Source organism: Rhinoraja longicauda, chromosome 22 (assembly GCF_053455715.1).
Source record: "Rhinoraja longicauda isolate Sanriku21f chromosome 22, sRhiLon1.1, whole genome shotgun sequence".
Classification (NCBI taxonomy): Eukaryota; Metazoa; Chordata; class Chondrichthyes; order Rajiformes; family Arhynchobatidae; genus Rhinoraja; species Rhinoraja longicauda.
In genome coordinates, this window is record NC_135974.1 from 12241787 (window position 1) to 12818502 (window position 576716).

The 576716-nt window shown below is 44.4% G+C and overlaps 1 protein-coding gene and 1 long non-coding RNA gene across 4 annotated transcripts; one reads left to right on the forward strand and one right to left on the reverse strand.

Annotated features, from left to right (window-relative positions):
* Positions 1-62610: 62610 nt before the first annotated feature.
* LOC144604392 (transcription factor MafB-like) lies at positions 62611-450401 on the reverse strand. Of its 3 annotated transcripts, XM_078418742.1 has the most exons (4): positions 448777-450401; positions 438849-438902; positions 150136-150174; positions 62611-67063 (listed from the first exon to the last, which is right to left on the reverse strand). In XM_078418742.1, the coding sequence occupies exons 1-2, from the start codon at positions 449691-449693 to the stop codon at positions 438854-438856; spliced, it is 966 nt and encodes a 321-aa protein (XP_078274868.1). In that variant the 5' UTR covers positions 449694-450401; the 3' UTR covers positions 62611-67063; positions 150136-150174; positions 438849-438853. The 3 variants fall into 3 exon arrangements, with proteins under 3 accessions (XP_078274868.1, XP_078274871.1, XP_078274870.1); XM_078418745.1 differs by lacking the exon at positions 438849-438902 and having other exon boundaries at positions 448777-450400; XM_078418744.1 differs by lacking the exons at positions 62611-67063; positions 150136-150174; positions 438849-438902 and adding an exon at positions 447031-448151 and having other exon boundaries at positions 448777-450400.
* Positions 450402-451553: 1152 nt separating this feature from the next.
* On the forward strand, positions 451554-467280 carry LOC144604393 (uncharacterized). The gene is made up of 3 exons (XR_013548717.1): positions 451554-451678; positions 453148-453432; positions 466663-467280. It is a non-coding gene; the product is annotated as an uncharacterized LOC144604393 (long non-coding RNA).
* The last annotated feature ends 109436 nt before the right edge of the window (positions 467281-576716 follow it).

Below are 576716 nucleotides of genomic sequence, written 5' to 3' on the forward strand. Positions count from 1 at the left end.
GCTTTCCGTTGGCGTTGAGTTTTGGGTGATGGAAGTTCAGTCACTTCATACTGAAACCTGTTTCACAAAACAAGTGGAATGGATAATTGATAATTTTTAAAGAACACAATAGCAACAGGAAGAAATTGATATAAATTATTCAGATTAATAACCTTGCAGCGGGGAACAGGAGAGATAATTATGGCAGATTTTAATTATCCTTAATTCATGTGGAATTGGGAAAAGGATATTGAGAAGGTCAGCTAATGGAGCTAATGTGGGATTGATCAGGCTGTACTTTATTTAGAACTTAATCTGTCTGAGAGGATGTAGAGTGCAACACCAGGTAACACTGATCACCTGTGAATGTATTGTCTTTGACAAATATCTGATTGCCCCAGTGGGATGGTCCGAATGCTATCTGTTTCCACCTCAACACTCTCTGTCCCTGCCACAACTCACCTGCCGCTGAGATCGCTGCACGTCTTTGATGCCGTGTAGCGTCACGGTGGCGCAGCGGTAGCGTTGCTGCCGGAGACGCGGGTTCGATCCTGACCACGGGTGCTGTCTGTACGGAGTTAGTAGGTTCTCCCTGTGACCAGTGGGGTTTCCCTGGGTGCTCCAGTTTCCTCCCACGTTCCAAAGACGTACAGGTGTTGTCAGTTAATTGGCTTCGGTAAAGATTGTAAATTTTCCCTCGTGTGTAGGATAGCGCTAGTGTACGGGGATCTCTGGTCAACGCAGACTCGATGGGCTGAAAGGCCTGTTTCCGTGTGGTATCTGTAAACTAAACTAGACTAAACACTGGCACTTTTTCAGTGCAGCCCAAACAATTTCTGCTTGTACCGCCCACAAACTCCGCCGCTGTATCCTAACTCGCACCAAATCTCTTTCAACCATTGTTCCTGTGACTGCTACCATGCATTGACTCTCATTTTGCTTCCATACTCCTCTGTGGCCCTATCTCGGTCTGTGTTTGGGACCTGCTTCACCCATACATACAACCCTTCAGGATCTGCGTAATTCCCCTGCGCAAAACAACACCTGTTCTAATCTTTCTTAATCTATCAATTGTCATTTTTGTGACCTAATGCAACACTGATCTCCTTTAATACGATACTGCTGAAATTTAATACCGAGACTAAGACACAATTAAAAACTTAGGGTGGCACAATAGCATAGCTAGTAGAGCTGATGCCTCACAGCGTCAGAAACCCAGGTTCAATCCAGACGTCAGCTGCTATCTATGTGGAGTTTGCACCTTCTCCCTGTGATCGCGTGTGTTTCCTGTAGCTGCTCAGGTTTCTTACCACATCCCAAATATTTGCATGTTTGTAGGTTAATTGGCCTCTGTAATTGACACAAAGTGCTGGAGTAACTCAGCGGCTTAGGCAGCAACTCTGGTGAACATGGATAGAAGACGTTTTGTATTAACCCTAATGTGTAGTTTTTAGTTTATTTTAGTTTGTTATTGGCATGTGTACAAAGGTACAGTGTAAAGCTTTTTCATTACATATTATCCAGTCAACAAAAAGGCAATGCATGATTGCAATCAAGCCATCCAGAGTGTACAGATACACGATAAAAGGAAGGTGTATGACAAAAAAACTGGTTTAAATGCTGGTTTAAATCGAAGGTAGCCGCAAAATGCTGGAGTAACTCAGCGGGTCAGGCAGCATCTCAGGAGAGAAGGAATGGGTGACGTTTCGGGTCGAGACCCTTCTTCAGACTGATGTCAGGGGAGGGGGCGGGACAAAGACAGGATAAAAGGAATAACGTTTAGTGCAAGATCAAGTCCAGTAAATTCCGATAAAAGATCATCCGAAAGTCTCCAATGGGGTAGATGGCAGGACAAGACTACTCTCTAGTTTCCACCCAAAACTTCATCCTCAATATTGATGGTCTCCCAGTATCCACCTCCCCTCACATCCGGAATCTTGGTATCATCTTTGATCAAACCCTCTCCTTCGACAAACACATCAAACACATCACAAAGACAGCCTTCTTCCACCTCAAAAACATTGCCCGTCTCCGTCCATGCCTCTCCTCCACAGCTACAGAAACCCTCATCCACGCCTTCATCACCTCCCGTCTGGACTACTGCAACAGCCTCCTCTATGGCGCACCCTCAAAAATCATCAGTAAACTTCAATACATTCAAAACTCCGCTGCCCGTCTGCTCACCCACACCCCGATCCGTGACCATATCACCCCCGTCCTTTACAAACTCCACTGGCTCCCCATCCCCCAGAGAATCCAGTACAAAATCCTCCTCATGACCTACAAAGCCCTCCATAACCTGGCCCCATCCTACCTGACCGACCTCCTCCACAGGCACACTCCCACCTGCACCCTCCGCTCTGCTGCTGCCAATCTCCTATCCCCCCACATCCAGACCAAACTCAGATCCTGGGGGGACAGGGCTTTCTCCATCGCTGCTCCCACCCTATGGAACTCACTACCTCAAACCGTCAGAGACTCCTCCACACTCACCACATTCAAAACATCACTGAAGTCTCACCTATTCAGTACTGCCTTCAACCACTGAAGGTCACCCCACCTTCTGTCTCCTTTCTCTGTTCGTTTACTTATTTATCTATTTATTCACTTCCCTATATTCTCTAAATCCCTGTAAAGCGTCTTTGAGTATATGAAAAGCGCTATATAAATGTAATGTATTATTATTATTATTATTAGTTTGGTATAAGAAAATAACTGCAGATGCTGGTACAAATCGAAGGTATTTATTCACGAAATGCTGGAGTAACTCAGCAGGTCAGGCAGCATCTCTGGAGAGAAGGAATGGGTGACGTTTCAGGTCGAGACCCTTCTTCAGTTTGGTGGTAGGATGGTTCAGTTGCCTGAGGACAGCTGGGAAGAAACTGTCCCTGAATCTGGAGGTGTGCATTTTCGCACTTCAGTACCTCTTGCCTGATTGTTTAGTGGATGAGAAAGTGGGATAACATTGAATCAGTGTGCACGGATGAGTAATGGTTGGCATGGATTCACTGGGCTAAAGGGTCTGTTTCCATGCTGCAACTAATAAACTAAACCAAGGAAAGGAAAGGAAAGGAATGCTGGAGCCCCAGGTAATAAATTTCAAGGAATAAAACCAAAAAATACACGAGTCAGTTATTGACTTGCCTATTTGCAGTAAGGATGTTGCTGGTCTGATATAAGAATATTAGAAACAGGATCTGAATGAGATTAGTTAACTTGTTGAACCTGCTCTACCTTTGCCCTCAATTCTATTTTTCCCTCCTGGTGCTCATAATCCCTTAATTCCCCAGACATTTAAAAAAAAAAATTAATCTCAGCCTTTAATATGCTCATTAACTAAACATCTGCAGCCCTCTAGGCTGGAGAATTCCAAAGATTCACTATCCTTTATGTGAAGAAATTTCTCCCAACCTCAGATCAAGTTCAAAGGCTTATCCTGTCAAGTTTCTTCAGAATCTTAAATGATTCCAAGATCTCTTCTCATTCTTCTGAACTCCACACAATCTTGCCTCTGAGGACAAATCAGTCTTTACTTTAGACTTGAGACTTTAGAGAAACAGGCCCTTCGGCCCACCGAGTCCACGTCAACCAGCGATTACCCCGTTCACTAGCACTATCCTACACACCAGGGACAATTTACAATTTTTTGCCAAAGCCAATTATCCTTCAAACCTGTACGTCTTTGGAGTGCGGGAGGAAACCAGAGCACCCTGAGAAAACCCACGTGGTCAAGGGAAGAATGTACAAACTCCGGACAGACAGCACCCGTAGTCAGGATCGAACCCGGGTCTCTGGTGCTGTAAGGCAGCAACTCAACCGCTGTGCCACCATGCCGACCTGAGGGATTAGACAAGGGCTGAAGTACTTTTACCATATCGCCAGTCAGATGCATCACATGGTGCCTTCAGGCACTCCAGAGGCTCGACTCCATTTGGAAATTGAATGGAATTATCCTTTAAATACAAGGATACAAAGTGATGGGGTAACTCAGTGGGTCAGGCAACATCCCTGAAGAACACGGATAGGTGATGTATGAGAAGGAACTGCTGACGCGGGTTTATACCGATGATAGACTCGCACTATCCTACACACCTGGGGCAATTTACAATTTTACTAAAGCCTATGAACCTCCAAACCTGTACATCTTCGAGTGCGGAAGGAAACTTGGGCACAAGGAAAAATAAACATTCGATCACAGGGAGAACGTACAAACTCTGCACAGTAACTATCATCCCAGTTACCAATCCAGTAAACGCATTAGGTTAATTGTTATCTCCAAGGTGCCCCGAGCATGTAGGGAGTGGATGTGTGAAATTAGGATGACACAGGTCTAGTGTGAATGGATGATTGATGTTCTCTGTGGACTCAGTGGGCCGAAGGGCCTGTTTCCATGATGTATCTCTAAATTAAGCTAAATTGAAATGTCACATGCAATCTCGTTTTGAACCAGCCCACAGGAATATCAGCCTTTAAGTCAAAGTAATTCACTGTGCAAAATGCAGTGGGAGAATTGCAAGGCATTGGGCACTAAATAAATGCACGTATCAGTAAATGAATATCGAATGATTTTCCAGGTCAGCAATTAAATCTCTCCTGGGCCCAACACACTCACTCCATCGCAAAGAAAACTCACCAACGCCTCAACTTCAGACAGTTGATGCCCAACGTGTAATGGTGAAGGGTGAAGACTGTAAATACAGAGAACCCGAGATGTCAATGGGTATTGAGGGCTGGGTGAAGAATAAGGAAACATATGGCAGGTACAAGAAACTGGAAATGGAGAAAGTCCTTCAAGAATATAGAAAATGGAAAAGGGTACTTAAAAAGGAAATTAGGAGACCAAAGAGCAGGTAGAAAATATAATTGGCCGACAAGAGAAGATCAAATCTGTGCTCAGCCAAAACTCCAGGAAAATCTCATGCATTTCTTGCTGTTGAGCAAAGTGAGATTCCAATTTCCTGTGAATATCTCCTCTATTTTCCTACATCGACCATTACTTGTGGCCTTTTAAGCTGTTAGTCCAGACGTGATTTTAATTTGTGTTGAATGGGGAGACCACCTATGAACACAGAGCCTTCATGGGTGGTCTTCCTTGACAGTTCTCACTGTGCAGTAGATTAAATTGTACACAATACCATGGTGGGAACAGGAACGTTACATGTAATGAGAATTCCACACAACAGGAATGGTTATCTTGGTATTGCCTAAGGAGGGAGTAATCCGACTGGGATGTGGTGAACATGTGCTTGCCAGAAATCTCCTTCTCATGAATTGCATCAAGGGCGTTCTGGCTGCCAATCCAGTTAATCCAACGATGATAAAAAGTTAGCCAAACATTTCTTTTACGAGTACATTTTTACTCAGTTTTGTTTATTTAACCTTCTCACAATCCCAGTGAGTTGCTGATGTGAGTGAAACAGGTACTTTGTGCCAGAATCTTAGGTTTGGGCCTGATTTTCAGATGCATAACTAACTTAATTGCATTCAGCACCTCCATCTAATGCAGCGTGGAAATGTACTAATAATACTGTACAAGAAATCTATACCAAAAGATATTTCACACCTAATACGTTAAGGTTTTACTTTACACTTTAGAGATACAGTGCAGAAACAGGCCCTTCAGCCTCCCGCCTCAGTGCCAACCTGCCATCATCCCATACAGTAACACTATTCCACACACGAGGGACAATTTTACAATTTTTAACAAAGCCAATTAGCCTACAAACCTGGGTGTCTTTGGAGTATGGGAGGAAATTCAATATATCAATATATCAGTAGCAATATCAATATATCAATATATGGATTATATCAAGAGGACTGGCATACAAAAGCAGTGATGTAATGCTGAGACTCTATAAGGCGCTGGTCAGGCGGCATTTGGAGTACTGTGAGCATAGTTGGGCCCCATATCTGAGGAAGGATGTGCTGGCTCTGGAGAGGGTTCAGAGGAGGTTCACAAGAATTATGAGTGGGTTTGCATGTGATAGGCGTTTGACAGCACTGGGCCTCTACTCGTTGGCGTTTAGAAGGTTGAGGGGGGGACCTCATTGAAACTTGCAGAATAATGAAAGGCACAGGTAGTGGATGTGGAAAGGATGTTTCCACTGGTGGGAGAGTCCAGGACCAGAGGTCATAGCCTCAGAATTAAAGGGCGCCCTTTCAGAAAGGAGGTGAGGAGGAACTTCTTTAGTCAGAGGGTAGTTAATCTGTGGAACTCATTGCCACAGAGGGCTCTGGAGCCCAAGTCAGTGGATATTTTTAAGGCAGAGATAGAAAAATTCTTTATTAGAATGGGTCTCAAGGGTTACGGAGAGAAAGCAAGAAAATGGGACCAGGAGGCAGAGATCAGCCATGATTGAACGGCGGAGTGGACTTGATCGGATGAATGGCCTAATTCTACTCCTATAACTTGTGAACTTGTGAACGTGAACTTGTGAAACAGGAGCAGCTGGAGAAAACCCACACGGTCACAGGGAGAATGTACAAACTCCGTACAGACAGTCAGAATCCAACCCGGGTCTCTGACGCTGTAAGGCAGCAACTCTACTGCTGCGCCACCATGCCGCCCTATATTTCTTGTGAGTTTTCAATGGAACTGAATGGGCTTGGTCATCCAAGCCTGGTGACTTGCAGTTACGATGCAAGACTCGCTTTTACCTTTGTTCCAGGTGGCCAGCTTGAAAGAATCACTCACAAATCGTTGAACCTTCTTCCTGCTTGTCTATGAAAATGAAGAACAGAAGCTGGAAATTAAAAAAGTTTAAAAACAGTTCTGGAAACACTCAACTGGATAGACAGAGAAGGGAATTAATGGATCAAGATCAAAAACTCTTCATCAGCCCTGTGTATGTTTCGAAAGGACAACGGGTCTGAAGAATCTCCAACCGTGGAACACTAACTCTGTTTTTCGTCTCACAGATGCTGCCCGACCCGCTCAATGCTTCAAACGCTTTGTGTTTTTATTTTGCAACTTAAGCAAGTGTCTAGTTTGGGATATGCTTTCCCCTTACATTTGACCTCCCAAAGTGCAACACCAAACACTTGCCTGGATTAAAGTCCATCTGCCATTTCTCCGGATTTTCCAGGCCCCTTAGTTCATAAATTCGTAAGTTCATTCGTACTCATAAGTTCTGCAAGCTTGAAGATGGAGTTAGAGCCAACATCTCGGTAGTGAAGCTGGGAACCGAGAACATATCCTTGTGGGGTTCTGGTGTTCACAAGTTCATAAATTCATAAGTTCCAGGAGCAAAATTAGGCCATTTGACCCATCAAGTCTAATCCGCCATACAATCATGGCTGATCTATCTTTCCCTCTCAAACCCATTCTCCTGCCTTATCTCTATAACCCCTGACACCGTTACTAATTAATCTCCACCTTAAAAATATCCATTGATTTGGCCTTCACAACCATGTGTGGCAATGAATTTTACTGATTCACCACCCTCTGACTAACAAAAATTCCTGTTCATCTCCTTTCTAAAGATATGTCCTTTTATTCTGAGGCTGTGGCCTCTGGTCCTAGACTCTCCCACTAGTCTACGTTCCCTCTATCCAGGCATAAGTCAATGATGGCCTTTGTTATTGGGCACCCAGATGCTCATGAGATTTTTCAGCACATCTGCATTGTCAGGGCCCCAGAGAGGAGATGGATCACCCGCTCAATCTGGACTGTGGGAAAGGGCGCTGGTAATGCACAACATTTAGTTTTTTACAGTTTGTGGCAAGACTCACAGCAAAGCCACTGTCGGGAACCTGTGGTAAGCAACAAGAGACCTAACTCAGCAAGAAACTGCCACCATCGTTCTTCCCCCAAGGCCCTCTGGACAAGCAACTCAGCATTCAGTGCCAACAAAACACCAAGCTGCCAGTTCCCTTGTGATGATAGGGAAGTTTCAAATCTCTTACAAACACATCCTTGCTTCTATTTTTGTTTAGCACCATTCTCCAATCTAACATAAGGGGCAGCACGGTGGCACAGCAGTAGAGTTGCTGCCTTACAGAGAACCAGGTTCGATCCTGACTATGAGTAATTTGTACGTTCTCCCAGTAACCTGTGTGGGTTTTCTCTGGGTGATCCGGTTTCCTCTCACAGAGAAGGGAATTAATGGATCAAGATCAAAAACTCTTCATCAGCCCTGTGTATGTTTCGAAAGGACAACGGGTCTGAAGAATCTCCAACCGTGGAACACTAACTCTGTTTTTCGTCTCACAGATGCTGCCCGACCTGCTCAATGCTTCAAACGCTTTGTGTTTTTATTTTGCAACTTAAGCAAGTGTCTAGTTTGGGATATGCTTTCCCCTTACATCTGACCTCCCAAAATGCAACACCAAATACTTGCCTGGATTAAAGTCCATCTGCCATTTCTCCGGATTCTCCAGGCCCCTTAGTTCATAAATTCATAAGTTAATTCGTACTCATAAGTTCTGCAAGCTTGTAGATGGAGTTAGAGCCAACGTCTCGGGAGTGAAGCTGAGAACTGAGAACATATCCTTGTGAGGTTCTGGTGTTCACAAGTTCATAAATTCATAAATTCCAGGAGCAAAATTAGGCCATTTGACCCATCAAGTGTAATCCGCCATACAATCATGGCTGATCTATCTTTCCCTCTCAAACCCATTCTCCTGCCTTATCTCTATACACCCTGACACCGTTACTAATTAATCTCCACCTTAAAAATATCCATTGGCTTGGCCTTCACAACCATGTGTGGCAATGAATTTTACTGATTCACCACCCTCTGACTAACAAAAATTCCTGTTCATCTCCTTTCTAAAGGTATGTCCTTTTATTCTGAGACTGTGGCCTCTGGTCCTAGACTCTCCCACTAGTCTACGTTCCCTCTATCCAGGCATGTCAATGATGGCATTTGTTATTGGGCACCCAGGTGCTCGTGAGATTTTTCGGCACATCTGCATTGTCAGGGCCCCAGAGAGGAGATGGATCACCCGCTCAATCTGGACTGTGGGAAAAGGCGCTGGTAATGCACAACATTTAGTTTTTTACAGTTTGTGGCAAGACTCACAGCAAAGCCACTGTTGGGAACCTGTGGTAAGCACCAAGAGACCTAACTCAGCAAGAAACTGCCACCATCGTTCTTCCCCCAAAGCCCTCTGGACAAGCAACTCAGCATTCAGTGCCAACAAAACACCAAGCTGCCAGTTCCCTTGTGATGATAGGGAAGTTTCAAATCTCTTACAAACACATCCTTGCTTCTATTTTTGTTTAGCACCTTTCTCCAATCTAACGTAAGGGGCAGCACGGTGGCATAGCAGTAGAGTTGCTGCCTTACAGAGAACCAGGTTCGAACCTGACTATGAGTAATTTGTACGTTCTCCCAGTAACCTGTGTGGGTTTTCTCTGGGTGATCCGGTTTACCTCTCACACACCAAAGACATTCAAGTTTGTACGTTAATTGGCTTGGTAAAATTGTAAATTGTCCTTAGTGGGTGCAAGATAGTGTTAGTGTGCGGGGATTGCTGGTCAGCACGGTCTCAGTGGGCCGAAGGGCCTTTTTTCGTGCTGTATCTCTAAAATTAAAATGCTAAAACTAAAACTAAAACTGACTGGAGAAAATGTACCCACCAATCTAATGCTTCTCAAAATCAAAAAAAAAATAGCTTGGTACTGAAAGTCTGATATCAAAGCAAGGTTAAGAGTAAGATAAGCAACATCCAGGATAACCTGGTAATTTGGATTCAGAACTGGCTAAACAATAGAGCACAAAGAACAGGGGTGCCAAAGTTGTGATTCTGGATGGAGGTCTGTGACCAGTGGTGTTCTGCAGGGTTTAGTACTGGGATCTCTGTTGTTTGTGATAAACAAGTTGGATGAAAATGTAGTTGGGTTAGTTAGTAAGCTTGCAGACAGTACAAAAATCAGTGTGGAGTTGTGGACAGTAAGGAATATAGCAGAATATAAATCAGTTACAGATATGGGCAGGGAAATGGCAGATGGAGTTTAATCCAGGCAAATGTTTGGTGTGGCACTTTGGGAGGTCAAATCTAAGGGGAAAGTATATAGTTAGTGTCAGGATTATTAAGGGGTTGGACACATTAGAGGCAGGAAACATTTTCCCAATGTTGGGGGAGTCCAGAACCGGGGGCCACAGTTTAAGGATAAGGGGTAGGCCATTTAGAACAGAGATGAGGAAAAACTTTTTCAGTCAGAGAGTTGTGAATCTGTGGAATTCTCTGCCTCAGAGGGCAGTGGAGGCCAATTCTCTGAATACATTCAAGAGAGAGCTAGATAGAGCTCTTAAGGATAGCGGAGTCAGGGGGTATGGGGAGAAAGCAGGAACGGGGTACTGATTGAGAATGATCAGCCATGATCACATTGAATGGCGGTGCTGGCTCGAAGGGCTGAATGGCCTCCTCCTGCACCTATTGTCTATTGACCCTTAACAGCAATGATGGACCGAGGGATGTTAAGGTCCAGGTCTATAGATTCCTCAGAGTAGCAACATAAGTAGATGGAGTCAATGGACTGGAGCATGTTAAAGAACCACATCTCTGGCAGTCTTCCAGGAAACATAGACCCCATTCAATTTGCGTACAGGGAAAATAGATCTAGGGAAGACACCATCTTTCTTGCACTACATTCAGCTCTGGATTACCTTGACAATAAAAACATCTACATCAGGATGCAATTCATTGACTTCTTTTCCTTTTCTCCAGAAATGCTGCCTGACCCGCTGCGTTACTTCACCATTTTGTGTCTTTTTTCGGTATAAAGCAGCATCTGCTGTTCCTTCCTACACTGCTATTCATTTGCCTACTGCTCAGCCTTCAACACCATAATACCAAGTCAGCTCATGGCTAAACTTCTGGAACTTGGCCTTGGGGGTCTCCAACTCGCTTCTGGCCTTCTTAAGTGGCAGTTAATAACATGGCCATAACATTTGGGTCATAACATTTCCTCTACCCTGACCCTCAATACCAGTGCTTCTCAGGGCTGTGCGTCCTATCCCCTGTATCCCCAGGACTCTGTGGCTGAGTACAACACCAACTCGATCTTTAAGTTCACCAATGTTAGCTAATTTAATAACATTGGTGGGGCGTAATACAGGAAAGAGATTGAGATTGGCGGTCACGGTGGCACAGCGGTAGAGCTGCTGCCTTAAAGCGCTTGCAGCGCCGGAGACCCGGGTTCGATCCCGACTATGGGTGGTTGTCTGTACGGAGTTTGTATGTTCTACCCATGATCATGTGGGTTTTTCTCCAAGAACTTCGGTTTCCTCCCACACTCCAAAGATATGCAGGTATGTAGGTTAATTGGCTTGAAGTATGTGTAAATTGTCCCTAGTGTGTGTAGGATAGTGTTAATATGCGGGGATCGCTTGTTGGTGCGGACCCGGTGGGACGAAGGGCCTGTGTCCATGCTGTATCTCTAAACTAAACTACACTAAACCTTGTGTTAGGCTAGGATAACAACTTAGCCCTTGATGTTAGCAAGATGAAAGAACTGGTCATTGATCTAAGGAGGCGAGGAGATTAACACAACCATCACCTCATCCATGGAGTTGATGTGGCCAACAGCTTCATGTTAATGAGCATCTGTATCGCCAACAATCTAATCTGATCCCTTCACATTAAAGTGGTGATCAAGAAAGCACATCAGTTTATTCGCTTATTCACTAAAGATAGACCCAAAGTGCCTGAATAACTCAACAGGTCAGGCAGCATCTCTGGAGAAAAAGTATAAATGCCAATAATTTAATCTGAATCTGAATCTGAATTTGAACAACATGATATGCGAGTTGAAAATGGGTGGGATTGATGAACTCTAAAAGAATTGAGCAAGGTCGCTGAAGTGTTTCCTAACAGTAGGCACTGTAGCAGTAGCTGTGTAAATAATGGTGAGCAGTGGATAAAATGCTTTGACCTGACATGCCTATCCTCTGTATATATAACCAACAACAACAAAAAAAGTGGTTATATATATAAAACTGATGTATAAGTGATATATCCATTATTAAAGGCAGTTTTACCTAGTCTGTATTACATGGAGAATACTTAATAGGCCATTGGGAAACTTAGCATTCATCCTGCACATAAAGAAATGCTTTACAACATATTGAATCCCAGTTCTGCATTTGAACATGTATTTGTTGATTAAGGAACCATCGCTATGGCGGGAGATCATTTCTGTATGTGTTCACAAAATGTGCTGGAGTAACTCGACAGGGTCAGACGGCATCTCTGGAGAACATGGATAAATGACGTTTTGGGCCAAAACGTCACCTGTCCATGTTCTCCAGCGATGCTGCCTGACCCACTGAGGCACTACAGCACTTTGTGTCTTTTTTTGGAAATTGGCATCTGCAGCACCTTGTGCCTCCATCGGCATGTGCTGTATTGAAACATGAAACAAAGAGAAGACATCAAGAAAACATTAGGTCATTCAGCCTACGGTGCCTTTCAATGTGATCATGTGTGATCTTCTATCTCAATACCAATTCTTTGCTCTATCCTCCCTTGATTCCACCGGTAGTCATTCATTCATTCATAATTCACAATTTTGAATGAAATCAATTACTGAGTCATTACCATCCACTGGGAGAATTTGCCCTCTTTTTTCCTTAATTCAGTGCTCACGGACCTATCCTTTATGTTAGGACTGTGACACATTCCATCCCCCACCTTTCTGAGTCTGAGTGTGTCTATCCTACCATGACGTTTAAGAGTTACATACATAATTATCTATCTAGGACGATGCATCAGGCATGTGGAAAGTATTCAGAACCTGTCAAGGACTCGGTCAACCTCCCTTGCAACATACCAGGAGTGGCAAGACTACGTTTTGGCAGCAGTTTGTGGCAATGGGCTTTCTGTTTCGTTGTGGAAAGGAATGCTTGCGTATCACTGTCAGAAATAAGGCAGGTAAGCAGGGGCCACAGTTCTCTCATCCTAAAACATTTCCTAAAATACAGGTTTAGTTTAGTTTAGTTTAGAGATACAGCGCGGAAACAGGCCCTTCGGCCCACCGAGTCCACACCGACCAGTGATCCTTGCACATGAACACTAGGGACAATTTACATTTACACCAAGCCAATTAACCTACAAACCTGTACGTCTTTGGAGTGTGGGAGGAAACCAAAAATCTCAGAGAAAACCCGCATGGTCACGGGGAGAACGTACAAACTCCATACAGACAAGCACCCATAGTAAGGATCGAACCCGGGTCTCTGGCACTGTCCACCACTGATATTCCACCACCTTTGCTTCCAATGTGTTGCTGTGTTATCTATTTTGCAGGCAAAATGACAGCAAATATATAAAATGCCTTGCTACCAATTGACCTATGTGCCTTCTTCAACAAGCTGTGTAGACATTCTTGCCATCATGTTCTTACCATTCTTGCCATGATGGGAGCTCATGCAAAAATGAAAGTTTCAAAGTCCTATATTTAGTTTAGTTTAGAAATACAGTGTGGAAACAGGCCCTTCGGCCCACCAAGTCTGTGCTGACCAGCGACCACCCCGTACTGCAGCACCATTCTACACACTCGGGACAATTTACAATCCTTACCGAAGCCAATTAACCTACAAACCTACACGGTCTTTGGAGTGTATGGCCTTGGGTGGGAATAGTAAGGTTGCATAGAAACATGGCGACACTGAATGAAGGGATAATGACATCAAGAAGGCAGAGACCTCTGCACATTGATAAACTCATGTTGATGTTGGATGAGAAAAAATGGTGAGACATTATCTAATTATGAGCTAAATGGCCTGGGTATGGGAAACGCCTCAGATGGTATTGTTAGTTCTCTGAAAAGCAGCCATCTGCATGCTTCACAGCCTTAAAGCTTAAAATAAATCTGTTTTGAGAGAAAGACATATTAGCCCCAAGCAATAAATCCAAAATTACCATTGTCATGCAAGAAAACATTGAGGCAAACTGTTTGGACAGATTCATGGCATGAATCCATTTCTTAATGTTGCAGGTGTGTCTAAATCATCAGCATGTCTACAGAGCCTGTTCTTAGAGGCTTCAGAATGCTCTCCATTATCTTGGCCAAAATGGAGATTATTATATTGCCCAAGCATTTGGGGGCATCTAGTTTAGTTTAGAGATACAGCACGGAAACAGGCCCTTCGGCCCACCGAGTCCACTCAGACCAGTAATCCGCACATTAACACTTCCCCACACACATGAGGGCCAATTTTTTACATTAAACATCAAGCCAATTAACCTACAAGCCTGGTATTTATTCACAAAAAGCTGGAGTAACTCAGCAGGTCAGGCAGCATCTCAGGAGAGAAGGAATGGGCGACGTTGCGGGTCGAGACCCTTCTTCAGATTTAACCTACAAGCCTGTACTTCTTTGGGGTGTGGGAGGAAAACGAAGATCTCGGAGAAAGACCACGCAGGTCACAGAGAGAATGTACAAACTCTGTACAGACAGCACCCGTAGTCAGGATCAAACCCAGGTCTCTGGCGCTGTAAGGCAGTAGCTCTACCGCTGTGCAGTGGTGCCACATATGGAATCACACCTGGTAGAGCTGCTGCCTCACGGCACCAGAGACGTGGATTTAATCCTGACCTCTGGTACTGTCTGCGTGGAGTTTGTAAGTTCTCCCTGTGATTACATGGATTTTCTCCCGGTGTTCTCCTGTCTTTCCACATCTAAAATACCTGCAGATTTGTGGGTTAATTGGCCCTCTGTAAATTGCTCCTGGTGTGTAGGGAGTGGATGTGAAAGTGGGATTGCATAGAACGAGTGTGAATGGGTGGTCGATGTGCCATCCCCAACAGCCCTGCAGAAAAATAGTTGGTTTGGTCACTTTAAAGGGTAAACATGAACCACGTTAGTAATGGACAGGAGTGACACGTGTGGAGTTTTTCTCTGTAAAAAGGCAAAAAAAAAGCACAATGCTTTTTAACAAAAAATTGTAAATGCACAAACACCTTTGACAATACTGTTTTTTTTAAATTCCAGGTTAATTAACTAAAGAGTTAATCTCAGGAGTCGCCATACAGTTACCATGGGATTGAAACCTGAAATCACTTCTTAATTTAGCAGATGGGTGACATATGTGTGAAGATATGTGTAAAGACATATCTGTGTGGCGACACGGTGGTACAGCAGTAGAGTTGTTCCTTACAGCACCAGAAACTCGGGTTCGATCCTGACTGTGGGTGCTGTTTGTACCGAGTTTGTACATTCTTCCCGTGACCTGAGTGGGTCTTCTCCGGGTGCTCCAGTACGGATGGTACGGACACTGTGGGCCGAAGGGCCTGTTCTGTGCTATATCTCTAAACTAAACAAAACTAAACTATAAATCCAAATGTTTCATTGTTGCTGCCTTGAAAGGGCAGTAATTGGGAGGGGGATGATTTGTGTAGAGCGTGCGTATTCGGATGTTATTTTGGCAAAGTGAAAGCTTTTGTATTGCAGATACTGTTTATTACTACTACTTGGACATGTTGCAATTATTTCAGCAAAAATATAACATGTAGGCTCAAACTACAGATTGGATTATTGTACTGCTAATTGCCAGTCCAAGCTGAACTAGATACACGTGAAACTGAGAAACCACGAGTAGCATTGCAATATCCAACATCGTCCTTAGGCTAAAGAAATAAACGACTGGGTAACATCCGCACATGGATATACTTTGGGTGGGGGCTGGATGAGTCGGCTGGGTGAGACACAAGGAGACACAAGGAACGGCAGATGCTGGAATCTTGAGAAAAACACAAAGTGCTGGAGTAACCCCAGAGGCTCGGTGGCACAGCGGTAGAGTTGCTGCCTTACAGCGTCAGAGCCCCGGATTCGATCCTGACTACGGGTGCTGTCTGTACGGAATTTGCATGTTCTCCCTGTGTCCGCGTGGGTTTTCTCCGGGTGCTCAGGTTTCCTGCCACACTCCAAAGACGTGAAAGTTTGTAGGTTGTAAAAAATTGTAAAGATTGTCCCTAGTGTGCAGGACAGTGCTCACGTTCAGGCTGATTGCTGGTCGGCGCGGACTCGGTCAGGACCCTTCGCCAGATAAGCTAAATGGAGGGAAACTTTTCCCCATAGGTTTAGGGTAGAATACAAGGGATTTAGATGGGATCTGAGGAAAATTTTCTTCACCCAGAGCAGTAAGTACTTAGAATGCAGTGCCTGGGAGATTGATGCAACCTAGGTCCGTGACATCATTTAGCAAGAGTCTGGATGAACTCTTCGGTAGCGGTAGAGGTAGAGTTGCGGTAGAGTTGCTGCCTTACAGCGAATGCAGCGCCGGAGACTCAGGTTCGATGCTGACTACGGGAGCCGTCTGTACGGAGTTTGTACGTTCTCCCCGTGACCTGCGTGGGTTTTCTCCGAGATCTTCGGTTTCCTCCCACACTCCAAAGACGTACAGGTATGTAGGTTAATTGACTGGGTAATATGTGAAAATTGTACCTAGTGTGTGTAGGATAGTGTTAATGTGCGGGGATCATTGGGCGGCACGGACTCGGTGGGCCGAAGGGCCTGTTTCCGCGCTGTATCTCTAAATCTAAATCTAAATCTAAAACACTTGCCTAAACATAGAGTCTATGGACCAAGTGCTGGGGGATGGGATCAATATGGAAGAGTGCTCACTGGTCGACGTTGACAAGTTGGGCTGAATGGCCTCTTTCCATGCTGTAGATTCTATGACTCAAGAAAACCTTTTTTAAGCCTGGATCCAGTTTTGGTCACCCTGCTATAGGAAGGATGCCATGAGGCTGGAAAGTGTGCAGAGAAGATTTACAAGGATGTTGCCAGGATTTGAGGGCCTGAGCTGCAGGGAAAGATCGGGCAAGGACTTCATTTCTTGGAGCGCAGAAGGCCAAGGTGTGATCTTAAAGAGGTGTTTAAAATCATGAGGGGAATTAAATGGGTGAATACACAGTCTTTTACCCGGAATAGGGGAATTCAAAAACCAGAGGACATAGATTTAAGATGAGAGGGGAAAGATTTAATAGGAACCTGAAGTGCAATTCTTTCACTCAGACAGTTGTGAATATGTGGAATGAGCTGCCAGAGGAGGTAGTTGAGGCAGGTACAATGGCAACATTTAAAAGACACTTGAACAGGTACATGGACAGGAAAGGTTTAGGGGGATATGGACCCAATGTGGGAAAATGGGACTTGTGTAGTTGGTGCTTCTTGGTCATCATGGACCAGTTGGGCTGAAGGACCTATTTCTTGCTGTATGACTCTCTGACTTTCACAGAATTTTGGGTACTGAGATTTTTACATTAGAAACAAATAAAGCATTGGTGTTCAAAAGGATGCCTACACATTGAAACCTATTTGAAACCATGGAACGCCTCATTTTCCAGTGTTTCAGGTAACTGGGGATCAGCAACCAATGTTTAGTTTAGTTTAGAGATACCGTGTGGAAACAGGTCCCTCGGCCCACCGAGTCCGCGCCGACCAGTGGTCCCCGTACACTAACACTATCCTACACACTAACAGGAAAATAACTGCAGATGCTGGTTCAAACTGAAGGTAGACACAAAATGCTGGAGTAACTCAGCGGGTCAGGCAGCATCTCAGGAGAGAAGGAATGGGTGACTTTTCAGGCCGGACTGAAGAAGGATCTCGACCCGAAACGTCACCCATTCCTTCTCTCCTGAGATGCTGCCTGACCCGCTGAGTTACCCCAGCATTTTGTGTCTATCCTACACACTAGGGTCTATTTACAATTTTACCAAACCAATTAGCCCTATAAACTTAAACGTCTTTGGAGTGTGGGGGGAAACCAGAGCACCTGGAGAAAACCCACACAGGTCACGGGGAGAACATACAATCTCCTCACAGATAGCACCCATAATCTGGATTGAACCTGGGTCTCTGGCACTGTGAGGCAGCAGTTCTACCACTGTGCCACCATGCTGCCCGGACCTCACTGCCTCAAGCTAACGATTTTGAGAGATTGATAAATCTCCAAGTGGAAGATTTTTCGTGATCCTCCCACCCCTCCACAGACCTCTGGGGTTTCTCTTCTGTGGATATACACCAAACCTTCAGCTGGAGCCAAGCTTTCCCAACTGCGCCTTTCTGTGTTGTGGTTTCAACCTGACATTCGTGTTTTGATTGGATGGGTACCTCACTGTAACATCTGGTTCTTGTATATTACTTCCAGGATTCCTGAAGGGGGTGGATTTAATGGCCCAGCTCCATTTAAAATGTTTCTTTCACTATAAACAATTATCCAACATTTTTATTGACATAAGGGGGGTCACGTAATTCAAGATTTTTTTTTTCACCAATCTGAGCGAATGTGAAACCATTGCTTGTCGAAAAACCTGCACCATTGATTTGTCATCTTTATCCCCCCTCCAATTTCAGAAAGCTAAAAACAATACCATAACAAAAGTGATAGCTTTTTAAAAAAGCGATCTAGACAATAAATTGTGCACAGCGTCGGAGTTGTGAAAGTTTCTTGTCAAAGATTTCCCGCACTTTACATTAAGTCACATAATAATGCACCACAGAAACAGGTTCTTCGGCCCAACTCGACCATGCTGCCCCATTTCAGTTAGGCCCATTTGCCTGCGTTTGGCTTCATATCCCTCTAAGCCTTTCCTATTTGTGTACCTGGCCAAACGTCTTCTAAATGCTGTTAAAGTACCTGCCTCAACCACCTCCTCTGGCAACTTGTTCCATGTATCCGCCACCCTTTGAATGAAAAGGCTGCCTCTCAGGTCCCTATTAAATCTTTCCCCCTCTCACCTTGTCCTCTGCTTTGCTTGATTTCCCTACTCTGGGCAAAACTAAGGAAGAATTAGGTACGTTGCACATCACAACCCGAATGGAGGTTTAATAAAATGCAGGAAGGAAGTGGCAATAAAAGAAACTCTGAAATAAAAATGGATTCCATTATTTTAATAGATTTTTTTTTTTCCTGTTTATTTTACTATTGTCGGGATTGTGGTCAAGACACCAGGTCAACAATGAAGGAGAACTCACTCAATGGGCTTTATTTCCAACGACATACAAGAGCACTCAGAATCGTCCCAGCAGCTTCACCTCTCCCCCCTCTGGCTGCACTCCTGGGTTTATAAAGACAAGGATCAGATTAATTGGACTAATAACCATTAATTGGATACAGCAATGGCTCGTTTGCCTGTGGCCAGGATCCCAGCGGACCTGAAAGGGAATGTGCCATCACAGGATCACACAATGTGAAATGTGAAGCCTATAATTACTGAAAAGCTAAAGGGAGGCAGTGAGAGCAGATTAACGTCAATGAGTGGCATGACCCAGGATTAACACAAATGTTTTTTTAGGAACAGCACCAACTTTCATATGAACAAATGAATTGGAGCAGGAGAAGACCATTTGGCCCTCGAGCCTGTTCCGTCATTGATTATGAATCACAAGTGTGCATTCTCAATTTGCAATTTGCGTATCTGCCTTAAAAATATTCAAAGATTCTGTTTGACTGTCTTCTGAGGAGAATTTGAAACAATCACAATCCTCTGGGGGAAAAAGAAAAAAAAAATCACCTCAAATCTGTCTCATGTAGGCAGGTCCTTATTTTTCTCTCACAAGAGGAAATGTGCTCTCCATATCCATCCTATCAAGAAACCTCAGAGAGATTCAGAACTGTCCGAGTGCCTGTCTATTGTTCAGTGTTTTAGAGCTTTCCTTCAAGAGCCTTAAGAAGCGATCTTTAAATACAAAAGTACAGTGGTGGTCATTTTTCAACCAATATTTTTAGAACCAATATTTTTAGATGCAAAAGTGGGATAACATGGAACTGGCATGTGGATGGTCGTCGTGGACTCGGCTGGCCAAACGGCCTGTTTCCACGCTGAATCTGTAAATGAAACTGTGTAGGAAAATAACTGCAGATGCTGGTACAAATCGAAATTATCACAAAATGCTGAAGTAACTCAGTGGGTCAGGCAGCATCTCAGGTGAGATGTTTCGGGTCGAGACCCTTCTTCAATTAAACTTATCACTTCTCATTAACCTTATTAACCTTAATTCTTAATTCTCATTAACTTTATTAACATTAATTCTTATTAACCTGCCGGCTGGGTTAAATCTCCTGTTAATTGCATCCAACAGTGCTACTACACTCCACTAAATATCAATTACTTGGTCACTATTATATTGCAGCCTGTAACTACAAATTTGCTGCCTTATTTCCTGCGTTACATTAGTAACCACTCTCCAACTTATTTTACTGGCATAGCTCAAGCATTTTGGCAGGTCCCAATCATTTTTTACTTCAGGATTTTCTTTCTTCACACTGAACAATCATGAATCAAAGATGAAAGTGGTGCCAACAGGGACTAAAGCAGCGTGACAGTGCCAAACAAATTTAGGTGGTTGCATTATATCACTATTTTACACTTTGTTCTCCTCAGTAATGAGTGACGTCATACCCCAGGTCGGCAGAATCTGTTTATCCAAAGCAAAGCAAGGCTGGCTTAGATTTGAACACAAATTTCCCTTAATAAAAACAGAAGAACTCAGCTGCTCAAGCTGCATCTGTAGAGGTGTGCAAGTCTGAGGGCTTTTAAAAGAAGTTAGTACCTCGTCCATCTCCTGAGATGGAGACAGGGAGCTGGCTTTACCTTACACTAAACATTATTATTATTCCCTGATCACTGTAAATGGATCGATTGTCATCATGTATTGTCCCTCTGCTAACTGGTTAGCAGGCAACAAAAGCTTTTCACTGTACCTCGGTGCACGTGACAATAAACTCAACTGAACTGAACTGAGGGAAGGGAAGGGAAGGGAAGGGAAGGGAAGGGAAGGGAAGGGAAGGGAAGGGAAGGGAAGGGAAGGGAAGGGAAGGGAAGGGAAGGGAAGGGAAGGGAAGGGAAGGGAAGGGAAGGGAAGGGAAGGGAAGGGAAGGGAAGGGAAGGGAAGGGAAGGGAAGGGACATTGGTGGTCCTTGCAAAAGTAGGAGCAGGCTGGTAATTGGCAACAAAGCCTTAATCGTGCCTTGGCCACAGAACACCATGGACACCTCGTGCACAACCAGGCAATTGTTTTTCTAATTGTGCATTTTTAGTACTTGTGCGTTTTCTCTTTGTTTTGCACTGTTTTTATTTTCACTGTTTTGTAGAAATTATGTGTAAGTTGTGTATAATTTATGGGTAATTTATGTTTTTATATGTTGTCTGAGTCTTTGTACCTGTGATGCAGAGTTTGTACATTCTCCCTGTGACTGCGCGGGTTTTCCCCGGGTGTTCCGGTTTCCTCCCACACTCCAAAGAATTACAGGCATTAAGGTTAATTGGATTCAGTAAAAATTGTAAATTGTCCCCAGTGTGTAGGATAGTGCTAGTGGTCGGGGTGATCACTAGTCAGCGCGGACCCGGTGGGCCAAAGAGCCTGGTGTGGTCTTGGTATCTCTAAATCCTAAAGTAAAATCCCGAACCGCAACCTCAGCCGTCCATGTTCTCCAGAGTTGCTGCCTGACCCGCTGAGTTACACTTTCAAACCCCAAACTTTATTTTAGAGACAGGTGTTTCTTTTGAACAGGTTTATCTTTTAATTTTGCAGGGATTAGGATTGAAGGGGCGTATAGTTCAATAAATACATAAGTGATAGGAGCAGAATTAGGTTATTCGGACCATCAAGTCTACTCCGCCATTTAATCATGACTGATCAATCCCTCCCTCTCCCTCCTAACCCCATTCTCCAGCCTTCTCCCCATAACCGCTGGCACCTGTACTAATCAAGAATCTATCTATCTCTACCTTAAAATATATTAGATGCAGTAGATATTTTTAAGGCAGAGACAGATAGATTTTTGATTAGTACAGGTGTCAGAGGTAATGGGGAGAAGGCAGGTGAACGGGGTTAGGAAGGAGATAGATAGATCAGCCATGATTGAATGGCGGAGTAGACTTGATGGGCCGAATGGCCTAATTCTACTCCTATCACTTATGACCTTAAGCCTGCGTTCCCCTAGGGAGTTGCGTAACGAAACTTGAAAGAATGGAAGGAGATGGTGAAATAAAGACATCTGCAAATCATGAGTAACAAATGTCTGCTGAGTACAAACACCAAATTAATAAATCTTAACGCTTTCCAAAGCTAGGGAAGGGCTGTTCCTTGGTAGGAAATGATAGACACCCACCAGTCTCGACTTGCCTGAATCTTAATACTTCTGAGAAAATCATATCATCATATCATATCATATATATACAGCATATGCAGGCCAAAACATTTGGGTGTCTGGTTGACAAATACAAATGGCTACATTCAGAATTAGGAACTGACAGCAATTCCATTCCTCGCTGCTTGTATTGTTACTTCAGGGATTGGATATCTTGCGCAGGGCGGCACAGTGGTGCAGCAGTAGAATTGCTGCCTCACAGTGCCAGAGACCCGGGTTCGATCCTGACCTCGGGTGCTGTCTGCATGGAGTTTACACTTCTCCCTGTGACCACATGGGTTTTCTCCGGGCGCTGCGGTTTCCACCCACATCCCAAAGACATACAGGTTTGTTGGTTAATTGGCTTCTTTAAGTTGTCCCTTGTGTGTGTGGGATAGAACTAGTGTACAGGTGATCGATCACTGGTCACCACTGACTCGGTGGGCCGAAGAACCTGTTTCCACATGGTATCTCTGCACTAAACTAAACTAAATTTCCCATGGTCCAAAACCAATAACAATCCAACCCTTGAGCTGTACCTTGCCCTGATTTAAACGACGCCAGTTAAACCACAGAGACTTAGAAAGTGCCAGGTGCTTTGTTGAGCCTGACCCAACAAATGTTAACCAGTGGTGGGAAACCAAGTTGGTAATGCCATTGGAAGAATAGTTAGCCACTGTCCCTGCTCTTAACAGAACTTCTTTCTCGAAGACGCTAGACACTGCAGATGCTATAATCTGGAGCAAAAACCAAACTGGAAGAACTCAACGGGTCAGGCAGCATCTGTTTATGGAAAGGGATAGTCAAGGCTTTGAGTTGAGAACCCTGTATTAGGAATAAGCGCATGGAGAGAAAATAGCCAGTATATAGAGGAGACGGTGGGCGAGTGTTAAAGAAGTTGGCAGATGATACCAGGTGAAGAGGACGATAATGGGTAGAAAGAGCCGAGTAAGGAAGGAGAAGGTTTGGAGTTGGGATTCAGTGGATGGTGGGGGACATAAAGGGAGACAAGGAGAGAGAATAAAAGAGGGCAGATTGAGCCAGTAGCTGGGGTTGAGGGTGGGGTAGCAGACAGTGTATGAGGTAGAAGCTGGAAGTTGAAAAGAGCTGCAACAGGCCGCGGGTGTTTAAATCTGAAAAGTAAGAGTAGTAATAAGTGAAAAAAGGCCTAAAAGTGCTGGAGGAACTCAACGGGCTAGGCAACATCTCTGGAGCTCAGATGACGTTTCAAGTCGGGACCATCCTTCTGCTAGCTTTCCCCAATTTAATTCCATGTTAAGGATCATTCTTTATTCCATACCAGAAGGACTCAAGCATTCCATGCTGGGAAATAAAGGACATAAAACTTTTAGAGGGAAGAAAGGGAAATGGGAGGTTGAACAGAATGGTCCTGTTTTAAAGGTCCAGAATCAACATCATGGGTTACAGGTAATCTAGGGATATATAATTTTGCATATAGTGTGCAAATTAGTTTGAATAGATGTGGGGCACCACGATGGCGCTGCTGGTAGAGCTGCTGCCTCAGAGCAACAGAGACCCAGGTTCAATCCTGACCTCAGGAGCTGCCCATGTGGAGTTTGCACAGCTCCCCTTGTGACTGGGTGGGTTTCTTCGGGATGTTTAGCTTAGTTTAGTTTAGTTTAGATATACATCGTGGAAACAAACTCTTCAGCCCACTGAGTCCATGCCAACCATCCTACAAACCAGGTACAACTTACAGAAGCCAATTGACCTGCAAAACTGTACATCTTCAGGATGTGGGAGGCAGCAGCTCTACCCGCTGCACCACAGTGCCCTGGTTTCCTCCCACATCCCAGAGACGAACAACTTTGGAGGTTAATTGGCCTCTGTAAAATTGCTCCTAGTGTGTCGATAGTGGATGCGAAAATTGAATACCATAGAACTAGTGAGAACAGGTGATGAATGGTCGGCATGGACTCGGTGGGCCAAAGGGAATGTTTCTATTCTGTATCTCTAAAACCAAAAAAAACTAAAATTAAATATACTGGAAAAGAATAGGGTATCTACATTCATTTACTATGAGCGAGGGGAAGTTTGATGGTAGCTTCCCCGCTGAGAGGAAATTAAAGCTTCCTCTCAAAATGTCTGATTTCAACATCATTGAAAGTGGTTATTTTGGAAAAAGCATCATGAGACAAAATCTAAACAGAAAGGAACAAAATCAGTGTCAATTATACTGACGTGGCTCGATGACTTTAGCCAAAAATCTGCAAAACAAAATTGAATGGATTCACTTAAAGGAAAGAAGAGACCGGGATAAGAGGGCAGAAAATATTAAAATGGGGTGCACCTCCTTGAAAAGAAGGAAGAATTATACTATTATACCTAGTATAATTATGCTAAAACATACACAATACACAAAAGATATTAAGTAATCACAGAGACAACATGCAGTAGTTGCTGTGGTTGTTGTACAATAAGAACCTTTTTCAAGGGTGGATACGTCCAAGACTAGCGGCCATAGCTTTTAGATGAGAGGGGCGAAGTTTAAAGGAGATGTGCAGGCCAAGTTTTTTACACACTCGAACGTGCTGCCGAGGGTCATGGTGGAGACAGTTACGATAGTGGCATTTAAGAGGCTTTTGGATAGACATGTGATTCTGTAGGGACTGCTGGTAATGTAATTTTGTTCGGTACCTCGGTACCGAATGACAAATAAAGGCTCTGTATTCTCTGTATTCTGTATCTGTATTCTGTAATGGGGAGATATGGATCGCGTGCTGGCAGAGGAGATTAGGATAATTTGGCATTATTTTCAGTATGGATATTGTGGTCGTAGATCATAGAAGCATAATAACATAAATAAATAGGTGCAGGAGTAGGCCTTTCGGCCCTTTGAGCCAGCACCGACATTCTATATGAGCCTGGCTGATCATCTAAAGTCAATACCTCGTTCTTGCTTTTTTCCCTATATCCCTTGATTCCTTTAGCCCAAAGAGCTAAAATATCCAGAGATGGTCATCTTTTTCCGTGATAGATATCCGAATAGAGGAACATTGACTTCTCTAACTTTAGATAGTTGCTCTGTCCCTCTCTTTCCCTCCCCCTTCCCAGTTCTCCCTCTATCTTCCTGTCTCCACCTATATCCTTTTTTTGTCCCACCCCACTGACATCAGTCTGAAGAAGGGTCTCGACCCGAAACGTCACCCATTCCTTCTCTCCAAGATGCTGCCTGGCTTGCTGAGTTACTCCAGCATTTTGTGATACCTTTGGAGAGTGAAAGTAAATCATCTTCAATATCATGGGACTATTGCACTTTAGACTTCAGAAATTAGATATACAGTGCGGAAGTAGGCCCTTCGGCCCACTGAGTCTGCACTGCACCAGTGATCACCCTAGCACTATTCCACACACCAGGGATAATTTACAATTTTTTACCAAAGCCAAATAACCTACATATCTGTGCGCCTTTGGAATGTGGGAGGAAACCAGAGCACTCGGTGAAAACCCGCGCGGTCACAGGGGGAATGTATAAACTCCGTACAGACAGCACCCGTAGACTGGATCGAACACGGGGCCTCTGATGCTGTAAGCCAGCAACTCTACTGCTGAGCCACTGTGCCGCCCAAGAAGAAAATGACTGAAGAAAAAGAAGAAGAGGAAGCAGAAGAAGAAATAGAAGAAGAAAAACGTTGGCTAATGGGAAACGTGGAGCAAAAACATCAGTTTCACTTCCTAAATATCCAGACCACGATTCACACAAACAAGTCATTGTACCATGTGATTTGAGTTGCAGCCTTCTATTGTCTCATTTTACCTCATGATATATGGGGAGTAATCTACCTGGTACAAAGATGAGTGGAAAAAGTGGTGACCACTGCCAGTCCTTCACGGGGACTGACCTCTCCACCATCGAAAGGTTCTACTGGAGTTACTGCCTCAAAAAGGCAGCCAGGATCATCGGAGACCCACACCACTCTGGCCACCCTCTCGTTTCACTCCTGCCACCTGAAAGAAGATATGCCCCTGAAAGCTGTAATGTTCAGGTTCAGCTTCAGTTTCATCCCACCAGCCATCAGGATATTGAACACTACAACCTCCAACTAAGCTCTGAACTGCATACACTTTAAGGCATTACTTTTGTCTTTGCGTTATTATTGGGGGGTTTTTAATATACTGAACCTTTTTGTTTATAGTTCTGGGGAGAAGGCAGGAGAATGGAGTTGAGATGGAAAGATAGATTAGTCAAGATTGAATGGTGGAATAGACTGCATGGATCAAATGGCCAAACTCTGTTCCTATGACTTATGAGCTTATGAATGTTTGAACATACAAACATCGCACAGACAGCATCTGTACTCAGGATTGAACCCAGGACTCTGGCGCTGTAACCTTACTGCTGCCCCTGATGTGCTGATGCAAGTAAGAATTTCATTGTTCTGTTTCGGGACATGAGACAATAAAACACTGTTGACTTGACTCTTGATATTAAAAGACTGAAGTACAATCTCAACTTGCTGATGTGTTTATGGACCAGTTGATTTTTACAATTGACGATGTTACCCAATGGTGCCCCACCTTTGCGACACGCTGACAGGTGCTGCCAATGTAAGTGTTAAGTGGATGGCCCATTGGCGTGACACTCCCAGCATTTGGCACCTCTGCTGAAATATTAAAACTACGCCATCCAAGCACATTTGGCTTATAAATCAACATACAATACTCTCTTATCTTCTGTTATGCCCATCTCTGTCGCACTTTAGTGCCATTTAAAGCCTTTACTTGGTTCTGGATTGTTTTCCTGTGATGAAACTAGGAATATTTTAAAACCAATAATACAAGTTGCTGCTAATCTGTTATCACGGCTACATATTTTAAACCTACCTCATTGAATTTTAAGTGCACTAAAGTCAGTTATTGCATATCTATCGCAGATTACGTCAAACTTTAAAAAAAGTCAACAATAACTTCAGCAGGAATTTATTTCACAAATGAATGAGTGAAAGCCTTTTCATCTTGCATTGTATTATAAGTTCTTCTCTCCACGTACAATCTTGATGCAAGGTTTCAGTCAGATCAGTCGTGATTTCATAATTTCTTACTTTCATAAGTCATAGGAGCAGAATTAGGCCATTCGGCCCATCGAGTCTGGTATACCATAAAATTATGGCTGGTTTATCTTTCCCTCTCAACCCCATTCTCCTGTCTTCTCCCCATAACGGTGGCGCAGCGGTAGAGTTGCTGCCTTACAGTGAATGCAGCACCGGAGACTCAGGTTCGATCCTGACTACGGGCGCCGTCTGTACGGAGTTTGTACGTTCTCCCCCTGACTTGCGTGGGTTTTCTCCGAGATCTTCGGTTTCCTCCCACACTCCAAAGACGTACAGATATGTAGGTTAATTGACTGGGTAAATGTAAAAATTGTCCCTAGTGTGTGTAGGATAGTGTTAATGTGCGGGGATCGCTGGGCGGCACTGACTCGGTGAGCCGAACGGCCTGTTTCCGCGCTCTATCTCTAAATCTAAAAAAAAATAACCTATGACATCCTTAATAATCAAGAGCCCATTAACCTCCACTTTTAAGATACCCAGTGACTTGGCCCCCACAGCTGTCTGTGGCAATGAATTCCACAGACTCACCACCCTCTGACTGAAGACATTTTTCCTCATCACCTTTCTAAAGGTAAGTCCGTTTATTCAGACAAATCGATGAATAATCATGCTTGCGTCAATAACAGATTTCATTAAGGGCGGCACGGTAGCGCAGCGGTAGAGTTGCTGCTTTACAGCGAATGCAGCGCCGGAGACTCAGGTTCGATCCTGACTACGGGTGCTGTACTGTAAGGAGTTTGTACGTTCTCCCCGTGACCTGCGTGGGTTTTCTCCGAGATCTTCGGTTTCCTCCCGCACTCCAAAGACGTACAAGTATGTAGGTTAATTGACTGGGTAAATGTAAAAATTGTCCCTGGTGTGTGTAGGATAGTGTTAGTGTGCGGGGATCGCTGGGCGGCGCGGACTTGGTGTGCCGAAAAGGCCTGTTTCCGCGCTGTATCTGAAATATTTTTTTAAATAAAATTCCCTCTTCCAGCCTTTTGTCTTTAATTCATTTTTCTCTCCTCTTTTTTTGGAGGGCTTATAAGCTTGTCCACTTAGCAAGGGGGGGGGGGGGGAGAGGGGGGTGAGTGAAAACAGAAGGCCTGAATCAGCCACGTTTCTAGTTGTTACAACTCGCAAGCTGTTTATCGCTGAAGTGAAAATAGGGTTACTGAGACTTGTCGCCCCGCTGCAAACACAGGGCTGCATATGAAATAAGCTAATAATGTCAGCAGTTACAGGGCCTTCAGCACTCGATGCTAGAGTGTGACTGGCTCCCTGGGGGATTGTGCTCACTTTAGCTTTTCTGCAAGAAAATCTTTCAACTGAGAAAGAGCGACTTTAGCATTAAGTGTGTGGAGACCCGGGTAAATTCTGTGACTGACTTCGGCTCTGGGCACAGCAGATTTTTTGATGGTTAAATCATCTCATTCTCTGAGATCAACAAAGATATACGTACCTCCTTGTCACTGGTGGCCACGGGTGAGGTGCCAGAAGACTGGAGAGAGGCTAATATTGTGCCTCTATTTAAGGAAGGCTGCAAAGAAAAAGCAGGATCTATCGACACAAATGCTGGGGTAACTCAACGGGTCGGGCAGCATCTCTGGAGAAAAGGCATAGATGACGTTTCTGGTCGGGAACAGGTCTCGACCTGAAACGTCATCGATTCCTTTTCTCCAGAGATGCTGCCTGGCCCGCTGAGTTACTCCAGCATTTTGTTTCCGTCTTTGGTGTAAACAGGCGATCTCCTTTCTAATTTTACATCCTTTTATCCTGAGAAATAAGTTGATGAGAAACAAGTGTTGAGAATCATTGTGAAGGTGTTGTCACCTGTCATCATTGATTGTAGTCTGTGGGTGAAAAAGTCGAGGATCCTTTGGCAGAGTGGGGAGCTGATTCCTGGGTGTAGGAGTCTGGAGTTTGGATGAGATTATGGTGTTGAAGGCGTAGCTATAGTCGATCAATAGGTGTCCAACACAGGAGTCCTTGTTGTCTAGGTGCAAGTGACGTTCGTAAATGGACTTAAGGAAGTGTTGCACTTCAAATGTAACAGTGACATATTCTTTATTCAGCTGAGAACACCATTTCGCTGCAGTCATCAGTTTTCTGGATATAAACCCACTGAACTTTTTGGAACCATCATCCACCCGGTGGGAAAACACTAGATCGACACTGGGATTGTGTATTAGAAGATTGAGAATGGAAGTTGGAAGGTCATGTCGCAGTTATATAAGACCTTGGTGAGGCCGCATCAAGAGTATCGTGTTCAGTTCTGGACACCACGTTATAGGAGAGATGTTGTCAAGTTGGAAATGGGTACATGGAAGATTTACAAGGATGTTGCCAAGATTCTAGGGTCTGAACTATCGGGAGAGGCTGAGCAGGCTGGGACACTATTCCCTGGAGCGCAGGAGGATGAGGGGTGATCTAATGGAGGTGTATAAAATCATGAGAGGAATAGATCGGGTAGGCGCACAGATGCTCTTGCCCAGAGTAGGTGAATCAAGAACCAGAGGACGTAGATGTAGGGTGAAGTGGGAAAAATTTAATAGGAATCTGAGGGGTAACTTTTTCACACAAAGGGTGTTGGGTGTATGGAACAAGCTGCCAGATGAGGTAGTTGAGGCAGAGACTTTGCAACATTTAAGAAACAATTAGACAGGTACATGGATAGGAGAGGTTTAGAGGGATATGGGCCAAACTCAGGCAGGTGGGACTAGGATAGATGAGACATGTTGGGCGGTGTGGGCAAGCTGTTTCCATGCTGTATGACTCTATGACTCTATGAGATGAGATGAACTCTCTTTTGAGTAACTGACTAATACATCAGCAGATTGTAGCAATTCTTTGGCTTACACAGTCTTTTCTTGAGTTTCGGTCTACCTCACAGCCTTTTGCAGCAAATGGTGCACTAGAACTAAGAGCATCGATGGTTTTGCCAAGAATTTATTGAAGTAATTGAACAATTGAAAATATTTCTTCGGCTCAGTTACATTAATTGGGCTAGAAGCATGGGTAATGGCTTTTACCTTCTCCTGAACTGGGTGTAGTCATTTAACATCCTTGCCATGCTCCAAGTACTGTGCTTCATTTGCCAAGAAAATACACTTTCTTCTCCTCAAATGCAGACCTGCCTTTTCAAGAGTCAAGTGTCAATAGATTTTTATTGAAATAAGTACCAGAGCCGAATAATGAAATTCTTACTTGCAGCAGCAGTGAACACAGGTTTGTAAGCAGAGTACTCAATAGATAATATAATAAACAGACGATAAATCAAAATCCCCATAGAGCGCAAAAACAAAACAAAAGCCAAAGTCCCTAGTGCAACCTAGGTAGTTTGTAGTCTGGAGTTTAGTTGGAGTTTGTAGTGTTCAACAGCTTGAAGGTTGTCGGGAAGAAACTGATCCTGAACCTGGATTGTACAGTTTTCGGACTCCTGTACCTTCTTCCCAATGTCAGGAGTGAAATTAGAGTGTGGCCAGGGTGGTGTGGGTCCTTGATGATGTTGGCTGCCGTTTTGAGAGAGCGCCTCATATAGATCCCATTGATGGTGGGGAGGTCAGTACCTGTGATGGACCGGGCAGTGTTCACCACTTTTTGGAATCTCCTTTGTTTCCGGGTGTTCAAATTGTCGAACCAGGCCATGATGCCACCAGTCAATATACTCTCTACCGTACACCTGTAGAATTTCAAGGGGGGTATTTTCGACATATTGAATCTCCACAATCTTTAATTCCACGTTAAGGATCATTCTTTATTCCATACCAGAAGGACTCAAGCATTCCATGCTGGGAAATAAAGGACATAAAACTTTTAGAGGGACGAAAGGGAAATGGGAGGTTGAACAGAATGATCCTGTTTTAAAGGTCTAGAATCAACATTTTGGGTTACAGGTAATCTAGGAATATATAAAGACGTTGAGGTGCTTTCTTAATAATTGCATCAATGTGCTGGGTCTAGGACAGATCTTCAGAGATGTGCATGCCCAGGATCTTGAAGCTGTTGACTCTGTTCACCACTGACCCATTGATGAAAATAGGTTTGTGGTTTCTCTGCCTTTCTCTTCTAAAGTTAACGATCAGTTCCTTGGTTTTACTGACGTTGAGAGCAAGGTTGTTGTTCTGGCATCATTTAATTGGGTGAACAATCTCCCTCCTATACTTTGTCGCATCATTATCTGTAATTCTTCCAACAATGGTGGTTTCATCAGCAGATTTAAATATGGAGTTGGAAGATTGTCAAGCTACATAGTCATGGGTACGGAGTGAGTAGATCAGACTGTTCTAGTCTGATCAACACTCCTTTCAGATTCTGCATGTGGTCAACTCCCCAGGATCCCATTTCAAGGATACTGTCCAAGTGTAGACTAACCCTGGGAATACTCTGCAGCAACTTCTCCATGGTTTCCCAACAAGTGCGAATAAAACTTCAAAGGATGGTCAGTTGTACGTGAACAAGTCATTGTAGGGAAGCACAGTGAAGCAACGGTAGAGTTGCTGCCTTTCAGCACTAAGGACCCGAGTTTGATCCTGACTACAGGTCCTATCGGTACGGAGTTTGTACGTTCTTTTTCTGACCGCGTGGGTCTTCTCCAGGTGCTCCGGTTTCCTCCCACTCTCCAAAGACGTACAGGTTTGTAGGTTAATTGGCTTTGGTAAGTTGTAATATTGTCCATAGTGTGTGTAGGTTAGTGTATGGGGGGATCGCTGATCGCCACTGACTCGGTAGACTGAAGGTCTGTTTCTGCACAGCATCTTTAAAAATCTGTGGACAGTTAAAACACTTCTTAGATCACTCATCTCGCACTGTACATTGATATGCATGACCCATAACCAACTTTGTGAACTGCTTACGTCCAGATTAAACTCCAAATTAGTTTGGAAACAGAAGAAACTGCAGTTGCTGAAACGTGGAACAAAACACAAAGTGCTGGAGTAACTCAGCAGGTCAGGTTGACCCGTTGAGTTTCTCAAGCACTTAGTGTTTTGCAAATAATTTTTCTATTCTAGGAATAGGACGAGACTTCAGGGACAGATACAAGACATGTTTTGAATAAGTCTCCTATTCTAGGAATGGGATGAGACTCCAGGGATAGGGACAAGACTCATTTAATAGAGTCTTGTTCCAGGGACAAGGCCTGTTTAATGGGGTTCTTGTAACCTCCACATAATGGATCCATCCTGCTTTAACAATGGGTGCTGCCCTTTCAAGTACTTAACAGGTTCATTTTGTCTCTGTGGAGCCTGTAAAATTCTGCCTTTCATTGCATAAGGCACTGACCTTGGCTGGGAAAGAACTGTGGTGGAGTGCCAGGATGAAAATCATTCCCTTCTACGTGTTGAATTGATCTTTGAAAACATTTTCATAACTCCGTAGCACTTCCTGTAATATTGCAGCCTTAACCACCTTAACTTGATGAATGTGCCTCTCTCTGATCCAGGGAATGTTCTTTCAGCCAACATTTTCCCAACAGGTTTGTTCAGGAACCTGCCACAACAACGAGTAGTGATTCAAGTTGCCTTGGGACCGCACTGGCAACTGCTTCGCTGCTTTGAGCTTATATATAACAGAGCTTTATTTGTCGTTCGGTACCGAAGTACCGAACGAAACTACATAGCAGTCATAGAAAAAAAAAGAACACAACACACAACCCCAACACAAACGTCCATCACAGTGACTCCAAACACCCCCTCACTGTGATGGAGGCAACAAAACTTCCACTCTCTTCCCCACGCCCACGGACAGACAGCTCGTCCCCGACCGACCCGCACAGTCCCCGCACCGGGCGCTGAAACGTCCCGCGGCCGAACCGGGCGATGAAAGGCCCGCGACCAAGCCTTGCGCAGCTAAGTCCCGTGGTCGAGCCGCACCGGGCGATGTCAAGTCCGCAGCCGAGCCACACCAGCGATGAAAAGCCCCACAGCCGAGCTGCACCGGGCGATGTTAAGCCCCGCAGCCGAGCTGCACCGGGCGATGTTAAGCCCCGCAGCCGAGCTGCACCGGGCACTGTTAAGTCCCGCAGCCAAGCCGCACCGGGATGTAAAGTCCAGCGGCCAAGCCGCACCGGGATGTAAAGTCCAGCGGCCAAGCCGCACCGGGTGATGTAAAGTCCAGCGGCCAAGCCGCACCGGGCACTGTTAAGTCCAGCGGCCAAGCCGCACCGGGATGTAAAGTCCAGCAGCCGAGCCGCAGCGGGCGATGTTAGGCCCCGCAGCCGAGCCGCACCCCGCGCCGTGAGGAAGAGAAAAGTCCCCCCCCCCCCCCCACACCCACCCACACCCACACCCACACCACCACCCCCTCCCACACATACACAACCAAAAAAATATATATAAAAACCATCCCAACACCGACACACAACAAAAAAAAGACGGACAGACTGCTAGTCAGCCGCTGCCGTTAGGCGCCGCCACGTTCAGCTGCGCCTTTCTTAGGTGATGTGCAGTGTTTTCTGGCCATACAGTTGCAAACACAGTCTGATTTGTGACAGAATGCTCTACCCTTGAGTCAAACGCAGGATGCCAGAGGGTGGTGAATCTGTGGAATTCATTCCCACAGACAGCAGTGGAGGCCAAGTCTTTGGGTATTTTTAAAACGGAGATTGGTAGACTCTTGATTAGTAAAGGCTGTCAAAGATTTCAGGAAGAAGGCAGGAGAATGGGGTTGAAAGGGAAAGATAGACCAGCCATGATTGAATGACTTGATGGGCCAAGTGGCCTAATTTTGTTCCTATGGCTTATGAACTTATGAAGTGACGTGTTTCTGATATTACCCTATATGTAAACAATAATGATAGTACTTTTGTTACACATGATGAATATTATTTTGGTAACATGGTCTTTATTTGCTTCCTTTATGTAGTGAGAATGGTGGAACATTTCATAGATTTTGAGCTTTCTTTCATTTCATTTGCTCAACCCAGTGATGATTCCTACAAGATCCGGCAAAATAACCTTTCACATGACACACTGATTTTTCTCACCTGAACCAGTACTCATACGGCATATATTTCTCTCTCCATCAGTTACAGTTTTGTTTGAGTTTTCAAAATGAAGTTCAAGGCAACACAATGGCACAGCTGGTAGAGCCACTGCCTCAAAGCGCCAGAGACCCGGGTTCGATCCTGACCTCGGGTACTGTGTGCGTGGAGTTTGCACGTTCTCTCTGTGACCACATGGATTTCCTATCAGTGCTCCGGTTTCCTCCCACATCCCAAAGACGTGTGGGTTTGTGGGTTAATTGGCCTCTATAAATTGCCCCAGATGTGTAAGGAGCGGATGTGAAAGAGGGATAACGTAGAACTAATGTGAATGGGTGTTGGATGAACAGCATGGATTCGATGGGCTGAATGGCCTTTTCCTAAGCTGTATCTTCAATCAATGAATTCATTCAATAAAATAATAGTGCAACTTGCCTCTTATCCACATGAACACTATAACACAGAACATTCTCACTGCAAGTCCTATATGTTGTACCTGCTGACTTTGCAGGTGTTTTCAAAGGTCAAATTTGCTTCTTAGAAACATTGAAACATAGAAAATAGGTTCAGCAGTAGGCCATTCGGCCCTTAGAGCCAGCCCTTAAATGAGTCCCCTGTTCCTGCTTTCTCCCCATATCCCTTGATTCCGTTAGCTCCAAGAGCTATGTCTAACTCTCTCTTGAATACATCTAGTGCATTGGCCTCCACTGCCTTCTGTGGCAGGTCTTCGGTTCTTACGCCAACAGGCCAACAGGCCAACAGCCTTTGATTCTGATCATCATCATTCTGCACGATAACCTGTCCCTTAGGATCTAAGGGAGCGCTTTACCATCATTTCTTCAGTTCAGCTACTTACTCACCCACAGTTTCGTAAGGTTTTACAATCATGAATCAAATTTAAACATTTGCATGGTCTCACTTGAGTTGAGGTTAACAGGATTTTACAACAAATTCACCAATCTTTTTTTTTTTAAATTGTCAGCAGACTTCTTATTAAACGATATGTAAGGTTTACCACCACTCTGATTAGGAGCGAGTTCTGTTCATTTTCATCATTGACGTTATTTGCAGGAAAGGGTTGTGACAATACCTTGCAATAATCCTCCCTTATCTGTATTTGAGAGTCTGATGCTGCAATCAAGCCCATTCTTGCAGGTTGTAGGACTTTCCTTCTCTTGCCTATGATGTTTTTTTCTGACCTATCCCGTCTGACTTTGGGGGAAATTTTCAGCATGGATGGCACGGTGGCGCAGCATAGAGCTGGGTCAGGGACTCGGGTTTGATGCTGACTACGGGCGCTGTCTGTACAGAGTTTATATGTTCTCCCTGTGACCGTGTGAGTTTCCCTTGAAGCTCTGTTTTTCTCCCACATTCCAAAGATGTAGGCGAATTGGCTTCGGTAAAGATTGTGAATTGTCCCTAGTGTGATAGTGCTAGTGTATGGGGATCGCTGGTCGGCACGGAGAAAGGGTTCTCACTTCTACCCTATCTGTGCCTCTAATTTTATAAATTTCTGGCAGATCTCCACTTGACCTCTAATGTTCCAGGGAAAACAATTCAAATGTGTCCAACCTCTTTTAGCTAATACCTTCTAATCCATGCAGCATCCTGCATGGATTATTGACCCTTACGTTCAAGGATCCCACCAATGAAGGCAAGCATATTGTATGCTTTTTCAACCCCTCTATCAGCTTGTGGTGCTACTTTCATGGAGCTATGGACTTGGACCCGAGAAACATAACAGAACTAGTTGATCTGAGTGATGGAAAATTGCTCCAAAATGAACGGAGATACTTATGGAATCATGCAGGCGATAGTTTAACACTCGAAAAGCCAATGTCCGAAAGCATATCATGGACTGGAAGTAACGTTCCTCTAAAGAGCAGAGAAGTCACAAAGGATAGTCAACATGGATCGAGAATCAATTGGTCAAACCTCACAAATCTACTGTGATTATTTGAAGAAGTAAATAAATTAGTGGCAGAGTTTAATTTAATGGGCTTAATATGTTTGGAAATTCAGCAGGCATCCGACTAGATTTTGCATGTTAGCCTTCTGAAGAAGGTAACAATGTCTGGAATTAATGAAGAATTAGTCAACCAGACTGAAATTTATTTTGGCAATGGTACTGGAAGATGAGGATGGATGTGTAGTAGTTTGCCTAGAAGCACTGAACTGATGGCGTGTTACCAAGCTCTGTTCTGAGTTCCTACTGTTTACATTATTTATAACAATTATAGAGTTGTAATGTTGTTATGACCCTGATCATGCCAAAAATTGATTAGAACCAGAGGTGTCTGATATTTGAGGAGCATTCAAATTCACCATTAAAATTGTAAGGTAAACATACCTGCATCCCAAAGACATGCAGATTGCAGATTAATTGGCCTCAGTATATTGCCCCTAATGTGTTGGGGGTGGATATGAAAGTAGAATCACATAACTCATATACCATTGAGAATGGGTGATCGATGATTGACATGGACTCGGTTGGCTGAAGGGTCTGTTTCCACGCTGTATCTCTAAACTAATCTAAACTCACTGAAGAGGTGGCATTTTACGAAGCTCTGTTCTGCTTTCTATTATGTTTACACTATTCATAACAATTACGATTAATGCTGTGAAAGCCCTGATTTTCCCAAATATTGTTTCACTGATTGCTTAGAAATGGAAGTGCCTGCTATTAATGGGGCATGCAGGCATACCCTTCAAATTGTGAGATAATTGTTTTCACGCACACTCAGAATTTCCCATTTTAACAGCAGATAATGATAACTAAACAGAGCCTTCGAAGAAGCCCATACCTTTTCATTAAGGAGTATATCTCTGTTTACACAAATATTACTCAACTTTTAACACTCTAAATAAATCTCAGATATTGGCAAAAGAAAAATCCATCTTCCAAAATCACATTTTAATCTTTTCATTGAAGAGTTTCTCGCCATATTTAGATTTTGCTTCACTTAACGGCATTGTAAAGTGCTTTGTTAATTGTTTACATCTGATAATGGATATTGTGGGCTTGAAATGGCCATGTCCATTTATCTGAAACTGGTCTGAAGAAAGAAGGGATTCAGAAATTCATGTGCAACTAGAAGAACATCGGGTAGTGTCTGGGGATATGGGGAAAAGGCAGGAGAATCAGGTAAAGAGGGAAAGATAGATCAGCCAAAATTGAGTGGCAGGGTGGACTTGATGGAACGAATGGTCTGATTCTGCTCCCATCGCTTATGAACAAGAATCATGCACTCCACTGATTATCTCTCCTCCCTCATTCCCTCGTTCTGGCCAAATCATTGTCTTCTTCCATACACTCTGATGAAGTCCTCGAATAAGATAGCTATCCTGAAATAATCAACAAAGAAGAAATATAAACAGGCCTCTCTGACATCTGAACCACAGTAATCAAATTTATCATGACTTTATAGATCGGTATGATTTTCAGAATAGCATTGGAAATTCCTAAACTATTTTCACTTCAGATCAACCTTTATTGCTCCATCAATGCATTGCATAGTCCTGCCTCAACCATGGCTAGAACCATACTTTAGTTAACAGCAAATGAAGCCATATATATTCAATTGTTTTTTTTTCTTTTCCAATCAATCTTTGATATGATCCTGTAATAAAATCTTTAAGAAGCCTATTTACTTTTAAATTGAACAATTGGAAAGACGTATAATCCAAATAATCTGTATTATAATTTCACATACAGTTTATTTTGTCATCTTTTGGAGATCTTAATGAATACTTGTGGCAGGCCAACTACAGTTTATCGGCTTAGTATAGATTTTCTTGGAGTAATATTGCTCAGGGCCAAAGTCATTGAGCAACATATCAGCTCTCTGCTTCCTCTGAACCAATATTTCTTAATTGTGTTGCATGGAATGAGGCTGGTAATGAAATAGACTTTGCAGAACATCAATGACCCAGATTTAGAAGCTGTATACATGAATGAAGCTTTACTACATTCTTACCTATGTCCTTCCACATTAATTCCCATTTTGTTTTCGAAAGGCTAAAGCTGACGATATACATATACAAACTGCCAGACAGATTTTTTTATCAAGGAGTAGGAAAAGGCTCTCCTCCAAACTATTCTTGCTTTGAAGTATGTGTCCTTCCCTTCTGATGGAGTAAATTAAGAATTTTGTGTGGGCAGAAACGGGAGGGGACGAGGTGATTGATGTCTATTAAGGTAATGCTTGCCTTTTCATAGCAATTACATCTGTGTAAGCTCGTTCAACATTAACAATTTCTATTAATATAATGCCTTAAATCTCCCATAACATGTCATAGGAGTGGCATTGCTGAAAAATGTTGACAATCTTAAAAGAAGCTTTCAGTGTCTCCTACCATCTGTAAATACCTGCACTCCCTCTTAACAAAGTATTGAAGTAGCTTGTTGGATGCCTTCAAGCATTTTGACTCCCTAAGTTGATCTCACCTCCCATTGCAAAATAATATAAACCTGGCTTTATAAATAGAGGTGCAGACTGCTAGAGCCGATGAATCTTCACCGAATACTGACTCAATGGTTTAATGGTTCTTTATCACACCTCAGTACAAGAATGTAAGAATAGTAGATTGCACTGAGGCAGTACACAAAGAGTCGCTATGCTTCCGGTGCTATCTTGTATCCTTCATAAGTTCATAAGTTCTAGGAGCAGAATTAGGTCATTCAGCCCATCATGTCTATTCTGCCATTCAACCATGGCTGATCTATCTTTCTGTCTCAACCCCATTCTCTACAAAAAAAATCTTACGCTGTGTGGGTTGAAATTATGTATTCTATGATCGATGACTTATGTCCATTAATCACATAATTTTGCACAATGAAAGGTTAATCTGTGCCTGCACTTCAGTGTGTAACTGAGGCTGTCTGCGTTCTCAAAGTGCCATCTTTCGATGAGTTGTTAAACCAAGTCTCCCTGCGCATGATGAAGTCAAAGATCCCAGAGCACTATTAAAACCAGAGCAGAGATTTACTCCAACATTTCTCCATCAACCGAGATTAACAAGTTGTAATCTTATGTATTGTGTTGGGACCTGGATTTGTGCGGACTGGTAGACAAACTTGACTGTGTAATAACTGTGGCTCCACTCCAAACTATTCATTGCCGTAAAGCTATTTGAATTATTCTGGCATGGACAAGTTAATGGCTCATTCTATACTCTGCATGGCCATGACATTCCTAATGTTAACCAGACTTTGATTCAGGCCTACAATTTCCTGTTCCTGGAGATAATGTTTTTTGGATTTCTTGAATAGAGACATGGAAAATCGAGCATGAAAGATGGTGCAGTGAATTGCAAGGACATAGCTAGAGATGGAGACTTAGTTATGAGGTGAGATAGCCCAGGCTAGGATTCTTTACTTTGGAACAAAGTACAGGCGCTTTGTGTTTTACACAAGGGGTGCGTTCTTGAAAAGCTTCAATTAATTCAAAAATGCATAAATTAAACATATACATGACTACGCAGCCAGGTGTAAATTTACAAAAATATGAGTGCATACATCAAGCTTTAGTATGTCAAAAACACATAAATCAAACACACGTAAACACGAGGTGCCTGTGTAGTTGGGAGTGATTTAATTGACAAAGATAAAAGTAGGAGAGGCTTAAAACTAAAAGAACCCATTTCTCTTCACAGACCTGTAACCAGGAGATATTGGTACAAAAGCAAATGTGGAATTGCGAGGGGAAAAAAATCACTCCATAAGCCTGGAACTCATTGCTGGAAAGGATGGTGAGTGATCAAGAACTTCATAGAGGCATATAAGATCATGAAGGGAATGATTGGGTAAATGCACAGTCTTTTAGACAGAGTAGGAGAATCAAGAACCAGAGGAAATAGGGTTTTTTTCAAACTGGAGGCCTGTGACCAATGTTGTGCCTCAAGGGGTTGTTTTGGGCCCATCATAGTTTGTCATTGATTTCAACAATTTGGATGAGAAGATAGAAGGCATGGTCAATAAGAGAGACACAAAATGCTGGAGTAACTCAGCGGGATGGGCAGCATCTCTGGATAGAAGGAATGGGTGACGTTTCGAGTCGAGACCCTTCTTCAGGTGGATAATAAGTTTGCAGATGACACTAAAATAGTGTAGCATCCTATGTAAACAGTGAAGGAGGTTATCGAGAATTACAGTGGGAGCCTTGATCAGCTGGGAAAGTGGGCTGGGGAATGGCAAATGGAGTTTAATTCAGATAAGTGTGAGGTGTTGCATTTTGAGAATTCAGTCAGGGTAGGACTTTCACAGTGAAGGGTATGTCACTGGGGAATGTTGAAAGCTTTACATGTACAACTGTGTATGCATACATGCAGCTTAAATGTGAACATTTAATGTAAACTTCACTTTCTGCTCTAGATTTCATTTTGCAACTTAAAAGTTAACTGATCAAGATAATATTGGTGCCTTAAATAAAAAGATCAAATGTAGTCATTGCAGAAATTCAGAAGGGAAAGGCCTTGTGGAGTGTTGAAGAACAGGGGACCTAGTAGTACAAGTACATAGTTCCCTAAAACTGGCACCACAGTAGGACAAGGTGGTGAAGAAAGCTTTTGGTATGCTGGCCTCCATCAGTAAAGGCATAGATTATAGAGGTTGGGACATATTGTTGCAGTTGTACAAGTTGTTCTGGGGCAGCACGGTGGCGCTGCGGTATTGTTGCTGCCTTACAGCACTTGCAGTGCCGAAGACCCATGTTCGAACCCGACTATGGGTGCTGTCTGTACGGAGTTTGTACGTTCTCCCCGTGACCACATTTGTTTTCTCCGAGAACAATTAACCTAGAGGTGTTTAGGTTAATTGGCGTGGTGTAAATTGCCCTCAGTGTGTGTAGGAAAGTGTTAATGTGCGGGAGTCGGTGTGGACTCGGTGGGCCGAGGGGCCTATTTCTGCGCTGTATTTCTAAACTAAACTAAACTAAACATTGGTGAGGCCACACTTGGAGTATTGTGGTCAGAGAGCAATCATGGAGTGATGCTGCTTTCTCACACAAAATGAACATGTCAACAGAAGAACAACTATCAATACACACTGAAAAAGACAAAAAGTGCTGGAGTAACTCAATGGATCATGCAGCACCTCTGGAGAACATGGAGAGGTGATGTTTCGGGTCAGGACTCTTCTTCAGACTCATTCGAATCCGGGAGGTAGAAAGCTGGGAGAGAGGAAGGGCAGAACAAAGCCTGGCTGTTCATAGGTTAATACAGCTGGTGGGGTGGCGGGGGGTGGGGGGGGGGGGGGGGTTCTGAGGCAGATGTTGGACAAAGGCTAGAGATGAAAAGATGGAGGTGTGAGACAAAAGGATTGAAGAGTAGTGAATTGTGAAATTATGAAGCTGGAGGAAGGAATATGGGTGGAAGGAGAGAGGAAGGAGAGAAATAGGTGCAAGTCCAGGTGGGGACCAAGGGAGGAGAGGGGGGAAAGGGGGAGGGGCAGGTTAGGGGGAAGGAGATAGAGGGGGAGCGTTTTGTATTTTGTAAAATTGGAGAATTCAATATTCATACCATTGAGTTGCAATCTACCCAATCATATCATATCATATCATATACATACAGCCGGAAACAGGCCTTTTCGGCCCTCCAAGTCCGTGCCGCCCAGCGATCCCCGTACATTAACACTATCCTACACCCACTAGGGACAATTTTTACATTTACCCAGCCAATTAACCTACATACCTGTACGTCTTTGGAGTGTGGGAGGAAACCGAAGATCTCGGAGTAAACCCACGCAGGTCACGGGGAGAACGTACAAACTCCTTACAGTGCAGCACCCGTAGTCAGGATTGAACCTGAGTCTCCGGCGCTGCATTCGCTGTAAAGCAGCAACTCTACCGCTGCGCTACCGTGCCGCCCACCGTGCCGCCCAAGCGGAATACCAATACGTAGCCTTTGTTTTTAGGTCCCACAGCACCTGAGATAGTCTTTTTCTCTAGCTCATTTCCCATGTGATTGTCAACACATTAGTGAGAGAGGTACATTTCTTTCTCGTTACTGTCTGTGAAGATCTTTAATTTGGAAGCAGTTTTTTTTATGCATTGTGTATATTTTCTATCTGTACAGCTCTTATCATTAGCACTTACTGGCCTTCCAAGAAATGCCTTCAAAACAGAATGCAGGTTTAGATTTACCATTGTCCAATGTGACTTCAGCTTAAGATCTGTGGAAATCTCTGGGATTTAGATAAAAAAACTTTACAGAGGAGGTGGATAACATGCAGGAGATGTTCCATTGAAATTAAAGAAATATACATACATTTATTTAATTTTCATGTGTTTAATCATTCAGAATAGAAATGAAAAGATTTTTTTTACACAGTGGGTCCTGGATCGAGTCATAGAGCCATACAGCATGGAAATAGGCCCTTCGGCCCAACTTGCCCACACCGACCAAGATGCCGCATCTACACTAGTCCCACCTCCCTGCATTTGGCCTATATCCTTCTAAACCTTTCCTATCCATGTACCTGCCCACATTTATTTTAAATGTTGTGATAGTACCAGCCTCAACTACCTCTTCCAACAGCTTATTCCATTTACCCATCACCTGTTGTGTGAAAAAGTTGCCCCTCGGGTTCATATTATATCACCTTAAACCTGTGTCCTCTGGTTCTTGGTTCTCCTAATCTGTCTAAAATACTCTGTGCAATTACCCTATCTATTCCCCTCATGATCTTATATGCCTCTATAAGATCACCTTCATCCTCCTGCGCTTCAAGGAATAAAGCCCTAGCCTGCTCAACCTATCCCTAGAGCTCAGTTCTTCGAGTCCTGGCAATATACTCGTAAATTTTCTCTGCACCTTTTCCAGCTTAATTTCCTACAATAGGGTGAACAAAACTTAAACAATACTCCAAATGTGACCTCACCAATGTCTTGTACAACTTAAAGTTTTAAATTTAGTTTTAGAGATACAGCGTGGAAACAGAGACATGCATGCCCAGGAACTTGAAGCTGTTTAGATTTAGATTTAGAGATTTAGATTTAGAGATACAGTGCGGAAACAGGCCCTTCGGCCCACCGGGTCCGCGCCGCCCAGCGATCCCCACACATTAACACCATCCTGCACCCTAGGGACAATTTTTACATTTGCCCAGCCAATTAACCTACGTACCTGTACGTCTTTGGAGTGTGGGAGGAAACCGAAGATCTCGGAGAAAACCCACACAGGTCATGGGGAGAACGTACAAACTCCGTACAAACGGCGCCCGTTGTCAGGATCGAACCTGAGTCTCCTGCGCTGCATTCGCTGTAAGGCAGCAACTCTACCGCTGCGCCACCGTGCCGCCCGAATGAGATCACGACTGATCAATTACCAAAGATAACTCTTTCCATATCCCTTTGATTCCCTTAACATCCCAAAGTCTACCATTCCCTGCCTTATATCAAATATTCAATGACTAAATCTCCACTTCCTACTTGGATAGTTAATTATAAAGCTCCCAGTGAATGGTAGGGCTCTGGGGAGTGTTGTAGAGCAGAGGGATCTAGGAATGCAGGTACATAGTTCCTTGAAAGTGATGTCACAGGCAGATAGACACAAAATGCTGGAGCAACTCAGCGGGACAGGCAGCATCTCTGCGGAGAAGGAATGGGTGACATTTCGGGTCGAGACCCTTCTTCAGGCGTGTCACAGGCAGATATGGCGGTCAAGAAAGCTTTCAGCACAGTGGCCTTCATCAGTCAGTGTATTGAGTATGAAAGTTGTGATGCCATGTTACAGTTAAAAAGGGTGGCATAGTGGTGCAGTGGTAGAACTGCCACCTCAGTGCCAGAAACCCGGGTTCGATCCTGACTCCGGGTGCTGATATTCCCTTTATCATCTCCTTCTCTGCAACTTAACATTTACCATTTCTTTTGGAAGCCCATTGACCTTAAAAGTTAACCTTGTTTCATTTCCTGTGGATGCTGCCTGACCTGTGGAATATCTCTGTTTGTATTGTAGATTTCCATTTATTTGTTTTGAATTCAAATTCTGTTGGGAGAACATGAGCTATTATCTTAGCATTACTTGTCAGATAATTTAGCAATCTCACCATCACTCTCGCCCATATCCCTGCACTGACATCCCTTCAAGTACTTATCCAATTCTCTTTCAAAAGCTATGACTGAAATTGGCCAGTAGTGCATTGGAAATACTGGTTGGTAATACTAGTTGCTTTACGTCCTCGTCATCCACCCTGGGTCGTTCTACAGAACTGGCAACATTTGCAGTAAAGCGTTAACTACGGTACTCTGAAGCACCAATTGCCACTTTTGATTGTTGTAGTTGACAAACGAAAGAAGAGAAGAGACTAGTAAAGGGCCTCTCCCAGTTATGCGATTTTTAAGGCGATTGCCGGCGACTGTCAAAGTTGTAGCAGATCGCCGACATTTTCTTTTACCCTACGACGATGACCACGACAATGTCGAGTCAGGTCGATACAAGTGACTTTTTTTGTGAAACTAGCACCTGGCTAAGAGATTACACCGTCTTCAGAAACATCGCGAAATTCCCACACTTACCTGACCGTCAAACTGTCGCCTCCAATTACCTGTCAAATGTCCTGACGGTTAATAAATTGGTTAAACAAAACTATCTTCTGGTATCTTCAAATGCCTTTTCTTAATTTAATATTACGTGCCTCTAAATGCATCTGCGACAACCTAGCAAACCTGGGGACAGCATGCGACAGCTCCTGCAATAAGCTACGATACCTGGCGACAAGCCAGCTGTCGCCGAGAAATTTCTAGCAGGTAAATTTTTCCACGACGCGCCGAGATCCGCTACGATTCTTGGAAGACTCCTCACGATCATGCCTGCGACACCCCGGCAAACTTTCGGCGACAACCTAGTCGCCGGCAGTCGCCTTAAAATCGCCTAAGTGGGACAGGCCCTTAAGTCACTGTGTAAAAGTATTTTTTTCTGCATATTGCCCAAAGTTCTTCTGCTAGTCGTAAAACAGTTCCGCACAATAACAAGCCCTTCAGCCCACTTCTGTGCCGAACATGATGACAAGACAAACTCTTATCTACCTGCAAATAATCTATATCCTGTACGTCCATTCCCTGCATATCCATATGCATATCCAAACGTCTCTGAAATCCTACTGTTGTATTTGTCTCCACCAATATTAATGGCAGTACATTCCAAGTAGTCACCACCCTCTGTGCAAAACATTTGCCCCGTACATCGCCTTTAAACGTTTCCCTTCCCACCTGAAAAATATGCCCTCTAGTATTTGATTTTTTTCATCCTTGGATAAAGGTTCTTACTATCTAATCTGTGCTCTCTTGCTCTCCGCCCTTCAACCATTGATAAAGGTTCCTTTTTTTCAATGTATTGAAACTATTCATATGTGCAACCTCTTTACCAAATCCTTCATGTATTTTTTTTGCTGTCTTCCCGAGACAAATGTTGACACGGTGGCGCAGCGGTAGAGTTGCTGCCTTACAGCGGCAGAGACCCGGGTCCGATCCGGACGATCTTCCTGTGACCGTGTGACAATAGACAATAGGTGCAGGAGTAGGCCATTCGGCCCTTCGAGCCAGCACCGCCATTCAATGTGATCATGGCTGATCATTCTCAATCAGTACCCCGTTCCTGCTTTCTCCCCATACCCCCTGACTCCGCTATCCTTAAGAGCTCTATCTAGCTCTCTCTTGAATGTATTCAGAGAATTGGCCTCCACTGCCCTCTGAGGCAGAGAATACCACAGATTCACAACTCTCTGACTAAAAAAGTTTTTCCTCATCTCTGTTCTAAATGGCCTACCCCTTATTCTTAAACTGTGGCCCTGGTTCTGGACTCCCCCAACATTGGGAACATGTTTCCTGCCTCTAACATGTCCAACATGTTTCCTCCCGCATTCCAAAGACGTACAGGTTTGTAGGTTAATTGGCTTTGGTAAAATTGTAAATTGTTCCTAGCGTGTTTTAGTGCTAGTATACAGGGTGAACGCAGGTCAGGCAGATGCGTTGGGCTGAAGGGTCAGTCTCCACGCTGTATCACTAAAAGTAAAACTAAACTAAAGCAACTATAACCTCTTGTAATCGAGCATTTTAAAGGATTCTAGTGTAATTATGACACCCGGTGCTTTGCTTTTGGGAAACTTTATTCCCCTTGAATACTGCCTCGCTGATACAGTGACAACCTTCCACCCCTACACGTAGAATGGCCTAACTTCTTCCTCATGAACATTTTACACTTGCTTATCCAACATTGCCAGCCTTTACTTGAAAATACAACTGAATTAGGTGAAGATAGTGAGCCAAGTTATTGCAAATTGTGACTTTGTACCATGTGTTATCTTCAAAACTACCTGCTTAAGACTTTGAACTACAATTACTTTGGAATTCTCAAGACTGCAGTACAAAAGTGCAAAGAACATTGTACCTGTTATAATAAACAGTGTATAAAATGATAAACTGATAAACAAGCTATCTCGAATTACTAATGCCTACCTCCACTAGAGCAATTATCCAGTTACGTGTAGGAAGGAACTGCAGATGCTGGTTTAAATCGAAGGTAGACACAAAATGCTGGAGTAACTCAGCGGGACAGGCAGCATCTCTGGAGGGAAGGAATGGGTGACGTTTCGGGTTGAGACCCTCCTCAGACCAGTCTTACTGTCTCCGACTACATTCTATCTATGTCCCGCCCACTCCCCTGACATCAGTCTGAAGAAGGGTCTCTCCTGGAAACGTCACCCACTCCTTCTCTCCAGAGATGCTGCCTGTCCCGCTGAATTATCCAGTTGTATTGCTTATCAGAGCCCAAAGATTAAATAGACATGATCTCCACCAATTGTAGAAATAGAGTCTCCACCTATCATCTCCATTTGCAATGGAGCAGTAAAGTGGCTTTTTTTGTAAATGAGAACAACCCGAAATGGATGGACAAAGGAACTATGGATGTTGGAATGACACAAAGTGCTGGAGTAACTCAATGGGTCAGGCAGCATCCGGAGAGAGAATGGATGACTCAAGTTGGAACCCTTTTTCAGACTGATTGTGGTTGGGGGGGAAGGAAGCTGGAGAAGAGAGGTCGGCGTGGGAAACTGAAAAGTCCTATTTTTAAGATAAAATCTCACTTTTCGAACCACAGGAACTGCAGAATTCCCTTTTAATCTAACATTGTTTTTCAAACTGCCTCTTTTCAAAGTCTCCCCAGTGAATTAGAACATCTCAAGAAAAATATTCTGAAACATTCACTTGAAACTTGGGATTTTTTTCAACATTCCCATGTGATGAAGGTTCCACAGAGGACAATCACACCATCTCTACCAATAGTTTTGTCCCTCAGTTCCGTTAATTCAAACCTACTTTAGTAAGTTGATCTCTGTGTTGGCGGACAAGCTGTTGTCATTTAATAAAGAGTGATGTTTCTCTGGTTCTATCCCAGCAACATTGTTGTACTGGATGTACATCCAGTACTTCCTGCATGTGGACCGGACTTTGGACTCTCGACTTTGGACTTTGGGTCTTTTTCTTTCTCTTTGTGAACAACTGCAACAAATGGCATGTGCAGGAAGGAACTGCAGATGCTGGTTTAAACCGAAGATAAGACAGAGACAGCTGGAGTAGCTCAGCGGGTCAGGCAGCATCTCTGGAGAGAAAGGAATAGGTGATGTTTCAGGTCATGAAGGGGTCTCGAGCTTTACGAGGTTACTCCAGCTATCTTTTGTGTCTATCTTTGCCAACTTTTGGCAACTGTACCTTTGTGGGTTAGGCAAAAGGATTGCAAAGTGCTGTGCACACATGACAATAAAGAACCATTGAACCATGATAAATATAAAATAGAAAATGTTCAGCAGTTCTAAGGAAGGACCACCATGCTGCAATATTAACTGTTCCTTTCAACACAGGTACTGTTTAACCAGTTATTGCCACCATTTATTTTTAAAAAGCACAAATTGCTGGAGTCACTCAGCGGATCAGGCAGCAACTCTGGAGAACATGGATGGATGACGGGTCGGGTCGGGACCCTTCCTCAGGTTGATCTATGTCCACGTTCTCCAGAGATGCTGCCTGACCTGCTGAGTTACTCCAGCACTCTGTGCCTTTTTTTTGGTTGTAAACCAGCCTCTTGCAGTTCCTTGTGTCTATATTTGCAGCATTTTCTGGTTTCAGACTAAATTTCCAGCTTCTGAGGTGCTTGGCCTTTGTAATATGCTTGGTAATGACAGAGGAGCATCCTTCGTTACACCAATGTGAATATTTTTATTTCCCACGTGGCTCATCTCTTCTCCTACAATGGTCAGATTTACGACCAGTTGTAATAATGTGCGTACACAGGCGCACAGAACAGGGCTAAGACTTGACAAACATAGTGTGTTTCAGAACTTTACAATAAACACACAGAGGAAATTTCAATTTCCAGAAGATTGACCTTGATCTCAATGTGGGTAAGTAGGTAATGTCCAACCCTCTGTGCCTGTCGGCCCCACCGAACTGAAAGAAAGTACATATGTTGTTCTCTCTCTCCTGCAACCTTCAGTCTGTGAGTGGAAAACCATCGTTTCTTTGTTGTTACATGCACAGAGGTACAATGAAGTGCGTGTTCTGCATGTTACACATCAAATCATACCGTACACAAGAACAATAGGTCCCCTTCTGGAACAGCAAACAGAGAGGCACCATGTTCCAGTGCCATCTTGCAACTTCCAAGTCTCTGATCTAAGCCCAAAGACGCCTTCAATTATTATATATCTCCCCTTAAGACCCAGTGTCCTAGTGAGAGTGGATTGATAAAGAAGGGCGTTGGAAGAAACTGCAGATGCTTGTTTAAACCGTAGATAGACAAACAAATGTTGGAGTAACTCAGCGGGACAGGCAGCATCTCTGGAGAGAAGGAATGGGTGACGTTTCGGGTCGAGACCCTTCTTCGGACAAAGAAGTCTGAAGAAGATTCTCGACCCGAAACATCACCTATTCAAGATTCAAGATTCAAGATAGCTTTATTTGTCATCCAATATTGGACGAAATTCAGTCACCCACAGTCCAACAATAAAAGCATTAAATAAGCATTAAAATTACACAACCCCAAAAAACCCCCAAAACACAGTCCAACAATAAAAGCATTAAATAGGCATTCAAATTACCCAACCCCAAAAACACACAAAAAAGAAACATCCATCAAAGAAACATCCATCACAGTGAGTCTCCTCCAGTCCTCTCCTCACTGTGATGGAAGGCCACAATGTCTTTCCCTTCTCCTGCTGTCCTCGCCCGCAGCCAGGTTGTTGTGGTTGCAGGCCGCACCGGACGGTCCACAGCGGGCCAAGCCCAAGGTGAGTCGCAGCCGCTCCCGCAGCCTCCGAAGACGGCCGGCTCCGCCGATGATAAGTCCGATCCGGGGCGGGCGAACACGCTGCTGCTGCTGCTGTTGCTGCACGTCGGGGCGGTCGTGGCTCCCGACATTGAAGCCCCCGCCCAGCAGAGAAATATCCCGCGGCATATCTTAGGCCGCGCCGGACGGTGAAATGTCCTCGACCCAAGCCCCGCGATCCGGGGCGGGCGAACACGCTGCCGCTGCCGGAGCTCCCGATGTCGGCATCCACGCGGCCCGAGCCTAAGGCGAGTCGCAGCCGCTCCCGCAGCCTCCGAAGATGGCCGGCTCCGGTGATGGTAAGTCCGATCCGCGGGCTCTGCGAACCAGAGCCCTGGAGGCCGACAGCTCCAGGAGTTGGGCCGATGGTAGGCCGCAGCAGGAACGGAGACAACACCCAGAAAACAAAGGTCGGGTCTCCGTTCGGAAGGGACACATATTTACAATGTTACAGTTCCCCCCCTCCCCCCCACATACACACATAGTACACAAACACAAAAACACCACATCACAACTACAATTAAGACAAAAAAAAACAACAAAAACACAAAGACAAATGGACCGCAGGTGAGCCGCAGCTGCTAGGACAGCGCCGCCATTTTGCTATTCCTTCTCTCCAGAGATGCTGCCTGTCCCGTCGAGTTACTCCAGCATTTTGTGTCTGTCTTTGATGAAGAAGGATTTCGTCTGGCCCAGCGCAATGCTGTCAGCTCCTTCCACCACCGTTTTGTGCCGCTGTTACAGACTCAAGCGACTGCTATAGGGGCTCTGATGGCAGCCTCTGCCAGTGGCACTCCACACCACTGCACGCATTCCACTTGGACCAGCATTGCAATGCAGCCATGCAGATTCCTGTGTTTCCAAATAAGCATATTTCTCCTTGATAAGCAATACTGATCAACTTTACTGAATGCATCTACAATATTTCTATGTGTAAGTCGGTTTAGGGTATCAGTAGAGTATCTGCCTTACAGTGCCAAAGACCAGGGTTCAATCCTGATTACGGATGCTGTCTATGCAGAGGTTGTGCGTTCTCCCTTTGACCGAATGGGGTTTTTCCCGGTTGTGCTCCGGTTTTCTCCCACATTCCAAAGACATGCAGGTTTGAAGGTTAAATGCGTAGGAAGGAACTGCAGATTATGTAGGAAGGAACACAAGATGCTGGTGTCACCCAATGGGTCAGGCAGTATCTCTGGAGAAAAGAAATAGGTGACGTTTCAGGTCAGAACCCTTCTTCAGATTGTTCTGACCCGAAACGTCACCTAATTCTTTTCTCCAGAGATGCTGCCTGACCCATTGAGTTACTGCAGCATTTTGTATCTTTCTTGAGGTTTGTAGTTTAATGGGCTTCTATAAATTTTCCCAAGTGTGTAAGACCCAGAAATAGTATATGGGCGATCTTTGCAAACATGGTGGGCCAAAGGGCCTGTTTCCAAGCTGTATCTCTAAACTCTAAACTAAAGTCCTAAACTTCTCTGGATATCACACTAAGAGAGTATCACCCATCCGTGCAATAGCATAACTGGCGATTCACACTGCTGCTGTTCTCTCCCCAGGTCTGGAATGGAGCATTGGAAGAGCCCATGGGATTTTCGACCACCTTTACTTTAGACTTTAGAGATGTAACACGGAAACAGGACCGAGTCGGTGCCGACCAGCGATCACCCTCGTACACTAACACTATCCTACACACTGGGGACAATTTACAAATTTACTGAAACCAATTAACCTACAAAACCTGTACATCTGTGGAGTGTGGGAGGAAACTGGAGTACCAGGAGAAAACCCACACGATCACAATGAGAATGTACAAACTCCGTGCAAACAGCGCCCGTGGTCAGGATCAAACCCAGGTCTCTGGCGGTGTAAGGATGCAACTCAACCCCTGCACCACTGTGTCAACCCTAAACCTATGATCACAGACATTCACCTTCTCAGCACAGCACCATTATAATTGTTGAGGCTTGAGGATGTCGTAATTTCATTTAATTGTCATTTTCCGGCTTATATAAATGAATGTTTAAAGAATTAACACAGGAGCATGAATAACACCACATGGGTTATTTCAATGTTAAATGTCTGTCACCATTTTAATTAATGAACTATTTAAATAACCGTTTTCTTGAGCATACCTTCGTTAAGCTGTCTTCAAAAAATTCACCAATTTCACTATTGTTGATGAGAATGGAATTGAATACAGCCAGTTCCAAATTAATGAAGCTGCAAACTAATTCCCCTTGTACTTTTGTAAAAGGGTTACTGTGGCTGCAGTGTATACACCGAGAGAGACGTAGACACAACAAAATAAAAAGAAAGTCTTCTGTTTGGCTTAGGACTTTCTAAGTCACGTTTATGCCAAGTATTTCTTAAAGTGTAACCTTTTCTCTAATGTAGAGTGGGTACCAATTCACACCATGTGCGCTCTCTCTAACAAGTGGCACAGTGGTAAGGTTCCTGCCTCACAGCGCTAGAGACCCGGGTTCGATCCTAACCTCGGGTGCTGTCTGTGTGGAGTTTGCACTTAACTTCATTGGCTTCTGTGGGATGTGTAAGATGCCACAGTGGGCTAGTGTACGGTTCCTTCCATAAGCTGTACGGCATGGGCCGAAGGGCTTGTTTCCACGTTGTATCTCTAAACTAAAGTAAACTGAACTGAACTGAACTAAATTAAACAACAATGTTAAAATGGACAAATAATTTGTTTTTTGTCTTTAAAAAAAATTGCAGATGCTGGAAATCTGAAATTAAAAAGCTCATCGGGTCAGACAGCATGCGTGGAAGAAGAAATAGAGTTAATGTTTCTGTTCAAAGACCTACTTCAGAATATGAAGTAAGGTCCCGACATAAAATGTCATCTGTCCATTTTCTTCCACAAACGCTGACTCACCAGCTGAGTTCCTCCAGCTCTCCGTTTTTTTCCTGGTTTTGTTGATGTTGATTGAGGAAGGAACACGGTTCAGAAATACCCTGCTTTACTTCAGGGTAGTAACACGGCACCATTTGCCTCCACCTGAGAGGAGAGAGTGTAGCCTCCATTTAATGTCTTCTCCAAAAGCTGATCAAAGGCAGCACAGAGGCGCAGTGGTAGAGTTACTGCCTCAGTGCACCAGAGACCCAGGTTCGATCCTGACTACGAATGCTGTCGGTGCAGACTTTGTACGTTCTCCCTGTGATTGCGTGGGTTTTCTCCGGGTGCTCCGGTTTCCTCCCACATTTCAAAGGCGCACAGATTTGTAGGTTAATTGGCTGCTGTAAATTGCCCCCCCCCAGTGTGGAAGATGCAAAAGTGAGATAACATGGAACTAGTGCACGGGTGATCGATGGTCGGCACTGACTCGATGGGCCGAAGGGCCTGTTTCCATGCTCTATCCCTAAACTAAACTAATGAATATGAATTAAAATCTAGATAACTGGCGCATTAAAAAATCCTTGCACCGAACAATCTTAATTAAATAGCTCTGCTGGTTTGGAAACCCCATTTTTGATCACGGGCGGCACGGTGGCGCAGCGGTAGAGTTGCTGCCTTACAGCGAATGCAGCGCCGGAGACTCAGGTTCGATCCTGACTACGGGCGCCGTCTGTACGGTGTTTGTACGTTCTCCCCGTGACCTGCGTGGGTTTTCTCCGGGATCTTCGGTTTCCTCCCACACTCCAAAGACGTACAGGTTTGCAGGTTAATTGACTCGGTAAATGTAAAAATTGTCCCTAGTGTGTGTAGGATAGTGATAATGTGCGGGGATCGCTGGGCGGCGCGGACTTGGTGGGCCGAAGGGCCTGTTTCCGCGCTGTATCTCTAAATCTAAAAATCTAAAAAAAATCTAAATCACAGTTTCCTAAGGAAGGAATAATGTGCCAGAAGCAATGACATTATTGATATCCCAATCAGATACCTTCTTCAACGGCCACTAAGAAATATCACATTATTTCATGTAGTATGAATGCTGCAACTTAGTATTTTATTTTGATTCTAAGTTAAAATTTAATCCATCAATGGGACAGCAGTCCCTGAATGCCTGAAGTTTATTTCATGCTTTGTTTATCTCCATTTTGTTGATTCATGAGGAAAAGGTAGCTTCAGGTCACGAGATGCAATATATCTGATTTACTATGGGGTCAGATTTCCTCTGGTCATTATGTGTTAGTGAACTATTGGGAAGGTTTTCTATGTTCACTGTTACTAGTGGAATTATAAAAACATTCGAACAGGACATGTTTACGATTTTGCTGGAAAGTTGCTCGGACGCTGTAAATATAACATAGTCACCAAATAAATTCAGTAGACGATTGGGAAGAGATTTCTTTGTCCAGGGAATGGTCTGGATATGGCACTCGTTACCACAAGGAACGCTTGAAGCAAGTAATATAGATTCATTTAAAGGGAAGATGGATTAATTCAGGAAGGACAAAGGAATACAGGCTGAGCTGATGCTAAGCTGCTATCAGGCAACTGAACTATCCTCCCAACAACCAGAGAGTGGTCCTCAGCTGCTGCCTACCTCAGTGGAGAACCTCAGACTATCTTTAATCGGACTTTACTGGACTTGCACCATGCACCATGCACCTTAACATTATTCCCTTCATCACTGTGGAGGACTCGATTGTAATCACGTGTAGTCTTTCCGCTGACTGGTTAGCACGGAACAAAATATTTTCACTGTACCTCGGTAATCTCGGTGATAATAAACAAAACTAAAGATGCGAGGAGAAGCTAAAGGTTTTGAGAAGCGTTAGCATAAAAATGGTCTTGTTGAACAGTAAAGTTCTGTCATGTGCACTTCTACCTACAGGTTGAGGGAGGTACTATCGCAATGTTTAAGATACATTTCGACATGTACATTGGATAGGATAGGTTTAGAGGGATAAGGGCCAATTGCAAGCAGCTGGGACTATGTGGATTGGGTATGTTGGTCGGTGTGGGCAAGTTGGGCCAAAAGTCCTGTTTCCATGCTGCATGAGTCTATAATTCTATGACTCTATGACCTACATAACATGGCACAGAAGTAGGCCATTTGGCCCATCAGGTCTATGCCAGCTCCTGACATTGTAATCCCATCAATATAATTACCCCTTCCATATTTCTCTGTAGCCTTAAAATATATTATTTTTCACAAAAGCCTCAGTGATTATTTTGACACAATCTATGCCTCTCATAATTTTCTATCAGGTCTCTGCTCAGCTTCTGGTGCTCCAAAGAAAACAATACAAGTTTGTCCAACTTTATAACTAATACCCTCTAATCCAAGCAGTATTCTGATAAACCTCTTCAGCATCCACATGCTCCTTGTAATAGATAAGGGATGAACTACTCCAAGTGCAGTCTAATCAAAGTTTCAAAAAGCTGCAACATAACTTCCTGACTATTACAATCAATGCCTCAACCAGTAAAGGCAGGCATATCATATACGTTCTATACCATTCTATCTCCTTGTGCTGCTACTTTCAAGAGTTATGGATGTAGATTCCAAGATTCCGTTGTATAACACGTCTGCTAAGAGTCCTGCCATTAATTGTATACTTTCCCTTGACATCTCATCTCCCAAAGTGCAACTCCTCACACTTCCTCGGATTAAACCAAACTCGGTTTAGCATTTTTACAAGTAGACAAAATGTTAGAGGAACTAAGGGATGAAGTAGCAGAGGTTTAACCGTCATTGTGAGCTCACAGGTCCTTGGCTGGCGACCGGCTTTCGGGAGCTCCAGCCGTAGCAGCTTCGACCACCCCGAAGCGCGAGGTTTGATTGACCCGCTCGCAGGCCCCTCATCGCCCTGCGTGGCCTGGCCGCGGCACTTTCCATCGCCCAGTGGGGGCTCAGGACCTTCATCGGCCTGCTCGGCTCGGCTCGGCTCGGCCCTGGAACTTTCCATCGCCCGGTGGGGGCTTCAAAAGTCGGGAGCCTCGATCGCCTCGTGGCACCACGGGAGAAGAATGAGGAGGAGATAAGATTTTTCTTTGCCTTCCATCACAGTGAGGGTGTGCCTGGAGCAATCACTGTGATGGCTGTTTGTGTTAAAAATTGTAATTGTGTGTCTTGTGTTCTTTATTGTTTACTGCCGAACCCTGACGTGAGAGGACGCTGGCGCTATTTGTTCGCCGCTTCTCAGTCAGGATAGTTTGTCTGTTTGTTTTTATGTCTTGACTGTTTTTGTAAAGCGTCTTTGAGCATTTGGAAAAGTGCTATAAAAAATAAATGTTTATTATTATTATTATTATTATTATTATTGTCCAAAGACTCCTTGTTTACGGGCATGGCAATTTAGGACTAAAAACTTGCAAATGCAATAGGGTTATTTAAAAAGGAGTAAATGTATTGATCAGCTAATTGCAAGGAAGTCCGTATAATTCTGGTAGGAAGGTTATTTAAAAAGTATAAATTTATTTTGGAAAGTAGCAGTTAAGATGGTTCAGCATAGATTCGCTATTTGGGAAAAGGGAGGTCATGATAGAATTGTATAAAAGACTGAAGGTACACATGACAATAAAAGACCTTTGAAAAGCTGGAGTATCTCAGCGGGTCAAGCAGCATCTCTGGAGAAAAGGAATAGGTTGAGACCCTTCTTGGTCTCGACCCGAAATGTCACCTATTCCTTTTCTCCAGATATGCTGCCTGACCCGCTGAGTTACTCCAGCATTTTGTGTCTATCTTCGGATTAAACCAGCATCCGCAGTTCCTTCCTACACTGTAATAAAAGTCTGGTTAGGCCACTGATGGAGGGCTGTGTACATTTCTGGTCGGCATGGTGCAGGAAAGATACGATGGGACCTGGGAGGACGCAATGGAGATTTACAATCATGTTCCCAGCTAGAGAGTTACAGTTATGAGGAAAGATTGGTCAGCCTGGATTTGTTTTCTTTGGAACAGAGGAGGCTGAAAGGAAATTGAATCGAGCTCTATGAATTTATGACAGACCTAGGCGGAATGAATGGGAAAGACCAACTTCCCCGCCAGCGGAGAGGTTAATAACAAGGGAGCATTGTTTTAAGTTAATTAGTGGGAGGATTGGGTGGGGAGTGGAGGAAAAAGTGGCTTCAATTGAAGAATGCTGGGGAACTCTCCGCCTGAACGGATGGCTGAGGGTGAAACTCTCATCGCATTTGTTAAGCACCTGAATCAGCACTTGATGGAGCACGACTGAGGGCTTATGAGTAGGATCAGTCTTTTTCAGCCTAAGTGAAATTTATGGAGGAAAAAGCCTCCTTCTACACTATAAATTTCTCTGAGTCTACGTGTGCAGTCTACACGAGACCACCTTAAAAATTGCAAGAAAAATAAAGAAAAATCATTTCTCACCCATGCTCGCAACAACCTTGCTAGAAATGAACAAACATCCACTCTTCACCCTATTATAAAATCAGTAACTCTGGGGCTTCATTATGGACCTCATCCGTTATATTTGCTGTCCTTTGTAGATCTCATCATTCAGTTCATGTAAAGGCTGCTACACCAAATAGCAAAAAGGGACACAAAGTGCTGGAGTAACTCACGGCTCAGGCAGCATCTCTGGAGGACATGGATAGGTGGTGTTTCAAGTCGGGAGCCTTCTTTGGACGAAATACTAAATGGTCCAAATACTAACTAGCGGTCAGGAATAGGCGCAACATATATTGAGTTTCACAATTATTGCCGTTATAACCTCCAACATCACTCACGAATGTGATGATGTACAGGCTTGTAGGTTAATTGGCTCGGTAGAATTGTAAATTGTCCCAAGTGTGTGTCGGATTATGATAGTGTACGGGGTGCTTGCTGGTTGGCACGGACTCGTTGGGCCAAGGAGCCTGTTTCCGCACTGAACTAAATACTGTTACCAGTCTTTTGAATGGACCTCCCATGAACCAAGAACCGAGAACCCATATGCTAAGGATATATTCCTGATCTTCCAATCTACTTTAATGAGGTCCATGCATATTTTTTATTATTAGCTGTAACACTATATTCTGCACTCCGTTTATTTTCTCTTCTCTTTTGCACTACCTAATGTACCCATGAATGGTATGATTTGTCAGGATACCATGCAAAATAAAGTATTTCATATATTTCGGAACACCTGACAATAATAAACCAATACTAATACTGATATCAAAGTTGCTGTGAGGTATCTTCTTGAAAAGCTGCAGTTGATACGGCAAACGTATTTCCGAATTTTGAGAGTTCCGTGACTTTGATGCATGAAGATAAAGGGACATTTTACTTTTGCTTTAGAGATACAGCACGGAAACAGGCCCTTCGGCCCACCGAATCCGTGCCAACCAGCGATCACCACATACACTAGCACTATCATACACACTAGGGACAATTTACAATTTTACCTAAGCCAATTAACCTACAAACCTGTACGTCTTTGGAATGTGGGAGCAAACTGGAACACCCGGAAAAAACCCACGCAGTCACAGGGAGAGCGTATAAATTCCGCAAAGACCCGTTGTCAGGATCAAACCCAAGTCTCTGGCGCTGTAAGGCAGCAACCCTACCACTGCGCCATCGTGCAAGGCAGTTATCTATTTCCACGCCAAGATTGGCTGCAACTTGCATACGCCCACAATGTGTTGACAGTGGAGCGAGTGAATATTGAAGACATTTTAAGTCTTTAAAAATGGGACACTTTGCCCTGGATGTTCTCAATGCTTCCTTGGTGTTAATGGCAGTTACTCTCATCCCCACATGACCATTAAGTTCTCGTGGCCATGTCTGAATCAGGGCTGCGACAGCATTTGTTTTCCCGCTGTTTTTCACGAAGCTTTTCACTGTTCCTTGGTGCACGTTTAGTGTAGGTTAGTTTATTGTCACGTGAAGAGCTTTTGGTGTGTGCTAACCAGTCAGTGGAAAGACAATACATAATTGCAATCGAGCCATTCACAGTGGACAGATACATGATAACACGAATAACGTGCATAACGTTTTATGCAGCATTTAGTGACAATAAACTGAACTAAATGGCAATGTGCGGGCCTAGAGAAAGCAGAATCGAACTTTGATGAATACTGCTCAGTAGACGTTGGAGATAATTAAGAATCTTGGTGTGTGTGTAGGTGTGTGTGTTTGTTTTACTAAATAGAACAAACCTGGGCAATTGCCTTTATATTGCCTCCTACATTTTGCCTTTACCTTGACTAGAATCTGTGTATTACAGAGGCACTTCTGTTTCACTAGGTTAGCTTATAACAAAAATCAGATTAAAATATTGCAGAACAGTTGGCTTATTGTTACAGGTTTCTACATGGCGTGTCATTATTGCATTCCACTGTGGTTGACAATATCACATATTAACTTACTTTTAGTGGTAATCCATTATTCCCTGTTGAAATTGTATACAAAAGCACTCAGACCACATTAACAAGAGTTGAGGCAGGGTGTTGTATGGTTATTCAAGTTTATTTATTCAATCACCATCGTTCTATGATCACAGAGAAGCATTGCTACTGACACAAACAGAGTTCCAGATTTAGACCCCAATCTTATCCCAAATCCATCTGGTGCGATCACAGTACATTTGTACAAATCATCTGCAAAACTGCTTCCAAAACAGAAGAAACCCACTTCGATCCGTGCGTTTGAAAGATTTTCTCCTTTACATCTGCTTCACGGAAATCCCAGTCGCAACGCATTATCCAATACACAATCAACTTTTGTCACCACTTTTGTCTCTCTCATGGCTTAGTTAGTGAATATCTAAATGCTGTGGCGGCTCCCGAGGGTCGGGCCATACCACTCACGACCCCTCGGCACGGGAATGGGTCGAGCCAAGGAGGCGGACTTCGGCCGGGAGTATAAAGGTCAAGGACCGCATGACTCTCCTGCCTTTTGGAGTTCCAGAGATACAGTAAACACGCTTCCGTTAACCTTGCCTACTTGTCATTATTTTGGCCTACTTGGCCCACTACATTGGTGACCCCGACGTGATGCACTCTTTTAATCCCCCTACTCCACCTGTGTAGGTGAGAAACCTCCCCCAGCCATTGCATAACTAAAGCATGCATTTGAGTGGTCTTTATATACACATATATACATAACGCTTTGTACCCTGTCTGCATCTACAGTATGTACAATCTACTGAGGAAAGGTTCCTTCACAGTATGTTATTATTCAGTTAAAATTCCTTAACATTTTACTACAGAGCAAAATTCTATAAAAAAGTTTCATGCATAGAGTTTTTTTTTTAGTTATAAGGTAAGATTGCTTCCTACACGGTCTTTCCTTTTGAAGTCAATTCTCTTCACATTGAGAACGCTGTTTTGCCTTTCCTGGTGAAATCAGACGTTTCCTGATATCTTGTCTCATAATTGGAATAACTTCCCTCTCGGCAAGTGGTGGCAGCAATGGTGCCAGGCCTAATCTAACGCAAGACGTGACTAGTTTTCGTCCGGCCATTATTCCGGATGCCAGAAGCTCTGCCCACCGAGACCAGGTAGAGTGGCACAGCCAGGGCTAAGTTGTGAGGGGGCGGGGGAATGAGGAGTCGTGTCTGCTCGGAAACAAAGCCGAATTTCACCCCAACTGTGGCAGCGATAAACAAAACATAACACTTAACAGCGAGACTCAGTCCTTAGCATACTGGAGAATAGGGTGTGCTGAATAATATGATGATACTCCCATGGAACTGCTATCAGCTGTAAGAGTCACATGACACAGAGACTACAAACACCAACTTCAATCTCAGAGTCTTACACAGTGGAAACAGGCCCTTCAGCCCAACATGCCCACACCAATCAACATGTCCCATCTACACCAGTCCCACCTGGCTGAATTTGGCCCATATCCCTCTTAACCTGTCCTATTCATGTACCAGTCTAAATAGTTCTTAAACGTTGTGATGGTACCTGCCTCAACTACATCTGGCAGCTTGTTCCATACACCTACCACCATTTGTCTGAAAAGGTTACCCCTCAGCTTCCTATTAAATCGTTCCCCGCTCACATTAACCTTATGTCTTCTGGTTCTTGAAATCTCCTACTCTGGGCAAGAGACTCTGTGCGTCTACCCGATTTATTCCTCTCATGATATTGTACACCTCTATAAGATCACCCCACTTCCTCCGGAGCTCCTAGTCTGCACAACCTTTCCAACTTACTCATGACCAATGTCTGTCTCACTGATAGTCAGTCCATCTGTGGGATCCTGTTGCTGGATTAAGAGGACAATGTGGTCTCCTTCACTGCCCTTAATTAAAATGGTGTACTTCTTTGTTTTCCATAAAGCAGCCCCTTTAGGTCAAGAGAATCAAGAGTGTTTTATTGTCCTATGTCCGAAAACGGAACAATGAAATTCTTACTTGCAGCAGCACAATAAGACATGTAAACGTGCTGGAAATTTGGGTGATGGTGGAGGAGTTCTAAAATGTTCTCAAGGCCTTATTGAATAAAATGCAGAATTTCCAATTGAATCCCTCCCCAGAACCTCTGCCCCATGAATGCTAGAAATGGCAAAGGAGATTTAGATTTTTTTTAGATTTAGAGATACAGCGCGGAAACAGGCCCTTCGGCCCACTGAGTCAGCGCCGCCCAGCGATCCCCGCACATTAACACTGCCCTACACACACTAGGGACAATTTTTACCTATTACCCAGTCAATTAACCTACAAACCTATACGTCTTTGGAGCATTTGTGAAAGGAGATGAAGAGGAATTTCTTTAGCTAGAATGTGGCGAACCTGTGGAATTCATTGCCACAGACACCTGTGGAGGTTAAGCCAATGGATATTTTTGTTGGAGAATGAACGATTCTTGATTGGCATGGGTGTCAGAGATTATGAGGAGAAGGCAAGAGACTGTGGTTGAGAGGGAAAGAAAGGTCAGCTATAATTGAATGGTGGAGTAGGCTTGATGGGCTGAATGGGCCAATTCTGCCCCTAGAGCTTATGAACATGATGGTTTGAGCACCATGAACCCATGCATCAGGAACCCATTGAACCCCTACATAAACAGCGAAAAGTGCTTTACATTGAAGGTAGAAAAAAAAGCTGGATTTACTTAACGAGTCAGGCAGCATCTCTGGAGAAAAGGAATAGGTAACATTTTGGGTCGAAACCCTTCTTCTGACTGAGAGTCAGGGGAGAGAGAAACTAGAGGTATGAAAAGCTACAGAACAAATCAGAGCCGGCACCGAAGACCAAGGAAAGGTGGAGCCCACAATTGTCCATTGTCGGCTGTGGTAGAGGTGATAATGAAGGGATATACGCATGCGAACAGTGGAACTGGCAGGATGACTAGGTTGTGGAAGAGGCAGAGAGAGAGGGAAAGCAGGGGTTACTTGAATTTGGAAAAATCAACATTCATTACATTGGGTTGTAAGCTGCCCAAACTGGTTGTTATGTTTTCCTACATGACATGTCTTTATTTCAAATGATATTTGACTGTAAAACGAAGGTATCACAAAATGCTGGAGTAACTCAGCTGGTCAGGCAGCATCTAGGAGAGAGGGAATGGGTGACGTTTCAGGTCGAGGCCCTTCTTCAGACTGAACTTCAGACTGAACTCAGACTGAATTCAAACACTCGGGGACATTTTAAGTTTGTAAAAGTCACAATATGAATGCACAATTTTATTTTCTATCTGGTCTTCTTCCTCCGAGAGAAACCTTTTACAGCAAGGTATCTCTCAGAAACTGATCAGTAAGGAACACACTGCGATACTTATTTTTATTTAACACAATTGTTCTGACATGAAGAAAAGATGGCAGCTGCTCAAAAGCTGTGTCATGAAATATCTTGAAAATGAATGTTTATCACGAGGTCAGATGAGATACCTAATGGTTACAGCTAACTAAAGGGTCGGCACAGTGGTGCAGCGGTAGAGTTGCTGCCTTATGACACCGGAGACCCGGGTTCCAAACACCCATGGATGCTGTCTGTATGGAGTTTGCTCGTTCTCCCTGTGACCGCGTGGGCTTTCTCTGCGTGATCCAGTATCCTCCCACATTCCAAAGAGGTGTGGTTTTGTAGCTTAATTGGCTTCTGTAAATTGCCCCTAGTGTGTAGGATAGAACTAGTGAACGGGTGATCGCTGATCGGCATGGACTCAGTGGGCAGAAGGGCCTATTTCCATGCTGTATCTCTAAGCTAAACTAAATGTTATACATCAACGGTATTTATTCACAAAATGCTGGAGTAACTCAGCAGGCCAGGCAGCATCTCAGGAGAGAAGGAATGGGTGAGGTTTCGGGTCGAGACCCTTCTTCAGACTGAAGAAGTCACCCATTCCATCTCTCCTGAGATACTGCCTGACCTGCTGAGTTACTCCAGCATTTTGTGAATAAATACCTTCGATTTGTACCAGCATCTGCAGTTATTTTCTTACACTAAATGTTATGCATATCATTTGCTGCCTGTCGGGTCTTAATGATATTAATTTTACGTGTATATTTTTCAGGATACGGGCTTTGTTGCAAAGGCCAGCATATACTGATTGAGAGTGATCAGCCATGATCGCATTGAATGGCGGTGCTGGCTCGAAGGGCTGAATGGCCTACTCCTGCACCTATTGTCTATTGTCTATTGTCTATATTGCTTTTCCCCAATTGCTCCTACTCAGTGCTTTGCTGGTTGATTTCACAGGGTATTATACAATTAGCTACACGTGTAGGGATAGTGGCTGGATCCTCTGTTGTTTGACATATATAATGTTGTTTTGGATGGGCATGTCTAGTGTGGAACCAAATATTTCTGAGCCACAATACTGTAAGTGCATTCTCAAGTTTCTATTAGTATTCAGCCCCCTATGATATTCATAAGTGATAACCCATTCCCTCTTACAGCGCGAAACATCAAAGCAATGTTTCTGAACAGGCACGTGCGTGAGGTTTAGAGGGATATGGGCCAAACGCGGGCAGGTGGGACTAGTGTAGCTGGGGCATCTTGGTCAGTGTGGGCAAGTTGGACCAAAGAGCCTGTTTCCACACTGTATGACTCTATGACTCCAAATGCACACCTCTATTTTTGAATTAAAGGAGAGCCGATGACCACACCAATCGATATTGGAAATTTCTTTAGCACGATTAGAATTGAGCTGCATTATTTATCACACTGCAATTTTTTAATTTTTTTTTTTTAGTTTTCGTCTAGAGATACTGTGTGAAAGCAGGCTCTTCGGCCCACTGTGTCCATCCCGACCAGCAACCACCCCGTACACTAGCACTAGCCTACACGCTAGGGACAATTTACAATTTTACAGAAGCCAATTAACCTACAAACCTGTACGTCTTTGGAGTGTGGAAGGAAACTGGAGCACCCAGAGAAAACCCACGCAGTCACAGGGAAAACATGCAAATTCCATGCAGATAGCACCCGTGGTCAGGATCGAAACCGGGTGTAAGGCACCAACTCTACTGCTGCACCACTGTGGCGTCAGGAAATTGTATTCGTTCTTTATGGAATAGAATTGTAGCAGAAGATTAGAATGAACAGTTTTGCTTAATAAACGAGGTGTAAAATGCCTGTCAGAATGTATGCACAACAGAAATCGAATAAAATCAAGAACTTGACCAAAGTGAAAGAAAAATATTACTAACCGGCTCAGTATTGAGAAGATAAAAACTCAATAGTGGGGAAGTGCGTGATGGAAAGGAGAAATATTATCATAAAAATAAGGCTTAGATCTTGGATATTTGTCTTGATACAATACGTTGTTGATTTCATCGGTGACTCACTACATCAGAAAGTAAGCTTGTACTTTGATGTGAGTTAGTGATAGAATTGTCATGACAATAGATAGTACCACTGTACTGGGCCTCTGACAGAAGTGAGTCGTTACACGAAAATGTCTCACTTTTGAGTACCGCTACATTGAAAGGCTGTCCCTGCATTGGAGAACATGCAACAATACTCGACGCTGATGTGAGACAGTCTTTCATAATATTAGGTACATCGACTCAAAGGATGTGTATCACTATACTGTGTTGTGAAGAATCAATGCATTGAGCTTTTCATCGGCTTTGGTACCAGGAAGAATCCATTGTGAACAGGGATGTGGGGGAAGGAATGGAGGACAGTAGAAGAACAATCCCTCCCAATAATCAGTCAACTTACTGAGGAACACGAATGCTTATGTATAATCCACACCTCTGCCCTATAAAAACTGTCAAATGGAAACGCCTACATACATCAAGACACTGAGGAATATTCTTCAATGTCCTTTTATGTGTTGTTGTTAAACTGACAGGAGTTTCATCAATTGTTCCACAGCTTCTTCTGATATGGTCAATTTAGGTCATTTAATTTTCGAACAAAAATAAACGCTGGATCCAATTGCTAAGCATGGCCTTCAGCCCAGGTAAACCTTTGCCAATGTCCCAGTTGCCGATCTACCTTCAGTTGGCATCTCCAGTGTTGGTGTTAAGAACTCCTAGATGTTGGGGACATTGTTCATGATACATATGAGAAAGAGCCAATTGTGTTGGAAACCCTTCTTCTCTCTGTTGTCCCTTATAAAAGTTGACAGTTTTCTGCAAATTTCAAGCTTATATTTTCCTTACATTGAGATAATTCCCCAGCTATCACCTCTGTTTTCCCTGATGAAATCTAACCTGCAGATTAGTTTGGCTATGAATCCTATCACCAGCCAAATGTCCTTGAATCTCGCATTATTAGTTGACTTGTATGTCCCTGCATTGGCGGAAGTCTTCTGTTCAATTAAGACCCTGAACTGACTCAGAACAGCTCACATCAAAATTCCACTGGAACCTCATCATATAACCTCTCTTGCATGAGTCTGCACTAACAAAGACAACCACAAACAAATTGTTCTAATTTAGCCGTGTTTTTAAAGTCATTTTATACACTTGAAAAGTACTGGGGAAATTTGAGAACATGGCATCTCATGACTCTGTTTGGAGATTTGGTCAAATCTTCCACAAAACATGACTCCAAACAGTAGCATTCTTGTCAGGCAGATGTCTCAAACACCCAGGTTAGACAGGTTTATTGCTTCTGAAATACTGTAGATTGCATCGATTTACCTCACCACTTTCTCAGATTATCTGTAAACGTAAATGTTTTCCCCCCTTTCTCTCCTGATTTCTTTCCTCTCACAAACGTGCCCTGTATGGGAGCTCAAAACAAATAGAGATTAGCCTGACGTGTCCTGGCACCGCAACAGTACAGGGAGAGGAGCATGGATGCCGTTGTAGGTTGTGCCCTGCTGCTAACTACAGGCTCTGCACTACACACAGTGAACTTCAGCTGCTAACCCAGAGGAGCCTTTCTTTAAAAAGCAAAGAGGAAAGAGGTTAATTTAAACAAAGTGGGGAAGATCCTATGACAAACCAGAGCTGCGTTCAGCTTAAATGATAACAAAATACATATGGCAATCTGAAATCTATCAGGACACTTGCTCGATGTTCTTTCATTCTCCTCAGTCTTCCACAGTTCAATTGTAGCCTTAGGCTTTAACCTAATATTCTCCTAAAAAATATTACCAGCAGCTGCATGCATAATAAATACAGGCTATTGCACCATTATTCAAATAGCTTGTTACAAAAGTCTGTTCTAAATCTTTGCATGATTGCAGAGGTTCTTATTACTTATACGGACAGTTTACATTGGCGGATGCCTCGATGATTAAAAAAAGCACACTCGTTTTGAGTGGACTGCGAAATGCAAGCAGTGGAGCTGTGATGTCTCATCTGTGCTGGTGTGGCAGCGAGATAAGACGGTATCAGAGTGGCTTGATAGGAGAGCAGAGGTCCGTGAATCACCAGCTGATAAAATACCCTTGAGGTACCAATTCATTTGTGATAAAACAAAGAGGTTTGCAAAGCTGGTGTTGATCGTGGTGATGGGCCACTTTGACACTTATTGTTATCTCAACGGCAGCCCAGGATGACTGGATGTTGCTTCTTCACGAGACCAAGGATGCTGTGTTTGAATGCACTTCGCATTGTCCCTTGTAGTTCAATGGTGCAGTAAAATGGACGACGTATGCTGCAGGCCATTCGGGTGTCAATGCTGTGGCAGGAGTGGGAGGGTTTTGGGTGTACATTGTCTCATACATTCATGATGCTACTGGGCAGTAGATTACAGACACTGTTGGCCTATTTTCATTTGAAAACAAATTGGGCTTTTCTTGGTACCTCCACAGGGCAATGTGTCTATATATCACCAATATCGTCATCCTCAATCTTCCCGAACACGGATGTGGAATTCTTCCTTTGTGTTTGGTAGGTAGTGAGGGCTGTCCCCTGTAGGTTGGTCAGTTTCCGATGGCCAGCCCTCATTGAGAGCAGTAAAAATGGAGTTGCTTCACATAGTAAAGGTTTTAATCCAGAAAGGTTTTTTTTTTCTCTTTGAAGTAGTTCTCATCTGTACTGGTTGGCATGTGTGAGCAGGTGAGGAGCAGAGCTGGGGAAAGTGGGAAAACATGCAGGGAGATGGTTCAGCAAGCAGATGCTGGGCTGTCTCGATAGAAGATTGTCCACCATTGAGGAAAACGTTTTCAGTATTTTCTCGACAGAGTCATGCAAGTCTCACTTGTGATGATTAACTAAAGACAACAGCAGATTTGCTGCAGGAGGATTCGAGCCAACGTTTAATATTATGCAAAAGCGTACTAAATGGAAGACCAGGTAAAGTCTATATAAAATTATCATCTAAGTAGTAGAGTCTTACACGTCTTGTGCTTTGGAACAAAAGATGATCATCATTCAAACTCTTGCTTGCTGTCGGGAGAGAGAGAAAAGGAACACGTATGAGAAATTAGTTTGTAAAACAAATCTCTTAGCAAACATGTCTATTGTTGAACTATAATTCCACATTATTACATAGGTTGGTTCCAAGGTTCCTAAATTATTAATGTAAATACCTGAAATATTTGTTGAACAATGTACCAAAAAAAAACAACTGTATTTTTCACACATTCACAAGAAAAGGAAAAAGGAATATCGGTTATTATTGAACTCGGTTACTTTACATATTTCAACCGGGTTGTGGATATTTAATATTGCCAGGAAATTATTTGCTTTGTATTCAGCTGTATCATTGATGTTTCCTGTCATTTGTTCCTTGTCTTTACTAAGTGTACAGTTCCAATTAACATGAAAACAACAGCGATGTTATTATACATTATACATCATCCACTTGAAAATGTCTTACAATATAGCTTATGAAAAGGTCCCTTGACTGATTAAAATTCTCTCCATGTTGATTGCTCAAGTCAGAGAGATCCATTGATTTGCAAATGCAATTCATTTTCTTCCTCCCACTCATACCCCATGCCAGCTCACTTCTAATGCAAACCGAATTCTCAGATTTATCCAGCACACCTTAAGCTCCAACCTTCAGTTTCACTTAAACTGTTAGGGCGGCACAGTGGCGCAGCTGGTAGAGCTGCTGCCTCACAGTACCAAGGACCCGGGTTCGATCCTGAACTTGGGTGCTGGCTGTGTGGAGTTTGCACATTTTCCTGGTGACCGTGTGGGTTTCCTCCGGTTTCTTCAAACATCCTAAAGGCATGTGGGTTTGTAGGTTAACTGGCCTCTGTAAATTGTCCCTTAACTCCCCTTCCCATTCCCATACTATGTCCTGGACCTCCTCCACTGACAGTGTGAGGCCACATGCAAATTGGAGGAACAACACCTCCTATTTTGTTTACAACCCAGCAGTATGAATATTGCACATGACCCTTTCATTCCCTCTCTCTCCACCCCCCCCCCCCCCCCACCCTAGTCATCCTGTTTGTTCACTGTTAGTATCCCTTCATTATCATCTCCTCCACAGCCAACAATGGACCATTGTGGGCTCCTTGGCCATCAGTGGTGGCCCTGATCCTGTACCTTTTCTAACCTCTAGTTTCCCTTTCCCCTGACTCTCAGTCTGATGAAGGGTCTTGACTTGAAACATCACCTATTCCTTTTCTCCAGAGATGCTGCCTGACCCGCTGTGTTACTCCAGCATTTTGAGTCTTTCTTCGGTGTAAACCAGCATCTGCAGTTCCTTCCTACACACAAGAATGTCTATGTGATGGGACACAGACTAAAATTGTCATGGTAATGATTTTTTTTTTGTAAATGGGCATTGAAACAAGAACAGAAAAGAAGCAAAGGAATAAATTGAAACTGAAATATCCAACAACATCAGTGGAGAGGAAAAATAATTGATTACCAGGAAGATTTGGGTTTCAGTTTTGATATTTCTTTCCCCTTCTACTTTTAGCAGTGGTATTCGTGAGATTGACAAATACCACATTATTCTCTTTGTTCTTTGTATGCTTCCTGTTTGCTTTCTTACTTATCCAGTTTTGACGAGGGGTCGTTGACCTGAAATGCCAACTCTGTGTCCATCTCCACCTATGCTGCCTGACTTTCTGTGTGCTTTCAGAGTTTCCTGCTCTTTTTCTTCAGATTTCCAGCAACCACAATTTTTAGCCCCAAGTCCCGCAGACTTGGTAATGCACAACATTTACAAATGCACGCAGAATTATTCTTTATAGGTTCATAAGTTAATAAGTGATCGGAGCACAATTAGGTAATTCGGCCCATCAAGTCTACTCTGCCATTCAATCATGGCTTATCTATTTTTCCTTCTTAATCCCATTCTTCTGCCTTCTCACAAGAATGCTTGACACCCGTCCTAATCTAGAATCCATCTATCTATGCCTTAAAAATATCCATTGATTTGGCCTCCATTGCCATCTGTGGCAATGAATTCCACAGATTCACCACCCTCTGACTAAAGAAATTCCTCCTTTACCTCTAATTTGTCCCTAAAATGGTCCTGAAAAGAATGGAATAGGAGGACACAGAGGGGTGACATATTGAGTTGGGACCTTTCTTGAGACTCACGATTCTATCATATGCAGTTTCTTGGGTCATTATATTTCTCTCCCCTTCGCTCCTTTATCTAACACTCTTTTGTGTCCCTTTCATCTCTAGCCTCCATCTGCCAATCAACCCCTCATCCCCTCCTCACGGTATCCACCTATCACTTACCAGGCTTTGTCCCAACCCCACCTCTCTCCCAACTTTCTCTCTCCTACTGCAATCAGTCTGAAGAAGGATCCCGACCCTGAAACATCACCTATCCATGTTCTCCAGAGATGCTGCCTAACTTGATGAGTTACTCCAGCACTTTGTGTCTTTTTTTTTGTTGGTAAACCAGCATCAACAGTTCCTTGTTTCTACAGGAATGGGACAGGGTTGATTAATCTTCTTTTTGTTAATCATTTATCAAAACCAGCAGGTTGCGTCAAAGTATAGTAAGTAGCGCCTTGTACAGTAAGTCACTGCTTCACTTAGAATTAGAATGCTCACATCTTCGTTCCATGATTAGTTTAACAATACCAAGTGGCAGTGATGAGATCTGATAGTAGGTAGATGATTATCCTCTTTCAGGTTGATTATCTTTATCCTCCAAATCCATGCAAGGATTTAAACGCAAGGAAGAGAATTTTTAAAGCAAGTCATTTTGGACGGGGAACCAAAGTAGGTCAGAGTTAAGACAATACAGTAGCACTGGGACAGAGCGGTTAATTAATGAACTCGTGATCTAGGGGCAGCTCAGTGGCGCAGCTGCAGAGTTGCTGCCTTAAAGCGCTTTACTCCAGTTTCCACCCAAAATTCCAAAGACGTACAAGTTTGTAGGTTAGTTGGCTTTGGTAAGTTGTAAAAATTGTTCCTAGTATGTAGGATAGTGCTAGTGTACAGGGATTGCTGGTTGGTGCGGACTCGGTGGGCGAAGGGCCTGTTTCCGCGCTTTTTCTCTAAAGTCTAAAGTATATAGCCTGTGTCATAATATAAGAAAATAACTGCAGATGCTGGTACAAATCGATTTATTCACAAAATGCTGGAGTAACTCAGCAGGTCAGGCAGCATCTCGGGAGGGAAGGAATGGGTGACGTTTCGGGTCGAGACCCTTCTTCAGACTGAAGAAGGGTCTCGACCCGAAACGTCACCCATTCCTTCTCTCCCGAGATGCTGCCTGACCTGCTATAGTCTGTGTCATATGTGATACTAAGATAAACAAATCCTCTCTGCCTGCACATAGTCCATCTCCCTCCATTCCCAGCAAAAAAACATGTGCCTGTCCAAAAGTCTTTTTAATGCCACTATCGTATCTGCTTCCAACACCGCCCCCTTGTAGCCTGTTGCAGGCTGCTGTTACACTCTGTGGTAAAGAGTTGCCCTGCAACCGCCCTTCCCTCCTCCACCTGGCTGTTCTCTGCCTATCAACCCCTCGTCACACACCCACCTATCACTTGGAAGCTCTTCACAAGTTCACAAGTTATAGGGGTAGAATTAGGCCATTCGGCCCATCGAGTCCACTCCGCCATTCAATCATGGCTGATCTCTGCCTCCTAATCCCATCTTTCTGCCTTCTCCCCATGACCCTTGACACCCGTTCTAATCAAGAATTTATCTGTCTCGGCCTTAAACATATCCACTGACTTGGCCTCCACAGCCCTCTGTGGCAAAGAATTCCACAGATTTACTACCCTCTGACATAGAAACATAGAAAATAGGTGCAGGAGTAGGCCATTCGGCCCTTCGAGCCTGCACCGCCATTCAATATGATCATGGCTGATCATCCAACTCAGTATCCCGTACCTGCCTTCTCTCCATACCCCCTGATCCCTTTAGCCACAAGGGCCACATCTAACTCCCTCTTAAATATAGCCAATAAACTGGCCTCAACTACCTTCTGTGGCAGAGAATTCCACAGATTCACCACTCTCTGTGTGAAAAAAAACTTTCTCATCTCGGTCCTAAAAGACTTCCCCCTTATCCTTAAACTGTGACCCCTTGTTCTGGAAAAGAGGTTCCTCCTCACTTACTTTCTAAAAATGCGCCCGTTAATTCTGAGGGTGTGACCTCTGGTCCTAGACACTCCCACCAGTGGAAACATCCTTTCCACATCCACTCTATCTATGCCTTTCATTACTCTGTAAGTTTCAAAGAGGTCCCCCCACCCTCAACTTTCTCAACTCCAGTGAGTAGAGGCCCAGTGCTATCAAGCGCTCATTATCTGCTAACCTACTCATTCCTGGAATCATTCTTATAAACCTCCTCAGGACCTTCTCCAGAGCCAGCACATAATTCTCTTGCACGACCCCTCTCCTCCATCTCTTAATACTGGCTATTTACCCTCCAAACCTTCGGTCCAAATGAATGGTCTCAACCTGAAATTATCGACTGTCCTTTTCCCTCCACAGACGCTGCCTGACCCATTGAATGGCTCTTTCCTCTTACACAGGTTCCAGTATCTGTAGTCTCTTGTGTCTCTCTCGCTGTAGCCAGCCTTGCAACCTTATATCAACCTAGGTTGCTGTATCTAATTGACCCCCAATGCTTTGAAACAGTTTGCCAGATTGAACGGAAAAGCCAAGAGAAGTATTTTGCTAATTTTAATTATTATCAATGTTTTAAATGAATTTACATGAATCTGAGGAAGGGTTGCGACCTAAAACGTCACCTACTCATTTTCTCCAGAGATGCTGCCTGACCCGTTGAGTTACTCCAGCGGTTTGTGTCTATCTTCGGTATCAACCAGCACCTGCAGTTCCTTCCTACACATCACCTGTCCAAGTTCTCCAGGGATGTTGCCTGACCCACTGAGTTATTCCATCACTTTGTATCCCTTTTTTTAAAAAATGAGGTTAAATAATACTTAATTTTTTTACATTTCTTAAGTTTTTTTTCAATTGGCTGTCAATGTCTCTGGTGATTACAGACAACTAGAAGCAGATGAAAAGACTGCACAAGATGACAGGAGGCCATGAGGGTGGTCGAGAGACAACCTCACAATCTGGCATCTGTGGCTATGTCACTATTCACAAACAAGATGGTTGCCCAAAGCAAGAGCCCAAAGTTTAGAAACAAGGAACTGCAGATCCTGGTTAATACACAAAAGGACAGGGTGCAGAGAAGATTTACAAGGATTCTGCCAGGACTCGAGTGCTTGAGCTATAGAGAGAGGTTGAGCAGGCTAGGACTCTTGGCGCACAGGATGAGGAGTGATCTTACAGAGTTGTGCAAAATCATGAGAGGAATAGATCGGATAGATCACTGAGTATTTTCCCCAACGTGGGGTAATCGAGAGCCAGAGGACATAGACTTAAGGTGAGGGGGGAAGGATTTAATAGGAATCCGAGGGGTAACCTTTTCACGCAAAGAGTGGTAGGTGTATGGAATGAGCTGCCGGAGGAGGTAGTTGGGGCAGGTACTATCGCAATGTTTAAGAAACATAGACAGGTACATGGATGGGACGGGATTAGTGAGATTTGGGCCAAATGCAGGCAGGTGGCACTAGTGTAGAATGGAATATGTTGGCCAGTGTGGGAAAGGTGGGTCGAAGGGCCTGTTTCCACACTGTAAGACTGTATGACTCTTTGACTGTATGACACAACGTGCTAGAGTAACTCAATGGGTCAGGCAGCAGTTCTGGAGAATATGGATAGGTGATGTTTCGGGTCAAGACCTGTCTGATGATGGGTCTCAACCCGAAACGTCACCTGTCCATGTTCTTCAGAGATGCTGCCTGGCCTGCTGAGTTACTCCAGCACTTTGAGACCTCAAGGTTGATTGAAGTCACTTGGGCACAGGATGATATATGCAGCTGTCTGAATAACTGAGGGCAAATCTTAAAACATGGTCCAGATCATGCACAATCAGTCTCACTTCTCTGCACTGCTACTGATCGCTTAATCTACATGAATGATAAGGAGCTATTCATTTACTGTTGGCGAGTGAGTCAAATACCATTGTGAACACAAAGATTTCTCTGTATTGTTAGTAATAGCATTCCTTGCTTCTGGCTGTCTTCCACAAAAATGGAAGATCAATAGCCTGAGATATAATATATAAAGACCAGACATGCAGGGTAAGAAAAGGGAACAATTTTTCTCGGATAATAATGTATTAACCTCTAAACTCTTTGCATTTTAGCAATGACACAAAATAAGAACTTTTGTCAACACCACTCTAAATGTTGGGAAAATTACATAGGCTAATTGGAAATAAAAAACTGCAGATGCCAGAAATATGAAACAAAATCACTCAATACATGAAACATTCGGTGTGTAGGAAAATAACTGCAGATGCTGGTACAATTCGAAAGTATCACAACCCGAAACGTCGCCCATTCCTTCTCTCCTGAGATGCTGCCTGACCCGCTGAGTTACTCCAGCATTTTGTGAAACATTCGGTGGGTCAAGCAGCAGCTGTGGAAAGAGAAACAGAGTTGACGTTCCAGGTCAAAGACCTTTTGTCAGAACTGGAGAACTGAACCCTGCCAGTGTTTCCATTAACTCTGCCTTTCTTTCCACAGGAGTTGCTTGACTTAGAGTCATAGAGTCACACAGCCTGGAAAGGGCCCCTTCAATCCAACTTGCCCACAGCTGCCAACGTGTCCCAGCTAAACTAGTCCCACCTGCCTGTGTTTAACCCATATCCCTCTAGACCTGTCCTATCCCTGTTTAACTGTTTCTTGAAAGTTGTGATAGTCCCTGCCTCAACTATCTCCTCTGGCAGCTCATTCCATACACCCATCACCCTTTGTGTGAAAATGTTACCCCTCAAATTCCTATTAAATCTTTTCCCCTCCACCTTCCTATTTTCAATATTTTCTGTTTTTGTAATTGATATGCTGCGTGTTCAGCCTCCCAGCCCACTTATTGTCTCGAGTTCTCTAGAAATGGAAGAGTGAAATAGTACAGGTTAACAACTTGAGTCCAATTGCATTGACACAGGATGGATCACTTCATCTCCAATTTCATCACCAATCTTATCAAGCTTTAGGTTTACGTTTGGCACGTGTACCAAGGTATGGTGAAAAGCTTTATTTTGCATGCTCTCCAATTAAATCAGATAATACTATGCATAAATGCAGTCAAGCCGAACTCAAGGACATTAAGCTAATAAGTTTTAGACTTTTAGACTTTAGAGTCACAGTGCGGAAACAGGCCTTTCGTCCTACCGAGTCCACACCGACCATCGATCACCCCATACACTAACACTATCCTACACACTAGGGACAATTTTACAGAAGCCAATTAACCTTCAAATCTGTACATCTTTGAAGTGTGGGAGGAAACCAGAGTACCTAGAGAACACCCACGCGGTCACAGGGAGAACGTACAAACTCCATACAGACAGCACCCATAGTCAATATCGAACCCAGTTCTGTGCTGTAAGGCAGCAACACCACTGTGCCACTGCGCCACCCCTTAGGCCATTCAGCCCATCAGGTCTACTCCGCCATTCAATTATAGCTGATCTATCTTTCCTCCTCAACCCAATTCTCCTGCCTTCTCCCCCCAAAAAATTCTGACACCTATACTAATCAATAAATAGAGCAACTGGAAAGATATGGAGTGCAGAATATAGCTCTGAGCATCATAGCTGACCAGCTCCAGAGACAAAGCCCAATGTCCACAGTGGGCTAGAGGTGAATCGGACAGTACCCACTTTATGGAAGGAGCAACCAATAACCTGAAAATGCTTGCTAGTTCATGGCCTCGAGATAATAGTATTTAACAATATCTTTTTTTTGAAAATGAGCCAGTGATTGAGTCAAAACCTTAAGTACTTGCTAACTTACTGTTTAACATAAAAGAACATGCTACTCAGTAATGCTTCAGTGTTTCACTATGCCTGTTGCTAGGATGTCAAAACTGCTTTGCCCAACTGTCTGAAGTTCTCTTCTCTTTGAGAGTGGGAGTTACGTGAATGCCTCTTTCTCTGGGTGCTTCGGTGTTTCTAAAGTTTGATTTGAAAGTTCCTTCCGATAATTAATTTTAGCCTACACACACACGCACATATATATGTATATGTATATGTGTATATATATATGTATATATATATATATATGTGTGTATAAAAAAGATTACCACTTGCAGATCAGGTACAATAAGCTATTGTGGGCCTGTGCTACTGTGTTACAGTTAACACAGAACAAAACCCTGTCTGTTTGAGGCTCCCTGCCCGTTGCCATGGGGAGAATAACAAAAAAAATTAATCCATTTGTCAATGATTTTTTTCTCTTCTTTTCTTCTATGTTGGGCTTGGAAATGTGCGCTGCTGCTGTGAATAAATAGAAGGAGAGGTTTTTAATGTGCGCTGATTTTAATGACTACGCTTTGATCCTCAATAAAGTGACTTTTGATTCTAACGGTAAAAGAGTGACTGAGCCTCGACAGTGCTTGACGTGACTCGCAACCTCAGTCAATGCAAGTCTGGGCACTTACAGCTTGTAACCTAGAGTTCTGGACCATTTCCCTCATTTGTCAATGCACTGCTACAGTGTCTGCACAGAGCCCTGGCCATATACGAACCCGGCTAGTAATCCAAGAAGGGAACTATGATTGAACTTTGTGCGCTGGTCCCTGTAGATAGAACTGCAGGGACTAGAGGTTTAGTATTTAACCTGTTCACTGCCAAGATTTCTTTTCACTATTGGCCATCCTGGGCCAGTATGCTTCTCAGGTCTAGGACGAGTCATCACACAGTCATAAAATGACACTAAGCTGAAACGAATATTCTCACGAGTGTGACACTGAACAGGTTAAAAGAAAGCAATGATCACTGCATACATAACACTTGTTCCTTCTCCCTCTCTCTCTCACTCTCACTCTCTCTCTCTCTCTCTCTCTCTCTCTCTCTCTCTCGCTCTGTGTGTGTGTGTGTGTATGTGTGCATGTGCGCATGCATGTATCTCTGTGTGCGTGTGCGTGCATGTGTGTGTGTGCGTCCGTGTGTCAACGTGACAAATTGAAGTCCTTGATGATGCAAGTACATGTTATTTTTCAAGGTACGAAATAGGACGTACAACATAGAAAAGAAGCTCCTACAAATACATTCAGATCGTTGGTGTATATAACAAACAGCCAGCGTCCCCAGTTCCTATATCTGGGATGAACCAGTAGCAACAGGCTTCCAATTACAAAAGCAATCCTTGACCATGACCCTCTGGCTCCTACCGCCAAGCCGATTTCAGATGCAATTCATCTTATCTTTTGCACCAGGTTCCTCGGTGGAACCATGTCAAAAGCCTTGTTGTATAGTGTATGTAAACTATATCAACTGTACCACCCTCATCGATGCATTGTCACCTTCTCAAAAACAACTCAGTAACTCAGCGGGTCAGACTGCATCCCTGGAGAAAATGGATAAGGTGACGTTTCTGGTTTGGCTTCAAAACAATCTTGAAATTTACAGTTAATGTCACTGCCTCTCCAGTGCACTCTCACCGTCACTCATCCACGTGAGTGATGATTGATGATTGAAAGGCACAGCATGGAAATTGAGATATCCCTCTAAAACTTTCTTATCCATGTACCCGCCAAATGTCTTTTAAACGCTGTGATAGTACCCACCTCAACTACCTCGTCTGGCAGCTCATTCCAGATACCCACCTCCTTCTGAGTGAAAAAGTTGCCTTTCGGGTTTCGATCAAATCTTTCCCCTCTCACCTTCAACCTATATCCTCAGGTTTTTGAATCCACTACCCTGGTTAACAGACTGTGCATTCACCCTATCAATTCTCCTCATTATTTTATTCACCTCAATAAGATTACCTCTTAGCCTCCTGCGCTGCAAGGAATAAAGTCCGAGCTTGCCCAATCTCTCCCTGTAGCTCAGGCCCCTGAGTCCTGGCAACATTCTTGTAAATCTTCTCTGCACTCTTTGCAGCTTAATGACATCCTTCCCATAGCGGGGTGACCCAAACAAGAACACAATAACTCGGCCCACTGAATTAATGCCGACCATCAATCATCATCAATCAGCATATAATCCTCCAACACTTTTGCCACCTCCAACGGGATCCCACTAGTGGCCACATCTTCCCATCTCCACCCCTTTCTGCTTTCCGCAGAGAACGTTCCCTCCGCAACTCCCTGATCAACTCGTTCCTTCCCACCCAAGCCACCCCCTCCCCAGGTACTTTCCCCTGCAACTGCAGGAGATGCAACACCTGTCCCTTTACCTTCCCCCTTGACTCCATCCAAGGACCCCGACAGTCTTTTCAGGTGAGGCAGGGGTTCACTTACACCTCCTCCAACTTCATCTACTGCATCCGCTGTTCCAGGTGTCAACTTCTGTACATCGACGAGACCAAGCGCAGGCTCGCCGATCGTTTCGCTGAACACCTCCGCTCAGTCTGCCTTAACCTACCTGATCTCCCGGTTGCTCAGCACTAACACCCCCTCCCATTCCAAATCTGGCCTTTCTGTCCTGGGCCTCCTCCATTGTCAGAGTGAGGCCCAGCGCAAATTGGAGGAACAGCACCTCATATTTCGCTTGGGTAGCTTACACCCCAGTGGTATGAACAGTGACTTTAACTTCAAATAGCCCTTGCTTTCCCTCTCTCTCCATCCCCTCCCCCTTCCTAGTTATCCCACTAGTCTTACTGTCTCCGACTGCATTCTATCTGTCCCGCCCACTCCCCTGACATCAGTCTGAAGAAGGGTCTCGACCCGAAACGTCACCCACTCCTTCTATCCAGAGATGCTGCCTGACCCACTGAGTTACTCCAGCATTTTGTGTCTACCTTTCACACTAGATCTATGTTACCCCATTTTCTCATGCACTCCCTACACACGAGGGACAATTTACAAAGCCAATTAACTGACAAACCCGCATGTTGTTCGAATATGTGGGAGGAAACCGGAGCAGCCAGAGGAAATCCGCCCGGTCACAGGGAGAAGGCGTTCATTTCACACAAACAGTTTCCGAGGTCAGGATTATACCCGGGTCTCTTGCTCAGTTACATTCCAACAGATTAGATCCAGTACTTCTTCCCCCTTTGGCTTTTCTGATTTATTTCAGGAATTCATTGGGACTTGATTCAAAGTTCAAAAGATTAAACTTTCAGTTTCCATCTATCCATGTGTAATTAAATTGGAAATAAAACAGGCTATTTCCCTACAGCAATTAGGCTATTAAACACTACAACGTCCAAATAGGCTCTGAACTACATAGACTTGGGGCATTGTCTTTGTCTTTTTGCACTATTATTATGTGTCTGTTTATATGTGTATGTATGGACACGTTAGAGGCAGGAAACATGTTCCCAATGTTGGGGGAGTCCAGAACAAGGGGCCACAGTTTAAGAATATGGGGTAGGCCATTTAGAACTGAGATGAGGAAAAACTTTTTCAGTCAGAGAGTTGTGAATCCGTGGAATTCTCTGCCTCAGAAGGCAGTGGAGGCCAATTCTCTGAATGCATTCAAGAGAGAGCTAGATAGAGCTCTTAAGGATAGCAGAGTCAGGGGGTATGGGGAGATGGCAGGAACGGGGTACTGATTGAGAATGATCAGCCATGATCACATTGAATGCCGGTGCTGGCTCGAAGGGCCGAATGGCCTCCTCCTGTACCTATTGTCTATTGTCTGTTGTATGTGTAGATATGTTTATATACACTGAACTTTTTTTTCTAGTTTATTAGATTGTTTGCAGAGTACTGTGTTTACATATTTGCTGTTGTGCTGCTGCAAGTAAGAATTTCATTGTTCTGTCTGGAACATATGACAATAAAAGTGACTCTATTTACCTGTCCAATTTTTCAAATTCTCTTCTGCCCTGTAACATAATTCAACATAACTAAACGAGGTACTAAAGGTGTGGTGACGGAGTGCACTCAGCGTTCCATAATTGTTCATTAATTAATGCTGTCACTAAGTCCTGCATAAATCAGTCTTCCAACATCACTAAACAGGTAGTGAAGGGTAAAAATTACATTTGTGAGATTGATTTTAATTATTTGCCATGAGTGACAGCGACCTGATTGTGATTTCCACTATGAATCTTCATTATTCTCTTTCATTAATTCTAATGAAAGGTGGCGTAGAGTTGCTGCCTTACAGTGCCAGAGACCCGGGTTTGATCCTGACTACGGGATGGAGTTTGTATGTTTTCCCTGTGACCGCATCGTTTTTCTCTGGGTGCTCCAGTTTCCTCCCATGCTCCAAAGACCTAGGTTTTTGCAGGTTAATGGGCTTCAATAAAATTGTAAATTGTCCCTAGTGTGTGGGATAGTGCTAATGTATTTCGATTGCTGGTCGGTGCGGACTTGGTGGGCTGAAGGGCCTGTTTCAACAGTGTATCTCTAAACTAAAACTAATATAACACAGTGGCAGTACACAGTAATATAACCCTTTGATATATGCATCATAGATCCTATTATTTTGGAGGATAAAGACTATCCCTGGTAAAACTGATGATCATGCACCCTGGAAATGATGTGGCCGCTATTCACTGACCAGCTTTGATCATGGATGTCTTCTCTCTTAAGGATTGAACTGAAGAAGCTTTGTTACACAGGTAAACAATCAGTATGTTTTATTACTCCAGTCCATCACACAGAGCGGATTCCCCACCATTGGATCCAGCCACACTTCAGGCTGCTTCAGAAAACAGCCAGCACGATCAAAGACGCCCCACCTCGGAAATTCCTTCTTATTCCTTGTCGCATCAGGCGGAGGATGCAGAAGCTTGAAAACATGCACCCTCAGACTCAGGCATAGCTTCTACTGTTTATTCACAAAATGCTGGAGTTACTCAGCAGGTCAGGCAGCATCTCAGGAGAGAAGGAATGGGTGACGTTTCGGGTCGAGACCCTTCTTCAAGCAGGTCAGGCAGCATCAAAATCAATGTAGCTGCTATCCCAGAGGATGCTACAGCTTATGCTTCTACTGTTTAGTTTAGTTTAGTTTAGTTTAGTTTAGTTTAATTTAGTTTAGTTTAGTTTAGTTTAGTTTAGTTTAGTTTAGTTTAGTTTAGTTTAGTTTAGTTTAGTTTAGTTTAGTTTAGTTTAGTTTAAATATACGGCTCGGAAACAGGCCCTTTGGCGCAACGAGTCCGCGCCAACCAGCGATCTCTGCACATTAATACTATTCTACACAAGGGACAGTTTTCACATTTATACCAAGCCAATTAACCTACAAACCTGTACGTCTTTGGAGTGTGGGAGAAAACCGAAGTTCTTGGAGAAAACCCATGCAGGTCACAGGGAGAACGTACAAACTCCATACAGACAGCACCTGTGGTCAGGATCGAACCCGGGTCTCTGGCACGGTAGGCACTGTAAGGCAGCAACTCTACCACTGCACTAGTTTTGTTTTGTTTAGTTTAGTTTACTTTCATTTCATTTAGAGATACATTGTGGAAACAGGTCTTTTAGCCCACTGAGTCCATGCTGACGAGCGATCACCACGTACACTAACCTACACACATTAGGGACAATTATACAATTCACAGCAGCCAATTAACCTACAAACTTGTACGTCTTTGGAGTGTGTGAGAAAGCCGGACCACCTGGAGAAAACCCACACAGTCATAGGGAGAACATACAAACTCCCTACAGACAGTCCCCGTTGTGAGGATTAAACCTGGGTCTCTGGCGCCGTGATGCAGCAACTCGACTGATGTGCCACTGTGCGACTTCTGAATGGTCCTTTTGCTGAGAATTATATTCTGCAATCTCAATCTTTCCCTTCGCTCTACCTATTGTACTTAAGTTTGGCTTGATTATATTAATGTATGGTGATATCTGATCTGATTGGATAGTATGCAAAAGAAAGCTTTTCACCGGAGCTCGGTATCCGTGACAACAATAAACCTAAACCTAAACTCAAGTCTACCTCACCTCAAAAATCAAAAACTGGCCTGTACTGTTATACTGTAGTTTTATTTCCGAGCACACTCCCCACTGGGGAAATCAGTTACTTTGGTCGTTCACCAGGTATGCACAGTTGCATTAAGTAAATCACTCATGCATTTGCTGCCAGAGCTAGTAATATTATTTCACTCCCATTGGAAATCAACTGCAGTGCTTAAAGGACAATTTGGGTCGTGACAGGACCATCCAGTTCCAAAGTTCATAAGATAAATAGACAAAAGAGCTGAGTTCCAGAGGTAAACTGAAAGTGACTGATCCAGCGTTCCTGGCAGTATTGGATTGAGTGTGGCATGAAAGGGCCCACGTTAAATTGTAATCGATAGAAATCTGCGGGAATACTCATGACAGGCAGGGCCGTTTTTACAGCATTATGGGCCCCCGGGCAAAGCAGTGTACTGGGGCCCCTACCGTTACTCTCCCCACCCCCCTTTCCCTACCAGCCCCCCCCCCCCCCTGTCGTGCCGGCGAAAAGCACTTACCGAAAAGCACTTAGCGATGGACTTAGGGTGCTACATTGTTGCGAAAAGCACTTACAGATCGTTGTGAGAAGCACTTAGGGATGGAAAATGTTGCGAAAAAAGCACTTATTGAACCTACATTTTTAAAGTAGTATTTATTTATTGCAAGTCACTTAACATACACAGATCAGCATGGGGCCCCTATGCTCGTGGGGCCCCGGGCAAGTGCCCATCAGGCCCATGCGTTAAGACGGCCCTGATGACAGGCTGTAGCTGTGCTGGAAACAAAAGGAAGATCGTTGTGGCCTTTGGAGGACAATGATCTCTTTCCCCAGAACTACTGCAGGAAAATCTCGAGGCCTCTGAGAAAAGGCATTGTTCTCTCACATCCTCGGTGGCTCTGTGGCACAGCTGGTGGAGCTGCTGCCTCCCAGTGCCAGAGACCTGGGTTCGATCCTGACCTGCGATGCCACCTGTCCATGTCTGTGTGGAGTTTGCATGTTGTCTTGTATAAAATTAATTGGTTTCTACTTAATTAGTGAATTGGCTTCTATTAAATACTCCTAATCTGTAGGAAGTGGATGTGTTAGTGGAATAATGCAGAAGTAGTGTGAACAGGTGATCTGAAGAAGGGTCGTAACCCTAAACGTCACCTATTCCTTTTCTCCAGAGATTGCTGCCTGTCCCGCTGAGTTACTCCAGCATTTTGTGTCTATCTTCGGGGTAAACCAGCATCTGCAGTTCCTGTGAATGGGTGATCAATGGCCAGCGTGACTCGATGGGCCGAAGGCCTGTTTCCAAACATGCATCTCTAAACTCTAAACTATGCCACCCTCCCCTATCCTTTGTGAAAACTGGGAGTGGGCTCATTACCATCAAGTTGCCATATTTAATTGTAATTCCTCCCCTGTAACCCACCTCACCTGCTTTAGGATTTAAAATCCACTGCGCAAGATTACCCTTTGGAGCTACCAGCATTACGGGAGGGAGAGGAGAGGGAGAGGAGAGGGAGAGGGGGAGGGGGAGGGGAGGGGGAGGGGGAGGGGCGGGAGGGGGAGGGAGGGGGAGGGGGAGGGAGAGGGAGAGGGGAGGGGAGAGGGGGGGGAGGGGGAGGAGAGGGAGAGGGAGAGGAGGGAGGGAGAGGGAGAGGGAGAGGGGAGGGAGAGAGGGAGAGGGAGAGGGAGAGGGAGGAGGGAGAGGGAGAGGGGAGGAGAGGGAGAGGGAGAGGAGAGGGAGAGGGAGAGGGAGAGGGAGAGGGAGAGGGAGAGGGGAGAGGGGGGAGGGAGAGGGAGAGGGAGAGGGGAGGGAGAGGGGAGGGGAGGAGGAGGGAGGGGAGGGAGAGGGGGGAGGGGAGAGGGAAGAGGGAAAGGGAGGGGGGAGAGGGAAAGGGAGGGGGAGGGGGAGAGGGAAAGGGAGGGGGAGGGGAAAGGGAGGGGGAGAGGAAGTGGGAGGTGTGGGTGTGGGGGGAGGGGAGGGATTGGAGGGGATAGGGAGAAGGGGAAGTGGGGAAGAGGGGGTAGGGGAGGGGGTGTGGGGAGGGGATAGGGAGGAGAAGGGGAAGGGGAAGGGGGAGGGAAGGGGTGGGAGGGGAAGAGAGGGGGAGGAAGTGAAAGAGAATCTAAAAGGAATAGAAGTGGATTCAAATAACAGATCCAAAGTTCATTTGATTTGATGTGCAATGACTGAAATGCCGAAACATGGTTGCAGTAATGATAATTAATTTAAAATCTGCTAATCAGAAACGTACTCTTTATCAAACAGGCTCAAAGTTTACATATTATAAGGAAATGTCCTCGAATGTTAGTATCTGAACAAAGCAGAAAAAAAATTGGCTGTCAATATTTCTGTTCTTGGACTGTTGGAGGTATAAAGTAACAAAGAGACACATGTTGCATACTCCATTCTGAAGATATTTGGACAGCTTCTACGATATAATGATAGGGATGGCCCTCAAGGATTTTACACTTGGTTAAGTCATGAAGAGACAATTAGGACATGAGTAATGTGTGGACCTCACTGTGACATTCATTATAATCCATCGTTGGATGGGCTTACAATTTATTTTAGAAAGTAATGTTTGTTTGGTCACTAAGAAAAAATTAGAGGATCAGTACAGTGAGAAGCTCACACTAACATTTATTATAATCATCGTTGGATGGATCTATGATATGTTTGAGAATGTAACATTGCTTTTGGCTCTAAGGGACAATGAAGGGATTAGTACTCTGTGGAACATACTGCAGCATTTGTGTAGGAAGGAACTGCAGATGCTGGTTTACACCAAAGATAGACACACACTGCTGGAGTAACTCAGCGGGACAGGCAACATCGCTGGATAGAAGGAAACAGTGACGTTTCGGGTCGAGACCCTTCTTCAGATCTGTCCTTCTTCAGATCTGTCCCGCTGAGTTACTCCAGCATTTTGTGTCTACCTTACTGTGACATTTACTATGTGTAGGAAAGTAACTGCAGATGCTGGGACAAATTGAAGGTATCACAAAATGCTGGAGTAACGCCAGCGGGTCAGGCAGCATCTCAGGAGAGAAGGAATGGGTGACGTTTCGGGTCTCAAGAAGGGTCTCGACCCGAAACGTCACCCATCCCTTCTCTCCTGAGATGCTGCCTGACCCGCTGGAGTTACTCCAGCATTTTGTGATACCTGTAACATTTACTAGGATCATCAGCGAGTGGCCTTATAATTTATTTTCAAAGATGTGGGCTGGTGGGAAGTCCAGGCCTCACAACATTTATTTTAGGAATGAAACCCTTCTCCTTATACTCCATCGTGGAAGCACCCGTTTGATTTAGCTGTCTAATCCCTTAGCGCACAATGGTTCAAGTTGCACAATTGCTTGAAGGAGCTTCTAGAATAAAAGCGCCACATCGCCTGTAGCCTTGACTGGCAGCCCTTGTGAAAGGTGAAGCAGTAAATTGCAGACATTAGACTTCTCACAAGTTAAATGTAGAACAGAGAGGCATGTAATGTATTTATTATTTCTGACCATATTAATGATTAAAGATCTTGTTCCCCTCCACCTTTATCCAAGTCTACTTTATTACTGCCACTCTGCCAGATATTAACAGATAATTATTTTTGGCTGTTATAGAACGATCCATCTGGAGTTTAGTTTGGAGAGCTGCAAAGCACACGCAGTACTCTGAAAGGTCACAACCTTTAATAAGGCGAAGGAGGACAGGACTTCAAGACTTCAAGTCACAGTCAGTCCATGTCATTAGTCTGTGGCTGAACCAAACCCAACTTAGTTTAAAGCATAAACACTGCTAATATTAACTGCAGTTCAACTTGGTGTAAATGGAGCAATTTTAGGCAGGGAGCGCGCATTCCATCAAGAATTTAGGGTGGCACAGTGGCACAGAGGTAGAGTTGCAACCAGAGTTTGCAACAGACATGCAGATGCTCAGCATAGGAGCACCGCAAGGCTGCGTACTCTCCCCTCTCCTTTACTCTCTCGACTGCACCTCCACAGACTCCTCTGTCAAGCTCCTCAAGTTTGCGGATGATACTACCCTGATTGGACTGATCCAGGATGGGGAGGAATCTGCCTACAGAAGCGAAGTGACACAACTGGCGTCCTGGTGCCATCGCAACAACCTGGAGCTCAATGCTCTCAAGACAGTGGAACTAATTGTAGACTTTCGAAGAGATCCCCCTCCCCTCCCCCCACTCACCATCAACAACACCATAGTCATATCTGTGGAGTCGTTTAAGTTCCTTGGAACCATCATCTCCAGGGACTTTAAATGGGGGGCCACCATCGACTCCACAGTGAAAAAGGCCCAACAGAGGATGTACTTCCTACGGCAGCTGAAGAAACACAATCTGCCACAGGCAATGATGGTCCAATTCTATACTGCCATTTGGATACTGACCAAAATGGCGGCGCTGCCATAGCAGCTGCGGCTTACCTGCGGTCCATTTGTCTTTGTGTTTTGTTGTTTTTTTGTGTCTTAATTGTCGATGTGATGTCGTGTTTTTGTGTTTGTGTACTATGTGTGGGTGTGGGGGGGGAGGGGGGGAACTGTAAAATTGTGATATGTGTCCCTTCCGAACGGAGACCCGACCTTTGTGTTCTGGGCCGTGTCTCCGTTCCTGCTGCGGCCTACCATCGGCCCAACTCCTGGAGCTGGCGGCCTCCAGGGCTCTGGTTCGCAGAGCCCGCGGATCGCACTGACCATCAGCGGAGCCGGCCGTCTTCGGAGGCTGCGGGAGCGGCTGCGACTCGTCTTAGGCTCGGGCCGCGTGGATGCCAACATCGGGAGCTCCTGCAGCGGCAGCGGCGGCGTGTTCGCCCGCCCCGGGTCGCGGGGCTTGGGTCGCGGACATTTCACCGTCCGGAGCGGCCTAAAATAGGCCGCGGGATTTTTGCTGGGCGAGGGCTTCAATGTCGGGAGCCACGACCGCCCCGACGTGCAGCAACAGCGGCAGCGTGTTCGCCCGCCCCGGATCGAGGGGCTTGGGTCGGCCCGCTGCGGACCATCCGGCGCGGCCTGCAACCACAACAACCTAACCGTGGGAGAAGACGGCAGGGGAAGGGAAAATACATTGTGGCCTTCCATCACAGTAAGGAGAGGACTGGAGGAGACTCACTGTGATGGATGTTTCTTTTTTTGTGTGTTTTTGGGGTTGTGTAATTTGTCGATTTTTTGGATGACAAATAAAGCTATCTTGAATCTTGAATCTTGAATCTAGGAGTCCGTCCTCACCTTCTCCATCATGGTCTGGTCTGGCTCAGCCACCAAGCACGACATCCTGAGGCTCCAACGGATCGTTCTCACAGCAGAGAAGGTTGTTGGCTGCTACCTTCCCCCCCATTGACAAACTGTACACTGCAAGGGCCAGGAAGCGAGCGGGCAAGATCATCTCTGACCCCTCTCACCCTGGCCACAAACTCTTTGAAGCACTTCCCTCTGGAAGGCGACTCCGGACTGTCAAAGCAGCCACAGCCAGACATAAAAACAGCTTTTTTTCCACAAGTGATAGTTCTACTCAACAACCAAAGTCTGTAGACTCTTTTTTCGCTCTGGTTTGTTTTCACCCACATGTTTAGACTGTAATGGTGTATCCTTATTGTTTTGATGTGTTTATGCTTTATTCTTAATTGTTAACTGTATGTTTGTGTTGTCATTTGTGAGCGGAGCACCAAGGCACATTCCTTGTATATGCATACTTGGCCAATAAACCTATTAATTAATTAATTAATTCATTCATTCATTCATTCATTCATTCATTCGAGATACAGTGCCAGAGATCCGGGTTCGATCCTGACTACGGGTACGGAGTTTGTACGTTCTCTCTGTGACCGTGTGTGTTTCCTCCGGGTGCTCTGTTTTCCTCCCGCATTCCAAAGACGTGCAGGTTTGTAGGTTAATTGGCTTCTGTAAATTGCCTCTAGTGTGAAGGTATCAAAAGTGGGAGAACACAGAACTAGTGTGAATGGGTGATCATTGGTCGGCACGGACTCGCTGGGCCGAAGGGCCTGTTTCCACACTGTATCTATAAACTAAACTAAACTCATTTTCAGGAGGTAATCTAGGCTGATATTTGGATATACAAAGAGAAATTGTCTTCAAGATAAGATGCTAATCACGAGCACCATCTACTAATTCAGACAATCAGCAAATCAGTCGTGCATGAAGTAAATCACCAAAGTATTGGTTGCCACAGCTAGTAATTTTATTACCTTCCCAATGGAAATCAACTACAATTGATATAATCCCATGATGCTATTTAAAGAACATTTCAGCATTCTGGCCAACATTTATCTTTCAATCATCAGATTTAGTTTAGTTTAGTTTAAAGATACAGCATGGGAACAGGTCCTTTAGCCCACCGAGCCCGCGCCGGCCAACAATTCCCGAACACTAGCACTAACCTACACACAATTTTTTTTTACCGAAGACAAATTAACCTACAAACCATGACATCTTTAGAGTGTGGGAGGAAACCGGAGCACCCGGAGAAAACCCACGCGGTCACAGGGAGGATGTACCAACGCCGTACAGACAGCACTCATGGTCGGGATCGAACCCTGGTCTCAGGCGCTGTAAAGCAGCAGCTCTACCACTGTGCCACCGTGCCGCCCCTAGTGTGTACGGCTTAGCCTGCACAGGGGATGGACAGATAGCATCTCATTACTGAGATCTGTGAGATCTTGCCCTATTTCAGTTTATTGTACAGTGTTCTTGTTGGCTATGCTTTGAAGAATCCTCCGTCAATGATGAAAAACAATTTCTGAGCACCTTTATAGCATTGCAATAATTAATCTGTCAGGATTCTTTTACTTAATACAGCTATCAGAAAGAATATTAAAGAGAGTGGATTTTACAATCACTTAGCTGGAGTGAAACACCTTTAATGGCATCCCTGCCGTTGTAGTTTGTATTTACTCTAGAAGCCAACACACAACCATAGCAAACATTGCATCCAGAATTTAAATATTTGCTGTCTGATATACTTACATAACATTTGCTTTTCAACTCCAATTTAATAATGGTTTTTGAACACGATTGGACTCTCTAGTTGTTTATTTTTATCAATGTTCTTTAGGGTTTAATCACAATTAGTCCCACACTACAAATCCTTTCATCGGGTTTTAAGAAAGACGCTCTATTGCATAGTAAATGTTTTGGTCATCAGTTCACTCTTGTCGTAAGCCAAATAAAATGGACAAATACCACTACATCCTAAGCTGTTTGCCGGTTTCCTAATTGCCTGTGACTGAACTATCCATGATTTTTGAAAATTAAAATTACTTCGCTTGGTTTTCCCAATTGTGATTGTTCCTTTGAGCATCTTGTGCATTGGTTATTAAAACACTGGAGATGGAATAAAAACACAAGGAACTGCAGATGCTGGAATCATGAGTGAAACACAAAGTGCCAGAGTAACTTGACGGGTCAGGTATCATCAGTGGAGGGAATGGACAGGCAATGTTTTGGGTCAGGACCTCTCTTCAGATTGAAATAGAGTCAACTGTTCACCTGTTGAATGGCGCGACATGCAAGAAAACAGACTTGGAAATGGGATTATTCTTAATACCCCTAGCCGTTCCAGTAAATATCACCTGTTCGTCACGCTACCATTGGGATGGCATGGTGGCGCAGTGGTAGAGTTGCTGCCTTACAGCGCCAGAGACCCGGGTTCGATCCTGACTAAGGGTGCTGTTTCTTTGAGGTTTGTACATTCTCCCTGTGACCTCGCGGGTTTTCTCTGGGTGCTCTGGCTTCCTCCCACATTCCAAAGACGTACAGTTCTATTGGGTAATTGGTTTCGGTAAGAATTGTGAATCGTCCCTAGTGTGTAGGATAGTGTTAGCTGATCAGCGTGGACTCGGTGGGCCGAAGGGCCTATTTCCGCTCTATATCTCTAAACTAAACTAAACATGAAATGCGAAAGAAGTTATCATTCATATACTTGTGTTCTCAAGCTGCTTTGGAGCCCAATGTTGCCTTGATGGCTGTCTACATTAATCAAATGTACGATCCTTCGAAAAAAAATCTAAGAAGCCACCCAAGTTCATGGACAATTGAGGATGGGCAGCAAATGCAAGCCTTGCCAACAAAGATCGCATGGCATGTTCGTATGTAAAGCCGTGCCTGGCACAAGATGAGATGAATTCATGATTTGCCTAATCCGCATGTTGCAGGTCCAACTCAATTTAAGAGAACAACAGTCAAGTTTGGTTGCATGTACCTCTGAATCATTGAATCCAGTGAATGTATTCACTGCTGAGGTAGACAGAGGCACAAGAGATTGCAGATGCTAGCATTTGGACCAACAAACCGTCCACTGGAGGAACTCAGTGGGTCGAGTAACATCTGCTGGGGGAAAGGAATTGTCAACGTTTCGGGTCGGAACCATGAATTGCTATTCATTACACTGGCTGCCTCTTCTCTCCCCTTATAGCCTTGAAGCAAGGTTTCAGCCAGATCAGTCATGATTTTCATAAGTTTGTACAGTAAGTCATCGGAGCAGAATTAGGTAATTTGGCCCATCGAGTCTAGTCTGCCATTCAATCGTGGCTGATCTATCTTTCCTTCTTAACCCCATTCACCTGCCTTCACCCAATAATCATTGATTCCTTTACTAATCAAGAACCCGTCAATCTCCGCTTTAAAAATACCCAATGGCTTGGCTGTTTGTGGCAATGAATTCCACAGATTCGTTTGACATGTTCCTTTTCTCCAGGGGTGTCTCTTGGCCCGTTGAGTAACTCCAGCATTTTGTGTCCATCCACAGATTCACAACCCTCTGACTATAGCAACTCCTCCTCATCTCCTTTCTTAAGGGACATCCTTTTATTCTGAGTCTGTGCAGTTGCCTGGAAGAGCCAAATAGTCTAATTCTGCTGCTATTTCTGGTTCTGATGTGATTTTTGAAGATAATGGAATGAGGGACCTGATTGAAATCTCAGATGCTATCTTTATTTGTTGGGAATAATATGTAGCTTTGCAATGCCGAGGATCCAGCTGATGAAGGAATCTGGGTATGTGGGTGATGAGAGAAGGGCCTGCAGGCCGTAGATATTCCCAAGCACCCACGCCCCTTGTCATTCTAGGCAAAAGAAGTCATGGGTTTGGGAAGGTGTGTGGAAAAAGCCTTGGTGAGTTGCTTCTGTGTAATTTGCAGATGGTGCACGCAGTGGTCATGGTGGGCTAGTGGTGGGAATGGACTTGTCTCCCTAAGGAATTCAATCAATATCAAGACACAAAGTGCTGGAGTAACTCAGTGGTTCGGGTAGCATCTGTGGAGGGAAATGGTCAGATGATGTTACAGGTCAACACCCTTCTTCTGACTGTTCTGTAGTTGAGGGGAGTAAGTTAGAAAAGAGGTGGTAGGTGGGAGGGGAGGGAACAAAGCCTGGCAAGTGATAGGTGGATACGGGTGAGGGGCGATTTGATAGGCAGATGGGTGGAGTAAGTGCAAAGGCGAGAGATACAAAGGAGACAAAAATGTGTCAGGTACGGAGAGAAGTGAAACGTAAAGCCAGAGGGAAGAATATGGAGATGGGGGGAGGTCAGGGGAGGGCGGGGGGAAGATAAGGGATAGTAGAAGGTAGACACAAGGAACTACAGATGTTGGTTTACAAAAAAAGACATTAAGTGCTGGAGTAACTCAAACAGCTCCGGCATCATCTCTGAGGAACATGGACAGGTGACGTTTCAGTTCAGGATTCGTGCTCTACTGAGATGCTGCCTGACCCGCTGAGTTGCTTCAGCACCCTATCATTTTTAGTGGGAGAAATGGCTATTTACAAGGGTTAAAATGGTTAGCAAACTTTACCATCACTCCACCCATCTGCCCATCAAACTCCTCTTACCTATATCCACCTATCACTTGCCCTGCTTTGCCCCATCCCCATCCATTTTCCAGCCTTCAACCCCATACTAAAATCAGTTTGAAGAATGGTGACAGCCTGAAATATTGCCTGTCCATCTCCCTCCAGAGATGATACCTGTCCCGCTGAGTTCCTCCAGCACTTTGCGCTTTGCTCAAGATTCCAGCATCTGCAGTTCCTCGTGTTTCCAGGTCAATCAATATGTTGAACCTGGTGTCATTTCAGTCTTGTGTGGTTGAACTTGTGAAAGCTGCGGTTGGCTTTTTAAATTGATGTTAGTATAATGTTGAGCAATGCCAACAACCAGGGCAAGCATGCACCTGAGAGTTAATAAACAAAACATTAGTCCAGAAGCCTGCTGGATTAACCGTGGCTGGATAATCCCATCAAATTTACATTATAAATGACATGCGTATGTTCCAGCGTGTAAATAAATACTGATTGGATTAACAAAGATCTAATCAGTAGTGTACACACACCTAACTCGGAACACCAGTAAGTCATTTGAATTTACTATATTAACCCACCACACACCAAGTACTTGTCATGGGGTGGCACTGTGGTGCAGCAGTAGAGTTGCTGCCTTACAGCGCCAGAGACCTGGGTTCAATCCTGACTACGGGTGCTGTCAGTACAGAGTTTGTACATTCTCCCCGTGACCTGCCTGGGTTTTTCCCGGGAGCTCCGGTTTCCTCCCACACTCCAAAGACGTACAGGTTGGGAGGCAAATTGTCTTTGGTAAAATTGTAAATTGTCAGTGTGTAGGAGAGTGCCAATGCAGACTCGGTGGGACAAAAGGGCCTTTTTCTGCGCTGTATCTCTAAACTAAACTACACTAAAAAACAGAACACCAGAACAAGACTGAAGAACCTCCTTGGTACAGAACCCTTTGAAACTAACAGAAGTGTTTATAGGGTAATGGACACATTACTCTGTAACCACTTAAACTGTGGATTAAGGTCAGATCTAGACATAATTAAACTGACCCAAATCACCTCCGCCTTCAGAACCGACAGGGACACAATCTATTAATGGTCTCAGATAAGGTCTTGAAAGAGCAGCTTTCCACCCTGAGCAATGTAAGAAAGCCTTTTCCATGGCCAAGTGTCAACTTCCTGTCTCCAACCGTTTTATATCCTCAGTGGCCATGGTCTGAAAACCCTTCACCAGACTCGTTTCTGTCTTAAGTGTACAAAAATGAATGTCAGCATCTTTTGAGAGAAAAACAATAATAGTTGATTTTGATGAATTTGCAAAAGATAGTGCCCAGTCTCTCACAGGTTCTGACCTCCCCACCATCAAAGAGATTTACAGGAGTCGCTGCCTCAAAAAGGCAATCAGCATTATCAGAAACCCACGCCATCCAAGCCACGTACTCATCTCACTCCTGCCATCAGGAAGAGGGTACAGGAGCCTGAAAACTGTAACATCCAGGTTCAGGAACAGCTTCTTCCCTAGAGCCATCAGGCTATTAAACGCTACAACCTCCAAATAAGCTCCAAACTATTGGGACGGAGACATTAGTTTTGACTTTCTGCATGATTATTGTCTTTCTTTTTATGTGTATATGTATTTCTCATTCATTATATTGATTTTTTAAATATATAGTCAAACGTATGTGTATATATACGTTTGACATTATATTGTTTTTAAATATATACAGTCAAACGTATGTGTGTGTATATATATATATATATACATATATATATACATATATACACATACGTTTGACTGTATAAATTTAAAAAACAATATAATGAATGAGAAATAAAAGTTCACTATACGTACATGAGTGTGCATGTGTGTGTGTGTCTGTGTGTTGTGTTGGCTGCAAGTAAGAACTTCATTGTTCTATCTAGGACATGTAAGAACAAAAGGGTCTCGACCCGAAACATCACCCATTCCTTCCCACCAGAGATGCTGCCTGTCCCGCTGAGTTACTCCAGGCTTTTGTGTAAAAAACACTCTTGATTCTTGACTCAGCAGGGTAGGAAGCATCACTTGAGAACATGGACAGATGGCGTTTCTGGTCCAGACCTTTCTGCAGACTGCCTTGAAATGGACTGCTTAGGGGTTTTTGTTTATCAAATTTATTGGGGCTTTTATTTATCTTTTTTTTAATGTTTGGTTGTTTTATTATCTATTGAATACTCTGTTTCCAACCCTGTTGTGCTGCTGCAAGTAAGAATGTAACTGTTCCATTTCAGTACTTATGACAATAACACGTGCTGCTGAACCTCTGTGCAAAAACGTTGCCCCTCAGGTTCTTGTTAAATCTTTCTCCTCTCACCTTGAACCTATGGCTTATGGTTCTTGATTCCTCTTCATTGGGGAAGATGCTGGTTTACAAAAAAAAGATACAAAGTGCTGGAGTAATTCAAGTGGGCCAGGCAGAATCTCTGGATAACATGGATAGGTAACGTTTCAGGTTGCGACTGATGTTCTGCTAAGATGCTGCCTGACCCGCTGAATTGCTCCAGCACTGTCTTTTTTAATAGGAGAAATGGCTGGGAACCAGGTTTGAAATAGTCAGCAACCTTTATCATGACTCCTAGGAAAAAAACTAAAAAACTGCAGATGCTGGTTTAAATCGAAGGTAGACACAAAATGCTGGAGCAACTCAGCGGGTCAGGCAGCATCTCGAGAGAGAGAAGGAATGGGTGACGTTTCGGGTCGAGAAGTCACCCATTCCTTCTCTCTCTCGAGATGCTGCCTGACCCGCTGAGTTAGTCCAGCATTTTGTGTCTACCTTTATCAAGATTCCACTCATCTTCTTATCAAACCCCTCTCACCTATATCTGCCTATCAGTTGCCCGGCTTTGTCCTGTGCCCACCTATTTTCCTGCCATCAACCCCCTATTACAATCAGTCTGAAGAATGGTCCCAGCCTCACATATTGCCTGTCGATTTCCCTCCAAAGATGTCAACTGACCCGCTGAGCTACTCCAGCATGTGTGATTTGCTCAAGATTCCAGCATCTGTGGTTCCTTGTGTTTCCAGTTCAATCAATTTGATGGTAAAAGAGTAAACTTTCTGTCATTCTTAATCACCAAAATTGAGTGAACGATGTTCTTCTATGTTGCATTCTCAAAATAAATATTGCACTTATTTTGATTGCTAAAGATTAATCATTATTCCGTAGATGTTCAACAATCTGAGATATTAGTTTCACAAAGACTGCCTGATCCACTGAAGGTTTCAAACCTTTCGATGTCCACAGAATTTCACTTATAATATCTGAAGTTTTCATCTTTGATTTCTATGTGTTGTAAATATCCCGATTTCCAGGGAAATGTTCTAAAAATCCAGCTGCAATTTGATAATGGAATCTCAAAACTATTTCTTAAGCAAGACATGCATGAAAAACAGATAACCAGATTGCAGTATCAAAGGATATATAGTTGGGACAAATATATCATAGGATATATTTTCCATGGATGTCCAGATCAGACTGGACAAATATTGGTGTAAATGCCAGATGGTCAACTCAGTGGTGAACCCCAGTCCAAACCCCCCTCCCCCCGGCCATCACTTCCCGATTTTCAGATGAAGATTCACGACCAAATTGCAAGTTATTGAGGAAAGTCATAGAGTCATACAGCTTGGAAGCAGGCCCCTCAGCCCAACTTGCCCACACCGACCAACAGGTCCTATCTACCCTAATCCCACTTGACTGCATTTGGCCCATATCCCACTAACCTGTCCTATCCATGTACTGTCTAAATGTTTCTTAAACATCGCGATATTACCTGCCTCAGCTACCTCCTCTGGCAGCTCACTCCTTACACCCACCACCCTTTGTGTGAAAAACTTAACCCTCAGGTTCCTATAAAATCTTTCCCACCTCATCTTAAGCCTATGGTTTCTGTGAAAGAGTACGTCCACTCGATCTATTCCTCTCATGATTTTGTAAACCCCTGAAAATCCCGGGGATCATTTGATATTTATAATAAAATGACTTTCAGTCGAGATCACAAATGTGTGAGGCTTTCTTTTGGAAGATGCACTCTTGTTTGCAGCTATCCAATGATAAAACTGAAGCCTGGCTCAGAATTTTAACAGCAGAAAACCAAACTGATAACAAGGCAGGAACGGGGTACTGATTGTGGATGATCAGCCATGATCACATTGAAGGGCGGTGCTGGCTCGAAGGGCCGAATGGCCTACTTCTGCACCTGTTTTCTATGTTTCTATGTTAAACAGTTAATCAAGGCAAGCAGCCCAGAAGCTTGTTAAACTGCTTCTTTCTTTCAGAACGCTACACTGAACAAAGGCAGCAGACACTGTGTATATAAGCACACCAAGAGAGACAGTGTGTGTGTTTGTGTGTGTTTGTGTGCGAGAAGAGAGAGAGGCAGACAGATACAGAGAGATCGAGGGTGGCGGGAGAAAGAGAAAGAGGGACATACACACACGCACACAATGATGAAGGTCAATCAAGAGAGAGGTACTGAGAATGATGCACGTACAACATGAGAGCGATATACTAAGCAAGAGAACAAGAGTTACTGAAAGAGATATACCAAGCAACACTCAGCATCACTCACGCACACAATGACAGAGAAAGAGAGAGAGAGAGAGAGAGCGAGAGAGAGAGAGAGAGGGGGGGGGGAGGGAGAGGGGAAGGGAGGGAGGGAGAGGGAAAACAAGAGAGAGAGACAGAGGGAGACTTTAAGAGATACAGACAAAAAGAAGAGTTTCTCAAAAGAGCAAATATATTGGCTTAACTTGAGAATACCAAGGTACCTGAAGGTAGAACCACTGATGGGATAAGAAGTGAGGGATGCCCAAGAGGCCGGAGTTGGAAAGAGGTGGAAACCATGGAGAGCTGTAGGACCCAAGGAGGTTAAAGGGATGATCAGGGGCAAGGCCAGCTTCATTTGAGCATCATCCCTTTAAGTCAGGAAACCAGAAATTGAAAATTACCCTCTGATTCCCTCCTAATGCCTAGCACCTGAAAACAGATCCCCTGTGAATTCCCTTCTCCCCACCATTCCAGTCTTTTAATCCTTGTCCCCCCCCCCCCCCCCCCCACCACACAGCTGGATTTATCTCAACTGTTTTCCAGCTTCTTCCAACTTTGATACCATCCTATTTTGTCGTAAATTTAGTACATCTCCACACAGAGATGGTGAATGAGGAAAGTGCACTACACATTTTGAAAACATGAATGACAGCTGGGCATTGGTGCAGCAGTAGAGCTGCTGCCTTACAACGGCAGAGACCCGGGTTCGATCCTGACTACGGGTGCTAACTGTAGGGAGTTTGTACATTCTCCCCATGACCTGCGTGGGTTTCCTCCAGTTTCCTCCAACACTCCAAAGACTTGCTGGTTTATCGATTAATTGGCTTCTGTAAATTGTAAATTGTCCCTGACGTGTAACATCATGCCAGTGTACCGTGTGATCATTGGTCGGCATGGCCTCACTGGGCTGAAGGCCCCATTTCCACACTGTGTCTCCAAAGGAAAGTCTAAAAATGCAAGTCTCTGATAACTTCGTGTTGAATTATTTAGTCAATATCGTACAACGGAACAGACGGAAATATTTTTGCAGAAAGGGTTAATGGTTGAAATGTGACTGTGGAAGGTGGACCTGATTTGATGATGGTCATGATACGGTGAAGTCAACATCACAGGGTATACTGAAGAGCATGTCCTTACCAATCCTCTCGGGCCAGCCCCTTGTCTAATCCCACAGCCTCTGAGTTACCCGAATCACTATGAGTTGGTCGTGTCAGGGTTAGTAAGATTATATTTAGAAGGGGTTTACCGTTTTTCAATACTGATGTTGGTAATTTATTTAAAAACCAATCAAACTCACACTGAGGTTCAGCTACACGATTCACTCAGAGAATGTCTGGAACCATGTCGATTGCAATTAATCTACAAAAAAGCTCACAAACTGGTCTTTAAAGCTGCCAATTTTTGTCTCTCTCTCTTTATCTCTCTTTCTCTCTCTCTCATGTCGCTTCTGAACAAAAGAAAAACTGGAAAAAAAAAAGAAATCCGAACTTTTGGAACATTTTGATTCCGAGTGGAGATGCCACGGAGTGAAGGACTTTTAAGGGGGGGTGGGGGAAACCTATGGACCTAATTTGTGTTATTAAATATCTGTTTGGTTTAGAGGCTCCAGACTGGAGATGGTGCTTCCCCATTGTACTTGTTGGCAGAGGGACTGCTTTCAACATCACTGGCGCGGTGGTAGGGAGCATGAGTGAGTTGACGCTGAGATGCCTTGCCAAGAAACGTTCTGTTAGACCTAGGTTCCCATAAGCTGAGATAAAAAAAACAGCCAATTTATAAATCTCCTTAGAAAAGCACATTAAATCAGTTGTTCAGCAATTCAATAAAGACAACAAAAAAATTGGCAGGAAGAATTAAACACCACATATCCCTATCCCAAGCATGGGGATTTCTACAACATGCTGACATCTCAGTGATATTTTACAGTGGACAATTAAAAATATAAAGGGGTTAAAAAAAATCATTGTGTAGATTGCTCATTGCCTCAGTATCATTCTGATGCTCTGAATACTCTCATAGTCTTGAAGAAGTGTCCGAAACGTCACCCATCCTTTTTCTCCAGAGATGGAGCCCGACCTGCTGAGTTACTCCAGCACTTTGTGTCTTATTTTGTTGACCAGCATCTGAAGTTCTATGTTAAATCAGAATCAAAAACCCTATGTTTCTGGTGCAACTAAAGATAGTCCATATGTGTAGGAAAGAACAGCAGATGCTGGTTTACACCGAAGATAGACACAAAAAGCTGGAGTAACTCAGCGGGTCAGACAGCATCTCTGGAGAAAAGGAATAGGTGATGTTTCAGGTTGTGATGCTTCTTCTGACTAAGAACCTGGGGAGACGGAGATGAGAGATATAGAAGGTAATTTAGAACAGATGAATAAAAATATGGAAAAAGCAACGAAGATCAAGGAAAGGTGGCAATAGATCATTGTGGGCTCCGCTTTTCCTTGATCATCGTTGCTTTTTGCATATCTTTCATTCATCTGTTCTATGTGACGTCTATATCTTTCGTTTCCCTCTCCCTTTACTCTCAGGGTCTTGAACCGAAACGTCACCTATTCCTTTTTCTCCAGAGATGCTGTCTGACCCGTTGAGTGACTCCAGCTTTTTGTGTCTAAAGACAGTCCATAGTTTGACTCAAAGACAGTTTCTTCCCAGCTGTTGTCAGGCAAACTGAACCATCCTGTCGCCAACGAGAGAGAGCGGTCATTGTTTGTTTAGGCACGGCTCTGCCACATTGCCTCTCTGGGAGCAGCTCAGTGTACTTGAGTCTGGCAAAGTGCAGCCCAAGACACAGCCCTGCAGACATCCCACTGCATATAAAGAGCAGCTGTAACAGCCGAACAGTCTCCACAACTCCAGACTCATGTCATTGTGGTTGAGGCCATTTGGGAATGTATGTTAGATTAAGTGTATCTGTAAGAACTGTGTGTACCATTCATGTACGAGTCACTACCATTAATTGAGAGTTTGCCTCATAGAGTCAGAGAGTTTTTGGACTGAAGGGTCCGAAGAAGGTCCCAACACGAATCGTCACCGATCCACATTCTCCAGAGATACTGCCTGACCCGCTGAGTTACTCCAGCACTTTGTATCTTATTTTGTTAACTGGCATCTGAAGTTCTGTCTTTAATCAGAAACCCCCCCCTATGTTTCTGGTGCAATTAAAGACAGTCCTGAGTTTAATTCAGAGACAGTTCCTTCCCAGCTGTTGTCAGGCAACTGAACCATCCTATCACCAACCAGAGAATGATACTAACCTACTATATACCTCATTGGTGACCCTCTCACTTTGCAGGACTTTACCTGGCACTATACACCGATCAGTCAAAACATTATGACCTGATGAGCCAAAACATTATGACCACCTGCCTAATATGCTGTTGGTCCTCCGTGTGCAGCCTCATACGCAGCAGGGTGCGATGCACTGTGCATTGTGACACATTCCTCCCGTGACCACCATTAAAATATTCTGTGACTTGTGCCGCAGTAGACCTTCTGAAGGTTCGGACTAGACGGGATAGCCTTCGTTGCCCTCGCGCATCAATGAGCCTTGGGCGCCCAACACCTTGTCGCCGGTTTGTGGTTTGTCCCTCCTCGGACCACTGTCGATAGGTACTCACCACTGCTGACCGGGAGCACCCCACAAGCCTTGCCGTTTCAGAGATGCTCTGAGTCAGCCATCTGGCCATAACAATTTGGCCCTTGTCAGTCGCTCAGGTCTTTTCTCCTGCATCCAACACATCAACTTCAAGAACTAGCTGTTCACTTGCTACCTAATATATCCCACCCCTTGACAGGTGCCATTGTAAAAAGATAATCAATGTTATTCATTTCGCCTGTCAGTGGTCATAATGTTTTGGCTGATTATTCCCTTTATCTTGTATATCGGGTTTTCTCCGAGTGCTCCGGTTTCCTCCCACATTCCAAAGATGTGCAAATTTGGAGATTAATTGGGTTCTGTAAATGTTCCCAAGGGTGTAGGATAGACCGAGTGTATGGGTGGCCATTAGTCAATATGGGTGCGGTGGGCCACAAGGCCTGTTTCCACACTGTGTCTCTAAACTAAACTAAACTAGCTCACAGGTTTAGCTCACAGGTGCTGGAAGACTAAGTTAGTAGGCTGGAGGTCCAACTAAATATTAAAGGAAAATGGTACTTTAATGGTTACTATATAACTATGTGAGTCAATGCCAAACTGGGATGGTAATGTGGCAATAATAATGCATATACCTGTCCAAGTGTCCTTTAAATGCTGCTATTGTACCTGCCTCAACTACCTCCGCTGGCAACTCGTTCCACACATCCACCACTCTCTGAGTGAAAAAGTTGCCCTTCAGGTCCTTGTTTTGCCCCTGATCTTAAACCTATGTCCTCCGGTTCTTGGTTCCCCTACCCTGGGTAAAAGGCTCAGTGCATTCACCCAGAACTATTCCACAAAAACACTGCTTAAGGTGACAGATAGCAGATGATTGCAGAATTCCCTCTGCCATTCAAACCAGATCACCACACCACAGTAACTAACAGCAGAAGATGCTAAAAGGTCGAGCAGCACCTTTGCGAAGAGAACCAGTTAATACTTCAGGTCTGGGAGTTTCATCAGTTGCAGCCAATTTGTTTCCAGCATTTCCTGTTTTATTTCCGATTTCCAGTATGTGTAGTTTAAAAAAAAAATCAGCGTTCTAAATGACTGTGATTGACTCAACGCATTAACTTTAAACATAAGTTTCCCCCATTCACTTCAATTATGGGGGGAAATCTCCCTACTTTTATTGGGGATGAGGGGATGAGTTTTGGTTTCCTTGTCAAATGAACTGTATTCTCAGTAAGTTGGCTTGTTTGCTGTGAATTAAGCTGCCAGGCATTTGGTTCACTCAATCTCTAACTTAATGCTCGATGCCCTGCTGTACATTAACACTCCATTCCACTAAATGGCTCAACAAGGTTTTTTTCCCCGCAGGGTTAGGGAATCAAGAACTAGAGAACATAATTTAAAATGAGATGGGGAAAGATTTAATCTAAGTGACAACATTTTCACACGGAAGTTGGTATGGATTTGAAATGAACTGCCCGAGGAAGTGATTGGGACAGGTGCAATAACAGCCTTTAAGGGTCATTTAGGCAGATACATAGAGGAAAGGTTTAGAATGTAGGACAAATGTGGTACTAGTCATCTAGGTCAGCATGGAGGGGTTGGACTGAATGGTCCGTTTCCACGTAGAAACAAAGAACTGCAGATGCTGGTTAATACACAAAAGGACACAAAGTGCTGGAGTAACTCAATGGGTCAGGCAGCATCTCTGGAAAACATGGATAGGTGACATTTTGGGTTGAGATCATTGTAGAGGGGAGGGAAAGAAAACTGGAAAAAGGGAGAGGCAGGACATACTGTGGCAGGTAATAGTCCAGGGTGGTGGTGGTGGTAGGCAGATAGTTGGAACAAAGAAATGTTTAAAATATATTCGCATGGTAGGAACATAGACAATAGACAATAGGTGCTGGGGTAGGCCATTCGGCCCTTCGAGCCAGCACCGCCATTCAATGCGATCATGGCTGATCATTCACAATCAGTGCCCTGTTCCTGCCCTCTCCCCCTACCCCCTGACTCCGCTGTCATTAAGAGCTCTATCTAGCTCTCTCTTGAAAGCATCCAGAGGGATTAGTGGGATATGGGACAAGCACAGGTAAATGGGATGGGCAAAGTTAGATGGGTCATCTTAGTCAGCATGGGCTGAAGGGCCTATTTCCATGCTGTTTGAGTCTCTGACTCTACAGCAGTCCAAAAAACGGCTGTGCTTTTCCCTTGTACCCACTGGTTAAAACTACAGGAAGTATATTTTGTTGCCATTGCTTGACCGCATTAAAGCATTTGTTTCAAATTCTAGTGATTCGGTTTGAAGATGCACATAAGAAAAAAAAAGTGAAATCATGTGGAAGCAGGGCTAAAACTGCCATTTAAGAGTGCATTGTGCAAAAAAAAGTTGAATTTTTATTGCACTGAGGAGTTCTGTGGGAGATTTAAATAAGAGCCAATTCCGAGCAGCATTATTCTGCTTATCTAACTACAAATTCCATTTGAAAAGAGTCAGGCAAGCTCACTTGGAGCAATTTAGGAGAATAACTTGCTGCCTTTTCAGTATGCAGCAAACAGATAGACTTCTTCACAGAGTGCAAGATTAATCGTGGCATGTGCTTGCAATGCTACTGCATTAAACCATTTAAATTTTGTCGGCAGGAATTCGACAATATTGCTTTAACATCATTTCTTTCCTGTTTCCTGATTAAATGTAGAGGACCTCATTCATGGTATCAGTGAACTACGACCTTTAACTGTGGTTACAAATCAATGTTTTAGAGATAGCTGAATCAAACATCCATTTTAACCCTTGGCATTCTGTAATGCATTTTTTTATTCTTTCCAGCACAGTCCCTTGGAGTGAAATTTTATGACCTTTTTTTCTGCGAGGTGTTCTACCACTAAAGTCAAAACCTTACCTTGCAGTATACAATTTTATCACAGCCAGAGCTGGGGGCGGCACAGTGGCGTAGCGGTAGAGTTGCTGACCTACAGCCCCAGAGACCTGGGTTCGATCCTGACTATGGGTGCTGTCTGTACGGAGTTTGTACATTCTCACTGTGACCGCGTGGGTTTTCTCCGGGTGCTCTTTTTTTCTCCCACAATCCAAAGACGTACAGGTTTGTAAGTTAATTGGCTTTGGTAAAATTGTAAATTGTCCCTAGTGTAGAATAGTGTTAATGTGCGGGGTGATCGTTGGTCGGTGCAGACTCAGTGGGTCGAAGGGTGTGTTTCCACGCTGTGTCTCTAAGGTCTAAAGTCTAAAGCCCCATTAAGATAGGGACATGTTTATTTTCAACTAAAACTAATGCCATTGCATTCAAGCACTGCATTGAATTGACCGAGTCGGCTTTGACTCACTTGGGAGCTTTTTTGTCTTTGAGTCAAAGGATTGTTGGTTCATGTCCTGTTTGAAAGATCTGGTTGATTTTGCAATGTCGTACTCAAGGAATGATTCACTGCCAGAGTGTAATGGCCTCAATGTTGATCCTCAGTCAGTGGTTGTAAATTTGCTACAAAGAGGTGATGTTGAAGCCACATGGCAATGTATAACTTCTATTATACAGATTATTAAACTCCACCAACTATAGATACATTTCTGGGAAATTGACCCTTTATGTTTAATTTAGCTTTCTTTAGTTTAGTTTAGTTTAGTTTTGTTTATTTTAGTTTATTGTCACGTTTGCCAAGGTAAAGTGAAAAGCTTTTTTTTTGCATGCTGTCCAATCACCAGAAAGACTATACGTGACTACAATCAAGCCGTCCACAGTGTACAGACACAGGATTAATGGAATAATGTTTAGTGCAAGAAAAAGCTAAATACCGAGAACACAAAGTGAAATTACTCCAAATTCTGGAAGTATAAGAAAATAACTGCAGATGCTGGTACAAATCGAAGGTATTTATTCACAAAATGCTGGAGTAACTCAGCAGGTCAGGCAGCATCTCAGGAGAGAAGGAATGGGTGACGTTTCTAGTGTCCGGGTCTCTGGCACCTAGTGTCTATTGTCTATTGATGTCTCAAGAAGGGTCTCGACTCGAAACGTCACCCATTCCTTCTCTCCTGAGATGCTGCCTGACCTGCTGAGTTACTCCAGCATTTTGTGAATAAATGTGTCCAAATACTGAAATCTGCATTGCCCATCTATGTCCTCCAGAGATGATGCCTGACCCATTGAATTATTCCAGCGCTTTATAACTTCATAAGTCATAGGAGGAGAATGAGGCCATTTGGCCCATCAAGTCTACTCCGCCATTCAATCATGGCTAATCTATTTTCGCTTCTCAACCCCATTCTCCTGCCTTCTCCCGATGACTTTGACACCTTTACCAATCAAGAACCTATCAATCTTCACTTTGAAAATACCCAATGACTTGGCCTCCACCGCCGTTTGTGGCAATGAATTCCACAGATTCACCGCCCTCTGACTAAAGAAATTCCTCCTCAAGTTTTCAAGCTAAAAACCTAGCTGTGCTGTCATGTTAGAAAACATCCCATTACACTATATTGAAGATTATTGAGGGGAAATATTCTCCTGACTAATAATTAATATTCAACAATAATAGCATTATTGAAACAGGATTAAACTATTGTGGGATCTTGCTATGTATAAATCGGCTGTTGTGTTTACTATACTTCAAAAGGTATCTCATAGTTCCAAACCACTAAATGATGGCCTAAGATTAGAGAGTCATGGAGTCATGGAGTTGTACAGTATAGAAAAGCCCACCGCATCTATGCCTATCATTAAGCCTATCCAACTAGTCCCACGGAGCTGTTAATTGCATTTCTCTTTATCTCTTGCTCTTTCACATACCAGTCCAAATGCTTCTTAAAAAGTGTTATTGGTCCTGCTTCCACCACCTCCTCTGGCAGCTCATTCCGGATACCAACAATTTGTATGAAATAATTTACTCCACCACTCTCACCTTAAACTTATACCCTCTAATTTTAGACAGTCTTACCATGGGAAACTGACTCCAGCTATCTACCTGATCTATACCTCTCATAGTTTTATATGCTTCAATCAAGTCCCCAGTGGAGGCCAACTCAATGGATATTTTTAATGTGGAGATTGATAGATTCTTGATTAGTTCTGGTGTCAGGGGGAGAATGGGGAGAAGGCAGGAGAATGGGGTTCAGAGGGAAAGATAGATCAGCCATGACTGAATGGTAGAGTAGACCTGATGGGCCGATTGGACTAATTCTGCTTCTATAATTTATGATCTTATGAACTTTTCAGCCTCCTTTGCTCCGGGGAAAACAGACCCAGCTTATCCAATCTCTCCGTAAAACTCAATTCCTCCAATCCCAGCAGCACAGTGGTGCAGCTGGTAGAGCTTCTGCCTCACAGCACCAGAGACCCAGGTTTGATCTTGACCATGGCTGCTGTCTGTGTGGAGTTTGCACGTTGCACCTGTAAACGCTTGGGTTTCCTCCAGGAGCTCCAGTTTCTTTCCAAATCCCAAAGACATGTAAGTTTGCAGGTGAGCTGGCTGCTGTAAATTAATCTCCAGTGTGCAGGGAGTGGATGGGAAAGTGAGTTAACATAGAGCTTGTGTGAACGGTATAAGATTATTAGGGGGTTGGACACGTTAGAGGCAGGAAACATGTTCCCAATGTTGGGGGAGTCCAGAACAAGGGGCCTCAGTTTAAGAATAAGGGGTAGGCCATTTAGAACTGAGATGAGGAAAAACTTTTTCAGTCAGAGAGTTGTGAATCTGTGGAATTCTCTGCCTCAGAAGGCAGTGGAGGCCAATTCTCTGAATGCATTCAAGAGAGAGCTGGATAGAGCTCTTAAGGATAGCGGAGTCAGGGGGTATGGGGAGAAGACAGGAACGGGGTACTGATTGAGAATGATCAGCCATGAACACATTGAATGGCGGTGCTGGCTCGAAGGGCCGAATGGCCTCCTCCTGCACCTATTGTCTATTATCTATTGTCTACTGTCTATTGTCTATAACGGGTGATCTATGTTTGGCGTGGACTTGGTGGGCCAAAGGGCCTGTTTTTATGCTGTATCTCTAAGCACAAGCAATATACTTGACAATCTTTTCTGCACCCTCTCTAGCTTATTCACCTTTTCCCTATAGAGTGGTGACAAGATGACATATACAGTACTCCAAGTTGTGCCAAACCAATGTTTTATACAACTGTAACACGATGTCCTGACTCTTACACTCAATGCATCGTCTGATGAAAACAAGCTTGCCTTTTGCATTGTTCACCACCCAGTCTATCAGCGTTATCACTTTCAGGAAACTATATCTCTCTGTTCAATAACACTCCCCAGGGCTCTGCCATTCACTATGTATACCCTGCCATGGTTTAACTTCCCGAAAATGCACTACTTTGCACTTTCCGAATTAAATTCCATTTGTCATTCCTTTCCTCACTTTCCAATTTGGTTTAGTTTAGTTTAGTTTTAGTTTAGAGATAGAGCGCAGAAACAGGCCCCTCGGCCCACCAAGTCCACGCCGACCAATGACCACCCATTCACTAGCACCATCCTACACACTAGGGACAACTTACAATTTTCACCGAATTAACCTACAAACCTGAAGATAGCCACAAAATGCCGGCGTAACTCAGTGGGAAAGGCAGCTTCTCTGGAGAAAAGGAATGGGTGACGTTTTGTTAGTCATTCCTTCTCCCCAGAGATGCTGCCTGTTCCACTGAGTTTCTCCAGCATTTTGTGTCTATCTTTGCTGTTAACCAGCATCTGCAGTTTCTTACCACACGTTACCTACAAACATGCACTTCTTTGGAGTGCGGGAGGAAACTGAAGCACCCGGAGAAAACCCACGTGGTCATAGGGAGAACATACAAAATCCATACAGACAGCACCCATAGCCAGCATCGAATCCGGGTCTCTGGCGCTGTAAGGCATCAACTCTACTGCTATGCCACTGTGTCAACCTTAAATTGATGAATATCCTTTTGTAAGCTTTGGCAACCATCTTCACTGTGCACTACCTCACCAATTTTGGTGGTGTCTGCAAAAGTGCTAATCATGCCACCTATATTCTCATCCAAATTGTATTTGTATCTCAAAAAGTAACAAAGTACTCGGTGCTGATCCCTGTGGCAGAGGAATGATTATAGGCCTTTAATCAGAAAAGCATCCCTCTGTCTCCAACCACCAAGCCAGTTGACCAGCTCACTACTGTGTCTAACCGTCCAGGCCATAAACAGTACACACGTCTTTCCTTTTAAGTGGATCAGATTCATGAAATATTTTCACATCTGAAGTGCTTTTTTTATGTCAATGCTTTTCTGGGCTAGTGCGTTACAGGAAACCAGTCACGCTCCATTTTTTTTAACAAAATGATCATTCGTCATTTATACAACAGCGAGAACCAATTAACTATTTGATGGCAGGGAAATAATAGCCACTCTTTACCCAATTTTCTTTTTAGAATGTAATTATTCCTTCATCTTTAACTGTATTCTTCGTCTTTTGTTTGAGAGTTGGATTCTTTGTCTTCTTTTTCTGAACTCCTCAGTAACACCCTTGCGTTGGAAGGTATATAGTGCTGGAGTAGGAAAATAACTGCAGATGCTGGTACAAATCGAAGGTATCACAAAATGCTGGAGTAACTCAGCAGGTCAGGCAGCATCTCTGGAGAAGTGGATCGGTGATGTTTCGGGTTCGGAACGCTTCTTCAGTCTGATGAAGGGCTCCGACACAAAATGTCACCTATCCATGTTAGTCTAAGGAAGGGTGCTGACCTGAAAAGTCACCCATCCATGTTCTCCAAAGATGCTGCCTGACTCGCTGAGTTACTCCTGCATTTTGTATCTTTTTTTTGTAAACCTTCATCTACAATTCCTTGTTTCTACCCTTGCATTCGATTCCATTTATGAGGTTTAAGAGCCTTTTCAAAACCTATCTATATTCTATTTATAAATATTGTAGGCCCCCATCGGTCATGGCTGACCATGGGTGATGCATCCTAGTTTTTGGCCGCTTGCTCCAAACCTTGGCTAGAGCAGCGTTGCTTGTGGCTGAGGAGACCAATGCGGGATAAATATCTATCCATTAATCAATGTTACAAAAACAAGTTATTTGTTCAGTATCACCTGGCTGTGCAGAAATTGCTCGCTGTATTTCTAACATTACATCAACAAATACTGGCACATCCAACCATAATACAATCATTCACTTGCATTTTGGCAGACAAGGGCATGGGTAAGACCACATTTGATGAACTGGGGCATACCCACTGTATGCAGTTTCATTTAGTTTTAGTTTAGCTTAGAGATACAACACGGAAACAGGCCCTTTGGCCCACCGAGTCCACGCTGACCATCGATCCTCATACACTAGCACTATCTTACACAATGGGGACAATTTACAATTTTTACCAAAGCCAATAACTAACAAACCTGTACGTTAGTTAAGGCAGGATGGAATAGGGCCGAAAGACCTAATTCCATGCTGTTCAGCGCTATGACTACAACATTGATGTTGCCAGTTCATGCACTCCTAACATTAACATCTATCACATCGAAGCACTACTATGTATATATATCTATGTGTATGTGTTAGATGCCTGCAATAGGGCCTGGTTTCTGGAAACAAGGAACTGCAGATGCTGGTTTACAAAAGAAGACACAAAGTGCTGGAGTAACTCAGCTGGTCAGGCAGCATCTCTGGAGTACATGGATAGGTGATGTTTCAGGTCAAGACTCTTCTTCAGACTGGATTCTAATCACCTTGGAACTGCTCATCAAGATCTTCTGTTAAGATCATGTGATAGTTGGTGTATAATGACCACCCCATGTAAAAAGAAAGCAGCCACATCTGCCCTTCAGCACAGTAGAAGCCGGTCTACTTTAGAATGGAGATGAGGAGGAATTTCTTTAGCCTGTGGGTGGTGAATCTGTGGAATTCATTGCCACAGACGGCTGTGGAGGAATTACTATTAAAACACAAAGTACATGTTAACAAACACACACACATGCTAAATGTTTAACGAAAAAACGCAATCCCAATCCCACATGTGTATGTAAAATGCCTTTACACAGTTAAACTATGGGACAACAACGACTGGGCATGTAGATGCAAGTATATGCAAAAGTAGATGCAAATAGATATGTGTAGATGCAAAAATCTTCTGAACCATCTCTGCGGTATGCAGCAAAGTCCCATGAGCTTTTATACAACTTTTGCTTGCAAATAAAGTCAGCTAGTATAACTTACAAAGTCATAAGTAAAAATCTCAAGTACTTATTTGATGCTCTGTGTGTTCTTTGATTTTTCCAACTTGAATATTTATCAGAGGTTCGTAGTTATTTTGCATTCCTACATAAATATTTGCTTAAAGCAATACTAAGTAAGCCCCTCTGCTGAAATATTAACAGTCACAAAAGTGGCCCTCAGATGGTTTTTAAGACGGTTGAACACATTATGTTACTCAGTGTAATTATATGTGTGCAATACTGTTGTGTGGCTATTCCGGATATATGAATTCCTGAACACTGAAATGGTCGACATTAAGAGTTGGTACAGTGGCACAGTGGTAGAGTTGCTGCCTTACAGCGCCAGAGACCCGGGTTCGATTCAGACTACGGGTGCTGTCTGTACGGAGTTTGTACGTTCTCCCTGGGATTTCTCCGAGTGCTCCGGTTTACTCCAGCACTCCAAAGATATTGGGGTTGTCAACTGGGCAGTTCCCTTCACTGGTATTTCATTGAGTTGAGGCCATAACACCTTGGGAAGACTCAACAGTTAGTTCTGGTGTCCCAGAGCCACCACCACCCCCTGCAATGCATGCTGTCACCACCAATGCTATCAGTATGCGCTACTAAGCAACTAACTATGTAAATATCTACTAAGTAAAAGAAACTTCAGACGATTGATTTAACACACAAACAAATGCTAAAAACCCAAATCCTCACAAGACATTGGGTATTTTATTGCGGAGATTGCTAGATTCTTGATGAGTAAGGGCCTTAAAGGTTAAGGGGGGGGAAGGCAGGAGGATAGAGTTGAGAGGGAAAAATAGATCAGCCATGATTGAATGGCAGAGCAGGCTCGATGGGCCTGATTCTGTTTCCATGTCTTATGACCTCTTATGGTCTCAGTCATGCTTGACCCTGGGGGACTGCCTAAGAAGAAGGAAACACTGTGCTCTAAAGTACAACAGCCAGCTTTAGTGACACAGAGTGCATTGAGGCCAGGCAGACTGCTCAATAAAATCTGTATCTCATCAGCATCAAAATACAAAACCTGCAGGTGCTTCTGTGCCTCCGGGCAAGTTTGAGACAGTAATCAGCAATTAGGCCCAAAATTGCGTGTTGAAACTCTATTCAAACAAGCATACCTTCATGGTACAGCACCTGTTCCCAACCTGTCATCAAAATAAGATAATCATCTAATTGAATAATCTTTAAAGATCAGTCAGTGTTCTTTGCTGTCTTCAATCTTTTTTTTAGTGCCAAAAACAACTATTCAAAGAAAAGGACAGAAGATTGCAATTTGTTTTAATTGCCCCTATGATATTTCTCGTGTTCAAGGAATTACATTTCAACATGAGAACCCAGGTTTGCCCTAGAGAGTTGGTACCCCTCGTTTTAGACAATAGACAATAGAAAATAGGTGCAGGAGGAGGCCATTCGGCCCTTCGAGCCAGCACCGCCATTCAATGTGATCATGGCTGATCATTCTCAATCAGTACCCCGTTCCTGCATTCTCCCCATACCCCCTGACTCCGCTATTCTTAAGAGCTCTCTCTTGAATGCATTCAGAGAATTGGCTTCCACTGCCTTCTGCTTTCAGTTCTGTTGATGAGGAAACAGGGTTTGGCAAGAGAAGGAGGATGGGGAAAGTAGGAACTTCCTTGCCACGGAAGGAAAGCTTAAAAGAAAGTTCTTCTAATCTGGGAATCTCTCGGTTCTTCATTGCATCTAACTTCCTCAGTGAGGCTGGCATTAAAATGGAAGTCTGAGTCTGATAACATCACAGTATTAGGGCTAAAAACCCCAGTCTAATTCGCTCCTGACATCTTGCAGACAGTATAATATAGATTTACCAAATAGATTGTTGAGATGAGGGTCTTGTCATCCTGGGAGAGATTGAATAGGATGAGTTTACCCTCGATGTGAGTCAGAAGAATGAGAGGTGATCTTATCAAATGAACACAATTCTGACAGGCTGGTGTTGGGGAGTTGACTGCCTGCCCCTCTTCCGGGCCTACGTCCGTGCCCACGTACCACGAGAGAGGTGTCCGTGGGGACTCTGGAGGTCTTCCATGAACACTGGTCGCCGCAGGGGGTCGAGTGTATTGTGGATAAGGACAACAACATTGTGATTTGATGACTGTTTCATTGATGTTTGCAAACTGCCAGGCAGTTTTGATCTTTCCAGTACTGTATCTGTGATCAATTAAATAAAAGCTCCTTGTAAAGGGGGGAGACAAAGGGGTTGGGAACCTGTACTGCTGTCTCAAGAGTCATAATCTTGGCTGAAATGAGGAGATATTTCCTCACTCAGAGGGTTCTGAGTTTATTGTTTAGTTTGGTTTTGTTTAGTTCACTTTAGTTCACTTTAGTTTATTGTCATGTGTGCCGAGGTACAGTGTAAAGCTTTTGTTGTGTGCTAATCAGTCAACGGAAAGACAATACATGATTACAATCAAGCTACCCACATTTTACAGGTTAAAGGGAATATAGAATTCTCCATCCCAGAGTGCAGTGGTTGGTCAGGTTTATACAACATTGAGAATTATGTGTTTTAGGACGAGAGGAATCAAAGTACAAGCAGATTGTGTGGGAACGTTGGCTTGGGATCAATGATCGGCCATTGTTTTCTACGGCGTGAGAGATTACAAAATCTACTCCTGCTTCTGTTCTTAAGCTCTTTAAAATCTTTTTGTCTTTCTACCATTTCCCCGCCACCCCTGTACATTTGTTTGTTTTTATCTTCCCTTTTATTTTTTTGGTCTCAGGCACATTTTCTTTTCATTGAAATTGTTTATGTATTTAAATCTGCCCGGTCTATCACAGTTACTGACCCCCCCCCCCACCACCACCACCATTGAAGAGATCTACAGGAGCCGCTGCCTCTAAAACTCAAAAAAAGACAGCCAGTGTTATCAAAGACCCACATCACCCTGGTCCATGCTCTCATTTCACTCCTACCATCAGGAAGAAGGTACAGGAGTCTGAAAACTGTGAACACCAGGTTCGAGAATAATGTCTTCCCAGCAATCATCAGGCTCTTGAATGCTACACAACACTAACCTCAACAACGAGCTATGGACTGTCTTTAGTTGCACCATGGACTTCGTTTTTTTAACTGTGGTATTAGAGTTATTAATGTATTGTCTTTACAGGTGTGTTGTGAGTAAGAATGTCATTGTTCTGTTGTTGATAAACATGCCAGTTAAACATTCTTGTCTTTTACCTTAGTTTAGTTTAGTTAAGAGATACAGCGTGAAAACAGGCCCTATGGATTTTCATTGATGTTTTGCGTTGACCAGAGATCCCCGTGCACTAACCTTCTCCTACACACAGGGGACAATTTACAATTTTACTGAAGCCAATTAACTTACAAACCTGTATGTCTTTGGAGTGTGGGAGGAAACCGGAGCGCCCGGAGAAAACCCACACGGTCACAGGGAGAATGTACAAACTCCGTACGGACAGCACCCGTAGTCAGGATCGAACCCGGGTCTTTGGCGCTGTAAAGCAGCAACTCTACCGCTGTGCCAGTGTGCCATCTCTTCATGATGATCATTTCAGTGTTCAGGAATTCATATATCCGGAATAGCCACACAACAGTATTGCATACATAAAATGTTCGATATAATTACATTGCACAACATAATGTCCTCAACCATCTTAAAAACCATCTGAGGGCCACTTTTATAACCGTTAATATTTCAGCAGAGGGTGGGTTTACTTAGTATTGCTTAAAGCAAATATTTATGTAGAAATGCAAATTAACTACGAACCTCTGATAAATATTCAAGTTGGAAAAATCAAAAAGCACACAGAGCATCAAATAAGAACTTGAGATCTTTACTTCTGACTTTGTAAGTTAGACTAGCTGGCTTTATTTGCAAGCAAAATTTGTATAAAAGCTCATGGGACTTTGCAGAGATGGTTAAGAAGATTTTTTTTACTGTCTTCTTGTTTCTCAAATGTAATATCATTCCACTGAAAGTTTTCAACTTCAAGATGATCAGAATCCATTTGTGCGCAGAGCTTCTGTGTGACAACAACCTTCTCCCCCTTACGCGGGAAATGTCAGTCCAAAATGTACTCCTTGTATTGGTATTGGTTTATTAGTGTCAGATGCAGATGAAAAACTTTATCTGCGTGCTATCCAGTCAAATATACAATTCATGAGTACAATCACGCTGTAACCCAAGCGCAACCGATATTGTAAACAGAAAAATACCAGGGTGCTGAATATAGAGTTACAGCATGATAGTGTTATAGCTACAAAGAAACTGCAGATTTAAAAAAGTACTATGGGTGCAACATGGTAGGCTGGAGGATTGGAACTACTCTCTAGTCTGTGAGAAGAACATTCAGGAGACTGATAACTGTGAGAAAGAAGCTGTTCCTGAATCTGGTGGTCCGTGCTTTCATGCTTTTTTATCGTCTGCCCCACAGGAAAGGGGAGAAGAGGGAATGCCTAGGGTGTAAATCATCTTCCGTTATTGTGCTAAAGGTTATTATCTTACTGATCAACACAAAGCATTAGTTAATTCAACAAGTTATGGAGCCATTCGGCATGGAAACAGGCTTTCCACCAACCAAGGCAGCACCAACCATCAGACAACTATTTACATTAGTTTTATGCGGTTCCCATTTTATTTTGACCTTGTTCCCATTAGATCCCCATAGATCTAGATCTAGGAGTAGAGGTGCATGGTTCCTTGAAGGTCGAGTCGTAGGTGGATAAGGTGGTCAAAAAGGCTTTTGGCACTTTGGCCTTCATCAGTCAGAGTAGTGAATATAGAAGTTGGGAGGTCATATTGCAGTTGTATAAGATGTTGGTGAGACCGCATTTAGAATATTGTGTTCAGTTCTGGGCACCATGTAATAGGAAAGATATTGTCAAGCTTGAAAGGGTTCAGAAAAGATTTATGGAGGATGTTGCCAGGACTAGATGGTGTGAGTTATAGGGAGAGGTTGAGTAGGCTGGGTCTCTATTCCATGGAGTGCACGAGGATGAGGGGTGATCTTATATAGGTGCACAAAATCATTAGAGGAATAGATCGGGTAGATCTGGGGTCTCTTGCCCAGAGTAGGGAATCTAGGACCAGAGGACATAGGTTCAAGGTGAAGGAGAAAAGATTTAATAGGAATCTGAGGGGTAACATTTTTCACACAAAGGGTGGTGGGTGTATGGAACAAGCTGCCAGAGGAGGTAGTTGAGGCTGGGACTATCCCATCGTTTAAGAAACAGACAGACAGGTACATGGATTGGACAGGTTTGAAGGGATATGGACCAAACGCAGGCAAGTGGGACTAATGTAGCTGGGACATTGTTGGCCGATGTGGACATTGGGCCGAAGGGCCTGTTTCCACACAGTGCCACTCTATGACTCTATTTCATGATCACCTTGTTTAGCTTAAATTGAAGAAACAGCATGCAAACAGGTCCTTCAGCCCACCGAGCCAGATCGAGCATTAAACACCCGATCACAGTAGTTCTATGTTATCCCACTTTCTCATCCTACACACCAGGGGCAATTTACAAAGGCCAATTTCTTGATTCGTATGGGTGTCAGGGGTTATGGGAGGGGAAGGGGGGGGGGCGGGAGGCAGGAGAATGGGGTCGAGAGGGAAAGATAGATCAGCCAAGATTGAATGGCAGAGTAGAATTGATGGCCTAATTCTGCTCCTAGAACTTATGAATTAACCTCCAAACCAGAATGTCTTTTGAATGTGGGAAACTGGAGCACCTGGGGAAAACGCACACGGTCACAGGAAGAACACGCGGACACAAGACAGACAGTCCCAGCGGTCAGGATTGAACTTGGGTCACTGGGATGTGAGGCAGCAACTCTACCAACTGCACCACTGTGCTGCCTGTACGGAGTTCTGGTGTGTAACTTCACCCTACTTCAAAGCAAGCCTGTGAAGCTGGAACTTTCATGACACCTTACCTGAGTTGTGGGTCGCGATCCCACCGCAGAGATTTTCTTATAAACGTCTAGACTGATGTTTCAATATAATATTGATGGAAAGCTACACTCTCAGGGGTGGTACCCTTTGGATAAGATGGTAAAATGCAACCCTGTCAACTCTCTCAGAAGGCCTCAAACCGTTCTATTCTAGCATATCAAAGATGAGCAAGGACGTTTATTGATGTACTAGTAGACAAAGTGGACCCATTGGGCCCAAAGCTCTCCTGCGTTGGTACAGCACCCTGTCCTCCACCCCTCCCCTCTCTCCTCAACCCCCCCTCCCCTCTCTCCTCAACCCCCCCTCCCCTCTCTCCTCAACCCCCCCTCCCCTCTCTCCTCAACCCCCCCTCCCCTCTCCTTTCTCGCCCACTCCCCCCTTCCCCCCTTCATCCTCCCTCCTCCCCCCCTTTTAAACTTAAAAATGTGAATAACTTAAAAAATATAAGACCAATTTCAATAAAACTACTTGCATTATCACTAAAGTAACAATGGTGAGTAAGGCGGGCCTAAAATTGTCGAGCTATCGTGCACCGTTTTGGCTGAAGTTCAGTCACAAACAAGATAACAAACGAGAGTTTTAGTATATGGATTATGTTGGTCAACACCTATCCCTTAATCAAAAGCAAAAAAGATTATCTGGTCATTTTGAGACTCCTGTCTACAGAAATTTGCTATGTCCAACCTGGTTGTTAAATTTGATAAGGAAAGAAGTGGAGTGAAATGTGAAGCCAGGTGGTGGGTTGTGGGCTGTTGGCAACAGGAGGATCAGAAAAGCGGGGAGTTAAAAGGAAAATATGGGACTCGGGGATAAGTTCATCAGTATATAAATTCTAAGGCCATTCACCCCATCAAGTCTACCCTGCCATTCAACCCTTCCCCCTCAACCCCATTGTCCTACCATTACCCCACAACTCCAGATGGATGGGAGGTGAGTGTCAGAGGAAGGGAAAGGAGTAGGGTGACTGGGGTGGTGGGAAATGGTGGGAGTAATGTGGGGCAGCACCGGGGCACAGCGGTAGAGCCACTGCCTTACAGCGACAGACAACCAGGTTCGATCCTGACCACGGCTGCTGTCTGAACTGCGGCTTGTACATTCTCCTTGTAACAGTGTAGGTTTTCTCTGGGTTCTCCGCTTTCCTCCCACACTCCAAACCCGCACAGATTTGTGGGTTAATTGGCCTCGGTAAGTTGTAAAATTGTCTCTAGTGTGTCTGGGTTGGTGTAGGGGGTGATCGCCGGTGAACGTGGACCCTTTGGACCGAAGGGCCTGCTTTACATTGTGTCACTAATGTCACTAAACGTGAGCACACTGGGGCGTGCGGGGAGGGGCGGGTAGTATTACATGAAATGTTCAAACCGTTCGGTTGGGTCTGTCCTTTGTGATGGAGGCAGAGAGATCGGGGAGGGGAGAGGGGTGTAAGAGGTAGTCCAAAACAAAGGAACTTATAATAGACTATAGGAAAACCAGTGCAGAACACGACCCACTCTACATCAATGGGGTCTGTGTGGAAAGGGTACCCGCTTTCAGGTTCCTGGGTATGCACATCGCAGAGGATCTTACCTGGTCTACCAACACCATCACCACAGTCAAAAAGGCACAGCAGAGACTCCACTTCCTGAGCATCCTCAGGAAGACCAACCTGCAGGAGAAGCTCATGATGTCCTTCTATCGCTGCTCCATCGAGAGTGTGCTGGCATACTGTATAACCAAATGGTATGCCAGCTGCTCAGAAAAGGACAGGAAGGCCCTTCAGAGGGTCATCACGACGGCCCAGAAGATCATCGGCTGCTCACTGCCCTCCCTGGAGCACCTGTTCAGCCTACGCTGCCTCAGTAGAGCAGGCAAAATAATAAAAGATCCATCCCACCCCGGCCACCGTCTGTTTGTTCTTCTGCCCTCTGGTCGACGTTTCAGGTCGATCAAATCCCGAACAAACAGACTTAAGAACAGTTTTTACCCCAGGGCCATACGAGAACTGAACACTACTTTCTGCACTAGGTCACACTGTTAAAACTTTTGTATTTAATATATTTGTATTTATTTGTTTTGCATTTATTGCATATATGTTTTTACGCACCGGTCAGGATTGCTATTTTTTAATTTCGTTGTACTCGTTGCAACGACAATAAATGAATATTATTATTATTATTAAGTGGAATTTGAGGGCAAGGGGAAAATTGGTACTAAAGTTGATTAAATCAATGCACAGATACAAGAGGCAGCCCCGATGCAGTTGCCTTTGTCCCTGAGAAAGAATTGGGGAGTGGTGCCAGGGTACGTTAGGAACAAGAAACTTCATTTTAAAGCTCTACCTCTACTTATCTAACAGCTCCATCGTTAAGCTGGAAAAGGGGCAGAAAGGATTCATGAGCAGGACTGGAGGGCCTGAGCTAAATGGAGAAGTTGAGCAGGCTAGGATTTTATTCCTTGAAGTGCAGGAGGATGAGGGGTGATCTTATAGAGGAGTGCTAGATTATCAGTGGAATAGATTGGGTAAATGCACAGTGGTATACACAGAGCAAGTGAATTGAGAAAGTGAGGACATATATTTTTAAGGTGAGGGGGAAAAGATTTAATAGGAACCTAAGGAGCAACATTTCTTCTTACACAAAGAGCGGTGGGTGTATGTAACAAGCTGCCGGAGAAGGTAGTTGAGGCAGGTACTATCACAACGTTTAAGAAACATTTAGATAGGTATATGGATAGGATAGGTTTAGAGCGACAGGGGCCAAATGGGCATGTGCGACCAGTGTACATGGGACATGTTGGTCGGTGTGGGCAAGTTGAGCCAAAGGGCCAGTTTCAACACTGTGTGAGTCTATGACTCTAAGTGCATGGCAAATGAAACTGGCAAGACCATGAAAACACAAGGTTCCTTCTCTCATGTCCGCAATCACTCGTTTAACGTAATTAGGATCCTGTATAGTATTATAACAACAATTTGCATTTGCTAAGTGCCTTTAATCTAGTAAAAGATCCCAAAGGCAATGTACAAGAACATTATTCTGCCCAGTGGGACCAACAGCATGGTCCAAGTGGAGGCAGCAAACACAATTGGTGCATCGGAGTTCCAGAAAATTATGACCCACAGATCAATCAGTCCTGCACTTCTGCATCCCAAAATACAATGGTGCCCGACAAACGATGGGAAGTCATGCCAAATCCAATAAATCAAAGCCCTCTCTCTGTCAATCTGAATCTGAATCTGAATCTGAATTACCTTTATTGTCATTCAAAATGAATTGAACGAAAATCATTTGCCACGTAGCCACAACAGTACAGAATAAAAGACACAAGACACACACATTTTAACACAAACATCCATCACAGTGACTCCTCCAGACACCCCTTCACTGTGATGGAAGGCAAGAAAATGTCTTCTCTCTTCCCCCATGCTTCTCCCACGGACGGATAGTTCGACTTCTGCCGAGGCGACCGAGGCTCCCGACCAATGACCAAAATGAGCATCAAAAATGATAACATTGCAATCTACTAAACAGTCTTTTTCATGTGGAGCTCACTTTAAAGCATCCACCACTACTACACCCCTGCTCCACCCCAGCACATGAATATTCCTTGCGAATTTTGAAACCCTCACTTTAAACCTCAGTTGTCGTTGGGCAGTGCTCTCTTTAAGTGGGTCAAAGTTGGCTACGTATGACTGATAGCAGACCAAAGCTGGAAATAAACACCTGAGATAGACACAAAATACTGGAGTAACTCAACGGGTCAGGCAGCATCTCTGGAGAAAAGGAATAGGTGACATATCAGGCTGAGACTCCTGATGCGACTTCGATTTGGAAGAAGTGGGCGGGCTCGAAGGAGAAGTTGTTGAGAGTGAGGACCAGCTCCAGGAGGAGAGGTTTTGCAGGCAGAAATTGGCTGGTTCTGTGGTCGAGGAAGAAACTGAGGGCTTTTGTGCCTTCCTGGTGGGGGGTGAAGGTGTAGAAATAAACCCTGCTTGACAGGGATGAAGCCTGCACATAGTTTTTGCGCAAAACTGGAGTGTGTTCAGCTATGGGCTTAGGCTTGGATGGACATGAGTTGACTAACTTGCCCTGTTTCACACCATTCATTGAAGCTAGGCCTCTGTTATCATTCTGTGCCTGCTCACCCACAGTCAGATACACCATCTACTCTGATCACTCCCTCTTCTCCCCTCTCCCATCAGGCAAGAGGTACAGAAGTTTGAAAACGCATACCTCTAGATTCAGGTACAGTTTCCTTCCAGCTGTTATCGGGCAACTGAACATTCCCCTCATGTGTAGGGAAGGAACTGCAGATGCTGGCTTACACCCAAGGTAGACACAAAATGCTGGAGGGAACTCAGCGGGTTTCTCGGGAGATGCTGCCTGACCTGCTGAGTTACTCTGGCACTTTGTGTCTATGAACAGGCCTCTCATCATCGAGAGTGTGGCCCTGACCTCCCATCTACCTCATTAGAGACATTTGAGCTATCTTTAATCGGACTTTATCTTAATTTATCTGAAAAAATCAAAAAATGCTGTACCCTTTATCCTTTAACTGTGCACTGTGGACAGCTTGATTGTAATCATGTATGGTCTTTTCTTTGACTGGATAGCACGCAAAAAAAGCTTTTCACTGTACCTCAGTACATGACAATAATAAAACTAAAAGTTACCACAACCAATACAATTAAATGGACTAATCAGCCTTCTTACCCAGTTTCTTAGCCTGACTCCACCCTGTAACCATATCTAAGATGTTACTGCCTTCAAAACAATGCAAGATTCTTCACAGGAGCTACTTCAAATGAAAAAGACCAAAGTAAGGGAGAAGTGGAGACACAAGGAACTGCAGATGGTAGAATCTTGAACAAAACACAATGTGCTGGAGTACTTCAGTGGGTCAGGCAGCATCTGATGACGAATGGACAAGCAACGTTTGGGGTAGGGACCCTTTTTCAGACCTATGATAGACTTGAGAATTTAGAGATACAGCCCAGAAACAGGCCCTTCAGCCCACCGACCAGCGATCACCCTGTGCACTAGCACTAACCTACACACTAGGGACAATTTACAATTTTACCAAAGCCAATTAACCTACAAACCTGCGTGCCTTTGGAGTGTGGGGGGAAACCGGAGCATCTGGTGAAAACACACGAGGTCACAAGGAGAACATACAAACTCCGTACAGACAGCACCCGTAGTCAGGGTCGAACCCGAGTCTCTGGCACGGCAAGGCAGCAACTCTACCGCCACGCCACTGTATTGTAGCACGGGGGAGAAAGCTGGAAAAGAGGTGGGGGAAGAACAAAGTCTGGCAAGTGGATCAGAACATGATCAAAGTGCAGGAGAGCAGGACAGCGTGAGGAATCACAGAGGTGGAGCAGTGAGAGAGAGTCTCACCGCACTCCCATCGAAGAGAAGAGGAGAACATCTCCAACGACGGCTCACTTTGAGGAGATTTCGCGGTGGGGCAGAAAAATGGAGTCAAGGAACTGCAGGTTAGAATCTTGAGCAAAATGTTGCTGGAGTGACTTGGTGGGTGAGGTAATATCCGGGGACGGAATAAATATATGGTTGGGACCCTCCTTCACCAAAATATTCAGTTAAAGTGTCGGCCTTGAGGAGGAGGCAGGGCTGGAGATGTTTAAGAACATTAAAAAAACATACCAACAGAAGCAGAACTGGACCACCCGGTCCCTCAAGCTTGCTCCCCCATTCAATAAGGTCATGAAGGAACCTCTGCACAATTGTCCTGTGCTATCCTATACCCCTTGATTCCTTCACAGACAGAAATCCATTGATCTCAGTATCTGAGGAGGGTGATGCAGCCGTAGAGTTGTGGCCTAACAGCGCCAGAGACCCGGGTTCGATCCTGGCTACGGGTACTGCCTGAACGGAATTACCCCGTGAACAGGTGATTGATGGATGCGGTGGGCCGAAGGGCCTGTTTCCTCGCTGCATCTTCCAATTAATCAAACCCTCTCCGTTGTCTCCACTCTGAAGAAGGGTCTCGACCCGAAAGGTCACCCATTCCTTCTCTCCAGACATGCTGCCTGACCTGCTGAGTTACTCCAGCATTTTGTGAAATAAATACCTCGCGATAATGTGGTCCGTTCTGCAAAACTGTCACACACTCTCCAAATTCTGTTTGCAAGCTGGAAGAGGAGAAAACCTTGAGAAAACCCATAAAAGTTTAAAACCCCTTTGAGACTAACTCCTCCAGGTGTGCAGTGCAGTGCCGCACATAGAGTTAAACACCAAATTAAATGAGTCAAGGCTCCTATAATAACTGCACAATGATAGCCTTCACTCCCACTCACTCCCCTTCACTGCCCCAGCCACCAAACACCACAAGCAGGCAAGCAACCGGTCCCAACCCCAACTCCAACCAATAAAAGTAATTTCCTTTTGTCCTGCCTGTTTTTAGATTTTTTTTTGCTGTTTTGAATCGCTGATGTGTTTTCATTGTGGTGTCCTCCCTGGGGTTAAATCTGATAGCTTCTAGTTTTTGTACAAGTACAACACGTCTCAAACAACAGAGTGAATAAATGAACAACATAGACATTTAAACAGCTATCTGTACTACGCCTTATGAGATCTGACAGATGACTAAATGCCCTCTCAGTGGAACTCATTTGGGAAGAGCTGTCAGCTGAATAATAAAAGCAATTATGATATTATGTTTGTTTGAAAAGCTTGCTTGGGTACTTGCAATGGCAAACCAGTGGCAGCGAAGCATTCTTGACTGCATCCTGGGCAGAACTGGAGAGAGCTGGCTCTTTGACATTGCTGAGTTGAAATCATTTCAAAATCACAGACTGTGCCAGATAATGGGCTCAGAAGGAAGAAATGCAATCAGGATAAATTTGTCACAAGGCCATTAACAAACTCTCCATGTAAATGTGTAGGAAGGAACTGCAGATGCTGGTTTATACCAAAAATAGACACAAAATGCCGGAAGAAACAACGGGTTGGGCAGCATCTCAGCATCTCTGGAGACAAGGAATAGGCGACGTTTTAGGTCCAAAACATCTCATGTTCCTTTCCTCCAGAGATGCTGCCTGACCCGTTGAGTTACTCCATTATTTTGTGTCTATCTTCTCTATGTAAATCCTCTGCCTCTCCAAACATATATGTGCAAGAACGTTTGTAAATCTTCACACACCAACACACTGTCTGTCTTGCACTGCCTCAGAATTTTGTTGAAATATTCATATTATACTGTGTTCAGAATATATCCGATTGGCACTCAGTTCTCTTGTCACGGACTTGTTGACCTGCAAGATTAAATGCCCTGGTAAATTAAACTACATCCCAGCCACATACAAACTGGAGGAACAGTGCTTCATATTCCGCTTGGCTAGCTTACAATCCAATGGTGTGAACATTGAATTCCCCAACATTAGGTGACTAAGCAACATCAGTCCCCTCCCCCCTTTTTTCCCCTCTGTTCCCTGTGCCACACCTGAATGTGCACCATCGTTCCCACCATACCGCTTCCCCTTTCCTTTTCGCTCATCCCCTTCCACTTATATCCCTTCCTCTGGCTTCACATTTTGTGTATCTTTTGACTTCAGCCTCGAGATACAGTACAGAAACAGATCCTCCTGCCCACCGAGTCTGCGCCGACCAGCGATCGCCCTGTACACTACCACTATCCTACACACGAGGGACAATTTACAATTTTAAGAAAGCCAATTAATCTACATACCTTTACGTCTTTGGAGTGTGGGAGGAAACCAGAGCATCAGGAGAAATCCCACAAGGTCTTAGGGAGAACGTGCAAACTCCTTACAGACAGCACCTGTCGTCAGGATCGAACCCGGTCCCTGGAGCTGTAAGGCAGCAGCTCGACCGCTACACCACCATGCTGCCCTGCGCCACTTTCCATCCTTATCTCACAAGCCTTTGGTTTCTTCTCATCTCCCGCCTTTGTCCACCCATCTGCCAATCAAATAAAACCTTCCCCTGTATCCACTTGCCAGGCTTTGTCCCGCCCCATCCATCTTTCTCACCCACCCCCTCAATACTATGTCTGAAGACAGGTCTCGACCTGAAATGTTGCCTGTGTCTGTTCTCCAAAGATTTTTGCCTGACTTACTGAGTTACTCAGCACTCTGCGTCTACTTCTGAAGCTACATGCATTCGCTTTAGACAACCCAAGTTGCAGAAGCTGGCATTGACTCAACAGAGCTTGAATTGCTGCCTTGCATCGTGGAAGAAGAGATGCCAACCAAGCCTTGGCCTTCCCAACATTCTCCAGCATAAACCAAATCAAACTCCTATTCTAATGTGGGGAGATAATTAGGTCATTATTGATGGTTTCCCTTACAAAGAGAACAGAATATTAATCCCATGTATCGGCAGAGCATAAAGACAGTCAACATTTCATTGACAATCCCATTGCATTAAATAATATGACATTTTTGCTGCATAATTAAATTGTAGCCACTGTTTTCAAGAGATAAAAAAGTTCTCTGGAGAGAGGCGCTGGAAGAAACCTTTAGTCTACGCAGAGACATGTTTGAATATAAAGACCAATTTTACATTTTCTTTTGGTAAAACAGGCTGAATGTTTAAATAAGAGGAAAATATCAAGGGATAAGTCTAACAATAATCACTAACCTGAAATAAATGTGAGATGTTCAGCCATTGAATGTGCCCACTCCTGACACCGACTTAACCAGCTAATGGAGCTGAGTACTATTGAAAGACGACACTCTCTCATCTGTTTATCATTAGTAACAAAATGCATGTTTCTCTCCTTATCAGTACTAAAAGAAGGTAGCAGATTAGCTAGCCCTGAACTTGGATCAGTCTGGCATTCACAATGAGTCAAGTGGACACATTCTTCATCATTACCTTTAAATGATTAGCTCCTCAGAAAGAACTAATTTAAATCTCTTTAAGCCTGATCCAGGATTTTTTTTTAATTTCCCTTTCTTCCAGTGTATGTAAACGTTTGGATCTAGCAGCACAATTAAATTTAGCGTAATGGGTTGAAGAAATTAACCTATGCACATCCTGTGGTTGTTTTGTATGTGTGAAGTTGTATCAGTTTTAAAAGACTTTTGGAAGGGTTTAGAGGGATATGGGCCAAACATGGGCAAATGGGGCTGGTTTAGATGGGGCATCTTGGTCAGATGGACGTTGGGCAAAGGATCAGTTTCTGTGCTGTATGACGATGACATCAACCCCTCCAAAGGGAAAGATGGAAAACTAAATGTACAAATAAAAAGTAGTGAAATGGAGTGCAGTTAGTAGAGAGAACTTCTGCCTCACTGCATCAGAGACCCAGGTTCAATCCTGAATCATGTCTGTGTAGAGTTTGCACATTCTCCCTGTTGACCACATTTCAAATTGGTTGTTCCAATTTCCTCCCACATCTCAAAGACTGAGAAGTTGGTGGGTTAATTGGCCACAGTAAATTACCGCTCGTGTGCAGGTTAGTGGTTGAATCTGGGGGAGGTTAGTGAGAACATGACAATTAAGAAATTGTGGTCAGCATGGACTCAGTGGGCTGAAGGACCTGCTTCCATGCAGTGTCTCTCCATGATGCTTTGACTCTAAGGACACACTATGGGGGGTAAGGAAAGAAGGATCAATTAATCTCAGGATTGGTCTTGATCACACTTGGGCAAGGGTCCCACAAAAAAGCTCAACTGGAAGAAGACATCGAACTAATGTGAACGGGTGATTGATGTTCAGTGTGGATTGATGTTCTGTGGGCCAAAGAGTAGAAACACCGAACTGCAAATGCTGGTTTGCCAAGACTCAAAATGCTGGAGTGACTCAACGGGTCAGGCAGTATTGCTGGGAGACATGGACAGCTGACGTTTTGGGTCACGGCCTTTCTTCAGCTCAGTGCCACAGTTAAATGGAACAAGTCACTTAATGCAAACAAAGAAAACAGAAGCAGTATTAGGCCATTCAGACCTTGAATATAATCATGGCTGGTCATCCAAATTCCATACCCTTATCCAGCCTTCTCTCCCTATCCTTCAATGCTCTGCACATAACATCTAACACCTTCTTGAATTAATTAAATTATTTTGCTTCTGTGTTGATTAATTCCCTGACTTATTATTTATCATTGTCTAAAGTCAGTATGGTGCTTTGTGGCAGTGGTTTGGCTTATGGTTGGATTGCCTATTTTGTTGGTTTAGTTTAGTTTATTGTCACGTGGACCAAGGTACAGTGAAAAGGCTTTTTGTTGTGTGCTAACCAGTCCGTGGAAAGAATATACATGATTACAATTGTGCTCTCCACAGCATAGATACATGAAAAAGGTAAAGTCTGATTAAATATAGTCCGAGGGTCTCCAACATAGTAGATGGTAGCTCAGGACCGCTCTCTAGTTGTTGAAGGGATGGTTCCGTTGCCTGATAACAGTGGGGAAGAAACTGTCCCTGAATCTGGAGGTGTGCATTTTCACACCTGTTCCTCTTGCCTGATGGGAGGGGGGGGGGGGGGGGGGGAGAAAATGGAGTGACTGGGGTGAGATTCATCCTTGATTATGCTGGTGGCCTTGCCGAGGCAGTATGAGGCAGTTATTGGTTTATTATTGTCATGTGTATCGAGATACAGTGAGAAGCTTTTTTTTGCGTGCTATCCAGGCTCATCTCGGAAAATAGAAACAGAATAGAGAATGTAGTATTACAGAGAAAGTGCAGGTAAGAAAAGTGCAAGGACTGCAGCAAAGTACACTGGGAGATCAGGAATTTATATACTGGGAAACCTGTTACCTTGAGTCATTTACTCAATTGTAACCAATAAGTCCTCATAAAGATAGGGCAAAACCTGTCCCATTCACACAATGGAGAATGTGTGATGGCACCATACTCTAAGACAGTGCACAATGGTTTGAAGTTACTATGCTTGTGTAGGAACAATATGAAATACTTTGGTTAGCTAGCTTCTATCATCCGTCCCTCTGAAGCTTGTATTCAATTAGGGGTTGCCCAAGGGTAATGTCCTCTCCTTGTATAGGGGCAACACATCGCGGAGTTGGAAAGCTGAAATAAAATAAGAGCATAATAGAAATACTCAGTGGGTCAGGCAGTACCTATGGAGGCAGGAACGGAGCTAACTTTTTTTCTTTTTTTCAAACCAAGAAATGTTAAGAGTAAAACAAATTTTGTGTTGCTCAAAAAGGAGGAGGGACTGACAGAGTGCAAAAAAATGTGTGATCGTCTACGATGGGGTGAAAGGCAGGAGTAATTGAATGACTTAAGAGACGGTGATGTCGGCTGAAAGAGTGTGGTGTAGGTATTAATGAATATTTAAAATTACATCTGGAAAAGGTACAAATAAGTGAGGATAAATAAAATTTGACCCGTTGGATAGGGTGTCTCTTACCCGAGGCTACTTTGATTCCACAATACTCCAATGAAGCACCTTATTCATTAAGCTGTTATATGAATGGAACTTCTTGCTCAATGTTACTTCCAGTGTTTAATGGAAGAGAAAGACTGAGGATTTCCTGTAACAAATATCAGTTCCACATTGCTTGGCCAGTGATTAAAGTCACAAGTCAATGGTCAGAGACCCTGCAATAATGGCTCAAATGTAAAATCAACAGGCACTGGCTAGATGTTGTTTAATATAAGCACCAGTGAAATCTGTAAAACACCTAACAGTTTTGTTTAGTTTAGCTTAGAGATACAGTATGGAAACAGGCCCTTCGGCCCACTGAGTCCACACCGACCATCAATACCTGCGGACTGGTCCTGTTACCCCATTTTCTCATCTACTGCCTACACACTAGGGGAAATGAATGGAAACCAATTAACCTACAAATCTGCATGCTTTTGGAATGTGGCAGGAAACGGAGCACCCGGAGAAAGCCAGCGCAGCCAGGGGGAGAGTGTACAAACTCCGCACAGACAGCGCCCGCAGTCAGGATCGAACCCAGGACTCTGGCGCAGTGAGGTTGCAGCCTTACCACTGTGCCACTGTGCGGTACATTCTTAAATTTCTTGATGTAGTTAGTTATGAAGCACAGTGACTGTTGTTACATTGTTTATTTATCCAGGAATATTAGATTTAAATATTGGAGTACATTAAATTTAGAGTGTATATCCAACATTGTTTTACTTGTTTAAAATGAGAAGCAAAAGAAAATTGTTCTGGTGTCTCCTGGGTCTAAATTACTGAGCACTAAAATCATATCCATATCAAATGACTTAAGTGGAGAGCAATGGAGAGTCATCAAGCTCTAAATGTAGAAGCTTACCTCAGCTGTTAATATAATATTTCACCCGAGTGATAAAATACAGTTTAGCTTTTTTCTCTGTTGGAGATGACAAAGGGATTGATTGAGAAAGTGCCTGATTAGAAATGAGAGTGTGTGTGTGTGTGTGTGTGTGTGTGTGTGTGTGTGTGTGTGTGTGTGTGTGTGTGTGTGTGTGTGTGTGTGTGTGTGTGTGTGTGTGTGTGTGTGTGTGTGTGTGTGTGTGTGTGTGTGTGTGTGTGTGTGTGTGTGTGTGTGTGTGTGAGATGCAGAGTGAACTTGTTGGGAGTGTTCCAACATTACATGATTTCGAGTGCCTGATGAATTGTTCAGAAGGCTCAATTTAGATTGAACAATTTAAATTGGATTAATTCTACGCAAAAGCTTTGTTTGAATTAACACGTGTGATGTTGGGACACTTAGAATGCCTTAAACTCTTCTAAGGAAGAAAAGAATGTTCTTACAAGTCCTCTCCTGATCGTCTTTTAATAAAAATGACATTAAGATGGATGGCCGTAGTAAATAAAGAATGATAAGCTCCCAACTTTATTCATAGCATTACAAGAAATGACTGGAGTGCTTGAAGTTATAAAGGGCATAAATAAGGTGAAATCTGAGAAGCAACTTGTGTACTCTTGGGGGCATGGTTATTAAACAAGGAAAATCTCGGGCTAAAATTAACTTGAGGCGTGATGCCAACTGTTCAAGAAGGTCTGTGTTACATGGAATGAACCCTAATATAATCCCACCAGCTGCTCACAGCAAGAAAGAACTGCAGGGCAGAGTGCCTCGCTGTAACCCTGTCTAGAGAGATATATTAGCAATGCAGTCCTCCACTGTGCTTATAATGGCCGTTTCCATCACCATGTTGTAACTAATCAGAGTGGCACTCCAACACAGTGGCACAGTGGCACAGCGGTAGAGTTGCTGTCTTACGGCACCGGAGACCCATGTTCAATCCTGACCGTGGGCGCTGCCTGTACGGAGTTTGTGCGTTCTCCCCGTGACCTGTGCGAGTTTTCTCCGGGTGCGTCAGTTTCCTCCCATGTTCTCAAGACGTGAAGGTTTGCAGGTTAATTGTCCTTCGTGTGTTGGATAGAACTAGTATACTGGTGATCGTTGGTCGGCATGGAATCGGTTGGCCAAAGGGCCTGTTTCCATGCTGTATCTTTAAAACTAAAACTAAATGATGACATAAAACTTTGTGAAATGGGTAGCATCGTGCGGGTAGCAGAATTATTGGGTTAGGAATTCCACAGACTGGTCCAATTACCCAGGTCAAATCCTGCTTGTGAGCCTAAATTCAATTACGTTAAGTCATTTTAAAAGCTTTTATCAGTTGTGATGAACATAAACCTGTTGTTAAAAAGAAACAATTGATTTATTAACTCTTTTAAAGAAGGAAATTTATTTATTGTCCTTCACTTATATGTGACTCCAGACCTAAAATAATGTAGTGAAATGTTCATCGCTCTCCTTCTGTGCCTGTGAAAGAACATATTAAAAGAGATGATGGGGCAGAGAGGTTTTACTGCAGAATTCCAGAGCTAAGGTAGTGTCGGAGGCAATCTTTCACAACATTTAAGAAGCATAAGCATTTGAATCACAAGGCATAGAAGAATATGCTCTGCTCTGGTTTATTTTCTCTGCTTATTAATAAACCTATTGCTCTGGTTTATTTTCACCCACATGTTTAGACCGTAATGGTGTATCCTTATTGTTTTAATGTGTTTATGCTTTATTCTTAATTGATAACTGTATGTTTGTGTTGTCATTTGTGAGCGGAGCACCAAGGCACATTCCTTGTATATGCATACTTGGCCAATAAACTCATTCTATGGACCAAATGCAGGTAAATGAGGATGGTGGGTATATGGAACGACCTGCCAGAGGAGATAGTTGCAGCAGATACTAGAGCAGCATTCAAAAAACACCTCTGCAGATGCACTGCAGAAAGCATCACGGCCTGGTTTGGGAACAGGGATCATTGGGAACATTGACTCCATCTACATTTCACGCTGCCTCGGCAAGATCACCACCTGCTTATTCAAGGATGAGTCTCATTCTCTCTTCTCCCCTCTCCCATTAGGTAAGTGGTACAGAAGTGTGAAAAGGCAAACCTCCAGATTCAGAGACAGTTTCGTCCCAGTTGTTATTGGGCAACTGATTGATCATCTCATCAGCTAGAGGGTGGACCTGACCATCCATTTACCTCATTGGAGACCTTTGAACTATCTTTATTTGGACTTTATTGCATTTCATCTGTGGGCACATGGGACTAGCTTAGAGTGGGTATCTTGGTCAGCATGGACGAGTTGGGCTGAAGGGCCTGTTTCTGTGTTGAGGCCCTCTGAGGGGGCGCTGTGAACTGTTTATGTATGTGCTGTTATGTTTGTGTGCCATTGTATGTTCGTTTCTAAGTACCTGAACTGATGTACAGCACTTTGGTCAACGAGGGTTGTTTTTAAATATGCTATACAAATAAAATTGACTTGACTTGACTTGACTTGTAACATTTTGGAATTATAGGCACAATCTTTGATGAAATGCATGGATGCAGAGAGGAACAGAGACATCAGAAGGTTGCAGGTCAGGGAGAGGTCACATAGATAGCAAAGCACATGGGGCGGAATGATTTAAAAGCTCACACATTATGACAGAAGTCACTGGATATCTATTTGGATGAAGACCTAAGGGTGATTTTGTGGAAATAAAGAACTGCAGGTGCTGGTGTACACCAAAGATAGGCACAAAGTGCTGGAGTAACACAATGGGTCAGGCAGCATCCTGTCCGGCAACATTACAGTCTGGTTTGGGAACAGCTCTGCCCAGGACAGGAAGGCCCTGCAGAGAGTAGTGCGTTCGGCAGAATGCACCATGGGAACTACACTCGTCCCCCTGCAGGACCTATACATCAGGAGGTGCAGATCCAGAGCAAGTAAGATTATGAGGGACCCCTGCCACCCCAGTAACGGACTGTTCCAGATGCTACGATCAGGCAAACGTCTCCGCTGTCACGCTGTGAAAACGAAGAGGATGAGACGGAGTTTCTTCCCACAGGCCATCAGGACTGTCAACTTTTATAACTCCAGAGACTAAATTTTGTCTACACTATAGTAACTTTATTAACTTTATTTATATGCTGTAACTGTCATTCTTTTTTGTGCACAATCCGCAGGCATTGCCACTTTCATTTCACTGCACATCGTGTATGTGTATGTGACAAATAAACTTGACTTGACTCCAGCGAAAAATGATAAATGATATCTCGGGTCTGGACCCTACCTCAGACTCAATGAAGTCTGACTCAGACTGAGTCTGAAGAAGGGTCCTGACCCAAAACGTCACCTATCCTTTTTCTTCAGAGATGCTGCCTGACCCGCTGAGTTACTCCAGCACTTTTTTGTCCCTCTTTAAGGGTGATTTTTATTTGCATCAGGAACCTTAATGCAAATTGCAACTCTTCTGAGACTGCCCCACCCAAAAACAACAGGCTCAGAGAGTCTGGCCATTATTCCCAAGCTAACCTCTGTGAATGTGTGCTATGGCAATGGGTCTCCAAGACTCATTTGCAAAAAAATAGAAGCAATTTGAAACTCATTGACTGGTGGCAGTGGAAGCTATCCTGCAAATACGTTCTTTCTTTTTTTTAGTTTAGAGCACGGAAACACACCCTTCGGCCACACCGACCATTGATCCCCCGTTCACACTAGTTCTGTTACTCCACTTTCTCATGCACTCCTTACACACTAGGAGCGATTTACAGATGGCCAGTTAACCTACAAACCTGCCTGTCTTTGGGATGTGAAAGGAAACCGGAGCACCTGGAGTAAATAGGGAGATTGTGTTATCTATGAGTTCTGTGTTTACAGGCCAGCTATGCTGCTATGAGTAAGAATTTCATTGTTCAGTTTTCGGAGGACCCGAAGGAAACCCACGCGGTCACAGGGAAAAAGAGCAAACTCCACACAGACAGCACCTGAGGTCAGAATCGAACCTGGGACTCCGGCGCTGTGAGCCACTGGATCTACCAGCCGTGCCACTAATTCTTTCGTTCTGGCATTTCGGACACTAGTATGAACATAATCTAGAGTTTTGCTGATGTAAACGGGCAGGAGAGCAACATGAAGACTCATGTGGGTCTCTGAGTTTCGCTTCACTTCCATACTAATATACTGCTTGCAAAGGAATTCACACAGCAGGAGACAATCCTTCCTGCTGTGAGGTTAAGAGCGAGCTTATCATTCTGATGCCATATGTCTCAGAGGGGTATCGGTTTGAGCTCACAACACAGATAGGCCCAGGATCTGCCTATAATTACTGAAGTACTCAATCTATCAAGCTGCTTACATAACAGGGCCCTCTGCTCTTTGACCCAGAATCACACATTTATACCCAAGGCTACACGAGTACAAATTTCACATTAAAAGTCATCTCTCGTCTGTCTGCACAGATTTTTTTTTTAAGCCATTCTTTGTGTCCAAAGCCACTTGTTGGCAAGTCTTGATCTTAACAAAGCATTTCGGTGAAGTATAATTGAAATGGTGTTCAGAGGTTAACTGAGCTCTTCCTTTGAAATGGCTCTTTTTGCAGCTGTGCTGAACAAAGTTTCTGGAGACGAGAGCAGCTGATGACCTATGCCTCTTTCCCCTGTCACAGTCTGGGACCAACTTTCTGCACGATGCCTAATCCGAACTGGGTTGCTCGCATCAACGTCCTCACAAAAGAGAGGCAACAAAATGTTGACTTTGGGAGTTTTGGATGCAGAAAACTTTATTTTCTGGTCTGTCGGAGTTGATTGCTTTCGTCTACCATATCTTATTTCTATCTGTGTTGCTTTTCTTTTCTTGTCTCAGAAGTGCTAAGTTGGATAGCAGACAGAATTTTTGTGGTTCAGTCCCTCTCTTTCTCAAGTGAGTTATTCCATCTGTGTAAACTGCAAGCTGCCTTCCTCTGGATCACTGCTGAAGGTATATTTCGGAGCAATGGCTATCGACCCTTTCATTGCCAAAGCGTGCCCGCACTTGGGTTGTGGCCACTGTTGTCAAGCTTTTTCACACAGAGGGTGGTGAGTGCCTGGAACATGCTGCTGGTGAGGGCAGGTACAACAGTGGCATTTAAGAGGCTTTTGGATAGGCACATGGATATGCAGAGAATGGGGGGGATGTGAATTATGCGCAGGCAGATAAGAGTTATTCTTGGCATCATGTTCAGCTCAGACATTGTAGGCCAAAGGTACTGCTCCTGTGCTGTACTGTTCTATAGACACAAAATGCTGGAGTAACTCAGCGGGTCAGGCAGCATCTCTGGTGGAAAGGAATAGGTGACGTTTTGGGTCGGGACCCTTCTTCAGGTCAGAGAGGCAGCCTGACCCGCTGGAGTTACTCCAGCATTTTGTGTCTATCTTTGGTGTAAACCAGCATCTGCAATTCCTTCCTGCACTTTTGTCTGTACTGTTCCACGTTCTATATTGAGTTATCTGTGACATGACCAAAATAAAAGGGGGGTTTATTGAGTGTGCTGAAGTGCGTGAAGGGTAATCATACCTTGAGGTGAGAGTTCATTGGTAAACAAGTTATATACAAGCTATCAATTTAACTTCTTGCCTAATTCAAATTCAGTTCCCCAAATGAACTATTTTATGAATGAGAATATTGGCAGATGTTGAATTAAACGTAATGTTAGAAGTGATACAGAAAGGGAAACCAAAATTAGGCAGGAATCATTACTTTTCTCCCTCTCCCTGCCTTTTTATTTACACAAGGCTACACAGCAAGCAACAGGCCCGTCACTGACATTCACGGAGGGAAGGGAAAAGGGAAAGGGAAAAGGAGTTAAATAACTTTGAGCTGCGCAATTTTCACAGGAAAGACACAATTTCGAATCAGAAAATCATGCCTATTATTCCAGCAGCTGACGGAGATTGTTGTGATGTTGTTCTACTGAGGGAAAGTATAACTTGGCCTGAGGAACAGATTAAAATCTCCCAGTCTGTGCCTGGAGTCAAAACGTCTACCCCAGATTCCCAGGTGTCTGGTAAGTTTACATTACAGTCTCTTCTTTCATTCAATTTTGCGGTGAATTGAAAGTGGTGGAAAATGCATTCCATACAAATATAATATTTGCAGATTGTCAAAGCTGATCTTTAAAGCCCTGAATGTACATACTAGTAATCCCGTACACAATGGTCCATATTTGCACTGTGCTTGCTTCTGCAAGTTTCTTTCAGTGTGTCTTCTATGACAGACTGCCTTGAGTTGAACAGATTTGCAAACAGTCCCTTCATCAGGCCACCTTCAAGCCTCATTCCACTCAGCATGGAGGCGACTAACCTTCTGTGAGGGCACTGACCAGGAACCTACTTGCCTGAAGATGTCCATTGGTTGCTGCAAAGCGAAGTAGAGCAGACAGTACAATCAAAGTATGGTCCTACCAAGTGCAGTAACGAGGAACTGCAGATAGAAACAAAGTGCTGGAGTAACCCAGCGGGTCAGGCAGCATCTCTGGAGAAAAAATAAAAAGTGACGTTTCGGGTTGGAATCCTTCTTCAGACTGAAAGTAGAAGGTGGGAGGGTGGTGGGGGGGTAACTGGAGGTAGGGAAAGACCAGAACAAATCAGGGCCGGCAACAGCACCGTAGACGGCCGTGGGGCCTCGGCGGCAGCGATTGCCCCGATCAACGGTAGATGAGCGTGGGTGGGGGGAGGGGAAGACAATGGGGGTCCTGGCATGGGGGCACAGCCGTGAAGAACAATGGAGGACCCGGCATTGGGGGACCGCCGTGAGGGACGGTGGGAGAACAAAGAAGGACACGGTGTGGGGGAGGGGGGCACTCTAGTTTTAGAATCCTCTCTGCCCAGGGGATAAGTGTGTTTGTTTGTTTGTTCCGGTTAAGGCGCTGTGCACACGGCAGCCAGCCAACAGTCACTTGTCTTTTGTCTTTTTCTTTCTCACTTTAAATTTAATTTTAATTTCAGGTTTTCGTGTACCTTGTGGTGTGTTGTGACTGTTGGCAGACCAATTTCCCTCCGGGGATGAATAAAGTTTTATCGTATCCGATCGTATCCTATCGTCGATGAGCAAGGAAGGGTGGAGTCCATAATGGCCCAAGGTTGGCTGGGGAAAAGGTAATAATGAAGGGATACTTGGTTGCAAACAGTGGAACTAGTAGGACAACTAGGGTAAGGGAGGGTGGTTTACCAAAGAAAGACACTTTGGGTCAGGCAGCATCTCTGGAAAACATGGAGATGTGGCATTTTGGATCAGATCTGAAGCAGGGTCGAAACCAAAATGTCACCTATCCATGTTCTCCAGAGAGGCAGCATGACCTGCTGAGTTGCTCCAGCTTTTTGTGTCTTCCTACAGTCCTACCAAATAGTGGGAAGCCATGTAATATTCCAGAATGTTGGAATCTGCAAGAATCAGGAGATCCTGCAGTGGTCCTTGTCGTAGAGTTACTCTGACCGAGATCACTCTGTTCGACATCACTCTGACCACCAACCACAAATCCTACACTCATTGCATTTTATTCCCCTAATATTCCCGTCAACTCCCGCCCGATTCTAACAGTCACCAGAGTACTGGGGGCAATTTGCAATGCCTAATTAACCTGCCAATCAAGGCGTCTTTGGAATGTGGGAAGAAACCAGAGCACCCAGAGGAAGCCCATATGGACAGGGGTAGAACATGCAAACTCCACACAGACAGCACCGGACATCAGAATTAAACACAGGTCACTGACATCTTACCAAGAGCTGTGGATCATGAGACCATAAGGCCAAATGGCATAGGGTCAGAATTAAGCCATTCAGCCCATTATGCCTATTCTGCCAATCCATCATGGCTGATCTATTTTTCACTCTCAACCCCATTTTCCTGCCTTCTCCCCGTAACCTTTGACGCCCTTACTAACCAAGAACCTATCAGTCTCTGCTGTAAAAATACCCAATGACTTGGCCTCCACCGCTGCCTGTGGCAATGAATTCCACAGATTCACCACAGAATCAAGGTTGCTATAAGCTACGAGTGTGATGCGCATATCTGCATTGGTGTTGGGTGGGAATAATTCAGCGTCACCAGCAGGTCTTCTGGTCATAAGGCAGTAAGATAGGGACTGAGAACATTTGTCGTTTCAGCATTGGGGATGGTGAGCCAAGAGCACTGCATACATCACCTGGTACTCTCATTGAGATGACCTGACTTTGCGAAAATTGGTTGGGATCAGTTTCATAGTCACAGGAAGTAGAACATTCAGCTCCAGAAACATTTGATTACACCGATCAGCCAAAACATTATGACCACTGACAGGCAAAGTGAATAACATTGATTAACTTGTTACACTGGCACCTGTCAAGTGGTGGGATATATTAGGCAGCAAGTGAACAGTCAGTTCTTGAAGTTGACGTGTTGGACGCAGGAGAAATGGGCAGGAATAAAGACCTGAGCGACTTTGACAAGGGCCAAATTGTTGTGGTCAGTTGACTGGGTCAGAGCATCTCTGAAACGGCAAGGTTTGTGGGGTGCTCCCGGTCAGCAGTGGTGAGTACCTACTGACAGTGGTCTAAGGAGGGACAAACCACAAACCGGCGACAGGCTCATTGATGCACGAGGGCAACGAAGGCTATCCCATTTGGTCCGAACTGACAGAAGGTCTACTGTGGCACAAGTCACAGAAAATTTTAACGGTTGTCACGGGAGGAATGTGTCACAATATACAGTGCATCGCACCCTGCTGCCTATGGGGCTGCACACAGAGGACCAACAGCATATTAGGCAGGTGGTCATAATGTTGTGGCTCATCAGGTCATAATGTTTTGGCTCTATGTGACAATCTTTAGCTAGAATTCTGCCCTCCCCATGTTCATATTTAAGCTTAAATCCCACACTTGCTACCTGAATGAAAACCTCCTCAATCTAGTTCAGAGATACCGAGATACAGTGAAAAGCTTTTTGTTGCTTGCTATCCAGTCAACGGGAAGGCTGTGCATGATTACAATCGAGCTGTCCACAGTGCACAGATATAGAATAAAGTGTTATAGTGCAAAATAAAGTCCAGTAAAGTCTAATTAAATATAGTCTGAGTCTCCAATGAGGTAGATGGTAGGTCAGGACTGTGCTCCAGTAATTGATGGGGTGGTTCAGTTGCCCAATGACAGCTGAGGAAAAAAAATTCTAGCTCTCTTCAACACCCTATCTGAAGTGATGTTTGTGTGTTTGAATTCCATTAACTGGTGATCATGGCTTTCCAATACATTTGGCAGGAAAACACCTTGAATTAACAATCTTCTTGAGAAGATCATAGGGTGGCCTGAGTGAAAAGACATAATGGCCACTTATACAGCTTCTAATGAGTCTTCAGGGTGCTTGCAAATGCTTGCCTGTAATTTGAACAGCGCAAGGCATCAAAATGACCAGATCCTTTACACTTCTTTGCATAACGACACATGTAACCATCTGAGAAGGGAGATGGAGAAAGGATGATAGGAGTCACATATGCGGTCATCTGGATGAGAGTCTTTCACTTCTAAAGTGTAGTCACTTTTGTCAGAAACATGAGGGCCATCTTGCACACAAGCAGTACTCGTGAATAACAAAGGGATAATAACCTAATTACCTATTTTTCAAGGGAATTTGTTTAAAGGATGAATATCAACCAGAATTCTGTGGGGATTTATCTACGCTTTACTTTACTTTAGACTTTATAGAGATACAGTGCGGAAACAGGCCCTTTGGCCCACCAAGTCCGTGCCAACCAGTGATCACTAGCACTATCCTACACACTAGGGACATTTTTCAATTTCGACTGAAGCCAATTAACCTTCAATTTCTACTGAAGCCAATTAACCTACAAATTTGTACGTCTTTGGAGTGTGGGAGGAGTCTGGAACACCGGAAGAAAACCAACAAAGTCACAGGGAGAACGTACAAAGTCTGCACATGCAGCACCCGTAGTCAGAATCAAACCCAGGTCTCTGGCACTGCAAGGCAGCAACGCTACTGCTGCACTCCTGTGCCACTCTTCCATATGGTAATTTTTCCTGCTTACTACGGTGCAGCCAATGGGCCCCTATTGACATCCCATCTGAAAGAAATCCCTATTCTGCGCAAGTATATTATTGCCACTACTCATCACGTGAGGCTTGCTCAAAGTAAATTGTAATGCTGCTCATGTTTGCATCAGTCATGTGCACAATGAATACCTCAATCGGAGAAAGGCATTCCCAACAGTGCAGCACTCCCAACGGGACCGCACGGAAGCGGCAGCTTGGAATGTGTAGGATCTCGGGTCTCGACCCAAAACGTCACCCATTCCTTCTCTCCTGAGGTGCTGCCTGACCCGCTGAGTTACTCCAGCATTTTGTGTCAGCTTGGAATTACTGCCAGAATAGAACTTAAGCCCATAACCCTTTTCAGTCAGAGGCAAGAACACCATCAGTAAGACAAGGGAGGTAAAGAATTGCAAGAAATAGAAATATCACACCAGGTTTTTGCCAGAGATCCGATTAAGAGATCGGCACAATGTAGAAGAGTGACGGGGGGGGGGAAAGATTTATCTTTCGACTTTAGTCTGAGGGCGAGAATAATGGTGGCTGGTTGCATTTGGCTTCACATACCCAAGTTACACAAAGGATCCGGAATGGTGAGGTAAGTAACAAGTGACGTCAGTCGATACTTGTACATGTCTTTAACACAAGTGACCAAAGATGAACATTCTTTTTCTTGAAAGAAATGTTATTGGGATTGACTTGGAACATAGAATATAGAACAATGCAACACATGAACAGGCCCCTCGGCTCACAATGTCTGTGCCGAACAAGATGCCAAGATAAACTAATCTTATCTGCCCGCACCTGATCCATTTCCCTCCATTCTTTGCATATCTAAAATCCTGTTAAATGCCGCTATCAAATCTGTCTCCATCCCCACCCCTAGCACTGCGTCCAGGCATCCACCATTCTCCGTAAAAAACTTGCCCCGTGTATCTCCTTGAAACTAAGCCCATCTCATCTTAAAGCTATGCCCTCTAGTCTTTGACATTTCCACTCTGGGAAAGAGGTTATGACTGTCCACCTCATCTATACCTCTCATGACTGTATGTACCTCTGTCAGGTATCCCCTGAACTTCCAGCATTCCAAAAACAAACTAAGTTTGTCCATCCTTTCCTTGGAGCTAATACCTTCTAATCCCAGCCAGAATTCTGGTTAATCGTTTCTGCACCCTCTCCAAACCCTTCGCGTCCTAGAAGTTGCAATACTGGAAAAAATCTAGAGTCATATTCAAAGAATCATACAACGTGGAAACAGGCCCTTTATCCCTACTTGCCCACGCCGACCAACATGCCCCATTTACACGTCCCATCTGCCTACATTTGGCCAATGTTCCTCGACGCCTATCCTATCCATGTACCTGTCTAAATGCTTCTTAAATGTTGCGATAGTACCTGCCTCAACTACCTCCTCCAGTAGCTCCTTCCATATACAGTATCTTCCATCCTTTGTGTAAAATAGTTGTCTGTCAAATTCCTATTAAATCTTTCTCCCCTCACCTTAAGCCTAGGTCATCTGCTTCTCAATTCCCTAACTCTGGGTAAAAGACTGTGTATTCCTTTCTATTCCTCTCATGATCTTGTACGCCTCTATAAGAACACGCCTCATCCTCCTGTGCTCCAAGGATGAAAGCCCTAGCCTGCCTAACCTCTCCCTAAAGCTCAGGCCCTTGAGTCCTGGCAACATCCGCGCAAATCTTTTCTGCAGCCTTTCCTGCTTAACAACATCTTTCCTATAACAAGAATATGGAGAGTTTGTTCCACTCCCCATACAATAAAAACACCGTCTGAATCATGAACAGAAAATAAATGGGCAAAAATTATAATCCTAGAATTGTACATGACAGTGTGGCTGCACACAATTTGGTGAGAGCTTTTACACTAATTGGTGGACATTTATAACTGCTCTTGTTCACGGGTATGGAACACTTCAGATTAAAATAGTTATTCAGTCAATAAAAGGGAAGTTAGTTGTAATCTAACAGTCCATTGAAGAAGTAGTGTGCGTTTGAAACAGAACCCATCTACATCATCAGTCCGTTGAGATAGAGTACAATTTGAGAAGTCAGATGCAGATGGATACTTGATGTAATTGCTCCTAACTGCTATTGTCTGATAATGTCAGGCTGCTGTAAGTTGTCACAGTTAATGACATGATTGGAAACATATGAGTAATGGCAGCATAGCTCCAATCTAACTCAGTGGCACTAAAGGTTAATTGACATGGATAAACTCTCTTGTATCCAGACACCAACTCCATGGTGTGTTTATAAGCCAACCCTCTATCATTGACATGCCTTCAGCATGCCTCTGATAGATATGCTTGCAATGTGCTACAGTGGTTTGTGGCCCCTGACTCTAATAATACAATCAGTTCATGTCATCTTCCATCTGATCCTTTCCCACTCTCTATTTCTCGATAAGACCTTGAGTATCACCCTTGATGACTGACCCGAGCATATTTTATAAGCATTGATTGCTCAGGCCAAAATCCCAATGTTTGAGAGTGTTATTGCTGCAAAGCAGGATCTATCCAGCACAATTTTCTTTCAGTGTCTTATTTATATGTTACTTAGATGCACCAATTAAGTCTGGGAAAGAGACGGACGGAGCACAATTACTAATCCAACGATGATTTGTTTTTAAGACCATTGGACCTCACTCAAAGACATAAATTGAATAAAAAGATTTTGTCTGAAATAATCCTAGATGTACATCCGTTTTCACGGAACTGTAGACCAGAAATATTTTCGTAAAAGGAAATACGTTCTGCCATCTCCTTCTACATAGCCTGAGCCCTGCACATACATTTAAGGATGATGACCTTTGAAGGAGAACGCATAAATGTGCTTCAGTTTCTGAGGGTAAAACATGGGGGTTAATATCCCTAATCATACATTATAAATGTATAGTTATTTTGATGATTATGTCTGCTTAATGTCACAAGGTCATAAGGAATAGGTAAAATTAGGCTATTCGGCCCATCAAAGCTACTCCGCCATTCAATCATGGCTGATCTATCTCTCCTATCCCCATTCTCCTGCCTTCTCCCCACAACCCGCTTGACCCTTTACTTCATAGACGATAGAACAGTACAGCACAATAACAGCCCCATCGATCCATAATGTCTGTTCTGAACATGATGCCAAGACCACCTCTGATCTGCCTGAGTGCCCAGTAACAACGTAAAGGTAATATCAATCCGGTCCATTGGGTATCACAGCTGTAGAGCTACTTACTTACTAAACTGCACTCACCGCTGTGATTGATTTAAATGTCCACTAAACATTATTGCTCCAGTTATTTCCTTTCCAGCACAACTTCACCTAAGGCAGCAGCAACTATCTGTAGTTTTGCCAGTCCACTAAAACTATTGTGCGATGTTGTTTTGTTGAGTGCAAAAATATCATGGAGGACTGGGAGACATTCTGACGAGTATTTATTCAATTGATGGCAAGTTCAGTTAGCAAATTGTTTTTTCACATCTGGCAATAAGCTCCAATTGATGAATTGAAAGTCTCATTCTGTCAGCTGTACAGTGTTTAGATAGTCTGAATCTTTTTAACGTTTATTAATATATTCCCAAATGGTGAGTGATATTGGAAATAAAGAAACGTTTTTGTGATTGGGGTTCTGGACCATTGTTGCCAAATAATAACAAAAAAATTCAGAATTCAATCCAAATCAAAGTGTCTGCACTTGTAAGGATTTGAAAGTTCTCAAGGCTAGTGGTTTAAGGAGAAAGTGATGTAGCATGGAAACAAGGCCTTTGGTCCACGCCAACCATCGATCACCCCTTCCCATTAGTTCTATGACATCCCACTTTCTCATCTGCTTCCTGTACACTGGGGGCAATTTATCTGTAAACCCAAATAAGCTGCAAACCCTGCACATCTTTGGGATGTGAGAGGAAACCAGAGCACCCAGAGAAAACCCACGCAGTCACAGGGAGAAGGTGCAAACTCCACACATTCAGCACCCAAGGTAGAATTGAACCAGGGTGTCTGGTGCTGTGAGGCATCAGCTTTACCAGCTGTGCCACTGACCCACTGAGCTTCAGCAGAGAATAAGTTTAAGCTGTTCTCTTAAATATTCATAAGCTGTTAAAAATAAAATAATTGATGAAAAATTAAAATCATGAAGTATTTGATATTCTTCATCTTCTCAGACGGTCCTTCAGCACTGAAGATGAATTGCTTTCACTCCAGTTCTGTGGGTTCCATAGGTATTGATGAAGCCACGGTGGGGAATGGAGGTGGAACAGGAGGTATTTTGGTGAGATGGGCGCCTGGATTGTTGTGAGATGGTGCAATGCTTCTAACATTTACTTTTGTGAGCTCCTGATGCATGGATCTAAATTCTCAGCACTAACCCAAATGCTAATTCACCACTTTGAGCATTCATAGGCCAAAGATTCCCGGTAATAGATGGAGATGTTGCACTTTTCTCATGGACACTTTGAGAACGTCTTTGAGTCTTGTCCTCTGTACTACATGGCACTCTCTACCGAAGCTCAGATGGAGAGGCTAGTTCAGGTGGAGATCATATGACCAAAGTAGCCACAGTGGCACAACTTGTAGAGTTGCTTCCTCACAGTGCCAGAGACCCAGCTTCGATCCTGACCTTGGTGACTGTCTGTGCAGAGTTTGCATGATCTTGCCGTGGGTAGTATTCCAGTTTCCTCCCACATCCTAAACACGTGTGGATTTGGAGATTAACTGGCCTCACAATTGTGCAATTTAGTGAGTAAGTAGCTCAACAGTTGTGATACCTAATGAACCATATTGAGACTATCTTTACATTGTTCCACTGTTCCTCTTCTGAAACCCAATATCTTTAGTGCCCCTAGGGTGTCGTGAGTGGGAAAGTGGGCTGACATAGAACTACGTGAATGTGTGATCGATGGGTGGTGTGGACTGGTGGGCGGAGGGGCCTGTTTCCATGCTGTATCTTTAAACCACACTAAACTAAACAGTAGACACAAAGTGCTGGAGTAACTCAACAGGTTAGGCAGCATCTCTGGAGGACATGGGTAGTGACGTTTTTTGCAAGAGTATTTGAACCCTTCCTGAGAGTGATTGTAGAGTGGGCCAGGGGAAAAAAAAACTTGGGAGTTAAGAGGGGGCCGGTCAAATCATGGCCAGCAATAGATGACCTCGGGCAAGGGGGTTCCCTGATAGGCAGATTGTCAGATAGAAACAGTTGTAAGACCAAAATAAATGCATAGTTGCGAACTGTCAAGCTTGTTGAAGAATCTTTGGTTGGATGGGGATGGGAAGAAACTGGTGCAAGATCAGCTGGGGTTCGGGGGCAGGGGTTGAGGGGGTGACAGTAAGGGGGGGGGGATTGTTTGGGGGGGAGAAAGGGGAGGTGTAAAGGAGGAAGTGTAGAAGTTAAACCATTCTTGTTTATCATCAGTGACTGCCACTTGGAGTTCAATGATGTCAAGTTTTAATGTGTGATCCTCAGGAGTAGTTTTGGCATGTTACTGATAGGCACGAGAGTGAAAAAAATGTTTGGCTGTGGCTGACACTTTACAAATTAAATGACATTTATTCCAAACGTGCCAACATTCAGGGATCATGGGGTCTACCTCTTCTGACCAACACTGTGGCCTAACTGAATTAAAACTGTCAGGTAAAGACCTAATGTTCACCTTCTCTGTCTGTAAAACAATATTACTGTCTTTTGTGCTGTTATTCTGCAAACATATCTCTTCCTATACTGGAATTAAAATGCACAGCATTGGGCCACAACACAATCTTAAATATTTAAAGGTCACGTCAAGTAGTTTGTCCTTAAGTTTGAATTGCAGTCTTTTGCAATAAATATATCAGTAATTTTGGTGATACATATTGACAATAATTCAGAGTCGGTCCTCTTCACATCTCATATTAATAGAGAATAAATTGTACAGAGTATCTCCATCAGCAGGGATTATATTATATTACAATGGTACAGGGAGGAATGCAATTTAGAGATAGTGCTGTAAAATGTAGATCGGGATAGCTAAGTGGGTATAATTAGAAAGACAAATGAGGTCGAGAATAGGTAGAATAGGTAGAATAGGAGCCATAATTATAGACAAAACTTACAGGGAGACCCACTTACAATAGGTTCCTGTGCAGTAGTTGTGTTTTTGCTTACCAATGCAAAGAAGCTGTTACAAGCTGGCTTTGTGTCGCAGTGTAATGTGATTATTATAGATTTGAATAAGAAATCATTCATTCCTACTGGGAAGAACTGTTACCCTTTGCTCTGCATTAATGCATTAAAGTAGAGAGTCAATATTCTTGCAAAAATAAACATTAATCTCAATCTATAATCAACTTTTATATTAAATACTGATTGCAACCACAGATAACAGTGAAAATATTATGTTAATGTGGTTCTAATTCATAGCTTTCAGTTCCTGAACAAATATTTTTCTTGGGCAATCAATACTAATCTTAGTTAAGTGACTGAAAGTCACATTGTAATGGTAATATTTGGTCCATGCATTCCATGAGGGAACTGTGTCCTGTCGAAACAAAGGTTTCTGGTGTTCACTTTAATATCATTGATGGAGTGATGTTGTACTGAAGGAAGCCATTTGGTCCATCACAGATATGACAGCTCAGAAAGAACGATGCATTTTGACCCACTCATCTCAGCCTCTGGAAATATTTCCTTCCCAATATATATATATTTTTTGGACGTTTCTATTGAATATGCTTCTTTTATACAGTGCATGGAAAATATCAATGTGAAGCAAGTGTGTTCATAAAATAGACAATAGACAATAGGTGCAGGAGGAGGCCATTCGGCCCTTCAAGTCAGCACCGCCATTCAATGTGATCATGGCTGATCATTCTCAATCAGTACCCCGTTCCTGCCTTCTCCCCATACCCCCTGACTCCGCTATCCTTAAGAGCTTTATCCAGCTCTCTCTTGAATGCATTCAGAGAATTGGCCTCCACTGCCTTCTGAGGCAAAGAATTCCACAGATTCACAACTCTCTGACTGAAAAAGTTTTTCAGCTTGCTTCACATGGATATCTTCTGTTCCTGACCTATTCTAGCTGAGGAATGAATGAAGTTAACAAAGTTATCATGAAAGTGGAATGAAGGATATTTTAGTTTAGTTTTATTTAGAGATACAGTACAGGAACAGGCCCTTCGGCCCATCGAGTCCACACCGACCAGCGATCCCCGTACTCTAGCACTACCCTACACAAACTAGGAACAAATTACAATCTTTACCCAAAGGCAATAAATCTACAAACCTGCACGGCTTTGGAGTGTGGGAGGAAACTGGAGCATCCGGGGAAAACCCATGTGGCCATGGGGAGAACATGCAAACTCCGTACAGACAGCACCCGCAGTCAGGATTGAACCCGGGTCTCTAGTGCTGTAAGGCAGCAACTCTACCACTGCACCAACAGAACTGCAGATGCTGGTTTACAAAAGAAGACAAAGAGTGCTAGAGTAGCTCATTGGATCAGACAGCTTCTCAGGAGAAACATCAACAACTTCTCCTTTGACTCCTCTTACTTTCCCCACGTTAAATGTGTAGCCAAAGCTTGGAGCACTGATATGGGCCCCAGCTACGCCTGTCTTTTTGTTGGTGAGTCTCAAGAAGGATCCCGATCTGAAACATGGCCTTTCCATGTTCTCTTGAGATGCTGCCTGATCCACTCAACTACTCCAGCACTCTGTGTCTTCTTCGATATATACATCTTTGACCACTGCAATCATTCATTCTTCAGCTCAGGCACCATTAATTAGGATTGAACCCTCTCTGTTGCTGTCATTCTATCCTCACACATGTGCAGCATGGTGGCACAGCAGTAGAGTTGCTGCCTTTTAGCGCCAGATACCCAGCTTCAATCCTGACTATGGGTGCTCTCTATATGGAGTTTGTGAGTTCTCCTGTGATTGTGTGGGTTTTCTCCAGGTGCTCCAGTTTTGTCCAACATACCAAAGATTTAGTTTAGTTTGGCTTAGAGATACAGCGTGGAAACAAAGCACTTCGGCCCGCTGGGTCCGCGCCGACCAACGATCCCCGCACATTAACACTATCCCACACCCACTAGGGACAATTTTTACATTTACCTAGCCAAATAACCTACAAATCTGTACGTCTGGAGTGTGGGAGGAATCTTAAGATCTCGGAGAAAACCCACACAGGTCACGGGGAGAACGTACAAACTCCATACAGACAGCACCCGTAGTTAGGATCAAACCCGGGTCTCCAGTGCTGCATTCGCTGTAAGGCAGCAACTCTACCGTTGCACCACCGTGACCGCCCAAACAAAAATGTACAGGTTTGTAGGTTAATTCGCTTTGGTAAATTGTAAAATTGTTCCTAGTGTGTAGGATAGTGTTAGTGTAAGGGTGATCACTGGTCGGCACAGACTTGGTGGGCTGAAGGGACAGTTTCCGCACTGTATCTCTATAATATAAAGTCTAAAGTCTATGAGCTAAAGTCTTCTTCAAACTCTGAGGAGATTTTTCAATGGAGCAGAACAAAGGAACTGCAGATGTTGGGATGTTGAGCACAACACAAAATGCCGGAGGAATTCAGCGGGTCAGGCAGCATCTGAGGAGGTAATGGACAGACAATGGAGCAACAGACAATGTTCTGGTCGGGACCCTTCTGCAGACAGTTAATACAGAGGTGAGAAAGCTGGAATCACAGTGGGGGAGCAATGAGATAAGGTCTCACAGAACTCCTATTGGAGAGAGAAGGAGAACCTTTTCAAAGCAAGCATACATTGAAGAGATTTTGTAGTGGAGCAGTAAAATGGAGGCTTAAGGAAGTTCACAATCCAACTCCCACAGATGGATGTGGGTGAATCAGGGTCAATGACTCCTATCTAACTTGCTCATTAAAGCTTCTGAATCCACTGGTTGAAGAATGAGAGTGCTAACTCCAGGTTAATGGAACTTGCCAGCGAGATGTTTGTCGTTCACCTACCTGTGTTGATATTCAGAGCTGCAGATCGTAAAGAAATAGAGAGAGCAGTGACATAGCACTCTGCTTTATTGCCACGCTCTTTGTAGTCAGTCTTGCTTAAAGTACTGAACTATCAATGAAATATCATTTTCCCTTGACTGCCACCAAATGCAGAATTCTCCAATAGTCAATCATGTTTACTTTTACTCAATTTATGCTAATTGAACTATTGACCAGATTTAATCTAAGAAATGGGATATACTACCATAGTTACCTGTTTTATTTTTCATTCAGTATTGACACACAGAAATCTATCCACTTTCTGAAATCCTTATGGAGATAATGAAAAAGGCGGAAAATATAATGGTCGAAATTAAGAAAATAGAATTGACTTGATGTCAGTATTTGGTAGAGCTTCTGCAACAAATTTAACAAATCGGACACCAATTGTATTTTCTTAAATTCTTCATCGTATGTTAGGCCAGCATTTATTAAATACCCCGAATTACCAATTCAAGGTGGCTTATTGAAGCAAGTTAAGATTCAATTAAGTTGTTGAGGATTTGGAATCATACAACCTAGACTGGGTCACGACAGTAGATTTGATTCCTCGAACAACACAAAACAAAACAGATGGGCTTTTTGTAACAATCCAACAGTTTGACTGTGGTAGCTATTTAATTCTCGATTTAATTAGTTTCTTGAATATCAATTTCCCATATGTCGTGATGGGATTCAAACTCGTAACCAGATCAATAATCCTTTGGCTCTGACTGCTTGTTCAGTAGCTCAACTGCTCTGCAACTGAACTACATCACATTGGATAGAGTAAGACAGCAGATGGAGTCACGCTGGTGGTTCCAGCTTATCTGAAGTCTCACAAATGTTACAAAAAAGTAAACTTTAGATTCAGAATCCAAATTTCAAAAATCATTACAAAAATAATATAAACTCTCCAAATACTATAAAGCACCTTAATTATTAGCAAAACACAAAATTATTCCAAAGTCTAAAGTCTTAAGATGGAGGAACTCAGGAGGTCGGGCACAATCTGTGGAGGGAATGAATAGGTGACGTTTCAGGTCGGGACCCTTCTTCAGACATTTCAGATCGGGACCCTTCTTCAGAAGAAGGCTCGTGACCCAAAATGACATCTATTTATTCCCTCCACAGATCTCGCAGAGATCCTCCAGCACTTTGTATTTTGCTCAGGATTCCAGCATCTGCTGGATAAGACAATTATGTCTCCTTAATTGTTAGATTTGATCAATAGGCTGGTTAACAGTAGGTGGAAAGGAAATTTAAAACTTGCAAATGCTGGAACTACAAAATAAAACCAGAAAATCCTGCAAACATTCAGCAGATGGGACAGCATCTGTTGGAAAAGAAACATTGTTAACGTTTTAGGTTAACAACACTTTGTCAGAACTGGGAGAATCAGACCAAAGTTCTTTGACCTGAAGCATTAACTCGGTTTCTCTATCCACAGATGCTGCCTGACCTGTGGAGTGTTTCCAGAATTTTCTGTTTTTAGGACAGTTAGCAGATTGAATTGGGTAAAATGAGGTAAAAGAGCCAGACAAACTGGAGGCACGAGGAACTGCAGATGCTGGTTTACGAAAAAAGACAAAAACTGCTGGAATCACTCAGTGGACAGAATAGACAAAATGGTGTGTTTCTATATTACAGGCTCCCAATTAATTAACGCCATTTGGTTCATCACAGTTCGCACTTAATGATAGGACTAATTAATTAGCTGAAGTAAGGTTCTAAGATGTTAGATATCACTGATATCCTCTACAAATAACGTAAAGAGAAATAAAGGGTGGTTCGAGAAGGGAAAGAGAAACATTAATGGCAACCTTAGTTTTAATTAAAGTTACATCTCAATGTTAGAGGGGGTTTTTTTGCGAACTGTAATGTGACAAGAAAGGATTTAGTTGTGAGGAGATATAAGAGAAAGAAGGGCCCTTGATGTTAAAGGTTAATTGGAGACTTAATAATATGTTCACATTTATTAAGATCTGGTTAAAAAGAGGACAAACATATAAGATCATCAAAAGCATAAAGGGAAGGGTTAGACGGATTTTTTCTAATAAAATGGTGTTGGAGCACAGAGCATCCTATCTGAAATTGTGGATGAAACTAAATCTTTATTGCTTTTACAAGGATGAATACAAAGATTTAAACATTTAAAATGACACGAGAATATGGGAATGAAACAGAGCCAGCAACATAGGCTGAATGTTATATTTTGTGCCGTAAACTTCCGTGATTCAGTGGGAATTATATTAATGTGTCACGTGTTTTCAAGGAGCAAGAACAACCTTCAGCAACAATTTTAAGGGAGTTAGGAATTCACCGCTAATTAATCTGTCCTGTAATAATAAATAGGAAAGTAAATGCAGTGTTTCTCCACAACCGCAGCTTTGGTGTCCATCATCCCAAATTCTCCATCGGGAACTTCAATCTTCCATCGTCGTTCGACCCTTCTTCATGTGTGAGTGCTTTTATTATACACAAAGTGCTGGAGTAAGTCAGCGGGTCAGGCAGCATCTCTGAGGAATGTGGATAAGCGACGTTTCATGAGCTCATAAGTTTATAAGTTATATGAGCAGAATTGGGCCATTCGGACTATCGTCTATATGCCATTCAATCATGGCTGATCTATCTTTCCCTCTCAACCCCATTCTCCTGCATTCTCCCCATAACCCCTGACACCCTTACTAATCAAGAATCTATCAATCTCCGCCTTAAAAATATCCATTGCTTGACCTCCACAGCCGTCTGTGGCAATGAATTCCGCAGATTCACCGCCCTCTGACTAAAGAAATTCCTCCTCATGTCCTTTCTAAAGGTACGTCCTTTTATTCTGAGGGGCCAAATGCGAACAGTTGAAAATTGATATGGGCAATAGGAAATTGATATGGCCTCTGGTCCTGGAGTCTCAGGTCTGGGCCCTTCTTCAGTTTCGGTCTGAAGAAGGGTCCCAACCCCGAAAGGTCACCTATTCACGTTGCCCGGAGATGGTGCGTGCCCCGCTGAGTTATCCAGCACTTTGCGGCTTTTTCTTTTGTAAACCAGCATCTGCAGTTCTTTGTTCCTACATTCCTCTGCTTTTATTACACATTCCTTAAATGTTATCGAAACCTGGGTGAAAGCCAAAATGACAAAACATCAACACCATGCCACAATTGGGTATTCGAAGCTTGTAGGTGGAGAGGAATTCTCACAACCATGCACAAGGAGACTCATTTTTGCATTGCTTCTATGATGGAAACATCGCTTTATATCTCGACGAAAGAGCTGAAGGTTTGGCCAGACTAAGGCAGCAGGAATAATGTGGCCTGGGTTATCATGGAGTCAATACAAAAATGCCAGGCTGATTGGGTTTCTTCTCAAGAGTCAAGGGTCAAGTCCAAAGAGTTTATTTGTCATATGTGGTGTCGACACAACAATTCCAATTTTGCTTGTTGCAGCAAAACAGGCCCATAAATGAGTATAGCTACACAAATGTATTGCACAGAAAATTATGAGAGGGTAGACAGTCTGAACCTTATTTCCCCAGGGTGGAAATATCCAAAGCTAGAGGGGATAGCTTTAAGGTGAGAGGGGCAAAGTTTAAGGGAGATGTTAAAGGCAAGTCTTTTACACGGAGGGTGTTGAGTGCCGGGAAAGTGCTGCCAATGGTGGTGGTGGTGGAGGCAATTACAATGTTGGCATTTAAGAGAGTCTTTTGGGTAGGCACATGGATATACAGGGAATGGTGGGATGTGGATTATGTGCAGCTAAATAAGAGTTGGTCATGTCATTATGTTCAGCACAGATATTGGGAGTTGAAGGGCCCGTTTCTGTGCTGCACTCTTCAATGTTCAAGGTGCAAACATCTTTCATTCATGAACCTGTGGTTGCTTAAATAAAATCCACATTTTATGTAAAAATACCCCAGCTTGCAGTGAAAACAAAACATAATCATGCTGTAAAGTAAGGTTGCTTATTCGCCCAGCTATAACTCCAAGCTTGGCAATAACATTTGTCTCCTGATTTGGATAGGACTCACCGTCAGTTAGCTCTCTCATACGGCTGCACGATGGCACAGCGGTAGAGTTGCTGCCTTACAGCGCCAGAGACCCAGGTTCGATCCTGACCACGGGGCTGTCTGTATGGAGTTTGTACGTTCTCCCCATGACTTGCGAGGGTTCTCTCTGGGCAGCTGCAGTTTTCTCCCACACTTCAAAAGATGTACAGGTATGTTGGCAAATTAGCTTGGTAAAATTGTAAGTTGTCCCCAACGTGTGTAGGATAGGGACAGTGTGTGGGGATCGCTGGTCAGCGTGGACTTGGTGCGCCGAAGGTCAGCATGGGGCATGTTAGTTGGTATGGGCAAGTTGGGTCAGACTACCTGTTTCCATGCTGTATGACTTTATGATTCTATGACTCTAATGTGTCATGCTGAAGTTTCCAAACTGAATTCTGTTTTGGTATGTTATTCACAAAGTCAGCTGAACGTTTGTGGAAGAGTATACTTTCGATTATCGAAGGTATTTATTCACAAAATGCTGGAGTAACTCAGCAGGTCAGGCAGCATCTCAGGAGAGAAGGAATGGGTGACATTTCTTGACCCGAAGCGTCATCCATTCCTTCTCTCCTGAGATGCTGCCTGACCTGCTGAGTTACTCCAGCATTTTGTGAATAAATACCTTTGATTTGTGCCAGCATCTGCAGTTATTTTCTTACAATACTTGTGATTATAATGTTTTGTGCACGATATCTTTGCAGCTGAGAAAAGCTCTGGTACATTTATATATATATGAAAACAACAAAGATTGCAAAGCAAAACAAATCTCTAAATCTAAAAGTAATTTACCTGCTCTGTTGAGCTTCTTTACAACTTGTCTTCAATTACCTAAAGAGAAATAAGAGGGAAGAATTATTAAAGGGTTATGTGGTGAACAACACTAACATGGATGTAATGGGACATACGTAGTATCGACAAACATACACAAAGAACACAACACATTAATTCCCAGGTTGTAATACTGTCTGAGCTGCCTTGCAATAGGCCTTAAATAACCTTTTAGCAGCACACCTGATATCCAATGAGCGTGATCAAGCAAGGTTGATGGCAGTCTGGGTCAGAATGTTGTCGATCAGGACTTTGAGTGGCACAGTGGCGCAGAGGTAGCGTGAGTTGCTACCTTACAGCGCCAGAGACCCAGGTTCGATCTGACTAAGGGTGTTGTCTGTGCGTTGTTTGCATGTTCTCCCTGTGACCACATGTGTTTTCTCCGGGAGCTCGGGTTTCCTCCCACATTCCAAAAATGTGCAGGTTTGTAGGTTAATTCTTTAAATTGCCTCTGATGTGTAGGATGTGAACGTGAGATAACATAGAACTAGTGTATGGGTGATTGATGCTCGGTGTGCTCAATGGGCCGAAGGGCCTGTTTCCATGCTTTATCTCTAAACTAAACTAAAACAAAGACTCAGCTTCTGCTGAACATCTACACTGAGAAGGGAAGCTCGACCCAAAACGTCACCCATTCCTTTTCTCCAGAGATGCTGTCTGACCCGCTGAGTTACTCCAGCTTTTTGTGTCTATCGACATTGATTCCCTAGTGCAGTGTGGAAAGTGTGCTGCACTGTTGGAGATGCTATCTTCTCTTTGAACTCCATACAAAGATCAAATGACATCATTTTGAAAACTAGGAATGATGATCCATGTTGCATTTATATCTCTTTAAAATAGCGGATCTGCTGCTTGTCACAAAGTGCTGGAGTAACTCAGCGGCTCAGGCAGCATCTCTGAAGAACAAGGATAGGCGACGTTTCAGGTTGGGACACTTCAAACAGTCTGAAGAAAGGCCCAGGCTCAAAACATTACCTATCCATGTTCTTCGGAGATGCTGCCTGACCCACTGAGTCACTCCACCACATTTTTAGTGAACCGCAATCTGCAGTCTCTTATATCTGCTACTTGTCACCTCACCTTTTCTGTGTGACCCTTCAAGCCCATGAATTTCAATCACAGTTCGGTGTCCGGGTTCTCCACAGGTTACTAGCCCCTGACTGATGGTCACACGAGCGAGCATTTGGGAGACGGGCGGACCGATTGCTCAGATACTGTGGGGCGTCAGTCATTTTCTACTGTGAGGGAACTCGGTTTGCGGCAATATCTGGACGGCTGAATTAAACCTCCTGCTTTTAACAACGCTTTTCCCTTGATCGCCCCATGTTTTCATTGAAACACAACGCCTGGCGACCATATTTCCGACCTCAGATTACGAACAGTTGTTAGAAACGGAATTCTGTCCTTAAGGCAAATAAAGGCAAGGTAAGACTCAATGAGGTGTTGCCAACAGATTTGCACAACTGGCCCCTGTGAATGAACAGGGTACCGCATGGAAATCAGGTCTCGTGACTCTGCAGTAGACGTTAGGAGAAGCAGACTTTTGTTAGGAATAGTACAACATCTCACATCAAACTGCAGATTTATCCTTGTAATATTATGCTAAGAAGTAATGGGCATCAAGCATTAGATATTAGGTTGGGCGTGCAACCTACAGAGTCACAAGTCAGCATTCTACTGCCAGAAGAGAAGGCTAAGCTGATTTAATTTTAATATTCACTGTATATCTCAGCAGACGGTATAAATATTACCAGCGTGAGCGTTACAGTAAGATGCCTGCAACCAATAGCATTATTTCACAAGGATTGACGTCAGGGCACAAAAATCAAATTTTGCAGATGCCAGAATTATTATATAAAAGTGTAATAGTTGGAATATTCAGCAGACTAGGCAGCATCTGTGGGGGGACAAAGTGCTGTATATCTCTCTGACTGACTCTATTTCTTATTTAGCCTCTCTGGAGCAGCATTTACTCCATGTGTCTCTATCCCCACTCTGGGAATCTCTGGCCCAGTTCCATTCAACACAGAAGCTGAACGATTTGAGACTGACTCTATATTCTTTAAGAACTTTGAAGGTTGAAGGATACGAATGGTGGCGTAAATGTGATGACTCTTGCGTACTACCTCAGTATAAGTTACTATTCTTACTATTCTTAGGTGTTGCACAACGATAGAAATGCTGCCTTACAGCGTCAAAGACCTGGGTTTGATCCTGACTCTGGGTGCTATCTGTACAGAATTTGTTTATTCTCCCTGTGACTGCATGGGTTGTAAATTCTTAAACCTGGAATATGAACTCAATTTCTCTCTTCACCTGAGCTGCTGAGGATTATCCATCACTTTGTTTCACCACAACCACAGTTTAGTTTAGTTTTAGCTTAAAGATACAGCATGCAAACAGGCCTTTGGGCCCACCGAGTCCGTGCTGACCATTGATCACACATTCACACACTAGTTCTATGTTATTCTACTTTCCCATCCACTCCTTACACGCTAAGGGGCAATTTACAGAGACTAATTAACCTACGAACCCACACGTCTTTGGGATGTGGGAGAAAACTGGAACACCCGGTGGCAAGCCAAGAGGTCACAGGGAGAACATGCAAACTCCACATAGACAGCAGCTGAGGAGAGGATTGAGCCCAGGTCTCTGATGTTGTGAGGCAGCAACTCTACCAGCTGTTCCACTGTGCCGCCACCCAGGTTTTTCCACTCTTGATTCTCATGTCAGAAGGTTATGTATCAGTTCGGACTCTTTGTTTTTGATATCTTTCATTGCAATGCTGCATGGTGTGGTTACCATATCAAGAGAGTTTTGTAGATTTTCCAAATTACATACAAAGTAGATTTATGGACGTGTGTATGAACAGGACTTGTTTGACAATAGACAATAGACAATAGGTGCAGGAGTAGGCCATTCGCCCCTTCGAGTCAGCACCACCAGCTTTGTTACCTGGAGACAGCCTGCAATCAATGTCATAATTCTTGGTATAAGATATGAATATCGAAAGAACAAAGAGGAATCCGGCATTGAGGGCCCGCTAATAATGAAGAGGGACCCGGCATGGGGGGGGGGGGGGGGCACCGAGAGAACAAAGAGGGACCCAGCGTGGGGGGCTCACTAATAATGAAGAGGGACCCTGCATGGGGGAGGGGTCACTGAGAGAACAAAGAGGGACCCAGCGTGGGGGGGGGGGCACTGTCGAGAACAAAGAGGGACCCAGCATAGAGGGCCCGCTAATAATGAAGTGGGACCCAGCGCGGGGGGGCCACCAAGATAACACAGTTGAACCCGGATTGGGGGGGGGGGCATCGAGAACAAAGGGGTCCCAACATGGTGGGCCGTCGAGAACAAAGGGGAACCCAGCATGGGGGGGCCGTCGAGAACAAAGGGGTCTACATTGAACACATTGTAACTTTGTCGGCGCCCTAAAGGTGGCGACTCTTTGCATACTTTATGTATGGTAAGCAAAACAAAGAATTTTACTGTGACGTGTCACACGCGATAATGAAGTATCATTCGCGCATTCATTTATATCCAAATGGGGCCAGCTGATTCAGACATCTTGGTCAGCAAGGGCAAGTCGGGCCGAAGTGCCTGTTTCAGTGCTGTATGACTCTATGATTTTATGGGAGAATATCTTTCTTAAAGTTTAATTTGCTTGATACAGATATCCGTGATGTCTTCTACAGCCTAACAATAGATATGTTGCCAAGTAATAAATGATGCACAACACTCTGGTTTATGACGTACGTGATGGACCAAATGGCTTACTTCTGTATCATAAATTTTTCTACGATTATATAAATGCGATGAAATTATATTGTGTGCAAACAGCTATGATAGTAAATTTAGATTCCCAGTGGTTGGATTGTAATCTAAGACTTGACAAAGATAAGGGTCCATTAAGTATCTAAGAAATTCCATTCATAGGATATCTTCTTACAAGATAAAGTCCAGCCAGTTTTGGTCATGCCAAACGTGTAAATATTCATTGGGTTCGTTCCTTATTTCACTCAATGTTTCACTATAATGTGCATTAGTCACTACAAAAGTTAACACTCAATTACCCTTTCAATGTCCAAACCAATCTATTGAATGAGTTAAACTGCAAAGGATATATGATATATTCTGTGCACATGGAAACAGCTGGACAACAGCTGGAAAATAAATTCAACCGATCTGATAAACTCCATTACTGTAGGAAGGCGCTCTAAACATAATCACTGGGCGATTTATTTGACGGGGTGCCAAATAAATGCAGAGCATTGATGGTGAACTAATGAGTCACAGTATTAAAATATCCAAATTCTAAATAATCTGGTCTTGAAACTTAGCGTCACAAAGGGGCACAGTGGTACAACGAGTAGAGACACTGCCTCATTGTGCCAGAGACGCTGGTTCGATCCTGACCTGGGTACTGTCTGTGTGGAGTTTGTGCATTCTCCCTGTGGCCAAATGGGTTTCCTCCCAGGTGCCCTGGTTTCCCCCACACATCACAAAGTCATGCGGGTTTATAGGTTAATTGGCTTCTGTAATTAGCCGCTCGTGCGTAGGGGGAGGGGGGGTGGGGGGGGGGATGGGGGAGTGGAATAATATAGAACTAGTGTGAACGGGTGATCGATGGTCGGCTTGGACTTGGTAGACCAAAGGGTTTATTTCCACGCTGTATCGTTCAATCAAATAAAAAGCAAAAGGCTCCAGATCAAGATCTATGTGTATCTTCTTTTAATAGGTGCACAGTATCTACTATAATACCCAATGTACAAGTAGAACAAGAATTCATCCCAATGATATTGGGAAATCAGACGATTTTCTATGTCAATCCATCCCACCAACTGGAATAGCAAATTGATTGAAAATAGAGCCCAAAACTGGCACTACAGGTTGTAGATAACTACACAACCAACTCGAGCTGGTTGTCCCCTGTCCAAATACAGTCAAATAGAGAAAGAAGGGGGGACCCAGTGGGGCATCGCCAAGAATGAAGATGGTCCCGGCGATGGGTCACTGAGAATGAAGGGGGGACCCAGCGGTGGCAGACCTGGTTTGCCGCTGCGTGCAGGATATATGTTCGATTAACTTCTTGTAACTTTGTCGGCATCAGAAACGTGGTGACCCTTGTGTACTGCCTGGGTGAGGGCCGCTGTATGATTTTACTGGACTGCATGCGGAAACCAAGCATCTCACTGTACATGGGTACATGTGACAATAAAATGCCATTGAATCATTGAATCACTGGATTGAATCAGATGGAGGTTGAATGAAAATATTGCTTGCAGCAGCATCAGAAGTGCACAGACTCTGTACCTTAGACTGAATAATTTGAGATTTGCCAACGGTTTGAGATTCATAATGAGAAGTCAATATATCATGATGGATCTAATCACCTGTGACTAGAGATAGGGATTGTTCTGTTCTTTGTTTTGTCTGAGCTTGAGAGCAGTGAGCAATCACAATCGATTATCATTCACAACATCACTGATTTTGCATCACCAAAATAGTCTCTACAGCCCAATATTTTAAGCGGCATATTTTTATGATAATAGAAACATAGAAACATAGAAAATAGGTGCAGGAGTAGACCATTCAGCCCTTCGAACCAGTACCGCCATTCAATATGACCATGGCTGATCATCCAAAATCAGTATCCCGTTCTGGCATTTTCCCCATACCCCTTGATTCCGTTAGGCCTAAGAGCTAGATCTAACTCTCTCTTGAAAACATCCAGTGAATTGGCCTCCACTGCCTTCTGTGGCAGAGAATTCCACAGATTCACAACTCTGGGTGAAAAGGTTTTTCCTCATCTCAGTCCTAAATGGCCTACCCCTTATTCTTAAACTGTGACCCCCTGGTTCTGGACTCCCCCAACATCGGGATCATTTTTCCTGCATCTAGCCTGTCCAATCCTTTAAGAATTGTATATGTTTCTATAAGATCCCCTCTCATCCTTCTAAATTCCAGCAAATACAAGCCCAGTCAACCCATTCTTCCATCATATGTCAGTCCCGCCATCCTGGGAATTAACCTGTTGAACCTTCGCTGCACTCCCTTATTAGCAAGAATGTCCTTCCTCAATTTGGAGACCAAAATTACACACAATACTCCAGGTGCGGTCTCATCAGGGCCCTGTATAACTGCAATAGGACCAACTTGCTCCTAAACTCAAATCCTCTCGCAATGAAGGCCAACATGCCATTAGCTTTCTTCACTGCCTGCTTTACCTGCATGCTTACTTTCAGTGACTGATGTACAAGCACACCCAGGTCTCATTGCACCTCCCTTTCTCCTAATCTGACATCATTCAGATAATAATCTGCCTTCCTTCCTACCTTGCTACCAAAGTGGATAACCTCACATTTATCCACATTATACTGCATCTGCCCACTCACCCAACCTATCCAAGTTACCCTGCAGTCTCATAGCATCCTCCTCGCAGCTCACACTGCCACCCAGCTTTGTGTCATCCGCAAACTTGGAGATGTTACATTTAATTCCCTTGTCTAAATCATTAATATATATTGTAAACAACTGGGGTCCCAGCACTGAGCCTTGCCGCACTATACCAGTCACTGCCTGCCATTCTGAAAAGGACCTGTTAATTCCTACTCTTTGCTTCCTGTCTACCAACCAGTTATCTATCCATGTCAATACTCTACCCCCAATACCATGTGCTCTAATTTTGCACACTAATCTCTTGTGTGGGACCTTGTCAAAGGCTTTTTGAAGATCCAGCTACACCACATCCACTGGCTCTCCCTTATCCATTCTACTTGTTACATCCTCAAAAAATTCCAAAAGATTAGTCAAGCATGATTTCCCCTTCATAAATCCATGCTGACTTTGACCAATCCCGTCACTGCTTTCCAAATGCGCTGCTATAACATGTTTAATAATCGACTCCAGCATCTTCCGCACTGCTGATGTAAGGCTAGCTGGTCTATAATTCCCCGTTTTCTCTCTCCCTCCTTTCTTAAAAAGTGGAGTTACATTGGCTACCCTCCAGTCCACAGGAACTGATCCAGAGTTGAGAGAACATTGGAAAATGATCACCAATGCATCCACAATTTCTAGAGCCACCTCCTTGAGTACTCTGGGATGCAGACCATCAGCTCCTGGGGATTTATCTGCCTTCAGTCCCAACAGTTTACCTAACACCATTTTATGACTAATGTGGATTCCCTTCAGTTCATCCCTCCCACTAGATCCTCGGTCCCCTAGTATTTCCGGAAGATTGTTTGTGTCTTCCTTAGTGAAGACAGAACCAAAGTACTTGCTTAACTGTTCTGCCTTTTCCTTGTTTCCCATTATAAATCCACCTGTCTCTTCTTCTTCTTGCGTTTGAAGCAGCAGAAGTTATGTAACGCCCTCCAGGCGCTGTAACCAGTGCAATGTGTTGTTGTCGAGGGCCGTGAGGTCTACCCCTCCACCAGGGGGGCGGAGGACAGCACAGTCGAAAATGGCGTGCTGCGCTGTTTGCTGGTCTGCTCCACACACGCAGGCTGCTGATGGACGCAACCCCCAACGATGCATGTTGGTGTTGAACCGGCCGACCCCTGTGCGGAGCCGGTTCAGGGTGACCCACGCTTTGCGGGGCATGTCCCAGCCGGGTGGGGCTGTGGTGTTCGGTGCGACAGTGAATTGAGGAGGTCGCGAAGTCTGTTCACAGCTGGTTCTCCATGCTCCCAGTATGTTGAAACCGGAGCCACAGAGGGTCACTGCATGACGGGAGAAAGGGCGACGGGATGACAATAGACAATAGACAATAGGTGCAGGAGTAGGCCATTCAGCCCTTCGAGCCAGCACCGCCATTCAATTCGATCATGGCTGATCACTCTCAATCAGTACCCCGTTCCTGCCTTCTCCCCTTACCCCCTCACTCCGCTATCCTTAAGAGCTCTATCCAGCTCTCTCTTGAAAGCATCCAACGAACTGGCCTCCACTGCCTTCTGAGGCAGAGAATTCCACACCTTCACCACTCTCTGACTGAAAAAGTTCTTCCTCATCTCCGTTCTAAATGGCCTACCCCTTATTCTTAAACTGTGGCCCCTTATTCTGGACTCCCCCAACATTGGAAACATGTTTCCTGCCTCTAATGTGTCCAATCCCCTAATTATCTTATATGTTTCAATAAGATCCCCCCTCATCCTTCTAAATTCCAGTGTATACAAGCCCAATCGCTCCAGCCTTTCAACATACGACAGTCCCGCCATTCCGGGAATTAACCTAGTGAACCTAGGCATTGAGGTCCCTGACCTGTCTCTGACTGTAAAGGACCTGCATTCGGCTTCACTAATCTGTTCCTTTTTATATACCTAAAGAACCTTTTGCAGTTTTAATGACCCAACTTGGTCAAATCTTCTGCTCATTCCATTTTTCTTTACAAATTTCATCTGAATCTACTCAAAATAATTGATGAAATTTGCTTCTAAGACAGTTTAAACCAGAGAATGTCTACATTTATTGTCACCTGGGCAAAGATCATGGGGAAAGAGTTGAACTTTGCAGATCCTTTTCATTTGAGAGAAGAGATATTGAAGTTGGGAAGACAAATGTTGAAACTTAATTTCTTGTGGTCAATCATCACTGGATGTTTTCAAAAGGGCACAAAGTGCTGGAGTAACTCATCAGGTCAGGCAGCATTTCACCATGATGCTGCCTGGCCTGCTGAGTTACTCCAGCACATTGTGTCCTTTAGTGTATTAAACAGCATCTGCAGTTCTAGATGTATTCAAGTGGCCCACAAATAGTTCTAGATTCCTAGGTCTTAGAATCACACAGCATGAAAACTGGATCTTCGGCCCATTCGTGCCACATTGACCATCAAGTGCCCATTTCAATTTCAGATTGAGGCACACCCAACACTAAATTTTAAGCTAAACATATTCTTTGGCAAGAAATTCCTCCGTGCATCTTACTGCTAAATTTGCAAAACATCAGCACTAATGCATTCTTCCCTAGTCCTGGAAAGCATGGGAGTCATTTACAATGAACTTTGGACGCATTACTGCAGCTCAAACTACTAACCATGGCTGGATCTCTAGGGGATACTGTGCATCAATGTCGAGTCATACAATGTGAAAACAGGCCCTTTGGCCTTATTTGCCCACACCGACCAACGTGTCCCATCTACACTAGTTCCACCTGCATGCATTTGGCCCATGTCCCTCTAAGCCTGTCCTATTCATGCACCTGTCTAAATGTTTCTTAAATGTTGCGATGGTACCTGCCTCAACTACCTTCTCTGGCAACTCTTTCCATGCACCCACAATCCTCTGGGTGGAAAAAGTTGACCCTCTGGTTCCTAATAAATCTTTCTCCCCTCACCTTAAACCTATGGTCCTCGATTCCCCCACTCTGAGCATGAGACACTGTGCGCCTACCCAATCTATTCCTCTCAAGATTTTGTGCACCTCTACAAGATTGTCGCTCATCTTCCCGCACTCCAAGGAATAGAGTCCTAGCCTGCTCAGCCTCTCGCTATAACTCAGGCCCTTGAGTCCTGATATTCTTTCTATATTTTGGGAAAAAGATTTGACCTTTGCTCATATTCAAGTCTTTTATACCATTTAATGTGCTATGGCTTATCTGAGACCAACTCTGTATTCCAATGTTTTGCTCTATATACCTTATAACTTTAGTGAACAACAATACCATGCCATCATATTTCTAGTGTTTCACTTTAGAGACACAGCAAAGGAAATAGGTTCCTTCAGTCCACCGAGTCCATGCCGACCATCGATCTCCTGTTCACACTAGTTTTATGTTATACCACTTCCTCATCCACTCCCTGTACATCCGGGTCAATTTACAGAAGCCAATTAACCTACGTACCTGCACGTCTTTGGGATGTGGGAGGAAACTGGAACACCCAGAGGAGGCCTGTACGGCCACAAGGAGAACATGCAAATTCCACACAGACAGCACACGAGGTTATGATCGAACCCGGGTCTCTGCCGCTGTTTCGCCCAAATCACCTCTACATTACAGCTGCATAACATCTCCCAGAAATTTAATGCTTGGGCTCCAGGTTTATCTAACTTCTTGTTGAGGGAGGTCCTTGTGCATTATCATACAGAGTCCTTCATCTAAAGTGGAAATATAGTGCACAGATAAAAGTGAAAAATGTGCAGCTTGCAAGAACAAAATCAATATAAGTATTATTAATAATATTGGAGATTTCTCGTGGAATCACAGTAACGTGCGCAGGATCAGATGACGCTTACAAAGCAGTCAATCCTTCCATTTATGACTGATAATGGGCTTAGTTGGATCAGGGCCTTGCCAGTTATGGACAATCAATTTCTACCTTGCACGTAACTTCTGAGTTGATTTCTCTCGTCACTCACCAAGAAATAATGGGAATTCTTTAGTTTAGTTTAGTTTAGATACAGCACGGAAACATGCCCTTCAGCCCACCGAGTCCGTGCCGTCCAGTGGTCCCCGCACACTAACACTGTCCTGCACACTCTAGGCACATTTTATAATTTTACCAAGCTAATTAATCTACGAGCCTGCACGTCTTTGGAGTGTGGGAGGAAACCGGAGCACCCGGAGAAAACCCACGCGGTCACAGAGAGAAGAGCATCCATACAGACAGCACCCATAGTCAGGATCGAAGCCGGGTCTCTGGCGCTGTAAGGCAGCATCTCTGCCACTGCGCCACCGTGCCGCTCCAATTCTTTTCAAAGCTAACTGCAATCAGCCTAAGAATTCCGTAAGATGTACTGAGAGATCTTGATTATGGTCTGGTTACCATAGTATAACTGAAAATTTATTGCATTCATGTTTATTGTATATTTATTTCTTGGGGTGTTGCGCTAATATGCTTGTGAAGTTACGACAAGTAGCATTTTAATTGCACCATTCCTGATGCGTTTGACAATTAAAAACTCACGATTCTCATCTGCTCTGTTGAACTCACTTGTAAGGTGTACGGTGCCTCTAATCCAGGCAGCATCCTGGTAAACCACTAGTGTAAGAAAATAACTGCAGAATGTGGTACAAATTGAAGGTATTTATTCATAAAATGCTGGAGTAACTCAGCAGGTCAGGCAGCATCTCAGGAGAGAAGGAATGGGTGACGTTTCGGGTCGAGACCCTTCTTCAGACTGGTAAACCACTTCTACATCCTCTCTAAAGCCTCCTCATCCTTCCTGTAATTCTGCTCTACAATAATCGGTAAGAGCTTAGTATTTTCCTGTCCATTGAATTATCTCAAATAAATGTCTTTGAAACCAACTTTCAAAGCTCCTGGTGATCTGTGTATTAGATTGATTGAGAAATGGTGGTGTTTCATTTTATGGTTGAGTAAAGGGAAATAATCCTTTGATAATACTTTCTTTAATATCAACAATCAGTACTCTGGAGCTGGACACAAAATGCTGGAGTAACTCAGCGGGTCAGGCAGCATCTCAGGAGAGAAGGAATGGGTGACATTTCGGGTCGAGACCCTTCAGCCTGAAGAAGGGTCTCGACCCGAAAAGTCACCCATTTCTTATCTTCTGAGATGCTGCCTGACCCGCTGAATTACTCCAGCATTTTGTGTCGATCAGTCTGAAGAAGGGTCTCGACCCGAAACGTCACCCATTCCTTCTCTCCTGAGATGCTGCCTGACCCGTTGAGTTACTCGAGCATTTTGTGTCTACCTTCAATTTGAACCAGCCATCTGCAGTTATTTTCCTACAGTACTCTGGAGCTGGTGACCTGGCCAATATGCTGAGGTTCAACTGTTCATTGACTCCAGAGAGTAATGCTGTGTAATTGCCAGCTCCACCACAGGGGAATGAAAGTGTGACCCATCCCCTCAAATTAAATTGCATTCATCCAAAACCAGGAACCTCATAACTTCCCCAATCAAACCCTACTCGCCATCAAGCCAACAATCAGAACAGAAAGGATATCCTTTAAAACAACTGAGATAAATAAGCCTGGACATACCCAGTAAGTCAGACAGTATATAGGGGTCTCAACCCGAAATGTCACCTATTCCTTTTCTCCAGAGATGCTGCCCGACCTGCTGAATTACTCCTGCATTTTGTGTCTCTCTTCGGTGTATGAAGAAGGCTCTTGACCCGAAACATCACCGATTCAGTTTCTCCAGAGATGCTGCCTGGCCCGCTGTTACTCCAGCATTTTGCATCTATCTTCAGCATATAGGGAATGCCATTCTGATCATCATTGATCAAAGGCATTCTGACTCTTTCTCTCAAGTGTTGCCCAAATTATTCAGATTTTCTTTGCTGGTCCACATTGGAATGTTGATTCTTGAACTCATAATTTAGAAATGTTTATCTTTGTATTTATTTTGTTATGGTTGCTCTATTTCCTCTTTGTGTTCCTATCCATCCCCTCTCTGTCCCCACCTATTCTATCACAGTCCAACAACTGTCTCTACGAGGGCCCCTTGTGCCTTCCCTTTCCTGAATTAGTTTATTGGCCAAGTATGTGCATATACAAGGAATGTGCCTTGGTGCTCCGTTCACAAATGACAACACAAACATACAGTTAACAATTAAGAATAAAGCACAAACACATCAAAACAATAAGGATACAACATTACGGTCTAAACATGTGGGTGAAAATAAACCAGAGCAAAAAAGAGACTACAGACTTTGGTTATTGATAGAGCTCTTAAGGATAGCGGAGTCAGGGGGTAAGGGGAGAAGGCAGGAACGGGGTACTGATTGAGAATGATCAGCCATGATCATATTGAATGGCGGTGCTGGCTCAAAGGGCCGAATGGCCTCCTCCTGCACCTATTGTCTATTGTCTACTGTCTATCATCACACAGCTCTCTGGAGATCACAAAGGCAGTCAGACATATGTTACTTGTGCAAGAAGGAACTGCAGATGCTGGTTTAATCCGAAGACAGACACAAAAATGAATGCAATAGCCAGTTATTCAAATATCCCATCTGTAAATGGTTTAACGTTTGACAGCATTGCATTCTTAAATGGTACAGATCTGTATTGTAGGTATTTTCTTTGTTTAATGGGCAGGTTTCATTCACAAAAAGTTACAAGGGCTCTTTCCTGTTTTTTTCCCTTTACATTGAAGACAACACCCCTTATTTTAGGTCAAGATGAAGTGGACTACGACGTTGCAGCCGACTGTCTCTTTCAGTCAGAGAGTTGTGAATCTGTGGAATTCTCTGCCTCAGAAGGCAGTGGAGGCCAATTATCTGAATGCATTCAAGAGAGAGCTAGATAGAGCTCTTAAGGATAGCGGAGTCAGGGGGTATGGGGAGAAGGCAGGAATGGGGTACTGATTAAGAATGATCAGCCATGATCACATTGAATGGCGGTGCTGGCTCGAAGGGCCGAATGGCCTACTCCTGCACCTATTGCCCATTGTTTACTCGTGGCAAAAAAGCTGTTTTTAGGTCTGGCTGTGGCTGCTTTGACAGTCCGGAGTCACCTTCCAGAGGGAAGTGCTTCAAAGACTTTGTGGCCAGGATGAGAGGGGTCAGAGATGATCTTGCCCGCTCGCTTCCTGGCCCTTGCAGTGTACAGTTCGTCGATGGGGGGAAGGTTGCAGCCAACAACCTTCTCAGCTGATCGAACGATCCGTTGCAGATTCTGGATGTCGAAATGCTGAGATGCCATTAATTCCATTGTCATTCACTCTCCATCACACCATGGTTGGTCATGCCTCCAGCTGCCTCAGGAATTCCAAATGACATCCCTAAATCCTGCTGACACTATCTGCGTCCATTCCCCACCCACCACGATTGGCCACGGCTCCAGTTGCTTCAGGAATTCCATTCCCTCATCCCTCTGTCTTGTCATCTCCGTCTCCCTTTTTAAAAACCCCCCTGGCAACTCACTTCTCATCAGGCTTTGAGTTCTTTCTCCTCGGCTCCCTTTCTTTGGCTCTGCGCCACCATTTATCACCCGCGTTAAGGAGCTCAGAATTTTATTTTTCGCTTTGTACCGAAAAGGCCTTTATGTGCGAATAATTGTTGTGGTTGTATTTTCTCAACCAGATTGTGAGGAGATTTCCCGAGACTCTTGTTTCAAGGTCTCTGGCAAGCGTTGCTGCGGACGATATTCCTGAGACTGTTGGCAAAATAAATGTACGGTTTCCGTGAGTAATGTATTGGGCTGCTACAGCTTAGTAGACTTACGGGATCTCACAGATATCAAAAGGCTCCCCTTTGAAGCTGAATATTGTGACTGCAGGTGAGAGTTCTTAATCATAAGTCATACTGAGAATTGTAGTTACATTAATAAAAATAAAAGCATTCGAGCTTGTGCGTTGAATCATACATCAGAGAATTGCAGTGCAACTATAAACCTCTTAGTCATTAATAATGCATCACGAAAACAAAACTGTATTGCAAAACCTGAAGTATATCATAAAAAGGACAAAAAGAAATTACAAAAAAAACATAGTTGAACTGTTTTTTTGAAGGCTTGTCACAATGACCAGCTTTGTTCCGTGATCCAGCAGGAAAGGCATTCTCTCTCGCTCACCAAATAACAGTTGTTTAGTGATTTGCTGTGGCACTTATAAATTTCGGTGGAAGATGCTCAAGCTCAAATAGGGTTCAACCATCACTTACAGATCTGCTGTGTACATATAGAACGGGTCCCTCAGTGGAATTCCAAAGACTTTGTTGCAGAATGAGATTTATTCTGTTCTTTGGCATTTTAGTAAATAAAATATCCAATAAATTTTGTAATTGAGAACTTTGAAAATTGGCTACTCAGGTACAATTACAGTAAGTGGTTGTTCTGATCTGTCATCCATCGGTTACTAAATGTATTAATTTTGTTTCCCCAAAAGAAGTTAAAATAAACACAAGCAGCAGTCATCTCTAAACAAAACCTTCTGTTGGAAGAGTTTCATGATATATGAAGGACAATTAATATAAAATATACTTTAGGGTCTGTAGTTGCACATGCTTGCATGTTTAGCTTAGAGATACAGCGTGGAAACAGGTCCTTCGGCCCACCGAGTCCACGCTGACCTTCAATCACCCGTACACAAATTCTATGTTATCCCACTTTCGCATCCTACACGCTCAGGGCAATTTCCAGGGGCCAATTAACCTACAAAAGTGCACGTCTTTGGAATGTGGGAGGAAACTCCTGAAATTCAGCACAGTGGCGCATGGAGTTGCTGCCTTACAGCACCAGAGACCCGGGTTCGATCCTTACTGCAGGTGCTGTCTGTACATAGTTTGTACATTCTCCCTGTCCCTACGTGGGTCTTCTCCGGGTTTCCAGTTTTCTCCCACATTCCAAAGACATGCAAGTTTGTAGGTTAATTGGCTTCTGCAAATTGTCCCTAGTATGTCGGATAGAACTAGGATCACTGGTCAATTAGGTTAATTGGCTAGAGTAAGTTGTAAAAATATTGTCTTTGGTGTGCAGGATAGTGTTAGCGAATGGGTGATTGCTGATCGGGGTGGACTTGGTGGGCCGAAAGGCCTATTTCTGTGCTGTATTTCTAAAGTCTAAAGTAAAGTCTCCAGTCAGGATTGAACCCGGGTTTCTGGTGCTATGAGGCAGCAACTTTACCGTAACGCATGTATGCATGGATGTATGTCATTGTAGGAACATGGGAATTAATGGATGAAGAAAGACCTTCCACTATTATGATAGAGCAATAGGGGAGACTTCAAAATTAGTCAACAACCCTATCAATTACACTACTTCAAGCCAAACATGAAGGGTAAACTTCAGAGGCTGAAAGCTGAGAGAACTTTGGGTCAAAGCCTTTCCAGGCATGATACACTTAGCAAATGACATCTCAAATTAATCACACGCTGTCACCGAGTATGTTTGTGTTTGTTTATGTCTGCATATCTCCACATATTTGTCTATGTATGTACAATTGCAATCATCCATGAATCAATAATAAGTGGCAAATAAAAAATCGCAGAAACGTCATGTCAAAAACGTTAACGTCAGTTGTCAGTCGCGGCTAGGTTGGTAGCACTCCTACCCCTCACTGAAAAGGTTGTGGCCTCAAGTTCCACTCCAGAGATTTGACCACAAACATTGAACATGACACCCGGGCCCAGGATTGAGGGAGCACTGCAACTCCTGAGGTGTTGTTGTCTGGAGCAAATGTTAAAACATTATCTGCATTCTCAGGCACATTCAGGGATGTAAAGAAAAATCCAACATCATGATTTCAGAGATAAAGGGAGTAATGTTCATCAGTATTCCAGTTTATGTGTAGGAAGGAACTGCATTGCAGACGCTGGTTTACACCGTAGATGGACACAAAATGCTGGAGTAACTCAGCGTGTCGGGCAGCATCTCTGGAGAAAAGGGATAGGTAACATTATGGGTTGAGACTCTTCTTCAGACTCTTCAGACAGAATTTACAAACTTTCTGCCATTATCATGGTGCTATTTTTTGTAGGCCTGCTTTGTCCAAACACTGTTTTCTGCACTCTAAAAAGGCAACACCTCAAAAGGACCAATTTGTCACATTATCCCGCCCCTTTCCCCCCTTTTCTCTACCCTCCCCCCCCCCTCCCCCACGCCATGCCCTTCCATATTCTTCCCTCCCTCTGGCTTCACATTTCACTCCACTTTTCTCCTTATCTTACATCTTTTTGTCTCCTTTTTAACTCGGGCCTTTGTCTACCCATCCCCCAATCAACACCCCTGACCTGTGTCCACCTACCACTTGCCAGGCTTTGGCCCGCCCTTTCACCGCTTTTCAGACTCTCTCCCCCCCCCCCCCCACTACAATCAATCTGAAGAAGTGTCCCGACCCAAAATGTCATCCATCCATGTTCTCTAGAGATGCAACCTGACCCACTGAGTTACTCCAGCAACTGGGACTAGCTTAGATAGGGCATCTTGGTCAACATGGATGAGTTGGGCAAAAAGGTCTGTTTTTCTGCTATCTATGACTCCATTTGTCCAATTGAGGCAATGCATTTCACATTCAATGGCGCCCATGATGGTTGCATGTTGAATGGGCAATGTCAGCCCTGAATGATGCGTTGTTGGTGGTGCCAGAGTGAATTTAGACTTTTAGACTTTATACTTTTGAGATACAGCATGGAAACAGGCCCTTTGGCCTACAGAGTCTGTGCCAACCAGCAATCACTGTACACACTATTCTATTGCATACACTCGGGACAAATGACAATCTGCAGAAGCCCAGTAACCGACAAAACTGCGCATCTTTGGAGTGCGGGAGGTAACCGGAGCACCTGGAGAAAACCCACGCAGTCACAGGGAGAACGTACAAACTCCGCACAGACAGCACCCGTAGTCAGGATCGAACCTGGGTCTTTGGCACTACAAGGCAGCAAATCCACCACTGTGTCATTGTGCCGCCCTATGAGGAGATAGTTAAGGCAGGTACTATAATTAATGGGGGCTACTCTGCCCATTGCCTGTTATCACAGGGCACTAATCAGATTGCAGATCACAATGTGAACTGCCAAGACCTCGAGTGCTGTAATAATTACTTTTCTGTTGACATTATTAAATAAAAAAATTGAAACAGCCTTCAGTGTTTATTTTGTTAATCACGGCAAAGAGCTGTGTAATAAATATGAAATGATTTCATCAGGTCTTTTCCTTTACCAGTTCTGTAGTCGATGGCACAACAGAATAGATAAGTTGGTTATTTGATTTCATGTTGGTTAATATTTTTAATTGATTAGTTGAGTTTGAGTTTAGTTTGAGTTTATTTTATTGTCATGTGCACTGAGGTACAGTGAAAAGCTTTTGTGGCATGCTAACCAGTCAGTGGAAAGTTGAGTTATATCTGGTGAACACATGTCCTCCAGAACCATTTCACCTGCAAACTCTTGGACTTTGCTGTCCAGTTTCAGTTTGTCCTGCATTTATCCCGGTCATTGTTCAATACCAGTTAGTCTAAACATATAATTAATCGGAGAGCTATTATCTGTTAAACAAATTGCTAGCCTTTGCATCTGGTAGCAGCTAATGTGATATCCAGCTTTGCTGTCAATAACTTCTACCAGGAAAGCAGGAATGGGACTTCAGTAAACTGTGATAGCCCAGAGATATTTAGTCAATGCTGCTAATGCTGATGTAAATGCAATGCATTTTTCATTGGGTAATGTAATTAATTTTACTCTCAGTAAACAGGAAGGTGTGCATTAATTTGTGATTAATCGCTTTGGTTATTAGATCGGCACCTCACACCTTAACTAATCCCAACATTCATTCATTATCAATTAGTATACCCTCTGAACAGTATTCCCTCGGGATCATTGCCCTTTGACTTGCTAAAGAAATTTCCCTGCTGTTTGTGGAAATCTTACTTTTTGTTAACCCGTTCAGGAGCCAACAGAGGAACAGCTTTTTACAGGGGTGGGAGCTGCTTTACGTCTTTGTTGTCCACCCTGGGTACTTCTACGGAACAGGCAAAATTTGCAGCAGAGCGTCAACTACGGTACTCTGAAGCACCAGTTGCCACTTTTGATTGTTGCAGTTGACACGCGAAAGAAGAAGAAGAGGAAGCTTTTTTATATTTGGTCAGTTAAAAAAAAGCATGTTAATGGGCTCACTTACTTACCATGATGCAGAATGACTGGAAACAGTGCAGAGAAGATTTCCGACAATGTTGCCAGGACTCGAGGGCTATACGGGGAGGTGGAGCAGACTTGGACTTAATTCGTTGGAGTGCAGGAGGCTGAAGAGTGATCTTATAAATGATGTATCAAATCATGAGGAGAATTGATTAGTTTAGTTTAGAGATACAGCGTGGGAACAGGCCCTTCGGCCCATCGAGTCCGCACCGATGCCTGCAGATGCCACTTAAGTGAGCTTCATTAGTTCATTAGTTCTAGGAGTAGAATAAGGCCATTCGGCCCATCAAGTCTACTCCGCCATTCAACCATGGCTGATCTATATTTCCCTCTCAACCCCATTCTCCTGCCTTCGCCCCATAACCCCTGACACCCTCACTAATCAAAAATCTGTCAATCTCTGCCTTAAAAATATCCATTGACTTGGCCTCCATAGTCACCTGTGGCAAGGAATTCCACAAATAGTTAATTCAATGCTTCTCTATATAGGATATAAGACACTCATAGCTTCCCTCGAACATTTAAGAGGCGGTGTGACTGAACCAAATACTGGTCACTCATCATTCTGTGATACCCAGCAAAAAAAAAACTCAAGAGTATGATCAGCTCACAATATATAAGGCTTTAGACTTTAGAGATACAGTGTGGAAACAGGCCCTTCGGCCTACCGAGCCCTCGCCAACCAGCAATCACCCTGTACATTTGCACCATCCTACACACTAAGGACAATTGACAATTTTTTTTGCCGAAGCCAATTAACCTACATACCTTTACGTCTTTGAAGTGTGAGGGGAAACCGGAGCATCCGGAGGAAATCCATGAGGCCACAGGGAGAACGTACAAACTCCATACGTGCAACACCCGTTGTCATGATTGAACCCAGGTCTCTGGCGTTGCAAGGCAGCAACTCTACTGCTGCATCACTGCGCCGCCCCATTATAAAGAGAACCCAACATGTTCGCAATGAACATGGCTCGTGGACCTTATATTAACACCTTCATTACTGTTCAGACCCTTTACTTGATGCTGTAACTCTTAGTTAACCATTAACATCACAAATCATCGGCACAGTAGCAAACAGTGTGGAAATTCCACGTTTCAACCTTGCTTGGAAAACTTGCTCCAGCTTGAATCAGGGAAAGTAGATAGAAGATGTGGTTTTGTGTTACTCAAGTGGAAATTGAGAGGAAGGCCGATACACACGATTCATACTAATTGCATAGAATGCTGTCGCAGTCACGCCACCTTACACTCACCTCGTGGGTGGATACACAAACTTGATATACAACTCTAAACCACTTCTCCAAAACCTGTAGGGAGCCCACGTGTGCTCATCTACCAGATTACCATCTTTGTCCGCAACCCAGCAATGGAGCCAAGGCCTCATGGTGCCAGAGACCTGGGTTCCAATTCCAATCTCTGGCACTGTCTGTGTGGAGTTTGCACGTTCGCCCAGTGACTGCATGCATTCCCCGGGGTGCTCCGGCTGTTCTCCACATCCCAAAGATGTGAAGGTTGGTTGATAGGTTAATTGGAGGCTGTCATTTGCCCCATGGTGTGCAAGTGACTGGGGGTTGAGGTCGTGGAAAGAGCATCTCTTCAGCATGGACTTTGAAGGCTGAAGAGCCTTTTCCATGCTAGATCTCTCAATGACTCTGTCCTAGATCCTAGATATAGAAGCAGAACTTCAGCAGTGTTGATGCCATCTAATCTCAGTTTAGGAAGGATGTTCCGATTTACAAAAGAATCACTGAACAAGCTGTTGTAGATTATTGGACTAAAGGAGGAAGATTATTGGAGAAAATACAGCAACATCTTTAGAAGGGGAAAAAAATCAGAAATTGCTGGAAAGACACATATTCAAAAAACCTAACAGACCTGAAACATTCATTTTATTTCACTTTCTGCAGATGCTTACCGATTTGCTCAGTATTTCCAACATTTTTCTGTTTTTGTTTGAGAATTCAAACATATGTACATTTAAAAAAAATCTTTACAACTGGGATGGCTTTGCATTCACAACATATATGGTGTGGGAACAGCTTCATCCAAGACTGAAAGAAAATTGGAGAGAATTGTGGACGCAGCCCTGACCCTCACACAAACCAACCTCCCTTTCCATTGACTCCATTTACACCACGCTGCCTCGGCAAGCCACCAGCATAATCAAGGACGAGTCTCACCCCAGTCACCTCTTTTTCTCCCCTCTCCCATCAGGCAAGAGGTAGAGAAGTGTGAAAATGCACACCTCCAGATTCGAGGACAGATTCTTCCCAGCTGTTATCAGGCAACTGAACCATCCTATCAACAATTAGAGAGCTGTCCTGAACTACTATCTACCTCATTGAAGACCTTTAGACTATCTTTAATCGGATTCTACTGGACTTTATCTTGCACTAAACATTATTCCCTTCATCATATATCTGGACACTGTAGATGGCTCGAATGTAACCATGTACAATCTTTCCATTGACAGGTTAGCATGCGATAAAAGCTTTTCCCTGTACCTGGGTTGTGCTGGGCTGTGCAAAAGTTGAGTAAAAACACAGACTATTTATTGCAGGAAACGCAGAAAGTTCAGTAGTTTATGAATGCAATAGCCAGTTATTCAAATATCCCATCTATAAATGATTTAACATTTGACAGCATTGCATTCTTAAACAGTACAGATCTGTATTATTGGTATTTTCTTTGTTTAATGGGCAGGCTCCATTCATAAATAGTTACAAGGGCTCTTTCCTGTTTTTTCTCCCTTTACATTGAAGACAACACCCCCTATTTTGGGTCAAGATGAAGTGGACTACATCATTTGCAGCCGACTGTCTATCATCACACAGCTCTCTGGAGATCACAAAGGCAGTCAGACATATGTTTCTTGTGCAAGAAGGAGTTGCAGATGCTGGTTTAATCCGAAAATAGACACAAAAAGCTGGAGTAACTCAGCTGGACAGGCAGCATCTGTGGAGAGAAGGGATGGGTGACGTGACAATATACTGAACTAAACTAAATATAAATTGCTGATCTCATTTCAGTTATCTGCTGGCAGGAGTTTTACATTCTGGGGTGCAAAGCCGTATTTTTGGTGCTGTGGACATTTTTGGGTACGTGCTAGAAAAATCAGTTCAGACTATTGGTGAGGTTGTTCTTACTGAACTGCGTGAAGGGTTGAAATTGCAGCGTAAAAGATACTCTATTTTTAGTAAGTGAAAGGAGTCCAAATAATGCAGCAAAGATGGTGTGTGAAACTGAAGACTAATGGGGAGAAATAATTAGGCCACCTGTCCTTATACCTTGGAGAATTATTCAGTTTGATACCGAAGCAGTAAAACAAGATCTTGGAACCAAAATGCTGGATTTTGTGTATGTTGAGTAAAAAACACAGACTATTTATTGGAAACGCAGAAAGTTCAGTAGTTTATGAATGCAATAGCCAGTTATTCAAATATCCCATCTGTAAATGATTTAACATTTGACAGCATTGCATTCTTAAACAGTACAGATCTGTATTGTAGGTATTTTCTTTGTTTAATGGGCAGGTTTCATTCACAAAAAGTTACAAGGGCTCTTTCCTGTTTTTTTCCCTTTACATTGAAGACAACACCCCTTATTTTGGGTCAAGATGAAGTGGACTACGACGTTGCAGCCGACTGTCTCTTTCAGTCAGAGAGTTGTGAATCTGTGGAATTCTCTGCCTCAGAAGGCAGTGGAGGCCAATTATCTGAATGCATTCAAGAGAGAGCTAGATAGAGCTCTTAAGGATAGCAGAGTCAGGGGGTATGGGGAGAAGGCAGGAACGGGGTACTGATTGAGAATGATCAGCCATGATCACATTGAATGGCGGTGCTGGCTCGAAGGGCCGAATGGCCTCCTCCTGCACCTATTGTCTATTGTCTATTATCACACAGCTCTCTGGAGATCACAAAGGCAGTCAGACATATGTTACTTGTGCAAGAAGGAACTGCAGATGCTGGTTTAATCCGAAGACAGACACAAAAAGCTGGAGTAACTCAGTGGGACAGGCAGCACCTCTGGAGAGAAGGAATGGGTGATGTTTCGGGTCGAGACCCTTCTTCAGACGTATGTCATTAGTTTCTCCACGTCTGCACACAGCATCAGCGAACCCAAGACATTCATTGTCACGCCAAACCTGGTGAGGGAGAGGCAATGATAACAACAACTTTTGCGCACGTTGTATTTCAACGTAGCCAAATGTTATCAATCCCCTCATAACAAGCACAATCTCACACCAGGAAAAGTATCAGGAGATATTAGAAGAGAAAAACAACGTGGATGCTGGAAATCAAAAATCATAACAGGAAATGCTGAAAGACGGCAGGCAGCAGGTCAGGCTGTGGTTCGCGGGAACTGCTCCAGTACACAGAGCGTACGGGCCGATCGGACTTTGGATTTTGAATAATGGCGCCAAAAATGGCGGTGACCGCATGTGTTATATATGCAAAAATAATTTCACTGTGCAATTGCGTACACGACAAATAAAACACTATTGAACTATTGATCTAGTGAGCATCAGTGTTTTGTTGAAGGGTCTCCAATCTGAAATGTTAACTGGGTTTCTCTTTGTACGGTGATGCCTGAATCACTGAGATTTTACAGCTTTTTCTGTTTTTATTTTGGGAGATCACGGTATCCTCGCCCACCACAGGCAAGGCCCCAGAGGACTGGAGAGTAGACAATGTTGTTCCTTTGTTTGAGAAGGGAAGTGGTGATAATCCAGGGAATTATAGGCCGGTAAGCCACACGTCAGTGGTGGGGAAGCTATTGGAGAGGATTCTTCGGGATAGGATTTACTCGCCTTAGGAAGAGAATGGGATAATTAGGGACAGGCTTTGACTGGAGCAGGTCATGTCTTACTAACGACTGAGTTTTTTGAGGGGGTGTCAAAAGTGATCGATGTAGAAATGGCAGTGGATGTTTTCTGTATAGACATTTGATAAAATCCTTCATCAGAGGCTGACCCAGAAGATTAAAATGCATGGCATTCATAGTGACTTGGTCATTTGGATTCAGAGCAGGCTAACCCATAGAAGACAGATGGTGGTGGTGGAAGGGTGTTATTCTAGTTGGAGATCCGTGGTCATTGGTGTTCCACTGTGTTGGTATCTGTGTTGGGACCTTTAGTATTTCATATCATATCATATCATATATATACAGCCGGAAACAGGCCTTTTCGGCCCACCAAGTCCGTGCCGCCCAGCGATCCCCGTACATTAACACTATCCTACACCCACTAGGGACAATTTTTACATTTACCCAGCCAATTAACCTACATACCTGTACGTCTTTGGAGTGTGGGAGGAAACCGAAGATCTCGGAGAAAACCCACGCAGGTCACGGGGAGAACGTACAAACTCCTTACAGTGCAGCACCCGTAGTCAGGATCGAACCTGAGTCTCCGGCGCTGCATTCGCTGTAAAGCAGCAACTCTACCGCTGCGCTACCGTGCCGCCCCTATATTTGTGATGTATTTAAATGATTTGCACATTAAGGTGGATGGGTTTGTTAGTACATTTGCAGGCAACACCAAAACTGGTAGAGTTGCAGACAGTGAGGAAGGCCCGTCAAAGGATACGGTGGGATTTAGATCAGTTGTAGATATGGGTGGAGAAATAGCAGGTGGAGTTTAATCCGAGCACGTGTGTGGTGATGCACTGTGGGAGGTTGAATGGTTGAATGTAAGGGGAAAGTATACAGTTAATAGTAAGATCCTCAATAGTACTGATGTATCACCCATGGTCAGCCATGACCGGGGGGGGCCTAAGAGAAGGGTTTGAGGGTCCAAGTCCATAGCTCCCTGAAAGCGGAAACACAAGTAGATAGAGTGGTAAAGAAGGCAGCTGGTATGTTTGCCTTCATTGATCAAGTCATTGAGTGTAAGAGTCAGGAAGTCATGTTGCCAGTTTATAGGTTTAGGTCGCAACTCTGAGGAGTTGGTCTGCACTTCTGGTCAGCCCATTACAGGAAGTTTGTGGAAGCTTTGAAGAGGATGCAAAAGACGTTTACCTGAGTGCTGCCTAGATAAGAGGATATTAGCTATAAGGAGCGGTTGGATAAACTTGAGCATCGGAGGTTGAGGGGAACCTGATAGAAGTATGTAACATTGTGAGAGGCATAAATAGAGTACACAGTTAGATATTTTTTTTCTCAGGGTATAAATGTCAATGATTAGAGGAGATGTGCGGAACAAGCTTTTCACACAGAGAGTAGTGGGTGCTTGGTAGGCAGAGTGGTGGTGGCAGCATATATGAGAGTGGTGTTTAAGAGGCTTCTAGATAGACACGTGGATATGCAGGGAGCGGAAGCATACAGAACACGTGCAGTCAGAGGGGATTAGTTCAACTTGGCATCAGGTTCGGCACTGGACTGCTCTGTTCTAGTCAGGGAGGAGGGATTCAAGAATTAAAAGGAGCAGAGTGAGAGAGAAAGAGAGGTGAGGAGGTTTGGAGAGGACCTTTTGGAGATTGAGACCAAGGCAGATGAAAGCACAACTGCCCATTCTTTCCTAATAAAATTCATCAATAGACCACAGGCAAACGCTGAAAGAATAGAGAGTGTGGGGGATTATAAGGCTTTTGTTGTTTGAAGGAAGAGGAAGAAGCTAAGCTTTGGAGGGAGAAAAAGAATGGAAATTTTAGAACTGAGACAAGTCTTTTTAGTTTAGTTTAGTTTAGAGATAAAGCCCGGAAACAGGCACTTCGGCCCACCGAGTTTGCGTCCACCAGCGATCCCCATATACTAGCACTATCCTACACACGGGACAATTTACAATCTTTGCAGAAGCCAACTAACCTACAAACCTGTATGCCTTTGGAATGTGGGAGGAAACCGGAGAAGCCCAGGGAAAACCCATGAGTCACGGGACGAACGTACAAACTCTGAACAGACAGCACCCGTAGTCAGGATCGAACCCTTATCTCTGGCACTATAAGGCAGCAACTCTACCGCTGCACCACCGTGTCGCCATTGATGGTCTCTCCCAGCTAGCCAACCCCTGGAGGTCATACTTTGGTTAGGCATGGAATGCAGATGGAGCCAGCCAGTCCAACATAGCATTGCCAAACAATAGTCGAGGTTAGAAGATTTCATTTCAATTTCCCTATCAGCAAGCAACATTTTGTACAGAACATGATCAACAGAAGTGACCAATTCTCCCAATGCAAGCCCACAACCAACCTCCCTTGCACATTCACCCTCCCACATTACCACAGAACAAGGAACAAATCTTCAGACTCCTGGAAAACAAGCCACTCATCTTGGCATAAAAGCTCTGCATGTACTGTTTAAACAAGATACTCAGGGATCCTATGCAATTTGCTGATAAAATCATCTCATTTTCAAGGCTGACTGTTCTAAACAACCCAGTTAGTCACCACGCAATTCAACTTTGCTTATGTTTCAGTTGTGTTTTTAACATCAGATAACCAAAATAAAACAGTGAAGGAAAAAAATCGCATTTTCACTCCCACGTATCTGAAGATGCTGGCACACAGGCCTCAGAGCACCTCAGTGGAGGGCACACCGACAATGACATTTCACCGCTGTCTTCAATGTCCAAGGACAGTGGTTTTTGTTTCGGAAAGAACTGCTGATACTAGTTTAAACCGAAGATATGGAGTAACTCAGCAGGTCAGACAGTATCTCTGGAGAAAAGGAATTGGGGATGTTTCGGGTCGAGACCCTTCTTCGGACGTCTTTGTTTAGTTTAGTCTAGAGATACAAGCCCTTTGGCCCACTGAGTTCCCCTGCACACTCACACTATCCTACACACACTAGCGACAGCTTACAATTTTACCAACCCAATTAGACTACAAACCTGTACGTCTTTGGATTGTGGGAGGAAACCAGAGCTCCCAGAGAAAACCCACACAGGTCATGGGGAGAACGTACAAACTCCATGTGGACAGCACCCATAGTCAGGATCGACCCCAGGCCTTTGGTACTGTAAGGCAGCAACTCTACCGCTGAGCAGAACCGACAGTTAATGGAGGAAAAAGTACTTGAAGAACAAGACCTCAGACTCGATGCAAACTGCATCGTCTTCTGGGTAGCAGTACTCCCTGGCCTTCAATTTATTTCTGAGACCTGGACATTACAAGGCATTGGACAGGCATTAGCAGCAGTGTCTCCATGCAATCCGCCAAATTCACAACAAGGATAACCAGTGTCCTCTCCCAGGCCAATATCACCAGCACTGAGTATTAGTTACATTATATTGACCACGTCTTTAATTTGCCCAACATCAAACTTCCGAAACAGACACTCATTTCCAAATACTGTCTTGGGAGGAGATTTCCAGGTACACTGAGGAGTGAATATCAGGATGTACTCAAATCCTCCTTCAAGGAATGCAAAATTCCCACTGGATTCCCACAAAATTCCCAAACGGAACTTTCGGCCCACAACCACACAAAGCCGAAAAGCCACATTCATGATGGCATTGGGCCTTGAGCCAATGCAACGAGATAACACAGAGGCTTGTGTAAGGGGCAAAAGGTGCAGACTACTTTACAAACTATCTATCCACCTGTCCACATGGCTACCAACTGCTCCACGTTTTATTTTTATTTTTTTCTGTTTTATTTTTAGAGATACAGAGTGGAAACTTGCCCTTCGGACTACCGAATCCGCGCCGACCAACGATCTCCGGGTCAACACTGACTCAGTGGACTGAAGGGCCTGTTTCCATGCTGTATCTCCAAACTAAACTAAACTAAACTAAACTGGGAGGCTGGTCAGCCACACTGATCAGTCTGGAGTCACAAATAAGGTTTACTGATGAAGAATGACAGGTTTTCTTTTCTGAAAGACATTATGGGGTCTTTATAACATTCGTACTAATCACTTTCATTACAGATTCAATCAACTACTTGAAGTTCCTCACCTGCTTTTGCAGGATGTGAACTCTTGTCTCCAGTTTGTTCGTTTTGGATACTTCGTTTTGGTGTCCCAGACTGATTAGTGTGGCTGACTATTCGGTGAACTCCGAAATGGCCTGACTAGCCCCCCAGTTTAGTTTAGTTTAGTTTAGTTTGGAGAGGGCAGGAACTGATTGTAAATGATCAGCCATGATCACATTGAATGGCGGCACTGGCTCGAAGGGCCGAATGGCCTACTCCTGCACCTATTGCCTGTTGTCTTTTGATATCAGGTGCAGTAACTTAGCCAAAGTGCTCATCATGGTGCCGGTAATGATTTACCAGAATGCTGCCTGGATTAGAGGGTTTCAGCTACAGGGAGAGTTTGGATAAGCCGGATGTACTGGGCTGGAACGTCGGGAACTTGAGAGGAGACCAGATAGAAGAATATACAATTAAGAGAGGCATACATAAGGTAGACAGTCAGAGCCTATTTTCCAATGTGGAAATATCCAACATTAGAGGCAGAGGTGTAAGATGCAGGGGTGAATATTTAATGGAGAGGTGCGGGGCAAGTTGTTTACACAGAGTGGTTGGGCCTGGAACACATTGCCAGGGGTGTTGGTGGAGACACATATGATAGTAACGTTTAAGAGACTTTTAGATCGGCACATGGAAGTGCAGGGAATAGAGGAATAGGGACAGGCAGATGAGATCAGTTTAACAGCATCAAGTTTGGCACAAACATTGTGGGCTGAGGGATCCATTCCGGTGCTGTACTGGCCTATGTTGTATGATAAAGATCTGAATTTACTTTATTGGTAAGTGAAAAGATGGTCATTTTAGATCATCAGCTCCCTCGACACTCACTCCCATTCCCTCGTTGGTGAAACCTCCACTCACCTCAACAAACTTAATTAATGGAACGTGTAGGAAGGAACTGCAGATGCTGGTTTAGACCAAAGATAGATAAAAAGCTGGTATCACAAAATGCTGGAGTAACTCAGCGGGTCAGGCGGCATCTCAGGAGAGAAGGATTGGGTGACGTTTCGGGTCGAGACCCTTCTTCAGACTGACTCTGTAACTCAGCGGCTAAGACAGCATCTCTGAAGAAGGGTCTCGACCCGAAACGTCACCCATCCATTCTCTCCTGAGATGCTGCCTGACCCGCTGAGTTACTCCAGCATTTTGTGGTACCTTCGATTTGTACCAACATCTGCAGTTATTTTCCTACATAGATTAAGCTGGAGTAACTCAGTGGGTCAGACAGCATCGCTGGAGAAAAGGAATAGGTGACCCTTCTTGACAGAGATGCTGTCTCATCCGCTGAGTTACTCCAGCTTTTTGTGTCTTTCTTCGTCTTTAATGAACGCAGCCTCAGAATACAACCTCTGCACCCTCCCCTTATGCAAACTCAACACACACCCCACACACGCACGTGGCGGCGCCTAACGGCAGCGGCTGACTAGCAGTCTGTCCGTCTTTTTTTTGTTGTGTGTCGGTGTTGGGATGGTTTTTATATATTTTTTTTTGGTTGTGTATGTGTGGGAGGGGGTGGTGGTGTGGGGGGGTGGGTGTGGGGGGGGGGGGGGACTTTTCTCTTCCTCACGGCGCGGGGTGCGGCTCGGCTGCGGGGCCTAACATCTCCCGCTGCGGCTCGGCCGCTGGACTTTACATCACCCGGTGCGGCTTAGCCGCTGGACTTTACATCCCGGTGCGGCTTGGCCGCTGGACTTTACATCCCGGTGCGGCTTGGCCGCTGGACTTAACAGTGCCCGGTGCAGCTCGGCTGCGGGGCTTAACATCGCCCGGTGCAGCTCGGCTGCGGGGCTTAACATCGCCCGGTGCAGCTCGGCTGCGGGGCTTAACATCGCCCGGTGCAGCTCGGCTGCGGGGCTTAACATCGCCCGGTGCAGCTCGACTGCGGGGCTTTTCATCGCTGGTACGGCTCGACTGCAGACTTGACATCGCCCGGTGCGGCTCGACCACGGGACTTAGCTGCGCAAGGCTTGGTCGCGGGCCTTTCATCACCCGGTTCGGCCGCGGGATGTTTCAGCGCCCGGTGCGGGGACTGTGCGGGTCGGTCGGGGACGAGCTGTCTGTCCGTGGGCGTGGGGAAGAGAGTGGAAGTTTTGTTGCCTCCATCACAGTGAGGGGGTGTTTGGAGTCACTGTGATGGACGTTTGTGTTGGGGTTATGTGTCTTGTGTTCTTTTTTTTTCTATGACTGCTATGTAGTTTCGTTCAGTACTTCGGTACCGAACGACAAATAAAGCTCTGTTATACCTGTTATACCTGTTATTAACAAAGGGGTCATGGAGAAATTGTGGCCAATGTCAAGAAAGATCCTGTGAAGTGCCTCTCCAACTCGAAAGGCAAACTCTATGAGGCCATAATAAAACTATTGCGCAATTCTTAGTTTATTCCTTGACTGTGTTCAAAGCCCTGACATTAAGGTCCAGTGTATCAGGTGAGTGTAACAACAGTCGCGGGAAAATATTAACCCAAATTTAGTTTAGATACAGCCCTTCAGCCCGCCAAGTCCACACTGACCATCCATCACCCGTTCACACTAGTTCTTCGTTAACCCTCTTTCGTATCCTACACAGAAGGGTGTTTCGGTTTAGTTTAGTGTCGCGATGCAGCGTGGAAACATGCCCTTCAGCCCAATGGGTCCACGCCGACCATCAATCACCCATACACTAGCTCTATCCTAGAAACGAGGGACAATTAACAGAAGCCAATCAACCTACAAACCTTTGGAGGAAACTGGAGCACCCAGAGAAAACCCATGCTGCCAGAGGGAGAACGTACAAACTCCATACAGGCCACACCAGTAGTGAGGATTAAACCTTGTTCTCTGGCACTGTGAGGCAGCAGCTCTACCGCTGTGCCACTGTGCTGCCCTTATTAAACTTGAAAGTAAACTAAAATGTATTAAACGCATCATTTTAGAACTGTTTGGCAACTTGCTCAACAAACTAAAAAAAAAAACAGATCCTAATAACATGGGGTTACTGCAGCGGTATTTATCTGAATCTAAAACAGTTAAATAGGCAGAAATTGAAAACATTCAATTCTTCTTCGAAACTAGGTTTTGTTTTGTTTCCTGATCCACCCACTATTCCTCGGATTCAATAAATAATTCATTTTGAAGCTTTCCTTGGCAGCCACAAAGAAATATAAGAGGATATTTCCACAGAATGTTTCTTTTTGTGTAAATTACAGCTTGGTCGTTTCATTCCTGCTTGCAGCGAGTCTTTGGAACCCGGTGGTGTGATTATTAATGGAGAACCTAAAATAGTCTACTCTCAAGCAAAAGACACAAGGAAATGCCAGCTACAAGATTATCCCAGCACTACTGATTGTGGATATCCACTTCAGAATCTGGCCTGTAGAAACTGAAGTGCGTCTGTTCCCCTGATGGCACAATAGTGGCACCTTCAACAGGGCTGAAAGGGTATTAAAAAAGTGGTTCAGAGATCGGCAATAAATTCTGGCTTTGCCAGAGACTGCTGCATTCTGATAAATAAAGCAAAAATCTTTTTTTTAAATTCTCTTTCATTTATATTCAATGTCTCTCCTCTATTTCTTAATGAGATTAGAACACTTTTCCCCAATCTAATCCCTTGGGCAATGTGGCTAAGATTAGGAAAACACAGTGGAGGCATTCACTCTTTGATCTTTGTGTTCACGTTCTTGGGTCACTCAACACATTCTACGACTGTGGCTCCCTGTGGTAGGAAATAGGATGGCAATGACATTTTACAACCAACACCTGATAGAAGACAGAGCGTTAGACTTTAGAGATGCAGCAAGGAAGCAGGCCTTTCGGCCCACCGAGTCTGTGCCGACCAGCGATTACCCCATGCACTAACTCTATCCTACACACTAGAGAAAAATTAACAATTTTGCCGAAGCCATTTAACCTCCATACTTGTACGTCTTTGGAGTGTGGGAGGAAACTGGAGCACCCGGAGAAAACCCACGCAATCATAGGGGGAACTTTCAAATTCTGTACAGACAGCACCCGTGGTCAGATTCGAACCTGGGTCTCTTGTGCTACAAGACAGTAACTCTACTGTTGCACCACTGTGCCGCCCCTTGTGAAGTAACGTGATTCAAATCAGATATTAAATTAAGTTAGTCATCGAGTCTTAGAACATAGAAAAAGGGTCTTCAGCCAAACTTGTCCATGCCAACTAAGATGCCCCACTATGCTAGTTCCATTTGCCTGCATTTGGCTCATATCCCTCGAAACCTTTCCTGTTCATTTGCCTCCAAAGATGCTGCCTGAACCGCTGAGTTCCTCCAGCAGTTTGTTTTTCTTAATCAAATATAGCACACTGCTTAAGGCACTCCTGTCAAATTCCTTTGGCTTTTATTTAATTTGAACTGATCATTTATTTGTTTTGGAACCCTCTTTGTATGTATTGCAAAGTTATTTTGAATTATGCTTCCATATTATTTTCTGAGATGACGTCCTGTACAATTGTACAGTAATAAAAAAGTAATTCTCCCATGTTCTTTTGAGACAATAGATTATTAAACTATAATTTGCTGAGTAAAGACATTGAATGTGCAATTTAATTTCCCAAAAAAACGTGCTGGGATTTAAACCCATGTCTCTGGATTAGTTGTTCTAGATCTTCGATAACAAATATAGTAACATAACCACTATGCCATTATATCCACATTGCCAATAAGAATTGGTATCAGATATTCACACAGTTAACACACTTTTAGATCTGGAACATTGAAACTTGAATGATTAAAGATGGTGCCAGAAACCTGGCAACTCTTTGTGCACTGCCTTAGACATGTTAAACTAATAAGCACACTGCATAATATTTACTTTAGTTTAGTTTAGTTTAATTTAATTTAGTTTAGTTTAGTTCTGTTTAGTTCATTTAAAGATACAGCGTGGAAACAGGCCCTTCGGCCCACCGAGTCCGCGCCAACCAGCAATCACCCACAGACTAGTCCTACACTGCACACTAGGGACAATTTACAGTAGCCAATTAACCTACAAACCTAAACGTCTTTGGAATGTGTTTCTTCAACTTGAAATTTAATTAAAATTTATTAAACACGTCATTTTAGAATTGTTTGACAGCTTGCTCGACAATTTCCTAATAACATGGTGTGTAGGAAAGAACTGCAGATGCTGGTTTAAATCGAAAATGGTCACAAAATGCTGGAGTAACTTAGCGGGACAGGCAGCATTTCTGAAGAGAAGGAATGGGTGACATTTCAGGTCTGAAGAAGGGTCTTGACCCGAAAAGTCATCCATTCCTGCCTGTCCCGCTGAGTTACTCCAGCATTTTGTGACCATTTTCGATTTAAACCAGCATCTGCAGTTCTGATTTTGTGTCTATCCTAATAGCATGGGGTTACTGTGGAGGCATTTATTTATCTGAAAGGCAGGAACTCTACTGCTGTGCCACTGTGACGGTATATATTTGGTAACACTTTTGCCACTGAATCAGTACATTGTGGGTTTATGCCATAATTTATTTTTTAAGATTCTACTGGTCCCACTCCAAGGTCTTGAGTAGCTGAGATTCCAGGGCAGTTCAGTCTTAAGTGAAGAAGGGTCTCGACCCGAAACATCACCCATTCCTTCTCTCCTGAGATGCTGCCTGACCTGCTGAGTTACTCCAGCATTTTGTGAATAAATACCTTCGATTTGTACCAGCATCTGCAGTTATTTTCTTATACTATCAGTCTTCGGTGATGTGTTTGAGATGAGACACAGTGGCGCAGTGGTAGAGTTGCTGCCTTACACCGCCAGAGATCCAGGTTCGATCCTGACCACGGCTGCTCTCTGTACGGAGTTTGTGCGTTCTCCCTGTGACCGCGTGGGTTTTCTCCGGGTGCTCCGATTTCCTCCATACTCCAAAGACATGCAGGTTTGTAGGCTAATTGGCTTGGTAAAATTGTAAGTTGTCCCGTGTGTGTGTTGGGGATAGTGTTAGTGTTACCGTGCGGGGATAGCTGGTCGGCACAGATCCGGTGGGCCAAAGGGCTGGTTTCCACGCTGTATCTCTAAACTAAAAAGTTAAGCTAAACATTAACTGCAAGGGCTTGAGTAGCTGAGACTCCAGGGCAGTTCTGCCTTTGGTAATGTGTTTGGGATGAGACATTAACCGGGGCTTTGTCTGCTCTCTGAGGCAGACGGGATGGATACTGTTGCACTGTCTCGCAGAAGAACAGGGGAGTTATGCCCTAGGGCCAAAACTTGTTCCTCATTCAACATCACTAAAACAGATTATCTGGCCATCGTCGAATTGCTGTTTGTGGGAGTCTACTGTCTGCATATTGGCTGCTGCATTTCCTGCATTACAACAGTGACCACACTTCAGGGAAACTACTTTGGCTACAATGATCTGTGGGACTCCCTGAAGGAAACATGCAAGGCGCTACAAAAATACTAGTGTTCCTCCCACGTCAAGTCCAAAGGAGATTATCAAACACGTATAAATCAATTCGAGTGTTACTTGTTTGATTGGCCATTCAGCCCATTCAATCCATGCTAGCTCTTAGAAAAACAATCTCATCAGTGATATTCCTCTACTATTTCCCTGTGGCTCCACAATTAAATCCCTCTCGTGCCAACCCATTTCCTTCTTGAAGGCATTGAGTGATCCTGTATCCAGCACCCACTTGTCTCTCTTGAGGTATAAGAAAATAACTGCAGATGCTGGTACAAATTGATTTATTCACAAAATGCTGGAGTAACTCAGCAGGTTGGGCAGCATCTCGGGCAGCAAGTCTGAAGAAGGGTCTCGACCCGAAACGTCACCCATTCCTTCTCTCCCGAGATGCTGCCTGACCTGCTGAGTTACTCCAGCATTTTGTGAATAAATCTAAATGTCTCTCTTGAGGTATTTGTGGTTCATGTTGCCAAGCCCTGCAATGTGACATGACTTCACGTGTAATAATGAGCTGATTGGGTCAACACAGGCATGCTGCCATCCAGGCTTAGCCTCGGGAATTAAATGTTCCGATATCCATTAAGCACGCCAGTTCCTGAGAATGCCGCAGGGAATGCTCAAAGGTGTTCTGTGGTACAGCTGCATCTACTTCCTGTTTATTCACCCAGCTGAAGATCAAAATGGGTCTAACATGAGAAACAAGGAACCGCAGATGCTCGTTTACACCAAAGAACACAAAGTGCTGGAGTAACTCAGCATCTCTTCTCCCATCAGAGGTCCTGAAGTGTGAAAGCGTACACACCAACAGATTCATGGACAGTTTCTTCCCAGCTGTTACCAGGCATCTGAACCACCCTCTCACCAACTAGAGAGCGGTCCTGAGCTACCATCTACCTCATCAGAGACCTTCAAACTATCTTTAATCGGACTTTACTGGACTTTATCATGCACTATACATTATTCTCTTTATCCTGTAACTGTACACTGTAGAAGGCTCGATTGTGATCGTGTGCAGTCTTTCCACTGACTGGATAGCACTCAACATGAAGCTTTGCACTGTACCTCAGTACATATGACAATAAAATAAAACAAACTCCCGACTCGAAACATCACCTGTCCGTGTTCTCCAGAGATGTGTAGGAAGGAACTGCAGATGCTGGTTTACATTGAAGATAGACACAAAATACTGAAGTAACACAGAGGGTCAGGTAGTATCTCTGGAGAAGGAAGAGGTGGAGATTTCAGTTTGAGACCCTTCTTCAGACCGAGAGTCAAGGGAGAGGGAAATGAGAGGTATGAAAATGGATAGAACAAATCAGAGCCGGCACAGATGGCGGTGGAGGAGGTGATGGAGGTGGAGGAGGTGATGGAGGTGGAGGAGGTGATAACAAAGGGATATCAACCGTGAAACCAGCAGGATGACTAGGGTGGGGGAAGGATGCAGCGAGAGGGAATGCAAGGGTTGCTTGAAATGAGAGAAATCAATATTCATACCGCTGGATTGTAAGCTACCCAAGCGAAATATGAGGTGCTGTTCCTCCAATTTGCGTGTGTCCTCAGTCTGACAGTGAAGGAGGCCACACTAGAGAGATGCTGCCTGACCCGTGAATTACTCCAGCACTCTGTGTCGAGCTGTTGACTTCCAGTGTATCAGTGGGGCTTGAAAGCCTCAGTGGCATATAATGAGCGCTTGACAGCACTGGGCCTGTACTCGCTGGAGTTTAGAAGGTTGAGGGGGGACCTCATTGAAATTTATAGAATGATGAAAGGCATAGATAGAGTGGACGTGGAAAGGATGTTCCCACTGGTGGGAGAGTCTAGGACCAGAGGTCATAGCCTTCGAATTAAAGGGCGCTCTTTTAGAAAGGAGGTGAGGAGGAACCTCTTTAGTCAGTGGGTAGTTAATCTGTGGAACTCATTGCCACCGAGAGCTCTGGAGGCCAAGTCAGTGGATATTTTTAAGGCAGACATAGACAAATTCTTAATTAGAACAGGTGTCAAGGGTTATAGGGAGAAGGCAGTAAAATGGGATTAGGAGGCAGAGATCAGCCATGATTGAATGGTGGAGTAGACTCGGTGGGCCAAATGGCCTAATTCTATAACTTGAGAATTTATGAACATTTGCCTTGCAGTAGTTCGGTCATTATTATCCAGCACTGTAAAAGTTAAAAGCCTAATTTCCTTGAGATTTGCACACTTGTTTTGATCTAACAGTTAAAAAGTCTGTTGAAACATGTATGTGTGGGGAGTATTCTGTGAAGTAATCATTGGGTGGAGTAGGGAGCGGGTCTTAAATAAACCAGCTATCATTATCAATGATAACGTGCAGACAAATCCAGACTTCAGTTTGATTTTTTAAAGGGACAATCCACCGTATAAATGAAAACCACCAAAAAACACTAAATCGAATGTATGACTTTCTTTTTACGATACACTTCTTTATCCTAACAATTTTCCTTCTCCCTTCCTTGTTAGCATAGGTTTTTATCCATCTGCTCATTGAAGCCTTGAGGCGGCACAGTGGTGCAGCAGTAGAGTTGCTGCCTCACAGCGCCAGAGACCCGGCTTCGACCCTGACTACTGATGCTGTCTGAACGGAGTTTGTACGCTCTCCTCATGACTGCGTGGGTTTTCTCTGGGAGCTCCGGTTTCCTCCCACACTCCAAAGACGTACAGGTTTTTAGACTAAATGGCTTGGTAAAAATCGTAAATTGTCCCTAGTCTGTTAGTGTACGGGATGATCGTTGGTCGGCGCGGACGCGGTGGGCTAAGGGGCCTGTTTCCATGCTGTATCTCTAAAGTAAACTAAACCAAACTAAACAAAAATAAAACTCCTTTAAGTGATCAGATTTCATCAACTGTGACTGTTAGTGAACATTGGGTTAGGTTGGTTAACCTTGTATTAAGTGTGCAAGGAGTGACGCACACACACAAACACATGGGTGTGTGTGCGCACGCTTACAAATGCTTGCACATGTGGACACGCACACTACAATGGTCACATGGACACCATTTGCACACAACAGCGGCACAGTGGCGCAGCGGCCGAGTTGCTGCCTTACAACGACCCGGGTTTGATCTTGACTCCAGGTGCTACCTGTGCAGAGTTTGCACATTCTCCCTGTGACCGCGTGGGTTCCCTTGGGTTGCTCCAGTTTCCTCCCACACTCCAGGAACGTGCGGGTTTGTAGGTTAATGGACTTCTGTAAATTGTAGAATTGTAAGGGTAGAACTAGTGTATGGGTGGTCGGCATGGACTCGATGGGCCGAAGAGGCTGCTTCCACTCGATATCTCTGAACTAAACTAAAACTAAGCATGCATAGTCGCACAATACAGGCACATGCGTGATCCACCTGCTCTTTGCATACATAAGCACACAGACCCTTTCTTGCCACCTGTTGAATGCACATCTATCACACAATCTGCGCACAGTTTCACGAATGCACACACACGCAAATGCACTCAATTTCTCTCGACCAGCAGATGTCACTTGACGGCAGCCATACATGGAACCTATGCAATTCAACTCTCCCTTACCCTGGGGGCGTTGATGTAAATCTCAGCACCTCCACCATCTGTACCAGCTCGAACCAAGTACTAATCGACTCTGTTCAGACCAGGATCTTAACCTCGCCCTGACCTTTCCAACTGCATCAGCAGCTCACTTTGTCAACCTGTGAGCAATGTTGAGGGTGGTGGTGACTGGAGGGTGGGGGAAGGGAGTGGATCTTGCAAACTTGAAACAAAGTGAGATCAATGAAATTAGGAGAGGCAGCGACAAATATTAGAATCAGTTCCCATCTCCGTTGTGGCTTAGGCACTTACATAAATTGTTTGGCCAACTCACTGAGCTTCCTGTAGCAATCTGGCACATTTTCAAAGGTATTGTGAGTGTTTTATTATTGATGTAGCTCCGATTAGAATTCTGTCCCTCTTCATAATTAAAGGTGCATGACTAAGTCAAAAATCAAATGTAAAATCAGTGAGCTGCCTTATAGCGCCAGAGACCCGGGTTTGACCCTGACTACAGGTGCTGTCTGTACGGAGTTTGCACGTTCTCTCCGTTGTGACCTGCGTGGGTTTTCACCGGGTGCTCCGGTTTCCTCCCACACTCCAAAGATGTACAGGCTTGTAGGTTAATTGGGTTCATTAAAAACTGTAAATTGTCCCTGGTATGGAGGATAGTGCTAGGGTGCGGAGATCGTTGGTCGGCGTGGACTCGGTGGGCCGAAGGGCCCGTTTCCGTGCTGTATCTCTAAAGACTAGATAGAGCTCTTAAGGATAGCGGAGTCAGGGTGTATGGGGAGAAGGCAGGAATGGGGTATTGATTGAGAATGATCAGCCATGATCACATTGAATGGCGGTGCTGGCTCGAAGAGCCGAATGGCCTCCTCCTGCACCTATTGTCTATTGTCTATTGTCTAAAACCAGCATAGAATTTCCAGCTGTTCTTCCTCCAGCCATTAAAACTGTGTTGGATTGCAATTTAATGAAAGTATAAACTTGAATTTATATTAGGGTTTTCCAAGGTCGGAGCCTAACATCTTTGGCAGGTAAGTTACCAGGGGGTATTTGGAAGGATAAGACACTTATGCATGTGGATAGAAAGGGGCTGATTGGGGATAGTCGGCAAGATTTGTGCATGGGAGATCGTGTCTCGTCAATATGATTGAGGTTTTTTTAAGAAGTCACAAAACGGTTGATGAGAGCAACACTGTAAACTTTGTCTGATGGGATGGACTCCACCTGAGCCATGTGGCGGCATGGTGGCGCAGTGGTAGAGTTGCTGCCTTACAGCGCTCGAGACTCGGGACTGACAATGGGTGCTATCTGTACGGTTTGCATGTTCTCTCTGGGACCATGTGGGTTTCCCCCCGTGCTCCGGTTTCCTCCCATGTCCCAAAGAAGTGCAGGTTGGTAGGTTAATTGGCTTCTGTAATTTGTTTCTCGTGTGTAGGATAGAATTAGTGTATGGGTGATCGTTAGTCGGTGCAGACCCGGTGGGCCGAATGGCCTGCATCCATGCTGCAACTGTAAAACTAAATCTTCAGGATGTAACAAAATGCTGGAAGCATTTGGCAGGTCAGACAACATCTGTGGAAAGAGAAGCAGGAATAATGTTTCAGGTTGAAGATCTTTTGTTCCAACAACTGGTCACCAACTTGAAATTTTTATTCAGTTTCGCTTTCCACCGACGCTTCCTGACTTGCTGAGTGTTTCCAGCATTTTCTGCTTCTAACTAAGTTCACGCGCTACTGCCGTTTTCTTTTTGATTTTCAGGATGTAACAAAATGTTTCGCAGCTAATTGTGTATGTTTGGAATGTGCCTGCTTTTGTGGGAACCACAACAGTTAATTTTCACACATTCAACATTAATAAGATAAAGAGTACATATCCTGAATCGGTGATTTTGTTTGAGGAGTAAAAGTTAGGCAAGATACTATAAACAGCTCGTAGAAAAAAGAAACCGCAGATGCTGGTTTACAAAAGAAGACACAAAGTACTGGAGTAGCTCAGCAGTTAAGACATCATCAATTTGCAGGGACAATTTATAATTTCCTGATTGATACGGGTGTCAGGGATTATGGGGAGAAGGCAGGAGAATGGAGTTGAGAGGGAAACATAGATCAGCCACGATTAAATTGCGGATTAGATTTAGTGGGCCGTATGACCTAATTCTGCTCCTATCACTTACTTATGAACTTATAATTTACAGAAGCCAATTAACCTACAAACCTGTACGTCTTTGGAGTGCGGGTGGAAACCGGAGCACCCGGAGAAAACCCAAGCTGTCACATCCTGACTACGGGTGCTGCACTGTAAGGAGTTTGTACGTTCTCCCCGTGACCTGCGTGGGTTTTCTCCGAGATCTTCGGTTTCCTCCCACACTCCAAAGACGTACAGGTATGTAGGTTAATTGGCTGGGTAAATGTAAAAATTGTCCCTAGTGGGTGTAGGATAGTGTTAATGTACGGGGATCGCTGGGCGGCACGGACTTGGAGGGCCGAAAAGGCCTGTTTCCGGCTGTATATATATGATATGATATGATATGATATGAGGGAGAACGTGCAGACTTCACACAGGTCAGAATCGAACCCAGGCCTTTGGCATTGTGAGGCAGCAGCTCTACCAGCTGCACCACTGTGCTGCTTTGTGCTACAGTGCTGCCATACTTTGCCCTAATCATTTATTCCTGAAGTCCAGCCACAGAACTAACTCCAATACCCTAGAGTCACAAAAGAGCCTTGATGCAGGGACTCGACCAGCAGTGTCGACCCTCCCTGTGACTTTACTTTAGACTTTAGACTTTAGAGACACAGTGCAGAAACAGGCCCTTCGGCCCACCGAATCCACACCGACTAGAAATCACCGCGTACACTAGCACTATCCTACACACACTAGGGACAATTTGCAATTTTACTGAAGCCAATTAACTTACAAACCTGTATGTCTTTGGAGTGTGGGAGGTACGCCGTAGAAAACCCACGCGGTCAGAGGGAGAACGTAAAAAAACTCCGTACATACAACACCCATTGTCAGGATCGATCTGAAGGGGCTGCTCCTCAAGTTCTGGCTCCATTTTAGCCCTACGCTTTTAATTTTTGGGCACCCGGTACAGAGGGGAGAGCGTCAGGAGGGAGGAGGGGGTCTCCCTGTCAGTCTGCTCCTGGGCCTGGCCAAGATGGCCATCCGCGGGTCCAGGCAGCGGGTAGTCGATGGCTTTACAGAGGTCGGCTGCCTACCCCTGTTCCGGGCTAACGTCCTTGCCCGCGTGTCCCTGGAGAGGGAACACGCGGTGTCCACGGGGACTCTGGAGGCCTTCCGGGAACGCTGGTCGCCGCGGGGGGTTGAATGTATTGTTGACAGAGATGGCGGGATTTTAATGTGATAATTGTTTAATTTGTAAACTGCCGATACAGGCGGCTTTTGTTTGATCACATTTTGCTTAGTATGTTTGTATGTTTTTCTTTGGAATAAAACTTTTATATTAAAACATTTTTTTTTTTAAATAGTCAGGATCGAACCCGGGTCTCTGGCGCAGTATGGCAGCAACTCTACCGCTGAGCCACTTTGCCTCCACAGATGCCGCTTGATCTGCTGAGTTCCACCAGCATTTTGTTCTTTGCTCACGTAAAGAGCAACGAGAGGCTTTTCTTTTTGTTGCCAATAATGGATGAGGAATGTTAGTCAATGCAATCCTCCCTTAGTGCCTTCGACAAGGCATCTTTTACATCCATCTGAACAAGAAGACGAGGGATTTCCGCTGAGCAAAAGATTTGGAAATACTCCCAAGGCACTGAAGGGAGGTTGAAGTTTCAAGTAAATGCTCAATATCTTAGATGTAGGAACTGACCCACAGCTTGCTGTGTCCACGGTGAAATTACCAAGCTGACAAATAGTCCACATGTAAATAGCCTAATGGTTTCTTGTATTTATTCAATGTTTCATAAGCACTGCAAAGTCTCCACTGAATCTGGATTGGTACCAGAATTTTTATTGTACATTTAGCTGCAATGTGCATTAGAAGCACACCATTTAAACTTGGAAAGTGCAGTAAGGCTTGTCTACCTCATCTGAGAGTATTGAATTCCATTGTCGTAAATCAAATGGGTCAAATTAAATAAATACAACATGTTCCCTAATTGATGATGAATTTTTTACACATGCCAAATTAGTTTACGCATAAATAATGTAGGAGCTAATTGTTCTGAAACAACACTGTCCAGCTACACATGGCTTCATTTATCATTGCTTGGGCTGTTTTTGTAATGCTTCATTTGTTTGGTGGGGTGTTTGGGTTTTAGAAACTAAAATTGATCTGAATAGGGAGGTGTTTTAATGCTTTAAAAAGGGTCACTGATTCTTTTCAGTCGAGCTTTACAGGAGACTTGTCAGCAATGTGGTGCTCAGCGTCAGTTTATTTAAAGGTGGTTTGAAGGGAAGCTGTCTTGTTAGGGCTTGAAACTGTGTTCCATGGTTTTGTCTTCGAGGCCCCATTAATGGGAAGGCAGATTCCCCAGGAGGCCGGCATGTGAGCAGAGCCAGATCTTGTTCAACGTGCAAGTAGACTTTCATTTCCCTCAGTGCTCATCACAGTTGCTAATAAGCCTTTCAGCCACTCCGAAGGCAAGAGCCAACTCATAGGTTTGAGAGGATGAGCCCATTTGTCTTCCTCAAAGCTCAGTCAAAGCTCATTCCTTCTGCGATGACGCACAAAGTGCTGGAGCAACTTGGCGGGTCAGGCAGCATCTGAGGAAAGAATGGATAAGCGGCGTTCCTTATCCATCGGGACCCTCCTTCAAACTGCTCTCCATAACACCAGTTCGTACATGGATAGAGTGATGCATATTAGGACCAGTAATGCATATTAGGAATGTGCTCACCAATGCAGGATCAATGCAAGGTAATGCAAAATGCATCGGTTCAAAAAAGGACAGATTGTCCACGTATCGAATATGGACACAAAAGGCAGGAGTCACTCAGCGGGACAGGCAGCGCCTCTGGAGAAAAAAGAGTAGGTGACGCTTCTTCAGCCTGAAAGATAGAGAAGGCCAGAATAAAACAGGGCCCGGCAACAGATGACCTCAGGAAGGGTGGAGTCCATAATGGCCCATTGTTGGGTGGGGTAGATGTGCTAACGACGGGGATACAAGGATGCGAACAGTGGAACTAGTAGAGGGGGGGGGGGGAAGGAATGCAGGAGTTACTTTAAATCAGAGAAAGCTTCCCAAGCGAAATATGAGGTGCTGTTCCTCCAAATTGCGTGTAGCCTCACTCAGACAGCAGAGGAGGTCGAGGACAGAAAGGTCAGTACGGGAATGGAAAGGGGAGCTAAAATGTTTGGCAACCAGGAGATCGCGTTGGCCAAAGCGGACTGAGCATGAGTGTAGTCAAGATGGGCTGAGCACATATGTATCCACCAACTCAGCCAATAGCCCCTTTATAGAGACACAAGATGCTGGAATCTGGAGCAAAACTAAGTGCTGGCAGAAGTCAGTGGATCATGGAGGGGATTGGACAGATGACTTTTTAGGTTGGAACTCTTCTTCGGCCTCTTTATAGACTATAAAGAGGTAACTGTCCACGTCACTGTTCTCCCTCTGCATGTGATGCGATCCCATTCCCAGGTACTCAACTGATCCCACCTTCCTTTCCTGTCAACAATTGATCTCATCAGTGTAAATTCTACTTCCCTCAGTAACTCAACTGCTACTTCATAAAGCCTCTCATCTAATATGTCAGGCTATGGGGGGAAGGCAGGAGAATGGGATTGAGAGGGAAAGATAAAATCAGCCATGATTGAACGGCGATGTAGGCTCGATGGGCCGAATGGCCTCATTCTGCTCCTATGACTTATGAATTTATGATCTTATGAAAAAGTTTTCTCTTGCTCTTGTTTCTAAATCTTCCCTCTGAATCGGCTTGCTATGGCTAACTGTCCACCTTCAGGATATCAGAAGCAATTTTGTTTTAGAGGTAAAGAATGGAAACAGGGCCTTCGGCCCTCCGAGACCATGCTGACCATCGATCACCTGTTCACACTAATTCTATGTTATCCCATTTACACATTCATTCCCTACACACTAGGGGCAATTTACAGAAGGCCATTCATCTACAAACAAGCACATCTTTGAGATGTGGGAGGAAACCGGAGCACCCGGAGGGAACCCACGTGGTGACAGGGACGCTGTACAAACTCCACAACAAACAGCACCCAAGCTCAGGATCGAACCCAGGTCTCCGTGACCGTGTGGGTTTCCTCTGGGTGCTCCGACATCCTCACACATCCCAAAGATGTACGGGTTTTTTAGGTTAATTGGTCTCTGGAAATTCCCCATAATAATGCAAAAGTGAGATAACGTAGAACTATTTTGAATGGGTGATCGATGGTCGGCGTGGACTCTGTGGACTGAAGGGCCTGTCTACATGATGTATCTCTAACCTAAACAATACCATATGTCCCTGCAAGGTAATTGTTACCTTCATGCCTTGAGCAAGCACATTATGCCCCATATCATATCATATCATATCATATATATACAGCGCGGAAACAGGCCTTTTAGGCCCACCAAGTCCGCGCCGCCCAGCGATCCCCGTACATTAACACTATCCTACACCCACTAGGGACAATTTTTACATTTACCCAGCCAATTAACCTACATACCTGTACGTCTTTGGAGTGTGGGAGGAAACCGAAGATCTCGGAGAAAACCCACGCAGGTCACGGGGAGAACGTACAAACTCCTTACAGTGCAGCACCCGTAGTCAGGATCGAACCTGAGTCTCCGGCGCTACATTCGCTGTAAAGCAGCAACTCTACCGCTGCGCTACCGTGTCACCCATCTTCTCACTTGCTCAAAGAGTGAGCGTTGCACTTTGACACCTTGATTGAAAGGAAGCTGATGTATGTTTTATTTGGCTTGCTGGTAGGTTTGAGCCAAATTCTTCACAGACGGAATTAATTCTCTTTTCATTTTGTTGTTTTTTATTTTACAAGATCAATAAAAGTGTCACTATTGTGTGGTGCTGAGCCGATCAAGTAAGTGGATGTAAAACAGTGGCCATTCAGTGGCTCAAATTTAAAGTAGCTTTGGCTTCACAACTAAAACATCTTTGAACATGGTGTCAAGTCTGGCTGACTATGACAGTTCCCTCTGAAGGGAAAGGCCAGCATTCGCCCTAAGTCACGATGGCACAGCAGTAGACTTGCTGCCTTACAGCGCCAGAGACCCAGGTTTGATCCTGACCACGGGTGCTGTCTGTACAGAGTCTCCCTGTGGCCACGTGGGTTTTCTCCGTGTGCTCCAGTTTCCTCCCACGTTCCAAAGACTTTCAGGTTGTAGGTTAATTGGCTTCTGTAAATTGTCCCTAGTGTGTAGGATAGAACCAGTGTATGGGTAATCACTGGTCGGTTTGGACTCGGTGGGCCGTAGGCACTGTTTCCATACTGTATCTATAAACTAAACTAAACTAAATCTCAGAAACATTGGATCAGTTATAAAACCGTACAGCACAGACACACGGCCTCTTCAGCCCAACTTGTCCATGCCGATCAAGATGCCTATCTACACTGGCTCCATTTGTCTGTGTTTGAACTAAAACTCTAAACCTTTCCAATCCATGTACCTGTCCAAATGTCCCTTAAATGGTGTTATTGTACACAACTCAACCACTTCCTCTGACAGCTTGTTCCATGTACATACCATCCGCTGTATGAAAAATTTGCACTCAAATATCTATTAAATATTTTCTTTCTCACCTTTATAAGTAACAGATCCAAACACAATCGTCAGTTCACTTTTGTCAATTAAAAAAAAAAGCATTATTAATAATAATAACAATAAATCTAATTGGGGCATGCACTTCATTATTCCTGCTTTGTCGTTTCCTCCTTAAACATGCATCCTTCAAGCATTCAAGAGGCTCTTGCTCTAGGTCCAACTCCTCAGTGCCTCCAGTGGCAGCAGAAGCCGACACAATACAATACAATATATCTTTATTGTCATTGTACCCAGGGGTACAACGAGATTGGGAATGCGCCTCCCATACGATGCAATAATTTAAGTAGTTAACAGCAACCCAACGAAACAAAACAATTGTAACAGTTTTTAAACAGGGTAAAGTTCAAGTTGATCTATGCGTTGTGGCCATCCGGCTCAGCAGGACCGGTTCATAGCAGCTATGGCCCTGGGGATGAAGCTGTTCCTGAGTCTGGAGGTGCGGGCGTAGAAGGCCTTGTATCGTCTGCCCGATGGAAGGAGTTCGAACAGACTGTTGCAGGGGTGTGAAGAGTCTTTGTGGATGCTGGTGGCTTTTCTGAGGCATCGTGTGTTGTAGATGCCCTCCAAGTCTGGTAGCTGTGTTCCGATGGCCCTCTGAGCTCTATGGACTACCCGCTGTAGAGCTTTCCTTTCTGCCTCCGTGCAGCTGAGGTACCACACAGGGATGCCATGCGTTAGGATGCTCTCTATGGTGCAGCGGTAGAAGGTCGTCAGCAGCTGTTGGGGTAGACCAGACTTTTTCAGTGTTCTTAAGTAGAACAGTCTTTGTTGTGCCTTCTTGACCAGCGCAGCAGTGTTATTGGACCATGTTAGGTCCTCCGAAATGTGAGTGCCCACAAACTTGAAGCTGGACACTCTCTCCACACTGTCCCCGTTGATAGAGATCGGGGCATATTCCCCGTTATGTGACCTACGGTGGTCATTTACTACACAGAGTGAACTCCAGAAGGAGTTTAATCGTACTAGGATTCAGCGTCCTGGTGGGACTCCACCTCAATGATTTAACACCAATCACACATGCACAAACACATAAACATTCAAAATCAGGTGCATTGGCACATCAAATACAGGCACACAAACACACACACACACACACACGCATTCGCACATGCACACATGCATACAGACATACACACACACGTGCATACACACGCACACGTGCATACACACACCCACACACACACACTCACAGGTGCATACACACATGCGTACACACCCCCCCTATACACACATGCAAATAACCACAAACACACATACACATACATACACGCATGCATACACACACCTACACATACATACACTCAAATTCCATAGAGCACAAGGTGGTGGTGTAGCTCAGCAGGTCAGTCAGCATCTTGGGAGGACATGGACAGGCAACGTTGCACCCTGGGACCCTTCTGTCTGAAGAACTTCTATGCAAGATATGCAAGACTTCTATGCAAGGCGGCATGGTGGTTCAGCGGTAGAGTTGCTGCCTTACAGCGAACGCAGCGCCGGAGACTCAGGTTCGATCCTGAATACGGGCGTTGTCTGTACGGAGTTTGTACGTTCTCCCCGTGACCTGCGTGGGTTTTCTCCGAGATCTTCGGTTTCCTCCCACACTCCAAACACATACAGGTATGTAGGTTAATTGGCTGTGCAAATGTAAAAAATTGTCCCTAGTGGGTGTAGGATAGTGTTAGTGTGCGGGGATCGCTGGGCGGTGCGGACCCGGTGGGCCGAAGGGCCTGTTTCTGCGCTGTATCTCTAAATCTAAATCTAAGATACCAGCTTCTGCAGTTCCTTGTGTCTTGCACATATTCATTCACCTTACCTCTCATCCACATGCACACTCACCCTCACATAAACATCCTCACACATACATGCCCTCATAGTTACATATAGACTACTTCACGCTCATGCAGATAGATGAACCAACACCCACCTTCATGCTTTCACATACTTGCAACATACAAACAACTCCCATTTTGAGTGCCACACACATTTACACAAACCTCGTATTCAGAAACAAACAGTACTAGTAAAAAAAATCAAGAATATCAAACTTATGGCATTTCAATGACTTCACATGAAGTGCGTAGATTAATGAGACGTTTATCTCCTTTGTCTGAAGAAGGGTGCCCACCTGAAACGTCACCTATCCATGTTCTCCAGGGAATGCTCTCTGACCCACTGATTTACTCCAGCTTTTTGTGTCTTTGCTGCCTGACCCGCAGAGTTACTCCAGCATTTTGTGGCTTTCAATAAGAGGGTTATGTTTGGTTAAAGAGTTTTTGGAGATAAAATAGATACAAATGAACATTATTGATTATTATAGTTGGTCAAGATGCCAGCAAGGTTGAGAGGTCTAGGGTTCCAGGAAAGCAGCCAACATCATCAAAGGTTACTCACACCCCGGTCATTCTCACTTCTACACCCTCCCACTAGCCAGGAGATACAAAACCTTAAAAGCACATACCATCAAATCCAAGAACGGCTTCTTCCCCACATTCCCAGACATGATCGGACCGTCCATCTGTTAAAGATGTATTCCTGATCTTCCTATTTACCTCGTAGTGAACCTTGCACTTTTTTTTTACTGCATTTTCACTGCAGCTGCATCACAATGTTATGCACTCTGTTTCTTTTTCTTTTTTACACTACCTGATAGACTCATCCATGATTTGCCTAGATAGTATGAAAAGTTTTTTACACTGTGTCTCAGTGCAAGTGACAATAATAAATCAATGATCAAAACCAATACCAATATCAATACCTAGTGATCAAGTAACGAGATTGTGAACAGATCGTGAATCAGTCTGACGAAGGGTTCCAACCCAAAACATTGTCCGTCCCTTGCCTCCACAGATGCTCCCTGACCCATTGAGTTTCTCCAACACTTAATGTTTTCCTCATGACCAGGCATCTTTAGACTTTAGACTTTTGGACTTAAGAGATACAGGTTTGGAGCAAGCCCTTCGGCCCACCGAGTCCGCGCCGACCAGTGGCACTCGCATTTTCCTACCTACTAGGGACAATTTACATTCATTTTACCAAAGTCAATTAACCTACAAACCTGTATGGCTTTGGAGTGTGGGAGAAAACCGGGGTAAACCCACGCAGTTACAGGGAGAGCATACAAGCTCCGTACAGACAGCACCTGTAGTCAGGATCGAACCCGGGTCTCTGGCACTGTGAGGCAGCAAACTCCATAGTGCTGCCTCCGTGAATAATTTGGTTACCAGGGAGAAAGGAGGAGGAGGAGAGGGAGAGCATCGAAGCAACGAGCAGCACTTTTGAGAGAGGGAGAAGTCACGGTGGAGGCTTGATCGGCTGCAGCACACACAGCAACACTTGAAAATCACTCCACTTGACACATTTCTCTGGTGCCGAGTGGCAGGATTTGCTCGGGGATAAAAACAGGAGCCTGGGGGAATGCGAAAATTATATCCATAATTTGAACTGACGAGATACCAGATGAATAAGTGAAGCTGGCAAGAGAAAGACAGAAATTTCTACTCGCCCCTGAGCTCAGTTCATAACAGCAGTAAGTCGTTTAATGCTTCGGATCAAGTAAAAAGCCCTGAGAGGTGACTGAGGAAGGATGACCTGATTTCAGTGGGATTAACTAGACTTCATTTAAGTGTCTTTCACTTTCCTGGAGTACTGGTCGCAAGCTATACCGACCGGTACGAAATCTAATTGGCACCATTTAACTGCACCCGCCTATTCTGTTTGAATGAACGATACTCTTCAGTTAACAATTGCACCCTGATTGCTTCTAATGGAGTTTTTCCTTTTGAACGGCCGCTATATAAAATATATAATTGCCATCTCCTTTTAGAATGGAGGGGAAGGGGTTGATTAGTGGGGGAGGGATGCAGAGAGGGATAGTTTACGAGAGAGCAATGTCGAAAGGAGACAGAAGGATTTTCACACTGCCACAGTGCTTTCGTCTGCTTGGACTTTAAACTGAAGACAGACACAAAATGCTGCAGTAACCCATCGGGTCAGGCAGCTTCTCTGGAGAAAAGCAATAGGTGACGTTTCGGGTCGGGACCCTTCTTCAGACTGAAAGTCAGGGGAGAGGGAAACTAGAGGCATGAAAAGGTTCAGAACAAGTCAGAGTCGGCACCGATGACCAAGGAAAGGTGGAGCCCACAATGGTCCATTGTTGACTGTGGAAGAGGTGATAACAAAAGGATATATGGATGTGAACAGTGGGACTAGCAGGATGACGAGGGTGGGGGAGGGGCGGAGAGGGAGGGAATGCAAGGGTTACTTGAAATTCAAGAAATCAATATGCATACCGTTGGGTTGTGAATGCACACATTCTCTCCATTTCTTTACCTTTAAACTTTACCTTTGAGCACATTCCTGAAAACCTGTCCCTTCTATGACACAAGTGTGTGTTAACCTCTCTGACCTCTCTATTAATGCCGCATTTGCTCCACTCCTGTGAAGCAGTATTTTCTTTTGGTGGAGGGCGCCGTTCTCGAGTGTGGCTCCCCGTTGGTGGCAAAACCTGCACGTCTTTGGAGTGTGCGGGGGGAAACCAGAGCACCCGAAGAAAAGCAACGTGGTCAGAGGGAGGACGTACAGACAGTGCCCATAGTCAGGATTGAACCCGGGTCTTTGGCTCTGTAAGGCAGCAACTCTACCACTGCGCCACCGTGCGTGATACAGAGAGCTGGAATTAGAACACTTTTTTACACTTCAAACTAACCTCAGGAAACGGGAAAAATAAGGATCTATTTAATTAAAGTGCAGAGATATCCTTGCACTCAATTTCCTCCACCAACATTATTGGGCTATTTTGTGACCCATTTATTGTTTAAAATAAGATTGCGACCCGTTTCATTATGTAATTTCTTTAGATTTAATCTCCAATAACAGCACCAGACTTCCCTTTAAACTCCGAATCCAAGAACCCAGCACGTTCCCATTTTACATTAATGCAGCTTGGTTTTCAACCGATCCTGTGTGTTGTTGCAATTTTCAATTAATCTCGGGCACAGCCTCCCTCAGATATTCTCCAGCTCTCAGCGGAGGTCACACGGTTGCACGGCTGATACCATGTTCCTTCAGCAGCCTGGGTTTATTCTTGGGCTCCATCCTTGTGCGGAGTTTGCACGTTCTTCCTGTGACTACAAGGGATCACTCTGGGTGCTCTGGTTTCCTCCCATATTCCAGAGATGTATGGCCTGGTAGGTTAAGTGGCCACTGTAAATTGTCCCTTGTGTGTAGGTGTGAGGTAGAATCTGGGGGTGAGTTGATAGGAATGTGTGGAGAATGTGTGAAGGGGCGGCACGGTGGCGCAGCGGTAGAGTTGCTGCCTTACAGCGAATGTAGCGCCGTAGACTCAGGTTCGATCCTGACCACGGGCGCCGTCTGTACGGAGTTTGTACGTTCTCCCCGTGACCTGCGTGGGTTTTCTCCGAGATCTTCGGTTTCCTCCCACACTCCAAAGGCGCACAGGTATGTAGGTTAATTGGCTAGGCAAATATAAAAACATAAAAAATTGTCCCTAGGGTGTGTAGGATAGTGTTAATGTGCGGGGATCGCTGGGCGGCGCGGACCCGGTGGCTGGGCGGCGCGGACCCGGTGGGCCGAAGGGCCTGTTTCCGCGCTATATCTCTAAATCTAAAAATCTAAAACAAGTGTCAGCAGTGTGATGCCAGCTGACCTCTGGTGCTGGGAGTAAGTGGGTGATTGTTGGTCAGTGCAGACTCCGTGCTTGGTGCAGTGATGTATCTCTCTGTGACAATTGGTGACAAGGAATAGTCGCTGCTAATACTCAGGGGCTCATCACCCAATTTGGGGGTTGGCATGGTGGCGCTGAGGTAGATTTGCTTACAGAGACCCAGGTTCGATTCTGACTATGGGTGCTGTCTGTGTGGAGTTTGCATATTTTCCCTGGGATCGTGTAGGTTTTTCCAGGGTGCTCCGGGGTTTCCTCCCACACTCCAAAGACGTACAGGTTTGTAGGTTAATTTGGCTTTGGTAAAAATTGTAAATTTTCCTAGGGTGTAGGATAGTGCTAGAGTATGGGGATTACAGGTTGGCATGGACTCGATGGGCCGAAGGGCACGCGGTAACTCTAAACTAAAGGCCAATAAATCAATCAGTCCATCAATCAGCAGCTAAATAAAAGAGAGACACAAGGAACTGCAGATGTTGGTATGTTTAAGAACATACAAAGTGCTGGAGGCACACAGTGGGTCAGGATCTGTGGGGGGAATGGACAGATGTCATTTCAGGTCGGGACCCTTCCTTAGGCTGGAAAATACCGCAATCCGAATCATTGCCTGTCCATCCCGCCACAGATGCTGCCTGACCTGATGGGTTCCTCCAGCTCTTTGTCTTTTGCATCAGTCAAATAAAATAGTTTGTTGGGAGACTTATCCATGAATTGGCCGCCACACTTCCTACTCGCTCTTCCTTGGCGGACTTGTGGGATTGAAGGTAACTCTGTTTTAACTCTGGATTTGTGGGTTCTGAGGGCTGATGAGACCAATATGGGAACTGAAGACCAGACTCTCCCACAGAGTTGGCTACTGGGGTCGATGGGTGGGTAAGTTGTTTCATGATTTTGTTTCAGTGCTGATGAGGGTCTTCTACTGATTTAACATGGCAGTCATGATACGACTTTGTTTCCACATAGTATCTCTAAAGTAAACTAAACTAAATTAAACTAACTGCTTGCTAGATTATGTCACAGGGTAGTTAAACATCAACCCCATTGTGCGTCTGGAGTAAGTCTGGAGCAAGATGTTCTACTCTTAAGGGCCATCACTAAATCAAATAGGTTTTCACGACAATCCAGGACATTTTATAGCCACCATTACTTTCCAGATTATTTTCAGTCAATCACAGCCACCATGGTGGGATTTGAACTGTTGACTCAATGTTCATAGCTCAACTGTCTGAGTTACTAGTTTAGTAATCTAATCCCAGTGCCACCATTGGAACCTATTATCCCTCACAACCATTTTTTTTTGTTGCCTTATTCTGATTAAAAGAAACAGCAGAAATTAACTTTAAATCATTGAATGTTATGAATTCCATGTGTAGGATTGTTATTATAAAATGATACATGCGCTCTACATCTTAAGACCATGCTGTTTAAGGTCTCTGATTATGTTCCAGTGTAAAATGAATTGTGCTTGGCAGGACAAAGAGGTGCTGAGGGATACTCCTTATGAGAAATGGTTCTTATTTATAAAAGTGAATAGAAACATAGAAACATAGAAAATAGGTGCAGGAGTAGGCCATCCGGCTCTTCGAGCCAGCACTGCCATTCAATATGATCATGGCTGATCATCCAAAATCAGTACCCCCTTTCTGCTTTCTCCCCAAATCCCTTGATTCCGTTAGCCCTAAGAACTAAAAATAACTTTCTCTTGAAAACATCCTGTGAATTTGCCTCCACTACCTTCTGTGGCAGAGAATTCCACAAATTCACAACTCTCTGGGTGAAAATGTTTTTTTCTTCATCTCGGTCCTAAATGGCCTACCCCTCATTCTTAAACTGTGACCCCTGGTTCAGGACTCCCCCAACATCGGGAACATGTTCCCTGCATCTAGCCTGTCCAATCCCTTAAGAATTATATATGTTTCTATAAGATCCCCTCTCATTCTTTCATCATATATCAGTCCCGCCATCCCGGGAATTAACCTGGTTATCCTACACTGCACTCCCTCAATAGTAAGAATGTCCTTTCTCAAATGAGGAGACCAAAACGCTCCATTATTTATTGGCTTGCAAAATAGAAACTGTTGGATATTAATTTTTCTTTAGAAAAAATGGAGAACTGTGTTTCCTTTTAATCCAGTTACAAGGAACAGCAAATGGTGATTTACACAACAAGGTACAAAGAGCTGGACTAACACAATGGGTCAGACAGCATCACTGGAGAACATGAATAGGCCATGTTTCGGGTCGGGACCCTTCTTCAGGCGATTTTTCAGGTCAGGACCCTTCTTTACACGATGTTTCAGGTCGTGACTCTACTTTAGGCAATGAATGAGGTCGGGACCCTTATTAAGAAAGGTCCTGACTAGAAACGTCCCCTATCAATGCTCTCCAGAGATGCTGCCTGACCTGCTGAGTTACCCAAGCATTTTATGTCTTGATCCTCTTAATCTGTTTGATTTTGATCTGCTCTGCCAGGTCCAATATTCACCATTCCTCAGCCAACCTTGAAGGCATCTTGCCCATGCTTCTGTGTACTTCATGTACCTTTGACCAGGGAACAGCAACCTACCTGCTTGAAACAGCGTCAGGACAATCTCACAGACTGCACAGGGCAAGCTAAGTTACAACGAGCCCTCCTCGAATTTCACCTACACCAGTTTTTGTTGGCTTCCCACAGCCTTCATTTTGTAAAATAAGTCTAAAAAAAAATTAACGACTCGCTTAACACCCGTTAAATTCTATCTTTGCCTCCGCTCATAAAATATTTCTGGTTTCACTCAAAGGATGATTTAGGATGCTAAACCATTTGACTTGGCTGGCTGTCAAGAATATTAGATCCGTTTAAAGTGCCTCATTAACAGTTCTCTCTCCAGTTTCTTCGCTAAGTTTTATTCGTCCTTTAACGTGTCGGAAAAAATGGAGCTTTGATTTTTATTTTTTTGCTGTATCAATAAATGGAGAACTTTCGATGTGTTTTTCATGGGCTCAGTCCCATGACCTGAGTCACTCACAGCCCTTTGCTTTGTTCACACCAACAACAAAACAAGGCTATTACACATCCTGTTTGTTTTCAGTACGCTCCCAATATCACGCGGCCATTCAGATAACCAGGTTGCTGCATTCAGCTCAGGATAATAGCTCCAACAACAGCACCCATGGCAAGTTCTGGTCGATATTTCAGCAGTATTGCAAGTTTACAACCATCTCGTTCAGAGTTGCAGCATGGAAACAAGCCCTTTGGCCCACTGAGTCCATGCCGACCATCGATCACCTGTTCATACCTGTTTTATGTTATCCAACTTTCACATCCACTCACTACATCAATTTCCCTGCAAAGCCGCATGTCTTTGGGATGTGGAAGGAAACTAGAGTATCCGGACGATAAACACGCAATCACTGGGAGAAGGTGCAGATTCCACACAGACAGCACCCGAGGCCCAAGGGTAGGAGCGAAGCTGGTTCTTTGACAGAGTGAGGCAGCAACTCCACCAACTGCACTAATGTCCCTCCCCCCCCCCACTAACCATTGTGGCCCATCATTCATTGGAATTTAGAAGGATGAGGGGGGGATCTTATTGAAACATATAAGATAATTAGGGGATTGGACACATTAGAGGCAGGAAACATGTTCCCAATGTTGGGGGAGTCCAGAACAAGGGGCCACAGTTTAAGAATAAGGGGTAGGCCATTTAGAACGGAGATGAGGAAGAACTTTTTCAGTCAGAGAGTGGTGAAGGTGTGGAATTCTCTGCCTCAGAAGGCAGTGGAGGCCAGTTCATTGGATGCTTTCAAGAGAGAGCTGGATAGAGCTCTTAAGGATAGCGGAGTGAGGGGGTATGGGGAGAAGGCAGGAACGGGGTACTGATTGAGAGTGATCAGCCATGATCGCATTGAATGGCGGTGCTGGCTCGAAGGGCTGAATGGCCTACTCCTGCACCTATTGTCTATTGTGCAAACTTCCATACAATGCAAAAGAAGGCCACTATGGCCTTGGAATCTGTGCCCACTCACAGGGCGATTCCATTTGCGAATCATTTTCACTGCAACCGATTCTCTCCCTATTCCCATCAAATAAACACTGTGGATAATTATAATTTACAGCAGACAATTAAACCTAGCAATCCATTTTAGTTTAGATTAGTTTAGTCTAGTTTAGTTTAGAGATGCAGCGTGATAATAGGCCCTAGGGACGATTTATGTAAGTCAATTAACCTACAAATCTGCATGTCTTTGGAATATGGGCGGAAACCGGAGCACCCAGAGGTTGATCACGGGGCCACACAGGGAGAATGTACAAACTCCGTACAGGCAGCAGTCAGGTTTGGATTACAGGCAGCAACTCTACCGCTGCACCACCGAGCCTCCTGCCATGACTGTCTTCAGCTTTACTGCAATAAGACCATCAGCTAAATCCAGATTTTTGTTCCCATTCTTTCTTTCTAAGAATATCACCAATTTTCAGCTGTTACGTATGTGTTGTAGATCTGTAGTCGCAAATTAAAGAAAGCCTTCCCCCCGTGCTTTGCAGAATCCTAGCACCAAGACCAACAGCAAGTGCTTGGGATTTGTTGTTTTAATTCGTGGTCTGCGAGGTCCCAGAGTAATGAGCGCTTGCCCCCCCCCCCCCCCCCCCCCCGCTCTAAGGCAGTCACGTGAAGGCATCTCCACCTGCTACCTGCAATCAATCCTTGCCACTCGTCAACCAGGCATCACAGGGGTCATTATTCTTAAAGCACAGCCGATAGATTGCAGTGTGTTTGCGAGACGCTTTGGTTCACTGCAATTGATCTGGGTCAACTGGCAGCAATTTCTAGCCTCTGCCTAAAAGAGTGAGGACTAATCTCTCTCGGTTTCAATAAATATTTTCTGGAGTTTAACACACAGCAGGAGTGACAGATGATAATGACGGCACTACAAAAACAAAATGTAGTTGGCAACCTTTCATAGTTCGAAAGTGGCCCGGCCTTTTGCCATGGACTTGCTTTTTTGCATAACTTCCTACAGTTTTGAGCCATTTGTGTCGGACTACATCCTCCCACTCTGAAGCTATTAAAAATGTATTGTGTGGAAATCTCTGAACTGAGCTGTTATCTAGCCTCCACAAAAGCTTTTGCGTTTAATTTTGACATTGAAATCTGTGTAAATGACAGCAACGATCTCCTTGTGCATGCTTGCACAGTTTGGCATTTGGAAAAGTATTAATATTATTAATAATTCTTATTTATGTTCAGCAGTTAGAGAGTTAAAGACAGTACATATAGGTCGCTGGCCCTTTAAAACAATATTTTATATAGAAAAATATTGTTTTAAAGGGCCAGAGACTTATATGTACTGTCTTTAACTCTCTAACTGCTGAACATAAATAAGAATTATTAATAATATTCACACAGGCACACACACACACACAATTCCTTTATGAAGTTTCTAAATTCAGGATAGGACATGTTTTCATTGAAATGGAATCCCTCCAATTTCTCAGCTGTTTTGGCACATCACCTGCTGAGGCAAAGCGTTTTGTTGACAAGGAACTGCAAATGCCGGTTTACAAAAAGTACAGAGCGCTGGAGTAACACAGCGGGTCAGGCAGCATCTCATAAGAACACGAGTATGTGAGGTTCCGGGTTGAGATCCTTCTTCAGAAATCTTGTGTGCTGACCCAAAACATCACCTAACCACCTCATTCAGAGATGCTGCGTGACCCGCTGAGTTACTGCAGTGACCGGAGTTTGATCCCGACTACAGGTGTATCTGTACGGAGTTAGTATGTTCTCCCTGTGACCGCGCGGGTTTTCTCCGGGTGCTCGTTTTCACCCACATTCCAAAAATGTGCAGGTTTGTTGATTAATTGTCTTCTGTAAATTGGCCCTAGTGTGTAAGATAGATCTAGTGCAAGGGTGATTGCTGGTTGGCACAAACTCGGTGGGCCGAAGGGCCTGTTTCCATGCTGTATCTCTAAAATTATCTAAACTAGATTCAAGCTATTAACAGCAAGGCTAATGACACAACACGGGCAAAGGGGAGCTTGCATCTTTTTCAACTTCTGTTTGAATAATATTTATTTGAGTAAAGTCTCTTTGAGCGGGTGGCATGGTGTCCCAGCAGGTAGAGTTGCTGCCTCACAGCACCAGAGACCCAGGTTCAATCCTGACCTCGGGTGCTGCCTGTGTGGAGTTTGCACGTTCTCCCTGTTACCCGCCCACATGGGTCTCCTCTGGGGGTGCTCCGGTTTCCAAAGACGTGCGGGATTGTAGGTTAATTGGCTCCTGTAATTTGCCCCTTGTGTGTAGGGAATGGATGTGGTAGTGGGATAACATAGAACAAGTGTGAGTGGGTGATCGATGATCGGAAGGGACATGTTGGGGCAAAGGACTTGTTTCCATGCTGTATGTTTCAATCAATTCAATCAGTTAATTAAACTTGACGTATTAAAATTGTCGAAAGGAACTGCAGATGCTGGTTTGTACCGAAGATAGACTCAAAATGCTGGAGTAATTCAGCAGGTCAGGCAGCATCTCTGGAGAAATAGAATAGTGATGTTTTGGATCGGAATCCTTCTCTGTCTGAGAAGGGTTCCAACTGGCAACATCACCTATTATTTTTCTCCAGAGATGCTGCCTGACCTGCTGATTTACTCGAGCATTTCCTATAGAATTCATTGCCACAGAAAGCTGTGGAGGCTAAGTGAATGGATATTTTTAAGGCAGAAATTGATAGATTCTTGATTAGTATGGGTGTCAGGGGTTATGGGGAGAAGGTAGGAGAATGGGGTTGAGAGGGAAAGATAGATCAGCCATGATTGAATGACAGGGTAGACTTGATGGGCTGAATGGCCTACCTCTGCTCCTATGACTTAAGGGATTATGAACATGAGCATTTTTTGTCCATTTTGACTTAAATTAAACCTGGTTCCGTAAGAATCATACCATCTCTGTCTGGCATAGAGGAATAGGTTCCAAGGTGGTCATTGAACACAATCTGTTTACAAGTAAGCTTGTAGAATGTGAGAAAACTGTCAGACTGTTGGCACCAGATTTCGGCAGATCTCTGCCAGACATCCCAGCTCACCACACCTAGCCCTTTCACCATTTGACAGACAATGTCCTGAGGCTCTGTAGTTTGTTTGTATTTTTAATATGATGTGGTATTTGGGTGGAGTTTGTCATTTCTTCTTTGTACGGAACGATCCTCCCTCCCAGCCACCTGCACCTGAGAGTGCAGTACCTGCTGAGTGTTAGTATGCAAGAGACTCGGCTTAATGCATAGAAACATAGAAAGATAGAAAATAGGTGCAGGAGTAGGCCATTCGGCCCCTCGAGCCTGCACCGCCGTTCAATATGATCATGGCTGATCATCCAGCTCAGTAACCTGTACCTGCCTTCTCTCCATACCCCCTGATCCCTTTAACCACAAGGGCCACATCTAACTCCCTCTTAAATATAGCCAATGAACTGGCCTCAACTACCTTCTGTGGCAGAGAATTCCACAGACTCACCACTCTCTGTGTGAAGAAATGTTTTCTCATCTCGGTCATAAAAGACTTCCTCCTTATCCTTAAGCTGTGACCCCTGGTTCTGGACTTCCCCAACATCGGGAACAATCTTCCCGCATCTAGCCTCTCCAACCCCTTAAGAATTTTATATGTTTCTATAAGATCCCCCCTCAGTCTTCTAAATTCCAGCGAGAATAAGCCTAGTCTATCCAGTCTTTCTTCATATGAAAGTCCTGCCATCCCAGGGATCAATCTGGTGAACCTTCTCTGTACTCCCTCTAAGGCTAGAATGTCTTTCCTCAGATAAGGAGACCAAAACTGTACGCAATACTCCATGTGATGCATCCACTGATAGAATGAGGCTCGTCATCACTCATGGGCAGTAACCTGACAAGATGTTTTGGCATGCCTATGTTCAGACCTGCCAGGTTTACCACCCAAATCACAAAGACAAAAGCGATTCCAATTATTGTATCATTATATTCTCTTCCTTTCCCAGCTACTCCCCAGATGACTGCATTGTTACACTCATTCTGAGTAGGTGGGGCAATACAGCTGGCAACTTGAATCACCTGCAAAAAGCTGATTAAATGAGAAAAATCCACTCTCACCAATTCTGACTGCAGCTTTTTCTCCCGTGAGGCATATTGTTATTTTCCACCCTCCCAGTTTAAAGGCACAAAATAAAACCCTATTTAACAATAACAAGGCATTAACTGTAAAGACAGTCAAAGTTTAGTTTAGTTTTGTTTGAGATTGGTTGAGGGTCTTCATAAGTTAATAATTCGACTGAAATAAGGATTTTTTTCCTGAAGGGGATAAGGGCTTCCATTCTCCAAACATTGTGTTATCTAACACTCCATATTTCATACTATACTCACTAAACTCACTAACATTCGTGATTATATTGCCTTTATGTGCTGATAAGTTTGGCACAATGGCGCAGCTGGTAAAGCTGCTGCCTCACAGCGCTAGGCACTCGGGTTCGATCCTAACCTCGGATGCTGTCTGTGTGGAGTTTGCATGTTCTCCCTGTGACCATCTGGGTTTTCCTCCGGGTGTTCCGGCTTCCTCCCACATCCCAAAGACCCGGGTTTGTAGTTTGATTGGCCACTGCAAAACTGTCCCGAGTGTGTAGGGAATGGATGACAAATGGGGTAACATAGAACTAGTGTGAATGGGTTACAAACATAGCACAAAAAGTAAGGAAATTTGTGTTTGGTAGATTATTTCTTTGTTGTAACTATGCTTCTTGGCAATAAATCTTATATCGTTGGAAAGCCTGTTTATTTCCCTTTTAAATGGTGCCACATTTGTAAAGAACATGCATTTGTGGGATGAGCAGCAGAGCTGAGTATATGGGTTGCGCCCATGAAAAATTTGCCAAATCTTCTCTGCCAATGCCAAACAGTTTATTCTGCTGTTGCTATTGACTCTTGTTTTGAGCTTCTGGTACCCCCAGGTGCTGACAATCAGGTGCCTGATTGGCACCTGATTGGCAGCATCTGTGAGCATGGGCCCTGCTACAGTGGTCAGTAGGTGTCTGCTCCAAGAATCGGCATGCCACGTTTGACTGATCTGGATAGGGCCCGTGCGATAGGGCAACTTCAAGCTGGTGTTCCGCAAAACCAAGTTGCGGCATTATTTGGAGTGAGCCCTAGTACCATCTCCAAAGTGAAGGCCAAGTTCCATATAACGGGGGATGTCAGAGACAGGCCGCGAAGTGGGCGTCCCAAGAAGACGACACCCGAAGAAGACAGTTTCCTCACCCTGTCAGCACTTAGGAACCGTAGGCTGTCTTCTACAGATTTGCAGTCAAGGTTTGCAGGACGATATGGCCGACGGCTCTCTGCCCAGACAATTCGGAACAGACTGCACGCAGCCGATCTCCGGTCTCATAGGGCTGCCAGGAGGCCTGCCATGACTGCCTTTCACCATCAGCCCCTTTCGCGCTGGTGTCGGCAACACGTGCACTGGAACCTGAACATGTGGAGGAACGTTATGTTCAGCGATGAGTCCAGATTCTGCCTACGGCAGTTGGATCATAGGGTCAAAGTGTGGAGAAGACGCGGAGAACGCTATGCTGATTGCTGCACCGATAGAGTAACATCTTTTGGTGGAGGCAGTGTGATGGTGTGGGGCGGCATCTCCCTCACTGGAAAAACGAGGCCTGTCATCATTGGAGGCAATCTCAATGCAGAGAGATATCGAGATGAGATTCTGCAACCAGTGGCAATCCCATATCTCCACAGTCTGGGACCAAACTCTATCCTCCAAGATGACAATGCTCGCCCCCACAGAGCAGGGTTTCTCAGAGACTACCTCCAGAATTTGGGAGTGGAGAGGATGGAATGGCCTGCCAGCAGTCCTGACCTCAACCCCATTGAACACTTGTGGGATCAGCTTGGGCGTGCTGTTCATGCCAGAGTGACCAACACAACCACGTTGGTTGACTTGCGACGAATGCTGGTTGAAGAATGGGATGCCATCCCACAACAGTGTGTGACCAGGCTGGTGACCAGCATGAGGAGGAGGTGCCAGGCTGTTGTGGCTGTGTATGGTTCTTCCACACGCTACTGAGGCTCCTGTTTATTAAATGAATAAATTGTTAAATTGCCAATATGTCTTGTTTCTTCAGACTTCAATCATCCAATCCACCAAACAACACCGAACAAGAGTCAATGGCAGAATAAGCTGTTTGGCATTGGCAGAGAAGATTTGGCAGATTTTTCATGGGCGCAACCCACATACTCAGCTCTGCTGCTCATCCCACAAATGCATGTTCCTTACAAATGTGGCACCATTTACAAGGGAAATAAACAGGCTTTCCAACGGTATAAGATTTATTGCCAAGAAGCATTGTTACAACAAAGAAATAATCTACCAAACACAAATTTCCTTACTTTTTGTGCTATGTTTTTTTTAGTTTGAAACTAGTGTGGAAAAGTAGTGTGAAGTTGGTCGATGTGGATTCAGTGGGCGAAAAGGCCTGTTTCCATGCAGTATCTTTAAATAAATCAATAAAAAGATCAATATATTTCTTAAATTGAAAGTTAAAATAAAGTAAAAATGCATGTGTTGATAGTGACGGGGAGTATATCATTAGTATATCATAGACTTGTTGGCCTGTGATCCATTCTGAAAGGCAACTCATGAGGAATGTACATATGAATTCCTACTATTCACATCAGTTGGGTGGACTCGCACTGATAGACATAAGTACGAAATCCAAATTGACTTTGACTTGAGTAAATATGCACATACCTCATTGATATCACTCTGCACCAATGCACACAGTTCTAATACTCATATCAATTAACAATTAAGCTACAATTATCACCAGTTTTTTCCCATCAATATATCCCCCTCTTCTGTTTCTGATTTTGTGACCAAGCAACTTCCAATTCAATGAACTAACAACTAAAAAACATAAAATCAACTTTTTAGTTAGGTGCAAAGTAAAGATCAAGAAAAACTAGTTTTTTACTTGTTAGAGGCATCGATACGCCACACAGTCATGATAAAAGACTACAAGGCATTGCAGTAAATAGCTGTCAATAGTTTTTATGACTTATTTGTTTGAATAGGTTTTGCATATTTCTGAAGAAGACTTGACTTTAGACTTTAGAGATACATCGCGGAAACAGGCCCTTCGGCCCACTGAGTCCGTGCCGACCAGCGATCATCCCATACATCAGCACTATCCTACACACTAGGAACAATTTACAATTTTTTCAATCATAACCAATTAACCTACAAACCTGTACATCTTTGAAGTGTTGGTTGAAACCGAAGCACCCGGAGAAAACCCACATGGTCACAGACAGAGCGCACAAACTCCGTACAGACAGCACCCGTAGTGAGGATCGAACCCGGGTCTCCGGCGCTGTAAGGCAGCAGCTCTACTGCTGCGTCACTGTGCTGCGCATGAGAAACATGTCAAAATCTGACACCTTTGACACCCTTCTAATCTAGGTAAAAACAACACTCTGGCCAGTTGCAAACTTTTATGAGTGGGTCAAGTGATAACATTGACTGAGAGACAAGAACCTGCAGGTGCTGGAACCGTGAGCATGATGCTGGAGTAACTCAGCGAGTCAGTCAGCAATTCTGCACGACAAGGATAGGTGATGTTTCCTGTTGAGATCCTTTTTCAGACTGAGTGCAGAAGGGATGAAGAAAGCTGGAGATGATCCACAGGTGCTGCCTGACCCAGCGAGTTACTCTGACACTTTGCGTTTTGATGGCAATTGCATTCCAGTAGGGCCTGCAGTCTTGCGCAGCATTGCTTCGTCGTATGCTGCAGGTTTATCTCAGGACGTTCACATTGGGGAACCCCATGAGATAAATGGGATCTTCTCTCTTAGCCCCACGGTGAGAGAGGACCATGCACTGCCGACTGCAAATTCTGAGCACAGTGTATTAATAACGGGACAACCGAATGGAGGCGACCACTGTAACAGGACCTTTGTGGCCAGCTGCATGTGGGACTTTGAAATGGTGCCCATCCCTGGCGACTGGCATAATGACTCAGTGGGCTGTTTCTAGGCATTAACCACTTAATTGGGGATGGTACTTATGTATGGCAATACTCTTACTGATCTGTATGCAAAAAAAGAATTTCACTGTACCATTGCACACGTGATAATAAAGAACCATTGAACCATTGAACCCATTGTTGATGGTACATAGGCGTCACACTTCCAGAATTGCTTATACTTAAATCACACTTCAATGGCTGTAAAACACTTTGGAATATTATGTTGAAATGAGAGGAGCTTATTTGAAGCACTGAAAATAAAAAAGGCTGGAAAAAGCACAGCAGATCAGGCAGCATCTGTGGAAAGAGTCAATGGTTTGGATCTGCGAGCCTTCATTAAACTGTTTCTCTATCTACAGATGCTGCCTGACCTGCTGAGTTTCTGTCTGTAGTAACGAGTTTGAGCTTTTGAATTAAAAAAAATAATTCTATTTGTTAGTAGTAAGCTCTCCCTTTATTGCGATTGAAAGTTACCAGTAATCATGCCAGAATCAAAAAAGGCATGATCATTAAGAATTAAGTATCTATAATAAGTGTTTATAGTATAACTCTAATATGGACCAGGACTTGAGGCCCTGAGCTATAGGGAGAGGTTGGACAGGCAAGGTATTACAAAATGCTGGAGTAACTCAGCGGGTCAGGCAGCATCTGTGGAGAGAAGGAATGGGTGACAGGCTAGGTATTTATTCCGTGGAGCATACGAGAATTAGAGATGATTTTAGAAAGGTGGATAAGATCATGAGGGGAATAGATGGGGTGAATGCACAGAGTCTTACCTAGAGTAGGGGAATCAAAAACTAAAGGACATAGGCTTAAGGTGAGCAGGGAAAGATTTAATGGGAATCTGAGGGGCAGCTTTTTCATACTGAGGGTGGTGGATATATGGAATGAGCTGCCAGAGGAGGTAGAGGAGGCAGAAACTATCGCAACACTTAAAAGACCTTTGGACAGATACATGGATAGGGAATGTTTTAGCGGGATATGGGCCAAACATGGCCAGGTGGGACTAGTGTGGATGGGGCACCTTGGTCAGTATGGATAAGCTGGGATGAAGAAGCCTGTTTCCCTGCTGCATGACTCTATGACAATGACTCTAAATATGTTGTATGTTTGAATCGTTGGAACTCCTCTCACGAATTTAACAAAGCTGCAGTCCTATTTATTGGAAGGATGTTATCACCAATAGAAATGGAAAAAGCATTTTGTTCACAATTAGCAAATCATTTCTAGCATCATTCGTTTTAAGACGTTGAAGACAATTAATGATTGAAATGGACAGCAAGTTAATTAGCATTGAACGAAAGGAAAATTCGTTAATGTTGAGCGTGACCTTTTAACCAGAACTCAATTCCAAGGCTTTGCTTCATTGTATTGATGAACTTTTAACCCTTCTTAAGCTACGTGGAGAAAGGATTTGTTTTGTTAAAATAGATAAACTAGCATGCGCTCAATCAGAGTAACCGCATGCAATTGATGGATAATCATCCCTTCAGACAGGTTTGGACTTCAGCACCATTTGAGAGAAAGGTGGGCCCTTGACAACACTAAGGATGTTCTTCTTATCTGCCTCCATTGAAGCAAACTGAACCGGTTCACCGCTGCTTTTTTATCCTTTCCCCACTCTCCTCTGGAAATTGAAGAACCACTAGGAACCTATGAACACGGGGGGGGGGGGGGGGGGGGGAGGCGCCAAGGCAAAGGGGGGAATCTGGTGGGCAGGGCGGGCCACCGAGATTGAAGGGGGACCTGGTGGGGGAGGGGGGGCAGCAAGAACAAAGGGGTACCCAGTGGGCAGGGGGCACCGAGAATGAAGGTGAGACCCGGCAGGGGTCCGCTGCGAATGAAGGGGGGACCTGGCAGATGGGGGGGTGCCAAGAATGAAGGGGAACCTGGCAGGGGAGGGCGGGAGGAAGGGGGAGCTGCTGCCACATGCGACGGCAGGCAGTAGATAGGACTCTTCGGTGAAACTTTGGGTAATTTGTGGGCGCCAAAACGTGGCGACACTTATGTACTGCCGAGATGAGGTCCGCTACGTGATTTTACCAGGTTGTATGCAAAATAAAGCATTTCACTGTGTCTAGGTACCATTGATTTATTGCATCGTTGAAGCATTGACTGATAATGGCAATAGTTTGCCACTTTTCTCTCATCCATCCTGGATGTGGCCTGGGTGCTATTTCTGTAAGTAAAAGTGACACTTAGTGCTGGAGTAACGCAGTAGGCCAGGCAGCATCTCTGGAGAACATGGATGGGTGATGTTTTGGGTCAGGACCTTCCTTCTGACTGATTGCAGGGGTGGGTGGAAAGAAAGCTAGAAGAGTGAAGGGACAGGTCAAAAGATGTCAGGTCACAGGTGAACACAGGTGGGGGGAGGTTTGGTGGGCAGATAGTTAAACAAAGGCCAGAAATGAACACACAAAAGATGTGAGACAAAGGGAATTAGGGAGTTGCAAATTATGAAGTTAGAAGATGTCTGAAAAGAGAGGAAAGCCATCAAGAAATTTGTTGACTTCAGGAAGCCTTGCACTTTAATTAAATGCTCCTTCATGATGTGAATGCAGAACTCAGAGAGTGACATTCATTGAACTTTTTATTTACCATGCTGCAGGAAGACTTTTACGTTAGCCTCGATTAACTACTGCTGGGTCATACTCCCTGTTGAACAGCACCCAGGGAATATCTTAAGGAAGCAAAGGCTTGCTTCGAATAATTTCCTTTCATTATCTCATTTACATTTTCAAAAAATTATTTTCTTTAAATTTTGTATTTGGCTACTGTCTATTCAGGAGCCTGGCCTAACCAGTTGTCAGTTGTATAGAAATTCATGTAACCAATAATAGAAGAAATGGCATTGCACAGGTAAGCATCTCATTAACCAATTCTGTGCACTTTATTGTGAGAGTTAAGTTGTTAATATCTTGTGATCTTTTTAATGTAAGAATTTTGTGCAATCAGCACAACCAAATGAGGTCAAAGCTGAGTCTGGTCCTGATACATTATGTCACTTTTCCATGTCCTCCAGAGATGCTATCTGACCTACTGAGTTACTCCCGCAATTTGTGTTCATTTATTTATGTCAACAGTTGTGTAATGTCATAAATTTGTCTCCAGCAAGATTTTTAACCAGATAGGTTTGAATAATTCAGGGGCACGGTGGCGCAGGATTAGAGTTGCTGCCTCGCAGCACCAGAGACCCAAGTTCGATCCTGACTACGGGTGCCATCTCTACAGACTTTATACGTTCTCCCCATGACCACATGGGTTTTCCCCGGGTGCTCCGGTTTCCTCCCACACTCCAACAACATACAGGTTTGTAGGTTAATTGGCTTTGGTAAAGATTGTAAATTGTCCCTTGTGTGCAGGATGGTGCTATTGTAAGGGGATCACTAGTCGGTGTGGACTTGCAGGGCCAAAGGACCTGTTTTCACGTTGTGTTTCGAAACTAAACTAAGCTAAACTAACATTACTGGTGTTGTTCATTTATAGAGGAACCAGTTTCAGTTTAAACAAAATAATAAACCAAAAGACATACAAGTTTGTAGGTTACGTCCTTAGTGTGCAGGATAGTGATAGTATCTGGGGATCGCTGGGTGGCACGGACTTGGTGGGCAGAAGGGCCTGTTTCCGCAGTGTAACTCTAGTCTGAAGTCTAATTTAATTTTATGCATCGTCAGTAAACTTGGATATGTTGCACTTGATCCCCTCTCCAAATTATTGATGTAGACGATGAACAGCTGGGTAGTAAACCAGCAGCGCTCGTAGGTCACAGCCTTTCAACCTGAACATGACCTGTTTAATCCTACCACCTTTCCTACCCATTAAACTACGCTCATTGCAGACTGGTACGTTGTTGTCCATCCCATTAACTCTGATTTTGTTTAATAACTTCTTATGCAGCACCACCTTAAAGATATATATTTTTTCTGAAATTTTAAATAGAGCTTCAAGGAATCTCCATAGACTTTTCAAATATGATTAATCTTCTATAAATCAATATTACCCAACCCTATTGTGAAGGAAGGAACTGCAGATGCTGATTTACACCAAAGATAGACACAAAATGCTGGAGTAACTCAGCGGGACAGGCAGCATCTCTGGAGAGAAGGAATGCGAGACCCTTTTTCGGACTAAGAGTCAGGGGAAAGGGTGTCTAGAGATATGGAAGGGTAAGTTGTGAAAATGACAGATCAAACCAGATGCTGGTAAGGAAATGTAGACTGGTTCATTGTTAGCTGAGAGGATTATTTTCTATGAGCCCTGTTACCACTTCTTTATTAATAGACTAACATTTCCATAATACTGTCGCCAAATTCACTGGATTTTAGTTCCCTGTTTTCTTCCTCCCTCCTTATTTCAACAATGGGATTCCATTTATTACCTTCCTATCTGTGTAAAGCTTTCATTAATCCATAGAAATTTGGAAGAAGATAATCAGTGCATCCACCATCTCCGAAGCCACTTTGAAACATTAAATGGCAGATCATTAAGTCTCTGGGGATTTATTGGTTTACAGTTGCGAGTCCCTCCATTAATTTAATCATTACTAATGCTAATTTCTTTCATTTTAGATCTTTTCTTGTCTATTGCTAGGAACTTATGAATTCTTCCATTAGACGGACTCAAAATGTTTGCTAAATTCCTCTGGCATTTCCACATTCTTCCGTATCATTTCTTGTCTCAGTCTGCAGTGGACCCACGTTAATATGTGTTAATGTTTTCCTTTTTACAAATTAGTAGAATATTTTGAGTCTGTTTTAATATAGAAACGAGGAACTGCAGATGCTGGTTAATGCACAAATGGATGCAAATGCTGGAGTGATGCAGCCAGTCAGGCAGCATCTCTGTAGAACATGGATAAGTGATGTTTCGGGATGAGACCCTTCTTCAGGTTTCTATGATGAAGGGTCTCGACCTGAAACGTCACCTATCCATGTTTTCCAGTGATACTGCCTGGCCTGTTGAGTTACTCTGTCACTTTGTGTCCTTTTGAGTCTCTTTTTGATTACTACCATTTTCTTTTTTCCCTTTTCTTATTTTTGACTTGGTATTTCTTCACTGAAATGTAAAATGTGCCCAATGTTCAGGATTTTAACTCATTTTAGCAATTTTATAAACCATTCCATTTGAGGTAATATTTCTCTTTAACTGCACTGATGCTTGCTTGCACAGTACCATGCATCTGCACTCTACATCCCTTATTGGGTTTGTTTGGCTTAAAGGGATATATATTTGTTGTAAATGATGTGGGATTATTTAAATGTTAGTCATTGCTAGTTTTCTCCCATAACTTTTAACATAGGGTCTGCAGACAAATGTATTAGCTAATTGTCTCATGGTACTTCTGACCTCCTTGACAAGCCACTTAGCTTTCAGCTATTCCAGACAGTTTTGGATTAAAGTAATCTTCCAGTTTCATGCACATCCTTAATCTTGACCCCTTCATATTGTGTGCTACTAGAGGATTTGTCAGTTTGCCGTATGCTTAAGACACTGTATGAGAGAGCGTAATAAACAATAACAGGAATAGGCCAGTCAAGCACTTTAGCCCGCACTGCCATTCAGTAAAATCATATCTGAACCAATCTTGTGCTCAACACCCGTTTCCTGCTCTCACTCCTTATACCTTAGTTTAGTTTAGAGACACAGTGTGGAAACAGGCCTTTCGGCCCACTAAGTCCGCACCAACCACACATTAACACTACCCAACACACACTAGGGACAATTTTGCATTTATACCAAACCTCCCCACCCCCTCCCCCCCCAACCTCCACCACCTGCTGAAGAAGTGTCTCAACCCAGAACATCACCCATCCATGCGCTCCAGGGATGCTGTCTGACATGCTGAATTGCTCCAGTACTTTGTCTTGTTCTGTGGGCCAGCATCTGCAGTTCCTTGCTCTACATCTTGTGGAATGTGTCTGGCCCATTCCCTGTCATGAATATTGGTTTCTTATGCTCAAATATCACGTTTTTTGAGCTTTCAAAGTGCCACATTTTCCTTGAACTCCCAGGGTATTGTTCACCTAAAGGAACATGTTCAATTATTTTATTTAAAAGGAATATAGTTATTAAGCTCAGTTGTGTGCAGCTTGGCTGAAGCCAGGACTAACTATCATACACGTATGTCATCACAGTGACCCTGCTATACACTCCTGACCGCAAACATGTCATTAAAAAGCTTCCTTGTGACTTGTCAAAGCAACTCACAAACAGAAAACAAATGTTTTGATGCTATAATCCAAGTAAAATTTGTTAAAACAGATTTATCAATCAAGGGGAAATTACCATTCTGTTTGCCAATTCATAATGTCTTCATGAATGCATTGAAACATCCTCTCATCAGCTATAGTGCAGTCCTGACCTCCCATCTACCTCATTGGAGACCTTTGAACTATATTTAATAGGTAGGAAGGAGCTACCGATGCTGGTTTATACCGAAGGTAGACACAAAATGCTGGAGCAACTCAGCGGGACAGGCCGCATTCTCTAGCATTTACTCCAGCATTTTGTGTTTACCTCTATATTTAATCCAATAGACTTCAATGTTATATACTGCACTGAATGTTTTACCCTTTATCCTTTATCTGTGCACTGTGGACGGCTTGACTGTAATCATGTATAGTCTCTTCTCTGACTGGATAGCACACAAACAAAAGCTTTTCACTGTACCTGTGTACAGACGGCTAAACTAATAAACTGAACTAATGCATGCATATATTAACTCAGAAATTTTACTTACAAGGTAGCACCCTTAAACTATTATAGATTGAGGATTTAAGACTTTGAACTTTGTGTTTTGCTCAACATTCTAGCGTCTGCAGTTAGAGCCAGTCATAAAGTTATACAGCAAGGAAACAGGCCTTTTGGCCCAACCTGCCCACACCGGCTAACATACCCCATTTACATTAGTCCCACCTGTCCACATGTGGCACATATTCCTCTAAACCTGTCCTATCCATGTACCTATCTAAATGCTTCTTAAATGGTGCATGTTACCCCTCAGGTACCTATTACATCTTACATCTTAAACCTTACACCTATGCCCGGTGCGGCCGTGGGACGTTTCAGTGCCCGGGGCGGCTCGGCCGCGGGGCCTTCCATCCCCTTGCGGGGGCTGTGAGTGTCGGTTGCCTCGGTAGGGGTCGAGCTGTCTGTCCGTGGGTGCGGGGGGGAGAGAGGGGAAGTTTTGTTGCCTCCATCACAGTGAGGGGGTGTTTGGAGTCACTGTGATGGATGTTTGTGTTGGGGTCGTGTGTCCTGTGTTCTTTTCTTTTTTGCTGTGTCTTGTGACTGCTGAAATTTCGTTCGGTATTTATACCGAATGACAATAAAGTTTTGTTATACTGTTATACTGTTATACTGTTATACTTAAACCTTAAACCTATGTCCTCTGGTTCTCGATTCCCCTACTTTGGGCAAGAGACTCTGTGTGTCCACCCGATCTATTCCTCCCATGATTTAGCTTACCTACAGTTCAGAAGCAAAAACAGGAGCTTAGGAATTCTCGGGGGATCCTTCACAGATTTGTGTTAATCATGTTCTACGATTCATCAATTGCAGCCCATGCAGGTTTTGAAAGGCTTGGTCAGGAAAAGGGTTAAAATCAATACCTTCACAACCAAGACTTCCTGTCATCCAGAATGCCTTCACAATTACCAATCATCATCTATCAAAACAAACACGCTGTTCTGTTTTCCAGAGGTTGTTTTTCAGTTAAGTGTTTCCTATGTTTTAAAAGGGGTTGAAAGAATCAACTGATTCTCTTTCCTCCCTTTTTGCGTGAGTTGTAAAGTCAGCTCTTGTGAAACACTCTGGTTATCTGCTACAATCAGACCTATTTGGGGGAACATGGAGCCAGCAAGGCGACTTGGGGCCTCTTAATGTATTTTAGACTGGGCATTCTACATTATCTGAAGAACACACGCTGTACAGACACTCAACACCTCTTTACCAAACCCACAAACCCATTTTCATAGTGTGTCCTAACAAAGAGGGTAATTAGAATTTACATGAGTGTAATTAGTCAAAGCTCGTCTAACAGAGCACTCGAACATACGGCATTTTTCAAAGCAACTTGGTCACTAAAGTAGTACCATGGGGAATTTGTTATGAGTACGGAGTGTGTTAAGGGTGTGGTACAATAGTGGTTATGTTGGAGACTTAGAAATCCAGAGAGTCTTGGGATGATGATTTAGTTTAGTTTAGAGATACAGTGCGGAAACAGGCCGTTCGGCCCACCGTGTCCGTTCCGACCAGCGATCCCCGCACACTAGCACTATCCCTACGTTAGGGATAATTCATCTTTGGAATGTGGGAGGAAACCGGAACACCCAGAGAAAACCCACGCGGTCACAGGGGAGAACGTACAAACTCTGTACCGACAGCACCCGTGGTCAGGATTGTAAGGCAACAACTCGAATGCTGTGCCACCATGCCACCCCTGTGATCTGGAAATAACATTCAAATCTCGCCATAGCAGCATGGGAACTTAAATTCACTTCATTAAAAATATCTGGAGTTGAAACCTCGTAATATTAACCATGAAATTGCTAGATGGTTGCAAAAAACTCATCTGATCACTAATATCCTTCAGGGAAGGATATGTGCCATGCCTTCTCAGCCTGGGCTACACATAATTGGAGTCCCAGCATTGTTGTTAACCCTTAAGTGCCCCCTTAATGCTTAGGGTAAATTCAGGGGCAATGAGGGTTGGACAAAATATATTTCCCTTGTCAGCATTGCCCACATCACAAGTTCATAAGTTCATAAATTCATAAGTTATAGGCGCAGAATTAAGCCATTCGGCCCATCAAGTCGGCCCATCAGCCATTCAATCAAGGCTGATCTATCTTTCCCTCTCAACCCCATTCTCCTGCCTTCTCCCCATAACCCCTGATGCCCATACTAAGCAAGAACCCGTCAATCTCTGCCTTAAAAATATCCATTGATTTGGCCTCCACAGCCTTCTGTGGCAATGAATTCCTCTGACTAAAGAAATTCCTCCTCATCTCCTTTATAAATGGATATCCTTTTATTCTAAGGGGTTAAAACCTTTGGTCCTTGACACTCCCACTAGTGGAAACATCCTCTCCACACCCACTTTGGACAAAGACCTACAATAAAAAAAAGCAAAAATTGTGAGATGGGATAAGGATAGAAGAGGCATGAAATGTGAAACCAAAGGAAGAAATATAGGTGGAAGAGGACAGGGGAAGGGGAAAGGAAATTGGTGCAGGTCGAGGTGGGCACAGGGAAGCGAGGGGGAAAAAGGGTGGAGAGAGAGGAAACAGATGTTGTTTGTAGGTTAATTAACTGAAAGTGGAGAATTCATTGTTCATACTGTTGGGTTGTAAGCTACCGAAGCAGAATATGAGGTGTTGTTCCTCCAGTTTGCACTGTTGGAATGGAGGAGGCCCAGGTCAGTATGGGAATGGGAAGGGGAATTAAAATGGTTGGCAATTTTAAAAAGGATTTTGGTGTGTAACTGAAGTGGTAAAAACAATTACAGATCAATGAGAAGTGGTGCTACTTGATTGCCTTTATAGCTAAGACACGATGGGCTGAACGATTCCATTTATGGTGCGCTATTCATGTATTATATAACCTGTTCACCGTTAATTACTTAAAACGAGCAAATAAAAGCAGAACCTGCTGGAGATTCCCAGCAGAATCAGGGTTTCTTATGAAAGCTTATTGCCTTGAACATTTCACTCTGTTCCTCTCCACAAGACGATGCCTGACCTGTTGAGTATTTCCAATTTTTTCGGTTCCTACTTCAGACTTTCAGCATCCGCAGTATTTTGCTTCTGACTTAAAAGGAGCATCTTGCTAAATGGATTGTCACATCCCCTTTAAAAATGGTTTCAAAACACTGTTAGAATAATGGTTCCTTTAAATTCTTCCAAGTTTCTTCTGTGCGCTTTTTTTCGTGAATGCCTTCATTTCAGTTAACAAACTTCAATCATGAGAGTGCCTATCCCCTCCTCTTTCTGTTCATCTCCCACTGCTTCTCACAATGAGTCCCACATTCTTCTATCATCCCTCCCTCTGACCCCTCCCTATGTTCCCTTCCACCCATAGAGTCATAGACTCTTCGTCCCAACTTGCCCATGTCGACTAACATACCGCATCTACATTAGTCCCACTTGCCTGCGTTTGGTCCGAATTCCTCTAAACCTTTCCTATCCATGTACCTTAGTTTAGTTTAGTTTAGTTTAGTTTAGTTTAGTTTAGTTTAGTTTAGTTTAGTTTAGTTTAGTTTAGTTTAGAAATACATATCATATCATATCATATATATACAGCCGGAAACAGGCCTTTTCGGCCCACCAAGTCCGTGCCGCCCAGTGATCCCCGTACATTAACACTATCCTACACCCACTAGGGACAATTTTTACATTTACCCAGCCAATTAACCTACATACCTGTACGTCTTTGGAGTGTGGGAGGAAACCGAAGATCTCGGAGAAAACCCACGCAGGTCACGGGGAGAACGTACAAACTCCTTACAGTGCAGCACCCGTAGTCAGGATCGAACCTGAGTCTCCGGCGCTGCATTCGCTGTAAAGCAGCAACTCTACCGCTGCGCTACCGTGCCGCCCATATAGTGCAGAAACAGGCCCTTCGGTCCACCGAGTCCACACCGTCCAGAACAAGGGGCCATAGTTTAAGAATAAGGGGTAGGCCATTTAGAACTGAGATGAGGAAAAACTTTTTCAGTCAGAGAGTTGTGAATCTGTGGAATTCTCTGCCTCAGAAGGCAGTGGAGGCCAATTCTCTGAATGCATTCAAGAGAGAGCTGGATAGAGCTCTTAAGGATAGCGGAGTCAGGGGGTATGGGGAGAAGGCAGGAACGGGGTACTGATTGAGAATGATCAGCCATGATCACATTGAATGGCGGTGCTGGCTCGAAGGGCCGAATGGCCTCCTCCTGCACCTATTGTCTATTGTCTATTGTCTATTGACCAGTGATCCCTGCACACTCACATTATCCTAGAAAGTGTGCAGCAGAGGTTTACCAGAATGCTGGCAGTATTAACTACAAGGAAATGCTGGATAAACTGGGATTGTTTTCTCTGTGGCTTTGCAGGTCGGCAGGGATATAAAATTTTGGTTGAAGCATCAAAATGCCTGCTCCATCTACAGATGCAGAGACAGGTCCCCAATCTCTTTCCCCACCATTCGCTATTTATAATTTCAAATTTCCAGCAGTGTTTTCCTTTTTATTTACAAGGTTTCACCCCAGGAACAAAAATCTGTGGAGATCTACAACCTCTGTTGCTAGTTTCCGCCCATTCACTGTTAGCACCTTCCCAAAACATTGTGATGATATTTTAGTTAAAGCCTGCTTTCATTGACATATATTTTTATTACTCAATTCTAACTCATTGTGTGCAGTGCCCAATTAAAATTTCATTCTTTCACTTTCAAATCCACATATATTCTTTCTGTTTTAATTCTACACCATCAGAGATGACATATTTAGAAATAAGTTGCTATCGCTCAGCTATAAAATATCCCATTGCCTTACTTCAAAGGAAAGTATATAAGTTACCACTGCTTGCAGAACCAACATTTACAGTATCCCTAAACCAACAGTACTAAATCAAATTATCTGGTCATAATCACACTACTGATTAGATCCGTTTAGTTTAGTTTAGTATGGAAACAGGCCATTCGGTCCACTAGGTCCATGCCGACCATCAATTACCCATTCACACTAGTTCTATGTTACCCCATTTTCTAATCCACTGTCTCTATAATTTTACAGAGGACGATTAACTGACAAACCCGCATGTTTTTAGGATGTGGGTCGTAACATCCAGAGCACCCTGAGGAAATCTATAGAGTCCCAGGAAGAGCATGCAAACTCGACACAGACAACATCCGAAGTCAGGATCGAACCAGGTAACCACGGTGAGGCAGCATTAGGTTACAATGGCCTCCACTATAATGGCAACATCCAATGCGTATTGCTGTTTATGCAAACAGGCCATCGTTAACTGTTTGTTGGGTGAAAACAAGAAGCTAGTGCGACTTGGGTGGGGGAGGGATGGAGGGAGAGGGAATGATGGGGCTTACTGAAGTTAGAGAAATCAATATTCATACCACTGGGCTGTAAGCTGCCCAAGCGAAATATGAGATGCTGTTCCTCCAATTTGTGTTTAGCCTCACTCTGACAATGGAGGAGGCCTCGGACTGAAAGGTCTGTGTGGGAATGGGAAGGAGCAGGAATGGAGAGGGTGGAAGATCAGGGAAGGTGGCGGGTAAATGGAGAGTGAGATTAACATTTGGTTGGAGCAGGCTGTTACATCACAGCACTGACAGGAAGATATGCAACCAAGTGGAGCCTACTTTCTGTTCTGTATTTGGAGTTGTCACATTGTTTAGTCAGTAAACTCTGCTTTAATCATATTTTCCTTTGATGGTCCCGAATCCAGTCCTAGTCATCCAATCTGCCACAACTCCGACATAACTTTAGGTACTCTCAGTAGAGACCCGGGTCCTATCCTGACTGCAGGTGCTGTCTGTATGGAGTTTGTACGTTTTCCCATGACCGCGTGGGTTTGCCCCGGCAGCTCTGGTTTCCTCCCACACTCCAAAGACGTACAGGTTTTGTAGGTTAATCTGTCTTCGGTAAAAATTGTAAACTCTCCCTAGTGCGTAGGACAGTGCTAGAGGGCGATCATTGGTCGGCACAGACAAGGTGAGTCCATGGGCCTGTTTCCACGCTGTATCTCTAAATTAAACTAAACTAAATCGGCTGCAGTGTTTACCAACTTCACAGCATCCATTGGTTGCAAAGTGCTTTAAGGTTTCCTGAAAATGTGAAAGACATTATATTTCATCATTGTTCTTCATTGTTATAAAAAGGAACCACAGGTGCTGGTTTATACCAAAGACAGACATAAAATACTGGAGGAACTACTCAATAGGTCAGGCAGCATCTCTGGAGAAAATGTATAGATGACATTTTGGGCCGGGTCTGAAGAAGGGTCACCGCCCGAAATGTCACCTATCCATTGTTCTTCATTGAATTCACTGGATGTTTTCAAGAGAGAGTTAGATTTAGCTCTTAGGGCTAATGGAATCAAGGGATATGAAGAAAAAAACAGGAATGGGGTACTGATTTTGGATGATCAGCCATGATCATATTGAATGGCGGTGCTGACTTGAAGGGCCGAATGGCCTACTCCTGCACCTATTTTCTATGTTTCTATGTTTTTGTATGAATTGGTTACAACTGCACTTGTATAAGTGACACCCTCCTTCCCCTATGCATGTTTCTCCTTACACCTTAGTTGAGCCATCAATCTCTACCTCTGATCAGCACTGTTTTATCCCAACAGAAACCCATGGTCCCACTCCATTTTAAAACAGGCCATGATCTGCACAGTAAATGGCAGGGCCCTGGAGAGCGTTGTGGAACAGAGAGAAGGAGGGGTACAGGTACATAGGTTCTTACTAACGGAGGCACAGGTAAGCAGAGTAGCAAAGGCATTTGGCACATTTCCCTACTCAGAGGCATTGTGTACAATTGGCACGACTTGTTACAAGTGTAGAAGTAGTTGCTGAGACTACACGGAGTATTGAGGAAGGATATCCAAATTTGAGGAAGGATATTCTTGCTATGGAGGGCGTGCAGCGTAGGTTCACTAGGTTAATTCCCGGAATGGCGGGACTGTCGTATGTTGAAAGGCTGGAGCGATTGGGCTTGTATACACTGGAATTTAGAAGGATGAGGGGGGATCTTATTGAAACATATAAGATAATTAGGGGATTGGACACATTAGAGGCAGATAACATGTTCCCAATGTTGGGGGAGTCCAGAACAAGGGGCCACAGTTTAAGAATAAGGGGTAGGCCATTTAGAACAGAGATGAGGAAGAACTTTTTCAGTCAGAGGGTGGTGAAGGTGTGGAATTCTCTGCCTCAGAAGGCAGTGGAGGCCAGTTCGTTGGATGCTTTCAAGAGAGAGCTGGATAGAGCTCTTAAGGATAGCGGAGTGAGGGGGTATGGGGAGAAGGCAGGAACGGAGTACTGATTGAGAGTGATCAGCCATGATCGCATTGAATGGCGGTGCTGGCTCGAAGGGCTGAATGGCCTACTCCTGCACCTATTGTCTATTGTCTATTGTCTATTGTGTGCAGTTCTGTTTTCCCAACTACAGCAAGAATGTCATTAGGCCAAGAAGAGCACAGAAAAGATGTTCCCAGGACTGAGGTGCTTGAGACACAAGGAGAGGCTGGATAGGCTTGGGGCTTTATTCCTTGCAGCGCAGGAGGCTGAGGATTGATCTTGAAGAGGTTTGTAATGTGATGAACAAACGGCACAGCTTATCTCAGGGTAGAGGATTCTAAAACTAGAGGGCACCGATTTAAGGTGAGAGGGTGAAGATTTCAAAAGGACATGAGGCACAACGTTTTTATACACAGGGTGGTGGGAACGAGCTAACAGAGGGAGCTGTAGAGACGGGTACAAGTACAGCATTTAACAGCATTCGGTCAGTTATATGAATACAAAAGGAGTAGGGGCTGATGGACCAAACACATGCGAATGGATCTAGCTCAAATCGACAACTTGGTCAGATGGACGTTGGGCCAAAGGGTCTGTTTCCATGCTGCATAACTTTACAATTCTAAAAATATAAGTTGTTATTGTAGAGTTACACTGAATACAGTTGATGGATTAAGTCCACTGTGTCGATATCTCACGTTGCCTATTAGATGTACTTACAACTAATAGACTGCAGTTTAACGTATTCATATTCAATATGTTTGCGTGCTGGTCTTGTTAACTTCATTTCAACAATTTAAAAGGGCATTAAAATAATACACAAATAACCTTTACTTAAAAGATTTTATGGAGCCCATTATTTGTCTGGCAATATTAAAACTTTTCTGTAAAACTTAGAGAAAACATAGACATCTCTTAAAAAGCACAAACATCACTAAACAAGAAATGAGACCAATAAACATTAATGAAAGTGGCACACTGGTTCAGCTGGTAGAGCTGCTGCCTCACAGCGCCAGAGACCCAGGTTCAATCCTGATCTGTGTGGAGTTGGCAGATTCTCCCGCTGTGACCTCGTGCATTTCCTCTGCGTTCTCCGGTTTCTTTCCACATGCCAAAGATGTGCAGATTTACAGGTTAATTGGCCTCTGTAAAGTTGCCCCTAACATGCAGGGAGTGGATGGGAAAGCGGGATAACATAGAACTAGTTGGTGTGAACAGATGATCGATGGTCGGCGTTCGACTCAGTGGGCCAAAGGGCCTGTTTCCATGCTGTATCTCTAAACTAAACAAAACTAAACTAGATATGGACACCCCTTACCTACGCTTAGATACACATGAATAAGCAGGGGTATCCTAACCAAACATAGATATCAATAAACTTGCATTGTCGGGTTAAACAAAGATGGATATCACTAAACGAATGTCTCTAAACATGGCAACCTCCACATATTATGCAATAATAATGGAAAGCATTTGGGGCTATGGATAAAACCACCATTTTATTATTTACTACACAAATTCCCTTAAATTGCTGAAGAATGTACTTGTCCCGACAGGAAAATAAATGAAATCAAATGGAAATGATTAACTTAAAAAAATTACGTAAACTATTCATGCTAATAACTAAGGTTACAAGATGTATGAAGAGAAAATGTAAAACTTGATAAAACTGTCAGTTTACTTAATTGTGTTTTAATATAAATCTTATGCCACCGCTTTCTACAAGAAAGTTCTTGCACGGTTTTTGATACCTGTTAGCGAATTGCTTACATTGTACTTGATCAAAGATTTCACATCAAAGGCATTGCAGGTATGAGATTCATGAGATTTCTATATTAAGTGTGGTGTTGCTCATAGAATGTGTCGTTCAGTTTGTGTTCACTCTCATTAACCTGGGGGGACTGACTTCTTTCAAGACAACCTATCACCGACCATATAGCAAATCCACGGGGTCACACGGAGAACGGAGCGGCATGTGGGTGCAGCGGTAGAGTAGCTGCCTTGCAGCGACGGAGACCTGGGTTCCATCCTGACTGCAGATGCTGTCTGTACGCAGTTGTACGTTCTCTCTGTGGTTGCGTGGGTTTTCTCCGGGTGCACCGGTTTCCTCCCACATTCCAAAGACGTACAGATTTGTATGTTAATTGGCTTCTGCCAATTGCCCAAAGTTTATAGGATAGGAAACTGGGATAGCATAGAACTAGTGTACAAATGATCATTGGTCGGCGCAGACTTGTTGGGCCGAAGGGCCTGTTTCGACGCTGAATCCCTAAACTGAACTGAACTAAACTAAACTGAACTGAATAAAGCTACTGCAGAGACATACCAATGGTTCATTGACTCGGCTTGTACTCGCTGGAATTTAGAAGATTGAGGGGGGATCTTATAGAAACTTACAAAATTCTTAAGGGGTTGGACAGGCTAGATGCAGGAAGATTGTTCCCGATGTTGGGGAAGTCCAGAACAAGGGGTCACAGTTTAAGGATAAGGGGGAAGTCTTTTAGGACCGAGATGAGAACGTTTTTTTCACACAGAGAGTGGTGAGTCTGTGGAATTCTCTGCCACAGAAGGTAGTTGAGGCCAGTTCATTGGCTATATTTAAGAGGGAGTTAGATGTGGCCCTTGTGACTAAAGGGATCAGGGGGTATGGAGAGAAGGCAGGTACGGGATACTGAGTTGGATGATCAGCCATGATCATATTGAATGGTGGTGCAGGCTCGAAGGGCCGAATGGCCTACTCCTGCACCTATTTTCTATGTTTCTATGTTTCTATGATTCAATACTATCCCTTTTTCACTGTCTTCCTCTACTTTTTCCTTCCAGTTCACTGAGCACCTTCTCTATCCAGTGTGTCATTTTTAGCGTGAACATCATTCAAGTCAAGAGTGTTTAATTGTTATATTTACCAACAATGGAACAATGACCTTACTTGCAGCAACAAAACAGGCCAGTAACACAATACGCCTGGATAATATATATAATTAGCACAAATCCAATAAAGTAATAACCCTACTCCTACGCAAAAAAAGAATCCCTTGTTTGTGTAACTAAAGACAGTCCGTAGTTTGATTCAGAGACAGTTTCTTCCCAGCAGTTATCAAGCAACTGAACCATTCTATCACTAGCTAGAGAGCGATCCTGACCTATCATCTACCTCATTGGAAACCCTCAAACTATCTTTTAACGGACCTTACTGGACTTTATCTTGCACTGACCATTATTCCCTTTATCCTGTATGGCTTGATTGTAATCGTGTATAGTCCTTCCATTGACTGGATACCAACAAAAAGGTTTTTAAATGTGCTTCGGAACTAAACCAAACTCGATAATCGGTTAGTTCAAAGGAAGTTTCATGAGCATTTCCGCTTCCGTTAAAGATATCAGAACAACTTTGATTCCACCTCATCTCCATTACTTTGCTCAGGTGATTATTTTGATTCACGAGGATCCAATAGGAGTGGACTGGAAGGGCTATTACCTCCAGTGCCTTCAAGGACGGCTGCAGACATTCAGTGCCTCCTGGGATACATGTTCACAAGTTATATGAGTAGAATTAGGCCATTCGGCCCATCGAGTTCACTCTGCCATTCAATCATGGCTGATCTCTGCCTCCTAATCCCATTTTCCCATTTTACTGCCTTCTCCCCATAACCCTTGACACCCGTTCTAATGAAGAATTTGTCTGTCTCTGCCTTAAAAAAATCCACTGACTTGGCCTCCACAGCCCTCTGTGGCAATGAGTTCCACAGATTCACCACCCTCTGACTACAGAAGTTCTTCCTCACCTCCTTACTAAAATAGTGCCCTTTAATTCTGAAGCTATGACCTCTGGTCCTAGACTCTCCCACCAGTGAAAACATCCTTTCCACATCAGTTCTATCGATGCCTTTCATTATTCAGGCGCAGAGGTGGTCGGGCGAGGTAAGGGACATCAGGTCACAGACCTGCAACAGCCTGGGGCTTACCATGGCTTCCCTGGATCGGGGGTGCTTCAGTACTTCCAGCAAGAGGGCCGGACTTTGGACTTTGGACTTTTTCTTTTTCTTTGTAAACGGCCTCAAAATACGGCGACTGTTCATTTGCGGGTTGTGCAAAAGAATTTCACTGAGCTGTGCGTTCGTGACAACAATGAACCATTGAACATCAGCGTATCACGAGGGCAATGGTTGAAAAATCAAATCCCACTCCTCAGACACATTGGGCTCGTAACTCATGTTGCTCCAGGAGTAAGGCCTTTGGCTGAATTCTCGTCTCAACTTCCTTGGAGCCAACAAGAGGCCATTTTGATACCAGTGACCCAAAGACAGATCCCTGCTCTATATTTTCCAGGAGGGTTATTAAGCATCAAGAGTAGGAGCTCGGATTGATTTTGGCCTCTCCTCTCTTGGAGGGCGGTTGAGCCAAGATCAGTTAATTCTGCGCTGACCATGAATCAAATCTGGCATCCGCTAGTTCCACAATGAAGAGTGCATTTATCAAGGGAACCATCAATGTGCATCGTTTCAATGAAATCTTACAATCATAGCCATGTGTTTCTTGCATCTGGAAGTAGTTTAAGATTACTTTAAGATGAAAGCAGTGCTGAATGTTCCTTGACTGAATCATGGGATTTGGAATGGTAAATATTGTGTGGAGTAATCTGCTGTTTACGTTTACAGCAGATTATTGAAATACTTGTTGTCTAATCTTTATTCCAATTTACCAGGCATAGCCTCTCAAAATTGATATTGGAGAGTTTGTACATCATCATCACCAGCCAGAGAAAACCAATGGAATATTTGGAATCCATTAATGGAGAAATGAAAGACATTTGGGGAACAAATGCAATTGTAATAAAGTTTTGGCAGTTGTTTGATATACCATCAATATCTCAGGGTTGAGGCTTGTGAAAGTAGAGGGTACAGGCATAAGGTGAGAGGGGAGAGATTTAAGAGGGGCCTCAGTGGCAACTTTTTCACTCAGAGGGTAGTCCCCACCAGAAGGTGGCATGGTGGCGCAGCGGTAGAGTTGCTGCCTTACAGCGCCAGAGGCCTGGTTCGATCCTGACTACAGGTGCTGTCTGTACGGTTTTTGCAGTTCTCCCCGTAACCCGCATGGGTTTTCTCCAGGTGCTCCGGTTTCCTCCCACACTGCAAAGACGTACAGGTTTGTAGGTTAATTGGCTTGGTAAAATTGTAATTTGTCCCGAGTGTGTGTAGGATAGTGTTAACGAGCGGGGATTGCTGGTTGGCTTGGACTTGATGGACAGACAGGCCTGGTTCCGTGCTGTATCTCTAAAGCGAAAAGCTAAATTATAATGTTCTGCCAGTTGTTTTATATACCATCTTTTTCCCAGGATTGATGATTCTAAAAGTAGAGGGCTCAGGCTTAAGGTCGGAAGGGAGTGTTTTAAGAGAGACCTCAGTGGCAACTCTTACACTCAGAGGGTAGTCCCTATCTGGAAGGTGCAGCCAGAAGAAGTTATAGAAGCAAATACAACTATGATGTTTTAAAGACATATGGACAGATATATGGAACGGAAGGGTTTGGAGGGCCATGGGCGAAATGCAGGTAAATGGGACTAGTCTAGGATCAGCATGGAGAAGGTGGGATGAATGGCCTGTTTCCCTTCCCCAAACCATGACTACGATGTTTATGATTGGATTCTTCCCAACAAACATCAGGCTGTTGAACACCAAGCAACACTCATCTCAACTATGATCTATGGACTGTCTTTTGTTGCACGAAGATCTTTAGGGGTTTTCTGCTCTCGTAGCGCAATTGTTAATTTATTGAATTTTTGATTATTATATATTATTTATGTGTATTGTGTTGACAGGCCTGTTACGCTGCTGCAAAAAGAATTTCATGACGTTATCGGTACATATGACAAACACTCTTGATTCTTGACTTGACTTCTTTGACTATGACTCTGTGCACATCCCAGACCCAAATGTTTAGTTTAGTTTAGTTTAGTTTAGTTTAGTTTAGTTTAGTTTAGTTTAGTTTAGTTTAGTTTAGTTTAGTTTAGTTTAGTTTAGTTTAGTTTAGTTTAGTTTGTCACATGTACCTAGGCACTATTAAAAGTTTTTTTATTGCATGCTATCCTGTCTGCGGAAAGACTGTAAATGATTACAACCAAGCCGTCCACAGTGAAATGAATGGAGCGATTGTAATGAATGATTGCAGGTCCACTTCTGGGACCAGCAGGCAGAGAATCGCCAGGCTCGGGTGCCATCTTCTCAAAGTGGAGCTGAATTGCTGTTTTTGTGGGGCACCAGGAGGAAACCCATGCCGTCACAGGGAGAACATGCAAACTCCACAGAGACAGCAGCCAAGAGCAGGATCAAACTCGGGTCTCCTGCAATACGAGGCAGCAACTCGACCAGCTGCGCCACTGCGCCATATTTAATATCAGTGCAATTGCTTGCTTTTCAACGTCAGTGAGATGATCTGTGTTTCCAACATTTTGTTCCTTTGAATACATGGCTATCTTACACGTTTAGTTTAGTGATTGTCCACCCTCAATCTTCAGTTTGTGGACACAATGACAAGGTTGAAGTTTTCAATAAAACATTAAAGAGAGAGTATCGGAGAAAATATCTCCACTCAGATTGTCATCGTAAAATCAATGGGTAGAGATCCATCCCCAGTCAAGAGTGCTAAACATCAGTGTTATATTCTGCCTCTGAAATTCACTCAAATGAAATCAATGAAATACATTTCAAGGGAAGGAGTATAATGCCCCAACATGACCAAATAATATGTTTAATGCTGCCGACCAAAGATGTTGTTGTTGGAATTGGTTGAGGCAGAGGTCACGGGATATTTTAAGGTTAAATTAGATAAAAGTAAATCTGTGTGACTAGTGTATTATTCTCGTAAAGAGTCAACACAGGCAGTTAGTTGAACGCGCTGCTTTGATTAAGCACATTTCTATGGTTTTGTGGTAACTACAGTATAAATTTAAATTACACTCACCATTAAAACAAGATGTAGTGGTATGATTGCAATTATTTGGAAACAACTGAGATGTATATGATCCAGATTTGTTTTGTCCTATGTTACACTTTGTACAAATCTCAATGAATAGTATGCTTACTCCACTGAGAAAGGCATATAACTTGATTTTCTACAGGCATTGCCCCCATACGTAGTACATATTTAGTTTAGATTTGAGATATAGTGTGGAAACAGGCCCTTCAGCCCACTGAGTCCTCGCCGACCACCTATCCCCGCGCACTGACACAATCCTACACATACCAGGAACAACTTACAATTTACAGAAGCCAATTAACCGACCAACCTGTATGTCTTTGGAGTGTGGGAGGAAACCGGAGCTCACGGAGAAAACCCACGCAGGTCACGGGGAGAACGTACAAACTCCGTGCAGACAGCACCCGTAATCTGGATCGAACCCAGATCTTTGGTGCTGTAAGGCAGCATCGCTACCATTGTGCCACTCTGTGCAGTATTTATATAGCATGGAGAAAAAGAAGTTCATGTCATGTGGAGATATGTCCTTTTGCAGAGTATAAATAATGTTGAGGCCAGTAAATTAATCGGCAATTATTTAAGTTGGTAGTTTGTGGATGGATGGATGGATCCATGGATCGCATTTCTCAAAATTCTTTCGTGCCCTCACAATTGTCAACCCCCTCCATGTGTATGCTTATATTTGTTATTTTACGATGTGGTTTTAGATGATCGAAATTCATTGAGATAGAAAACGTGGTTGGAAAATTAACTTGTCAATCGCTGTGAATTAGGCATATCAAAATACCAGAGCAAGATCAATAAATTGGTAACAAAAGCATATGTTGGCAATGTTGCTTCCGACTGTTGCTACATGTGTTGCTGCAGAGTGGATGAAAACAGAAAACAGTAGCAAAAATTAGGAAAAAAAATAGATTCTTATTTTAAAACTGAGCCTTCTCAAGGACCTTGGGGAAGCACAGTGGTGCAGCTGTGTGGGTTTGTTGGACAATTTAAATTGCCCTTATAAATTGCCCTCAGTGTGTATTGGGAGTGGGTGGTGTAGCTGGTAGAGCTGCTGCCTCACAGCACCAGAGACTTTGGTTCAATCCTGACCTCGGGTGCTGTTTGCGCGTTCTCCCTGTGACCGCTTGGATTCTCCCAGGGTGCTCTAGTTTTCTCCCATATCTCAAAGAGAAAATGCGGGTTTGTTGGTTAATTTAAATTGCCTCTGCAAATTGCCCCTAGTGTATAGGGAGTGGGTGCGAAAGTGAGATATCATAGGACTAGTGTGATGACCGGCATGTGTTTGGTGGGCCGAAGGGCTGTTTCCATGCTGTTACATTGATAAAGAGCAGAATTTAGGCCATTTGGACCATCGCGTCTACTCCGCCATTCAATCATGGCTGATCTATCTTCCCCTCTCACCCCATTCTCCTGCCTTCTCACCATAATTCCTAAACACTCTTACTAATCGAGAATCTGTCAATCTCCACCTAAAAAATGGTCAGCATGGGCACAGTGGGCCGGTGGGCACAGTGGGCCGGTGGGCCGGTGGGCCTGTCTTCATGTTGTATCTTGAAACTAAACTAAACTAAAACTGCAGAGTAATTCATTCAAAATAACAATCACAGTTTGTTGTATCTAGTGAATCAAATGGAAGAAATCCCTTAGAAACACTGTTGGAAATCCCAGTTACAAAATTAACTCAGCGGTAGAGAAGCTGGCTTACATTGCCAGAGATCTAGGTTCAATCCTGACTAGGGGTGCTGTCTGTATGGAGATTGTATGTTCTCCCCGTTTTCCGTGTGACCGTGTGGGTTTTCTCCGGGTGCTCTGGTTTCAACCAACACTCCAAAGACGTACAGATTTGTGGGTTAATTGGTTTCGGTAAAAAAAATTAAATTGTCCCTCGTGTGTGTTGGATAGTGTACGGGGATCGCTGGTCAGCGCGGACTCAGTGGTCCGAAGGGCCTGTTTCTATGCTGTATCTCTAAACTAAAGGCTTTGGGTATATGTCGGCAGCACAGGGGACATCAATTTGGTCTTTACTGGCTATGTATACATTTCAAGGAATAACAAATCTTCAGTTACCAGAAGTACTTCAAATCATCAATTTATTTCCCAAGGCTAGATGCCTACCCTTTTAAATTTACTCACTTAAATCAACATCAACACCATCCTTCTAAAATGTTAACAAAGTTACCTTGCCTTTTTTTTTAATAGATCAGAGTAGCCAAGGATTTCCTGCTTGCTAATATTATAACAATATGAAAAAGGAGATGATTTAATTGAGATGGAATTTAACTGGAACCTTGATAATTTGGTACTGATATAGCTAATGTAGCAGGCCATTCATTCTGCATGTCTGATGCACCATTCAATCAGATCATTGCTGATTCTTGACCTTGACTACACTTTTCCACTGTTGGCAATTTCGCCGCCGTGGCGAAGACTCGCGGGTCGACCCGCCTTCGGTGGTCGATGAGAGCGTGGGAAACTGCGGGAGTGAGGGGAAAGAACAATGAAGGACCCAGCGTGGGGACCGCCGTGAGGGAGGGGGGAGAACAATGGGCAATAGGGAGGGACGGGGGTGTGGGGGGGTGGGGGGGGAGAACAATGGACAATGAGGACCTGGCGTGGGGGGGACCGCTATGGGGGGGGGGGGGAGTAGAACAAAGGAGGAGCTGGCGTATTTCGTAACTTTCTCAGCGCCATGGATGGCCGCTATTTGCACACCTTGGGAATGCAAGCGAAGAATTTCACTGCGCCTTGTCACATGTGACAATAAAATATTCCATTCCACTGTTCTCAATCTTCATTGATATCCATTCTTAATATCAGTCTCAGCTCCATGAATCTGTAAACAGACAGATGGTGGCATGGTGGCGCAGCGGTAGAGTTGCTACCTTACTACGCCAGAGATCTGAGGCCCCTGCGGGTGCTGTCTGTACAGGGCTTTTACGTTCTCCCCGTGTCCTGCATGGGTTTTCTCTGGGTGTTCCGGTTTCCTCCCACACTTCAAAGACTTCTCCAGACATACAGATTTGTAGGTTAATTGGCTTCTGTGAATTGTAAATTGTCCCTAGCGTGTGCAGGATAGTGCTAGTGTCCGGAGATCGCTGGTCGGTGTGGACACGGTGGGCCGACGGACATGCTTCCACACTGTATCTCTAAACTAAACTAAACTAAATCAAAAGAACCAGTTGTCCTGCATTGAATAGTAAGCTGAATCCACACAATTCATGTAGGCGTAACTCAGCAGGTCAGGCAGCATCTCAGGAGAGAAGGAATGGGTGACGTTTCGGGTCGAGACCCTTCTTCAGACTGAAGAAGGGTCTTGACCAGAAACGTCACCCATTCTTTCTCTCCTGAGATGCTGCCTGACCTGCTGAGTTACTCCAGCATTTTGTGAAATAAATACCTTCGATTTGTACCAGCATCTGCAGTTATTTTCTTACAATTCACGTGGAAGAGTCTCTACCCAAAACGCCACCTATCCATGTTCTCCAGAGACGCTGCCTTACCTGCTAAGTTACTTTGTGTAGGAAAGAACTGCAGATGCAGGTAGACACAAAATGCTGGATTAACTCAGCGGGACAGGCAGCATCTCTGGAGAGAAGGAATGGGTGATGATTCGGGTCGAGACCCTTCTTCAGATCCTTACTTTGTGTCCTTTCCACACTGTTCATCTTGATCTGTATCTTCTACAGAAACGTACAAAGAAACTTGCACCCTTCATGTTTTTGATTGATTGAAAGATCAAGGTGAAAGGCTTGGATAGAGTGGATGTGGAGAGGATGTTTCCACTGGTGGGAGAGTCTTGGATGAGCCATAGCCTCAGAATAAAAGGACATATCTTTAGAAAGGGGATGAGGAGGAATTTATTTAGTTAAAGGGTGGCAATGAGCTTAGTTCTTACAAGAATTCAGTAGTTTTGTGGACATCATTGATAATGACTGAGTGTTTTGAAAATATCACATTGTGAACTGATTGATGGGATTTGAACTCAAGCCTCTGGATTGATAGCCCAGGCCTTTGCATTACTAGTCTCGTGGTTTAACCATTGTACCACCATCGTAGCCCCATTTCCCTAGGCTTAACACCTGATACTCTCCTCAATTATTGCTTATACAGTAGGTTATGTTCCTGCACAGAACTAAATGTTCCATTTTAGTGTTTAGAGAGTTTAGAGTTTAGAGAGATACAGCATGGAAGCAGGCCCTTCGGCCCACCGAGACCGTGCAAACCAATAATCACCTGCACATTAGTTCTGTCCTACATGCTAAGGACAATTTGCAGATGCCAATTAACCTACAAACCTGTATGTCTTTACAATGTGGGAGGAAACCGGAGCACCTGGAGAAAACCCATGCGGTCACAGGGAGAACATAAAAACTTCGCACAGACAGCACCCATAGTCAGGATCGAACCGGGGCATCTGGCGCTGCAAGGTAGCAACTCTAGCGCTGTGCCACTGTGCTGCCCAGGCTTTATAAGGTTGACGCCAAATCTTGCACCAATCTTATTCCTCCCCAATGTTGCAATTTGTAACTCCACACTCCAGTGGAGTTGCAATGTTTGCCTATGGTGCTAAAGTCAGTCAGATCTACTGCTAGATCAGAACGTTCTTCTCATTGCTGGACTTTCAAAACATTAGAAAGAGGTGTAGACTATCAGCCCTCCTAAGCCGAATGTATCTCACTATTACATAATACTCTGGATACGAAGTCTGTTTCCCACCTTTTCCCTTAATAATTGGTCACGCTTAATATGTGGGGCTTTGCGTGTGTTGTCAATGCTCTAACATTACTATGGTCATACCGAACCCTCTGGATGAAATCCAAATGTGGATTGTATTCACGCGGAAATTGAGAGGCAGTAAATAGAAGCCAGGCACCTTACTTTAGCTCGGATTCCTTCCAGCATTGAAGCAGCATTTCCATTTGATCGGGGAGTGTGTTAATGAATCTTAATAATCCTAAAAAGATGCTCACCAATGTCCCTCATGACTCACCAAAGGAGAAATGAAACAGGAACCAGAGCAAACTTCGTTATGGCCACTGCACGAATCTTAACGTGGCTAGCGTTTCTCATTCAACCAGGGCGACGGGCGACGGTTAAGATTACTCAACACACGTATCCAGTGCCTACACAAAAAGCAACAAAATGAAGGGAGAACGGGGGAAGGTGGGTGCCTGCCAAATACTTAGCTCCAGCCAGTTTGTCAGGACGTCAACCATTCCAAGAAAGATGCCAAACGTGATGCATTGTCTTCGGTTATTTCATACGACCCCCACGGGGGAGTGGATAGTGACTGCATTTATTGCATTCCTGCACTGCACAATTAATAACTTCACCCATTATTACAGCGCCAGCTCAGACCCAGCTACGTTACTGTTCACTCCCACTGCCCAGCTGCAAGGATGTGAAGTGATTGACTGAAATAAATCATCTTGCTCAGGAATATCTGGGAGTGCAGTCTCGCTAACCTTAATCTAAGCATTTTGGTTTAATTGGCTTTGTTCCAAGAAGTCCCTCTTTATTTGATGTATGTGTCTGAAAGAATGAATCTGCTCATTGGTCTCTGTAAACGCTCAACAAATGGGGAAACCAAATCTTAGAGATTAGTTGCCAAATGACATTGTATCTGTGCGTGGATTTTAAATGTAAAGTTGGGGAGTTTTAATTGAATCCATCGGGAAGCAGATAATTACCAGGAGTTGAACAGTACAGAGGTTAAACATCAATTATGTTCAACAGGTTCCAACTGAGAATATACACTCAGGGAAGGGAATATATTGTTCTTTTTTTCTCTGCAATTGTCTAAGAAATTGCAGCCCAGCGGTGTAGCTGGGAGAGCTGCAGCCTCACTCATGCATGCAACACGACATGCATCGTACCGTCGATCCCCCGTTCACACTAATTCTACCCCACTTCCCCATCCACTCCCTGCACGCACGGAGCAATTTACAGAAGCCAATTAACCTACAAACCCGCACGTCTTTGGGGCGTGGTAGGAAACCGGAGCACCTGGAGGAAACCCACGCGGTCACAGGGAGAACGTGCAAACTCCACGCAGACAGCACCCGAGGTCAGGATCAAACCCGGGTCTCTGGCGCTGTGAGGCCGCAGCTCTGCCAGCTTCCTCGCCATCCTGCATTGGAAATATATTGCGTTTCCTTCATTATCACCGAGGCCAAATGTTGGAAACCCTGACCCAATAAGAAGAGCAAGGGGATAGATAATCTGGTTAAGTAGTGCTCGGACAACAATTTTGCTCTCACTGCTAGCAAGACCAAGTTGCTGATTGTTGACTCTGGGAAAGGAAGGCTGAAAGTCCATGTTACTGTCTTTATTGATGGTATGGCAGTGGCGAGAGTCAACAGCATCACGTAGCTGGGTGTGCACGTCCCTGATGATGTCCTGGGTCCAACACATTGACGCAATTATAAAGAAACCTCACTAATGCCTCTACTTCCACAGAAGCGTGAGGATATTTGGCCTGTCGCTGAACACTCTATCAAGCATCCACAGGTGTAGGGTGGGGAGCATCATGGCCGGGTTCAGTAACATGAACGCTCAAGAGGGAAGAGGCCGGAGCATTGCCTGATCCATCACGGGTACAGACTTGTCCACCTTTGAAGGGATCTACATGAAGCACTGCCCCAGGAAGGCAGCTAAATACCATTAAAGACCCACACCGCCCTGGCCATGGTCTCATCTCGCTGCTACCAGTGGGAAGAAGGTACATGACAACCATTATCTCCAGGTTCAAGAACAGCTTCTTTCTGTGAACCATCATGCTCATGAAGCACCCTGTACAAACCCAATCACAACCCAACCTCCATTCACAGCAACCAACTACTGTGGACTTTGTACAAAGGTCACCCTATGTACTGTGGCTTTCACGATTATGGCCTGGTTTACCTTGCACATGTGATAAATTATTGTTTATTTATTCAATGAGTAGTTGCAGTTAATGAGTGGCAGTGAGCATGAATTTAATTGTTCTGGTCCCGGTGAATATGACCATTAAACACTCTTGACTCTTGAGTCTTGAATCTTGATGGTGGGAACACATTCACCAGGACAGCGGCTATTCAAGAAGGTGCGAACCGCAGCCTTCTCAACCAGTGCTAAATGTTGGCCTTGCCAGCAATGCCCCACAGCAGCAAATGAATACATGGAAACTACCATGTAATTTTAAATGCCTAATGTCAACACGGTAGCGCAGCGGTAGAGTTGCTGCTTTACAGCGAATGCAGCCCCGGAGACTCAGGTTCGATCCTGACTACGGGTGCTGCACTGTAAGGAGTTTGTACGTTCTCCCCGTGATCTGCGTGGGTTTTCTCCGAGATCTTCGGTTTCCTCCCACACTCCAAAGACGTACAGGTATGTAGGTTAATTGGCTGGGTAAATGTAAAAATTGTCCCTAGTGGGTGTAGGATAGTGTTAATGTACGGGGATCGTTGGGCGGCACGGACTTGGTGGGCCGAAAAGGCCTGTTTCCGGCTGTATATATATGATATGATATGATATGAAACTAACTGCGACGTAACTTGTAAGCAAAAAAACCCCTACATGTTGCGATAAAACTGTGTAATGCGGTGAAGACTCCAACAGAACAATACAAGGGGATCTCACAAAGAAATTGCAACAAGAAGCCTCTTGGCCTTCATGTAACTCAGCACTTGTGTCCCACAGGTCTCTTCTGTGTTTCAGAAAGACACAGGCACTTGGCATGCAAGGACATTTTTAGAAAAATCCTGAAATTATTTTTTGGCAAAATTGTTACCAAAAGGCTCACATCAGAACGCAAATCTTTAGCTGTTGGTATGTCTCAGAGTACCGTTGTCAGGAATCAAGAACCAGAGGACATAGGTTTTAGGTGAGCAATAAATGAAGTGCTGGAGAACTCAGCAGGTCAGGCAGCATCTGTAGAGGGGATGGACAGAAGATTCTAGTCAGTCTGAAGAATGGCCCCTACCCGAAATGTTATCTATCCATTTCCTTCCACAGATGCTGTCTGACCTGTTCAGTTCCTCCAGCACTTTGTTTTACTTGCTCATTGAATGAACGAGTAAGCTGGAGAAGTTAACTGGAAAATATTGAAACTATGGCGAGTCCGAAACTTGTTGGTTGTAGAAGAAGTTTATTGCAGCCGCAATATTCGAATACAGAGATAAACAACAAGGTAAAGGACAACCATTACAAACTTACTGTCTTCCTTGAAGACTTCGCCGAACTGACTAAATCGGGCGCCAAACGCGCACATGACATCGCTGGCCAATCAGCGATGTCGCTCCCAGGACCAATCCCCATGGTCGCGTTCCCACGTGACCTCGCTGGCCAATCCGAGGGTTCGACGACCTGGACCATTCTCTATGGTCGCTACATGACCCCCCCCAGAACCCGAGGTGCGGAACCTAGCAGGAGCCGGATTTCGCGACCATAACGAGTACGGAGAGGGACAGCCTGAACCACAGGAGCCGGGGGTTCCGGACTTGGCGGAACAGCCGGAACGGGAGGTCCTGGAGGAACTACCGGAACGGGGGGTCCTGGAGGAGCTGCCGGAACGGGGGGTCCTGGAGGAACTGTCGGAACGGGGGGTCCTGGACTGAGCGGAACTAACGGAGGTCGGCCTCTCCTAGGGGTTTGACCGACCAGGACTGGTTGATCCGGATCCAAATGGGCAGGTTTTAGCCGGGACACCGAGACGAGCTCACTCTTGCCGCCCATGTCTAAGGTGAAGGTAGCCGTTCCCTTACGCAAAACCCGGAACGGCCCTTGATAGACCCTCTGCAACGGGGCGCGATGGGAATCTTTTCGCAGAAAAACGAACTCACAGTCCTTCAGGGAAGGCGGTTCATGTACCATGGGACACCCATGACGTGAAGTCGGAACTGGAGCCAGGGAGCCCACCCGTTCCCGGAGAGACGCTAACACTGATGGGACTGTAGGCAGCTGGTCTGAAGGGTCCGGAAACAGATCTCCGGGTACTCGAAGTGTCGAGCCATATACTAGCTCTGCGGACGACGCACCGAGATCTAGCTTGGGAGCAGTCCGGATGCCCAACAGAACCCAAGGGAGCTGGTCTACCCAGTCCGGGCCTTCAAGCCTTGCACTGAGGGACGCCTTAAGTTGGCGGTGGAACCTTTCTACGAGTCCATTTGCCTGGGGGTGATATGCAGTCGTGGGTTGTAACTTGGACCCGTACAGTTCTGCAAGCGCGGCCCAGAGGGACGAAGTGAACTGTGGCCCTCTGTCAGTGGTAATAACTGCCGGGACCCCGAAACGAGCTACCCAATGAAGGGCCAAAGTCCTAGCACAAGACGCTGACGAAATATCAAACAATGGGAAAGCCTCTGGCCACCGGGTGAACCGATCCACCACCGTGAGGAGGTGGGTGTAGCCCCGGGAGGAAGGCAAGGGCCCGACCAAATCCACGTGGATGTGGAAAAAACGAACAGCCGGGACCTCGAAATCCTGTACGGGGGGCTGGACGTGGCGCTGGACTTTAGCGGTCTGACAGGGCACGCAGGAACGTGCCCACCCCGCCACCTGTTTCCGTAGGCCATGCCAGACAAACCTCGCTGCTACCAAGGCAGAGGTGGAGCGGATGGACGGGTGCGCCAGCCCATGAATGGCATCGAAATCCCGGCGCTGAAGGGAGGGCGGTACTACCGGCCTGGGACGGGGAAGAGAAACATCGCACCAGACTTTTGTGCCCGCCGACCCACAAGCTACCTGGGCCAACTTCAATCCCGAAGTGGTGGACCGGTAAGCCGAAACGGTATCCGCCAGAAGCTGTGCCTCCGCAAGCTCCTGGGGATCCACTTCGCAGTCCACCGCCGAAATAGGGGAACAAGCAGGTCTAGACAGGGCGTCAGCAACGGCATTAAGCTTACCCGCGACATGATGGACATCGGTGGTAAATTCGGAGATAGCAGTCAGGTGCCGCTGCTGGCGGGCCGACCATGGGTCAGACAATTTCAAAAAAGCAAATGTTAATGGTTTGTGGTCCGTAAAGGCCACAAATGGGCGGCCCTCGAGGAAGTACCTGAAATGACGAACAGCTAAATAGAGAGCCAGAAGCTCTCGGTCAAATGCGCTATACTTCAGCTCGGCCGAATTTAGTTGCCGGCTGAAAAACGCTAAAGGCTGCCAACGGCCACCGTCCTGCTGCTCCAGAACCCCGCCCACCGCCACGTCAGAGGCGTCAACCGTCAGGGCCGTGGGGGCGGAGGGGCTCGGATGGACCAACATGGTGGCGTCTGCCAAGGCTGCCTTAGCTGCTGTAAAAGCCGACTCAGCGGTCGGGGACCACAACAACTCTACTGGATTCTCTGCAAGGCATTGGAAGAGTGGGCGCATGACTCGCGCAGCTGCCGGAACGAACCTATGGTAGAAATTAACCATGCCTACGAACTCCTGTAGCCCTTTTACTGTGGTGGGCCTAGGAAATGCCCGGATAGCCTCCACCTTTTCGGGCAAAGGGGAGGCGCCGGCAGGGGTAATTCTGTGCCCTAGAAAATCAAGAGCAGGAAGGCCGAATTGACATTTGGAGGGTTGGATTATGAGCCCGTGGTCTTGGAGCCGCTGGAACACGGTCCGCAAATGGGCCTGGTGTTCCTGCACGGAGGGGCTGGCTACCAGGATGTCGTCTAAATAAATAAACAAAAACGGTAAACCCCGTCCCACGCGGTCCATCAGTCGCTGGAAAGCCTGTGCCGCGTTCTTTAAACCGAAAGGCATACGCAACCATTCAAACAACCCGAACGGAGTAATTGTTGCAGTTTTCTGTATGTCCTCCGGTCGCACCGGAATCTGATGGTATCCTCACACCAAATCGATTTTGGAAAACACCACCGCTCCTTCCAGCCCAGATGAAAAATCCTGTAGGTGCGGTATGGGGTAGCGATCAGCCGTGGTGACAGCATTGAGACGTCGATAATCGCCACATGGTCTCCACCCCCCAGATGCTTTGGAGACCATGTGTAACGGTGAGGCCCACGGGCTGTCAGACTGACGGACAATTCCCATTTCCTCCATTTTCCTGAACTCCGCCCTTGCCACCACCAGTTTGTCTGGCGGTAGTCTCCTGGCCCGAGCGAAAACGGGAGGGCCTTCAGTGCGGATGTGATGGACCACACCGTGCTTAGCCGAAGGCGTGTCAAAACGTTGGACGAGCAGCTCCGGAAACTCTGCCAGAATCGCAGCATACGAGTCGGGGGCCGCGACGACGGCCTGGACAGTAGGGCTGGGCGAGGAGGCGATTGTCGGAGCGACGTGCTCATCTTCGGCGGAGGGTCGGAGGTCGTTACCGCGGACATCAAGAACCAGTGAAAAAGCCCAGAGAAAATCTGCGCCCAGGATCGCTTGTTTGACGTCGGCTATGATGAATGGCCATTCGTACGTGCGGAGGCCTAACACAAGGGACATCTTCCGTGTACCGAAAGTGCGAATTGGGCTACCATTAACCGCGATGAGGGTGGGACCTGTCTTACCCGATCTGGTTTCGAGGTCGGTCGGCGGCACTATGCTGACGATGGCTCCCGTGTCTACCAAAAATTCTGTGTCCGTGAATCGATCATGGACATAGAGGCGCCGGTTCTGGCCAATCGTAACTGCCCCTATGTACGATCGGCCGAGGCATTTCCCGCGAAGGTACAAGGCAAACGGCAGTTGCGGGATTCGTTACCCCATCGTAGGTGATAATAGCACCAGCCGCGCTTGTGCGGATCTTTTTGGCGGGCTTTCGGAGAATTGGCGGGAGACGTGGCGCCATCTTGCCGTCGCTGTGGCGTGGTCACTGATGTCGAGACTTTGTTGATCGAACCACTTGCCTTGTTTTTTGCCGCTATGAGCGCGTCCGCTTTCGCTGCATATGCTTCGGGGTCCTTAAAAGAACAATCCGTGAGCAGCAGTCGGACATCCTCGGGGAGTTTCTCGCGGAATGCCTGTTCGAACATAGGGCAATCCGTATGCTCACCGGCTAGCATCATCATTTCGGCCATGAGGACAGAAGGCAGTTGGTCTCCAAGATCTGGTAGGTGCAGAAGTTTTGCCGCACCACCATGCTTATTAAACCCGAAGGTTCGCAGTAATACTTTCTTCATGGCCTCGTACTTGTTTTCCGCAGGTGGATCCACGATGAACCGCATCACGCGCTTGGTTGTGTCCGGCGATAGAGCGCTGACGAGGTAGTAGTACTTCGTGGATTCGTCCGACACCTTCTTTATATGAAATTGAGCCTCGGTGTGGATAAACCAAGCTTGCGGTGCGTGCGTCCAAAACAACGGAAGATGAACGCTTCCGGCGCTTGACTCCGGTGTGCCCGGCTCGGTCATCGTCAACGAGGCGTCGGGTTCCTGCTCAGTCGGTGATCGTCCAGATCACGTCGGGGTCACCAATATGGCGAGTCCGAAACTTGTTGGTTGTAGAAGAAGTTTATTGCAGCCGCAATATTCGAATACAGAGTTAAACAACAAGGTAAAGGACAACCATTACAAACTTACTGTCTTCCTTGAAGACTTCGCCGAACTGACTAAATCGGGCGCCAAACGCGCACATGACATCGCTGGCCAATCAGCGATGTCGCTCCCTGGACCAATCCCCATGGTCGCATTCCCACGTGACCTCGCTGGCCAATCCGAGGGTTCGACGACCTCGACCATTCTCTATGGTCGCTACAAAACTGAGTATTCACCGCCATTTATATAATCACGATGGATACTGAATCTCAATATCATATTGCTGTTCTGAACCCTTTGATGTCTTTTGGACCTGGAAATCGCTCCTTCTTAAATATATATACAACATTTTAACCACCACAACCTCCTGTGGCAAAGAATTCCCACAGGTTCACCACCCTCTGAATGAATATCTCAGTCCTAAATGTCTTACTTTGTATCCTAATACTGTAACCCATTGTCGAGAATCCCAATCAGGAAAATATCCTTTCTTCCAGCCTGTAAGATTCTGTCAGAACTTTATTAAAGAGGTATCCTCTCTTTCCTCTAAACTCCAATAAACACAGGCCTGGTCAGTCCAAATCCTCCTTATGTAATGTGGTGGTCTTTTATTGAGTATTCTCCAAGGCAGGTATATCCATTAATCCAGGTACAGACTTTCCAGAGTATGCTTTAAAGAGGTATCCTCTCATTTCTCTGAAGTCTAATAAATAAAGGCCTTCGCAACCCAAGTTCACCTTATACAATAGTCTCACCATCTGAGGAATCAGTGATGATCTCTTATTCCACATCCTCTACAGCAAGTTTATCCATTCCATAGATAAGCAGATCTGAACTGCACCCAATAATCCAGGTATAATCTTTCCAATGTCCCTTATAATTGCATAAAATAACCCATGCGCTTAATATTATTACCCATTTCGAATTTTGTATTTGCTCCGTAATACCTGCTTCATTGACAAACCATGTGTAGAAAGGAACTGCAAGTGCTGGTTTATACCAAAGATAGACACAAAGTGCTGGAGTAACTGAGTGAGTCAGGCAACATCTCTGGAGAAAAAAGGACGTTTCGGATCAGGTCATTTGAAACATCGCACATCCTTTTTCTCCAGAGATGCGGCCTGACCCATTGAGCTACTCCGGCACTTTGTGTCTATCATTGATAAATCAGTTCTGATAATGGAATGAATGCAATCTTATTAATGTGTCAAACCATACAAATAGTACCTGTAATAGGCAGTGTTTAATGTACCACATTCAACAGCAAAATGGAAGGGTTTCTTTTCTGGTTCTCTTTCATCCCTTCTGCTTTTCCAAAATTAGTTGTTTTATCATTCAAATCACCCATATTAGTTGTTTTATCATTTGAATCACCCATATGGTAATTGCATAACAAGTACTGAACTACATTAACAAGGGTTTTTGAATCTCCTTTGATGGGGAGGCATTTTCCAAGGGCATTTAATGGGCAGGTCAATAATTGGTCATCGAAAACAGTGGAAGTAACAGGTCAGAGGTGTATTTTGTTTCAAATCATAAAATATTTGATATTTTACTATTTTCTGGTGTAAATTGATAACGTCAGCATTTTGACTGGTTCAAATCTAAACGAGGGGGAATCACTTTGAAACATACTGCATAATAATAGGACTCAACGGAATTGATGTGGAGAGGATGTTTCCACAAGTGGGAGAGTCTAGGACCAGAGGGCACAGCCTCAGAATAAAAGGACGTACCTTTGGAAAGGAGATGGGGAGGAATTTCTTGAGCTAAAGGATAGTGAATCTGTGCAATTTGTTGCCTTCGACAGCTGTGGAGGCCAATTCATTGGGTATTTTTAGTAAGGATGTCAAAGGTTACAGGGAGAAGTTAGGAGAATTGGGCTAAGAGGGAAAGATAGATCAGCCATTATTGAATGGCGGAGTCAGAATTGATGGGCCGAATGGCCTAATTCTGCTCCTATGAATTATGAACATAAACTTTTCCACTGTCAATTTTACCCCATATTATCGAAGCCTAGATTTTGACTTGACATTTAGTAGGAAAGTTGATCTGGTGCTGGTGAGGTTAAATTGACTTTTGTAGGCATCACAAACAGCTGCTGTTGTTCGGGAAAACCCATTGAGAGGATATCTATCATCTCCCGTATCAGAATTGCTCTGCCTCATGGGTTCATAAGTTCATAATTTATAAGAGCAGAATTAGGCCATTCGGCCCATCAAGTCTATTCTGCCATTCAGTCATGGCTGATCTATCTTTCCTTCCCAACCCAATTTTCCCCATAACCCTTGACACCCGTACAAATCAAGAATCGAGAATCTATCAAGCTCTGATTAAGGATTACATTGGGGAAACATGTCAGGCATTTTCCCTGCCTTCAAATACCTCTCTGATTAGCAGTGCTGTGCAAATGTCACGGCCAGTTTTACATTAGCTTCCTTGGATGTCAACTAATATGTTTAATATAATTACAGCACTGCATCAGCTGTTCCCAGGTAGTGTTTTTCATTGAGATTCATTGAGTTACACAGCATGAAAGTTGACCCTTCCACGCCAATCACGATGCCTATCCACGCTAATCCCATTTGCTTGCTTTTGGCCCATATCTCTTGAATGCCTGAGATGTGAGGAGAGGTTGCGCAGGCTAGGAGTCCTTTCCCTGAAGCATAGGAGGCTGAGGGGCGATCTTATAGCGGTGGAAAAAATCATGAGATGAAAAGATAGGGAAAAAGAACGTTTTGGGGAACCAAGAATGGGAGGAACTAAGGGGGAGTGGGGGCAACATGTTCACACGGAGGGGGGGATATATGGAGCGAGCTACGGAAGAGGTAGTTGAAACAGGTAGTATATCAACATTTGAAGGAAATTTGGACAGGTACATGAATGGCAAAGGTTTGGAGGGATACGAGTCAAATGCAGGCAGGTGGGTCAACGGTAGATGGGACATCTTGGTCAACATTGGCCTAAGGGCGTGTTTCCTCGCTGTACGGCTCCAGGACACTATGCCCCCAGTTCTCCGGTACAGTTTCTCACGAAAAACGCAAACATTTTTTTGAACAGACTAGTTATTTGCTTTTGTTTTCTCTGCCTCTTGCCTAAAGTTAAATGTTCTTGAGAGCACATTCCATGATCAAACAGACACATCCCATACTCTCTCGTGATTCAGAATGAAACCGTGGAAAGGGAACAGAAATAGTCTGTGAGTGACAGCGATGTAAATGAAGAAAAATTAAGTGTTTCTTGGAGAAAACAGATTGCTCTTTGGGTTATGAAAAAATGCCTTTGGACAGTGTGTTATCCATTTGAAAATCAAGAACAAAATCGAGCATATTTAATATTTTTATCGTCAGGGTAAATCTCAGCGGTTTATTAAAATGTAAAGCTCCGCTTAAAGCAGGTTAGAAACTATTTTGTCTGCTAGCTTCAGGGACAAATAGGCATGAGTGTGGTGGAATGCATTCCTTAAGTATTTGTAGGATTTCCTGTTTGTGGCTCGGCAGCTGAAGATGTGATCCAGAATTATGTCATGAATATTATCCCTGACTACTTCTGTATCTCACCGTCTCAGCCCAAAATGGATGGGGGGGGGGGTATGGGGGGGTATGGGGGGGCGGATGGGGGGGGGGGTGGGGGGGGGAGTGCAGGCTTGGAAATAAGCTTGACCCTATGTTCTCCTGTTACTCATTCCTCCAAGCATATGCCCGCCTCACGTGAGGCTACAATTTCATGCAGAAAATACAGTTTAGTATCGTTCAAAGATGAAGCGTGGAAACAGGCCTTTCGGCCCACCGAGTTCACGCCGACCAACAATCACCCTTACACTAGTTCTATGTTATCCCAGTTTTGCGTCCCACACACTAGGGGGCAATTTACAGAAGCCAATAAACCTACTTTTGAAGAAGGGTCCCGACCCAAAACTTCGCCCATCCTTTTTTCCCCAGAGATGCTGCATGACCCGCTGAGTTACTCCAGCACCTTTTATCTATCGCCAATGAACCTACAAACCTGCATGTCTTTGGAATTTGGGAGGAAACCGGGGCACGTGGAGAAAACTCACATGGTCACACGAAAAAAGTACAAACTCCATACTGATAGTACCCGTAGTTTGGATGGAAGCCGGGTCTCTGGTGATGAGAGGCAGCAACTCCACAGGTGCTGCCCACCTGTGACTAAGACATTTTTCACTCTCATCCCAAGTGAATCTCCCAGTTATATAGTATTCCTTTTGTCATGCATCTGTACACTGTGGATGTCTCGATTGTAATCATGTACAGTCTTTCCGCTGACTGGTTAGCACGCAACAAAAGATTTTCACTGTACCTCGTTTACATGTGACAATGAACTAAACTAAACTAAATCCCTTCGGACCAGGCAGTATTCAGATTATAGACATATTTAGATTAAAGAGATATTTATATTTAAGAGTAAAAATGTGCAACTATCGTAAAGGGCTGACAGGCGTATATAACATTGTAAGCGATATGGATAGGGTAGATAGTCCGATTTTTCTCTCCCATGTTAGTGGTATCAAAAACAAGAGGACATAGGTTTAAGTTTAGAGAAAAGAGTTTCAAAGAAGTTTTGAGGGATGCGAAAATGTTACACTGAGAGTGGTTGATATCTGGAATTCACTGCCAGGGAAGATGGTAGAGAGGTTACAACCACTATTCTATTCAGACATATAGATAGGCATTTAAACTGGCAAGATGTTGAAAGAAATGTACCCAATGTGGACAAATGAGATTAACATAGGTTGGCATGAACATGGTGGGCCAAAGGGCTTATTTCCGTGCTGCACAAATGGGCATCACAGTGGCGCAGCGGTAGAGTTGCTGTCTTAGAGCACCAGAGACCGTGGTTCGATCTGGACTATGGGTGCTGTCTGTACGCTGTTTGTACGTTCTCACTGTGGGTATTCTCCGGGTGTTCCGGTTTCCTCCCACATTCCAAAGACACAAAGGTTTGTAGGTTAATTGTCTTCAGAAAAATTGTAAGTTGTCCTTAGTGTGTAGGATAGTGTTCATGTACGGGGTGATCGCTGGTTGGCATGGATTCAGAGGGCTGAAGGGCCTGTTTCCATGCTATATCTCTAAACTAAACTGAACTCTATATAAACCTTTCAGAAAAGTTAGTTGACCATATCTGTATTCAATGCTTTAAGACAAGGTACACAGGGATGGATGAACGGGTTGGGAGGAAGGGAATGGATTTAACCTTGATCTTAAAGAATTTTACATCATATTTGGGTACATTTTCCTGTTTCTTTTTCTTATATTCTTATGTTTTAAATTTGAGAGTTTGTGATGAGGGCTATCATAGTATTGTTTACTCCCCTCCGCACCCAACTCCTGGACTTATGAGTAAAGATCACTCAATACAATATTCAGGAGCGAGAAACCTAGTTCACTTATTCCGTGTGTAGGAAAGAACTGCAGATGCTGGTTTAAACCAAAGATAGACAAAAAGCTGGAGTAACTCAGTGGGATGGGCAGCATCTTTGGAGAGAAGGAATGGGTGACGTTTTGGGTCTGAAGAAGGGCCTCGACCCGAAACGTCACCCATTCCTTCCCTCCAGAGATGCTGCCCATCCCACTGAGTTACTCCAGCTTTTTGTGTCCATCTTCACTTATTCCAAACTCCGTCCCAAGAATACTAAGGACACAAAGTGCTTGAGTTATTCAGCGGGGCAGGCATCATCTCTGGATGACATGGATAGGTGACGTTTTGGATCGGGTCAGGTCCCGAACTGAAACGTCATCTATCCGTATCTTCCAAAGATGCTGCCTGACCCACTGAGATACTCCAGCACCTTGGGTCTTCTTTTGTAAACTAGCATCTGCAGTTCCTTGTGTCTACAATGCAATACACAGGCTCAATAAAGGCATTTCGATTAAGATAGCAATTTTGCAAAGTTTGGGAATTGGTTAACTTTATGAAGACAATCTCTACAATATTGCTCTTATCAAAGGGGTGTTATTGTAAAGCATGAGCCCAGGTAGACTTTCTTTCTCAGGGCTGGAACACGAGACCCTAGTAGGGAAACATTGCAGATTAGAATCTCATAATCAAACTAAGAATAAAGGGGAGGCCATTTAAAACTGAGGTGAGAAGAAACTTTTTCACCCAGAGAGTTGTAAATTTGTGGAATTCTTTGCCACAGAAGGCAGTGGAGGTCAATTCACTGGATGAATTTAAAAGAGAGTTAGATAGAGCCCTATGGGGCTAGTGGAATCAGGGGATATGGGGAGAAGGCAGGCACAGGTTACTGATTGTAGATGATCAGCCAAGATCACAATGAATGGCGGTGCTGGCTCGAAAGGCCAAAGGGCCTCCTCCTGCACCTATTTTCTATGTTTCTATGGTCTAAAATTGATGGACCATTTTGACTATTTCAAGCCCATTTTTTCCATCCAGTCCTTCTGCCCCATCCCCCACACTCTGTGCTCTTAGAACCTGGGTGTTGAAGAAGGGAATCATTGTCCATCATCTCTCTGCATGTGTGAGAACTTCATGGGAATGGGGCCTGTCTAAGTAATGACAGGCGGCACTAAATCAATTAGCAATGCTGGTGCCGAGCTATCTCTAAAAGAGGAACTAAATCGGGCACATGATCTCCATGGCTTCCTGTCCATTTAACAATCATTCCCAGGGCAAATTCAAAATCCTGATATACATTCTGGGGTTTATATGCATGACATGATACAGTAATAGAAGTAGCCCATTCAGCTGGGGAAGTGGTGCAACTGGTACAGTTGTTGCCTCACACAGTCAGAGACCCAGGTTTGATCCTGATGTCTTTGTTGAGTTTGCACGTTCTCCCTGTGAAACCCCCAGGGTTTCCACCAGCTGCTGCAGCTCCTCCTATATCCCATGACGTGCGGGTACGTAGGTTGTAAATTGCCCCTTGTGTGTAGGGAGCAGGTGATGTTTCAGATCGAACCCTTCCTCAGAGACTGATTGCAGTGGAGGGGAAAAAGCTGGGAGAGGGATGGGGCAGGGCAAGACCTGGGAAATGATAGGTGGTTTCACGTGGAGGTGGCAAGCGATAGGTGGATTGGCGGATAGTTAGACAAAGGCATTCCAGGCACCCACCAACCTCTGGGTAAAAACGGGTCATAATGCTGAATTGTCCAGACAAAGAGGAAGAAATATGGAGGGAAAGAGAATGCCAGGGTTTTGCCTCACAGGGTGGTGAAAACACAGCTACCAAATGCTGGCAAAGAAAGAGGGGAGACACATAAGAGGCTTATTTGGAAAATTTAGATGAATGTAAATGTCCTGCTGAGGAAATTAATCCAAAAGAAGCAATAATTTTAATCTAATATGCACTTTGATATTACGGTGCTCTGGGGAACACATGCCTAGGCTGTAGCATTGTATTTTTCTCCCGTTTCCAGCATCCCTCATTGCCAATTAAATGTTCTTTCTTCAAGACATGTGCATATTTATTCTTCACCTGCAATAAAGGGGGATGTGGAGAGAACTTCTCATTTCACAGAGACAGCCTTTGCATCATACGGCCAGCAAGTGTCTTATTTTTTAATATCTATTCTGTCTGCACTCTGTGTTCTGGAGCTAGTCCTTGTGGTTATGTAACTACATGTGGTATTGTGTCTTTATAGATGACAACTCTTTCCACACACGTCTGGCTTTGAGCATAACATTTGCGGCTCGACCTACTATCTCTGCAACAGCCAAAGGTGGGACCAGAAGGCAAGAGGCTCCATAAATCTGGAGATTGAGCAACAAACCAACTAGTCTTTGTTCCGCTTGGAGTGAAAATGAAACAGTCGCTCAGACAGGGCTTGCATGAAGATTACAGTATTAGAGTCTGACACAAGTCATCACTACTGCCAAAAGAGGCAAACCTCAAATGCCACTTTAACAGTCTTGGTATTATTATAATTACATAATGTTGACATTACCAAAATTAATACATTTCAAATTTTCAAATTAATACATTTTAATAAATTAAAACAATATTGTTTTATTATTAATAATATTATTACAATTATTGTTTGCTTGTTTTATGTGTACGCATGAATATACACTCGCGCATACACACACACACGCGCACACACACACACACACTTGCACACACACACATATATATACACTGTACATGTTTTTGTTTCTTATATTGCTTACAGAGTAAGGGTCTCGACCCAAAACGTCACCTATCCTTTTCTCCAGAGATGCTGCCTGACCCGTTGGCTTACTCCAGCTTTTTGTGTCTATCTTTCATGTTTACATATTCTGTTGTGCTGCTGCAACTAAGAAGTTCATTGTTCTATTTGGAACATACCACAATGAAACACTCTTGACTCTTGATATAAACAGTCTGGTATAAACACCAATCAGTGCAAATTATTGCTTATTCGTCCAATTTGATTTTAGGTGTTTTTTTAATCAACCTCTACCTGCTCAGTCATTGTTTCCTTTGTGGGGAAGCCCTCGATCTTTAATGCACCTTACTTAAAATGAATTTCCAATTACACCTTCCTCTTGAACACTGAGCTGATTGTCCAACACCAATATATTCATCCACTAGTCAGAACCTAACTAAAGGAGGTAGCAATGCACAGAAGCAGGTACTGATTAATTTCCTGAAGTGCTGGTTTGCACTTGCTGGATAGCTTGTGAAGTGCAATATTTACACTGAACTGCTCTGGTGAGTTGGTGAATAATTGGTTGTTACTGTTAAACATGGTTTTGTTCAGCGGTACAGTAAACAAGAGGGAGGAATGAGGCCATTAATCTGTTGCAGTCTGCACTGTGGATACAGGCTGCAAAACTGTAGAGTCAAGTGAGAATTGCCCTCATTATTTTAGTGTTGACCCAGTAGATTTTAACAGACATGTGAAACAAAATAAGAAATTGTAAACTGTACGCTGGATTAAACAACCATATCTCTCTGTTTCAACGTGTACCATGTGGTAATAATCATTTTACAGGCTGCAAAATCAGACTTTATCAGAATTTAGATCATATCTTCTCGTAATTGAGTGGTCACAATAACCTTTACACCTCTGCTATGACAGCACTTTTGGCACTGAAACCAGGCTGTAGAATTCCAAGTTGTTTTCAGGTTACGCAAGTCGTCACCTGGAGAATCTTCTCTCTACACTGAACAAATACAAAGACATCTCGTGGCAAACAGATTTTTTTTAACCCCTAAGACTACCTGCTTTCCAAATTTAATTCTCTTGTTTGATCAATTAAGACAATCTCATCAAGGTAATGATAGAACAGACAAGCTCAGCACAGGAACAGGCACTTTGGTCAGTTTCATGAATATGTGCAGATTTGTACAGGAGCCATAGTGCGCTGCCCTTCAACTAAATTCACACTTGCATTGAGAGATGAGTGCAACATTCTAATATGAAGGTGTTTATTTTCTAGCCAGAGCTAAGCTTCAGGTGAAGAATGGATAACTTTACTTTTTTACTTTAGAGATACAGTATAGAAACAGGTTTTTCGGCCCATCGGGTCTGCGCTGACCAGTTATCAGAGCATACTAGCACAATCCTACACACTAGGGACAATTTACAATTTTACCGAATCCAATTAACCTACAAACCACGAAGTAGAAACAACGAACTGCAGATGTTGGTTTCTACCAGAGATAGACACAAAGTACTGGAGTAACTCAGCGGGTGAGGCAGCATCTCTAGTGAAAAAGGATGGGAGATGTTTCGGGTTGGGACCCTTCTTCAGACCATTCATATCTGTATGTCTTTGGGATGTGGGAGGAAACGGAGCACCCGGAGAAAACCCACACAATCACAGGGAGGGCATGCAAACTCCGAACAGACAGCACCCGTAGTCAGGTTGGACCCCGGCCTTCTAGCGCTGTAAGGCAGCAACTGCACCGCTGCGCCACTGTGACGTGGTGTGTAAAATGAGAAAAAATGCATCATAATGCTTAGACAAGATAGATGGGGATATTTGTTGTGGTCAGTGGCTCCTTGTCCTGGGCGAGTCCTCCCTTCCCCAGTGGCCTGGCCCTATATTCAGATGGCTTAGATTTAATGACATTTTTATACTGTGATAGGAACTCCAACAGCAACATTGGATCAGTCAAAAATCTCACTAACATTGGGACTTGGTACAGATATCAGCCAGACCGTGGACGCCACTATAAACAGCACGCCAATAGACAATAGACAATAGGTGCAGGAGGAGGCCATTCGGCCCTTCGAGCCAGCACTGCCATTCAATGTGATCATGGCTGATCATTCTCAATCAGTACCCCGTTCCTGCCTTCTCCCCAGACCCCCTGACTCTGCTATCCTTAAGAGCTCTATCTAGCTCTCTCTTGAATGCATTCAGAGAATTGGCCTCCACTGCCTTCTGAGGCAGAGAATTCCACAGATTCACAACTCACAATTCCACAGATTCACAACTACGCCGTAGTATTTATGCTACATTCCACTATCTCAATCATCTCAGTTCCCTTACACTATTGGCATAACCCATATCTTTGCCTTTGGGTCAAAATAAATGAGCCAAGTCCCTATCCCAATGGTATAGAAGCAGCCCTCCAAAGACCCAGGTTGCTATTGTTTCCTGCTGTCAAGGGGCACAAAGAGGCTGAAAAATCGGCTTGCTGGTGTGGAGAAGTTATATAAAGCTGGATGCATGGGCCAGGACCAGCGGGATCAATGGTGCACACAGGCATTAGCTGCCTAGTACATGTTTCATCCCAACTACCACCCGAGATCCAGTCTTCTCTAATCTTGGTCGCACAAAACCCCTCGGTGTTTTGCATAGAAACCATTTCACGCCACCCTACAAGTCACCAGCACAGCTCTATCTGCCGCAGAGGATTTGCGGAAGAAAATTCAGAAGCATCAGGACGCGCACAAGGGGAACAGAAAGTGGAAGCAGCGGTGAAGGAACCTTCTCCCTTCCTCAGCTTTTGCACCTCGCGACTGGGGAGCTCACGAGACGTTCTGACTTCAGATTAGTGTTACTGGCCCAAAGGTATATCCAGTGGCAAAGACTTCATGTGGTAATGCTTCTGGTCAGATTAGCTGGTGTCCTGATTTGTGCTCTGTCAAACATTGTGGCCCCAAGGCCCCGTTCCTGCGCTGTACTGTTCTATGTTAAAGGTTTTTCATGTTAGGGCCTCAGTGTCATGAATCATAGGAAGAGAGGAGTCACAGTCTTCCATGAACTAGTCTTTCAAATTGCCCTCACTCTCTAAATACAGTAGCTTAGACAATTATCTCGGAAAGATAACACATTAGCTGCTGCCTGGAAATGGGGAGTGAGTGTTCAGGAACCAAGTTTCTGAGTACGGACTCCAGCTTCTCACAGATGGCACAGAATCCTATCTGTTTGCGAGATTCAAGGTCACTTTTGCACACAGCTGGTGTCAATGAACTTTGACACATTCAAGAATACAATGAAGTGGAGCATTTTGCTGTGTTATTTCAATGGGAAAGATCACAGTGGTGCGACAGTAGAGTTGCTGCCTTACAACGCTAGAGACCCGGGTTCGACCCTGATCACCGGGTGCTGTCTGTACGGAGTTTGTACGTTCTCCCTGTGACCACGTGGGTTTTCTCCGGGTGCTCCGGTTTCCTCCCACCCTCCAAAGGTTAATTGGCTTCTGTAATTTGTAAATTGTCCATGGTGTGTGTGGGATAGTGATCGCTGGTCGGCACAGACTCGGTGGGCTGAAGGGCCTGTTTACACACTGTTTCACCACAATCTAAAGTCTAAAAGTCTATATAACTGGCAGGTAGGTGTAGTCTACCTTCCAATGACTTTGTTGTTTTGCCAGGGCATTTAGACCCAGCTCGATGCAGTATGTTAACAATCTGGCTACTTATCAATAAGAATCTGACTCATGCCTTCTTTGAACCTCTCCATTTTTCAGATAATAAAACCTGATATTTTGAAAGCTATCTTTAATAAAGTAACTACTTTTGAAAGACTTCTCTGCTTCACAAGAAGATAGGTCATTTTCAAATCTGTCCTTCGATTGGGTAAACTTAACACCATTCAGAACCCTAGTCAGATATTTGATAATTGGAGAGGTTTGGGGCATTGAGTATAAGAGTCAGGAAGTCATATTGCAGCCTTACAGGCCTTTGGTTAGGCCGCATTTGAAGTTGTGTATTGCATGCAGTTCTGGTTGCTCCACTACAGGAAGGATGTGGGGGCTTTGGAGAGGTGGCAAAAGGAGTTTACCGGAATGCTGCCTGGATTAGAGGGTATTAGCCATAAGGTGAGGCTGAACAAATTTAGATTGTTTACTGTGGAACTTCGGAGTTTGAAGGGAGACCTGAAAGAAGTGTATCAAATTACGAGAGGCATAGAGAGGGTAGGCAGTCAGAACCTTTTTTCCAAGGGTGGAAATGTCAAGGACTGGAGGATATTGCTTTAAGGTGAGAGGAGCGTGGTGGGTGCCTGGAATGCACTGCCAAGGCATGGAGGCAGGTGTGATAGGGGCACTTAAAAGGCTTTTGGATAGTCACGTGTCATGTGGGGAGTAAAGGGAAATGGAACTAGGTATCGGTCTTGAGCTACTATCAACCTCATTGGAGACCCTCGGACAATCTTTAATCGCACTTTATTGGACTTTATCTTGCGCTAAACATTATTCCCATTATCACGTATCTAGTGATTGTAATCATGTACAGACTTTCCACTGACTGGTCAGCACGCAACAAAAAGCTTTTCACTGTACCTCGTGTGATAATAAATAACGGACTAAACTTTTTAAACTAAACTAAATGGACCATGAGCAGGCAGAGGAGATTAATTTAACTTGGCATTATGTTCGGCACGGACATTGTGGCCCAAAGGGTCTGTTTCTGTGCTGTACTCTTCTAGGTTCTACGGAATGAGATAGATGTTGGACACTAATGGCAATATCTTGATTGTAAGCAGTTTCACAAGTCAACTTTAATAGCTGGAAATCCTACCAACAAACTTGCAAACTTGCAAGTTGCAATCTTCCTGCCATTAGAGGTGGACTTGCAAAGTGCAAGATGGTGAAGAAAACATGCAGTATTCAGGATAGAGCGTCGGCATGATGGTGATGGGTGTCTAGCTGAGATGAGAAGGGTGCACAATACAAATTAAAACCATGGAACTGTTTAGTTTAGTTTAGTTTAGTTTAGTTGAGTTTAGCTTAGTTTAGTTTAGTTTAACTTAGCTTAGCTTAGTTTAGTGTCATGTGTACCAAGTTACAGTGAAAAGCTTTTTGTTGCACGCTATCCAGTCAGCGGAAAAACCACACATGATTGCAATCAAGCTGTCTATGGTGTACAGATACTGGATAAAGGGAATAACGCTTAGTGCAAGATAAAGTCTCGTAAAGTCCGATTAAAGATAGTCCGAGTGTCTCCAATGAGGTAGAAAGTAGCTCAGGACTGCTCTCTGGTCTCATTAGTACCTCTGCACTCCAATTTCCTGATTGTTATTTCATACAGATCTTCTTTGCAACTGCAAAGACAAGGAGCTACAGTAAGTTAAAAGGAAATCACAGGCCATGATTTTCCGCCAGTGTGGCCATGAGACCATGACATAGGATCAGAATTTGGCCATTCGGCCCATCGAGCCTGCTTCCCCCATTCAATCATGGCTGATCTATTTTTCCCCTCTCAAACTCATTCTCCTGTCTTCTCCCCATATAAATCTGTTTATACAGGTCTTCACCCACAACAGCAAAGATAAGAGAACTAAGATTAAAGGATATCACAAGCTATGATTTTCCACCAGTTTGCATGATCTACACTGGAAAATAAACCTGAACTGATGACCTTGATTTCAAGACCCATGCAGTTAGATTGGGCATCCATCTATTCCTGTAACACTGCAAAGCCGAGGAACAGCCACTCATATTGGAAGTGTCCCATTATAGCACCTACATAGAAACTTGCATCACGAAACTCATAGCATTGCAACACCATGTTAGTCATCTTGTCAGCCATCAGCGTGTGTTCCTATTTTAAAATGAACAAGCTCTAACTTAAACGTTGCATGCATAACACAAGTAATACATTTTTAAAAGATGTTGTTATCACTGATGAAATAGTTGATAATGCAGTGTCTACTAATATCATTTGCAATATTCATGTAACATATTGTTCTTTTCCCCATGCTATCTCCCGATTGCACCAGCCTGCACCATCACCATCACTTCTTGTTTCTTTTTTCCACAACTGTGGACCAGCAACCCTTTGCACACTAGCAGTTGAGAAATTGTCAAGACTGATCAGTGCAGAGGGGACAAGTCCTAGTTTTTGTGCCACAACCCATTGACGTAAGTTGTTCCACATTAAATTGTCTCATTGTCTCCAAAGACGTACAGGTATGTAGGTGAATTGGCTGGGTAAATGTAAAAATTGTCCCTAGTGGGTGTAGGATAGTGTTAATGTACGGGGATCGCTGGGCGGCACGGACTTGGAGGGCCGAAAAGGCCTGTTTCCGGCTGTATATATATGATATGATAACCGTTCACACTGTTCAGGCCCAAAAGACCAGGGGACTTGCTACTCAGTAGGTCTTGCAAAGAGAGTTCAGGGAGTCAGTTAACAAGTGGATAAACATGTCCTCTAGACCTGTCCCTACATCTCCTCCCTCCACTCTATACAGGGACCCCTATACAGGGAGGCTGACGTTCACCTGCACCTCCTCCAACCTCATCGACTGTATTCACTGTTCTCGGTGTGGACCACCTCGGCAAGACCAATCAGATTCTGGGCGATCGTTTCACTGAACACCTACGCACAGTCCACCTTGGCCTACATAATCTCCCAGTTACCAACTCATTTTATCTCCCCCTCCCATTCCCACACTGACCTTTCTGGCCTGGGCCTTCTCCACTGACAGAGTGAGGCCACACACAATTTGGAGGAACAGCACCTCATATTTCGCTTGGGCATCTTACAACTCAGTGGTATGAATATTGATTTCAAGTATATTCAACCATATTTCCTGTATTCCCTCTCCCTCCAACCCTCCCCACGCTTTTCATCCTGCTAGTTCCACTGTTCGCATCCATATATCCCTTCATCGTCACCTCTTCCTCAGCCAACAATGGACCATTGTGGGCTCCACCTTTCCTGAGTCATCAGTGCCGGTTCTGATTGGTTCAGATCGTTTCGTACCTCTAGGTTCACTCTCCCCTGACTCTCAGTCTGAAGAAGGGTCTCGACCCAAAATATCACCTAAGCCTTTTCTCCAGAGATGCCGCCTGACCCAGCATTGTGTGTCTATTTTTGGTGTAACCCAGCCTCTGCAATTCCTTCCTATGCCACTACACCCTCTGACTTCTTCCATCAAGCTCGTTTTGAATCCAATTGGTAGCTCACCCTGATCTCATCGAACATAGAAACGTACAGTGCAGGAACAGTCCCTTCGGCACAAGATGCCTGTGCCAAACATAATGCTAAGATAAACTAAACCTCTGCCTGCACATGATCCATATCTGTCCGAGCTTGTTGCACTATGAGATTCCCAATCAATATGAGGGAAGATGAAGTCACCTACTTTTTTGACTTTTATTCCTACAGCCATCTGTGTCTCCAAATATATTTGCTCCTCTAATTCCCGCTATCTATTGACTGGCCGGTAACACAACTCCATCCAACTAATCACCCCCTTTCTTATTTCTAAGGCCCACCCATTAGACATACTGCACAACCCCTTTTCTGTTTGCTTGTTAATGTCGCCTCCTCTGTTTACATTTCCATCTTGACAATTGGGTATCTAATGAAAATGTTATAAAAGCCAACGATTTCAAGGGGTGCCACGGACATTTTGAATGGTTATAGTTGTGGGACAACTCAACACAAAAGTTCCACACAATGGAGATCTCTAATATCTGTGTCACAATGGATTGAACGACGAAAAACTACAAATTACACTCGACAAAGGAAAGGGAAAGAGGTACTTTTATCGAGAGTATATTGAGTTTTTTGTTTTGTTTTACTTTTGTTTATTATTGTCATGTGTACCAAGGTACCGTGAAAAGCTTTCGTTTGTGTGCTATCCAGTCAAAGAAAAGACCATACGTTAATACAATTACACCATCCATAGTGCACATCTATAGGATAAAGGGTACAACATTTAATGCAAGATATAACATTTACGTCTGAAAAAGTCTGATTAAAGCTAGATCAAAGGACATCAACAAGACAGATGTGTGGTCAGGACTGTACTTTAGCTGATGAGAGGACCATTCAGTTGTCTGATAATAGCTGGGAAGAATCTATTTCTAAATATGGAGGTGTGCCTTTTCAAATTTCTGCACCTCTTGCCTGATAGGAGTGAAGAGAAGAATGAATGACCGGGGGTGAGACTGGTCCTTGATAATGCTGGCATATTACGTGCAAGATTCCAATGATAGTGGCCTATAATACAACTCCCTCAAAGTAATCATTCCCTTCTTATTTCTAAATTCCACCCATATAGCCTCACAATAAAATGTATCAAGTGGGCAATGTGGAGGCTTTGAATTTCTGACCATCTCAGGTCATTTCCAGTGTCAGTCCAAATTCCACTGGTTTGGATCTTAAGAAGCAAAATTTGGAACTGAGCATTTATTGAGTCAGATTGTAAGTTTGTAAGTTTGTAAGTTTGTAAATTGTAAGTTTGCCCAGAATCTGCAAATCGAATATTCTAAAACTTCAACCAGATACTATCGCAACTTTTAAGAAACATTTAAGCAGGTACATGGAGAGGATAGGTTTCGAGGGATATGGGTCAAATGCAGGAAGGTGGAACTAGCGCAGACGGGCATGTTGGTTGACGCGGGCAAGTTAAGCTGAAAGGCCTGTCTCCACGCTGCATGACTCGATGACTCTATTCAATAACATAGCAGCAGTTCCAATAAATAATGTGAATGTATACAGGGTTCCCCGATAAGGCAGCAAAATGTAAGCAAATGCAATCTCTCTTTGTAAATAAGCAGCAGAATAGAGAGAGAGCTAGATAGAGCTCTTAAGGATAGCGGAGTCAGGGGGTATGGGGAGAAGGCAGGAACGGGGTACTGATTGAGAATGATCAGCCATGATCACAGTGAATGGCGGTGCTGGCTCGAGGGGCCGAATGGCCTCCTCCTGCACCTATTGTTAAAAATAAATAAATAAAAATAGGGCAGCACAAAAATAAAAGTCTATCTGTACTTTGGTAACATCTTAGCGACCTGCCTGAAGTTTGTGAAATCAATAACTATAATATTAGACCTGGGTTTAATTTGTCAGGGAACACAGCTCCAGGCAAAGGATAACAGATATCTCCAGCACTCTCGTACAGAAAACTGTTGAGGCCAGGGATCAATTGAAAACTTAACAATTCACAGAGAAAGACTTTTGTTTGCCAAGGGCATTAAACGTTCTGGTACAAAGTTGGTACGTGGAATTGAGATACAGATCACCCACACTTTAATTGATTGGCTGAAGATGTTTAAAGGGGTGAACGACCTACTCACTTGTCATAGTTAAGGGGCTTAATTATTCTTTCCTCTGCTTGTCAATTCAGTGACTTTCAGATGTCACTAACCCTCTGTCCCATGAATATACATGTTGAATATCCCTTCTGCCAGTATGTGTTAGAACTATGCACCAGTTTAATATAATTATCAATATAAAGTTCATAAGTTCTAGGAACAGAATTAGGCCATTTGGCCCATCACGTCTAGTCCGCCATTCAATCGTGGCTAATCTATCTTTCCCTCTCAACCCCATTCTTTCCTCCATTGCTTTCCGCCCATAGCCCCTGGCACCTGTACTAATCAAGATTCTGTCAATCTCCTCCTTAAAATATCCATTGACTTGGCCTTCACAGGCTTCTGTGGCAATTACTTCCACAGATTCACCACCCTCTGGCTAAAAAAAATCCTCCTCGTCTCTTTTCTAAAGGTTAGTCCTTTTATTCTGAGGCTATGGCTAGTCCTGGACTCTCCCACTAGTGGAAACATCCTCTCCGCATTCACTCTATCCAGGCCTTTCGCTATTTGGTCTGTCTCAATGAGGTCCCTCCTCATCCTTCTTTTAATTAAGGAAATGTTTAACCACCTGGGTTAGATTTAGGGTGGCGCAGTGACACAGCAGTAGAGTTGGTGCCTTACAGCTCCAGAGACCCGGGTTCGATCCTGACTACGGGTGCTGTCTGTAAAGAATTTGTACGTTCTTCCTGTGGCTGCATGGGTTTTCTCTGGGTGCTCCAGTTTCCACCCACACTCCAAAGACATACAGATTTATGGGTTAATTGGCTTCGATAAAATTGTGAATTGTCGCTGTCTAGAGTGTAGGACACTGCTAGTGTATGAGGTTATCGCTGGTCAGTGCAGACTCGATGAACGGAAGGGCCTGTTTCTGCGATGTATCTCTAAAGTCCAAAGCCTAAAGATTTCTGCTGGATAGTAATCTGTTGAAAAGGTTCAGCTGTATTATAGATTTCAAAATAATGAACACAAATACAGGTTCAAATAGATAAAGGACACTTATGAAAAGCCAACTATCTGTGCAATCTGAATAGGGTGGATGGAGGCTCAATGGCAGTTCAATAAAATCTGAAGCAGTCAAAAATCAGTATGAAGAAGGATCCTAATATGAAACCTTGGTTGTCCATTCCCTCCACAGATGTTGCCTGACCTGCTGAGTTCCTCCAGCACTTTGTGGCTTTACTCCAGCATCTGCAGTTCCCTGTATTTCCAACTCATAAACCTTGACAGGGTATCTAGAGTTGATTTTGTAATTCACAAATTGCATATCTCACATCCACTTCCACCTCCACATATCTCTCTGCTCTTAAGGATAGCGGAGTCAGGGGGTATGGGGAGAAGGCGGGAACGGGGTACTGATTGAGAATGATCAGCCATGATCACATTGAATGGTGGTGCTGGCTCGAAGGGCCGAATGGCCTACTCTTGCACCTATTATCTATTGTCTATTGCTGTCTGGCAAATCAGAGCCCATTCATAGACTGTTGTAGTAACAAGAAACTGCAGATGCTAGTTTACAAATAAAGACACAAAATGCTGGAGTAATTCAATGGATCAGGCAGCATCTCTGGAGAACATCGATCGGTGATTTTTTTGATTTAGACATTTAGAGATACAGCGTGGAAACAGGCCATTTGGCTCACCGAGCCTGCACCAACCAACAACCACCCCCATAAACTAGCACTATCCTACACACTAGCGATAATTTACAATTTTAACCAAAGCCGTGTTGACCTACAAACCTGCACGTCTTCTGATTGCTGAAGGAAACAGGAGCACCCGGAAGAACCCACACGGTCACAGGCAGAACGTACAAACTCCGTACAGACAGCATCTGTGGTCAGGATCGAACCCGGGTCTCTGGTACTATAAGGCAGCAACTATACCGTTGCGCCACTGTGCCCCCCCCCCCCCCAGACGTTTCTGAAGAAGGGTCTGGACCCAAAACGTCACCTATCCCTTTTCTCCAGAGATGCTGTTTGACCCGTTGAGTTACTCCAGCACTTTGTGTCTTTTTTTTTCCATAGAGTTTGCACTCTTGATCTCTCCTTTGCCTTACACTGTGAGGCCCAGCCAGGGGATTGACCTCTCGGCCGATTGCACATGGCCCCTTTGTGACCCGGGACAGGAATATTAAGGGCACTGCTCTTATCTGCAACAGGCTCCTGGAATATTGTGTCGTTAAGCATGATGAGGAGACAACCCCAGATGAAAATCTACCCTCCTGCCTTTATGATGTGCAGATATGCAGACTGACGTGAAGAAGAGGAAGGTTGAAAACAGTAAGAAAATATCAATCAGAGAGATTGAAGCAAGTTACTGAATTCAAAATGTTTGAGCAGACTAAACGCCGTAGCAATGATTAATCATTAAACTAGTATGGGATGTTTGAGAAGTGATAGTGAGTGAACATTGTGCACATGTGCAGTTAACTGACACCACTGGACTTAGAAACTTCAAGGTTTAAAACTCTCATCCAAGAGTTCAAATGCCTTGCTGGCCACAAAGTGCTGGAGGCACTCAGCGGGTCAGACAGCATCTCTGGAGAAAATGGTTGGATGACGATTCAGATCGGGACCATTTTTCAGACTCTTTTTGATGTAGTAGAGCTGGAACTCAGCAGGACTCACAGAGAGGGAGCCCGGTGAGAGAGGGTCTCCCAGAACTCCCATCGGAGAGGGGAGAACTTCCTCGAAGTTTGCATACCTCGAGGAGATTTGGCAGTGGAGCAGATAATATGTGTGGATAGGAACTGCAGATGCTGGTGGATGCCGAAGATAGAAACAAGGCGCTGGAGTAACTCAGCGGGTCAGGCAACATCTCTGGAGAAAAAGGATGGGTGATGTTCTGGGTCGGGACCCTTCTTCAGACCAATAATTCCTTTGTGACCTCACAGAGGAGAGATTTGCCATTGAATTTGTCATGGAACATGCACAGTATAAAAGCATTAACATGCTTCACTCCACATGTCAGTGAAAGTTTGGGAGAAGGATTCCCTGTCCAGACATTATCCTTAGTTTAGCATCAAAAACCGACGGGTGAATTTCTGGCTTCGTCCAACAGCCCTCTAAAATAAGGAGCAACAAGGAACTGCAGATGCTGGAATCAAAAGTAAAATACAAAGTGCTGGAGTAACTCAGCAGGCAAGGCATCGTGTAGAAATATAGAAACAGAAACATAGAAAAATAGGTGCAGGAGAAGGCCATTCGGCCCTTCGTGCCAGCACCGCCTTTCAATCTGATCATGGCTGATCATCCAAAATCAGCACCCCATTCTTGCTTTTTCCCCATATCCCCTGATTCCTTTAGCCCTAAGAGCTAAATCTAACTCTCTCTTGAAAACATCCAGTGAATTGGCCTCCACTGGCTTCTGTGGCAGAGAATTCCACAGTTCCACAACTCTCTGGGTGAAGAAGTTTTTCCTCATCTCAGTCCTAAAGGGCCTACCCCTTATTCTTAATCTGTGACCCCTGGTTCTGGACTCCCCCAGAATTGAGAACATTTTTCCTGCATCTGGCCTGTCCAATCATTTAATCTGACACCATCCAGATAATAATCTGCCTTCCTGTTCTTGCCACCAAAGTGGATAACCTCACATATGTCCACATGTGTGGAGGGAATGGACAGGCAATGTTTTGGGATGGAGTCTTTCTTCTGAAGAAGGATCCTGGGCCAATACGTTTCCTATCCATTCCCCCCACCGATGCTGCCTGACCTGCTGAGTTACTCCAGCACTTTGTGGTTTGCCCTCTTAAATATCTATGCTACTCCAACTTCAGCCTCCCATTCCTCCATTTTTGCTCTTATGCACTGATGACTTAATGGAACATTGTTGATTGTTGGCGTTCCTGAGGAACACAAGGGGACTCCTTATTACGTTATCATCTTTCCTTACAGCAATGAAGAACATCAAGTCCATGCCAGATCTCAGAGCGTTTCCCTCTGTCCCATTCCATCACCTGTTTCCCAGTCACTCTATTCTCCTAGTTAACTAACTAAACTAACTAACTAAACTAACTTCACTCGCCCATCAGCTGTTATCAGGCAACTGAGCCATTCTGCCAACATCTAGGGAGCGGCCCTGAACTACAATCTCTACCTCATTGGAGACCTTCGGACAATCTTTAATCGGACTTTACTGGACTTTATCTTGCACTGAACATTATTCCCTTCATCATGTGTCTGTACACCGTGGACTGCTCGATTGTAATCATGTATTGTCTTTGCGCTGACTGGTTAGCAGGCAAAAAAAGCTTTTCACTGTACCTCGGTACACATGACAATAAACTAAAATAAAATAAAATAAAATAAAATAAAATAAAATAAAATAAAATAAAATAAAATAAAATAAAATAAAATAAAATAAAATAAAATAAAATAAAATAAAATAAAATAAAATAAAATAAAATAAAATAAAATAAAATAAAATAAAATAAACTGCACTGAACTGAACTAAACTAAACACTGTGTTGATTCCACTGCCACCCACCTAGACTAAGGGAGAATTTACACTAGCCATGCATGTTTTTGGGGATGTGGAAGTAATATTGACAATCTGCAATGAAATCCATGGAGTTACAGAGAAAACATGCATACTCCACACAGACAGAGGCAAATATTAAGATTGGACCCAGGTTGCCAGACCTATTGGAAGCACAGTGCTGCACAAAAATGTAGCAGCCCCCAGTGAGACTTGAACTCAAAGCCTCTGGTTTACAACACCATTGCTCTAGATATAGACATAGACATAGAAAATAGGGTGCAGGAATAGACCATTCGGCCCTTCGAGCCAGCACCGCCATTCAATATAATCATGGCTGATCATCCAAAATCGGTACCCCGTTCCTGCTTTCTCCCCATATGCCTTGATTCTAACCCATGAACTATGGAACACCTGTGAAAGGTACAACGTAAATGGATATTGGTGTTGATGACTGTTCCTTGGAGGTACCCGAGGAATGAAGGAAAGGGTGGTCAAAGTTCTGGCCAATTCTTTACAAATAATTTAAAGAGATTCCTCCTGATGCTGACAGCCTCTTCAAAAAGCCATACAGATGAAGCTATGTTGCCATATTAGCATGTCAGTACCATTTCTCTGCTAACTACATCGCCATTGGAAATGTTTTCTCAAAGTCTCTTGAGCAGAGATTCAGTTAAGATTTTATTACTCTCCCTGTGATATGATTTTTGTCTGTGACAAAATGGAAAAAGATTTTATTTCTGTGCTAAACATCTCTCAGGTGAGAATCAAATGAAGGAAGACATCAAGTAAAAACATGAAGGCACACATTATTACAGGAATTATCCCTCAAGCAGCTTTCCTATAAATCCTTGCCTTATTTACCACTCAAAGGAACCACAAAAATATAAGTTTCAGTTTCTTCTTTATTAACTCCTTCAGGCCATGCTCATTAAAAAAGAAAAATAAGATATTGATAACTCAGAGCCCACCACACTTTAATTGGAATATCGATATTAATTGTGGAAATGGTTGGTGGGGGCTTGGATCTTTCTGACCTTAGACTGAGGTAAAGAAGTCTCGGATCGTTACCTCAATGCTGGGAAAAGAATCTGTGTAAGACTTTCTTTGGAGCAGTCAGAAAGTCTACTGCTTGAATGGTTAATTTCACAGGAAACCTTTGCGCAATGCTGGTAGTCAAAAAGGAACTATCCAAGTTGACACAGAAGCAGTGAGCTGTCTTCCAAAGAGGGGGAAGTGAGGGTATTTACGATGAGACAGAGATAACCTTGAGTCAGCAGCTGTTAATCAACAGTGGTTTCGGGGGCATGTGATTTTGTTTTAATTCAAGAAGGATAGATCTGGTCTGTTTTCCATTAACCCTTTTATCCCTGCTATGGTATCAATTTAGTTCCTTTTTTCTTGTTGCATAAAGGAACGAGCATTTCTTCACACGATATCAAAATTAAACTTGGAACAGGGTGTTGCGAGATCTGTAAGCTGCCCTCTTCCTTCTGTGCAGGAAGGAACTGCAGATGCTGGTTTAAACCGAAGATAGACACAAAAAGCTGGAGAGATTCAGCCGGTCAGACAGCATCTCTGGAGTAAAGGAATAGGTGACGTTTTGGTTCTCGACCCGAAACGTCCCTTGTCTCCGGGATTTGGTTCTGACAGTAAGTGTCCTCGTTCAGTCGGACGAACTGAAAGGATGCAATCAAATAAGCATCGGGGCTCTCACGGGATGATCACCATGGATCGCTATGAATGAGGGCAAGGAATTGGAAGAGGGGAGTGAGGATGTTGTTCTTCCATGAAGAGTGAAGAGATGTCCTCCCTCAGCAGAGTAGCTTAAGATCCTTGTCACCTTGCCATAGAAAAGTTATAATAGGAAGCACCAATCTCAAATGAGGGCACTGGAAGCTTATGATTTATAGATATGGAGAGGATGAGTAAAGTTATAGGTACCTGTACCTGTAGATCACTGTAATGGTCCAACAGTCGAAGAAGCTTCTACTTCAACAAGTGCCAAGTACTTGGACAGGTACATGGGCAGGAAAGGTTTGGAGGGATATAGGGGAAAACACGGGCAGGTGGGACTAGTGTAGATGGGGCATCTTGGTTGGCATGGGCAAGTTGGGCTGTACGGCCTTTTTCTGTGCTGCATGACTCTTTGACTCTATGCTGGGTAGTCTGGTATCTTTGAGCAGTACATTGCAAAAACGGCAATTATAAAATAAATTGTAGTTAGCTTTCCTGGGAATTTGTTCCAGAATACCCTGCTTATCTTAATCAAAACTGCATGCTTAGTTCTGCTCTGCATTTGACATCTTCCCTTGTAAACACAAAGTGGCACCATGGCGCAGTGGTGGATCTGCTGCCTTACAGCGCCAGATACCCAGGTTTGATCCTGACTAAGGGTGCTGTCGCTACAGAGTTTGTATGTTCTTCTTGTGACTGCGTGGGTTGTCTCTGGGTGCTCCGGTTTCCTCCCACACTCCAAAGATGTACAGGTTGGTAGGTTCAATGGCTTTGGTAAAAATGGTAAAATTGGCCCTACTGTGTAGGATAGTGCTAGTGTACGGGAATCACTGGCCATCAAGGACTCGGTGGGCCGAAGGGCCTGTTTCTGCGCTCTATCTCAAAAATAAAACTAAAGCAATGGTCGTTAACTGAGGCACAAAAGTTTGGGTTTTCTGGTTTGTATTCTGATAATACTAACAACATTGAAGGAGTGGCGATCCTCATCATTATATATTCTGGTTCTATTAACAGGCTGCATTGGCAATTGTTGTGATGCCTTGACAATTCTGTTTTATTTGCACAACCTGATGCATTTTCAACAAATGCAAATGAAAGTTTTACTTCCACGGCCCATTAGCATTATAGTGAAAGTTAGGTGAGCCTGGTCTCTACTTACATAATCAAACGTATGAAAATGCCCGGAGCATCTAAATGCCAACAGTTTGATTTATTTTGAGTCTCTTTTCTCTTTCCCTTGACTGCAACCTTTGGAAACGGCTCCGCAGTTCTCTGATGTGTCACCAAACTAAAATGGCCCAGTCCCTTTGTGTCAATCCAGACAATGATCATCAATAGAAGATTTAACTGTGAGACAGTGAGATTTGTCATGATTAAAAAGTGCTGATGGGATCGCCTAATGCTTTCAATGAAGCGGCAATAACAATACAAAAAGGCAACTTTCACAGCAAGTATTAACTTGTTCGCTAATGCTTTATATACCCTTCTATGACACTCCATGCATTTAGCACCATTTACACCTCTTTCTTTCTAGATCCCGATCTACTCTTTTATAGGACACAAAGTGCTGGAATAACTCAGCGGGTCAGGTAGCACCTCTGGAGAACAGGGATAGGTGACATTACAGCTTGGGACACTTCTTCAGACTGGTTAAAGCTAGAGAGTTGGAGGGTGTGGGGAGGGGCAGGGGGTGGGGTGGGAGAAAGCTGGGAGAGACCATAGGCAGGACGAAGCATGGCAGGCAGGTATTAGATGGAAACAGGTGAGGGGGTTGATAACTGGATGGTTGGAGCAGAGATTAACACTGAAAGTATGAGACAGAAGGATTGAAGAGTTCCAAATTGTGAAGCCGGAGGAAGGAATGTACAAAAGGAAGGGGGAGGGGGAGGGGAGAAATAGATGCACGTTCAAATGGGGGACAGGGAGTGGGGAAGAAGAAACAGGGGTTGTGGGGAGAAAGGGGAAGGGGTGGGGTTGTTAGAGGCTATCTAAAATTGGAGAATTCAATGTTCATACCGTTGGGTTGTAAGCTACCCAAGTGGAATGTGAGGTGCTGTTCCTATGGTAATGCACGTTTGCCTTTGACTGGAATCCAAAAGGCTACACACAAAATATCATACAAAATGCCATCTTGAATATTTTTGTTGCAAAGCACAAAGTGCTGGAGGAACTCAGGGAGCCATTTGAGCCAATGAGATCCTCCAGTATTGAATGATAGAGTCAAAGGGACATAGTCAAAGGGAAACAGTCACTTCGGCCCAACTTGCCCAGGACAACCAGGATGCCCCATCTACGCTAGTCCCACCTGCCCACATTTGGACCATCTATATAATAAAACTCTCGTTTGTTTGTTTGTTTGTTTGTTCCTGAACTACAGCCAAAATGGTACATGACAGCGCAACAATTTTAGGCCCACCTTACTCACTGTCGCCCCTTTGGTGCTAATGGAAGAAGTTTCATTGAAATCGGTGTTATATTTTTTAAGTTATTCACATTTTAAAGTTTAAATCAATCTCCCAGGGAAGGAGGGGGGAAGGGAGGGAGGTGGAGGGGGTGGAGGGAGGGGAGGGGGAGGGGAGGGGAAGAGGGGGGAGGGAGGGAGGTGGAGGAGGAGGGAGGGAGGTGGAGGGGGAGGGAGGGAGAGGGGGGAGGGAGGTGGAGGGGTGGTGGAAGGAGGGGGAGGGAGGGGGGAGGGGGAGGGAGGGAGAAGGGGGAGGTAGGGAGGGGGGAGGGAGGTGGAGGGGGGTGGAAGGAGGGGGAGGGGAAGAGGGGGAGGGAGGGGGGAGGGGGAGGGAGGGAGAAGGGGGAGGTAGGGAGGGTGGAGGGGGGTGGAAGGAGGGGGAGGGGAAGAGGGGGAGGGAGGGAGGGGGCAGGGGAGGGAGGGAGATGGGGGAAGGGGGAGGTAGGGAGAGGGGGAGGGGGAGAGGGGAGGGGAGAGGGGAGGGGGAGAGGGGAGGGGAGAGGGGAGGGGGAGGGGGGAGGAGAGGTGCTGCACCAATGCAGGAGACGTTTGGGCCCAACGGATCCACTTGGTCTAGTATCCATCTACATCTTGTGTAGGAAGGAACTGCAGATTCTGCTTTCTGCAGACTTCTGAAGAAGGATTCCGACCTGAAAAGTCACCCATCCCTTTTCTCCAGAGATGCTGCCCGACCCGTTGGGTCACTCCAGCACTTTGTGTCTATCTACAACCACGTAGTGCTTTCTCAGTGGTGCACTGGAACATCAGCACCGGTCTAGAGCCATACACCTTCCAGTGCTTCACCAGGCATAACAGAGGTTAAAACTAGAATGAAATCAGATGAGGTAAATCTATATGCTGAGCCAAGTGCTTATTTCATCAGACTTGCCCTTTATTAATGCATATAACACTGTACTGTTTGTAAAGGAAATCCTGAGGGATTTAAAATATATCTTCCATATGTCTGAACTTACAGGGGGAACATTTTCTCAGAATCAAGTATGGGATAAATTCAAAGGCTGCACACATATACCCTCCCCACCCCCTGTAACAAGCTGCATATTGTGATTGCCAGCTCCTTGGTTAGGTACATCAGATATTTTTAAAAAGCTTGTTTATATTGTGCAGTACAGTGAACAAACAGACTCAGGAATAGGTTCCTTCCCTCTGTTATTAGACTTCTGAACGGTCCTTACATAAGCTAGGGTGCAGTCACAATCTTCCAACCTACCGCATTGCGGCCATTGAACTTTTTCTCGGAAACTGTTGCGCGCCAATGTTCCAAACTATATTTGCTCTACCTTTGTACTTGTGTATGGTTTGATTGTATTCATGTATAGTATTATCTGATTTGATTGAATAGCATGCAAAGCAATTTTTTTTGCCATATCTCAGTACACTTAATAACAGTGATTTTATACCAATACTAAACTAAGCTAAACTAAGAGAGTTGTAAATCTGTGGAATTCACTCAGAGCTGTGAATATGTGGAATTTTCTGCCTCAGAAGGCAGTGGAGGCTGATTTTCTGGATGCTTTCAAGAGAGAGCTAGATAGAGCTCTTAATGATAGAGGAGTCAGGGGGGTATGGGGAGAGGGGCAGGAATGGGGTACTGATTATGGATGATCAGCCATGATCACATTGAATGGCGGTGCTGGCTCGAAGGGCTGAATGGCCTCCTCCTGCACCTATTGTCTATCGTCTATTGTCTATTATCTATAACATTTCTGAAGCATCACTATCACTACCTCCTCTTTACAACAGCTTCTAAGCGACCATTGTATTGTGACCTTGTCACTATTCAGAGCAACCATTTCCAGCCACAGAGCACTTATCAGCTTCTTCGTATCTTTTCCAAATTTCTGCAACATTTAATTTGTGACCTCAGACCCTCCTGTCCCATCCAAATCTTATCACCAGTCTAGTCATTTTATTAAAAAAACTAATTTTATTTTTTTTAAACTACTCATTGTATGATGATTTATTAAACAGTAAACCCTCGTTATAACAGATCATAGGAGAGAGGAATGGTGCACGTTATTGCCGATTGACCGCTGTAACTGAGTGAGGTATTTTCATTGTATAAGTGGTGGAAACAAACATGCTGGTTAATACATAAAAGGACACAGAGTACTGGAGTAACTCAGTCTGAAGAAGGGTCTCGACCCGAAACGTCACCCATTCCTTCTCCCCTGAGATGCTGCCTGACCCGCTGAGGTACTCCAGCATTTTGTGTCTACCTTTGGAGTAACTCAGCAGGTCGGGCAGCATCTCTGGAGAACATGGATAGTTGACCTTTCCGGTCGAGACACTTCGCCGGACTCCCGGTCCGGAACTGAGGGCTGGAATCCAGGTGAGTTGACGGCCCCGGCCTGCTGGCGGCCGAGGGAGAGGCGAGGATCAGGATCAGAGTGAGTGGTCGCGACCCGCGGGCCGCCGGTAAGGGTCGGCGGTGACGGTGGCGGTGGCGGCGGCAGAGAAAGCTGAGTGGGCTGGCGGTGGTAGCGGTAGGTCTGGCCTGGAAGCGGCGCGAGGCGGTAATGGCATGAAGGCCTTGAGCGGCCGGGGGAAGGGGAGCGAGCCAGGGGGTAGTGTGGGCAGCTGTCGGTAGGCCCGTCAGCTATGGGGAGAAGGCAGGAACGGGGTACTGATTGAGAATGATCGGCCATGATCACATTGAATGGCAGTGCTGGCTCGAAGGGCCAAATGGCCTACTCCTGCACCTATTGTCTATTGTCTAACCAAAATCAGTGATAGAGGGGTCTATTAAAAAGAGGGTTTATTGTACCACCTGGAATAAGATGAGAGTCACTGTTCTCTTTAGTTGATTTTATTTGAGGCACCAAAGAAAGATTTGTGTGTAAGGTAGCATATGTTGTAACAGAGGTATTTTTAGACACTTCTATGTTGTATAACAAGGAGTGCATGGGCATTGTAGGCAGGATGATAGATGATGCTAATTATGCTGATGAAATTATGGACTCACTTTATTAAGGAAGGTTATATTGCAGGTCCAGAGGTTACTTTAGTTTGGTTTAGTTTAGTGTAGAGATACAGTTCGGAAACAGGCCCTTCGGCCCACCAAGCCCGCGCCGACCAGCGATCCAAGTACACTAACATTATCCTAAACACACTAGGGACAATGCACAATTTTACCAAGCCAGTTAGCCTAGAAATCTGTACATCTTTGGATTGTGAGAGTAAACTAGAGCACCCGGAAAAAACCCATTCAGGCCACACAGAGAACATACAAACTCCAGAGAGACAGCACCCGCAGTCAGGATCAAACCCGGGTCCCTGGCGCTGTAAGGTGGCAACTCCACCGTTGCACCACCGTGCCACCCTTCTGCACTTCTGGGCACCAAGGGAGATGTGAGGAGGTGGTGATATTGGGGCTCCAACGTGAAGAGACAATGGGCAGTAAAATTGTTCAAAACTAGTTGAACAAATGTGTTAGACAGAAATTTCGCAATACATTTTGCAGCCTGCCTTGAGCAAACAACAAACTGCTGGAGGAACTCAACGAGCCAGGCATCATCTATGGAGGGAGAACGGGTGACGACGTTTGGGTCGGGCGCTTCCTCCAACTTTTGCTCAAGATTCCAACATCTGCGGTCTCTTTTGTCTCAATTTTAAAGCCTGCCTTATTCTCTTTTCCACCAAAGTGTGCCAATTCACGATGAAATTTTACGTTAGCAGTGTTGGCCAATTTCACTCCATTGATTGTTCAGCTTGGTGTTATTTTTCTTTTCATTCACCACCATAAATCACAATCGCAAATGTGGAACAGTTTAATCTCATTAGTTCTCTCAGGTTCAGGCACAGACTTGTATCTCTGCCAGTGATATTTCCTCTCCACAATACACCAAGCAAATGTGAGGTAAAAAAGTACCAACTAAATGGTAATGTTTCCATTTCTTGTTAATACACCTTCACATGGCCCAGTGGTGTGGGCTACTGAATTCTAGTTTGTTTTCTTCTGAAGCTATCCCCACAATGACTCTGGAAACATGACAATAATTTGGATGGGGGTGGGGGTGGGGATGGGGGTGATGTAAGGAGGGATGATATTTAGTTTAGTTTAGAGATACAGCGTGGAAACAGGCTCTTTGGCCCGTTGAGTCCGCACCGACCAAAAATAACTCTGTACACTAGTTCTGTCCTGCACACTAGGGTCAATTTAGAGAAGCCAATTAACCTACAAACCTGCACGTCTTTGGAGTGCAGGAGAAAACCGAAGCACCCGGGGAAAACTCACATGGTCACGGGGAGAACGTGCAAACTCTGCACAGACAGCACCCATAGTCAGGATCGAACCCGGGTGTCTGGCATTGTAAGGCAGCAACTCTACCGCTGTGCCACCATGTCACCCAAAAAGCATTATCATATAGTAAAACTTTATGAAAGTTACAGTACAATTTACAGTTTAGTTTATTGTCATGTGTACCAAGATACAGTGAAAAGCTTTTGTTGCACGCTATCCAGTCAGCAGAAGAATGTTTAAGTATAGGATATTGTAGAAACAAGGAACTGCTGATGAAGGAGGGTCTCGACACGTAAGGTCACCCCATTCCTTCTATCCAGAGATGCTGCCTGTCCCACTGAGTTACTCCAGCATTTTGAATCTATCTTTGGTGTGAACCAGCATCTGCAGTTCCTTTCTACGCGACTGCAGTTCCTGTTTTGCAAAAAAAGGCAAAGCACTGGAGAAACTCAGCGAGTGAGTCAGGTATCATCCCTGGAGATCAAAGACAAGTGACATTTTGGGTCTGGAACCTTCTTCAGAAGAAGGATCCCAACCAGAAACGTCGCCTATCCATGATCTCCAGAGATGCTGCCTGACTCGCTGTGTTGCCCCAGCACTTTGTGTCTTTTTTGTGGCTGAAAAGAAAAGATGCTGTCTGGGCTGCCACGTGACCATCTAGAGGCTAACCATAAGACACACACCCAGGTCTGATCACCCTGCGGTGGGCCTGCCTCGACCGAGGGTGTCTTGTGATAAAAGGCCGAAACACCCAGTGGCGTTGAGGTACACAACTGAAGATGTGTCTGAATGGTAGCAACATTACCTAGTGGTCACCCCCAAGAACAACACCAGTCAATTGTAGTGCAATCCTTAGGGATTGTAACATCAAGTCCTACTAATCAATAGTAGTATATTGTGTTGAATTCTATTTTTCTCCATCACATATCATTCAGTTCTAATGTGTTATATTGTGTTGCACTTGCATTTATATGGTGCCTTTCATGTCCCTTTATAAACATCTCACAGTGCAATACTGCCAATGAAGCAATTTTCAGCTGTGGTCAATGTCGAAATGGAGGAAACACAGCAGCCAATTTGCATGGAGCAAGTTCGTACAAACACCCCGATGACAAAGAGCAGATAATCTTCTCATTTTAATGTTAGTTAAGGGCTTAACATTGGCCTACAGACACTGTATTGGTTTTACTGGTTACTGTCTGAGTTTGTCTTGTTCTTTGTTGTGTTGCATTGTATCACACTGCATGGTCCTGCTTTCTAGTTGATGCTTATTGTGTGATGTTAATCTACTTCTTTGTATTACTTTGAACTGCATGCTTTTGATTTATTTGTAGGATGGTTAATGAACTGTGCATTTCATTATGCTGTATTTTATCTTGCAGCATGTCAAACTCTATTCTACTCTAACGAATTAGACCCTTTTATTGAATTTTATAGTACTTTGTTTTCAGCTGCACAGCTACTCTGCCCTTCTGTTGTGCATTGCACTGTTATTAAATTGCACTACAGTCTGATTTCTGAATCACAGAATTGTACACTTGCAGAATGGACATCTGCATGGAAGGAGGCCATTTCTCTGTCAAATCCATTCTGGTTCCGAGCAAGAGCAATCCGGGTTATCCTGGGAAGAATGGTCTCGACCCGAAACGTCACCCATTCCTTCCCTCCAGGGATGCTGCCTGTCCCGTTGAGTTACTACAGCTTTCTTCATTTTACCCTCATTAACCTCTCTCCATAGCCCTGAAAATACCTTCCCTTCAGGTAATTATCCAATTCCTTTTCAAGCACTTAAGGCGGTCCAGTGGTCTAGCTGGTAGAACTGTTGCCTCCCCGCGCCAGAGGTTGTACCCCAGAACCATCCCTGTTTGGAATCCTTTGCCACCGCATATAAAATCTGCTGCTGATAGTAAATCTTTTAAACTGTTGCTTGCAAACACTAAATTTTAAATCTGCAATTGCATGCATGAGGGACTGCACGTTTATAGCCCAACAGCGGCGGTTGGTGCAGTATCAACAAGACAAGACAAGACCCGGGTTCGATCCTGACCTCTGGTGCTGTCTGTGTGGAGTTTGCATGTTCTCCCTGTGACTGCATGGGTTTCCTTCAGGTGCTCAATCCTGTGGCCCTAACCGTTTCCAAAACCCACTCAAATAATTCTCTCTCTGGATCCTCTCAGTAGAAAATCGATCAATGTCAGCCCTGAATATATACAGTGATTGAACATTCACAACTCTCAAAGGGAGAGAAATCCAAGGATTTATAAATTCAATAGGCGAAGAAATGTTTCTCCATTTCAATTCTAAATAGCTAGCCCCTTATCCTGACAAGACACAAAGTACTGGAGAAACTCAACGGGTCGGACAGCATCGCTGGAGAACATCAATAGGTGATGTATCGACCCAAAATGTCACCTTTCCACGTTCTCCAGAGATGCTGCCTGACATGCTGAGTTTACTTTTAGTTTAGTTTAGAGATACAGCGTGGAAACAGGCCAATCAGCCCACCAAATATGCACCGACCAGCGATCCCCACACACTAACACTATCCTACATACACTAGGGGCCAATTTACAAATTTTACCATGTCAATTAACCTACAAAACCTGCATGTCTTTGGAGAGTGGGAGGATACCGGAGCTCCCGAAGAAAACCCACACTCTCCAGCACTTTGGGTCTTTTTTTTGTAAACCAGCATCTGAAGTTCCTTTCATCTCCTTATCCTGATGGTCGGGCAGGTTGGGCTGAAAGACCTGTTTCCACACTATATAACTTTATCACACGGTATTTTTCTTTGGAGCATAGAACAGTTTGTGCAGCATGGTCGAACTGCTGCCTTACCCGGGTTCGATCTTGACTAAGGATGCTTGCCTGTGGGGAGTTTGTAGGTTCTTCCCGTGATTTGCATGGGTTTTCTCCGGGATCTCCGGTTTCTTCCCCCGCTCCAAAGACGTACAGGTTTGTAGGTTAATAGTCCCCAGTGTGCGTAGGAATTGTGAATAGCATGGACTGCAATTCAGCCAGGGCTCTCTATGTTGTATTACACTCCACCAATTATCCATTCAGCATAATTTACACTAACACTTTTGCTGGCCAATAGTCCCACACATGGGGATTGCTGGTCAGCGTGGACTCGATGGGCAGAAGGGCCTGTTCCCACATTGTATCTCTAAACTAAACTAAAACTAAATTGAATTGAACAGTACAGCACAGGAACGGGTCCATCGGCCCACACTGTCTCTGTTTTAAATACGGACACTCGAGCTGCAAATAGCACTCCGAAATGTAATCTGACTAAAGCCCAGTACATCTGTATCAGAATTGTTGGCTCCTCTAATAAAATCCTGCACTCGCAATGCTGCATTAACCCACATTTAGCTCATATCCTATTCATACTCACCTGAGGCAACTATGATTATTCTGCATTGAGAAAAGGTTAATTAGATCCCAAATATCACCTTACACTTTGCTTCCTTGGGGGAAGAAAAAGAATGTAAAAGAAGAGGCTGCAAATGCAATAAAACATGTTTCACTGCATTAGTAAGAATTCTTCTGAGAGACTAAAACACCAGGATCAGTTTTATTATGAGTAATTAATGATCCATTATGAGTAGATTGCCAGCTAAGACAAATTATTAATGAGTTATGGGTCATTCAGATTGGGAATAGCATGGGCTGCAATTCAGCCAATTGAGACCAGGGCTTTCTATGTTGTGTTCCACTCCACTAATTATCCATTCAGCATACTTTATACACACTAACAATTATAGGACCTGTTCAACGAAAAGTAAATGCTAATTTTAATAATTAATTCCCCACCATTGCCTTCACATTTTTATCTTGCTGTTGTAGATTTATTTATCTCTCTTTCATAATTAATGGTCCTTCAGTTCAACCTTTGTGCGAAGCCTTTTGTTTTAATACATTTCACCATTTCAGACAGCCCAGGTCTCTGGGTAAAGCCAAGCGTGTTGTATACACTGTTTGATGCATACACCCATGTCTAGGACATGTCAAAAACACTGTGATCAGGTTAGGGGGCCAATTCACTGTCCCAATTGACTCAGGCTTGTTCAACAGTGGCGCAGCGGTAGAGTTGTTGCCTTACAGCGCCAGAGTCCCGGCTTCAATCCTGGCTAGGGGGTTCAGAAAATGCCGGAGGAACTCAGCAGGTCAGGCAGCATCTCTGGAGAGAAGGAATGAGTGAGGTTTCGGGTCGAGACCCTTCTTGAGACATCAATAGACAATAGACAATAGGTGCAGGAGTAGGCCATTCGGCCCTTCGAGCCAGCACCACCATTCAATGTGATCATGGCTGATCATTCTCAGCCATGATCACATTGAATGGTGGTGCCCGCCCCCTCCCCTGACATCAGTCTGAAGAAGGGCCTCGACCCGAAACGTCACCCATTCCTTCTCTCCCGAGATGCTACCTGACCCGCTGAGTTACTCCAGCATTTTGTGCCTACCATTAGTTTAGTTCAGAGATACAACATGGAAACAGGCCTTTCGGCCCACCTAGTCAAAGCTGATCAGTCGATCATTCGTTGACACTAGGTCTATGTTATCCCACTATTGCATCCACTCCCTACACACCAAGGGCAATTTACAGAGGCCAATTAACCTAAAATGTTCACGTCTTTATGATGTGGGAGGAGATTGGGGCAACGGAAGGAAACACACTGTGGACACAGGGAGCACACACAAACTCCACACAGGCAGCACCCGAGGTCAGATTTGAACCCAGACCTCTGGTGCTTTGAGGCAGCCGCTCTAACAGCCACTTTGCCGCACAGCTACAAGAAAAGGTTGGACAAATGGATTGTTCCCTCTCTAGAACACTGGACGTTGAGACTTGATAGAAGTATATAAAACTTTGAGAGGCATGCAGTAGATAGGGTAGACAGTCAAAACCGTTCTCCCCACAATGGAAATGTCAAAAACTAGAGGGCATAACATTAAGCTGAAAGGGGCAAAGTTTAAAGGATATGTGCAGGGTGTTTTTTTACACAGCGGGTGGTGGGTGCTGGTACAATCTGTCAGGAGTTGTGGTGGAGGCTAGTGGTGTTTAAGAGTCTTTTAGATGGGCACAATGATATGCATGGAATGGAGGGATATGGATCACGTGCAGGCAGATGAGACAATAAAACTATGACATAGGAGCAGAATTAGGCCATTCAGCCCATCGAGTCTACTCCACCATTGAATCATGCTTGATCTATTTTTTCCTCTTAACCCCATTCTCCTGCCTTCTCCCCATCTATATACTAAAACTCTCGTTTGTTTGTTCCTGAACTACAGACAAAACGGTACAAGATAGTGCGACAATTTTAGGCCCACCTTACTCACTGTCATCCCTTTGGTGCTAATGGAAGAAGTTTCATTGAAATTGGTGTTATATTTTTAGTTATTCACATTTTAAAGTTCAAATCTATCTCTGAGGGAGGAAGGGGGGGGAGGGAGGGAGGGAGGATAAGGGGGGTTGAGGAGGATGGAGTTGGGGGCTGGGAAGGGGGGAGGGGAGGGGAAGGGGGGTGGAGATAGAGGGTTGGGGGAGGGGAGGAGTCAGGGAGGAGGGGGAGGTGGAGGGAGGGGGAGGGAAAGGGAGGAAGGGGAGGGATGGGGGGATGGGGAGGAGGGAGAAGGGGGAGGAGAGGGACGGGGGGGGAGAGGGTTGGGGGAGAGGAGGGGAGGAGGGAGGAGGAGGGAGGAGGGGGAAGGGGAGGGAGGGGGAGGGAAAGGGAGGAAGGGGGAGGGATGGGGGATGGGGAGGAGGGGGGAAGGGGGAGGAGAGGGGGGGGGGGGGGGGAAAGAGAGGAGAGGGTGCTGCACCATTGCAGGAGAGATTTGGGCCCAACAGGTCCACTTAGTCTATTAACCTATAACACCCTGACTAATCAAGAACCTATCTATTAAGTTAGTTTAGGTTAGAGATTAGTTTGCGTGGGCATTATGTTGGGCACAGACATCGTAGGCTGAAGTGCCTGCTCCTGTTCTGTACTTTCCTATGTTCTATGTTCTATGAAAAGCCTTCGGCATTCGGCTACTTCTTGTGTTGATGACCCAGGAGTTGGTTAAGTGAACTCTACCACCACCCATTTTGCCCGTAAATTTCTTTGCAAGCCCCTGAGCACAATAACACAAGATATCAGTCTGCCTTGGCCTACCCGATCTCCCAGTTGCCAAATATTTAAAATCCCTCTCCCCATTCCCACACTGAGCTTTCAGTCCTGGGCCTCCTCCACTGTCAGAGTGTGGCCAAGCAGCACCTCATATTTCACTGGGGCAGCTTACAACCCAACGGTATACATTATAAATATAATTTATAATTTCAAGTAACCCTTGCATTCCCTCTCTCTTCTTCTCTCCCCCACCCGAGTCGGCCTGCTTGTTTCACTGTTCATATCCCTTTGCTATTCACAGCCACCAATGGACCTTTGTGGGCTCCACCTTTTCTGGGTCATCAGTGCCGGCTCTGATTTGTTCTGTACTTTTTCATCCCTCTAGTTTCCCTCTCCCCGACTCTCAGGCTGAAGAAAGGTTCCCACCCGAAACGTTACCTATTCCTTTTCTCCAGAGATGCTGCCAGGCCCTCTGAGTTACTCCAGCATTTTGTGTCTATCTTCAATGCAAACTAACTTCTCATGTTCAGTACTGTAGGGATTTTGCCCGATTTTTGTCAGTGTGTCTTTGAAACTGAAAGGCTTTGCCTGCCTTCTCAGATAGGCATAAAATATCTCATTGCTCTGCTAAAATCTCAGCAGTTACACCTGCCCAAAGCCCACTCTTCAATTAAAATCATGTTACACAGTTATTGCTGTTTTTGGGTACTTGCCGAACTCATGTTGGCTGCTGTACCTTTTTATCTGCATTACAAAAATATTTTCCTAGTTAGAAAGCACTTTGAGACATGGTGAAAGAGTCTGTAAAAAGGTTTCTGTTTCTTTTCTCCAAGTACACTTTTATTCCTTTATTTCTCCTTTGTAAACCTCCCCTGACATAATATCTAGCATTTGTACACTGTGTGATATTAACCTTGCAAAATGCCTCCCTAAATCCTCCTTCTCATCACCTCGCCTTTTACGGTAACCCTCCAAGCTTAATTTTCTCTATCCTTTGTCACTCCAGTTTACCATGTTTCCTTCTTCAATTAACACGTTCTAAGATGTTAAGGGCGCAGGAAGGAACTACTGATGTTGGTTTAAATTGAAGATAGGCACAAAAAGCTGGAGTAACTCAGCGGGACAGGCAGCATCTCTGCAGAGAAGGAATGGGTGACGTTTCCTTCTCTTCCTTCTCTTCCTTTCCAATCGGCACCCATTCCTTCTCTCCAGAGGTGCTGTCTGTCCCGCTGAGTTACTCCAGCAGTTTGGGTCTATCTAAGAAGTTAATGCACGTAAAAGCCACAGAATAAACAATGGACTTTTGCACTGATGCAGGGTCGTGACCCGAAACATCGACTATCCCTTTGCCTCCACAAATGACAAGCAACCCACTGTGTTCCTCCAGCAGTTTGTTATTTTTTGCTCCAGATCGTAGCACCTGCAGTTTCTTGTGTCTCCAGGCTTTTGCTCTGCTTCAGTGGAATTTAAAAATCATCACAGTTACTTATAACTTGTGAGATTGGCACTGCGGTTGGGATTAACACAAACTGAACATGACGTGCATGGAATTATATTGCAGGATTGCAGAAATCTACTGCCTGGGAGAAGGAGAACGGAACAATCAGAGACGAATGTTCCAGCCTAATATCTTTTCCATTTCTTGCTCTGTAAACTTATAGATTGCTGTGATTCAAATATATGTTCAAGTATTTCTTAAATACTCTGTGGCGGTTTCTACCCCCCACCCCCAATACCCTTTCAGACAGCGAGCGTCAGAATTCCATCATTCTTTGATGTAAGGAGCATTTTTCTCCCAGTTCCTTTAAAATGTATAGCCTCCAGTCATCGTGCTCTCTCTTAAGATATATATATATGTGTGTGTGTGTGAGTGTGTATGTGTATGTGTATATAAAAATAATGTGTTTGTGTGGAATCTTGTAATATAACTCCATATGTGTGTGTGTGGTGTGTGTTTGTGTGTGGATATGTATGTACGTGTGTGTATATATATATATATATATATTTATATATATATATATATATATATATATATATATATATATATATATATATATATATATATATATATATATATACACACACACACACACACACACACATATATATATATATATATAAAATTTCTTCTGCCTGTACTTGATCCACATCCCTCTGTTCCCTGCATATCCATGTGCCTACCCAATAGATTCTTGAATGCCACTATCTATCTCCTCCACCACCATCCCTGGCAGCGCTTTCCAGACACACACCAATTTGTGTAAATAAACATGCCCCATCAATCACTCGATCACACCAGTTCCATGTTATCCTACTTTCTCATTAACCTACAGGCCATTAACCTACAAACCCACACGTCCTGCGAAGTGGAAAGAAATCCCTGTGATCGCAGGGAGAACGTGCAAACTTCATGCATACAACACACGAGGTCATGATCGACCTGAATGGAGGAGGTTAATTTGATCAAGAAAGGGTGTGATGTTGATAATTAAAGTTCAATTTTATATAACTGTGTGATTGATATAAAGAGCCATGTATATACAACTGAGGGATTCATTCAATAGTTCATATAATTCTTGATGGTGGGGTGTATGCAATTTATATATATATATATATATATATACACACACACATATATATATATATAAATAATTTAAAATTGAAAACAGGTCTTTTAGGTTTTTTTGTTTAAACATTTGTAAATTACTTCATACCACTTGTTCAGTCGAGTAAGACTGATGTAAAACTGTTTATACAGGGTGATTGCTAACATATACTTCATTAATATGCCCATTATTCTTAGTCTCCTAAAGGATGAAGTTTCATAAAATAAAAAAAGTGATGCTCCACTCAAGGCAGTCTCAATCCCCCAACATCAAGAGCATTGATTCAATTCTATTTTAATGGAATTTTACTTAGAATATCTGGGAAGCAATGGTGGGTTTTAACCAGTTTCTGCGAATAAATCCCATTACACATTCAGCCAAATGGTAACATTTACTGTTATGCCATATACTGGCACAAAATTAATTTTCTTCATAGAGTTATAGAGTCATAGAGTCATAGAGTGGGGAAACAGGTCCTTTGGCACAACTCGCCCACACTGACCAACAAGTCCCATCTACACTAGTCCCACTTGCTTGTGTTTGGCCCATATCCTTCTAAACCTGTCTTTTCCATGTACCTGTCCAATTGCTTCTTAAATTTGCCTCAATTAAAGGTACCATCGAAAAAGCCAGTTGCAGTTTGAGCTTTCTGACAAAAACAAATGTCCTCATTCAAGGCTTCAATGTCATGAGCAAGTATTGTTGATCATCAGGAGAGAAAGTAACTTAAATGTTTAACCATCCCACCAAAACAGTTTGGATGATAGCGATGTTCCTGGAATTGTGCTCGTGTGGGTCTCTGGCGCTATGAGGCAGCAACTCTACCACTGTGTTGGCTGAAGTTCAATACCCAGTCAAGCCATGGACTCCTGACTTGGACATGTGGCAGACAAAACACCACTCCTGCATTTATGTATCCCTAAACTAAGCTTTAAACTAATCTGAAGATGGTAGTGTTAAAATCCACCTGCTGTTTTTATTCTTCAAGGCGTCAGAGGTGTAAGGTTTCGGACCAATCTCAGCATGGCCTGGATTTACAGGCAGCACAGTGGCGCAGCGGTAGAGTTACTGCCTTACAGCGCCAGAGACCTGGGTTCAATCCTGACTGTGGGTGCTGTCTGTAGGGAGTTTGTACATCCTCCCTGTGACCGCGTGGGTTTTCTCCGGGTGCTCCGGTTTCCTCCCACACTCCAAAGACGTACAGCTTTGTAGGTTAATTGGCTTCGTTAAAGATTGCAAATTGTCCCTTGTGTGTGTAGGTTCACGTTGGTGTACGGGGATCGCTGGTCGGTGTGGACTCGGTGGGCTGAAAAGCCTGTTTCCGCACTGCATCTCTAAACTAAACTACAGGGTCTGATCTGCAATGGCACTTCCTCTGAAGGCTTTGCACTAAGATTATGGCAATCAAGGCAATAGGCTAACTGATATGTTATACAACTTCTCTTACATTTTATCATGTACTTCTATGGACTAAATTAAGCAGTTAAGTTCTCCAAAAAACATTGCAATCCATGACCTCATATCGTTTTAATTGTGCTGTAGCGAGCTCAATAAAATGACTTAATTTAAGATGAACTCTTGGAGTACTGGCCAGTGTACGGATCATCTGATGGGCCAACATTGTTTGATTTCTCTTCACTTTTACAGCGGGAAATAAAACAATAACACTATTATTGCAATACTCAGATTAAAATGAACAATAAAATCTTTCTGATCTCACTCAGGCCGTTGTTTATTTCAATGTTACTTTAAATTTTATTCTGCCCCTATTGCTCTCACTCCAAGACCTGGTAACTTGTCATCAGGTTGTGATTTCAACGCCACCTTTCCCGAGCGATCGTTCTTGAGCTGTGAGCTGTGGCTGTAAAGAACGGCAAGTTATTATTCTATTGCCACTGCTGCAACTCAATTCAGTTTTCAATCGATTTGAGCAACGGTCTAGGTAGTAACACTGAAAGCTGCCCGTCTCCCTTGTTTATTTTAACCGGTGGCTATAACATCAGGTCAATACTCAATATGCTTGTCCTAGATTAATAGCACAGGAATATGCCATCTATTAGGTGGCATATACTCATAGAATATACTTCTAAAATCATTCCAGATAAAAACAAGCAACTTTTATTTTGATTCTGTATTCCTGTGTTATTTTAATTATCTCTCTCTCTCTCGAACCAGAGGACATAGGTTTCAGGGGGGGGGGGGGGGGTGGAAGGTTTAATAGGAATATGAGGGGTAACCTTTTACACAAAGGGTGGTGGGTGCATGGAACAAACTGCCAGATGAAGTAGTTGAGACAGGTACTATCGCAAGGTTTAAGGAACAATTAGACAGGTGCATGGATAGGACAGGTTTTGGAGGGATATGGGCCAAACGCACAGAAGTGGGACAAGTGCAGATGGGGCATAACTCTAGGATCTATGACTAGGATCTAGGACCTTTGGGCAGCTTCTTCCCTGCAATAATTAGACTATTAAACACTACAACCTCCAAATAGGTTCTAAACTATATGGACTCGGATATTATTATTGATTTTGCACTACTTTTATCTATTTATTTGTCTGTTTTTTTAATATATCCTGAACTTTTTTGTTGTTGTTGTTTTTCATAGGTTTAACCGAGTAACATGTTTATATATCTGTATGCTGTTGCAAGTAAGAGTTTTCATTGTTCCATTTCAGGACGTATGACAATAAAGCACCCTTAACCCTTAACTCTCTCTTCTCTCTCGTTTACTTCATTCGTCAGCATGAATACCAAGTGTTATCTGTTCAATTTGAGTAACAAAATATTCTTCTACATTTGCATATCAAGAAGGCACGTGGAACTGCAAACTCTGGAATCTTGAACAAAACACCAAGAGCTGGAGTATCTCAGCGGCCCAGGTCGCATCTATCTGTGGACAAGACCCTTTTTCAGGGTGTTAATGTTGCTCCAACTACACTGATATTCATTGTACTTCTTTGGTTACCAAGAACTATGATGGCAGGGACTAATGGCAACGTTTAAGAAACATTTAGACATGGAGAGGATAGGTTAGAGGGATATGGGCCAAAAGTAGGCATGTGGGACTCGTGCAGATGGGGCATGTTGGTCGGTGTGGGCAAGTTGGGCTGATGGGCCTGTTTTCATGCTGTATGACTCTATGACTCTGTGACTCTGTAACTCTGAGACATTCTGAAATCATTAACAGCAGTACATAAATTAAACGTTCTTCCTTCTCTTGCTTAATCCATTCAGGATCACATAAATAAAAATCTCTTTCTGATTGGAATACAGTTTCTTTCATCCAGTCAGATGCCATTTTGTTAAAAGAACCTTATTGTGTACGCAAGAGTTCAAACTTTCCTGGATGGTCAAATGCTGGCCCAAATCATTCAACTCACTGAAATATTTTGCCACATTGGAAAGGGAATTATATCTTTGTCAGGCCTTGGGTGGCACAGTGGCGCAGCAGGTAGAGCTGCTGCTTCACAGTGCCAAAGACCTGGTCTCATGTGCAGACTGTGTGGAGTTTGCATGTTCTCCCTGTGAAAGCATGTGTTTCTTCCTATATCTAAAAGACATCTGGGTTTGTAGGTTAATTAGCCTCAGTGTAAAAATTGTCCCTGGTGTGCAGAGAGTGGATGCAAAAGAGGGATAACATAGAACTAGTGTGAATGGGTGATTGATGGCTAACTTGGACTCGGTGGGCGGAAGGGCCCGTTTCAATATTGTATTTCTAAACTAAAATCTCTAAAATCTGCACAATTGCAGCATGAAGTAATAGCACTTAATCATTTGATGTCTTGAACACTGCTTGCCAGGGAAATCAATCCTTGGATTTATGATAAAAAGTTCCTTCTATTCTACTTCAACAATATTTCCTCCTTGCATCCAACGCCTGGATATAAAGCCATAAATGGAATTAATTTACAAAGTCCCCAAATTGAGCCAGATTTGTACAGCAAATAACAACCCCAGGTACTTTCCCCTACAACCACAGGAGATGCAACACCTGTCCCTTTATCTCCCCCCTCGACTCCATCCAAGGACCCTGACAGTCTTTTCAGGTGAGGCAGAGGTTCACTTGCACCTCCTCCAACTTCATCTACTGTATCCGCTGTTCCAGGTGTCAACCTCTGTACATCGGCGAGACCAAGTGCAGGCTCGACGATCGTTTCGCTGAACACCTCCACTCAGTACGCCTTAACCTACCTGATCTCCCGATTGCTCAGCACTTCAACTCCCTCTCCCATTCCCAATCTGACCTTTCTGTCCTGGGCCTCCTCCATTGTCAGAGAGAGGCCCAGCCCAAATTGGAGGAACAGCACGTCATATTTTGCTTGGGTAGCTTACACCCCAGCGGTAAGAACATTGACTTCTCTAACTTCAAATAGCCCTTGCTTTCTCTTTATCCCCTCTCCCTTCCCAGTTCTCCCACCAGTCTTACTGTCTCCGACTACATTCTATCTCTGTCCCGCCCACTCCCCTGACAACAGTCTGAAGAAGAGTCTCGACCCGAAACGTCACCCATTCCTTCTCTCCAGAGATGCTGCCTGTCCCGCTGAGCTACTCCAGCATTTTGTATCTACCTTTGATTTAAACCAGCATCTGCAGTTCTTTCCTAAAGAACCTATCTATTATGATAAACCTACCCAGAAGGATACTAAAGTAGGATACTCTTCCCCTATATACTCACACACTAGGGACAATTTACAATTTTTATCAAAGCCAATTAACATACAAACCTGCACGTCTTTGGAATGTGGGAGGAAACCAGAGCACCCGGAGAAAACCCACGTGGTCACAGGGAGAACGTACGAACTCAGTACAGATCCGGACAGATCTGTAGTCAGGATCAAAACCGGGTCTGTGGAGCTGTAGGGCAGCAAGTCTACCGCTGCGCCACTGTGCCACCCATATTCTTACCAACATGCATACTTTGAGCTCAAGTTGCCACTTGGCAGAGGTGCCTGAGGCTTTGAAAGATCTGCTGAACAAACATCAACCAGTAACTTTAGCATGGAGGTTACATAATGCACCATAAGATCAATACTCCGAAATTAATGCGTACACTTTCAAAACAGCAGAGTATAATTCTACCGAGGCTTAATATCTCACAAAGTGTTGGAATGTGCAACTACCGAGTGCTTTAATCAAGAGGAACTGTGAGTTTCAATAATTCAAACATTTTTAATCACTAACATTTCAGGCAATCAACCATAACTTTGTGCAGGTGTGAGCAACAATGTGGCTAATGCTAACGTTAATGCTAACGTTAATGCTAACGTTAATGCTCGAGATTATCAATGAGTTTCATAATTTAAAGTGATAAAACGTTTGCGACGTTTAAGAAACATTTAAACAGATACATGGATAGGGCAGATTTAGAGGGATATGGGCCAAACGCGAGCAGGTGGGACTAGTGTAGATGGGACATGTTGTTCGGTGTGGGCAAGTTGGGCTGAAGGGCCTGTTTCCATGCTGTGTGACTCAACGACTCCATAACTCTTCAAAAGATTTATTTTGTTGTAGCCTTTGACACTGAATTTTCTAAAAACATAAATTGTCCTTAGTGTTTAGGATAGTGAAAGTGTGCGGTGATTTGCTGGTCGGCACAGACCCTGTGGGCCTAAAAGCCTGTTCCTTGCTGTATTTCTGAACTAAACCAAAGAAGATTGTGAAAAAAAAGTCTGATGTAAAAACATAATTAGAAAAAAGCGTCCATGGTAGTGCAAAGGTAAACCTTAGTGGTCTGTTGTAGGAATAGCATTAGGGTTGTACAGGCTGGATCGAGATAATGCACAGAACAGTTCCATTGTGAACTCTGCCTGGGTAACCGCACGCTGACTTAGATTCTCAAATCTGTACCCAGCAGTTGATAACACAAATGAACTTTAGTTCTGTCATGGGGTCCTAGACCTGTTTTGCTCTGCATAGATGCTGCCTGAGCTGACAAGTGTTTCCAACATTTCCTATTTTCGTTTCAGATTTAGTTTAATTTAGAAATACAGTATAGTATAGTACACTGAAGGCCCTTTGGCCCACTGAGTCTGTGCCGACCAACGATCACAGTATCGCTTGTTCTATCCCACACACCAGGGACAATTTACAATTTACAGAATCTACAAACCTGCACGTCTTTGGAATGTGGGATGAAACCGGAGCACCCGGAGAAAACCCACGTGTCAGGAGCGAACCCGGGTCTCTGGCGCTGTAAGGCAGCAGCTCTACCACTGCGCCACCCATCTGCATCTGTAGCTTTAATGTTTGACTTTTTTTTTTTAAAGGGTTTATCTGATCACTCTTGTACATCTGTAGCAGCTGTGCACAAACTGATTGCAATGCTTCCTATTTTAGAATAGTGAATGGACATCAACACTGTATGGCAACTTAGTGTACAGCATCAATATGAATGCAAGTCTTTCATTGTAGGAAGGAACTACAGATGCTGGTTTAAACCGAAGATAGACACAAAAAGCTGGAGTAACTCAGTGGGACAGGCAGCATCAGACGAAGAAGGGTCTCGACCCGAAACGTCACCCATTCCTTCTCTCCAGAGATGCTGTCTGTCCCGCTGTGTTACTCCAGCATTTTGTGTCTATTGCCAGTCTTTCTTTCTTCCTTCCTTTCTCTCTCTCTCCCTCTCTCTCTTTCTCTCTTTCTTTCTCTTTCTCTTTCTCTCTTTCTTTCTTTCTTTCCCTCCATTTGTCTTTTTCCAATTCTTTTGTTCTTTTGCTCTCTCTTCCTTCTCTCTTTCTCCCTTTCTCTCTTTTCTTCCCCCTCCCCCCCCCCCCCCCCCCCCGTACTGGACCCTAATCAAGGGCTCCGTACATAAAACATCCTTGTTCTCTCTCTGCAGAGGGTATATTTCCATCATTTCCTATTTATAAAATTCAGTTTCTCCTGATTGGCTGGAATGCCTTGGCAACAAGGCAAAGAGGATAGCCAGCATTTGACACATCATTATCTATTTTGGTTCACTCTGCCTGACGTCAGGCTACTGGAAGCTCCCACTGATGTCTCACGGACCCGTGCACGCTACAGATAGACTCAGGCTGAGCGGCCTCCTGATAGGCGAGGTGTGCAGAGTTGGCATGAAGGAGAGCAAGGGGCTTACATGTGAGACCTGTTCCGATCTTTGGCTCAGCTCCCCTTACATGCCTCATGTATGAAAGGTTATGGGGTGAAGGCAGGAGAATGGAATTGTCAGGGAAAGTTAGATCAGCCATGATTGAATGGTGGAGTAGTCTCGATGGGCAGAATAACCGAATTCTGCTCCTTCGACTGATGAACTCATGAACTTACGTACGGAGCTTGTCATCAATCACTCACTCTGCTTCCCATCCAGAAAATGATCGTCAGAGCATGAAGCAGGAACAACTTTGAACCCCCTTTACTAACAAAGAGCATCGCTACCCTGGCACATTTGCACAGCCAACACAGCTGCGGCCTTACAGCATGAGTGATGCAGGTTCGATCCTGCTCGACAGCACTACCTCTGAACTGTTTGCACATTCTCCCTGTGACTGTGACTGTGTCCCCTGTGTGCTCCGGTTTGCTCCCACATCCAAAAGATGTCCTGCTTTGCCAGTTACGACTCTGCTGTAAATTTCCCCCCTGGTGTACAGATAAACCTGGAGTATTACATGCAGTTCTGGTCACCCCATTACTGAAAGGAATTGGAGGCTTTGGAGAGGAGGCAGAAGAGGTCTACCAGAATGTCGTGGATGCAGGTTTAATCCGAAGATAGACACAAAAAGCTGGAGGAACTCAGCTGGTCTAAGACCAGCTGGTCTATCTGACCCGTTGAGTTACTCCAGCTTTTTGTGTCTATCTTCGGTTTTACCAGAACGTAGCCTGGTTTAGTGGGTGTTAGCTACAAGGAAAGGTTTGACAAACTTGGATTGTTTTCTCTAGAATGGGGAAGTTTGAAGGGAGGCCTGATCGAAATGATGTGAGGCATAGATAGGGTAGACAGTCGGAACCTTATTCCCAGCATGGAAATGTCAAATACTAGAGGGCACAGCTTTAAGGTCGGAGGGACAAATTTTAAAGGTGATAAGGTTTTACACAGTGGGTGGTGGGTGCCTGGAAAACACTGCCAAGGGTGGTGATGGAGGGTAATAGATATGGTGAATTTTCAGACTCTTTCACCCATGGTAGGGGAATCAAGATCCAGAGGACAGAGCTTTAAGGTTAGAGGGCCACAATTTAATAGGAAACTGAGGGGCAAACTTTCACGCAGAAGATGGTGGGTATATGGAACGAGCTGCCAGAGAAGGTAGCGGAGGCCTACTATAACACCATTTAAAAGATACTTGGACGGTACAGTACATGGATGGGAAAGCCAAATTCACAACTCTCCATATGGCCCAAATGCGAGTAAATAGGACTAGTGTAAATGGTGCATCTTGGTCGGCAGAGACTAGTTGGGCAGAAAGGCCTGTTTCTGTGCTGTGTTACTGTCTGACTGTATGATTCAATGTTGTAACTGTGAAGTCAAAGGTCACTTGATGTGTAAATGTGTAAATGTGTCACTTCTATGGTGACCTGAACTAAAATTTCCCCAAGATGTTGCTTTCAAATGAAATTCTCCCATATAGGGCACCTGTGAACGGGTGATCGAGGATGGGCGTGGACTCGGTGGGCCAAAGGGCCTGTGTCCATGCTGTAACTCTCAACTGAACTAAACTAATAATTGTCCCTAGTGGGTGTAGGATAGTGTTAATGTACGGGGATCGCTGGGCGGCACGGACTTGGTGGGCCGAAAAGGCCTGTTTCCGGCTGTATATATATGATATGATATGATATGATATGACAGCTGAACAGGAAGTTTCCTCCCCTTCAACATCATCAACATCTAGGGCCTTACAGCGCCAGAGATCCACGTTTGATCCTGACTACGGGTGCTGTTTGTACAGAGTTTGTACATTCTGACCTGTGTGGGTTTTCTCCAGGTGCACCCAATTCCTCCCACACTCCAAAGATGTACAGGTTTGTAGGCTAATTGTCTTCGGTAAAAATGTAAATTGTCCCTTGCGTGTGTGTAGGAGAGTGTTAGTGTATGGGGATCGCTGGTTGGCATGACTCGGTGAGGGGAACGGCCTGTTTATGTGCCATATCTCTAAAACTAAAACTAAAACCAAAAAAACGTAAGCTGCCCATATATCCTATAAACTCCTCCCTTCCTCGTCTCCCGATTGGTGAATTTCTCCTCTCGTTATTCATTCACTACATTACGCAAATTCCAATCTTAACCTCCAATAAAATAAATTCTGAATGATACATATTCTCGTTGTAAAACACTAGCCATAAAATTTATCGCATAACAAACACATAAAAATATTAACCAATATAAAAATTCCCTACTCATAAATATGTCTGTCGCCAGATCCCGCAGCAAACAGTACATGCACTTTGCCAGGAGTTTCAGCCCAGGAACTGTGGCACGTATTGTGGGGCTGTTGTGAATAAGGGGTTGGACAGACTCTGCTGCAGTTTAATAGGAATCTAAGGGGTAACTTTTTCACATAAAGGGTGGTGGGTGTATGGAATGAGCTGCCAGAGGAGGTAGTTGAGGCTGGGAGTATCGCAACATTTAAGAACCATTTGGACAGGTACATGGATAGGACAGGTTCAGAGGGATATGGGCCAAATGCAGGCAGGTGGGACTAGTGTAGATGGGACATGTTGGCCAGTGTGGGCAAGTTGGGCCAAAGGACCTGTTTGCATACTGTAAGACACCATGATAAGAAGAATGCTGAAGCCTTGCTATGGACAGAAGAAATTGTTGGGTCTGCTGAGAGCCACAGGATGGGCCAAATCATAAAAATAATATAGGTCCAGGAAAAAAAAGCAGAGCTAAAGCAAACTATTCAGACTCTAGACCACGTTGAAATCATCAACTAGATCATAGCTTCATTACAATCACACACTTTTCATAGACACCACTCGATACCCTTACCTCACAAAATTATTGGCCTCAATTATGAAAAGTTCAACTCACCCAACATCCTCAGCTATTTGGTGGAGTTTTCCATTGCACCATTTGAGAGAAAACAATTGACAGGTTTGATTTCTCTCCAAAACAATAAAATTCTAATTGCTAAGATTATGTTTTCCTGCACTGGATTCCATCACCACAGCAAATTGCTTCTCTTATCGGCTGCATTATCAAATGTTTTTATCAATCTAAATTAGACCATACATGGAACATAAAACACAGAACAGTTCAACACAGGAATTGGCCCTTTAGCCCACGATATCTGTGCCAGACACGATGCCATGTTATATCAATCTCCTCTGCCTGCATGTGATCCATATCCTTTCATTCCCATGTGTCTATCTCAAAGCCTCTGAAACACCCCAATTATTAATTTAGTTGTTCTCATGTTATTATTTAAGTTATTTTAGTTGTTCTCATAATTTAACCCTTGTCGCGGACATGGAGCTGTCCGTCGAAGAATGAGGCAGCACACGAAGTTTGTCCAACACCCCTTAATTCCCTACACCACTCCTCTCGATCCTGACGTCAGGTGCTGTCCGTACGGAGTTTGTACGTTCTCCCTGTGACTGCATGGGTTTTCTCTGGGTGCTCCGGCTTCCTCCCACACTCCAAGTGCATGCAGGTTTGTTATTTAATTGGCTTCTGTATATTGTTCCTAGTTTCGTAGGATAGTGCTAGTGTCGGTGGTCAGCATGGACTTGGTGGGTTGAAGGGACGGTCTATAGTTTAAAGTCTAAATCTAAAGATATGGCTCAAACAGAAGTTCAGTACCACAAATTTGGATGTGCAGGAAAGATCTAGACATTGACCAAGTTTTCTTGATAAACCTTAGTTTAGTTTGGTTCAGGTTAATTTAAAGGCAGTGTATGGAAACAGGCCCTTTGGCCTACCAATCACCCATTTACACTAGTCCCATGTTATCCCACGTTTACATCCTCTCCCTTCACGGTAGGGGCAATTTATTGAGGTCGCTTAACCTACAAACCCGCACAGCTCTGGGATGTGGGGGGAAACTGGAGCACCCAAAGGAAACCCATGGAGTCACGGGGAGAATGTGCAAGCTCCACACAGACAGCACCCGAGGGTCGGATTGAACCCGGGTCTCTGGCCGCTGTGAGGCAGTAGTTCTACCCGCTACGCTGCCGCCTTTCAAAAACTGTTCAAAAAATCTTAACCTGTATCTTCTGAGAAATTGTCTGCTCTCGCCACCCCCTCCAACACGCTGCCCCTTCTCCGACACAGATTTAAAATCCAACGACACACTTGGCAGAGGTTTATCAGTCCTGTCAAGAAGGTTGAATTGTTTGGAACCACTTTGTGAAGCCGAGCCCAGGCAGCCTGCCTAAAGAGCCAAATCTATCACTTTGACTAAAGAGCTTGTTAAGAAGAAGTGTGTGCAGAGTTGGGGATATTTTTCAGCTCGAATGAAGGGGCTATTTAATGCAGGGCTTGCTTAACACGGTTGACCATTAGTTGTGAGTTTACCGTTGAAAGTCATGAGCAGTTCGGTCGGTCAACCACATTTGGTTATTTTTTTGCTGAGCAAACAGAAGTTGGCCAGATTCAGCATTGCTTTACAGTACACTAAGCCAGGCTGCGAAAGCCACACAAAGAACAAAACACAGCAGAGACTGGGAAACAGCACAAAGCTCGGAAAAGCTCTGGACCGGGACAAGGTAATGATCAAAGGGATCACATTCAAAAGACCTCTCTCCCCCCCACAACCCCAACCTCCACTTCAGCCCCAGAAAGCCATGACACCAGCACAATTTAAAGCAGCAATGTTAAGTCGTGCATAGTACAGTGGTTGTGTTACTCTGCAGCAGACCGGAGAGCTGAACTATTGATCAGGACGTACAAGTTCAAATCATGCCAAAGAGAATTTAAGTTCATTAAATTAGTTGGAACGATCTCTGAGAAATTGCTCACAGTAATAACCGATTATTGGAAAAAAAAACAACTGTTTAACTGAGTAGAAACAAAGAACTGCAGATGTTGATTTATGCCAAAGATAGACACAAAGAGCTGGGATAACTCAGCAGGTCAGGCAACATCTCCAAAGACAAGGAATAGGTGACGTTTTGAGTGTGGACCCCTCTTCAGACTGAGAGCGGGTGGAAAAGGGAAGAAAGATATAGACGGTGTTATAGAGAGATATAGAACAAATGAACGAAAGGAATGCAAAAAGCAACGATGATCAAGGAAAGGTGGAGTCCCACAATGGTCCATTGTTGGCAGTGGGCTACATGATAACGAGTTATGCAGACAGTGAAACACAACAGGACAACAGAGAAACTCGCACGACGACTAGGTTGGGGGAGGTACAGAGAGGGAGGGGATGCAAGGGTCACTTGAAGTTAGAAGTATATAAATATATATATATATATATATATATATATATCCACATATACACATATACACACACATTTGTATATATATCCACATATACACATGTACACACATTTTCTCTTGTTTATTATATTGTTTACAGAGTACTATGTTTGCATACGGCAATAAAACACTTGACTCTTGACTCTTGACTCTTTGATTAACTAATGTGCTTCATGGAAATGGAAAACATGTTGTGAGAAGCTGGGGAAGAATATACAGGTCCTTGGCTGAGATATTTGTATCACCGGTAGCCAAGCGTAAGGTTCCATTGGCATAGAGAGTGGCTAATGTTGTGCCTCTATATAATAAAGACTGCAAGGAACAGCCTGAGAACTATAGACTGGTGAGCCTCGCATCAGTGACGGGTAGGTTATTGGAGGGAAGTCTGAGAGACTGGGACAACAGGCGATAGGGATAGTCAGCATGGCTTTGTGCGTCTCACCAATTTGAATGAGTGTTCTTGAAGAGGGGATCAAGAAGATTAATGTGTGTAGTTGACAGATACTGTCTACATGGACTTTAGCAAGGCCTTTTGCAAGATACTGCAGGCTGGTCTGGAAGGTTAAGGATGTGATCCATGGGATCAATGGTGAGCTGGTCAATTGGACTTGAATGTAGGAGAGAGAAGGTGATGGTAAGGAGTTGTTTTTCACACTGATGGGCTATAACAAATAGTGTGCCACAGGGATCGCTGCTGGGTCCATTGTTGTTCACTGCTGGGCCAATGGGCAGAGAAAAGCCAGGTGGAGTTTAATTCAGATAAATGCAAGGTAATATATTTTAGGAAAATAAATCAGGGCCAGGACTTCTACTGCAATTGGTAGAGTCCGAGGGAGTGTTGGAGAACAGAGGGTCTTAGGAGTGCAACACAGGTGGATAACGTGAAGAAGGTACTTGGTAAGCTTGCCTTCATCAGTCAGGGTATTGAATACAGAATAGACACAAAATGCTGGAGTAACTCAGCGGGACTGGCAGTATCTCCGGATAGAAGGAATGGGTGACGTTTCGGGTCGAGATCCTTCTTCAGACTCAGTCACAATCTTTGGTGTAAACCAGCATCTACAGTTCCTTCCTACACATATTGAATGCAGGAGTTGGGACATTATGTTACAGCTGCACAAGGCACTGGTAAGGCTTCACTTGGAGTACTGTGTTCAGGTCTGATCACCCTTCTGTAGAAAAGGTATCATTAAACTGGAAAGGGTGCAGAGAAGATTCACAAGGATGTTATCGGATCTGGAACGTTTGAGTTATAAGGGGAGTCTGGATAGGCTGGGTTTCTGTTCCATGGTCTGTAGGAGGCTGATGGGTAACTTCATAGAGGTTTATAGCCTCAGTCTTTTCCCCCATGGTAAGGGAGTGTAAAGCTAGAAGGCATAGGTTCAAAAGGGGCCTGAAGAACAATGTGTTCACAGTGAGGTTGGTGCATACATAGATTGAGCTGTGGTGGAGGTAGGAACTGTTCTGGACACGGATAAAGTTTGGAGGGATAAGGGCCAAGTGGTTGAGTAACTTGACTGGAATAGCGAGTTGGACCAAAGGGTATGTTTCCGTGCTCTACAGCTCTATGACTTTTGACATTATAACTGATCTGTCAATTCAACGACAATAAGGAGCAGGCAATAAATGCCAGGGAAGACAAACTCCCACGTTCATTGTTTGCAGAGCACATAACAGGCAGAGCAATTAGCAAAATATTCTGTAGTGAAGACAGTAAATTCTCAATTAGCCAGCAGTGGCTGGTACAACAATGTATCCGAGACATTACCACATTAGATCCCCTCTCGTTCTGCAAAGTACACTTACTCAAGAGACACTTCTGAATGAAAAAAACTGTCTCAGGCAAAAGTCTTTAGCAGAATGTTTGCAACTAGCAGAGAAGTCATTGAAAGTTCAATTCAATTATGGAATGTAATTTGTGGCAATGACATGGTGATAAAAGAGTGGATTTGGCACCAATAATGTTACTGCTCCTGAACAAGAGGAAAGAGTGTTGTGGGAGATTGATGACATATTGGGAGCAAGGTGTGAAAATAACATTTAAAGAAATAATCATCTCCTTTCCTCGAGGAATGGCAGCAGAATGCCTGGGGAGCGAGCAAGAGGGCTACTTCCCAATGCATCCCACCATCGTGTTTCAACGAAGAGCTAAAGAGTTGTTCTCAGTATCTCGGCCAACATTTATCCCACAACATCACTGCAAATGATCTAGTTATAGTTGTAATGCTGTTTGTGGGGAGATGGCTTGGGGGATATCGACGAACCTTCAATAGAAGTACGCACTTACGGTTTACACGTTCACAAATTACAAGTTATTGGAGTAGAATTAGGCCATTCGGCCCATCGAGTTTACTCCGCCATTCAATCATGGCTGACCTCTACCTCCTAATCCCATTTACCTGCCTTCTCCCCCTAACCCTTGACATCCGTTCTATTCAAGAATTTGTCTATCTCTGCCTTAAAAGCAGATGGGTAAATGGTCAAAAAGGAAACTTGGCCTCTACAGCCGTCTGTGGCAATGAGTTCCTCCGATTAACTACCCTTGGCCTAAAGAAGTTCCACATCACCTCCTTTCTAAAAGAGCGCCCTTTAATTCAGAGGCTATGACCTCGGGTCCTAGACTCTCCCACCAGTGGAAACATCCTTTCCACATCCACTCTACCTTTCATTATTCTGTAAGTTTCAATGAGGTCCCCCCTCAATCTTCTAAACTCCAGCGAGTAGAGTCCCAGTGCTGTTAAATGCTCATCATATGCTAACCCACTCATTCTTGGAATCGGTTTAGGTTTAGAGATGACCTTCCATGGCTCTTCACATGAAACATTTCCCCCAGTTAGTTGAGCTAGTTATAAGAAGACTTTAAGAATCACACTTAAAATATGAATTCACCACTTCCCAGTGGCAGCATGCTGTGCAGGCATTGGGAAATTGTTCTTCGATCCAGAATGTGAATCAGACTTTGGCAATGCACTAACTCTCATGCCGTTTGTTCAATTGTGCTTAGTAGCAGCTGAAAGTTACCCCAATCAACTTTTCCTTATTGATCATTTACCCATCTGTTTTACTTTGTTAATCCATAAATTAAGTCTTTGTGTAGGAAGCAAATCCAGATGCTTATTTTACACCAAAGACAGACACAAATTGCTGGAGTAAATCAGCGGGTCAGGCAGCACCTCTGGAGAAAATGAATAGGTGATGTTTCGGCTCGAGACCCTTCTTCAGACTGAGAGTCAGGGGAGAGATGAAAGAGGTGCAGAACAAATCAGAGCCAGCACCAATGACCGAGGAAATGTGGAGCCCACAATGGTCCACTGTTGACTGTGGAAGAGGTGATAACGAGGGGATGCGAACAGTGAAACTAGCAGGATGACAAGGGTGGGGGAGGGACGGAGAGAGAGGGAATGCAAGGGTTACTTGAAATTAGAGAAAGCAATATTCATACCATTGAGTTGTTACCTGCCCATGCAAAATATGAGGTGCTATTCCATCAATTTCCGTGTTGCCTTACTCTTCTCACTTTTCTCCAGCGATGATGCCTGTCCCTTTGAGTTACCTTGCATTTTATGTCTATCTTTAATGTAAGTCTTTGTTAGCCTGTGCTTTTGAATGAAATAATGACATGTGTCTCATTTTTCCTTCAGCCTTGTAGATGTTGCAGGTTCTCACTGTGGCCACCGAGATCTCCCTCAGATATTGTACGAGTTTGAACTGATTGTATCTATGTAAGGTATATCTGATCTGTTTGGATGGCATGCAAAACAAAGCTTTTCACTGTACCTCGGTACATGTGACAATAATAAACCTAAACAAATTCCAGTTTCCTCCCATATCCCAAAGACATGCAAGTTGGCTGGGTAAATGGCCACTGTAAATTGCGCACAGCATGAAGCTCAATGGAGACATTGCATGGAAATGAGAGGGAGAATTAAGGGCTCAAGGGCTACGAGTGTTTAATTGCACTTTTTCACAGCCCATCTATATTTTCTTGATGTCTATTATAATCCTCCTCCTCCGCATCGTTCTTTCCGCCTCCAAGATTTGTGTCCTCTGCAAATTTGGAAATCTTGCCTTGTGCACGCGCCCAAATGGTTAGTATATATATTAAGGAAAGCAGTGGTCCCAGTACCGACTCTTGGGGAACTCCACTGCCCACTTCCTTCCTGTCTGATAAACAAAGTTTCACCATTACTCTCTGTTTCCTGTTATTTGGCCAACTTTCTATCCATGCTGGTACTGGCTGCTTTATCCCGTGGCCTTCAGCCCTTGTTGACAAGCCCATTAAACGGCATTAACTCCTGTTGGAGGTCTCTACGTACCACAACAACTGATTTTCTTTCATCAACCCTTTATTTGATTTCATCAACAAACTTGCATCAAGATAGGTTAACTAATCTATGCTGACTTTCAGCAATCAATCCGCACAAGTCTTAGTGACTGCTAATTTGCTCTTAATTTTTACTCTGGAAATTACTGAAATGGTCTGTAGTCACGGGGTGTGTTGCCTGCACGCCTTTCTGATCAAAGATATAACATTTACTATGGTTGGATTCGATAGATGCTTGGACTGCCTCTGCAATGTCCATCTCGATGCACCCCATTTGGACCAGGTCATTTATCCACTAGTCTTTCTAGGGCATGTCACTTGCCTAAAAAAGGCAGCCACCATCATCAAAGACCCACTCCAGCTAAGCCACCCTCTCATTTCACGCCTGCCATCAAGAAGGAAGTATAGGAGTCAGATAACTGTGACCACCTAGTTCAGGAATAGTTTCTTCTCAACAACCATCAGGTTCTTGAACACTACACAACACTAACCTCAACTCTGAACTATGGAGTGTCTTTGGTTGCAACAAGGACATAGGGCTTTTAGCAATAGTGCTGGCATTATTTGTTGTTTGATTTGTTTTTGTTATTATATATTATCTGTGTGTATTGTGATACAGGCCTGTTATGCTGTTGCAAGTGAGAATGTCCCTGTTCCATTATCGGTACATATGATAATTAAATGCTCTTGACAACTCTCTCGACTCTCGATCTCTTTATCAATTTCTGTGTCTCTTCAGTATGTCACCTACATCTTCCTCTGCTGAGACTCTAGCAGTATCTTCTTCCTGAATGAAGACTGGTGCAAAGGTCTCACCTAGAACCTCCCCCTTGTACTCTGTCCCCACAAGTGAATTGCCTTTTTTATCTTCACCTTCCCTCTGAAATCTGGTATCAGTAACACTGGCCACAAAATTACCACGTAAAGTCCCATCTGGTTCATTATTGTTCTTCATAGAAGGAAATTTGCCATTCTTGTTTTGCTTTCTGAAAATGCAGATCCAGAGACAGCAGAGTGGCACAGCTGCAGAGTGGCACAGCTGCAGAGTTGCAGTCTTACAGCACTAGAGACCCAGGCTCGATCCTGACTACGGGCAGGGCCGTTTTTACAGCATTATGGGCCCCCGGGCAAAGCAGTGTACTGGGGCCCCTACCGTTACTCTCCCCCACCCCCCTTTCCCTACCAGCCCCCCCCTGTCGTGCAGGCGAAAAGCACTTACCGAAAAGCACTTAGCGATGGACTTAGGTGCTACATTGTTGCGAAAAGCACTTACAGATCGCTGTGAGAAGCACTTAGGGACCGAAAATGTTGCGAAAAAAGCACTTATTGAACCTACATTTTTAAAGTAGTATTTATTTATTGCCAGATCAGCATGGGGCCCCTATGCTCGTGGGGCACCGGGCAAGTGCCCATCAGGCCCATGCGTTAAGACGGCCCTGACTACGGGTGCTGTCTGTACGGAGTTTGTATATTCTCCCTGTGACCGCATGGGTTTTCTCCCTGTGCTCTGGCTTAATTCCACATTCAAAAAATGTGCAAGTTTGTAGGTTAATTGGCTTCTGTAAATTGCACCTGGTGTGTAGGATAGAACTAGTGCACGGAGATACAACTGGCGCGGTGCGGACTTGTTGGACCGAAGTGCCGCGCCATACCTCCAAACTAAACTCAACTAATCTGAAGAAAGGTCCCGACCCGAAACGTCACCTATTACAGTATTACAGTATAGCAAAGGGGATTACAGAGGCATGAGGCAGGAGCTGGCCAGATTTGACTGGAAGGAGACCGAAGCAGGGAAGACGGTGGAACAGCAATGGCAGGTATTCCTGGGAATAATGCAGAAGTTGCAGGATCAATTCTTCCCAAAGAGGAGGAAAGATTCTAAGGTGAGTAAGAGGCACCCGTGGCTGACAAGGGAAGTCAAGGACAGCATAAAAATAAAAGAGAAACAGTATAACATAGCAAAGAAGAACGGGAAGCCAGAGGATTGGGTCTCTTTTAAAGAGCAACAGAAGATAACTAAAAAGGCAATACGGGGCGAAAAGATGAGGTACGAAGGTAAGCTAACCAATAATATAAAGGAGGATAGTAAAAGCTTCTTTAGGTATGTGAAGAGGAAAAAATAGTTGGGTCCCTTGAAGACAGAAGCAGGGGAATTATGGAGAACAAGGAAATGGCAGACGAGTTGAACCGGTACTTTGGATCTGTCTTCACTAAGGAAGATACAAACAATCTCCCAGATGTTCTAGTGGCAAGAGATCCTAGGGTGACGGAGAAGCTGAAGGAAATTCACATTAGGCAGGAAATGGTGTTGGGTAGACTGATGGGACTGAAGGCTGATAAATCCCCAGGGCCTGATGGTCTGCATCCCAGGGTACTAAAGGGGGTGGCTCGAGAAATCGTAGATGCATTGGTGATCATTTTCCAATGTTCTATAGCTTCAGGATCAGTTCCTGTGGATTGGAGGGTAGCTAATATTATCCCACTTTTTAACAAAGGAGGGAGAGAGAAAACAGGAAATTATAGACCAGTTAGTCTGACATCAGTGGTGGGGAAGATGCTGGAGTCAATTATAAAAGACGAAATTGCGGAGCATTTGGATAGCAGTAACAGGATCGTTCCAAGTTAGCATGGATTTACGAAGGGGAAATCATGCTTGACTAATCTTCTGGAATGTTTTGAGGATGTAACTAGGAAAATGGACAGGGGAGAGCCGGTGTATGTAGTGTACCTTGACTTTCAGAAAGCCTTCGACAAGGTCACACATAGGAGATTAGTGGGCAAAATTAGAGCACATGGTATTGGGGGTAGGGTACTGACATGGATAGAAAATTAGTTGGCAAATGGAAAGCAAAGAGTGGGAATAAATGGGTCCCTTTCAGAATGGCAGGCAGTGACTAGTGGGGTACCGCAAGGCTCGGTGCTGGGACCGCAGCTATTTACAATATACATTAATGACTCGGATGAAGGGATTAAAAGTAACATTAGCAAATTTGCAGATGACACAAAGCTGGGTGGCAGTGTGAACTGTGAGGAAGATGCTATGAGGTTGCAGGGTGACTTGGACAGGTTGTGTAAGTGGGCAGATGCATTGCAGATACAGTTTAATGTGGATAAGTGTGAGATTATCCACTTTGGTGGTGAGAATAGGAAGGCAGATTATTATCTGAATGGTGTCAAGAAAAGGGGACGTACAACGAGATCTGGGTGTCCTAGTGCATCAGTCACTGAAAGGAAGCATGCAGGTACAGCAGGCAATGAAGAAAGCCAATGGAATGTTGGCCTTCATAACAAGAGGAGTTGAGTATAGGAGCAAAGAGGTCCTTCTGCAGTTGTACAGGGCCCTAGTGAGACCGCACCTGGAGTACTGTGTGCAGTTTTGGTCTCCAAATTTGAAGAAGGATATTCTTGCTATTGAGGGCATGCAGCGTAGGTTTACTAGGTTAATTCCCGGAATGGCAGGACTGATGTATGTTGAAAGACTGGAGCGCCTAGGCTTGTATACACTGGAATTTAGAAGGATGAGAGGGGATCTTATTGAAACATATAAGATTATTAAGGGGTTGGATACATTAGAGGCAGGAAACATGTTCCCAGTGTTGGGGGAGTCCAGAACCAGGGGCCACAGTTTAAGAATAAGGGGTAGGCCATTTAGAACGGAGATGAGGAAAAACTTTTTCAATCAGAGAGTTGTAAATCTGTGGAATTATCTGCCTCAGAAGGCAGTGGAGGCCAATTCTCTGAATGCTTTCAAGAGAGAGCTAGATAGAGCTCTTAAGGATAGCGGAGTCAGGGGGTATGGGGAGAAGGCAGGAACGGGGCACTGATTGAGAATGATCAGCCATGATCACATTGAATGGTGGTACTGGCTCGAAGGGCCGAATGGCCTACTCCTGCACCTATTGTCTATTGTCCATTGTCTATTCTCGCCCTCCGGAGATGCTGTCTAACCCACTGAATTACTCCAGCGCTTTGTGCTTATCTTTAGTATAAACCAGCATCTGCAGATCTTTGTTTCACAACAAATCCTCTTGCCCTCTGCCATGCCACTCAGTTAAAGTGCAAAAAATTGAGTCTTGTGGTGAGACCCACATCTAGTGAATGAGGATAAATAAATTTGGGGAGAGGGTTATTTGTTCTCCATCTGGTTGCAACTGATGACAGGTTGCAATTTGGCCTGGAACTGCCTGCCAGTTAAAAGCAGGTTGGGCTATTATTAACTTCCTTGTTTGTCAGACATTGCTACTTTCTGCATGTGCATCGTACATGTTCCCCTGGTAACCAAGCCTCGCTCTGAACCAGGCTTGCTGTACCGGGACTGCTGTTCTCACCCTTAATACACTTAATTTAAATGAGCATTAAAGGATTAAACAAACTCACACATGATATAAGCCGCTCAAATCACAACTGCCACCAGACCAAAGTGTGATTGCAGTAATCGATGACGATATAGTATGGGTAGAACTTCATGAGATAACAACCCCCTCCATCTCCACCCCACTATGCACATTTGCTGGCGTAGCTAAAACATTGATATATCTTCTTTTGATTAATGTTGTGTGTTATGCAGTCAACTCTACTCATTCATCTTAAAACCCATGTTGTATCTTGTGTTTCGGTAATAAAGTGTACTGGTCCCTCAGCTGACTATTTATAGCAAACAGCACCAGCTCCTTACAACAGCACTTGTTGTCCACTCCTGACTGTATACGATATGATGGAATATTGCATCTTGGAAATACAGGAACACTGACTGCCTGTAAGAGAAACAACATACAGTATTTTCCCCACTTCCATGTTCTGATGAAGGGTCTCCAATCTGACATATTAACTCGAATTCTCTACTTACAGATGCTGTCTGATCTGTTGAGACTTTACAGCATTTTCTGTTTTTAAATTGGTGCAGACAAGGCTTGTAAATTGAGGAGAAAAACCCCCCAGAAAAAGTGCTAGAGTAACTCAGAGGCTCAGGCAGCATCTCTGGAAGACATGTTTCAGACCTCGAAAATATAAAATATCATTAAGTCATAGTCATACAGTGTGAAAACAGGCCCTTCGGCCCAACTTGTCCCCAAGTCCCATCTACACTAGTCCCACCTGCCCGTGTTTGGCCCGTATCGTTCTAAACCTATCCTATCCATGTACCTGTCTAAATGTTTCTTAAAAGTTGCGATTGTACCTGCCTCAACTACCTCCTCTGGCAGCTCATTCCATACACCCACCACCCCTTGTGTATCCCTCAGATTCCTGTTAAATCGTTCCCCCCTCACCTTAAACTTATGTCCTCGGGTTCTCGATTCCCCAACTCTGGGCTTGAGACTCTGTGCATCTACAGTACCTGATCTATTCCTCTCATGATTTTATACACCTCGTAATGGTCATCCCTCATCCAAAGTGTGCAGCCAATTAGATTATGCAATTTGCAGTGATAGAGGCTCTTCGTGTTTATATAACCACAAACAATAAACAATTGTCGTGGACCAAGCAAACCCACAAAGCAAAATGGTGTCATAGCACTGAGAAGAAGGCAGCTTCACTTCATCCAGGGTAAACAGAGAATGTTCTTTTCATAAGTTCATAGTGATAGGAGCAGAATTAGGCTCGGTGGCGCAGCGGTAGAGTTGCTGCCTTACAGCGAATGCAGCGCCTGAGACTCAGGTTCGATCCTGACTACGGGCGCCGTCTGTACGGTGTTTGTATGTTCTCCCCGTGACCTGCGTGGGTTTTCTCCGAGATCTTCGGTTTCCTCCCACACTCCAAAGACGTACAGGTATGTAGGTTAATTGACTGGGTAAAATGTAAAAATTGTCCCTAGTGTGTGTAGGATATTGTTAATGTGCGGGGATCGCTGGGCGGCACGGACTCGGTGGGCCGAAGGGCCTGTTTCCGCGCGGGAACTCTAAATCTAAAAAATCTAAATCTAGGCCATTCGGCCAATCAAGACTACTCTGCCACCAATCATGGCTTATCTATCTTTTCCTCTCAACCCCATTCTCCTGTCTTCTCCCCATAACCCCTGACACCCATATCAACCAAGAATCTACCTTTGCCTTAAAAATATCCACTAACGGCCTCCACAGCCTTCTGTGGCAATGAATTCCACAGATTCACCACTCTCTAACGAAGGAAATTCCTCGTCATCTCCTTCCTAAAGGAACATCCTTTAATTCTGAGGCTATGACCTCTGATCCTAGACTCTCCCGCTAGTGGAAACATCTTCTCCGCATCTACTCTATCCAGGACTTTCACTATGCTTTTGTCAATCACTCTCTTCGAAGCTGTGTTTTTTTTTTGTAAACCAGCACCTGCAGTTCCTTACGTCTAATGTAAATTGAGAGTTGTTTTCAATATTTTGTGAACATATAAGTTGCACCAGTGACTAAATACTTGGAAAGACAATCCTACAATGTTCCAAGCTTCACCTACAGTATATTCTGTCAATATTGGTTTATGTGGATTAAGCAGGTTTTATCTGAATGACATTCCTGTACAATAATGCGCTTGGCTGCATTAAGTAGGATTTACAATAATAAAAGGTACCAATGAAAATTATTACTTGTGTGACTTCTGTTGAAATAATGATATTTGCAGTCAAATACATTGAAAGATTTATGTATGTCTATCATTACTGAGAATAAGCAAAGTAGATTGAAGGAATGTAAGACTTTAGACTTTAGAGATACAGGCTCTTTATCCCACTAATTCCATGCCGACCAGCGATCACCCCGTACACTAACACCATCCTAAACACTAGGAACAATTAAAAAATTTACCGAAACCAATTAACCTTAAAACCAGTACGTCTTTGGAGTGTGGGAGGAAACCGGAGCACATGGAAAAAATCCATACAGTTACAGGGAGAACGTACAAACTCCATACAGACAGCACCCAGAGTCAGGATCGAACCCGGGCCTCTGGCTCTGTAATACAGCAGCTCTACCCCTGCGTCACTGCATCACCATGCCTCCCCACCCTCTGTAAGGGGGGAATTAGATAGAAACATAGAAACATAGAAAACAGGTGCAGGAGTAGGCCATTCGGCCCTTCGAGCCTGCACCGCCATTCAATATGATCATGGCTGATCATCCAGCTCAGTAACCTGTATCTGCCTTCTCTCCATACCCCCTGATCCCTTTAGCAAAAAGGGCCAAATCTAACTCCCTCTTAAATATAGCCAATGAACTGGCCTCAACTACCTTCTGTGGCAGAGAATTCCACAGACTCACCACTCTCTGTGTGAAGAAATGTTTTCTCATCTCGGTCCTAAAAGACTTCCCCCTTATCCTTAAGCTGTGACCCCTGGTTCTGGACTCCCCCAACATCGGGAACAATCTTCCCGCATCTAGCCTCTCCAACCCCTTAAGAATTTTATATGTTTCTATAAGATCCCCCCTCAGTCTTCTAAATTCCAGCGAGTACAAGCCTAGTCTATCCAGTCTTTCTTCATATGAAAGTCCCGCCATCCCAGGGATCAATCTAGTGAACCTTCTCTGTACTCCCTCTAAGGCAAGAACGTCTTTCCTCAGATTAGGAGCCCAAAACTGCACACAATACTCCAGGTGCGGTCTCACCAAGGCCCTGTACAACTGCAGTAGAACCTCCCTGCTCCTAAACTCAAATCCTCTTGCTATGAATCCCAACATACCATTCGCTTTCTTCACTGCCTGCTGCACCTGCACGCTTGCTTTCAATGACTGGTGCAACATGACACCCAGGTCACGTTGCATCTCCCATTCTCCTAATCGTTCACCATTCAGGTAATACTCTGCTTTCCTGTTCTTGCCGCCAAAGTGGATAACCTCACATTTATCCACATTATATTGCATCTGCCATGCATTTGCCCACTCGCCTGATCTATCCAAGTCACTCTGCAGCATCCTAGCATCCTCCTCGCAGCTAACACTGCCACCCAGCTTCGTGTCATCCGCAAACTTAGAGATGTTGCATTCAATTCCCTCGTCCAAATTATTAATAAACACTGTAAATAACTGGGGTCCCAGCACTGAGCCTTGCGGTACCCCACTAGTCACTGCCTGCCATTCCGAAAAGGACCCGTTTATTCCTACTCTTTGCTTCCTGTCCGCCAACCAATTTTCTATCCACCTCAACACTGAACCCTCAATACCGTGTGCTTTAAGTTTGTACACCAATCTCCTATGTGGGACCTTGTCGAAGGCCTTCTGAAAGTCCAGATATAACACATCGACTTAGAGATAAAAACAGTACAGCACAGAAACAGGCCTATCCCTTAATGGCGTTTTACACAAGAAGGTCGAAACAAGGAACTGCAGATGCTGGTTACCAAGCTTGGACAAAGCTTGGACAAAGCATGGCAGGTCATAGATGAACACAGGTGAGGGGAGACTGAAAAGGACAAAGGCCAGGGGCAAGGTGTGAGACAAAAGGATTAGAAAGTTGTGAATTGTGAAGCCGGAGGATTAGAGATACATTGCAGAAACAGGCTCTTCAGCCCCCCCCAAGCCCGCACCAGTCGGCAATCACCCCATACACTAATACTATCTTGCACATCAGGGACAATGTTACAGTTTTACTGAAGGCAATCAACTGCTACAAACCTGTACATCTTTGGAGTGTGGGAGGAAACTGGAGCACCCGATGAAAACCCACGCGGTCACTGGGAGAAGGTACAAACTCCGTACAGACAACACCAGATTGACGAGCAGCAAATTGTTTAGGAATGTAGGTGGAGGGGGAGGGAAGGGGAGAAATAGGTGCAAGGTGAGCCAAGGCTCAGGGGAGGAGAAGGGGTGTGAAAGGGGGGGAGAGTTAATGTCACCTATCATAGATGTTCACCTCTGACCTGCCATGCTTTGTCCTGCCCTTCCACTCTTCTGCCTTTCTTCATTTCCCCCCCCACTTCTCTCCCCCCCCCCCCCCCCAACCCGAGCAATCAGTCTGAAGAAGGGTCCCGATCCGAAATGTCATCTATCCATGTTCACCAGGGACGCTGCCTGACCCGCTGAGTTACTCCAGCATGTTGTGTCTTTCGTGGACAAGGAGGAACACAGCTTCGAAGGCAGTGATTCACAAAGGAGCATCCCCTGTTTGCCCTGGAATGAAGTGACGTTTCCTTCTTCTCTTAATGGGATAGTTAATGAAAATCCATTCCATCTTGTGAGCGGGTCAATAAACATAAAGTTAAAATCGTTGGCGGCACGGTAGCGCAGCGGTAGAGTTGCTGCTTTACAGCGAATGCAGTGCCGGAGACACAGGTTCGATCATGACTACGGGTGCTGCACTGTAAGGAGTTTGTACGTTCTCCCCGTGACCTGCGTGGGTTTTCTCCGAGATCTTCGGTTTCCTCCCACACTCCAAAGACGTACAGGTATGTAGGTTAATTGGCTGGGTAAATGTAAAAATTGTCCCTAGTGGGTGTAGGATAGTGTTAATGTACGGGGATCACTGGGCGGCACGGACTTGGAGGGCCGAAAAGGCCTGTTTCCGGCTGTAGATATATGATATGATATGATGATGATGATTTGGCACAGAGATGAGGAGGATTTCTTTTTCATTTAGAAAATTGTCCAAATCTGTATTGCTCTGATCAATGAACTGATAGAAACCAGTTCTATAAATCATTTTAAAAGGGAGTTGGAACAGGGCAGAGAGAGGAGGAAATTCCAGGGTTGCAGATAAAAATCAGGTTGTAGGACTACTTTAGCTTAGCTTAGTTTTGTTTAGTTTGGTTTAGTTTAATTTAGTTTAGTTTAGTTTAGTTTAGTTTAGTTTAGTATTTTTGTTTAGTTTAGTGGTTTAGTGGTTTACTATTGCTTGTTTGATTTTTGAGTATGTGTGTATGTGTATATATGTTTATTTATACATATATATACTGTATACATATCTATACTGTATATATATACTATATATATGTGTGTGTGTGTGTGTGTGTGTGTGTGTGTGTGTGTGTGTGTGTGTGTGTGTGTGTGTGTGTGTGTGTGTGTGTGTGTGTGTGTGTGTATGTGTACTTGTGAGTATGTGTACATATACACACTGAACTTTTTTTTCTCTCTCATTTATTATATTGTTTACAGTGTACTATGTTTACATATTCTGTTGTGCTGCAGCAAGTATGAATTTCATTGTTCTATCTGGGACATATGACAATAAAACACTCTTGACTCTTGACTTTAGTTTAGTTTAGTTTAGTTAAGTTTAGTTTAGTTTAGTTTTGTTTCGTTTTGTTTCGTTTTAACAGAGATAGCCAGAGCAACCATTTTGCACAGAGGGTGATGGATGCATGGAATGCACTGCCAGGGGTGTGGTGGAGGCAGATATGATGGTGATACTTAAGAAGTTTTAGATAGGCACGTGGATATGCAGGGAATAGAGGGATATGGATCATGTGCCAGCAGAGGAGTATTTTATCTTGACATCTAACACCTTTGAAAGAGCTAGCACAGCCCGATAGGCATAATGGCCCCACATCTCACATCTGCTATGAATTTCTTTGATACTCATTTCCTTGCACGGTCAAGATTTCTCAGTAATTGTACTCACCTAAAACAAAACTTACAGAGTGAAAAGAAGGAGTTGCTATCAAAAGGCAACATGGTTGGGTAAGTCTCTTCCTTTATTTGAGTGACTGGAACATCCTCAAGTTCTGTCAATTGAGTCCTCATCTCCTAAGAGCCAAGGGAGAATCATGATGCCTCTTGAAACACATCTGACTGGGCTGTGTGATGTAGGAAAATAACTGCAGATGCTGGTACAAATCGAAGGTATCACAAAATGCTGGAGTAACTCAGCAGGTCAGGCAGCATCTAGGAGAGAGGAAATGGGTGACATTTCGGGTCGAGACCCTTCTTCAGTCTGAAGAAGGGTCTCGACCCAAAACGTCACCCATTCCCTCTCTCCTAGATGCTGCCTGACCTGCTGAGTTACTCCAGCATTTTGTGATACCTTCGGGCTGTGTGATGTGGTCTGTTCCATGGTTTGGGACTATACAGAACAAACACAGAACATGGAAGAGTGCAGCGCAGAAACAGGCCCCTCTGTCCACACTGTGCCAAACATGTCCACACAGGCCCCTCTGTCCACACTGTGCCAAACATGTCCACACAGGCCCCTCTGTCCACACTGTGCCAAACATGTCCACACAGGCCCCTCTGTCCACACTGTACCAAACATGATACCAAGAGAAAATAATCTCTTGGATGAACAGAATAGTGATATAGTGAATTGCTACATAAATAATTTGGATGAGTATATGCAAGGAATGGTTGGTAGGTTTGCAGATGATACTAAAATAGGTGGCATCGTAGACAATGAAGAAGGTTATTAAGAATCGCAGTGGGATCTTAATCAGCTAGATAAGTGGTCTGAGGAATGACAAATGACATTCCATTGAAATAAGTGGTAGATGTTGCATTTTAGGAAGCCAAACCAGGGTATGACTTTCACAGTGAGTGGTAGGGCCCTATGGAGTGTTGTAGAAGAGAGGGACCTTGGTGTATAAGCACTTAGTTTCCTTGGGTATTTAGTGGGCAGCACGGTGACTCCATGGTAAAGTTGCTGCCTTACAGCACTTGGAGTGCCGGAGACCCTGGTTTGATCCTGACTACGGGTGCTGTCTGTACGACGTTTGTACGTTCTCCACGTGACCGCGTGGGTTTTCTCCAAGATCTTTGGTTTCTTCCCACACTCTAAAGACGTACAGGTATGTAGGTAAATTGGCTTTGTAAATGTAAAAAAAATGTCCCTAGTGTGTGTAGGATAGTGTTAGAATGCAGGGATTGCTGGTCGGCATGGATTCGGCGGGCCGATGGGTCTGTTTTAGCGCTGTATCTCTAAAATTATAAAACTAAAACATGGCCATTGTGTAACTTATGAAAAAGGACTGGCAAATTTAGTACAGTCTCCTATGGCAGACTGTTGCTGAGTACCCCTGAGTATCTGGTTGTGTTGCCAATGCTGATGGAGAACTTACGATTTTACAGTGGAGCCCAAATGATCTCCAATGTTTTGTGGTATTAAATGACTCTTAGCGATCCATTTGCCAGACAGTCTAGTACGCTAATGATAAATCAATGAGGGCAGCTCCAGCTTTCGTTGGCCTCTGCCTTCGATGTTAAGGAAAACAGGAGATATGACGTTCGTACAGAAAGGTGGCACTGAGATGCATTCTCTGCCATATTATAATTGAAGGCAGAACAGGCATAAGGGCTGAAAGGCCTTCTCAGGCTTCCATCTTATGTTTAATCTTGTCTGCAAGGACAATACCAAAACAGAGATTTCCTTCCCGGAAACACACCTGCTCATTCGAGAGAGCAACATCTGAAGCTATTTTTGTCTAGCTCAAGCACTTGGGAAAGTGTGGAGAAAAAGGACTATGGAATGGTAGTTCTTTTGAGATTGTTGAGCGATTTTTCTGGTTTTAGGATCAGCATCAGACATCAAAGGTTTTTCCAATGTTGAGGATGTTGAGAATAAATTTGTCAAACCACATTCTTCCTTTAGTATCCAGGTTATTCAGAAGTGCAGGATAAATGCCATAGTCATACAGAGTGGAAATAGGCCCTTCGGCCCAACTTCCCCGCGCCGACCAACATGCCCCATCTACATTAGTCCCACCTTCCTGTGTTTGCCCCCTATCCCTTAAACTTATCCTATCTATGTACCTGTCTAAATGTTTCTTAAACGTTGTTTTAGTACCTACCTCCTCTGGCAGTTCGTTCCACATACCTACTACCATTTGTGTAAAAAGGTTGCCTCTCAAGTTCCTATTAAATCTTTCCTTCCTCACTTTAAACGTATGTCTTCTGGTTCTTACCCTTAATCCTATGCCCTCTGGTTCCTGATCTTAATCCTATGTCCTTTGGTTCTTGACCTTAATCCTATATCCTTTGGTTCTCGATGTCCCAGAACTGGTGCTCCTCAGTTCTGCTCTTCAGTGAAGAGGGGTGTTGTGAGACTGTCATGGGAGTAGCTGTTTGCAGAGATGACTCAAGCACCTTTATTCGCACCACATTTTGTTTTTGGTGGAAGTTGTTGTCTCAGTTAGCATGGAGCTTGGTTACAACAACAATGGCGCTGAACATTGGCATCTCTCAGGACGGATCCAAAGCTGCATCGAGTTGGAAGAACAAGTCCCAATGTAGGCACAAAATCCTAGAGTAACTCAGCGGGTCAGGCAGCATCTCAGGAGACAAAGAATAGGTGATGTTTCGGGACTAGACCCTTCTTCCGACAATCTTCAGACAATTCTTTGGACAAGTCCCAATGTCCTGCTTGAGTGTGAAAAGCCCAGACTTTCCAAGTCTTCCTGCCAGTTTGCCAATCTGACTTCATCTCGGGAATCCAGGAGTGCTGGGGATGTGTGCAACTCTTAGATTGTACTAACCTCTGCCCTTTCACCCCTCTGCCCTTTCACCCCTCTGCCCATTCACCCCTCTGCCCTTTCACCCCTCTGCCCATTCACCCCTCTGCCCTTCACCCCTCTGCCCTTTCACCCCTCTGCCCTTTCACCCCTCTGCCCTTTCACCCCTCTGCCCATTCACCCCTCTGCCCTTTCACCCCTCTGCCCATTCACCCCTCTGCCCTTCACCCCTCTGCCCTTTCACCCCTCTGCCCTTTCACCGCTCTGGAACTAACATGTGACATATCCTGTCCTACAGCCAGGCAGGTTTCCCTGATGTAAAAGCACTGAGTCAAACCAAAGTTAATTTAGGGCGGCACTTTGGCACATCGGTAGAGTTGCTACCTTACAGCGCCAGAGACCCGAGTTCAATCCTGACTACGGGTGCTGTCTGTACGGAGTTTGCACGTTCTCCCAGTTTTATTCTGGCAATTTTACAGAGGCCAATTAACCCACAAACCCACAAACCCACATGGCTTTGGGATGGGGGAGGAAACCGGAGCACCCGGAGGAAGTCCATGCAGTTACAGGGAGAACGTGCAAACTTCACACAGGGAGCACCTGAGGTCAGGATTGAACCTTGGTGTCTGGCGCTGTGAGACAGCAGCTCTGCAAGGTTCTGGAAAGGGACTGGCCACCAATTACCTGAGGCCAATTAGTGAAAGGAATTGAACGGAGATTGAACAACTGGCAAAGATTGAGAGGCAGCTCAGCTGATGATACAGAGGTGGGTGGAGGTAACATTTGTATACCTTAACATCAAATGAAATTAATGACTTGTTTATAGATGATGATGGATGCAATAAATGCTTTCAATCTGTGGACAAGTGTAATAAATCAGGGGGAAAAAAAAGAACCGTTGCTTCAGGTTCAAGTTAATGTAGAAAATGCTGCGCTGGGTATGTAGCTTAAACGTTAAATGGGAAACAGATGCCATTTGATTGAGGACATAAGGTGCTGACATGATTGCAAAGGCACAGATTTCATTCATTACTCCAGGCAGCAGCTGTTTCTCAACGTTCCTGCTTGATTCCAACACACTGCATACTGAACGCAGGGCAGGGAAAGAGTTACTTTTGTTTAGTTTCAATGTACTTAGGACAGGCACGGCAGGGTTGGGAACCACCAGAGTCAAAACTGCTGGAAGCAAGTGTGTATTAAATGGAATAAGCCATGGTTCATTGTGGTGGTCATGCACGTTATTATCATATCATAACAATTCTGTTGTAAGATGGAACAAATTTAACTGATTAGTTCTGAGTTGTAATAAACTGTAATAATCTGTTCATTACTCAAAAATACCATGGATGATTATTTTTAATATGCACACGGAGAATTGAGCATTTGGTAACAAAAATTACCGATCATTGCACTTATCATTAAAACATTTATTGTTCTATGATATATGTGCAGCACAAGAATTATATGCCTGATGCACATATTCTTTCATACTTATAGTTGATGAAATAGATTTAGTAGTCAAAATATATCAGAAGGTGGATTTAAATTTAGATAACAAACAGAAGATGCCCTGTTTATATGATAATTGTAATGACAGGGCGATGATTCTCACTCCTGGCATGACCGGTAAATAAGTAACTGCACAGTCATGTAAATTGGGTGGGTCAGGAATAGGATAGGGTGGAGGGAACAGCAGCACAAGAGGAGGTCATCTCTCATCCCTTAATCATTAAGCTTGCAAGGACATTAAGGACAGGCACGTATGCATGTAATATAAACAGAAGATGCTGGAAACACTCAGCAGGTCAGGCCGATTTTCAATCTCTATGCATGTAATATGTTTGCTTAATGTGCCTCTTCAAAGCATGTCAAATGTTAATCACTCTGCCTGTGGCTGTGGACTCGCTGCCTGGTGGACAGAGAAGTTAAAGAATATGACATCTGACCTTCACTGATGCCCGAGATCCCTGATCTGCACACTTTTCTGAAGCACGTCTGAAATGGAGCAGGGCTACCAGCCACCTATATCTAAACCCCATAATGGGACAAGACAAGTTCGGCCATTTCCATTTCCATAGTGCTGCTGCCCAGTTCTTATGAAAAAATAAGGATGAGAAATACTGTCAAAGATGACCAGCCTCGGGATCAGAATGTCAATAGGCCTGGATAGAGTAAATGTGGAGAGGATGTTTCCACTAATGTGAGAGTCTAGGTCCTGTGGCCAAAGCCTCTGATGTTTAATTCCTCAGCTAAGGTAAATAGATTTTTCCTATTTACTGAATACAGGCCCCTACAATTACGACTTCTGGCCAAAGAAAACAGCCTCAAAATATCCATTCCCTTTTCTCAAAGTTCCTTTTTTTTCAGGCAACAGCAGCGCAGCTGGTAAAGCTGCTGCCTACCATCTCCAGAGACCCAAGTTCAACCCTAACCTCGGGTGCTGTCTATGTGGAGTTTGCACGTTCTCCCTGCGACCGCACGGTTTCCTCCCACATCCCAACATCGTGAGGGTTTTGTAGGCCTCTGCAAAAATTGCCCCTAATATGCAGGGGCTGGAAGAGAAAGTGGAATAACGTGGAACTAGTGTGAACAGGTGATCAATGATCAGAGTGAACTCGGTGGGCGGAAGGGCCTGTTTTCCATGCTGTATCTCCGCATCTCTAAAACTCTTTCCGACATTGTCTTTCAGGGAAGGAATTCTGCCATTCTCAGCCTGTCTCCATGTGACTCGAGCCCTACAGCAATGCTGTACTATTTGCTCTTATTACCCTCTGACATGGCTAGAAATAAACTGTTTAAGGAAAATTAGGGATGAGCAATGATTTGTGTACCAACCATGCCCATATCCCTGAATGAATACATTGTTAACAAACCTACCAATTGCCGATGTATTCAAAGCTCCTTTTCCCACATTTAAGTGGTACTAGACAAAGTGGGGCCAAACCTCTCCTGCATTGGTGCAGCACCATGTCCTCCCCCCCTCTCTCCTCAGCTCCCCTCTCCCTTCTCCCCCACTCCCCCCTTCCCCCCTCCCTCCTCCCCTTCCCCTCCCCTCCTTTTAAACTTTAAAATGTAAATAACTTTAAAAATATAACACCGATTTCAATAAAGCTACTTGCATTATCACTAAAGTGACAAGTGAGTAAGGTGGGCCTAAAATTGGCGCGCTATCGTGTACCGTTTTGGCTGAAGTTCAGTCACAAACAGGATAACAAACGAGAGTTTTAGTATGTTGGGCCCGTCCCCACACCCCCCATTCTCTCCTCCCCCAGCCCCACTCTTACTCTCCAAGATGTTTTTTTTTTTTTTCCTAATCAGATGTGCAGTACTTTGGTCAACGTGGGTTGTTTTTAAATGTGCTATACAAATAAAAGTGACTTGACTTGACTTGACTTGACTTGCAATAACAAAAAAGACTTCTTGGAAGCTTTTCGAAACAATGTAGCCGTCACAAGCTGAAAACTAAATCCTTGCTGAAAACTAAATCCTTTTCTGGAAACTTTTGGAAACAAATGTAGCCCCTTGAAGAAAAGGGTTAGAAATGAAAATTTAAACTTTAATATCTCTCTAGCTTTAAAAAGGTAGCTTCAATTTGAACGAAAGTACTTACAATAGTTGCCCAGGTTAATTGTGAATACGGCGGTACAAAAATCGTAGCGCTTTGGTGTACCGTCTTGGAGGAGTAGGGTTTGTAAGTTAAACTTCCGTACATACACACATACATCCCTACATACGAACGCAGAGTTTTAGTATTCGTAGCGCTTTGGTGTACCGTCAGGGAGGAGTAGGGTTTGTAAGTTATGGACAGAAACTCTTCGGAATCTTTGCGTACATACACATATACATCCATACATACGGAATGTTGGACCGCAGAGTTTTAGTAGTATATAGATGGTTGGTCCAAAACATAATATAGCATCCCCAGACTTGGCAAAGTAGGCAGCATTAAAATGGTAACAAAAATGAATTGCAGGTGCTGGTTTATACCAAAGACAGACACAAAATGCTGGAGTAACTCAGCACTTCTGGAGAAAATGGATAGGTGACGTTTCGGGTTGAGACTGTCTGAAAATGTCTGAACAAGGGCCCCGACCTGAAACGTCACCAATCCATTTTCTCCGAGGTGCTGCCTGACCCGTTGAGGTACTCCAGCAATGTGTATCTATCCTTAGAATTAAAATGGCGTTACAAGAGTGAGCCAACAGACAGCGAGCGGAACAGTAAAAATCAATAAGACTGCATGCTGGAAATGTAAAATAAAACAGAAAATGTTTGTCAGACCACATCCATGGGAAGTGAAAGTAAGTCAATGTTTCAGGTTGAAGACCCTTGGTCAGAACTGTCAGCGCCCTAGGACTCTGGACGGCACAGTGGCACAACAGTAGAGTTGCTGTCTTACAGCGCCTGACACCTGAGTTTGATCCTGTCCACGGGTGCTGTCTGTAGGGAGTTTGTACGTTCACCCTGTGACTGCAGTGGGCTCTGGTTTCCTCCCATGCTCCAAAGCAAAACAGATTTGTAGGTTAATTGGCTTTGCTAAAATTGTAACTTGTCCCTCGTGTGTAAGATCGTACTAGTGTACGGGGTGATCGCTGGTTGGAATGGACACGGTGGGCCGAAGGGCCTGTTTTCATGCTGTATCTCTAAAGTCTAAAGACTCACTCCAAAGAGACTTCCCATCCTTGGAGACAAAGGGTCCCGACCCAAAATGTCACCTATCTATGTTCTCCAGAGATGCTGACTCTCCCACTGAGTTACTCCAGCATTTTTTTGTGTTTTTGTTTGTTATAAACCTGCATCTGCAGTTCCTTGTTGTTCCATTATAAGTTGCAATGCCTGAGTCACCATCACCTGCTCATTCGTAGACAATCATAAACCCTCAGAGACTCACGCCTAAAGAGAAGCAACCAAATGGGAGCTTCCTAAAAAAGTTGTGGGATTAAGAATGGCAACAGATGGTGAATGAAAATGTATTACCAAGTGGAGCTGACATCGAGCTTCAGAGGTAAAAATCCATGGTAATTTGTGTAACCACTGACCAAATGATGGTCGGCACAGTGGCATTGCAGTAGAGTTGCTGCCTTACAGCGCCAGAGACCTGGGTCTGATCCTGACTACGGACGCTTGTCTGCACGGACTTTGCATGTTCTCCCCGTGACCTGCATGGGTTTTCTCTGAGATCTTCAGTTTCCTCCCACACTCCAAAGATGTACAGGTTTGTCAGTTAATTGGCTTGGTATAAATGTAACAATTGTCCTTCATGTGTGTTGGGCAGTGTTAATGTGCGGGGATTACTGGTCGGTGCAGACTCGGTAGGCCAAAGGGCCTGTTTCCGTGCTGTATCTCCAAAATAATAAACTAAATGGTGTCAGTAGATAACACCTTTACCTACGACTGGTTATGGCACTAGTCCCATTCAAACGACTTGAGTCCAACTCCTCATTGCGTATCAAATCACATCCACAAGCATGCAAAAAAGACGGAAGCTAGAAATATTAAACATAGCCATAATACAATGACAGTAACTAAATTAAGCGTAAATGGCTCCTACACACCGGCCCCTAATTGTTCTGCGTATATATTGAAGCAATTACCAATAGATACCAAAAGGAGCTATTAAAGCTTAATATTTATCAAAAACAAAAGTAATATGCATTATATGTTGGCATTCAAACTTCTTTAGCGGTTTCCTCCGGGTGCTCTGGTTTTCTAGACGTTCCAAAGACACGGGGTTTTGTAAGTTTATTGGCCTCTGCAAATTGTACGCAGTGTGTAGGGGGTGGATGCTAAAGTAGGATAACAAAGAGCTACTCTGAAGGGGTGATCAAGGCTGGGCATTGACTCAATGGGCCAAAGAGCATGTTTCCATGCTGCATCTTTCAATCAATCAATTCCAACACTTTAAAGTAACTCATTAGTTGTAATCTCCTGAAGTCATGAAAATTGTTACATAAACGTTAGATTTGCCTTCATATTTTAAGGTCCCCTGTTTTCCATCCATGGCTAAAATCCATATAGACAATACAATGCACAATAATCGTAAACAGCTAATAACATTATGATATAGATTTTCCCCCCCGTTTTGCACTTTCAAAAGCTTGCATGCAATGGAAAGGTTTCGAGGCACTATGGGCCAAACGCAGGCAGGTAGGATTAATGGAGACAGGGGATCTTGGTCGACATGAGTAAGTTGGGCCGAAGGTTCCCATCATAGATGAGGCCCTCACTAGGGTCTCTGCGGTATCCCGCAGCTCCGCTTTTGCTCTCCCTCCCCCCAGTCGTAGCAGGGACAGAGTCTCCCAGTCCTCACCTTCCACCCCATAAGCTGTTGCATACACATAATCCTCCGACATGTTTGGACTCCTATATATCGGCGAAATCAAGTGCAGGCTCAGCGATCGTTTCGCTGAACACCTCCGCTCAGCCCGCCTTAACCTATCTGATCTCCCGGTTGCTAAGCGCTTTAACTCCCCTTCCCATTCCCACACTGACCTTTCTGTCCTGGGCCTCCTCCATTGTCAGAGTGAGGCCCAGCGCAAATTGGAGGAACAGCACCTCATATTTTGCTTGGGCAGCTTACACCCCAGCGGTATGAACATTGACTTCTCTACCTTCAAGTAACCCTTGCTTTCCCTCTCTCTCCATCCCTCCCCCTTCCAAATTCTCCGACCAGTCTTACTGTCTCCGACTACATTTTATCTCTGTTTGCTTTGCTGTTACCTTTTCCCAGCTAAATTTTACTTGATTCTACATTTTACTTGATCTTCATTCCCTTTGTCTTATTTCATGCTGCCTGAGTTAATCCAGCATTTTGTGTCTATCTTAAGTTGAGCCGAAGGGCCTGTTTCTGTGTTTTATGACACTATGACTCTATGCAGACCATTCCTTCCGATCATGTATTCCATATCCCCCACTTTAGAATATTAGAATTTTTTAATACAAATTACTGGAAAAGTGAGAAATCATATTTAATCTTGACTTAATACTTATTATTAGAATCACAGCGTGCCAACTTGCCCACACCAGCCAACGTATACCAACTGCACTAATCCAACTTGGCTGCATTTGGCCCATATCCCTCCAAACATGTCCAAGGCATGTATTTGTCCATCTGTTTTTTAAACGTTGGGATAGTCCCTGCCTCAACTACCTCCTCTGGCAGATCGTTCCATGGACCCACCAACCTTTGTGTGAAAAAGTTACCCCTCACATTCCTATGAAATCTTTTCCCCTTCACCTTAAACCTGTGTCCTCTGGCCCTCGATTCCTTTACTCTGGGCAAGAGACTCTGTGCATCTACCCGATCTATTCCTCTCATGATTTTATACACCTCTATATGATCACACCTCATCTTCCTGCGTTCCAAGGAATAGTGCCACAGCCTACTCGACCTCTCCCTCTAGCTCAGTCCCTCGAGTCTGGCAACATTCCCTTCATTATTGGTGCTATACAAACTTTGTTTGCAAGGTGAGTCATCCAGAATAATACCTGATCTGGGGCTACTGTGCTCAAAACACATCTTAAAAATAATTACAAGCATTAATATTACATTCAACACTGAAATAAATATTTGATTAGTCTGTTGCCAGTTATCAGTGTATACAGGCCCATTCTGTGTAAGAACGATTCCAAATAAAATAAGATTCACAATACTATATGGGGCTGGGATAGACTTGTTAAGCTGGCTCTTCAAACAAGTAAAACATCACCGAGCTGGAAAGTAATTTTACACAAATCCTTAAACAAATGAAGTCAAAATTCTTTGGCAGTTCGAGCAGAGTGCTGGAATTCACAGAACACACTACAAAAAATAGAAAGACAAACCCCTGGATGCTACTGAATCTTGTCACGTGCCAATAAACACTTTGCAGTCCAGTAGTTTTTTTTTGGTCTGGCCAATAAAACATTGCATTGGGCATTTGCATGGATTTCCAGTGCAGAGAGGAGATTTAGAGCAGGTGAAATTCAAATTGAAAGTTTAATGGCGGTGATTCAATGCGTTGGTCAAATAGCAAGTCACCCAAACTTAACTCGTTTTTCAAAAAGAAATACTGAGCATAACCAGCTGGAATGTGAGGTGCAAACTAAAGACCGACAGCCTAATATAAATAGGTCACTGAATAAACTTGAAAAGAGGATTTAAGTACACAGAATGAGGCAAACAATCAACCTTCATTCATTCTGTCATAGTCAGCTATACCAACAATTAAAGCCATGCCTTCTACAGTACAAAACAAACACTTCTGATGTTAAATAGCCCTCAGGGATCTCCAAACTACCCATGCAGGCATGTTATCCCACTTTGAGCCCTCATAACAAATTGATTCTCGTAGGCGTTGAGGAGAACATCTGCTTTTTCAGTCAATTCAGATAAAGTAGGGTGTTTAATGCCTTTGCACAGACCATTTCCATTCAGCCAGTTTGCAATAATTATTTGCGCAGCAAGTTCAAAATGCATGAAGATCAGGAACAAATTGGAGAACGCCTTCGACGTGTGTTTTTTTAAAACATCAATTTAATGATGTTCATAACTTAAAAAAAACAAAAAAGGCATTATTTTTAAACCGCATGTAATTATACTGCTCTAAAGTCCAACAGCATGTTATGATTGTACTTTTGGCAAGTTCTGATATCAATTAGATCCCCAAAGATTATAATAATACAAAGACAAACTAGATTGTTTACTTGCCATTAATATATGAATGTTTGTTTTGATGATATGCATAGCTGAGGCTTACTTATTCTTTCCAGAAGGCTAAGGATTCACTAACACACCAATATATTTCATTCAGTATTGTTCAGGAGGAGAGGAACACCCCTGTCCCCGGTCTCCATCAATGGTGTGGACGTGCAGTTTACCAGGGAGTACAAATATCTTGGAGTTTACCTGGACAGTAAACTGGACTGGTCCAGGAACGCTGAGGCCCTGTTCCAGAAGGGACAGAGCCGGCTGTACTTTTTGAGAAGGCTCTGCTCCTTCAACGTCAGCAGTAAGATGCTGCAGATGTTCGACCAATCGCCAGTGCCATCTTCTTCGCTGCCATGTGCTAGGGCAGCAGGGCAAAGGCCGCGGACGCCAATAGGATCAACGAACTCATCAGGAAGGCTGGCTCCGTCCTGGGGGCGGAGTTGGATTCATGGGAAGTGGTCTTGGAGGGGAGGATGCTCCTCAAACAGTGGAGTATCCTGGACAATACAGCTCAGCCCCTCCATGACACCTCCATGGTCAACCTGAGGAGCACTTTCAGCAACAAACCTGTTTCCCCAAGATGCAGAACAGAATGCCCCAGGAGATCCTTCTTCCCTGTAGCTATCAAACAACTCCCCCCCTCCCCTCCCCCCCCCCCCCCCCCCCACCCACCCCACTCCAATCTTTGCACATCCCCAATCCTTTCCATTCGTCGCTTCAATTTCATGTTTCATGTATTTTGTGTTTTATGACTGTTAACAGATCAATTTCCCTCCTGGGATAAATAAAGTTCCATCGTATCGTATCATTCAGTCTATGACAATACATTGATATTGTCAGTCAGGTTCATCGGATGGACACAAAGTGCTGGAGGAACTCAGCAAGTCAACAGCATCTCTGGAGAACATGGATCGGTAATGTTTCGGGTTGACCCCCTTCTTTAGGTTGATTGTAGGCGGAGGTGGGGAAAGAAAGAAAGCTGGAAACGGGGAAAGGTTGGACAAAGCATGGCAGGTAACAGGCCGACATGGGTGGGTGGGGGGGGGGGGGTTGGGGGGTTGATAGGCAGACGGTTGGAATAAAGGCCAGTGAGAAGAACAAAAGGTGTAAGACAGATTTGAAGAATTATGGATCGTGAAGCCAGAGGAATGAAAGGGGATAGGTGGAGGAGAAATCGTTGGGGGTCGAGGTGGGGCACATGGGTGGAAAGGGAAGGGGGAAAGAGGGGGAGATGTGGGGGAAAGGTAGGGGGTTGGGGGGATCAATTAGTAAGAGGTTACCTAAAATTGGTGAAGTCAATGTACAAATTAATCGGATTATTGCACTGGCATTGAAGGGGTTTGGTCTATTCTTTTCACCAGTACCCTTTGTTTTTAACACCACTAAAAAACAATATTTAAATTCAAACTTAAAACTTCATGAAATCCTCCACAAAAGAGTACCAGAAACCAATCAGATCTTGACTAAGGGCGCCGTCTGTACGGAGTTTGCACGTTCTCCCCGTGACCATTCCACACTAATTGCAATGGTAGTTGGAGGCAGCTGCAGGTAATGTCATTATAAAGAGCACTAGAAGATAGGAGAAGGGAAGTTCAGCTGTCAAAGGTTTCAGAGGGAAGGAAAAGACAAAGCGCTGAGGAAGTTAGACTTCAGAAGAAGCAAAATTAAATCATTGTACTGGGAGATGGAGGATGTGATGGGGTCAATGGAGATGTGGTACGGGTTAGAGTACAAGTTAGAAAGACAGATAGGATAGTGACAGGAGTAGACTATTAGGTGGCAGGATATCATAGAGTCACAGTCATAGAGCGATACAGTGTTGAAACAGGCCTTTAGGCCCAACTTGCCCACAACGGCCTACATGTCCCAGCTACACTAGTCCCACCTGCCCGAGTTTGGCCCATATCCCTCCAAACCTGTCCTATCCATGAACTATCTCCTCTGACAGCTTGTTCCATACACACACCACCCATTGTGAGCAGGGTTATGGTTAAAGTACGGGAAAAGTTGATATTGCAAAGATAGAACCAAATACCATTTACACGGCCCAAGAATGGAGACTGCACGGTGGTGCAGCTGGTAGAGCCGCGGGCGGCCTCACAGTGCCTGAGACCCAGGTGTGCACCTCGTATGCCGTGCGTGTGGAGTGTTACACGTTCTCCCTGCGACCACCTGGGTTTCCTCCTGTTGCTCCAGTTTCCTCCCACATCCCAAAGACGTGCGGGTTTGTAAGTTAATTGGCCCTCTGTAAATTGCCTCTAATGCACAGGGAGTGGATGAGAAAATGGGATAACGCAGAGCTAGTGTTTCCATGCTGTATCTCTAAACTAAACTAAATTTGTTGTTTTATACGAATCAACTCCAGAAGTAAGAAAAAGAAAAGCGATGGGATGGCACAGCGGCACAGCGATAGAGTGACCCGGGTTTCTACCCAGACTACAAAATCCCTTTCATTTCTCATTGTGCACACCCTTTACTTTTGGTGGAACCAAGCCCTGCTCCTTTGAACCAGGACATAGGGCTGTATGTTTTGTCTGTACGTTCTCCCTGTGACTGCGTGGGTTTTCTCCAGGTGCTCGGGTGTCCTCCCACACTACAAAGACGTACAAGCTTGTGGGTTAATTGGCTTTGGAAACATTGTAAATTGTCCCTAGTGTGTAGGATAGTGCTAGTGCACGGGGTGATCGCTGGGCGGCGCGGTCTCGGTAGGCTGAAGGGCCTGTTTCCGCGCTGTATCTCCAAAGTCTAAAGTAAAGTCTAGAGTCTAAAATGAACTAAATATCTTGCTGGTCACCGAAGATATCTCATCAACAAACTTAGTTTTTCATTGCACTGCGGCATAACAGCACTATTTTCTCATCCGCTTTAATATAGACCCTGGGAACTGATGGGATAATAAAAATAAAATCTCATATGTTATTAAAGTCTTCTTTAACGTCAATCTTAATTTTATTGTGATATTGCAGATTTATCACTCCAAATGTTCTTCTAACACAAATATATGATTCTGTAAAATTTCATTGCAATCCTGTTTGGGAATCAATATAGTGGGCACCATGCATATTAAAAGTGGATTCATGCCAGTTTATCCAGCTGCTGTTGGAGTAAGATTTGGAGAAGTCCCATGGCAGTGGCTCATGCACGCAAGTGGCAAGATTCATGACTTTTGCTGCCATTTCACACATTAACCATGTAAATTAGAGTGTCATGCATGCCACTGCTAACAAAGATGTGCTATCAATTCTCGACCCGAAATGTCACCTATCCCTTTTTTCCAGAGATACTGTCTGACCCGTTGAGTTACTCCAGCTTTTTGTGTCTATCTTCGGTTTAAACCAGCATCTGCAGTTCCTCCCTGCACTATCAGCCTGAATGCCTGGACCTCTTAAACCAATGGTGCTTATCTGCAATGGCTGCAGTCAGTCATTGGATAGATGAGGCTATGAACTATTTGGAACTGATGCAATGTGAAAATGGGACAATGCACCACAGTTTCGTAACGACAACTTTGAGGATGTGGGTAGTAGAGGCAGTCTTCCAGAGAAAGGGTGGACTCGCAAGGAATTGCAGATGCTGGAAGCCTTGAGCAAAATGCAAAGTACTGGAGGAACTCAGCGGGTCAGGCAGCATCTGTGGTGTGAATGGACAGGGGACATTTCTGCCCGGGATCCTTCTTCAGGCAGGCTCACACTTATTCTTTAGCAAAGAGGGAAAGTGGATAAGCAAAGGGAGGTGCTATGCTATTCACATCTGCTGAATCTGAAGTTGTGGAGGTCGTTGATGCCTCAAAAATCCAATTTAGAACAGTGAATATTTCGATTTTATCGTGCAAATCAATTTTGTGTAAGAGTCTAGACTGCTGTGGTCAAGTAACCACAGAGAAAACTGTCGTGATAATGACTTCAGTATAAGATGGCACTAGAATTCAGCTAAAGCAATAAATTGATCCATTTTACCCCATTTTCTGAACAAAATTGAAGCCTTTGGATCATGTGGGGACAGATGTGATTAGTTTATCTTGACATCATGTTTGGCACAGACATTGTGGGCTGAAGGGCCTGGTCTCTGTGCTGTACTTTACTATGCTCTATGTTCTATGTCCTCTGTGGAGCAAAGATCCCACGTAACAAATGCTTGTTTGTTGACCTTTGGGAAGTTGTGATAATTATCTCCTAATAATTACACAATAAATAATCCAATTATTTAAAAAATAAACTATGTCTAAAGTCTAAGTCTAAAGAACAATCATTCTAAGTTTGCATTTTGTAAGGAGTTTCAATGGGGCATTATGCAATCTTACTAGCACTTCGGTGAAGGGGGAATGACTTCATAAGAAACTGAAGGGTAACATTTTACACAAATGGTGGTGGGTATATGGAATGAGCTGCTGGAAGAGGTGGTTGAGGCAGGTTCAATCATAAGGTTTTAGAAGCATTTGGGAAAGTACATAGACAGGACAGGTTTAGAGGGCTATGGGCCAAGCATGGACAGGTGGGACTACTGGGGATGGGATATGCTGGTTGGCGTGGGCGAGTCGGGCCGAAGGGCTTGTTTCCACGCTCTATGACTCTATGACTCTATGATCATATTCCCAAGTCAGGGCTTGGTAGGCAAATACAGATAAATCCTGGCAGAATTCCCACAGTCAGGATCCAGCACGGCCAATTAGGAATCTTAGTCATCATTCAAAAGAACTTAAAAGGGAAAAAGCCGTAGTCATAGTTTCATGGAGTCATACCGCACAGAAACAGGCCATTCAGATGATCAACACAAAGTGCTGGAGTAACTCAGAGGTCATGCAGCATCTTAAGATGAAAAGGATAGGTGACGTTTTGGGTCAGGACCTTTCCTCAGACTTCCTCAGAGATTCAGATGACTGAGTCTAAGACCATCAAGCATCCATTTACTCTAATCCTGCAGAAATCCCTCACATTCCAGTCAACCACCCCCTGATTCTACCTCTCAGTGGCCAATTAAAGACTAAAAGTACAAAGAAATTGGATTTAAATCTCTGATGGAATGCTTCTGGGTGTTATCTTTGGAACCTTCTGGGAGAGATGATTATTTGCAGGGTTTGTTCCTATACTTAAATGTTTGCACACTGCATTCCACATCTACTAGCCCAGTTCAACCCAAGAAGTGCCTGTGAGCACAAAAACATCCATTGAGGTCAATCTACTGTGTCATAGAGTCATCGAGTCAAAGAGTCATACGTCCTTCACCCAACTTGTCTATACTGACCAAGATGCCACATCTGCACTGGTCCCATTTGCCCATGTTTGGCCCAATCCCTCTAATCCTTTCCTATCCATGTACCTGTGCAAATGTCTTTTAAATATTGTTATAGTACCTGTCGCAACTACCTCCTCTGAAAACTCGTTCCATATACCCACCTCCCTCTGTGTGAAAACGTTGCCCCTCAGGTTCCTATTAAATCTTTCCCCTCTAACCTTAAACCTCTGTCCTCTAGTTCTTGACCAGAGAACCTCTAGTCTTCAGGATCCATGGTCTTGCTAACTTTTGTAGCAGAAACCAGAGAAGGTGCAGGGAGGAAGGCAGAGTGAATAGTTGCCAAAGAGCAAGGCAGTCTGCTCTTATGTTTGCAGGAAGCATTAGCAGTGAAACATTTGGGAGGATGGCTCAAGAACGTTTGCCCTCCCCACCCCATCATACATCATTTTCAGACAAGAAAAGAAACCAAAAGGAGCAGGGTGGCACGGTGATGCAGTGGTAGAGTTGCTGCCTTACAGTGCCAGAAACCTAGGTTTGATCCCGACTATGGGTGCCGTCTGTACAGAGTTTGTACGTTCTCCCCATGACCTGCGTGGGTTTTCTCCGGGAGCTCCGGTTTCCTCCCACACTCCAAAGACGTACAGGTTTGTAGGCTGATTGGCTTGGTAAAATTGTAAGTTGTCCCTTATGTGTGAGGGACAGTGTTAGTGTGCGGGGATCACTGATTGGTGCAGGCTCGGGTGGCCAAAGGGCCTGTTTCCGCGCTGTCTCTCAGAACTAAACCTAAAGTAAATAAGCGCACGGGCAAAACCCTTTGATACTTTCTGTCCATGCTATTCCTTCAACTGTGCACTGCCTTGGTTCTGCGTGCATGTTACTTGCCCATTCAAAGTGCAATGCACAATCCAATCGAAACTCAATCAATGACAAAGAAGGAAAGTGAGAAAAATTGGTTAAAAAATCGCTGATGCTTTCTTGAGTCATTCACACGCCCAAAGACTGTGGTACAATATGTATGAGATGTGCTGTGGCCATGACCAAAATCTTTTACGTTGAAAGAGTATCACTTCCAGTTTCTTTAAAGTGATGAACTAATTTTTGAACTTCTGTGAGAACTTGGACTGTCATAGCCCCATATCCTGGATCAAAGGAACAGGGTTTGGTTCCACCAAAAGTATAGGGTGTGCAAAATGAGAAACGAAAGGGATTTTGATATTTTTGTGCATGTTTCCTGCGTTAAACACAACTGCCCCAATAAACTTTGCATTACACATAGACTGGGGCGTGCAATACTTCAAAAGAAAAATTGAAGTTTTTGATCAAGATATTGCTTAAAAAAGGTGTGTCTGATCCACTCCTGTCTGGCGTTGAGATCATCAGATAAGTTCTCAGTCCCTACCTAAACTAAACACAAAGTACGAGGGGAACTCAGTGGGTCAGGCAGCATCTGCGGTGAGAATGGACACAGGGCATTTGGGGGTCGAGGATCCTTCCTCAGAGAGATTGTCCTCGGAGGGAGAAAGCTGGAGGCGTGGGACCAAGCCTGGCAAGTGAAGGATAAAGGTTAAAAAATAAAACTCAGCTGGTTTTACTCCAGCATTTCGTGTCCACCTTCGATTTAAACCAGCATCTGCAGGTTTTTTTCCTGCACAAGTGCAGAATGAATATAGGTGAGGGGGGGGGGGGGGTGTGATTGAAGAAGAGTGGAGAAAGTGACAAAAGCAAGAGGTGAACAGGAGACAAAAGGGTGTCAGATAAGGAATGAAGAGGAGGGGTGGAATGTAAATCCAGATGGAGGATATAGGTAGAAAAGGATAGGGGGTAGAGGAAAGTGGGGTGGGGTGGGGGGGGTTAAAGGGAAATGAATTGTGTGAAATGCTTTTTCACACAAAGGGTGGTGAGTGTAATGGAACAAGCTGCCAGAGGAAGTAGTTGAGGCAGGGACTATCCCAACATTTAGGAAAAAGTTAGGCAGGTACATGGAAAGGACAGGTTTGGAGGGATAAGGGCAGATGGGACGAGTGTAGCTGGGACATGTTGGCCAGCGTGGGCAAGTTGGGCCAAAGGGCCTGTTTCCACGCCGTATCACTCTATGACTATGAGAGACTTGGGGATGGGAGATGGGTGTACATGGGAGGGAAAAGGAGTAGGGTGACTCGGGTGATGATGTGAGATAAATTGTTGTGCAATTGAGTGATGGGGACACAGGAAGGCCGATTGTTAAAATTAGCTCATTAAAATTAGCCGATTGTTTAAATCAGTCTGAAAGGATGATTCTGAACTTCCACTTGCTTGATACTTGAGTTCCCTCTCACACTCTCACTCTGACATTTCTGTCTTGGTCCTCACCACTTTTCTAATGGTCCAATTTAGCTTTGAAGAACAGAGCCTTACCTTTTGACGAGGCACATTACAGCCTCCAGTACACCACAATTTTGGCCAATGATTCTGCCACATCCATTCACTTACCCTTCAGATCTAACTTTTGTTTCCTTAATATTTTCCATTACCACCCACTCTGACCACACACCACCATCTTTTCAGTCATTTAAAACTCTTCTGCCATTGACCCGAATGCAGACAAAATGTGTAGAAAGGAACTGCAGGTTTATTAACCAACTGATGCTGGTTTATATCAAAGGTAGGCCCGCTGCGGACCTTTCACCGTCCGGCGCGGCCTGGAACGTGGCAACGACAACAGCCTGACCACGGGAGAAGACGGCAGGGGAAGAGAAAATACATTCTGGCCTTCCATCACAGTGAGGAGGGGACTGGAGGAGATTCACTGTGATGGATGTTTCTTTTTTTTGTGTTGGTTGGGGTTGTGTAATTTGCTTATTTTATTGCTCTTATTGTTGGACTGTGGGTGACTACATTTCGTCCAGAAAACTTGTTTTTTGGATGACAAATAAAGATATCCTGAATCCTATCCTGAATCCTGAATCCTGAAGTGCTGGAGTAACTCAGCTGGTCAGGCAGCATCTCTGGAGAAAAAGGATGGGCGACATTTCAGGTTGGGACCCTTCTTGAGCGTCTGAAGAACACGAAACGTCACCCATATTTTTTCTCCAGAGATGCTGCCTGACCCGCTTCAACCCTGAAATTCTTCCCTTTCATTCCTTTCCACTTTCTCTGCACCTCAAAAGCTTGTGGCATTTTCCAGTTGTGTCGAAACACCGTTGAGTCAAAACATTAACTTAATTTCTCTTTTTCACAGATGCTACCTCAATACTGAGTATTCCCGGCATTTAATTTGGAACACCTCCATGGTGAGGCCCAGAAACGCAAGTCCGATCACGTTTGGAATCCGTTCCAGAATTCACTTCAGTACTAAGTTCTATTCAACAGCCCTGACGGTAGTTAATCCTTTATACAGTGTTTGGAAAAGCAGGACTATAATGGAGAATGTGTCTGAATCATGGCAAGACTCAAGTTTGTTTCCCCAGTATGAGTTTTTCAGCGATTTCTGTACCCTTAATCGCGAGCAAGTTTAATTTTCTGAGATGTTATATTCTCATTACATTTGCCACCAACTGTTGTCTGTCTGACTAATGTGCGAAAAAAACTCTTCCGTTTCTTCTAAATTAAGCATATTTAATTAAGTATTTAAAATTCTCTTATTATATAACTCTGACAGCAATTAAGAGAGAACCAGAGAAAAATTGTTAACTGAGAAAACCCTCAGACTCGTCCTTCTCGTCAAACTTTACAGCAGTATCTCTCGTTAATTAACACAAAGGCCCAGTTTACTGCTTGCTGGCACAGATACCAAAAGAATCAAGCATTTCTTCCAGTGGTACACTGGAAGGGAGGTCAGGTTCGGCTGTTTAATCCTCCCACGGAAACACTATAATCTTTTAAAAAGTCTGAACAAAATGCTCCCTGCGTTGGTAACTAACCTATTTACTCATTTTAACCATGTCACTGCGTTCATCAGCTGTGTATAGTGAGAGGTGGAGGGAGGGAGTGAGTGGGTGGGGGAAAGGGGGATTATAGTGGGAAGATGTGATGGAGTGGTTATTGGAATTCGGTAGGAAGGAACTGCAGAAGCTGGTTAAATCGAAGATAGACTCAAAATGCTGGAGTAACTCAGCGGGACAAGCAGCATCTCTGGAGAGAAGGAACGGGTGACGTTTCGGGTCAGACTGATCAGAAGACCCGACCCGAAATGTCACCCATTCCTTCTCTCCACAGATGCTGCCTGTCCTGCTGAGTTACTCCAACATTTTTGTGTCTATAATGGAATTAGGTAATGCCTAATGGCTTTGACCGTTTTTGGTGAAACATTAACAGGACAAATTCAATTGCGAGTCCACAGGAACTTGAGATGAGAAGGGCTTGACCCCATGTATGCCCAGTAAAGTAGTTAGTAGGTCTGTTAGTGGATTGATGTTGCAACAACCCTGTTTCTACTCTAAATTTAGGCTGAACAATCGTGAACAAAGGCGTCGGTCAGAATTTTCTTCTAACTTCTTCCTGAAAAGTTCATAAGTTCATAAGTTATAGGAGCAGAATTAGGCCATTCGGCGTATCTAGTCTACTCTGGCATCAATCATGGCTGTTCTTAATCCCATTCTCGTGCCTTCTCCCCATAACCCCTGACACCTGCACTAATCAAGAATCTGTCAATCTCCGCCTTAAAACTATCCACTGACTTGGCCTCCACAGCCTCCTGTGGCAATGAGTTCCACAGATTCACCACCCTCTGACTAAAGAAATTCCTTCCCATCTCCTTTCTAAAGGTACCTCCTTTTATTCTGGGCCTATGACCTCTGGTCCTAGACTGTCCCACTGGTGGAAACATCCTCTCCACAGCCACTCTATCCAGGTCTTTCACGATTCGGTAAGTTTCAATGAGATCCCCCCTCATCCTTCTAAACTCCAGCTGATACCAGCCCAGTGCCATCAAATGCTCATTATATGTTAACCCACTCATTCCTTGGATCATTCTTGTAAAACTCCTTGGGACCCTCTCCAGTACCAGCACATCCTTCTTCAGATATGGGGCCCAAAATTGCTCACAATACTCCAAATGTGGTCTGGCCAGTTTTTTTAAAGCCTCAGCATTACATTCCTGATTTTATATTCTAGTCCTCTCATGATAAATGTTAGCATTGCATTGCATCAGTCTAAATACTGATGGAAGTAAAGGCTTTCTACAATCTGCCTATCTTGTACAAACATTTAGGGCAACCGGTTGGGAGATTGTATGCTCTGCTGGGTATTTTCAGCATTTTGTTCACAAATATAGACCCTGATCTCCTGAGGAAACAGTTTTAGGTTGACGGTGACATTAGGCTAGAAGCTAAGACCGTAATTTACCCACCTCTGTACTCTTGCAGCTGAGACACCAAGCAAATTATTGAAGCCACTGAAAGCTTTGGAAAAATGCCGTCCACTCTTCCCATGGTAGAGTTTAACGTGGCTACATAAAGCTGAGGTATGAACATCCTCATCCTCTCCCAAGTAAACAAATATCAAATCAACGATCTACGAGAACTTTACTGGGCTGGGCAAGTTAAATGGATGCCAAACCCCAGACTCTGAAAAGAAGCTCTGTAATGACTGAGATTTTGGCACGTTGACACCTCAAAATGGGAAGATGGTAACAGCAGAAGAAGCTGTTGTGACCAAATTGACAATATAGAAAACCTCATCCAACATGGAAGTGAATAGGAAGGAACTGCATACGCTGGTTTACACTGAAGATAGACTCAAATATTTGGAACAACTCAGCGTGGTCAGGCAGCATCTCTGGAGAAAAAGAATTGGTGACGTTTTGGGTCGAGACCCTTCTTCAGTCTGAGAGTGTCTCAACCCAAAACGTCACTTATTCCTTTTCTCCAGAGATGCTGTCAGACCCACTGAGTTACTCCAACTTTTTGTGTCTATCTACGGATATGAATAACCAAGTTGTAGTTGAGTTCCAGATCAACCTCTTCAGCCATCTTCAAATTCAGGTTAAACTAGTTCATGTTTATAGAGTTATAGTCATACAGCATGGAAACAGGCCCATGCTGACCAAGATGCCCCATCTACACTAGTCCCACCTGCCTGTATTTTGTCGATATCCCTCTAAATCTTTCATATCCATGTACTTCTCTAAATATCTTTTTCCTTGGAGGCAATTGTTTTTGATTACCAATGAGTCAGTCAGCATCTGTGGCTTTTAGTTAGGCACCTGGATATGCTGGGAATGGAGGGGTGTGAATCACATGTCGGCAGATGAGATTAGTTTGTCTTGTCATTATGTTTGGCCTTTTCCTGTGCTTTACTCTTCTGTGTTCTATGTTCCAAGGTTGGCATTGCTTTACTGTAACAAAAAATGGAAAGGCTTGGAAATATGGGGTTAAACCTCTCTCAGAAGAGTTGTTCCATTGTTAGTTAGCACCTTAGCATGGGATCGAATTTTAAACACCGTTTGGTAATTAATGTTATATTAGACAAGATAGATCCAAGAATCATTTACAGGAGAAGAAAGGTCACTTTTTTTTGTTCAACTATTCCCTATTTACTAGCAGGAAATATCATAATCTCAGTTATTTGCAGTTTAAATTATTTAACTTTAAAATGCCAGTATTAGAAAAATAGAGTAATTGCAGGAACATTGGAATCGCATTGGCATTCTTTCCAGTATTTTAATGGGAAGTAGCTTATTACACAGTCTGTTACAGATCATTATATATTACCACTTTATCTTAATTTGGCATGTGTTGGACTCTGTTTGCTCGTTGGCACAGTTGCCAATAGAAGGATAATCTTTATTTCATTATTCGAGTAAGAGGTTTAATGCTCAGTGGCTCATGTAACATTCCTGCCCACAGTCTTTAACCCACTTAATGTAAACAGGTTAATAGCCTGTTCAAATAACAATGATTTGCATTATTTGGCACACATTTTCCACACAAAAAATTCAAAGCACTTCACGCACAATAGATTTACTTTGAATTGCAATGATTAGTGTTGTGTAGCCAAACAGGGCTGTCATTTTGAGCAAAGCAAGGTGCCACAAAGGGCACTGGGATGAAAGATCCGTAAATCTGTTTTTTGGTTGATGGAAGAATATTGGCTGGGTTAACTCCCTGTTCATCTTTGATTGGTGTCACGGGATTTTCAACATTGATTTGAGTGAGAAGGCAGGCTTTAGTTTAACATCCCTTCAGAAGGAATAAAGAAATGCAGCACTCCTGAAGTGTCAGCTTGGGTCATGTGTTGGAGTAGGAATTAAACTCTCATCTATCTGACTCAATCATTGCCAGACTGACATATTCGCACAAATTAACAGCACACCGTGTCATTTAACATGAATGTGTTAAGTACTGCATCACCAAAGGAAATTGAATCCCAGAACACGCTTCACTACATAATCAAGTGGAAATTCATTGTATTTCCCAACACACAATAGGCGGAACTGCATCAAATGCCGAAGTATTGTTCTCTTTATGCATTTTGCAGCTTGCTTTTATCACTGGAAAGATAAGCATTTATTGACGATTCCCGATTACCCTTGAGAACCTTACCCTTGCCACAGCCCGACAACAGGCCTGATCCATCCACAGAGGAACCAGGAGTCCTGGGTTGTCTCCTGCTCACCACCAAAGACCAACAACCGAGGATCAGGGTGAAAGGAGTCAGCATCAGCGACGGACACTAGACAAAGGGCCGGTAAGAACCAGGGATCCTACCTTCCACACCCTCAAGGTTGGCTTTGGGAGGCGCCCCCGAGGCACAAAGGCTGAAAGTGGCCGGGCGAGAAGAGGGACAATGGTCCACTGGATGCATCAGATGGAGGCCTCCCATGGGCAAGTGCGACTTTGAAAATGGCATCAAAACCTGGCAACTCTTGCATATGGACTCAGTGGGCTGTTTCCCTGCATTATTTACTTAATCAGGGGTTGTACTTCAGTTTGGCAATAATCTTACTGATCTGTATACAATAAAATAATTTCACCGTACCTTGGTGCACGTGATAATAAAGAACCGTTGATCCATTGAGAAGGTAGCCATGAGCTTTGTGCTTGAACCACTACAATCCTGCTTTAGATTTTAGCCATACAGTGCGGAAACAGGCCCTTCAGCCTACCGTGCCAGTGCCGACCAATGATCGCCGTACACTAGCGGTATCCTACACACTAGGGACAGTATACAATTTTACCGAAACCAATTAACCTGCACAAAAATGTACATCATTGGAGTGTGGGAGGAAACCGGAGCACCCGGAGAAAACCCATGTGGTCACAAGGAGAATGTACAAACTCCATTCAGACAGCACCCGTAGTCAAGATCGAACCTATCTGGCACTGTAAGGCAGCAGCTCTTCCACTGCGCCGCCGTGCTGCCTGATTAACTTTCCAAACGTGGCCCATCACTGATCTACAAGAATACTCCAGGTTTTGGTTCCGCGAACTCTGCTAACCCTACTTCCCATTTGCCTAAGCTTGACTTGTTAGGTGGGGTCCGAGACTGCAAACATGTTTCCTTTGCTTGGAACTGTATGTCTTCTGATTAAAGTGATAGTGATGTTTTTTACTTAACTGATTCTGTTCAAATTTAGAACCCAAATTTGGTTGGAGAAGGCTCGTGTGTTATGTTTCACAAGAGTTTAGTTCAGTTTACTTTAGTTTTGTTTACTTTAGTTTACTTTAGTTTAGAGGTACTTCATGGAAACAGGCCCCTTTGGCCCATCAAGTCCACACTGACCATTGATCGCCTGTTGACACTAAATTTATGTTATCCCACTTTCACATCCACTCCCTACACAGAAGGGGTGATTTATAGAGGCTAATTAACCTACAAACTCAATCATCTTTGGGATGTGGGAGGAAACCGGAGCACCCAGAGGAAGCCCAGGCAGCCACAGGGAGAAATTGCAAACACTGCACAGACAGCACCCAAGCTCAGGATTAAACTCAGTTCTCAGCGCTGTGAGGCAGCAGCCCTACCAGCTGAGCCACCGTGCCATCCAGTTATTACTACAGTACAGACTTGTTCTATAGTTCTGCAAGAAAGTGATCAAATGATTCATTATGGGCTCCACTTTCCTCTGTCATCTGTTATCGACCCTGCTTTGTCCTGGCCTTTTCTTACCTCCAGTTTCCTCCCCTATACTTCCAGTCGGAAGAAGGGTCCTGACCCGAAACGTCACCCACCCTTTTTCTCCAGAGATGCTGCTTGACCCACTGAGTTACTCCAGCACTTTGTGTCTATCTGCAGTTCCTTTCGACACATTCAATCAAATAGAGCTCCATGTTAAATTTTGAACATCTCCCCAATATTTGATTAATGAGGATTTCCATAACTCTTCTGACTGACCTCTCACCTAGTCCATTTAAAGTTGAACAAGAAGAATGAATGTGACCATGATTTATGCCATCTTTCCATAAAGGTTGCAAACAGAGTAGGCCGAGACCAGGAGTGTTATCGGAAGCAAGCTGTTCAGGTAAGTCACAACTTATCCATATCAACCTCAGCTCATCGCTAGTAGATTTAGGTAGTGGTAAATAAAGCCATGTATTTCACTTTAATCCACTTTAATCGTTACTGCAAGATTGTTATTTGTTTGCAGAAACAAGCAATTACAGATGCTGATTAATACGCAAAAGGACACGAAGTGCTGGAGTAACTCAGATTGTGTGACGTTTTGGGTCGAGACCCTTCTTCAGATTCAAGGTGACATTTCTGGTGGAGACGCTGATGTCATCAGACTCCACTCTGAAGAAGGGTCTCGACCTGAAACTTCACCTATCCATATTTTCCAGAGATGCTGCCTGACCCACTGAGTCACTCCACCACTTTGTGCCCTATTGTTATTTTCTTGTTCACCAAGTCTACATGTATTCACTAAAACGGTTTAAAAGACTACGATCATAACTGCAATGAAGAGTTGTCTTTGGCTTATTCCTTCAACTTTGGCAAATACTGCATTTGTTTACCAATGATCTGACTGGATTAATCAAGGGGCAGTAAGCAAAGCATCTTTCAATTGCCTTCATATTACACACACGGAATGAGCCGGCATGAAGTTCAGCCAAAATCTTTTCTCTCAGAGTAGTAAGAGTTCCCAGTCTGACCAAAGTTGATTTGGGACCTAATATTGCTAATAATGGCTCAATCGCTCTATTATTAGGTTAAAGGAACGACCCAGTAAAAGCTGATGGAAACATTAGATACTGTGAGAATTTCTCTTCCTGCTTTGTGCTTAATTGTGCTAACAGTTTTAGAAGATACAATAGTGAAAGATGCAACATTATACGTATAATGTCTTTCACTGGCTTCACAATTTGCAACTCTTCAATCCTTTCTCACACGTTCTGCTTTCCTCTCTGGCCCGTATTCCAACCACAAAGGTGGCACGGTGGCACAGCGGTTGAGTTGCTGCCTTACCCAGGTTCGATCCTGACTATGGTTGCTGTCTGCGTGGAGTTTGTACGTTCTCCCCGAGACCTGCGGAGGTTTTCTCCGGGTGCTCTGGTTTCCTCCCACACTCCAAAGACGTGCAGGTTTGTAGGCTAATTGGCTTGGTAAAATTGAATATTGTACCTAGTGTGTAGGATAGCGTTAGTATGCAGGAAACAGTGGTCGGCGCAGAATCGGTGGGCCGAAGGGCCTGTTTCCGCGCTTTATCTCTAAACTAAAATAAACTGATCTGCCTTTCGAAACTCCCCCTCGCCTCTGTCCACCTATTATCTGCCACACATTGTCCTACCTCTCCCGCCCCCCCGCCCCCCCCCCCCCCCCCCCACGTTCTACAGAGATGTTGCCTGACCTGCTGCTGAGTTATTCCAGCACTTTTGTGTCCTTTTCTGTACTAATCAACTTCTGCAGTTCCTTGTTTCTACATCCAAAAGGGCAATGGATATGCAAAGCTGCACTCTGTACCTTTCACTGGTTTTTCAGCATGAAGGCATTAGAGAACAAGGTTATCTTGCAGCACGTGCCGGGAAAATTGGAACTGCTACAATAGATTATCGTTGAAATTTGCTTTAGCAACTCTTCAAGGTTGAGAATTTAAGATGGAGAAGGATTGGTCAAGACGATCTCTGATGATCTTATGTGGCTGGCTGCAAACCAGGTGCAGCACGTGACACATCTGTCCAAAAAGATCACAGTATGAACGCACTCCTGGTACAGAGAGAACTGAATGTTCAAGCATAAAGACACACAGACTTTAATTCAATTTCACTGGCAACTTTGGTATACTCTGAAAGGGATGTGTAAGACATTCTTTCTCTGTACATTATCTTGACACTTACAGTAATTATTTACACCTTCCTGTACAGGGCTGCATTATTTTACCACTGGGTAATATTCTTATCATGTATAGTCACTGCAAAATCTCAATTCATTTTGCATCGCCTTTGCATTTTAACCCCAGTTCATGTAACAACTGCCGCTTCCAATTCAGCAAAGCAAATTTCAACTATAATCTATCGTAGAAGTTCCAATTTTCCTGGGACATGCAGCAAGATATGCTGGATGTCCAATGCCTTCATGCTAAAACACTAGTGAAAGCCTCAGAGAGCAATGTATTTTTGTCTTTCCCTCTCCCACAGGTCGGCTGATGGCACTGTTCCAGGGACGAGGCATGTGATAGCTGAGGTTGCAACAAATGAGCATTATCAGCCAATGACTCAAGTCTGGCCTTAAAAGGGTTTAGCTCCAAAACTGCTTTGACTTATATCTCTTGTATCTTTCACCCCCCCCCCCCCCACTCTCCCCACCCCTCACTCCCCCTCCTCCTCCCCCCACCCGCACCATCTCTTTCACAGTGACATTGAGACAGAAAAGCCTAGGACTTCTGTATTTCCCTTAAAGAACTGAGGAACTTCTGCAAATTGTTCTCAATTTACCAAGCCTTAAGTTCCTCCTCATCCTCCTCATTTCATTTTACATAACTTATCAGTAAATGAGCAGAATCCACCGTCACTGAATGAGTGAGAGAGAAAGAGAGGCGTGGGTAGGATGAAAGTAAAATAAACTCGAAGTGAACCAAGGGCACAAGGCCAGTGAGAATCAAGGTCTCCTTCCCCTCTGGTGACAAAGTCCGGCTCTCTTTTCATCTTCAGAGATAGTAATGCTTATCATGTCCCACCCATCCAACTCCCCCACAACCCTCTTAAAATCCTACTTCCCTAAAGCAAGAGAGGCACACAGAACTCACGGGTTGATTTGACACATTGGTGGTTGAAGGTTAGCCCTCAATATGTTCAGAGATGAGTGAATAGCACAGCGGAATCTCAAAATAATTTTCTAGCCTCACTTCAAAATATGCTGCACTCTGTATCTGCCCCTCTGCTCTTCCTGTTGTAAATGAGTTCAACTTGGTTGCATTTATGTAGTATTATTATGTCATTTGATTGGATAGCCTGCAAAAAAACGCTTTTCACTGTATGCTTGACAAAAATAAATCCAAAAGAAAAACAAAAATGCTTCATGCTTTACACATATTCAGCTATGAAGATGTGCGTATCTATTTCATTTTTGTACCATTTCAAGCGACTAAGTAGGGTAGCACAGTGGTGCAGTGGTAGAATTGCCTATCGGCGCCAGAGAAATGGGTTTGATCTTGACTATGGGTGCTGTTTGTATGTAGTTTGCACATCATCCCCGTGACCCGCGCAGGTTTTCTCCGGGTAATCCGGTTTCCTCCCACATTCCAAAGACGTACAGGTTTGTACGTTAATTGGTTTCCATAAATTTGTAAACTGTCCCAAGTGTGCAGGATTGTGCTAGTGTACGAGGCGATTGCTGTTCAGCACGGACTCAGTGGGCCGAAGGGCCTGTTTCCTCACTGTATTTCTAAAATAAAGTCTAAAGGTCAGGCTTATTCTCTCTCCACTCTATCATGCAGATATGCCTGATATTGAATTACCTCCTTGCCCACAAGAACCCATGAATTTTCACGGTGTTTATGAAAACATTCACACTCAAAAAATGCACTTTTCTGAGACAGTTTAATGTAAGAATGTCGGCACACTACCACGGATGCCACAACTCCAAGTCTCTTTCGAAAATTGGGAATGCTTAATTCCATTCGAGAGATTCAAACATATAATCCAGTTTGTAGAAACAAGGAACTGCAGATACTGGTTCCCACAAAAACGTCACAAAGTGCTGGAATAACTCAGCAGGTTAGGCAGCATCTCTGGAGATCATGGATAGATGACGTTTTGAATTGGGATCCTTCTTCAGACCAACCTGTTGCTCAGTGCTGTCCTTAAGGAATGCTCCAGTCATCCATAGTAATCGGTCAGTAGTTGATTTCTCTCATTTCAAGTATCCCCTGCATTCCCTCTCTCTCTGTCCCTCCCCCACCCTAGGCATCCCGCTAGTTCCACTGTTTGCATCCATATATCCTTTGTTATCACCTCTTTCACTGCCAACAATGACCATTGTGAGGTCCACTTTTTCTTGGTCATCGGCGTTGGCTTTGATTTGTCCTCAACCTTTTCATACCCTCTAGTTTCCCTCTCCCCAGACTTTAACTTGACCCATTCCTTTTCTCCAGATGCTGCCTGACCCGCTGAGTTACTCCAGCATTTTGTGTCTGTCCCCGGTTCCTTCCTACACCACAGTCAGGCACGCTGCCTTTCAGAATTGAGGCCTCATCTACCATTTCCAATCCACAAACAAGATCACAGGACAATGTTGGAAGAAGAGCAGGGGAGTTCCATCCATCATCATCAACAGAGATTAACTGCTCACCGTTATTCCATTGATGTTTGTGGGAAAGTAGTGTATACATGTCAACAGGAATGTTACTATGCCAAAACTTCAAAAGTACTTTGTTAACATTGGAGCATCTCAAGGTCAGTAAAGGCTCTACATAATTGCAATTCTTTCTTTTTGCCTATTCACTTCAAATGTTAAAAGAAACTAATAACTCAAAGCAGACACGCATCCATGATTTGTAACTGTAAGTACAGTAATCCAATACCACCCAGTAAGAACTCAATGCTCAGAGTACACCAAATGTGGTCTGACCTACGTTCCATATAAAATTGATATTACCTCGCTAACTTTGTATTTGATTCTTTGCAAAAAGAAACAGGGCACTTTATTTGTACAAAATAAGTCCTGGCTGGTCTTTCGACTTTTTTGGACTTTAGAGAGTCCCCTCGGCCCACCGAATCCACACCTGCAGATGCTGGTTTACTGAAAAAAAGTAACTCAATGGGTCAGGCAGCATCTCTGGAGAACATGGATCAGCAAAGTTTCATGTCGGTAACCTTCTTCAGACTGATTGTAGTAATGGGGAGAAAGCTGGAACAAGATGGCGGTGGGACAAAATGGTGGCAACGGTGGCGGTGGCAAGTGATAGGTGGCTACAGCTGAGTTGTCTTTGTTGTCAGATGCAGGTGAGTGAAGGGCATGGACTCTCAGGGAAGATAAGGGTGGATTATATTAGTGAATACAAGGTAGAATTGTGTGCCATATTGCACAGAACTGTCTTGAAAGGCATCATGGATCACTGATCATTATCTCTCTACTAGTTAAATGAAACAGTGTGGTAAAGATGTAATTAATTTTTGATATATGTTGATTCATTTGTACCAATCTGATTGAGGCTGGCACATCAACCTCTGCCATCCCCCTCCCTAGTCGTCGTACTAGTTTCACTGTCATCCTGCTGAGTTTCACTGTCTGTATAATTAGTTATCACCTACTCCGCAGGCAACAATGGACCATTGTGTGCTCCAACTCTCGTTGATCATAGAGTCATAGAGTCATAGAGTGATACAGCATGGAAACAGGCTCTTTGGCCCAACTTGCCAACAATGTCCCAGCTACACTAGTCCCATCTGCCTGCGTTTGGTCCATATCCCTACAAACCAGTCCTATCCATGTACCTGTCTAACTCTTTCTTAAACGTTCCGATAGTCCCAGCCTCAACTACCACCTCTGGCAGCTTGTTCCATACCCCTCAGATTCCGATTAAATCTTTTCCCCTTCACATTAAGCCGATGATCACAGGAAGTGGCGGCGCTGCGCAGCAGCTGGGACTCACCTGCAGTCCGTTTGTCTTTTTGTGTTTTTCTTTGCTTTTTATCTTAATTATAGTGTTTGGATGTGATGTAGTGTTTTTTGTGGTTGTGTGCTATGTGTGTGGGGGGGGAGGGGGGGACTGTAAAAAAATTGTCACTTCCATACGGAGACGCAACCTTTTTTCTGGGTCGTGCCTCCGTTCCCGCTGCGGCCTACCATCGGCCAAACTCCTGGAGCTGGCGGCCTCCAGCTGGGACCACCTGGGGCTCTGGTTCGCACTGTGCTCGCCACCTGCGGAGCTGGCTGCCTTCGGAGGCTGTGGTGGCGCTGCGAGTGCGGTTGCGACTCGCCTTCGGAGGCTTCAGAGGCTTCGGCCGTGGGCCCTGTGGACGTCGGAAGCTCGCAGGTACCTGGGTGGGGACCGACTTCGGGAGCTCCAGCAGCAGCAGCGTCTTCACCCGCCCCGAATCGCGGGGCTTGGGTCGGCCCACTGCGAACCTTTCACCGTCCGGCGCGGCCTGGAATAGGCCACTGGATTTTCCATCGCCCGGCGGGGGCTTCAATGTTGGGAGCTCCGACCGCCCCGACGTGGCAATTTCGACTGCCTGATCGCGGGAGAAGACAGCAGGGAAGAGAAATGAATTCTGGCCTTCCATCACAGTGAGGAGGTGACTGGAGGAGACTCACTGTGATGGATGTTTTTTTGTTTTATGTTGGTTTTGTGATTGTGTGTTTTATTGCTTTCTTTTTATTGCCTCTCATTGTTGACTGTGGGTAACAGAATTTCGTCCAAAAACATGTTTTTGGATGACAATAAAGGCCATTCTATTCTATTCTATTCCATTCCATTCCATTCTATTCTATTCTATTCTATTCTATTCTATTCTATTCTATTCTATTGTATTGTATTGTATTGTATTGTATTCTATTGTATTGTATTGTATTGTATTGTATTTATTTTTGCATATCTTTCATTCATTTGCCATATGTACCTTCTATAGCTCTCGTTTCCCTTTCCCCTGACTCCCAAGTCTGAAGAAAGGTCTCAACCCGACTCGTCACCTATTCCTTTTCTCTATAGATGTTGCCTGACCCGCTGAGTTACTCCAGCTTTTTGTGTCTGTCTTCGATTTGAACCAACATCCGCAGCTTCGTACTACACAACCTATTTAAACATTTATCATTCTCAACCTCCTAAGATGCAATATAAGTTGTGCATATCCTCAAATTGGTCTGCACTGACATGGTATTTGCAAAGGTGTTATCAAATGTTAAGCGGTTCCCAGTAAAGGGAGAATTTATAAACTTTGGCAATGAGCTGAGGTGAAAGAAGATGGTCCATGTCACTTCGCTTAGAACTGTCTCTTGGCTCGTGAGTAAATTCAGATTCTTTTGACGAGCCATAGTTTTCCAGGTTGTTGGAAAGGTCTCAGAAGTCAATGCATTTTTTTGCCAGTCATTACTTCAACTGTTGCCATTGAACTTAGCCACATTGACTATGCAATCCAGCTTTCATTTTCCATGCCAAAGCAGGGTTTTTACATGTCCCTTTATGATGTTCACTGCTACGTCATGTGTTGCAGCTTCAACCAAGAAAATGGCCTGTCCCAGTTAAGGGCCTGTCCCATTCTAGGCGATTTTAAGGCGACTGCCGGCGACTGTCAAAGTCGTAGCAGATTGCCAAACTTTTCTTTTACCCGACGACAATGACCACGACAATGCCGAGTCAGGTCGAGATTACACCGCCTTCGGAAACATCGCGAAATTCCCACGCTGTCAATGCCTCTCCGGCGTCCTAATTTTCGCTGAAATCACTGACAAGTCGGTAAGTACTTGAGAGTTTTGAACTATAACATCTTGTATGGGTTACATAAAAAACAAGCTTCACTGTAACAAGGCATAAATTGGATTTACTTCCAGTTTACTAATAGCAGTATTAAAAACATTAATTTTAAAAGTGGTTAAGTGGATTTTTGTGAAAAGTGTGTGGGCATTCTTTGAAAATGTGCGGGAGATGCATATCTGGTTTCTGGGTTGCATATCTTGGTTGGGAGCCCACTTTAAATGTAATGGCTGATGGCCATAAACATCGCAATATTCCCCACGCTTATCTGACCGTCAAACTGTCGCCTCCAATCTATCTATCTGTCAAATGTCCTGATGGTAAGTAAATTGGTTAAACACAAGCATTTCATGGTATTTGGAAATGACTTTACTTATTTTAATATTATGTGCTTCTAAATGCATCTATGAGAACCTAGCAAACCTGGGGACAGAATGCGACAGCGCCCGCAATAAGCAACGATACCTGGCGACAAGCCAGCTGTCGCCGAGAAATTTCACTCCGGATGATTTCTCAGCGACGTGCTGAGATCCACTACGATTCTTGGAAGGCTCCTCACGATCATGGCCGCGACACCCCTGGCGAACTGTTGGCGACAGCCTAGTCGCCGGCAGTCGCCTTAAAATCGCCTAAAGTGGGACAGCCCCTTAACAAATCTATAAAAGATTTATAAATACTCTTGTGGATAAAAACACCGTATCAACCCAGGCAAATTATCATCCCAGTGAGACTGGATGTAGGATGAAATAATTATATCATTAGGAAGAATTATTTATTTGACAAATGTACCCAAGTTAACCCTGAATGGACTGGTGTGATTTATTTTTGATGTTCTCACTCCCATCCTGTGCCCATTTTTCGAATCAAACTCTTCACTAACAACAATGTGTTGACTCAGAAATGCAGTCTATTTAAGGAACATAAAAATCATGAGAGAAAAGATATCAACTTCTCCCAATAAAAGCAGAGCAATTTTACAAGAGGAAAAAATGCAATAACCGGGAGATAGTTGTACACAAATTATGGACTGCTGTTCAATTGTAGTCAGTATAGTTTTGTGGTCACCAATCCTCAATGAAGAATTACTCAGTCACTCCTACTATGTCCAGGAATGGCATTATTTAGTTTAGTTTAGAGATGCAGCTGGAAACAGGCCCTTCGGCCCAATGGGTCCACGCCAACTAGTATGAACCACCCATTCATACTAGTTCTATGTTATCCCACTTTTGCATCCAATCCCTGCAGACCAGGGGTTATTTACAGAAGCCGATTAACATACAAACTCGCAGATCGATGGCATGTGGGAGGAAACCGGAGCACTTAGAGAAATCCCACAGGGTCACAGGGAGAACGTGCAAACTCCGCACAGACAGGGTCTGAAGTCAGGATGGAACCCAGGTCCCAGTCGCTGTGAGGCAGCAGCTCTACCAGGATTGAACCCAGCACACAGTCACTGTGGCGCCTATAGGAAATGAATCCTAAAGGAAATTAATCTTTTCAAAATAATTAATTTTGTTGAATTTTTACTGTCTTTTTCAGAATTTCCAATGCAGAAACAGACTACTTAGCCCAAAGGGTGTACTTGGTGTTCATATGCCAAAGGGCAAATGTTCCATCTGATCACTGTGCACTGCTACACTGAACCATTCAAGGTGCTTATAATTTGTAAGAAAAGACTATATTTGCTGAGCACCGTTTGGATGGTCAGAAAGGTAAAGTTCAAGCAGTTTCAAATCAAATGAACTAGTTTTGATCTGTATAAGAAAATAACTGCAGATGCTGGTACAAATCGAAGGTATTTATTCACAAAATACTGGAGTAACTCAGCAGGTCAGGCAGCATCTCGGGAGAGAAGGAATGGGTGACGTTTCGGGTCGAGTCTGAAGAAGGTCGAGTCTCGACCCGAAACGTCGCCCAGAGTTTTGATCTGTTGTCATTTTGTGACCATTCTGTGGCCAACCAGTGCACATCTTGTTGAGATAACACTAAGTGTTTAGATAATGCAATGGAGCTGCTCTAATTTCAAATATCCCCTGCATTGCCTCTCTCCCCCCTCGCCCACCCTCGACGTCCTGCTAGTCCCACTGTTCACATCCATATATCCCCTCATTATCACCTCTTCCACAGCCAACAGTGGACGATTGTGGGCTCCACCTTTCCTTGGTCATCGGTGCCGGTTCTGATTTGTTCTGAACCTTTTCATACCTCTCGTTTCCCTCCCTGCTGAGCCTCAGTCTGAAGAAGGGTCGCGACCCGAAACGTCACCTGTTCCTTTTCTCCAGAGAAGCTGCCTGACCCGCTGAGTTACTCCAGCATTTTGTGTCTGCCTCTGTTGAGATAATGATCGGATGATGTATCTTAGTGGTGTTGACCGAGACGAGTGCTGCTCATGGCAAGCACTACTTCAAAATGATGGTGGGCCATCGTGAACGGAGGGGGGACCCAGCAGGAGGGCCGCCGAGTTCGAGAGGAGGCCCGGTGAGTGGCCACGTATGGCGGCAAGCCTGGTTCACCGCTGCGACAAAATAAGACTGTCCGGTGAGCTTTTTGTAACTGTCTGTGCCAGAAACGTGGCTACTCTTTGTGTACTGCCTGAGTGAGGTCTTCCACATGATGTTACCAGATTGCAAGCAAAGACAAAGAATTTCCCTCCACTGAAGATAGATGCAGAAAGCTGGAGTAACTCAGCGGGACAGGCAGCATCTCTGGAGAGAAGGAATGGTGACATTTCGGGCCGAGACCCTTCTTCAGTGCAATTTCCCTGCACTCCCTGGAGTAACTCAGCGGGTCAGGCAGGGCCTCTTTAGAAAAAAGGAAGGGTGACATTTTGTGTCGGAACCCTTCCACAGAGAGTGGGCATGTTACCAATGGGTGCTTGATGGTCAGCATATACACAGTGGGCCGAAGGGCCATGTTCCATGCAGTATGACATAGTGGGCCGAAGGGCCATGTTCCATGCAGTATGACATAGTGGGCCGAAGGGCCATGTTCCATGCAGTATGACATAGTGGGCCGAAGGGCCATGTTCCATGCAGTATGACATAGTGGGCCGAAGGGCCATGTTCCATGCAATATGACTCCATGACTCTATTTAACACTACTGCCTTTGGGGTTTTATTCGTTGTCCACTGTTCCTTCCCAGCATGAAAAAAAATATTGCAGCTGCACATAAACAATCTTCAGATCTTTATCACAAGCTTGGCTAGCTAAAGATCTTTAGTCAGTTAAATGTTAAATATCCAATGTATCTGATGATCAGAAGAAACGGGTCACGATTTTAAAAAAAGTGAGGAAAAGAACAAACGATTTAGGGGAAAAAATACCCTAGTCATTCCTTATAAGAGCAGACACGTTAAAATTAAGAATGACAAAACAAAGTTTAGTTTAGTTTTATCAGTTTGGTTTCTGTCACTTGAACCAAGGTACAATGAAAAGCTATTCTGTGGCATGCTATCCTGTCAGCGGAAAGACTGTACATTATTACAATCAAGTTAGAAATGTTTAATTTATTTCAGGATTGACTAGTGTGTTTACTGTTTAACATTTAGGGTTAATGTATTATCGGGCTTAACTCTTGTTTTTGCAAACTGAATTACAAATTTTAATCTCAGAGTTGGTTCGACTTTACAGGAGACGAGCTGAAAACTTACATAACCAGTCACACCAGGGAGACAACATTTTTCCACAAGCTGCCAGACTTGAACATGTCAAGTAATGGCATCTTTCAGCAGCATGCAGTAATGTCTGTCTCGGTATAAATCTGTTCAGCAGTCACGTGGTTGAGCCTTACCACACATTTAACAGGTTGTAAAGTGCTTCAAAATCTCGTTGGCAGTTTTACAGACACAAAGCCATCGCTACTTGCAGCCAAGTGGTCCCACTTCATAAGTTAATGTAAGCTCCAGGATATAACAGGAGCCATTTTTAGGTCAGATTTGGTTGAGGTTTGGACAAGTTTACTGAGAGTCATAGAGTTAAAGAGCTTAGCAGCTCGAAAACAGGCCCTTCGTCCCATTTCATCAAATGCTGGCCAAATTGCCCACCTGAGTCAGTTCCATTTGGCCCATATTCATCTAAACTGCAGATAGACACAAAATGCTGGAATCTCATCCCTGGAGAAAAGGAATAGGAGACGTTTCAGGCCAAGGCCCTTCTTCGGACTGCGTGTCAGGGGACAGGGAAACTAGACGTATGAAAAGGTACGAAGAACAAATGAATCAAAGGTATTTATTCACAAAATGCTGGAGTAACTCAGCAAGTCAGGCAGCATCTCAGGAGAGAAGGAATGGGTGGCGTTTCGGGTCGAGAACCTTCTTCAGACTGAATTTCCCTCAGTCTGAAGAAGGGTCTCGACCCGAAACGTCACCCATTCCTTCTCTCCTGAGATGCTGCCTGACCTGCTGAGTTTCTCCAGCATTTTGTGAATAAATACCTTCGATTTGTACCAGCATCTGCAGTTATTTTCTTACAAGAACAAATGAATAAAAGGTATGAAAAGAACAAATCAAAGCCACCCCGATGAGCAGGGAAAAGTGGAGCCCACAATGGCTGTGAGAAAGGTGACAATTAGTGGATACAAACGGTGAAACTAAGCAGGACGATCGTGAAACTAGTAGGATGACTGGGGTGGGGGAGGGAAGGAGGGGGAGGGAATGCCAGGATTACTTGAAATTAGAGAGATCAATATTCAGACCGCTGGGTTGGAAACTACCCAAGCGAAATATGAAGTGCTGTCCCTCCAATTTGCGTTTGGCTTCACTCTGACAGTGGTGGAGGCCCAGCACAGATAGGTCAGTAAGGGAATGTGAAGGGGAGTTAGAGTGTTTGGCAACCGGGAGATCACTTAGGCCAAGGCCGACTGAGTGAGGGTGTTCAGAAAAACTGTTCCTATCCAGTCTTTTGTGCCTCCATAGTAATTGCACCTGCCTCTACCACTTTCTCTGGCAGCTTATTCCACGTACCCACCACACTCTGTGTGAAAATCTTGCCTCCCGGGTGGCCTTTAAATCTTTCCTCTCTCACCTTAAATCTATGCCCTCGAGATTTAGGTTCCCCGACACTGGGAAGAAGACAGTGTCCATTCAACATATCTAAGTCCCTCACGATTTTATAAATCTCGACAAGCTGACCTCTCCATGCCCTCAAGGTCAGCTGCGGGAAACAACCCCAGAGCACAAAGGTGGTCCGGCTTGAAGGGGAACGTTAGCACGCTGAGCGAAACAGAGGCTCGCCTGGATCAGGCGCCGACCCATAAGACCCTGCGTACGGATCAAACATTGGAAATGGTGCCAAATCTGGCAACTCGGAAAGAATATCACTGCGTTTTACACACGTGGCAATATTGAACTATTCACTCCAGGGAAAGCAGTCCCAGCCTATTCAATCTCTCTTTATGATTCCAGCCTTCCATTCCCGGTAACATCTTAATGAATCTTTTCTGCAGTCTTTCTATCTTAACACCATGTAGCTATGCGACCAGAACTGCGCGCATTACTCCAAATGTGGTCTCAGCAATATCTTATATAACATAAAATAAAATTAGGAAAACTGGAAAATCTCAACAGTTTGGGCAAATTTGTGGAAAGAGAAATTATTGTCAGCAAATGTTTCTGACTATGTGAATTATTACTCAAATTTCAAATTCACATCTTTTCCTGTTTTATGCTGCCAGTCCTAGAGTTAAGAAAATTACTAAGTAAGTATGTTACCTTGCAGTTCTTAAACCTATTCAGTATCTTACTTCATGGGTCAGGAGTCAAGAGTGTTTAATTGTCATATGCACTGAAAATGGAACAATGAAATTCCCATTTGCAGCAGCATATCAAGCTTGTAAACACATGGTATACACACTCCATCAGTGTGATGTTGTATACACACTCATGTTGTAAACACACTCCATCAGTTCCTTCCCCAGTGCCATTTTAAAAAACTTTGCAAAATGATTCTAGTAGATTTTTGAGATCCACTGGATCTGTGTGAAAAACACACCTTCTGTGTGAAAAACCTGCCTCTCAGGTCCCCTATAAATCCCTCCCCCACCCCTCTCTCCCCTCCCCTCCCTCCCCTTCTCCCTCCCCCCCCCCCCCCCCCGATCATTCCCTCCCCTGGTCCCACAGTGGCGCAGCGGTACGGTTGCTGCCTTACAGCGCCAGAGACCCGGGTTTGATCTTGCTGCGGGTGCTTTCTGAACAGCGTTTGTGCGCTCTCCCTGAGACCACGTTATCTCCGGGTGCTCCTGTTTCATCCCATGTTCGAAAGACGTGTAGGTTTGTAGGTTAATTGGCTTCTGTAAATTGTCCCTAGTGTGTAGGATAGAACTGGGTGGGTGATCGCTGGTTGGCGTGGACTCGGTGGGCCGAAGGATCTGTTTCCATGCTGTATCTCTGAATTATACTCTCACCTTAAATCAATGCCCTCGAGTCTTAGACTCCCTTATGCTGTTGTTTTCAGAAACCATGCTGAATGTCCTTTATGCACTTTAGCTGAGTATTGATAGCGGGTCATGGATTCCTCGTGAGAACTATCTGCTTTTAAGCTATTTGCATATCTGATTTCTAATTCCTTGATTCCTCCTTCCTTCGCCTTTTGAAAATCAGAATCAAAGAAGCTGCTTCCCAAAAGCTCAACACAGCGGCTGCATTCATGCTCGTTTAGAGAATCATCGCTGGTCACCCACATAGTGTACAAGACCCACATAGTGCATTGAATCTCACAGGCAGAATACATTCTCTGGAAGTCAATGAAATGAATTTAGGAAATAAAATACTGTCGACACGATTTACCATTTTTATTGCGACTGACTGGAAATGAATTTTTGGATTCTTTGTTTAACTAATACGTTTTCTTCTTAGCTTTTAGATTAAGATTTTTAGTGCCCATCTAAAAGCCTCTCAACACTGCTCCTGTATCGGCTTCTACCACCACCCCTGGCACCCATCACTCTCTCACTTGGAGTTATGACCCCTAGCCTTTGAACTGTCCACCCAGGGAAGAAGGTTCTGACCGTCTATCTTATCAATGTCCAACATAATTTTATATACTTCTGTCAGATTTTCCTTCAGCCAGACAAAACAATCCAAGTCTGCCAACTTCTTCTTATAGCTAACACCCTCTGCACAGCCTGTGTCCAACCTGTTGAGTAATTTCAGAAAATGTTGTACTTCTTTCATATTTCCGACATCTGCAATGCTTTAAACAAGAGGAGCTTGCATTTATGTGGCATATTCCACGTCCGTTTCAGGGCATTCAAAATCCTCCCACTTCAAGTTGGGAAATCCAGCCGCGAGTAAGTAGACAGCAACTTCCAATAAATAGCCTTCGGTAATACCTGACAGTGTTATCTGAGGTTCAAGGGTTCTTTATTGTCGCACACACCGAGGTACAGTGAAACTCTTCTGCATACAGTTCAGGAGGGTGGGCTGGGGTAATGCCTCCGGCGCCTTCAAGGTCAGCTGCAGGAGGTGCACTACAAAGATGGCTGGGCGAGGAGAGGAGAGGGTACTGATCCAGTACACTCACCATGCGGGCCACCGGAATTTGGACTTTTAATAATGGTGCCAAAAATGGTGGTGCCTGTACGTGTAATATTTGCAAAAAGAATTTCACTGCGCAGTTGCATATGTGATGAATAAAGCACTGATCTATTGAACTACTGAGATCAGCAGGGTATTACTATACATAAGCACAATCCTAGATTGTAGAGGATAATCTATCATCCAGGACATAGTTGGCTCATCAGGTATACACTGGTTCTCACAGTATTCCCAACTGACCCATTCCTCCATTGAATCTTTTGGTAACCTCTTTACTTCCACGAGCTCATCATCCTCTTCTTGATTCTCCTGGTAGCCACCTCCAATAAGGAACATCTATAGAGACTAATTCACCTACCAACCAGCACATGCTTGGAATGTGGGAGGAAACTGGAGCTGGGAGAGAACATGCAAACTCCATTCAGACAGAGCCCAAGGTCAGGATTGAACCCTTGCTGCCGGAGATGTGCTATTGCAGAGTTAACAGCTGCGCCAGAGTGCCGCCCATCCCCCTATCCTTCTTTAAAGTAGTGCACCTGTCTGCCACACCTGTTGGAGAATCTAAGTGTAACACAAAACCAGGCAACCTAGTAATTTTTCCATTGTCAAAGACTACTAAAAAAAATTACAATGGCATCCTATTTAGAATTACATTGCAGAGTGAAAATTGTCTAATTGTGATATCTTTTAACATGGGGTTGTTGTTATAACCTACCTGTTACATGGGATTGAGAGAGTGAGACCTTATTCCAGTGACAGGGAGACTAGGCCCTTCTGCATGGATGTTAATGGCTTTAATGACTTACATATTAAAGTGCTCGCAAGTAGGATCAATTCAGCACTATTCCATAAGACCATAAAGCAAAAGAGCAGAATTAGGCCATTCGGCCCATTGACTCTGCTTCACCATTCAATCATTGCTGATCTTTTTTTCCTTATCAACCCCATTCTCCTGCCTTCTCCCCATAACCTCTGACACCAGTACGAATCAAGGCTATTGTTCATTTTGTGTGTTGCAGAAATCAGATTCATTCATTGACCCAAGAGAACATATTTTGGTCCATAAAGAAATATTTTGGAAGTTGTAGCTACAGATAGAGCATCGTAGTTTCCGCTCTCACATCTCCAATAATCCCAGATCATTCCTGACCTCCAGTCCCCCTCGTGACGTGGAGTTTGCATGTTCTCCTTGTGACTGCTCAGGTTTCCTCCAGATGCTCTGGTTTTCTCCCACATCCCACTCGTGTAGCGGCCATCAAAATGGCCTCTGCAAACTACCCAAAGTGGAGATAAGTGGAAAAGGAATGAAAGAGAACTTGACGAGGATGTGTAAAAGAGAAGAAATTACAGGATTGGAGGGTAATGCGAAGAGGGTAAATGGTAATTAAGGGATTGATTTATTGGACGTCTATTGGGAGTGGACATGGACTAATGGGCTGAATGGTCTCCTTCTGCGTTGCAATAAGTAGGAAAAGCCTGACCTATTATAATTGTGTAGGATGGAAATGCCGATTATTCAGGGGTTTTATAGTAAGGTGGAGGTAGCAGCAATTAATTCAAAGCAAGAGCTAGACTTCAGAATATGTGTGTAGGAAGAGACTGCAAATGCTGTTTTACACCGAAGATAGACACAAAATGCCGGTGTAGCTCAGCAGTTCAGGTAGCATCTCTAGAGAAAAGGAATGGGTGACGTTTCGGGTCGAAGCCCCGATGAAGGGTCTTGACCCAAAACATCACCTATTCCTTTTCTCCGGAGATGCTGTCTGACCTGCTGAGTTACTCCAGCTTTTTGTGTCTATTATAATTGGTTGAGAATGTTAGACGGGACATTGGTTCAAGGAAGGTGGAGCAAGCTTTATAAATAATGTTTGCATTTCCACTGCGTGTGAGAAATCTAGCTGCAATGTGGGCATAATTAAGTGAAATTAATACGTTGGCATCACAAAATGCTGGAGTAACTCAGCGGGTCAGGCAGGCAGCATCTCAGGAGAGAAGGAAAGGGTGACGTTTCTGGTCGAGACCCTTCTTCAGACTGATGGGACTTCAGTGATGGGACATCAGTCTGAAGAAGGGTCTCGACCCGAAACGTCACCCATTCCTTCTCTCCTGAGATGCTGCCTGACCCGCTGAGTTACTCCAGCATTTTGTGATACCTTCGATTGGTACCAGCATCTGCAGTTATTTTCCTTAATACTTTGGCAAGTTCAGTGAAAAACTGGATTGCTTTTTAACTGCATTCAAGCATGCCCTTGAAATGCCGCACCTTACAATGCCCAGCAAAACCATTATATTTAGGAAAACATAAATTGACTTGCGGTATTTTGATGGTGCAGCTGCAGCAAAACTTCACTAATTAAGACCCTCCTCCCCACCCACAAGTCACATATATAACAGTTTCCCACCAGTTCACAGGCTGTCATTCCTATTCAATTACAACAGCCACTTACTCATAAATAAAGTCTTGTGACTTTGCAACATGTAAAGGGGAAGGGGAAGAGACACTGGGAAGGAAGCTTGAGAAGATGCAAGCCTGGAGCAGCTGCTCAGCCAGTGCACGTGGATGTCTCAGCAAGGGCCGGGTCAAACGCAAAATAATTCAGGTCAGACACAAAGATTTGATGAAATTGTGACTGACTTCATCTTCAGTTTTTTCGGACCTGGAAAGGAACCAAATTTCTCACCAGACCAATGCACATTATTTTGACTTTAGTATAGTCTATAGAATTTAGAGGTACAGTGCGGAAACAGGCCCTTTGGCCCTTTGGCCCACCGAGTCTGCACCGACCAGTGATCACCCTGTACACTAGTGCTATCCTACACATTAGGGATCATTTACAATTTTACCGAAACCAATTAACCAGCAAACTTGTACGTCTTTGTAGTGTGGGAGGAAACCGGAGCACCCGGAGAAAACCCACATGTTTACAGGGAGAAAGTACAAACACTGTGCAAACCCCACCTGTAGTCAGGATCGAACCCAGATCTCTGGTGCAATAAGGCAGCAACTCTACCGCTGCAACACTGTGCCACCCTTTAAAGGGTTGGGGTTGGGAGGGGAAAATAGATCAGTCGTGATGAAATGGTGGGAGCAGACTTGATGGGCTGAATGGCCCAATTCTGCTCCTATGCCTTTCGGCCTTATGTATAGTATTATACTATAATACTATATAGTAGTATATATAGGCACGGTGGCGCAGCGGTATTGCTGCCTTACAGCGAATGCAGCGCCGGAGACTCAGGTTCGATCCTGACTACGGGCGCCGTCTGTACGGAGTTTGTACGTTCTCCCCGTGACCTGCGTGGGTTTTCTCCGAGATCTTCGGTTTCCTCCCACACTCCAAAAGACGTACAGGTATGTAGGTTAATTGACTGGGTAAATGTAAAAATTGTCCCTAGTGTGTGTAGGATAGTGTTAATGTGCGGGGATCGCTGGGCGGCGCGGACTCGGTGGGCCGAAGGGCCTGTTTCCGCGCTGTATCTCTAAATCTAAAAATCTGATTTGATGGAGTAGCATGCAAAGCAAAGATTTTCACTATACCTCAAAACACATGACAATAATAGACCTGAACGTAAACCTAAACTTTAATCTTCTCCAATCCTCATTCCATAACTGAAGCCTTGATTCTCTCATATCCTCCTCACAAATGAAAACAACAAAAAATTCAGCAGATGCTGGAAATCTGAAACAAAGACAGAAAATGTTGGAAACACTCAGCAGGTCAAGCAGCATCTGCAGAAAGAGAAACTAGAGTTATTTTCCAAGTCCAAGACCCTTGTCCCATCCATCTCTCCTGCACCACGTCTGCAAGAGCCAATGCTAACTTATTTTCTCACTTTCCCAGTTCTGATGAAGTCTTCACACAAATGTAAACCCTTTTGCATCTCTATGAGTCTGCATGGGTTTGTTTTTTGCTTCTGAGTTCCAGCATCTGTAAAGATCATGGAATAACAGAATAAACGTACTGAAGGTTATGATCTCCATGGCAGGTCCTTACATAGTTCCATTTCAGCTTTCAGTTCCATTTCCCTGATCTGTCGCTGGAGCTCTGTAAATTATTCCTCGTCCAGTTCCTGAATCAGCTGATCGACACTATTTCCACTACCCCGCAGTGCAGATTAGATCCATGACCGGGTCTCTGCTTCATAAAGAATAAACAAATTTCCACAAATCTCCTATGCATCTTTGGGCCAAAAGTTTAGACCCATGCTTCCTGGCCCTTGGTTCCATCCACTAATGGGACAAACTTCGTTCTATTCACCTCTTGTGATCATGTATGCCTCTCTAACATTCTCTCAGCTTTCTTTGTTCATAGCGTCACAGATTAATGACTCATGCAGCATGAGGAGATGGCCTTCAGCCCAACTCCATGGCCACCCAGATGCCCCATCTCAGCCATTCCCATTTCCCCATGTTTGACCCATAACCCCCTAAACCTTTCCTATCCAGCTACCTTCCCAAATGTCTTTTAAATGTTGTTATAGTACCTTCCTCTACTGCCTCCTCTGGCAGATCATTTCATATAACCACCATTCTCTGAGTGAAAAGGTTGACCTTCACGTTCTTATTACCTTTCACCTTAAACCTATGTCCTCTTGATTTCCCTACCTTGGGTAATAGACTCGGTGCATTGAACTTATTTATCCCCCTCATGATTTTATACACTTCTATAAGATCACCCCATCAGCCTCCTACGCTCAAGGAATAAAATTCTAGCCTGCACAACCTTTCCCTGTAGCTCATGCTCTCAAATCCCGGCACCATCCCTGTAAATCTTCTCTGCAGCTTTCCAGCTCAATGGCATATAGCAATATGACATACAGCATATAAACTTCCTATAGCAAGGTAACCAAAACTGAACACAGCGCTCCAAATGCAACCTCACTAATGTATTGTACAACTGTGACATAACGTCCAAATTTCTAAAACTCAATACCTTGACTGCTGAAGGCCAATTTATCAAACACCACCCTATTTACCTGCGTCGACACTTTCAGGAAACCTTGTACCTGTATTCCTAGATCCCTCTGCTCTGCAAATCTCTCAGGTCCCTACCATTCACTGTGAAGATCCTGCCCTGGTTTGACTTCCTAAAAGGCAACATCTTGATTTACCTGCATTAAACTCTATTAGCTATTCCTCAGCCCACTTACCCAGTTGATCTAGATCCTGCTGTGATTTTTGATAACTATTTTCACTCTCTACAATACCACTTACTCCAATGAAAACAGTGCCGTATTCTTAAATGTAACCATGCAGATTTAATCTGAAACATCTGACTGAAGATCTGAAAGGACGCCTGCCAATTCCCTCCAAAGATGCTGTCTGACCCATTAAGTTCCTGTCAAACTTTGTGTCTTGCAAGCAGATTAAGTCTCTCATAATTCGATTCTGAGAAATTTCTTCTCCACCCCTCACATCCTCCCTAAAATACATGGTGACCAAAACTGGACACAATATTCTAATGCTGACTTAAACGGTCTTTTGGAAAGATTCAATTTACATTCAACATCATTGTGCCAGAGCTACTACACTCCAAACTCTCCCAGTTGACTGTGCCTGAACCCCTCTGTCAGTGGATCATCAACTTCCTGACGGACAGGAAGCAGCATGTGAGGCTGGGAAAGCACATCTCGGACCCGCAGACCCTCAGCATAGGAGCAACCCAAGGGTGCGTACTCTCCCCTCTCCTTTACTCTCCTACACCTCCACAGACTCCTCTGTTAATCTTTTCAAGTTTGCGGATGACACTACCCTGATTGGACTGATCCAGGATGGGGAGGAATCTGCCTAGAGACAGGAACTCACACAGCTGGCGTCCTGGTGCCATTGCAACAACCTGGAGCTCAATGCTCTTAAGACGGTGGAATTGATTGTAGACTTTAGGAGAGCTCCCCCCCCCCTCCCCCCCCCCCCCCCCCCACTCACCATCAACAACACCACAGTCATAACTGTGGAGTCATTTAAGTTCCTTGTAACCATCATCTCCAGGAACCTTAAATGGGAGGTCACCATCGACTCCACAGTCCAAAAGGCCCAACAGAGGATGTACTTCCTGCGGCAGCTGAGAAAACACAACCTGCCTCAGGCAATGATGGTCCAGTTTGTCACTACCACCATAGAGTCTGTCCTCACCTTCTCCAACGGAATCCCACTGTTGGCCACATCTTCCCATCTCCACCCCTTTCTGCTTTCCGCAGAGACCGTTCCCTCCGCAACTCCCTGGTCAACTCGTTCCTTCCCACCCAAACCACCCCCTCCCCAGGTACTTTCCCCTGCAACCGCAGGAGATGCAATACCAGTCCCTTTACCTCCCCCCTCGACTCCATCCAAGGACCCCGACAGTCTTTTCCGGCGAGGCAGAGGTTCACTTGCACCTCCTCCAACCTCAACTACTATATCCGCTGTTCCAGGTGTCAACTTTTGTACATCGGCGAGACCAAGCGCAGGCTCGGTGATTGTTTTGCTGAACACCTTCGCTCAGCCCGCCTTAACCTACCTGGTCTCCCGGTTGTTCAGCACCTTAACTCCCCCTCCTATTCCCAATGTGACCTTTCTCTCCTGGGCCTCCTCCATTGTCAGAGAGAGGCCCAGCCCAAATTGGAGGAACAGCACGTCATATTTCGCTTGGGTAGCTTACACCCAGTGGTATGAACATTGACTTCTCTAACTTCAAATAGCCCTTGCTTTCTCTCTCTCTCTCTCTCTCTCTCTCCATCCCCTCCCCTTCCCAGTTCTCCCACTAGTCCTACTGTCTCCGACTACATTTTATTTCTGTCCCGCCCACTCCCCTGACATCAGTCTGATGAAGGGTCTTGACCCGAGACGTCACCCATTCCTTCTCTCCAGAGATGCTGCCTGTCCCGCTGAGTTACTCCAGCATTTTGTGTCTACCTTGTGCTCACCTTCATAAACACTATGCTTTTATATCGATCTATATAGATTCTTAAAATAAATCCAAAGATTAAGGCAGCGATGGATTTCATTTGTAGGAACTATGATCATCGCAATGTACCATATGCTTCATTAGTTATAGTTTAGGCTATTTGAAGTCTGATCTGCACAGAGATTTCAGCTCTCTGGATGATATAGTTTAGAACTAAAGCATGGAAACAGGCCCTTCGGCCCATCGAGTAATCGATCGCCAACATGCACTAGTTCTATGTTATCCCACTTTTTCATTCATTCTCTGAACATAAGGGGCAATTTTTACAGAGGTCAATAAACCTACAAACCCGCCGTCTTAGGGACGTGGCAGGAAACCGGAGCACCCAGAGGAAACGCATGCAATCACAGGGAGAACGTAAAAACTCCACACCCGGGGCCAGGTCAGGATCGAACCCAAATCTTTGGTGCTGTGAGTCAGCAATTCTACCAGCTGGGCCACTGTGCTGACCCTGATGTGCCAGAGTTTATTCATGTTCATTAGGAACAGAATGAGACCTTTAGATTCTTCGAGTCTACTCTGCCATTCAATCATGGCTGAATCTATTTTTCCCTCTCAACCCCATTCTCCTGCCTTCTCCCGTAACCTTTGACACCCTTATTAATCAAGAACCAGTCAATCTCGGCATTAAAAATACCCAATGACTTGGCCCCAACAGCCGTCCATGGCAATGAATTCCACAGACCCACCACCCTCTGACTAACAAAACTCTTCCCCACCTCCTTTCATTCGTAGGCTGTGCCCTTTGGTCCTAGATTCTCACCCTAGTGGAAGCATTCTCTCCACATCCACTAGATTCTCACACTAGTGGAAGCATTCTCTCCACATCCACTCTATTCAGGCCTTTCGCCATTTGGTAAATTTAAATGAGTTTAGTTTAGTTTTGTTTAGTGTCATGTGTACCGAGGTACAGTGAAAAGCTTTTCCCCGTGCAATTAGTTTATGAGTTCCCCCCCCCCCCCCCCCCCCCTTTGTCACTGCTGGAAATCTGAATGGAAAGGGTCAACGACGCTCCAGTCAATACATTTACCCATCTCATCCGCAGTGCGCCAACATTGCAATCGTACATATTGCAAAGACCTAGCACATGGTGCTGACTCGGAATTGTAATCTGGTCCATTAAAAAGCAGCGTGGTTTTGCTCTTTGCTCTGTAAAGCAGCATAAAATGAATGATAGCAAGAAAGTTTTTTGCTTTATATCCATCCACGTTAGTTCCATTACAAAAGTCAGGTGAGATGAAACTGCTAGCGACCAACCATTTCATACTATCGCTCAAACAGAAGACCAACCCTAATATCAGTAAATGCAGAAACTAGAAACTGCAGATACACGAAACATTGGTGAGGCCACACTAAGAGTATCATGTTCAGTTTTGGTCACCCTGTTATAGGAAAGATGTTGTTAAACTGGTAAGGGTGCAGGAAAGATTCACGAGGATGTTGCCAGGACTCGAGACCCTGTGGATGAGGGGTGATCTGATAGAGGTGTACAATATCATGAGAGGAGTAGATAGGGTGAATGCACGGAGTCTTTTACCCAGGGCAGGGGAATCAAGAACCAGAGTACATAGGTTTAAGGTGAGCGGGGGAAATATTTAATAGAAACCTGAGGGGCAACACTTTTACACAAAGGGTGGTTGGTGGGACGAGTATAGATTGGCCATGTTAGTCGGCGTGGGCAAATTGGGCCAAAGGGCCTGTTCCCTCACTGTATGGCTCTACGCTGGTCATCGAAAAACAACACAAAGTGCTGGAGTAACTCAACACGTCAGGCAACGTCTCTGGAGAAGATGGTTCAGTGATATTTTGGGTCGGGAATAGTTAAATTCCATCAACCATTCCTCAGCCCACCTGCCCAACCGATCAAGATCCTGCTGCAATTTTTGACAACCATCTTCACTATCTACAATACCTCCCACATCAGTGTCGTCAAAGTAATAAAATGCTTCAGCTACCAGCTTAAATTCTCTGCCTCAGAAGGCAGTGGAGGCCAATTCTCTGGATGCTTTCAAGAAAAAGCTAGATAGAGCTCTTAAAGATAGCGGAGTCAGGGGGTATGGAGAGAAAGCAGGCAGCATTGAAAGGTGGTGTTTTGGGTCGGGACCCTTTTTCAGACCTTTCAATATCAGTAAAAATGCAATTAGTTTACGAATTTTCTTCAGCTTCAGACTGCGTTTTGACTCAATGTTATACCTACTGAACTACATTATTCAACTGATTCACGTATATTTGAACTATGGCAATCTGAACTCCAAAGCACTAAACTAAAATAACCCACTGAACTGGGTCACCTTGCAATCCATCCTTCGACCACTCCCCATGTTTCACAACTCTTTGATTGAGCAACGTTGTTTGCCACAGAAGACTCTATATTAAGCACTTCACCAAGGAGATGGCTCCTTGAGTGTTATTGTGTGGCAGCCTGATAAAAAATAGAGGAAGCAGTTCAAGTTCAGTCACAAGGATCTGAAATTGCCGAATACTCAACACAGATTCAAAGAATGATTGAGAATTTCTGATGCAGAAGTATTTTCTTATCATCCACTAGTTCAGGTTTACAAACTGATCTGAGGCCAGCTGCTTACTCTGCCAATGATTAGGACCTGTCCGAGAGAAAAAGAGAAGCAGGGTCCTGACCCGAAACATCACTTATCCTTTTTCTCCAGAGATGATGGCTGACCTGCTGAGTTACTCCAGCACTTTGTGTCTATCTTAGGTCTTCAGACCATTTGTTCCTTTAGATGGAATGGGCTTCTTTCAAAAATGTATAGACAATAGACAACAGACAATAGGTGCAGGAGTAGGCCATTCAGCCCTTCAAGCCAGCACCGCTATTCAATGTGATCTTGGGTGATCATTCACAATCAGTACCCCGTTCCTGCTTTCTCTCCATAACCCCTGACTCCGCTATCTTTAAGAGCTCTATCTAGCTCTCTCTTGAAAGCATCCAGAGAATTGGCCTCCACTGCCTTCTGAGGCAGAGAATTTAAGCTGGTAGCTGAAGCATTTTATTACTTTGACGACACTGATGTAGGAGGTATTGTAGATAGTGAAGATGGTTGTCAAAAATTGCAGCAGGATCTTGATCGGTTGGGCAGGTGGGCTGAGGAATGGTTGATGGAATTTAAAAGAGAGGAGTGCAAGCTGATGCATTTTGGGAAGTCTAACCAGGGCAGGATCTACACAGTGAATGGTAGGGCTGTGGGTTGTGGAGCAGAAGCATCTCGGAGGGCAGGTACATAGTTTCTTGAAAGTGGCATCACAGGTAGAAATGGTTGTCAAGACGGCTTTCGACACTTTGCCCTTCATCATTGAGTATTGAATACAGAAGTTTGGAAGTCATTTTACAGTTGTACTAGACATTGGCGAGGTCACACTTAGAGTATTGTGTTCAGCTTTGGTCATCCTTTTATAGGAAAGATGTTATTCAGCTGGAAAGGGTGCAGAGAAGATTCATAAGGATGTTGATAGGACTTGAGGGCCTGAGCTATAGGGAGAGGTTGAGCAAGCTACCACTTTATTCCTTTCAGTGCAGGAGGATGAGGGATGAGCATAAAATTATGAGGCGAATAGATCAGGTAAATACATAGTCTTTTACCCAAAGTAGGGGAATCGAGAACCAAAGGATATAGGTTTAAGGTGAGAGGGGAGACATTTAATAGAATCTGAGGAGCAACTTTTTCACACAAAGGGTGGTGGGTGTATGGAACGAGCTGCCAGAGGAGGTAGTTGAGCCAGGTACTATCATTTAAAAGACATTTGGACAGGTACATGGATAAAATAGGTTTAGAGGGATATGGACAAAACATGGGCAGGTGGGACTAGTATAGATGGGACACCTTGGTTGGATGGCCTAGCCGGGCCCATGGGCCTGTTTCCATGCTGTACGAGGCTATAACTGTTTCAGGCTGTTAACCCGATCTGAACCCTGAATCTTACTTTGCGAAAGTGATTTAATCTTCAATCCATTTGCTTCCTTCAGATGGAATGGCCTTTTTAATTTTTTTTAAATGGGATCATTACTCTGTAGACACTAATAAAATGCATTAACCTGAAGGTACAAGTTTCCAACAATTTATGGTGCTCTTTATGGATTAAACAACCATATCAAACTGTATTAATACAGCAAAAAACATTACAAATTGCTTCATTGGAGCATTATCAAACAAGCTATTGATGCCAAGACAAATAATGACATTCTCGAGTTTAGTCCAAGGCCTAGAAGATTGAATAGGTGATGTTGTATAAAGGATACAAAGTGTTGGAGTAACTCAGTGGGTCAGGCAGCATCTTTGGACGTCAAGGATAGGCAACATTTTGGGTTGGGATTCTTTTGCAGACTGCCGTACAAGGAGTTTCTTAAGGCTAAATGGAAGATACGCAGGGGTGTTCGGAGTAGGGGGAGGGAGAAGTTAGACCTGGAGGAGCACAATTATCTTAAAAGATTATAGAGGATAAAACATAAAGTGCTGGAGTAACTTCGGGTCAGGCAGCATCTGCAGACGGAATGAATAAGTGATGCTTCGGTTCGGGATTCTTCTTCAGAATATAGAGGATAGAAATGGTTATGGAGATATGGAGACACAAATCCATGGAATGAGGCTGACAATTTTAAGACTGGTCTATTGCTAAACTGGGAACAGATTGTAAATCAGTAAGCTAAAGGTTTATTGGTAAATAGAATTTGGGTGTGATAGTAGTGTTTTGGACAGTAGAGTTTTGGATAAAAAATTTATGAAGAATACATCATAAATCATACAACATACAGCAAGTATTGAGGAATGGTGAAGGTTAAGGAGGACACGAGTGGTGGCACGGTGGCGCAGTGGTAGATTGCTGCCTTACAGCGCCAGAGATCTGGGTTCGATCCTGACTACGGGTGCTGTCTGTACGGAGTTTGCACACTTGCCCTATGATCGTGTGGGTTTTCTCCAGGTGCTCCATTTTCCTCCTACATTCCGAAGATGTGCAGTTTGTAGGTTAATTGGCTTCTGTAAAATGTCCCTTGTGTGTAGGATAGCACCAGTGTGTGGGTGATCATTGGATTCAGTGGGCCGAAGAGACAGTTTCCACGATGTATCTCTAAGCTAAACTAAACTAAACTAAACTAAACTAAACTAAACTAAACTAAACTAGGCTAAACTAAACTGAACTAAACTAGACAAAATGGGGCAGGCACAGGAAGGGAATGCTCTGGTGTAGGATTACTGACTACAACTGAACGCATAAGAACAGAACCAATTGAGAATAAAATTGTGCCAATGTTTCACTCTAAAGAAGTAATTAATTGTGTTGCAAGAGCATGATTTAGGATTGTGCACGTCATGTTGGACTCTAATGGTGTGGCAAACGTTTCACTTTATCTATGCCTTCCAAATTATGACTGCCATTATTTCTTAATGATATCAAATCAATAATATAAATGGAATAGATAGATGTAAGACAGATCTAACATTCTTTCCATATTGGAATAGATCTTGATTTTAAATAGTGCTTGAAAATGTGTGAGAGAGAACAATAAAGAAGGGTCTCGACCCGAAATCAGTCTGAAGAAGGGTCTCACCCATTCCTGAGATGCTGCCTGACCCGCTGAGTTACACCAGCATTTTGTGATACCTTCGATTTGTACCAGCATCTGCAGTTATTTTCCTACACAATAAATGGCAAGATGCAGAGGAGCATAGAGAAACGAAGGGAGATTATGAAAGGTAGCAGGACAGGTAGACTAAACATATATAAGGCATATGTAACAGAATATGGAATATTATTGGTGGCACAGTGGTGCAGCTGGTAGAGCTGCTGCCTCACAGCTTTAGATACCCAGGTTTGATGCTGACCTCGGGTGCTGCGCTTGTGGAGTTTGCATGCTCTCCCTGTGACCCTGGGTGCTTCAGTTTCCTCCCACACCCCTGAGACGTGTGGGTTTGTTGGTTAATTGGCCTCTGTAACTTTCCCCCAGTGTGCAGGAAGTGGATGCAAAAGTGGGATAACATGGAAAGGAGATGAGGAGGAAATTCTTTAGGCAGAGGATGGTGAATCTGTGGCATTTATTGCCACAGAAGGCCGTGGAGGCAGTCAATGGATATTTTTAAGGTGGAGATTGACAGATTCTTGATTAGTATGGGCGTCAGGGGTTATGGGGAGATGGCAGGAGAATGTGTTGAGAGGGAAAGACAGATCAGCCATGATTAAATGGCAAAGTAGACTTGATGGGCTGAATGGCCTAATTCTGCTCCTATAAAATGAACTTATGAACTAGTGTGAACAGGTGATCAATGCTCAGCAGGGACCTTGCGGGTCGAAGGGCCTATTTCCATGCTATATCTTTCAAACAAACATTGAAACAAAAAGTTCAGTATATGCAAAATGTATGTGGGTGTGTATATAGTGTATATCTATACTATCTCTATGTCAAGCAAATAATATTAGTTTTGCTTAGATATATATGTGTGTGTATATAAAATGTATGTGTACATATGTATATGTATAAATCTCTCTATATGTGTGTGTGTGTGTGTGTGTGTATAAATATGAGATGTATGTATGTATATATCTCTCACTCTCTCTTTATAAATTAAATTAATATTATTTCCTTGACATAGAGTTCAATAACATGCGAAAAAGGATCGAAAGTAATGGTAGAAGGGCCTTAATGTGTTAAAGAAAACAAAGATCTAGAAGTTTCTAGAACCCGCTGCCTACAGAGTGGTGGGATTCTGCATTTAAAACCGTAACTTGTTGAGCACTTGAAGTTCTGCAGCCTTTAATAGTTTTATTTAGTTCAGTTTAGAGATTCTGCGCGGAAACAGACCCTTCAGCCCAGCAAATCCATGTCGACGAGTGATTTCCCTGCACTAGCATTAACCTACACACTAGGAACAATTTACAATTTTTACAAAAGCCAATTAACCTACAAACCTGGACGTCTTTGGAGTGAGGGAGAAAACTGTAGCACCTGGAGAACGTACAAACTCCGTACGGGCAGCACCCATAGTCAGGATCGAAACTGGGTCTCTGGCGCTATAAGGCAGCAACTCTACCGCTGCACAACCGTGTCGCCCATCGGCACTTTTTATTCTGAGTCACTCAGTGACCTGGGGCTGGGTGATATAAAAGTCTTTATTCTTCAAGAGAAACAGACATTCTGTTGGAGGGTCTGAAGAAGGGTCTCTCTCGACCCTGAAATGTCACCCATTCCTTCTCCCCAGAGATGCTGCCTGTCTCGCTGAGTTACTCCAGCATTTTTTGTGTAGCTGCGGTTTAAACCAGCATCTGCAGTTCCTTCACAATTCTGTTGGAGAGCCTTTTCAGTTTCGATGGCGATAATTATCTACTTAACTTTAACATTTTGAGTGTGGACAGGTACATTTTCAGAATTACAAATTGACAATGGGAGTGTATTGTAGCCGCCAAGACATCTCTAAGTATTCAAACACCTCAGCTGGGATAAAGTAATTCATGTAGATGGACTAAAAGCTTCTGAGAACAGAGGGCCCAAATGCCCCAAATTAGTGTTCTGAGAACTGGCTCTCCTGAGTGCACAAATACCCCAATTATTGACAGACAGGCAAATATCCCGAGGGCCAGACTTCATGTAGTAAGTGACAAAATAATACTGGTCTGTAAGCTTCCTTCATCACCATCACAATGGTGTGAACTAACTTAAGTTGAAGATTTCAGAGATAGTGCTGGAGTAACTTGGCAGGTCAGGCAGCATTTCTGATGAAAAAGGATAGGGGAAGATTTCAGGTTTGATACGGGACAAATAACATATTCCATTGTTTTACATTCAGTTGACACATACCAGAACAAACAGCCTGTCTGTTTGCAATGTACATTAGAACGAATATTCTGAGACCAAACGTCGACTGGCCGATCGTTTCGCTGAACACCTACTCTCAGTCCGCCTTGACTTACGCGATCTCCCGGTTGCCAAACATGTTAACTCCACTTCACATTCCCACACTGACCTTTGTGTCCTGGGCCTCCTCCACTGTCAGAGTGGGGCCACGTGTAAATTGGAGGAACAGCACCTCATGTTTAGTTTAGACAGCTTGCAACCAAGCCGTATCAATATTGACTACGTAACCCTCTATCGTCGTGTGTGTCCCCTCACCCCACACTAGTCATCCCGTTAGTTTCACTGTTTGTATACCTCCATTATCACCCACAGCCAACAATGGACCATTGTGGACTCCACCTTTCCTGGGACATCGGTGCCGGCTTTGATTTGTTCTGAACCTTTTCCTAGTTTCCCTCTCCCCTGACTCTCAGTCTGTCGAAGGGTCCCGACCCGAAAACGTCACCAATTCCTTTTCTCCAGAGATGCTGCCTGACCCGCTGGCGGACTTTCAGCCCATCAAGTCTCTGCAAGCTTTCAGAATGTTCCCATCGTTTACACCATCCTTCGTTTCCCTGTCATATATATTTTCACTCATCTCCTCCCCCCCCCCCCCCCCCCCCCCCCCCCCCCCCCCCCCCCCCCCCCCCCAATCCAATTTTCCTGCAACAAGCCAACACTAGGTGGTAATTTAAAGCTGATGAACCTGCCTACACGTATTTCAGATGCAGGAGGAAGCTGCAGCACTTGGGGGAGATCCAAGCGAACACAGAAAGAACCTATAGCCTTTGCACAGACAATATTAACTGCGGAATGAAAGTGTCACTACCCAACTTCCCAGCTGTGTCAGCATTTCCGAATATTATTTTCTATCTTTCCTATTTTCTGCTGAGTCCTGGGATGGGAGGTTTCAGCAGAGGGGCCTTGCACAACTGGTGGTCTTGACATCCGATTAAGAAGCTTAAGTGGAGATCGGGAGAGGTGTACAGACATTAATCGGATAAACTTAGCCCACCGGTCAATCTGTTAGTGACAGAGGAGCCTAACTTCACATTCATCAGCAAAAAAGTAAATTAAAAAAGCTTCTATTTATTTCAAAGGCCGGAAGAACATAAACTGTTTAAACTTAGGTTGAACGGCAAGCTGTATATTTATATACTAAAACTCTCGTTTGTTTGTTTATTTGTGATCGAACTACAGCCAAAACGGTACACGATAGCGTGACAATTTAGGCCCACCTTACTCACTGTCATCGTTTTAATGGTATTGCAAGTAGTTTTATTGAAATCGGTGTTATATTTTTTAAGTTATTCACATTTTAAAGTTTAAATCTATCTCCTAGGGAGGGAGGGAGGGGGAGGGAGGTGGGGGGAGGGAAGTGGGGGGAGGGAGGGAGGGAGGAGGATAAGGGGGGTTGAGGGGGGTGGAGAGGGGGAAGGGGTGGGGAGGGGAGGGAGGGGGAGGGGAGTGAGGGGGTAGTTGGGTAGGAGAGGGTGCTGCACCAATGCAGGAGAGGTTTAGGCCCAACGGGTCCACTTGGTCTAGGTTTATATAAAAGTTTCCAAAAAAAATTGGCGGCACAGTTATGCTGCTGTAGAATTTCTGCCTTAACAGCGCCAGAGATCCGGATTCGATCCTGACTACGGGCGCTGTCTGTACGGAATTTGTACATTCTCCCTGCGACTGCATGGACTTCTCTCCAGTTTCCTCCCACATTCCAAAGACGTGTAGGTTTGTAGGTTAATTTGCTTCTGTATATGGTCCCGAGTATGTAGAATAGAAAAAGTGTCATTGATTGCATGGACTCAGTGGGCCGAAGGGCCTGTTTCCACACTGTCTCTCTAAACTAAACAAAATTAAACTAAACTAAACTAAACTAAATTAAATTGTCTGAGTTGAATAAGGGAAATAAGTCAACAAAAGGGAGGAAAAAAAGACTAAATAGTGGGAAAACTTTGAGCAATAAAACTAAATGAAACTAATTAGAGTAAATGTGTAGGAAGGAACTGCAAATGCTGGTTTACACCAAATATAGACACAAATTGCTGGAGTAACTCAACGGGACAGGCAGCATCTCCGTAGAGAAGGAATGGGTGACGTTTCAGGTCGTGACCTAAAGAAGGTTCTCGACCCGAAATGTCACCCATTCCTCCTCTCCAGAGATACTGCCTGTCCCTCTGAGTTACTCCAGCATTTTATGACTCTCTAATTAGAGTAAAGGTCTTTTGGAGACCCAGCATGTCATTGGACTGAATGTTATTTTTCTGCACTGTAAAATTCAATCATTCTAATAAAGTTCAGTACTTATACTAGATGTCCCTCTTTGAACTTGAAATAATTCGCTTGTATGAATGTTGTCGCGATTTCTGGATTGTGAGATTAATATTGGATTTGGTGCAATATCTGCCCTGACCACAAATAAACAAGTTAAAGTTTAACAAGCTGTCTGCATGTTTCCTCCATGTGATAGATTGCAGTTGTGAAATAGAAATTCTTGCTGACATTGTTTGTGTACTTTAACCCCCCCTGTAGCTTACAGGAGAGTTAAAGGAAACTTCAGTGCCACTTTTCATTGAGCTTTACTAGATCAGATTCTTAACAGGGCCTGACACATAATGGGTTGGAGTCTTGGTCTGGCTCTCAATTCCTGACTTTGCAAAGTCTTTCCAGAATCTGCAGGGCATAATTCAGAGATAGACACAAAACGCTGGAGTAACTCAGCCGGACAGGCATCATTTCTGGAGAGAAGGAATGAGCGACGATTCGGGTCGAGACCCTTCTTCAGACTGATGTCAGTGGAGTGGGCGGGACAGTGATAGAAGGTAGCCTGAGACAGTAAGACCGGTGGGAAGGGGGAGGGGATGGAGAGAGAGGGAAAGCAAGGGCTATTTTATCTTCTCTAACTCCCATTAGCTCAGGCCCTCTAGTCCTGGCTACATCCTCGTAAACCTTCTCTACACTCTTTCCTGCTTGAGACTCTGTGGGTCTACCCGATCTTTTCCTCCCATGATTTTGAACACCTCTGTAAGATCACCCCAAATCCTCCTGCGCTCCAAGGTATGGAATCCTAGCCTGCACAACACTAGTTGCACCCTTCAGTGTGATTTTTTTTAAAGCAATACTCATTGGAACGACTTGCCCAGGTTTATTTGATGGCAACTTCTGACTTCACTACTTTTGCCACTGACGAAGATAAATGCAGCAGACATATGGGAACACCACCATCTCCAAGTTACATTTCAATCAGACACTGTCTGAATGTTGTAAAGTTACATCACTATTCCTTCACTGTTTAGAAGTGTGTAGCACAGGAACGGGCTCTTCGGCCCACATTGTCTGTGCTGAACATGATGACAAATTAAACTAATCTCATCTGCCTGCACATAATCCAACTGGTGGTCTTCTCATCCAAATTAAGAAGCTTAAATGGATCTTTTTATCTATGAGCCTTTTATGGTACATATCTCTGTACATATCTAAGGTATATATCTATGTACATATCTAAGGTACACATCTATGTTCTTACCTAAAAGCTACGTCGAAGCCTTTATGGACTGGGTAAAGGTTATGGAACTTCCCATTTAGCAACACTGTGACTGCCCCTTCCTTACATAATTTGGTGGTTCAGGATAGTGCCACTTCACCACCTTTTTTAATTGGGGCAGTAAGGAAATGGCAATATATGCTGGCATTGGCAATGATGTTTAAATCCCACGAATGAAACGACTTTGCTCTCAGTGTTGGGTTACATGGTTGAACGTTGGTCATACAGTCATAGAGTCATACAGCGTGGAAACAGGCCCCTCAGCCCAACTTGCTCATACCGACCGACATGTCCCATCTACACTAGTTCCACCAGCTTGCGTTTGGCCCATATCCCTCCAAACCTGTCCTATCCATGTACCTGTCTGAATGTTTCTTAAACATTGCAATAGTACCTGCTTCAACTACCTCCACTGGCAGCTTGTTCCATACACCCACCACCCTTTGTATGAAAAAGTGACCCTTCAGGTTCCTATTGTCCTCTCGTTCTGTATTCTACTATTCTGGACAAGAGACTCTGTGTCTACCCGATCTAGTCATCTCATGATTTTCTACACCTCTATAAGATCTCTCAGCGGGTGGTGGGTAAATGGAACGAGCTGCCGGGGGAAGTAATTGAGGCAGGTACTATCGGAATTTTAAGAAACATTTGGACAGGTACGGTATATGGATAGGACGGGTCTGAAGGGATATGGGCCAAGCACAGGCAGGTGGAGATGGGACGTGTTGGTCGGTGTGGCCAAGTTGGTCAAAGGGCCTGTTTCCAAGCTGTATGACTCTATGGCACTATGACTCTGGCTCTTCAAGGGTGTGAATACTTGTATTGCATTGACCTGAAACTTCTTCCCATTGACCAGAAATCAAAAACAGGAAGAAAAAGAAGTGAAACTGCTTTGTGATGGTAGAGCAAAATGGGCAACATCAAATTGATTACCTTTTAACATTTCATGTGATTTTCTGTCCCAGCAAATTCAATGGTACCGGAAAATGTATAGAATAGGCGAATTCATTATCAGTTATTTTCAGAGTATTTTGGAAGAACAACCTTTGAGATTTGTTCATTGAGATCATTGTTGACCTATATGTCGTTTATCCGTGTAGAAACAAGGAACTGAGAATGCTGGTTTGTACTGGTCGGAAGAAGGGTCCCATTCCAAAATGTCACCTATTCTTTTTCTCCAGAGATACTGTCTGACCCGTTGAGTTACTCAAGCACTTTTTGTCTGTCTTTGTCATTTATCCATCTTTGCCTCATATGCCTCTTACCCTCAGCGATGAAAACAAGTTTCAGATTTGACAATGTATTTGATTACCAAACAACAACCTATGGATCGTACATGCAGCTATTTGAAAAATATATACTTCCTTATTCAGCAAAGCACAAAGTGCTGGAGTAGCTCAACGGGTCAGGCTGCATCCGTGGAGGACATGGATAGGTAACATTTCAGGTTGGGGCCTTTTGTCAGATTTTCTTGGTCCACGCTTTAATGGCTAATAATTAAATTTAACATCATCCTATCATCTTTTTATCACCTTTTAAACTGTTATCATTTTCAATGCTGCAATTATGTCAACTTTACCTTGCTCATCGCATGTATTATGTAGGTTAATTGGCTGGGTAAATGTAAAAATTGTCCCTAGTGGGTGTAGGATAATGTTAATGTGCGGGGATCGCTGGGCGGTGCGGACTTGGTGGGCCGAAAAGGCCTGTTTCCGCGCTGTATATATATGATATGATATGATATGATATATGAATAAAGCTTATTTAACTTCAACTTATCAAGCCGATAGACAAGGGTGTAGGAAGGAACTGCAGGTGCTGGTTTATACCGAAGATAGACACAAAATGCTGGACTAACTGGCAAAAAGGAATAGGTGACGTTTCAGGTCAGGATCCTTCTTCAGATCCCGACCTGAAACATCATCTATTCCTTTTTCTCCAGAGATGCTGCCTGACCCATCCAGTTACTCCAGCATTTTGCGTCCATCAAGAATCAAGAGTATATTATTGTCATATGTCCTGAAACACGACAAAGAACTTCTTACTTGCGGCAGCACAACTGTTATGTGAACATGGTACTCTGTATGTTTATTTAACTTCAACTTATAAGTTAACCCTTTAAATCTGACCCGCAGTCCTGTACTCTATCCACCATCTCCAAGGCCAATATATCCATGCTGAGGTCCAAAGTCTAACAACACCGATGAATTGGAGTCAGACAACATATCACTTTCTCACATTTTAATTCCCTTCAAGTCAAGGCAAATATTCCATTTGGTTATTTTTCTGGCTATGTACACAAGTGAATGTGATCTGGAAACACACACACAGGTGTCCCTATCTCTGCTACAGTCCCAAATCTTACCATTAAACATTCAAGGATGTCCTCTCATTTCTCCTCATCGAGCTCTGTCTGCCAATGTTTGCCGACTTGCTTATTCTCTCGATGTCCCTTTACGCCAACCTGCTTAGTGTACCTTCAAAACATCCCCATACTAAGCCCAAGGACTCTCTTTTCCTTCATCCGTACATTGTACTGAAGTAGGACCTCAAGAGAGATTCCTGGACTGCACTACTTGTTAATTCCTGCAAGTCAAATGATTCCTTCACTCTCTCTCCACCTTCTGTTTCCCACCTCCCAACTATTCATCAACGCAAGTTACAAATCTGTGCATCTTTTTGATTTGCTGTTAATCCACCGTGCATGGTTTTGTAAAGTGTCTTGTAGAATTCCATGGACACCATTCATTGATCCTATCTACTGTGATGACGACCACCTCAAACGACAAGTCAATTAGTCTGATCCTTCACAAATCCTCTTTGATCTAATGATTCTTGCCTAACAGCTCGGTCACTCTCACTCTGACGATAACTTCTCTGTGTAGAAGGTACCTTTATATTTATTTTTTCAAACCCAACATCAAAGGGATCTACAGGAGCCACGGCCTCAAAAGGGCAGCCAGAATCGTCAGAGATCCACACCACCCTCGCCACACTCTCATTTCACTCCTGCCATCGGGAAGAAGGTATAGGAGCCTGATAACTGCAACATCCAGGTTCAGAAATAGCTTCTTCCCTACAACCATCAGGCTATTAAACACTGCAACCTCTAAATAAGCTCCAAACTACATAGACTTGGGAGCATTGTTTTTGTCTAAACACACACACACACACACACACACACACACACACACACACACACACACACACACACACACACACACACACACACACACATATATGTATATATACACATATATGTATATATATACATGTATGTATATATATACATGTATGTATATATATACATGTATGTATATATGTATATATGTATATACATATATATACATATATATATATATATGTGTGTGTGTGTGTGTGTGAGTGTGTATATATACATGTATGTATATGTGTATGCGCGTGTGTGTGTGTGTATGTGTGTGCGTATGTGTGTGTGTATATGTGTGTGCGCGTGTGTGTGTGTGTGTGTATGTGAGTGCGTATGTGTGTGTGTATGTTTGGGCGTGTATGTGTATATATGTATGTGTGTGCGTATGTGTGTGTGTATATGTGTGTGCGCGTGAGTGTGCATTCTGAACTTTTTTTATTGGTTATTTATGTTGTGTACAGAGTACCATATTTACATGTCTGTTGTGCTGCTTGCAAGTGAGAATTTCATTGTTCTATTTCGGGACGTATGACAATAAAACACTCTTGACTCCTTTCCTTTATTACCTGTCCTTGAGCAACAAATAATGTTTTTCTCCTTGGTTACAGGCTTCTGGATAATATCTCAAATTAGCCAATTCCATTGTCTCTATCACATTACACATTTTTGTGTGTCATCTTAGACTCCAAAACCACATCTGCTCTCAGCCCTTAAAACCAGCAATTCTGTTTTTTACAGTCTGTAGGAGGAGGAGATTGGGGGGGGGGGGGGGGGGGGGGACTAGAAGCAAGAAAGACCAGGACAAATCAGGGTTGGCAACAGATGACTTCAAGAAGTGGGGTTCCCTGATAGGCAATTGTTGGCTAGGGATGGTGTGAACCCAAGCGGGACACATCATTGTGATTTGTGGAACTGATTACCAACCTTTGCTGGAGGAAGGGGGCATGGGGAGGAGGGGGAGGGGGGAGGGGAGTGTTTGTAGAGGTTAACCTAAAATTAGAGAATTTAACGTTCATACTGCTGTCCTGTCAGCTGCCCAAGCAAAATACGAGGTGCTGTTCCACAAATTTGCGTGTGGCCTCATTTTGGCAATGGAGGAGGCCCAGTACAGAAAGGTTAGTATTGGAATTGGAAGTGGAGTTAAAATGTTTGGTAAACGGGTGATCCAGTAGGCCTTGGGGGACCTGAGTCTACGCTTTGTCTCGCCAGTGTACAGGAGCCCACATTTTATTGCATTGGGTCAACCATGATCTTATACAATCGTGAAGCAGGCTCAGGGGGTCATTATAATACTCCTTCTTATTCTTTCTTATGTTCCTATGAGACCATTTCTGCCAATGCCTCCATGAGGTATTAGATACAGGGCAAATCTTTGCCAAGAGCATTGCTTCAGGCCTGACTTTCATACTACATTTGGATTTGGCACTAGTCGTTACAAAGGAGATTTTTAGTTGCTTTAGTTTAGTTTAGAAATACAGTACGGAAGCAGGCCCTTCGGCCCACCAAGTCCGCGCTGTCCAGTGATCCCCATACACTAGCACTATCCTATACACCAGGGACAATTTACCATTTTTACCGAAGCCAATTAACCTATACGCCTGTACGTCCCTGGAGTGTGGGAGGAAACTGGAGTATCCCGGGAAAACACACACAGTCACAGGGAGAACGTACAAACTGCGTACAGTCAGCACCTGTAGTCAAGATCGAACCCGGGTCTCTGTGTGGCAGCAACTCTACCGCTGCGCCATCATGGTCAAGGGTTTTCTTTCTATAGATTATTTGGCAACACACAGCAAATGTACGTATGCATGGAGGATACACAAGGGACTGCAGATGCCTTGAGCAAAACAAAAGTGCTGGAAGAACTCGGCAGGACAGGCAGCATCTGTGGAGGAGATGAACAGACGATGTTTCGAGTCAGGACCCTTCCTCAGACTGATTGTAGTAGGGGGAAGAAAGTTTGGAAAAGATATGTGGGTGGGGTGAGTCTGCACGTTTTCCCTGTGACCATGTGGGTTTCCTCCCACATTCCAAAGATACGTGGGTTTGTAGGTTAATTGTCTTCTGTAAATTGTCCTTAGTGTGTAGGATAGAACGTGGACTCGGTGGGCCAAAGGGCTTGTTTCCATGCTGCGTCTCTGAACCAGACTAAACTAATCTGACCTAAGCTGTAACGAAGCAAGACTGTAATTGTGTGGCAACAATATTTGATGTCATCCTTTTATAAACATATCAAATTTCCTGCATTTGGATCACCTCTTACACATAACCTGCCCATCCCTGTCCCTGTCAACACCACTGCCTGTTACATTTCAGCCATCAGATTCCACATGTCACATTCTAGAGGTCAGGCTGCAAGGAACTTTACGGAATCGACTTTCATACTGCATAAATCCGGCTTTAATTTCTTATTTCTGAGTTATCTGTGGTATCCTGCCTGCTTTCTATACTCCCTGAATAATAATTGATAGATCGTGATTCTCTACCACCAATCTAGTGGAAGCACACTGGTGTAAAAACGTTGCCCCTCAGGTTCTTATTAAATCCTTCAAATTCTGCACAGACCTAGTCACTACATGGTCACAATCAAACCCAGCTCTCTGGTGCTGTAAGGCAACAGCTCTATCGCTGTGCAACCGTGCCATCCCTTGGAGCACAGGAGGATGAGGGGTGATCATATAGAGGTGCATTAGATCTTAAAAGGAATAGATAGGGTAAATGCACAGTCTTTTGCCCAAGAGTAGGGGAATCAAGAACTAGGGGACATAGGTTTAAGATAAGGCAGGAAGGATTTAATAGGAACCTGAGGGGCAACATTTTTACACCAACGGGGGTAGGTATAAGGGACAAACTGCCGGAAGAGGTCATTGAGGCAGGTACTATTGCAATGCTTAAAAAACATTTAGACAGGTACATGAATAGGACATGTTTATAGGGAGAGAGGCCAAATGCAGGCAGGTGGGACTAGTGAAGATGGGGCATGTTGGTTGAAATGAGCAAGTTGGGCCATAGGGCCTGTTTCCATGCCATTTGACACTTTGTCTCTCTCTAGAAGTCTACAACATACATACATTCGGGCAAAACTCAAGTTTATTAGGTAGAGCAAAAGGAAAGATACAGAGTGCAGAATAGACAATAGACAATAGGTGCAGGAGGAGGCCATTCGGCCCTTCGAGCCAGCACCGCCATTCAATGTGATCATGGCTGATCATTCTCAATCAGTGCCCTGTTCCTGCCTTCTCCCCATACCCCCTGTCTCCGCTATCCTTAAGAGCTCTATCTAGCTCTCTCTTGAATGCATTCAGAGAATTGGCCTCCACTGCCTTCTGAGGCAGAGAATTCCACAGATTCACAACTCTCTGACTGAAAAAGTTTTTCCTCATCTCAGTTCTAAATGGCCTACCCCTTATTCTTAAACTGTGGCCCCTTGTTCTGGACTCCCCCAACATTGGGAACATGTTTCCTGCCTCTAACGTGTCCATATAGCTCTCAGCATTGTAGCGCAACTGTTCCAGAGACAAAGTCCAAAGTCCGTAACGGGAAAGGTAAATCAGACAGTAATCTAGCTTATGGAAGGACTGCTCAGAAGCCTGATAGCAGAGTGAGGAGTCCAACTTCCAGTCAATATTCCTGCACACATTTAGCACTGGATCAAAGGCAGATCTCTCTCTTCCAGTCCCGTTATAAGTTCTGTCTTCACATTGCATGCATTCATTGTTAAACTCAGTGGAGCTGTGCGATGCAGCTACCTCTCAGGCATCGATGAGACAGGGCAGTTCGGTGGGATAACTTGTCACGTTTAACTTTTCTCATTCATGAACTAAAACAAACACAGCACTGAATGTACCTCCCTCCTCTGTTTTTGGAGCTGGCTTCACACCAATTGTTCAATAAATGATTTAATTATGTACATACACAATAAGATACAAGGCAAGTCAAGCCTGCAGATTTATTATTGTTGCTATTTGAAGTCTCCGAATGTCTACCAGCAGTTTCTGAATTGCATAATAATATCTTTATTAAGGTGTGGATTTGGTCCAGTAAGAAAGCTCTTCGCCTATTATGTTTCATCAAAATCAACTATGATTTAATATAATTAAGTATTGCTTATCCTACCCTCGTTACACAGCAGCAGTGTTAATCTCTGAGTGTTTCTTAGTATTAATTACAATATAATTATATGTCTGGAATATATCTAATTACAGCTCATGGTTCGAGATTTCTCTGGGTTGCAATTATTTCCCGTGTGGTACATGATATAAAACACAGCTGAAACAGACAAGAACAGTAAGTACTGGGTGAAAAGACTGTCAAAGCCTTATTCATCACCTGAATGTGTTCTCATGATTCATTAAGCTAGCATTTTCACAAAAGGAGATAACGTACCAAATTACGATCATGTTTCTGCAATGTTTTAATGAAGGCCCCATCAAGGGACAAATCTATTGATTGGTTTAGTTTAGTTTAGAGATACAGCATGGATTACAGGCCCTCCAGCCCACTGAGTCCACACCGGCCCTCCAGCCCACTGAGTCCACACCGGCCGTCGATCACCCGCTCACTGGTTCTACGTCATCCCTCTGTCGCATCCTATACACTACGGGCAATTAACAGAAGCCAATCCACCTACAAACCTGTAGTATAAGAAAATAACTGCAGATGCTGGTACAAATCGATTTATTCACAAAATGCTGGAGTAACTCAGCAGGTCAGGCAGCATCTCGGGAGAGAAGGAATGGGTGATGTTTCGGGTCAGTCTGAAGAAGGGTCTCGACCCGAAACGTCACCCATTCCTTTTCTCCCGAGATGCTGCCTGACCTGCTGAGTTACTCCAGCATTTTGTGAATAAATCCACCTACAAACCTGCATGTCTTTGGGATGTGGGAGGAAACCGGAGCACCCGGAGAAAGCCCACGCGGTCACGGGGAGAACATACAAGCTCCGCACAGAAAGACCTGTAGTCACAATCAAACCCGGGCCTCTGGTGCCGTGAGGCAACGGCTCTACCACTGCGCCACTGTGATGCCCGATTATTCCAGCTTAAAGAAGTCAAAAGTGTAAAGAATATTTCCCACAGGGAACTTGCACCAAGTATGAATGAAAGCAGATGTAGGACGTGTTGGCTTCACCATCTTCAGGATGGAGCTCTTGTTATTTCCATTTGGGTTCTAGTTCACAACATATTTGGAGTATTGTTGGAGTATTTTGGGCCCCATACCTGGTGCTGAAACATTTCCACCACAATTTGAAAGGGACATGAAGGGTGGTATACAAATGCAAATTGTTTTCTGCCTAGTTTCCAATACAATCTGCACAGAAGCAGTTGAGACAACCCTCCGCGGATGCTGCCTGACTTGCTGAGTTCTTCCAGCAATTTGTGATTTTTCAAGATTCCAGCACCTGCAGTTCCCGGTGTAACAAAGGAAATCTGCTGAACTGATTTGATTCCTCTGCTACTCCCACCTTCAGCCCATTAGATGATAATAACTTCTGCCAGGTTGCAACTCTTTTGATACCCTCTAACCTGGGTCATTGCGTTTTGGTAGAAAACACAGTTGCGTCCCATATCCTGACTGAACCCTTTATTGTACATTCACATACAGGCATTTCAATAATAGTCAGAAGAGGACAATGAGAAACATGAACCCTGTCCGGTTTTACCTGCCTCGCTCCAACTTCAAATCACTAAAACCAAACACGTTGATCTCTGACCCACAGAAATTAACACATTTGGCCATAAATCAAAACCATGCTGACTGACATGCAAGTGACCATTCTTAGAACATTGCCTCTCTAGCTTGAAGGTATTTATTCACAAAATGCTGGAGTAACTCAGCAGGTCAGGCAGCATCTCGGGAGAGAAGGAATGGGTGACGTTTTGGGTCGAGACCCTTCTTCAGACTGAAGAAGGATCTCGACCCGAAACGTCACCCATTCCTTCTCTCCCGAGATGCTGCCTGACCTGCTGAGTTTCTCCAGCATTTTGTGAATAAATACCTTCGATTTGTACCAGCATCTGCAGTTATCTTCTTATACCTCTCTAGCTTGCACTGCTATTCAATAAAAGTCATGATTGATCTGTGACTTAATCCTCACTGGCTACCTTTTCCCTGCCACCCCACAAAACATTTGGTTAAAAAATATTCAGAGTTAACACTGATAGCTGAGCATACGTCTAACTGCCGATTGTGGAAGTGACTATCAAACTTTCAATACCTTCTGCAACTAGAGATATTTACTAATGCCGGCCTCTAAGCCCTACAGATCTATATTCTCCAGGCAGAGGAATTAGTTTTGGATTATGACCCGAAACCTTATTATCCATGCTCTTCAGAGATGCTGCCTGACCTGCCTGTCCTTTTGTGTAAACCAGCATCTGCAGTTCCTTGTTTCTACAGAGGGATTAGTTTGTCTACTTTATCAGTTCCCCTCAATATCCAAAAGCAGCATTCCTAAACCTTCTACATTCCAGGAATACAATCCCAATCGACATCATCTTTCCTTGATACTTGAGCTTTGGAGTCCAGGCACCATTGTTCGAAAAGAACAGATTGGGGCCGCACGGTGGCACAGCGGTAGAGTTGCTGCTTTGCAGCGCCAGAGACCCAGGTTCACTCCTGACTATGGGGGCTGCCTGTACAGAGTTTGTACATTCTCCCTGTGATCGTGTGGGTTTTCCCTGATGTACTCCAAAGATGTACACGTTTGTATGTTAATTATCCCTAGTGTATAGGATAGTGCTAGTGTACGGGGATCGCTGGTCAGTGCATATTCGGTGGGCCGAAGGGCTTGTTTCCATGCTGTATCTCTAAACTAAACTAAACCACACTGCCGACTACCAAGGCTTTTACATTCTTATGAAGTTGGTGTTTCCTGTAGTGTTGTCCAACCAGGAATCTGCATTTCTGCAGTGTATTTTCTAGGCCTTTGTACTCCAGTCTTATAGATATAAACACCACTATATCAATGGGCTTTTTGATTTATTTTTTGTATCTAGCCAGGATCCCTCAATGAACAATGCTCATGGCCCCTGAGTCTCTTACTTTGGACTTCCACTTCTAACTTTCCTCAAAATAATCCACTTTGCGGTTTATTTGGCAAAGCTCGTCCATTCTGTAAGGAGCATAGAGTCATTGAGTCATAGAGTCATAGAGTGATACAGTGTGGAAACAGGCCCTTCGGACCAACTTGCCCACACCGGCCAACATGTCCCAGCTACACTAGTACCACCTGCCTGCGTTTGGTCCATATCCCTCCAAACCTGTCCTATCCATGTACCTATCTAACTGTTTCTTAAATGTTGAGATAATCTCTGCCTCTACTACCTCCCCTGGCAGCTTGTTCCATACACCCACCACCCACTTTTGTGTGAAAACGTTACCCCTCAGATTCCTATTAAATGTTTCCCCCTTCATCTTAACCTGTGTCCTCTGATCCTCGATTCACCTACGCTGGACAAGTGACTCTGTACATCTGGGTAAGAGACTCTGGGCATGTAAAGCAAATTCTTGAAACCATAAAACAGATGCTAGGTAAAGAAGCTAATAGAAATATATAACTTAACATTCTGACACATTTTTAACTCTGAATATATAGATAGCTCCTTAACAAATCACAGATAAGGAAATGTCTTCAATGGCTGATGCAGAACACATCAGGATTACATGTGGTCAGCATTAATTTGATGTTTTGGAGGGAAAGGATATGATTTCCACATGTCCTCTAGATTGTTTCACTCACAGGGAAAGTTTAGTATACATTTACAGTGGGGAAAAAAGCTATTAGATACAGCAGTTGAGAAGTGACACATTTTAAATGGGTCCAACCCTCTCTTGACTGAATTAAAGAGGGGCCACTTCTGTCTGTCTATCCTCTGTATTTCCCTGGATAGACACAGAATGCTGGCGTAATTCAGGCAACATCACTAGAGAAAACGAGTTTGATGCAAAACATCACCTATCCATTCTCTCCAGAGATGCTGCCTGACCCGCTGAGTTACTCCAGCATTTTGTGATTATCTTTGGTATATTAACCAACATCTGCAGTTCCTTGTTTCTTCAGAAGGATTACTTTGTCCAGGGGAACAAAAACCTGCAGATGCTGGTTTAAATCAAAGGTAGACACAAAAAGCTGGAGTAACTCAGCGGGTCAGGCAGCATCTCAGGAGAGAAGGAATGGGTGACATTTCGGGTCAAGACCCTTCTTCAGACTGATGTCAGGGGAAGGGGAGGGAGGTTCACCTGCATGTCCTCCAACATCATCCATGGTATCCGCTGCTCCAGATGTCAACCTCTCTACATCGGCGAGACCAGGCGCAGGCTCGGCGATCGTCTCCCTGAACACCTCCGCTCAGTCCGTCTCAACCAACCTGATCTCCCGGTGGCTCAGCACTTCAACTCCCCCTCCCATTCCCAACCTGACCCTTCTGTCCTGGGCCCCCTCCATTGCCCAAGGCAAATTGGGGGAACAGCACCTCACACTTCACTTGGGCAGTCTACACCCCCGTGGTTTGAACAGTGACCTCTCCCACCTGCTTCCCCTCTCCATCCCCACCCTCTTCCCAGCTCTCCCACCAGTCTTTAGTTTGTCTACTTCATCGATTACCCTCAATATCCAGAAACATCACCCTTAAACCTTCTAAATACCAGGAATACAATTCCAATTGATGTCATTTATTACATCTTTTGGGGCCAGATATCATCATTACACTCACTATTTCCGTGGTCAAACTTCAGCTGATATATTCAGAAATCTTGATAAATACCATGAGCATATATTCTACAATGAGCTCAGGCGGTGTGACATTAAATATGTTTCAGTATTGATAATTATTGCTTCAATCCTACTGTGTGTTCACTTTGGTACAGAAATAAAACTGAAGTGATCTTAATCATATTGCTGTCAGGTTGAATCAATAATGCCCGCATAAGATCAGATTTTGTAATTCACTTAATCTATTAATATCCCTTTGTAACATTATGCTTCCATCTACACTGCTTGCAGGGCTGTCTATCCTTACACCATCGGCCAACCTGGATATGCGACCTTCTTTCTCATTGTTTATAAATAGTTGTGTCTATTGCAGATTCTTGCAAAAAACCTGCTCGACGCAGTCTGCAAATCTGAGAGCCTCCTTATTATCTCTACTCTCCTTGTAAGTTAAAACGTTCATAAGTTCATAAGTACTAGGAACAGAATGGGGCCATTCAGCCCAACGAGTCTACTCCGCTATTCAATCATGGTTGATCTATCATTTCACCCCCTCAACCTCATTCCTCCTGCCTTTGCTCCATAACCCCGTATTCATCAAGAATCTGTCAATCTTCACCTTAAAAATATCCACTGACTTGGCTTCCTCAGCAGTCTGTGGCAATGAATTCCACAGATTCATCACCCTCTGATTAAAGAAATTCCTCCTTATTCTGCTGCTCAGCTAATCAATAACTAACTCAATAATTTGCCTTCAACTCTTTTGAGCTTAACTTTCGCTAACAGTCTCTTCTGAAGTGAAAACTGAAAATGCTGGAGTTGCTCAGCAGGTTAGGCTACTTCTGTGGAGGGACAAACAGAGAAAACGTTTCAGGTCGAAGGTAGACACAAAATGCTGGAGTAACTCAGCAGGTCAGGCAGCATCTCAGGAGAGAAGGAATGGGTGACGTTTCGGATCGAGACCCTTCTTCAGACTGAAGAATGGTCTCGACCCATTCCTTCTCTCCTGAGATGCTGCCTGACCCCTGAGTTACTCCAGTATTTTGTGTCTACCTTCGATTTGAACCAGCATCTGCAGTTATTTACCCAACGTTTCAGGTCAGTGCTTTTTATCAGATAAGAGCCTACTGGTGAAAGGCATTCATATTGTATTGTGATAACTTAATATTCCCATTTTCTAGCCCACACAATCTTCATCAACACCTTTCACAGCTCTTTGAATCCCTTCCAGAAATGAGTGATTCTATACAACCTATACAAAGGTGATGCTTTCTTTCTTTCCTCTTGGTGGAACTGCTGTTTTACAGCGCCGGAGATCCAGGTTCAATCCTGGCCTTGGGTGCTGTCTGTGTGGAGTTTGCACTTCCTCCCTGTGTGTGTTTTCCTCCAGCTGCTCCGGTTTCCTCCCACATCCCAAAGTGGTGCGGGTTTGTTGGTTAATTGGCCTCTGTAAAGTTGCCCCCATTGTGTAGGGAGATGATGCCAAAGTGGAATAATACAGAACCAGTGTGATCGGGTGATGGATGGTGGGCATGGACTCAGAGGGCTGAAGGGCCTCTTTCCACACCGTATCTTTCAATCAATTCAATCAATCAACCCGACGATAGGAACATTGAATTCTCCAATTTTAAGTAAACTCTCACACCCACCCCCATTACTCCCCAAACCCCCCCCCTCCATCCCCCCTGCCCTCCCCTGTGCCCTACCTCGACTCCCACCTATACCTCCCTCCACTCACCACCACCTCCCCTCCCCCCTTCCTGCCAATTTCCTCCCTCTGCCTTTACAACTCTTCACACCTGTCTCACACCCTCCCTCCTTTCTTATCTCTGGCCTTTGCTCCAACCATCTGCCTATCAAAACCCCCTCACCAATGTTGGCTGCTACACTCTGTCCTGCCACTCCACTCTTCCAACTTTCAACCCAAAACATCATCTACCCATGTCCTCCAGAGATGCTGCCTGACCAGCCGAGTTACTCCAGCACTTTGTGCCCTTTTGTGTGTTAGCCAGCATCTGCAGTTCTTTGTTTCTACAATCAATCCATGACTTATGTTCTAACAGAAATGCTCAAAACAAAAGACCAATTTATTTTTCACCACGCTATTCAGGAAATAATGTTGTGGGAACAATTAGCGAGGTTTGTCGAGTAGATCTAGCATACCCATGTCACTGTTCTGCTCTGACGCTGGAAGAGATGCTGCTTCATATCGCCAGTGACCCGGGTCCGATTCTCACCTCCTGTGCTGACTACTTGGAGTTTGCACGTTCTCCCTGTGACTGCATGGGATTCCCCTGGCTGGTCCAGTTTCCTCCCATATCCCACAAGATGTGTGCGTGTGTAGCTTAATTGGGACACAGTAAATTGCCTTTGGTGCATGGGAGAGTGGCAGAAACTGAAGACAATTGACGAGAATGCGGGGAGAATGAAATGGGATTTGTGTTGGATTAGTCTGAATGAGTGCTTGGTGGTCAACATGGACAAGTGGGCCGAAGGGCCAGTTTCAGTGGTATTTGACATTATAACCGTTATCACAGGAACAAAGAGCGTTTCATGAGAAAGTTGCAACCTGATGCGCAACTGACTCATGCCAGGAAATGCTCAGTTCACTTTCCAGAGTAATATATAACAACACTGAAATGGTCACAATAAAATTGTTCCACCATGCTATGTTCATGTTTCTGGAAACAGAGAGCAGTCCTGAGTGACGATCCACCTTTTTGGAGACTCTCGGACTATCTTTGATCGGACTTTACTGGATTTCATCTTGCACTAAACGTTACTCACGTTATTCCCTTTATCATGTATCTGTACACTGTGGATGGCTCAATTGTAATCATGCGTTGCCTTTCCACTGACTGGTTAGCACGCAACAAAAGCTTTTCATTGTTCCTCGGTACACGTGACAATAAACTAAAACTAAACAAAACTACACAATGCAATCAAATTTCTGAGCTGAATTGATCAAATTTTTTTAAGTGAAAAAAGATATTCAAAGTTTTAATAATTGAGCAGTGTGTTAAAAATAGCATAGTTGTAACGACATGTAACAGGAAGAGATTAATATTACAGAATATCCCTGAGAACACAAAAGTTCGTGCATGGTAAAAATGAACCTTCAGCAAAAGCTTGTAAACAATGTCATAAAATGTGTTCAAAGGTTCAGACTGTAAACGAGCTATAAAACTCACCCATATGCATCACTCGTTGTAGCAGCACCCTGAGTTAATTCCCAAACATGGAAACATCTTCTAGAGATGCGCAGTAGAAAGCATTTTATTGGGATGCATCGTAGTACAATAGACAATAGACAATAGGTGCAGGAGTAGGCCATTCAGCCCTTCGAGCCAGCACCGCCATTCAATGCGATCATGGCTGATCACTCTCAATCAGTACCCCGTTCCTGCCTTCTCCCCATACCCCCTCACTCCACTATCCTTAAGAGCTCTATCCAGCTCTCTCTTGAAAGCATCCAACGAACTGGCCTCCACTGCCTTCTGAGGCAGAGAATTCCACACCTTCACCACTCTCTGACTGAAAAAGTTCTTCCTCATCTCCGTTCTAAATGGCCTACCCCTTATTCTTAAACTGTGGCCCCTTGTTCTGGACTCCCCCAACATTGGGAACATGTTATCTGCCTCTAATGTGTCCAATCCCCTAATTATCCTATATGTTTCAATAAGATCCCCCCGGTTTGGGAACAACTCCATCCAAGACCACAAGAAATTGCAAAGAATTGTGGGTGCAGCCCAGACCATCATACAAACCCCCCTCACTTCCCCTAACTCTATTTACACTTCACACTACCTCAGCAAGGCCATCAGTATAATCAAGGATGAATATCACTCTCTCTTCTCCCCTCTGCCATCAGGCAAGAGGTATAGATGAGAATGCACCAGGCGAGAGGTATAGGTGAAAATGCTCACCTCCAGATTCAATGAGAGTTTATTCCCGCCTGTGGTCAGTCAACTGAACCATCCTATCAACAGGTAGAGAGTGGTCCTGAGCTACCATCTACCTCATGGGGTCAAGGCAAGAGCGTTCACATCGCGGCCCTGTTTCCACCAATCTTTCCACCACTATGCACAAGAAGCACAAGACGCCATTGTTTGCTGATGCCGAGAAGTGTGTTCAGCTCTGGCGGAACAATTTATAATCTTGTGACGTGGACTCGATAAGAAGATCTACCTCATTGGAGACCCTCTGACTATCTTTAATCAGACTTCACTGGACTTTATCTTGCATTAAACATTATTACTTTTATCATGTGTCTGTATACTGTGGATGGCTCAATTGTAATCGTCTTTTTCCGCTGACAGGTTAACGCACAAGAAAAGCTTTTCGCTGTACCTCAGTACACGTGACAATAAACTCAACTAAAGGAGCATCTATGTTAGAACATAGAACAATACAGCACGAGAACAAGCCCTTCGACCCACAAGGTCTGTGCCGAACATGATCCCAGGACCATCACTCTTCCAGCCAAAACCCATATCCCTCCATTCCTTGCATATTCATTTGGCTCTCAGGTGGACCTGAACAGTTCCATGAATCTTGGAATGCAGGGCATCATCCAGTCTCAGAAAATAGATCACTGCTTACTAGTGTCTGAAGAAGGGTCTCGACCCGAAACGTCACCCATTCCCTCTCTCCTAGATGCTGCCTGACCCGCTGAGTTACTCCAGCATTTTGTGATACCTTCGCTTACTAGCATCACATCATTGATTATGGAACCCCCTGTTAAGTGTGAATGAGTTGATGCATTTCTATCATCACTAGAGTAAGTATCCTTCAGACGCATTTTGGTGCTAAAGCATTTTCACCACAATTTCAAAGGGACGTGAAGGGCGGTGTATAAATGCAAATTGTTTTCTGCCTAGTTTCCAATATAATCTGCACAGAAGCAGTTGAGGCAACCCTCCACAGAGGCTGCCTGACCTACTGAGATCTTCCAGATCCCAGCGCCTGCAATTCGATGTGCCTCTTTATGTAAAAAATAAATCTGCTAAACTGTTTTGATTCCTCCACTACTCCCACCTTCAGCCCTTTAGATGATAACAACTTCTGCCAGGATACAACTCTTTTGCTACCATCTAACCTGGTCATTGAGTTTTGGTAGAAAACACAGCTGCGCCCATATCCTGCACAAACCCTTTATCTTACATTCACATACAGGCATTTTAGTAAGTCACTAGACCAAGTGGACCCGTTGGGCCACATGTGTGAGTATGCTGCATTGGTGCAGCACACTCTCTTTCCCCCCCTTCCCTCTCCCCCCCTCCTCTCTCCCCCTCCCCTCTCCCCCTCCCCCTCCCTTCTCCAAGTCTTTCCAACCTCCCCCTGTTGTTCATTCCCCCTAATCTAGACATCATTCTGGTTAACCTGATCTTCACAATTTCCAATGCCTCCACATCCTTAGTGTAATGGGGCAACCGGAACTGCACATAATACTCCAAATGCGGCCTAACCAAACTCCCAAAAAGATGCAGGAAAAATGTTCCCGATGTTGGGGGAGTCCAGAACCAGGGGTCACAGTTTAAGAATAAGGGGTAGGCCTGAAGCCATTTGGGACTGAGATGAGGAAAAATCTTTTTCACCCAGAGAGTCGTGAATGTGTGGAATTCTCTGCCACAGAAGGCAGCGGAGGCCAAATCACTGGATGTTTTCAAGAGAGAGTTAGATGTAGCTCTTCGGGCTAAAGGAATCAAGGGATATGGGGAAGCAGCAGGAACGAGATACTGATTTTAGATGATCAGCCATGATCATATTGAATGGCTCAAAGGGCCGAATGGCCTACGCCTGCACCTATTTTTCTACGTTTCTATGTTTCTATATGTGATTTTAATATTTATTTACATCATCTCTCCCTACACAATTTCAAATATCCAGCAAGTATGTCTAGTCACAGAAAAACACCTCTCAAAAAAAAATCAGATTTTGGAAAAAAATATTGAATACACTCACCTGTGAATGACTCTAAAATCTTTTCAGCGTCAAGTTTTTAATGTGCAAATCAATGTTATATTAATCAGTTCTGACAGATTTGCATCCCGGTTGGTTTAATTGGCTTCATCCATCTGAGACCCATCCCCCCCCCCTTTAAATGATTGATTAATAAAAGTGACAGAAAGAGACAGGCAAATACTGGAGATTTCTCCTCGCAGGATCCAGTTTATACAACAATAAGGCTTTAAATCAAAATGAGTTTAGAGTCAGTTAAGTTAAGGGAGCAATGTTCTGTCAGATGGGAGAGAATTAAAATTAATTCCCAGTTCATAGCCAGGTCAGCTAATCTCAGATGGATATTGATGAAGAACTATTCTGACCCCAGCATCCCTGAAATGAGAGGGACAATTTGGATGGCATTCTTTACATCTATTTCTGAACATCCCAAAGCGCTGAATATCCAGTGAATAACTCTTGAAGAATATCCACTGCTATTATATAGGAACACCAATTTGCAGGCAGTAAGGTCCTACTTACAGCAATGTGATAGAAATCAGTATGATAGTACTTTCTTCAACTACCTCCTCCAGCTCATTCCACACACCCACCACCCACTTTGTGTAAAAAAAAGTTACTCCTTCGGCTCCTACTAAATCGTGCCCCATCTAAAGTAGTCCCACCTGCCTGGTCTTGGCCCATATCCCTCTAAACCAACCCTATCCATGCATGTACCTGTCTCTCCATGTACCTTTCTGAAACAACGCAATATTACCTGCCTCAACTACCTCCTCCACACACCCACCACCCTTTGTGTAAAAAAGTAACCCCTCAGGTTCCAATTAAATCTATCCCCCCCCCCCCCACTCACCTTAAACCTTTGTCCAACCTGCTTCTCAATTCCCCAACTCTGGGCAAAAGAAGCTGTGCATTTACCCTATCTATTCTTCTCATGATGTTGTACAGCCAAAACATGGCAGTGCCCACATGTGTAAATATGCAAAAAGAATTTCACAGTGCAGTTGTACATGTGACAAATTAAAGCTCCATTGAGCCACTGAACTATTGAACCACTGACAAACTCAGCACTATGGCAGCCCAAAAAGAGGAGAAAATGTGGTCTGGCAAGTGAAGGACAAGGACTTTGGAGTGGTTTGACAGCATGTTTGTGAAGCGCTTTTCAAAGAGAGGTCATAAACTCATTTTTTTTATCCGGGAGGATAGGAGCATCATCAAGAAGGAGGCAAATGTGATTGTACATACACACAAAATGCCGGAGTAACTCAGCGGGAATGGCAACATCTCTGGATAGAAGGAATGGGTGATGTTTCGGGTCAAGACCCTTCTTCAGACTGAAGTCCAGTCAGACCCAGTCTGAAGAAGGGTCTCGACCCGAAACGTCACCCATTGCTTCTATCCAGAGATGCTGCCTATCCCGTTGAGTTACTCCAGCATTTTGTGCCTATCTTCCATGTAAACCAGCATTAGCTGTTCCTTCCTGCACAAGTGTGATTGTACTAATAGCGGAGGGAACTCTATGTTGTCTTCCACAATGAGTCATTGCAATGATCCCCCTCAAAGGCTGAAGATGTGCTCTCAATGTTGCAAAGCACCGTTCATTCAGCAAGGGGCACAGTGCAGGTGACGTGCCTAATCGAGGGCGAGGTCACTGCTGCTGGTAAACCTCATTTGGGGTGTTGCCCTTTGAGTATCGATCGCCATCCATCAAGAGGTTCAACGGAGGTGACATTTATCACATGAAAAATGCAAGAGAAATGCAAGGAGATATATCAGCCGGTCAGGCAGCATCTCGGGAGAGAAGGAATGGGTGACGTTTCGGGTCGAGACCCTTCTTCAGACTGATGTCAGGGGGGCGGGACAAAAGCATTTGTCCCGCCCCCTGACATCAGTCTGAAGAAGGGCCTCGACCCGAAACGTCACCCATTCCTTCTCTCCCGAGATGCTGCCTGACCTGCTGAGTTACTCCAGCATTTTGTGAATAAATCGATTTGTACCAGCATCTGCAGTTATTTTCTTATACGAGATATATCAGCCCCTTGCTCTGACCTTCCACATCTCACAAAATACTTCAGCTCTGTCAAGCAAGATGGATTGCAAAGAATCATTCTCAAATTTGGCCGTCCTCAGAAATTTGGTACCACTCTATATCTGCTACCTGCAAACCTTGACCCTAACCACCAAATCCACCACCGATCTAACCCCAGAGCAGGGGGTGTTCAACCGAGGAAAGGTGTATTATCGCACAAAGGTAATTTTCAGTCTTCCTCGTAACAGTAATCCATCTCATGCCGACCAGCTCCCCATTAGAGTTTATAGACAATAGACAATAGGTGCAGGAGGCCATTCGGCCCTTCGAGCCAGCACCGCCATTCAATGTGATCATGGCTGATCATTCTCAATCAGTACCCCGTTCCTGCCTTCTCAGAACCAAGTTCACTCCTATCTCAGTCCCTGAAGTATAAGATGCAAATGGTGCTTGCAGCTGTGCACACTCAGAGGCTGAATACTCCATTGGCAGATTTCCTCACACTAAGCAACTGAAGGACAAAGGTCTTCGTCGAACCTTCACACCACCAGCCCCCAACAATCGAGAACCATGACGAGATATTGGAAAATGGAGATCACTTTAATGATCTTGGTGGCCATCTCTTAGCAAAGGTAGACATCATAACGATATTTACATCCATCTACAAAGCACTAGCACAGCTTTTGGGTGCCAGAGGAAAAGATACTCAAAGGTCAATACCCCAAACAAGGTTTACTAAGCAACAGTGACCTTGCCCTCTAATGGGGACTTCACCTCCATGGTACCTCTTGTCAGATGGATAGTACATTGCAATTTTGAGACTTTGAGAAGGCATCTCCCAGCAATCTGCAGTAGATACCTCAAAGCATGCGATTTATTGCCAGTGCTGTCTGCATAAACTCCCGCAAATCCATTGGCAGGATAGGTGAATGAGAACAAACTTACTCTGCCAGCCAACAACCACATCAAGGTCCTCACCGCACTGAACCAGCTCCAGTGAATGGACCATATCACATACCTCAATGGTTTAGGAGGGCACAGTGGTGCAGCTGTAGAGTTGCTGCCTTACAGCGTCGGAGACCCGGGTTCAATCCCGACCATGGGTGCTGTCTGTACGGAGTTTGTACATTCTCCCTGCGACCTGCGTGAGTTTTCGCCGAGTTCTTCGGTTTCCTCCCACACTCCAAAGACGTACGGGTTTGTAGGTTAATTGGCTTGGTATGAGTGTAAATTGTCCCTAGTGTGCGTAGGATGGTGTTAATGTGTGGGGATTGCTGGTCGGTGTGGACTCGGTAGGGCCGAAGGGCAGGTTTCCGTGCTGTATATCTAAAACTAAAGCTAAAAAACTAAAAGCCTGCCTGACATCGGACTCACAAATCAAGCTGTGGCAAGGGTTTTCTCAAGAGAACTGGAAAAAGATTACATTCTCAAAGTCACCATGGAAGTATGTAAAATCTTCACTGGACTAGGAGAATCTGCAGTCCATGACCGCTCAAAATGGAGAAACCAAAATGGCACTGAATTTACATCTCTTCAACTGGTGTACAATGAGAACAAATGGAAAACAGAAGGAGGAGCTTACGTTATCCCAAATAACCTTGGCCCATCAAGCCTCATCCAGAGCATCGCTGGAGAACACGGATAGGCATCTGAAGAAAAGTCTCCACCCAAAACATCACCTACTTCTTTTCTCCAGAGATACTGCCTAACCCGCTGAATTACCCCAGCATCTATCTTCAGCATCATCTATCCCTGAATCTACTGATCTCCAGCGACCTTGGTATTTATTCACAAAATGCTGGAGTAACTCAGCAGGTCAGGCAGCATCTCAGGAGAGAAGGAATGGGTGCCGTTTTGGGTCGAGACGTCATCCATTCCTTCTCTCCTGAGATGCTGCCTGACGCGCTGAGTAACTCTAGCATTTTGTGAATAAATACCTTCGATTTGTACCAGCATCTGCAGTTATTTTCTTACACTGCCTCCAGCTACCTTGGAATCAATGGAAGTGAAGAGGAAGCAAGTCATTCTTAAGCTCAGAGAATGTTTAAGAAGAAATACCCTTCACACAAATAGTTCCAATTACATGTACCAATTCTCTTCCAATAGTCCTTCAACCCATTGTCCTTTACCCACCAGCCCCCAATTCACATTGAATCTTGTAGAAGCAATGAACTGCAGATGCTGGTCTACCAAATAAAGGCACAAAATGCTTGAGTAACAGCAGGTCAGGCAGTATCGCTGGAGAACATGGATAGATGACGATTCGGGTTAGGGCCTTTCTTCAGACTGAGCCACGACAGTTTCTGCCTTAACCTCTAGAGGAATTCCATGGCTTTACATGACAAATGTCTCTCCCCCTCTGTTCCATATCTGTCATACTTATTATCATCCGTTGATCCTGACTGCTGGAAAAAAACAATTTGTATCTATTCCCTCCCAGTCTCTCATAATGTTAAATATATCTGTTAAAACATCTGAAAAATTGACATTGATTGAATCAGAAAAAGGATCCAAATTTACAAGCCTTACATCTTCTTTGTTGCTTTTTTTCGCAGCCAGCATTTTAGCAAATCTGTGTTGTGTCTTCTGTAAAAACCTTAATATCCTTCCTGTAATGTAGAGCCTGAAACTGCGCACAATACTCGAACTGAGGTCGCTTCAAGGTCTAATTCACTCAACATTATCAGTTAGCTTTTACATTCCGTACCTCTCCAGATAAAATCTAGAATTCTACCAGTCTGCAGGAAAAATAAAATCAGCTTGCAAGCCAGCTACGACACCATCCAAGTGTAAGGGAGAAATGGTGGGGGAAACAATCATGGACCTTTGCCAGTAAGACAGATACTAATTGAAAAATGGATCTACTTCAATTGAGGTCAAATTGTTCACAGTAGTCAGTTGGTCTGAATCTGTTCTTTCAAAACTATTCTCTTGCTTTCACCTTGACATCACTTTATGTGCCTTAAGAACATAAAATAAAACACAGGAAGAGGCCATTCAGCCCCCGTGCCTGTTCTATCATTCCATTAGATCATGGCGGATCTTTTCCCACACCACCATTTTCCCTGCACTTAATGCCTTATGCCTCTCTTCCCATTATAACCAAAAGTTCAAAAAATGATCAATCTCTAATGTTGTTTCTCAAAACTTATGCTAAGATTCTGTCTGCTGCCAGTTTAGTTCTCCATTTCATCTTCAGGTCTTTGATGTGGGTGTTTGACACATATGTGTCTGAAGAGGGTCCCCGACACAAAACATCGCTGATCCATGCCCGTCAGAGGCGCTGCCTGGCCCATTGAGTTACTCCAGCACCTGGTGGGGGGGGGGTTTCGTGTAAACCAGCACCGTTACTTGTGATTAAGTTGACACATTTGCAATATGGCTCAACCTAAGTTTGATCAGAACACCCATTTCATATTTCAGATACATTCCAGACAAAATTTTAACAATTAATTAAATTATTTTGTTCAAGTTCAATTCTAACTGGTTTACACGCTGAATATACAGTCAGTAAAATCAAAAAGTTTTAGAAAATTATTGTGTTTTCTATTACAATACGCACTGTGATATGTTTTAGAAATCTGGCAGCATTTATTAATGCAGATATAAGATAGGTCCAACTGAACAGTAAGTCATATTTAATATTATCCTGAGGCCTTGACTGCTGGAAAAAGACAATTTTCAGTCTGGTCTCTCCCATTCTTTTATAATATTAAAGGGAGTTTCACCAGAGCAAGCAAGCAAGCATGTGGCAAGCTAATAATTGACAAGCACTTTATAAAACTAAGAATTATTTAATAATTTCAGTAGTATTCAATATATGTGTTTAGAAAAAAACTGTAGATGCTGGTGAATACTGAAGACAGACACAAAGTGCTGGAGTAAATCAACGGGTCAGACAGCTTCCCTGCAGAAAAAGAATGGGTGAAATAGGACCCCCAACGTTCAGACTGAAGAAGGATCGCCACCCAAAACGTCACCCATTCTTTTTCCCTAGTGTATAATATATATTGCTTTAAATAATATTTAAAGTTTTTTTTAAAAGACTTCGATGGCTACATATGATTAAACATATGTGGTCGGCATAGTGGTGCAGCTGGTCGAGCTGCTGCCTCTCAACACTGGAGACTTGAGTTCGATCTTGACTGCGAATGCTGTCTGTGCAGTTTCCAGTTCTCCTTGTGACCACGTGGATTCCTTTGGGCGCTCCGGTAACCCCCCACATCCCAAAGACGCGCGGGTTTGGAGGCTATTTGGCCTTCGGAAATGGCCCCGAGTGTGTAAGGAGTGGGATGCTAGGGGGACATGGACCAAGTGTGAAATGGTGATCGATGGAAGGCATGGACTCGGTGGGCCGAAGGGCCTGTATCCATCTCTTAACTAAATTGAACTAAACTAGCTAGCGTAATTTTAAAAGTGTCCTCGAAAGTCTCCAAACAGGTGCTGGAATTGGAATCAAAAGCTGAAACAATGATACAGCATTGCCATTCCTGTAATCCTCTGACAACATTCCTGGAGTTAGAATATGGTGAAATGATGGTCAGATCATCTGCAATTTTCTCTCTTTGTTTTTTTTTTTTAACATCCTTCTTCTAAATCAAAATTGCCTCTTATCCTTTTCTTCCACAGTTACTTAAAGCTAAACTGAAAGAGTGGTTGTATGTTCCTGATCGCCCCATTACTGGAAGGATGAGGAGGTGTGGAAGAGGTTCACCAGCATGCTGCCTAGATTAGAGAGTATTAGCTACAAGGAAAGATTGGACAAACTTGGATTGTTTTCAATGGAGGTTGAGGGAAGATTTCTTCTTCTTGCACAGCCTAAAGTTGTAGGCCAAGGGAAGACATCCAGGCCAGGGCAACATCAGTTGCTGGGTAGATGGCCTGGATGCCACCAGGGAAAAGGCTCAGTGAGCAGTCATTCACGATGTGTGGGAAACAGTCATAAACTAAATTAAATAAACTAAACTGTGTCTAAATGAGATGCAATGTTTCCTTATGTTATAGATGTGCAGAAGTGTGGAAACGTACACCTCCAGATTCAGGGACAGTTTCTTCCCAGCTGTTATCAGGCAACTGAACTGTCCTCTCACCAGCTAGAGAGTGTAGTCCCGACCACCCATCCACCTCACTGGAGACTTTTGAACTATCTTTAATCGAACTTTATCTTGCACCAAATAATATACCCTTTATCCTGGACCTGTACACTGTGGACGGCTTGATTTTAACCATGTATAATCTTCTGGTTGACTGGATAGCACGCAGCAAAAAAGCTTTTCACTGTTCATCGGTACACGTGACAATAATAAAGTGAACTAAACATTCAGGGGTGACTGATAGAAGTATATAAAATTATGAGAGGCACAGAGAGGGGAGACAGTCAGAAACGTTTTCCCAGGGTAGATATGTCAAAGACTGGAGGGCGTAGGTCTAAGGTGAGAGGAGCAAAGTTTAAAGAAGGTGTGCAGAGTAAGTTTTTCTTTGCGCTGAGTGGTGGGTGCCTGGAATGACAGCCAGGCCTGGTTGTGGAAGCAGATAAAATAGCGGCATTCAAAAAGCTTTTAGGTAGGCACGTGGATGTTAATTGTTCATAATTTCAGGAGCAGAATTAGGCCATTCGGTCCATCAAATCTACTCTGCCATTCAATCGTGGCTGATATATCTTTCCCACTCAACCCCACTCTCCTACCTTCTCCCCATGACCCCAGACCCGCAGGTGCTGGATGACAACCGGATACGCAGGGAATGCTGGGATATGGATCTCATGTAGGCAGAGGAAATTGGTTTGACTTTGGACCATGTTCGGCACAGACATTGTGGGCTAATGAACCTGTTCCTGTGCTGTACTGTTCCATGTCTGCCATGCACGGAAGGGGTTTAACCCATTAGAATAGGTGCCCCCCGAGCCTGGGTGTAGTTATTATTTTAACTCAAAAGCGCACTTGAGTTCCCTACCAGAGTGAGGTTTCCTAGCTCCAAGAGCATAAGATAACAGGACTGTGGCAATGAGACGGGATACCAAGTGACTGAGATACTCAGACCATCAGAGACCAAACTAAATGTGTAGGAAGGAACTGCAGATGCTGGTTTAAACCGAAGATTGACGCAAAAAGCTGGAGTAACTCAACGGGTCAGACAGCATCTCTGGAGAAAAGCAATAGGTAACGTTTTGGGTCTCAAGAAGGGTCTCAACCTGAAATGTCACCTGTCTCTTTTCTCCAGAGATGCTGTCTGACCCACTGAGTTACTCCAGTTTTTCGCGTCTACCACCAGAGAACAAGGTCCTCGAACTTCCCTTTTCGCTCCAAGTTTCAAATACTGCACTGACTCAAAACCCACCATGTCCCATTGCACAACAGTTTCAATGAATCAAATGTCACTGGTGCAGGGCGCATCTGTGTGTCAAACGCTGATGATTAATACTTTCCATCTGGAGCGATTGTGTGGCTAGTATGACGAAAACATGGCTCAAGCATCATTACTAATGGCGCTTCTAAAATCAGAAGTGTGGCTGGATTCAAAGAATTTCCAGCTGCGTTCCTATAATTTTTTTTACCTTCGTGACAAAGAGAGCTGTTACAGGAGCTAAAATACACAACAGCTCCACTCGTACAGATGCAGCTCAGATCGAGAGAAAACACAGACTGAACGGTGGCGCAGCGGAGAGCTGCTGTTTAACAGCGCCAGGGACCCAGGTTCGATTCTGACCATGAGTGCTGTCTGTACAGTGTTTGTATGTTCTCCCCATGACCATGTGGGGTTTTCTCCGGGTGCTCCGGCTTCCTTCCACGGTCCAAAAACATACAGGGTTGTAGGTTAGTTGGCTTTGGTAAAATTGTAAATTGTCCCTACTGTGTAGGATAGTGTTAAGGTGCGGGGATCACTGGTTGGCGCGGACTCGATGGGCTGCAGGGCCTGTTTCTGCGCTGCATCGCGAAACAAGACGAAACTAGACTTGGTGGACCTATAACGTGGTAATTGGCCTTTTAGCTCACCAGTCAGCACAGACCAGTGATCACCAGGTGCATGAGCACTATCCTACACACTGGGGACAATTCTTACAACTTACTGAAGCCAATTAACCTACAAACCTGGACATCTTTGGAGTGTGGGAGGAAGCAGGAACACCAGGAGAATACCCATATGGTCACATGGAGAATGTACAAACTCCATACTGCCAGCCCCAGTAGTCAAGATCGAACCCGGATCTCTGGCGCCGTAAGGCAGCAACTCTACCGCTGCGCCACTGTGCTGCCCTGAAGAAAGATTGTAACCGAACTAGCTCATGGCCCACAGATAGCACATAATTTACCAAATTGTGGACTATGACTGTAAAGTGTCAAGGAAAATCCTTGAAGTGTCCGCCTGTCCCCTTCCCATGGTAATTTAGAAATGTTTCAAGATATTTATTCAACCAGCATCATTTTCATGATTAATTGTATCCCAAGGCATTGCATAGCATTGACTCAGTGGTAGTACTTTTATCCCCATTTGTGCTTTCAAGTCTCTGTTGAAGGACTGTGCTCATTATGCAGGCCAATATTTTTTTTATAAAACTGAGACAAAGTAAATTAGGAGCAGGATCAAACCAGTCAGTCGATCCTTCAAGCCTGCTCAGTCATTCAGTGTGGACATGGCTCGTCCTCCCTCTCCTCTTGATGTCTATAAAATGTTTTTCCTTAGAACATAGAGCATAGAACAGTACAGCACAGGATAAGGCTCAGGGTGTGCATCTACACTAATGGATTAACCATTAGTTCCGTGCTTGGCAAACTTGGAATGTGGAACAGTACAGCACAGGAACAGGGCCTTCAGCTCACTGCCAAACACGATGCCAGTGCAGCACAGTGGCACAGCGGTAGAGTTGCTGTCTTACCGTTCCAGAGGCCCAGGTTCGGAGTTTGTACGTAATCATGTGGGTTTTCACCGGATGCTCCGGTTTCCACCTGCACTCCAAAGACGCACAGGTTTGTAGGTTAATTGGCTTCTGCAAATTGTAAAGTGTCCCCAGTGTGCAGGATAGTGCTAGTGCACAGGGTCGGCCCAGACTTCCTGGGTTTTCTCTGGGTGCTAAGGCTTCCTCCCACGTTCCAAAGACGTACAGATTTGTAGGTTAATTGGCTTCGATAAATTGTCCCTTGTGGGTAGGATGGAACTAGTGTACGGGGTGATCGGTGTTCGGTGCAAACTCGGTGGGCCGGATTGCCTGTTTCCACGCTGCATCTCTAAATGAAACTAAACTAAATAATGGTTGAACCAATCTCATCGGCCTGCCTGTGAATCCAGATCCCTCCAAACCCTGCAAGTACCTGAATCTAAAAGATTCTTAGTTGTCACTATTGCATCTGACTGTGCCTCTCATAATTTTATATACTTCTGTCAGGTTTCCTTTTTAAACGTGTTCAATGATCTGCCCTCCACACCCTTCTATGGTAGAGAACTCCACAGGTTCACAACCCTCCATGTGAAATATTGCTCGTCATCTCACTTATCTTACTCTGAAGAATGATTTCAATGAGCTTGATTAAGGCCCCACGCAGCCAGGTAAAAAATATTCCCCACATCTGTGCAGTGGCAGCACAGTGGCACAGTATAAACTAAATTAAACGAAACTAAACTGTGTCTAAATGAGATGCAATGTTTCTTTATGTTATAGAAGTACAGAAGTGTGAAAACGCACACCTCCAGATTCAGGGACAGTTTCTTCCCAGCTGTTATCAGGCAACTGAACTGTCCTCTCACCAGCTAGAGAGTGTAGTCCCAACCACCCATCTACCTCATTGGAGACTTTTGAACTATCTTTAATCGAACTTTATCTTGCACCAAATAATATACCCTTTATCCTGGATCTGTACACTGTGGACGGCTTGATTCTAAGAATGTATAGGCTATTGGCTGACTGGATAGCATGCAACAAAAAAGCTTTTCACTTCGGTACACGTGATAATAATAGTAAACTAAACATTCAAACTCGCAAAGAATATCGTTAGAGAGAGAAATTATTGCAATCTGTAGAGACATTTAAAAAAGCTAGGGGTCTTGATTAGTACAGGTATCAGGGGTAATGGGGAAATGGCAGGAGGATGGGGTTAAGAGGGAAAGACAGATTGAATGGCAGAGTAGACTTGATGGGCCGAATGGCCTAATTCTGCTCCAATAATTTATGAATTTATGAACTCAAAGCTTGTGGGTAATTTGGCAAAGCCACTGAAAGTAGAATTAAAAAAATATTTTTAATGCAGACAATGATTAGGGTCTGGAATACATTAACAGGTGTGGTAGTGAAGCAAGATTCAATGGCAGCATTGACGGAGCTCAATAGGTAACCAAGGGGAAATAATTTGCTAGATTATAAAGAGAGGATGGGGGAGGAAGATGAGCTGAGTTGCTCTTACATAGAGATGGCAGATTCAATGGATTAAACGGCCTTCCCTCTCTCAATGATTGCCGTGCTCGCTCATGCACTAAAGTTCTTTTCTACATGAGGGGTCCATGTGTGGCTTGGGAATTTTGTTTGTGCTTCCTTCCTCCCCGACTGCAACAGTCAAGGAGCATCTCCAATCTGCACGGACGTCTCGTAATGCAAACGTGGAGCTGTGGAGATAGAGCTGGTCCCCTTCCATCTGTCACTGAGATTCTGGTCGCTCGCGAGGCGAAGAGTATAATAAGGAATATTAAGAAGAGTGATTGAAGAGAGCTGCGGAAAATGACAGGTTAGGGAACTTCATGCATATTGATGAGGAACTTTAAGAAATCCATAATTCAGTTAATCTTTTAACTTGCCATTAAAGAAGCAATGCTTAAATTATCAAGGATTTGAACCTCACTCTCATTTCTATAATTCAGCACGGTGCAGTTAGGAAATCAGTTAAGATATAAGTACCGTGGCCATTTTAGTGCAATCCCACTCAATCTACCTCCTTTGGCTCTGTTTCTGCAGTATAACCCATTTTTGCCGTCCAGTTGCAAAATTGCATTGTCTTTTACAGCTGAACGAAATTGAAGGGTTTGATGATCAGGGCAAAGGAACGGGGTCAGGCTGCATGTTGGAGTTTAGATTGGGGATGGCAGGGGGCTCGAGATGGTGCGCCCACAGAGTGCGATAAAGCCGTCACATCTGCAAAACCCAACAAGATTGTTGTGAAGTAGAACTTGAATTTGATGTAGTTTTTTGGCCAACGATCGCCGGTGATTTATGGTATGAGAAGGGAAGTGTCATCCAACAGATGGTATTCAGCTACATGGGAGAACGCTGTTCTCTCTCCGGCTTTTATGACCACACCTGGAGCGAAAACGCAGGATGCACAGCAGGCAACCGTGCAATAGACAAATTCTTGCACGATCGAGGAAGTCCTGGAAATCCACAATGGACGAGAACCATGGAGGATTCTACAAGGCCAAAGCTAAGAGTAGAATAAACACACTCCCCCCTTCTCCCCACACTGTGCTTTAGCTTTGGACAGGCTTCCACTTGTGAGGGAGAGCTAAACTAAAGATCATAAAATGTGACAATCACCAATAAATCCAATCGGGAATTGAGAAGGAATTACTTTTTCCAGAAAGCAGTTAAAACTTAGAACCTGGTGCCACTTGAGGCTAACACAACTTGAGGCTTGGGGCCAGCGCAAGACATATGACATAAGAGGTATCTTGGAATCGAGGAGCAGAGGACATATGTTTAAGGTGAAGGGGAAAAGATTTAATAGGAATCTAATGTAAACTTTTTCACACAAAGGGTGGTGGGTGTATGGAACGAGCTGCCGGAGGAGGTAGGTGAGGCAGGAACTATTGCAACGTTTAAGAAACAATTAGACAGGTACATGGAAAGGACAGGTTTAGAGGGACATAGGCAGGCAGGTGGGCCCAGTGTAGATGGGACATGTTGGCCGGTGTGTGTAAGTTGGGCTGAAGGGCCTGCTTCCATGCTTTATGACTCTGACTCCAGGTGGGAAAGTGAGGAGCCACACAATTCAACCAGTTTACTGCACTGTTCAATAAAATAAAGGCTGATTTTGTACTCTTTTTTCTTGGTTCCCTTAGTATTCAGAAATCAATCAATCTTGAATATAAGGGATGCCAATACCTACATCCAACGGAAGATGCTTGAATTAATGTGGAATCCATAAAGGGAGAAAGTAATTCATAAATCCAGTGAAGAATTTTACAGAAAATTCTTTGCTGGGAGAATGGTTAGAATGTGAACTTGTTACCCCATGGAATCATTGGGAAGTTGAAAAAGCGTGCAAGGGATAAAGTCTCATGATAAGAAGCGTGGCTCCAGAGCCAAGAGGGTTTAATTGTCATATGTACCAAAATGGAATAATGCAATTCTTACTTGTAGCAGCACAACACGTTTGTAAACACCGTACTCAATAGATAACATAATGAAAAAAAAAAAAAAAAATCAATAATTTTTTTTAAAAGCAACATAGCACAAAAAAAAACAAAAACCCAAAGCCCACAGTGCATCTAAGACAGTTCGTAGTTCAAAGTTTAGTTGGTATTTGTAGTGTCCCACAGCCTGATGGTTGTGGAAAGAAGCTGTTCCTGAACCTGGAGGTCACAGTTTACAGAGTTCTGTACCTTCTTCCTGATAACAGGAGTGAAATGAGTGCTGGCCAGGGAGGTGTGGATCCTTGAAGATGATGGCTGCCTTTTTGGGGCAGGGCCTCCTGTTGATCCCTTTGATGGTGGGGAGGTCAGTACCCGTGATGGACCGAGCAGTGTCCACCACCTTTTGTAATCACCTTCATTCCTGGGCTCAGGGCAGTTTAGTCAATGGCCATTATAGGTCCTATTTTAAAAAAAATCCTCAATCCTTTTAACTATTGCTAAGTTGGTGTTATAGTTAATGCACGCGAAATATGGCAAAATGAGCAATGGTTAAAACTCTGAGTATAATGGTGTAATATACTTGTCAGATATTGCCTTATACTTCTGAAAAACAGTGGGACATACTGGCAGATTCATCAACATGTTTGTCAGAGGACGCTTGTAAAGCAGTGCGTAAGTATTTATTCGAGACCATGTACTTGTTAAGTCATTTTTCCAAAGTGTACAGTTTTATGCGTATTACAGAGGATTTAGTGACAGCTTTTACCAATCAAATCGATGACACAGATCCAACAAAGCCTTATATGAATGGAAAATCAGCTCTGATAATATGGATGTGCCACCAACTCTTCTGGAGTTTCTCCATTTGAGACCATGTGGAACCCTGGCATCCCTTCAACACTATTTTTAATGCAAGCGTAACTCTTAGTTCCTTTCCAGGTTCAGCCACAAATCGTAACCAGAAGCAGGTGATATCATAATAAGAAATATATTGTCTGACTTCCCGCAAGAGTTCAAACTCCTTCCGGTATTTTTAAATGCAGAGAATAGACTATAATCAGAGCATATGGGATTGATAGGCCACATCTCTCCTGTGCTGCTGGGTGCTGAGTTTAGTCCAAGGTGAATGCTGGGAATCACCCTGAATCTGGGGAAATGACTAGTAATTAGGAAGGCTAATGGAACATTGACCTTTATTGGAAGGAAGATGGCGTTTCAAAGAGTGGAAATTCTGATCCAAATTCACAAGGCACTCCTGAGACCACACCTGAAGTACTGTGTAGAGTTATGGTTTTACACTTAAGGAAAGAAGGACTATTTATGGAATGATTTAGACTTTAGACTTTAGAGATACAGTGCGGAAACAGGCCCTTTAGCCCACCCAGTCCATGCCGACCCTGTACACTAGCACTATCCTGTACACTAGCACTATCCTGTACACTAGCACTATCCTGTACACTAGCACTATCCTGTACACTAGCACTATCCTGTACACTAGCACTATCCTGTACACTAGCACTATCCTGTACACTAGCACTATCCTGTACACTAGCACTATCCTGCACACTAGCACTATCCTGTACACTATCACTATCCTGTACACTATCACTATCCTGTACACTAGCACTATCCTGTACACTAGCACTATCCTGTACACTAGCACTATCCTGCACACTAGCACTATCCTGTACACTAGCACTATCCTGTACACTAGCACTATCCTGTACACTAGCACTATCCTGCACACTAGCACTATCCTGCACACTAGCACTATCCTGTACACTAGCACTATCCTGTACACTAGCACTATCCTGCACACTAGCACTATCCTGTACACTAGCACTATCCTGCACACTAGCACTATCCTGTACACTATCACTATCCTGTACACTAGCACTATCCTGCACATCAGGGACAATTTACATCTTTACAAAGCCAATTAATCTGCAAACCTGTACGTCTTTGAAGTGTGGGAGGAAACCAGAGCACCGAGTGAAAACCCACACGGTCACAGGGAGAATGTACAAACTCCGTACAGACAGCACCCGTAGTCAGGATTAAAGACAGCAACTCTACCGCTGCGCCACTGTGCCACCCCTATTTGCCCTGGAAGCAGTTCAGAGATGATGTACTAGATTGATTCTCGGGATTAAGGGTAAATGTATAAGGAAAGGTTGAGCAAGTTAGGCCTCTATTCATTAGAATGTGAAATTGTATTTTGAAACATCAATGATTCTGAGTGGGAATAACGGTGTGGATGTTTCTAGAATGAGGGGCTGTTGTTTCAGAATAAGGGATTCCACATTTAGGATGGAGATGAAGATAAATTTCTTCTCCAACAGGGTCAGGAGTCAGGAGCCTTTGCAATTCTCTACCCTGAACGGCAGAGTCATTGGGTATATTCGAGGCAGAGATTGTAAAACAACAAGGAAGTCAAGGAGAAATGAAACAGAGTAGGAAGCTGGTGCTGGGGGCAAAGACTGGATTAACTATGGACTTATCAATGACATTTGGATGGGCAACTGGTAGATAGGGTGGTCAAAAAGACTTTTGGCACATTGGCCTTCATCAGTCAGAGTATTGAGTATAGAAGTTGGGAGGTCATATTACAGTTATGTATGACGTTGGAGAGGTCGCATTTAGAGCATTGTGTTCAGTTCTGGGCACCACATTATCGGAAAGGTGTTGTCAAGTTGGAAAGGGTACAGAGAAGATTTATGTTGCCAAGATTAGAGGGGCTGAGCTATAGGGAGAGGTTGAGCAGGGTGGGATTCTATTTCTTGGAGCGCAGGAGGATGAGGGATGATCATACAGAGGTGTATAAAATCATGAGAGGAATAGATCAGGTATTGTAGATGCACACAGTCTCTTGCCCAGAGTAGGGGTATCATGAAACAGAGGGCATCGGTTTAAGATGAGGGGGGAAAGATTTAATAAAAACCTGGGGGTCACTTTTTTTTACACAAAGGGTGGTGGGTATATGGTGGTGGGTATATGGTAGTTGAGGCAGGGACTATTGTAACGTTTAAGAAACATTTAGAGAGGTACATGGATAGGACAGGTTTAGGGGGATATTGGGCCAAACTCAGGCAGGTGGGACTAGTGTAGATGTGACATGTTGGTCGGTGTGGACAAGTTGGGCTGAAGGGCCTGATTCCTCGCTGTGTGACTCTGAGTCTAACTGGCCTGTTCCCGCCTCAGTTACTCACATTCTTGTTGCAGACCTTGAAACCTTGAAACCTTGAAGATCGCAGAATTAGATTCCACTACAAAGCCTCGCACACGTTAATAAAAATTAACTGCTCTAGCACTGTGGGACCACTACACTCATTGGATGCCCCTACTTTATTCTCTCAAGTGCAGGTAAAAGTGAATATTGCTAAAACACCAAAAGATTATCACTTAATTTATGTGGTGATATTAGAGAAGGTGAGGTTTTATTTCATTAAAGTGGGGAAGGTTCAAGTGGGGAGATTCAGTAGAATGCCATGGAGGTGTAGCTGGTAGAGCTGCTGCCTCACAGTGCCAGAGACCCCGGTTCGATCCTGACCTCGGATGCTGCCTGTGTGAAGCTTGTATGTTCTCTCTGTGACTATGTGGGTTTCCTCCAGGTGCTCCAGTTTCATAGGACATAGAACATAGTATATACAGTACAGTGCAAGAAGAGACCATTGGGCCCACAATGTCTCTGTCAAACCTAATGCCAAGACCTTCGCTCATCTCCCTGCACATAACCCATATCCCTCCATACCCTGCATATCAATATGCCTTGCCAAAAGTCTTTTAAATGTCACTATGTATCTGCTTCAACCACCACGTCATCCAACTGCCTAAAGATATGTCCGTTTGGTAGGTATAAACTGCCCCTAATTTGTAGGGAGTGCATGAGAAAGTGAAATAATGTAGAAATAGTGTGAACGTGTAATCGATGGTCAGTGTGAAAAGTGTAAGAAAATAACTGCAGATGCTGGTACAAATCGAAGGTATTTATTCACAAAATGCTGGAGTAACTCAGCAGGTCAGGCAGCATCTCAGGAGAGAAGGAATGGGTGACGTTTCAGTCTGAAGAAGGGTCTCGACCCGAAACGTCACCCATTCCTTCTCTCCCGAGATGCTGCCTGACCTGCTGAGTTACTCCAGCATTTTGTGAATAAATACCTTCGACGGTCAGTGTGAGCTCGGTGGGCCAAATGGGCATGTTTCCACGCTGTAATCTTTAAACTAAACTAAAGGAAGGTTTTGATGGAGTATAAATTATTTTCACAACCTGGAAAATCAATTATTACAGGCCATAGAAAGAATCAGAAAGCATATTTCTGGAAGGTGGCACAGCGGTGGAGTTCGTGCTTTACAGCGCTGGAGATCTGTGTTCGATCCTGTCAATGGGTTCTGGCTGTATGGAGTTTGTACATGCTCCCTGTGATCCCATGGGCTTTTGCTAGCTGCTCCCACATCCCAAAGACATGCAGGTTTGGAGCTTAATTGGTCCTCTAAATTTCCCCCGAGTGTGTGGAATAGAACTAGTGTATGAGTGATCATTAGTCCGCACAAATTTAGTGGGTCAAAGGGCCTGTTTCCACGCTGTATCTCTAAACAAAACTAAACTAAGACCATAAAGGCCATAAGACAAAGGAGCAGAATTAGGCCATTCAGCCCATCGAGTCTACTCCGCCATTCAAACATCGCTGACCTATTTTCCCTCTCAACCCCATTCTCCTGCCTTCTCCCCATAAACTTTGACACCCTCACTAATCAAAAATCTAGCAATGTCCGCTTTAAAAATACCCAATGACTTGGCCTCCACAGCCGTCTGTGGCAATGAATTCCACAGGTTCAGCACCTTCTGGCTGAAGAAATTCTTCCTCATCTCCATTCTGACCACAGGGAGAATGAATGCGCAAGCTCCACACAGATAATGCCCAAGGTCAGAATCGAACTTGGAGTTGTGAGACAGCAGCACTAACTGCTGCACCACTGTGCTGGCCTAAGACGAGGAGATGAAAGCAGATGAAGAAAATTACGTGATCAAGAACAAGCTGCCTGAAAGGAATGGCAGCTGATTAGCCTCCCACAAGAGGAAATTGGCCAAATACTCAAATACGCACAAATAAGAGAGCTTTTTCTAACAGCCACCTCCTTTACATAGATTCGTTTTTATACTGTTTATGAGGCAGGTTGCTGTATTTCCCTCCTTTACCGAAGCCTCTATTCTTCCAAAGCACTTAATTGGTGTCAAGGACACAGTGACGTCACCTATGGGTTCTATGTATTGAGTGGAGATACAAAGAACAAGAGGTGTTGGAAAATGGAGTAAAACACAAAGGGCTGGAGTAACTCATTACACGATTACACTCAAGCCATCCACAGAGTACAGAAACAAGATAAAGGGAATGACGTTTAGTGCAAGATAAAGTCCAGTAAAGTCCGATTAACGGTGGACGTTTTCCTCAGGATTATGGGGACATTGTATTTAATATTAACCGTAATCTAACCATCTTGTCTTTTGGGCCAAATTGTTATGAGGAAGCATCAGCTATGACAGGTAGCGTAGCCAAGGTTAGGCCAGCACTGCGTTAGGAAGACATCAAAGTGGCAGATCTCCACTTTCTACATTGTCCTCTTTCCTGCAGTGTCTGTAATTTGATGCCCGGCTTCTGTCTGTGTCTCAGCAAGGTCTGTTGCAACGGTTCGTCATTTCTTGTACCTTACATTGTGACATTTCAGATAGCATTTAAATGAAGGAAAAGTGCATCCTCTCTGGGGACAAGACACAGAATGGAGCAACAGGCTGAACTAACCAGATGTTTCCAGCACTGGCGAAGCCTCGCCTTCCTGTTAATCCCAAGATAAATAACAGCTTCATTATTTAGCCATCACGAAGGGGGGTGCCTTACAAATTAGAAAAATAAATACATGCACCCGCTCAAATATCTCCCACTGTTGCTTTGTGACTTTTGATTGTCAAATAGCTAAATATGCTAAGATACTTCCTCTGCACAAGACAGAGGGTCAGTAAGGCTTGCAGCCCCACACAGTTATAACTGGTCACGGTATCCTGCCCCGTGTCTTTGTGAAGACTGCAGATTAGCTTCAGCATTCGTGTGTGTGATGGACAGATAAAAATGTGTTTGGTCTGCCCGCTTGGTCTGACTAATATTATGATGAACCGTTTGAAGAATGCTTCGAACTAATTTAGATTTTCTCCCATTAACAGAAAGTGCAACGAATGAAAAGGTTACAGATAAACTAGTGCAAATGAGTCGTATTGGTCGGTGTGGGCTAGTTGGGCCGAAGGGCCTATTTCCATGCTGTATGACACTGTGACTCTATGGGTATGGAAATAGGCCCTTCGGCCCAACTAGCCCACACCGACCAATACGACCCATTTGCACTAGTCCAACATGCCTGTGTTTGGCCCATATCCCCTGGACCTATCCTATCCATGTACATGTCTAAATGTTTCTTAAATGTTATGATAATATCTGCCTCAACCGGCAGCTCATTCCATGCACCCACAACCCTTTATGTAAAAAAAAATTACCTCTCAGGTTCCTATTAAATCTTTCCCTTCTCACCTTAAACCTATGTCCTTTGGTTCTCAATTCCCCCACTCTGGGCAAAAGACTATGTTTGTTTACCTGCTCTATTCCTTTCACAATTTTATACACCTCTATAAGATCACCCCTCATCCTCCTGCACTCCAAGGAATAGAGTCCCAGCTGCTCAACCTCCCCTATAGCTCAGACCCTCAAGTCCTGGCAACATCCTCATAAATCCTTTCTGCGTCCTTTCTAGCTTGGCAATATCTTTCCTATAACGTGGTACCCAAAACTGAACACAATACTCTAAATGTGACCTCACCGACGTCTTATATAACTGCAGCATGACCTCCCAACTTCTTTACTCAATGCTCTGACTGATGGCGGTGGCATGGTAGAGTTGCTGCCTTACAGCGCCAGAGACCCAGGTTCGATCCTGATCACAGGTGCTTGTCGGTACGGGCTTTACATGTTCTCCCCGTGACCTGCAAGGGTTTTCTCCGAGATCTTCGGTTTCCTCCCACACTCCAAAAACGTACAGGTTTGGAGGTTATTTGGTGTGGTATAAATGTAGAATTGGCCCTATTGTGTGTAGGGTAGTGTTAATGTGTGGGGATCGCTGGTCGGTGTGGACTCGGTGGGCCGAAGGGCCTAGTTCTGCGCTATGTCTCTAAAACTGAAACTAAAATGAAGGCTAATGTGCCACTGGCTCCACTGTTCGCATCTCTGTATCCTTTCATTGTCACCTCTTCTCCTGCCAACAATGCGCCTCAATGGGCTCCACCATTCCTTGGTCATCTCTTGTCAGTCCTGCTTTGTTCTGCCCTGCCCTTTTCCTACCTCCTGTTCCCTCCCCTCTACTTTCAGTCTGAAGAAGGGTCCCGACCCAAATTGTCACCCATCCTTTTTCTCCATAGATGCTGCCTGGCCTGCTGAGTTACTCCTGCACTTTGTGTCGGTTATTAAAAAGAATAATGCCAACACCTTCAAATGCCCTTTTTTTGTTTAAATTGCACGCACGCAGTAAATCTGAAATAAAGGCAGAAATTGGTGCATCTGCTCGACAACTCGGACAGCATCTGTGGAACGACAAACAGTACAATATTGTGGGTCTGTGATCCTTTGCCAGAATAACAAAGTGAAGCCTCATTCTGGCAATGAGTTGCAGAGTCGAAACATTGACCGTTTCTCTTCACACCGATGCTACCACAGTTTTTCTTGCATTTCCTGATCTTATTACCTTCAAAAGCGCTCTTGATGTTGTGAAAATGTTCCATTCCAGCTGACCTGTTGGTTATCCCACGACTATTTGTGAGATCTTGCTACTCACTAACCTGGAAATCCCCAGCAGTGCCGACAGGCCACTGAGCATAGTGTGCTTTGTAACTTTCTGAAGCTGTGAATGTGGTTCTGTCCATGTAAGTCTTGTTACTTTCACAACTATTGTATCAATCTGAGTTTCCTATTGATTTAAAAAAAATACTCAAATAGAAACCGAAAATGCTTCAAATGCTGATCAGGTCAGGCAGCATCTGGGACGAGAGAAAACCTGCATTAATCATCATATCATCATATCATATCATATATATACAGCCGGAAACAGGCCTTTTCGGCCCACCAAGTCCGTGCCGCCCAACGATCCCCGTACATTAACACTATCCTACACCCACTAGGGACAATTTTTACATTTACCCAGCCAATTAACCTACATACCTGTACGTCTTTGGAGTGTGGGAGGAAACCGAAGATCTCGGAGAAAACCCACGCAGGTCACGGGGAGAACGTACAAACTCCTTACAGTGCAGCACCCGTAGTCAGGATCGAACCTGAGTCTCCGGCGCTGCATTCGCTGTAAAGCAGCAACTCTACCGCTGCGCTACCGTGTCTGTCATTTTACACGAGGGGCAGCGGTAGAGTTGCTGCCGTACAGCGCTAGAGACCCCGGTTCGATCCTGACTACGAGTGCCATCTGTATGGAGTTTGTACCTTCTCCCTGTGACCCCGTGGGTTTTCTCCGGGTGCTCCAGTTTCCTCCCACACTTCAAAGGCGTGCAGGTTTGGAGGTTAATTGGCTTCAGTAAAATTTGAAAATTGTTCCTCGTGTTTGTAGGAAACAGGATCACTGGTCAGCGCGGACTCGGTGGGCCAAAGGGCTGTTTCCCCACTGTATCTCTAAACTAACCTAAACTAAATTAATAAAACAATTAATCTTCTAAGTATATCCAGCATGTACTTTAAATTGGCAGTGTTTGCAACATCCTGCTTTTCAATGATTAAGAACCACAGCATGATTGAAAGCTTCAAGGTGGGATCTCTGTTTGTAAGAGACACTCATTTCTCAGTCAACACTGGGCCAAAGAGTTTTGTTATGGACACAATCAGTATTAGTACATTCAGTCCTGTTACAGATGCCGTCAGTAATCCGCCACGTAATATAGACGTTGGACATGCGGCCTGTTGATTGAGTTATGGATCCAGTCAGTACAACCATCGTTACTTTTATTATATACACGTGCAGAACTGTAACTAGGGTTGCCAACTGTCCCGTATTAGCCGGGACATCCCGTATTTTGGGCTAAATTGGTTTGTCCCGTACGGGACCGCCCTTGTCCCGTATTAGGCCCGGGGGGGAGCTGTAGGCCCAGACGCTGTAGGCCCAGAAGCTGTAGGTCCGGACGCTGTAGGTACGGACAGTGTAGGTCCGGACAGTGTTGGTCCGGACAGTGTAGGTGCGGAGGCCCGGGCGCCACCTAACGGAGGTTGCATAGCAACCCGCATCCCGGCCTGGGCGGCCGCCATTGGTGGAGCGGGAGCATGTGGCTGCTGGCTGGGTGAGGTCACGTGGGGCACGGGGCGGTGACGTCACCTTGTCCCTTATTTTGGAGTGAGATAGTTGGCACCCATAACTGTAACACACAGCCAGGATTAGGCCAGCAAGCCCTTCTGAAAGAAATAGAACATAGAATGGAGTTTGCACATTCTTCGTGTGACAACTTGGGTTTCCTCTGAGTGTCATAGAGTGATACAGCGTGGAAACAGGCCCTTCGGCCCAACTTGCCCACACCGACCAACATGTCCCAGCTAGACTTGTCCCTCCTGCCCGTGTTTGGTCCATATCCCTCCAAACCTGTCCTATCCATATACCTGTCTAACTGTTTCTTAAATGTTGGGGTAGTCCCTGCCTCAACTACCTCCTCTGGAAGCTCTTCCATACACCGACCTCCTTTTGTGTGAAAAAGTTACCCTCAGATTCCTATTCAATCTTTTCCCCTGCACCCTCAAAGCACCTTAAGGTGCTCCGGTTTCCACCCACACTGCAAAGACGTGCGGGTTGATAGGTTAATTGGCCTCTGTAAATCGCTCCGGGTATCCAGGGAGTAAATGAGAAAGAGGGAAAGCATAGAAATAGTGTGAACGGATGATCGATGGTCGGTGTGGACTCGGTGGGCCAAAGGGTCTGTTTCTTTGCTGTGTCTTTCAAACAATCAATCCTCTAGCAGAGGGAAAGGCCCATTGGCACTCCAATGACATTCCTCGGAAACTCCGAGGTCGGAGCGAGTTGGGCCGAGGTTGGAGCCGCAAGGCCGGAGTCGGGCCGTGGTCAGGCCAAGATGGTCGGTCTGCACCGCCGAGAACTAAGGGGGACCCAGCGTGGGGGGGAGGCACTGACAGCAATGGGGGACCCGACATGTGGGGGCCACCGAGAACTAAGGTGGACCCAGCGTGGGGGGGAGGCACTGACAGCAATGGGGGACCCGACATGTGGGGGCCACTGAGAACTAAGCGGGACCCGGCATGGGGAGATGAAGAAGGGATGAGTACTTTTTGTAACTTTGTCCGTGGCTTTGTGGCGACTCTTGTGTGTACTTTGTACGCAAAAACAAAGATTTTCACGGTACCGCGGTGCGTGACAATAACGTATCATCATTATCAGAGGCATCAAGTGTCGTCACCATGAACTATCCAGTTTCACTAATCCCCAGTTCTAACTCCGTTTTTATTCTACCTGATTGCCATTAACCAACCTCTGACACTGCCGTTTGTCGACATGCTAGAGGCAACCTTCATTGGGCCAAATAATCCACCACTCACGCGACATTGAGATGCAGGAGAAATCCAAGGCACCTGGCACAGCGTTCAAACCCCACACAAAACATCACCAGAGGTCAGGATTGAAACTGGGTTCATTGGAAATGTGAGGCAGCAGCTCTTCAAGTTGTGTCACTGGGGGACGGTTACTCTTATTACACTGCAGTCCCTGCTCAGATTAACAGTCCTCCTATTCTGTGTCAGTGCTGGGACAGTCCATTCTGTCATATACAACATCAGGCATTCCAGTGTGTGTTCAGTTACCAGTAAGTATGTGGCCTGCCGCGGTTCCAAGGAAATAGCCAGCAGTGTGATGCAGGTTTGCTGCCCTTACCATTGCTTCCATAGCATTTACATCAAACACAAAATCAGAGATCTTTATGCTCTTCCCATCGACAGGTCAGTTACCCTAAAGACACTTTCCTTTGAAAGCACCCACCTGATTTGCTTTACTGTTGGATCTTGCTATCGGCATGATCTCAAAGCAGAACAAAACAAAATAAAGCAGGTTTTTGAAGTTATTTTTTAAAATGCATTAGAGGAAGAATTTTCAGTCAGTCTGAATCGTCCCAATTTCAAGTTGCAACTCCAACTAGTTTAGTTTAGTTTGGTTTGGAGATACAGTGCAGCAGAAGGCCCTTCAGCCCACTGAGTCCGCTCCGACCAGCGATCCCCGCACACTAACACTATCCTACACACACTAGGGACAATTCACATTTTTACCACAGACAATTAACCTACAAACCTGTACGTCACTAGAGTGTGGGAGGAAACCGGAGCACTCAGAGAAAGCCCACCCAGAGAAAATGTCACGGGGAGAATGTGCAAACTCCTTACAGAGAACACCCAAGGTCAGGAGCGAACCCGGGCCACTGGCGCTGTAAGGCAGCAAATCCACCACTGCGCCACCATGCCGCCCCAGACTTTAGTTTAGTTTAGTTTAGTTTAGCTTAGAGATACAGCGTGGAAACAGGCAACTTCGGCCCACCAAGTGCACGCTGACCAGCGATCAACCCGTACGCTAGTTCTATTCTACATGTATAGGGCCAATGTCTTCTGCACCATTTTCAATGATGACAGACGCCTACTCTCAAAGAGAGTCTTTGCACTCGTGTGAAGGTGAAAGTGTTTGCACAATTAGCCGCACAGTTCTTCCTGGGCATTCTTTCCCTTGACCCGGTGTCATTGTACTCCAGAGATTGGGAATTGAATGCAACGTAGGAGACGTGATTGGAAGATATATCACACTAAATATGTTTTTTTTTAAATGTTTCTTTTTTTTTAACCTGAAATCTGCACCTTCATCAGTTTTAGACCCTTCATGCAGCGGGTCAGTGGGGAATCTGAATATATATTTAGCACAGCCAAGAATTTCTCCTTTACACTGCAGAACAGGATGGCTCGATATTTTAAATAACCTGCTGAATCTGCTGTTGATTCCACGCAAACCCATAAACTGCATTTTACACTCCAATAGAAATGATCGGGGAATATATTCATGTAATAACTTCATATACGTACTGTATTAATAGGCCAAATAAACGCAAAAGGAAAAAGAATATTTCATTCAGACAAACATTTATACCAATCTTCTTCCACCATTAATTAATTGGTCCTGCGGCCATTTTCAATACCCTAAAGGTATCCACTTAAAAAGGGTGCTCTGAGAGTGAAATTTGCACATCACCCAGCCCTGGTATATATTACACTAATCAAACTATACTACAGGGTGTTGGCAGGGTGTAAAAAGGGTTGTTAAAAATGTGATTCACGATGTTTCAATTTGTATAATCACATGTAAGTTATAGCCCATCATGCATAAGTGTATCAGTGCAGCTTTATTAAACTGTTAGGCGCTCAGAATTAATTGAAAAATATTATCTGATGAAATAATTTAAGATGGTTAGATATCCAGTTAAAAAGAACCCAATCATATCCTATGGATTAACCCTGTGAGGTCAAAGGCATGATTGCCGCTCCAGCGTCAATCAATATGACAAGCAATAACCTTCTTAGATTACATCTCGAGTAATGGAGATGGTGGAAGCGTATTACTGAGAATTATCATTCGGGAAATGCAAAGTGCAGAACATGCAAAAGTGATCGAATCCCAAACCTTTACATTTTGCGCAAGGCATTACGCTGCAATTTCAAAGCAGGGAGGAGATCAATATGTCTAAATAAAGGCCTGGAGAGAGTGGATGTGGAGAGGATGTTTCCACCAGCGGGGGGGTCTAGCAACGGGTTCCTGGAATAAAAGGACGTACCTTAAGGAAGAAGGAGAGGAGGAATGTCTTCAGTCAGAGGGTGGTGAATCAGTGGAATTTATTGGCACAGAAGGCTGTGGAGGCCAAGTCAATGGATATTTTTAAGGCAGAGATTTGTATATTCTTAGCAGGAAAGAACTGCAGTTGCTGGTTTAATTCAAGGGCGACACAAGATGCTGGAGTAACTCGGCGGGACAGGCAGCATCTCTGGAGAGAAGGCGTGGGTGATGTTTCGGGTCTCGACCCAAAATGTCACTCCTTCGGCCCACTGAATCCAAGCCTACCACCGATCGCCCATTCACATTAGTTCTATGTAATACCACTGTCTCATCCACTCCCTACACACCAGGGGCAATTTGCAGAAGGCCAATTAACCAATAAACCCATACATCTTTGAGATATGGGAGGAAACCCACGCGGTCACAGGGAAAATGCGCAAACTCCACACGGACTGCACCCGAGGTCAGGATCAAACTCGGAGTCTCGGGCACTGTGAAGCAGCAGCTCTACCAGCCGTGCCACTGTGCCGCCCCCAAATTAAGATCGGGTGTGTAAAGAAAATAAACACACCTCCGGGAATTGCAAACTTGATTTCAGACTTTCTCTGAAGATGGTCAGAAAGTCATCCCGACTATTATCAAAGTGTCAAATCTGCATTAGTCACGAAAGGGTTAACCTTTGCTGCACAGCCTTCAATGAACGATCATCTGTCTGCAGTTCTTGCAACATGCAGAAAAAGCAACCTGCCTCAGTGTTGTTTTTGCGATTTTCTTCTGCTGTCTAAGTTGATGGTACAGTTTGGAAGGCTTCCAAAAATCAAATGTAACTTTCATTGTGCTCGCAGAAATTCCTCCTCCCTTTACTCCCACCCCATTCTGCCCCCCCCCCCCCCCCCCCATCTTTGCAATGATAAAAAAATGTTCCTTTCTGCTTTTATATCAAGGCCGTGGCAAATCATCTGCTGGATTCTTGAGGCAAAGTAAACCAAGCCTCTGCCATATTAAACAACAGCATTTTTAAGAAAGCACCTTTAACACTGCAAAAACATCCCAAGGTTCTTCACGAGAGCATTAGCATACACGGTATTGGACTTGGGCAGATGACCAAAAGCTGATCAAAGGAGGCAGATCTCAAGCAAGATCTTTAAAGCAGAGAGGGAATGAGCGAGAGTGAGACCATGAGAGAATTCCAGAGTTCAAAGTAACGATGTAGCCAAAGACGCATCCTTAATGGCGGATCAATTATTTTGCTGGGTTACTCGGCGGGAATAACACACAGGGTTAGGCACCATGGAAGGATTTGAAAAGGAGCATAGGAATATCAAAATCAAGGTTCTGGGGAACCCAGAGATCTGTTTAATCTGTGAAAAGTCAACACAGGGTTTAAATTTATCATTAAAGAATCAGGTGAGTGGGACACATCCCTTGGAACTGGCCGACACCCACCAATCCTGATGCATCAATCAGGCATGGCTGGACTTGCTTACGAACAACCATACCCCCGGAAACCAGTCCTCGTGTCAGCCACAGCCCGAACTGCTCAGTAAATCTTCTTGGAGAAAACCTGCCGCTGCCTAATTATTGTAATGTATCATGACTGCTGCTCCATATGCACTGATTATCATGAACATAACATGCACCAATTGCATTGTAATTAAAGAGCCGTTGACAAAAGAAAATAAACAAAATGTAAAATGCATTTTAATATGATAAGAAAAAAAAAATCATTGCACGCTTAATGCATCACATGAATTTAAACTGTCAACAGTCAAAACAGTTTATTTGTCTGAAGAAGGGTCTCGACCCGAAACGTCACCTATTCCTTTTCTCCAGAGACGCTGCCTGACCTGCTGAGTTACCCCAGCATTTTGTGTCTATCTTCAGTTTATTTTTAAGACAGGTTAATTCTTTCCAATAAAATACTGGCGGGGGGGATTTATTTGAATATTCAGGTCAGCTTTGTTGTGGTTTGCATGATCTTTTATTAGCGTTTTCTCTAGGGTGGGAGATTTCTGTTGCAGGTTAGGACCAAGCAAGACGAGGTATTCCTCTTCGAACCAAAGGTTGAGATAGAATCTGATTGAGGCGTACAACGTCTTGACTGGTGTAGTAGGATACACAGAGGGAAGCTGTTCCCAGTGATGTGGCATTGGTTTACCATCTTGGATAATAATTACAAGGGGGATGGGAATAAAGAAAGTAAACAGAGAATAATTGTTATCCAGACCTTATTGCCTGCATGGTTGGTGGGAACATATTCAGCGCTTTCAAAAGTGAAAGGGAGAGAGATTTCCAAGTGAATTACACAGTGGTGCAGCAGTAGAGCTGCTGCCTTACAGCGTCAGAAACTCGGGTTTGATCCTGACTACGAGTGCTGTCTGTGTGGAGTTTGTTCGTTCTCCTTGTGACCGCGTGGGTTTTCTCCGGGTGTTCTGGTTTCCTCTCACATTCCAATGACGTATGGGTTTGTAGGTTAATTTGCTTCTGTAAATTGCTCGGACTGTGTAGGGTAGAAGTAGTGCAGAGGTAATCGTTGGTCGGCATGGACTCGGTGGGCCGAAGGGCCTGTTTACATGCTGTATCTCTCTAAACCTAAAACTAAAACTAAATTAGCATTGTTGTGGGAAAGGACAGGGGGAATGGGACCGCTGGGATGGTTTTATTAGGAGTCGGCACATACTCAACAGGCCAAATGGTCTACTTTTTGTGCTATGAGAATTCTATGATAAACAAGACCTTAGATAAGTACTTGGTTACAGCATTAACCAGAATGACTAATTGATAGGGTGAGATGAGGGTGGCTGAGAGGAAGTTTGATGGTACAAATTGAATGTCTTAGGAAAGCTGACCTGACTCTGCTCTGTGGATTTTGTTAATTCTATACTAACTCATAAATAAGCAACATTTCCAGCTAAGACTTTAAACCATTGCAGCAGAGTGTGGCTACATTTATAGCCTGCTTTCATCACAAACTGTTGGCCATGAACTTTTCTCCCACAGTCTCTGAGGGGCAATAGCTATCATTTTGACTTTGTACAATAGCATAAACACATATTCTAATCTATTCTTCAAAGTCAATAGAACAGAAACAGAGACTGCTGTAAAAAGTGATACATCAACTCCTCTCTCGGCATAGGCTTCTGTGTTGCACCAAGTCTGGCTTCTTGTGAATCCCTGATCCCCATTACAGTAACGCTGGTACCATAGAAGGAATGTATCGCACGCTGGCATGACTACTGCACTGCCTCAGATTGCACGAAATTGCAGGAAGTGGTGGAGGCAGCCCGGATCGGACCATCAGGCCCACCGGTACAGTGTGGCACGATGGCGCAGCGGTAGAGTTGCTGCCTTACAGCGCCAGAGACCAGGGTTCGATCCTGACCAGGGTGGAGTTTGTGCGTTCTCCCTGTGATGGAGTGGGTTTTCTCCGGGTGCTCCGGTTTCCTCCCACATACCAAAGACGTACAGGTTTGTAGGTCGATTGGCTGTGGTAAAAATAAATTGAAAATTGTCCCCAGTGCCAGTGTACGGGTGATCATTGGTCGGCACGGGCTCGGTGGGCCGAAGGGCCTGTTTCTGCACTGCATCTCTAAAAGCCACTATCGTATCTGTCGCCACCACCACTCCTGGCATTGGTGTTCTTGAGATAGATGGTGATCCTGAGAGACAGGTGAAAGGTGGCAGCCAAGCCAACTCATACCGCTTTTATTTATCCTCCGGTAGTTAGTTGCAAACAGGGCAAACTAAAACCTACAGGTGGTTCATTGATGTGACTTTTCACTTAGTTTACAATTGATAAAACAAACATGAAGATAGGGAGGCAGAAAGTAAGGAATAGCGGCATTGAGTAAAACTAATCTAACTGCTCTTAAAATTCATCACGGGCTGTGAGATCAGTCAAGCAGGGAATTATTAGGTTACAAGTGTTAGCTACGTGATTGAATATGACACTTGATCCCGAAAGGTCAGAAGGCTAAAACTTTATTAGGTCCAGAACTTGGCTGCAAGCCTTTGGAAGTCACTCCAGTCTATTTCCACCTTTCTCCCAAATTGTAGTTTGCAGGGAGCTCGAAACGCAGATGCAATCAGTGAAAATCTTGGCCCCGCTAATATTTTCACTAAGTTGTGAGAACATGCTGTGGAAGTTGTGTAATTTAAACTGTACAAACTGTTCAGTCAAAGCACTTCTGGTGAATTTTGTGAACATCAGATAAGCACTGGGTAAACACTGGATAATTTCTTGATTGAAGGTGCCAGTAATGGAGCATTTGGCAAAGATAATCGTAGCAGCCCCGATGAAAGTTGCAATTTCATGCCATGTGCAAGTAAAATAGGACGAGAGAGATAGGGGTTAAAAGCTGCGGGTAGTCAAACATTAATGCAGGCTGCTCACTGTGTCAGGCAAGCCTGAGCCAGTCTGAGTCCTAGCGATCACTCACAGCAAAGCAGAGGAACCTGTTTAACTGGCTGGTCTAACCGACCCTGCATTGTGGTGTACAATATCAGTGGCGGGGCCTAAAGATTAGCTGGGAGGTGTAGGAAGACCCGAGAAAAAGGCATAAACAGCAATTATCAATGTCAGGCTGCCATTTTCAGCTCCTCCCTGTCCCGAAACTGCTGAAAGCTGAGACAAGCTCCACGTTTCCCACAACCTTCCACTGCCAAACCATTCACCTTCACCCCTCCACACAACGACTCCCCTCACTCAATCTCTCAATAACCGCTGCTGCAGTAAAAAGGGGGCTCAAGGAAGTGCAGATGCTGGAATGTTGAGGTGGCGCAGCGGTAGAGTTGCTGCCTTACAGCGCCAGAGACCCCGGTTCGATCATGGCTATGGGGTGGTGTCTGTATGGAGTCTGTATCACGTTCTCCCAGTGCTCTAGTTTCCTCCCACACTCCAAAGACCTGCAGGTTTGGAGGTTAATTGGCTTTTGGTAAAAGTATAAAGTTGGCCCCAGTGTGTCGGATATTGTTAGTGTCCGGGGATTGCTGGTCGGCGTCGGCTCGGTGGGCCGAAGGGCCTGTTTCCGTAACGTACCTCTAAAATCTAAATACTAAGTATGCAGGAAGGAACTGCAGATGCTGGTCTATACCGAAGATAGACACAAGGTGCTGGAGTAACTCAGCGGGTCAGGCAGCATCTGTGGAGAACAGGGGTCAGCAACGTCTAGGATCTGGACCTTTCTTCTGACTGTTATCAATGGTACTGCTCCATGTACCCTATTGCAGGTCACCTCAGAAAACCACACAAAGCATCGGAGAGGGGGGGGGGGGGGGGGGGGGGGGGGAAACAATCCTTCGCCTTTTGTTTTGGACGGTTGACCGAATTGCAAATCATATTTTCAGAGATCCTGGGCCTCCTCCATGCCAGAGTGAGGCCACGTGCAAAATGGAGGAACAGCACCTCATATTTCACGTGCATCTTACAGCCCAATGGTATAAACGTTGAATTCTCCAACTTTAGTTACATCCCTCCCCCACCTTTCTTCCCCCCCCCCCCCCCCACCCCAACCCACCCCTCTCTTCCCTGAGCCCCACTCAGGTATGTCCCCAATTCTCCCACTATCCACCCCCCCCAGTCCTCAACCACTCATATCCCTCCCTCTGCATTTACATTTCACTCCTCTTCTCTTGCGCTTGTCTCCTTTTCATATCTGGCCATTGTTGACCCTTCTGCCAGTCAAACTCGCCATACCTAAAGCTACCCATCACTTAGAGTCATACAGCATGGAAACAGGCCCTTCGTCCCAACTTGTCCATGCCAACCAAGACACTTCCTTCTACACTAGTCCCTCCTGCCCATGTTTGGCCCACGTCTCTCTAAACCTTTCCCATCCATGTACCTGTCCAAATGTCTTTTGAACTTGCAAGGGTTTGAACTGCCCTCCTCTATTCCAGTATCTTTTCCTTACAGTAATCAGCCTGACGAAAGGTCCAGACCCCCCCCCCAAAGGTCTCCTATCCATGTCCTCCAGAGATGCTGCCTGACCCACTGAGTTACTCCAGCACTCTGTGTTATTTTTTTGTAAACCAGCATCTGCAGTTCCTTGTATTATCAAACAACTTCTCTGGGGTAAAAGATCACTTTGACCCATAAAGAAATGATCAGAAAAATGATTTTCTCAATGGCTGCCTGGAGGAGATTTTCCAGTTAACTCCAATGTTGTGATTGAGGTGTTCAACATCAGGACATATTTTTAGCACTAAATTCCAGCTTCGTTTGTTCATGATTATGCCCTTAACAACGCAAGAAATATATCAATAAAATCAATAAAATTCGTTGCACATTGCATTGTATACTTGCAACAGAATAATGCCTGATTACATAATGCTTATATGGTACTTCATATTTTATATTCATTTATGAAATACAATACCGTGTGCAATTCTAAATTTACTGTTCATCCCAAATTGCCCTGAGGTAGCAGGAAATCAAAAATAATGTAGGCACAGGAAAACTGAAATTAAAAACAGAACTGGCTGGAAAAACCCAGCAGGTCAGGCAGCATCTGTAGAAAGAGAAACAGCACGGTGGCGTAGTGGTAGAGTTGCTGCCTGTCCAGGGGTGAAGTTTTATGTTCTCCCCGTGACCTGTGTGGGTTTGCTCCAGGTGCCCTGGTTTCACCCCACGCTCCAAAGACAAACAGGTTTGTTGGTTAATTGGCTTCTGTAAATTGTAAATTATCCCCAGTGTGCAGGATAGTGTTAGTTTGTGGGAATCGCTGGCTGGCACGGACATGTTGGGCCAAAGGGCCTGTTTCCGCGCTGTAGCTCTAAACTAAACTAAACTAAACTAAAGAAACAGAGTTAACATTTCAGGTCAAAGGCTTGCCCTCCCATTTAGACTTTAGACTTTAGAGAAACAGTGTAGAAATAGGCCCTTCGGCCCACCGAGTCCACGGCAACCAATGATCACCCCATACATTCGCACTATCATGCACACTAGGGACAATGAACAATTTACAGAAGCCTATTAAACTGCAAACATGTACATTTTTGGAGTGTGGGAGGAAACTGGGGCACCCAGAGAAAACCCACACAGTCACAGGGAGAATGTACAAACTCCGTACAGACAGCACCCGTAGTCAGGATCATACCCGGTTCTCTTGTGCTGTAAGGCAGCAACTCTACCGCTGCACCACCGTGCCACCCAAATTAATTTTTATATAGCTTAAACTACACAACTTCCACAGCATGTTCAGATAAAGGGTCTTCATCCTCAACCACGAACTCTTGCTTCTCTTTCCACAGGTGCTGCCTGGTCTGCTGAATGTTTACTGCACTTTCTGCTTATGCCAGAGGTAGCACTTTGAAGCAACTGAGTGGCGTGCTAAGCAATGCCAGAGGCCAATTGTAAACCCGGAATCTTGAATAATCCAGAGTGAAAAGCAAGGCAGGTTTTCCTTCCCTAAACGACAGTATTCAACCAGTCTATTCACGTAATCCGACCATTTGATGGCACTGAGCCTGTACTCGCTGGAGTTTAGGGGGATGAAGGGACACATCTCATTGAAACTTACCGAATAGTGAAAGGCCTGGATAGAGTGAATGTGGACAGGATATTTCCACTAGTGGGAGAGTCTCGGACCAGAGGCCACAGCTTCAGAATAAAAGGACGTACCTTCAGAAAGGAGATGAGAAGGAATTTCTTTAGTCAGAGGGTGGTGAGTCTGTGGAATTCATTTGCACGACGGCTGTGGAGGCCAAGTCAATGGATATTTTTAAGGCGGAGATTGACAGATCCTCGATTAGTACGGGTGTCAGGGGTCATGGGGAGAAGGCAGGAGAATGGCGTTGGCAGCAAAAGATAGATCAGCCATGATTGAATGGTGGAGTAGACTTGGTGGGCCGAATGGCCTCATTCTACTCCTGGAACTTATGAACATGAATTTTCTGCTGTTTTATCAATGTGTTGAACATTACCAGTTTTCTTTCAAGCATAATTCAATACTATAAATCTCCAAAGTAAGATTGATTCACATTCCGTTGGATGTTTAGTCCAGATGTTGTGATTACCAATCCACCTATCGAACCACTGTAAACCTAGCACTGGGGCTGGATTATAACACGTTAGTGAAAATGACTATAATACCGATGTTAATTAAATAGGCAGCTTGCAGTGTGCAAGCATATTGGTGCCTGTTCCACCATGCAAGGCTTATCATGCACAGTGATGCATGCGTTACACACAGTGGCACAGCTGGTAGAGCTTCTGCCTCACAATGCCAGCGACCCAGGTTCCATCCCGTCCTCGGGTGCTGTCTGTGTGGAGTATACATGTTCTCCCTGTAACCGCGTGGTTTTCTCCAAGTGCTCCGGTATCCTCTCACATCCCAAAGACGAGCAGGTTTGCACGTTAATCGGCCTGTGTAAAATTGCCGCTAATATAGACAATAGACAATAGTCAATAGGTGCAGGAGGAGGCCATTCGGTCCTTCGAGCCAGCACCGCCATTCAATGAGATCATGGCTGATCATTCTCAATCAGTACCCCGTTCCTGCCTTCTCCCCATACCCCCTGACTCCGCTATCCTTAAGAGCTCTATCCAGCTCTCTCTTGAATGCATTCAGAGAATTGGCCTCCACTGCCTTCTGAGGCAATATGTAGGGAGCAGGTAAGAAAGTGGAATAACATAGAACCAGTGTGAACAGGTGATCAATGGTTGGCACGAACTTGGTCGGCTGAAGGGCCTGTTTCCTTGCTGTATCTCTAAACTAAACTAAAGTGTGTGTACAGCCACTTTAAACTTGAGATACTTGGAGTGTATTGGCTAAACTGCTCCAATTACTTTCACACCCTTCTGTGACACGTGACACGGGTAGCTATTTCAGATGATTTACTGACCAGCATCAGTAATGTGATATGCTAAACCAGCCCTTCCTTCAACATTTAAATATCATTGGGGATCGTTAAGATAGCACAAACTGGCACGCTTGAAATTCCCCCCAAAACTTCACCTTTAACATCTGCCTTCCAGAGTGCTCCCAGCATTTGGTGCAATCATTAAGCGAATGCATCGTGCATTTCTGAGCCGTGTCAATCCTGCTTCTTGGAATCTTCCCCCAATAGAAACTCGAATCATACGTCGTGCTTGAGGGTGTTGAAGCCATTTTAACGGAGAGTTCATTTTTAATAAGTTTAACAACAAGACACCTCCCATTGTCCCTGTTTAAAATTGTAACAGTTGCACAGAGAATTATTAACTTTTTTATCCTGTGTTGTGCTTTCCATTCAACTTGGCAACTTTTTTTTTAATTTGACGAAGTCAGAATGACATCATCGGGGAAAGATTTTTGCAATTAAATAGCTTCTTTGACAATCTCTTCAACAGTGGACGATTTACAAAGTGTAGTCACTTCTGCGATATTGCAAAAACCAAAACCAAAAAACAATTTATAAACGGTGAGTCCCCACAAAGAGCAGTGACGTAATGCCTACACGATCTGTTTACTATGATGTTAATAACAGCTGCACTCTCTACTCCACTTTCAAACTTTAATTCTATTCAAGATATTGGAACTGAATTTCGGAAGCACAGCCACTCCCAGCAAGGGATGACCTTTGAGGCAGATTTTTTTGAGGTACGATGCTAAAGTGAAGCGCTCCTTGGGTGGACTTTAGACTTCAGTCTTTAGAGATACAGAGAGGAAACAGGCCCTTCGGCCCAACGAGTCCGTGTCGACCAGCGATCACCCTGTACACTAGCACTATCCTACACATTCGGGACAATTTACAGATTTTGCCGAAGCCAATTAAGCTACAAACCTGCACGTCTTTGGAATGTGGGAGGAAACCGGAGCACCCAGGGAAAGCCCACAGGCTCACAGGGGGAAAAGTACAAACTCCATACAGATAGCTCCCGTAGTCAGCATCGAACCGGGGTCTCCGGCGCTGTAAGGCACCAGCTCCACTGCTGTGCCACTGTGCTGCCCTAAAGGATTTGTGCCGACATAAAAGATTCAATTGCACTGTTTTGAAGAGCAGGAAAGTCTAAGAAGAGCTGCTGTCCTCAAAAATATCTTCCCCTCAAATAAGCGATACTGAAACGGATTATTTGTTCAGTATGATAGAGTCTTAGCATCATACAGCACAGAAACAGGCCTTTTGTCCCAACTCGTCCATACTGACCAAGATGTCTAATCTACGCTAGTCCTATTTGCCTGCCTTTGGCCCAAATCCATCTCCATCTTTCCTGTCCATGTAGTGTAAGAAAATAACTGCAGATGCTGGTACAAATCGAAGGTATTTATGTCACAAAATGCTGGAGTAACTCAGCAGGTCAGGCATGTATCTGTCCATGTATATGTGTCCAAATATCTCTTAAATGCAGTTATTGTCAACTACTTTCTCTGGCTGCTTGTTCCATAAATCCACCACCCACTGTATGAAAAAGCTGCATCAATGGTTCCTATTAAATCTTTCCCCTCTCCCCTTAAACCTATAGAGGTCTATAAAATCATGAGGGCTATTGAACTGGTGAATGCACAGAGTATTTTTCCCCGGATCAAAATCCCCTTGATTTTCTCGGGGAATCAAGAATGAGGGGGCATAGAAACATAGAAAATATGTGCAGGAGGAGGCCATTTGGCCCTTCGAGCCAGCACCGCCATTCATTGTGATCATGGCTGATCAAGAAGGATCTCGACCCGAAACGTCACCCATTCCTTCTCTCCTGAGATGCTGCCTGACTTGCTGAGTTACTCCAGCATTTTGTGAATAAATCCACTATCAGAAGGCAGGCACAGGTTACTGATTGTGGACGATCAGCCATGATCACAATGAATGGCGATGCTGGCTCGAAGGGCTAAATGGCCTCCTCCTGCACCTATTTTCTATGTTTCTATGTTTCTATGCCCTCTCATTCTTGATTCCCTGAGAAAATCAAGGGGATTTTGATCCTGGGAAAAATACCCTGTGCATTCACCAGTTCTATACCCTCATGATTTTATAGACCTCTATAATATCACCCCTCAGCCTCTTGCGCTCCAAGGAATAAAGTCCTTGCCTGCCCAACCCTTCCCTATAGCTCAGGTCCTCAAGTCCTGGCAACGTATTCATAGATCTTCTCTGTGCACTTTCTAGCACCTAATGATAGGTAAAAAAGGCAGGTATCACAAAACTGGAGTAACTCAGCGGGTCAGGCAGAATCTCAGGAGAGAATGAATGGGTGACGTTTCGGGTTGAGACCCTTCTTCAGACTGTAAAAAAGGCATATAGTATGCCTGTCTTCATTGGTGGGGCATTGTGTATAAGAGTCAGGAAGTCGTGGTGCAGCTCTATAAGTCTATGGTTGGGCCGCATTTGGAGTGTTGTGTGCAGTTCTGGTTGCACCATTGCAGGAAGCATGTGAAGGATTTGGTCAGGGTGTAAAAAAGGTTCACCAGAACTGTCTGGATTGGGTGGTAACAGCTACAAGGAGAGGTTGAACAGACCTATCAGAGGTCGAGGGGTGACCTAATAGAAGTATATAAAATGATGAGATGCCTGGATAAGTTGGATAGTCAGAACCTTTTTCCGAAAGTGGAAATATTGTAGACTAGAAGGCATCACTCAGTTGAGAGGGACAAAGTTTAAAGAGGATGTGCAGGGTCTGAAAGGATGAGAGGAGATCTTATCGAAGCGTATAAGATTATTAAGGGGTTGGACACGTTAGAGGCAGGAAACATGTTCCCAATGTTGGGGGAGTCCAGAACCAGGGGCCACAGTTTAAGAATAAGGGGTAGGCCATTTAGAACTGAGATGAGGAAAAACTCTTTCAGTCAGAGAGTTGTGAATCTGTGGAATTCTCTGCCTCAGAAGGCAGTGGAGGCCAATTCTCTGAATGCATTCAAGAGAGAGCTGGATAGAGCCCTTAAGGATAGCGGAGTCAGGGGGTATGGGGAGAAGGCAGGAACGGGGTACTGGTTGAGAATGATCAGCCATGATCACATTGAATGGCGGTGCTGGCTTGAAGGGCCGAATGGCCTCCTCCTGCACCTATTGTCTATTGTCTATTGTCTGCATTTTACACAGAGGGTGGTGTGTGTCTGCAATGTGCTGATTGGGGTGGTGGTGGAGACAGATACAATGGTAATGTTTAAGAGGCCTTTAGATAGGCACATGGATTTGCAGGGAATGGAGGAACGTGCGGGCAGATGAAATGAGTTTATTTTGGCATCACAGTCATCACAGACATTGTTGTCCAAAGAGCCTGTTCCTGTGCTGTCCTGGTCTATGTTTTCTGTTCTGTTCTAATATGGACCTTAAGGCAGGAAACGGAGATTAATTAACTTATTTTTGGCCAAGGTGAGTTTCAGCGGAACAGGTAGAGTTGCAAAATAGATAAAAAGGAGAGTGGCAAACTGGTTAGTGGCAGGACGCAGTGAGTAATGATGGACAGGATTTTGTCGTTCGAAGACTGTTAAAACCTGTGTTCGAAGGGGCCCAGTACTAGTACATTTGCACTTTGTTGTATATGTTATAATGGAATGTTAACAGCTAAGTGTCACATGGAGACAATTACTTTTTATTTGTATATGTTGCTGGAAAGGCCAACGTTTATTGCCCTGCGTTAATTGCCCCTGAACTGAGAGACATGTTGGGCCATTTCAGAGGCTAGTTCTGAGTCAACCAAGCGTCCAGGTAGAATCAGGAACGAACGCCCAGACTTCCTTCACCATAGTATTTCAGTGACATGGACAGAATGTTTAAAAAATAAAATAGCTATTTAGCTGCATCGTTTTCATCGGTGAAAATGCTCCCTATTTAAATTCCAGATTTATTTCTGTTACATAAATTTAAATTTCCCACTGCGAGGAGTTGTTTCGTCCTGCAGTTTAGCTGTCAATAACTGGTGCCACACCGTAATGCATGTATCTGTGAGTTGTAATATAAAACCCAGGGCTGTTAACAAACCAAACAGAGCAGACCAAGGTTTAGGACCTCAGCAAGTACGACACATGCCCCTTGACTCTACAAAGAAATTAACAGGTCAGCCAACTGGACAAATTGATCAAAAGCAGCTGAATGGTTTGGAAACCAAGCAGAAAGTTCCATTAGATAAGAGAGATAAAAGGAAGCTGTTCCCATTAACCGAATGGTTCAAAGGGGCAGAGGTTTAAAACCCAGGGCAAAGGACACAAGGGAAGTGTGTGGAAAACAACTCTTTCATTCGGAATCATAATGATCTGGAATTTACTGCCGGCCAGAGTGGCGGAGAGAGAGTCACTCTGTAACTTTGGAAGGGAGTTGTGCGGGCATTTGAGAGAGAAGCAACTTGCTGGGCTGCAGGGAAAGAGCAGGCAAGTGTGAATGAGGGGATTGTTCGCCTGGAAAATGTCACCGTCTCAAGTGAAGTTATAGCCCGCCTGTGACCATGTTCATCCATCAGTCCCGTGGCAGCGGCACACTGGTGCTGCTGACAGAGCTGCTGCCTCACAGCAGCTAGCGACCCGGGTTCGATCCTGACCTCGGGTGCTGTCTGTATGGAGTGTTCACGTTCTCCCTGAGACCGTGTGGGATTCCTCCCAGTGCTCCGGTTTCCACCCACACCCCGGAGACTTGGGTTAATTGGCCTGTGCAAATTGTCCTTAACGTGCAGGCAGTGGATGCAAAAGTGGGATAACAGAGTACTTGTGTGAGTAGGTGTTAGATGGTTGGCATAGACTCGGTGGGCCGAAGGGCCTGTTTTCATGCTGTATCTTTTGATCAATCATGGAACAGAAACAGTAAATGGCAATGTTCATATGTACCTAGCCACATAATCTCAGAAAACACCCAAAGAACTTGGCAACAGTGTAGGTTGTTTCTAGATAATCAACTGTTATATCAGAAGTGCCACAGGCTGAGGGGTGATCTAACAAAGGTGTATAAAATCATAAGGGGAATAGATAAGGTGATTGCATAAAGTCTTTTATCCAGGGTAGGGGAATCAAGAAGCAAAGGACATTGGTTTAAGGTGAGAGGGACAATTTTGTTCAGGTTTTTGTTACATGTACAGAAGGACAGTGAGAAGCTTTTCTTTCAATAGGAACATGAGGGACAATGTTAAGTTCAGAGGCTGGTGAGCACATGGAATGAGCTGCCAGAGGTGGCAGTTGAGCCAGGTACAATAACAACATTTCAAAGACACTTGGAGAGGGAGATGGATAGGAAAGGTTTAGAGGGATATGGTCCAAAAGCAGGCAAATAGGACGAGCTTAGATGGGCCATCTTGGTCAGCGTGGATGAGTTGGGCTGAAGGGCCAATTTCATGACTCGGTGACTCAAAATAAATTTGCAGGCAAAACATCTCCAGGCCCAAATATCACCCGTTTCCCCTCTAATGCGCATTAAGAAATATTCTAATTGAGAAGCTTTAATCTCAGCCTAAGGATCCTGTCATTAAAACGTCTTCATTGCTGTGGAGCTCAACAGAGCCGTAGCCTTTAAGATGATGGATAACGAGCTGAGAATTAATCTAACAGGCCGAGTGATTGACATGGTGGGTTAAATGACGTCTTTCTGAGCCTTTAATTTCTGCGTGCTTCTTCTGCATGACATGTGGCTGGGTTTTGTAAGTCTTCCATTTCAGTTGAGGTCATGATGAAAACATTGTTATCCTCTTTTCCACAATGAAAATGATGGTCAGACGATGTCAAGCTGCATTCAAAGGAGGCAGGTAGAGGAGCCCCTGACTGCCACCACAAAAATGTAAAGGGGACATTTATAATACGGACCAAGGTTGCGTGGTGTAAACATATGTCAAAACCAGGCAGCCTTCGGCCAAACTGATGTGGTTTCGTGAGATTCATTCCAGATCTCATCAAAGACTTCACGATTGCCTGAAATTTATCTTTAAAATCTGGGAGGGGCACGATCAGGAATTTATTTCTCATATTTCCTTACAATATAGAAGGCAGCCATATGGTCCCATTGAATCCAAGCCAGCTCTTGGAGCAAACCCATTCTCCTACTCATCTGTCCTCCCCTTATTCCCATGAACTCTTCTACACACAAATGACAATTAGGCAGTGGCCAGTCAACCTACCAACCTGCACATCTTTTCCCTCTAGGCAGGGATTCTGCCCCTCTCCATCGGGGACCTGGGGTGGAGGGTACTGCACTGAGGAGTCCCCTGCAACCTGTTTCTCTCGCAGTTCACAGACTCGCCAGCTGCCTGCCACGTGTATATAGAGTGTGTGAGGTTGCAGCCCCTGTTCCAATATCTAAAGGGCCTGCTCCTTGCCTTCTGGCTGCACTTCTCACCCACCATCCTCATCTTTGGACACCCTGTGCGTAGGGGGAGAGGGTAGGGCCGAAGGGTTGCTGGTTGGGTTGCTCCTGGGCCTGGCCAAGTTGGCTATCCGCGGGTCACGGGGCCAGGCAGAAGAGGGCTCTGCCCGGGCCAGCTGCCTGCCCCTTTTCCAGGGTTACGTCCGCTCCCGGGTGGCGTTAGAGAGGGACTACGCGCTGTCCACGGGCACCCTGGGGGATTTCCGGGACCGCTGGGCACCGCGGGGGATTGGATGCATCCTGGACAGGGATTGTAATATAGCTGTATAATAGTTTCATTTGGTATAGTTGTTTGTATTGTATTCTGGTGGTGCGTTCTGTTTAGTTTTATCGCATTATTATTTTAAATATTATTTTTAAATAATTGAATAAATGTTTTGATTTAAAAAAACTTGCACATCTTTTTCCTCTAGGCAGGGATTCTGCCCCCCTACGTCGGGGACCTGGGGTAGCAGGTACTGCACCGAAGAGTCCCCTGCAACCTGTTTCTCTCGCAGTTCACAGACTCGCCAGCTGCCTGCCACTTTAGCGGGCTGGAAGCGTCTGTGTACCACGTGTATATGGAGTGTGCGAGGTTGCAGCCCCCGTTTCAATATCTAAAGGGCCTGCTCCTTGCCTTCTGGCTGCACTTCTCACCCACCATCCTCATCTTTGGACACCCTGTGCATAGGGGAGAAGGTGGGGCCGAAGATGGCCTGGTTGGGGTTGCTCCTGGGCCTGGCCAAGCTGGCCATCCGCGAGTCAGGGGGCCAGGCAGAAGAGGGCTCTGCCCGGGCCAGCTGCCTGCCCGTTTTCCAGGGTTACCGGGTGGTTTTAGAGAGGGACTACACGCTGTCCACAGGCACCCTGGGGATTTCCGGGACCGCTGGGCACCACGAGGGGTTGAATGCATCCTTGACAAAGAGTGCGAGATAGTTGTATAATAGTTTATTGTTTGTCTTGTATTATGGTGGTGGGTTCTGTTTTGGTTTTATTGTATTGTATATATTATTTTAATATTTGAATTAATATTTTTGATTAATTTAAAAAAATCCTGCACATCTTTTGAATGTGAACTCACCTACATACAAACTCACCTACACACAAAGGACAATTGACAATCATCCTACCAACCTGCAGGTCTGGAATGTGTGAGGAAATCCAGCATTCAGAGGGAGTACATGCAAACTCCACACAGACAGCATTGGAGGCCTGAACTGCATCTCTTGTAGCTGTGCCATGCTGCTTTTGAAAGGGCAAATTCACGCCAAGTCATGTTGAGTTTATTGTCCTTCACATAAGTACAGTGAGGTAGAGGTGCAATGAAAATCTTGCTTTCAGCATCGTGACAGATATATCAACAAACTTACGGACACATAAATAATGCATAAATGACCATGAAATTCTTCAAGACAGTAAAATAAATAGGACTGCAAAAAATACAAGGCATTAGTCCAAAACACAATTAGAAAGCAAAAAGGTGGAGCAGTAACGCAGCGGTCTGGCTGCTGCCTCACACCACCAGAGGCCCTGGTTCGATCCTGACTACGGGTGCCGTCTGTGCGGAGTTTGTATGTTCTCCCTGTGACCACGTGGGTTTTCTCCGGGTGCTCCAGTCCGATTCCGATTCCGATATGGTTAATGATTTATGGGAGTGAGTGGCGGGGAGAAGTGTTCTGTTGCGACCCACTTCTGCCCCCCCCCAGCTATAACCCACCTTTACTCAATGAGCATTGGATGGAAATGAGTTTCTTTTATCTACGCATTCAGGATATTTAATGAATCAGCTGGAGAGGAGAAGAAAATGCCTGATTTTCAGCCAAGAAAAAGACAATTGCCTTCAAATAGTTAAAACTCTGAGCCCCCTCTTGCAGTTTGCTTATGCCTTTTCTGATTTATTTAAACCACATTCACTATTAATGTCGACTGGATGGATTTGGCTGCGACTGAAATGTGTAGATTGCAGAAATTTATTCAGCTTTTCATTCAAGAGATGGACACAAAAAGCTGGAGTAACTCAGCGGGACAGGCAGCATCTCTGGAGAGAAGGAATGGGTGACGTTTCGGGTCGAGACCCTTCTTCAGACCCATTCAAGAGAGTTGGGTTTTCTGGTAAAAATTAACAATTTGATCATTAATGCTCAGGATGACTTTCCTCGCCACAGTTAAGCACGCACTGGCTTTCAATTGTATGCGGACAGCTGCATTTTATTCTTTACGGTAAGAAGGGAAATGGAAATTAGAAACTATGAATAGCAGATTTTGTGGCGTTTGCATTCCCTGAATTCTTTTTCATTTGAGCTGTCTGTTTTATTTTACTGTGATGTTTTCCACTGCATTTCCTGCAGAAGGACCCAGACAGTATCCAGCACTTCTGCCTGGGCACTTTGGTGTGTATCATGTGCTTCAAATCGGGTTCAGCAACTTCAATAACTGTTTACAAAATGGCGCAGATAGTTCCTTCCCAATCTCCACACCACATGGAGGTCTCACCAACACGTGCTCGGCTTCAAACCTATTCAATAATTCAATAACCAACAATCCAAATCCACAATGCAGGAGCACATTTGCCACATTACTGAACTAGAGAACAGGGCTGACCGCATGAGGCTGTGAGTTCAGATCCCACTGCAGCCTCTGGGGAATTTAAGTTCGATATTCTAGAATGGGAAAGTCGTACCATGGATACCGGGCACAGAAAATGACTTGTATGGAGTGAATTTTGGAGGAAGGGTAAGACGTGTTAACGTCCTGCACCAATGTTCTGAGAAGTCCTTACACCTGCCTGAACTCACGCATATTGTATTTTTACTAGAGATGGGGACATTGAACTTAGAACAGTGCAGTACAAGAACAGGCCCTTCAGCCCACAATGTCTGTGCTTAACAAAACGCCAAGGCCAACTCTTATCTGCCTTTACGTAATGAATACCTCTCTATTCCTGCACGAGATAACCACTTATGAGTTGTTTGCGCAGTAATCAACCAGAACCAGAACAAGAACATCCACGGATCCATCCGAAAGACACTTAAAACCCACTATCATATTCTGCCTTCATCACCACCCCCAAAACAGGTTCCAGGCACCCACCACCCTCTGTGGGGAAAAAACTTGCCCTGCTTATCTCCATTAATCTTTGCCTCTCTCACCTTGAAGCTGTGCCCTCTTGTATTTGATATTTCCATGCAGGTGAAAAAGGTTCTGACTGTCTACCCTATCTATGCCTCTCATAATTTTACATACTTCTATCAGGTCTTCCCTCAACCTCCAGTGGTCCAGAGGCAACAATCCGAGCCGGTCCAACCTGTCCCTGTTAGAATGACTTGGATTGTTTTGCTCCATCAGGAAGCCAACTCTGTTTCACTGCTAGTGCAACAATGTAGCCTGATTAGCAGTACTGATCGGGATGCGTTTCTGGAAACCTTCTGAAATGGCCTGGCAAGCCTCTCTGTTCAAGGGCAGCAAGAGGGGCATTAAATACAAGCTTTGTGAGTCGGTCCTAGATCCCATGAAAGAATGAGTAAAAAAGCCTCAAACCTTAGGCCTTTTCCATATGTAAGCATGTCATACTATTAAGCTCATATTTTGCTTGGGCAGCTTACAACCTAGTGGTATGAATATTGATTTCTCTCACTTCAGGTAGCCCCGGCATTCCCTCTCTCTCTATCCCTCCCCCACCCGAGTTGCAGTAGCTTCCCGTTTTTACCCTACAAACAGCTAACAATGGCTTGTTTCCTTTATCATCGTCACTCTTTTGCATATCTTTTATTCTTTGTCCTTTATTTCTCCACATCATTGCCTATGTCTCTCATTGCCCTTGCCCCTAACCATAAAATTAATGACTAATCATTTCTGCATCGTGAAAAGAGATTCTGTCCAGGCACACAATGGTATCTGCGACTTCAAAGAGTGTCCAAATCTGAGATTGGATATTAGGCTGAAGACGAAGACACAAAGTGTTGGAGTAGTTCAGCGGGCCAGGCGGCATCTCAGGAATCTATGGATAGACAATGTTTCAGGTCGGGACCCAATTTCAGAATCAGTCTGAAGGAGTGTCCCGACCCGAAACGTCGCCTATCCATGTCCTCCTGAGATAAAAACAAAGAACTGCTGCTGCTGGTTTATACCAAAGGCACAAAGTGCTGGATTAACTCAGCGGGTCAGGCAGCATATCTGGAGAAAAAGGATAGGTGATGTTTCGGGTCGAGACCTTTCTTCAGACCCCTGTGACTTCTGAGATGCCGTCTGACCTGCTGAACTACTACATCAGCACTCTGTGTCTTTTTTTTTTTGTAAAGCAGCATCTGCAGTTCCTTATTTCTACATCTCTTGGATATTATGCTGCTGATTCCCATGTTTCCAGTTAACTGCTCCTCTGTTAACTGTTCTTCTGCTAATTTACCAAATGCTTGGGAGCTGCACAGTACAGTGTATTCAATTAAGAAATGCAATAACCTTCCTCTGATCAAACTGAACCATCCTACCAACAACTAGAGAGCAGTCCTTAGCTACTATCTACCTCATTGGAGACCCTCGGACTATCTTTGATCAGACTTTACTGGACTTTATCTTGCACTCAATGTTATTCCCTTTATCATGTATCTGTACACTGCGGATGGTTTGATTGTAATCATGTATAGTCTTTCCGCTGACTGGTTAGCAAGCAACAAAGGTTTTTCACTGTACCTCGGTACACATGTCAAGTCAAGTCAAGTCAATTTTATTTGTATAGCACATTTAAAAACAACCCACGTTGACCAAAGTGCTGTACATCTGATTAGGTACTAAGGAAAAAAAATGAAACATACAGTAGCACGCAAACAGTTCACAGCGCCTCCTCAATGAGCCTCAAACGCTAGGGAGTAGAAATAGGTTTTGAGCCTGGACTTAAAGGAGTCGATGGAGGGGGCAGTTCTGATGGGGAGAGGGATGCTGTTCCACAGTCTAGGAGCTGCAACCGCAAAAGCGCGGTCACCCCTGAGCTTAAGCCTAGACCGCGGGATAGTGAGTAGCCCCAAGTCGGCCGACCTGAGGGACCTGGAGTTAAAGAGGGGGGGTTAGAAGATTTTTGATGTGGGGGGGAATGTCCATTTAGGGCTTTATACGTGAATAGGAGGAGCTTGAAGTTGATTCTGTACCGTACAGGGAGCCAGTGGAGAGAGGCCAGAATCGGGGTGATGTGGTCCCTTTTACGGGTACACGTCAGGAGTCTCGCTGCGGCGTTTAGGACCAGTTGCAGGCGGGACAGGGAAGATTGGCTGATCCCAGTGTATAGGGAGTTGCAGTAGTCTAGGCGGGAGGAAATGAAAGCGTGAATGATTTTTTCTGTGTCGTCGAATTGGAGGAAAGGTTTGATTTTAGCTATGGTTCGAAGTTGGAAGAAGCTGGATTTTACCACAGCGTTGACTTGCTTATCAAATTTTAATGCAGAGTCAAATATCATGCCGAGGTTTTTGACATGCGGTTTGACTAGGCAGGATAGACTTCCAAGACTGCCTGTTATCGATTTGATGGAGTCGGGGGGGGCCGAATAGGATGACCTCAGACTTGCTCTCATTTAATTGGAGGAAGTTCTGTGCCATCCAACATTTTATGTCCTCAAGGCAGTGTAAGAGGCTGTTTAAATTTGACTGGTTGTTGGGTTTCAGGGGGAGGTAAAGCTGAGTGTCATCGGCATAGCAGTGGAAAGAAATGCCGTGCCTTTGAATGATTTGGCCAAGGGGGAGCATGTATAGAGAGAAGAGAATGGGGCCTAGGATGGAGCCTTGTGGAACTCCGCAGGAGAGGCTAGCTGGAGCAGAGGAATAACTGCCTATGTTGATGGCGAAACTCCTATCTTTGAGGTACGAAGCGAACCAGCTCAGGGCAGTGCCATCAATGCCAACCGCGTACCGGAGACGGTCAATAAGGATGGTGTGGTCCACTGTATCGAACGCTGCGCTGAGGTCGAGAAGGAGCAGGATTGCACAGTCGCCGGTGTCGATGGCGAGAAGCAGGTCGTTGTGTACCTTCAACAAGGCAGACTCTGTGCTGTGGTGGGCTCTGAAACCTGACTGGAAACTTTCCAGGATGGTGTATTGGTGCAGGTAGGGCACTAATTGGTTTAGAATTGCCTTTTCAAGGACTTTTGACAGGAATGGCAGTTTGGAAATGGGTCTGTAGTTGCTAGGCAAGGTGGGGTCTAGGTTAGGTTTTTTCAGTAGGGGCTGGACCACCACGTGCTTGAAACTGGTTGGAACAGTCCCATTGGCCAGAGAACTGTTGATAATAGAGAGGATGCTGGGACCGGCTATTGCAATGACATCCTTCAGAAGGGCAGTGGGGGCAGGATCAAGGGGGCAGGTTGCAGGTTTCATAGCGGAGACAAGCTTTGCAAGGGAGGATAGAGTGCGGGTTGGAAGCAGTCCAATTTAGATGAACAGACTAGTGAGACAGCTAGGTCACGGGTGGGAGGGGAAATGTTCATTCTAATGTTCTCAACTTTGTTGGTGAAAAATTTAGCGAATTCTTCGCACTTAGCAGGGGACCCAACTAAGCTGGTACTGGGGGCGGGACATATGACAGAGGTAATTGTTCTAAATAGGACCTTGGAGTTATGAGAGTTTTTGGAAATAAGGTCGGAGAAGTATTGTGCTCTAGCAGACTTTACTGCTTCCTGGTATTTGAGAAGATTGTTTCTCAGAATTTCGAAGGAAATTTGAAGCTTGTCACATTTCCACCTCCTTTCTGATTTTCTGCACTCCCTTCTTAGGGCTTTGGTGGTGTCATTGAGCCACGGCCGACCTTTGGGCTTAGGCTTTTTCATTTTAAGGGGAGCGATAGAATCCAGGATGGAATCTATTGACATTAAACTAAACTAAGAAACATAAGTAACCTTCCTCTGATCAAACTTTCTTTGGTGTCTGCTTGCAGATTGGATGCTGCCAAATACTATTGCTTCCCCTGTCCATTTGTATGTATCGATCAGTTTCACACGTGACCTTTAACAATAAAATGAAGCACCATTTAGCCTATTTGATCTGTTTTGCCTTTTAATGTACGAACGCGTTCAATTTACACTGGATGATGCTCATTTGGTGACAGTAGTTCCTTTGCGCTGGACTGCTGTCACAACACAACGCAATGGCAACACAGCAAGCTGTATACATTTTGTTCCGAGTGAAACGTTTCCTTTGCACGTTTCTCATCCCTACACAGACGTCAACCTTTAACAAAAACAAAAGCAAATTCCAGGATTATTTCTGGAATACCAAATTACCCAGTTCCAAAGCAAATGAAAAGATGTTTACCTGGCTTATGGCATGGAGCGCAGTGGTTGCTTTCTTGTGCATTTCATTGGGAATCTGTGTAAACGTAAGATATAAAATCAAAAGGTAGATTACGCTTACTTTCAAGTGATCTCGTGGAATGAAAGACAGGACGGACAAATAGTTAATGAAATGCACCTGTTAATGAAACAACGCATCAGTGTTTAATAACCTGAGACTAATTGGATGTACAAGGATAGGAAAGGTTTAGAGGGATATGGGTCAAACGCGGGCAGGTGGGACTGGTGCAGATGGGGCATCTTGGTCGGCATAGGCGAGTTGGGCCGAAGGGCCTGTTTCCATGCTGTGTGACTCTATGACTCTAATTAGCTGTACCAGTGAAGTGGAGGCTGAAAGTAATCTGGTTATATGAGTCTACAACAGCAACAATTCGTATTAGTGTAGCTTCTCAAAATGTCCCTTGATGCTTCACAGGAGCTTGTTCAAATAAGATTTGGCAGCCTGGAGATAATCTCCTGGAGATATACAGCCAGTCTCCTGGAGATATATTGGGACAGGTGATTAGAACCTTGGTCGGAGTATATTTTAAGGAGAGCCCTAAATAGAGATGGAGAGGTGGATAGGGTTGGGTAATGGATTCCAAAGCTTACGATCTTGGCAGCTGAATGGATGCTAGCTAACAATCAAGCAGACAGCTCCGGAGATGATTCGGAAAAGGATTTGGAGGAGCTCAGATGTTCTGGAGGGTTAAAATGAAAGGGCGAGACCACAGAAAAATCTGAAGGAAAAAGTGTAATTTATTTTAAATCAATGTGTTACTCAACTAGTTAGGTATTACATTTTTCCTCACTGTGGTTTTTGTCATTGAGTCATGCAGCACAGAAACAGGCCCTTCGTCCCATTCGCAAACGTTCTAGCCATCAAACACCCATCGGTGCTAACCTCTCACTTTCCTTTTCCTCGCACATCTCCCTTAAAAGCCAGAATATTGCCCACACCTCCTCCTCCCTCCCCCTCCACTATCCATTCTCCTGCCACTCACCATACTTGGGGCAATTTACAGTGGACACCATTTACAGCGGTTGATTAGCCTCCTGGCCTGTAGGTGTTTGCGGTGGGAGCATTCGGGAGAAGCACAAGTGCTCGCAGGAAGAACATGCAAACTCCACACAAATGGTACCTCGAGGCTAGCGTTGAACCCAGGTCACTACAGATGTGAGCCTCCTTGCCTTAAACTTTATTGATTCAGTCCATGTAGCCTTGGAGGTTGTTAGCACCAGAGGTCATTAAACTAAAACCTATCATGCAGCCACATCAAAGACCACTGGTCCGTGCAAGATGAGAGCCTGTTTTGCAGAGTAAACTTTCTTCCATTCTTCCCCAACTGTATGTCTGAGCTGCTATCTCAGAAGAGCACCCTCCTCTGCAGAAGTATGGTACTTCACTTCAAAACACAGGCAACTCTGCGGCCTGCTTTTGGTCAGGGGCTTTGGCAATGGGCACTAAATCACCGTCAATTTTCTGCGATGATCTGGCATCGGCAGGAAACTCTGGTGAGGCTGCCCATGTTGTCCTTCACTTGAAACCTTCCATTAAGGCCGTGGAATTACCTAATTCTCATCCCATCAAACTACACTAATTTGAACTTTGTGATCAGGGTTTATAAGGACAGTGGCAGAGAACAGAGTATTGGAGACAATCCTCCAGTGTTGACATTTCAGACGCTCTTATCTATTCTGATCTGAAAAGCAATCTCTATGCTTTGTTTCTGATATCACCTTAACAGCCAAAAAGGATATCTGCCCAGTTTTGTTTTAAACCACCATTTAGCAACTCTTTTCAAACATGCTTTTTGGCTCACTTCCACGCGGCCTGTCATTTTACTGATAAAAAAAAAGCCTGTTGCAAAGCTGCAAGATTTTTATTAAAGTTGGAGGTCATTGGCTTTTCTTACCAGCCATCTACTGAAAGTCCAAAGGTGAAATCATATCAGCACTGCAGGTAGACACAAAGTGCTGGAGTAACTCAGCGGGTCAGGCAGCATCTCCGGATAAAAAGGAATAGGTGGCATTTCAGGCCGAGACCCGGTGTTTTTCTCGTGCTCTCATGCATAGAGCAGGAGAAGAAAGGTGAACACAAAAACAAAAACAAAAAGTGCTGGAGCAACTCAGCGCGTCAGGCAGCAACTCTGGAGGATGTGGATAGATGACGTTTCATGTCAAGACCCTTCTTCAGACAAGAGAAAAGCAAGTGTTTTTTTAAGGATTTTCAACAAGACCATTTTGGAGGGGTGCAAGCCAAAATGTTGAATGAAATTAAATGAATGCATATTTATAAACTCACAGTATATTCTATTCTTGAGATGAAGTGGGAACTGTCCGTATTTATTACAACACGAAAGGAGGTGATTTGGTTCATTGGGTTCGTATGGCTCTTGGCAGAGCAACTTGATCAGTCCCATTCCCACTCACTTTACTTCCCTGTAGGTGGGCAATCGAGTCTCTCCAGCGCACCCACCTACTCTCCCCTTGGCTTTTCTTTTGCAATTTACCCCGCACTAAGGGATAATTTACAGATGTCAATTAACCGGCCCGCATGACTTTGAGATTTGGGAGGAAAGAAAAGTGCCCAGCAGAAACCCATGGGAATAATATTCAGATTCTGCAAATTGCCGAAGATTGAAGGTGGACACAAAATGCTGGAGTAACTCAGCGGGATAGGCAGCATCTCTGGAGAGAAGGAATGGGTGACGATCAAGATTGAACCCAGGTTGCTGGCCCCGTGAGATAGCAGAATTATCGTGCTATTTCCTTCCCTTCCTTGATGTGCATGGGTTATATTGGAAATGTCTAACTTAAAGCTTTCTGCTAAAATATGTATGTTTCCAGGTTGCGCTTGGGTTTATTGGAATTTAGATTTCCATTTCCCTCAAGCTCGTATTAAAACTGTTGTAATCTCCCTTTCCAAATACCCAGTTTATGGGATCTAGACATCACCTCACAAGTAACTTCACAAGGACAATTAGAGATGAACAATAAAACTATGAATGGACATAAACCACTGGAATAACTCAGCGGGTCGGGCAGCATCTCTGGGGAAAATGGACAGGTGACGTTTCCAGTCGGTACCCTTCTTCGGACTGATTGTGGGGTGTGTAGGGGTGGGGGGCGGGGGGTGGAATTGGAAAAGCAAGAACAGACCAAGACAAATCAGGGCCGGCAACAGATGACCTCAGGTAGGGTAAGAAAATAACTGCAGATGCTGGTACAAATCGAGGGTGGTTCCCTGATAGACCGATTGTTGACTAGGCATGGTGTGATCCCAAGAGGGATACAAAAATAAACTTTGGCCTTGCCAGCAATATCTACATCGTAAGAATATATTTTTTTAAGGAACTGCAGTGTGCCTCTGAGTTTTGTTAATTATTGGTCATGTTATCTAATTCTGGAGATTCATCCCCTATGGTTTGACTATCTTTGTGACATGCTAACCATTAAAGACCAGTGGTAATCGCTGATTTATTATGCAATCAAATTAATAGATTTGATTCTCCTCGTGCTTTTCCTGCGGCAAATGTGAAAAAGCAGAATGTTCGCGCATTAAAGAAAATGTCATCTGGGGTGTTACCAAATGATAAAGCTTTCTGATAAAGGCTGAGTGTACATCTGGCTCAATAGATCAGTTTACATGAATGCAGCATTGCGTAGCGGCATAGCAAGCAAACAAACACCTCCTTTCTGGATGAAGGAACGAGTTTGAGGCTATTTCAACTTCATGAAGCATATTAAACATGCACAGTTCATTTCTTTCCTCTGGCTTCACAATTTGCGCCCCCTCTATCCTAATCTTCTTCATCTCACACTTTTTGCCTTTTCATCTCTGGCCTTTGTCAAACCATCCTCTAATCAAACCCCACCTCCTCCCCTCACCTGTATCCACTTTTCACGTGCCAGGCTTTGTCCTGACCCCACCTCTCTTCCAGTTTTCTTCCCCCTCACCCCTCCCACCACCACAGCCCAAAGAGGGGTCCTGACCCAAAACGTCACCTATCCATGCTCCGCAGTGATGGACCATTGTCGGCTCTTTGGCTAACGGTGCCGCCTCTGATTTGTTCCGTGCCTCTCCATACCTCTAGTTTCCCTCTCCCTCTCTAATCTCAATCTGAACGAGGGTCTTGACCCGAAACGTTACCTAATCCTTTTCTCCAGAGATGCTACCTGACCCGCTGAGTTACTCCAGCACTTTTGTGTCTTTTGTTTTGTGAACGAGCATCTTCAGCTCATCTCCTGCTGTCAATGGCAGCAGTTACAGAAAAAAAAATCTGCAATGATTAGAATGACTTTGACAGGTATTTTGTTGTGAGGCAACAATTATTGGAATGTAAAGTTTTCCTCGTCTCAGGGCAAGCGATTCGATGTGGTGCAAAATTCTGAGCATTTCAACACTTACGACATGAATGTGCATGGCAATGACTGCAAGCTCTACACATTGACTCCTAAAGGCAGCAAGATTGCCGGTTTGCACTGTGGATCTGAGCAATAGCACATCACTTACTGCGACAAGCAAATCACGCGACCCACTCATAACTAACAACAACAACAAAATCACATGCATTCACTCACACATGCACATCATTATGCATATTAACCAGCAGCAGTGACTAGCATAAAATAACATGGTGAACTAAAACAAATAGATAGAGCTCTTAGGGGCTAGCGGAATCAAGGGATAGGGGGAGGTGGCAGGCATGGGTTACTGATCGTGGATGATCAGCCATGATCACAATGAATGGCGGTGCTGGCTCGAATGGCCAAATGGCCTCCTCCTGCACCTATTTTCTATGTTTCTAAATAAAAACCCTCCACTTTTAAAAATTCTGCTGGTAATATGGTACTAAGACCAACACTTGACTTGTGTCTGTTTCCTTGATACATCTAATCCACAAACTATTCCTTTTTTTCAATATTTATCCAATTAAAAGTTACTGAATCTACTTTGCAGACACTGCATTCTCGATGATGGGAATGATTGATGTCTCTGCTCTGTCCCGTTTTCGACTGCCCGTACAAGAAACAAAAGTTCCGGCAAATGTTTGTGAACAGAGTGTCGCCGCTGTTTCAATGAGGATGAGCAAAAGCGGGAGAGGGTGATATTTCTCTTTACAAGAACCGTCAAGAATGGAGGGGGCGAAATTGAACCTATGTATGAAACATCATTCTGTTTTAGGAGAGATAGGGGTATCGATTGGTTGTGCTCGCTGTATGCGGTGAACGATCGCGCAGAACATTTTCTGTTGCGCAGCGGCCATAGCTATCTAAGTGAATCTCTCTAACGATTATCACCTCCCGGTCGCGATAAAATGGAATTTCAAGTCCGCGCGCGGGTCTACAAAACACGGAGAGGATTATTTCCGAGGTGTTCCATTGACAACACTCTTGGTGATATTCTGGTTCAAAAGCAGGGAAGGCGCTGCAGCTGTGACGCCTTGCGGGTCCGCAGATTGGACGAAGGCTATGCGGGAAGTTGACCCCTGGTCGCACTGTGGGCAAAAGGGGGCAGTTCGGCAATGGGGGAAAAAAAGGTGACACGCAAAAACACTTTACAAAACATCTGATGTTTTAAATCATAGCCTGTTAAACCTGTCCATCGCACATTTTGTGGGGGTCACTGCTTCTTATTTTGCACTAATTGGCTCCTTCAGTTTGTAAAAAAAAATTATCTGACATATCTTTATATTGGTCACAATAACTTACTCAAACATTAGCTTTTAACTTGGGTTTTGCTGCCATTATAATCATCATTGAAAAAAAATCTTAATGCATTGTGAGCACTCTATTACTGCCAATTTATTTTATTCAAAACTAAAATGAAAATATTGGAAAATATTATTTGAGTTCCATGACATGTCGTCAAATAGAAATAGTGGAATGGCGGAAAGCTTACATTATTCCCAAATAGGAAAGTTACATTTACTGTACACCACATCTCCGGAAAACAAGAGGATCCTAAATTCACCAGCGTTAATGATGGCCTCACTTTTAAATAATTGATTCCCTTAAACTGTTTTAATAGAAACAATTCTTTCAATTTCATAGCATTTTTGCATGGTTAATTTTAATAAAGGCAAATTATCAGCAAAATGTTATAAATTGCCTTAACTACTGCAGTGTCAGCTATTCTCTTGTGGCAGCTTTTTGATTTCAGTCTTGCTTTTCATTTGTTTCACTTCCTATTACAATACATTTTGGCCCAGAAAATGTTTGGCTTTTTCCAATTTCTGCAGCGTTCAATATTTTATGTATATAAAAACCTACTAATGATAAAAGAGACTCTGCCGTCGACAGTGCATTCTATGGTTCACACACAGTGTCAACCTTTTTCACCAGAGGAGTAAACCCCTTCCTTTGCTGAAGTCAGGCCCAAACGTTATCTCTGCTGTATCTCGGGATCAGTAATTTGACACCGTCAACTCCTGAAGAGATGTCCTGACCCTTCAGTGTCAACCATTAGTAACCAACCAGCCTGCTACAGCAAGTCAAGCCGTCACTGTGCTGCTGAAAACTCAACCTAAAACAGCTGGGAACATTTAGTTCCGAACAACTAGCTGGGAGAACTGGTGCACACTGTTAAAAATCGCAGCATTTAATAAACCCGCTAGTTAGAGATTCCAAAAGATGAAATCTCCCAAAGTGTCAACTCTGCACTTGATTGTTCATGATCATTTCTTCATGCAGCCCTGTGGTTTATATATCACATATATTTTATGTGTCTGGTATAATTAATCTGAATAAGATTGTTTCAATCACTACAGTCAATGGGTTCTGAAATTATTATAAAATAATGTTGTGATAGCACTAGAGGTGAGCGTGTGTATCTGTGCTTTTAATATGTTGGAGGGGGCCATTGAATTTTAGGGTACAACTTTACAAGCTTAAATGTTTGTGCAAAATTATTTTATGAGATGTGCACCTTCTTCTCAAAGCCGTGTGCATTGGCTGCATCGATAAAAGCAAGATGTGTATTTAGGAAAATTCCAAAGACTGGGTTTAAATGATCACTTTCTGAAAGATCAGCTATTTGCCGCCTCTCTCAAATTTCTGCTGCAATCAATGCATCCTGCCGAAATCCTGCCTGCAACATGAATTTCATCCAATTTACAGCATTGTACAGTTGAGAGGACCACGGGTCTCTTTGGCGTAACCTTGAGATTGTACCAAATACTTGGAAGTTTACAGTTGCTGCAAACAGGGCAACACAAGGACAAGGCAAAAGCAACACTACTGCGACTTTGTACATTATTCACCTATCTGGGGTTTTTTTCGGTCGGTTCGGGATTTTCATTAAATGCAGTGTGCTTTCTTGGCAATCTGCTAACTGGAGGGCAAGCTTAGCAAACTCGCCACTCTTCCCACCATTTGAAATGTCCATTTCAAAATGAAAATTAAAATTCATAGTGGTTACTGATATGACATTAACTCCTCCTCCAAAAATGAACTCCAACCTCCAAAAAAACTTTCCAGCCACACAGTATTCAAACAGAATACACCATGCTAAACATACCACGGCCTTTTCTTTCTATTTTCTTATTACTGTTGTTCAATTAGCCCCACTGTTTCATTCACTGCATGCATGAAAGGACATTAATATGCATTGGCAGTTCCCACAAACAATATTCCTCTCAGGCTTTTCCAAGCTAACATCTAATAACTGGCTCACAGAGTGGTTTAAAATCGTCAAAATAATGTCCAGCCAGTAACTGTGCTCACACATGCGGAGAACAAAACTAAAAATATCAAAATTTGAACTCTCAGCTTAAGTACTGGTTTTACAACAGTAAATATGTCTAATATGTTACAGATTAAAGGCAATGATTTTCCAGTGACATTTTTAAAAAAAACACAAATCTGTTATTACTGTGGGATTTCAAATATAAATTCTTGGCATATTGTCAGAATGAACTCTGGTGCAAATGCATGTTAAAGATGAGGCACCCAGTGACAATGGTCATAGATAATACAAATGGGTATGTGACAGTAACAAAACGGATTTAAACTTATGTATTATGCAGCACACTCTCTCTCTCAGTGCCTCTTGACTCCCCCCCCCCCTCCCCCCCCCACACCTGAATTTATTTTCCAATACTCAGCAAATTAAAAACAAAGGATCAAGTGAAGGTGAGAATAAACGACATCAAAGAAGCATGTCATCAAAATAAATGCCATTTGAATGACTTTAATAAGCATATAATAGAAAAAAACACAGTCTTCACAGAACCAAAGAGAAAAGACAGAATCCATTTCTTTTTTTGGGGGGTGGGATAACACTACAATAATCCAAATTGGGACAGATAATTAAAATACATTATCATTTCCATAAGCGATATCTTTATGATCCCTTCAGAATTTATGAGATAAATATTTTGTGTGTCTGGTATAATTAATCCGAATAAGATTGTTTCAATCACTACAGTCAATGTTTTCTTTCTTTTTCAAAAAAAAAGAAGCCTTTTTTTGTCCAAAACAAAAAGTAAAGCCGCACAGCGTTGTCATGCCTCCCCATTATTTTTCATTAATTTGTCACATTATGATTTATATTATTTTGTTTAAGACATGAAATACACACAGACGCGCGCGGGAGGAAAGCTGTTCGAACCCGCTGGTGAAAGCGAGTTTACAGAGAGTTTGAAATCTGGTCAGATTGTCAGTACCCATTGCTCACTAGTCTTGTACAAGACAGACCAGGATTCATACTGTCCAGAATTATTTTTTTCTTCTAAACAAAAAAAGTGTACATTTTATCGCATCGCTTTTTGCATGAAGACCTGCATTGGACAACTTAGTGAAAGGAGCATTTTTCCCACACTGTCAGCGATGAAAAAAGAGCTCCAATTTCAATTGAATCAACATTTTTTTTAAAAACTAAAACATTCTCACTGCGGTGACTGTATATTTTATTAACAAGCGTTGGATTTACAACATACAGAACCGAAACTTGACCTTCATTACTTTCTCCAACCCCCCCCCCCCCCCACCCCCTCCCCACCCACCCTCAGTTTGGAAAGCATTTAAGAAATAAACCGCATTTATAAAACAAACACAGTTCTCTGCTGCGTGACAGTTTACATTTCAAAGAACGAAGAAATCAAACTATTATACCAAAGAAAGTGTCATAGTCTCAAATCTAAATTCTGAAGCAATCGCCGCCCATTTCAAGGGCGCCAAGTAAAATTAACACGTTAATGGCATTTTTTTAAAACAAAAATGATTGTTGCTAATCATGGGTTTATGTTCCACATCTGTCCGTTTCTTTTAAATTCTGCAACAACTAACACAAGAGAAAAAAAAATGGAAAAAAAAAGTAATCAAAACAACAGGAGAGAAAAAAAAAAGAGGCGTTGAAATTACAATGTTGGTTTCTGATGAAGCGGAAATTTGCCCTCAGTATTTTCCCCCTCCCCACTCCCTTTCCACCCCTCACCCCGCGAAAAAAAAGGTTGTTTCTCCTTTGTTTAAAAACAAAACTCTGCTGAAATGGTTCAGTGCATATGGGACACAAGTTCTTGATGCAAATATTTACAAGCTGTTAAAATGGTCAGCTGAAAACCGAGACCGGCATAAGCAGTAAAATAGTTCAACTATTCTGTAGTAACTTCTTTCAAATATAACGCCATGCCGAATGGAAAGTAAACTGGTACAAAATAGAAATTATTACCGTACATGTCCAGCATGCAGGATTAATATTTTTTTTTTTGTGTGTTTTTAAATGCAAGTTTTCTGTAATTCTTTCTCTACAACCACACAGGCAATATATGAATGGGGCTATGTTGCTGATAGTTCTCTCTCGCTCTCTCGCTCGCTCTCTTTCGCTCTCGCTCTCTCTCTAACAAATCTCAAGCAGGCATATGGATGGGGTGTTATAGATGGAGGATGGCAGGCGACTACAGACTCACATGAAGAACTCTGGAGACGGCGGGTTGTCGCTGGTAGAGCCAGCTTCTCTGAAGCCAGTGGTGGCGAGTTTCTCACATTTGATTTTGTAGGCGTCTCGCTCTCTCATCAGCCTGGCAACCTCTTGCTTGAGCTGTTCTACCTGCTGGATCAGCTGGGTCTTCTCGTTCTCCAGCAGGTGTTTCTGTTGCACCCGCTTGTACCTGCAGGACTGAGCGTAGCCCCTGTTCTTCAAGGTTCTCCTCTTTTGCTTCAGGCGGATCACGTCGTCCTTGGTGAAACCCCGGAGGTGCCTGTTGAGTTCCCGGACCGACATGCTGACGAGCTGGTCGTCGGAGAACCTGTCCTCGGCCAGGAGGCCCTGGTGATGAGGGGAACTTTGGATCTGCTGAGAGGTCGAGGAGATGGAGGAAGCCGGGGAGCTGTGCTGTTGGTGGTGGTTGTTGTGGTGCTGGTGGTGCCCGTTGGCGTTGCCAAGCTCGTCCGGGTTGATCCCTTGGAATTGGTGGTGGTGGTGATGGTGGTGGTGGTGGCCCCTGAAGCTGTCGAAGCCCTGCAGCTGATGCTGGACGGCGTGAGCGTTGCCAATCAAAGCTTCCACCGCGTCCTCTGGGGTGAAGTTCAAAGCCTCCGAGTTGAGCTGTTGGTAGCTGTTCGCCATCCAGTACAGATCTTCCAGGTGAGTCTTCTGCTCGGTGGGACTGAAGCTCGGGGAAGAAGGCACCGAGCTACAAGGGGTGCTGATGGGGGTCGAGGACACAGACCCTGCCGGCTGTAAGCGGTTACAATGCCTCACGGTGCGATCGATCCCCAGTGGCTCTTTCTTCACGTCGAATTTCATCAAGTCAAAATCATTGACATATTCCATGGCAAGTGGGCTGGTAGGCAACTCTGTATTAATGGCCAGCTCTGTAGTCATCGCTTAAAGTCTGTTCTGGAGGTTCCTGTTACTTTAAAGTCTCTTGCGTTCCTTTCCCCCAGTGTGTGTGTGTGTGTGTGTTATCTCTGCGAGTGTCTTCAGAGTCTCTCTCTCGCTCTCTCAGAGCGGGTTTCTTCCCCCCCCCCCCACCCCCACCCCCCCACCCACCCCCCTCCTTCCCACCGCCTTCTTTCCTCGGAGCTTCTCAGCAAGTAAAACTTCTTTGAATGACACAGTACATTGAGAGGGGAACAGTCGATTCTTGCCTTTGGCGTGGCGTTCCTTGTCACGGCGCTGCGATCCTTCTTAGACCAGCCGGGCTGGCATGGAGAAACAAGCCTCTTGCCTTGACAGCTTGCCACCGACGAGAAGAGAGGGGGAGAGAAAAAGATCGCTTCCTTCTCTTAAAAAACCAGGGGGGCATTAAAGAAAAATCAAGGGTTGAGCGAGGGGAGGAAAAGAGGGAGGACGTGTTCCAGCGGTGCAGAGTCTCTCTTGTGAAAATAGTTTCAAGTCCTCCCCTCCCAAAGCAGACAAAAAAAAACGCAAAAAGCTTACGCTTGCAAAGCAGAGATTACTGCCTGCCGCTGCTTCGCCCGACTCTGCGAGAACAAAATTAATATAAATATTAACAACAAAAAAAAAACACCCCACAGCCAATCTGCCTTTGATCAGACAGCTTTTAGCACAGATTGCAAATCTCCTTCTTTACTGTATATACCCCCACGGCCTCCGTCAGCAGCCGGGAGGCAGGGCTGGCGTTACACCTCGCCAATCAGTCCCTCCGCACGCCGGCATTAGCATAGTAGGATGGAGACAAGGCTACTAGACTTTGACAATTGGAGCCAATCAGCTGGTAATCAGCTGGGCAGCTCGAAGCTGCCACCCCCTCCCTCCCTCCCTCCCTCCCTCCCCTCCCCTCTCCACCCTCTCATGTACAACTCTAACTCTCTCTCTCTCTCTCTCTCTCTCTCTCTCTCTCTCTCTCTCTCTCTCTCTCTCTCTCTCTCTCTCTCTCTCTCTCTCTCTCTCTCTCTCTCTCTCTCTCTCTCTCTCTCTCTCTCTCTCTCTCTCTCTCACCCCCCCCCCCCCCCCGCTCTCTCTCTCTCTCTCTCTCTCCCCCCCATCTCTCTCTCCTAGCAGTCCAGTTATAATGAACCCCGGGTTCCCCTCCATCACCCTCTCCCCCCCCCCCCCCCCCCCCCACACACACACCCTCCACCTCTCACCCATCCCCTTCCCCAGACAGACAGAAGGATCATCGCCCTCAGTATTCGGTGCTAATTCTCACCCCAACACTATTTATTTCACCCCCCAAACCCTCCCCGTTTATTCATCCCCTGCCTGCTTGCTCTCTTCGGACGGCAGTTCCCACTTTCTACCTGACTTGTCGCCTTTCCCGCTCCCCTGTCTGGTTCCAGTTTACTTTCTCTGCCCGCTGTTTTGTTTCAATCTTTCTCGGTCGCCTTTTCCTTCCTCGTCCTATCTGTATCCCTGCTTTTGGTCTCTCTCTCTCTCTCTCTCTCTCTCTCTCTCTCTCTCTCTCTCTCCCTCTCCCTCTCTCTGATCCCTGTCTTCCAGCCTCTCTACCGCATCTTCACTTCACTCCAGAACATCACCTTCTCTCTTTTTTTTGTTCTCAAACCCTTCACTCTCGCCCCCCCCCCCCCCCCCCCTGCACTGACACTAAAAGCAAACTCGCGGTCCCTCTTGGGATTTTCGTTCTCCCTCTTGTGTTGCTTTGCTGTTGTTGTTGTTGTTGTTGCTGCTGCTGTTTCTCTGTGACGGCCGTCCCTCTGTAAGGACGCTTGCATCTAGATTAGCCGCGAACAGTGGCAGAGCGGAGATTAATGCCGATCACTTTGGTCGTGTCCCGCAGCCAAGTACAGTATTTGTTCTACAAGAGAGAGAGAGGGGGGGGGGGGGACCCGTGCGTTCAAAACCTGCCGCAGCCAAAGGTCGAAATCCGCGCGTTCTGCAAAAAGGTAAAAACAAAAATGCAAAGACCTGTAATAATTGAAAAATATCCCCTAAAAAAGCTGATTATTAAACCCCTGTGATGTTCCGGTGTTGGCATGCAGTGACGTTAACAACTTAACACCATTCTTGCACGGGACATTATAATTTAACTTTAGAAAAAACATCGTTGGTTTGCACCAAAAGGATCGATTTAATTTCGAGATGGAGGGCTGTTTATAATGTCACCGGACTACTGCCTGCAAAATATAGCCTGCTGCTTCTCCACGTTGTTGCATTACTTGCAAAATGAACTCAAAACAGGAGGTTCGCCGCTCTATACTTGTTCGAATGCATCTGCACTTCGGCGCTACTTTAAATGGATCAGATTGCCCGGGCCGGGATATCTATTTACGCGTGTGTGCACACACTCACACACACACACACACACACACACACACATACACTCACACACACACACATATATATATATATATAAGAAGATAACTGCAGATGCTGGTACAAATCGAAGGTATTTATTCACAAAATGCTGGAGTAACTCAGCAGGTCAGGCAGCATCGCAGGAGAGAAGGAATGGGTGACGTTTCGGGTCGAGAGGTCTGAAGAAGGGTCTCGACCCGAAACGTCACCCATTCCTTCTCTCCTGAGATGCTGCCTGACCTGCTGAGTTACCCCAGCATTTTGTGCATATATATATATATATGCACAAAATGCTGGAGTAACTCAGCACACACACACGCACGCACACACACACATATATATATATACACGCATATATATATATATACACGCATATGCACACACATATATATATATACGCACACACACACACACACACATATATATATATATATATATATATACACACACACACACACACACACAGTCAAAGCGCTACAAAGTGCGACCCCAAGTGTTCAGAACAGGAGTGGAAGCGGGGAAATTAGCCTTGGACCGGAGCAAAAGTCCGGGGCAGCAGGCGTTATGAACAATCCCACAAATATTTCTGATGGGCAGCCAGTTTGAAAACAGTACTCTAAAGATGCGGTGTGTAGGAATGAACTGCCGGCCGGTGCTGTTTAACACCGAAGACAGGCACAAAATGCTGGAGTAACTCAGCGGGTCAGGCAACATCTATCTCTAAACATGTAGAATGCCTAAGCCAAGTTCTAAATCATCGGCGTTTGCCTGGTTGGTGCGTCCGTTACTGATTCATGGATATTAATGTACGTGTTTATAAAAATAGTTGCATCATTCCTGCAGTCGCCGACCAATCTCCCGGGAATTTCGGTCACAGTTGTAAATCCATCTCCACGTTGCCCAGGGATTCAGCATTACATGTTCACCCATCATCACAGTTGTCTGTTTCTTATCGCTGTAATATCTGACTGGAACGTGTATCGTTCCCAATTATCTCTGAACTTTTAGTGCCGATGAAATAGCTATCACCACCGACACTATTCTGTTTTATTTGCAGAAACGGGGATCGGCGGCAGCGAGACTTTGAGCCCCATGACCGGAATTATCTGCACGAATCACCCACTTTTCTGCTTTCTCTCCCCCCCCGCCTCCCCCTCCCCTCCTTTCCCATGTCATTTATCATTAGATATCATCGACTTTAGGCTCTGACAACTGAAGTCAAATGACAGCTCGTTCCGCTTGGATGAGCTGTTTGGTGAGTCTAGCATCGCTCCTAATATTTCCAACTCCTCAAGTTTAAATTAATGCAGAAAGTCCGGGCTACTAGCTATCATTTCAACCGGTAGGTCTAACTTGTTTGCTTTTGTTGTGTATTATCAGTCGTACTGTTGTAATCCCGTTAACAAAACACATGCAATATCCGCGTGGAGTGGTACTGACAAAGTTTCAACCTGTTTCCAGCCGCTCCCAAGGGCAGTTATCAAATAATCTCACTCGCGACAGTCCCATTGGTTTAACGCTCCGTGTAAAGTGTGCAGCAATAACTCAATAATTAAAATGTTTTATTGTTTCAAATATGTGTTGTTTAAAGTGGCGTGCATAAATTGCATTTATTCAACGGCTGATTAATCGCGCAGTGGGAATATGTTTTTCAAGACCGAGAAATAGTATGAAGATTTTTTTGTTGTTGAGATTATTGAAATCAATTTGTTGCTATTTTTCCGATTGCATCCGATCGCTTCACAAACGACGCTTAGGTAAAATCTTCGCAGCGAAGTCAAACAAGTACACACACCAGATAGATTACATTACTTCCAATTGAAATAGTCCGTCGTTGTGAAATATACCATATAATTTTTGAAGTACTTTGTTGATTAACAATTTCAACAGACGAGGTGGTAGTGAAATTGCTTTTACCCGCCGATTTAAATTCGTCCGTTTTAAGAAGCGGATTTCTTTTTTTTATTGAAACCGGTGTGGTTTCAGATTTCAGGACTTTTTCCCCGCTCCGATAAACATGGACCAAGGTGCAAACATGGCTCGGGATATTGACTGTGACAACAGATGCTACCGCAAAAAAATATATATCACTCCCGCTCAAAGCTCGCACGACACAAGAGTCGCTTCAAACCGAGTTCCAATATCGACTTTTAAAAGAACGATTTCTGGTGCGAAAACACCAGGCACGAGCTCTCGACATTACCCGGGTGACTTGGGGGGAACAAACTTGGCGAGGTGCAGCCACGAACCCAACCTATTATTAAATAGAAATACGAGTTTAATTAATCTCTGGTGATGGATGGGCTTTTATATTATATGGGGCGTGAACATATCTCGGGTTGTAGGGAAATCCATCAGTTTTTAATCTTATTTACCACCCCCCCCCCCCAAAAAAATGATGGTTAACAAGTGAATTTTAATGTCTTTTGACCTCCCCAATGTTTCACAGCGGACCCGACCTCCAGTTGCTGAATATTGTACTTGTTTACTGGAGAAGCGAGAAGGAAGAACGTTCAGATCGATACAATTACTTGGATTTGGAGAGGGTATTTTCCCCTGTCATGACTTCAGAACATAAATACATATAGATAGGGATACATATATTTCTCCTTATATTTATCATTCTAGACGACAGGGGTGTTGATTCGCGTTGATTCGTGAAGGACGTGAATTATAAAGTCCCCATTCTCTCCACCACCCTCTCTCTCTCTCTCTCTCTCTCTCTCTCTCAATAAAAAATATATATATTTTATCCTTTACACGTAACGAGGCTTTAGATGAACAAGGGATTAAACAGAAGCACAAATAGTTGGACAAGGCTATGATCATCTGCAGAATCTGAAGGAAAACAAGTATGTAAATATCGATCTGCAGATTTAGGCCAGGCCAAATTAGATAGCTGAGCGCATTGTTAAAGGAAGGTGGTTTACATCTCCGAGTATTGTTGTATCAGATTATTCCAGCCAACTGCAAACTGGTTAAATCTGACCCAGATGGAAATCACCCATAGTTTAAACGGAGCAGCTTTCTAAAGTGAACCCCCCTTCCTTCCTTGGGGCTCGCTTCCTCTCTCGGGACATCTTGCACTACCGGTCGCGAACCTTTTCCCTTCCCGAGCCGCATCTTCCAAGCCCTTCCAGTACTTCTCTCACACGTGCACACATTTATAATTCACATGCTTGCGTGCACACACGCACACACACGAACACAGACACTAACATATACGGCACTGTGATACGCAGCGGGCAGACAAGCTTAGTCCTATAGCTCATATATGGTTGAAAGCAGAAACCAAGGTACCTAACCTAACGCCGTTGGCACGTTTGCACGTCATTACACCCGTGCACATTAACACACAGACACCATTCTCACACTCAGTCAGTCCCGCACATTCAGAAACTCCGCAAGACCCCGCGCAAAAGCCAGCAGGGGCTCCACCCCGCTTCTCAAGCGTTACACTACAACACTAGTGAACAAGGACACATCGCGCGTTACACAATTACCACACCAGGGAACAAGGGCAAATCTCACGCATTACACCATTACCACACTAGTGAATAACGACACATCACACTCCTCACGCGTTACACTACACTAGTGAACAAGGGCACACCACACACCTCGCCCGTTACACTATAACACTAGTGAATAAGGGCACACCACACACCTCGCCAGTTACACTATAACACTAGTGAATAAGGACTCATCACACACCCCACGCGTTACACCATTACACTAGTGAACAAGGTCATACCGCGTTACACCATTACACTAGTGAACAAGGGCACACCACACACCTCGCCCGTTATACTATAACACTAGTGAATAAGGACTCATCACACACCCCACGCGTTACACTACACTAGTTACGTTACATTATAACGCTAGTGAGCAAGGTTACATCACACATCTCCCGCTTTGCACCATTAAAACACTGGTGGACGAGGACACATCACACACACAGTCACTTGGACTGAGTTTTCGCAAGATGTTTGGTGCCGAACTTTTCGAGGGACCGCCGTCAGGGTGAAATCACATCTCAAATCAACCTCGCTTCGGAGTTTCTGATTCACCCAAATTGGACCGGGCGCTGGAGCTTTGAACGCCGAGGGTCAGCATGGGGACCAGCCCACCTAAAGATACAGGGACCAAGCTGAAACGTGGCCCTAATATATCCACATTGCACAGGGGGAGCTTATTTTCACACAAATATTATTAACCCTACACGCCGAGTCTTCATAACATTCCTCCCCTACATTGTCTAGATCTTTTGAGCTCTGTTGCAAACTCAAAGTGCAGAAGATCTAATGTTTTTAATTCATAATGTTGAAGATCAAACAAAAAAAAACCCGTAACATCTATTGTAATAAATACCACAGACACAATTAAATATAGACACACATCAACAGGAAAGGCGATGTGACGATTTGAGGAGGTTACAGATACATTTTATTTAATGCCCACATTTGTTTTTCATATTGATCGAACATGTGAATAGAACAAGAAAAGAATGGGTTTAAATGAAATATTCGGCGACACACACACACACCACTGTGATTCAGTCCTCGGTATTTAGCGGAAGATACCGGGTTATAGGTTGGGGCAGGAACGTGGGGAGTTCAGGTAACTGGGAGAAGGGGGTTAGAGCGAGAGGGATCAGATTGAAACGGGCCAGTGAGCGAGTCAGAGGGAATGCAGTGTGCCGGGTGAAGCGAGAGCAGGGAGGAGAAATCCGCCGCCCTCTCTCGAAATTTATTGTGTGGTAAATGTTTTTCCGGAAAGATGATATTTGTTAATAATTCATCGCATTTTTATGCGGGCACGTTGCACCGCAGGGCAGCCTCTATCGTTTAACCCAGTCTCTACATGCGTGTGCTCTTGATATCTCTTACCAAGCAAGGGGCTGTTCCCACCAAACGTTTCCGCAAAGAGTCAACACTATCAAGAGCGCAGCTCGTCTCTTTTACAGCCGGAGAGACCCTGGTTATTTTTAATTTCTTTTTTGCTTGACATAATTAAACTTAAGTGCCTTGTGTTGTGCATTAGTACGTTTCTCACCATCTCATCTGTCTAATGTATCTGTGCGCTATATTTTTTTAAAAACACTAGTTAATTTTACTGTATTGTCTGTGATAAAATAAATTCAATTCCCCCCCCCCCCCCCCCCAAATCAAAATGGGCAAACGTTTTACTAGCAATGGGAGTTTTTAAATCCGGCTTGTAATGGAACGATTGCATTTAATTCCAAATGCTATTTGCTACCGTTTTACAAATAACTCTGAATGGGTTTTGCGATATTGAGTGACGACTGTATCAGGCCGACAGGTCCTAGACTGGAATCCCGCTGTGAATGGACTCTGGGATCGAGTGGCTACATATTCGTTTGGGATTCCGCGGGGCTTTAAATTTTTTTAAATATATATATATATATATATATATATATATATATATATATATAATGTCCCGCCACATGCTTGACAATTTTAATACCCGCATTGAAAACAATATCTTTTATCCCAAACAAACATCGATTTGCATGCTGCTGAAACCTGCATTTTACAGGAGCGGCTAAAGGGGGCCGCCTTGAGTCAGTCCAACGACGAGGGGTTGAAGCAATTTCATCGAAAAGTGCGAGGGGGTTCGCATCTCGTGTTTACTCGAGTCAGGTGTGAATTTCCTGGCTTCCTGCCTCCACTTGCTTCCCAGGTTTTCAGGGGTTGAAGAGGAGGACTCGATTGGGAAATGCAGAGTTTAATTTTCTACTGATACGTTCAGGGGAAATATACAGCTCCGTGCGCTCCCTGCTAATTCTGCACACAATTACCATTAACGTGCAGCCAGGCAAGTGCAGCTACAGCTACAGCTACAGCTGCCGGAATCTTGAACGTGACACAAAGTGACGGAGTAGCTCGACGGGTCAGGTAGCATCTGTGGGGGAAATGGATAGGCGACTTTTCGGGTCGGGACCCTTCCTCGAGAGGGTCTGCCAATTTATACCTTGAAATAAACTTCGAAAGAGAGTCACAAAAAGCTGGAGTAACTCAGCGGGTCAGACAGCATCTCTGGAGAAAAGGAATAGGTGACGTTTCGGGTCGAGACCCTTCTTCAGACCTACACGTTTCGAAGGAGAGTTACAAAATGCTGGAGTAACTCAGCGGGACGGGCAGCATCTCTGGAGAGAAGAGATGGGTAACATTTCTTGGGTCACCCTTTCCTTCTCTCCAGAGAAGCTGCCCGTCCCGCTGAGTTGCTCCAGCTTTTTGTGTCTATCTTCGGTTTAAACCAGCGTCTGCAGTTCCTTCTTACACATTTCGAAGGAGAGTCAAACAGATAACCGACTCTTCTCAGCATGGAATGGATCAAAGCGATGGAACCGCACCCCGAATACATTATAATGGAATCTATCCCATCCCATCCATCGCCTATCCCGTCCCACCCCATTCTAAACATGCAGCCATCTGAAAGCTGCTGTGCGAAAGAAATCCCGGGAAATATATATTTTATTTCCCAACTAAACGCAGGCTAACGAAATTGCATTTCCTCGAAGTTGCACTTTTCAAAGCTTTCGCGAATCCCAAACAGCGAAAGCCTCATCCGTTCAGATAATACCGTGCAGAAGTATCTCCCAAATTTATTTCCGAACAAAGAGATTCCCCCCTCGACGTTACTCCGGCATTTTGTGTCTATCTTCGGTGTAAACCAGCATCTGCAGTTCCATGCTGCACATTGTCCTTGGAAGGTGCGGGTTTGATACAGGGAGCTTGTGATGGAGAATCGCCAATCACCTCAGAGTCGCTAATGACATCCACAATGTAACTCCGATCGAAAAATGGGGGCTACAGTATTGGACAAGGCAATTTCATTAACAGGTCGTTAATTGTAGAAGTAAATCGGCTTTGCTCTGTGTTAAAAAAGGTGACATATTCTATCAGTTATTTATTCACAAAATGCTGGAGTAACTCAGCAGGTCAGGCAGCATCTCGGGAGAGAAGGAATGGGTGACGTTTCGGATCGAGATGCTCTCCCGAGATGCTGCCTGACCTGCTGAGTTACTCCAGCATTTTGTGAATAAATACCTTCGATTTGTACCAGCATCTGCAGTTATTTTCTTAAATATTCTATCAGTTGTTTGCTGTATTATCTCGCATGAGATTAGAATTAATAAAGAGCGAGTGAAGTTGTCAGAGAATCCTTAACTGCTAAGCAATGCACTGTGCATTAACATGTATTTTCTTGCAGCAGATGTAAGAAACCATTACAAATTGGGTACAGCTACACATTCGTGTTGATCGCAAACTGACAGCCAGGACCCTTACAAAGGCGAGCTTTCCGCCAGAATGTGAATCGCGCTTTGAAAGTTATCTTTAAATATCATGACTCTTTTGTGATCAGGAATCTGAGCCCCTTTTTTTCACATAGTCTGCGTCGGTAACTAGTCGGGGCCACAACTGATCAACGCCCCCGCCTTTAAAATTGGCAACAAGTGCTATCTTTCTTCCCACATCTATCTATCTTTGTAAAGGAGCGCCAATTTTGCCTTTCTCCCTACCAGTTGAACGTCCCCACCCCTTGCTCGGGGCGGTGGGTGCATGGAACAAGCTCCATGGAAGGTACGATGACAACACTTAAAATAATTTTGGACAGGTACATTGCTGGGTCGAGGAAAGGTTCACAGGGACAAGGGCCAAACGCGGCCAAACTTGGTACGAGGTTAGATGGGGAATCTTGGGCGGAAGGGCCTGTTTCCGTGCTGAATGACTCCCCTCAGTTCTTATCGTTAAGCAGTGAATGTCCCTTCTATCCCATCAGGCTAAGCCCACTCCCTTTGTCTGTATGGAGTTTGTCCATTTTCCCTGTGATCTCCTCCCACACCCCAAAGACATGCAGGTTTCTAGGTTGATTGGCTTCTGTAAATTGCCCCCCCCCCCCCCGTGTAGGATAGTGATCGTTGATCGTTGGTCGGCGGGGACTGGGTGGGCTGAAGGGCCCGTTTCCACACTGCATCTGTAAAACTAAAAATTAAAAAAACTAAAACCACACCTTTGTTCGAGGATACTTTAGATAGTTCCTCTGTCCCTCTCTTCCCCTCCCTTCCCAGATCTCCCTCTATCTTCCTGTCTCCACCTATATCCTTCCTTTGTCCCGCCCCCCTGACATCAGTCTGAAGAAGGGTCTCGACCCGAAACGTTACCCATTCCTTCTCTCCCAAGATGCTGCCTGACCTGCTGAGTTACTCCAGCATTTTGTGAATAAATACCTTCGATTTGTACCAGCATCTGCAGTTATCTTCTTATACCCTTTGTTCGAGGAGTTCACAGAGCACATGGCCAGGATTTGTCGGCATAAGTCAAACTCACATTTTTTCTGTATTCATACTCAAAGCATAACATGGTATTTTAGTTAGTAGCCGGACTTAAGTCTGCAGTGAGACCCTAACTTACAGTTAGAGGACCATTCATTTAAGTCACACCGTGTCCATTTATTTGAGTGTTTTGGAAAGAAACATTTGAAACCTTTCTCATTAGAGAATACATTTGAAAAGGGCAATATTTCCATCCGGCGAGACCTGGTGAATCGTAAATAAGACACAAAGTGATGGAAACTGAATCATGCACTTGGACCGTCCTATCAACAACTAGAGAGTGGACCATCTACCTCATTGTAGACCCTCAGTCTATCTTTAATCAGACGTTACTGGACTTTAACTTGCACTAAATGATATTCCCTTTATCCTGTATCTGTTCACTGTGGACGGCTCGTTCGTCATCATGTATAGTTTTCAGCTGACTGATTAGCATGCAACATCTTGGACAGGTACATTGATGGGTCGAGGAAAGGTTCAGAGGGACATGGGCCAAACGCGGTCAAACTTGGGACGAAGTACATGGTGAATCCTGGGCAGATGGGCTGAAGGGCCTGTGTCCGTGCTGTATGAATCCATGACTCCCCTCAGTTCTTATCATTAAGCATTCTATCCCATCAGGTTAAGTCCATTCCCTATGTCTGTGTGGAATAACTCAGGGGGCTCATAAGGGTCTAGAGCCACAACGTCACCTAGCTATGATGAGGAAAAACGTTTTCAGTCAGAGAGTTGTGAATCTGTGGAATTCTCTGCATCAAAAGGCAGTGGAGGCCAATTTTCTGAATGCATTCAAGAGAGAGCTAGATAGAGCTCTTAAGGATAGCGGAGTCAGGGGGTATGGGGAGAAGGCAGGAACGGGGTACTGATTGAGAATGATCAGCCATGATCACATTGAATGGCGGTGCTGGCTCGAAGGGCCGAATGGCCTCCTCCTGCATCTATTGTCTATGCTTCTGCCTTTCCTTGGATGTGTGGATCGACCAGAGAACCATCATCCCTCTCCTCGCTCGCCCACCTTTGTGCCCCTGGTGGGCCTCTCACCGCCGACCTTGCGACCACGGTGGGCCGTACCCCGGCCCCTGCCTTGACCCGCGACAGGCCAGAACCCAGCCCCTCTCCTCCCAGCTCTGTTCCCCACCCGTCACAGCTGTCAATGCCGCCAGCTCCATCCTCCCGGTCTTAGCCACAAAATACTGGAGTAACTCAGCGGGACAGGCAGCATCTCTGGGGAGAGGGAGTGGGTGACGTTTCGGGTCGAGTCCCTTCTTCAGGCTATCCTCTCAGTCTACGGACTTCGGGGAAGAGCACAGACATTGTGGGCCGAATGGCATGTTCCAGTGCTGTACTGTTCCAGTGCTCCAGATTCTACAACTCAACTTTGTTTTAAAACTGCAGCTGTACGGAGTCAGATATTTTAATTTAAACATTTTGTGCGTGCAGTTCATGTTTATGTCTGCGACACATGTGAATCCTTGTTAAGTTTTATTGGCCTCTTATTGTTTTCTGTGGCGGATTGCCATGTAAATTAGTTACCATATTTCTTATATCAGTCACTACTTTTGAAATGCATTTTCTTGACTTAGAAGTGCATTGGTGTCCAACTGTAGCATTGAACATTGCTGTAAATATACACACCTTTTCCATATTGTAGGTGAGGGATAAAAAGAGAAACATAGACCTCTAGAGAGGAAGCATTAAAATAACTTTTAGAATATAACCCCTGATCTAAAGGAAGGCTGAAAGGGCAGAGAGCTGTTGACTGTTCATAAGGTATTGTATCTTTTATTGGAGGAACAGCACCTCATATTTCGCTTGGGCAGCTTACAACCCAATGGTATTAGTATTGATTTCTCTAACTTCAAGTAACCATTGCTTTCCCTCTCTCTCTCTCTGTCCCTCCCCCATTCTCGTTCTCCGACTAGTTTCACTGTCCACCTGATTACATTTTACTGATTGTGTGCTTTGGTGTCACCTTCTCTTCTCTTCAGCTAACAATGAACCATTCTACATTTTCCTTGATCAATGTCCCCTTTAATCTGTGTTTTCACACCTTACCCTTCCATATCTCTATGTCTCCCCTGAATCTCAGTCTGAAGAAGGGTCTCGACCCGAAACATCACCCATTCCTTCTCTTCAGAGATGCTGCCTGAGTTACTCCAGCACACTGTGTCCATCTTGGTTGTTTCTCTTAGTTTTGTTATGGCACAGTGGTGCAGGAGTGGAGCTACTTCTCTGCAGTGCCAGGGACCCAGGTCCGATCCTGATCTCTGGTGCTGCCTGTACGGAGTTTGTACGTTCTCCCTGTGACCGCGTGGGTTTTCTCCGGGTGCTCCGGCTTCCTCCCACATTCCAAAGACGTGCAGGTTTGGAGGTTCATGGGCTTCTGTAAATTGTCCCCGGTGCATAGGATTGAACTAGAGCATGTGTGATCGTTGGTTGTCGTGGGATCGGTGGGCAGAAGGGCCTGTTTCCACGCTGCATCTCTAAACTAAGCTCAATTCTCTGATAAAAACCAAGGGCACTTTTCAGAAACAAAACTAAAGGGAAAAGTGACAGATGCCACAAATTTCTAAAGTTGTGCATTCTGACAAAGAATGACTGTCGGTTCTTTCAGCCATTTCTAAGGCTTCCACCTGTTTACTGGTATTTCTGTTTGCTGAACATCACTGCTACCTGTTCAACACCAATCTGTTAAAAGAAACAGGAAGGATCACATTCGGGATCATCGTTGCAGTCCAAGCAAAACTAATTAATAAACTCTGGAGCTCCAAAGATTAATGAAAATCCTTAACAAAATCGTTGTGTAATATTTTCCTTCACTCTTTCTACACTAATGCTTGCTCAAGAAGAGTGCCTTTAAATTAATCAATTGAATATTATTTAGTAATAACTCTTCATCTAAATTATTCTGTGCAGTGCTTTTAAAGTGGTTGTCAAGGAATTATATTTTGTGTAAAAATAACTTGTGTAAAAAGATTCTTACATCAGATAAAACAGGTAGAGATTTTCAGTGTAGCTCTCAAAGACACTATCCCAGCCGCACCCTTAGAAGTGCACATCCCAGTAAAGAAACATGACATTTTAATATCCAATGTCAGCAAATTGCGTGCCTCAGGGAAAGAATACTACACTAATTATTTCAAGTACTCTTTTGAATGGTCTTTGAATGTTGAAATTTTAAAGAAAAAATATATAAAGAGCAGGAGATACAAGTAAATAACTCAAGATTTGAAGAACCCTTGTAAATGGTGCTGGCAAATTTCGCATCGACACATTAGTCATAATAGGATAACCAAGTTAGTTGTAAACCAAACACCATTCTGAAGTAGGGTCCAACTTTCTCCCCCTTAGTTTGAAGAAGGGTCCCAGCCCGGAACGTCACCTGTCCAATCCCCCCCACAGTTGCTGCCTGACCCGCTGAGGTCCTCCATCACTTTATGTTTGGTCAATACTCCAGACACTGCAGTTGCTTGCGTCTCCAGCCAACAACATGTATTGAAACAGAGCCATGACCACAGCAAAGAATCCCTGCATGCTTCAGTGAAAGTTCATCAAACAGCATTTGACACCAAACTGCATAAAGAGTTATCAGCACAGATGACTGAAAGCTGAACTCAAAGATAGAGTTTGAGGACAATCTTACTGGCGTGATTGGGCGGCAGAAAAAATCTGCGGAGAGATTTCCGAGCTTAGACCACTAAAAGCACACATTCACCTGTGCTGCAGTAATTACATCGGTGCGGGATCACAGGGCTTTGAATAGGCCGAGTTGGGTCTGTGGCCTAGCGCCAGAGACCCTGACTATGGTGCTGTTTGTGCAGAGTTTTTACGTTCTCCCTGTGACTGCATGGGTTTTCTCCGGGTGCTCCAGTTGCCTCACACGCTCCAAAGACATGCAAATTTGTAGGTTAATCAGCTACAGTAAAAATTGTAAATTGTTCCTCATGTGTAGGATGGTGCTAGCGTATGGGGATCGCTGGTCGGTGCGGACACGGTAGGACGAAGGGCCTATTTCCGAGCTGTACCTCAAAAACTGAAACAAAACTATTTAATAAGCCATCATGTCAGAGTTTTCGGGTGCGTATATTAGATGTTAATATGGTAGCACAGTGGTTAAGTTCCTGGATCAGCATTCCAGATGCGTGGTTAAATAAACCAGAGATGAGAGTTCAAAACACCAAGGCAGCCAAGAAATCCATATTCAATTAATGAAGTAAAGTCATGAGGGGACGCAAGGACACGTAAAGTCTGAGCCAATCCTCGTAGAACTCGTCACCTATTCCTTTTCTCCAGAGATGCTGCCTGACCCGCTGAGTTACTCCAGCATTGTGTCTGTCTTTGATGTAAACCAACATCTGCAGTTCCTTCCTACACTACCACTTTTGAAAGGCCTGATTGACTCTGCTTCCATCACTATTCCAGTTTTGTATCATAACCATTCCTTGCGTTAAAAAAGCTTGGCTTGAAATCCCATGTTTATCTTTTGCTAGTTACTTTAAATCAATGTCCTTGGATCTTTGGACCACACACAAATGGGAACCTTTCCCATTTTCCTGTCGTAATCTTGCACACCCTCACCAAACCTCCTTTGATCTTTTTTTTTTTGCTTCAGGGAGAACTCCCTCAGCTTCTCCAGTCTGAACTTGTAGCTGAAATCCATCATTCCAAGAACCTTTCCAGTGTCTTTTTTCTGTACCTCCCGGAGATTTTCATAAACTTCCTCAAGTGTAGTTTAGATTAGCTTCGAGATACAGCATGGAAACAGGTCATTCAGCCTACTGAGTCTGTGCCGATCAGCAATCACCCGTACACTAGTTGTATCCTACACACCAGAGACAATTTACAGCAGCCAATCAACCGACAGACCTGCACGTCTTTGGAATGTGGGAGGAAACCGGAGCACCCGGAGGAAACCCACACATTCACAGGGAGACTGTGCAAAGTCCATACAAACAGCACCCGTGGTCAGGATCAAACCCGGGTCTCTGACGCTTTAAGGCAGCAACTCTATCACTGTGCCATTGTGCCACCCTTAGTGGGATGACTAAAAACAATAATATTCATCTGGTGAATTAAACTGTGCTTTAAGCATCAATGTTGTCTATCTGCTTTTGTACTTCATCCCTCTGTTTATGAAGCACATGGATTGGATGTGTTTTATTGAGTGCTCTGTGAACATGTCCAACCTCTATGAAACTTCTAGGCATGTATGCACTTGAGTCTCTCCGTTCTTCCACACTCTTTAAAATCAAGCCACTGATGCCAGAATCATGTGTATATAGGCTCTCCTCACCCATGCTGCCAACATTTATCACTTCATTTATTTTTGATGCCAAGTTGCATCTGCCTCTTGCTTGTCCATCATGCCCTTTTAGCAGATTAATATTATTTTCCTCAAGGTTTGACAAACTTATAAGTCTTGTGTCCTCTGCAAATGTTGGAATGCCCAAACCATTAATCAAAAAAGGGAGAATGTTTCCAGTACTGATCCCGAGGAACACCACTTTTCATTTCTCCATTCAGGAAAATAGCCATGTACCACAATGGTGCTTTATGCCTCGAGGCCGCAGGACCTCTTAGCTCAGCTTCACTGAGAGATACAGCGGGGAAACAGGCCACCGAGAACACAGCGACCATCGACCAACCATGAGTTCTATCACCTACACACGAGGAGCAAGTTACAGATGCCAATTAACCTATAAAACCTGCACATCTTTAGAATGTGGGGGGGAAACCGGAGCGCCCGGAGAAGGCAAACGCAGTCACAGGGAAAATAACAAACTCCGTATGCACAACACTCAAAGTCAGGATCAAACCCAGGTCTCTGGTGTAAGGCAGCAGTTCTGCCAGTGCACTATTGTGCTACCCAGAATCCTCAATTTTACTAAGTTTTTTTTAATGTGTGATATTTAACAAGGACCTGATGATCTGCAGAATGAATATCCACTGCACTCCCTGTAGGGAGGAACTGTTGATGCTGGTTTACACCGAAGCTGGACACAAAATCTGACATAACTCAATGGATCAGGCAGCATCTCTGGGGAAAAGGAATAGGTGGTGTTTTAGGTCGAGACCCTTCTTCAGTCTGCATTTTCTTCAACTGTTTTTCCATTAATTCATCCATAATAAAATATTTAAATTTTTATGAAATTCTATCAGATTTGATAATGCTCTTTTAATCTCCCTTGATTGGCCTACATGTGATTCCAGATTAGCCTCTGTGACCACTGCTGAATTGATGGGAAATTGGGAAAAGAAGATGGACCACACCCAAAAAACCTCTCCGGTTTCCTCTCACATGTCAAGGACATACTGGTCTTGCAGGAAACTTTTTTTTCAATCTCTTACCTCGAAGGGGATGCGATTTATTTCCATATTATATCTCTATCCCCTCTGCGGCCCAACATCGAGGAGTTGGCAACCTTTCCTGGAGACCGGCTCGGCGCTTCAAGCCGCGGGCGCGGCGCGGGCTTTAACACCGTGGAGCTGCGATCCTTTGCAGAGGATCGACTGTGGAGAGCTCCAACCGCGGGGCCTGTGGACATTAACATCGTGTAGCCCGCGGTCTCTGGTAAGATGAGGCCGACTCGGGAGCTCCATGCCGCGGGGAGTGTTTCAACCCGTCCCGACGTGGGGAGATTCGATCAGCCCGACGCAAGGGCTTCGGACATTGGACCGTCGGCTGCGGATGGTTCAACAGCCCCGACGGCAGGTGGTCAAAGAGGAAGTGAATTGAACTTTATAACCTTCCATCACAGTGAGGAATGTGGAATCTGCTGTGGTGCATATTTATGTTAATTTTTTATTTATGTGGCTGCGTGTTTTGTTGCTTTGCACTTAGTATGGCTGTATGGTAACTCAAATCCCAATGTACCTTAACTGGTACATGTGACAATAAATTGATCTTGAAATCTTGAGGTTTGTAGGTTAATTGGCTTTGGTGAATTATTCCTGGCGTGGAGGATAGTGTTAGTGCATGGGGATTGCTGATCGACACGGACTCGCAGGACTGAAAGGACTGTTTCCATGGTGTGTCTCTAAACTAAACAAAACGAATAATATTTTGAATAATTAATAGAGAATGAAATTACACCTTGGCTGGGAAAATGGATGAAATCCCATTGATATGTAATGTGATCACATCTGGTGTGACTCACTAGATCTGCAGGGCTTCTAAAATGTCATGTTCAACCCACACATTATCCAAAAACCAATTGGCAAAGATATTTTCCGATTTGAAGTTGGGCATCACTTTGACAGGATTTCCCATTTAATAACCATAAAGTTATCTTGTTTTGCCCTGGCTTTGCTCTCTATCCCGTACAAAACTCTGCAGTAACATTACCCCCCACTAATTATTGGGGTCAGACGCCTAATTTGCAGTTTGTTGATCTGCTTGAAACAATTATTGGAAAAGTCATTTTGTTGGAAGGCTTAGCAGAGCGAACAGCAACTCAAGGCAAGGAAACAAAAACCTACGTGTTGGAACTTGGTGGTAATTAAAGGCTAATACCAAGGCAAGATGACTTTTAAGATTCACACTGGGAAAAGGGCACGCTTGTTTCTACATGCATTCTATTTAAAAATATATAAATTTATACATTCTTTATCAAATGTAAAGTGCAAGTAATAGAGGAAGGATGGTGAGGAATGTTGATAAAGTTACGGCACAAATCTTTTACAATCAAATCGTCTCCTGCCATTTCCAGCTACACATTGATACGATCTTGTGAACCTCACGTCCTAACTCTGCAGCGAAAGGCTGTGTTCTGCTCAAGTGCCAGGAGCCCTTTTCTCGGTACTGAGAACTTAGCATTTCCAAAAAGGTCGATAGTGGCAATTGAAGAGACTTCTGGGGCAAATCACACCAGACACCATCATGATAAGTGAGTGCACGCAGAGTAAATGGCCACGCAACGCATGCAGAGAAGGCAGACCGTTTTGCCAATCAGTTCCCTATGATGGGTTGATGCCGACACAGTTAATATTGGATTGTAACACTTCGGAAAATGTCTGCACCAAATCTCAACCAGTTAGCATACAGCAGGATCCAGATCCACTGGCAAAATGGGCAACGGAATGGGCAGATGGAATTGAACATACAAGTGTGAAGTGATACATTTTGGGAAGTTCAGCCTGGGCAGGACGTACAAAGTGAATGACATGGGAGTGTTGTAGTTAGGAGAGAACTAGCGTACAAGTACATAGTTCCCTGCAAATAGCAACACAGGAAGGTAATGTGGTGAAGAAGGCGCAAGGAATGCTCGCCTTCATGGAATGGGACACTGAGCACAAGTTGGGCAGCCATACTACTGCTCTACAGGATGTTGGTGTGGGATATTGGGTACGAGTCCTTCCTCAGCATTATGCCTTCTCCCTCAAGGCTTGTCCGAAACACCAACGCAAGGACTTGGATCTGGACCTCAAACTAATCAGCACTAGATTGCTCGAATAGATCGCAGGGTGGCACAGTGGCACAGCCATGGAGCTACTGCGTCACAGCGCCAGAGATTCAGGTTTCATCCTGACTACGGGTGCCATCTGTGCGGAGTTTTACATTCTCCCTGTGACCACGTGGGCTTCCTGCCATGTTCCAAAGACGTGCAGGTGTGTAGGTTTAATTGGCTCAAGTGTGTCAGATGCACAAGTAGGATAACAGAGAACCCGTGTAGGGGTGATCGATGGTCGGCGTGGATTCGATGGGCCGAAGGGTCTGTTTCCATGCTGAACAAAACTACTGTAGAGTTTCAGGCCCACTATGTCCAAAACCAATTGTAATCTAATATTTCATCTCCTATCCAGGCACACTACAGCCCTTGAGACTCAGTGAAGAATTCAACAATTGCTGATAAACAGTATCTCCTGTTTGCGAAAGAATTTGCCAGTTCTCATATAGGATTATCCATGTTAACTCATGTTCTATATTCTCCACAGGTGCTGCCTGATCTGCTGAATACTTCCAACATTCTCTAGTGCAGTTTTAGTTTAGCTTATTATTGACACAGTGAAAAGCATGTGTGTCTCACCCAGTCAAATCATACCATGGGTACAATCATGTACAAGTAAACGGCAGGACTGATTGTAGTGGATAATCATTGATCCACTTCTGGGATGGCATGGGAAGATTCGCCAGATTCTGGCACTATCTTGTACCAGTCATGTCTCAAGGCTCTGAAAAGTCTGAAGAAGGTCGTCTGAAGAAAGGTCCCAACCTGAAACGTCACCTATCCATGTTCTCTAGAGAGGCTGCCTGACCCGAATAACCCAGGTTAAGTTATTCCAGCACTTTGTGAACTTTTTTTCTGAAAGGTTTGATCTTGGCCTAAGAAGATATAGATTTTTAATCACCTGCGTCCACCTATTACCTGCCACAGTAATTTCTGTCCTCTTATCTAACATTTGTCCGCTTTGAGACCTGGATTACCCAGAGCAGGCACCATAAAATCCTCAAACCCATTGCAAAGGTAAGCAAACTAACATTCGCATCTGGGTGGCGCAGTGGTAGAGTTGCTGCCTTACAGTGCCAGAGACCCGGGTTCGATCCTGACTATATATATGCTGTTTGTACATTCTCCCCGTGACCGCGTGGGTTTTCTTGGAGATCTTCGATTTCCTCCCACACTCCAAAGACGTACAGATTTGTAGGTTAATTGGCTTGGTATAAATATAAAATTGTCTCTAGCGTGCGTAGGAGAGTGCTAATGTGCAGGGATCATTGGTCGGTGCGGACGCGGTGGGCCGAAGGGCCTGTTTCCACACTGTATCTCCAAACTAAACTAAACAAAACATTCCCAACATGGAGGCCCCATCTACACACATTTGGCTCCATTAACAGTCAAGTTATTTGACATTGCCCAACACCAAACTCCTGGAACAGACTCTCCACCAAGCTTGAAGAGATTGTTCGGAAGATGAGGGTAAAGATTCCGAGTAGCCTCTTTGAAAAATTGGAATATTCCCACTGAGAATCCATGGTTTCAGCGTCAACTTTGCTGACCCTGGAATTACTGGATAGTCATTAAAAAACACGGTCTCTCAAAGTGAAGAAAGAGCATTTCCAGTGTGACTGAGAAGTTCATGTCCATGTATTGGAAGTAGATACAAGCCATGGATAACTGGTAGAAGGAACATACACGATCAGGCACCTCCTCTCCCATCTATGGAAGAGTTTATATTTCCCATATGTCGGTCTGAAGAAGGGTCCGATCCAAAACGTCACCCATCCTTTTTCTCCAGAGATGCTGCCTGACCCGCTGACTTACGCCAGCACTTTGTGTCTTTCTTTGGTTACGAACCAGCATCTGCAGTTCTTCGCTTCTACTCTTATATTTCCCACATTGGCCTCGTCGGTCACCTCAGAATCCACAAAGTGGAAGCACGTAATTTTAAATACCAAGGGACTGCCTAAGAATAAACCAATTGTTTCTCTTTGCAATACGAAGAGAAATAGAAATAGAAAAGCAGCATCTTTCACATTGAAACATTATGAGCCCATAGGAAGGCTTGGGATGTAATGGGAGGTTGTGAGAGCCTAAAATAGCTTGAGCTGTCAGCAGGATAAGAGGTTACCACTGAGATCAAGGATTGAACTGGATATGATCTTGAGGTGGCTAATCAGCCATGATACTGAATATCCAAATGAGTAAGAAGGGAGAAGGGTTTTGACCTGAAACGCCACCTATTCTTTTTCTCCAGTGATGCTGCCTGACCTGTTGAATTACTCCAGTTTCCTGTGTCTATCTTTACTGAATATCCAAGTTGCTTTCTGAGGCCATAGAGCTTACTTCTGTTTTGTACTTCTAATGTGCTGGCTGCCTTGAGGAGAAATGTGCCTCCAGCACTTGTATCCCAGACAGAACTGGGTGTGCTGTTCAATGTGTAGTTTCATCCAATCATAGTTTGATTTTAGTTTCGTTGTTTTGGTTTAGAGATACAGTGCAGAATCAGGCCCTTTGGCGCACCGAGTCCGCACTGACCAGCGATCCCCGCACATTAACCCTATCCTATACACACTAGGGGCAATTTACACATACACCAAGCTAATTAACCTACATACCTGCACGTCTTTGGAGTGTGGGCGGAAACCGTAGATATCGGTGAAAACCCACGCCGTCACGGGGAGAACGTACAAACTCCATACAGACAGCACCCGTAGTCAGGATCGAACCCCAGTCTCCGGCGCGGCAAGCGCTGTAAGGCAGCAACTCTACCGCTGCACCACCGTGGCCGCCCTTTACAACCCTTGATGATCGCCACCTACATTCTGCTACTTTGTTTTTCAATCCACTATTAATCGTATGTCAACACTCCATTCACTTCCGTATTTCTGGCCTTTACTGGGCGGTTAGATTTAGATTTTTATTTACTAATTCCCAGCTCTTTGTGGAATCATGCATAGCTTTCTTTCAGTACTATTCACTGACTCATTTCCTTCCCACTTATGACCTTTATTGCATTGCCATTACTAATCTGTCGATACTAATCTGCCTTTTAGACTTTACTTTATACTTTGGAGATACAGCGTGCATACAGGCCCTTTGGTCCATCGAGTCCACGCCGACCAGCGATCACCCCGTACACTAACACTATCCTAGAGACTAGGGACAATAAACATTTCACTGAAGCCAATCATACCTACAAGCCTGTACGACCTTGGGGTGTGGATGGAAACTGGAGCACCTGGAGAAAACCCACGCGGTCACAAGGAGAACATACAAACTCCATACAGACAGCCCCCTTAATCGGAATTGAAGGCAGGTATTTGGCACTGTAAGGCAGCAGCTCTACCGTCACACCACTGTGCCACCGACTAATATTTTTTACATTTATGCTGACATTCTTAAACTGCACAATCTAATTCTGCGGCCTTCCCCGATTAAAATTATGCAAACATTTGACAAATGGTACAGAGATTCTGATTATAGTTGTAGACAGCAAGATGGATTTAGAATAGACCGCACTTGTTAAGTTCATGCAATGTACTGTGCATGTCTCATGTGTAGTAAAGTGGCTTACTTTTGAGCAGGTTGGCTGATAATGCCCTCTAATTTCCTGTGTTGTCCTAGATGAGGGGGCGGGTCTCCCAATTGATCACATTTGGCAAACTCCAGCAACTAAGGAAACCCTGATGATCCTATAAATAATAACCTGCAATGGAGGCGGGGAATTTCCCCAAACAAATTCCTGTGAACTATATCTTTCAAGAGTATCTGTGGTCATATATACAGGACTAAGTGTAGACATGCTACAAGTACATGCACACAGATAATAAAGAACATAGTGGTTTGATAAAGCACAAAAATATGTTAACTACTGCCTATAGAGAACTATGGCAAGATTATATCAATAAGCAATGGAAGATAAGGTGAAGATTATAGTTTGCCTGCCTCGGCAGTGATAAATGTAGACTATAGACTTTTGAGATACAGTATGGAAACAGGCCCTTCGGCCCACCGAGTCCGTGCTGACCAGCGATCACCCCGTACACTGGCACAACCCTACACACTAGGGACAATTTACAATCTTACCAAAGCAAATTAACCTACAAACCGGTACATCTTTGAAATGGGGAAGGAAACGGGTGCACCGGAAGAAAACCCAGGCGGTCACGGGGAGAACGTACAAATTCTGTACACGCAGCACCTGTAGTCAGGATCGTACCTGGGTTCCTGGCGTTGTAAGGCAGCAACTCTACTGCTGTGCCACTGTGCCGAAACACAACTGCCTATGCTTTCTTTTTATTCATGATCTGGCTGCCAGGGTTCCAGGTGAAGCAGATTGCTTTAGGAAGGCTTCCATTCAAGTGGCGGAAAATGCCCAAATATTTCCAAAGATAGGAAAGTAAATGCTTGAAGTGCAAACAAAAGTAAGGTGAAAACAAAGGTTTGCAGTAACACCTCTGCTGGGGGTGACCTGGTCAGACAACTTATGAATCCAATTCTTATATCTTTGGCATTTTAGTTGGTTACAAGAATATCAAGGGAGTGTACGAGAATACGATATGATGTGCAAAGATTGGGGACAGCGGTGGGGGAGGGAGTCAGTCTACCCCACGACAGAAGGGGGAAGAGTTGTACAGTTTGATAGCCACAGGGAAGAAGGATCTCCTGTGGCCAGGTGGGACTTGTCTAGATGGGGCATGGGCAAGTTGAACCAAAGAGCCTGTTCCCATGCAGGATGACTATGACTCTATCAAGATTGTCAAGTATGTTTAATTGTCATATTTACCGACATTTTTACTTGCAGCAGCATAACAGGCCTCAATACGCACAGATAATATGCAATAAGCAAAAAGAATCAATAAATGAATAACCATTTTTCTAACGTAAAGAAGCTGAAGTTCTTTGTGCCACCAAATCCAGTTCACAGAAGCTCATAGCTGAGGTTAATGTTACGTAGTGTTAAAGAGCTTGGTGGTTTTTGGGGAGAAACTGTTCTTAAACCTGGTGGTCAGTTTTCAGACTCGTCCACCTTCCCTCCAATGGTCGGAGCGAAACGAGAGTGCGGGACGGCCGTGGCATGTTACTGACTAGCACTGCAGAGGTCTTGACTAATGACCTGCTGACAATGTGTTCAAGTCCAACTGCAGGAGCTGGACAATTTAAATTCAGTTAATTAATTAAATGGACTCTAAAAATAAAACAAAAATCAGTAGCAGTCCTAATGACCTGGAAATTTGTCATAAAAAAACCATCAAGTTCATTTGTGTTCTTACAGAAGGAAGTCTGCTATCATCCAGCTCAGAAACAGGTCCTTCGGCCCATCGAGTTAACACCATAATCATCATGAATCCATTTTTACACTGATCTTACTCAAACCATTTATTCTCCCCACATTCCCATCAACTCCCCCAAGTATATAACGCTTATCTACACACAGGGTCAATTGGCTTCTGTAAGCTGTCCCTAGTATGTAGGATAGTGTCCCCAGTGTGTAGGGTAGTGCTAGGTCCCTGGCGTGTAGGATAGAGGTAAGGTATGTTTGTTCGTTGGTCGGCGCGGATGCAGTGGGCCAAAGGGCCTGTTTCTACACTATCTCCAGAACTAAAACCAAAACCCTCTATGCGAACAAGTTTCCCATCCTGTTCCTATTAAACTCTCTCCCCCTCTCCCCCCCCCCCCCCCTCACTTTAAAACGATGCTTCGTGATTTTTAGACTTTAAGAGGCAGAGTTTCGTTTTAGTTTAGTTCAAGGTAAAGTCCGATTAAAAATAGTCCAAGGTCTCCAATGAAGTAGATAGCAGTTCAGGACCGCTCTGTAGTTGTTGATAGGATGGTTCAGTTACCGGATAACAGCTGGAAAGAAACAGTTCCTGAATCTGGAGGCATACATTTTCACACTTCGGTACCTCTTACATAGAAACATAGAAACATAGGTGCAAGAAGAGGCCATTTGGCCATTCGAGCCAGCACCGCCATTCATTGTGATCATGGCTGATCGTCCCCAATCAATAACCCGTGCCTGCCTTCTCCCCATTTCCCTCGATTCCACCAGCCTCTAGAGCTCTATCTAACTCTCTTTTAAATCCATTCAGTGATTTGGCTTCCACTGCCTTCTGTGGCAGAGAATTCCACAAATTCACAACTCTCTGGGTGAAAACGTTTTTTCTCACCTCAGTTTTAAATGGTCTCCCCTTTATTCTAAGACTGTGTCCCCTGGTTCTGGACTCCAGCATTGGGAACATATTTCCTGCATCTAGCTTGTCCAGTCCTTTTATCATTTTATACGTTTCAAAAGATCCCCCCTCATCCTTCTAAACTCCAGTGAATACAAGCCTAGTCTTTTCAATCTTTCCTCATATGTCAGTCCCTCCATCCCAGGGATCAATCTCGTGAACCTACGCTGCATTGCCTCAATTACAAGGATGTCCTTCCTCAAATTAGGAGACCAAAACTGTACACAATACTCCAGATGTGGTCTTACCAGGGCCCTATACAACTGCAGAACATTTTTACTCCTATACTGAAATCCTCTTGTTATGAAAGCCAACATTCCATTAGCTTTCTTCACTGCCTGCTGTACCTGCACACCAACTTTCAGTGACTGGTGTACAAGGACACCCAGGTCTCGCTGCACCTCCCCCTTACCAAACCTAACTCCATTGAGAAAATAATCTGCCTCCTTGTTTTTGCCACCAAAGTGGATAACCTCACATTTATCTACATTACACTGCATCTGCCACGCATCTTCCCACTCACTCAACCTGTCCAGGTCACCCTGCAACCTCCTAACATCCTCTTCACAGTTTACACTGCCACTCCTTCTCAACATGCACTACCACTTCACCTTCACCCTTGAGGATTTCCTGCACTCTGTCCGTGACATCCTGGATCCTGGCACCAGGGAGGCAGCACACCATCCTCGAATCCCGTCTGTTGCCACAGAAACCCCTGTCCGTACCTCTCACAATGGAATCTCCTACTACCACGGCATTGCCTGATGTCGGCCTCTTTGGTTTTGGCTCAACAGCACTTTTTGCTTCGCAAGCCAGTCTGCCACTCAGTGTGGTAACGTCTTCTTCCCCGACAGCTTCCAAGTGGATGAACCTGTTCTCAAGAGGCACAATGCCCGGGGACCTTTGTACTCCAAGTTTCCTTCCTTTCCTCACCGTCACCCACCTTCTCTCTTCCAGTACCTTTGGTGTAACAATCCCACTGTAGGACTTGTCGAAGAACGACTCAGGTTCTCAGACGAACCCGAGGTCATCCACTTGCTCCTCCAGTTCCCCAACACAGTCCTTCAGGAGCTGTACCTGGATACACTTCTCACACTTGTAGCAGCCAGAGGCTCCAGCAGTGTCCCTGACCTCCCACATCCTGCAAGCATCACATTGACATTTCGTTCTTGCGTCTCGCCCTCTCCAGCGTTTGGTGTGGCATCCTCCCTCAGCCTCCTCGCCGAAGACTCGCACTTTTCTCACAGGGCACTTCCCTCAACAGGGCTGCACCCCTTGAGCAAGCCTTGCTTATATCAGTTGCTAAATTGATTAATTGTCCAATTTACCAATCTTCAAATCTAATTGTTCAGCCAATCCCCACACTCACTCCTAACCTTCATTTCTCTGATGAGCTTGAAGGTATGTGCTTTGCCTGACCTGCACTCAAAGACTGCTAACCTGTTGTTTGCCCTCTTTTTAAACCTGCACTCAAGACTCACCAAGTCCAGCCAACGGTCGTTCTCACTGCTGCTTTGCCTGACCTGCACTCAAAGACCCCTGATGGGAGTGAGGAGAAGAGGGAGTGACTGGGGTGAAACTCATCCTTGATTATGCTGCTGGACTTGCCGAGACAGCAATGAAGTGTAAATGGAGTCAATGGAAGGGAGGTTGGTTTGCGTGATGGTCTGGGTTGCGTCCACAATTCTCTGAAATTTCTTACGGTCTTGGATGGAGCTGTTTCCAAACTATGCTGTGATTCATGCCGATAAAATGGGCTACCTTTAAGAGGTGCAGGCTAGCTTTAAGAAAGGCCTGCTGCTTTAAGAAGCATTGGCTTGCTTTAAGAAGTGCCTGCTGCTTTAAGAAGTGCCGGCTAGCTTTAAGCGGTGCAGACTATTTTAACATAGCCAGCTTTAAGAGGTGCATGTTGCTTTATGAAGTGCTGGGTGGCTTTAAGAGGTGCAGATTATTTTGAAAGGTGAAGGAGACCAAATGATGTTGGTGAGGCCAAATGCAAATTGGTGGAATTTGGGCAGCTTACAACCCAGCGATATGAATATTGATTTCTTTAACGTCAAGTAACCCTTGCATTCCCTCTCTCACTGTCCTCACCAACCCTACTCATGGTACTAGTTTCTGTGTTGACCTGGTGAATGTCACTGTCTGTGTAACTCGTTATCACCACAGCCATCAATGGAACACTGCGGACTCCACATTTCCTCAATCGTCATTATTTTTTTGCGTCTTTCATTCATTTGATCTGTATATCTCTATATCGCCGTCTATGTTTCTCGTTTCCCTTTCCCCTGATTCTCAGTCTGAAGAAGGGTCTCGACCCGAAACGTCGCCTATTCCTTTTCTCCAGAGATGCTGCCTGACCCGCTGAGTTACCCCAGCTTTTTTTTTTTTTGTGTCTCTCTTCGGTTTAAACCAGCATCTGCAGTTCCTTCCTACACAATAGATGTTGGGTCCAGTGTCGGCCACTCAGGGAACAGGGGTTGCATACAGTATACACCTTATTAGCATCACAGTATCACAGGAATGATACAGTAGAGACACGGAACCAGCGACTGAACCGTACCACAGCAACAGGAGGATGTGACTCCAATCTGAATACTGCACAATCTGCCTGTGTTACTAATCGATTCAAAAGCCCAGAGAAAGAAGAAAGTCAGTTCTTGTAATTGTGTTGCAGTGGGTCGCTGCAGTACCACGGAGCTATGATTTATGGTCCTGTAACTCTGGGACCAAAGGCGCTGAAGTCCAGCATCAGCATTTGAGTTTACAAATAAGGGAAGAGCATTTTTATTTTTGTTCATCCGAGAGGGCCTTGAGTAACATTTAAGCGGATTGAAGATGGTTAAAGCGGCAACCGTTGCTGGCGCTAATATGGCATGAAAAATACTCTGCCGGCTCCTTTTCTGTACTCTGTCGCAGCGGCAAGAATCAATGACCCAGTACCAATCTGTTGAGAAGGGTCCGTCAGCCTAAATAGACATCTGCTGAACCAACACTTGTTAGGAGTCACAACAAAGAGAGTGTGCACTCGTCTGATGAGCCACTCACTACTGGACTCTATGCACAGTGTATGATGGATGACCATCTCTGCTTTGTAGGGAAGGATGTGTATCCCTGCATGGGGCCTTTCCTCATCTCAAATTTAGTCCTCATAAATCACAGGTGCAAAGAAAGGCAGCCTCCTTTTCATTACACCTACGTGCTAGGGTATCAATCACAGCAGCACCACTGTCTGTACTGCTCACTTCAGATCGCTCTTCTCAAAAAAACATATAAATATAAATATATATATTGGAATACCATTTCCATCTCTTTGTGTCTACAAATTCCAGAGGAGCAGCCGAGATTGACCAGAAGTGAAGAGAGAGAAGTCTGTACAAAAGAGTAGGTTGGAAATACTGTCAGAGACTTCAGGGCGATCACTGACAGCTTATGTGGTGAAGACATCCATCAGTTTCACAAAGAGCCAGTTGAACAATTATCTTAATTTACCGGTTCCATTTTGCCTGGGTAGCTATAGATGCTGGTCGGTGAAGGAGCAGGGGACATTCCTTGCATCATCACTACTTTTCACTTAAGGAATCGTTACCAATGAATGATTAACAGAGGGCAGAAGTAAAAGGTATTGCCTTTGAGGAAGACACAGAACCAGTGTCTGAACAATTCCACAAGCAGGAGGTTTCTCTCTGAAGTGAATCAAAACCCTTTGTGCAGCTCATGGCCACAGTTTGGGTCTGTATCCTGCTGCCTTTGTTTCGCACAAAGTTGATTGGTACTTCAAAAGAGTTTATTCCATGAATTGAGAGAGTCTTAGTTTAGTTTTAGCGTTAGAGATACGGCGTGGAAGCAGGCCCTTCGGCCCGCCCTAGTCCGCGCCGACCAGCGGTCACCTGTTCACCCTAGTTGTATCTGACACTCTAGGGACAATTTCCAGCAGCCAATTAATCTACAAACCTGTACGTCGTTGGGATGTGGGAAGAAACCGGGAGCACCCACGTGGTCACAGGGAGAACGTTCAAACTCCACACAGACAGAACAATAGACAATAGACAATAGACAATAGACAATAGGTGCAGGAGTAGGCCATTCAGCCCTTCGAGCCAGCGCCGCTTTCAATGCGATCATGGCAGATCACTATCAATCAGTACCCCGTTCCTGCCTTCTCCCCATACCCCCTCACTCCGCTATCCTCAAGAGCTCTATCCAGCTCTCTCTTGAAAGCATCCAACGAACTGGCCCCCACTGCCTTCTGAGGCAGAGAATTCCACACCTTCACCACCCTCTGACTGAAAAAGTTCTTCCTCATCTCCGTTCTAAATGGCCTACCCCTTATTCTCAAACTGTGGCCCCTTGTTCTGGACTCCCCCAACATTGGGAACATGTTATCTGCCTCTAATGTGTCCAATCCCCTAATTATCTTATATGTTTCAATAAGATCCCCCCTCATCCTTCTAAATTCCAGTGTATACAAGCCCAATCGCTCCAGCCTTTCAACATACGACAGTCCCGCCATTCCGGGAATTAATCTAGTGAACCTACGCTGCACGCCCTCCATAGCAAGAATATCCTTCCTCAAATTTGGAGACCAAAACTGCACACAGTACTCCAGGTGCGGTCTCACCAGGGCCCGGTACAACTGTAGAAGGACCTCTTTGCTCCTATACTCAACTCCTCTTGTTACGAAGGCCAACATTCCATTGGCTTTCTTCACTGCCTGCTGAACCTGCATGCTTCCTTTCATTGACTGATGCACTAGGACACCCAGATCTCGTTGAACTCCCCCTCCTCCTAACTTGACACCATTCAGATAATAATCTGCCTTTCTATTCTTACTTCCAAAGTGAATAACCTCACACTTATCTACATTAAACTGCATCTGCCATGTATCCGCCCACTCACACAACCTGTCCAGGTCACCCTGCAGCCTTATTGCATCTTCCTCACAATTCACACTACCCCCCAACTTAGTATCATCTGCAAATTTGCTAATGGTACTTTTAATCCCTTCGTCTAAGTCATTAATGTATATCGTAAATAGCTGGGGTCCCAGCACCGAACCTTGCGGTACCCCACTGGTCACTGCCTGCCATTCCGAAAGGGACCCATTTATCCCCACTCTTTGCTTTCTGTCTGTTAACCAATTTTCTATCCATGTCAGTACCCTACCCCCAATACCATGTGCCCTAATTTTGCCCACTAATCTCCTATGTGGGACCTTGTCGAAGGCTTTCTGAAAGTCGAGGTACACCACATCCACTGACTCTCCCTTGTCAATTTTCCTAGTTACATCCTCAAAAAATTCCAGTAGATTTGTCGAGCATGATTTCCCCTTCGTAAATCCATGCTGACTCGGAACGATCCCGTTACTGCTATCCAAATGCTCAGCAATTTCGTCTTTTATAATTGACTCCAGCATTTTCCCCACCACTGATGTCAGACTAACTGGTCTATAATTACCCGTTTTCTCTCTCCCTCCTTTCTTAAAAAGTGGGATAACATTTGCTATTCTCCAATCCACAGGAACTGATCCTGAATCTATAGAACATTGAAAAATGATCTCCAATGCTTCCACTATTTCTAGAGCCACCTCCTTAAGTACTCTGGGATGCAGACCATCAGGCCCTGGGGATTTATCAGCCTTCAGTCCCATCAGTCTACCCAAAACCATTTCCTGCCTAATGTGGATTTCCTTCAGTTCCTCCATCACCCTAGGTTCTCCAGCCCCTAGAACATTTGGGAGATTGTGTGTATCTTCCTCAGTGAAGACAGATCCAAAGTAACGGTTTAACTCGTCTGCCATTTCTTTGTTCCCCATAATAAATTCCCCTGCTTCTGTCTTCAAGGGACCCACATTTGCCTTGACTATTTTTTTTCCTCTTCACGTACCTAAAAAAACTTTTGCTATCCTCCTTTATATTATTGGCTAGTTTACCCTCGTACCTCATCTTTTCTCCTCGTATTGCCTTTTTAGTTAACTTTTGTTGCTCTTTAAAAGAGTCCCAATCCTCTGTCTTCCCACTCTTCTTTGCTATGTTATACTTCCTCTCCTTAATTTTTATGCTGTCCCTGACTTCCCTTGTCAGCCACAGGTGTCTCCTGTGGTTAGAACATGAGGTCAGGATCGATCTCGGACCTCTGGCACTGTGAGGCAGCAACTCTACCGCTGCACCACTGTGACCCCGAGCTCAAATAATCTAAAATGAATCCCAGTTAACTTTGAGGGGGGTTGTATTAATGTCTTTAGGGTAGATCATTCCTTTCACGGTCAGGGCAGTGCAGTTTGCCTGTCCATTATCAATATCCACACATTCCCATTCCAATTAAGTAAACGTGTTCTTGGTCATCCAGGACACTGTGGTGCTTCAGTGAGGTTGAACCTACACGATTATTTTTGCCTGCCGATCAACTGCATTTCCAAATGTGAGTCCAAATCTGAGGCACAAGGAACCGCAGATGCTGGAATCCTGAGCAAAACACAAAGTGCTGGAGGAACACAGCGGGTCAGGTAGCCTCTGTGGAGGGAATGGACAGGCGACGTTTCGGATGGAGATCCTTCTTCAGACTCAGAGACTCATAGCTTCCTGGCTGTGACTGACAGTGACAGTGACAGTGAAAGGGCCTCAAGAACCACTCAACCTCCAGTCTGGTATCATTGACTCTAAGATTCCTTCTCTCCAGAGATGCTGCCTGTCCCGCTGAGTTACTCCAGCATTGTGTGTCTATCTTTAGTTTAAAGCAGCATCTGCAGCTCTTTCATACACATTGGTTCTAAGATGTTGGGCTGTGGTGGAAGATTTACCTAGGAACTCTCTGGTAATTATTACAAATTGCCTGGACTCCAAATAGTTCCCCATGAGCTTGAGTTTCAGGGCCCATCTTATCCTCTTCCACTTCTTCCAATGGAGATAGAAAAAATTAAGACAGTAAGAATTTCATTGTTCCGTTTCGGTACTTATGACAATTAAACACTCTTGACTCTTAGCTCTCTTGGTCAGGAAAGGTTTAGGGGGATACGGGCCAAATGCGGGCAGATGAGACTAAGGTAGACGGGGGAAGCTTGGTCGACATGGGCAAGTTGGGCCAAAGGGCCTGTTTCCATGTGGTCTGGCTCTATGACTCTTGAGTGACGGTGAACTACTGATCTCAAATGTTCAGGAAGTTAGAGATGCGAAGAATTCCCTGGATATTTGGCAACAAGAAAATGTTAAGTTCACTCATTTTCCTTAAGAGTTTTCCTTGAAAAGTTATGCTTAAATTATAACAATAATATATCATAACATAAGACACAAATCTTTTTAAGAATGCAAATATACTTTAAATAGACTTGTATTGACTTTGATTTGGGGAGGTAAATACAATTCATGAATAATTTTCTTCCACATGTGTGGGCCAAGTTGCAAAGTTTTTTGGAGTACCTCTGCCAATGTGCAATTGAGAGAACAATTAAGAGTGCAGTACAGGAACAGATCCTTTGGCCCACAATATCTATGCTGAACATGATGTCAATTTAGACTAATCTCCAAGTTAGACTAATCTTGTCTGTCTGCACGTGATCAATGTTCCTCCATTCCCTGCCTATCTTTTAGATTTAGATTTAGATTTAGAGATACAGCGCAGAAACAGGCCCTTCGGCCCACCGGGTCCGCACCGCCCAGCGAACCCCGCACACTAACACTATCCTACACCCACTAGGGACAATTTTTACATTTGCCCAACCAATTAACCTACATACCTGTACGTCTTTGGAGTGTGGGAGGAAATCGAAGATCTCGGAGAAAATCCACGCCGGTCACGGGGAGAACGTACAAACTCCGTACAGCCGGCGCCCGTAGTCAGGATCGAACCTGAGTCTCCGGCGCTGCATTCGTTGTAAGGCAGCAACTCTACCTCCGCGCCACCGTGCCGCCCATGATCTTAAAGCCTCTTAAATGCTTCTATCTTCTCTACTTCCACCACCCCCCTGGCAGCACATTTCAGACACCCACTACCCTCCATGTAAAAACCTTGCCCTACAAATCTCCTCTAAACGTTGTCGCTCTCACCTTAAAGCTAAGCCCAGCACGTAGGCACACATGGCAGGTGTACAAGGATCCAGTACTAACTTTGTTTTACTCTGATGAAGTTCTTATCATCACTGTGGTCGAACAACTAGTTTAAAGTTTATTTTGTCGTCTCCCTAGCCCATAGGAAGCCTCGATGCCCCTCCTAATATAGAAGTCATACTGTCGGGTTGCATTAATGCTTGGTTTGGGATCAGCTCTGCCTAAAGTCTCGAGCAATTGCAGAGAATTGTGGATGTAGCCCAGCCCGTCACATCGACCAGACTCCCCACCACTGCCTCCATCAACGCTTCACGTTGCCTCAGGAAAGCAGCCAACATGATCAAAGACCTTTCCCACCCTGGTCACTCCATCTCCCTGTTCCCATCTGGCAGAACATACAGAACCTTGCAAGTGCGCACCACCAGCCTCAGGAACAGCTTTTTCCTCTCTGTTAGCTGGCTTCTGAATGGTTCTTCCATAAACTAGGGTACTGCCTTTTTCTCCTGTACCTCATTGCGGACATTGCTATAAAATGCTGAGAACTATATTCTGCACAATGCATCTTTATCTTCACTCTACCTATTGCACTTGAGTTTGTCTTGGTTGCATTTACTTGCAGTAAAATCTGATTTGATTGCAAAGCAAAGCTTTCCACTGTGCCTCAGTAGACGTGACTATAATAATAAACCTAAATTTAAACCTAACCCGAAAAATGGACATGATTTCTGATGTGCACATATGGGAAAGCGGTGACTGAAAGCAAGACACAGAACATCAATACTTTATTCTGATACTGCTGAAACTTTATGAGGCACTCGTCGGAAGGCATTTGGAGTATTATGAGCAGTTTTGGGCCCCATATCTGAGGAAGGATGTGCTGGCATAAGAGGGAGCCCAGAGGAGGCTTACGAGAACTATCCCAAATATGAATGGGTTAATATATGATGAGCATTTGATGGCACTGGGCCTGTGCTCGCTGGAATTTTTCTTTAGAGGAATTGATCTTTGGAGGACTTTCTTCGGAGAGGATGTTTCCACTAGTGGGAGAGTCTAGCACCAGAATAAAAAGACGGGCCTTTAGAAAGGAGATGAGGAGGAATTTCTTTAGTCAGAGGGTGGTGAATCTGTGGAATTCATTGCCACAGATGGCTTTGGAGGCCAAGTCAATGGATATTTTTAAGGCGGAGATTGACAGATTCTTGATTAGTACGGGTGTCAGGAGTTATGGGGAGAAGGCAGGAGAATGGGGTTGAGGGAAACGTAGATCAGCCATGACTGACTGGCGGAGTAGACTTTGATGAGCCGCATGGCCAAATGACTTATGAACATGTGAACATGATATACCCACCTCATTATGAGGTGCTCAGTTCAGTTCCCGAGTATATTTTAAAAATCTGTTAGTAAAATTATTTCAATGAATAACTGAAACGTTGTGATCTAATATATTAGGAAAAAAAATCATATTTTGCATCACTTTCTGGTTTTCACGTGGCATTTTACACTAAATTAACTACTTTTGATGCAGAAAACACAGGAAGCTCCCACAAACTGTAATGCGATAATGACCCAAATGAACTACTTTGGTCGTGTTGATTGGGGGAAATAACGCTACGCTTTGACAAAGGACTGGGGGATATTTTACAACCAGTTTGGGTGTGTGTTGAGTGAAAGAACAAAGTATTGTTTGGGGTAACCAGGGTCAAGATAAATTGATTACATTTTGAGGATAATCCTTATCTGGATCGCCAAGTGTGGGTGGAATTGTAGTCCATGGCTCAGAGGAGAGATTATTCATCTTTTGGCATCGAAAAAAACCCTGCAGAAAATGAACAAATTGTTCTCCCAATATTGAACTAGCTTTAAATTATATTTCAGTGACAGAACTAATTACTGAAGGTTTCCTACATTTGGGGTTAATGATTGTGGGTTTTATCTATTGGGGTTAATAGCTGAATGTTCTTCATATAGTTTAGAATTAATGGCTGTGTTTTACGTGTGCGGACGTGAGATTAATGGTTGTATATTTTATATATTTGGACTTTGGAGTAAATGGCTGTTATATCGTTGGAGGAATGAAGAGGAATCTATAATCTATAATGCTCCATTTATTATACTGCATCTGCATCACTCTCCAACACAGAATAAAATGCACCGTGTTTCTCAGTAGCACTGGAAAATAATCACGATTTCAGCTTCAGACCTGAGCAGAAAAGTGTAACAAAGAAGCCCAATCTCCAGGAATAGGGTGTAGAAATAGCTTTAGATATTGTGGGATTTTTTTTGAGAATCTCTGCACATTTTGTATATTTTTAATACTAATGTGGTTACTGATTAATAGAGCAATATTCTTTGTCAATGTCAATGTTAACTTTGGTGGGTGGGTGGGGAGGGGGGTGGTTTGCACTGGCAGAGGTACCAGCGTTCAACCAAGAGATTAAACAGAGGCTCTGTCTGCTTCATTAAAGTAAACTTAAAGGTTGCAATGGGACTGAACAAGAACCAGGAAATGTCTTAATCAATATTCGGGGCGGCACAGTGGCGCAGAGGTAGAGTTGCTGCCTAACAGTGCCAGAGACACGGGTTCAATCCTGACTAAAGGTGTTGTCTGTACGGAGTTTGTATGTTCTCCCTGTGACCACAGAGGTCTTCTCCAGGTGCTCCGGTTTTCTCCCACACTGCAAATCATCCCGTACGCACGGGTTTGTAGGTTAATTGACTTTGGTAGAATTGTCAAATGTCCAAATGTGTAGGATAGTGCTAGTGTACAGGATGATTGAGCACAAACTCCACACATCACACCCGTAGTCAGGATCAAACCCAGGTCTCTGGCACTGCAAGGCAGTGACTCCACCACTGTGCCACTGTGCCACCCTATGTACAAGTACATAGTCCTCAGAAAGTGGCGTTGCTGGTAGATGGTGTGGTGAAGTGGGCAAGATTTCAAGATTTTAACCTAGTGACAAAGTATGCAGCTTGGAAAGAGACATTCAGTTGCTGGTAAGACCATGTATCTATTTTCTTTCTATCTTCAGATAGGTTGGAGAGAGTGAATGCTTAAGAAAGTGGTTCAAGTCAGCTGCTTTGTCCCACACAGTGCCCAGGATGTTCAAACATCTGCACATAATTCAAACCCATCACTTTAATGACCTGCAGAAGGGAAGGTTATATTTCAGAAAAGGACTTCGGTCACTTGACCGTCCACATTGCCCAAGAGTAGGTCTTATTCCTGGCTGTAGGTGCATGCTCAGTGCAAATTACCCATTGTGTTTCTTTCCATCCTCAAGTGACTTCAGCAGCTGGCGTGCAGAGCACTTTGGGACAGTGTGCAGTTGTGGAAGGCACGACATAAACCAAGTCTATTCTCATAAGCTTCTACAGATGCGCCATAGAAAACATTTTATCGGAATGTATCACAGCATGGTTTGGGAACCACCTCCATCCAAGTCCGCAGGAAATTGCAGAGAATTGTGGACCATCACACAAACCAACCTCCTTTCCACAGACTCCATTTATACCTCACGCTGCCTCGACAAGGCCACCAGCATAATCAAGGACGAGTCGCACCCCGGCCACTCCCTCTTCTCCCCTCTCCCTTCGGACAAAATGTATAGAAGTGTGAAAACGCACACCTCCAGATTCAGGGACAGTTTCTTCCCAGCTGTTATGAGGCAACTGAACCATCCTGCCAACAGCTAGAGAGTGGCACTAAGCTACCATCTACCTCATTGGAGACCCTCAGACTATCTTTGATTGAACTTTACTGACTATATCTTGCACTAAACATTATTCACTTTATTCCCTTTATCATGTATCTGTACACTGTGGACGACTTGATTGTAATCACGTATTGTTCTTCTGTTGACTGGTTAGAACGCAACAAAAGCTTTTTACAGTATCTCGGTATAAGGGACAATAAACTAAATTCAAATACAGAATAATATTTGGCTCACCGACACTCAGCATATCAGACTGGAGCTTTGAAATTCGGCAGTCAGTGGTTACAAATGAGAATTGCACGCCCACAATCTGCATTGAAGCTCACAGCCCACTGGAATGTTCCTAACATAATACATGCCCGAGTCTGATTATTCCTTGGCAGATTATTGATCATTAACTAAATAGAAAGCTATGTCAGCAGTCCTCTCATTTGACAGGGACCAATAACTAACTACAGAATTAACTCTTTAAAAGAGGTTTAATTTGTTATTAGTGGATGAAAGAGGGGAGTGGGTCCTGTGTATTAACTTTCAAATGGCAAACGACAACAGTATTGTTTCTGAAATGTATGGGAGTATAGTCATTGTTGTACGGTGCGAAAGGAAAACAGTAACACATGAAACTCTATGGGTTTACAGTAGAGAGCTCGTTGACTGCTCTAATCACACACATATACATATATATATATATATATATATATACTGATCTTTTTTTTCTTATTTATTATATTGTTTACGGTGTACTTTGTTGACATTTTCTGTTGTGCTGCTGCAAGCATTTCATTGTTCTGTCCAGGATATATGACAGAGCAATGAAATTCTTACTTGCAGCAGCACAACAGAATCTCTCTCTCTCTCTCTCTCTCTCTCTCTCTCTCTCTCTCTCTCTCTCTCTCTCTCTCTCTCTCTCTCTCTCTCTCTCTCTCTCTCTCTCTCTCTCTCTCTCTCTCTCTCTCTCTCTCTCTCTCTCTCTCTCTCTCTCTCTCTCTCTCTCTCTCTCTCTCTCTCTCTCTCTCTCTCTCTCTCTCTCTCTCTCTCTCTCTCTCTCTCTCTCTCTCTCTCTCTCTCCCCCCCCCCCCCCCCCCCCCCAGCTGTTGTCAAGCAACTGAACCAACCTATCAACAACTAGAAGCATCCTAAACTACTACCTGCCACATTGTAGACCCTCGGACTATCTTTGGTCGGACTTTACTTGCGTTAACTCGCACTGAGTGGCTCGATTGTAACCATGCATTGTCTTTCCGATAACTGGCCAGCATGCAACAAAAGCTGTTCCCTGTACCTCTGTGCAAGTGACAATAAACTAAACTAAACTCAAGCTCATGTTCAATGTCACCAGGAAGCATTTTGACCACAGGGATGTCATTACCATTGCCACATTATATTACTGTGCATTGGAATATTATTTTTAGTGATAAAGCAGTAACATTTTTCTTATCTTTATTAATGCCTAATCCTTGGTTCAAAGCACAGATTTAAAACTGTCTGAACTCCTAATGTGCGCTTTTGTTTATCTGACCCCTGTAACCTCGTTCAGCTAATAAAATGGCAATCTTCAACCTCAGTCACTTCTTTTAAAAAATAGAAGAGCACGAGATAGGTTATGGAGTTTGGGATTTGAACTAGCTTCGTAACAATTATCTTTAATCTTAAATGGTTTCCGTATATCTTTCAAAGCCAATTATTTTTGTGATGAATAGTTATTGATGTGATGGAATCATCTCTTGGAATGTAACGGCCAATGTGTGCATAGTAAAATCCCACAAAGAGCAAAGTGATAAAGACTGAGATCAACCGAGTCCCAAAGACAATGCAATTCAATGCAATGCCTCTTTAAAAATACTGTTGGGAAATTTCAAAAATATTTTAATATTTAAAACAATAAAAAATCTGCACAATAAAAATCAGTTTAAAACATTGAAACCAACTTAGATGAATGATAAACCCATAAGCTATGTCCCGGGCTCAATCCTAATCCTTCCATATCTCCATGTCTCCCCTGAATCTCAGCCTGAAGAAGGGTCTCGACCTGAAACATCACCCATTCCTTCTCTTCAGAGATGCTGCGTGAGTTACTCCAGCACTTTGTGCCTATCTTTGTTGTTTCTCTTACTTTTGTTGTGGCACAGTGGTGGAGCTGCTGCTTTGCAGTGCCAGGGACCCAAGTTCGATCCTGATCTCTGTACGATGTCTGTACGGAGTTCGTACATTCTCCCTGTGACCGCATGGGTTTTCTCCGGGTGCTCTGGTTCCCTCACACATTCCAAAGACATACAGGTTTGTAGTTTAATTGGCTTCAGTAAAATTGTAGAATTGTCGCTAGTGTGTAGGATAGGGCAAATGTATATGGTGATTGCTGGTCGACGCAGACTCAGTAGGCCGAAAGGCCTGTGTCCGTGCTTCTATCTCTAAGGTCTAAAGTCTAGGGCACTCGATAAGCTTTCCGATTCACCACTACCCCATTGCAGATGTTGGACGGGGTCTATGGAACTGTTGTACTACAGAACTATATTCTACACTCTGTACTTTCCCTTTTGCTCTACCTATTGTACTTGAGTCTGATGTGATTGTATTTATGTGAAGTGATCTGATTGGAGACCATGCAGAACAAAGCTTTTCACTGTACCTCAGTGCACGTGACAATAATAAACCCAGATCAAAACCTTTAAAAAAAAATTGGAGAAGATAATTCTTTCCATTCCTAATGAAGGAAGACTGCTGTGCTAACATTAGGTTTCGCCTAGTACTGGCTCTGCAGACTGGCTGATCGCCATCTCAGAGGACCCGAGGCTTTGTGCCAGGTCTAAATGAACGTCACCCATCCTTTCCCTCCATAGATGCTGCAGACCCGTTGAGTTATTCCAGCATTTTGTGTCTATCTTCGGTGTAAACCAGCAGAGAGAGTTAGATATAGCTCTTAGGGGTAACGGAATCAAGGGATATGGGGGGAAAAAGCAGGAACAAGGTACTGATTCTGGATGATCAGCCATGATCATATTGAATGGCTGTGCTGGCTCGAAGGGCCGAATGGCCTACTCCTGCAACTACTTTCTATGTTTCTATCTGCAGTTCCTTCCTACGTGATTGATCTTCCTGTTCCTTTCCCTCAAATGAGCAAAGTCAAGAGTAGAGGATGGCTCCATTCTCTCTCGTCGCTGAAAGAGATTTTGCTCCTCGGATCTGTATTTTCCATTGTATTTTTGTTAAACCTAATTATTGGAAGGTAGTGTGGTGCTTCAGGGGAGGATGGTAGAGAATCTTGGCCTTATGAGTTTCCACTGCTAAACCCATTCTCCTGTGTAGTTTGGTGAATGTGTCAACGATGTCTGAGTTTGAGTTACTTAGAGAGATCATCCTTTTTTGAAAGATCAGGGAATTAAGGACAATGCAAAACTGGGATAGAAGAGGTGTTAAGACTTGGGGTGCATCATCGGTGGCACAGGGGCGCAGCAGTAGAGTTGCTGCCAGAAATCTGGGTTCGATCCTAACTACGAGCGCTGTCCATGCAATGGTTGTACGTTCTCCCTGTGAGCGTGTGGGTTTTCTCTGGGTGCTCCAGTTTCCTCCCACATTCCAAAGGTTTTGCAGGTTTGTAAGTTCATTGGCTTCCATAAACTGTCCCTCGTGAGTAGGATATGGTGATCATTGGTCGGTGGGCCGAAGGGCCTGTTTCCACGCTGGTGTCTCAACTAAACCATGGGTAGCAAAGAACTGCAGATGCTGGTTTATATCGGAAGATAGACACAAAGTGCTGGACTAATTCAGCAGGTCAGGCGGCATCTCTGGAGGAAGAGGATGGGTGACGTTTCGGGTCAGAACCCTTCTTCAGACAGGGACTTGTTCAGATTGAATGGTAGAACGGGTCTAGGGAGGCGTGTGACCAATTCCTGCTATTTCCCGTGTTGCGGTGTTCTGTAAGTGAATCAATGAATAAACAAAAACTTGTTTCTTAAATGTTATTCTGGTGCTTCTTTGGCACCTTGCTGTTTCTGCTCTTTCACACCATATTACCCAGCGCTGGGAAGTTCTTAATCTTGTTCACACATCCCCAAGCAATTTATGGGGATGAAGAGCAAAGCAGATTTGCTGACAGGCAGCACATTTGAATTGGCTGTAATAAACTACCAAGGTATTTTCAGTTGGTAAAAAGGTATGAGCCTATCACATTAGGTTCACAAAATGACAAGAGAGAGTGGCAAAAACAGGAGAAATGATGACGGCGCAGTAGAGATTTCTCACAGCATGCTCTCCGTTAATAAAGAGAAATAACAACAAGTGTTTTATTCTTATTCAAAGTGAAGTACGCAGACACGAGCTTCTCATCGAGCAGGGAGCAGAAAGGCAAAGTGAATGCTGGTTTGCCACTGATCCAAGTGACATCTTCTGGGGGGAAAAAAACAGCATTAAGTGAATCGGAAACAGATGAGTGGGACTGGAACTCAAAATGACAGCAAAATCCTACCGGCTGCACCTGATGTCCAACAATGTGCATGTACATAGTCCCTTTCACACAGTGATGTATGGTCAGATGCAAAAGTAACATTCTCCAGGCAAGGGATGAATTCAACATAAGCCCTGCTGTTCACATCACGCAGCACATTCGGTTCGAACACAAAGTGCTGGAGTAACTCAATATGTGTAGGAAACAAAAACTGCAGATGCTGGTTTAAATCGAAGGTAGACATAAAATGCTGGAGTAACTCAACGGGTCAGGCAGCTTCTCTGGAGAGAAGGAATGGGTGACGTTTCGGGTCGAGACCCTTCTTCAGACTGATGTCAGGGGAGGGGGGCGGGACAAAGATGGGATGTAGTCGGAGACAGGAAGACTAGTGAGAGAACTGGGAAGGGGGAGGGGATAGTGAGGGAAAGCAGGGACTATCTGAAGTTAGAGAAGTCAATGTTCATACCGTTGGGGTGTAAACTACCCAAGCGAAATATGAGGTGCTCTTCCTCCAATTTGCGCTGGGCCTCACTCTGACAATGGAGGAGGCCCAGGACAGAAAGGTCCGATTGGGAATGGGAGGGGGAGTTGAAGTGCTGAGCCACCGGGAGATCAGGTTGGTTAAGACGGACTGAGCGGAGGTGCTCTCCAGAGATGCTGCCTGACCCGCTGAGTTACTCCAGCATTTTGTGTCTACCGGAGTAACTCAATAGGTCAGGCTGCATCTGTGGAGGAAACGGATAGGCAATGTTTCGGGTCAGGACCCTTCAGTCTGAAGGAGAGTTCCGACCCAAAACATCCCCTATGTATTTAGACTTTAGAATATAGACTTTGGAGGTACAGTGGGGAAACAGGCCCTTTGGCCCACCGGGTCCGTGCTGACCAGTCATCCCCGTACATTAGCACTATCCTACACACTAGGAACAATCTTTCCAATTTACAGAAATCAATTATACCTACAAACCTGCACATCTTTGGAATGTGGGAGGAAACCAGCGCACCCGGAGAAAACCCATGCGGTCACGGGGAGAATGTACAAACTCCGTGCAGACAGGACCCGTGGTCAGGATTGAACTCAGGCCTCTGGCGCTGTAAGGCAGCTTCTCTACCGCTGCGCCACCACCCTGCCACTGTGCCATTCGTTCCACAAATGCTGCCTGACCCTCTGAGTTCGTCCAGAGAATCCAACATCTGCATGATTTCAGGATCTGTAGTTCCTTGTGTCTACATTTAGTTCGAATCCAATCCAAAATCTGTGACTGTAGACTACACTCATGCTTGAGATCTGCCTCATCAATCCTGGACAGGTACATGGATAGGAAAAGGTTAGAAGGATATGGGCCAAACACACGCAGGTGGGACTGGCGTAGAAGGGGCATCTTGGTTGTCATGGGCAAGTTGACCAAAGAACCTGTTTCCATACTGTGTGACTCTATAATACAAATGCATTTTGAATTATTGTAAAGGAAGGATAATTGTGTAGAAACATGTACAGAACACATTGTGTGTTGTATTTTTCCATGATTCTGTGGCAGAACTTAATATTCAAGATATGGATGTCAATCCAAACAAATGAACGTAGCAAACACAAAGTTCAATGATTTTTTATAAGATAGAGCACTTTACTAACTAACCAACATGACTACTAACGAACGGGAATTAAGTCTTAAAATGGAATCATAATTTCAAATTGCTCCATAGCTATTCTTTTTGGACATTAGTAAGTTGGATTGGGCAAGGGTTGATAGAGGGTTTCCAAACTACTTGTAGCTTTGATAAACACAAAATGCTGGAGTAACTCGGCGCGGTCGGGCAGCATCTCTGGAGAAAAGGAACAGGTGACGTTTCGTGTTGAGACCCTTCTTCAGGCTGAGAGTCATGGGGGAGGAGAGCTAGAGGTATGAAAAGGTACAGAATAAATCACAGTTGGCACCGATGACCAAGGAAAAGTGGCGCCCACAATGGTCCATTGTTGGCAGTGGAAGGAGTGACAACGAAGGGCTACAAACAGTGAAACGAGCAAGACGACTGGGGTGGGGGAGGGATGGAGAGAGAGGGAATGCAGGGGCTACATGAAATTAGAGAAATCAATATTCATACAGCTGGGCTGTAAGCTGCCCAAGCTTCGATATAACCTCTGTGCAGCCCCTTGAAGACATTCTTGCACGTTGTCTTGAAATGACCCTTGATAAAGATGTTTTTCATCAAGAAGATGATTTTATCAGACTGACAGAAGCCCTCCTCCCACCCTGAGGCCGATAGTTATTTCATGGTGATCTTTTCCATGCGTTGGTGCGGTTTGAGACAGGTAAAGGAAACTTGCACTTTCATAAGTTATTTGTCAATGTTATCTTATTTCACCCACCGTTTTAGAATAACAACCGTGGGTAATTTAAGTTAATAGAAAATGGATGGCAGTAAGACTGCAAATATAAAATCTTTATTGTCCAATTTTATCTTCATTGCATAATATTTGCAAATATACAGTTTAATCTCTTGCACAGCAATCTTTAGAAAGGTCTCATATTCCAAAGTCATATATTCATAAATCATCCTTGCATATTTAGACAGATAATTCATCCACATCGCAAGTCCTGACTATTTCCTTGGGAGTCACACTAATTTGCCTGAAGAGGATAAATGCAAGAAAGAAGCAGCCAGGGATAGTGGCACAGCTAGTGGAGCTGCTGCCTCCCAACTCCAGATAGAAAATAGGGGCAGAAGTAGGCCATTCGGACCTTTGAGCCGGCACCGCCATTCAATATGACCATGGCTGATCATCCAATATTAGTACCCAGTTCCTGCTTTCTCCCCATATCCCTTGATTCCGTTAATCCTAAGAACTACATCTAACTCTCTCTTGAATACATGAGTAGATACCCGGGTTTGATCCTGATCTGTGGTGCTGTCTGTGTGGATTTTGCACATTCTCCCTCAAGTAATTCTTGCATTCCCTCTCTCTCTATCCCTCCCCCACCCGAGTCATCCTGCCAGTTTCGCTGTTTGTATCCCTTCGTTATCACCTCCTCCACAGCCAACAATGGGCCACTGTGGGCTCCTTGGCCATCAGTGCCAGCTCTGATGTGTTCTGTACATTTTCATACGTCTAGTTTCTCTCTCCCCTGACTCCCAGTCTGAAGAAGGGTCTCAACCCGAAACGTCACCTATTCCTTTTCTCCAGACATGCTGCCTGACCCGCTGAGTTACTCCAGCATTTTGTGTCTGTCTTCAGTGTAAACCAGCATCTACAGTTCTTTCCTACTCATAGGGTGCTCCAGTTTCCCCCCACATCTCAAAGACAGGTAAGTTGGTAAGTTAATTGGCCACTGTAATTTGCCCTTAGTGTGTAGGTGAGTGAGTCCAGGGGAAATTGATGGGAATGTGGGGAGGGTATAATGGGAGTAGTGTAGGACTAGTGATGGTCAGCATGGACTCAGTGGGCTGAAAGGCCTGTTTCTATGCTGCATGCCTCTTTGGGATAGGAATTGTAGATGCTGGAATCTTGTGAAAACAGAAAATGCTTGAGGAACTCAGCGGGTCAGGAAACATCAGTGGATTCTGCCTGACCCACTGAGTTCCTCCAACACTTTGTGTCTCTTTGAGATGCTTGCTTTTGGGAGCACGGATTACCAACAAATATACATCAAATATATGTCAACATCAACTCAGAGAGGCTGGAGGATAACATTGCACACATTTTGCAAACCATCCCAAAAACAATATAGTCCTTTTTTTTTGTTGCTGCTCCAATGTCAGGTCGGCACAGTGGTGCAGCCGTAGAGTTGCTGCCTTACAGCACCAGAGATGCTGGTTCGATCCTGACTACGGGTGCTGTCTGTACGGAGATATACATTCTCCCAGAGATCGCGTGGGTTTCCTCCAGGTGCTCTGGTTTCCTCCCAGTTTCCAAAAACGCACAGGTTTGTAGATTAATGGCTTTGATAAAAATGTAAATTGTCTTTAGTGCGTAGGGTAGTGCTGTTATACGAGGTGATCGCTGGTCGGCGTGGCCTTGGTGGTCTGAAGGGCCTGTTTCCACACTGTATCTGTAAAGTATGGAGTCACAAGCCTTTTCTCCCTAGAATCGTCATTTAACGTGGTCCAGATTACAGTCAAGTGATGGTGGCACGGTGGCGCCACTAGTGGAGCCGCTGCCTCACAACTCCAGATACACAGGTTCGATCTTGATCTAGAGTGGGGTTTTTCTGTGTGCAGTTTGCACGTTCTCCCTGTGACTGACTTGGTTTACTCCAGGTGCTCCGGTTTCCTCCCACGTCCCGAAGACATGTAGGTCGGTAGCTTAATTGACCGCTGTCAATGGCCGTTAGCGTGTAATGCCCAGCTATCATCCTCTGCAGCTTGGCCCAGGCCACCGATGTGCCTCTCATAGAAGGTGTAACCAGCTGCACTCTGAAGGGCTTTGTCAGCCTGTGAGTCAGGGTTCCCAGGGTCAACGGCTGTCTAAACTATCACGGTTACTAATTGCTTGCAGGGTTAGTTGGAATCCACATATATTTGTAATCAAGAGAGTCAGGAGTCAAGAGTGTGTTGTTGTCATATATCCCGTAACAGCAGAGGGTCCTGGTCAAAACCTGAACCAAAACCAACATCACTAATACTGATCACTGCGACCTATTGCAGTGAAATTTGTAGGACCTGGCAGTGCAGCAAGTAGAGAGATGAGGTTGCTCACATTTTACATTTGCTCATATATCAAAAGTACCGCAACTTTTAAAGTAGTACGTTGATTGCGGAGTAGCTTATGATTCTCCATGAACAGTACAGCACAATGGCTGTGCAAACATGATGCCAAAACCATGTTTAGCTGAACATCGAGCTCAAAATCGAATCTGGAAATTGCTTGAAGTCTGAAATCTGAAGTCAAGTCTGTAGAAGGGTCTCAACCCAAAGCGTCACCCATTCCTTCTCTCCAGAGATGATGCCTGTCCCGCTGTTACTCCAGCACTTTGTGCCTATCTTCGGTGTAAACCAGCATCTGCAGTTCCTTCCTGCACTACTAAATGGATACTGACAATGTGGTCTGTTGAACATGTGTGAACATCAAGGAAGATGTAAGCTAGAAGATCTCCTCTTAGGATTTAATGCAATGGCTCAGCTTTATTTCTTACTTGATATTGCTCTAATCCTGTTGGCTTTTCCTTGCTGAAAGTGTGGTGAAAACCCTCATCAATGCACGCTCTTGGCCAGAATGCTGTGCGGGAGGAAATCCAATGAAGTGAACCATAACCTTGTCCATGAAGGTCCTAAAACATATTGCAGTTCAACATACTGGAGTCCTGTTATAGGAAAGATGGTGTCAAGCTGGAAAGAGAATAGATCGGGTAGACAGAGTCTCTTGCCCAGAGTAGGTGAATCGAGGACCAGAGGACATAGGTTTAAGGTGAATGGGAAAAGATTTAACAGGGATCTGAGGGGTAACTTTTTCACACAAAGGGTAGTCGGCGTAGGAACATGTTGCCTGAGGAGGTAGTTGAGGCAGGGATAGGGTTGCCAACTGTCCCATATTAGCCGGGACATCCTGTATTTTGGGCTAAATTGGTTTGTCCCGTATGGGACCGCCCTTGTCCCGTATTAGGCCCGGGGTTTAGAGGGATATGGACAGGTTTAGAGGGATATGGACCAAATGCGGGCAGGTTGGTAGTACTAGTGTAGATAGGGCATGTTGGCCAGTGTGGGTTAGGTGGGCCGAAGGGCCTGTTTCCACACTGTATCACTCTATGACTCCTGTATCATCACCGACACAGTGCTACCGTCAGGTTTACAGAGGCAGATGGTAAGAAGTGCATCTATTAGTAAATGCTTTTGTTTCAATTAATGCTAAATTATCAGATGTTCCTTTAAGTGATCCAACTAACTGAAAGGATAAGAGATTAGGAAGAAATATATTTTATAGATGAAGTCCTGAGGTAGTAAGGAGACCGTTACCCAGTTTGTATGCACATATCACTGAAACTGCTTGAGTTACATACCTCCCAGCTGACACTACGGAAGATATGAGGACATTATCCATACTTCGAAAAGCATGAGTGATAGCATATTGCACGCATTTCCTCTCCAACGTTCCACTAATGAAGTCGGGGCAGCGGTGGGAATATCGTGAGGGAAGTGAGACTGTTTTCTTACTGCATGCCAGCTATCTGCTCTGCCCCGTGCACAGCCCTGGGGATAGCGAAGGCATTAAAGGGGACACTGCCCTCATTGCTATGGGAAGCAGGGGAGACAGCACTTGACTGCACTACCAAAATTACTGCTGTACCTAGGTTGCAGAATCAATTTATCACTTTCACACCGCGAAAACCCATATGACTGCAAACCCTTCCGTGGGCTACAGCTAATTGTAGATAGGTCTCCACAGTGAAACATTTCTACTACACAGGCTCCTGCTAGTGGTGCAGTAATCCTAATGATTAATAATTGATTGAAATGTTAATTGATTTGTGGCCCTAATAAATGAACAGATTTTCTCACGTGCTCTTTTTTTTCTCTTCGCTCCTCTCTCCCTGAGTTTTAACTGGCGGAAACCTTGTTAATTTTTACAGTCCAAATTGCCAATTACAATGTGGCATGTGTTTCTTTGCATTCGACTGGGAAAAGGCAGTCTGATCACAGACTTAACCCTCTCAGTCCAGGCCACCAGGTTTTCCTGCGTTCAATCTAAAGCAAATGGATATAAATCTCCGTCGGCCCTGCGGCAACTTAATTAAATAATGCTAGGGTTTTCCATGAGGATTGGGACCAGGAAAAGATTTAATTATCATTAATTAAACCGGACATAACCAGAATGGTTATCAAGAGATGGGGACTAATTAATTAAGGTAGTGCAGGACCACTTAACTCTGCATGATGAAATGGGAACAGGGATAGAGGTTATGCTTAAATTAGGAAATTGAATGCTGGCGTGGAGACTATGTTTCTTTAGTCAGAGGATGGTGAATCCGTGGAATTCATTGCCACAGAAGGCTGTCGACGCCAAGTCAATGGATATTTTTAAGGTGGAGATTTTGCCAGGTTCTTGATTAGCACAGGTGTCAGGGGTTATGGGGAGAAGGCAGGTGGATGGGGTTGAGAGGGAAAGATAGATCAGCCGTGATTGAATGGTGGAGTAAACTTGATGGGCTGAATGGCCTAATTCTGCTCCTGTAACTTATGGACTTTCTCTGGGTTAAAACGTGATGAGGGACCAAACTCTTCTTTGCCCCTGGATGGTAAAATAGAAGCTATGTCAAGCTGCATGTATAAACTATTTGGCCATAATCAAATGCCAGAGGAACTACCAAGAGGGGCAGGTGCATGATCATTAAACCTGGCTCTGTGCCAGGTTTGAGGCAGGTTGGGTTTAATTTTGAAATTTATACCTTAGACCAGTTTGGGGTTTAAAATGACCCTCAACACTGGTAATGTTGCAACTCCTCATTGTTCTTGGGTGCAGGTAGTTGAGTAACTCTGGTGCTATCATGTCGGCATTGACTCCTGGTGATCCACTGAGCAACTTCACAGCAAGACAGGACAAGGCACAAAGTGCTGGAGTAGCTCAGCGGGTAAGGCAGCATCTCTGGAGATATCCTGGACACCGTCAATTGGCTGCATCCTGAACCTGTTGCAGAGGTTACCCCATCCATCTGCCTCACCGAACACAATTATTTCCTAATGGCATTGTCTTCTTGTATACACATCCAAACTGTGTTAGTTGAAGCCCAAGCATCGTGGCCTTGAGGGAACAGGTTAGATTTATTTGGTGGGGAACACAATCAATCAAGCTGCCTGCTTCAGATCTCTCTCAAGTTACAATCCTGTGGAAGTTAGTGCAGGGAAATCTCGGGGTTATCCGCGGTGTCTTCCGCAGTTGAATGACATGCCGAACCTTTGGCAAATGTCAGCCATGTCTGAGCCGTGTAAGACTCTCGCTTTGAACAAGAAGATGAAGGGTGAATTTCCGCATTTCCAGAAAATGAGAACATAAACCTAAGCTACACTCAAAGTAGTTCAGAGTAGGGAGGAACTGCAGATGCTGGTTTACACGGACGATGGACACACAATGCTGGAGTAATTCAGCGGGTCAGGCAGCATCTCTGGAGAAAAGGAGTAGGTGATGTTTCGGGTCGAGACACTTCTTTAGCCTGAGAGTCAAGTGAAATGGGAAACTAGTGGTATGAAAATGTACAAAGAACAAATGAATGAATGAATGGTATGAAAAAAAAAAACAAATCAAAGCCAGCAACGATGATCAAGGAAAGGAGGAGCCCACAATGGTCCATTGTTGGCTGTGGAGAAGGATAATGAGTGGATACAAACAATGAAACTTAGCAGGACGGCGGTGAAGCTAGTAGGACAACTCGGGTGGGGGAGAGACGGAGAGAGAGAGAGGGGAATGCAAGGGTTCCTTGAAATTAGAGAAATCAATATTCATACCATTGGGTTGTAAGCTGCTCAAATTAGTTCAAATGGTTAAGAGGTTTGAAGTTTCGTCAACTCTCATGTGGATGAAGGGAACGCAGGTGCAAGGAAGTTTCCCCGAGTGTTTTGCCTAATATTTACACCTCAATTTACATTATTTTATGGTATATATTCTGCGTGCATTATACATCGTTCAGGAGTTTGCTGTGTGCAAATTTAGTTGCTGTATTTCCTAATATAAACACTTTGAAGATGTTTAATGGTTCAACGGTGCTCTATTGTTGCATGAAATTCCTTTTCTGCATACAGTTCAGTAAAAAAATTATTATACATAAGCACAATTATATTCAGGTACAAGAATGGTAGAATGGTAGATTACTGAGGCAGTACACAAGAGTTGTCACATTTCTGGCGTCATCTTGTACCCTTCAAGTTCAAAGTTGTTCAAAATGACTTAACTTGGCCCTAAAGGCTCTCGGCCTTTAAAGCCTAGACCTGCTAAAGTTGCTGTAGCAGCACATCATTCTTCTAATGTTCCCTCACATGTTGAAAAATGACAGCTTCTTAGGTGGTGAGCTCTGAGACTAAAGAACTGGGCCCAAGAAAGAATCAATGGTTTCCACAGAGACTGGGAAAGTCTCCTCTCGAGCACCCTCCAATGTAATTATTACACAAAACAGAAAAGTGCTGGAAGAACTCAGCGGGTCAGGCAGCATCTGTGGAGAGAATGGACAGGTGACGTTTCACGTGTTGGGATCCTTGTTCAGTAATTATTGCTGCTGTATATATATGATATGATATGATATTTTATTGATTGTTTTTGTCAACATTTTCATTCATGCTAATAATTGCACATCAGGCTGAACCAAGCAAGACTTTTGTAGCGGTCCCCAGTTGTCCAGCCTGCTCTATGATGACATAAAGGGTAGAAAGAAACATTAACAGTTTAGTTTAGTTCAGAGATACAGCGTGGCAACAGGCCCTTCGGCCCACCAAATCCCCACCGACCAGCGATCACCCCATATACTAGCTCCATCCTGCACTCTAGGGATAATTTTACAGAAGCCAATTAACCTACAAAGCTGCATGTCTTTGGAACGTGTGAGGAAACCGGAGCACCCGGAGAAAGCCCACGCTGAGAACGTGGCAACTCTGTACAGACAGCACCTGAGGTCCGGATCGAATCCGGATCCCATAGAAACATAGAAAATAGGTGCAGGAGTCGACCATTCGGCCCTTCGAGCCAGCACCACCATTCAATATGATCATGGCTGATCATCCACAATCAGTACCCCGTTCCTGTGTTTTCCCCATATCCCCTGATTCTGTTAGCCCTGAGAGCTAAATCTAACTCTCTCTTGAAAACATCCAGTGAATTGGCCTCCACTGCTTTCTGTGGCAGAGAATTCCACAGATTCACAACTCTGGGTGAAAAGGTTTTTCCTCATCTCAGTCCTAAATGGCCTACCCCTTAATCTTCAACTGTGATCCCTGGTTCTGGACTCCCCCAATATCGGGAAGATATTTCCTGCATCTAGCCTGTCCAATCTCTTAAGAATTTTATATGTTTCTATCAGATTCCTTCTCATCCTTCTAAATTCCAGTGAATACAAGCCCAGTCGACCCATTCTTTCATCATATGTCAGTCCCACCAGCCTGGGTCCCTGGCGCTGTAAGGCAGCAACTCTACTACTGTGCTGCCCACTATGTGTTGTATTATACAATGTGTTCGGAAGTGTGTGGAATGGGGCTCGGAAACTCCTCTGATCACTGTCTGAAATAACATCAGCCTCGATTTTCCACAGCGGTCATCTCAGCACTTGAGAACAACTTTGCTTTAATAATTCCTCAGACTACAAGCAAAATACAAGTAAAAGGAATAATTGGAGATTCTTACCCCTGCTAGCCTTTTTACTATTCAGGTAATCTGTGTGAGCATTAAACTCAATAAATGAAAGAGGATTTAATTTATTTGTATCTAAACAAGTTCTTTTATCATGAAGCAATAAATTTGTCTTGTGCCAGCAATTTGTTGCTGGTGACAAAGCCCAATAAATTGATTAATCAGTGGAATACGTGGTGAAATGAGAAAAGCAAGGAATTATTATAAATAGCATCCATCGGACACAGTGGAGTTTCATTATTCACCAATGGTTAGTGTTTTGCTTGATGCAGATTACATTCATTTGGAACCTCCTACATCACAGTTACATAAATCAACAAACATGCATTTATTAAGAAAGGCATGAAAGCTCTTAGGTGAAAAATAGCTTTCTTTCAGAGTGGCCTGCTGTCTGAAGCCTGTTTTTTTTTCCCTTGAAAAGTAATTAAGTGCTAAGCTTGGGCCCGTGTTCCCGTGAATACAAGGAAAAACAAACAATGCACCATCTCTCTCCAAACTTGTCTTTTTAATCATCGTCTCATTGTGTGAAATTTGTGATTTTCCAAGTGGGCAACATTATACCTCGGTTTTTAAATATGTTCTTGTTTCTCAATTCTCTCCTTGTCGCTGTAGCCTCCTGCGGTCCCACGCTCCCTGGAGGTTTCTCCAGTTCCTCCTCCAGTCCTGTTGACGATTGCCTGTGTGCTACAGACGTGTAAGCTCTGGAAAATCCCTCCCTGAACCTCCTCACCACACGCTCTTCACAACCTCCCAACTATCCCCGAGTTCATAACTTCATGAGTCACAGGAGCAGCATTAGGCCATTTGGCCCATCAAGTCTACCCCACCATTCGATCGTGGCTGATCTATCATTCCCTCACAACCGCATCCTCATGCCTTCTCCCCGTAACCCCTGACACCCGAACTAATCAAGAATCTGTCAACCTCCGCCTTAAAAATATCCATAGACTTGGCCTCCACAGCTGTCTGTGTCAATGAATTCCACAGATTCGCCACCCTCTGACTAAAGAAATTCCTCCTCTTCTCCTTTCTAAAGGTCCATCTTTTTATTCTGAGGCTGTGACCTCTGGTGCTAGACACTCCCACTAGTGGAAACATCCTCTCCGCAACCAGTTCTTTGAAGAAGCTTTTGACCCCGCCCCCCTCCGCTATGGTGACGTGATATGCGTGGCCGCAGCCGCGGTAGAAAGTTCTCGGGATGCATCGCTGCGGAGTCGAACAAGAATGGACCCAGCGGGCAGCAATGAGCAAAGACCAGCAGCAGCCACCGACGAAGACCTGGTGGGCCGCCCGTGGCTACATGTGGCGGCAGGCCTGGCTCACCGCCTCGTAGAATGACCAGCGGACCACTGGCCTGTGGGGGGGATGTTCGGAAGCTGGTGAGCCCGGTCCCCCGATGACGTCGGACGCGAGGAGTGGGCCGGTGGGAGAGGGACCGAAGTATTGCCTCCACCACCTGCAGCATCGGCTGCAGGAGGCATCCCCGGGACACAGAGGCGGTCGGGAGAGCGGAGGGATATCAGTTCGTGGGCCGAGCCCATTGAGGGCGATGGAGGAGGTCCTACAGCAGCCTGGGGCTTACCTGGGCCTACCTGGACCAGAGGCACTCCAGTACATCGAGCATGTGGCATTTGGACTTTTTCTTTTTGTAAATGGTGCCAAGAATTTCACCGTGCAGTGCAGACGTGACAATAAAGAACCATTGAACAATTGATCTGCCTCAGAGACAGATTTTAATAGATAAAGATTTCATGCTTTGCCTTCGGCCATTTTACTGCATTTGAACTATGACTTCTAGGCTACAAACCTGCACATACCCCCCTCCCCTTCTCCCCTGCTTCCACCTTCCCCCTTCCCTATGCTATACCTGGATGTTAACCCAATTCTCCTCTCCCCTTCCACTTTTATTCCTTCCTCTGGCTTCACAATTTGCACTTCTATCCTTATTTCACACCATTTGTCTTTTCATCTCTAGCCTTTGTCCAACCATCTACTTATTAACCCATTTTAGAAAGCAGTAAGTACTGCTGGAGTGGTGGTCAAGGCAAACTCAAGAGTGGCATTTAAGAGACTTGTGGACACACACATAGACACATAGATATGCAGGGAATGGAGTCATATGGATTATGAGCAAGCAGACAAGAGTTGGTCTTGGCATCATGTTCGGGACAGACATTGTGGGCTGAAGAGCCTGTTCCTGTGCTGTACTGTTCTAGGTTGCATGTAATGATCCTCATTGATGGGACTGAAGTCTCTGACAGGCCATATCATTAGTAGAAGCACTGATTGTTTGTGCAAAATCAGCTTCAGTAATAAACCTCTACATATAACAATGCAGAAGGAGGCCATTCTGTCCATTGCATTCATGTTGCATTCCTTCCTTCCTATTTTCTTGCACTCTTGTAACTCATTCTTCCTCATACACCAATTCCCCTTTGAAGTTGGATTAGTGCTCAAGTCACTGGGAAGAGAAAAAGACCGAAGATGGAAGACGGTAAACCAACCACACGTGCTGTAAAATGCATTGAGTGGTGCCATGGTAAATAAAAGATGGCGTAATGCTTTCTCTTAAGGAAACCGGAGTACCTGGAGGAAACCCACGCAGTCACAGGGAAAATGAATAAACTCCATGCAGACAGCACCTGTACCCGGGATCGAACGCAGATCACTGGCGCTGTGAGGCAGCAACTCAACCGCTGCGCTACCGTGTCACCCTACTGTTTTACAGCCATGGATAAACAGGTAAACTATCATTGTGAACTAGAATAGTGATCTGCAATTCTCAACACAATCCCAGCCTGTTGTGTTTCGCTGATGTATCTTTCCTCTGAGACCAATCCTGTTCACGAAGAGGTGAATAATGGGACTGAGATTTATCGTGAGCAGACTAATTGCAAATAAAAGCACAGAAGAGATTTAAAAATCGGCCCCCTTCAACTAGGAATTGTTTCTTATGGTATTATATCATTTGAAGAAGATTTCTCTGGGGCAATTGAGGGTGGGCAATAAACGCTGGTCTTGCCAATATTGTTCACAGCCCAAAACATGAATGAACAAAGTACAACTGCAGGGTATGCTCCCATCTCAGAAACAACTCAACACATGTCTGTCTGTCTGTCAACATGCCACCAGCACTTCGCATTGCGTTAGTCCTTTCATGGTTGTAAACAGATGTGGTGAGCAATACAGACCACACAGTCTCTGGTATAGGGAGGAACCCTTTGGAAACATTCCCTTAACACCTGTGGTGCTGCCTATAGACTCCAATACCACATGAGTGCCTTTGAGGTAACCATAACATTGAAAAGGTGATGTAATTTTGGGAGATTAATTAGTGCTCCTCTTTCCCTCAAATGGCAATAAGCCAACAAACTATGTTTGCTGTTATCTTTACATCTACAAGGATAATATGCTGGGTTTTTTAGCAACAACTTTGCGGCACAGTGACACAGCGGTAGACTCACTGCCTCATAGCGCCAGCGACCCGGGTTCGATCCTGACTACGGGTGCTGTCTGTACGGAGTTTGCACGTTCTCCCTGTGACCGCGTGGCATTTCTACGGGTGCTCCGGTTTCTTCCCACGTCCCGTAGACATGCAGGTTTGAAGGCTAATTGGCTGCTGTAAATTGTCCCTAGTGTGTCGGATGTAAAACTGGGATAACGTAGAACTAGTGTACGGGTGATCATCGGTTGGCATGTATTCTGGGGTGTGGGGCCAGTTTCCAACTGTGACTTAAAAAAAAAAAATCAACAGGGATAATTGATGTATGACTTGTAGGAAGGAGCTACAGATGCCGGTCGAAGAAGTCAGCTGTCTGAAGAAGGGATCCAACCCAAAATGTCACCCATCCTTTTTCTCCAGAGATGCTGCCTGACCCGCTGAGTTACTCCAGCACTTTGTGTCTATAATTGATCTATGCATTAGGTGTATCACAAAATGCTGGAGTAACTCAGCGGGTCAGGCAGCATCTCAGGAGAGAGGGAATGGGTGACGTTTCCGCTCAAGACCCTGATGCATTACGTGTTATAAAATGTCCCAAAGCACTGCCCAGGAATACAATCAATTAAAAGCTGGCACCAAGCTGAAATAAAAGAAGCTTGCTTGACTTTGAAATCTTGGCGTGTAATCTTTGCACTGTTCTGTTCCATTGCACTAGTTTATTTGTGGTTGTATCTATCATGATTGTAAACTCTTTTCTTTAGGAGCTTCATGCATACAAGGAATTTCTAGTGTAGATTACAGTAAACTAATTTGAATTTTTTCTCAGTTACCTGAGATAGGCTTTTGATGAAGTGTTGTTTTCCCTTGATATTTACCTCCCGAAAGATTAGTTCTTTTATTTCACATGCTTGTCATATATGTCGCTTGGCAATTTACAGCTTTCTGGGACCTCAGTGCATGCATATTGCTGGCTGCAATTGCTGCTAGATAGATGATGTTTCTAAAGTTTAAGAGGCTTTTAGTTCGGCATATGAATGTGCAGGGAAGGACGGGTTTACGTAGATCACATGCAGGCGGAGGAGATTATTTTAACTTGGCATTAACTTGGCCCAGTTGTATGAACATCGACTTCTCCAACTTTAGATAGTTCCTCTGTCCCTCTCTTCCCCTCCTCCTTCCCAGATCTCCCTCTATCTTCCTGTCTCCACCTATATCCTTCCTTTGTCCCGCTCCACTGACATCAGTCTGAAGAAGGGTCTCGACCCGAAACGTCACCCATTCCTTCTCTCCTGAGATGCTGCCTGACCTGCTGAGTTACTCCAGCATTTTGTGAATAAATACCTTCGATTTGTACCAGCATCTGCAGTTATTTTCTTATATTATCTTGGCATTATGTGCAGCATAGACATCGTGGGCTGAACGGCCTGTTTCTGTGCTACACTGTTCTGTATTCTTTGTTTTAAAGTGGTTAAATGGCAACATAGCTCTTTGGGCCATTCGGAAATCATGGAAGCGATAAAGAAAATGCAGTATTCCTGTTTTAGCAGACATTGTTCTACAACTCGGTTTGTTATGATTGTCTAACATACAGTAGAAATATGTTAAAACACATATCTAGCATATGAATCAGGAAAGAAAACGGAGAGTGTAGGACGCAGGGTATGGAGGGAGGATGTCGTGATAAGCGGTGGATTGAGTGCAGGTACCAGAAATCCAGGATGGGTCCAAACTGGGAGGCCTGGAACTGGAGCTGGAATCCATGAGGCGCAAGATGGCGGCAAGTGTTGATGGAATACAAGTGGCTGTGGCAGTGAGTCCAGGTCAGAACATGGTCGTAGAGCAGGAGAGCAGCAGAAATCATAGAGACCAGTGAGAGAGGATCTCATCGGAGAAAGGAATCTGAAGAGTCCCAACCCAACACGTCACCTAACCATGTTCTGCTGAGATGCTGCCTGACCCACTGAGATACTCCGGCACTTGTGTCCCATTAGGTGGTCAGCAATAATTCAGTGGGCCTAACATTCTGTTTCCATGCGGTATGGCTCTAGTTTATGAAATAATGAGAGCAACAGAAATAGGTTGCTACTTTCACCAATCTAAGGGCAGTACGGTGGCGCAGCGGTAGAGTTGCTGCCTTACAGCGAATGCAGCACTGGGGACCCGGGCTTGTCAGCACGCTACAAAAGCCTTTCACGGTACCTCGGTGCATGTGACAATAAACTAAACTAAACCTGACTCATGTGACAATCAACCCTTCCTCGCACAATCTAACTATCACTTGCTAGTTCCGGTCCCATCCCTTTCCTTCACTTCTTTCTACCACCTGTCCATTCCATCAGCCCAACGAAGGGACCTGACCCGAAGCATCAGCTCTCCATCTGAAACATCAGCTCTCCATCTGAAACATCAGCTCTCCATCTGAAACATCAGCTCTCCATCTGAAACATCAGCTCTCCATCTGAAACATCAGCTCTCCATCTCCATACACAGATGCCTGGTCCTTTCAAGTCCACCTGCATTTTTCTTTTTCCAATGCGTTAGTACAGATCGGTCTGCTTTTTAGAGCAGCATTTTAATGTTTAAACTCTCCTGCCGATGATATTTGTTTGAACACAACACTATGAAAAATAAAGTTGGGAATATAAGCGACGTTAATTGAGCACAATCCTCAACGAAATCGTCACAATACATGCAAAGACATTCAACAGACATTTTAATTAAGCAATGGACACCAGCCATGAAAAACAAAGGAGCATCCAAAACACTCCTGAAAATTCCAAAACTTTAATAATTGGAGACAAATCCATCATTCAAGTTACTTGACATCTTTTCTAATTTTAAATGAAAAATATACTGACAAGGAAACATGACAGATAGCTTATTTTCAAAATATTCAGCCAAATATCAGCCCCTGCCTTCCACATTGGTTTATTATAAATATTAAACCTTCATCTTTGCTAAAAGAGGAGTCTCTTGCTAATGGAAATTATATTTTTACGTCGCTTGTGAGATTAGAATGTTTAATCATAATGTCCGGAATCTGTGTCTCTCTCCTCAGAACCTAGTGCTGTTCTGCTTCTGTTAATACAAATGGCAGCAGGAGGCAGGAACAGGCTCTTCGGCCCACAATGTCTGTACCGAACATGATGCCAAGCTGAACTAATCTCCTCTGCATGCACGTGATCCACACCCCTCCATTCCCTACATTTTTGCACACCTATCCAAACACCTCACATGCCACTATTGTAACTGCCTCCTTCACAATCCCTGGAATCGTGTTCCAAGTACCCCGTTTTATTTTGGTTTGGCTGCAAGCAAGATGGCGCCCAATACTAGCGACTATTGGTGTGCGAGCCACAGAAGCAGATCTACAAACACATATCACAATCGCTCCACACTCTTAAATCTCTATTCCTACAGCAACACTTCTCACTTTATCATGTACCTGTCTATACACTGTAAATGGATTGATTGTAATCATGTATTGTCTTCATGCTGACTGGTTAGCATGCAACAAAAACTTTTCACTGTACCTCGGTACGCGTGACAATAAACTAAACTAAAAAAACACACATCTCTTTCAAACTTTGCCCCTCTCACCTTAAACTTTAGACCTTAGACTTTGGAGATACAACGCGTAAAAAACAGGCCCTTTGGCCCATCGAGTCAGCGCTGACCAGCCAGCACCCTGTACACGAACCTACACATACTAGGGACAACTTTCTTTTACTACTTACTGAAGGTAAGATTTTAAGACTTTACAGTAGGTGTATAAAATCATGAGGGGAATAGATAAGGCGAAAGCACAGAATCTTTTACCCTGGGTTGGGAAATCAAGAACCAGAAGACCTAGTTTTAAGGGGAGAGAGGAAAGATTTAATAGGAACCTGAAGAGCAAAATTTTCACTTAGTGGGTGATGGGTTAATGGAACACAGAGAAGGTGGTTGAGGCAAGTACAATAACAACATTTAAGAGACACTTGGATAGGTACATAGATAGGAAATGTTTCCAGGCATATGGGCCAAATCCAACTAATCAGACTGGCTTAGATGGGGCATCTGGTTCAGCATGGACTAGTTGGGCCAAAGGACCTGGTTCCGTGCTGTATGACTCTATAACTCTAAACCATGGGTCTGCTTCTGATCATCTGAGAGATTGATAGAACCTTGGTATAACTTCTCACTAAATGGCAGCTTTAGTATTTAGGCTTTAGAAATACAGCGCGGAAACAGGCCCTTCAGTCCACTGAGTCTGTGCCAACCAGCGATCACCCCGTTCACTAACACTTTCCTACCCACACTAGGAGCAATTTACAATTTTACCAAAACCAATCAACCTACAAACCTGTATATCTTTGGAATGTGAGAGGAAACTGGAGCACCCGGGGAAAACCCACATGATCACAGGGAGAACGTACAAACTCAGTACAGACAGCACCTGTAGTCAAGATTGAACTCGGATCTCTGACGCTGTAAGGTAGCAGCTCAACCGCTGTACCACTGTGCCGGCCCTCAGACAGTGCATAATTCACCATCCCCACACCCACTTAAGCAAAGATAAGTCCTGAAACTCAATTGCGTAGATAGTGTCCATATCAGATGAAGAGATTTCTTTATCATTGTTACCTTTTCGCATCTTTCATTCATTTGTTCTGTTCCTCTCTATATCGCCATCTATAATCTCTCGTTTCCCTTTCCCCTGACTCACAGTCTGAAGAAGGGTCTCGACCCGAAACGTCACCTGCGACTCGGCCGCGGGGACTTCCATCCCCTTGCGGGGACTTTGCGGGTCGGTCGGGGACAAGCTGTCTGTCCGTGGGCGTGGGGAAGAGAGTGGAAGTTTTGTTGCCTCCATCACAGTGAGGGGGTGTTTGGAGTCACTGTGATGGACGTTTGTGTTGGGGTCATGTGTCTTGTGTTCTTTTTTGTGTGTGACTGCTATGTAGTTTCGTTCGGTACCTTGGTACCGAATGACAAATAAAGCTCTGTCTGTTGAACTGTTATTTTTCTCCAGAGATGCTTGTCTGACCCGTTGAGTTACTCCAGCTTTGAGTGTCTGTCTTCTTTTTTTTTTGAACACTGTTGGCTGCCTTGGCCATAAGATGTAAACAGACACATAAACAAATTTGGGGCCAGGTCAAACATCATGTCATGTTCCTCCAGCTATTAGATTCCATTCTGCTGAAGGAATCATGAGCTACAGGTCCTCAAATAGAACCTTGACATCAACCCTGGCTTAGAAAACAAGCTGGGAAGAGAGATGGTGAGCTTACCCTAGCTGTGTTGGGAGCTGTATCTTCCCATTGCTTTAAATTATTCCTTAAGTGGTACTCTGACAGCTCCACGGAGATACTTAATATCTTTGAAAATTGAAACCAAATGCCATGTTAACTGCCATTTTAGGCAAATGATTTAAGAGGAGCACTCCACAGTGTAGATGGGGTTGTATAGGTTACACGCTGATACATTTTATTTCCTCTCTACCTCCTCCCTTCTGGGCACTCCACACGTTTTGTTTGCAAGGAATAAATCTCTGGAAATCATGAAATAAAACAAAAATATTAACTAATTTTGGCAGATTCTCAGCAATAATTGCTTTCTCCAGATCGGCATTGAATTTATTGGAGAGGACAACTTGCTCCTTTTTGTTTCAATCAAATGTTTTTTCAAGACTGAGGCTCACCTGCACGCTTAACTTTCACCTAATCTTAGTAACTCTTTCCCCTTCAGAACTCTGAATAATTACACACATCAGGAAAATATCTTCCTCTCTGTTATCAGGCTTGTGAACGGTCCTTTCATAAGCTAGATTCACCTCTATCCCAGTGAGTGAATGAGAAAGCGGGATAGCGTGGAACTGGTGTGAAAGGGTGGTCTACGGTCAACATGGACCTGGTGGGCTGAAGGGCCTGTTTCCATGCTGTATTTCTGGACTACACTAAAACTGAACTTCACTGGGAGATACAGCACCTAACTCATTCCTTCCCACCATCCAGGTGCCCAAACAGCCCTTCCTGTGAAGCAATAAGTCATTTGCTTTGCTTTCAATCTTGTGTTATACAATCACTGTGGTCTTAGAACTGAACAAATGCAGATTGCAGAATACCTTTATTCAGTCTGCAAGGGCAACTTAGAACTTCAAGCCACCAGTCACTTTAATTCTTTAAACCACTCCTATGCGATTCAAAGCAAAGTGGCGCTGAGGTAGAATTGCCGCCTTATGGTGCCAGAGACCCGGATTCAATCCTGACTACGGGTGCTATCTGTGTGGCGTTTGTATGTTCTCTCTGTGACCGCGTGGGTTTTCTCCGGGTGCTCCGGTTTCCTCCCACACTCCATAAATATGTGCATGTTTTTAGGTTAATTGACTGTGGTAAAATTGTAAATTGAACCGAGTGTGTGGGATAGTGCTAGCGCAGCGGTAGAGTTGCTGCTTTACAGCGAATGCAGCGCCGGAGACTCAGGTTCGATCCTGACTACGGGTGCTGCACTGTAAGGAGTTTGTACGTTCTCCCCGTGACCTGCGTGGGTTTTCTCCGAGATCTTCGGTTTCCTCCCACACTCCAAAGACGTACAGGTATGTAGGTTAATTGGCTGGGTAAATGTTAAAATTGTCCCTAGTGGGTGTAGGATAGTGTTAATGTACCGGGATCGCTGGGCGGCACGGACTTGGAGGGCCGAAAAGGCCTGTTTCCGGCTGTATATATATGATGATATGATGATGATGATATACGGGGTGATCGCTGGTCGATGTGGACCCAGTGGACTCAAGGACCTCTTTCTCTAAAGTAAAGTCTAAAGAGAGGGTATCTGATTGAAAGAAGCAAGTTAATTAACCAACCATGCACATCTTTGCAAGGAAGATGGAGCACCTGGGGCAAACCAGGTGGTCACCAGGAGAACGTGCAGCCTCCACACGGACAGCACCAGAGGTCAAGATTGAAGCAATGTTGCTGGAGTTGGAAGACTGCAGCTCTACAGCTGATCGACTCTCTATTTCCAGCAATCTTTTGGGGTTTTTTTCAATTTCCAGCAACAAATACATTTTGTATCTCACTGTTTCCCTTGATCTTTTTATCTCCCCTTTCCCTAAATGCCCTCATCACTATTTTATGTGGAGAGAGACCAACCAAATTGTCACCAGGACAGACATGGGTCTCCACTCTATTATGGGGCGCCACGGTGGCGCAGCGATAGAGTTGCTGCCTTACAGCAAATGCAGCACCGGAGACTCAGGTTCGATTCTGACTACGGAGTTTGCACATTCTCCCCGTGACCTGCGTGGGTTTTCTCCGAGATCTTTGGTTTCCTCCCACACTCCAAAAGCGTACAGGTTTGTAGGTTAATTGGCTGGGCAAATGTAAAAATTGTCCCTAGTGGGTGTAGGATAGTGTTAATGTGCGGGGATCGCTGGGCGGCGCAGACCCGGTGGGCCGAAGGGCCTGTTTCTGCGCTGTATCTCTAAATCTAAAAAATCTAAAAATCTCAGGCATTCATTTGTTCTGCCCCACATTTTCAGTAAATTAAAACACACTTGTTTTCTCATTTTCCAGTCCAGATGAAGGGTTATTGACCAGAAATGATAATTCTGTTTCTCTCTCCATATATGCCGCCTGACCCAATGAGTGTTTCTAACATGTTCTGTTCTTATCTCCTCCTTCCAACAGCTGCAGTTCATTTCTGTTCTCCATCTCTCTGTTTCCTTTCCCATCTTTGTAAAATTCCCCAAAACTACCAATCTGTCCAAAATATTAGTCACCTGCTCTAACAAGTACTAAATTAGACTGTTGGTTTAGTTTAGTTCACCTTATTGTCATGTGTACCGTGATACAGTGAATAGCCTTCGTTGCATGCTACCTAGCCTGCATAAAAAACTATATGTGATTTCAATCAAGCCTTCCACATGTACAGATACAGGATAAAGGGAATAATGTATAGTACAAGATAAAGTCCAGTAAAGTTCGATTAAAGATAGTCATAGGGTCTCCAATGAAGTGAATGGTAGATCAGGAACGCTTTCTAGTTGGCGACAGGATGGTTCAGTTGCCTGATAACAGCTGGGAAGAAACTGTCCCTGAACTAGAGGTGTGCCTTTTCACACTTCTGTACCCCTTATCTGATGGTAGAGAGGAGAAGAGGGAGTGACCCGGGTGAGACTCATCTTTGATTATTTTGGTGGCCTTGCCAAGGTGGCATAAAGTGTAGATGTTGTCTTTGGAAGGGAGGTTGGTTTATATGATAGACTGGGCCGCATCCACAATTCTCTGCAATTTCTTGAGATTTTGGATGGAGCTGTTCCCAAACCATCCTGAAAAAAATGCTTTTGACAGCGCATCTGTATAGGTTGTTTAGGACCGCCAAATCCACACAAACCATGAAGCACTCATCTACACTTATCCCATTTTATTCTCCCGATACTCCCATCAACTGTCTCTGGTTTCATCTACACTCGAGGAGCAATTCACAAGGGACAGTTAAACTACAAACCCACACATATTTGAGATATTGGAGGAAACTAAAGCACTACAGGAAACAAGGTTAAACATGCAAACTCCATACGGGCAGAAGCAGAAATCTGCATCAAATTTTCAATAACACAATCTTTGTGTGAGGTTCCATCTCTGAGTATTATTTAAGGAGAGGGGGGATATTTAAGGTGCGGGAGGAAAGCTTTAACAGGAACCTGAGGGGTAACTTTTTACACAAAGGGTGGTGGGTGTATGGAACGAGCTGCCGGAGGAACATATCGAAACATAAAAGATTATTAAGGGGTTGGACACGTTAGAGGCAGGAAACATGTTCCCAATGTTGAATGAGTCTAGAACCAGGGGCCACAGTTTAAGAATAAGGGGTAGGCCATTTAGAACGGAGATGATTTACAACTCTCTTTTTCAGTCAGAGAGTTGTAAATCTGTGGAATTCACTGCCTCAGAAGGGAGTGGAGGCCAAGTCTCTGAATGCATTCAAGAGAGAATTTGATCGAGCTCTTAAGGATAGCGGAGTCAGGAGGTATGGGGAGAAGGCAGGGACGGAGTACTGATTGAGAATGATCAACCATGATCACATTGAATGGTGGTGCTGGTTCGAAGGGCCGAATGGCCTCCTCCTGCACCTATTGTCTATTGTCTATTGTCTAGGAAGTAGTTGCGTCAGGTACTATTGCAACATTTAAGAAACATTTCTCCGGGTGCTCCAGTTTCCTCCCACACTCCAAAGAGGTACAGATTTGTAGGTTTACTGGCTTCTATAAGTTGTCCCTAATGTGTAGGATAGTGCTAGTATACGGTGATCGCTGGTCGCTGGTCAGCACGGACTCGATGGGACGAAGGACCTGTTTCTGCGCTGTATCTCTAAAATAACTAAACTAAACCAAGTGACTACAAAAGCTACTTGGTGAAAAGGGCGTATTGCATGCTTGCCTTCAAAGGCCGAGGCAGTTTTTTTCAAGAGTGAGATATCATATTATCATTGTACAAATCATTGGTTAGGGTACACCTGGAAAACTATGTGTAGTTTAGTTTTAGTAAACAGCCCCTTAGGCCCACCAAGTTCGCACGAACCAGCAACCCCCACATATGCTATCCGACAGACACTAAGGACAATTTACAATTTTTTACCAAGCCAATTAGCCTACAAACCTGCAGGTCTTTGAAGTGTGGAAGGAAACTGGATAAAACCCACGCACGTCACGAGGAGCACGTGCAAACTCCGTACAGTCAGCACCCGTAGTCAGGATCGAACCCGGGTCACTAGCGCTGTAGGGCAGCAACTCTACTCCTGTGCCATTGTGCTGCTGGAGTGCAGTTCTGATCGCCACACTAAAAAGAAGATGTGATTAGGCTGTAGAAGTTGCTTTAGAAAAGAGGCCTGCTGCTTTTCCCCAATCCATCCCCTGAATCTCCAGGTTTCTGATTGACTTGTAGGATTTATGCTGGACAACTGCCTTTGGGTAATTAAATGAACTGATTCATGGTCTGGGAAATTCAACATAGTGCAGTCTATGACCTTCTTGAATAGTCTTGAATAGACTGATAATGGTCTGATGGAGTGTCTCGACCCGAAACGTCACCTATTTCATATATTTTGTCACCTATTTCATATATTTCGTCACCTATTGCTTTTCTCCAGAGATGCTGCCTGACCCGTTGAGTTACTCCAGCATTTTGTGTCTATCTTCTGTGTAAACCAGCATCTGCAGTTCCTTCTAACACATAGTGCAGACTCAATGGGTGCAGCTGTACACTGGCACCAACCCAATAGAACTGACTGCATTAATTTTGGGGTGATTATTTCAGGATGCAAATTTTTAGCATTTGTTTGAGTGAAATAATCGTCTGTAGTGTCCGTTATTTAGTAGACGCTGGTAGCAGAGATGGTGAGAGGAGGTATTGGGAGGGGTGGTTCTGAGACACTAGAAGTAACTGTTGAGCCTTCCCGAGATGTCGTGGGCCTAACTCAACGAAACACCAGCGAAGGGAGGTGCCCACTTGATAATCCCAATGAAATACTTGCGTCTACATGTTCAGTTTCTATCGGTTTGTTAACATATAGATAGCATAATAATAATATTCATTTATTGTCGTTGCAACAAGTACAACGAAATTAAAAAAATAGCAATCCTGACGGTGCGTAAAAACATATATGCAATAAATGCAAACAAGTAAATACCAATATATTAAATACAAAAGTTTTAACAGTGTGACCTATTGCAGAAAGTAGTGTTCAGTTCTCGTATGGCCCCGGGGTAAAAACTGTTCTTGAGTCTGTTTGTTCGGGATTTGATCGACCTGAAACGTCGACCAGAGGGCAGAAGAACAAACAGACGGTGGCCGGGGTGGGATGGGTCTTTTATTATTTTTCCTGCTCTACTGAGGCAGCGTAGGCTGAACAGGTGCTCCAGGGAGGGCAGTGAGCAGCCGATGATCTTCTGGGCCGTCGTGATGACCCTCTGAAGGGCCTTCCTGTGTTTTTTCTGAGCAGCTGGCATACCATGTGGTTATACAGTATGCCAGCACACTCTCGATGGAGCAGCGATAGAAGGACATCATGAGCTTCTCCTGCAGGTTGGTCTTCCTCAGGATCCTCAGGAAGTGGAGTCTCTGCTGTGCCTTCTTCACTGTGGTAATGGTGTTGGTAGACCAGGTAAGATCCTCTGCGATGTTCGTACCCAGGAACCTGAAAGCGGGTACCCTTTCCACACAGACCCCATTGATGTAGAGTGGGTCATGTTCTGCACTGGTTTTCCTGTAGTCTATTATAAGTTCCTTTGTTTTGGAGGAGTTCAGGACAAGATTGTTCACTGAACACCATGCTGTCAGCCTTTGGATTTCATCCCTGTAGGCTGTCTCATCTCCTCCTGAGATGAGTCCAACCACAGTCGTGTCATCCGCAAACTTGATGATGGTGTTGGTGGGATGGATGGGGGCGCAGTCGTGAGTGTAGAGGGAGTAAAGGATGGGGCTCAACACACAGCCCTGTTGTGAGCCGGTGCTCAGTGTAATGGTGGAGGAGAGGTGAGGGCCTATTTTGATGGTCTGGGAGCGGTTGGTCAGGAAGTCCTTGATCCATTGGCAGATGGTTTGGGAAAATCCAAGGTCAGAAAGTTTGGTAACCAGTCTGCTCGGGATGACTGTGTTAAAGGCAGAGCATATTATTGCATATGGAGTTACTGTAGTTATTATCCTTTGCACAAGTGTGCAGTTTAGATACTACTTTGGCTTTGGTTTTTCTTGGTCGAGCGCTTATCCTAGTGTTATAGCAAGTACTTTGTGTTTTAATAGTAATTTAAATTATTTTGGAAACTATGTAAAAATACACACCTGTATGTATATTTTGCCTTCTGGCACATTAGTACATAACAACGTGTCAATAATGATCTACATTTATTTTCAGAGTGTGATCACTGTAGGAAACTGCATCACACACTGCAATGTCACTTCTATTTGTTAATAGCAATTACATTCAGTACTGCACTAACTATTAAGTAGAAACAGGGTTAGAAACATATGGCACAGCTTAAGAACTATTATTTGTTTAATAATAATAATAATAATTCATTTATTTTATATAGCGCCTTATCGCATGCTCAAAGCGCTTTACAAAAACAATTAACATAGAAACAAACAGACAAACTATCCTGACGGAAAAGCGGCGAATACACAACGCCAGCGTCCTCTCACGTCAGGGTCCGGCAGTAGACATTAAAAAGCACAAGACACACAGATATAATTTTTTACACAAACAGCCATCACAGTGATTGCTCTAGGCATACCCTCACTGTGATGGAAGGCAAAGTCTTATCTCCTCCTCGTTCTTCTCCCGTGGTGCCACGAGGTGATCGAGGCTCCCAACTTTTTGAAGCCCCCACCGGGCGATGGAAAGTCCCAGGGCCGAGCCGAGCAGGCCGATGAAAGTCCTGAGCCCCCACTGGGCGATGGAAAGTCCCAGGGCCGAGCCGAGCAGGCCGATGAAAGTCCTGAGCCCCCACCGGGCGATGGAAAGTGCTGCGGCCGAGCCACGCAGGGCGATGAAGGGCCTGCGGGCGGGTCGATCGTACCTTGCGCTTCGGGGCGGTCGAAGCTGCTACGGCTGGAGCTCCCAAAAGCCGGTCGCCAGCCAGGGACCTGCGAACTCCCGATGTTGCGGTCTGCAGGGCCCACGGCCAAAGCCTCCGAGATGGTAAGTCCAGGCCATGCGACCGGAGTCTTTGAGGTCGATCCCAGCTGGAGGCCGCCGACTCCACGATGTTAGGCCGTAGCGCGAACGGAGATACGACACGGTAAAGGTCGCATCTCCGTTGAGGAGGAGATTTGAAAAAAGGTTTCCCCCAACCCCCCCACCACCCCCCCCCACATACACAGAGTTAAAAATAAAACAAAACGTACATTTAACGACGACAATGACAAAAAACAACAAAAAAAAAACAGAGAGACTGCCGGTGAGCCGCAGCTGCAGAACACAGCCACGCCCCCTTTTAGGGATGAAATATTTGGTCATTTTATCGTCGGTTACGAAACTAGTACAAAATCAGATATTGTGTTTCATCCTTTATGTGACCCATTGATGTGATTGATTACTTTATAAATCTCCTTCAAACACTTACAGTTGAACTTTTACAATCTGTTGGGTAAATACAAACAATGATGCAATTTTAAGAGAAGTTTGCCATTCAAACATTTGGTAATATTTTGCTAAAATGTCTCTAGTTTACAGTTTACCATTCGTTCCAAATCGTTTAGTTTATTAGTTTAGTTTGGAGATACAGCAGGGAAGCAGGCCTTTCAGCCCACCGAGTCTGCGCTGACCAGCGATCCCTGCACACTAACACTATCCTACACACACGAGGGGCAAGTCATAATCTTACCAAGCCAATTAGCCTACAAACCCGGTATGTCTTTGGAGTGCGGGGGGAAACCGGAGCTCCCGGAGAAAACCCACGTAGGTCACGGGGAGAACGTACAAACTCCGTACAGACAGCATCTGTATTCAGGATCAACCCGGGGTCTCTGGGGCTGTGAGGCAGCAACGCAACTGCTGCACCACTGTGACACGCATTTATCCAGTGCTTTAAATTAAACAAAGTTAGCAAAACACACATGGGGAACTAAGTACGCAGTTTCAAATTAAATGAAAATATAATCTGAATTGAATTTGAATAAACTGTATCTCTCACCTTCTAATTTTAATATTCTCTCCTAAACCTTTTTACTTCCCTACATCTTATTTTTTTAAGACAGCCGTTAAATTTTAACTCTATGATCAAGCTTTTGGCTTATTACTGCCCCTTATTCATCTGATTCACTGGCTCAGCCAGACTTTCATTAATGATGCTCCTGAGAACTGTCTGCAGGTGCTCTGTTAAATTGAAGATGCTTCATAAATGCAAGATTTGATTGCTTTTATAAGGCAGCCATACATGCCGATCATTTCAACGTTTTTTTGCCAGTATTGCTAGTTTAGATAAATTATCACATAGAAAGTAGGTGCAGGAGTAGGTCATTTGGTCCTTTGAGCCGGTACCACCATTCGATATGATCATGGCTGATCATCCAGAATCAATACCCTGCTCCTGCTTATTCCCCATATCCCTTGATTCCATTTGCCCTAAGAGCTAAATCTAACCCTCTCTTGAATACATCCAGTGCCTCCTGTGGCAGAGAATTCCACAGGTTCACAACTCTCTGGGTGAAAACGTTTTTTTCTCATCTCAGTCCTAAATGGCCTACCCCTTATTCTTAAACTGTTTGAAATCTCATGCATTTTTTTTCGTAGAAACTATTGGAAATTCGAGATTTCTGCTGCGATTATACACTATCCACCACTGCTTCATTCAATTCGGTCCTCAGGACAGACCATCTGTACCAGAGATATTTACTTTTACTCTTATTAGCGGGACAGTGATCTATTTTGGAACTGCCATATACACATCCTCCCACATATACATATGTACGCCTGTATACATACATCAACACAGTGGGCAGGAGTGAAGGGAGAGTTCACTGTGGCTGCCTGTCCCTTTCCCACAGTTTCACTTCATCTTGGTGGCTCTGGTGATGGAGAATCTTGCGTAAAGTTATTTAACACGATAAAAAGAGCTAATGATAAATGAAATGTTTGCTCCCGATGTTTTCACTAAAACCAATGGAGCCATACAGCTTGGAAACAGGCACTTGACCCAACATGTACATGCCGACCAAGATGCTCCATCTAAGCTAGTCCCATTTAATAATAATAATAATAATAATAATAATAATAATAATAATAATAATAATAATAATAATAATAATAATAATAATAATAATAATAATAATAATAATAATAATAATAATAACAATAACAATAACAATAACAATAATAATAATAATAATAATAATAATAATAATAATAATAATAATAATAATAATAATAAGCCTTTATTGTCATTGTACTTAGAGATACAACAAAATTAGGAGAGCTTCTCCTGATCAGTGAAACCAAAACAAGTTAAAAGAAATTAAAAGCACATCCAATACATTTAAAAGCACATCCAATAATTGCCCTCATTTGGCCCATATCCCTCTAAACCCTTCAAATCCACGTATCTGTCCAAGTGTCCCTTAAATGCTTAAGTGCGGCACAGTGGCACAACAGTAGAGTTGCTGCCTTACAGTGCCTGAGACCCCGGTTCGATCCTGACTACAGGTGCTGTCTGTACGGAGTTTGTACGTTCTCCCTGTGATCGCGTGGGTTTTCTTCGGGTGCTCCTGTTTCTTCCCACATTCCAAAGACGTGCAGGTTTATAGGTTAATTGGCCTCTGTAAATTGTCCCTAGCATGTAGAATAGAACTAGTATTAGGTGACCATGGATGGTGTGGAACCGGTGGGGCTGGAAGGCCTGTTAACACTCTGTATCTCTAAAACTAAAACAGGAAATAAATTCTGTTATGGTACCTGCCTCAACTACCTTCTCTGGCTGTCCGTGACACATACCCACCATCCTCTAAGTAAAAAATAATAATAAATTCTAATGGCCAGAAGAAAATAAGGAACTTACATGTATTTAGCACAAGTTAATACAAAATAAATAACACTGTCTATGCTGGAAATTTTAAATAAAAAATAAAAATAGATTAAATTGAGGGATCCAAACAGATCATTTCAAGGACCCAGGCAGTCCTTCCAGGTGAAGTAGAAAGATTTTTGCACTTCTTCCCAACCAGTGTATTGCTTTGATATTCCCGAAAGTGGACACCAATCCATTGTTGCCTTTGGGCAAACCAAAGGCAGATTGGGTGACCACTTTACGGAGGCACTGGAGTTCAGTCTACAGGGGCATGCCTGATCTTTCTGTTGCCTGCCTCTTTAACTCTCCATCCCACTCCCTCTCTGACCTATTGTTCTGTACCTAGACACAAGGTGCTGGAGTAACTCAACGGGTCAGGCGGCCTCTCTGGAAAAACAGGAATAGGTGGTATTTCGGGTCGAGACCCTTCTTCAGACTGAGTGTCGGAGGTGAGGAGAACTGGAGGTGTGAGAAGGTACAGGACAAATTAGAGATGGTACCGATAACCCTGGAAAGGTGGATCCCACAATGGTCCATTGTTGGATGTGCAACAGGTGATAACGAACGCGTACGAACAGTGAAACTAGCAGAACGACTTGGGTGGGGGAGGGACGGAGAGAGAGGGAATGCAAAGGTTATTTGAAATTGGAGAAATCAATATTCATACCGCTGGGTTGTATGTAAGCAGCCAAAGTGAAATAGGAGGACACAAAAATATGTCGATGCTGGTTTAAACCGAAGAAAGACACAAAAATCAAAAAGAAGGATCTCTACCTAAAAAGTTACTTATTGCTTTTCTCTAGAGATGCTGTCTGACCCATTGAGTTACTCCAGCTTTTTGAGTCTAGCCACAGAAATATTGTTCTGTGGCCTCCTGTTCCGTTACAATGCAGCCCCGTGCAAGCTGGAAAAACAGCAACTCATCTTCCAGCTGAGCTTTGCTGCCTTCTCTACCCAATACTGAACTCTATGACTTAAGGTTACTGATTCCTCAGTCTATATCAGTCTCTGTGATATTTCTCTCTGATAACAGCTCAACTTGTTAATATTATTCTCCTTTTGTTTTATTTATTCTCAATGGGAATTGACCTATAAAGCACATCTGGACAGGTACATGGATAGGAAAGTTTTAGAGGAATCTGGGCCAAATGCAGTCAGGTGGGACTAGTGTAGATGGAACATGTTGGTCAGCATGGACAAGTTGGAGCAAAGGGCCTCTGACTGTATGACTCCATGACTTAACCAGCCTGATCTGCCAGGCACTGAACCATCCTATCACCAACTAGAGAGCGCTCCCACCTCTACCATCTACCATCATTGGAGACCTTCAGGATACTTTACTCGAACTTTACTGAACTTTTTCTTGCACTCAATGTTATTCCCTTTATCCTGGATCTGTACACAGTGGACGGCTTGATTGTAATCATGTATGGTCTTTTTGCTGACTGGATAGCACGCAACAAAAAACTTCTCTCTGTACCTCGAAGGTTTTTATTCACAAAATGCTGGAGTAACTCAGCAGGTCAGGCAGCATCAGAAGGGTCTCGACCCGAAACGTCACCCATTCCTTCTCTCCCGAGATGCTGCCTGACCTGCTGAATTACTCCAGCATTTTGTGAATAAATACCTTCGATTTGTACCAGCATCTGCAGTTATTTTCTTATATATATATATATATATATTCTCTCTGTACCTCAGTACACGTGACAATAATGAACTAAATTAAACAAAGGCATGCCTTCCTGCTCTGCATTATGCAATCGTACATTCTTTTGACTATGTTCTCACTCTCTAACTGCGCTCATTAATTCATTGATCAGACACTCTTGTTCACAGCTTATCCCCATGGTCATCCTGATTTTAACCCGCCAGCCACGTACCACTGACCTCACCTTACCTGCAGCTTTATGAACTTATTTTGACTCCTTCCCTGTTTTGGTGAAGGCTCCTCAACCTGAAACATTAACTCTGTTTGTCATCCCCTCAGTTGTGGCCTGACCTGCTGAGTATTTCCAGCATTTTCTTTCATTATGATATCCGTAGAAAGCACATTTAGCATATTTAGAATGCAGCAAAGCAGTTACAGCCAACAACAATATTGCAGCTGGTAAAGCCACTGCTTCACAGCGTCAGAGACCCCAGTTTGTTCCTCACCTCGGGTGCTGTCTGTATGGAGTTTGCAGGTTCCCCCTGTGACCATGTGGGTTTCTTCTGGGTGCTCCAGTTTCAATGACGTGTTGGTTTGTAGATTAATTGGCCTCTGTAAATTCACCCCGAGAGTGTAGGGAGTGGATGTGAAAGTGGGATGACATAGAACTAATGTGAACGGGTGATTGAGGGTCAGCATAGATTCAGTGGGCCGAAGGGCCTGCTTCCACACTGAACTTTTCAATCAATCGATCAAACAAGATACCCTTTGTGGCATTATAAATAGGCATATTGTTGTCCAGTGCTGTCTGCAATGTAAAAATACTACAAAGCCCATAAAGCAATCAGGAACATCCTGAGATTACGGAAGGTGCTGTGCGCATGCACACAGTCGTCAATCTGCATTAAACCCATCTCACAAACAGTAGCGAGATTAATCATTGCACAACAGGATTAGAAATCTCTCCTCAGTTGCATTCAGTCTGTGTGCGCTTTTGAAATGTAGCATCCGCTCGTTTTGTGAATCATTGAGGAGGAAGATATTTGGGTTTTTTTATGGTATTGTTTGATGGATAAATATTGGTCTGAAGCCCAGGAAAACGTTGTTATCTTTTATCAAACACCAAGGGGGTTGTTTTATACATCCGCCTGAGAGGGCAGAAAAGGCCTTGGTTTAACATCTTATCTGAGAGAAGTGTCAGTATTGATTATGTGCTCCAACCTCCAGTGTTTGAACCCATGACCCGTCCAACTTAGAGGTGAGAGTGCTTCCACTGAGCTAGGTTTGACGCTAATCCCTTTGGTCATGACAGGGTACCACGACGCTTTAGTTAAAGACTCATGGATCTAGCACTGTCGGCCAGCGAAAAATTCCTGATACTTTATCCCAAATGCAACAAGCATCTATATTGATAGTTTAACCGTAGAATTAACTTGCTTCCTAATCAATGCATAAAATAAGCTGCACAGTAAAGCTCCACAAATGCAAACACTGTCGCATTTATCTCAAACAGGTCAGTAGCTCATTGGACTTCAATGTTCATGAGTGAACTTTCGTCAGTTGAGTATCAGAGAGTGCAGAAAGTTTTCTGTTCACCTCTCAGTGAAAAACAGATAGAGCTGCTTATAAAGTTTGACAAAATTCAAGGCCTAAGTTCTGTCTGCTTTGCTTGTACTGTGTGCTACATTCAAGAGGGAGCTGGATAGAGCTCTTAAGGATAGCGGAGTCAGGGGGTATGGGGAGAAGGCAGGAACGGGGTACTGATTGAGAATGATCAGCCATGATCACATTGAATGGTGGTGCTGGCTCGAAGGGCCAAATGGCCTCCTCCTGCACCTATTGTTTATTGTCTATTGTGCTACATGAACTGCAGAGCCAGAACAACAACATAAATTTCAGACACTGATACTGGACCGAATCAGGCCATTAGCCCCATGGAATTCATGCTCACCACCTGCACTAACCCTTTTTTATTCTCCTTATCCTCCCGTCAATTACCCCTTGATTTCACCTGCACTCTCAGTGCAATTTATAATAATGGACAATAAATTTCCAAACACCAACTTGAGTTGAGACGTGGGAGGAAACTGGAGCACTGCAGCAAACCCATGCCGTCACAGGCTTGATTAGCAAGGGAGGTCGGCCCGGGCAGCTCAAGAGACCAGGATTGGGCATGGGTCAGTGGAGTTGTGATGCAGCAGCTCTACTCGTGGTGCTGTGGTGCCACTACTTATGTTGCATTTCTAATGCATAGCACACACAGTGTCATACATCGCGGAGGCAGCCCCATCAGCCCAACTTGCCCAGGCCGACCAACACGTTCCATCTACAACCCAACGGTATGAATGCTGAATTCCCCAAAGTAATGTCATGCCTCCCCAGTAGCCCTCCCTTCACACACTCACCTCCTATCCTTGAATCCCCCATAGATAGACACAAAAAGCTGGAGTAACTCAGCGGGGGCAGGCAGCATCTCTGGAGAGAAGGAATGGGTGACGTTTCGGGTCAAGGCACTTCTTCAAACGTCTCGACCCGAAACGGCACCCTTTCCTACGACCCACATCCCTCCCTCCAACTTCACATTTCACTCCTCCTCTCCTTTCCTTACTTGACACCCTTTTGTTTCCCTTTTTTTGTAACCTCTAACCTTTGTCATTTACGCCACCCACCTGCAAATCAAAAGCGCCCTACCTGCATCCACCTATCACTCGTCTGGCTTTGTCCCGACCCCAGCTCTCTTTTCTGTCTTTCTCCCCTTGCTCCCCACTCCAATCAGTCTGAAGAGAATTCCCGACCCAAAATGCCATCGGTCTATTCCTTCCCTAGATGTTGCCCGAAACACTGAGTTTCTCCAGTACTTTGTGATTTGATCATAGTTCAGGCATCTGAAGTTTCCTGAGTTTTCATCTAACATTTTCAACTATTTTCCAAAAGGCTCTCAATGAAGTCAATCCCTCTCATTATTTCCCTCATCATTTTCTTAGAGTTAACAAAAATGATAGGATGGCTAGTTCTTTTTCAACAGCAGTGGTAGAGTTGCAGCCTCACAGCACCAGAGACCTGGGTTTGATCCTGACTACGGGTGCTGTCTGTATGGAGTTTCTACGTTTTCCTTGTGACCGCGTGGGTTTTCTCCGAGCGCTACGATTTTCTCTCGCACTCCAAACCTGCACAGGTTTGTAGGTTTATTGGCTCCGGTAAAAATTGTACAATTGCCTCCATTGTGTAGGATAGTGTTAGTGTACGGGGTGATCACTGGTCAGCGCAGACTCAGTGGGCCGAAGAACCTGTTTCCGCACTGCATCCTGGATTACCAGCCACGATCATATTCAATGGCGGTGCTGGCTCGAAGGGCCAAATGGCCTACTCCTGCACCTATATGCACTTGTGGGGAGGTTATGATTGAGGCAATAAAGGCCAAAAGTAACCAATATTATTTTATATCATCCACAAGGAATATAAGATTACTCTGTGTCCCAGTGGTCACAATAGGAATTCACACTGTTGTCGGACCCAACATTTAAACACTCCTCAGGGATGGACTGATAGTTTTACATCATGCTAGAGTCTCAGAATAAATCAACAAAAATGCACCATCAGTAGAAAGGGAGGTTTTCCACTGCTGATGTTGCGCAGAGATATAAGGCAGTCCTCCTTTGGGGATAGGTTTTACCTCTGTCCCACTCTGCGCTGCTTGGCTGGAGAGCAGGGGGAGGTTTGGCAGGGGAGTGCTGCATGTCTTTGACAGATTCCCATCTGATATTTCTATCGTTTGCTTACACGAGGGGAAAATCAAGGAGGGTTCCCGGCACCGACATTTGACCCTCACCGTCACGTCTTGAGGTCATGTCAGGACTGAGAAAAATCTGTAACCATCTGCAACCACCCTCCCACCCATTCCTAGCAGTCTTTGTGTCCAATTCTGTTCTAGCTGGTTAACACATCAGAACATCACTATTGTCACACAGTGTTAGACAATAGACAATAGACAATAGACAATAGGTGCAGGAGTAGGCCATTCGGCCCTTCGAGCCAGCACCACCATTCAATGTGATCATGGCTGATCATTCTCCATCAGTACCCCGTTCCTGCCTTCTCCCCATACCCCCTGACTTCGCTATCCTTAAGAGCTCTATCTAGCTCTCTCTTGAATGCATTCAGAGAATTGGCCTCCACTGCCTTCTGAGGCAGAGAATTCCACAGATTTACAACTCTCTGACTGAAAAAGTTTTTCTTCATCTCCGTTCTAAATGGCCTACCCCTTATTCTTAAACTGTGGCCCCTTGTTCTGGACTCCCCCAACATTGGGAACATGTTTCCTGCCTCTAACGTGTCCAATCCCTTAATAATCTTATATGTTTCGATAAGATCCCCTCTCATCCTTCTTTAGAGATACAGCATGGAAACAGGCCCTTCGGCCCGCCGAGTCTGCGCTGACCAGCAATCACCCCGTACACTAACACCATCCTGCAGACTAGAGACAATTTACAACTTACAGAAGCCGATTAACCTACAAACCTGCACGTCTTGGGGATGTGGGAGGAAACTGGTGCATCCGGAGAAAACCCATGCAGTCACAGGGAGAACGAACAAACTCCGTACAGACAGCACCTGTAGTCAGGATCGAACTTGGGTCTGGCGCTGTAAGGCAGCAACTTTACCGCTGCGCCACCTTGCTACTGAAACCGCTTGACTTCCCTTTGATGTCTAGAGTTTATTTGCGTCCAACCAAAAGAGCAGAATGTGCCTTAGCTTTCCTGCGAAAACAGAGAAAGGAACCACTTTTGACATTGCTTTCTGAAATGCCGATTACTTATTGCCTTACTTATTCGCAAACTTGCTGCCTTAAACCTGAAACGCCTTTTCCTCTTTACAACAATGACTAGACTTCAAAAGTACTTGATTGCTTCAAGGGTACCCCAAAGCCATATAAATGCAAGTCTTTCTTTCTCTTAAGTTTTGGTTTTAGCTTTATGTTAGGTTTCGGTTCACAGGTACCAAGTTTTGTTTTTGCATGCTCTCCAATCAGATCAATTAATACTATACAAAAATACAATCAAGTCACACTCAAGTACAATAGGTACAACAAAGGGAAAATACAGAAAATGGGGTATATTGTAGTTCTCAGCGTTGTGGTGCACCAGTTCCCATAAACAAAAAGTGCAATGGGGAAGAGGTGAATTAGCTTATATTATGACTGCTTAAAGTCTGATAACAGAGGGGTAGAAACTGTTCCTGAGTCTGGTAGCGCCATGCTTTCAAACTTCTGAACCTTCTGCCTGGTAGAAGCAGGGAGAAGAAGGAATGACCTGGGTGGGATAGGTCTTTGACAAGTCAATCAAAAGGGCGGCACGGTAGCGCAGCGGTAGAGTTGCTGCTTTACAGCGAATGTAGCGCCGGAGACTCAGGTTCGATCCTGACTACGGGTGCTGCACTGTAAGGAGTTTGTACGTTCTCCCCGTGACCTGCGTGGGTTTTCTCCGAGATCTTCGGTTTCCTCCCACACTCCAAAGACGTACAGGTATGTAGGTTAATTGGCTGGGTAAATGTAAAAATTGTCCCTAGTGGGTGTAGGATAGTGTTAATGTGCGGGGATCACTGGGCGGCACGGACTTGGTGGGCCGAAAAGGCCTGTTTCCGGCTGTATATATATGATATGATAATAGGTGGTGCTCAATGAGTGATTTAGTTGAAATCATGCAAAACTAGTACAGCCTGGAAAAGGAATTTATGTGACACTTCAAACCTCAGGCCAGTGTCAGGACAGTAAATGGACCAAGAACTTCCTTACATATAAAATTATTACCAAATTATTCCTGAGGCTATTTGGATGTATGTGTATATGTTTTTATGTGTATGTATGTGTGTGTATACTGTATATACACAACAAAATATGTAAATGTAGTACTCTGCAAACAATATAATAAACATATGACAATAAAACACTCTTGACTCTTCTTATCATATCATATATATACAGCCGGAAACAGGCCTTTTCAGCCCACCAAGTCCGCACCGCCCAGCGATCCCCGTACATTAACACTATCCTACACCCACTAGGGACAATTTTTACATTTTACCCAGCCAATTAACCTACACACCTGTACGTCTTTGGAGTGTGGGAGGAAACCGAAGATCTCGGAGAAAACCCACGCAGGTCACGGGGAGAACGTACAAACTCCTTACAGCACAGCACCCGTAGTCAGGATCGAACCTGAGTCTCCGGCGCTGCATTCGCTGTAAAGCAGCAACTCTACCGCTGCGCTACCGTGCCGCCCTTGTATCATTCTGTCTATGCCAGCTCTCAGAACAATCCCATTCCCACATAACCTCCCCTGTAATGTTAGCTCCTCTGACAGAAGGTCAGTGTTGTACCCAGGTTGCTGGAGCTGTGATGCTGTTTCCTTCTTCAACCTAACATTCATAACATACTCAACCGTCTTATTTACTCTGTGTGGTGAATTACACAATTAATATCCTTTCCATGTACTAATATTGTAATAACTACTATATGTTTATTGATCTCTTCTCCACTGAAACTCCTAAAGCAATGTCACAGGCGGCACGGTGGCACAGCGGTAGAGGTGCAGTCTCACAGCGTCAGGGATCCTGGTTCGATCCTGACTATGGGTGCTGTCCGTACGGAGTTTGTATGTTCACTCCGTGACCGCGTGGGTTTACCTCTGTGAGCTCCGGTTTCCTCCCACACTCCAAAGACGCCAGGTTTGCAGGTTAATTTGGCTTTGGTAAAGATTGTAAATTGTCCCTACAGTGTAAGATAGTGCTAGTGTACGGGGATTGCACGGACGCAGTGGGCCAAACGGCCTGTTTACGTGTCGTATCTCCAAATTAAACTAAACTTCTGTAGACATGTGTGGAGTATGCAGGAAGAGAGGTGTATGATTACCAGCAAAATGTAACTTTCACCATGCAGCAGATCATTCTCCCTGTAATCATGTACATCTTTGCATTTAGATCCTTCTGGAGATTTGTAAAGCCCACTTCCCAAAAATGTAACACATCCACAGACGTTCAAAAGGTGTAAGATCTCAGCATTGGTGAGGCCATGTTTGGAGTATTTAGTACAGTTTTGGTCACCCTGTTATAGGAAAGATGTTGTTAAGCCGGAAAGACCGCCGACAAGACTTAGAAAGATTTTGCCAGGACTTCAGGGCCTGAGTTATAGGGAGAGGTTGGGAAGGCTCAATAGACAATAGACAATAGGTGCAGGAGTAGGCCATTCGGCACTTCGAGCCAGCACCGCCATTCAATGTGATCATGGCTGATCATTCTCAATCAGTACCCCGTTCCTGCCTTCTCCCCATACCCCCTGACTGCACTATCCTTAAGAGCTCTATCTAGCTCTCTCTTGAATGCATTCAGAGAATTGGCCTCCACTGCCTTCTGAGGCAGAGAATTCCACAGATTCACAACTCTCTGACTGAAAAAGATTTTCCTCATCTCCGTTCTAAATGGCCTACCCCTTATTCTTAAACTGTGGCCCCTTGTTCTGGACTCCCCCAACATTGGGAACATGTTTCCTGCCTCTAACGTGTCCAACCCTTTAATAATCTTATACGTTTCGATAAGATCCCCTCTCATCCTTCTAAATTCCAGTGTACACAAGCCTAGTCTTCTTGGAGTGCAGGAGGATGAGAGGTGATCTTATAGAGGTGTATAAGATCATGAGGGGAAAATATAGGGTAGAGCCTTTTACCCTGAGTAGGGGAATCAAGAACCAAAGGACAAAGGTTTAAGATGAGACAGGAAAGATTTAATAGGTATCTGAGGAGCAACTTTTTCACACAGGGTGTGATGGGTATATGGAAGGAAGTGCCAGAGAAGGTAGTTGAGGCAGGTTCTATAATTACATGTAAAAGATATTTGGACGGTACATGGATCAGAAAGGCTTTGAGCAATAATGGCCAAATGGGGGCGGGTGGGACTAGTGTAGATGGGGCAGTTTGGTCAGCATGGGCAAGTTGGGCTGAAGGGCCTGTTTCCATGCCACATGACTCTCTGACAGTGAAAAGCCGAGGGGTGCCTCAGAAAATAACAGTGCCATTTGGTTATACTATTTTATATGTATGCTTTCAGAAAGACTTTGCAATCAGAGGCAAACAGTTTGAAAACTTTACAAACAAACAAAAACTACAATAAAAGGACTCCCTTGGCCTGATGTATGGGAATCGGTCTTCTTGCAAATTCAACCCGTGGGTTTCCTAGAGCATTTTTCAAACTAGCAATAAGAATAATTGAATGTTTCATGGTCTCAGCTGTAGGCACTCCCTGACTTATCCTCGAGTCATAGTGAAACTATTTCCCACACATTGAGTTGAAAGAGCTTATCCAGGATTATTACTGAGAAACGGCATTTCACCATTACCTCTCTCAGCTTCCTCCCCCACCGATCAACCAAAACCACCTGCAACTCTCCTCACCTGATCGACTCACACACCCTCCCCACAGGGTCCACGCCGCTGTGTTAATCAGCAACGTCCCACCGCCTCCTTGTTGATAATCTTCCCCGTGAAAAGAAACCCAACCTGTCTTTTGAACTATGAGCAGGGCCGGGCAGAAGCTGGCAATTTTCCTTTTCATGTCTTTGACAAATAAAATTGGCACTTAGATTTTATTGTGATTTTGACAGTGAAACCACTATTTATTTTTTTGGTATTTAAAAAAACCCACTAAGTGCTGGTGTAACTCAGCCAGCATCTCTGGAGAACGTGAGCAGGTGACGTTTCCTGTCGGGACCCTTCTTCAGACTAATTATATACAAATAACAATGTTTGTTTCCATGACCACACACTGCTGAGATTTTAAAACTTGCTGCAGCAGATCGAACCAGCATCTACAGTTGCTTGTATCTCCATTTATTTTTGGGGCATTTCTTTCAATAGCTACCTGTATAAACGTGCAAATTTAGTCCTTTCTGGTGTACAAAATCTGGGGAAAGATTTAATAGGAACCTGAGGGGTAACTTTTTATACAAAGGGTAGTGGGTGTATGGGACAAGCTGCGATATTGGCCAAAAGCAGGTAAGTGGGACTAGTGTAGATGGGACATGTTGGTTGGCATGGACAGGTTGGGCCGAAGGGCTTGGTTCCGCGCTCTCCGACTCTATGATTCTATGACTCTGTGACTCCATGATTGCGGTCTTTAGTTTAGTTTAGAGATGCAGAATGGAAACAGGCCCTTTGTCCCTACGAGTCCACGTTGATAGAGATCTAAGGGCTAGTGGTGTCCAGGTTATACGGGGAGAAGGCAGGCATAGGTTACTGATAGTGGATGATCAGCCATGATCACAATGAATGGCGGTGCTGGCTCGAAGGGTTAAATGGCCTCCTCCTGCACCTATTTTCTATGTTTCTATGTTTGACCATTAATCACCCGCACACTAGACCCATGTTATCCCACATTCTCATACTACACACTAAGGACAATTTACAGAAGCCGATCAACCTTGCATGCATGACTTTGGAGTGTGGGAGGGAACTGGAGCACCCGGAGAAAACCCACGAGGTCACAGGGAGAATGTGCAAACTCTGCACAGGCAGCACCCATATTCAGGATCGAACTTGGGACTCTGGCATTGTGAAGCAATTGCTATACTGCTATGCTACTGTGCCTCCATTTTATAATACCACTCATATGATGGAGCAACTCGGCAGTTCGTGTCGTGCCAGGTACCAGTGCACAGAGAGCCTGTGTGGTTCCTTGCCGATCCATCTCAATGGAAGCACAGACATCCCCTGCTGTCTGCTCCACTGTTAAAGTTCATCCAATGGTCCGTTTATCCCAAGCCAACCTGTTGCATGTGCATGTTCTAATGAGGAGGAATTTCCTTCGCCAGAGGGTGGTAAATCTATGGAGTTCTGTCACAGACAGATGTAGAGGCCAAGACATTGGGTATTTTTAAGGCAGAGATTGATATGCTCTTGATCAGGAAGGGTGTCAAAGGTTATGGAGAGAAGACAGGAAAATGGGGTTGAGATGGAAAAAAATAGATCAGCCATGATTGAATGGCGGAGAAGACTCAATGGGCTGAATGGCCTAATTCTGCTCCTACGTCTCTTGGTCCTAAGGTCTGATAAATTCCGATTATTAAATATGGAAACTGATCAGTAAAGATGAGACGCATTGACTTTTGCTCGCTTCCACTCGCACATGGATGTTCCTTGCTGTGCACAGCCAATTATTTACTTTTCAAGCGTGGTCACTCTTGCAATGGAGGCATCATCAGTGCTAAAACAAGATACCCGTCTTGCACTGACGTAAACACATGCTCCGACTGTATTGACAGATAGAATTTCACATTGCTTTCGCTAGTCTCACATTTAGATGGGCCTGATAGCTTTTCCCCAGGCCTCCTCCAGTAGGATTATCGCAGCCAGCCGCAATTCTAGGAAAAACATGCCGGGCTCGATTTTCTAACAGCTGTCATCTTTGGCAGATCTGGACATCTCCACTTGCTGAGGCATCCATTGAGAATTAGCATCAGACTGAGCAGGATAAAGCAAAGGTGGGATAGTTGCTGCAACAGACCTTGAAAGAGTAGAAACAAAGAACTGCAGGTTGGGGCGGCACAGTGGTGCAGTGACGCAGTGGCGCAGTGACGCATTGGCGCAGTGGCGCAGTGGCGCAGTGGCGCAGTGGCGCAGTGACGCAGCGGCGCAGTGACGCAGTGGCGCAGTGGCGCAGTGACGCAGTGGCGCAGTGGTGCAGTGGCGCAGTGGCGCAGTGGCGCAGTGACGCAGTGGCGCAGTGGCGCAGTGACGCAATGGCGCAGTGGCGCAGTGGCGCAGTGACGCAGTGGCGCAGTGGCGCAGTGGCGCAGTGGCGCAGTGACGCAGTGGCGCAGTGACGCAGTGGCGCAGTGGCGCAGTGGCACAGTGGCGCAGCAGCAGAGTTACTGCCTTCCAGCTCCAGAGACCCGGGTTTGATCCCGGGTTTGTACAGACGGGTGTTGTCTGTACAGAATTTGTACATTCTCCCAGTGACCACATGGGCTTCCTCCCACATTCCAAAGACGTACAGGTTTGTAGTTTAATTGGCTTCTGTAAATTGTAAATTGTCCCGAGCGTGTTGGATAGTGCTAGTGTAAGGGGTGATCGCTGGTCAGTGCGGACAAAATGGGCCGAAGGGACTGTTTCCACACTGTATCTCTAAAGTTTTAAAGTAAAGATGCTAGTTAATACACAAAAGGATGCAAAGTGCGGGAGTAACACAGCAGGTCAGGCAGCATCTCTGGAGAATATGGATTGGTGACTTTTCGGGTCAAGACTCTTCTTCAGACGAGTCCTATGTTAACCCATGAGAAAATGGGTTGACATGGAACTTGTTCGCCACCTGAAACTAAACCTATCCATGTATCAACAGGTGACCAATGATCAGCAAGGGCTGAAGGGCCTGTTCCAATGCTGTATAGATGTGAATCCGTTATCTTCCAGGAAATCTTTCAGCTTTTAGACAATAGACAATAGACAACAGACAATAGGTGCAGGAGGAGGCCATTCATCCCTTCGAGCCAGTACCGCCATTCAATGTGATCATGGCTGATCATTCTCAATCAGTACCCTGTTCCTGCCTTCTCCCCATATCCCCTGACTCCGCTATCCTTAAGGGCTTTAGAGTACGGAGCCCCACCGAGTCCGTGCTCACCAGCGATCACCCTGTACACTACACTATCCGACACACTAGGGACAAGTATACAACCTAACAAAGCCAATTAACCTACAAACCTGCATGTCTTTGGAATGTGGGAGGAAACAAAAGCACCTGGGGAAATCCTACGCAATCACAGGGAGAACATACAAACTCCACACAGACAGCACCCATAATCAGGATCAAACCCGGGTCTCTGGAGCTGTAGGGCAGCAACTCTACCACTGCGCCACTGTTCTGCCCTAGCCATGATGCGGCTTGCTGCAGTTTGATGGCTTTGCGAGCTTGTTGTTAGGTACCTGTAGCCATTTACTGATAGGACCTCGATGCTGGGATTCCTCAACTGGGAAAGGGAGGTGAAATTTGCCTAGCTATCCTGTTGGTGGATTTGCAAGATCTTGAGGAGGTATTTTGTATATTATTGAAAGTTTGGAAGGCAAGCACCTTAAAGCATTGGAAAAATATACTCGCGACATTACCTCTGCAAAATCCCAATGCAGAATAGCCTCTACTAGTAAGCGAGGAAGTATATGGTAAATTCTATGACATTAAGTCCAGGAGGTGGTGATGTAGATAGGTAGTCGTAGAGTCAGAGAATCATTCAGCATGGAAGTAGGCCCTTCAGCCCAACTTTCCCATGCCGACCAAGATGCCCCATCTACATTAGTCTCACCGGCCCACATCTGGCCCATATCCCTCTAAACCTATGCAGAGAGGAAGGTGGGATATAGAGCAATGTAACTCAGAAACCTTATCAAAGTGCAATGAAGAGTCAGCATTGAGGAAGTATGCAAGTATACAAGTTGAAGTCCATTCATCTGGCATGCTTGGGACTTTGGTGGTACTGGTCATGCAGATTTTCTAGCCTTTTGGATGATATTTATATTAACATCTCAACACTTCTTTAATTCTTTTTTTTAGCTGTTAGGCAGTTAGATAATAGACTTCCCTGTGAATGACGTAAGTTGAAGGTAGATCAGGGGTGGGGGCTCCAGGTAAATATTACCAGTTGAGTCAGATACCAAACTTTCCGGATTTCTGATTTGTGAGATCACTGTCAAAGTTATCCCGTTGTTATGTTTTACCCCAAGGTCTTTTCTCTTAATTCCTCCATTAAAATGGCAGTGCATTTGATAACCCAAAATAAAATTACTTTAACATGTCGAGGTTTTGTGAAAGGTTATGTCAAACAACAGAAAACTATGACATTAAAGTGGTTAATTTATTGAAGCACGATTACTTAATCGTATTAATTGCTGTTATTCTTGACCTTCAAGCAGGAAGTTTGGATGACTTCTGATCATAATTCGAAGGGCATCATTAATAGAATTAGCCAGCTCAATCTTAATGTCATTAACAGTGCTTTGCCTTTGACTTTAAGTGTTATCTGACCTCCCAACACAAATGTGCAATGAATATGAATGTATCAATAACTATAAATCCATGACTGATCAATTGCATTGTTCGGTCTGCCATTGTTCTTATTAGTACAATGTGTCTTTTTCCTGTTTAGTTTAGTATTGAGATACAGCGTGGAAACAGGCCCTTCGGCCCACCGAGTCTGAGCCGACCAGCGATCCCGTACACCAGCACTATTTAACACACGAGGAACAATTTACTATTTTTACCAAATTAACCCAAAATCCTGTACATCTTTGGAAGGAAACCAGAGCACCCGGGAAAACCCACGCGGTCAGGGTGAGAACATACAAACTCCGTACAGACAGCGCCCGTAGTCAGGATGGAACCCGGGACTCTGGTGCTGTGAGGCAGCAACTCTACTGCTACACCACTGTGCCGCCCTAATACTGCACCCTTCTTCAGACTGATTGAGGGGGGAGGGGGTGGGGGGGGGCATGGGAAGAGAGCTGGTTGAGAGGAGAGGCAGTTCAAAGCGTGGCAGGTGATAGGTAGACACAGGTGAGGGGGTTTTAGATAGGCAGATGGTTGGGACAAAAGCCAGAAATTAAAAACCAAAGGTGTGAGACAAAAGGATTGGAGAGTTGTGAAGTGTGGGTCAGGGGAAGGAATGTGGTGGAGGGGGCGGGGGAGGGGAGAGATACATGCGAGCCCAGCTAGGTCACAGGGGATGGAGGGAGGGTGGAAAGAAAGGGCAAGGAGAGGGGGAGGAGCGGGATTGCGGGGGTTACCTAAAATTGAAGAATTCAATTTACTTACCGTTGGGTTGTAAACTACCGAAGTGTGCCTTGCAAAATGCTTTGTAAAATAGTATATTGCATGGAGTTCCCATTGAATTCAAGGACCTTGACTGAACTGGCTACATCCTGAAACCTCTTGTGGCATGGTGAAGCACTGCAGTTCAACCTTCTTGTCCTGAGCCACATATTCCCCTCAGCTTCCCATTCCAGGATGTCAATGAAGACCTTTTTTGCGGTGGCAAGTTTAGATTTTTGATTTAGATTTAGAGATACAGCCCTTCGGCCCACCGAGTCCGCGCCGCCCAGCGATCCCCGCACATTAACACTATCCTACACACATTAGGGACAATTTTTACATTTACCCAGTCAATTAACCTACATACCTGTACGTCTTTGGAGTGTGGGAGGAAACCGAAGATCTCGGAGAAAACCCACACAGGTCACGGGGAGAACGTACAAACTCCGTACAGACGGCGCCCGTAGTCAGGATCGAACCTGAGTCTCCGGCGCTGCATTCGCTGTAAGGCAGTAACTCTACCGCTGCACCACCGTGCCGCCGAGGTTCACAACTGTATTATTGCCTGGAACACCAGTGACATTATTCAGTGCATTTCGGAGTATTGTCCCGTTATTCCAATGACTTGCATTGAATTCCACATGTTCCTGCAAATGTTTAAATCATAAGCAACTGCAAGCACTTAATCAGCTTTTTCTACCAACCCAGGATTGCGGATTCCAGTCTATAAAGGATCTTGCACTGGGAACACAACTAAGATGATTGTATTTAAACATAGTACAATTTTAGCAAAAGATAACTTTATGTGTTTAAGTCCAGTATTCATATATTCTTTCGACTGCAGACTTTAGAGATACCGTGTGGAAAAAGGCCCTTTGGCCCACTGAGTCTGTGCTGACAAGCGATCATTCTGTACACTTGCACTATCCTACACACTAAGGACAATTTACAATTTTACCAAATCCAATTAATTTACAAACCTGTACATCTTCGGAATGGGGGATGAAACCGGAGCACCCAGAGAAAACCCACGCGGTCACAGGGAGAACGTACAAACTCCGTACAGACAGCACCCGTAGTCAGGATCAAACCCGGGTCTCTGGTGCTGCGAGGCAGCGATTCTACCGCTGCGCCACTGTGCCACTGCATATAGTTCTGAATCTATTTCCAGTAGAATTGATAGACCGTGGACATACTGTACATCAATTGTGGACATCTCTGCTTGCCAATATTAATATTTCAACAAATATTATTAGACAAATTCAAAATGCAAAGGCACCAACTCGATTTTGCAAGAGGTTTGTAAAAGACTACAAAATATGATCTTTTAACATGTTTTCACAGTTTCTCCCAAGCTGAAAATTTGCAAAAATTCCTAAGTAAAAATATGAGGCAGAAAAAAAAATTCTGACAAATGCATAGTAAAAGGTCAAAATAAAATTCTGGCAAGTTTGTTAATGGACAAGGAGATATTTGTTCTTTTGACAGCTGCAAGAAGTTGGCAATTTATGGAGTCACAGTGTTGTTGTCAGCGAGTTCCCGGGCCTTCTGTGCAGGTGAATCTAATTAAGGCGATACATGTGAGCACTGATCCTAAACGTGTTGTGGCATTGCAACAAGAAATGGTATTTAAACTAAAGCTATAGCGCTTGTTATCTACGATCAAATGAACTCCATCGGTTAGACAGCGAAGAGAATGACTGATGAATTAACAGTTGAGTTTATTAGACAGTCTGGATTTATCACACCACAGCTCAACCATAATTTATTACAGTCATAACAGACACAGCCAGTGTTTTTAGTCAGATTACATGTTGTCACAGTCGCTGAATTGGAATAGTTGACAGTTTTGTTTAAATTGATTGCACCGGCAGAGTGTATATTCCTCTTCTTAACTACGTACCTAATCAGATATATTTCTCTCCCCTTGGCTGACAGCAGCAGGTATCCATTAATCCAGGATTTTGTCGGACACTCCTAGAAAGCCATAGAGTCATAGAGTGTTTCAGCGTGGGAACGGGCCCTTCGGCCCAACCTGCTCACGCCGGCCAACATGTCCCATCTACACTAGTCCCAGCTGCCCGTATCCCTCTAAACCTGTCCTATCCACGCACCTGTCTAAATGTTTCTTAAATGTTGCAATAGTACCTGCCTCAACTACCTCCTCCGGCAGCTTGTTCCATACACCCACCACCCTTTGTGTGAAAAAGTTACCCCTCACGTTCCTATTAAATCTTTTCCCCCTCACCTTAAACCCATGTCCTCTAGTTCTCGATTCCCCTACTCTGGGCGAGAAACATTGTGCATCTACCCGATCTATTCCTCTCATGGTTTTTGTACTTTATATTCCTTGTAAATCTCTCCTAGTCAGCAGGCTGGTCTTAAAGTGGAGTGGGTCCATACATGGCCAGTGGCGATGTAGCTGCAGCTTCACATAAGATGTTGGACACTCTCCTGTTCATTTGACTTGGAGCAAATCCACTTCTTCTCTTTTTTAGGGTCTGTGAAGAGGATCATGGCTACATTGTGAACTATTACTGAGATACACTGGAGACGATTGCCAAGACTATTTTAAGCACACTAGACCATAGCTCTGCCTTCAAGCCCATAATCCCATCCAAACTCACTACCAAACTCCAGGATCTCGGAATCAGCTCCCCCATCTCCCACTGGATCCTTGACTTTCTGACCCACGGACTTCAATCGGTGAGGACAGGTGACAGCATCCCCTCCATAATAACTCTCAACACTGATGCCCTGCTGGTTACCTTCGCAGTCCCCTATTATGACTGTATGACCAAATTGGCCACATTTGGCTCTAATTCTATCTAACTCTATCTTGTTTGTAGATAGGTTTGTAGAGCAGCACGGTGGTGTATCGGCAGAGTTGCTGCCTGACAGCACCAGAGACCGGGTATGATCCTGACTACGGGTGCTGTACGGAGTTTGTACGTTCTCTCTGCACTAGTGTACGGGAATCGCTGGTCGGCATGGACTCGATGGGCCGAAGTGCCTGTTGCTGTGCTGTAAACTAAACTAAACTAAACTGCATCACTGTGCTGGAACAAATCACAAACAATGACATGGTTTACATGGATATGTAACATTTTGGTTCGAGACCCTTTTTTAGACTGATTATTGGCGGGGGGACGGGGGGGGGTGGGGGGGGTGGGGGGGTGGGGGTGGGGTGGGGGGGTGGGGGGTTGGGGGAGTGGGGGTGGGTGGGGGGGTGGGTGGGGGGGTGGGGTGGGGGTGGGTGGGGGGGTGGGGGTGGGTGGGGGGGTGGGGTGGGGGGGTGGGGGGGTGGGGGGGGTGGGGGTGGGTGGGGGGGGTGGGGGGGTTGGGGGGGGTGGGGGGGGTGGGGGGGTGGGGTGGGTGGGGGGGCGTGGGGGGGGTGGGGGGGTGGGAGGGGTGGGGGGGGTGGGGGGGGGTGGGGGTGGGTGGGGGGGTGGGGGGGGAGAAGGCTAGAAGAGAGGAAAGAGAGGGGGTGGGGGGGGGTGGGGGGGGTGGGGGGGTGGGGGGGGGGTGGGGGGGGTGGGGGGGGGTGGGGGGGTGGGGGGGTGGGGGGGGTGGGGGGGGTGGAGGGGGTGGGGGTGGGGGGGTGGGGGGGGAGAAGGCTAGAAGAGAGGAAAGCCAGGACAAAACCTGGCAGGTAGATACAGGTAATACATCAACACAAGCGAGGGGGATTTTTGATAGGCGGATGGATGGACAAAGGCCAGAGGTGAAAAGACAAAAGATATGAGACAAAAGGATTGAAGAGTTGCAAATTCTGAAGCTAGAGGAAGGAATGAAGGTGGAGGGGGAAGGGGAGGGGAGAAATAGGTGGGGCTCAGGGGAAAGAGGAGAGGGAATGGGGGCGGGGTAGGGGAAAGAGGGAGAGCGTGGGGTTAAGTTACCTAAAATTGGAGAATTCAATGTTCATACCTTTGGCTTGTAAGCTACCCAAGTGGAATATGAGGTGCTGATCCTACAGTATGCTTGCAGCCTCACTCAGGCAACAGAGGAGGCCCAGGACAGAAAGGTCAGCATGGGAATGGAAAGGGGAGGTTTTTAATTATTTGCAGTTAAATTGCTCCACTCTATATAATTCATCCTAGTTAAGCGACTGTCTAGTTGGAAACGACTTAAATAATCAATATTATGGGAAAATTGTGATTGCAGTCAGAGCTTAGGAAATAGAGCTAAGTGGCTGTTCACCGAGCCTACCATTTTGTTAGAGGTAGAATGAAGTCATAATATTACCATAGAAAAGGGAAAAGCTGGGAGGACATAAACGGGAGGACATAGATTTAAGGTGAGAGGGGGAAGATTTTAAGGGAAGTTGAGGGACAAGTTTTCCTCACAAAGGGTAATGCATATGTGAATGAGAAGCCATAGGAAGTCAAGATGGGTACCATTGCAATGTTGAACATTTCTTTTTATAGGTATGTGGAAAGGGAAGGTGGGATATGGGCCATGCAGGTAAACGAGATGAGCTCAGGAAAGCACCTTGGTCGGCTAGGTTCAGTTGACAAGTTCACAAGTTATAGGAGTAGAATTAGGCCATTTGGTCCATCGAGTCTACTCCGCCATTCAATCATGGCTGATCTCTGCCACCGAATCCCATTTTCCAGCCTTCTCCCCATAACCCTTGACGCCCGTTCTAACCAAGAACTAGTCTATCTCTGCCTTAAAAATATCCACTGACGGCCTCCACAGCCTTCTGTGGCAATGAGTTCCACAGATTAACTACCATCTGATTAAAGAAGTTTCTCCTCACCTACTTTTTAAAAGAGCGCCCTTTAATTCTGAGACTATGACCTCTGGTCCCAGACTCTCCCACCGGTGGAAACATCATTTCCACATCCACTTTATCTATGCCTTTCGTTATTCCGTAAATTTCAATGAGGTCCCCCCTCAATCTTCTAAACTCCAGCAAGTTGAGGCCCAATGCTGTCAAACGCTCATCATATGCCCACTCATTCCTGGAACCATTCTTGTAAGCCTCTTCTGGACTCTCTCTCCAGAGCCACCACATTCTTCCTCAAAGCTGAGTTTGAGCTTAGTTTATTGTCACATGTACCAAGGCACAGTGAAACGCATTTGTTGCGTGCTAACCAGTTAGCAGAAAGACAATTCAAGATTACAATTGAGCCATCCACAGTGTACAGATACATGATAAAGGGAATAATGTGAATAATGTTTAGTGCAACATAAAATCCAGTAAATTCTGATCAAAGATAATCTGACGATCTCCAATGAGGAAGATAGTTGCTTATGATTGTTCTCTAGTTGTTGGTAGGATGGTGCAGTTGCCTGATAACAGCTGGGAAGAAACTGTCCCTGAATCTGGAGGGGCGTATTGTCACAGTTGGGCCGAAGGGCCTGTTTCTGTGCTATATTAATCTATGGCACTGTGACTAATGTGTCCCAAGGTCCTCTCTATTATGTGAAGGTCTCTCTGCTTTCATGTTTGTAGTTCAACATATCCCATTACAAAGCAGCTAAAGGATGTGGAGACTGGGAGAAATGTTTGTGCGCATTGGAAAACAGGAAAGAAAACTGGATGCAAAGATCTGACGCTCTCTATCTTGAGAAGCTCACGGTTCCAAGCCTAATCCTCTTCCAGAGGACCTCTGGCATCTGTCGGCAGTGATGTTATCAAGCTGACTGAACAGCTACTTCTATTGATGAAATCTTCCAGATGACAACCCAAACTCGAAAGAGTAAAGTAATTGATCTTCACTGCAAGCTCCCACAAACAACAATGTGATTGTGACCAAACATGTAGCAGGGCCCTGAGGAAACGAAGGGACGGGAATGGGATTGATGGAATTGTTCCTCTGGCAAGACACATGAACCCAATTGGCAAATGGCCTCCTCCTTTGGCATAGTAAGTAAGCAAGACTGACATTTGTGATGGTGAAACCAAAATGAATGATCTGTTGAGGGCTTTGAGCTGAAGATGGTTACAAACATTTCAGCCTAGTGCTTTGCCTTGGGGTGCTGGAGATGAGGAGGAATTTCTTTAGTCAGAGGGTGGTGAATCTATGGAATTCATTGCCACAGATGGCTGTGGAGGCCACGACACAGGGTGTTTTTAAAGCAGAGATTGACAGTTTTGTGATTAATAAGGGTGTCAAAGATTATGGGGGTGAATGAAGTTTAGTTTTATTTTAGTTTAGCTTAATGTCACGTATACCGAAGTACAGTGAAAAGCTTTTGTTGCATGTTAACCAGTCAGCGGAAAGACAATACATGATTACAATTAAGCCATCCACAGAGTACAAACACATGATAAAGGGAATAACGTTTAGTGCAAGATAAAGTCTAGTAACGCCCAATTAAAGGTAGTCGGAGGGTCTCCAATGAGATGGATAGTAGCTCAGGACTGCTCTCTAGTTGTCAGTAGGATTATTCAGTTGCCTGATAACAGCTGGAAAAAAACTGTCCCTGAATCTGGAGTAGTGTGTTTTCACACTTCTATACCTCTTGCCTGATGGGAATTCAGCCACGATTGAATGGCGGAGTAGACTGGATGAGCCTGTGGCTTATGAAATTATGAACTAATGATATTAATGTAGAGGACATTTAAGGTGAAGGGGAAAAGATTTAATAGGAATCTGAGGAGTAACTTTTTCCTACAAAGGGTGGTGGGTGTATGGAACGAGCTGCCAGAGGACATCGTTGAAGCAGGGACTATTGCAACATTTAAGGCACATTTTGACAGGTACATGAATAGGACAGGTTTAGAGAGATGTGGGCCAAATGCAGCCAGGTGGGACTGGTGTAGATGTTGGTCGATGAGGGCAAGTTGGGCCAAGGGGCCTGTTTCCATGTGGTATGACTTTATAACAGATGTTTATGAACTACTGTTGGATTTTGTTACATGGTGAATCAGTACCTTAGGAGAGCCAATGATGCATTTGATTCCTCTACAAAAAAGGTACTATAGATGGATTGCTGCTAATCTATTTCTTTGTCATTCTGTGGAATCCCAATGTCGTTGCTCTCTCTGTCTATTCTATAGATTTCCAATGTATCATTTTCACCATATTGGAAAACAATCTGAGAAACAGCTGGGCCCGCTTATCCCTTCACACATCTTGCACTGTCTAGAGACACAATCAGCTAGAAAACAAATCTCCCATCAGTCTAGGGTCAATAGAATCAGGGGGATAACTATTTCCTTTTAATAATAGATCATAGGACGCACAGTGATGCAGTGGTAGAGTTGCTGCCTGACTGCGCCAGAGACCCCGGTTCGATCCTGGCTATGGGTGCTGGCTGGATGGAGTTTGTACGTTCTCCCCGTGACCGCGTGGGATTTACCAGGGTGCTCTGGTTTCCTCCCACACTCCAAAGACGTACTAATTTGTAGGTTAATTTGGCATTGTATAAATGTGAAATTGTCCCGAGTGTGTAGGATAGTGCTAGTGTGCGTGGATCACTAATCGGCACAGACTCAGTGAGCTGAAGGACCTAAATCCACGCTATATCTCTAAACTCTAAAACTGTATATCGGCATAGCTTCAATGCTAATCTTTTCAGGTGCAAGAAGCCAACACTTTTAGTATGAAGACTGGCGGTGACCTGAACCAGTGCCTATCCATGTTCTCCAGAGATGTTGCCTGACTCACTGAGTTACTCCAGCACTTTGTAATCTGTGCAAGATTCCAGCATCAGCAGTTCCTTGTGTCTCCAACCCTTTTAATATAGTCATCTCAAAGTGGTTTTGCATTTAGAGTCATAGTCATAGAGTCAAGGAATGTAGAAACAGGTCCTTCACCCCAACTTGCACATGCTGACCAACATGTCCCATCATCACTAGTCCCAGCTGCCTGCTTTTGACCCATATCCCTCTAAACCTATCCTATCCATGTACCTGTCTAAATGTTTCTTAAACGTTACGATAGTACCTGCCTCAACTACCACCTCCTCAGTTTGTTCCATACACCCACCACACTTTGTGTAAAAAGTTACCCCTTGGATTCCTATTAAATCTTTTTCCCCTCACCTTAAAACCTTTGTCCTCTGGTTCTTGATTCCCCTGCAAAAGACCCTGTGCATTTACCCGATCTATTCCTCTCATGATTTTGTACACCTCTATAAGTAGTTGTACAAAAGTTGATTAAAAGGTGCTAGATGTTAGCTCCAGCACATCTATTTACATCTATTACAATCATTCTATGTCTCATGTATGGTACAGTTTGCCTGGATAGCATGTAACAAAACATTTTTCACTGTATCTCAAATACACTTGACAATTATAAACCAAAATGAATGCCAACTTGTTAATCTTGAATAGAGTCATTTCTACAGAGAGGTCAGGGGAATTGATTGACTGCAGATACAGCATGGAAACGAGCCCTTTGGCCCACCAAGTCATTGCCGACCATTTATCACCCATTAACACCAGATCTACGTTATCCCACTTTCGCATCTATTCCCTACACACTCGGGGCAATTTACAGAGGCCAATTAACCCGCACGTCTTTGGAATATGGGGGGAAACTGGATCGCCCAGAGGAAGCATGTGTGGTCACAGGGAGAATGTGCAAACTCCACACAGACAGCACCCTAGGTCAGGATTGAACCCGTCTCTGGCGCTGTTGAGGCAGCAGTTCCAGCAGCTGTGCCAGCAGCTGTGCCACTGTGCCACTATGCCACTCTGCCACTGCCACTGTGCCACTGTGCCGATTATGGTCGTGTAAATGCTGAAACGTTCCAATTTACTTCAAAGCACTAAGGCAAAATTCTGCTCACTGGAAAAATTTACTACGAAATTATCAATATAAGTTCTTCTTAGCATAAAAGACACTTCACCAGAAAATGATGTTAGTGATGGAAGGTCAGGAGTTTACTGCAGAAGCAATGTAGCTGTTACAGTCCTGTCTGCCACTTGGCACATATGCAGGGTTTGAATACAGTTGGTATAGTGGCTGTCTGTAATCACAAAGTAATGTGATTTTAGTTGCCCGAGTTGCTATGGACTCTCTGAACATGGAGCCATTGTGCAGACAATAGCTATTTAGTAGTTTACGACTCTTTGAGATATATTCCTGGTATTACGTAACGTCTGGTGCCGGGTTTGTTTTATTCACTTCTAAAACCCCATTAAAATACTAACCCATTTTGGCTCGAGAAAGACGTGCCACTGTTTTCCGGCCACAGTTTGCGATTTCCATTTTCAACTCTGGACCTCCCTCTCTTATGAAAATATAGAGGAAAAGCAAAAGTGTTAGATTTCTATTGAGCCTTTCAAGACCTAAACTCATTCCAAAGTGTTTTGCCGCCAACAGAGTACTATAGTTATGGCAGGAAGTGCAACGTGCATTATGAACGCAGACAGCAATGTGAAAATGACATGATAATGACATGAGGGTGGCATGGTGGCGCGGTGGTAGAGCTGCTGCCTTACAGCACCAGAGACCCGGGTTCGATCCCGACTGCGGGTGCTGTCTGTGTGGAGTTTGTACGTTCTCCCCGTGACCTGCGTGGGTTTTCTCCGGGGGCTCAGGTTTCCGCCCACACTCCAAAGAAGTACGGGTTTGTAGGCTGATTGGCTTTGTACCAATTGTAAATTGTCCCTAGTGTGTGTGTGGGGTAGTATTAGTGTCCGGGGATCGCTGGTCGCCACTGACTCGGGGGACCAACGGGCCTGTTTCCGCACTGTATCTCTAAACGAAACTAAACTAAATCAGTTTAGGTTAAAGATACAGCACGGGGACAGGCCCATCAGCCCACCGAGTCCACGCCGACCATCGATCACCCATTCACACTTATTCTATGTTAACCTACATTCTCATTCACTCCCTACACACTGGGGGCAATTTTACAGAGGCCAATTAACCTACAAACATATAAGTCTTTGAGATGTGGGTGGAAGCTGGAGCACCCGGAGGAAACCCATGTGGCCAGAGAGAGAATGTGCGAACTCCACACAGACAGCACCCGAGGTCAGGATCGAGACAGGGTCTCTGGCGCTGTGAGGCATCGGCTCTACCAGCTGCACCACTGGGCCGCCCTGTTCTCCTGATGATAAATATTACCAAATACTCTGCCCTTTCTTGAATTAGTGCCACTGAATGTTTTATGTTCACCTGATAGGCAGATTGGAGTCTCACCAACAAGGCTGCACCTCCTGCATTGGAGCTCGCTTGCAGCTCTGCATTGTACCATCAGCATTCGATTCAGTTCTCACATTAATGGACCTGGATCAACTCACAAACCCCTGAACAAATGGCAGGGATTCTATCTCTGAAGCAACATTTGTTGATCCAGGAGCATCCACCTGCAAACATCAACCATGGTCAGTCACCCCATGCCCATACCTGCGTATCTCCAGGAGCAGAGGACCTGCCTTGCTGATGTACCAACCTGAGCTCTGATGTTATGACTGAGTGGAGATGAGGCCTCAAACCATCTTGTCAGGAGGTCACGCTCCCCAAAACACCCCTGAAAACGTTGACAGGAGGCAAAACCTTGCCTCCCGCTTCCCTCACTCGCTATAGTGAGTGGAATACCATAAAGGTAGACTCTCAATACCCAAGGAGGATGAGTCAGAATCATAGTCGTATAGCACCGAAACTGCCACTTTAATCCACCACAAGCATCTTGCACCCATCTCAACTCATCTTGGTTTTTTTCATTTGCTTCACCATTAACTGTCCCCTCCCACAACCAGCCTATTCATCTACCAGCCACCTAAACTTGGGATAACTTACAGCAGCCAGGTACCATGGATGTGAGAAGAGACCTGCGAAGCCAAAGGAACCCCACGTGGTTACAGGTAGAACATGCAAACTCCGCACAGACAGCACCCTAGGCCAGGATTGAACCAGGATCACCGGGGTTGTGGAAGAACAGTTCTAACCATTACAACACTGATTTGTCTGCCATCCAGTTGTCAGTCAATACCTCTGTAACTAACAAGGAGCGTAACATCAGGAAATGGGGCGGCACAGTGGCACAGCAGTTGAGCTGCTGCCTTACAGCACCAAAGACCTGGGTTCAATCCTGACTACAAGTGCTGTCTGTTTGGAGTTTGTAAGTTCTATCTGTCACCACGGGGTTTTTCTCTGGGTGTTCCGATTTCCTCCCAAACTCCAGGGTTGTAGGTTAATTGGCTTCTGTAAAATTGTCTCTCGATGCGTGTAGGATAGAACTAGTGTATGGGTGATTGCTGCTCAGTGCGCCAAAGGCATGTTTTCCCACCGTATCTCTACATTAAACTAAACTAAACTAAGTGGCTTCAGTCTGAAGACGGGTCTTGACCTGAAGCATCACCCATTCCTTCTATCCAGAGATGCTGACTGTCCCATTGGGTTTCTCCATCATTTTGTGTCTATCTGAACTGATTGGATGCCTGGTTCTGAAAGTTGGTCAATCAAAGTGATCCTTCCAAATTTAATAACACATAACGATCACTGGAGTGAGGTTACACAGCAATGAAGTCACAGAAGGCAGTCACTAAAACGATGGATGGATTTCAATTATCTTAGATATTTTCAACTTCCTCGCAAACCGGGAAGATCACAGATATGTCAATAGTCTGAGATTTGTTAACATATTCTTCAGCTGTCTGTAAATGGAATAGATTAATGGTTTTCCTTATTTATCAATGTGTAATCAGCAAGCAAACCAATATTATTGACTCATTTAAAAAGAACCATTATCCCATTTTTGGAAGGGGCGAGGTGGGGGGGAAGGGAAGGGCGGAATATTAGCAACTAAGCTTTCACTCCCAGTGTTTACGGCTCTTTAGAAATCTGGTGGTTTTGAGGTACAGTTTCTTGATTGCAACTTTGTTTGTCAGTAGGTGGTACAGGGCTGTTATGCTGCCTATTATATGTCAACTTATGGCGAGTCCGAAAACTTGTTGGTTGTAGAAGAAGTTTATTGCAGCCGCAATATTCGAATACAAAGTTAAACAACAAGGTAAAGGACAACCATCAAAAACTTACTGTCTTCTTCGAAGACTTCGCCGAACTGAACATTTCGGGCGCCAAAAGCGCACATGACAACGCTGGCCAATCAGCGATGTCGCTCTCTGGACCAATCCCTACGGTCGCGCTCACACGTGACCTTGCTGGCCAATCTGAGGGTTCGACGACCCGGACCATTCTCTATGGTCGCTACATGACCCCCCCAGAACCCGAGGTACGGAACCTAGCAGGGAGCCGGATTTCGCGACCATAACGAGTACGGAGAGGGGCAGCCTGAACCACAGGAGCAGGGGATTCCGGACTTGGAGGAACTGCCGGAACGGGGGGTCCTGGAGGAACTGCCGGAACGGGGGGTCCTGGACTGAGCGGAACTGACGGAGGTCGGCCTCTCCTAGGGGTTTGGCCGACCAGGACTGGTTGATCCGGATCCAAGTGTGCAGGTTTGAGCCGGGACACCGAGACGAGCTCACTCCTGCCGCACATGTCTAAGGTGAAGGTAGCCGTTCCCTTACGCAAAACCCGGAACGGCCCTTGATAGACCCTCTGCAACGGGGCACGATGGGAATCTTTTCGCAGAAACACAAACTCACAGTCCTTCAGGGAAGGCGGTTCATGTACCATGGGACACCCATGACGTGAAGTCGGAACTGGAGCCAGGGAACCCACCCGTGCCCGGAGAGATGCTAAGACTGATGGGACTGGGGGCAGCTGGTCTGAGGGTTCCGGAAACAAATCTCCGGGTACTCGAAGTGTCGAGCCAAATACTAGCTCCGCGGACGACGCACCGAGATCTTGCTTAGGAGCAGTCCGGATGCCCAGAAGAACCCAGGGGAGTTGGTCTACCCAGTCCGGGCCTTCAAGCCTTGCACTGAGGGACGCCTTAAGTTGACGGTGGAACCTTTCTACAAGTCCATTTGCCTGGGGGTGGTATGCAGTAGTGGGTTGTAACTTGGAACCGTACAGTTCTGCGAGCGCGGCCCAGAGGGACGAAGTGAACTGCGGCCCCCTGTCAGTGGTAATAACTGCCGGGACCCCGAAACGAGCTACCCAATGGAGGGCCAAAGTCCTGGCACAAGAGGCTGCCGAGATATCAGACAATGGGAAAGCCTCTGGCCACCGGGTGAACCGATCCACCACCGTGAGGAGGTGGGTGTAGCCCCGGGAGGAAGGCAAAAGCCCGACCAAATCCACGTGGATGTGGAACAAATGAACTGCTGGGACCTCGAACCCCTGTACGGGAGGCTGGACATGGCGCTGGACTTTAGCGGTCTGACAGGGAACGCAGGAACGCGCCCAACCCGCTACCTGTTTCCGTAGGCCATGCCAGACAAACCGAGCTGCTACTAAAGCAGAGGTGGAGCAGATGGACGGGTGCGCCAGCCCATGAATGGCATCAAAAACCCGGCGCTGAAGGGAGGGCGGTACTACCGGCCTGGGACGGGGAAGGGAAACATCACACCAGACTTTTGTGCCTTCCGACCCGCAGGCTATCTGAGCCAACTTCAATCCAGAAGTGGTGGACTGGTATGCCGAGGCGGTATCCGCTAGAAGCTGTGCCTCCGCAAGCTCCTGGGGATCCACCTCGCAGTCCACTGCCGAAATAGGGGAAAAAGCAGGTCTAGACAGGGCGTCAGCAACGGCATTAAGCTTACCCGCGACATGACGGACATCGGTGGTAAATTTGGAGATAGCAGTCAGGTGCCGCTGCTGGCGGGCCGACCATGGGTCAGACAATTTGAAAAATGCAAATGTTAATGGTTTGTGGTCCGTAAAGGCTACAAATGGGCGGCCCTCAAGGAAATACCTGAAATGACGAACAGCTAAATAGAGGGCCAGAAGCTCTCGGTCAAATGCGCTATACTTCAGCTCGGCCGAATTTAGTTGCCGGCTGAAAAATGCCAAGGGCTGCCAACGGCCACCGACCTGCTGCTCCAAGACCCCGCCCACCGCCACGTCAGAGGCGTCAACCGTCAGGGCCGTGGGGGCGGAGGGGCTCGGGTGGACCAACATGGTGGCGTCTGCTAATGCTGCCTTAGCTGCTGTAAAAGCCGACTCTGCGGCCGGGGACCATATCAACTCTACCGGTTTTCCCGCAAGGCACTGGAAGAGCGGGCGCATGACCCGTGCAGCTGCCGGAACGAACCTATGGTAGAAGTTAACCATACCTACGAACTCCTGTAGTCCTTTTACTGTGGTGGGCCTGGGAAATGCCCGGATAGCCTCCACCTTCTCGGGCAAAGGGGAGGCGCCGGCAGGGGTAATTCTGTGCCCTAAAAAATCAAGAGAAGGGAGGCCGAATTGACACTTGGAGGGTTGGATAATGAGCCCGTGGTCTTGGAGCCACTGGAACACAGTCCGCAAGTGGACCTGGTGTTCCTGCACTGAGGGGCTGGCGACCAGGATGTCGTCTAAATAAATAAACAAAAAGGGTAAACCCCGACCCACACGGTCCATCAGTCGTTGGAAAGCCTGTGCCGCGTTCTTTAAACCGAAAGGCATACGCAACCATTCAAACAACCCGAACGGAGTAATCGTGGCAGTTTTCTGTATGTCCTCCGGCCGCACCGGAATCTGGTGGTATCCTCGCACCAAATCGATTTTGGAGAACACCACCGCTCCTTCCAGCCCAGACGAAAAGTCCTGTAGGTGCGGTATGGGGTAGCGATCAGCCGTGGTGACAGCATTGAGACGCCGATAATCGCCACATGGTCTCCACCCCCCAGATGCCTTGGAGACCATATGCAACGGCGAGGCCCACGGGCTGTCGGACTGACGGACAATGCCCATTTCCTCCATCTTCCTAAATTCCGCCCGTGCCACCACCAGTTTGTCTGGCGGTAGTCTCCTGGCCCGAGCGAAAACGGGAGGGCCCTCGGTGCGGATGTGATGGACCACGCCGTGCTTGGCCGAAGGCGTGTCAAAACGTTGGATGAGCAGCTCTGGAAACTCCGCCAGGATCTCAGCATACGAGTCAGGGGCCGCGACGACGGCCTGGACAGTAGGGCTGGGCGGGGAGACGATTGTCGGAGCGACGGGCTCCTCGCTGGCGGAGGGTCGAAGGTCATTTCCCGCGAAGGTACAAGGTGAGCGGCAGTTGCGGGATTCTCTACCCCATCGTAGGTGATAATAGCACCAGCCGCGCTTGTGCGGATCTTTTTGGCGGGCTTTTGGAGAACTGGCGGGAGACGCGGCGCCATCTTGATGTCGCTGTGGCGTGGTCACTGATGTCGAGACCTTGTTGATCGAACCGCTTGCCTTGTTTTTAGCCGCTATGAGCGCGTCCGCTTTCGCTGCATATGCTTCGGGGTCCTTAAAAGAACAATCCGTGAGCAGCAGTCGGACATCCTCAGGAAGCTTCTCTCGGAATGCCTGTTCGAACATGGGGCAATCTGTATGCTCACCGGCTAGCATCATCATCTCGGCCATGAGAACGGACGGCCGTCGATCTCCGAGGTCTGGTAGGTGCAGAAGTCTTTCAGCGCAATCATGCCTATTAAACCCGAAGGTTCGCAGTAACAATTTCTTCATTGCCTCGTACTTGCTTTCCGCAGGCGGATTAACGATGAACCGCATCACGCGTGTGGTCGTCTCCGGTGATAGAGCGCTGACGAGATAGTAATACTTCGTCGAGTCGGCCGATATGTTCTTTATATGAAATTGAGCTTCGGTGTGGACAAACCAAGATTGCGGTGAATGTGTCCAAAACAACGGAAGGTGAACGCTTACCGCGCTTAACTCCGGTGTGCCATGCGCGGCATTCAACAACGAGGCGTCGTGTTCCTGCATAGTCGGTGATCGTCCAGATCACGTCGGGGTCACCAATATGGTGAGTCCGAAAACTTGTTGGTTGTAGAAGAAGTTTATTGCAGCCGCAATATTCGAATACAAAGTTAAACAACAAGGTAAAGGACAACCATCAAAAACTTACTGTCTTCTTCGAAGACTTCGCCGAACTGAACATTTCGGGCGCCAAAAGCACACATGACAACGCTGGCCAATCAGCGATGTCGCTCTCTGGACCAATCCCTACGGTCGCGCTCACACATGACCTTGCTGGCCAATCTGAGGGTTCGACGACCCGGACCATTCTCTATGGTCGCTACAAACTCAGGGAAAAGTAGATTGATTGATAGAAAGACACAGCATGGAAACAGGTCCTTCCACCCACCAGTCCAAGCAGATTTCCAGACTTATTACAGTAGAGCAAAATTAGATGTAAAAATTAAGTTTCGTTTTAGTTTTCGATTTCAATCAAGATAGCTACTATCATTAAACAAAAACCCTCAAGGTGCTGGAGTAACTCAGCGGATCAAGCAGCATCTCTGGAGAACATGGAAAGGTGAGGTTTCGGGTCAGAGCCCTTCTTCAAACCCAAAATGTCACCTATCCATGTTTTCTAGAGATGCAGCCTGACCCATTGAAATACTCCATCACTTTTGTGCTTTTTTTACTTTAGCATAACATATAACAACATATAACATATAACAACTACAGCATGGAAACAGGCCTGTCCGGCCCTACCAGTCCACGCCGACCATTCTCCCTGACCTAGTCTCATCTACCTGCACTCAGACCATAACCCTCCAATCCCCTCCTATCCATATACCTATCCAATTTGCTCTTAAATAATAAAATCGAGCCAGCCTCCACCACTTCCACCGGAAGCCCATTCCATACAGCCACAACCCTCTGAGTAGTTTAGTTTAGAGACACAGTGCGAGACACAGGTTCTTCGGCCCAGCAAGTCCACACCGACCAGCGATCCCCACACATTAACACTATCCTACACACACCAGTGACAATTTTACATTTATACCAAGCCAATTAACCTACAAACCTGTACGTCTTTGGCGTGTGGGAGGAAACCCAAGATCTCTTTTTCCAGATCTTTTTGTAAACCAGCATCTGCAGTTCCTTTGTTTCTAGCTAATATCATATCTATATACTAAAACTCTCGTTTGTTATCTTGTTTGTGACTGAACTTCTACCAAAACATGATAGCGTGACAATTTTAGGCCCACCTTACTCACCATTGTCACTTTAGTGATAATGCGAGTAGTTTTATTGAAATCGGTGTTATATTTTTTACACATTTTTAAGTTTAAAAGGAGGGGAGGGGGGAGGGGAGGAGGGAGGAGGGAGGGGGGAAGGGGGGAGTGGGGGAGAAGGGAGAGAGGAGGGGGGCGTTGAGGAGAGAGGGGAGGGGGGCATTGAGGAGAGAGGGGAGGGGGAGGACAGGGTGCTGCCCCAATGCAGGAGAGGTTTGGGCCCAATGGGTCCACTTGGTCTAGTTTTAAATATAATCCAAATCTTGTCCTAGAAATGTGGATGATGCTGTCTCTCCATTTGATGAGAAGTTTGCCTTGATCATAGCTTGAGTGTCCTCTTGTAGCAGACCGGCGAATTCAATCGATCTCATCGTACACTATTTTAATGCCACAAGAAACATGTTTGTTTTAACCAGTCTAATAATTGCATGAAAACAGTGCTCAAAGGAATTTGATATTAAAGCATTAACCTGAATAAACCACAGCCCATGCAAGCATTAGTGGAGATTTGCAGTACGCCAGGGAGAAAGCTCATCATGTATAGAAGAAGGTTTATGCTAACAGTTTATTATAATGAGAAGCCTGTAATGACAGAAATTTATTATCATAATTGAATTGATTATAACAAGGTGTTTGTGCTGTTACACAAGCTGGAGTCATGTCTATTATTATAAAGTTTACATTGCCAATTTGTATTTTATTAATCCATTTTCTCCTCTTGGTTAAACACATTGAAAAATTTCTCACACTGCAAAAGTGACTTGCCTTTATTGCACCAGTGGCAACACTTTAATAAAAAAACTAATTAATTGTCTCATGAATGTATCTTATCAAATTATTTTATTCACATTTTCAACCATTTATTAAATTGCATGGATGGGAATACTTCAGAGAAACCATCAGCGTATCAGATCGAAGACCCTCCATCAGAAAAGGCTGAGTGGTTGGGTTGCAGCCTTACAGCGCCAGAGACCCAGGTTCGATCCTGTCTGTACGGAGTTTGTATGTTCTCCCTGTGACCACATGAGTATTCTCCGGGTGCTCCAGTTTCCTCCCACACTCCAAAGGCATCCAGGTTTGTAGGTTAGTTGGCTTCTGTGAATTGTAAATTGTCCTACTGACTCTGCATCTCCTAATTCTATGTCACCCAGGCGCAAGGGACTAAATTTCATTCCTTACCAACAGAGCGACCCCACCCCCTCTGCACAGCTGTCTGTCTTTTCGATAGGACGTATACCCCTCAATAATCCAGCCCCGGTTCTCTTGCAGCCATGTCTCTGTAATTCCCACGACATCACAATAAACTTGCCAATCTCTAACTGAGCCTCAAGCTCATCCACTTTCTTTCTTATACGTAGCACATTCACCTCCAACACTTTAACTTCGGTATTCACCTCCCCCTCTCACACTCTTGCCCCTGACCTTACTCGCTTATCCCTTCTCGAACTTTCCTTCCCATTAATTCAAGAGTCTTTTGTCACTTCCCTTTTAACTTCATCTTTATACTCCCAATTTGTTCTCCCCTCCCCCCTCTCCCCTCCCCCACTCCCCCCCTCCCCTCCCCCGCTATTTAGTTTAAACCTACATGTGTAACTTTTTTATTTCAGATGTCCAGCATCTGCAGTTTTTTTTACTTTGTTATTTATTTTATTTATTCCCTGAAGCACCGTAGGCTGAGGGCTGATCTTACAGAGATGTAAAACATCATGAGGGGAAAAGATAGGGTGAAAAGATAGTTTTTTTTAAAATTAGGGTAGGGGAATCAAGATGTAGAGGGCATAGGTTTAAGGGAAGAGGGGCAAGGTTTAATAGGAAGATGAGGGGGCATTTTTTCACTCAGAGAGTGTTGGGTATATGGAATGAGCTGCTAGAGGAGGTAGTTGAGGCATTATCAGCATTGAAAAGGCACTCGGGAAGATACATAGATAGGAAAGGTTTAAAGGGAGAATGTAGAAACAAAGAACTGCAGATGCTGATTTATACCAAAGTTAGACACAAAGTGCTGAAGTAACTCAACGGATCAGGGAACATCTCTGGAGAAAAAGGATGGGTGACGTTTTGGGTTGGGACCTTTCTTCAAATTGAAAAATTCTCTCAATTTGAGTCTGAAGAAGGTTCTCGACCCAAAACATCACCTATTCTTTTTCTCCAGGGATGCTGCCTGACCCGCTGAGTTACTCCAGCATTTTGTGTCTATCTAAGGTTTAAAGGGGTATGGGCCAAACACGGGCAAGTGGGACTAGCTTAGATGGTGCATGGACGAGTTGGGCTGAAGGGCCTCTTTCCGTGCTGTATGACTCTATTAGAATACTTATAAATGCTTTAAAGTCTTTCAAAATATGCCAAGTCAGGGATGGGCAGGATCCTTTTGAAAATCTTTGCATAAAAGAGTCATTTGAAAAATCCAGTTTAAATTTTGTTTCGAATAAATAGCAAGTGTAATATGCATATCTTGTTTCAAGCAGTGCCCTGGAATGATTTACTTTGGTAGAAGTGCTACATTAATAAAGGGACATCAGTGACAGGAACAGGTGTAAGATTCAGCAGGAGACACAAGAGATGCTGGAAAATGGAGCAAAAGCAAAACTGCTGGAAGAACCTAGCAGGTCGAGCAGCCTCTGTACAGGCAGAGGGATGGTCAATGTTTTGGGTCGAGAACCTGCATCGCCACTGAGATGGTAGAGGGATGGAAACCAGTATGAAGAAGTGCGAGGGAGGGGGCGAGGCAGGGGTGATGGTGGGTGGTGAGTTCACACAAAGAGTGGTGGGTGTATGGAATGAGCTGCCGGAGGAGGTTGTTGAAGCAGGTACCATCGCTACATTCTTCAAAAAAACCTTTGGGGTACAGGTACGTGTCTAGGAACGGTTTAGAAGGATATTTGCCAAATGCAGGCAGGTGGGACTGGTGTAGATGGTGCATTTTGGTCGGAGTGGGCAAGTTGGGCTAAATTCCAATGATATACAGCTGGATGTGCTCTGGTAAGATGGTGAATGGCTTCACAGGAAAGGTGCTTGCATCTGAAGAAGATGCAAGTGTAGCTTCCAAGAAATATATGGCCCTGCTATGTGGTAATTTTGAGGAACAGTTCCAAAGAGCAAATATAAACAAGACACAGTGCTGTAAAAAAAAAAACGAAAATCATTTGTTTTTCTGCACTCCCTCAGTTTACAAAGCAGTTGACCTAATCTGCTCTCATTATGGTGGAAATAGCCTGTGAGTAAATCAGCAAAAAATGTGTTATCATTAAAAAGAAAAGAAATAAGTTGCCGACTGGCCAAATTAATAGCAAACCACGGTTAAATTGCTCTTGTTTGTTCGTATAATTGTACATATATTGGTTGCCACAGTTAAGAATCTTGCCTGGCAAATTCCAACTGGCTTTATGCAAATATATTGTTTCTTCAGAATCTAAATAAAGTGCCTTTTGAAGAGAAGTACAAATGAGAAATGAATATATCACAGTTTTTTTGCCTGCAGGAAGAGCATTTAGGTCCTTTGCGTTTAGTTGATGTACTGAGGTTATATTTTCTCACGAAAATTGTTTATAAAAAAAAAATCCTTGCTCTTATTAATTGACTTGGAAACCCCATGAATCAATGCCACTTCAAGACAAGTCCCACATAAATTATTCTTTGCATTTTTTCCCTGAAACATTGTGGAGGTTTTTCATTGAAAAGGTGACAAAATGCATATTTTTGCGAAGTAAACAAGATCCATGTTCACAAATTAAACGGAGTGAGAGAGAGGAGAGGGGCGAAGAAAAGCACTAGTTAATCACATTTAAATAATAGACTTAAAAAGATAATTCGGTTCTACAGAAATGACAAATAATCTTCAGGAAAAGGAACCCATAGTGCAACTAATGACAAAAGCTGGTGTTTGTAATTAAATGATATTCATCATTCATGAGGAAAAACAACATTTGTTAAGGGGATACTTAAAGAATTGTCTCCGTGCAGTGGCATATTTAGCTCACATTGCTGAATATGGTATTTCTTATATTTCCTTCTCCGCATTTTTACATCCAATATCCTTTTTCTTTCATAAGTTCCAGGAGCAGAATTAGACCATTCGGCCCATCAAGTCTACTCTGCCATTCAATCATGGCTGATCTATCCTTCCCTCTCAAACCCATTCTTCCCATAACCCCTGACACCCAGGCTAATCAAGAATCAGTCAAATATCCATTGACTTGGCCTTTACAGCCATCTGTGGCAATGAACTCCACAGATTCACCACCCGCTGACTAAAGAAATTCCTCCTCATCTCCTTTCTAAAGGTACGTCCTTTTATTCTGAGGCCGTGCCCTCTGGTCCTAGACTCTCCCACTTGTGGAAACATCCTCTCCACATTCATTCTATGTCGGCCTTTCACTAAGTTTCAATGAGGTCCCCGCTCATCCTTCTAAACTCCTGTGAGTACAGGCCCAGTGTCTTCAAACGCTCACCATATGTTAAACCAATCATTCCTGGGATCATTCTCGTAAACCTCCTTTGGGCCCTCTCCAATGCCAGCAAATCTTCCTTGATATATGGAAGGTTCCTTTCAAGGTTCCTTGAAAGGTACACCTTGGAAACAGGCCCTTCAGCCCTCTGAGTCCACACTGACTATCAATCACCCACTCACACTTGCCGTAGAGTCATAAAATAATAGTCATACATCGCGGAAACAGGCCCTTCGGCCCTCTGAGCCCACACTGACTATCAATCACCCACTCACACTTGCCATAGAGTCATAAAGTCATAGAGTCGTACATCGCGGAAACAGGCCCTTCGGCCCAACTTGAGCATGCTGACCTAGATGCCCCAGCTAAGCTAGTCCCATTTACCCGCATTTGGTCCATATCCCTCTAGTCCTTTCCTATCCATGTGCCTATCTCCTTTGGCAGTTAATTCCATATACCCACCACTCTCTGTGTGAAAAGGCTGCCCCTCAGATTCCTATTAAATCTTTCCCATCTCATCTTAAATCCTCCAGTTCTTGATTCCCCTACTCTGGGTAAAAGACTCTGTATTTACCCATTCCTTCTCTCCCGAGATGCTGCCTGACCTGCTGAGTTTCTCCAGCATTTTGTGAATAAATACCTTCGATTTGTACCAGCATCTGCAGTTATTTTCTTATACTGTGTATTTACCCTGTCAATTCCATTCATGATTTTATACTGCTCTTTAACATCATATTCCTATGTTATTCCATTTTCTCATCTATTCCCTTCGTATTAGAGGTATAGATGTTGGGAGTTCATGTTACAGTTTTACAAGAAACTGTTGAGGCCACATTTAGAGTATTGTGTTCAGTAATGGTCATCCCTGTTACAGGAAAGAGGAAGAGGTTTGGACTTTTTGCCTTCCATCACAATTTTTTTACTCAAAGTTTGGCACATATATGGAACGATCTGCAGGAGAAGATAGTTGAGGCAGGTACTATCACAACATCTAAGAAGCATTTAGACAGGTAAATGTCTGAGGATCGTATTACTTTCGAGGGATATGGGCCAAACACAGGTTGGTGGGACTAGTGTAGATGGGGCATATTGGTCAGTGTGGCAAGTTGGGCCGAAGGGCCTGTTGCCACACTGTACGACTGTATGACCTCACTCCACACAGGCACCCACCCTTGACTAAAAGTGGCCATCCTATTGCCCGTGGCAATAACGGCCCTCCATAGCTGACTACCATCGTCAATGAGCCGCACGGCTTTGACTGTGAAGGTATAATGAGATTGGAAAAGGATGTGGAAATAAGATTGCAGAATGACAGCTTAAAGCTCACTCAATAGACAGGAAGGAATTGAAACTGAAATTTGCAGAAAAGCTCAACAGGAGGACAGTTCAATGCCTTCAGATAAATCTAGCTTGTTCTTTTTGTGTGTCTCTATCTTACGATATCTCTGATTGAATCAGAGAACGTTTTGTTTTGTGGTGCTGATTCGAGGAAGCAGGTTAAGCTCCAGAAACCAGTCACTAACCCGGAGCAGAGTGCGATCACACACTAAATGGCCTCTCACTTGATCCTGGCTCAATCCACTATCATTGTTCTTGCAAGCTGTCACGCCATGTGTAACATTTGACCTCTTATTAAATTATCGCAAATAAACGTCCCGGATTCTTGCAGGCGGTGTGTTTTGTATGATGTTACTGTTTAATTTAATTGTTTGCCATTGATTTTTTTTTTCGGTCATAGATTGTCCTTTATAGGACATAAGCAACAAATTAAAGAGACGGGGCTGGCAGATCCATTCCCATAGCCGACGTCCGAGGCCAACTTTGTGGGCCGGTGATCTCAGCCCCTCTGCGGCCTAGGCCGACCGTTCCGGTACCGTTGGACTCCTGTCGGAGGCAATAACCTCTGCTGGTCTGACAGAACGGATATACAGAAAGCCCCCAGAGCCAAGGGTGCCGGAAAATCAGTGGTAGGTAGACCTGTGCCTCTTTGTTGGAGGCTTTGGTCAATATTCCAAACAATTTCTTAAATGTGCCAGTTTCAGGTTGTGTTCGATTATAGACCTGCAAACTATCTTTGGAAGTTTTATCATATTAAAAGCGGATTTTAAAGAGACATTGTTGAAGCAATTGGTATGGAGAGAGAGAATTTGTGTATGATATAAGGAATATTTGCCCATAGATTCCTAGTTAGGAGGGGTAAGAGTGATATATGCTAATGACTGTACATTCTACTCTACCTCCGATATCGTGCTCCATTGATTTGATAGGATTACACCTTTCAGAAGTGAGGTAAAACGCACAGCATTCTTGTGTTACACATTTAGGCAGCAAACTAGGGGTGAATTTCTGGGCAGCAGTGCATAGAAAATGCTACATTGACAGAGTGGGTCACAGCAATATAAAGACAGATTGACATAGCAGGAAATACACGAATGGATTTATAGTTATGATAAGACAAGTGTTAAAAATGAAGGATGTTATTTTGAGCACTATATTATATGGAAATTTTACATACAGACCCAGAGCATAAAATTGCTAGAGGACAGTGAATTTCCAGAATGAAGCTTCACGGAGTGTTTTATCAGGGATGCAAAACAGATACAATAATTTCTAATGTATTCAGTTTCAACAGTCAAGACAAGAGTGGAGGCCAATTCTCTGAATGCATTCAAGAGAGAGCTAGATAGAGCTCTTAAGGATAGCGGAGTCAGGGGGTATGGGGAGAAGGCAGGAACGGGGTACTGATTGAGAATGATCAGCCATGATCACATTGAATGGCGGTGCTGGCTCAAAGGGCCGAATGGCCTCCTCCTGCACCTATTGTCTATTGTCTATAAGAAAGTCAAGAGTGTTTTATTGTCACGTCCCGAAACGGAACAATGAAATCCATACTTGCAGCAGCACAACAGATATGCAAACATAGTGTCCTGCAAAACATACAATAAGCAACAACTATTTTGTGTGAACAAATGAACAAATAATAGTGCAAAGACAGCAATAATGGCCCAAGTCTATGTAGTTTGGAGCTTATTTGGAGCCATTATAGGCATTGAGTCTGACCCTGCTATTCATTCCCTGCCAGCTCTTCACGACACGTGTCTATAGTTCCGGGTCATCTTGGACTCACTTGGGCTGGATAAGAGAGTCAAACTCGTTGGCCCGCCAGATCTTCGAGGTGAGGTCTCGGTGTAACCAGAACTCAGGCTGTCTCGACACAGGGAACTGCAGATGCTAGTTTACAAAAAGAAAAGACATAAAGTGCTGGAGTAACTCAGCAGATTTAGTTTAGTTTATTGTCACGTGTAACGTGGCAGAGTGAAAAGCTTTTTGTTGCGTGCTACCCAGTCAACGGAAAGACTATACATGATAACAATCCAGCTGTCCACAGTGTACAGAAAAAGGATAAAGGGAATAACGTTTAGTCCAAGACAAAGTCCAATTAAAGATAGTCTGAGGGTTTCCAATGAGGCAGCTCTCTAGTTGTTGGTCGGATGGTTCAGTTGCCTGATAATAGCTGGGAAGAAACTGTCCCTGAATCTGGAGGTGTGCGTTTTCACACTTCAGTACCTCTGTACCTTGTGCTTGATGGAAGAGGGGAGAAGAGGGAGTGACCGGGGGTGAGACTCATTCATGATTATGCTGGTGGCCTTGCCAAGGCAGTGTGAAGTGTAAATGGGTCAGGCAACATCTCTTGAAAACATGGATAGATGATGTTTCGGGTTGAGACCCTTCTTCAAGCTGATTGTGGGAGAGAAGGATGTGGGGAAGAACGCTGGAAAAGAGTAGGGGTAGGACAAAGCTTTGCTGGTAATAAGTTGATACATGTGAGGGGGGGGGGGGGGAGAGGAGGGGGTTATAGACCTGATTGTCCCTTAATGCCTTTGACAGAAAGAATTTAATGATTTTAAATTATTTTTTTATCCAATCCATTCCTCTCGTGATTTTGTACACCTTTATAAGATCATCCCCTTTTCTTCCTGCGCTCCAAGGAACAGAGTCCTAGCCTGCTCAACCTCGCCCTATAGCTCAGACTCTGAAACAGGTGCTCCGGTTTCCTCCCACACCTGAAAGGTGAGTGGGTTGCGAGGCGCACTAGCTTCTCGTTTTCACCCTCCAAACAGCTAACAATTGCCTGGTTTCCTTTACACCATTACTTGCTTGCATATCTTTTACTCATTGTTCTTTATCTCTCCACATCATTGTCTATATCTCTTGTTTCCCTTATCGCTAACCAGTCTGAAGAAGGGTCTCGACCTTAAAACGTCACCCATTCCTTCTCTCCAGAGATGCTGCCTGTCCCGCTGAACATAATGGGCCAATTGGCCTCTTTCCATGTTGTAAAAAATCACATAAATATGGTAAATATCTTTTGAATAGTGCAAGGGGCTGTTTAGGATATTCCTTCTTTTAATTCATACACTCCTATGATTGATGCGTAAAAAAAGATTGTTCCATATTTTTATTCATTGGCGAGCGAGGAAAATGCTTCAAATAATCGATTAATTTCTCCTGCTCATTAAAGCGTTCTTTATTATTTTTGTCTACTGTGATTAAAAATAGGGAAAATCTTTTTTTTATGCAAGCTATTTAGATGCAGATATGCATCACTTGTGATCAATGAGTTTTGTTGGTGGGCCAGTGCTTCAGTGAGGAGAGCTGTTTGCAGTTCCCCTCGAACAAGGATTTAATGAATACTCATTATCAGTTCATTTTATCCATCATAAACAACCACTCTGCAATTGTTAGCAGATTTCTTGGAACTTAAAATGTTTTTTTAAAGCCTTAAAATCAGGATTATTCATTCTGTGTGCTTTCAAATGCGTTTGAAAGCATGACCCATTTAAAAAAATGTAATAGTACACCTGCCAGTGTTGTCTTTCGTTTCTACTGGGACTCCCAGCCTCACTCTCACCATTTCAGATCAGAATAATAATAATAATAATAATACATTTTATTTATATAGCGCTTTTCATATACTCAAAGACGCTTTACAGAGATTTTGAGAACATAGGGGAAATGAATAAATAGATAAATAAGTAAATAAATAAATGAACAGAGAAAGGAGACAGAAGGTGAGGTGACCTTCAGTGGTTGAAGGCAGTACTGAACAGGTGAGACTTCAGCGATGTTTTGAATGTGGTGAGTGTGGGGGAGTCTCTAACGGTTTGGGGTAGTGAGTTCCATAGGGTGGGAGCAGCGATGGAGAAAGCCCTGTCCCCCCAGGATCTGAGTTTAGTCCGGATGTGGGGGGATAGGAGATTGGCAGCGGCAGAGCGGAGGGTGCAGGTGGGAGTGTGCCTGTGGAGGAGGTCGGTCAGGTAGGATGGGGCCAGGTTATGGAGGGCTTTGTAGAATATCATGTAATAGGAGCAGAATTAGGCCATTGGGCCCATCAAGCCTACTCCGCCATTCAATCATGGCTGATCTATCTCTCCTTCTTAACCCCATTCTACTGCCTTCTCCCCATAACCTCTGACAACCGTACTAATCAAGAATCTATCTATCTCTGCCTTAAATATACCCACTGACTAAGCCTCCACAGCCTTCTCTGGCAAAGAATTCCACAGATTCACCACCCACTGACTAAATATCATATCTAATGTATTAATTCGACACTGAGACCACAGGATCCTTAATCCATCTGTAACAGTGCGGCTGTGATTGTGTTTGGGTTCTATCCCGCGTTTACTTTAGTGTAGAGGTACAGCGCGGGAACAGGCAACCTCAGCCAACCGAGTCCGCGCCGACCTACGATCCCCCTACAATAACACTATCCCACACACACACACTCTAGAGCCAATTTGCAATTTTACCAAAGCCAATTAGCTTACAAACCTGTACATCTTTAGAATGTGGTGAGAAACCGGAGCTCCCGGAGAAAACCCATGCAGGTCACAGTGGGAACGTACAAACTCCGTACAGACAGCACCCGTATTCAGGATCGAACCTGGATCTCCGGTGCTGCAAGGCAGCAACTCTACCGATGTGCCACTGTGCTGCCCAGTTCATATCATATATCATATCATATCATATATATACAGCGCGGAAACAGGCCTTTTCGGCCCACCAAGTCCGCGCCGCCCCGCACATTAACACTATCTTACACCCACTAGGGACAATTTTTACATTTACCCAGTCAATTAACCTACATACCTGTACGTCTTTGGAGTGTGGGATGAAACCGAAGATCTTGGAGAAAACCCACGCAGGTCACGGTGAGAACGTACAAACTCCTTACAGTGCAGCACCGTAGTCAGGATCGAACCTGAGTCTCCGGCGCTGCATTCGCTGTAAAGCAGCAACTCTACCGCTGAGCTGCCATGCCGTTAAAGTTAAAATAATTGTTAACTTTAAAAGGATTTGGATTTTTGAAAGGAAATTAGAGTGATATCTTTACAATCGGACACAAAGCGATGGAGTAGCTCAGCAGGTCTCTGGAGGACATGGAGAGGCACTATTTCAGGTCAGACGGGGCTTAGTTCAATGAAAGGTCCCGAACCAAGTCGTCACCTGTACATGTCCTCGAGAGGGACTGCCTGACCCGCTATTTACCCGAGTTATTCCAGTGCTCTGTGCTCTAACCAATTGTACAAAATTCTCCACATTTTGGTATTCCAATTCTCAGAAGCGTCATTCTGAATCGATGAAATATCCAGTGAAATATTGGGCGGCACGAGGCGCAGCAGTAGAATTGCTGCCTTACGGCGCCAGAGACCCAGGTTCGATCCAGACCGTGGGTGTTTGGCTGTACGGAGTTTGTATGTTCTCCCCGTGACCTGCGCGGGTTTTCTCTGGGTGCTCCAGTTTCCTCCCACACTCCAAAGATGTGCAATTGACTTCAGTAAAATTTGTAAATTGTCCTTAGTGTGTGTAGGATAGTGTTGATGTGCGGGGTTTGCTGGTCGGTGCGGACACAGTGGATCGAAGGACGTATTTCCGTGGTATATCTCTAAACTAAACTAAACTAAATTAAACTGAGTTGAATTTAAGACATTGGCTTTAAACTGAGGCGAGTCGAAGTAGCTTCTTTGGTTGTCAGGTATTTACTTTCCTATTTGTTTAACCTTCAATTAAGAACATGCTTGTATTTCCAGCTAAATGCATAAGGGACAGCCCATTTATTTCAGTTGTACTCTGATGCATTGTTTTGCATTGCACAGCACATTTATACAGCAGCCTCATGTCCGATGACTAATGAAGCTACTGTACTCAGTGTATGTTTCTGAATGAGCTATTTTTTTCAAGAACCTGGAAAAAAATTGGCAAGGTCGAGAAATTCGATTTCCACAGGAGGTCAAAAAAATAAAATCGGGATCTACGAAATGCCACACTTGGAATGCGATCCGGAGGAATTGCGAGCTTTGTTTTCAGCAATGCAGATCCACACAGCCATATTCCCTGGGTTCCTGCAGAGCTTACACACACAGACAAAAGAGCGGCTCAGTGACGCAGCTAGTAGAGCTGCTGCCTCGGTGCCAGAGGCCTGGGTTCGGCCCTGACCTCGGGTACTGTCCGTGTGGACTTTGCACCTTCTCCCTGTGACTGCGTGGGTTTCCCCCGTATGTTCTGGTTTCCTCCCATGTGCGGCTTATTGCCGCTGGTACAACTGCTGCCTCACAGCTCCAGTGACCCGGGTGCTCCAAGTGTGGAGTTCCCATGTTCTCCCTGTGACCACATGGTTTTCCTCTGGGAGCTCAATTTTCATTCCACATCCCAAATATATATGGGCTTATAGGTTAATTGGCCTCTGCTCCTTTAAAAATCACTTCACCCGAGCTTAAGGTCATAAGGTCATAAGGAATAGGAGTAGAATTCGGCCATTCGGACCTTCAAGTCTACTCCGCCATTGAATTATGGCTGATCAGTCTCTCCCTCCTAACCCCACTCTCCTGCCTTCTCCCCATAACTTCTGCCACCCGTACCAATCAAGAATCTATGTATCTCTGCCTTAAAAATATCCACTGACTTGGCCTCCACAGCCTTCTGTGGCAAAACAAATCCACAGATTCACCACCCTCTGACTAAAGAAATTTCTCCACATCTCCTTCGTAAAAGAACGTCCTTTGATTCTCCCACTAGTGGAAACCACCTCCACATCCACTCTATCCAGGCCTTTCACTATTCTGTGTGTTTCAATGAGGTCCCCCCTCATTCTTCTAAACTCTAGCGAATACAGGTCCAGTGCTGACAAACGCTCATCATAGGTTAACCTACTCATTCCTGGTCTTATCACCAACAGTGCTCTTATCTCATAATTTCCTTAGGAGGATCAAAATCAAAATCACCGTTTCATTGAAGGACATTGATTTACTAAAAATGTTAGTACCACAGGACTGTGACGCAGCAGTAGAGTTGCTGCCTTACAGTGCCAGAGACCCAGGTTCGATCCTGAGGACCGGTGCTGTCTGTACAGAGTTTGTACATTCTCCCGGTGATCACGTGGGTTTTCCCCAGGTGCTCTGGTTTTTTTCCCACGCTCCAAAGACGTACAGGTTAATTGGCTTTGATTTTTAAAAACTGTAAATCGCCCCCAGTGTGTAGGATATTGCTAATGTGTGGAGATCACTGGTCGGCACGGACTCGGTGGGCCGAAGGACCTGTTTCCACGCTATATGTCCAAACTAAACTTATGTTATATAAATGCAAGTTGCTGACGTTCTGGGGACAACTAATAACCAGTTGTACATCCTTCAAACTCAGTCATTCTCATTAAGCTAAGATATATTTATCTTCTGTAAAAAAAAGTATAGACTGTAAATTTGAACTGTAAGTCTGGGATTAAGTCTCAAATTAATTCAAGTGAACCAATAAAAATTGCAACACCAACATCGCCCAAATAGCAAATGCTTTGAGAAAGTGCGTCATAAGCTTACCGATGGAAGTGGTCATTTCAAAAATTGCATAGGTCCAGTGAACAACTGACGCATTTCTATTCATGATAATTACCTTTGCAAAAAGTGCTAGATCACATGAATTCTACCTGACATATCTGACCAGACAAAAACTTTCATGCAAGGTTTGCGTTACAGTGCAACTAATAATACAAGCAAAAATTACAGTGCTGGAGGAACTCAGCAGGTCAGGCAGCATCCGTGTGAGTGAATGGACATGCAACGATTTCAACCGGACACCCCTTCAGACTCCGCAGTACAGTCAAAACATTGCTTTCCATCTTCAAGAGGATTACATCAGGCTTATCCTCACTATCACACCCACGGCATCGGGCGGCAGTGTTGGCACAGCTGGCAGAGTCGCTGCCTCACAGCGCCAGAGACCTGGGTTAGGTCCTTGTCTCGGATGCTGCCTGTGTGGAGTTTGCATGTTCTCCCTGTGACCTCGTAGATTTTCTCTGGGTGCTCCTGTCTCCTCCCGCATCACAAAGCCGTGCGGGTTTGTAGATTAATTGGCCTCTGTGAAATTGCCCCTGGTGTGCAGGGAGTGGATAAGAAAGTGGGATAGCATTGAACTGGTGTGAACGGATGATTGTTGGTCGGCATTAGCTCGGTGGGCTGAAGGGCCAGTTTCCATGCTGCATCTCTAAACTAAACTAAATTAAAACTAAACCTTCCGAACTCTGCATCTTCTCAGTTATTATCATATCATTATCATATATATACAGCCGGAAACAGGCCTTTTCGGCCCTCCAAGTCCGTGCCGCCCAGCGATCCCCGCACATTAACACTATCCTACACCCACTAGGGACAATTTTTACATTTACCCAGCCAATTAACCTACATACCTGTACGTCTTTGGAGTGTGGGAGGAAACCGAAGATCTCGGAGAAAACCCACGCAGGTCACGGGGAGAACGTACAAACTCCTTACAGTGCAGCACCCGTAGTCAGGATCGAACCTGAGTCTCTGGCGCTGCATTCGCTGTAAAGCAGCAACTCTACCGCTGCGCTACCGTGCCGCCCATTGATCTGATATCCATGTAAATGTTGGTTTTGGGCCGGCTTCTAAATTATTTTGCAACCATACCAAGTACTTCCTGTTGGCCTCTGTAAAATTGCCCCTGAGCATAGGGAGTGTATTAAAAAGTGGGATATGTAGAATGAACCTGAATGGGTGATTAGTGGTCAATGTGGATTTGGTGGGCTGAAGGGCCGGTTTCCATGTGGTATCTCTAAACTAAACTAAACATAAGTAGACACAAAATGCTGGAGTAACTCAATGGGACAGGAGGCATCTCTGGAGACAAGGAATGGGTGACGTTTCAGGTCGAAACTGAAGAAGTCTGAAGAAGGGTCTCGACCCGAAACGTCACCCATTCCTTCTCTCCAGAGATGCTGCCTGTCCCGCTGAGTTACTCCAGCATTTTGTGTCTACCTTCAATTTAAACCAGCATCTGCAGTTCTTTCCTAAACATACGTAGACATTTGACTGGCATTGCCCGGTCCATTTAGGAACTTTAAAGGATGAGATGGAGTGGGGCCTTATGCAAACTCTGTTTAGCCAAACCAACAATGTTGTGACTCGGCAGTGAGCCTGTACTTTCCGGGGCATGGCCCAAAACCAAGTGTAGCACTAGGGAGGTATTGGTGTGAGGTTATGAGAGGTGGAAGTTCAGCAGTAAGGTATAGCATAGAATCACGGTGTCATGATAGCTGAGAAACAGTCCCTTTGATGTCTATGTCTAACACCACGTTCCCATCTGTACTAATTCCATTTGCTCCATAGCCTTCCACACATTGTTGCTCAGCTAGATATTTTGTAAATGGCATGAAAGTACCTGCCTGCACCACCTTCTCGGGCAGTGTGGCCAGATTGCAACCACCCTCTGGGTGAAAACATTTGTCCTCAAAAACCCTTTCGCCCTCTTCTCTCCCCACCTTAAGCCTGAGCCCTCTATTTCCATTACAGGGAAACGTTGCTCATTGACTACTCTATCCGTGCCTCTTTATCACTTGGCCTGAAGGGTGAGGGGAATGGAGGGAAAATAGATGATGGTTGGAATGATGCAGTCCTCACGGTTGTTAAACTGTTAATGAATAAGGGAGGTAGGCATAATGAAACAAAAAATTCAGAAGCCAGAGGTTAACTTTGATCTAGGCACAAGGAACTGCAGATGCTGCCTTACGAAACAAGACACAAAACACCGGAGTAACTCAACGGGTCAGGCAGCATTTCTGAAGAATACCTTTGGGTGACCCATCGTTGATCTACAATGAATGCTCACTGCACTGAGTGAGTTTGTTCGATGTAGCAATGGTAAAGTGCTTCCAGCGAACCCCTGTCAATGGACATCTAAGTAGTCAGATTGAAGCAGAGATCATACAAGCGGAAAGTGGCCCTGGCAGGAGATGGGAATGGTTTGGTTGCAAGTGGAATGCAAGGCATTGACAATGGTGTGAATGAGCAAATCAACAACTGGACTTGGCTGTGTGAGCTGCCAAACATTTCAACAGTGTAGCAGCAGTGTAGGAGTATTTGAGCATTTACCATGAGTCATAATTTATCATACCTCACCACAAGAAAGATGACTCTTTGTCACAGTTTTGTCACAGTTTTGGCTCTCTGAATGTTTTGTGCAACTTGCCAGGCGTTTATCAAAATTGGATCAGTGTTGCTTTGTCTACTTGCTATTCCCGTCGGGCACCAACTAATAATTGATTATGAATCCATTGCTGCCACCTTCCTGTGTTCAATTAATTAAAACAATCTACCCACCAAAACAAATCCCCACAGTTAGACCCAGTCCCACATTCAGGCAGCACAGTGGCACAACTGGCAGAGCCGCTGCCTCGCGGCACCAGAGACCCGGGTTCGATCCTGACCTCGGGTGTTGCCTGCATGGAGATTGCACATTCTCCCTGTGACCACGTGAGTTTACTCTGGGTGCTGCAGTTTCCTCTCACATCCCAAAGACTTGCAGGTTTGTAGGTTAATTGGCCTCTGTAATAAACAAAAGTTGCCCCTATTGTGGATGAGAAAGTGGGATACCATCGAACTAGTATGAACGGGTGATTAATGGTCAGTGTGTACGTAATGGGCTGAAGGGGCTGTTCCGACGCTGTATCTCCAAATTAAACAGAACACTCCTAAGGAAGTACAAAGAAAGCAAAATGACAGAACCCCGATTTTATTCAACTTTCCCATGACAGTGCAAGGAAGTTGGTGACGAACTCATTCCTAACGTCATACCCATCTTTTCACAGTTAATGCAGGTGAATTGATCACAGATCATAAGATCATAAGTGATAGGAGTAGAAGTGGGTGGCACGGTGGCGCAGCGGTAGAGTTGCTGCCTTGCAGCGAATGCAGCGCCGGAGACTCAGGTTCGATCCTGACTACGGGCGCCGCCTGTACGGAGTTTGTACGTTCTCCCCGTGACCTGCGTGGGTTTACTCCGAGATCTTCGGTTTCCTCCCACACTCCAAAGACGTACAGGTATGTAGGTTAATTGGCTGGGCAAATGTAAAAATTGTCCCTAGTGGGTGTAGGATAGTGTTAGTGTGCGGGGATCGCTGGGCGGCGCGGACCCGGTGGGCCGAAGGGCCTGTTTCTGCACTGTATCTCTAAAAAAATTTAAATAAAATTCCAGACTTATAAGCAAATCTGAAAATAATGACGAAATGCAACGTTATTGTGAATCTGAGAAAAGAAATGACGAAGGATTTTGATACGACTAAAAATTCAAGAAAGACGTTCTTCACACTGAGAACATGAGCACCTTAAAACAAAATAAACAGGGCTGGTCAAACGACAAGACAAATAAGCATTTGGGGGACAACAATTCAGGTGGGAACTGCGTAGTTTATGCCGGTGAATTGATCACAGATCATAAGATCATAAGTGATAGGAGTAGAAGTAGGCCATTTGGCCCATCAAATCTACTCCATCATTCAATCATGGCTGATCTATCTCTCTCTCCTAACCCCATTCTCCTGCCTTCCCATAACCTCTGACACCTGTACTAATCAAGAATCTATCTATCTATGAATTTCGTCCAATATTGGATGACAAATAAAGCTATCTTGAATCTTGAATCTTGAATCTCTGCCTTAAATATATCCACTGATGGCCTCCGCAGCCTTCTGTGGCAAAGAATTCCACAGATTCACCACCCTCGGAGAATGGCCTTATGGAAGCAAAGCTCCATCTGCCTTTTAGCAAATGGCATAACAACCAAAATTCATCAGCTTTGCAACCCACATGACGTTGGGTTGACGTGCAAAAGCCAAAAAGGAACGGTCTTGGTGCAACGCGGGGGGGGCGATATTTCTCCAGATTTATTTTACTTTCATTGACGTGGAAAGAACCTAATATCAGTCAAGGGATGTAAATCAGCTTGCCTTCACCTGTTTCATACCACTGCACAATGTCCAAATCAGCCCCACTCAATTTGCGTGACTTCATCACCCTCCTTCTAAATAATCATTAAAACACAGTTGCCTTAATTCATTACATTTCACTGTCCGAGATGCTGCAAATTCATTAATTTACTTCTTAATAAAGACGGCAATTAAGGCCCAGAGTGAATGGAAAATCGTAGATAATGCAAGTGTCATTATCCTTATAGATTTATTTTAAAGGGTCTAACCTGTCCTTTTGGGACTCCCTATTAAAAAAAAAATAAGGCTTACAAAAATAAAGCTGACATCCTTTAGCAATGTTTTTATTTGTTTTAAGTAGCTCTGATTAACAGTGAATGCTGCTGGAGTCAGAGGCGTGGAGGAGTTGCCAAGCTCGGTGGTGCAAGGGAGCTGAATTAGCACACACAGTCAAAATGACAAGCTCACTACAGCAGCCGAGGTTAACGACTGCATCTCATGATGATAGTCAGCTCCCTCACACTGCCAGCCTGAGTAACCCCTCGCATTCCACTTCATTGTCTTCGCCTGTGCGTACGTATGTGTGTGCACAAAATCACCAGTGGAATAGATCGGGTGGACGCAGAGTCTCTTGCCCAGAGTGGGGGAATCGGGGACCAGAGGGAAATGGTTTAAGGCGAAGGGGCCACAGTCTTAGGCCAATGGTTAGGAATCAGGGGCCACAGTCTTAGAATAAAGGGGATGCCATTTAAAACTGAGGTGAGAAGGAACTTTTTCACCCAGAGAGTTGAGAATTTGTGGAATTCTCTGCCACAGAGGGCAGTGGAGGCCAAATCACTGGATGGATTTAAGAGAGAGTTAGATAGAGCTCTGGGGACTAGTGGAATCAAGGGATATGGGGAGAAGTTGGGCACAGGTTACTGATTGTGAATGATCAGCCATGATCACAATGAATGGTGGTGCTGGCTCAAAGGTCCGAATGGCCTCCTCCTGCACCTGTTTTCTATGTTTCTATGTTTCTAATCTGAGGGGTGATTATTTCAAGCAAAGAGTGGTGGGTGTATGGGACGAGCTACCGGAGGAGGTAGTTGAGGCAGGGACTATCGCAATGTTTAAGAAGCAACCGAATAGGTACATGGATAGGACAGGTTTAGTGGGATATGGGCCAAACCCAGGCAAGTGGGACTAGTGTAGAAGGGACATGTTGATCGGTGTGGGCAAGTTGGGCTGAAGGGCCTGTTTCTACACTGTATGACTCTATGACTTGTGACTCTGTGGAGTGCGTGATGGGAGCTGCTGCCACCAGCACAAAGTGATGTGTTGGAAGGAACTGCAGAAGCTGGCTTATATCGATGACAGACATAAAATGCTGGAGTAACTCAGCAGGTCAGGCAGCATCTCTGGAGAAAAAGAATAGGTGGCGTTTCGGGTCGGTTCCCTTCTTCAGTACGAAGTGTTGGATGCTAAAACATGCAGAAGGCTGTGGCTGCTTAACCTGGACACTAGTTCAGCAACATCTCAGAAACCTATGACATCTTCTTCCCAGTCCAAGGGCAGTGTGGAGCATGGGAACTACACCTTGAAGTCAAATACCATCTGGCTGTGGAAAGATATTTCCATTCCATCAAAATCAGGGGGCACCCAATTTAACAGCATCGTTGTGTCAATGGCATTTGACAAGGAGACACACAGCATGCAGGACATCGGGGTTGAGGACCAAGGAATAAAATGGATGAAGGCGGAGTGTTTAAACAATTAGCTAAGTAACAGGAAACAGAAAGTGATAACAAGAGTTTGCTTAGATAGACATAAAGTGCTGGTGTAATTCAATGGGTCGGGCAGCATCTCTGGAGAAAAAGGATGGGTGACGTTTTGGGTCGGGACCTTTCTTCAGACCCAGCTTTTCTCCAAAAAAGCTTTACTCCTGCTGTTTGTGTCTATCTTCAGTTTAAAACCAGCAACTGCAGAAACATCACCATTCCTTCTCTCCAGAGATGCTGCCTGTCCCGCTGAGTTACTCCAGCTTTTGTGTCTGACTTCGGTTTAAACCAGCATCTGCAGTTCCTTCCTACACAGTGGAAACGACGACTGTTTTCTAACGATATAATAATCTGGGACTTGGATGTACAGTTTGGCGCAGTTTCCAAATTTGCAGATGACAAGACACTTGCAACTATGAAGAGGAGAGATCTTAAAGAAGTGCAGACACTGCAGTGGATTGGTGGCTAATGAAATGTAACACTGGTACATTTTGATAAGAAGAAAGAGAAAAGACAATATAAAATTGAGGGCACAATTCTAAAAGGGGGTTTGGGAATAGAAAGTTAATTAAAAGTGATAGGAAAGGTTGAGAAAGTAATTTTAAAAGCTTGCAGGAACATTTTGTTTAGTTTACTTTAATTTTTAGTTCAGAGATACGCCGCGGACAAGGGCTCTTCGGCCCACTGAGTCCTTGTCGAACCGCGATCCCTGTTACACCATCACACACGACACACAAGGGACGATTAAATTGGATGGCTCGATTGTATTGTCTTTCCGCTGACCGGTTGGCACGCAACAAATGCTTTTCACTGTACCTCTGTACACGTGACTATAAACTAAACTAAACTAAATAATTATTTTCACTGTTGGCTTCATTTGCTTAACCAACCAGGTATAAGAAAAGTTTTAAGGCATTCGTATTCTTCAACAGCCTATTCACAAGGTGATTTTTCTTCTTTGGACGTGAGTCCTGGGAAATAAATCACAAGGGAGGCGTGCGTTGAAAGATATCCGGATATTTTTTTGACTTGGAGTATACCTGTGCTTGCTCACCATTCTTCAACATCACTGATGCGAGCACAGTGAATCATTCAGTCTGTCAGCCTTGCCTCTGTGGCTAGTCTTCCCACTGCTGGCTTGGCCCGTGGGTTTAAACCCGTGCAAAAGTGCCGAGTTCAAAGATTCAATGATTCGAAGATGCTTTATTGTCACCTGTACCTGGGCACAGTGAAATTCTTTGTACAGCAGGGAAGATGCTTTATTGTCACCTGTACCTTGGTACAGTGAAATTCTTTGTACAGCAGGGAAGATGCTTTATTGTCACCTGTACCTTGGTACAGTGAAATTCTTTGCACAGCAGATCGCACCTCGGCAGTACACAAAGAGTTGCCACGCCTCTGGAGCCGACATCGTTACAAACGTTCATCGAACAGTCTTATCTACGACGAGCACTGTTGCCAGGCCCCCCCCCTGCCGGGTCCCCCTTCGTTCATGATGCCCCCCCACCCCCCTCATCGGTGACCTCACAGCTTTAGAAACTCTATTAAATGCTAAGCTCCAATGCTGTCTGTGTGGAGTTTGCACGCTCTCCCTGTAACTGTGTGGCTTTCCTCCGAATGCCCTGGTTTCCTCCCAAAGACATCCCAAAGACATATGGGTTTTGTAAGTTAATTGACGTGTAATATTGCCCCTACTGTGTATCTAGTGGATGAGAAAGTGGGATAACATGGAATTAGCGTGAAGACACAGGGAACAGCAGACACTGATTTACATAAAAAGACACAAAGTGCTGGAGCAACTCAGCAGGTCAGGCAGTGTCTCTGGAGAACGTGGATAGATGATGTTTCAGGTCAGGGCCTTTCTTCAGACTAGGTTGGAGTGGATTATTTGGGTTGAAGAGCCTGTTTCCATGCTGAATCCCTGAAACAAATGCGAAATGGAAGTTAATGAGAAATCGAAGAAAAATGAATGTTGGGCCACAGGAAAATAAGAAGAGAGTCAACGAGACTGGAGATTGCGAGCAAGTTTTGACTAAAGATCCCCTTTCTGTGTTGTAATGAGTGATCTTATTGAGGTGAATTTGTCAATCTCAGCTGCAAGGTTCAAGGGTGTAACATCAGACCCATGGGCCAAATCTGGTCATTCAATACAGCAAAGTCAGGAGAAAACCAGTCTTTAATTCCAGTGTTCTCACTCAGTAATAGCAACCACAACTTTCAATTATATAGTTCCTTTAAATATGGAGAAATGTCCCAAGGCACTCTGCAGAAAAGCAAGATCAAAGTCATTTCGACGTGGGCTTCATAGGGTGAAATTAGCACGGATGACGAAGATTTTGCCCAAAGTATAGGTTTAGGTGGTTATTAACGGAGGAAAGGGAGGTGGAGAGGGAGAAAGGCTGGACACGAAATATCACCTGTTCATTCCCTTGCGCAGATGCTGGCCGACCTGCTGAGCTCCTCCAGCACTTTGTGTTTTGCTTCCAGCATCTGCAGTTTCCTGTGTCTCCAGGACTCAGTCTTGTCTTTAGGCCGGTGAGAGCGAAGAGGACCGCAGAGGACGCATGGGAAGCCGGCGAGGTGCCGCCAAGAAAGCGGGGGGGGGACAGCGCGCCATCCGTGAGAAGATAAGACTGTTCCAGGGGAAGGGACTGTGGAGGCCAAATTGTTGGGCATTTTTAAAGCAGAGTTTGATAGATTCTTGATTAGTTAGGGTGTCAAAGGTTACAGGGAGAAAGGCAGGAGAATGGGGTTGAGAGGGAAAAGTAGATCAGCCATGATTGAATGGCAGAGTAGGCTCAATGAGCTGAATGGCCTAAGTCTGCCCCTATGGCTTATGGTCTTATGGTCTTATGGTCTCTGTTTGGATGAACTCAATGACAGAGGCTCCAATGTCCACCAGGGCAGAGAATTCCAAAGGTACATCTCTATCCCCTCAGGGATAAAAATATCTCTTCATCAACATGGTGGCGCAGCGGTAGAATTGCTGCTTTACAGCGCCAGAGACCCGAGTTCGATCCTGACTATGGGTGCCGTATGTACAAGAGTTTGTACGTTCTCCCCGTGACCGTGTGGGTTTTCCCCGGTGGCTCTGGTTTCCTCCGACAATCCAAAGACGTACAGGTTCGTAGCTTAATTGATTTAGGTAAAAGTTGCAAATTGTCCCTAGCGTGTAAGATAGTGCTAGTGTACGGGGATCACTAGTCGGCACGGGCTCGTTGGGCCGAAGGGCCCGTTTCCACTCTGTATCTCTAAACTAAACTAAACTAAACAAAACTAATGTCATATCCTTAATACCGATGCCATGATCCCTAGTTCGAGACTTACATGAAAATATTCAATTAATTATTATTTTATGGTTACTTATTCCTGCACAGTTCCTCAATGTAACCAACCATATATTTAACCATTTATTTTGTCCTCTCCACTACAGACTCTAGCCTGGAGGCCAAATCAAACATTTGTACTATATCCATTCTATACTGATAATTTCCAAATAATGAGCCCAAATAGGTTGTATACATGTTAATTTTACAATTCATACTACAATTGGTAATTTAACTATGCATAACCATGAATTGTTCAATATATTTTCTAACCATCAACTGTAACACTAAATTTTACACAGTTTATGAACGCATTAATTGCTACACTGCAGTATTAATTAGATATTGCTTTCAGTGCATTATGAAATGCCATAAATCCAGCATTATCATTATATCATTTTCTACTTTGATTCCTTCTTAAGCCTTCCTTATCTTCGTCTTTCGTCTTGACTCGCCATAGCTACCAAACCATTCCTCTTCATTACTGCATATGCTGAAATTAGAAAATTATTTCCTCTGATCTTCTTTCCTTAAGTTATTTCCACTGCTTGTAACTCAACAAGCACTGTTATCAGTTTCCCTTGATGCACTGTGCCGACATAGCTTTGCTTTGATATCGTTCAATCCCGGACTCTTGGAACAAGATGTTGTCAGAACTCTTCAAAGGTTCAGACGTTCATAGTCATAGGATGAGAATTGAGCTACATGGCCCATCGAGTCTACTTTGCCATTTAATCACGGCTGATCTATCTTTTCCTCTCAACCCCATTCTCCTGCCTTGTCCCTTAACCTTTGACACGTTTACTAATCAATCTCCA

Excerpts from the sequence above, each read along its gene's own strand:
- LOC144604392 (XM_078418742.1), bottom strand. The coding sequence starts at position 449,693 with ATGACTACAGAGCTGGCCATTAATACAGAGTTGCCTACCAGCCCACTT. Across the intron at positions 438,903-448,776 it reads CCGTCTCCAGAGTTCTTCAT|ATTCCCAATGAAATGCACAA; the intron begins GTGAGTCTGTAG and ends ACGTTTACACAG.